The sequence below is a fragment of the Anolis sagrei genome, chromosome 1, assembly GCF_037176765.1.
Source record: "Anolis sagrei isolate rAnoSag1 chromosome 1, rAnoSag1.mat, whole genome shotgun sequence".
NCBI classification, from domain to species: Eukaryota; Metazoa; Chordata; class Lepidosauria; order Squamata; family Dactyloidae; genus Anolis; species Anolis sagrei.
The window spans coordinates 111,744,577-112,321,292 of NC_090021.1; the positions used below are offsets into that span (position 1 = coordinate 111,744,577).

The window sequence follows — 576,716 nt, forward strand, 5'->3', positions numbered from 1 at the left end:
TGTGCGTTGAGAGCTTCTCCGACTATCCTCCTCTGGGTAAGTAGTTCTCTTGCTGAGATGGATTTCATGTACTATGTTTGAAAATTGAGATAGCCCAGATAGTTGTTAAAATGTGGCTTATACACATAGCCATCCTTATTTTGCTGCATTTCCCTGTTGGAGGTTAGGAGAAATTGTCCTGGCCGGGCATTTGTATAACAAGATTACTTACTGTCCTGTGATGTCTTTCCTCGGAAAGGGCTAGCAGAATTAATAAATGCAAAGATGTTCTTGGGAGGGCAGAGACTAGGAAAGGAGAGGCCTGGTCCATTTTATCTTATGATGCACAATGGAGGACCACCTTATAGCAACACCAGAGGCTCTCCGAAGTGGCCAGCTACTGGTCAAAGGACATTTAGTATAATGCCAGATTTTTAAACTTTGTGGTGTTAAATACATGACAATTGTACCCTTGGCACACTTTTTAAAAAAGGTTTGGGTAATGCTTTATTTTGAAATAATTCACACTCATGAGCATATTCAGGACTCTATTAATTACAGACCTACATCCAATATGACCCATGGTAACAGTTAAAAGACAGAAATAAACACATGTTCACTTTTCACTCAATAAATAAAATTGATGAATGGCACATATACTAAAATGGTTTACAATCCTAAATATTTAAATGTCTTCTATTGGTTGTTAGGGCTGTCCCTTTTGGCATCCAGTGTTGAAATAATCACATGTTCACTGACAAAGCTGGTTGGCCTCCCTTGTAAATGGCAGCACTAAATAGGAAGATTATCAAAGTTTGCTTGTACAGAAAGAGAAGAAATAGGGTGGCTTTTAAAATCTTTTGGAAGTACTCTTCACTGTTTTTGTTTACCTCCAGGTCGTTTTGCTGTACGTGATATGAGGCAAACCGTTGCTGTTGGTGTCATCAAGGCAGTTGACAAGAAAGCGGCTGGTGCTGGCAAGGTCACAAAATCTGCCCAGAAGGCGCAGAAGGCTAAATGAAACTTCTGTCCCGCTGCCACCTCCATCTTAATCAGTGGTGGAAATATGGTCTCAGAACTGTTTGTCTCAATTGGCCATTTAAGTTTAATAGTCAAGGACTGGTTAATGATAACAATGCATCGTAAAAGCTTCAGAAGGAAAGGAATGTTTGTGGACCATTTGTTTCGTGGCAGTTTAAGTTATTAGTTTTTAAAATCAGTAAACTTTTTTAAATGGAAACAACTTGACCAAAATCTGTCACAAATTTTGAGACCATTAAAACAAAAGTTTAATGCAAAGTCTGTGTGTTCTTTGGGCCAAATAGTTTGAGATTAATAAATTCTGTGTATGCAAAAGCTGTGGGGGAGATACATTATTCATGTTAGTGTGCTGATGTTTCCAAAGGTATTACAGCATAGAAGTTATTAATGACAAAAATCGAGCTGACGGAATTGTTCAGTGGTCAAGAAGACAGCTTGGTCTAATACAAAATAGCACATCATATGCTTAAACAGTGACTACTGAAATACAGATTTAAAGAAGAAAACCCTTTAGTTAACCACTTTTCAAGCTACTAGTTTATGTACTTTTGAAGGTTTTACTCTTTCACTAACGTATTGTTTTTAGTCTGGTTTATCACAATTTGCAGGTGTTTTGCTTTTCATAGGGTATGGCATAAAGTAGTAGTGCTTCACTTCTTTGGATTAACAATTAGGGGATCACACAGGTTTCCTGAATAATGTATTGCTGCTAATGGAGGTTATGGAAGTTGAGCTATTCTTGGGATTCAGTGTTTTATCTTCAGGCAGGCTTGTTAAAAATATAAAATAACTTCTCCAGAATAGATCATATGTGTACTAGCAGGAGAACAGCATGTTCCCCACCCTTCATAATCCCTTATATAAAAGTGCATTATATTGATAACATAACATGGGCAACACTGGCAACATTCAGACTGCCAAGTGCTGTGCCAAAAGATACTTCCCTAAGTGTCTTACAAGATAAATGGGATCACATTTCAGACCTTACTTAAAAGCAGGGATGCTGTAGGAGTAAGTTTAAATTGTGTTTACTGTGAGTTTGATGTAAATGAATGTCAATGTTAACAAGCACTGTGTGTATACTCACACATTTTACAATCATGATTTGAACCACAAAACATGCCATGGAAAGCTTCAGGTTTCAAACTTTGTATTAGGGTCTGTCTTGTTTTTGGCAGTTTGAGATACTATTTCTTCTCAAATGCTGAAACAAAATCAGTGTTATTGTCACTATTGAACACTTGGAAAAACAATTCAAGACAGGGAAGTTAAACATTCCTCACTAATGAAATAAGAGACTAAAAGGATCTGGGCTGTATTCTTAAAGGATGCATTTTTGGTGAAAAATTTGATTTAAAGGCTCAATACAAGAATAATTTTTAAATTTGAAGTTACTGAGAGTCAAAGATATGAATAATTTTGGGTAGTATAACAGGCTAGCTGGTAAAACTACACTTCCCTGGAGCTTTGGCCATTTCATTCTGCACCAGATACTTGAAAATAATTCCGAGATTATAATTGGAACAGATTGGTAGCATAACAGCAATACAATAGTTGTCTTTTCAAAGATTGCCACATTCATGTGCTTAGCAGCTAATGGGATTTTTCTTGTGTCTTGTTGACTTTCTTTTCACTCAACCTTTAATTGAGATGGTCCTCTTTCCTACTTGGATGAAGATTGTCGGAGAAATGGGAAACTAATATCCCTAAAGCCAAGCAGCTGCTATTATGTCCATATGTTTCAGAGCCCACTTCATGACTTGTGTAGACCATTTGTAGAAATTGGAAATACTATGGAACCAAAGGCTGCTTGAGCCTCAAAATTTTTGATCCCAAAGTGTTACAAACATGGCATGGAAGTTGGGGTAATAAAGAAATATAGTTGGCTTTTTTAAAGTGTTGCCTTTGAGAAGGTGGCTTGTAAGGGAGTGCCTGTTCTAAATACTGCCTTTATTAAACCCTAATCACATCACCATTTGGTAATTCAATTTATTAGGTTAGTTTTGCTTTCCAATGCATATGTGATAGCATAACTGTTGAGTTAATGGAAAAAATACTAAATTTTGTAAGCCGAAACACTTGGACTTTAGTTTATATTCAATAAATTCAGTCTAGAACTACTTGACCTCCGGCTTTTTTATTCTGTAGGTCGGATAGTGTGTAGAGCAGCATTATGAATTTCAAAATGTACCACATGGATTGTTATTTCAAATAGTTGGTGTGTAGTGACTTGTGAAAAGTTCAGACTATTAGTGGAGTCACAATTGGCAGTTTTGGTTTGCCCAGTTTGAAAGGAAATGTGACTATCACTGCTAAAGAGGTGTCATATACCAACATTCAAGTACTTACGGTTCTTTCAAAGATCTTTACATGCACTGGTGGTTTGTAATATATTTAATATTTTTTTTCCTTTTGAGGGAAAATGCTTCTAATACGATTTTGAGAAAATCCCTTTAAGGTTAAAACTGTAAGCATGCAAGTTGGCTTCCATAATTGGGTGGTGAGTCCACTCTTCAGATTCCCTGTACAACACTCAAAAACTGCTATACATTGGTTCTTCTGGAGCTACCTAGAAGAAATTCCTTCCATAAAGTACCAATTTCACATGATAGTTAACGGATATCAATCTCAAAGATAGACACAATTCTGAACCTAGACTCAGATGAGTACTTTGTCAGCAAAGGATTGTTTCTCATGAGTAATATAGATACCCCAAAGCTTTCAATCTGGCTGCCTGTAAACATGTTAAATTAGAATTTGTGAGGCTGTGCTGAATACTAATTGGCAGAAACTCTTGAATGGCTGTCTGCTCCATATACAGAGGATACAATAGGGCTGTTTGGACTTAGCTTGCAGAACTGACTATTCAGATTGCTCTTGAGTCAGTACAACTCTGGAATAATCTTGCCAGATTTCTCATCCTAAAAGTACAAAGTACATTAGATTATAATTATTTCCTAGAGCAGTGGTTCCCAACCTTTGGTCCTCCAGGTGTTTTGGACCTCAGCTTCCACGATTCCTAACGGTTGGAAATCAATGGCCTAGAGCAATGATGGTGAACCTATGACACGCGTGTCAGCACTGACACACATGGCTATTTTTGATGACATGCGGCGCCTACAGAGAAGTACACCTTATAAGAGCCAATCTAATTCCATCCTTAAATTTGTAAAAGGCTCTACAAATTTAACATCTGCACATTTGAGCATTGTTCACTCCGTAACTCAGCCTGGAATATACATTTTTCTTATTTAAACTATACATATTGCAAAATTATGATTTTTTCGCTCTCGAAGTTGACACCCCACCCAAGTTATGCTCTGGTTTTTGGCAAATTTTGACACGCCAAGCTCAAAAGGTTCCCATCACTGGCCTAGAGGAACTTCAACAGATATTTAAACACAATTGCACCATTGATTTGCAAGTTTACAATGTAGCTCTTAAAATAAATTCACATTACTTTATGCTTAAAACAAAACAAAAAAAAAACCCCCCGAAGGAAACAGGAAAAAAGGGGAAGTGAGTATGGAGTGTAAATTAAAGGGAAATGTTTGAGACAACATATACTGGATATCATCTGTGGTGGCTGTGCTTCTCTAAGTGGTAGTACCTGAACTAATGCTGTTCTCTTAAATATTGATGACCCCTGGCAAGTTTCCATAAGAGAAAAGCAAAGAGAGAGGGAGAGAACTTCCCAGTGAGCAGCACATGCCAGTCCTTGGTACACTGGATTCGGAAAGTACTGCACAAGAACTGAATTATAGCACCTACTGAAAGAGAGTAGCCAGGATTCAGCCATCCTTTAGCTGTGAGAATAGTCCTGCCCAACCCCTTGAAACCACATGCGTTTTTGCAGTGCCATCTTGTGGAGTATATTCAAAATGGGCCACATAATCAGCATTTACTGCATGTGTGAATCATGCTCAGTCTGGAAGAACTGACCAATAAATATGCTATCCTCACATGGAGCAAAGGTGGATCACTGCATAGGTGGAGACGAAGCAGCTAATAATAAGAATAATACTTTATTTATAGCCCACCCTATTTTCCCATCTCCCAATAAAAACAATGTATAATATTGAAAGAAAAAACTAAATAAAAAATTGACATTTAAACTTTAGAGTGATTTTTTAAAAAATTAGAAGTTTTTAATGCTTCTAAACTTAATGATCTGTTTTAATAAATTGTGTGGCTTAACATGTTTTCAGCTTATTTATGGTATCTTGCTATTTTAACCTGTTTTAATGCTATGCCACCCTGAGATCTCTTGATGTAGGGTGGGATATAAAGACTTTAATAATAAAAAACTAAATAATCTGGAACATGAGCAGAACAGGGCAAGTAAGATGATCAAAGGTCTGGAAACGAAGCCTTATGTGGAACACTTTAGGGAGATAACGTTTAGCTTGGAAAAAGGAACTCTTTAAGAGGTGATCTCCTTCACTATCTGAAGGACTGACATGTAATCAGCCTCAAAGGATTATACTCAATGTAGTATGTTAAAATAAGACACTTATAACAATACAGTAAATAAACATAAAACTGAGTATATACATCATTTTTCTTTATCACCCCTACAGTTTACCCTGATCAGCCCCACATATGAAGTTTTCAAATGTATTGTTTTACTTAAATACAGAGCTGTTTTATATATTATGTTTGGGTCTTGGCCAATCTCGGATACGAGATTCACAATACATTGTGCATTTGATATATGGATCAAGGTAGAAGTCTCTCACCTTCGGATACAATTTACAATCAAATAATCTGCAATATGCTCAATTTCAGGTGCTCCGCTGATACAAATCAGTTCATTATAAGGGATGCTGTTAAATGTTTAATAATAATAATAATGCTTTATTTGTGCCACGCCCCATCTCCTTCAGATACCAAGCCTGTGTCTGGGCCAAGATCTGTTTAGAAATTCGTCCTTTAGAAAGTGAGCACTGTCATGAAAAAGCATCTATAAAGCTATTCTCCTTGCTATGCTCTTTTCTATCCCACCCCACTCCCATTCTTAAGGATATAGAATGAAATTCTGCCATGCCTAAGATGTGGTCTGACATAGATTGGACACGCTTAACATCTTCATCCAATATTGGCCTATGAATGCTTATAATAGCAACAAACTCTGATAGATAAGGGACCACAAGACAGCATGAATGGCAATTAAATTATTTTACATCCAGTGTAGCCTGCAGTCAAGGGGGTTGCTACTGACTGGCTCACATTGAACTGATTGTTAAACAGTTTGTGAACACTTAGAAAAGAATGGTGTGATTATTTAAAGGCAGTATGGATGTTATGCAGAATAATCTAAACACATTCTCTCTCGGATTGTTATGAGCATGATAGACTAGGAGAAAACTGGATGTAGTATATATTATGATTTTAGTTTGGCTTTTGGTGAGATCTCACATGATATGATGCATGACTGCAATCCGGGAAACCATTTTGAAAGTATCTGGATAAGAATCAAGGGAACTGAGACTAAAAAGATCTCTTTGTGGGTATCTACTACAGTCCTCTGAGCCAGGATGACGAACTCGACAAAGCCTTCTGTCAACAGTTGACCAAACAGGCACAAAGAAGAGATATATAATAGTCACGAGCAATTTCAACTATCTCAATATTTACTGGAAAACAAACTCAGCCAAGAGTACAAAGTCCAACAAATTCCTTGCTTGCCTTGCAGACAATTTTATGGTCCAGAAGGTAGAAGAGGCAACAAGGGGATTGGCTACTCCCGATCTCATTCCAACAAATGCGGAGGACCTGATCAATGCAGTTGAAGTGGTCAGATCCTTAGGGGCAAGTGACCACGTGCTCCTGTAGTTTGCAATATTAAGGAAGGCCGAAACTAAGACAAGTCAAACCCACAAGGGAGTTAAGGATGAATGGGAGTTTTTCAAGAGTAATACTCAAGGTGAAATTGCAAATAGTGCCAACAAAGAGAAAAAAATAAGACAAGTGCAAAGAAGCCAGAACGGATGTCCAAAGAACTTCTAACTGGGTTAGACTAGAGACATGCACAAGAAGTGGAAAAGGGGAGAAATCACCAAAGAAGAATTCAAACGAATAACCAACTCCTGTAGAGAAAAGGTTCACAAGGCAAAAGCACAAAAATGAGCTCAGGCTTGCCAGGGACAATAAAAACAATGAAAAGGGCTTCTTTGCTTACGTCAAAAGCAAGAACAAGGAAAAGCAAGAACAAGGAGATGATAGGGCCTCTGCGAGGAGAAGCTGGGGTAATGCTGACGGGATAGGGAAAAGGCAGAACTACTTAATGCCTTCTTTACCTCAGTCTTCTCACACAAAAAAGCCATTCTCAACCTCAGCAACATGGAATGAACAAAGGATTAGGGGAAATCGAACCCAAAATAGGGAAACAAGTTTCTCAGGAATACCTGCCTGCTCCAAAAAAATGGCCCACGAGGTCTCTTCCAACTCTATGATTCTATATTGCACACAAATAGGTAAAATTAAGGCTATTGTTTGATGGATTTATAGTGTGCTGATGGGCCAAATATGAATTATGTTCACCAAGGAGAAGAACAAAGAAAAAAATGAATAGTGGGGTAACACAGAGTTGTTAATAAATGTTAATGAATGACTTAGCAAAAGGTTCAGAAGGCAAGCTCCAAATTCAGTTAACACCAAGAAATTCCCGCTTTGTAAATACTTGTCAAGAATCCTAGATTATCCTACTGCTTTTTCACGTAAAAGATTCATCAGTGTGACATAGGTAAAGGTAAAGACTTCTCCTGACATTAAGTCTAGTCGTGTCCGACGGGGTTGGTGCTCATCTCCATTTCTAAGCCAAAGAGCCAGTGTTGTCCATAGTCACCTCCAAGGTCATGTGGCCAGCATTACTGCATGGAGTGCTGTTACCTTCCCATAGAAGCAGTACCTATTGATCTACTCACATTTGCATGTTTTCAAAGTGCTAGGTTGGCAGAAGCTGGGACTGCCACACTTTGTGTGTCTGTGATTACACAAGATGCATCTTACTATGATATTTGTTTCTAGATTTATTAGATAGCAATTACACACATAAATACATATACTGTGTGGAAACCACAGGTTCCAAAAACACAAAAAAAATGTGTTAAATGGCTTTTTGTCAAAAAGCCCTGTTCCCATCAGCAGCCTGGAGCTTTCTTTGTCCCAGTGGCTGTGCATCTGAAAAAGGTCTGGCAGTTCTTTTGCAATTGGTTTTCACAAATCTTAGTAGGTTAAGCACAGCAGCTGGAGTGATTCCGGGGATGCGGCTCACAGCCCCAATCTAGGAAAAGTAAATATGAAGGTGAGAAATCAGTCTCATTTTCATGACTTTCACCACTCTCCTCAGACATGGAGTTAAGTACAAGTGATAAAGGTTTCCAGTCATTCTTGCATGAACAAAGATGGAGTATAGGTTAAAAGCTATAAACAAAGAATCACCATACCCCAGCAATCCTACCTGAAAGTTACATTAATCCTTGCATTTCCAAAAGAACCAAATATGGATGTGTTCATTTGGCTTCCAAACCACCATAAAAAGAAAAGGTCAAATGCACATGCCGACACCTTTAATACTATTGTCATCAGTAGTATTATTCCCCACATAACTTCTTTTTTCCCTTTTGGATCCCAACTGCCACCCTGTATTTAAATGGGAGCAGTAAATTATATTCAGGTGTGTCAGATCATGTTTGAACATGTTTAATACATGGTCCATTATTGCTGATCTCTCAGTATTTGTCTAGGTGCTCTATTCCTTCCTTCCTTACAAGGTCATGGAGTATGTCTGTCTCTATATTCCAGGTGGGGCTCAACAGAGAGTGGCTCGCTGAAAACTACTCAGCCAGTTCACAAGAATCAAGACTATCTTGAGTTGTGGCTCAGTTTCCTGGCCTTTCCACACAGCCATATAATCCAGAATATTAAGGTAGATAACCTACAATATCTGCTTTGAATTGGCATATATGGCAGTGTGAACTCAGATAACCCAGTTCTAAGCAGATATTGTGGGATGTGCCTTGATATTCTGAGTTATATGGCTGTGTGGAAGGGCCCTGAGGCTCTAACCACAAACTTCTCTTAACCAAGATAATTGCTTAAGTGAGCCTTTCTCAAGGTATTTTCTCTCAATCACAATCTCTTGTGGAACCCCTTGCAACAAGGTTGAGAAACCCGACGTTTCGCCCACATCTATGGCAAGCATCCTCAGAAGTTGAAAGATCAGTTGGAAACTAGGCAAACTCAGAGCAACCCAGAGAAGCAGTTGCCTCTCTCCTCTAAATATTACAATGTTTGTCAATTCCTACCCCAGTTTGTTTGGCAATTGCAAAATGCTCTTAGACCACACCAAAAAACACAAACACAGCCTCCATTAAGCATTCTGCTCTATTGAAAGTCAGTGCATTACCGTCTGTGGACGATGTGAATCCAATTTCTCTCGTACTTCCTGGGATAGCGATGCATTAATGGCAAAATAATCCAGATCCTCTGGCAGTTTGAGAGCTTCATCTCGTCGCACTTCTTCTATTTCTAACCTCTGATTGGAAACGTGCCATTCATACAGAGCTTGGAAACAGAAAAACAGCAAGATAAACCAGGAAAATAAGAAAAGAGAAAGATTTTAAGGGAAATCCCAAATATAAGGGAATTCCTGTTTTGAGTTATTTCTCAAATAAAAAAGACCCACGGCACGAATAGGGAACCTGAGGCTCTGGGTTTGTATCTGGCTATCTGGTTTTTTTCCCAGAGGGTCACACACCCTTTCCTGTAACAAAGGTGTGGCAGGCTGCTATTGTTGTTATTGTTTAGGGAATTTTTACCTTGTTCCACAAAGGCACTCAAGAGTGGTTTATAAAATGTTTATTTGCCCTCATGCTTACAATGTACATAAGGTAAGTATTAAACAAATTTTACATAAGACATGGGTCTTGCTGGCTGCCTCCCTTCCACTCCATGGCCAGTGAAGTAGCATCTGAATTATATGACGGCCCCTAAAGCCTCCTGAAGCTCAAAGCTCCTTTTATTAAAAAAAAGCTTTATTTTTGAAAAACAAAAGCTTTTTAATAATAAAGAAAGGAAAAAAAATGAAAAACTAGCCAAAAAACCCCTCCAGACTGTCCATGTATTAGCCTTCCAAATACTTGAAAATGAGACATAATGCCATCTGGATGTGAAGTGAAGTCACTTCCAGTGTGCTTCAATGGGACGGGAAATAAAATTAAAATAAATAAAAGAACACTATACACACTTCTATTCTAAAACAGTGAAATACTCCCCTAAGGTGTAGTTGCCAGCATTATGGGCTTATGCTCAAAGAGGCTGGTATTTTTGGTTCTGCCATTTTGTCTTTGGTTCTGCTTGCCACTAGAACATGGCCTCTTTTCTGAAACTGAATTTCTCCCTTCTCACTGCTGACATTTTTGTTGTTTATTTGTTCAGTCGCTTCCGACTCTTTGTGACCTCTTGGACCAGCCCACGCCAGAGCTCCCTGTCGGCCATCACCACCCCCAGCTCCTTCAGAGTCAAGCCAGTCACTTCAAGGATACCATCAATTCATTTTGCCCTTGGTCGACCCCTCTTCCTTTTTCCTTCCATTTTCCCCAGCATCATTATCTTCTCCAGGCCTTCTTGTCTTCTCATTTTGTGGCTAAAGTACTTCATCTTTGCCACTAATATCCTTCCTTCCAGTGAGCAGTCAGGCATTATTTTCTGGAATAAAGATTGGCTGGATCTTCTTGCGGTCATCTTGCACTCTTAGAATTTTCTTCCAACACCACAGTTCAAAAGTGTCTATTTTCCTTCACTCAGTCTTCCTTATGGTCTAGCTCTTGCACCCAAAGGTTACTATGGGGAATACCATTACTTTAACTATGTGGATCTTCATTTTGAGTGCAATGTTTCTACTCTTCTCTATTTTATCGAGACTGGTCATTATTCTCCTCCCAAGAAGAAGCTGCTGATTTTCTGGCTGCAGTCTGCATCTGCAGAAATGTTTGTGTCTAGAAATACAAGCCTGTCACTGCCTCCATGTTTTCTCCCTCTATTTGCCAGTCTGGTTGCTATAATCTTGGGGTTTATTTATGTTTAACTGCAATCAAGCTTTCGCACTTTCTTCTTTCACCTTTGTCATAAGTTTGCTGACCTACAAACTTCTTAAAATACACTGTTGAGAGTTTGCTAGTCATCCATACCTTCAATTTTCAGCCTATCTGCCAGTTGTCTCCATTCTGCAAACTTCTTAAAGGTGTCTGGGACAACTCTTGCCAAGACCTCCATGTTGACCCCTTGGTATTGAAGAAGGTCTAGAGCACTGAGCAACAAAAAGCAAGACATCCTGATTAGAATCTGTGTGCTGGTCACAGAAAGGTGGGATGAAAAGTGACACTAAATATAAGCGAGTTAATCCCCATTCCCACAGAATTTCTGGATCTCAGCCAAACTAAAGTCTTTGTACATGAATGGGTTCATGCTGTACATCTTATGCATCTTCATATTGCAAAACTATATGGCTGTCTTAGCTAAAGAAGTCAACAAAGGCAGAACTTTGAAGCTATTTCTTGAATGAGGCAACTACTATGAAAGAGTTATTATTATTATTATTATTATTATTATTATTATTATTATCTTTATTTGTACCCTGCTAACATCTCCTGAAGGACTCGGTGCGGCTTACAAAGGCCAAGGCCCTCAATAAAACAACAGCATAACAAATACAACAATAAAACTCATAAAGCAAACCAATAAACATTAAAGCAATAACAGTAAAACATCAAAACAATACATCATGACACATTTAAAACTAGGGCTGGGCCAAATGTAATGAATAAATTAAAAGTGCTGGACATGACAGGTGAAATGTAAGGATTTTAGGGTAGGTGCGATGTGCAGGCAATCTTAAATCTCTGGTAAAGTGCGTTTGGGACACGATGCTGGGAGTTTCCTATTCTGGAAAGGCACACTGGAACAGCCAGGTCTTCAAGCTCTTCCTAAAGACTGCCAATGTTGGGGCTTGTCTGATGTCCTTGGGGAGAGAGTTCCAGAGTCGGGGGGCTACCACAGAGAAGGCCCTGTCCCTCGTCCCCACCAAACGCGCTTGTGACGCAGGTGAGATCGTGAGCAGGGCCTCTCCAGATGAACGGAGGGATCGTGTGGGTTCATATACGGAGATGCGGTCACGTTGCAACAAATCTAAGAATATTCCAAAGGCTTCAATTTTGAATCTGAACTTGTTGGTTACATTGGGGGAAGAATCTGTAATGTTACAGATCGGCCCTCCTGCCTCCTAACATTTCAGAAAAAGGTAAACCTACATCTGCTCCAGAAAGAGAAGAGTCCTGGGGATAATGAATCATGACCTGTTAGGATCACATCCTAATCAGGGTAACAGAGGTTATTTGGTAACTAGCCGTCCCCTGCCACGCTGTGGCCCAGTCTGTGTATATGTGTTTTGTGTGTGTATATATTTGTGTATATGTGTATAAATGTGTGTTTGTGTGTATATATATGTGGATTTGCACATGCGTTGTAATATATTTTTTGTTTTTTGGCTTTTTAAGTCTTTTCTGCTGTGTTTTTCAGTGTTTTATTGAGTAATGGTCACTTGTTGGCCTGATAGGTGTATTGTGTCCAAATTTGGTGTCAATTCATCCAGTGGTTTTTGAGTTATGTTAATACCACAAACGAATATTACATTTTTATTTATATAGATTGATGATTGCTGGGCATGTAAATAAATTGTTTCTGTTTTATGCTTTCAGCAGACAATGATGCAAGCAGACTTCTTTTAAAGTTTACTGATAACTTCATTTATTTAAAGGTACAAGCACATTTCTTGTCAAGGGTTAAAACTTCATTAACGTTTCAGAGAATTTGTGTTTTGAGCTTATTGACTTTAGCAGTTTCTTCATAAACTGTGTTGCTTTATACAGCTCTCTTTAATAAGAGTTTACTTTCAAATAAAACCCAAGTCTCAATAGTTTCTAAACTTCCTAACATTAGCTTCTGTACTTTGACAGACTTCTATACCCAAGCTCATTCAAGGATCAACACATTCCTCTAACAGTCCTTACTCAACTGACATTCCTTAACTGTCATCCTGTTTAAACCTGAACATTCTAAACTGTCATTGAGTCAGTCATGTGACCTGCAGCTCCTCCCTCTGGTTTAGGTATATAGAGATAAGGAAACTGAAAACTGCAGACATATACTTCAGGTTATTAAACGACGCATTATAAAACAGACAAAAACCATATAGAGGAGGCTTGAGAAGGTTGCTTCCTCTAACAAAGAAGTATCTATACCTGCTCGGTGAACAACGCTGGGTACTTATGGCGGCCTCTGGAACAAGCTGAGTCCATTTTGTGCTGCTGAACTGAATCGATTTCAAGGCTTCAATTCCTTCTTCTATCATTGCTTTCATCTGAGCTGCTTGCTCATATCGGTGTTGGGACACACAGCCAGCTTCATTATAACCTGAAAAGAAACATGCACACAAAAAAAGAAGGAAGAGGAAAAGAAACGTGAAAAACTGCGGAGCAGCAATGTCATCTTGAACCGTACTCCCCAGAATTCCTCTCAACCCATGTAGAAACTGAAGCCTGAAAAACCAACAGTTCCAAGCTCTGAGAGGAGAAGGAAGGCAAGAGTTCTGTGAAGGCGAATGGTAGTTAGTACAACAGACTTGCCTCGGAATGTGAGCCTGCTGTCTGCATTATCTGGGCGCAGGGACATCCGGAACTCCACGCGGCTTGTGAACATCCGATATGGCTCATTGGTACCAAGTGTGGTGAGGTCGTCGATCAAAACTCCAATGTAACCCTCGGTACGGCTAACTACAAAGGGAGGCTTTCCTTTGACCCGTAGGCCAGCATTGATGCCAGCAATAATACCCTGCACCAGAGAGCAAAAAGTGACAGGAGGTACAAGGGAGTCAGCCTATGCATGCAAGCCCCGAGATCTTGACTTGTTCAAGTTATGCAGTAGCTCTGGGTCCATTAGTGTCAGGAAGGAAAGTAGCATGGAGTTTCAAAACACATAACATAATACAAGCAGCCCCCAAGTTACAAACATCCAATTTACATATGATCCTACTTACTTACAGGGATGCAACAACAGGAATGGAAAAATATCTACCCCTTGGAAGGATAATTCACTCCTGGAAGAGTTATCATGGAGAAAAGGTGTCTCACTGAAGCTTTATCACCAATCCTCTAAAACAAGCCATTTTTTCAAAATCCAATTATCACAGAGATCGAAAGTGAGGTGAAATTTTCTGAACACAGACAGCAAAACAAACACTACAGTGGTATTAACCCTTCCCTATGTTATCCAAAGCTCTCATATATATACACACACGCACGTGTGTGTGTGGCTGAATTTACACTTAACAAATGTTCCTATTCAAGCTTATATACAAATTCAGCTTAAGAATAAACTTACAGAACCTATTTTGTTTGTAACCTGGCACTATTAAATGCTGCTGTAAGGAAGCATCAACTCACACCATGCAAAACCATCCTAGCATGACATTCAAATTAATACCTTTTTAGAAAACTGCATGCAATCACCTTCCACTTTGTGCACCCAAAATATTTCATTAAAGTGCCATTTGAATTGTTTTTACTATAACTGATCTTGGAAATTAAGCAGGGTCAATCTAACTTAGTACTTGAATGAGAGATAGCCAATGAGTATTAGACATTATAAGCTATATTCCAGAGAAAGGAATAGGCAAAACCACCACTAAGCATTCCTTGCCTAACAAAATGCTATAAAATTCATAGGGTTGCCATAAATTGACAGACAATTTGAAGGCACATAACTGGTTGTGATCCCTTGAACTCAATGCTCATCTTCACCCTCTTTTTGTGCGACACTCCTTTTTCCATATTTTAATGCTTTTAACTGTTAATTAATTATGTGGTAAATGTTTGTGATGTAATACAATTTGTTTATATAAGTCATTAATTTTGATAATTTCATGTCCCTTTGGAATTAGCTATTATTTTTATATTGTGATTATTTAGGGGTTTGTTTTTTTTAGTTTATTTGTTGTTTGCACATTATTGGCATTGAATGTTTGCATCTTTTATTGGAAACCACCCTGAGCCCCCTATTATTTATTGTATTTCTATGGCGCTCTTCTCATCCCTGTGGGGACTCAGAGCGGTGTACAACATGGTAAAGTGGCAAAAATTCAATGCCGAACATACATATAAAAGCAATACATAACATAACTAAATCAATAACATATAAATATGAATTAAATCCATTAAAATTACACACAGACTCATCATAGCATCTCCTAGGGGAGATAGGGTGGGGTACAAATAAAGTATTATTATATTATTATTTCCTTGAAGATCTTGGCCAAGTTTCCTACTGTGGTCCTTTTCCTGAAACCTCTGCTTGCTTCCTTGAAGTGGCCTGTTCAGGATCGTCTTTATTGGACCTATTCTCAGAATAATATTGATTTGGAGGCCTGATGGCACTAAGACATCCTGAAAACTGGATCTGTGAAACTTTGCCATGGCTCCTGAACAGAAAATTTCAGATCTGCTGGGGATTCATACTGAAAAGCCTTGCTCTTTCTCTGATATGTTTAAAACAGATAAAAAATGAAGGACAGTTATAAAAACATGTATCTCATCTGCCATTCCTTTCACTTCTCTCTCTCTGTCCACCTTCTATTACTTCCTGATGTCTCCATCCCTGCTGGTTAGTGATTAAATTTTTGTAGCACCAAATTCTTTTAACAATTGTTATCCACTTTTTGCTATAAACATCCCCTTGTTTATTCACCTGAGCTGCAGCTTCTTCATAGCCAGTGGTGCCATTTATCTGCCCTGCAAAGAAGAGGCGTTGAATGAGACGGGACTCCAGGGAGGCACTCAGCTGACGCGGATCCAGGTAATCATACTGGACTCCATAGCCTAGACCAAGGAAAATTGATAAAATTGTCATTGAGGGAAAGCTTTGCTTGATAAATCAAAACACTCATATGTCTACAAAGTTACACACCCCAAAATATTCAGAAATGCGATTAGTTTTTATGAGGAGCCCCTGGTGTCACAGTGGGTTAAACCGCTGAGCTGCTGAACTTGCTGACTGAAAGCTCAGTGGTACGAATCTGGGGAGCGGGGTGAGCTCCCGCTGTTAGGCCCAGCTTCTGCCAACCTAGCAGTTCAAAAATATGCAAATGTTAGTAGATCAATAGGTACAGCGGGGAGGTAATGGCGCTCCATGCAGTCATGCCGACCACATGACCTTGGAGGCGTCTGCGAACAACACCAGCTCTTCAGCTTAGAAATGCAGATGAGCACTACCACTCAGAGTTTGACATGACTAGAGTTAAAGTCAAGGGGAAACCTTTACCTTTTATTAGTTATTACGGTATTTTTAAAATCAACAGTGCCGCCTCATTACCCCTAAGAGCAACATATTAAAGAGTAACACTGATACATCACATTATGTTCATTTACTGAGAACATTTGTGGAGTTTGTTTCAAAAAGATACAAAATAAAAAAAACTTATTAAATAATGAATTATAGGCAACAGCACATTGTTGAAATATTATGTACTGTTCAAAACTATCAAAGTGTATCAAATCACTTCAGTACAAGGCTTGGAAATTTGCATTTTATAGCTGAAGAATGTATATCATCAGCATGTTTTTTATATCTATACAATTTGTTCAGATGGATTTGGTACCATTTGGAAACAAGTCCCACATTTATATACCACCCTTCATCTAATTCAGATTGTATGTGTTGGGTGTAGAAGCATCTGTTCTTCAAGGCTTGCAAAGAATAAGTAATGCATTTAGAGCTAGTAAATAAAGATAATGTGATTATATGGCTCCATGACCAGATAATGTTCACTTTCTTCATGCCACTAACCTGGCTGTATGATTTTAGCATTTTCCAAGCCCTTAATGTGGGTGATGAGCTGCTCCTGGATCTCAGAGGGCAACGTCATGGACAATCCTTGAGGGTAGATGACATGGGAATCCAGACCTTCAGGCTCGAGCCAAACCTGATGAACACGATTTGGGAAACGCAAAACTTTGGACTCAAGTGAGGGACAGTACCTAGGCAAAGGAATAACTGGCCAAGTCAGGATGCTGAAAAGGTGAAAAGTCTAAAAGTAGTTTTATGATCTTCCAAAAAAATGGCAGAGACTGAATGCTGGCAGAGGCCTGGGGCTGAAAATGGAGCAGAGCCAAGACTTACTACTGCTCCCTGATACCAGCTCCTTAGCCATGGCAAAAGCTTTACAGAAGGTCTTCAGGAGTCAAGGGACATAACATCCAAAAGGAAACTTCTTAGCAGCAATGTGTCAGAAGTCCAATTCTACAGAACAACCAATACACATATCTTATTGAAAGATTGATTTCCTCTAGTAGCATGTAACTGTGTTTTCAGATGCTTTTTGGAATATACAGGGTAATTCAAAATGAAGGACACAATTTAAAAGTAGTATATTTCATGATGGCAAGATGTGCAATTGCACAAAAATGGGTTATCAAGTTTAACTAAACCATTTTGAGCCAGAAACAAATGTAAATGTTTCTCTGCAAATTGAGATTAACTCATTAGGCCTTTCTGGTGTGGGATCACCATCTTGCAAATGACTGAGGCCAGAGGCTGTTTGTGCTTGGGAGAGGCATCTAGTAGGAATCATTCGAAACTCTATGCCCTACCATTTCAAGTGGTAAGAGGTTCATTCATGAGTGGTTCATGGTTGCAGAGATATAGTGATTTCAAACTGGATGCATTGATTTGAAACACCCTGGAATTTGCCACAGTGGCATTTCTGCTATCTTTACATCCCCTTTCTTCCCTTATTGTATCAATATTTGTAAGCCTCTTGGAGCTCCAACTTATCTTTTTTAGGTTACTCTATTAAGAGTCACGTATTTTGCCAGCACTTCACATATGACAAATGTAAAAGAAGCTTACCGGGGTCCTTTTGTTGTCTCTCTGACATGGCTGTTCAGGTGAAGATTATCATGGATGATCTGATCCACTTTGGGGTTGGTGTAAGTCATATAACAAGACAGTTGATCTTCTGGCTGAAACAAAATAAGAACTATCTGGGTTTGGTGTATGAGCTTTTGTGCATAAAGTTCTTCTTAAGTTATCATTGAGGGTCACTTTTTGCCTAAGTCCTCGCTTAATCTGCATTCACATCCAGATTAAGCAGGTATGTTATAAATGCATATTTCACTCCCACAGCAAACTATAATATGGTAATTTCCAACAGTATTACTTATTATTGTATTACTTAATGAATAAGTAATACATTCGTCAATCAATTAATATCCCAATATGCAACCTGAAATAAGGTATTGTGTAGGTTAAAAAATACAAAGCTATAACAAGTATTGTTGGGGAACTTCATGTGGTTTCGGACTCATGGCAAGCCAAAGGTGAACATAGACTCACAGAGTTGGAAGAGACCTTGTTGGCCATCCAGTCCAACCCCCTGCCAAGAAGCAGAAAAATTGCATTCAAAGCACCCCCGACAGATGGCCATCCAGCCTCTGCTTAAAAGCCTCTAAAGAAGGAGTCTCCACCACACTCCGGGGCAGAGAGGTCAACTGCTGAATAGCTCTCACAGTCAGGAAGTTCTGGTGGAATCTCCTTTCCTGTAGTTTGAAGCCATTGTTCTGCATCCTAGTCTCCTGCGCAGCAGAAAACAAGCCTGCTCCCTCCTTCCTATGATCTCCCTCGCATATTTATACATGGCCATAATCATTTATAATCTCAGCCTTCTCTTCTACAGGCTAAACATGCAGCTCTTTAAGCCGCTCCTCATAGGACTTGTTCTCCAAACCCTTGACCATTTTAGTCTCCCTCCTCTGGACACATTCCAGCTTGTTGATGTCTCCCTTAGATTGCGGTGTCCAGAATTGGACACAGTATTCCAGGTGTGGTCTGACCAAGGCAGAATAGAGGTTGCATGACTTCCCTGGATCTAGACACCAGACACTTATTGATGCAGACCAAAATCCCATTGGTTTTTTTAGCTGCCGCATCACACTGTTGGTTCATATTTAACATGTTTTCCATATCACAGGATTTTCTTGTTCAGAGGGTGTTCCCTCTGAAGGTGGCTGAGTGTGACTAGCGCAAGGCCATTATATAATATACAAGTTAATTTATATGCCCAAGTGAGAATTCAAAGCCTGGTCCCTACAGTCATAGTCCAGAGTTCAAACCACTACACTCTGCTGGCTCCCATAACTAAAACAGTAGATAATATACAAGTTTATTATTACTGAACAAACAAACAATCCAATTAAAAATTCAACTCAAAGAGTCAGGAACATAGTCCAAATATAGCAAAAAAATGGCACACTTCATTTTTTATTTTTTTAGAAAAACTAACCAGTTAAAAGCTGAAGGGCTTGTTTAAATAAAAAAGGTCTTTGCTTGCCAGCTCTTCTAACCTAATACTCTCCAGATACAGATACTAAAATCTTTGCCACTTATGGTCAAAGGCTATGCTAGATGGGTTGGCTATCAGATTGATCAAGTGAACTGGGAGTGACAACAGTTGTTTCAAGGCGCCACAGGATTTGATACTATTATTTAAAGCCTGTGGGGCACAATTGGGCGAAAACAGTCAATATAGCTCTAGGAAGGTATTTCTAGACAGCTCTTATAATACTCAGCAACAAAGTGACAAAGTGATTCTCAACTGTGCACCCCCATCTTCCGCACAAGAGTACTTGGAAATTTTTGATTTGGAAACAGATCTCCTCTTAATATGCTGATGTAGTTTATGTGAGTGCCTTTTCATCTTTCTCTTTCCCACTGTGTCTCTGTGGATGTTAATTACATTATTCTAGAAGTTCAGCACATAAGGATAATGTTTTCAAATATGTTTCAATATGGAAAAATACTCTTGTGTGGAAGATGAAGATGTTAGAATGATGTAATTAACGTCCACAGAGATGCAGAGGAAAAGAGAGACATGAAAAAGCTGTCACATAACTCCATCAGCTGCATACATTCCTCAGTGCTTTATCCCACCTTAATCCAGACAGCTTCACTAAGGAAGCTGAAGGGCACAGGAGAGCTGTCGGCTGTTTGTTGCTCCAGGCCACTGAAATCAATGGACTCCTTCTCCAGTCGTGGTGGGGTCCCGGTCTTTAGCCTTCCAAGGGAAAAGCCAAGGCTCTCCAGAGTCTGAGCAAGGCCAATGGAGGGCTGGTCTCCCATCCGCCCAGCGGGATAGGTCTCGAGCCCAATTAGGATCATTCCTCTCAGAAATGTCCCTGTAGTCAGAACAACACTGCTGGCGTGCACTTTCCTTCCATCTTCTGAAGAGAAAACACCAAAGAAACAAGAGCTAAATCTAGCACATCTGCTGGTCCAATTACAGAGAAAGTGGCAACGTTCTGTTTTGTGTATTGTTGAAGGCTTTTCAAGCTTGGGTCATTTCTAATGATGGGGGCAAATTTGGACACTAATTCATTAAGGACAAATATCACAATTGTATTATTTGGAAGCAGTGATTAGGAGAGCCCCCAGGGTCCAACTGAATTGATTTAGAAATGAACTGAGTTACTTCCCGGAAATAATTCAGTATTCAGTATTCAAAATGTAAAATTCATGCAGTTTAGCACCATTTTAGCTGCCATTGCTCCATGCTGTGGAATACTGAGAATTGTAGTTTGTTGAATCATCAGCACTCTTTGGCGGTGAAAGCTAAAGACTTTGTAAAACCACAACTCCAATGAGTCTATAGCATTTAGATGTGGCAGTTATGGTGGTGTTAAACTGAACCAATCCTATAGTGTAGTTGTGCCCATAATCCCTCCCCCTACAAGTAGAGGGAGACTAGAGAGAGACTAGTGCTCCCAGAGGCAACCAAATCCCTGAGTACTGACCCAGAATGACTCCACTGACGCAACATTTCCCTGGGTGATCCAACTCTGGCTCTTTAAGCAGAAGATCTTCCACAGATGCCTCACAGACTGTCAGATGTGGGATTTGGAGAATTTCTTTCTACTAGGAAAATGAGAACTGTTAAAACGAATACAGACATACACACAGACAAGACCTTTTAAGAATGAGGAAACACAGAAGGAAAAAACAGACACTCAGAAACAACAACTCCTTCCAATCAGGGAAAGCTGATTTTGCACAAACCATGTGAAAGTGAAAATCCATTATCTGATTATTTTTTAAGATTATTCCTTACAATCAATTTCTATTTTTCAGAAATGTCAATTTCTATGTGCTATTAAGATTTAACATTTTTTCATTTATTTATGCCACTTATTAACATTAATAAATCCATTATTTATTTATTTATTGTTATTATTTAATCCATCTATTATTTTTATTTGTACCCAGCTTTCTTCTCCAGATTTACATTTTAGCATCAATACTAAAGTTAGATTTAGACTTTGGTTTGAAAGCCAATTAAGACTGCATAATTAATTAGGATCTAGAACTGTGAAGGCCTGGGTTCCAATTCTCACTTGACCCTGAAGCTAACTTGGTGATCTTGAGTCAGTTCGGAATCTTTGCAATTGGCTCAAAGATAAAAATGAGGAAGGGAAATGTTTCTGTAGGATGGTAAAAACAGTGAGAACCATTCATGCCAAATTCAACCTCAAATGAACTGTAATGGGAAGCCCTGCTTAGCTTCCAGATCTGCAGAGAGAAGAGGTCCTTCCATCAATTAGAAGCTTCTTATCCAATGTAGGGATTGCCTTTAGATTCTGCCTCCCCCTGCAATCTGTATGCTAGCCCAAAGCCATTTTGAGGATTAGGAAAAGGGAGTGAACTGATGTCAGGGCTGAAAATAAAAGGGCAATTGATATAAATTACATGTAATATTTTCAGTGGACAGGAATATTCTGAGCAGTGGCCTTTCATTTGGCACTATTGCTCCATTTCGACTTCTAAAGCTGCATCCCATGGAATGATGGGCCTGGTAGTCTGGGGAGGCACTAGAGGTCTCTTACTGTGAAATCTTCCCTCCAAATCCCAATATTCCATAGAACAGGTGGCAATTAAAATGGTATTACAGTGTTATAATGGTATAGTGTGACCAGTCCCCAAAACTCTGTTCAGGAAATGTTCTATCTGTGAAAAAGCTTTGATTTAGTCTGTGAATTAATCATCTAAGGGCAACTTTAATTTAATGCAGCTGTTTATATGTGTGTGTGTGTGATTATTTTATGTCCAACTTTTATATCTTAACTGAAACGTAAAGCAGCTCACGACACCAACAGAAACAAGGCAAGTTAAAATCCACAACATACAAATATTTAATAAAAATTATACGTACAAGCAATTAAATGCACTTAAAACACATAAAACTGTTAAAATATCATACAGCAACCCACAATTCACTCTTTAAAACTTTAAGGCCTTTCTATTCAGATAATGTATGTCTATTTCTCTGAGGAGTTTTATTCCCCTTCCTGTGTTTTTCTTAGCCATTGGCGTCTACATTGTTTTATATGAAACAATATGTACTGTTATTTTTATTGTGTATTTAGTTATTAGTATTATATTTGTTCCAAAGTGCTCGTATATGTGTGTGTGTGTGTGTGTGAGAGAGAGAGAGCTTACTGCTATTTACTGGATATGTTGTGATACATTTGGGGCATTATCCAATGCAGTGGTTCTCAACCTGTGGGTCCCCAGGTGTTTTGGCCTACAACTCCCAGAAATCCAAGCCAGTTTACCAGCTGTTAGGATTTCTGGGAGTTGAAAGCCAAAACATCTGAGATCCACAGGTTGAGAACCACTGCCCTATAGAAAAGTGATGGACAGATAAATGAAGACATATGAAGGGTCTGATTGTTTCTACCTGAAAATAAGTAGGATGTAGGTGATAACGGCTTTTGTTATGCACTTGTTTAAGCATTTCTTCTTTCTTTGTTTTTCCCACATGATGTTTATTGAATTTTGATAAAAATAAGAGATGCATTATTAAACAAAAACATAAATTAAGTAATAAACCTTTGAAAGACGAAATGCTATATACAATCCTCCATTGTTAATATAAGGACAGATGTTTGAACTGAGATGGATGCAGACTTCTTTCTCTTCACGAACATTTACAAAAAACAGAAACTACATATTTCCTTTTTTCAAAATTCTCTCATTAAAAATGCTGATTTGGTCAATAAGAAAACAGAAGAGTAGCTTGTTTGAATGGATGAGTCAGGCTTTTTTTCTTTTTAACTTTCTCAAACTGTTTTTCATAATGTATTTCTTGGAAGATGGAAAGTTTCTATACAGTAGGGCCAGCATTGGCTCAGGGTTCAACCCAGTACAGATTCAAAACAGAAGCAATGGCTAGCCCTGGACATTTTTTTGAGGAAATTATTATCTAATGGTGCACCAAAAGAAGCATTCCTTTTAGAAACCAAAATTGAGTGCTCCATTTTAATTCATCTGTTCAAACTGAGTCTAAACTGTGTGACACTCTTATCAAATAAGCCCTTACCTATTAAAAAGACACCTGCTGAACCTGGTTGAGAATGGTTGGCTGCTGGGCTGAGACTTAATTACTTTTAGTTTGGAAGTGATTTTATGATACTTTACCAAACTTCTTGTTATAAGGTAACATACAAAAATAAAAACAAGGTGACATCAGTGTTAGGACTGCCTCAAAATCAGGAAAAAAAAACCATGGGTGTTTTCAAAGCAGTTATTACTGTATTCTAAACGAAAAACTACTGATATTGCATTGCCCATACCTTTTTTGTGTGTATCAAAATGGTTCTTAAGATAAGTTAGCTATGATTTTATTGCTGTTGTCTACATCTCTTTTATAACAGTTTTGCTATTGCCAGAACAAATTGTTGCATTTGCTAAAATTAATACAAATTTCAAATATTCTTTAGCTAGGATTCTGTTCAGTTCATGTTATCTTCTCTCTTTTCTGCACAAAAATTCAGCGCTACCACCAAGCTAGACATGGCATTTTTCAATAAATATATGGCATAAACAAATGAAATCAGATCAGATTTGGTTCTGGCCTGGCCTATATTTAATCACATCATTTTCTGTAGCAATGAACCTGAAATCTTTTTCTCCATTACACTCTTCTCCTATAAAGTTCAGGCTTATTAAACATAGCAAGAAACATTTCATTTGTGAGAGTATGGTTCTGGGTGCAGCTACACCGTAGAATTAATGAAGTTTGACACCACTTGAACAGGTATAGCTAAATGCAATGATATCATGGAAATTGTAATTTTACAAGTTCTTCAAGAACCTGTTAAAACAAAGAAACACAGATGTCCCCCAAACATTAGTCACAAATCTTTGCCACTATATATTTTTTTAAAAAACCACTTTTGAAAAGGTCTTTCAGGATAACTGGTATAAAGAACAGGCCTGTGATATTTCACTGTCTGGGAATTAATATTGGATAACATTCCTCTTTTCTCACACATTTGCCTAACTGCCCTTCTCATCTGGCAAAGTCATCTGCCTCTCTATGTGCTTCTCTGTATTCTCACCTGCATCTTCTCTTTGTAGAGCTTCCGGTCAATCTGAGCCCGGAGACCCCAGACCGCTGGGCCCTTGCCCTTGTTTAGCACTTTGTAATGCACTCCAGACTGGTCACAGATCCTAGCACAAAGGCCATCCAAGGCATCCACTTCTCTCACCAGATGTCCTTTCCCAATTCCACCAAAGGAAGGGTTGCATGACATCTGTCCTGGACAGGATGAAAAGTAAAGGAAAACATGATAAACAAGCTATTGGAAGTGTCTCTGTACCCAGAAGCAAAATCATTTCAGTGGCAGTGGCCCAAAGGACCCTGTGGATCTTAGTACTGATGTAATCATTTTGCGGCTGGCTCCAGGAATATAGTCAGTTTCTCTCATCCTGCTTGTTCCCCTTGAAGCATTGAGTGGCTGGGTAGAGGCAATGAGGTAAATCCAGGAGAGGTTAAACCTGGCATAGTTCTAGAAGAGGAACTACTACACTTTGGTGAATCATACAGAACTGCAGCAAGCTATAAATTGGTAGCATTTATCAATATGCAAATTGCTTCAATTTAAAAAGATGTGATTAGTATTTAGTGGGGGCACCTGTTAACATATGAACATCCAGGAAGGATGAAAACGATTTCTTTGAAAACTGATTTTTGTTATACAAATACCTGCCTAAAAGTGTAACTATTAGGTCTTTTTGGTAGTCTCACCCATAGTACAAACACTGACCAACAGCATTACAGCCAAGAAGCTCTTTAATGCTGTTGATGTGGGGTCTAGTGACTTATATGGAGACTGAACAACAGCAGCCAGCAGAGCAAAAGCACAAGGGAACCCTTGCCAAACTCATGCACTGAAGAGAACCACTCCCATGTTATGGCAGCTACAATGGATCATCATGATCATCTTTATTTTTTAACCCACCCTCTCCCCCCAAAAGGACTCAGGGTGACTTCCAAAGGCGAAAAATAGCAAACATTCAATGCCACGTGCAATAACACAATAAAACAGACAGTTAAAAATAAACAAATTAAACACCTTGGCTAAAACATATATAAATCACAAGAATCATAAATAACACGTTGAACAGTTAAAATATCTATAAAAATGTGGCTTGTTTTTTTCCAGGCAAAATAAAGTGCTGGTTATTACCTTTAAAGCCCTAAATGGTTTGGGCCAGACTATTTGGCTGACCACATCTCTGTATACAAGCCTGCCCGGGCACTGTGTTCAGCAGATGAGGCCCTGCTCTCTGTCCCAACCCGATCTCAGGTACGGCTGATGGAAACGAGAGAAAGGGCCTTCTTCGCAGTCGCCCTCCACCTCTGGAACTCCCTCCCTAAGGAAATCAAAATGGCCCCCTCCTTGCTTGCTTCTTAAAAACAATTAAAACTTTATTAGGCTTGTAAGCATACAGAGAGGAGGAAGTATGAAATATTCAGCATAAACAAAATGGTTTGGAAGATAGAAATGGTTGCTATTCTGGTTTATATCCTTTAAATTTTCATGTTTTTAATTTTGTTATTAATCTAACAATTTTAAATCTGGTTGTATTAGTCTAGTTAAAATGTAATTTTAGTGTGGTGGGATGTAAACAAAGTTTTTAAAAATTATTCTTTTGCAAGTGGTAAACCTGAGAGTTACTATTTAAAATAGATCTAACTCATAATATACCATGAATTGATACTGAAATTCAGTAATTAAAATCAAATACAGATAAACTTAATGTAGCAATTTTACTGTATAATAAAAAGTGATTTTATTGTATTATAGACATTACTTTTTATTTAAAGTATTAGACAAAGGTAAAGGTTTTTCCTTGACATTAAGTCTAGTTGTGTCTGAGCCTGGGGGGTGGTGCTCATCTCCATTTCTAAGCCTCATCCGTAGACATTCAAGGTCATGTGGTCAGCATGATTACATAGTGCAAGGTTACCTTCCCACAGAAGCAGTACCTATTGATCTACTCACATCTGCATGTTTTCAAACTGCTAGGTTGGCAGAAGCTGGGGCTAACAGTGAGACCTCACCCCGCTCCCCGGATTCAAACTGCCAACCTTTGTCATCAAGTTCAGCAAATCTGCTATGCCACCAGTGAACTAGTGTGGTCCTCCAGATGCCAATGGACTGCAACCCACATCACTGGAAGTGCTAGTTAAAGCTGATGGAACCTGCAGTCCAACATCTGGCAGACAAAACTGTCTCCACTCCTGTTATATGCCAAGAAATATTATTTCAGTAGGCATACGATGGAGCAAAATCTCTGACTCAGGTAAAAGTTTTTCCCTGACATCAAGTAAAGTCATGCTCGACTCTGGGGGTTGGTGCTCATCTCCATTGATAAGCCAAAGAGCCGGCGTTGTCCATAGACACCTCCAAGGTCATGTAGCCAGCACGACTGAATGAAGTACTGTTACCTTACTGCTGAAGCAGTACCAATTCACAGTTGCATATTTTTGAACTGCTAGGCTGGCAGAAGCTGGGGCTAACAGAGGGAGCTCACCATACTCCCCGGATTCGAACCACCAACCTTTTGGTCAGCAAGTTCAGCAGCTCACTGCACCACTGGGATATCACTTCCAAGTTCAGCCCTATTTCTGTATCCCATGTTGGCCATAGAGTTGCACCCTATTGAGAACCCGAGTGCTGCATAAGCAAAGTAAATGCCTAATGCTATATACTACATGTGAATTAAAGGCATGAACATAAGCAATAGTCTTACACATTATAGCTGTGATGGGATTCAACCCCTTCCGTTTGGTACTGGGTTCAAGCTGCTGAGGGGTGATATTTCTATGATGTTTTTAAAAATTATATTACTTTTTTAATTTTTTGGCTGGTTGTTTGAGAGTTCTGGTTGCAGATAACTGGAAGGCTAGCGTATATAATTTTTTTAAAAGTTAATATAGCTTTTGTAAGGGCGCCCCATGCAGTCATGCCGGCCACATGTCCTTGGAGGTGCCTACGGACAACGCCGGCTCTTCGGCTAAGACATGGAGATGAGCACCAACCCCCAGAGTCGGACACGACTGGATTTAATGTCAGGGGAAAACCTTTACCTTTAACCTCTATCTTTTGTGACTATAGCTAGTCTGGAAGATGACAAAAGAGTCAAGGATTCCCTAAGGCTGCAGTAGGATGTATGATGGTGCCTGGAACCCACAGGTTTCATAGTATGAGGGACCCCTGGTGCATCCTTTACCGATGGCGCCCGCCTTGTGCGTCACCAGCAGGGTCCTGACTCCGCCCCTCGCGGCGGCCGCCGCCGCTTCCGCACCCGCGTGCCCGCCGCCGATGACGACCACGTCATACGTCACTCCGCTGACGTCACCCCGGGCCGAGGAGGATTCCTTCCTTGCGCCCTGGAACCAGGCTCTGGAGATCGGGGCCGCCGCTAAGCGGCCTCCCAACCTGCCGCTGCCCAGCGACAGCATCGGGCGGCCGGGCAGGCTCTGAAACGCGAGGGAAGGAAGCTGTCGCACTCTCTCTACCAATCGTGGAGTCTTGTGGGTGCCGCCATCTTGACTACTACGATTGGAAGGGGGGGGGGGGGGAAATGCTTACAAAGAGCGCATGCGCAGTAGCGAACGTGAAGGAAAGTAATGCCCACACGGAAAGCGGCGAGACTCCTTGCGCATGCGTACTAGCCATCGTTTTCCGACTCCCGAAGAAAGGAGAATTGCAGTCTATGTATTGTCGAAGGCTTTCATGGCTGGAATCACTAGGTTCTTGTGGGTTTTTTCGGGCTATAGAGCCATGTTCTAGAGGCATTTCTCCTGACGTTTCGCCTGCATCTATGGCAAGCATCCTCAGAGGTAGTGAGGTCTGTTGGAATTAGGACAATGGGTTTATATATCTGTGGAATGACTGGGGTGGGCAAGGAGCTCTTCCCTGCTGCAGTTAGGTGTGAATGTTTAGCTGATCACCTTCATTAGCATTTGAAGGCCTGCCTGAGCCTGGGAAAATCTCTTGCTGGGAGGTGTTAATCTGTGCCTGGTTGTTTCCTCTCTGTTGTTTTGCTGTTGTAATTTTAGAGTTTTAGATTAACACCTCCCAGCAAGAGAAGACTACACAGACAAGCCATTGAAATCCACAAGCATGTGGACAATTTCAACAGAAAGGAAGAGACCATGAAAATGAACAAAATCTGGCTACCAGTATTAAAAAACTCTAAAATTATAACAGCAAAACAGCAGAGAGGAAACAACCAGGCACATCTTAACACCTCTCAACAGAACATTTTCCCAGGCTCAGCCAAGCCTTCAAATGCTAATGAAGGTGGTCAGCTGAAACATTCACACCTAGCTTCAGCAGAGAGCTCTTTGCCCCACCCCAGCCATTGTCCTATTTCCAACAGACCTCACTACCTCTGAGGATGCTTGCCATAGATGCAGGCGAAACATCAGGAGAAATGCCTCTAGAACATGGCTCTATAGCCCGAAAAAACCCATAAGAACCTAATTGCAGTCTAACTTTTGCGCATGCGTAGTCGCCGAAGACAGGGTAATACTAATCCCTGCACAGAACGGACACTAGCAAAAGTGTACCTTTCCCCCCCAAAGACCAAGGAAAGGGTGTTTCTTGTTCTGAACGCGGTGTGAATTGTGTGCATGCGCCCAGTCGCAAGTGTCGTGTCTCCAAATTCAATAAAAGGGAAGGGCACAGATTCCAGGGCGAGGTAATTCTGCGCATGCTCGCGAAACACTTGCGGTTATTAAGAGAAGGGCAAGAAGATTACACTTCACATTCTGGAACTACATTAAGTGTTGCACCGTTTTTGTGTGTCTGTCTCTTGTGCATTAGTAGTGTGGCAGCATTCTGTGATAGCAGCCAATAGTGAAAGGACCAAGGCAGAGACATCTCCAGCTCATCCCCTGTTTGGGTATCAGCCAGCACGTCAACGACTTAAATCTAGACATAGTTTTCTAAGATCTACAGAGACACTCGCTGGAACACCTCAGCAAGCGAGAGTCCAAAAGTGGCAGGCTCAAACCCAGAACCTCAACCAATGGCTGATACCAAATGAGAGACTCCCCCTGGGCACACAGAAGACTGGGCGACTTGGAAGGCGCAGACAGGACTGTGCTCTGGCACCACGAGATGCAGAGCCAACCTTCAGAAATGGGGCTACAAAGTGGAATCCTCGTCATGCGAATGTGGAGAGGAGCAAACCACTGACTTATAACAGGAGGAATAAGAGTAATGAGGACTTTCTAGAAAAATGGAAGTTGGCCACGGCATATCTGAATAGAGAGTCAGTAATATAGAGGAGCTCCATTAGGAATTTAGGTTTACCATGAATAAGGATAGATAAATAGGCTTAAAGGCTTCATAGTGTTTCGGTGCGGGAAGTCATGGTGAAGGGTGCACGGGTGTGGGGATGAGGGTTTAGTTTGTTCAGGATAGGGGTTTTGGGTTGAGTGTAAGGGCTGGGGTATGTGTGTAAAATGCCATGTGCTGATTTCCTGAATGTTATGAAAAAAATTAATATTAAGCTCTGACTGAAAGCAGTGGAAAACAGCCAGAAATTGCAAGTCTATGTGTATTAAGATATGTAAATGATAATAATTTGTACATAACATCAAAATTAACTGATTGATTGAATAAGGTAGATAGGCATGTATACGTCAAAAATATTGGTACCTGATTATATTTGATTTGCCATGGTTTGCTTTTCTGTTATGTACCATAATCAAAATAAACAGTTTTAACAAAAAAAAACAACAAAAAAACCACTGACCACCTGCTGCAATGCAACCTGAGCCCTGCCACATGCACAATGGAGGACCTTCTTGCAGCAACACCAGAGGCACTCCAAGTGGCCAGATACTGGTCAAAGGACATTTAATCAACTACCAAACTCACAAATTTTGTATTTTGTCTGTTTGTTTGCTTTGTTCTGTTAGAAATGTAATATAATTTGACTGGTTGTCCTGACACAACAAATAAATAAATAAATAATGTGATAGGGAAAACAGAAATGAGACTGCAGGGCTGCAGGACTGTTCCCACAATTATGTGGATCTCTAACGACCCTTGCACACAGCCCTATAACCCAGAATATGAAGGCAGATCATCCACCATATCTGCTTTGAACTGGAATATCTGAGTCCACATTGCCATATAATCCAGTTCAGTGTGGAGTTTATACAGTTGTGTGGAAGGGGCCCAAGATGAGCCTTTACTCAGGTAACATTCATTCATATTTCTCAGGGTACATCAACACTACAGAATTAATGCAGTTTGACACTACTTTTACTGCTGTCAATCACTGTCATTGAATCCTGAGGAACCAGCATTCTTTGGCAGAGAAGGATAAAGACCTTGTAAAATTATATCTCCAATTATTCTCTAGAATTGAGCCACGGCAGTTAAAGTTGAGTCAAACTGCATTATTCATTTATTTTTAAATCCTTTATATTCCACCCTTCTCACCCCAAAGGGGACTCAAGGCGGAGCACAACATACAAACAGCAACATTCAATGCCGGGACATGAATGTTAATTAGATGAAGCCCATGTTACTCATGCATCAACAATGGATGGAGGTGTGTGTGTGGAAAATGTGAGCCTGAAGCTCTTTTCTATGTGTTGTTGTTGTTGTTGTTGTTATTATTATTATTATTATTGATTGTAAGGTAAAGATAAAGGTTTCCCCTTGACATTAAGTCTAGTTGTGTCTGACTCTGGGGGTTGGTGCTCATCTCCACTTCTAAGCTGAAGAGCTGGCATTGTCCGTAGACTGCATGGAGCGCCGTTACCTTCCTGCCAGAGTGGTACCTATTGATCTACTCATATTTGCATGTTTTCTAACTGCTAAGTTGGCAGAAGCTTGGGTTAACTGATGTATTTTGGGGTCGGCCTCTTGTAAGCCACACCAAGTCCTGCGGGGTATAAATAAAGGTTTATTATTATTAACAGTGGGAGTTCACCCCACTCCCCAGATTTGAATCACCAACCTTTTGGTCAGCAAGCTCAGCAGCTCAGTGCTTTAACAAAGGGGCTCAAAGTGCCATGACATAAAAGCATTAGCACAGAATTTAAAATATAGAAAATATACAAAACTTAAAACAGAATTAAACACAAACTGCACTAAAAAATCAGTGAAAATCTGTTTTTCCATTCACAGGAGTAGTGAGAAGAGGTTTAATGTGTATATCAAATAATTCAGCCCTTATTCTGAACTACTGAGTTAATATTTGGTTCTCCATGTTTCTTTCAGTTCAACAGCCATTCAGAGTAACTACACTGAAATGAATTATATAGCAGTGTAGCAGATACTGTAATCCAGTTTAAAGCAGTCAATCTGCATTCAGAAACTGGATTATATGGCAGTGTGGATCTATTCTATCCTAAGAAGCCCTGCTCTAGATTTCATCACCACAAAAGCTGGGCGGGATGTCAGCCATTGCTTACATAAGAAGTTTTGTTTCCTTGTCACACATTTAATCGCAGACATTTCCCCAACACTTCCTTCAGAAACATGTGGCTTGCTGACTAAAGTCACCTGTTTGTGGGTGAGATATTTTTGGATTTCTTTGCCAAAAGAGATCCAAAATTACTCATTGGGGCAGGCATGGGCAAACTTGGGCCCTCCAAGTGTTTTGGATTTCAACTCCCACAATTCCTAACAGCCCTCATCTGTTAAGGAAGGGGCCTGAGGCTTTCAGGAATGGTGGGAGTTGAAGTACAAAACACCTGGAGGGAGGGCCCAAGTTTGCCCCTGCCTGCATTAGGGTCATTTAGAAATGAAAAATAATAGGTTTGGTTTGCAAAGAAACCAAGAAAGTGGCGTGTTGGTCTTGTCCCCTTTGTGTATAGGGCTTAGATGGGAGGCAGGCGTGCTTCCCGAAACCATATGACAGGCTGAGACAAATCAGTCATACCAGTTTCATGCGATAGATACAATAGGAAAAAAAATGACTGGATAGAGTTTTATTTGTATTAGTCTTACAAATATTTTAAAGAGAAGAACTGTGAGAGAGTGATTACTGAGGCAACTGGGTTTTAAAACTTGTATATTTTCTCTTCCCCACTTCCCATCCAGGGGTCATATGTTGGGAAGCTGGAAAGTTTTGCCTACTATAATCACAGAGTTCAAGGAGACCTTGTGGGCCATCCAGTCTAACCCTCTGCTAAGAAGCAGGAAAATCGCATTCAAAGCACCCCCGACAGATGGCCATCCAGCCTCTGTTTAAAGCCTCCAAAGGAAGAGCCTCCACCACACTCCAGAGCAGAGAGTTCCACTGCTGAACAGCTCTCACAGTTAGGAAATGCTTCCTCATGTTCAGGTGGAATCTCCTTTCCTGTAGTTTGAAACCATTGCTCCGCATCCTAGTCTCCAGGGCAGCTGAAAACAAGCTTTCTCCCTCCTCCCTATGACTTCCTCTCACATATTTTTATATGACCCTCATCATGGTCATTCCTGGAAAGGAAAGTACAGGTATACCTTAAGGTGCAATTTATACTGTAGAATTCATGAAGTTTGACACCACTTTAACTGCCATGGCTCAATGCTATGGAATTGTGGATGTTGTTATGTTCCAAGGACTGTAGCTTTCTCTGCCAAAGAGTGCTGGTGCCTCACTAAACTACAGAATCCCATAATTACATAGCACTGTTACTGTACCTGAATGGTAATTGGGAGCAGCGCCCCAAATACTTTACCAAGCATGGAAGAACAGCAAAGCGGAGAAAAACGGAAATCATGTAAACCTCCTCTGTCAGCTCCAGCTCCTCATACGGGGAAATGAGAGAAGCCTCCCACAAGGATGGTAAAACATCAAAACATCCTGGTGTCACCTGAGCAACATCCTTGCAGATGGCCAATTCTCTAACACCAGAAGCGACTTGCAGTTTCTCAAATTGCTCCTGACACCGGGGGGGGGGGGGGGGCAAAATGGTAAACAAAGGCAGGTGTGGAAGATTTCGATAGTGATTTTTTTTTTACTTTTGCTTAATGAAAACCAGAGTTTATTCCCTGTGCTGTAAGCAGAAAAGGTGGCATGTCATTAGAGGTTGAGCGTCTCTTGTCCCAAATGGCGAAGATTGAAAATATGTCATAATCCACATTCATTCAAATAGGTGGCTGTAGCGATACTTTGGGTCCCTAATCATTCAGTGTGCCCAAACTTTATTTCATGACCAAAGTGATTTAAAACATTGTGTCTAAATCGACCTTCAGGCTGGATGTAGATTTGGGTCTCATCTTCAAGGCATGTCATTATTATACATATAGTCAAATATTGCTAATGCAAAATGTACAAAAAAAAAATCTGGTCCCAAACATTTTGGATAAAGGACTCTTCAGCTTGTACTAATGAGCCATCAAAATCCAAGATATCTCAGGAGTTGAGCAGGGAGTGCCTGTGAATGCTCAAAAACAGGGGAATTCCAGACAAGAATCTATCAGGGCCAGCTAACACCGCCCAAGAAAGGATTCCTCCAGGCAGCATCCAGCCAGACCTTGAAGCTGCAAGGCCATTAAATGCCTTGATTAAGGTGGCCAATTGCAACATTTATGCTTGCCTCAAGCAGACAAGAGTTCTTTCTCCCACCCTGGACATTCCCACTTGCCTAGTTTCCAACAGACCTCACAACCTCTGAAGATGCCTGCCATCGATATGGGCGAAACATCAGGAGAGAATGCTTCTGGAACATGACCAGACAGCCCGGAAAACTCACAGCAACCCAGTGATTCCGGCCATGAAAGCCTTCAACAATACATCTCGGGGGGAAAACTTATGGGCGGTTAGGAATGGTGAGAGTGGCAGTCCAAAAGACCGGGAGGGCCGAAGTTTGCCCCTGCTTGCCCTACCTTCCTCGAGGTTGGCAGGCGAAAGTGGGGAAGCTCAAAGCGGGGGCGTGTGTTGTATTGCTGGAGGGAATGCCCTCCCCAAAAGGAAAGCCGAGCTCCTCACTTACGGTTTCGTTTCTCGGGAGGCCAAACCCCAGCTAACCCGGATCCCGGCCCCTTCGGAGGCGTTCCGGTCTCGCTGGGCTCCGGCGTCGCGTCCCCGCGCTTTGATTTTCCTGGCGGGAAGCGAAGCCATGGAGCCAGGCGCCGCCGGGAGAAGGAGGAAGAGCGGGATGAAGGAGGAGGAGAAGGAGGAGGAGAAGGAGAGGAAAGCGGCCCCGACGGAGAGGGCAGCAGGGGCGCCGAAGGGTGCCACACAAGGGCCGAAGGGGAGGAAGCAAGGCGAGGGCCAGAAGGAGAAGAAGGGCGGCGGCAAGGAGAAGGGGATGGAGAAGAGCGGGAAGAAGGAGAAGGAGGAAGAAGCGGCCCCGATGGAGAGAGCGGCGAAGGGAGCCACCCAAGGGCCGAAGGGGAGGAAGGGAAGCGAGGGCCAGAAGAAGGGCAGCATTGGTGGCGGCGAGGAGAAGGGGATGGAGAAGAAGAAGAAGGAAGAAGCGGCCCCGACGGGGAGGACGGCGAAGGGAGCCCCAGAAGGGCTGAAGAGGAGGAAGGGAGGCGAGGAACAGAAGAAGGGGATGGAGAAGAGCGGGAAGAAGGAGGGAGAAGGGGCCCCGACAGAGAGGGCGGTGAAGGGAGCCCCAGAAGGGCCGAAGAGGGGCAAGGGAGGCGAGAGCCAGAAGGAGAAGGGCGGCGGCGAGGAGAAGGGGATGGAGAAGAGCGGGAAGGAGGAGGAGGAGGAGGAGGAGGAGGAGGAAGCGGCCCAGACGGGGAGGGCGGCGAAGGGAGCCACAGAAGGGCCGAAGGGGAGGAAGCGAGGCGAAGGCCAGGAGAAGAGCGGGATGGAGAAGAGCGGGAAGGAGAAGGGGGAAGAAGCGGCCCCGACGGAGAGGGCGGCGAAGGGAGCCACACAAGGGCCGAAGGGGAGGAAGGGAGGCGAGAGCCAGAAGGAGAAGAAGGGCGGTGTGGGCGGCATGGAGGAGAAAGGGATGGAGAAAGAGGAGGTGACCGCGGCCCCGACGGCGCGGGATGCAGAAGGGCCGAAGGGGAGGAAGGGAGGCGAGGGCTCGAAGGAGAAGGTGGGCGGCGGCGAGGAGGAGGAGAAGGCGCCCGAGAAGAAGCGCCCTTCCCGAGCCAAGGATGAAGGGGAGGCGGCGTCGAGGGCCGAGGCGCCTCCCGCTCCTCCTTGGGCTCTCCTTCCCGTCCTCCGCCGGGTGCTGGAGAGGCTCCGCCTGAGCAAGGAGGCGCGCAGCGAGGCTGCCGAGCAGGTCAACCGGCTCCGGGACCGGCTCCTGTCTGCCGTCAGGAAGGCGCCCTGCTTCAAGGCCGTCGAGTTCTTCAGCTCCGGCAGTTACTACGAGCGAGTCAAGGTACGGACCCATTCCCGCCACCCGCCTGCCCTGCCCGGCTTCATCGCACCCACGCTCTCCCACAGATTCCTAGGCTGTTAGGAATGGTGGGAGTCCAAGTCCAAGCTTGCCCCTGCCTGCTCGATTTTTAAATGAAACACTAGCTTGGGTAACTGATGTTGCCCAGGTTATTTGAAAAAAAAAATCATTTAAAGAAAACTGTACAAAATGCATAAGGTTGTGAGTGAACTATAAATCACACCACACCAGGTGAACCCTGAGAAACTCCCATCAATACTTAAAGTGTGTTGTGTTGGGTAAGTTTGCTCTGGATGCATCATCGGTGGGGTTCACTGTGCTTTCTGGCTGAAGGGTAAACTACAACTCCCACTAGAGTGAGTCAGTCCCCTCAAAACCCTCCAGTAGGTTGCATTTGTCATAGGGATTCTGTGTGCCAAGTTTGGTCCACATCCATCATCAGTGGAGGTCACCGTTTCTCTGATTGTGGGTGAACTACAACTCCCAGAAAGGAAGATTGGTCCCCCATCCCCCCAAACCCCTCCAGTAATCAGATTTTGGCATAGCAGGTGTGTGCCAAGTTTGCTCCAGATCCACAGTGCTCTCTAGATGTAGGTGAACTACAACTCCCCCAAATCAAGGTGAATTTCTCCTAAAATCTCCAGCATCTCTGTGCCAAGTTTGGTCCAATTCCCTTTTTGGTGGTGTTCAGAGTGCTCTTTGATTGCAGGTGAATTATACATCCTAGTAGGTTGTTGTAGGTTTTTTCGGGCTATATGGCCATGTTCTAGAGGCATTCTCTCCTGACATTTCGCCTGCATCTATGGCAAGCAACCTCTGAGGATGCTTGCCATAGATGCAGGCGAAACGTCAGGAGAGAATGCCTCTAGGGCATGGCCATATAGCCCAAAAAAACCTACAACAACCCAGTGATTCCAGCCATGAAAACCTTTGACAATACATATAAATCCCAGTACCTACCACTCCCTCCAAAACCCACCAGCATTCAAATTTGGGTATATCAGGTATGCATGCCAAGTGTGGTCCAGCTCCATCGTTGGGTTCAGAGTGCACTCTGTTCATAGCTCATGTAGGTGAACTACAACTCCTATAAATCCCTCAAAAGACCTCTAGTATTTTTGTTGGTCATGAGGGTTCTGCGTGCCAAGTTACTTCCCGATCCATCCTTGCTGGAGTGGAGAGTGCGCTTGGATTGCAGTACTTACAACTCCTATAAATCAAGGTGAATTCCTCCCAAAGCTCTCCAGTCTTTCTCACTGGTCATGGGAGTTCTCTGTGGCAAATGTGGTCCAGGCACATTATTGAAGGGGGTCACAGTGCTCTGCCTTGATGCAAGATGAACTACAACTTCCATCCTTTTGAGTCAGTCTCTTAAACCCTTGTTCAATTGCTGATCAATTCCTCAGTTTGCTGTGCGCCATTGATAATAATAGGAAAGGATTAAGGGAGAGGCAGTTGGCAGAGCCATGCAAATTCCAAACCAATGGAGAGAGAAAGGAAACCTGGGATGTGGTGCTCACTGTAACCTGCAGTGTCGCTGGAGGGAGGCCTATTGGTGTTTCCTCTGTAGTGGGAGTTATAGCTGTTTGTAGTGACTGGAGAATTTATAAGTGGACACCCCTAACACATACACATTTTAACTTTTATTATGTGTATAGATTTATCACAAAAGGAGGGGAGACAAGAGAAGGAAAAGGAAAAAAAATGGAGATAATAGATTAATTATTGGTAAATTGCATCTTGACAAATGTGTTATGTGGCCAGGAGAAAACAACATTTTCTGTTGGTCATGGGGGTTCTGTGTGATAAATTTGGCCCAGTTCTATCATTGGTGGGGTTCAAATTGCTCTATGATTGTAGGTGAACTATAAATCCCAGCAACTACAACTCCCAAATGTCAAGTCTATTTTCCCCAAACTCCATCACTGCTCACATTTGAGCATATTGAGTATTTGTGCCAAGTTTGGTCCATCAGTGTTTGAGTTCACAGTGCTCTCTGGATGTAGTTGAACTACAACTCCAAAACTCAAGGTCAATGCCCACCAGACCCTTCCAGTATTTTTCTGTTGGTCATGGGAGTTCTGTTGGTGGGGTTCAGAATCTATAAATCCCCGCAACCACAACTCCCAAATGACAAAATCAATCCCAACCTCACCAGTATTCACATTTGGGTGTACTGGATATTTGTGCCAAATTTTGTCAATTCATAACAGTAAGAAAATTACAGTTATGAAGTAGCAATGGAAATAATGTTATGGTTGGGGTTCACCACAACATGAGGAACTGTATTAAGGGGTCGTGGCATTAGGAAGGTTGAGAACTTATAGTACAAATGCATACAGTCCATTTTTAAGAACTTTCCCTAATAGCTCCTGAAGGCCAGATCTGTCAAACTTCTCTTTCTCAAGGTTTTGTTTCCACTAGCCCATGTAGTCTTGTTGTGTCCCATAACAACCCTCACTATTTACCCCTACATAAGTCCTTTTTAGTTAGAGGGATTGATATTTTATGTACAGTTTCTGGGGGATCAGTCTAGACAGCCTCTTTGCATTGGAAGCCTCCTTTGCTCTGCCCATTTAAGAATCTCCTCAGGGGCAGAGATTCACGCAAGGCACTTCTGGTTCTTGGAAGAGTCAGCCTTTTTGTGTCTGGAAGGTGAAGAGAGAGGAAGGCTGGAAGGTTGACAAAATAGTTTGTTCAGTCGGAGCTGTTTGAGCTGTATTCGTCCAGTCAGAGTTAAATATTGAGACCATCTTAGAGGCAACTGAACACTATACAAGAAAGAGACAAAAAGAATAAATAAATATTCAAGCGCATCTATTCAGCCAAAACTGTGTCTATCTCTCAAAGACTTTACTTCTCCTCATAAAGACTTTGTAGTGAGACTCAAAAGAAAAGTCTAAAATTCCTGTCAGTTAATATATTCATGTTTGATTCAACCATAAAGTCTCTGATCTCTTTCCTGCGCAGCCACTTCACCTTCCAAGTAGTTAAGATAGTGTGGGGGCAGAACAAGCCTTCAATTCTCCCGCTCTCTGCATATACATGCATAAACTCATTCATATGTATACCTGTATATGTACTTCTATAATTTCTATCTCATTATAGAAAGTTTGCAGACGACACCAAATTGGGAGGGATAGCCAATAGTCCAGAGGACAGGAGCAGGATTCAAAACGATCTTGACAGATTAGAGAGATGGGCCAAAGCTAACAAAATGAAGTTCAACAGTGACAAATGCAAGATACTCCACTTTGGCAGGAAAAACGAAACGCAAAGATACAGAATGGGGGACGCCTGGCTCGAGAGCAGTACGTGTGAAAAAGATCTTGGAGTCCTCGTGGACAACAAGTTAAACATGAGCCAACAATGTGATGTGGCGGCAAAAAAAGCCAATGGGATTTTGGCCTGCATCAATAGGAGCATAGTGTCTAGATCTAGGGAAGTCATGCTACCCCTCTATTCTGCTTTGGTTCGACCACACCTGGAATATTGTGTCCAATTCTGGGCACCACAATTCAAGAGAGATATTGACAAGCTGGAATGTGTCCAGAGGAGAGCGACTAAAATGATAAAGGGTCTGGAGAACAAGCCCTATGAGGAGCGGCTTAAGGAGCTGGGCATGTTTAGCCTGAAGAAGAGAAGGCTGAGAGGGGATATGATAGCCATGTATAAATATGTGAGAGGAAGCCACAGGGAGGAGGGAGCAAGCTTGTTTTCTGCTTCCCTGGAGACTAGGACGCGGAACAATGGCTTCAAACTACAAGAGAGGAGATTCCATCTGAACATGAGGAAGAACTTCCTGACTGTGAGAGCCGTTCAGCAGTGGAACTCTCTGCCCCGGAGTGTGGTGGAGGCTCCTTCTTTGGAAGCTTTTAAACAGAGGCTGGATGGCCATCTGTCAGGGGTGATTTGAATGCAATATTCCTGCTTCTTGGCAGGGGGTTGGACTGGATGGCCCATGAGGTCTCTTCCAACTCTTTGATTCTATGATTAATATTATGTGTTTTCTTCTATTATAGTTTCTTAACATCATCTGATTTGAACTGGATTATATGAGTCAGCACTGCCATATAATCCAATTCAAAGCAGATAATCTGGATTTTATATGGCAGTGTAGAAGGGGAAAATAGACTTGACATTTGGAAGTTGTAGTTGCTGGGATTTATAGTTCACCTACAATCATAGAAGAGGCTATAACTATCAACATATGTTAGTATAAATGTTGTGACAGGACTGTTACCACCTGAATGATCATACTTTTTATGGTGTGCCTTTTCTTTTACTGTCTTGGAGACGGGACACATAGTAACTCCACTTTTGTTTCCTTGACTTATAGATATGTAGCCCAGATGAGTTCGATATTATGTTTAAAATTCCTAAAGTAAGACTGGAACTGGAACCCTGTGAAGTTGTCACTTCTTCTGGTGCCTTTTATTATGTAAAGCTGAAACGAGATCCTGCCAATAAGGAACTCAATCAGTTTTGTGATGATAATGAACAACTTTCATCTTCACGTATGCTTTTGAAACTAAGGAACATTATTATAGATGAAGTAAAGAAAATGGCAGGTAAATACAAATTACCCTTTTATATTTCATAGGGGTTGTTTCCTGAAAAAGTTTATTACAACTTTTGATTGTAGACTGGGAGTCATACTTTGCACATTCTGGTCATTCGGTGTGACATATTTATTTTCAGGCTGCATGAAAGTTTACCAAACGCAGTGCTTTTGTCTACAGAAACTGGCTAATTTTGGGAGAGGGGGCACTGCAAGATTTTGCCGGTGGATTGTTTACTTATCATAATTTATTTTCATTTAGGCAGTACTGAGAAAAGCTTTTTGAATCTAACTCCCTTACCACTCAATGTGAGGCTTATTTCTGAGCAGACTCATATAAGATGGCAATTTTGGTTGTTTTTGTTTTTGTTTTAATAGTATTGACTGTACTAGTGGTAGGTAGCAAAGATTGCTTTGGCTGTTACCATTCTATCTCCTTGGGAGCTCTAGAATTGTGTTAGCCAATACTAACTGGAACAGGCATTTTCTTTGATTTAGTGCAGGAGAAAACTGAGCAGAAAAAGTCTTATATGCCATCAGTTACTGAATAGAGGGGAGGATGTCCCCAGTCTGCTGAGAGGGGGTGGTTATGTAGAAAGTAAGCCATTTGATCAGTGAGATGTGGCTCCAGCAACATCCGTTTAATAGTGCCTTCTAGAGAACCAAAATATATCCAGGTAAATTAAAACATGTTCTAAGGCAGAGCAAAAGCTATCCATTTTACTTCACACAGAATAAAATCCTATGTTAAAGTAATGGTATTCCCCATAGTAACCTATATATGAGAGCTGGACTAAAAGGAAGGCTGAGCAAAGGAAGATACACTTTTGAACTGTGGTGTTGGAGGAAAATTCTGAGAGTGCCTTGGACCACGAGAAGATCAAATCAGTCCATACATACTCCAGGAAACAAAGCCCGACTGCTCACTGGAAGGCTATTAGAGGCAAAAGTGAAGTCCTTTGGCCACATAATGAGAAGACAGGAAAGCTTGGAGAAGATAGTGATGCTGGGGAAAATGGAAGGAAAAAGGAAGAGGGGCCAACGAAGGGTATCCTTGAAGTGACTGGCTTGACCTTGAAGGAGCTGGAGGTGGCCACGGCCAACAGGGAGCTCTGGCATGGGCTGGTCCATGAGGTCCCAAAGAGTCGGAAGCGACTGAATGAATAAACAGCAACAAACATTCTGGAATAAAGGGCTCTGTGAAAGGGCCCCGAGTGGAAAAGTTTAAAATTGTTGTTTTCTCCCTTCCCTTCTTCTGCTTTTTTGCTATTAACAGATATGAACATTTCTGTAGAGAAAAAGAGGCCTGGATGCCCAGCAGTAACTGTTCTCATTGGAAGTCCTCCTTCTGTTATATCAGTAGACATCATTCTTAGTTTGGAATTTCATCATCCCAAGTGGTGTTCCAGTACAGAGAATGGCATGGGCATTGAAGAATGGATGGGAACAAAAGTAAAGAAGTCTTTGCGATCTGAACCACTCTACCTTGTGCCCAAAAACGTTAAAGATGGAAAGTGCTTTATAGGTATGAAAAAAAATCTCTTTCTCTTTGATGTTGTTTGGATTTTGTCATACACAATGACAAAGGGTTTCAGATTTAAATCACAACTGCCCCTCTCTGCAACCTAGTCAAGCATGCATTTTGCACAATAGGAAAAGGATGCTTATGCAGAGCCAGGGACAGGCCTGTAGCCAGGATTTTGTTTCGGGTGTGTGTGTGTGTGTGTGTGTGTGTGTGTGTGTGTGTGTGTGGCTGAGTCTGAGTGAAAGAGGGTCTACACTAACAAACCTTTTGTATCGCTACCCCAATACCCCCATGCATATGGGATATATTGAGCATGGTGATCAGATCATGATATGAATAAACATAACAGTTCAAATAATGTACCAGTAAGGCCTTCTTGCGGACCACCATGAGAAGGCTGAGCTACATGCCTGGCCAGGGAAAGGATGAAAGTAGAGAAGACTAGATACTGCCATATTTTTTCAACGGTTGTGTAATGTTAGAATGAGGTTACTGTATTAGATCATTCCTGCTACTAAGCACAACAGTTTAATAGAACTGTCTAGGGTTCCTTCTATTCCTAGGGTCTAGGGTTCCTTCTATTCCTTATTAAAGAAATGTATAAAATATTCTGGGGAGAAATGGCTCAATCATCACAATGGGACTGACCCTCACTGACATAAAACAGAACCTTTTATCAAATATTTTTAAAAAATACTTCTGATAAAGTCCAAAAACAATATTTCATTTTTTTAAAAACCTAGATAATACCTGGCGACTTTCTTTCTCAAACATTGAGAAGATGCTGCTTCAAAATCATGGTCAAACAAAGACGTGTTGTGAAATCAAGGGAGAGAAATGCTGCAGGTTAGTATCTAACCACCGTTACCCCCAGGGATGTATAACCACCACCTAAACCAGTGGCTCTCAACCTGTGGGTCCCCAGATGTTTTGCCCATCAACTCCCAGAAATCCCAACAGCTGGTAAACTGGCTGGGATTTCTGGGAGTTGTAAGCCAAAACACCTGGGGACCCACAGGTTGAGAACCATTGACCAAAACTATTCCGCCCTGATTTTTATCTCCACGCCAAAGAGCTAGACTTGATTAAGATGGAGAGAAATGCTCATGCCAGAGGTGCTTAGAAAGCAATATGCCAAGCCAAGACTGGAACTGGCGTTCAAAGCTTTAAAGGAGAATACAAACTGTGGCAAAGAAACTTGGATGCTAGCATAGGTACCCCGTGTTGCCTGGGTTATTTTGTAATGCTATTTATTAGAAATGGTTATTGTTTGGATTGTATTAATGGTCCCATTAAAAATTGCATAACCATATAATGGGACCACTTATAAAACCATACAGCTGATGGGGTGCAACTCCTTCCTGTCGAAGACCTTCTCAGGCTGTAACAATTGTTTTGTATGTTTAAATGTATTTTATAATTCTATTTAAATGTTTATTTTAACTGTACATTGTTTGAAGGCATTGAATAGTTGCCTAAGCGTAAGCTGCTTTGAGTCCTGTGAAGAAAGGCAGGGTAGAAATATTATAAATAAATAAATAATCATCAGATCCAGATCTGGCTGGCTGTAACTCCCATTACCCCGAGATCTGGCACGGTGAAATTTTCATCAGCCCTAGATCTGTCTGATGTTGCTCCTATTAGCTCTAGATCCATGTGAGTGAAAGCTGAGGGTATGCTCCTCAGATGGGAGTTTTTTTTTTTTTTGCTGAGCTGCAACTCCCATCATCCCCAGGCTGTGCAGTGAAGGGGTGAGCCATCTGATTAGTTAGAAGAGGGATCCCTTCAGTCGTGGGTGGGACAAACCAGAAACAAAACTTGATATGATCACCAAGTTGAGGATCGTGAGTTGTGTTTGCTGTGTAAGTCAGCAGTTAACCCCTATTTGTAATCTTTTGAGTCATGGCCTGTCTGTCAACAATAAACCCAGGAATCAGGGTTTTCACATGGTATGCCTTTCCACTTCTGGTTTACCTGTCTTGTATCGTGGAAGAGAATAAGCTGTCTGCTCATTAACAATAAACAAGAAGGCGGCGACAGTTCTCGCTTACTGTGTACAGGTGTAGCTATTTTTTTTCTAAAGAACTTCCTGTCTTACTCAGTGCTCAGGTGAAGGCAGAAGTTCAGTTAAACTCGCAATCAACTTTGAATTCAGTTGGCCCTCCATATCCACAGTGGTTTGGTCCTGGACTTGCCAGACACAAAAAATGCCCCATATGTATATTACTTGGCATGATTAAATGGTGGCGACTTGAGTGTGGATCCACTGCACTTTGGAATAGCCTATGTCCCTATCAAACCAGTTCCCAGCATGATGTGTTAGAAATTACTTATCTCACCATATTCTTTCATTATTTCCCAACAGGAAAGATTGTCTCAAGCTTCTGAAGTATTTATTGTGGCAGCTTAAAACAAAACATGAAAACAGAAATCAGTTTGAGAAATTCTGTTCTTATCATGTCAAAACTGCCTTTTTCCACGCATGTGTCAAATGGCCCAAAGACAGCAACTGGCTTCTTGCAAACCTTGATGAATGTTTCAACAGATTATTGAATTATTTTCTCGATTGCCTCAAAGAAGCTAAGCTACCACTCTTTTTTATACCTGAATTTAACTTTTTCTCTGAAGAGAGGATTGACAGGACAAAGCGTAATGCACTTGTAAAAACCATTGAAAAGGAAATAAACAATAGATTTCCTATGTTTAACTAATTCATAAAAAGTGTTAATGAAACTGTAAGTAAATCTTTTTAAGCTTGAAATCTAAACACAGAACACAGGAAGAGCTAATATTCACGTGCCTGTCTACAGCATGAGAAAAATACTTCATGTATGTAAAAGAATACAAACAATGTACATTTTATTAAAAATCATTTGCATGTACAACGTATTTTTATATGTCACTAGCATTATTTCAGCTGGTAAGTTCATTCTTAAACAGTTCAGATGGAGCTTTAATTTAGCATGGAGGTCATGCAGCAATTTTTATTCAGCAAATGAAAATGATTCCTTTATTCTTCCAATATTCAGTTTTATTGTAAGAGTTCAAAATAAACAAGTTAAAAATACTACTTTACAACTTTCTACACATTTTAATAGACCCATTTTTAATCTAAAGATGGGAATCATTAGCTTTGGGTATATCACTATATCACACATAACCAATAAAACAGGCTGTACACACTTAAAGATAGGTCTCATTTTAAATTAAAGTTGGGGAAGGGGTTGTTTATCAATTATTTCTCTTCAACTTTACCATAACGTTTGCCAACATTATTGTGTGAAATACAGGTATCCCATCTATCTGAACAGAATCATAACCTATGAAACAAGAATTAACATTTTGTACTATTAACAAAAATATCAAGTCTTCGCTCCCAACAAAAATGTATCAAAACCTGCAATATAACACAGTAAGCGTACTGCAATATACTATTTTGAAGCAAAAAAGAAATGTGAAAAAATTACAACTTAGCATCATTTTTATTATTTCTGAATGTACTAAGATGTTGGTATACAAATGGATACAAAACACATGACTTTACAGTTATTGTTTTCAGTGCAAGTTTTTATCCCTGAAAGTGAGAAGATGGAATTCATGGATGTCAGTTGGTGCCAAAATATATTGCACTATATCTTATTCTCAGATTATATTTACTACAGTGATACTTAAGGTAACACATACAAGATTCTCAGGTATTTCTCATCTAATCACAGGCAGTTCCCAACCCGGTAACTAGTTACAGTATGGTTACTTTATCAAGTACCCCATTAAAGTATCTTGTCTCCCCACATGTTATTGCTTCATGACTGATATTGTTGACTTAAATTATTACTAGCATTTTCACAGGAACTCACTGTATTCAAATAATCTCTTCAATGGATTAAAAACCTTTCCTTGATCTACCACGAGGCTTTACCAAATCCCTTTCCATTTCTTTTTTCAGTTGAAATTGCTTGTATCTTTCAGCCATGGAAATTAGTTCTTCTGGAACTATCTGATAAAATTACATAACCAAATCATTCAGCATGTTTCCATTCAATATTCACATATTTGACTTTATTTATTCAATTCTAAAATGTACTTTTTGTTAACTGTAGAATTTTAAATGCACAGGTGGCCCCCAAGTTACAAACAAGATAGGTTCTGTAGGTTTGTTCTTAAATTGGATTTGTTTGTAAGTCAGAACAGGTATATTTTAATATATCACCTTTGGATAACAAAGGGAAGGGTGAACACCCCTGTGTTTTATCTGCTGTCTATGGCTCTGTTCAGAAGATATCACCTCACTTTCTGTCCCTGTGAAAATCAGATTTTGAACATTTAGCTTCTTATGGAAGCAAGGATTGGTGATAAAGCTTCCGTGGAGACACCTTTCCCCCATTGTAACTCTTCCAGAAGTGAATTTCTTTTCCAAGACGTAGATTTCTCTCACTTCCTGTTGTCTCACTCACCCTGTTCTTAACAATGAGTCATCTGGAAGTCAGATGTTTGTAACTCGGGGGCTGCCTGTATTTTGCTTTTATCATGCCTACTATCTCACTGTTGCAGAAATAATCTATAGGCTTGTTGAAATTATGTTCATAAGGCCCCCATTTTAAGATTGTATTTAGTTATAAAAATATACAATTTCTTGTTGAACTATGCCAGCTACTATTATTAATACTATTTTGTGTGATTTTTGTTACATGTTCTCTATGAGCAGATGGAGAGAAACTCAGGGAACAGTAGCTTTGATGAGCTAGAACATGTGCAGTAGATAAAGGGGTTGGGATTCCCACCAAGCTCTCTGTGCAGAGGTGAAAACTGATTTGTATGAGGCACAGAGACCATTAAGAAATATTGAAAACTACGTTTCAATATTAAAGATTCTTTCATTATTTGTATGATGGCAAAAATGTGTAGGGAATGGCAATGGACACAAACACATACAGGTCTAGTACTAGCTCAGATATGACAATACCTGATTTCCTCTTTCTAGAATTTCAATCAATTCAGATGCAACCCGCCAATCATTCCTCGTCACAAGTGTAACAGCTTCTCCTGTGCGTCTATGAAAAAAAGGGAGGGGCTAAGAGACACTCTTTTCTGAAGATGACTGGAGAAAGCCTGGGATGCATTCTCCAGGCCTAACTCCTCCATTCCCAAGTTCCCCAATTTACTGGAGATCCTCAAAGGCCGCCCTGAGTCCCCCTTCAGGGGGAGACGGGCGGGGTAGAAATGCATGAAATGCAAAGGAGCAATGACCACACATTTGGATGGACATAATTACAGAGTTCCCTGTGACTAAAAAACTTGTTATGGTAGGCTTCTGATCACATGAGCTTTCTACAGCTGCATTCACTTGAGGTCATGAATGGTGCAGGTGGCACTGGGATGCATTTTTTTCTGGCTCTTTTTACTCATATTCAAAATAATGCTAATATTTTGGTTTTGTCTAAAAGAAGGTTATATTTGTCTTCATACAAAATTGGCATGTTGGAAATTTACTGTAAAGGTCCATTCTAGTTAAGGAGAAGAAGCCATCCAAGAAAAGGTTTATCCCAGGCAAGACAAGGGATTGATTGTTATTATTGTTTTAAAAAGTACTTCGTAGTGGATCTCTAGCACCTTCTCAATTCATTTCTAAACGGAGAAAAAAGAAAAAAGACAACAGGATCTCCAAAAAGGAAGCCTTGCTAACCATAGATGGCGTTGGAAGACTCCTTCTTCTTAGCTAGAATGGATGTTCATGATAAGTTCTCAATGTGCTATTCCCAGCCAACGAAGAAGTTGTTTAAGATATAAATTATCCCATTGGTGTAGATCTTGCGAGGAACAGTGAGAAGAAATTAAATAAATCTAAGATAACTTGCTGAAATGTTTGTCTGCCAAAGGAGGTCCTAGCAAAGGCAGATTTATCCAATCTGTAATATTTTGTAAAGGTGGAAGTTGCACCAAGTTGCAGTTCTGCAAATTTCTTCTAGAAATCACTGGCCAGATAGAATGAGCTGTCAGATTTTGTGGTTTAAAAAGGCCCAGAAGATACAAGTCACAAGCTAAGAAGATGCAAGCCTTAACCCGCCAAGTGTAGATAGGGAGACCTTGCCCAGAAAGGTGGACAAATCTCCATTCTCCTAAATAGCCTAGTATGCCATGGACAGATTTTAGAGCTCCATTTTATACAGTTCGTACCACTGTTTTTCTAGGAAGTAGACTGGGTGAGGACAAAAAGATGGTAAAACTGGGTTGGGTGTGATGAAATAGAGAATTTACTTTAAGTAAGAAACCTGGATCAAACCAGAGAGAGAGAGAGAGTTGAAAAGGTTTGTTGAAAGGGCTGCCAGTTTGGTGATGCTCCTGACATGGTGACTGCCACAAGGAAAAGCATTTTAATGAACAAGAAGCAGAACTAACTTCTAACACACTGTATCACTATTCAACTTACCCTGCTCGACCAGTACGACCAACTCTGTGAACGTACTCTTCAATATTGCGAGGGAAATCAAAATTAAAAACATGAGTGATATCTTGTACATCAAGCCCTCGGGAAGCTAGATCAGTTGCCACTAGGATACGAACTCTACCTAGAATAAGAGCAAGTAAATTGATAAACGTGCATACCTCTAAACTTAGCAAGAGTGTTGAACTTGGAAATGTACAACTTTCATATGGAACATAAACCTGTATGAATGGTAGACTAGAGAAATATTTTTGCTGTTAAAATAATATGAGTAAACATTGCTTGCTCTGTTAGTTAAGTGTAGTGATCAGAGTCTTATAATAACAACAGCTTAATCAATATGATAGGTGTATTTTCTACAAGACATTCAAAACCAACAGAAAAAGAGCAGATGCTAGATCATATTACACACGCTGCAACAAAACATCTGAATAGCAATTATTTCCTTGTCATACTTGTCAAAACGTCATACAATCTGATACATGATCATCTTTATTCATAGTTGAAAGATGCTATGATTAATTGTTAATAAGTTACAACTGATTTTGATCAATTCCAAATTTACCTTTCCTGAAGTCCTCTAAGGCCTGTTCACGATCACATTGTTCTCTATTGCTATGTAAGGACTGAACTGGAATTCCCTGAAGACTAAAATCACTTGACAGGTCATCAGCACTAATCGGAGAAGTAAAAAAAATATATGTTTTGCATATAGAAAATCCCAAGGTTGATCCATAGCTTCAACAGGAAAAAAGACATATATTGGTGCTAGAATAAGCAATGTGGAGGACAAAATGGCCAATGGCTTACTCATCATAAGTCAGGATTCACAGCTTCAAATCACATTTGTTACTAATGAGGCATATTTGTGTTACATATCTTCCACATAAGTAAGTTTGTGTTACATATCTTCTACATACGTAAGTTTCTTGCCCACAAAAATGATGACCTTGTCTTCAGACTTCATACTGTCAATGAAGAAACGTGTGAATGCTCTCTTTTCTTCCTCGGGAATAACTACCACTCTTTGCTCAACTGTATTTACAGCCTGAAAACAAATTTAACGAATAGATGTGAATGAAACTTAACATACTTTATTTTTAAACTGTGACAATATGATCTTAGATTTGTATGCAAGGACTGAAGAGTGCCTCAATTTAGTAAGTTGATCAAAACAGAGTAATAAATAATATGCATGTGTTGTGTTTTACTTTATTGTATTTTATATTGTGCCTCATTTTTATGTTTTTAATGTGTTGTTTTTAGGCACTGTGTGCCTTCTGTAAGCCACCCCGAGTCCCTTCAGGGAGATGGGATATAAGAATAAAATTAATTATTATTATTACAAGAAAGAAGGATGGGATGTGTGAAACACAGGTAAGAGCTCCTTTGATACTCCAGGATTGTGAGGGCATAGTGAAAAATCAACAATATGTATCTAAAATCAAATGTGCACAGTTGAAATTTGATCCTTCAACTCTAAGAACCAATCATTCAGTTTGGGTTGGCACACAATTTTAAGTATTCATGCCTTTGTGTTAATGCTGTGGCCTTACATAGGGGCCAAGACATTTCAGGGATAATGCAGGCTCATCTAGTGAACATAAGGTGGTCTATAGCTTTCTCATAATGTATCGGAAGCAAAATGGGTGAAATTTCTATCCTAGCTGGAGTACCATGGTAATTCTTTGTTGTATCCTATTATGACAACGTTTTGTTTCAAAATGATTACTCCGCAATTTGAAACTGAAAAGCATGAGGACCACCATTTCATGAGTACATGCAAACAAGCCACTTGACAGGTAGATTAAAAGTCAGCCCATAGTACTAGTAATTTATAATACAAGTTCCAAGACAATTACAAGGCAACTTCAAACATTTGTTCAAATAGCATTCTAAGAAAAACTGTGGAAGGTCTTCCTAGCTGTAGCATCTGTCCTTCCCTATCTGTAGGAGTTGAATGTAATTTCTGGCTGGCCTGGGGTTAATAAGACTGCTCAGCTCTATAAATTTCTGTCAATAGGCTGTGCATGAGCAGAATAACCCATACATAAAGGTTAGAGGAGATAAAGAAGTATTACTTAATTCAAGATGTCAATTTTAGCAGTCTTTCCAACCTGAGAATCTTGTTTTGTGCCATTACGTTGGTTTGACTTATGGCGAGTCAATACCTATAAGGCCTCCAAAGGCCCAAGTTATCTTTAGTTTTATTCAGGTCTCATTTACTCAGGGTCAAAGTTTTTTTTAAAAAATTGAATCAATCAATTGGAATGGAGTTTTACTTTTTCTTACTGCTTTCCAGTATGCCACACATCATTATTTTTTCCAATGGGTCAAACTATCTCTTGATATGTCCAAATATGACAGCCTTAGTTTATTTTGGAATTTAGTGATAATTCACTTGATTTGTCTTAGACACATTTGTCTTTTTGGCAGTCCATGGTATCTCTAGAATTCTCTTCCAGTAACACATTTCAAATGACTTGCTGTTCTTTTTGGCTTTCCTCACTGTCGTTCTTTTTACAACCATACAAAGAAATCAGAAATACTATGGCACAGATGACCCCCATTTGGGGATTCAATAACATGTTTTATATTTGAATATCTTGTCTAGATAACAGCTGTACTTGCAAGTCCTTCTCTGCTTTCTTAAATGTAGTCTCAATTTGAGTAACAACTGACTAGGTATAAATAACATCTGATGTTTTCTTTGTAAGAGCCACCACTTGCTCCTGCTTTCTACCACTTTTATGGATCCTGCCTGTCCTGACCCTCTCCTCCTTCCCTCTCCATTTTACTTCCTCCATCTGCCCCAGAGACCCGCACACTCCTCCTGCTTCTCCATCCTACCTCACATAACAAAACAAAACAGGATTAATTTAGTCCAAAACAACAAAAAGTAACTCACGGCTAAATCAAGAGTACCAACATATACAATCATAGGATCTTTCAAATATGATTTTGCAAGACGTCGCACGCCATCTGGCCATGTAGCACTGGTGGAAATGAACAAAGAAATTGTTCAAAAGCCAATTACAAATCAGATTTGCTACAAAGGGTTCAATAAGATACAAGCTGTTCAAAGTGTTAAAACCTTATTCTGCTGATTATCTATGCATGCCTTTACATCTCACTGATCAAATTGTTACATGAAAGCAATTATATTGTTTTACTCCCATTTCCTATCTTCCTCCTCGTGAGCTCAGGGCAGCATTATAGGATTCCCATTGCTTATCCCCAATTTATCTTTACAGTTTAATATTGACAGTTGCTTACCAATCCAAAGTCTCTTCAAGGTTTGGTGAAAAATTGAACATGTCTCTCTTCATGCTAATTCAGTCATCTCAGTGGTGCAACACATGGGTTTTTCTTGTGAAAATTGGGTCCTTTTATAAGATTGTGCTTGATTTTAAAATATTGTTTTAAAATATTTGTTTGTTGCCCTTCTAACCAAAGTAATGTGCACTATACTTCATTGTTATTAAAAGGATGCCTACCTGGTCATAACTGTTTGCCTGTCAGGACGTATGTCTAATAAAATCTTCATTATTTGTGGTTCAAATCCCATATCCAGCATTCTGTCAGCTTCATCTAACACCTGTGATAAAGAACAGTTAAGCACTGAGAATTCCAGGGCTATAAATGACTATTTTTCTGAAATTCAGCATCAAAATATTAAATGCCAAAAGTGTTGCTTAAAGAGTATATATACTTTTTATTTTATGTGCGTGCTCTCTTTAGGTTATTTTCAATAGTATCCATATTACCTATTCACTTCCGCAAGAAGTTTTAAGATGCACTGTAAATACTGCGAATCAGACACGTGAAGTTTAATGGACACGTCTCTGTTATTACTTAACTTGAACCTTATGTTCAAATATATTTTCCAATCAAAAGTCAGTTGAAGTGAAACACATTGTATTATTTGTTCATACCAAGTAACAAGGGAATATTTAAACCATTAAGCATCTTTTAAAAAAAATTAAGCTACTAACATCTTGTATTATATTGATAGTGCCGTGAAGTATGTATCTAACAACCACTCTTTCCTATGCTAATATCTCACTGAACCAGTTATGCGGTACTTACACACTAGAGTTGATAGAGTCATCGATAAATGTTAGCTTCTTCCTTGACCCAACAGTTGACAAAGATAAGACATTTTGTTGCCAGAGATGTTGGCTAAATCATGTTATTAATGTGTTGTTCTGTAGCACTCAACATACTTAGGTATAGTTAAGTACATACTTATTGTGCATGAGTGTGTTATACAAAATATGCTCCCACACACGGTCATATCCGGCAGACTTCACTACTCATTAACATGTGGGATAGCACTGTGCTTGGAGTTTACAGGCACCATACATTATTTTGAGGGGGGGATGACGACATAGGGAAAGACCCCCACCCCCCAAATCTGAATAGACTGTAGGCAAATAATAATGACCTGTGGTAGGGGAACAGTTTGGAAAGTTAATGGCAAGGAGCAAAAAGCATGAAACTTGTTGAAAGAAAGCATGATTGGTTATAGGTGAAACACCATGTTCTATAAACAGTTTAATATTTTTGCAGGCTTCACTTATACCAATAGTGATCTCAGTTCTTCGAGCATTGATCCTTATGCATCCTAACCAGGACCATCTTCACCCAAGGAATCAATATGCTTGAGAAAGTACAAAACCCCCTTTCATAACATTATTCCCAAAAGAGCTCTAAGACACATGCTCAATTGACAGGATGCTGACCAACCATAAAAGGAGTGGAATGGAAAAAACTATAATTTGGGAAAGAGAATGACAAAGCCTAGAAAAGGCCAAGGTTTCAGCTAACTTACCATAAACATGAACTTTTTACAATGTGGCTTTTTGCTACTAGTTCTATCTGCATATTACTGACTCCCATCATAATGTACTAATGTTGACTACTTGCCAAGTATGTAATGCTTCTCAGATTTATGAAGTTGTTCATTTGAAGGTCATTCAATCTACCAGGAGTAGCAATAACAATATCCACACCTTTGGAAACAAGATTGATCTGCCCTCTCCGATCTCCTCCACCATATATGCAAATACTAGAAAGAATGTGAAATATTTAGCCTCTGTAAATTAAAACTGTACCAGTATGCTGCACAATATTTTACAATAAACATTGCTTCACTAAAACGTTGCACACCTGTAACTGTAGATCTCCACACACATACTGTATGAACTCATATATTAAGTCAACCGTATATGTAAGTCAAGAACAGGTTTGGGGGCCAAAATTATGGATTTTGACATGACTCATAAAAAAGTTGAGAGTCATTCCTCAACTGATCCATGAGTTATCCCTGGAGAAGGAAAGCACCAACGCCACCTTAGGAGGCAAGGTGTCCCGGCTGCATCCAGTATTGTCTCTCTTGGGCATTCAAAAAGGCCATGGCAAAGGGAGTAGAAGAGATTGATGCTTCTTTTAGGTTATCCCAGAACAAATTTCTGCCACTTTACTCAGAGAAGGGAATGATTCCTCTTAATAGTTAAGGTCCAGTACACACAATGACCCATACATTAATCAAGCCAGGTTTTGGGGGGTTGATTTTTAATTAACATTTCTAGACTTATACATGGGTATAAAGGGTACATAGCACAGCTCACATTTTTCTCTTCAGTGCTGTACCTGTCATATGTGCACTATATAGACAAAATCACCTATACAGTGCTCCCTTGCTACTTCGTGGTTCGCTTATTGCGGACCGTTTCGTGGGGAGCAGCGAGGGAACACTGTATAGCTGCTCCCCGTTCCTTCCTCACCAGGTTGGGTGTCCAAGCGGCTTCCGAGGCAGGGAGCAGTGAAGGCGGCGAGGAGGAGGAGGCCATTGCCAAGTGGGCAGAGCATCCCTACCCCGCCTTAGAGGCCCCTTGGGTGCCCAGCCTGGCGAGGAAGGGGCCTCCAAGGCGGGGAGCAGAAGAGGCAGTGAGGAGGCTGCTGCCAAAGAGGGCATCGGCGGCAGCAGCATCCTCCTCGCCACTTCCGCTGGTCCCCGCTCCTTCCTTGCCAGGCTGGGTGCCAGACTTGGGTGCCCAGCCTGGCAAGGAAGGGGCCTCCGAGGTGGAGAGCAGCGGAGGTGGCGAGGAGGCAGCTGCAAAGTAGGGACACTTTGCCCATTTGAGTGGGCAGAACGTCCCTACTTCGTGGATTTTCACTTATCACAGGTGGTCCTGGAACGGAACACCTGTGATAAGTGAGGGATCACTATTTTTGTGAGTCATAAAGGTCAGGAAGGTAAGGCTATTTTTCCCTAAATAAGAGTAAAGGGAACAGAATTTGAACAACCATAATAACATCTTGCTGAAAAAAATGTTTTAAGTACTGCTAAGTTGTCAGTAATTAATGCTAAAAGGGTTATTAAAGAAGATTTAACTGGCTTGAGAAATGAATACAATTACAACACTATGGCTCCTATTACTTCTTTAATAGAAAATTTAATACGGGGGCAGAAATAACATGGTAAAAATAAGGATAGCTTCCTCCACAACAAAAGCTAAGAGTAATTTAATATGTTTCAGAATATATTTTATCCAAAACTAAAATTTATAGTACACGAAACAACTAGCCCATGTAAACTTTGCATATGTAAACAAAAACATTCTAAACTTCGTAGAGATCACTTAAAAGCTTTTCCCAAAGTCATCCAATTATGCTTTTTCTTTTACTAGCCTCCACTTTTTTCTGATTTCCATTTTGTTTTTTTATGCTTTTTCTTTTACTAGCCTCCACTTTTTTCTGTTCTCTATTTTAATAAAAAAAACATATTGGGGGCAACATGTAGGCAACACTATTGGCTTTCTCCCTTTTCTCTCTTGCTGTTCATCTATGCTCAGTATGTAATTTAGTAGTCAGTTGCCTTTTACCTTGCCTGCTATAGATACATATTATTTCATTGTTTACTACAAATATACTGCTGTAACGAGATGCTTAACGTCTCTTTTTCAGCCCTCCTTCACCATACTCCCAAGGCTGATGATGCTAAAACTGCTCCAGCCAGACAACAGGAAGAGAAAAAAAGGGGGGAGCACTGTCCAAGTATAAAAAGACTATAAAAAGGAGTTTCTAATAATATGTTTTATTAACTGAGGTACGCCTTTAATTTAAAACAGAAACAGAGTTTTAACACTGAAAACCAGAATGCAGTGAAGAACTCTAAACTCTCTAAATGCAGTAGTTTCTATTGTCTTCTGTAATCCATATAGTTACAACCATTGTATCATACATTTCTAGATGTTAAATAGTTGTCAACCAGTAAATGACTGTGCATTTGAAACAGAAAGATATAAATACTACCTTATAACATTCCTGCTATAAATAAAGGATATGGTAAATATTACCTTTTAATTCCTTTGTAGGAATATTTCAAGCACTCTGCTTCAACCTGAAGAGCCAATTCTCGAGTGGGAATAAGAACCAACATACCGGGTCCACCACGTTTTTCTCTAGGTCTGCAAAAAGTTCAGAATCCTTCAAATAACATTTATATAGGAAAGTAAAGTGCACAAATTCACCAAGGAAATAATCTTAAGGGCATTTGTAGTTATTCACAATCCACTATGGAGAGAACTCTAAAGGAAAAGAAGAAAACTGCAAACTGGGATCATTTAGGCCCCTTCTACACTGCCATATAATCCAGATCATCAAAGCAGATAATTCATATCTGCTTTGAACTAGATTATATGAGTCTACACTGCCTGACCTTGAAGGGGCTGGGGGTGGTGACGGCCGACAGGGAGCTCTGGCGTGGGCTGGTCCATGAGGTCACGAAGAGTCGGAGACGACTGAACGAATGAACAACAACACTGCCATATAGTCCAATTTAAAGCAGATAATCTGAATTTTATATGGAAGTGTAGAAGGAACCTCAGATTTGGCTAGAATTATATTAAAGCAGCGCAAGCCAAATAACCTAGATTAATGGTGATTCAGGATAGGTATGAAAAATGGATTTCTAAGTATTATTACAACAACTATCATTTTGGGACCAACACAGGAGAAAAAGTAGGTTGGGCGTGTTTTTAGTTTAAGAGGGGAATGGCAGCATTACATTATCTTGTGGGCAGGATACCACCAGTAGATATTTAAATAGGCACACTTAGAAAAATGTGCAAGTCCCATGAAAATGTTCTTCCATGTCTAAGCAAGATGGTAACAGCCATGGAAATATAACCAGAAACTCAAAGTTAGACAAGAGCAGGAGCAAGCAGCATGGGACCCTCAGGGCCCCATTTTGCCTCCAAATGTATTTTGGAAACATTTTACTTGATTTGGGGCCCTGGGCCATTTTAAAGCAAAGGAAGGTCTCATTTTAAAGCTGGAAGCAAACCAGCAATGGGTTTCAGTCATTTTCTATATTGAAAATGTCACTCTTGAGCCTAAAATACCCACATAGCCCATACTTTACTTAGGCGATCCCTCGTAGTCCGAGGATGATGCTCCTCCAAGGTCGGTGTTCTGGCGGTGGGTCTGTAGGTGACGGTGGCACTCAATTCTTGATCTGCATCTTCTCCCACAGTGAGGGCATTGGTTTCCAGGTGGAAGGCGGTCCCGGTCGGGGTTGGCTTGACGCGCCTTCCTCTTGGCAGATTTCTCTCTTTTGCCCTCTATTCGTGCCTCATCAAATTCTACAGCACTGCTGGTCACAGCTGACCTCCAGCTGGAGTGCTCAAGGGCCAGGGCTTCACAGTTCTCAGTGTCTATGCCAGAGTTCTTAAGGTTGGCTTTGAGCCCATCTTTAAATCTCTTTTCCTGTCCACCAACATTCCGTTTTCCATTTTTGAGTTTGGAGTAGAGCAACTGCTTTGGGAAACGGTGGCCGGGCATCCGGACAACATGGCCGGTCCAGCGGAGTTGATGGCGGAGGACCATCGCTTCAATGCTGGTGGTCTTTGCTTCTTTCAGCACGCTGACATTTGTCTGCTTGTCTTTCCAAGAGATTTGTAGGATTTTCCGGAGGCAGCGCTGATGGAATCGCTCCAGGAGTTGCATGTGACGTCTGTACACTGTCTATGTCTCGCAAGCGTATAGCAGGGTTGGGAGGACAATAGCTTTATAAACAAGCACCTTGGTATCCCTGCGAATGTCCCATAGAGTGTATGGGGGGAGGGACATTTTGGAGCAAACAGTTGGGAGGGGGTTGTGTTGGAAGGGGGTAATGGTGCCCCCTAGTTTCCAACAGCTGCCCTTGCTGGACTAGAAGATTGGAAAAGTTTTGTAAGCAAACCCACAAATTCTGCATTTGCAATTCTTCAGAGGCTTGAGTAATCGATATCACAATCAGAAGTCTAAGGAATGGGAGCGGATGAACTGAAGTCATAGAAGACTTTAAATAGTTTTTGTGATGATGGATACAATGATGGATGGTGACGTATCACTAGAGAGGAAGGTTTCATTGATTTCATGTGCTTTTTTGACTGATATTATGCATTATTCTTTGTTGCCTAAACCCACAGGCCAAGACAGATGGGAAATAATCAAAATTATTACCATCATCAATTGGTAAGGAACAGCAGGATAAAATGTAAAAAACAGATACAAATGTGAAATATGGAAGTCAATAGCAGCATTGGTCAGACATTGTTTTATCCTTTTGCAACGTCTCTTTTAAGAAACACTCAACAATATTTTAGATCTCTTACAGAGTTAATATAAACACTCCCTTCCCCTCACAAAAACATATTCTTCTAGTTCTTACATTGGTTGTAAATCCAAATGTATGAATCCAGGCATGAGATAAGCCAATGTCTTCCCAGTACCTGTCTGTGCTATTCCAATCAAATCATATCCTTGAAGTATGATCGGCCAAGCTTGTGCCTAAAACAGAAATGAAATGAATACTGAGGTGCTGAAAGTTAAACACTATAGTTTTTGAGTTACTACAAAAATAAAACTAAATAACACTAAGATACCTGAATTGGAGTAGGCTTCTGAAACCCATTTTTCCTTATATTTGCCATGATGTCAGAATAATGTTTAAAAGCATCTTCAAATTTACAGATGGGATTGGGGATGTGACGCTTTTCACCCTCTTTCAGGTCATCACAAGTGATATTATTGTTTTCTTTTCTTCAAAAGACATCAAGAAATGATATTATACCACTAATAGGGAAATATTATCTATCAATTCCTGGAAAATTACACACAAACTGGATTAGAAATGTCAGTATTTCTGAGGACTTTTTAATTACAGAATAAAGAAAAATCCTTCTGTTCTCTCTCTATACATTCTTTGCAACAATTTAAAAATAATACATCATGGTATAACCAAAACCAATGAAACCACTTACTCCCAGTGAGAACAGATATACACTGTTCAAAAATAACCGAAGAAGTTGTACATATATCTCCCACAATTCCATATGCTAGTATACCTACCCACCCTCAAGCCACTGTAATATCCAATACAGTACACAAGTTTCCAAATCATTTTTTTTTTTACCTCCAACTATCAGCCTCTTCTTTTGACATAGAAGCAATTTTTGGTGATTCTTTATAAAAACATTTTTCAAGTGGAGGAAGATCTAGTAAAATCAAATGAAAAATTACTGCTAAAATATTCAAAGAAAACACATTCCCATCTTATTAGCCAATAATCCTCGTATGCCTCCTGCCACATCAGCACTTTTAATCCTGTACCCACTACTCTGGCCCGGCCCAGTTTTTATTTTGTCTTGATATATTGTCTATTGCATGTCGTTAATATTGCTTTAATTGTTTTTAATTTGCTTTTGGTGTTATATTGTTTGTGTTGTGTTTCGTGGCCTTGGCCTTTGTAAGCCGCATCGAGTCCTTCGGGAGATGCTATCGGGGTACAAATAAAGTTAATAATAATAATAATAATAATAATAATGCTGATGGAGTTGAAAATCTTGCCGGCAATGTGACAATTCCTTGCATTGTGAAAATAGGAACACTCCATTCAGAAGATGAGAGGCTTACGCAAACAAAAAAACTCTGGATACTTGATTTAGATACTTTTCTATAATAGCCAAGAGGCAAAAATAAACTTTGTTCACATAGCAATTTTTAAGAATCTTGTTACCCTCCATGCAAACAGGCTATTTCGGGAAGGATGTAGTTCAAACAAGACCTGCAAGAATTGGTTATAAAGTATATATATGATATATAAACATACAACAAATACACCAAACATAAATGTATGGCTCTCCCAAAGAAATGAAATCAATAAGCCATGAATAGTTTTAAATGACGTAACATTTTAGTAACTGAAACTTCAAAACTTTGTATTTAAAAATGAAGAGAGATTCATTCACTAGATAAAAAATGCAATCGACTCGTCATAACTTTTGGGGATTGACTGCATGACCCTCTGCAGACACCAAAATCCACAGATGATCAATTAGAGAGACTGAAGGTCTGTGAAATAGTGGGAGCCATGGATTTGTGCTAAGCACTATTTTTGGATACCTGTCAATTAATAAATTTTCTGATAATCTCCAGCTTGGCTCCTCTTTCTAGTCCTACATCTTGTTCATTTGCTTCGTATGTTGTGAATTGTCTTGTTTATTTTGAATGTGTTGTTGGCACAATCCACTAGTCCAGAGCCCGTGGATATGGGAGGGCTGACTATGGAAAGAAAACTCTAAAATACAAATAAAACACCAGAGCTTGCTGAAATGTTGTCACATGAACCAAAAACTCTCTGGTGGCTATGATCGCTTGTGTCCCTATAAGCATCTGGGAAAACAATTTAGCATGTGGGTGCATGTTTGAGGTGAGGGTTGAGAACCTCATGAAGAGACAGAATGTGCGTTGAGGGGCTCACGTGATTCCTGGGCTAAATGTCTCCTAATGCTTTCCACTTTGTATTTTGTTTTCGGGTTTTGGTAGTCTCTGCAGTCCCCTGGAGAATTCTAGGATTAGAAAGTTGGCTCCTAGGCCACTGCAATTGGCCACATTGCTTTTACCAGTCACCAGAGACCACAGAGTTATAATAAATTAGGCACACTCAGTAAGCAGACACATGCTTTGTTCTTTTAGAAGGCAAATGACAAGCGGTAATAACGCATGAAATTCCTTAAAAATGTTACACTAACCAGCCCATTTCATAGCTTCATATTTAGCTTTATTTTCTCGAAGAGAGGCCCAGTTAATAGACTGTTTAAGATTAAAAGCTCCAGAACAGCTTTCATTATGGTAAGTTCTTCCATCTTGCTGATGTTTGAAAGAATCTGTTCAAACAAAAAACAGGTGCAGATATGATATAACATTTTTGTGTCAATTACTGTTCAGTTTAAATTACACAGTTGAGGTTGTTTTCAGATGAAAGGTTTAATCAGAACCATCAAAGACTATTTATTTATTTGTGGTATTTGTATACTGTCCTTCTCAACCCCAAAGGGGACTCAGGGCAGTTCACAGTGTTGGCAACAATTCAATGCCATCGATAAAAAACAGTATAAAACATCAAAATAATCATAACAAAAAGAATGTTTTATTTTTAGACACATCATGAAGAAAGTTCTACATTCTGGAAATCCTTTATCATCTCAAAACGGTTTCTGTATTAATAAAGACCTCAAGAACTGATTTACTGACTATTATTGAATTTTAAAGTGGCAGGATTAGGCAACAGAGGAGGTTCAAACACAAAATGCACCCCAAATTTAAGATTCTTACCTTTAACACACATTTCTCCTGCACTGCTTTGTTTAGATCTTTCAATAAGATCATCAATCAGCATTTTGGCTTTCCTTTTCTTATCATTACCTCCAAATACTTTTACTTCAGCTTCATAATCTCCCCGCACAATCTAAAAATTAGATTTCACTTTAGTATAAGGATCAAACATTAGAAGGAATACCGTAAGTTATCCCTAAATTCTTTATGCCCAACCCCTAGTGTTTCTTAAAACTCTACAGTGCTATGTCTATGGACATTACCACACAAGCTCCTTCCTTGGAAACGTTTAAACAGAGGCTGGATGGTCATCTGTCAGGGAAACTTCAATTGTGTTTTCCTGCATGGTGGGGGTTAGACTAGATGGCCCACATGATCTCTTCAAACTCTATTATTCTATGATTCTAAGCCTTCTAAAATGGGTTCCGCTGTCATAAACCTATCTTACTTGAAATGGGATAATGCCTTCTTATTACACCTAGGCTTTTCAAACATGCTTTGAGAAACCTCAAAGCAAATTTAGCTTACTACTGCAACTACGGGGACATAATCCTTCTCAAACCATACATTCCCCATCTTTAAACCTGCTTGCTATTTAATTAAGAACTGCGATGCCCTGAGAATTTAGAGGTTTGAACCTGCACTTCTGGACTTCCAGGTTTTCAGTCTTGAACCATTCATATGGACACTTAACAAATTCATTAAAAATGAGAACTTTGCAATGTCAAGACTTTTTCTACTGTGTTTATTTGGCAAGATTTAGTTTTAACAGTTTTTGTTAACAATGCAAAAAAAAACAACCCCTACATTAACAGGAAGTTCTAAAAATGTTATTGCTTTAGAAGAAAAGGAAATGTTCCATTAACATGAGACATAGATATTAGAGGTTTGGTGCAGCCACAAACCTTTGAAGTTCCTACATTTAATTTTTTAGGTTTTTTAAAGGAAATGATTGGGACAATAAAGAAGGAAGGGCTAACTTTTGCTTTGCAGCTGAGAAGGCCAGCTTACTACAAAATCACAATTATGTCACAGCTCCCAAAACCTATGGCTGAAGTGAATTCATGGTCACCACACAAAAGAACCCACTTTCTAAAATTCTTTAAATATGTGATTAGAAGCTGAAAGATGCCTTGAAGATTAGTTTGGGATGGGTTTAGAATGATGTTCTAAACCACTAGTCTCTGAGACAACAAAGAACAAGTCTGCACCCTCCTCTCTCTGACAGCTCTTGAGGGATTTAAAATGATACAAGCAGTTTAAATATTCCATTCATTGTTCTCCCAATACTTTTGAGTTCAGAACGGGCTTCTACAAGAGAGGCAGCAGCCTCTCTGACTAGTACTTAGCACCACCCCTCAAACAATGATGGATTTACAAATTCTGGACTCCACATGTAAACTCTCTTTCACTAGCCTGAGAGGGCAAATGATTGGCCTCACAAGCACCTATAACTTGTCTATGTACTTAGGCTGTAGCAACTGAAATGGTAGCCTCCAAAATCAAATGGACAATGCATTGATTATCTTACTTGAGTAAGTAAATCTGCACAACTCAGATTGTTTTTAGGGAGAAAAAAAGAATTCTTGCGGTGTGTGGTGCATCAATAATTTTCATTATAACTTTAGTATCACTAAACTGATGGATAACTATATAATAGAAGTTCTCTTCTGAAATTCCCTTTCAGGACAATTCTAAACATATCAAACTCAGAGGTCATTCAACAGTTCAAATTAAGCTTCATGGAGGGATAATTTGGTAACGATTCATGGACTAAATGGGGAGTTGTCCTTCCCTTGAAGCAGATCCTATTACTACTTTTATATTCTAATTAGCTTTCTGATTTATTCCTTTAAAGAAGGGCAAATTTATTTTCCTTTGGTATTAAAAAGGAATAATTCAATGCTAAATTATTTCCCACAACTTTTTTTTTGCAAAATCACAAAAGCAAAAAAAAAAAAAGAAAAGAAAAGAAAAAAATATTGCATTTTAAATATAAATACAAACCTCTCACCTTTATTTTACAACCTGATGAATCTTCAAGCTCTTTAATTGTAGATCCACCTCGACCTGTTATAAAAGTGAATTAACACATTTACAAAATCTGGCCACATCCCGATGGGAATAAATTAAATTGGGGGAGACAACAGTGCACACATCTGCTGATAAAGTGCAAACATTGTTAAATAAATAAAAGATGGAAATATCAAATTAAAATTTTTAGAAGTACTACTGAACGGTTCCTAGGGTTCCTAGGTGAACAGTTCCTAGTCAATATTTCACTGTACAATAAATGAAGCTATGACTCATGGTTTACAGAAACCACTTTGCTCACAGAGCCACAGTGAAGCAGTATTTGCATAACTATTGTACATGAGCATGAACAAGCTTTTCTTCACACATATTATCTCCATGTGGAAAGAAGAGCCAAGCTAAAACACCCAAGAGGATTTTAGGATCTTAGACTGGATCATAAATACACTGTAGTAGACTTGATCATAAATACACACTGTAGTTAGGAATGGTTTTCTTAAATCTGTCAACATTCTTGGTCTTTGAAGTAACTTGTTAACTGAACTGTACCACACTATGCAGTCCTGCTCTACTAACAGATCAACTCCCATCACTATGCAGCCTCCCAACTATTATTCCTCACCATGTTATGCTAGGGCATAAGTAATCTCGTCTGTCACATACACAAACACACATACAGTATATCTTAGTCCTATTTTTTATTACTGACTGCCAGGTTTTTTTTTTGGGGGGGGGGATACTTGTGCTGTATCAGGTTATTATGCACAGTAGTAAGAATGTTCTTTGAAATTTGTCACCCCTCCGTATCCAGATATGGCATTTACTCATTCCACAATCCACAGCTTGAAAATATTGTTCCCTTCTTGGTTTTGCCATTTTATATGCCCACTATATAATGGGACTTGAACATCCATTACCTATGGTACCAAACAACAGCAAGTACCAAGGGTGTTGTGTACAATTTATTAATTTACACAATGCTGCATGGGTTTGGTTGAGTTTGATTTCAAGGTTGCAGGGAAACAGTTATGGGACTCCTTTCAGTAGAGCTGAGCTACTATGCCTTTACACTTTCTTTCCTCTATCTCTCAATGGTTCTTGACCTAAGCTACCTATGGTGTAACCTTGTGAATGTTCATTTAGAAATAAATTCCCATTCTGTACAGAGGACCTTCATTCTTATCTAGTGTGTTCAGAACTAAAGTCTAAAAAGCTAATACCAAGGGCTCTTCCACACAGCACTATATCCCAAGATATCAAGGCAGAAAGTCCCACAATATCTGCTTTGAACTGGGGGCCCTTCCACACAGCCCTATAAACCCAGAATATCAAGGCAGAAAATCCCACAATATCTGCTTTGAGCTGGGTTTGAGTCCACACTCAGATGTGGGATTTTCGGCCTTAATATTCTGGGATATAGGGCTGTGTGGAAGGGTCCCAAGTAGAGCTCACTCACAACCAGAACTCAAGCAACTGGAACTCTCAAGCAACCAGAAAAAAATCAAAGACACAATGCTACATTCCTAAAGCTGTTTTTTATAATATACAAAATGTGTTACATTAAGTTGGTCTTTCTATGTTTTAATTAGCTTTCAATTACTATATCAATATTGAGTTCATGATATGGTATAATATGGTGTATAGTATTAGCTAGGTTTTTTTTTTTTAAAAAAATAGTAACTCTAAACCAGAAATTACATTCAACCAGAAATTGCAATCCACATGGATGCCAGTCAACTGAAAGTCTACTGTATAAGTATTCTGGTTGAGTTCAGTCCAAATAAGTTTGTTAGAAATTTCCATTTCACCACTTTGTGTAATCAGCATGAGTTTTCTTAAAACGTTTATTTATACCGGCCCATGGACCTAAGGTGCCTGAAACTTTGTGGCAATGGCCACTCGTAATCCCAAACTTTTAAAGGCTGCAGAATATCTGCTGTTGCTTTCAATGGGACTTAATTCTTTGTAACCCTGACTGCAGCTACACTGTAGTTTTACAAGGCCGTGGAATCTTGGGAGTTTTAGTTTTACAAAACCACAGAATATTGGGAGCTGTAGTTTTACAAAGCCAAAGAACCTTGGGATGTATAGTTTTACAAGACCACAGACTCTTGGGAGCTGGGGTTTTACAAGGCCAAAGAACCTTGGGAGGTATCGTTTTACAAGACCACAGACGCTTGGGAGCTGTAGTTTTACAAGGCCACAGAATCTTAGGAGCTGTAGTTTTACAAATCCAAAGAACCTTGGGATGTATAGTTATACAAGACCACAGACTCTTGGGAGCTGGGGTTTTACAAGGCCAAAGAACCTCGGGAGGTATAGTTTTACAAGGCCACAGACTCTTGGGAGCTGGTGTTTTACAAGGCCAAAGAACCTTGGAAGCTGTAGTTTTTACAAAACCACAGAATATTGGGAGGTATATTTTTTACAAGGCTGTGGAATCTTGGAAGCTGTAGTTTTACAAGTCCACACAATCTTGGGAGCTGCAGTTTTACAAGGCCACGGAATCTTGGGAGCTGCAGTTTGGCAAGGTCTTTCCCCTTCTCTGTGGAAGAGTGGTGGTTCTTCAGCAGAGTACAACTCCCAGGATTCCGTCGCATGGGGCCAGGGCAGTGAACTGAAGCAGTGACAAGAAGGCATATTCATTCTATAGGCCACCATGCAGGGTGGGCGCCCCTGGGGCATGGCTACCTATGAGGGCGCCGACCAGGGCGTTGTCCAGGAAGAAGCAGAGCGGCGCTCCCGCGGGGTCTCCTCCTCTCGACGACGGCCACGGGGCCCCTCTCCCGCCCCGGTGGCCGCCCCTGCTCCTTTCCCCGTGGTCCTCGCGAGGGGCCGTGGTGGCCTTGGGGCGCCACTCGGGCAAGGAGGGCGTCCCGCGGGGCTCGGCCTCGTCGCCCTCGTCCTCCCAGTCAGACATTGCTCCTCTCCGCCAAACGCCTCGCGTGCCGCTCTCAACCGCCAGGCGCCAGGAGACGCTGTGATTGGCCGGAACGCCCTTCCTTCTCGAGAGGTGATTGGCTGCGCTGCTGAAGGCACGCGAGGCCCTCATTTCAAAAAAGGAGCTGCCTCTGAGGGGAGGGGGAAAGGAGGGAATTTCTTCCTCTTCTTCTTCTTCTGCCACTTCTCCACACAATGGCTTCTCATAGGAATACAGTTTGACACCACTTTTCACTGCCATAGCTCAATGACCGTCGAAGTTTGTACTTTGGCATGCCTTCTCTTCCCAAGAGTGTTGGTGCCTCATAAAACTACAAGCCTCTGCATTGAGTCATGGCAGGGAAAAATGGTGCCAGGTTGTTTTGCCTCTACAGTGCTAGGGAACTCAGGGAGTTATAGTTTGACCAGGTACCAACACTCTGGTAGAGGCGGCTTAAGATCTTGGAAAACAACAACTCCCAAGATCCCATAGGAGTTAAGAGGGAGTCAGATTATGCTACAGTGTAGGTGTAGCCCAAGCCTGGGCAAATTTGGGCCCTCCAGGTGTTTTGGACTTCAACTCCCACCATTCCTAACAGCCTTCGGCCCTTTCCTTTCCCCCCCTCAGTCACTTAAGCTGAGGAAAGGAAAGGGCCTGGAGCTGTTAGGAATGGTGCAAGTTGAAGTCCAAAACACCTGGAGGGCCCAAATTGGCCCATGCCTGGTGTAGCCTATGGGCCCATCCAGATAGGCCCTATATCCCAGGATTTGATCTCAGGTTTTCTGCTTTGAACTGGATTATATGAGTCCACACTGTCTGGAGCTGTTAGGAATAGTGCGAGTTGAAGTCCAAAACACCTGGAGGGCCCAAATTGGCCCATGCCTGGTGTAGCCTATGGGCCCATCCAGATAGGCCCTATATCCCAGGATCTGATCCCAGGTTTTCTGCTTTGAACTGGATTATATGAGTCCACACTGTCTGGAGCTGTTAGGAATAGGGTGAGTTGAAGTCCAAAACACCTGGAGGACCCAAATTGGCCCATGCCTGGTGTAGCCTATGGGCTCTTCCAGATAGGCCCTATATCCCAGTATCTGATCCCAGGTTTTCTGCTTTGAACTGGATTATATGAATTCACACTGTCAGATAATCTGGGATAAACAGAAAACCTGGGATATAGGGCCAGTCTGGAAGGGCCCAATGTCTCCCAGTGGTTCCAAACTTTTGGTCCTCAAGATTTTTTGGGAACTTCAACTCCCAGAAGCCCCATCTAGCTTGGCTAATTGTTAGGAATTCTTGGGGCGGAGTAAAAACAAAAACACACTCCTAATTAGGAACTATTGAGCTCAGCTAGGAATGTGACACCAAACTTTCAAGTAAAAGTGGGAGTGAAGAGTATGGCGATCTACATGAAGCCGCTGAGTGAGATCATCCAGAGTTTTGGAGTTTTATGCCATCTGTACGCAGATGACGTCCAACTCTATCACTCATTTCCACCAGATGCTAAAGAGGCTGTCCAAATCCTGAACCGGTGCCTGGCCACTGTGATAGTCTGGATGAGGGCGAGCAAATTGAAGTTGAATCCAGATAAGACAGAGGTCCTCCTGCTCAGTCGCAAGGCCAAACAGGGTATAGGGTCACAACCTGTGCTGGATGGGGTTACACTCCCCTTGAAGGCACAGGTTCGCAGCTTGGGGGTCCTCCTGGACTCATAACTGAGCCTGGAATCCCAGGTGGCAACTGTGGCCAGGGGAGCGTTCACACAATTAAAACTTGTGCGTCAGCTGTGCCCGTACCTTGGGAAGTCAAACTTGGCCACAGTGGTCCATGCTCTTGTTACATCTAGGATAGACTATTGCAATGCACTCTATGTGGGGCTGCCTTTGAAGACTGCTCGGAAGCTTCAAATAGTCCAACGAGAGGCAGCCAGGTTAATAACTGGGGCAGCATCCAGGGAGCATACAACTCCCATGTTACGCCAGCTCCACTGAATGCCAGTTTGCTACCGGGCACAATTCAAAGTGCTGGCTTTGGCCTATAAAGCCCTAAACTCTGGCCCAAAATACCTGTCCGAATGTATCTCTCCCTATGAACCATTGCGGGGATTAAGATCCTCCGGGGAGGACCTGCTTTCCGTCCCGCCATTGTCACAGACACAATTGGTGGGGAAGACAGGCAGGGCCTTCTCGGTGATTGCTCCTCAGCTATGGAAATCCCTTCCTGGTGAGATCACGTTGGCCCTTTCTCTCCTGTCCTTTAGAAGGATGGTAAAAACTTGGCTGTGGGACCAAGCTTTCAGGACAGGGCAATAAAGCAGCAATAGATAAGATTACCAGGCCAATTAGATTTGACGTGGATGACTAGGACGGTTTTAAATGGTGTATTTTAATATTTTGATAAATGTTTTTTAATGTTTATGTATGTATATAAGAATTTGTGTCCTGGCATTGAATGTTTGCCATATATATGCTGTGCTCCTCCCCAAGTCCCCTTCAGGGTGAGAAGGGCGGAATATAAATGTTTTAAATAAATAAATAAATAAATAACAAAGTGTCAAACTCCATGCATTGTACAATATAGTTGCCACTTGGGAAAGTTAATTACTGGCACTTAACTTCTATTGTCTGCACATTTTTTAATGCACTGGATTCAATGGCATTTCCTCAAAAGTATAACTACATTGGATTCCAGCATACATTCCTTAAATCAGTTTAAGGATCACTCTCATTCCATTTTTTTGACTTGTAATTTTGATTCATGATCTTTTGTTCTTTAAAATTTTTTTAATCACCCAGCAACCATGATGAAAAATTTGTATTTTAGTTATTTTAAGAATTCTGCCAGATGGCTGCAAGATCCTCAGTGAAGATGCAGGAAGGCAACAGAAGCATTTGGCACCTCCTGGTTTGCAAGATCCCGTAATATAGTTTTGATGTCAGGACTGGAGAGATTATGAATCAGCAAGAATATAAAAGGATCCTAGGCAAGGTAATAGGAGATTCTTGAACACTCAAGCAGTAGCTAGCAGAGAAGGAAATTATATGTAACTTGTGTGCTGAATGAAGTCTTGTATTTAGGTCTGCTGCACGTTTAACCCAGAGTGTATCCACACTGTGGAATTGATGCAGTTTGACATCACTTCAACTGTGATGGCTCACCATTTAACAGAGATGGCTAACAACCTTGTAAAACTACAGCTTCCATGAATCCCTAACATTGTGCCCTGACAATTAAAGTGGAGTCGAATTGCATTAATTCTACAGTGTAAAAGCACCACAGGAGTGAACAAGTCAAATATAACATGAAATAATTTATCAGCATTTCTTCATGGTTAAAAGAACACAGATACCGTATTTTAAATGCATTTTATTAACAACAATATGGATTCAGTTTGTCATGAAATTGCAATTAACATTTTATTCTAATGTCATGGCCAATACCATTTGAGCATCAGTGGAAATATCCCTTATATGCTTCCATTACAGTCATATATCCTCTCAGCATTTCCCCCTGACATTGGTTAGTATCAAATAACACTCTTAATGGCCAAAGATGTATTGTTAGTGGAAGTATATATGTGTTTGAATGACTCAGACAGAGCTTTATAAAACCTGTTAAACAAATAAGTAGGTACAGCAAAAATTTGTAAATATATTGAGATAATTCTTGGTGAAGAGGGTACAATAAAGAAAAACAAGGCAACACCACTTGCCTTCCCTTAAAATCTGCCTTTTTATAGCCCCATCAAAGTAAGTGATATTTTCTTCCAACCAGAAGAAGAAATAGACCAGAAGGGCAAATTAAACTGCTCTATAGATTAATCCAGTAAAGTCAACAGAATCATGCAGGGATAAATGCTTGTCTCATATTCATTTATTAAGGACCAATCCTAAACATGTTTTTATGTGCTAATCCATTAGATGCTGAAATGTTTGCACATTTAGGACGGATTGAGGCTGCAGTACATTTAGGCTGAAATGAGACATTGCCTACAAATTAATTTAACACTGATTCAACCACCTTCCATCCCTGATTTTCCACTTGTTCATTCTACCCAAATATGATGACTCATATTAAAAACAAAAAACAAAAATCTATCCTTCTGTTTGTGGTAACCAAGAGCAGATCTACTGAGTTCAGTGGGGCAAAATTCAGAGAAAACAGGCCTCAGCTGTCTTTGTTCCTTTATATATGTGTGTGTATTTCACTAAAATCTATTTTGTTCTGTGCTTTTTCTTCACGTTATTCTTTTTATGTTAATAGTTTGTGCAATTTTTTAGAGTCAATGTGACATATGGATTAATTGGGATACGAGTTTATTTCCTCAGGAAATTTTAATTCATTAGGGACCAAAAGTCCCAAGTCAACAACAGTGCACTTTAAAAAGTGTTCAAGAATGACTTGCCTGGGTACAGAAGGGTTGAGATATCTGCTACCATATTTAATGACAACAGCCAATTTCAGTATGATTACCTCCCATACAGAATATGGGCCATATGAACAAAAGTGTGCAATATTTGCCACATTGAATTCTAGCTTCAAACACTCTATTCATATTTAAATAAAAATATAATAAGCAGAAGAAAATACATATTGGTAAAATATATGGTCATCAAAATTATTATTATTATTATTATTATTATTATTAGTATTATTATTATTCCTTTCTCCAACCAGGAACACTGACATGTGCATCAAAATACATTAATTCCCAGCTCTGTGTGTACATTTTACAGTTTTCATATATTCTAATGTACAATTGGATATAAAAGTCCCAATGCATAATCAAGGAAAATACTGGCTCTTCCACCGTACTGCACACTGTACATTCATTATGACATGTTCAGTAGTATTCAGCATGACAGTAAGCTACCCATGTGGATCTGATGTTGAGGATTCAGTAAGCAGGAAGGATATCTTTTCAAAAACTATTTTTCTTAATGATTTTAGTATGGTATAACATTATTCACATTCTCTGTTGTGCACATAAGATCTCCCAACAAAGGCATGAGGAATACTATCCTGTTCTTAAACATTCTGATGAAAAGCTTCAGCTATTAATGCCTCTAAAATCTCATCAACTTAACTAACAGTGGGGAGAAATTGCTTTGAAAAAGCATTAGTAAAAACCAGCAAAAGGAGTGGAGGAGAGGGAATGCAAATAGCTTGTTGCAATTTTGCAAGGGAATTACTAATTTGTTTGCATTTTTGAAAATAGCCACTCCCTCATACATTAATATGTGCATAATGAACACTATGAGAACTCAAGTATGCTGTGTATTTAAGGCAAAAAAAGTAGTTTCTAGTTGGTGAAGTAACTAAAGTTGCCTTGCAGCAGCAATCTGCTCTGCTTACACTGGAAATATGGGGATGCTGTTGTCTCTACAGACATATGGGAAGGTGATACCTCATGTTTCTAATTGCAAAAAGGGAAACAGATCTTGGAACAAATGTTGCTTGGCTTGTGCTTTTGCACTAGCTCCAATGTTATGCTTAAGGAGAGACTTAGGAGGCTTCGTGCAAAGCACAAAAGGCACTAGAGAACATTCAGTAAATAAGGAAAGGGAGTAGTGTATGTATTTTGAAATTTTTAAACACTGAATGCCTTGGCTGGTTGAACATACCCTAAATCCAAGAAATCCAAATTAAAAAACTTTTAAACCCAGAATCTTTAATCTGGGTTTAGGCAGTAGGCAATGCTGACCTGGGAGTCAAGCCACACCATCAAAGCACAGAGGCAGCTGATCAATACCTTCTTTTCTGTTTGGTTTGACAATTTTAGGAACAGACAGATGCTCTCAGAGGAAGGCAAACTTAGCCCAGAGCCCTCCAGTTATTATCTGTGATATAAGCACAAAGACACTACAGCCACCAACAAAATGGGATACAGCAACTTGTGAAGATAACGATGGAAAATAAAAGATAGCCCTTGTGCTTCAGGATGCCTTTTGTTGGAATTAGAACAGGGAAAGCTATAGGACATGATCATTTGAAGGTTATGTAAGACTGATACAGCATAAACACTCTCTGGTTTACCTGTATTTTCACATAATAAGATTATCCACAATAATTACAGCCAGAAAATCCTTCTGAACAACAGAGGCAGAAATTATAACCAATTCAGAGTAAATAGTTAAAATTGCTTGTAGCACTTAACCACCATTAAGACTCTTGAGATATTTTGTGTGCCTTCTTTCTTGGCTCGCAAACCATTACATTCTCAGCTAGTACTGGGACCAGACAATCTGTAGAATGCCTTGGAATCATTAGAGAAAATTGGACACAGCATATCTTGCTCGCGAGCATATACCCAAGGCATATATTTCTTGGGAGATACCATAACTATTAATATTAATAGTGGGGATTGGGACTGGAATGTGCTTTGGTTCTTAAAAGAGTTCAGTAACAAAGTTCAGGTATGAAACTGTAAATATTAATCAGTATTGTTGCTTCAGGTCCGTTCAACTAAAACTGAAGATTAAAGTAAAAGAAATTGGGACATGAAACTAGAGAACAAACGTAAGGGAGAAATTGACAAGCCATATCAGTTTGTTGAAAGGGATGTGGATAATGTTTAGGAGGGAGACAATTATGAAACATACATTCGAAAGAAGCATTAGTTAAAAAAACCCAACAGAACAGAACAGGAAAGGGCTGTATGGGCAGGAGATAAGCCTTCATCTCTTGCCAGTACACATGTTTGAAGAATCTGACAGATAGCCTTCAGAATTGTTAAGGTAACATTTTTATTTCAAAACTTTTTCCAGCTTCTTCCTTTCTTTTTCTATTCTTCCTATCTCTTACTTTATAGACCCATTAAAAAAATAAATGTATATTCTTAACTACTTTTTAAAAAAGTGTATACTTTCATTTAATCGTGATTCTTTCTTTCATTATTTGTCTTAATCTGGTGCTTTTCTTTTCTGCAGCCTCTGATTGTGCTATCGTTCAACCTCAGAAAACGGGACAATGGGCTAAAAGGATAAAATATGACATTTACAATCAAGTATCCGTTTTTCTCTTGCAGAGACTTCTGCCTAACTCCACAAGGAGGCCATCAGTGAGATTGGAAAATGAGAGAACATTTCACACTGAAAGTCCTCCCTGATGATCTGGAATTTAGAACATTTTATAGTAAAAATGTTCAGTCACAAAACAAATCTCTAAAAAAGTGCTGTGCAAAATATTTTGTCTGAATTCTATATCTTCAAAGAAATATAGAAATAAACACTCTTCTAAAATAGCCAATTCATCTTAGCTTGCAACTAGCAGCCATTTCTCATCTCATATTAACAGGTTTCCTTCAGTAGCAGCTGTTGATAAGTTTGTTGTTGTAAACTTAGCGTGGTCTGTTTCTGGTCATATGTAGTATTAAATTAAAGCAGAAACAAAGTGCTTTACATGTCATGTAAATTTTATGTACTATAGAAATACTGTACCATAGGTTCCAAATGTTCAGATCTCTTTGTTCTTTAATAAACCTGAAGCATGGGGATTCCTATTTATACCTACTGTACTAAACAAAAGCAATGGTGTACTGTAGGTATAAATTAGAATGTTATCAGTCACCTAAACATGCATTTTCATGCATCTGAAAGATATGGACTCATACAACTGCCTTTCTTCCCAATTAATTTAATTTAAAAAAACATTAAAAGGGTTTCAAAATAGTCCATGCTCTGCTATGTATGACTGAAAGGATTACTCAGCATCTGGAAAAAAATCCACAAAATGCTATTTAAGTTTGACATGAGGCAGGCTGAGAGTATCAGTACAGTCTGCTGGCTTGCAAATGCTTTGAGATGATCTTGACATTCCAGTCCTCAGAGAGTCTGTAGAGAGAGTGGTTTCCACCAATGGGTGGGAAATGGCCTCAAAAGTCTCACTTTCTCTCTCTGCTTCCAAGTCTTCATCAGTTATAAATAATTTTGATTCCCTCCATTTGCTGTATAATTCTTGACTGCCTCTCGCACTACTGGTTTCACTTCCAGAAATCTGTACATTCAGTTCTTCTGCTGTTGACTGTATAAGATTTTGAACCGACAGTGATTTCCCTATGTCCATTTGCGCGATTGGTTTCACTGAGATTAGGGGCTCTCCTTCTGTATCAAGGCTTTTCCTCCATGATTTGTCCTTTGTCACGCTGGACTTCGCATTTTGTCCATTATCTTTAGAAGCAACAAGGCAAGCGGTGACATCAGAAGTATTTTCCTGTGGGCTCACAGGAATAATATGTATAGGTTCCAGCCTGTTGATATGCTTTACTGATGAAAAAGGGGGTATTTGTAATGTTGTAGGCGTTGTTGGCTTCGATGCCTGATTTATTTGGTTTAGTGCATTGTTAGGTGATAGAACGACAGGTCCGTCATTTTGCACCTGTGTGGCTTGACTATGCATAGTTGGGCTAAAAGCATAGTAAGCTTGAGGGTTAAATTCATTTGGTGTCAGGATAAGTTGGAGGCCACACGGCATGTTGACACTGGCAGATCTGGATACACATTCACTAGTCTGGGCAGAATTAGACAACTCTTTGCTATCTACAGAACTTTGATAATCAGAGGTTTGATCACATTCAAAAGGTGGCATTTGAAATGAAGCCAAAGTTAGTGCAGACAGAGATCCTTTCTTCAACACCTGTTGATAGATATCGAGTAGCGAGTCTAATTTTGACTCTATAGATTGGACCTGGAATGGGAAGAAGAAAATAGTCTGTGAGTGTCATAGGGTGTATGCTATTTGGAAGGCAAGCAAATGTACACAGGATTACTGTTTAAATTTATTATTATTGTGCTTATTTATATACCTTTTCCTCTTCATACAGAGACGCAAAAAAGTTTATTTTATGTGAAAATTCAAGCAATGGATGTGAGCACCATTAGTGTGTTGGAGATCAATCTTGCTTCTCCCCTCCAAAATCTTCATCCAACCACCTTCATTTTTTAGTACAAGGAAATATTGTGGTTGGTTGCTGCAGTACCAGCTTATCATGTTCCTTCTCCTGTTGGTCATGAGAGGAAGAAGAAAGAAGGAGAACCAAGGTGGCTAGAGCAACAGTGGCACCTTTTGAATCCCCATGTCTCTGCAGAAAGAGGAGGATGGGATGTGGCAAATAATTCATGTAAGATTGCCTTGCATGTTCCCATGTATCCTGGGAGCAAAGTCATTTGGGAGATAACTAGAAAATCAGCTGTGCACAGGAACCTATGAATGACCATCTCCCCATAACTTCTCCTGACATCTGCTCCCAGAACTGGAAACAAGCAATGGATTTTTTTTAAAAAAGTTGCCAGTTACGCACCACAATCTTGTTCAACTATGAAGAAGGAATGGCAGGGCAGTTGTTGCCACCACAACCACTGTCTCCCTTGTCCTCCTCTTCTTTCTATAGCTGTTGGGAGAAAAGATTTCTCCACAAAAGCACACAGGCAGATAAGGAAAAGAAGACAAAGCAATGCAAAATGTGGCAGGAAAGAGCTCAATCTGTAAAGCTGTTAAGAGATCAAATTCCTCTGAGCATTGTGTTTTGAAACTGAAGAAGTTGGCAAACAAACTGCAATGGCCAAAAAAGCCAGCTACTGTTGGAACCTTTGGATAAGACTAATAGATACTGAGGGGGAAGGGGTGTGTGTGTCCAAATGAGGCTTAGTGGTCAGTTCAAACTGTTCAAAAAAGAATGTAATCAAAAGTTTGTCATCTAGTCAACAGGCCAGTCTGAGCAGCCTCAATGAAGTTTGACCAAAATCTCTGGAAATTATATTATGACTTGCAGTCTTGCAGACAAATGACGATTATACTAGTGCAGACTCAACTGACATCAATGAAATGTCAAGAGGTGAAATTGATTGACACAGTGGCCTCCAGCATGATCATTTCACATACAATTGCCTTGTGTGGAGACAGGAAAAAAAAAGATTTATCATTGCAAAGATCAAACATGTTTTAATTCTTTTAATGGTTGACGGATAAAATAAAACGGAACACTATTATTCAAAATATTGTTACCTGTTTTTCCACCTTGACAACACGCCCTAGCATGCTAAGGTCATCAGCCGTCTCATTCTCTGAAGCATTCTTCTCTCGACTTTTTTTATCCGGGGCAATTTGTCCTCTTCCAAGAATTTGGTCAACCCTGCAAGACAGTTAAACACACAAATATACATGCCCACTCCAATACGTAATATTTTTATTTTTGTCTTCAGGTGTCTTCAGTGATAGTCTGATTCTGTCAGAAAGACAGTTGGAGCTGCCTTACAACCAGCTTGCCAGCTGCCAAAGCTCAGTGACAACTGTTTGGTGTATGCATATTTATCTGTAGGTACTGAGGAATGAAAGTATAATGAGGAAGACGATAGCTTGCAATAGCAAAAAGAAAATCAATACCAAACAAGAATATTAAATGAGCAAAACAACTTGTAGCCACATTAAAGACTGAGGTAATTCATACAGGATTATTTTGTAGAAGGGGGTATTTTTTTTACCGTGACTGAAGACTTTTAATTCTGCACAGCATGTCCAGATGACCTGCAGAGTACTGTTCGATTACATCTTTCACATCATAGGGGCGCAAGGTTTCTTTAAACTTCCTTTTGGCAACATGAAATTTCATGATTCTATAAAAATAATATCTGTGTTACTTTACATGTCTTTATAGTAAAACAAATCCATGATGGGGAATTCAATAGGATTGCTATCAAAATATCATGAACAATCAAGAACCCTAAATTGTTGTAATGATTATTATTCTTTTTTTTATTCAGCTGCTGAGAATTCTGCTGGAAATTAGCTATATTAAAATGCTTTCTGCACAATCTCTTTGAAGAACATCAGTGCCTTTGATTGAGATGCCTTCCAATTGACCAGGAGTACCTCTGTCTTGTCTGGATTAAGGTTCAATTTGTTTGTCCTCATCCAGGCCATTATTGATGACAGGCACTGGTTTAGGGTCAGGATAGCTTCCTTGGCATTAGGTGGAATGGAGTAGTAGAGTTGGGTGTCATCTGCATATAGGTGGCACCGTACTCCAAATGGATGACATCTCCCAGCAGTTTCATGTATATGTTAAACATCATGGGGGACAAAATGGAACCCTGAGGAACTCCACTGGTCAGTGGCCAGGGGTTCAAACAGGAATCTCCTAACTTCTAGGTATAGCCCTCCAGGAAGGATTGGAGCCACTGTAAGACAGTGTCCCCCAGTCCCATCCTGGCAAGACGGCCCAGAAGAATGTCATGATCGATAGTATCGAAAGATGCTGAGAGACCCAAGAGAACCAACAGGGGCACAATCTCCCTGTCTAGCTCTCTGGGTAGATCATCCACCAAGGTAACCAAAGCTGTCTCTGTTCTGTTGCCAGGCCTGAAACCAGATTGAAATGGATCTAGATAATCTATATTGTCTACAGGTTGATTTTCAATTAGTTCAGCAACTGCACTTGCATGGGGTATAGTCAAGTATGGCCCATCTACATTGCCATATAATGTAGTTTGAAACTGCATTATATGGTCGGTGATTGAACTGCATTGTATTAATCTATACTGAATATGTAATGCAGTTTAAAACTACACTATATGTACTTTTAAACTCCATAAAATGTAAACTGCATTATATGGTCAGTGTAGACTCATATAATCCAATGTAATGCAGTTAAAATGCATTATATGAGTCTACGCTGACTATATAATTTAGTTTCAAGCTGCATTATATAGCTGTGTAGAGAGTCTGAGTCAAAAGACTGCAAGGAATATATTACAGTTAAAAGTAATCTGGGCCTCTTTACAATTTCTTATTCAATATATTAATGAGAAATTTTGGAGTATGTTAGGTACAGTTTTGTCATAATTACAGAAAGATTTGATAGCAGTAATTATAGTCTCAATTATAACTAGCCATTACAATTATATCTGGATTATAATTGCACAGTAGATAAACTATTTTTATATGCATGAAGACAGTTTCTTCAGAAATAAATACCTTTATGTATTCAAGTTACTGAGGTGACAGATGTAACAAAAATATTTTTTATCTGTGGCATATTATTCTGGATTCCAAGACAGTGCTACTGGGAATTTTGAAAATTACATTATTTTTCCTAACCTTTCCACAAGGGGGCAAAGTATGGTCATTTTTCATAAATCCTGTCATCTCCGTCCTCTACTTGCATATAACTCAGAACCTTGTATAAGAGGCAGTGTGTTTTAATAGATACAATTTCCTTTCAAATCAAAGAGGCAGTTGTTGCTGCCTTCTCTGACTAAAAAAAGTTTACTCTGAATTGATACGCTGCATGAGGAAAATTTACTATTTCAACGTATAATTCTATGCATTTCTAATCAGAAGTCTTGCTTAGCACCTTAATTTGGAAATAAATTCCATTGGATTTAGTGAATCTTGCTTTTGGAAGGTGAGCAGGGGATTCAACTGCAGATATCTCCTCTAGGAAAGAGGTAACTGGTAATAGTTTACAGGGAATTAGGGTTTTCTTTTTTGTTGTGGAATTAATAAAAAGATTAATCTGTGATGCCGAAAAGCAGAAGAGGAGCCAAGGTTGGCTCCCACAAGCTTTCATTGCAGGCGGGTTTTCGGAACGGGAGGGCCTTTCTCATTTCGTGCTCCTGAAGTACCAAAGATACCAAAGGAAACAGAGGAATTGGAAAAGAACTAATTCTGCACACAACTCTTGATGGGATAGAGGCATCTCAAGGCAGATGGGAATCCGGAAGCCTCTAAACGGAGTGAGACTTGGATGGTCTGTAATATTACAAGCATTTGTTTTGCTGCCTTTTAAAAACTGTTCTTGATTTAAGCTACAAAAAGATTGTAGTATTTCCTTGAGACCAGCTGGGCTCAAACCCAATCCAAGTAATACCCCCCATCAGTGTACAAGAGATTTATTAAAACGTTTTGAACTCACCTGATAGCCCGGATTACCGTTTTGAGTGGTGGAGTAAGATCTTCCACTGACACATCACACTGACACCCTCTCTCATCATATACATCCTCGGTACCAAGGCTAGCTTCAGCTGCAACAAAGAAATTCCATATAAATAATAACTATACAGTATCTATATAAAATGAAGGTGTCTATCATAAGATCAATAGCATTGAGTGATCAATACAATTAAACACAGATTAAAGGATACTTTTAACAAAAAAATAAATAACCCAGTTCAATACTTGGCTGTACCAAACATTGTCTTTCTGGATTTAGGGTAAGCATGGGCTAAATTTAGCCCTTCAGATGTTGCTGGACTGCAACTCAAGTTCTGATGTCCAAGAATGAAGCAAATGGCAAAGAATACAGGGACTATAATCTAGCATCATCTAAAAGACTAAGGAGCCATGGTACAATGGGTTAAACCCTTGTGCTGTCTGAACTGCTGACCTGAAAGTCAGCAGTTCGCACCTGTGAGATGAGGTGAGGTTCTGTCTGTCAGCTCCAGCTTCCCTTGTGGGGACATGAGAAAAGCCTCCCACAGGATGGTAAAACATCCGGGCATCTCCTGGGCAACATCCTTGCAGACGGCCAATCCTATCACACCAGAAGCAACCTACATTTTCTCAAGTTGCTTCTGGCACACAAAAAAACCTATAAAACTGCATTTTGTGCATTCCTGATCTTATCTAATACATTTGAGTAAGGAACAAGCTTCTTTTCTGTTTATACAAAGACTATGATATGAAGCAATGAATTCAAACTATAGGAAAAGAGATTCCACCTAAATGTTAGGAAAAACTCCACAGTAGCAAAAGCTGTTCTAAAGCACAATATGCTGCCTTAATATCCTTCTCTGGAGGTTTTTTATGGCTAGATGGCCCTCTGTCAAGAGGGCTTTGATTATGCATTCCTGCATGGCAGCACGGGATTGGAGTGGATGGCCCTTGTGTTCTCTTCCAGCTCTGTAATTCTATGAATCTACACAAATTATCTATTGCAGATTTGATGAAGTGTTGTTGCATTGGTAAATTGCATGAACTGATATTCTGCAGCATTTTACTTGCTGGCTTCGGAGAGAACAAAGCTACAAACACAGCTATTCTTTTTCTCTCTACACTTCTTTCAGAGTTAACAATAACTGAGGCATATCTATCTATTCAAAAGAACAGATACATTTTAATCATCCTATTTGATGTCTATTGAGAATTGCTAAATGCTGCTATTAAAGATGCATTGATCAAGGTCTAAAAATCTCACTAATATGACAGTTCCGCTGACATGCTGAAAGAGTGTCCAAAGTGAAGTCCAATCTCATCAATTTACATGAGAAAAGGTACATCATTGTGCCAAATGAGTACTTGGCAAGGTCTGTTTCCAAAAAAAGTTATTACTGTCAGACACATTCCCCATTGTCAGAGGTATATGTAACCCCTTTCAGCTTAAATCTATATCACTGGTAGTTGCTAAAGGCGTTGATATCAGTAGGCAGTAGGTCTGGTTTTAGTCTGAATTTTCAAGAAGCTATACAAAATCTTCAAAATTATTTTGGAGATAGGGTTCAGCACCTTGGATAGCTATCTTATTGGCATGGAAACTACCTGATGCATTGAGAGATTATGACATTGCCCTATCTTCCAGGTAATGCAATCAAAAACTTTGGATAGCTTTATCTAGTAACTTCACATGGATTTTAAAAATTGAATCCAAGGACACCCTGTAAATCAAAGGTCATACAATGAAACAGAATTGGTGCAGCTTCTGTGTTTGGCCATCCAGATAGTACTGAAACACGATTAACACTCCGATTTCTAACCCTACATTACACATGCAAGACAGAAGAATATTGTGATCCAAGCATGAACATAAGGATTACATTCCCACCCATTTAATCGAAATGAACCAAGTAAATGTAATTCCAAACCTTGTTTTGTTCTAAAATTTGTCTAGGATCCAGATTAAAATAGATACAGATAAACAGATTCTTGCAAGATTATCTGGAACTGACAAGTCACTCCCATCCCTGAAATATTTACCGTATTTAACAAGGGCTGTGGACTGGGCAATAAGTGCTCAAACCCATGAGCCCTATATTACTTCAGTAAATGCCACACATGTATCTTCTTGAGTACAAAAGTGACTTTGTCACCTCACAAAAGCAGATCTCCTATGTCTTGAGTTTACAGGTTTCAACACAAAATGATCAGAAGATGAACAGGTTACCTTTCTAAACAGTATTCAACACAAAATGATCAAATGGTGGAGAGCTACTTCTCACATTGATCTATGGTGACAGTGATGGAGACTATAAATGATTTCTCGTGGAGACTATAAATGATTTCTCTTGCAAAGTGCAATGCTTGTGAGGCAGATTTCTGGTATGTTGCATGCACACATTAATGATCTATTATTGTCATAGAGCACACTTCTAAACCGTGTTTGCATGTGCTAACTGAGGGTGTCTTTTCCTCTCTCTGTTTTGAGCCTTTCCTTTAATGATGAATTGGATTGAATCCAAGGAAAGAGTCCAAATAATTTCTCAAGGTATATGAAGGCATGCATCCTCTGTTGGAGGAAGCAACCTTCTCAAGGCTCCTCTATATTATGTCTGCCTGTTTTGTAATGTGTCATTTTATAACCTGAAGTATATGTCTTATCTAATTTGCAGTTTCCTTATCTCTATATATCTAATGCAGTGGGAGGGGCTGCAGGTCACGTGATTGATTTGGTGACAGTTTAGTGTTCAGATTTAAACAGGATGTCAGTTAAGGAATGTTTGTTAAGGAATTACTATTAGAGAGAAGTGTTGAATGAGCTTGAGTATAGAAGTCTGTCAGAGTGCAGAAACTCATGTTAGGAAGTTAGAAACAGTTGAGGCTTGTGTTTTATTTGAAAGTAAACTTTTATTAAAGAGAACTGTATAAAGCAACATAGTTTATGAAAAAACTGTTAAAGATTATAAGTTTAAAATACAAACTCACTTGTGAAAGCCTTTCTTTCTTTACCCTAGTTGTAAACCAGATGGCAACCATAACAAACGAGATATTGAATATTTTAAAAATCTTACTATCTGGCACTGGCTTGGGCTGTGAACTCTTCAAACGTAGAGACGGTCGGAAACGCGTTCGGTCATTGAAACTCCAGCTCTTTTGCACTTTTGTTGGGCTGCCCTCTGCAGTAATATCTGCACTTGGTGATCTCCTGTCGCAGGCAGAAGGCTGTCTGTTCTTGATACTCTGTCCTCTTGGGCTAGCCATCCGTACTCGTTCTTTAAAGCTCAGCTTCTGACTGTGAAAGTGGAAGATGGATTTTACTTCATGCTTCATTCATTCCAATACATCAATGCACCATACTTTTTGGATCAACCATCCCAACTGATAGAGAAGTATGTCCCCTCATTACAAGTGAGAAAGGGCTTACCTATCTGTTTTAAAGAAAGCTTCGTAGATCAACTCCTGCCATTGAAATGAACAGAGAAGCTATTCTGGGTAGGGAAATATGCCAATGTCAGAATCTCCAACTGGATTGCTGGTTCTTGGACTGGCATAATAAGACCAAATACAGAGAATGTGTGATGCTCCAGGCTATAGATCAGTGGTTCTCAACCTGTGGGTTCCCAGGTGTTTTGGCCTATAACTCCCAGAAATCTCATTCAGTTTACCAGTTGTTAGGATTTCTAGGAGTTGAAGGCCAAAACATCTGGGGACCCACAGGTTGAGAACCACTGCTATAGATGGTTCCCAGGGAATATGTGGCTTACCTTTCCTTTGCACTAAAGTCACCATTCTGCTGCACATGGGGGACAATGGGGCTGTGTACATTTCTAACTGATTTATGTTGTCTCTAGATGCCTTAGAGATAATATCCTTCATTTTCAGTGGTAAAGCGAGTCTATATTTATTTTGTTTAACCTACTGGGAAAAATCTGTTTATACCTTGTATTACAAATAGATTGAAAGAAAACTAAACAGCAAAACTAAGATTGAAAGAAAACTAAGCTCTTGGCAAAGATTCAGCTTTCAAATTCTAAATAAATATCACTCTTTTTTCAAATTACACAACATAAGCCAGTATACTTTTTAACAATATGTATTTGAATAATATTTTCCAAGTGCTTTTATTTTTGCATGCTGTTGGTTAGAGTCAAGCAGGCAAGATTAATAGTGTTATTCATGCATGTTGCCAACACATGACACTTTTCAACACTCCACAACCAGTATTAGCAAACATTACATTTCACATCCCTTGTGGCTTACAATACTTATTTAGATGACACACACACACAAATTTATGAACAAATTTTAAAATAATTAACAGTATGCATCATTACTGGGATAAGCAGTTCATGAGGATGTGACATTACATTGGCAATTTTCTTGCAACTGAGTAGCTGCACAACCCTATAATGGGCTGATATGGAAAAAAAAACCCACATTTTTTTTCTGCCTGGTATCACACAGATTGAGATTTCAGGTCTTAAAAAAGATGTAGGCCATGTGTTTGTAGATTAATGTTTCCTCTTGTTCACTTGTATTTAAAAGATAATTTAGCCTGGTAAACTATGCAAAGTGCTTAATATTTGTCCACATTTTCATATTTTCTAAAGTTAACACTTCATAAATAAACATTTATGCATTCCACACAATTGAACATAAATAATAGTAGCACATGGCACACGTAAACATATTTACTTAGAAGTACGTGCCTTTGCATTAAATGGTGTGTACTCTCTAGCAAATGTGTTTAAGGTCATAGCCACAGATGCTGTTCTATCTGTGGGACACAAAGGGAGATCCCTAACCATATAAGGGATTGTTTTGGCATTTGTAGGATAAATGCACCCATAGTACCAAGCCCCCGGTGGCGTAATGGGTTAAACCCTTGTGCCGGCAGGACTGAAGACTGACAGGTCATAGATTCGAATCCGGGGAGTGTGTGGATGAGCTCCCTCTGTCAGCTCCAGCTCCCCATGTGGGGATATGAGAGAAGCCTCCCACAAGGATGGTAAAACAGCAAAAAAAAAAAAAAACCCCACATCTGGGCGTCCCCTGGGCAACGTCCTTGCCAATTCTCTCACACCAGAAGAGACTTTCAGTTTCTCAAGTCGCTCCTGACATTGGGGGGGACGGGGACCCCATAGTACTGATAAAGGTTTTCTAAATGGGCAATCATGTAAAAAGGGGCTTAAGCAAAAAGGGGTTATTTGCACTTCAAGTAGAAAAACATCTAAAACATGGCCCTACTGATGTCCTTACAATGAGGACATAGAGTTCCTGTAGAAACAAATCCTTTGGGGACATTAAGGCACATGTGGCAAGGATTATCTGCCTGTTGCTATAGCTGCTAATCAAGTTGAGGTCTTGTCTGTTCTGCTTATGCCATGGTCCTTGTGTCTTAGACCAGCGTGACAATGAAATAGATCTTAAATGGAAATGTATTCTACAACTATTAACTTTAAAAACATGGTTCTCCTTCTTAGCTGAGTAATCAGCTGCAATCTAAAAAGGAAATGCTTATTGGCATGATTATACGAAAAGATGATATAACGAGACACTGTGATAATGGACTTTCTAAATCATGAAATAATTATGCATGCAACTTAGTTTATCTGATTCCATAGACAAGCATAGTTCAGGCAAGACACAGTGTACCAAGTAACAGCAAAACAAGCACATGCTGGACAGCTTCTAGGATCATGTTACAAACTGTAATAAAATAAACTATTGGAAGCATGGCACAAAGGTATCTTTTTATTGGACAGCCCAGAGTCCCCTTTTCAGAATAATATTAACATGTTTTTTGAAAGAAGCATGAAATAGGTCACAGAACTTTAATACCAGTATTTGCGACTTCTGAAGCACGTTTTTCAATATATCTCTTTTGCTTGCCTGTGTGTGTGTGTATACCCAACTCCAATTTCTGTTTTGCAAAAACTTTGATTGGTGAGACTGCGGTAAAGTAACATGCATTCCAACCCATTAAGTCAGTGGTTCCGAGCCTTTTTTTGACCAGGGACCACTTTGACCAGGGATCACTCTCCAACATTAGTACCAAAAGGGTTACAAATCAGTTTTTGGTCAACTTTAGATTCGGTTGGGTTATTTGGGGTGCTGATTCAGAAAATTGCATTGGATAGACCACATCAACTCTAGTTTCTGATACAGAACATATGCCATCCAGTAGTCGCCATCTGTTCACCCACAGAAAACCATATTTAATAAGCCTAGGCACTATAAGAGGGTTTTGCAAGACTAGTGTAGTAATGGTGAGGCTGCGGACCATATTTTAGTTCTTGCGGACCACTAATGGTCCACAGACTACAAGTTGAGAACCACTAATTAAGAAATGGGGTGAAATGAAACCAGTAATCCCTGCAATTGTTCAGTTACATATGTCTAAGCATTGTATTTAATTGCCCTCACCTGTTGTTTCAACACTATGCATTAAAATTGGGGATTCTACAAATCTTAGAAAGCATTATTAATCTGACTTATATCCTGCCTTTCTCTCCAAATGGTACTCAGAGCGGTTTAAAACACTACAATATGTACAGTATGCAAGCATGAAGGTTTTGCTGATAGGCTTACTAATTGGTTTGTATGTTTGCATGACAATATGGTCATGTTCATATTAAGGTTATTTGATTCAGAAACAAAAACAGCAAACTATTAATAAATATCAATATTTCTTTCCTAAATAAAATTCAAATGAAACCCGCGATTCTGGGACCATGTAAACAGTTGGACCGGTTCTGAGACAGAACTGGCTGTAACTGTTTACACTGCCACCCCATGTTTCCCAGAGTGGGGTGGCCCACAGACAAGGGATGATGCTTATAATCCCCTCTCATTCTCCATGTTGCAGCAGTCTCCGGATAGGACATGGATTCTGGTGGTTGTCCATCACCTGCAGTAACATTGGCCAGGGCATCTGAGTGATTGGAGAAGATGGGGGTGAAGAGAAGATGATTCCTTCTCTCCTCCTTGTTGACTTGTCCATCATCACTTCTGGGAACCCAGGGGTGGTGGAAACTGTGTAAACTGTGTCAGATTGCTCTGGGATAATAAGTTAGTGTAGATCCACCTTAAGCCTGACCTTGCTGTGACTTGACCAGACTCTCCTGTACCTTCAGTTATACTGCCTTGCTAGTCAATGCCACTGCTACAGGCTATAAGCAAAAAGCATGGTCAGAACATACCACATATACATAAATAAATAACCTTAAGGAAGGCCTTATCTGAAGTAAGCAAATGACTATCATAAAAGGAGTCTTTTGGTGATAGTGTTTCACGTGTGAAATGCTCATAAGGGATCTACCACTTAGTAGTAGGCATAATCCTCCAACTTTCACAAAGAATTTTATTCCCGGGTGTTGTAGAGATTTTTTTTCATGATTTCTGGCTTTTAGCTTCCTATTTGCATTTCAGTCACTGCATAAATGGGGACTGCTTCCAGGACTATAATTTAAAAGCAGAATAAAAGAAATTATAATCTATTCATATAAAAATGCTCTGTTCGTTTTGAGTGACATAACTCAAAATTAACTGGACAAATTGCTGCCAAATTTGGCCACAAGACACCTACTAACCAAAGGAGTGACCATTACTCAAAAAATTGATTTTGTCATTTGGGAGTTGTAATTGCTGGGATTTATAGTTCACTTACAATCAAAGAGCATTCTGAACACCACCAACGATGGAATGGAACCAAACTTGGCACACAAGATTCCCATGACCAACAGAAAACACTAGAAAGGGTTTGGTGGGCATTGACCTTGAGTTTGGGAGTTGTAGTTCACCTACATCCAGAGAGCACGATGAACTCAAACAATGAAGGATCTAGACCAAACTTGGCACAAATATACCATATGCTCAAATATGAACACAGATGGAGTTTGGGGGAACTAGACTTTGACATTTGGAAGCTGTAGTTACTGTGATTCATAGTTCACCTACAATCAAAGAGTATTCTGAACCCCACCAACGATAGAATTGGGCCAAACTTCCCACACAGAACCCCATTACCAACAGAAAATACGGGGTTTTCTGGTGGTCTTTAGCAACCCTTCTGATACCCTCTCATGACCCCCAGGTTGAGAAATGCTTCCTTAAGGCCATAGATTTGAAAGGGACCCCTAAAGAAGGACAATGATGTGTTGCATGTTCCAGAGTAGGTAAACCTGACAATCTCTATATCAACACTGACAAAGAAACATCAAGAAATACTGTTTATCCACAAGAATAAAGAAATTACATATATTAGTAAACAAAATTTTCTCATTACTTTATTTTCCAGATCACCTGGCTGGGCCACAGCAATGCGTGGCAGGGAAGGGCTAGTAAATAATTACAAAAATTTGGAAATGTGCAGAGAAGATAGACCTGATTTAGTAAAAAGGATAGATGTGGAATTAGTTGTCCAGCTAGATGAAGCAGTTGGAAATAGAAGTCAATAAAGGCAAGAGACCGTGTTCTTTAATTTGTGCAGTTTTATGGTTAAAATAGAGAGGCTCACATTCTAATCTCTCATTGCCGTGATGAGTGGCCTCAGTACAGATCACAGTCATTAAAGAAATGCTGTTAAAACAGCCAGAATTTAGCAATCTTGTGCCATCCTTAATGAACCCTAGCAGAACTATAACTGTGCTATTTCATGTGCTTCAAGCAGTTTGGATTAGCTAAGGTCAAGACTAGATTTCCATCAGAAAAGCTCACAGGGAGCCGATCCAGTAAATGAGAGGAATATAATATCCCATTTACTGCCCAGTAATGGCTACTGCTTCCACATCAATGGGGCAGGAAATCAATTCTGTGTTTTAGGATGAGATTCTAACGAACTATTCAATATGCTAGAGCTATTTCAGGAAGAAGGTACTGCATTTTGCATATCTTCTTTAAGATTAAAACCTGGAATTGATTCATTGCCTCAATAACAGAGATGCCACCAGCCACCAGTGGTTCTATCCAATCAGTTATACAAAATCTTCCAACAAACGATTCCCCCAGGCAGGAAACAGCCAGGCTTTGAAGCTGCAAAGCCATTCAATGCTAATCAAGGTGGCTAATTGCAACATTCACACCTTCCACAAGCAGATAAGAGTTCTTTCTCCCACCTTGGATATTCCACAGATATATAAACATCACTTGCCTAGTTTCCAACAGATCTCCAAACCTCTGAGGACACCGCCATAGATGTGGGCAAAACGTCAGAAGAGAATGCTTCTGGAAGTTGGCGATACAGCACGGAAAACTCACAGCAACACAGTTATTCGACAGTGTGCTTCTAACACAGCTTGTAGAAATGTGTGTGTGTGTGCTTTAAGGCACAAAACAAGCTTTTTCAACTTCTATCTGCTCAATGTCAGATTAATTATCCTTGATTGTTCAACATATTAACAAGGCTGTCTCCAAAGAGCAGTAGATGTTTATCCAAAATATTTCCCACTGCCACCTTTGCTCTCTTTTTCTAGCCTTAGTTTATATAATGAGACTATCGAGGAAAGGGTTAAATCCTTAACCCCGAGTAATGGTCTTTTGCCCTCGATACAGCCCATCTTAGATTTGTTTCCTGTTATAGTTTTTTTTTTATACCAGCATACTAGTGGAATTTTAATTCCATCTGAAAAAATTATTTCATCTGTGGGAATTCAGCTGATAAGTCTAAAAAGCAGCTGCGTGCAGAAGGAAATGCTGGAGTTTTGATACATATCCCTTGTGCAACTGTACATGATATAGGAGTATTAATCACAATGCCTTCCTCTATATAACAGAAGTAAAGATAAGAGAATGATGGTAGAATTTAATACCTGTGTAATTTCACCATCCTAAATAATTCCACAAAGCACAATAATTTAAAGGTAAAGGTAAAGGTTTCCCCTTGACATTTAGTCTAGTCGTGTCTGACTCTGGGGGGCTGGTGCTCATCTCCATTTCTAAGACGAAAGGCCAGTGTTCTCCGTAGATACCACCAAGGTCATGTACCTATTGACCTATTCACATTTGCATGCTTTTGAAGTGCTAGGTTGGCAGAAGCTGGGGCTAACAGTGGAAGCTCACCCCGCTTCCCATATTTGAACCACAGACCTTTAGGTCATCAAGTTCAGCAGCTCAGCGGTTTAACCCACTGCACCACCAGGGGCTCCACAATAATTTAGTATGGTTTAAATGTATTTTTTTATTAGTATTTTTGTGTAGTTTTTCATTTACAGTGAAAGAGGGGGAACAATCATTGTGATAGAAAGTTTAGACAGATTGTGAGGTATAGCATTAGAGGTGGATATGGGTGGGGAAGAGAGGGGGGGTTGGGAGAGATAGGGGGAGGGGTTATTGGGGGTGGGGGTAAACACACATACATATACAACTTCCGTTCAGTCCACAGAGGGTTGTTGTTTTTCTTCTTTATTCTTTTGCCTTTCTCTTGTAGTTCTTATTTCTTTTCCCCATAGAAATTTATATGTCCAGTTTGATTTTCTCTTTTAGATATTCTTTTAAGTATTTCCAATTTATTTGTTTATGCTTACTCTGCTCCTCTATTAGGCACGATAGGCTGTCGCAATTCCTGTAGTCTATTATCTTCTTTAGCCACTCTTCCCTGGAGGGAATCTCTTTACTTTTCCATTTTTGCGCTATTAATATTCTAGCAGCAGATGATAGATAGAAAAAGATTTTTTCTTCGTTTTTTCCCAGTCCAATCTCCATTATATTTAATAAATAGTATTCGGGTTTAAATGTATTTTTAAAACATTGAAATAGTACTTTGTTTTTTTCCCTGGGAAACTTTTTCAAAAATAAATATCTGGTTGCTCCTTTTGAAAAGTTCCTTAGGATTATTTTCTGAATGTAATCCAGTGTTAAAAATTGAGTATAATTACTGAAGAAATTAAAATTAAACATCCTCTACAAAACTAGGAGACTTTATATGTTGTTTAGATATCTGTCTCAATTTGTCTGGAAAACATTAGATTCACATGACCTCTCCTATTTGAGAAGGCGTTGTTTTTTTTCTTTTGATTTCTGTTACCGATATATACTTTAAACAGAACTTTCCACTGTGTGTTGTGACATGTTAGTGTGTCAGCTGTGATGTGTAACATGAAATGCTTGGAAAGCTCTGCTCTAAAGGCACCAGAGACTGCCAATGGCTACTGGTGCTGAAAGTTATATTTCAGAGAAAGGAACTGACAAATTCACCTTTGAGTATTTTTTACCAAAGGAAATCCTATAAAATTCATGGGGTTGCTGTAATGCAACAGGCAACTTGAAGGCGCATACACATACATATGAACTTTTTGTGATGTTTCCCTTTATCATTTGTATACGCTAGAGGTCACTGTGGTACCATTGCAGGACTATGAAGAAAAAAAATGGCCAGGATGCTATAAATTCTACTGAATCGAACTCAATCTTTGTAGGACAGGGTAACATAAGTAAACTCAGAAAAATCAATTATATGGAAGTTTCTCTGTTATTCCATTTACTTCTCACCTCAAGATCACAAGCCATAAAACTGTGATGAAAACCTTCTGTTCTACTTAGTCTGCTTCCAAACTTTGTTTTCAAGCATTTATTATGCAAATAGTACATAAGGAAATCAGACTTTAGGATGGAATCCATTAAGACCCATGCTTGAAGTGCATACACGGTAATGACCAAAATTTGTACTTATTTGTTTTCTTATGAATTTTTAAATGCTACAAATAAGCTGTCTCTGATAAAGATTGTAAACAAGTGAAACACCCAATGTTATTTTCCATTTCCCCATGATTCTTTGACTCAAGAGTCATTTTGATCTGAGATTAATGTCATACAAAAAAATAGATATAACTAGTTTTTTGGCAGAGATCAACTGATTTTCCCCAGGAGAACCACAATCTGGAATTACTATTTTGGGTAACTGACAAAGAAGTCAATAGATTCCAGCTGCAGAAAACATGCTGTGCTGTAAACTAACCCACCATATTCCCAACATATGAACAATTCTTTGCGAATTAACAGAATTCATATTATCCATATAGCTTCGCAGGTGATGGTTTGTGCTTATATACTCTTAACAGTACAGCCAAAGGACATGAAAACATAGTACAGGCAGTCCCCAAGTTACAAACAAAATAGGTTCTGTAGGTTTGTTCTTAAGCTGAATTTGTTTGTAAGTTGAAACAGGTGCTTTTTAAAGTGTGACTCCAGTCATATATATATGTTTTTAGCTTTGGGTAGCATAGGGAAGGGTTAACACCCCTGTGGTCTTTGTTTTGCTGTCTGTGTCCCCCTGTTCAGAAGATTTCGCCTCACTTTCTGTCCCTGTGATCATTGGATTTTGAAAAAAATGGCTTGATGCTGTAACAAGGATTGGGTTGTAGGTTTTTCGGGCTATATGGTCATGTTTTAGAAGCATTCTCTCCTGAAGTTTCACCAGTATCTATGACAGGCATCCATAGATGCAGACGAAATGTCAGGAGATAATTTTTCTAGAACATGACCATATAGTCCAAAAAACCTACAACAACCCAGTGATTCTGGCCATGAAAGTCTTTGACAATACATTGAAACAAAGATTGGTGAGAAAGTTTCAGTGGAGACACCTTTTCTGCATGATAACTCTTTCAAGAGTGAATTTCGCTTCCTAAGGGTAGATTTCTCTCATTTCCAGTTGTCTCACCTCCATTCGTAACTATGAGTCAGATGCTTGTAACTCAGGAACAACCTGTACAGTTCTACTGAGAGAGTCCTTTTGACTCAAGAAAATATATTTGCTTGACTTTTCCACAAGCTCAAGAATATCAGATCCTTTCTTAACTCAAGCACATCAGAAAGAAGCACAAATAATCTTAACCAAAGACATACCATAACTCTGCAGTTATCCCAATCCATGGGAGTTTAAGGCATTGTTACACAAAATCATAGCAGGATTAATGCTAATTAATTCATTGATTGATTGGTTGCTAATTTGCTATAAAATTGCAGGCAGCAAGCAACAAGGAAAAGTACAAGCAGTTGTGAAGAAAGGGGGAAGGGGGACCCAGCCCAAATCATGAAAGAACCCTTTGAGAAGTCAAAAACTGGAAAGCATTAAGAAAGGGAAATGAAACTCTTCATGCACCTGTTAGTTGGCATTCCCAGTTATCATGTGAACAAACAGGATGCTGGATACCTATGTTTCCGAGAGGTGTACATCCTGAAGAGCTTCTGTTTATTACTATATAGCTTACTAGGAGTGAGGGGAAATAGAGGATCATATTACTACGCATTCCATGTGAGGGAAGGGTTAGGTTTGTCCACATAAGCTGTCTCAGATCACTACCAATGCCCTTTTCTGTTAACAAGCAATGAAGAAACGAGCCACGTTTAATATGCCAAAGAGCAATCGGAATTTTGAAGATGGGAATCCTCATCTCAATGAGACATCACACTATCAGTCTACAGAATTGTACAACTATAACTTTGGAAATACATGCTTATGATCAGAATATACAGCATCCAGATTTGATGTTCACATATCACTTACCCACACTGCAAATAATACTTTATTTTTATCCCACCTTTCTCCCAATATAGGGACTCAAGGTGGCTAATAAAGTAAATAATGAAGAATATCTCCCTCCCTTGGAAGTGTGTGGGTTCTCTAGGCTGTTATTGCAATTCTAGGACACACTTCCACACTTCCAAGTATAATCAAAATATAGAGGTTACTATTTTCCATGGTTTCTGTTATGCATAGGGTATAGGTCTTAGAACATATTTTTATCATTTATTTATGATGTTTCTACCCTGCTTTTCACACCCTGGAGGGGACTCAAGGTGGCTTTACATGCAAGCAACGATTCGATGCCTTAAAAAACAATTTATACTTAATATTAAAATAGAATAAAAAAGTGCATTAAAAACGATTAAAACATTTACAGACAATACATTCAGAGTTAAACATGTAATCCATGAGCCTAATCCGGGCTGTTCCAATGGTAATTGTACCTCGTTCTAAGTCTATCTATTGCACAAGTTCGCTAATGGCTTGGTCACAAAGCCACATTTTCACTTTCTTGTGGAAGTTCAGGAGGGAGGGGGTTGATCTAATATCCCTGGGGAGGGAGTTCCACAGCCAAGGGGCCACCACTGAGAAGGCCTGTCTCTCATCTTTGCCATTCGCGCCTGTGAGAGAGGCAGGACAGAGAGCAGGGCCTCCCCAAATGATTTTAAACTCCACGGTGGTTCATAACGGGAGATACGTTCAGACAGATAAGCTGGGCCAGAACTATTTAAGGCTTTATAGGCTAGGGCCGGAAATTTGAATTGTGCTCTGTAGCAGATTGGCAGCCAGTGCAGCTGACATAACAGGGGGGTTGCATGCTCCCTGTACGCCACTCTGGTGAGCAATCTGGCTGCCGCCTGTTGGGTGGATATGGGAGTTGTGCTGTATTATTTCAATAGAACAAGATAGTATAAGCTTCCTTCCCTAACATAATAAAACAATGTATTTGGATAACTGTCTTTTAAGTTATTTATAAAGGTTTAGGTGGGATACAGGTTCTACTACACCCTAAACAATCTTGCAAAAATGAATTCTAAGTAAAATTTGTAGAAATTTTAATTGACTCATCATTTGCATGTGAGATATTTTATGCAATCTAAGACATGTGAAACCTCTGAATAACTTTTTGTGTGTTGTTTTTCCATAAAAAAGCATGAAACCTATCAATTTTAAATATTCAACTTCAAGTGAAATGGGGAAACAAAACCTATTATGAGAAAACCATGGCACATTTCAGAGCTGACTGTTAATATTAATTTCTTATTTGTTTGCAGAAAGACTTAAGATTACATAGGTGTTCCAAGGCACTGTTTGACTACTGGCATCTGCTACATACATGTGATTTACTGAATCATAAAACTTATTCCTAGAAAGCTATCACGAGAAATATTCACTCTTGGCCTTTCCTGAATATTCATGAAAGAAGCATATTAGATTTGCCAAAAAATTGGCCACAAAGCACATCAAAATGGAAGGCTTTGCATGAATCCTGAAAAGGTTGTAATATGTTGCAATCACATTGTGTGTTAAAGTGAAATAAATAAATAAATTTATATCCTGCTATAAGAGCTACTGTTAATTGTGTCCTACTCCGTCACCCCCTCTTCCCCAAGTTTTGCTCACTGGATCATTTGTTTGGGTTAGTCTTTAAGATTGCACCCCCACTTTCACTCACTTGGTGGCTTGGGAGAATCACTGTCTCCGAGCTGACGCCATAGTCTGTTGGGAATTAAATGAAAAAAAGAATTCTATATATTGTTGGACTTCAACCCACAGAAGTGCTAGCAGCTGGCATGACCAATGGTAGACACAGAGTGTGTGTGAGCGCATGTGTATGTGTTTTCCTATCTATCTCCTCCATAGCCATCAAAGCTATTTTAAACTTGGCATGGATACTATGAGGATATGGACTCTAAGGCTGTTGCTGCTGTTATTTTTAAAAGGATTGATGTGTTTCTAAAAAAGGGAAAGAACAAAAAGAAATACAAAGAATGGAGAAGAAACTGAGGCTGCTTCCACACAGCTGAATAAATGCCACATTATCTTCTTTGAACTGGGATATATAGCCGTGCGGACTTAGATAACACAGTTGAAAGCAGATAGTGTGGGATTTTCTGCCTTGATATCCTGGGTTATGTGGCTGTGTGGAAGGGCCTTGAGGGGTTTTCACGGAAAGTTCCTACTTTGCTAATACAAAACATAAATAATTTTAAGACAATACTAACAACTAAAAAGATTATTTATTTTAAAGGCTGAATATGAATTTAAAAATGAGAGTGTGGCTACATTGTACTGAAAGAATGGCTGATGAAGAAAACAGAATGCTTTTGCTGACTGTATATTATAATGAAAATGAATGAAAATCTGTATCATCTTAATCTTATTTACAGTATGAATATGAAGAAAATGCAGTTTTTACCAATGCCACCTTGAAGTGGTTGGAGTATACATGTCAAAAATGATGATGATGATAATGATTGATGATAACATAAATGTTAAACTTGACTCCATGGCTCCATCTACACTACCATATAATCCAGTTTCAGAATGCGGATTAACTGCACTAAACTGGATTATATGGCAATATACCCATATAATCCAGTTCAATGCAGCCCATTCTGCATTATATGAGTCTACACTGAGCATTATAATGCAGTTCAAACAGCATTATATGGTAGTGTAGATGGGGATGATGACAATTTGGGGGGCTTTTGTGAGTAAATACAAAAGGCAACATGGAAACATCATAAATTTCTATTCTAATTTTTATTGTTATGATAAAAGATGTATGGCATTGAAATAATAATAATAATAATAATAATAATAATAATCAACAGCCAGCAGAGTGTCTGCTGTGGACTCATCTTGTTGTGTTTCAAATAATAATAATAATAATAATAATAATAATAATAATAATAATAATAACATAGCTATATGTATCAATTTAATTCATTGATAGTGAATTCAATAAAGAATAGTTATTTTTTCTGTAGAACTAATGGAACTAATTATGAAAGATTTTAGGAGAAAGTGCATAGGATCCATGCTTGAAGTTCCTAACTGTTAGTGATGGAAAAACACACTCCCAAGTCCCACCTTCAATTAATGTGTTTTTACATCTTGAGCAAAGTATCGTATCCAACTTTTTTTATTACACTAAGAGAATATGATGACTAAATAATTTCAAAACATGGGTAGGGAATGACCACCCAACAAATAAAAATGGTCCAAAAATAATAGTAGAAGTAGTAGTAGTAATAATAATAATTTATATCATGTTTTCCACCAAAGGATAGAAAATCAAACCTGGCTGTTTTTAGGTTTGATATCTTAGAATCTAAACATGGTGAAGTTCACGTGAGGAGTGTCATTCACCTTGCTCATGTGTTTGTGATATTTACAGGTTTTTGGACCAGTGTGAAACTAAACCAGTGATGTAGATCCCCAGCTACTGCATGTATTTTGCCTTTGTTGCTTTTGTTAACAATTAGACTAATTTGTGAAAATTAAGTGTAACCTTGATTACATCAAATGTTAAAGGCAATATACTTCCTGATGCCACACTTACAATCTCCCACAAACACAAATCCAGGCAATTGCTGGAAATTGTATTATGTGGGCTAATATTGTCAGGTGCAAGGGCCCTTGCTAGATCAAAACACTGTTGTAGTAGAATTGTTTGGTGATGCCTTCTGTACTTCATATAATGGGATACTTCAAAGTTTCCTCATTGCTCAAAATCTGTTTATTGTTTTCCAGCCATGGAGCAGGAGAGCGGTGGCATGTGAAAATGGCTCCATTTTCTCCAAGGAGGCCAAATTGAGACGTTTGATTAGCAGGACAGGCAAAAGATGCCTGTCTCCCCGTTTTTAGCCAGTCACAAGAGCAAAGGTACAGAAGGGAGAAAAATAAAAGTCTCATAACTACCTAGCATGTATAAATATGTAAATCTTCCTTTCACGCATCAACTAACAAGTTATGACTCTCTTTCTATACACTGTTTTTTTTTCATTTTCTGTTACAGAAGATCTTTCAAGTTCTTATTTCTTTGGCTCTCAATATGGTCCTTTCTTGCATCTATCACATTGCATTATAGAGCAGTAGTCTGCTCCGAGCCTACTCTGTTACAGTAGAATCTAAATATTAAGTTTGGAAAAGTTGCTAAACATCTATTGGACAGTATTTGATCCCCTCTGAAACAATTATTTGGCTACAAAAATTAAAACTTCCTTATTTGTGTTTTTGTTCCTATAATTAGATACCATTACAGTTTTCATTCACATAGCATTGCGCCAGAATATTTTGAGCGCGCTCTCTCAAAGATGTGCACACTTTCTGAAATAATTTGTTAAGATTAATTTTAAAATGTATAGAAACACCACAAACCTGCCAGATGCTTCACCTTGTTCTTTCCTTCATGTTTCAGTGAAGGGAAGAGAGAATGTTTGAGGAAGAAAGAAATTTGTTATGCTGGTAGTAACCATCATGATATAGTTATAAATACTGTTACATAAAAACTGAATTACATGTGTTAATTATATTAATAGGTTTAATAACATTTTATAAAACAATCAACATCATTCATATAATGACAGTGGTACCAGAAAAATATTCCAAGAACATACCAATGCGTGCTCATGGGTTTCGTATGCACAGCCATGGGGTGAGTTGGCAAAGCGCATATTAGGCAAAATGCAGTGGTCATATCCAAAGAAGAGAAAATTGTAGGATACTTAAACTTAACAGCTGGAATAGAAATATGACATCAAAAGACTTATGCTGTTTATTCCAGGGCAATATTTCCCTTGGTCTAAACTGCATGTTAATATAGTTTAAACAGTCCTATCTGTTTAAAATTTATTAAATCCCCCCACTTAAATTCTTTCTGCTTCTGAAAATATGTTTGGGACAGCCAGGGGATGTAAGATGAGGTGTTAGGGACTAAAGGGGGAAAGAGTAATTGATAGAAATTGCTATCATGCACTTTTTTCTAAAGGGCTTCCTGATTTTTTTTCCAAATGCAGAAAAGGTCGTTCTGTTTACAGAAGAGCAATTCTGAGCCCAATCCAAGATCCTTCAGTATAATTAAGGATTAAAATTTCAATGAATTTTTCTGTTATCTGCATTTTTTTTCTAAAATCTATTTGAATTTTTAAATACCCATTTGAATGTTTGCTTCCAGCAATGGATTAATTGTGAGCTGTATTCATTGTAACTCTTTGAAATACACCAATCAGTTTTCTGAGCCCATTTATTTGCAAGAGAATGATAAGGATGGGTGGACAAACTTGACCAGTGGTTTTCAACCTGTGGATCCCCCAGGTTTGGCCTTCAACCCCCAGAAATCCTAACAGCTGGTTAACTGACTTTGATTTTTGGGAGTTGGTCAAAACACCTGGGGTTCCACAGGTTGAGAACCACTGAATTAGACAGATATGTAATCTCCACAACCCCATGTTTTGAAACAGTGTTTGGTCCCATGTTTGCTTGCATTAAGCCATAAATATAGCTTTGTGTCCTGTTATTCAAGAGGTTTAATATCCAAGAATGTCTTGGCTACACAGAAGAGATGTGTTTTCAGGGAAAAGGTGGAAACTCAGAGGTTATAGAAAGATAGTTTAGGTTTTGTTTCTAATTTCATTCATTCCTGTTCCTACAGCTACACATAGGAACATAAATCTTTGAAATATCCATATGGAAAAACAAGACGGCAGACTTACTAAACAGATATGAAATCCCACCACCCTCCAATTATGAGGCAACATTATACCATATGGAAGAATCTAAATTAGCTTAATCTCTGAGAACATTTCACTTCCAGAAAATACTCAGGCTCAGACTTTCTTGGGAAAAATCAAGGAAAAGGAATCGATACTTATCATAGAGATGTTGACTATACATCCCTTCCAAACCAATCTGTACTATAATTCTTAGAGGCATATTTAGTATCAGGTTTAATTTTCTGAAAAACAATAACAACTAGGGAGCCTTTGATTATAGTTTTAATGCACAATTTCTGCCAAAATGTGCAGACCATATTTTTGCTGACCGAATTCTGCCTTCAGCTAGAAGGGTGCTGTCTCTTTGACTACAGTTGTCTTGCCAAGGAGAGTAGCTGAAGAAATGCTGCTATTTTTATCAGTGTTTCCAAAAAAAGTATAATGTACAAAGCCACACACGTCTCTTTAGTTGCAGTTGGGCATTACCAAACACTCTTATCGATATCACACATTGAATAAGATCGGCGTGTGTGTGAGAGAGTGTTATTGCTAACACCCTCCTACATGTTTCTCACAGAAGAGGAAACATGTGGATCTGAACTGACAATAAGAATAACAAGGTGACATTTAAGCTTCTGTTTAATAAAAAGACACAGAGTACTCTGCAAATTGAATGTGGTAGCAAATTGTTTACTGTGCACAAACCAAAAGCTTGCATTTGTCATTTTTCTGATCTAAATGCCACGTGCCATGGCAGTACAAATTAGTGTTGCCCTTTGTCTACCGTGAGAGTACAGATTTAGACAGCTGAGAATTAATGCTGGAAAGTAAGGAAAACCTATTGTCTTTTCCATCTGTATACCCAGTAAATATGATAAAATACTATGTAGTGGAAGCCAGGAGATATAGGCTGCTATAAATCCTGAACAGGTAATGCCTCCCTAACTATATTAAATAAGATAAATTAGCACTAGCTGAGTTGAACACAGATAATTTGCCTAGGTCTGTTAAGAAATTAACTTTCAGTAGGGTTCCGAGGAACTGAAAGAAAAAACTCCTTGTGTTGCCATATTGTATGAATAGTTCAGAAGTAAAAGAAAATGGGAAGGAGAGGAGTCTTCTTATGTTTGCAGATTGTGTAATTGGCTCAGTTTGTTATCTCAGCTCTCCCTTACGGAATAAAAAGACAATGAAATGGGTTGGAGTGGGGAGAAAGAGAAAGAACATGGCAAACCCATACACGGATTTTTATGAGCTCAAACAGAGACAAAGTACAGCACCAGCTGCCATATTTTACCTACTTTGTAGGGCTGCAGGTATGCAAGGCCTTCAAATGAGGCTTCCAGGTAGCAATGGAAACTGATTTCTCATCAGCCGCATAACTACGCCATACACACTACGTGCAGAATAGGTGGTAAAGAAAGAAAAAGAGGCAAGAGGGAGCGGGGGATGAAACAAAAATGGAAAAGCGTATTAGTAAACCAATAAACGTCATGGGTTTTTCGTATCATTCATAGCACTGATACATGCCTGAAGGATGGAAGAATACTTTCATAATATCGCCAGGTGGCTGTCAGGTTTGTTCGTCTGGAATCAGTAGAATAAAACCGCCAAGTAGCCTGGTGTGAGGAAACAATAGAAAGCACAAAGGAGCCAACAATATATGAAACGAAGCACTGTTATTATTATGGAAAATCTGGATTTGGTTCAAGATGGAGGACCTGTTCCACTGATTTAAATAATTAGTTTAGTAGGCTTATACCCGCAAAGTGCAATGAACACTGGGTGACAATTATTTAACAGTAGAGGAAAACAATACATAGAAATGTCATTATTATCACATCTTTATGGAAGCTTTGAGCTGCACCACTTCAATTGTGACTGATTTTCATAGAACCCCTTCATGCTTGTGAGTGAACTGTGATGAAAAACGGTGTACCTGTGTATTTTGAAAGCATAACATACCAAGTGCTTCAGTTTTTTAAGAACGGTCTCAGGTACTGCAATATAATTTTGACCAATGCCTCCTAACAATATAAAGTAATCGAAGACCAGATCTTGGTCCTTGTAACACATCATACAAACTATTGTTACAGGCAGACTTAAACGTTACTGGATACAGTCTATTTTTTCTAAATACTTGCTTCACAATTAAAAATTAATTCTAGTTTTGAATTTGTAAAACAACTGTACATCAGTTTCAGAACTTTATTTTAAATTTCCAATATTCAGCATGATTACTAAGCCTGAAAAAGCAGTTTTCACAAGGCATATCCCTGTATACACTGATAAGCATGTTATAAATCCCATAATTATGATTTGATGGTATGAACATCCTGTCAACAATTTTGGAACAGTGATTCGTTTCCCAGTTTTTCAAAATTGTCCCTTTTACTTATCATTTTAGTTTAAAATGGTATTTATATCACATGAAAAATTGGCCAATTTAGATACTAAGCAAAGTACGCACCGACCAACACTATCTGTTCTCTAAAATGAAACAGTTAAAAGCCTTTGAGTATGTCTTCACTATTGCTTGAAGACTTGAAACCATAGAGAAGACTTTGCCGACTCTCATCAGCACTCAGCAATGTTACACAGGCTGAGTCTGATGGGAGCTCTAGTCCAAAATATCTGGCGTGACCCAGCTCTGAAATGTGGCTGTTGTGAAAAAGGAATGTTTTTATCAGTTTCCTCTTTGAGTTCATCCAACATGGATTCTTTAGGAAGATTTTGAATGTTGTGAAAGGGCACTAAATGGGTTATTCAGAGTGTTTTTACTGTATGTCTACTAGCAAACACTAGGAGCAATGCTTGTGGGATTTTCTGTTTCATGTACCAAAACAACTTGGACAGTGATGCACTGTCACTGAGACAGTGCTAAAAGGGGAATTCGCTGTTTCATTTCAGGAAACCTAACATCTTGTGCTCTCCTGCTTGGTCTATATTCACAGTAGTAGCAAACTCTGGGAATAAAGAGCTATAGGGGACTGTACTTGGTATTCTACCCTATCATGCCCATGGTTTGGGATGAATCAGTGCACAATCCTTATCCTTAGATGGTTAGCTGAACATAACCAGTCTATAGCTGCATTCTAGGTACACATTAGCAAAGGTAAAACATGAGTCATACCTTTCCCTTCTTGTATGCAAAAAACATATCCCTGGTCATTCATTGATATTTTAACAGAGCACTGATGAGGGGTGGTGAGCTCTCTCTCTCTCTTTCTCTGTCTCTCTGTCTGTTGTAGCCTGGTCAGATTCTGAGTGTTCAGGTGAGGAGGAAAAGGATGATGGGAGATATTCAGAGGGCCCAGAGAAGAATGAAAGTGGCCCAGGGACAGTTGTTTTGGAATCTCTTGTCAGTTCCCATGAGACTGGAGAAAGCGATAACCATTCCCATGGGAACCTGCCAGAGGTGCAAGCTGACAGAAATGTAGGAGATGAATGTTTGTCTAGGTCAGTGGTTCTCAGCCTGTGGGTCCCCAGGTGTTTTGGCCTACAATGCCCAGAAATCCTAGCCAGTTTACAAGCTGTTGGGATTCCTGGGAGTTGAAGGTCAAAACATCTGGAGACTCACAGGTTGAGAACCACTGGTCTAGGTCAAGGTGACTGGAGTTGTGAAAAAAGGGCTTGCAACAAAGACAGAGTCAATTTTCCCAGAGAGATAAGGAGAGGAAAATCAGGTGTATGACAAATGACGTTATGGGTGGGATTCAGGCTGTTTAAAGTGGTTTCTGCTGGTACAATCCTTGTGAGTGCAATGCTCCATTCAGGTGAAGAGCTCTTGTTTTTTGGGCCTGTGCTCTTGGAATTCATGTATTCAAATTTTAAGCTGTTTTTGCTTCCAATTCATGTGTGGCATAGTTTGCCTGTCTTGGATTCATGTTACCTTGTCTTTGGATATCTCTGTGGGTTGACTTTGTAGACTTTCTGTGAATGGATTTTTGAACTCCCGGCTTTCATGGAAACAACCTTTTTAACTTTGCTTCTCTCTTTTGAATTTGCTTGCTTTTTATATACTCTGCTTTTAATAAACATTACTTATTGGATTACCTGGACCTGTGGTGTGTAAAAAGAGGCTTCAGGGCCCTAGTGCAACACCATCTTTTTCTCATATGTCTCAAATAGAAAGGCGAGTATTTGTGTTGGCCAGGAGCTGCACTGAATCTGTGAACCTGGAACTTGTTTGGTAATTGTGTGATAATAGCAGTTCTGGCACGTTGCCTTCCCACCCAGTTATCATTTTTTTGTGACTGGGAATGCTCTGACTGCTCAGACATTACATCCTAGGCAAGAATAAATGATAAGCTGGGAAAAATGTCTGAATGATCCCCAAAGAGATGTTTGGCAGTTGTACTTCATGGGCATAACCCAGCATAATTTGAGGGTATGTTTGTCTGCCAAAACATTTCAGAGGAGACATTTTGTGGCTTTCTAAAGAACGATATTACACATAGAGCAAGGAAGAACAAGAACAACAAACACAGTGGGAATAGTTCTGAGCCCTTATACAATATATATTAGACAAGCAAGAACAAAAAAGCTCCATTCAGGCATCATAATAATTTTGAATAGAATGCCTCTTGATACAACTGGGTGTGAAAAAGCCAAGTTATTCAACATACATCACTGAGCTCATGACAACAAAGTGAAGTCTAGTGTTAAAAAAATAAATATAATTCAGTAAGGGAGCCATTCGCAACATCAAATATGGTAATAGATGTTATTTGTTAGCTTCAACACATCAGTACCATCACTTCTAATGTTATTTTAGGAAAAATCATTACGTTCAGTTATTCAGACTGCTGTTCTGAATTCTTTGGACAAATATCTTTTCATGCAAACCGAATGTATTACTTTCTGCCATACAGTCACAGTTAAACTATTAAGAATGAACAGAATATATGTTACTGTGAAGTATCCTCAATTAATGAAATATTATGTATCAGATTTTCAAGAAACCCATATTGTAAATTATGTAAATTCTTATTGTTATTTTAGAATGATTATTTGAGGAAATAAAACATATTAAAGGCAAACATAACAGAGCTCTGTGGATGTCAATTGGATTTGTTAAACTGATTTCAATGAAGGATTGAAACTACCAAATTTGCAAAATCTGTGTGTTTTTTTCTTTTTCTTTTTAATCTGTGTGTTTGTTTTGCTCTGTTAGAATTGCAATACAATGGTTGCTGATGACACGATAAATAAATGGAGGATTACACCCAAAGACTCCAGTTCAATAAAGCTAATATTGAATGATTATGTTTGCATGTACATATTACTTTTTGAAAGCCCAACTATGTTGTTGAGCAGGGGAGCCAAAGACATATGGGGCAAAATCCAGCCTCTACTCCTAAGCAGCTAATTTGTTGGATTTAAACAACTTTGAGGTATTTATCTAGGAGTCCCTGTAGAAACTTAGAACCATAAATAATAATAATAATAATAATAATAATAATAATAATAATAATAGAAATAATTTATTTATATTCTGCCCTTCTCACCCCAAAGGGGACTCAGTGCAATCACAGTACACATACAAAGCAGTACACATACACAGTTCTTGGCACAACTGGCATGAAGAAAACACCTGAACATGTTTCATCATGAGAAATTATTTACATAATTTTTACATTTAAAAAACACAGTGTAGTAACAATTGCAATAGCCATTAACCAGTACTTTTGAAGATCTGATTTCTACGCCACTTACCTGGATTAAGCTGGCAGCAGGATTTCTTCTTTTTTCAAAATGTTTCTGGCGGTGCTGTTCCTGTACTTTTAATGCAAATCCTGACCCAAGAATTCCCTGGTGTACAGAACAACAAATGTTATTTGTCAGGACACTCATTTTGACAAGCGACAAGAGCACAAAATATCTGCAATCATATATATATATATTATATACATATTCCTATCTTTTACTTCATCCATGCTTTTCTCCAGGCTTTATCACTTCAGTCTTGTTATCTCACAGCAATATGCAGTTTTTGCAAATGGAGGGCACTGCCGTAATTACATAATTGCAGGACTCTGGTGACCCTCCACACAGAAGTGCAAATGCACAATGATGGCAAAACAAAAGAAAACAAAAAAATTAAATCCCGTGGAACAGAGTAAAGTGGTGTGCCTTCAGTCTTCTTGAGACTAGGAAGAGCCATATCTAATCATAGTACAAGGCTGCTGGTTTATTGGAACTACAGTGGAATGAAACAATCACAACAGAAACAATAGTTGAATAACAGTGATATTGGAGTGACTGATGGTTTTTTTTTCCATAAATGAAAAGTTGTGATTTAATAGCAATAGAAATATAATACAACAATAGGTGAGTGACGATGTAATGTGATAAGGAAGGATCAAATATGGAATTAATTCAGTGCAATTGTGCAACAAAAGTATCATGTGATAAAGTCCTTCATGAATACTTGAAACCAACCAATATTTGGTATTTCAAGTAGATTTGGGGGTTCAAGCGTTTAAGTTCCACTTCAAGAAAGGTTTTAGGTCATGGGAGGGATAAGGGATGAACACATTTTCTTCTTTTTGCAGAGATTACCACTGAAATAAAAGACACTGATTTTCACAATTGTTTTGTCAATTCCTAGTGCCATCTCCCACACTTTACTGGAGGTCACACTATCCCACGAGGCACAAGTGAAAGAATCTTGTTGAATTGAGCTATATTATTTGGAAAATACACTTTATAAATATAGAAAAAGGCTATTTAATGGAATTTGTCATCAAATTTCATCTGTGGCACATTGATATCTACACAATTTATTTTGAATGCAGTGTATTTCAAAACTATTCAAGTAGGTGTTAATGTCTGTAGACCAGCAAGCCAGTGAGTTGTTTTATCTGGTAGGTATAAGTATTCATAAGAATTTTAAGAATTAATGATTAGTCAGTTTGTTTCAAGGTAATAGCAGCTGGTTCGGAAATCATCTGCTCTCTCGGGCAAATGTTTTATTTTAATAATTAATGTGAAATAACATTTTTGCAGGGCATGAGAAACAATGTAGGTAATTATTTCACAACTTCAACGTTTCAGGTTTGGTTGATAATATTTGTAATTGCATAAACCCCAAGAAGACAGCACAACCTGTTCTGTCACCTTCTCCAATATGAGTATTTTTTTCCATAGGTGCTTCTTTGTCAATGCCAAAATTGGGCATTATTTTTTGTAGCACCTTCTCCCCCATCCTCCGTGAATGGATCTGTATGAAAACCATTTCTTTCATGAGGAGCCCCCAGTGGCACAATGGGTTAAACCCTTGTGCTGGAAGGACTGAAGACCAACAGGTCGGAGGTTCAAATCCGGGAGAGCGTGGGTGAGCTCTCTCTGTCAGCTCCAGCTCCCCATGCAGGGATATGAGAGAAGCCTCCCTTGAGGATGGTAAAACATCAAAACATCTGGGTGTTCCCTGGGCAACTTCCTTGCAGACGGCCAATTCTCTCACACCAGAAGCGACTTGCAGTTTCTCAAGTCACTCCTGACATGAAAAAAAAAATCATTAAGTATAATCTCATGGAGGTTTACTACATGATGAAGTGCATTCTTGGATGAGACTGAGGATGCTTCTGTGCTGACAACATGAAGCAGGTCTTCCAGCCTACTGCTGCTGGAGAAAATGCTGCAATAGGTACAAACAAGGATGAGCTGAATCTGAATCCCCTGCCATTTAAGAACAGTGGGGACCAGAGTAATTATGCGTTGACTTAATCTAATATGCATCACACATAAGTTGTTTATTATTTAAGACTGTGACAATTTAAGGCACCAGATTATCAGATAAAACTTTTGGATATGTCGGATCAATGTGAGAATGTGTCATAGGACATGGCTTTTTAAAAACAAAAATTACTCAGTAATGATGAAATATAACAAAAGTTGAGGTCCTGGTTACAAACACATTGACCCAGGCTGTTAACACTTTGTCCTGCAGTGTCAGCAACCGTGAATAAAGTAGTTTAAGTTTAATATGTACTGTAGTTGCAAAGATACTCACAGCAGGCAGTGCAAAGAAAGAAATCCCAAGGAGTGCGAATCCTGCAGAAAGCAGTCTTCCTAGCCAAGTAAGGGGTGTTTTATCTCCATAGCCAATAGTTGTCAAAGTGATCTGAAAGGAAGCAAGTGTAAATTAATGTGGGCAAAAAGTGGAAAGAGCTAGTGTCAAGAATTCTAGGCTTAACTCGGCATTAGTCACAAAGACAAACTTTCCAGACCGATCAAGGCTTCTCCTGGACAGTAAGCATATTCTTCAATGGGCTGCTCTCACTAAAACAGTTCCATCTCTCCAGTTACATAAAATATTTGTTTTTTTTAAAGAGATATTTTTCTAAGCTACTTCCTAAATAATTTAAATCTGTAGTTGGGATAATATTAATGTATTCGTTTAATTTATATTCTGCCTTTCTCCTCGCAAGGGACTCAAATTAGATTTTTTAAAAATCCACCTAATTAAGAAAGATATTTAATTGAACACCTTTAATAACTTTAATATGCCAACTGGGAATACCAGGCAAGATTTTGATTTCTCCAGAAGTCTTTATCAAGCAAGATGGTAAAAATAAGAACACACAAATGTGGAGGTGGGAAAGGGACAAATGGCTAAATATTGCCATGAGATGGAAGATTACACTATATCCAAATTAAGCAAATCAACCAATAATTGAAATATTACAGACATTTTATATTCATATTAGAGCTAGCAGAAAGTAGACATTGAGGAGGAGGAGGAGGAGGATTGAATACATCTCCCCATTTCTGAAAATAAGTCTTTTTCTCAGAACTATCTTCATCATTAGACAAAATGCACCTGCTTCTCATAGTTCAAGAAAATAATTTTATCCTTTTAGCAAAAGGAATTTGAAACCAGTGGGAATGTTAATATAGTATTCCTGCTTTTTAAATAACAGGATCAGATTTCTTTAAAGGAATTGAAATATGAACTTTGAGATAACTGTGACATTTGTGTGTGTGTATTGTGTGTCTTCAAGCCCTTTCCAACTTACAGTGACCCGAAGGAGAATCTATCATTAGGTTTTTTCAGAGAGGCTTTACTTTTGCCTTTGCTTCCCTCTGAAGCTGTGAGAATGTATCTTGCCCAAGATCACCCAGTGGGTTTCCATAGCTGACTGGTGACTTCAATCTTAGCCTTTGCTGCACTTTGCTGGCAGTGAAATGTAAGTTAGAATTAATCCAGAAGTCTACAAAATTCTATGAGCAATAATCAAAATACACTTTCATTTGCAGGAATAGAAATGAGGGATTGATGGAAAGTAAAGGTGGTCTGGAAAGACAAGACTTGAGGTTTCTGAGAGCACTTTAATATATCTATATAAGGTAAGTTAATGCAATTTAAGAAGACATTATATTTATTTTAGAATAATAATAATAATAATAATAATAATAATAATAATACACTTTATTTATATTCTGCTTTATCTCCCCGGAGGGACTCAGAGTGTATTACAGTTATATATATATAAAGCAAACATTCAATGTCTTTTTACACTGTGAACAATGACATACAATACACAGAGAGAGATAAAGGCCTTCCCCTTTTTATCTCCGGTGTCTGGAGGTGATGCTCAACTCTAGCCATGGGGAGGTGCTCTTGTTCCATTTTTCCATGCTGAGGAGCCTGTTGTCCATAGACAGCATAGTTGTCCATAGACAGCATAGTTACCAGCACATCCGCATGTCTGCATGGGGAGCCCTTTTACCTCCCTGCTGAGGTTGTACCTATTGATCTACTCATATTACATGCTTTCGAACTGCTAGGTAGACAGAAGTTAGGGCTGACAACTTGGAGCTCATATTGACTTGCGGCTTCAAACTGCTAACCATCCGGTCAGCAGATTTCCTGCAGCTAGCAGCTTAACCCGCTGTGTCACTTCGGCAATGTATACATGGCTTCTTTAGCATCATATATATTAATGGCAGGGCAAATTCACTAAGTCTCCTGTCTCCAATTGGCATGAGGCAGGAAATGGCAGGATGTTCCCTACTCTCTGTTTTTGATAGTGGTATAGTTTGCTTGGAGCTTTACAGATTCAAAGACCAACCAGGTTTTCTGCTGGACTAAACATGGATGGTAGTTTCCTTCTTTGGCCCGCCCATTAGGTATAAAAATAAGCTTGCCTATTAACCACTCCTTAGTGCCAAATGGATCTTGATTTGCTAAGTGTGATTTCCTCCCATACATAGTGCCCTTGTGAAGAGACTGGTTTATGAAAGTTAATTATATCATTATCATGGATACATCTTGTGCAGTGACTATGCTCTTACTAATGACAAGGCATTAAGAGTACTTCAACTCTGCCCTCCTTCCTGTCTGAGATAAAATTGGCTTGATTTCATTACATCTAGGCAATCATAGCATATGCATATTCATGGATTTGAGCAGAAAGGACAGTCATGCCAAAAGCACACATTGGATGTAAGCTTATGAGGGGCGTGGGGGAGATATAGTCTTCAAACGACTGTAGGGACAATTAAGACTTGAAATGTTAACAAGGGATGAACCGATATCTTTCCTTGATGGACTTGCCATTTCCCAAAGTCCTTCTCCCAACAAATCAACATCACCCTGTTTATCAGGAATGAGCCCAAATTATGAAGCCTTCATCCCAGCTGCTCTCATTGCCAGTGACTGGAGAATAGGGAGATGTTTCCCAGCTATATTTGATGAAAGGAGGAAGAGCTTACGGAAGAGACGGAGCCAGCTGCCTCTTCTCACTAATGGCACTGCAGGATCACAGCCTCCTCAGCAGGGAGGCATACTGAGGGTCCTTCAGATTTTTATGTAATTGAGAGAAATAAGAAATCGCAGCACATCTTTCTCCAGGGATGAAATCTACCTTATTCTTTCACACATCCAATAAGTGCCGAAGTCCTGACAAAAACATCACATCTGTCAGAGACTCCTTTGAGCCACTAAATTACAGAATGGCTCTTAAGCAATGGAAAGATGACATTTCTCTACAAGTCCACATTCCAATTGTTAAAAACAGAGCTATCTCTCAACAAAAGTGTTTAAGGAGATATTAAAAAAACCTGTTGACAAATTAATTTTTTTTTTAAAAAAGTGTTAAAATAATGAAATCACTGTACCCATCAGTTGTCGAGAGGGGGGAAAATATGTGAATTGATCCTAATGCCTTAGCTATAGGAGTCACTACATTTCCTAAACAAAAATACAAATATGCAGTGGTTAATTCGTTTTGGGAATTATGTATTTATAAAGGTCAATGAAATAGCACTGAGTGGTACATGACACAGCATCCTCATAGAATCATAGACTCCTAGAGTTGGAAGAGACCTCATGGGCCATCCCGTCCAACCCCTTGCCAAGAAGCAGGAAAATTGCATTCAAAGCACTCCCAACAGATGGCCATCCAGCCTCTGCTTAAAAGCCTCCAAAGAAGGAGTCTCCATCACACTCCAGGGCAGAGAGTTCCACTGCTGAACAGCTCTCACAGTCAGGAAGTTCTTCCTAATGTTCAGGTGGAATCTTCTTTCCTGTAGTTTGAAGCCATTGTTCCTCTGCCACCCTCTTCCCCCGCCTTGCCTCCCAAGCCATGTTCCTTAATCAAAGGCCAAAACCCGTGTAATAGCAACTTCTCATGCTTTGCATTCATGCGAGGAGGCCTAATTAAACCGTTCTCACAGGAAATCTCAGGAAAACAAAAAGTGATATAAAAGCAATTCTAGAGACCTATTATTATGTAGCCAGATAGAAGTGTTGTATTTTTTTCTTTGGAGGCAAGAGATATAGGAAGTGTCTATCCCAGTGCTGTTATCACTGACACAGGGACTTCCACATGATGTTACTGCCATAGGATCACAGTACTGAAGTATCCAAGCTTAAAGTTCTTCAGAACTTGATATATTCCTTGATTGTTATATATATTGCAAAGTACTGAATGTATATGTTTGGAGGAATGGCAAAAATGTAAAATCCTTCATTGGTAGAATCAAGAATATTTTTTTATATAGAAGGAGATCACAGTCACAGTTAGATGGTACCCAATACACTCTGTTCACAGAAAGCCTTCGGTTCTGGTCCTGAGCAGTCCAATTAATAGGAGTCCAGCAGGGACTCAGATGATGGGATAGGACTGAGGCCATGGAGAGACACTGCAACTAAGCTATATCTGTATATGGAAGGGTACAGAAAGAATTCATCCTAGCATGAGATAACTCCCTACATTCTTGCTCAAAAGAATTTAAAACTGCCCCTTTTGTTATAATTATCACTAATGGAACAAAATTAGATCAGTGCATCCAAATTAAGATAATATCAAAAGGCTGAATTCCCAAGATATATAATTTAACAAAGCAAAATTTATTGCAATGAATTACAATTAACTCTTAATTATGCAAACAGATTAAAATTAATCAAATGTTGTAAGTGATAATATTAGTACATCTTTTTAAAACTGGAAATAATTGCTCTGCTTATCAAAAATAATTGCTCCTGAAATCTAACTCTTAGCTAATCACACAAAGGGCCATTACTCTATCATGTGGGACCGCTGTGTTTCTAAATACCAGCACTCCATTCAGCTGCTGCCAATAAAGCATCACGCCTTCCCCTATCTACGATTATAGAAGATGTTTCAAAATTGGGTTTCCATTAAGGCACAGCTAGATCACCATTACATACGATACTGTGGAAGAATCATAAATGGAACTAGGATGTTTTGTCTGGTAAATACAATAGTCTGCCAATGCCAGCATGTTAGGATAAGTGAATGCTTTCTCACTTTGGGGTGCACATCCAAATATACATCTCACTGAGAGCAATGGAACCACATCACTCTCTGAATGCAGAAACCGTTCCTTGCTGCACTGTCTTATTTTCAACAGAATGGACTGAGATGTTAGAAAGTTGACAGTGTAGATAGAGTGCTTGTTCCACCCAACACCCTTGTGAAAAGGTTGTGATCCTTTGCTGAGAAAGCCCGAAAGTGCTGAAAACGAAGACTCATATTGCTCTCTTTTTGTCTCAGTGCCCACATGTTCTTTCTGAGCTGGTTAGGTAGTTCCCTGTAACAAACAGCAAGGGAGGAGGACGGCTGAATAGGAAGGAACACCTATGAGTCTACGTCTATGTCTAACACTTGCTTGTTTTAACACATGTGGAACTCTAGTGTGAAAACTCAAGCAACAATATAATAAGTTTCTAAATATATTTTGCACCTTCCATTTCTTGAGAAGTCCTCTCAAATCCCACTATTAGGATCAAATAAAGTTAGGTCCAAGGAGGCTACATTTATGTTTGCTCCGTTCACCAAATACAATTCAGTATATAAATACCAGTATAAAATATTGCATAGTGTCAATCATTCATTTATTTATTACTTTATTCATTGTTGTTCTGCTTATTTTGTACTTACTGTGCCCCACCACAGAGCATCCGCATATGTAGAAAACTGATCATTTTCATCTTTTTCAACCAGATAGACAAGGAAAGATGAAAAAATGAGTACCAAAAATCCTATGTACCAAGCTGTGATTAACTCCTGTAGGATAAGAAAAGATAGAATTAAAATGGAAGCACATATTTCGACAACTGTAACAAATCATCTGTTGGAAGACACATATTTTTGGTAAGTTCTATGAACACTTAGATCAGTACAAAATCATTGTGGTGTGTATTTTCCTCAAAACAAGGAGTAAACAATCATACTGCTTTAATGCATATGATTTCAAGGATGCCTAAAAGGTTGCATTCACCTAGAGGATTTATCAATTTCTCTTTGAACAGCAGAACCTTTCCACACTTGCAAGATAGGTGTGTCGTGTAGCCATGTTGTCCGAATGCCCAATCACCACTTCCCAAAACAGTTACTATATTTCCAACTCAAGAACTGGAAATGTAATATTGGTGGACAGGAAAAGAGATTTAAAGATGGGCTAAAAGCCAATCTTAAAAACTGTAGCATAGACACCGAGAATGGGAATCCCTGGCCCTTGAGCGCTCTAACTGGAGGTCAGTTGTGACCAGCAGTGCTGCAGAATTCAAAGAGGCACAAAGGAAGGGTGAAAGGGAGAAAATTGCTAAGAGGAAGGCGCATCAAGCCAACCCTGACTGGGACCACCTTCCACCTGGAAACCAATGTCCTCACTGCGGGAGAACATGCGGATCAAGAATAGGGCTCCACAGCCACCTATGGACTCACTACCAAGACATTACACTTGGAGGAGCATCATCCATACCATGAATCCTACTGTTCAAGAAAGAAAATGCCAAATTCTTTCTGACTATGTAAAATGAACTGGATAGCTATGGTTAAAAGAAATATGCTCCTTGCACCTCCCTCCCTCCCTTTGTTTGATATTCACATATGATTTACACAGATGAAAATCAGAGGAGTGCATTAATCCGTACCTTACTATGTGCATAAACCACTGAACCTAATAGTTTCCAGGTTCCTCCTCTTCGGTCCATGCGCACCATGCGAAGGATCTGCAGGAAACGAAGACTCCTGAGTGCTGATGTTGCAAAAATGTTACCCTGAGTTTTTGCAGAAACAACTGCTATTGAAGCGATGAGAACTATTATGTCTGAAAGAAATATATTACAAAATATATTAATGAATGTGCATTGACCAGTAATAATTACACAGCATATTATTGTAGATTGGGTGAATGGGGTGATTTTATGCATTGAGAACAGTGTTTGTGCCATTTCTGTGTTGAGTCCGATTGTGCAATCAGAACAATATTTCTGACAAAATATAGAGCTCAGTGTTCAAAAGGGACACAGAGGCAGCCCTGAAAGAAGGAATCAATTGCATATAATATCAGATTTTCCACTTCGCTTTTTAGAATAGGGTTATCTATAAGGAGAGGCAATAAGCACTAATGTTAGTTCTGTGTCAATGAAGATATTAAAATGCATGGGCAACATTTTCAACATCTAAAAGTTTGAAAAGTGAGTGAGCTGCAATAATTACAATGTCCCTATAAGTCTGAAAGTTTAACAAATAATATAAAATATTTCATTAAATTCAGTGCTCTAAAATACCACCTTAATGCAATTATTCTAGTAATTTTTCTACTTTCCCCAAACACTCTTCTTCAGCATATTTTTTGCATTTCAAGGCAGGTATGTTACAACACTCATTTAATCTGTGTGCCAGTTTCATGGGTTCCAATTGGAGGCCATTGCTTACAATAAAAGTGATGTCACCCAGAATTCTTTCTTATATACAGCCAATGCATCTCATGAATCCAATACAGGGTAGATTAAGAACATCTTCAAAAATGTAAATGAATGATGTATTTTATTGTTATGTGAAAGACAACACACACAAACAAATGTAATGAAATAGATGTCATATCTGCTAAACAGCTGGGTTATTAATGCTTTGTCATACTTATTATTTGCTCAAGAAAACAATCCTCCAGCATTCCATCCATTGTGTTGTTGAAGTAAAAGAAATCAAGTGTCTCTTGGTAAATTAAAAGGAATGAATATCAAACCTCTGTGAGGACGTTTATTTAATTCAGTTTTTGCTGCTTTCAATGTACAAACGAGTTTGTCAGACACTGCAAGTGCAGATATTCTGTCTAAGTAAAGATGCACATATAAACTGCAGGGTCATCTCCAATTGTAGTACAGATAATAAAATAACATGCCTTTCTTTTGAGGAAATGGGCAAGAACAATAGCACACTCTAGCTCTTCTATGTGGTCTCTGTGAAACATGAGCAAAAGTTGTTTACTTGAATGGGAAAGCTCAGTGCCAGCGACGGACAGTATTAAAAACATCTCCCCTCCCCGCATTTTATTTGCACAGGGATTAGAAAGGAGGGGTTTTACAATGGAGCCCTACAGCTTCCATTCCATGACGTAGAACTACTTATGGTGGGGCTCCATTCTGTGACAACACAGAAGGCATACCATGTTCAATGGCACTGAATGGCTGCCAAACTGTAAGCCACCTTGAGACACATTTGGGCTTGAGAAGGGCAGGATAAAAATATAGCAAATAAATAAATAAATGAATAATGGAGTCAATGGAGAGAAGCCACTTTCTCCCACGGGATGAGGTGGGGAGAAGCCGAGGGATGTGGGGTATGGGATGATGGGTTCCCCCCACCAGGCACCACTGGATTCGCCATGATGCGTGGTGATTCTGGTGGCCCATCTGGTGGGGTTGTTAATGTATAGGTTGTTAACTTTTCAGTAAATGAAAGCAAAATCAAGATTTAGGTGGCAGAGACAGAAAAGTGTGTTTTTATGGCAGTCAAAGAAAACTCATCCTCAGTTTTATGATATTTTGTTTTGATATGTGCATCTGAGGAGTTGAGGCTCCACATGCTTTTATTTATATATCATAATCATCGCTGAAGATAAAGGCAAATTTTGTCTATACAAATGATACTACACTAAGATGATGGATATGATTTTTTCCCCAAAGTGTTCCAGAGTTTCTTTGTAACTCTTCCTCATGACAGAAGATCTTCCAAATGCATTGTCACTATGTGAGCAGCTTGCAAGTGGGCAAACGATGGATGGAGCCAGATTTCCAGGGCCAACCCTGAACAAGTCATACTCAAAGAGCCCACTTACAAGCTGCTCATATGGCAGTATACATTGGCGACATCTTTGAAATCATGATTAGTGTGTGACAAAGAACCTGGGAGTGACTCAAGAATTATATCAACTCTCCCCATCTCTCCATTACATTTCCATGCCGTAGCACCACTAAAATGCACACATTCCTTTCCTGGGAGTTCTTGATATGAAGGAAAACAAGCTATCCGTATATGATAAAGAACCCAAACAAACTACCATGCTTTTGCTTACCCTAAAAAAAGCATTGATTCAGATCCCTATATTTTGACAAACATTTGCTTTATCTGCTTTGCAGGAGTAGTCTTTTCTCTTAAACGAAATGTGTTTGCTTCAAGCCAGACTGGTTATGATTGAGCATCACCTGTAAAGACTAATTGGCAGAATATGTTTAGGAAATTCTCTGAATAAATAGCACTGTCTGATTTTTGCAGATGTTGTTAGCTTAGCCAAAAATGTCTGCACTCTCAAGTAGATACATGACATTTTCTGTATGAGAATATTATTAATTATCAACATGGGAAATACAAATGTCACTTTCCCAGTTTTTGTAATTTTTGTTTCAAGATACAAAGTGACTTTTTCACTTTAAGACTTAAGAAACTGAAAAGGCTGAGATGTCACATAAATCTCGAATCATAATGTGGTCTGGGATGTGAAAATTAATTTCTGCTATTGCTCTGCACTAGAGTATCAAGGGCTAGCAGGAGGCATTCAGAAATGTGGGTGATATTTCTGAATTATATGAGCAATGGCAATTTGTGGGATGTGCCTCTTAGCACCTTTAACAATATGGAATACACACATTGTATGTTTTTAGCTTTTCCCAGATTAAGACTTTTTCAGTCCAAATTACAGGAAAAGAAAGTCCACCTGAACATTAGAAAGAACTTCATGACCGTGACAGTTGTTCAACCGTGGAACTCTCTGCCTCAGAGTCTGGTGGAAGCTCCTTCCTTGGAAGCTTGTAAACAGAGCCTGGATGGCCAACTATCAGGGATACTTGGATTGTGCTTTTCCTGCATGGCAGGGAGTTGGACTAGATGGTCCACTACTTGTATTTTACTGCTCATCTGCGTGGTATATTTTCTTTCTCTGGCAAGGGAGTGTGTGGGCTGATCAAATGTGAGCTATGTATAATTTTCACTTCGTCACACAACTCAATGGAAGAATTATCAAGGGGAAATTATCAAAAACAAGAGCTGTATGTAAGTCAATTTGAAATTAAGAAAGCATTAAATTTTATCTTCTTTGAATTGTACTTCATACATGGTACAACAAAAGGAAAGGTATGTATTTCCATTTGATTCGCATATGTGATTTTTTTGCTTCCTGAACAGCAAGAGGTGGAAGACCAGCAGTGACATCACAATAAAGCACAAGCAACATTCTTCACTAGAATACTATGATGCATTTCTTGTGCCTCCTTCATGTTCTTGACCTGCATTGATTTTCCTTTTGGTCTTCATTATGTGTTATTTAGACTTAAATAATGTCTACAAGACCACAATACAGTAGTTCCTGAAAAAGAGCTCGTTGTGGAAAAGAAGAAGATGAAAGATCAGGAAAGCTCTCACTGTTATTACCAGACCTGCAAACGTTTATTTTAGAGATGAGAGAAGGAAGATGCGTGCTAATATTCTACGACAGCTGGCTGCCCTGGCACGCTTCTACGCACCACTTTTTGGGGGCCGCAACCTTATCATTACCAATACGGTGAGCTGTGGTGTTTTACTGGGAACTGCAGATATAATTCAGCAATCTTTGGAGAGAAGGAGGAACCCTGCACTGAAGTGGGATGCTGACCGCATGTTACACATGTTCATTACAGGATGTACCATGGGACCACCCCTACATTACTGGTACGTCTTGGTAGACAAAATAACCCCAGGAAAAGGAATGCAACACATAAAAATTGTTCTCCTAAAGGTAGCAATTGATCAGGCCTTTGCTCCATTCTTTGGATGCTGGTATTTCACAACGATGGGATTGCTTCAAGGCCATAGTTTGGCAGACAGTTTGAAGGAATTTAAAGAGAAGTTCTGGGATTATTTCATTGCAGAACTCACTGTGTGGCCGGCTGCTCAACTGTTAAATTTTCTCTTTCTCCAACCAAAATACCGAGTGATATTTGTGAATATGGTGACTTTAGGATGGAATGTGTACCTTTCATATCTCAAACACAGAAGTTGAGGACTGCAAAAGAAACTGAGGACTGCAAAGCCTTGGAAGCAAAAACACAGAGCACAAAACTATTTCTTTGAGTTAGCTTTGCAGGCTACAAATATATGCGATTTTCATCTCTCATTGGATTTTTATTGATTCTGTTTACTTCACAGGGACATTTTAAACTAGAAAAATATGTTTTATGATCCCAGGCATTTTTTTTTAGCTTAACCATTTTCCTTTTTTCTTTTTTAAAAGAAAACTTGTAATGACACACATGGGAATATATTAACAATACAGTCCCAAGTAGAGAAACCAACTTTTTCGCATTTATGGTATTTATTTCAAACATTACTATACTATTTCCCTACATACAAGAGGTCTTAAAGAAATTCACAACAATTTTATATTTAAACATAAATACCATATTTACTTTGTCTGTAATGTTCGCCTTTTTTGGCTCAATTACATTGAGGTGCGCATTTGATTGACGGCTGCATTAGAATCACACACCTAAAGCTATCTGCACTGTTGGGCAAGAGATCGCAGCTGGAGACCAAGAAGGGAGAGGTAGCGGTGGCTGTGAAAAGGCTGGTGGGAAGCTGATGGTGGCCGTGAAAAGGTGGGTAGAAAGGCAAGATGGAGGGGTGAGGCTACCCACCAGGCTTTTTGCTGCCACCACTGTGGGTGGTTCCAGATAGCAGTTTGATCTGGGAACATTTGCATTTTAAAAACATGATTGTTCCTGGGTTCTAGTCCACACCCTCCCCCAAGAAAGCACATTTTTTCTGGGGGAGGTTTCTGGGGGAAAGTCCAGCAGGGCACCGGGACACAAAAGAAAACCCCTTTAAAAAGTCCTTAAAAGTGGAAAATAACTCACCTGGATGCCATTTTACTTTTTCCAGAGTTCTCCTGGTTCGTACCATGATGCACCAACAGAAGGGGGGGCAGAAGTGATTTTCCTCCCCCCTTCTCTTAGTTCGTTATTGATAAGACCCAGGAGAACTCCGGAGAAGGTAAAAGGGTGGCTGGGTGAGTTATTTAAAAGCTTTATTAAGGGGTTTAGGGAGGGGGTGGGGCTGTCCAAGAAACCCAAGACAGATATATAGATGGGCACCGGAGGTTTCACAGTGCAATCCTCAGTCCCATCTACACAGCCTCCACACCTGGAAAGACACGAGACTTCTGTAAGACCCAGGGCTTTCCAGCAGACAAATTACCACGACACAAAGCAGAGTTTTCCTGCTTTGTGCTGAAAGCATTAGTTTTCCCCTGAAGCATTACCTGGACACTCTAAGGGAAAATGCAGGAGGGCATGCACCATAGGTGTTATCTGGATATACAGAAGAAGCTTATAGTATAGTTTGCTGGTGAGCAACCAACTTCCATTACAGCAAACCACTATATAGGAAAAGAAAGAGGCCCAACACTCTCCCTGGTGGAATAGCAATGCTATATAATAATAATAATAATAATAATAATAATAATAATAATAATAATAATAATAATTTGTTGTTGTGGTTGTTGTTGTAGTTTTTGTTACCTGCCTCTCCTGATATCTCAAGGCAGGATTCAACATAGATCATAAAATACATATATTTGAAAAAGAGAGAACAAAGATTAAAACATCAGTACGAACAAAATATAAATTTACAATTATAGATTAAAATTGACTAGGTAGACCTGTTGAAATTGACAAGTTTTTAATTGTGTTTTAAATGTTGGCAGCTGGCTTAGCTGTTGAATCTTTTTTGGCAATTCCACAGCCTTGGGGCAATCAATGAAAAGGTCCCCTGAGTGATGGCTGCCCATTAGGTTTTGACTGGTTGGAGTAGCCACTAACCAGAGGACCTCAGTGACCCAGGCAGATTGTATGGGAAAGGCGAAGTAGGTAACTTGGACTCAAAACATTTAGGGTTTTAAAGGTAATAACCAGCACTTTGCCACTAAACGAACTGGCAACTAGTGGAGAGATTTTAGTATAGGTGTAATATATTCACTAATAGATGTAACCTAACCAAAATGTACAGTGGCTGTAAATAAACCCTGATGTCTTCATTCCATTAAAATCATAGCCAATGCTACAAAGCTGTCCTTTGTTCTACCCAAATTTCTTTTTTGGATTCATATTATCCTCTAATTTTCAGAAAGGTTCCTTCCTACATAATCTGGATGCAGGCTCCTATTTCTGCGTACTAAATAGCTAAAGAGTAGATAGAGCCACCCCATTTTTTAAAAAACCTTTTGGGTACAAGCCTTTGGTTCCACCAAATCACTGGAATAGAAGGCATAGCAGAAACAGTTTGCAACATCATGTACATTTAGACATTTATGATCAACCGGGGAGGGACTTCTCTCTGTTGAGCACATTTGGTGGGAACATGGGAGAGGTCCTTTTTTGGTGGCTGCTCCCAACTGTAGAACTCCTTCCCAAGAGAGATCAGGATGGCCCCATCCATGCTGGCCTTCCTCAGCCAGATCAAGACCTTCCTCTGCCAGCAGGCATTTGGAGAAGAATAAGGGGCATGCCTGTGATTCCTAACCTTTATTTCATCAGGGACCACTTTGACCAGAGACCACTTTCCCACATCAGTACCAAATAATAACAACAACAATAACTTCATTCTTACATCCCGCATCCATCTCACAAAGGAACTCAGGGCGGCTTACATGGAGACCAAGCCCAATATATACAGAGATTACAAATAACACAATTAAAAACATATAATAAAAGGGTTACGAATCAATTTTTGGTCAGTTTTAGAATTGGTTTGGTTATTTGGGGTGCTGATTCAGAAAAATGCACTGATAGGCCACATCAGCTCTAGTTTCTGACACAGAACACATGCCATCTGGTAGTCATCATCTGCTTGCCCCCAGAAAACCATATTTAATAAACCTTGGCACTATAAGAGCGTTTCGCAAGACCAGTCGCTCTTGTTACAACGGTGAGGTAATGGCGAGGCCGCAGACCATATTTTAATTCTTGTAAACCACTGGTGGTCCATGGACCACAGGTTGGGAACCACTGTTTTAACCTGTGACCAGATTGTAAGGTTGTTAGCTGCTTTGAGTCCACAAATAGATAAATCAATCAATCATGTAAATTTAGCACTGTATCTTGAACTATTGTTCTAATCATTTTGCATTTAATCACATAAGTGGCCAACTTTTGAAATTTATTTATTTATTTATTTATTTATTTGATGCATTTATTAACCGCCGCTCTCAGCCCTGGGGCGACTCGCGGCGGTGTACAACACATAAAAAACAGTTTACAATGAGTCAACATGACAGTAACCAACAAAGCCTTACTACACAAATATCTAATTACACTAAAAAGATCCGCTTCTTTTTATGTATGATGCCAAAAAAAATGGTCAGAAAGCACTGGGAAAATGTTTAGTGCAGGAAAGGAACATTAAAATATTCAACTGCTAATAAGGAGCATTTAAGGCCCCTTCCACACAGCTGAATAAAATCCCTCCTCTTCTGCTTTGGAATATATGGCAGTGTGGACTCAGATAACCCAGTTCAAAGCAGATATTGTGGATTATCTGCCTTGATATTCTGGGTTATATGGCTGTGTGGAAGGGCCCTAAGAGATGTTCAGTTTTACTATTAGTCTTACAAGTGTATAGACGCTGCTGTTTAGACTTATTAACTAACAGCATCTATGGCATTAAAAATAAACCTTTCTACATATGTAGAACATGTTACGGAATTTTCTAATTATGTATAGAAATTCTCTTAGCAGAGAGAAGGTTAACACTGTGCAACTATTTTAAAAAGGGAGAAATGATGCACTTTTTAAAAAGCAATAAAATCAACTTTCACAACTGTATGCAATATATATGAAACAAACATACAATTGTACAATCCTCTGGAGAGGAAGAATATATATGTGAAACTTCAAAATTATTTAAGAAAAAATGAGGAGAAATATGATACAGAATGCTTAAATATGTATAAGCATTCTGCTGTCATTCTGCATGTGCTTTCTCATTTTTATTGTTTTTGTATAACTTAGCCAAGAAGATGCTTATGTGTAATTCTATAGGATGTATAAGATGCTTCTCTTTCCATTGGTAGTTAGGCAAACCAATACAACCATCAACAGCACATCCAAATAGGTTTCAAATCAACATAACAGAAAACAGAAATTTAACAACTACAGTACGAAAACATACCTATAACACAGAATGGTTTCCTTGCAAATCGCAATCTTCCTTGCCATCCACGGTATCGACAACAGCAGCCAGCAGACCAGATGCGTATGATAAACTCCAAACCAAAGACAACGATCATGACAGACTCCTGAAAAGGAGCAAATGGGAAGCAGAGTTAGTGAATTCAGCAGTACAGAAAACAGAAGAAAATATTCCTCACTAATGTATGTCAAGCAACTGAAATAAAACTTCATTGCTTCATAAATAAATAAATACCATGTAGCATTTCGATATTCATTTTTTACATAATATAAAATGACAGTTAGAAGATTACAAAAGGAAGAATTGTTATGCAGAAAATAATTGCCCTTCAGGGAGAAGCAACTTCATCCTTATGGACTGTAGTCTTGTATAGGCAGATAATAAAGGTAAAGGTAAAGGTAGTCCCCAGTCATGTCTGACTCTGGGGTGTGGTGCTCATCTCCATTTCTAAGCCGAAGAGCCAGCATTGTCCGTAGACAAGGTCATGTGGCCGGCATGACTGCACAGAGCGCCGTTGCCTTCCCGTCGGAGCGGTACCTATTGATCTACTCACATTTGCATGTTTTCGAACTGCTAGGTTGGCAGAAGCTAGGGCTGACAGCGGAAGCTCACGCTGCTCCCCGGAATCGAACCTGCGACCTTTCGATCAACAAGCTCAGCAGCTCAGTGCTTTAACCCACTGCGCCACTGGGGGCTCCTCGCAGATAATTTTTTTTTTTAAGAATCAATACAACACAACACAGCGTAAATCCACACAAGCAGATAATACTTGTGTGGATTTACACTGTGTTGTATTGATTCTTAAAAAAAATAAACCTCCAAAGGTAATTAATTACAGTTGACAAGTGCAATTTAATAGAAGGCATTTGTGACGTGGTGCTGGAAAGGCTTAATAAGTAAAAACATAAAATTATAAAAGTTTAAAAGAAATTAAATCGTTAATATTGTTAAAACATTATCATTACAGTTAAATACATTGTAAATATAATTTTAAAAAATATAAAAATCGTATAAAGGATGGCAACATTAAAACAGAATGCACATATACACACACACCAGAATTCTATAATCTAAAATTACAATTCAAATGCCTTTGCAATAAAAATCTGTAGGTTGGTTAATATATTGTTAACCTGTCTTGGTTCTCAAAATAGGTTATGCTAGAAATTTGAAAAATAGCCAATACTAACAACAAGACAAAACTGTATATTAGAAACAGATACTATGTTAAAACTCTAACAAAAAATATTATCCAGGATATCATTGTTAGAGTTTAGTTGTCTGAAGGAATTAAGGCTTCATGAGCTAACTCCAGCCGACTGAAGTACTTGAAAAGGCTTATTAAGTAGTTTGCCAAAGAAGATAAGCTAAGATTTATATCCTTATTTGGCAGGTAAAACATCTCCATGTCCAAGATAAAGCTGTTCTGTGTCATCTGGTCATTAGTTATCCACACATGAGAACTAACATGATGTCAGATTAGAAAACAACTACGACAAAGACATCGAGGACAGGAACATCTGCAAAGAAAACAGGGGCCCAATTTTGATTTTCTCCCCCTTGTCATTTCACTTATGTTTTTGGTTAAAATTTTTTTTGACTAGTTCAAATTTTGCATGGCACATTCACTGCAATAATGTAATAATGGCCATATAATTTCTTAAAATTTATCTATTCTAAGTTGTGCCATCTTTGGAAAAAATAGACCCATTTATGATCCCACAACAACCTGGTTTCAGGAAAGGGAAAAGCTGCACATCACAAGTGCTGAACCTGACTCGGCGCATAGAAGATGGTTATGAAAGACAGCAGATTACAGGCACTGTCTTCATAGACCTGTCAGCAGCTTATGATACTATAAATCAGTGATTCCCAAAGTGGCATTACTGCCCCCTGGTGGGCGCTGCAGCGATCGGGGGGGGGGCGGTAATGGCCTCAGGTGCATTTGGGGATAATGAATAACTGTAAGGGGGCGGTGAAAGCATAAAAGAAAAAAGAGAGGATTTAGAAAAATTGATTTCCAGGGGTAGGCCAAATAAGTTTAGGAACCACTGCTATAAATCATTGCCTCCTCCTGAGAAAAAGGTATAATATCACAAAGGATTACCACCTCACCTGCTTCACAGAAAATCTGCTACAAAACAGGAGCTTTTTTGTTGCGTTCCAGGGCCAGAGAAGCAGATGGCGAAAACAGAGGAATGGCCTTGCCTCAGGGGAATGTGCTTGCTCCATCAATGATAAACATTTACACAAATGATCAGCCACTGCCAGAAGGGACAGAGAGTTTCATCTATGCTGATGATTGTGCCATCACCGCCCAAGCAAGGAACTTTGAAATAGTTCAACAGAAGCTCTCCGAAGCTTTAGGATGCTCTTACTGCCTATTACAGGGAAAACCAGCTGATCCTAATCCATTTAAAATGCAGACATGTGCTTTTCATCTTAAGAACAGACAAACATCTCGAGGTCTGAGGATTACCTGGGAAGGAATCCTACTAGGAATCACAACCAGACACAGTGAAGACATCTGCCCTTGCGCTTGAGTGAGTTACAAATGGGAGTGAAAGCTGGAGGAATTTCTCTCTCTATAAAATTCAATGGATCAGAAAAGCCACTGCATAATAAAAGAAAATCATCTGGGAACGCCCATTGTGTGCTATTGTTACCCTTTAGATCTTTGTTCTCACGACAGCCAATAAGACTACAATAAATAAATTCAGAATGATCAGGATTCTTTACCAACATTTCAAATACAATTTCTGTCTTGGTAGATGCATAGAATTGGGGCAAGAATTTTATATCACTTTGAATTAGGGCACACTGTGCATTACTGTGTGAAAGCAGGCTAATTGAAAGAAGAGACAAAATGGACCAAAGAATTTAAACCAGAAAAATCTTATTTTATTTTTTGGGAGGGGAAGGTATGATGAGCAAAATCAAAGGGAAGCAGAAATGCATTAAAAATTCAATAGAGCCCAGGAAGAGAGGGGCAAAGGATTGGGGACTGAGGAATTGGCAGAAAGAAGATACATGGGCAACTGGCTTGCAAAATCTATAGTAAGGTTTTATAGTTCCCCCCCCCCCCCTGCCATTGAAGCACTATGAATTATCTAATCATTAGGAGAGCAACAGAGCCATGCAACAGGGAGAGGAGGGTGTGTGTTTGCTGAGGGGGTCTGCAAGTTAGAAGTTCTTAATACACAACAGGACACTGAGGACTTTGATTATGTGCCTGAATATGCCTAAAGTGCTTGAGGGTAGAATTAAAAGAAAACCTCAGATATGAACGCCCTACATGCACAGGAGGCTTCTTAAATTTTAAATTTGATCACTTCCTTCCAAGTATTTAATTCATTGGGGCAACCTTGCTCACACAGAGCTGCATGTGTACTTGCAAGCTATGTACAACATTATTTTGGATATATATTCCTATGGTTTCAGCAAACATGCACCCAGAATGTAGTCACCAGAAGCAGGCATTATCTTTTGATCTGGTTGGCAAAATATGGCTGAACCTCCAGGTGCAGGCATGTAGCCGGGGGGGGGGGGGCTTGAGGGGCTTCAGCCCCCCCCCCGAAATACTCATGGTGGTTCGCGAAAAGGCCTTACTGGTGCATTATTTAAACTGTTATGTTTATTCATATCATGATCTGATCACCATACTCAATATATCCCATATGCATGGGGGTTTTGGGGTAATGATACAAAAGGTTTGCTAGGCTAGACCCTCTTTCACTCAGACTCAGCCCCCCCCCAAACTCAACCCCCCTCGAAATCCCCCCTGAAAATTTTTTACCCCCCCCCCCCCGAAATGAAATCCTGGCTACGGGCCTGTCCAGGTGGGCTGCATCCCAGTATCCTGCCTTGCTTTGACCCCTTTATTGACATGTATACTTGTTTTCCAAAATAAAACAAGTTTGGAAGCCACACAGGGTCCCCACTATGTCATCACAATGATACAAAGACACGTTTCTACAGTGTGCACATATTCCATATATTGGTTTATGCATGGCCATGCATGTGCACATTCACATGATCAAATAGTATTTCTCTGTTTTCCATTGTTCTGACATCCCACCCCTGCATTCCTCTTAGATTGGGTGTATGCCTGGGTGGTTTCCTCAACTCTCACAACTGCTGCTTTCGCCTCCTCTAATTTACTGCCTTGTTTTTTTAAATGTAATATCCAGGAAAGTGGGAGTAGGATTGATGGCATATGGTACAATCTTGCATGGATCAACTGAGGCATAAGTCCTACTAAATTCAGTGGTCCTACTCCCAGGAGAGTGTTTTATAGTGCTTGCCTCAGGAAACCCCACTACCTTGCTCAAAAGGACACCAAATGGCAAGCAAATATTCAAAGCTCAAAGATTAAAGGCTTCACATATGCACAGATTGCAAAGAAAAGAAGAAATTATACTTATTCTCTCTGCTCTTTGTAAAAGTGAGGAGGAGCCCAAGCGACACATCTCCAATGACTCCATGCTGCCTACCCACCAGCTGGTCACCATCTACCAACCTGGCTCTACTTTGCTCCCACCCTGAATTTAATCCCAATCCCAGTTTGAGGATCAAACCACACATTTAAAAAATCTTCCCCAAATTAATAGAATAAATTTGAAGGTTTTTAAAAATCACCTTAGTCCTGTAGATTAATTAAGTCTGAAAGTAGGACAAAGTCATCGTGTAAGTACAGCGCTCAGTTCAAATGAACTGTAGGACCATAGATGAGCATGTTATTTACTTATCTTGGCTGCATACAATAAGGCAGAGGCACTCTAAAACATCCACTGTTACATATTTAGAAGTTGTGTACAACAGTTTATCCTTGAGTGTAGAGCCACAGTGACAGTGGATGTTAATCACCAATTATACAAGAGCTTTAACTCCATGGAAAACTCAACTATAGGGAAAGGCAATAAGGAGAAAGGATAAGCATGTAAGTTCACTCAACACCAGTTCTTTTAAAAAAGTTAAGAATGAGGTCAATTTCTTAATTGTATCAATCAATTTATATACAAATACTAAAATAAGTAGACATATGTTAAAAAGTCAGAAGGTACATAGAGCAGTGGTGGCGGACCTATGGCACGCTTGCCAGAAGGGGCACGCAGTGCCCTCTCTCTTGTCATGCAAGCCCTCACCTGCCCGCTGTCCCGCCTGCCCACTTGCCTACCCCTTTGCTCACTCGCCTGCTTACTTGCTTGCCGCTCACCCCCCCCCCCCGCCCATTCACCCTCCTCACTCACCACCCCCTGCTCTTCCCCCTGAGTGCCCAGCCCTCCCCTGGTTTTGGCACTCCATCTCTAAAGGTTCACTATCTACTGTTTTAAGTCACATATTCCTATTAACCTACTTGGCACTCTCAGGGCCCTGCACTCAACATCCCATGTCCATACCTGTTAAGTCTCTGGCTTTCTTGTGTTCAGCAGAAAGGCCCGAAAAGGACTTCTCTGTTCATTGCTTGTACATAAGTAGATGCATCCTTACGACTTATTATGGATCTGTATGTAGAATGTTTTTCCTTAATGCTGGATCCTTTCTTTAAAAGCAGCACCAAGGCCACATCTTCACTGCCATATAATGTAGTTTGAAACTTCATTATATGGTCAGTGCAAACATATCTGCACTGAATTGCATTGTATGAGTCTACAGAGGCTTTTAAACAGAGGCTGGATGGCTACCGCTCAGGGTGCTTCGATTGAGCTTTTCCTGCAGGGCAGGGGGTTGAACTAGATGGTGCATTAGTCTCTTCCAACTCTATGATTCTATGATACACTAACTATATACTGAAGTGTGAAACTGCATTATATGGCAGTGTAGATGGGGTCCAAGTAAAGGATTGCTAACAGACTTCTCTCAGTCAGATGCCCTTCTGACCAGCTTTTGTATGTTCATCTGATAAGGATTCTCTGGACCATGAGGAGAGGTACTTTGGAAAATCCTGCCCCGAATCCTAGATACATTAACAAAAAACTCTGTGACCCTGAGAACATGATTAGCAACTTTGTAATCTTGACATCAGTCCTGAACGTGGGAAAATAATTTAACAAGAGATTCCCATTATCAGAACAAAGTGAAATGTCCCAATATAAAAATGGTTTATTTGGGATGAGGGGGCAAAAGTAAACAAAGAAATAAGAGCAAGAAAAAGAAAAACAATCACTGCAGAGAGAAACAAATACAATAATAGGTCAACAACAACAAAAAAACTTTTGGTGTCTTGGTTTTTAGGCTTGTTCCTGGGATTATTTGGTGTGCGGAGTCAGAAAATGTGGATATCTGCATCAGCTTTAGTTTCTTAGATATGGTTATCATGATTTTCTGTGGGTGAGCAGATGATGACTTGTACATGGCACGTGTTCTGTATCTCAAACACTAGAGCTACTGGGGGAAATGGGTACCATTTGTAGAATCAGCAGGTCAAATACACCCAGAAACAGGTCTAACATTTGAGACACCAAAATGTCTGTTGACCAGTGATAAATAAAAGCAATAGTTTTGTGTACAGGATGCCCACAATGTCCATAATTAGGGACCAAAATGATTATTCTAGCAAATCAGAAATTTGCCTAGTTGTTGCACTCAATTTCGTAATAACCAGACTAATCATTGCACAAAGGAGCTTAAGTCTTGAATGTCAAAACATAACAAAGAATAAAAAGAAGGCAAACCTAGTTATCTTTCCCAACATTGTGCTAATTTATCAGATGCACAGTAATGTTTTACTAATTTCTCTGATGTTTTTCTGCTTGGTGTGGAAGAATTGGGGCCTGAAAAGGCAGGACCAGAGCAGAAGGGAGATTGAACCAGGCTGCTGTTATTAAGTGTTGTCAAGCTGACTTCAATTTATTGTGACCCGATGATTGAGAGACCTCCAAATTACCTTATTTATGGATTCTATTGCACGATGCCACTAGTATGGGCCATTTGTGCGATCAGGAATAACTTCAACTTACCAGGATGGCTGCCACTGCTATCACACTTCTACATTTGTCATATAAATAATCTGTCATTTCAATATTGACATGCCAGGACAGAAATGAATCCTGGCAAACTGCTGGTCTCAAAACATGAGGGTAGATATGGTGTAGTAACCACATATATAACTATATCCAATTCGGGCTCAAAATCTAAGTAGAGATTTTGGGTGAAATGAAAGAGAATATCAATCCCAGATCGACATTTCTTTTTTTCTTCCATTGTATCAAACAAAGATTTTGGAGCCTGTTGGCAGTATACTGTGGACAAAGTAAATTATATTTAAGGGAAAACTGACAGGTCAGAAATGATCCCTTTGTTGTAATAAATTCACCAATTAGGAAACAAAGAAGACGAGGCTCACAATTCTGTGATTAATCAGACATTATCATGGGGCTAGACACATTTCTTTTGCCCGCTGTCCTGTCTGGTTAACTTGGTTTGAGGTTTTGAAGCATTTCAAAAATCTAAAAAAAGGAGTTGGGGCCAAAGGTATGTAGCAATCACACACATTTCTTTGCACTACCCTTCAGCCAAAAATATGTTCAACCACTTCTGACACCCAGCTGACTGCACACCATTGGCAAAAATGTTTTTTACCACACCACTCAATCATCTGTGCCCATTATAGGTAATGTACAAATTTGAGATTCTTCTAAGCAATAGGATATGTTTTATATGCATGTTCCACAATGAAGTATAAGGCTTGATGTTTTCATCCACCATGTTATTTCAATGACAAAATGAATATTCCAATTAATATTCCACAAAAAGCAACCCAGCCCAGATGGCAGCCAAAATGGGAATGGATCAAGACCTCTATAATAAGGTATCAGTGTGTGTATCTGTGCGTATCACAGTGCATATGCAATTTTGAATGAGCTTCTTAAAAACAGAACTTGATTATGAGACCAAACAGGGTTGCTTTATTCTAACCAAGCCCTGCTAATTAAAATAATAGGGGAATTGTAAATTTGCTATTAATCATAGTATTATAAGTGGAATTTAATAAACTATATGAAATTTGAGAGCATCCAATTATCAATAACATGGAACAAGTCTTTTTCTGTTTAAGCATATTCTCATTGTATCATCCTCATGCACTTTAGCAACAGCAGCAAGGTAATGCCACCACAGTGAGGGGTAAATGGTTACCTGAATGATTTATCTAAGGCCCCTTATACACCATCATATAATCCAGATTATCCAAGTAGATAATCCACATTATCTGATTTGAACTGCTTTATATGAGTCTACATTGCCATATAATCTCCGGTGGTGCAGTGGGTTAAAGCACTGTGCCGGCAGGACCGAAGACTGACAGGTCGTAGGTTCGAATCCGGGGAGAGGCGGATGAGCTCCCTCTATTAGCTCCAGCTCCTCATGCAGGGACATGAGAGAAGCCTCCCACAAGGATGATAAAACATCAAAAATCATCCAGGCGTCCCCTGGGCAACGTCCTTGCAGACGGCCAATTCTCTCACAACAGGAGCGGTTGCTCCTGACACGACAAAAAAAAAAAAATCCAGTTCAAAGCAGATAATCTGGATTTTATATGGCAGTGTAGAAGGGGCCTAACTAAAGCTTTATTTCTTCAATGGCTGACTACTTTGATCCATGTGGAAAAAAATTAACTGACACGAGGGATGTAAATATACTCAAGGACCATTGGGGCCATAAGTAACCACAACACCATGCAGGAAACTTTGCCAACTGTGTTGAAATAAGATTTAACCGCTGGTGCAATTAGGATCTGCATTTTGAAATGGTGGAAGGAGAAATAAATGCCTTCACCTTTCATCTCAAGCAGCAAAATACCTTGGACATATTTGGAGAAGTGTGCCTTGAGCTGCAGGCTAAGCATGAAATGAAGACTACTTTCCTATTAATTAAAGGAATCAACATTTTATTTCAGGGTTACAACATTCACTCATTTAATAAAGCATATTTAATCAGTTAAGAGTATGGCACTTACTAATTAAGTTACATTATTTCTCATTTTAAAAACCCGGCAGGGGTTATACTCCACCTGAGAAGAGGTATCACTCTTTTCCTCTTATACAAGATTATGTTTACTGTGAAAAAGAAATGCAACATAGAAAATGATGTTTTATTTCTTCAAAATTGTTTTTATTTATGTGTAAATTTATGCAGAATTAATCAAGTAATCTCTTTAAAACTCATACAATTAATTCATTTTCTTTAATTAGATGATAAATCCTAATATCCCTTTCACACACTTTTCTTCATAAGGAAGGATGAAAAAATTAGATAAGGATATACTATAAAAGAATACAGATAAGGATAAAATGTGAAGTAGGATATGAATAGTTAAAGACTTCCAGTTTTCCAAGAAGGTAAAATAATGGCTTCCTAACAATTTGATCTCACAAAAGAGAGTGTTTTTAGAAGGGCCGAACTCATCGGTTGGTTATATGTTCAAATGTTTCATCTTTCCCATATTTTATGTTTTTATTTGTCTAATAAACTCTTATAGATAATAAGTAAGGCTGTGCTAAAATACTCCATCTAAATTAAATACATTATCATCTTGATGATTCATCCCTTACTGTCAGGAGAATGGATATTGTGTATATATCATGTATGTGCGTATATGAAACAAGAGAGTGCATTTATGATGTCAAGCAGTGCCTCCAAGACCACAGAGGTCATCCCCTGCCTCTCTTGAGACATTGTACATGTGGGGAGAAAGGAAATTATGCTTGTTTAAGTCCCTGCTGTGTCTTAATACATTCTGGAAGAATTGATAGTCATAAATTGGTTGCCTCCCACACATCCCTGGGGAAAGGATTTTCCTGGGTGGGAGGCAGTAGATGTATCCAACTTCCTGGCATTTGCTGCAGCGATAGAGATAGATATTTTTCACTCCTTAGTTATGACCAATAGTTCACACAAATATATTTACTTCCAAATAATCATGCCAGACATATTGATATATTGTAATGTCAAACTAAGAACAGTCACCAATGGTGGAGGAGTGGGGACAGAGAAGGTGAAAGAGAGTGTATCAGGAACTTCATGAAAAGTCGCCATTTGAATCCTGGCATTACAAAGTCTGGAACAGAAACTTGTCATATTGACCGTATACGTGTTTACAACGCCATCTTATCTGGTGTTTAGATTGGGATTTGTTTTTCTGTCTAGAAGTTCTGCATAACTAAAGCCCATAATCAGCTTACATACATATGAAAGAACTGACAACTACTATTTTTTAAGGAAACAATCAGGATATTTCTGTAGGCTATATTTCAGAGGAAGGAACTGGCAAAACATTCTTGCTTAAGAAAGTCCTATGTTTCTGGGGTCGTTGTATGTCGATAGACAACTACTGGAGTCCTTTTTATATATGTACAAATCATAGCTGCTGTGCGAAAGAAACCTCAGGGGCTGCACAAAGGTAGACACAGGAAGATGGAGCAGTGTAGCCTGGCAAAATTGTGTTATTGGGAGCAATGCAATCACTGTAGAAAAAGCCGGTCCAAAATCCAGCAGGATTGATGCATTTTGCAATGTTCTTAATTCTGTCATTGAAATTAGATGAATTGAATGCTCCTTACTTGGGCTAGATTGTGTTCTCTATATGAAGTATTTCCTTTTTTCTTTCTTTCTTTTTTTGCATATTCCAGCTATTTAAATAAATTAAATTCCCTTGTTACTCTGTTGGTTGTAGCAATAATTGGTCCCCTTTAGCAGGACATGAAAAAAAACTGTTGTTACTGTAGTTTCCTCATTAATTAACACCACTAATCATTAAAATTCTAAATACCCTTTGGTTAATTTGCTGAGTACATGCTGTGATCATCAGAATCTCATGGCTTCAGCTTGTTGCTCTTGAGAATCAGAAGACATGTGGGAAAAGAAAATACATTAATTCAGGGTTATATTTTCCAATACCAAAGAAACATGGTCAATAGGGTATAAAAATGAAGCCTGCAATGGAATGCAATAAAAAGATTAAAGGTATCAATTTTCTGCTCTTCATCTTCACTGGTTGGTTCCAGATCAGCTCATGTATACCAGGTCCAGAAAAAAGCTGAATCCCTTTCCTCCTGGGAATTTATTACTTCTGTTTCCAGCCTGCTCCCAGGTTTGGGGGACTCAGCTAAATAATATGGGCGACCATGTAGGGGATTGAAGAAGAAAATCATTAGGGGTAAGCTCCACATGAAGGAGCCCCCAGTAGTGCAGTGGGTTAAACTGCTGAGCTTCTGAACGTGCTAGTTGGTGGTTCGAATCCATGGAGCGAGGTGAACTCCCGCTGTTAGCCCCAGCTTCTGCCAATTGCATGTCAAAAACATGCAAATGGTAGTAGATTAATAGGTACCACTCTGGCGGGAAGGTAACGGTACTCCATGAAGTCATGCCAGCCACATGACCTTGGAGGTGTCTACGGATAATGCGGGCTTTTTGGTTTAGAACTGGAGATGAGCACCAACCCCCAGAGTCAGACATGACTAGATTTAATGTCAGGGGAATTTTTTAAACCTCTCCTTACCACAAGAAGGTGGATATATTTCATTGCACCTTTACTTGTGGACCTTTGTGAATATAGGCTTGCAAAATAAATATTTAATAACATTAACTACTGAGATAAGAACAGCATGTGGCCCAAGGCAATCATTGAGTTTCAGAAGATGTATAGAGATTCTCACCCTCGGGCCCCTGGGCTGCAATTCTAAACACACTAAGGACCTCATCATATGAAAGCTTTCCTTTTCTACATATGGAGTAGGAGATATTTTTTGTTAATCCCTTTTTATTAGCTTTTCCAAAATACATTTAAAGGAGTGGGGACATATCATGTGCATAGGAAAGTAGGAAAATAGCGTAGTAGGAAGTGAGTAGGTCAGTAGAGGGGGTAGGGTCGTTTGGTAGGTATGGGTGGAGAATGGGTATGGGGAGGGTAACCAAAAAAAAAAAAGGGGGGGGATAAAATGTGGAATCAGGGATTTGAGTCTTCAGGTAGTAGGAGTTGAAAGAGGCTGATTTCATGGAAATAAGTGTTTTAAAAAGTGTGCTGGTATCCTTGAAATGGTTGAGCTGGAAACAGGAAGAGGTGATCCTGTGTGATGGCAGTGAATAAGTTCTCTATCTTCATTAAAGACGGAACGCCATGCAAAGAAGATGATTCCATTCACTTTCCCCCACCACCCTTGTGGGATGAGATCTTAAGATGTTGAGTAACTTTTGAAAGGGAAAGATAGCGAAATATAGTGAAAACAGCAAGCTTTTTTGTCTATTTTGCTCACTCCATCCTCTTAGAAACCTTGCAAAATCTGATACTGCAGTCTTGATGGCACTGCTGTAGGGGAGTCAACAGGGAGTATTTTTTCCCATCTGTACATTTTTATCATGCATCTTGGGAAATTCCTGAGTACAGGGGTTATTAGACTTCAGGGAAGATGTGTCATAGGGGTTTCTCTTTTCAGTAAAAAGTTTAAAATATCTTGTTGAGGTATTTCTTCTTTAAGAGTGAATAGTACTCTACAGCAATGTATTGTATGGATTGAATTTTGCATTTTTGTTAACCTTCATCAGCACCATTGATCCTTTTTTACTCAAAGGCAACACAGAAAACAATACAGCAAAAGGAATAGGTACATTGAGACGTAGATCTAAGTAAATGCATACAGGATTGCAATAAGCAATGTGATAGTCCAGGCAGTCTCCAGGAAGTGTGATTAGCAGCCAGGTACTGTGATGTATTCCCTGCTGGCAATTATTTTCAAACTGAAGCAAGCAATACGATCTTGTGCTAATCTGTAGGCCAGGATTTTTGTTTAAATGTTAAAAGAATTCCTAAAACCTCCCCCAGCTTCCTTGTATCCAGGCCTGTAGTGGGGGGGGGGGGGGGGTTTAGGGGTTCAACCCCCCCCCCCTCAAATGTTTCAGATTTTTTAAAAAACCTGGTTTACTCATGAATTTTAACTGGTTAACCAAATCCCCATGCTAAGTCAATGAGGTGCAAAAAATTAAGAGTCCCTCCAGAACTGCAAGCAATATCTCAGGCAAATATTGACAATTTATTCACACTGTCATTACTCGCAGCAATAGCCGATGTAGTGAAGCAACCAAGTTGGGGGTATATGTGTTGAATGTTCTCATTAAGGAGGCCAGACTTGGTGGAGGTGGTTGACAGGGGCGGAGCTGCAGGCTATGGAAGGCTGCTCTACCCTTTGCTGTGCTCTTTGCTTCAGCGTGACCCTAACCCCCCCCCTGAAATTTTCAAACCCCCCCCCCGAAATTTTCAACCCCCCCTGAAATTTTCACCCCCCCCGGAAATTTTCAACCCCCCCATGAAATTTTCACCCCGCCCCCAAATTTCAACCCCTCCCAAAAAATTTTTCTGGCTACGGCCCTGTTTGTATCTAATTTTAATGAGGCTGCATCTACACTGCCCTATACTTCAAGATCTGATCCCAGATTATCTGGCAGTGCAGACTCATAAAATTGAATTTAAAGCAGATAATCTGGGATCAGATCCTGGGATATAAGGTGTTATAGATCTAGCCTAAGAAGCAACACTCTTCCCAAACCCCATATAGTGTCTAATGTAATAATTTACTAACATATAAGAGAATATATTCTCATCAAGCAATGTACTAACTTAGTTTAATGATGATACATTGAACAAATTACTTTTATGAAGTAGCATTCCAAGCTCTGCCTTATCCCCTTGACAAATTAGCTGTGCCAATGGTATACAGTGAACCCTTGTTATCTACTGCACTTTATTTCCAGGACCCCCCATTGGAAAATCCATGGCTGATCAAATGCAATTATATATAATGGTGTCCCTTATATAAAATGGCAAATTTAAGGTTTGCTTTTGCTTATTTATTTTTTTAAATAATGCCACAGATCGGTGAATCTGCAGATACGGAATCCATGGATACAGAATCCATGGCTATGCTGGTGTAATTTTAGTTGTTAAATTTTCAAATACACACCCTTGTCTTGATCTGTATCAACACACCAATTCTTGTTGTACACAGCAATTGTAAAGTGAATGGGCCTTGATTTCCTACTGATGATCTAGGCTAGGTCTACACTGCCCTATATCCCAGGACCTGGTTCTAGATTATTTGCTATGAACTGGATTATATGAGTCTACACTGCAGTTAAACTGGGATAAGCAGATAATCTGGGATCAGACCCTGGGATATAGGGCAGTGTAGATCCAGCCCCAGTTGGTCCGAAATGAATTACAACAGAGAACTCACAACAGATTGTCAGTGGGGCCCCATCCACACAGCTGAATAAAATCCCACATTATGTGCTTTGAATTGGAATATATGGCAGTGTGGACTCAGATAATCCTGTTCAAAGCAGATATTGTGCGGTTTTCTGCCTTGATAATCTGCCTTGGGGGCCCCATCTACACTACCATATAAAATGTAGATCATCTGCTTTGAAGTGGATTATATGTCAGTGTAGACTCATATAATCTAACTCAAAGCAGATAATCTGGATTATCTGCTTTGATAATCTAGATTATATGTCAGTGTAGATTCAGCTTTTTCATGTGTCTGAACTCAGCGTACAGGCAGTCCCCGAGTTACAAACATCTGACTTACGAACAACTCACAATTAAGAACAGGGGTGAGATAACAGGAAAATGGGGAAAAGGTGTTTCCACTGAAGCTTTCTCACCAATCATTGTTTCCACAAAAATCCCAATTTTTCAAGTTCCAATTATTAATGGGACAGAAAGTGAGGCAAAATCTTCTGAACAGGGCACAAAAAAACCACAGAGATGTTGACCCTTCCCTATGCGATGCGATGCTATCTCTCTATCTATCTGGCTGGAGTTACACTTAAAAATGTGCCTATTCCGATTATAGTCTTAGATATTTCAAAGAAAGGAGAAGTTGTGAGAAAGTTCAGCATTTTCCTCTCAGGATCCCCTCACGTGTTTCTTCAAACTTGGGAAACATGTGAGGGGAAACCACTTGCTCCTCAGATGCTGTGTCCTTCAGATGCTGTGGTGCCTCCAAAATGAGGGATGTAACAAAATGTGCTACTAATAATATGTTTTTCCATTTGGATTTCTTCCAGTGAATATGGCCTGCTCACCTATTATGCAGCAGAAACTCATCGGCCAGATTCCTGCTGATACATATGGTCTGAAAAAAGGTTTTTTCCCCACTCCTGCCATCTTGGCTGTTGGCTCCTTTCTTGGAGATTAGTGGGATGATTCCCTTGCAATATTTTTCTGTCAGTTCCTTGGGGGTCTGCACAAAACTGTGAGTTTTTCTCTCTCTTTCCTCTCTGCTGTAACTTCAGAGCATACCCAATCTGTTGATACTTCTGTTCTGTGACTGATGCCATCTGCCGTGATCCCTAGCTGCTCTCTCTGCTGTTAGTTGAAGTTTTGAAACTCTGCAGAAAACATAATTCTCTGAAATCAATTGACGTGGTACTCTCCTGTGAAAATTATCTATATACAGGACCCTTTACTCATCCACAGTTCTCATGAGTCTGCAATTGCAATTTAGCTTGCTCAATTCATGGCCCTTTCGCACAGCCACATAACAGAGAATATCAAGGCAGATAGTCCACAATATCTGATTTGAATTGGATTATCTGAGTCCACACTGTCATATAATCCAGTTCAATGTGGATTTTATCGAGCTGTGTGAAAGGGGCTCAGACTTACTGTGCGCCTGTGTATATATTACATATTAGCTAACCTGTTGGTTGGTTGACTGATTGATTGGGATTGATTGATTGATTGTTGCATTTGCTCTCCAAAATTATTTACAAATTCCATTGAGCGGAATCAAGGTAAAATATGTGTTTAAAGGAATTCAAATTACATGCAGAGGTTTTAAAATTATAGTTTTCAATCTTGCTATTGATAATGCTTTTGTTTCTATTTCACTTGGAAGTAGTTTTGAGTCTTTTGCAGGGAGAAAGGTGAGGTATAAAATGAATTAATGAATTAATGAACAAATGAGTAAATAGTTGACCGGTAAAGGTACATGCCAAATATTTTTAGCTATCTGAGTTTGTCACAGGTTGATCCTACACACATGCACCCATGCAGATCCTTCTGCAATTCTACAAGGCTTTGGATTTTTAAATATTAAAATTTAAAAACATTTATTAAGGAACATTTCAAAAATATGGATAGTTTGAACTCCAAATTCAAACATACTTACAGACAATTCTAAACTGACAGCACTGGGTAACAAATAGAATCTACTAGTAACAAAGATTACTGTGATATTAGGAAAGAAAATGATTAATAATGCATTAACTCCCAAGGCCATTCAACATTAAAAAATACTGGAAATGAAAGATTTCAATTTCCTCCTCCACATAAACTTCAAATATCTCTCTGGCATTTGGGAGTCCAACTGAGGAATACAAGATCAGGAATGGAGGGTTACTGGGTAAGCGGAGAATTATGCAAATGTGTTAATGCAGAGTAAATGATTTTCTGTATTTGCTGTAAGAGTACACTCTCTGATAATAATAATAATAATAATAATAATAATAATAATAATAATAATAATACCATCTGTTAGCTGCAAAAGGCCGCCCTACTGGGATCAGCAAGCACTATTTGCCAATACATCACACAGTCCTAGACACTTGGGAAGTGTTTGACATGTGCTCCAATACAACAACCAGAAGAGTGATTTTGTTTGTTGTGGACTCATCTTTTTGTATTTCAAATACTACTACTACTACTACTACTACTACTACTAATAATAATAATAATAATAAACATCACACAGTCCTAAACACTTGGGAAGTGTTCGACGTGATTTTTTGATACAAAATCCAGCATATAGATCTCGTTTGCTGTGACATACTATGCTTTTGTGTTAGAATAATAATAATAATAATAATAATAATAATAATAATAATAATAATAATAATAATAATAATCTTTATTTATATTCCACCATATCTCCCCGGGGGACTCAGGGCAGATTCCAGCATACAAAAAGACCTCAATAAGATATTTTTTTTCATAATTTTCTCATTTGGTAGATGAAAGGAAATAAGCTGGAATATGATTTGGAAGTCATACATCTTGACTGGCAAGGCAAGGCATCCAAAGACACTATTTACTGAAGAATGATCACATCTCTACTTAGATGTTGCTATGGGCACATCAAGAGTGAAGAAATGGTGCAGTTCGACACCACTGAACTGCCATGGCTCAGTGCCATGAAACCACTGGAACTGTAGTTCGGTGAGGCACCAACACTCTTTGGCAGAGAACCCTGAAGATTGTGTAAAACTACAGCTTCCATGGTTCTATAGCACTGAGCCATGGCAGTTAAAGTGGTGTCAAACTGCATTAATTCTATAGTGTAGATGCACTCTGACTCTATTGGGAACCAATGAACAAGGCAACTGGGAATTCGAAGGTCCATCCTAACACACTTACTCTCAGGCACTAATTTAATGAGCTGTATATGACAGGACTGTACTATCATATATTGCATTATACTGAGTGTTTTTAGAAGAAGCCGAGGCCCCTTCTACACTGCCATATAAAATCCAGATTATCTGTTTTAATGGCACAGTGAGTTAAACCACTGAGTTGCTCATCTTGTTGACTGAAAGGTCAGTTCGAATCCGTGAAGTGGGGTGAGTTCCCGCTGTTAGCCTCAGCTTCTGCCAACCTAGCAGTTCGAAAACATGCAAATGTGAGTAGACCAATAGGAACTGCTTCGGCGGGAAGGTAACAGTGCTTCATGCAGTCATGCCGGCCATATGACCTCGGAGGTGTCTATGAACAATGCCATCTCTTCGGTTTAGAAATGGAGATGAGCACCAACCCCCAGAGTCAGACATGACTAGACTTAATGTCAGGAGAAACCTTTACCTTTTTAAAAAAACCAGTTCAAAGCAGATAATGTGGATTATCTGCTTTGATAATCTGGACTATGGCAATGTAGAAGGGGGCTGAGATATAAAATAAATGGATAAATGAATAAATAATTTTGTACTGTTCTGCCATGTGACAAGGATCAGCTGATGTTTACAGGGTGGTGGGGGGGAAAAAAACTCAACACTGATGTTCACACTGCTATGGCAACATCAGAGGTTGCTTTTAATAGAGGTTAGCACCCTAAAAACTAATGGACTAACAGAGTGTTGTATTTTTGTTCCCATAGTGCAATTTTGTCTACTAAAATAAGGGCCATTATTTTCAGAGGAGCTTATTCTTAGGTAAGTGAGCATAGGGCAGACGTCTGAAAGTGCTCACAGTCTGAATGGTGTATATTATACTCAGGAAACCTTGATGCTTTCAAAACTAATATATTAAATCCTGAAAGGTCTATTTAAAAACATGCTTTTTGGCACAAGTATATTTTCCCCCAAAAAACCTTTCTATATTTAATTCTTCACTGTTCCATTAAACTTTGTGCTCTTGTCAATCCCTTTCTGAATGTTTCCAGCCCCCTTCTTCCCTTCTGTAAATGTGACCCTTTATTCTCTGGTTTAGAGATAAATAAATGAAACATCATGACAATCATTTACATAACTCATCATTTACAAAGCTGAGTTTTATCAGTTGTTTTGCTCTGTGAAATATCCAAAAATTCAAACTGGGAAAGGACTGTAACTCACTTGAAACAAAACAGTAGCATTTTGTTGCTGGTGCTGTGATAGCTGGAGGCTTATAGTACACAGTGTGTCTGTGCATTTAAGGCTGGGGTGGATTTTATTATATCAGCATGAAGAACATTGTTCTACTATCTATGTGTACAGATTAAAGGCTAATGTAATGGTACAAGGAACATTCAGATGTTTTCCTTCTGTTTAAACTCATTGCTTTCAAATTACCTGAAGAAGGATAGTTTGACATATTTGAACATCTTTAAGTATGTACTTATTGTAATGCTCAGTTTTACTGCTATGAGATAATGTGAAAAGAGTGAGAAATAATATCAGCCCTTCTGAAACCGTTGGTGCAGAAAACAGAGCAGATTTTAGGGTTCTTGACACCATGTCTTAAAAGTGCGAAGTTGATATATTAATTAGCATAGAGAAATTGAAACATTGATGCCCTGATCTAGCAAGACAAATCCTTAAGCAAAGAGGGCAATGCTATTTGAATGTCCTTATTAGATGAGCAACCATCTGGCTACACTGTAAAGAACATCTGGGTCCAACTGCTCAATAGGCCTTGGATGCCGATGAGCATTATAATTAAGCTAAAAAGTCAGATATAAACATACATTCTCATCACTTTTTCTAGCCATATGGAATAGTTGTAAGTGACTGTTCCTATATAAGAGCCAAGACATGGGATTCCAATGAATAGAAGACATACCTGAGGATCTCCCTTCCTGAACAAGTCAGGCAAGTTTGGGAGCAGTACTGAAGTCTCACCAGCTTCTTGCTCAAGAACAATCTTGAGAGTGGTCCAAAATTTCATGTCAGCCATGGTAACCACAAATCCTCCCTCATGTTGGATGGAATAATTAGGGATGGGGGATTTTCTATATTCTGTTGTCATGGATAGATCACCACCAGGTACAGACATGGGCAAACTTCGGTCCTCCAGGTGTTTTGGACTTCAGCTCCCACAATTCCCAGCAGCCTACCTGTAGGGTCGAAGTTTGCCCATGCCTGATCTGGAGCCTCTGCAGGGGTTCAAGTACAATTAAGATGGCCCATCCCAGAACACCGGTGGATCCAGTTGATTTCCCGAGAGTGCTTGAGGATTTTGCTATCATATCAGCAGGCCATTCTATCAAAGACCTGATTGATTTGGGGAAGTGATATTGGAAACAAATGAGATTGTGGCAAGAGTGATATTTGTGGAAAGTCTGGAACAAATTTGGCCAAATTTTGGTTGAAGGTATTCTCCAGGGCAGCAAAAAAAAATCTTCCTTCTCCATCAGCACTGCATCTGTAAAGAATTCTCTAATGTGCTATTTCAAATTGTTAGGGGATTTTCATACCCTGGCTCACAAAAAGAACATTAACTTCACCCCACAGCCTGTAAACATTTTACCAATATTTTGCAAATTAAGTCATCACAATACATTTTTATTTGAATGCTATGGCTGATACAGACCCAGAGGATGTAATTTTGACCCTCTGGGTGTGTATCAGCAATATAACAATGGGCCTCAAGTTAAGGGCCCTGATCTAGGTCCATTAGTTCAATTTGGCTTTAGGCCTGGTTGCAGGATAGACATGGTTTTGGTTGCCTATATGGATGATCTTCAGTGGGAAAAATCCCAGGCGGTTAACTAGCTGTTAGGATTTCTGGGAGTTGAAGGCCAAAACATCTGGGGACCCACAGGTTGAGAACCACTGGTATAGGGTTTCAGTCTGTGCTAGATGTGGTTCCATTCTGATTAAAGACACAGGCTTGCCACTTGGGGTACTTGAGTCTGCAAGGTAAGTTTGTTATAGTGGCCAAGACTACATTTCACAGTTATTTTTTTTTAAAAAATCATTCATTCATTCATCCACTTTCTTTCTCTCTCCCCCCCCCCCCCCCACACTTTTCCCACACACATACATAGACATACACAATTATCAGAGAAGTTTTTGTATTCAATAAAATTCACTTACCAGAATGAAGAGGCAACTAGTGGCAAGCCATATATGGTCAGGGATAGTAGAAAATACTGACAAAATCAAGCAACCAAACACAAGGAGAAAACTGAAAAACAAAAAAGTACAAAAACCTGTGAGGACATTGGGGAAAAGTACATTTTGAAATATATGAAACTACAAGCAATATGCATTTATTTTCTTTCCAGTTAATTGTGTTTATAATGCTACAATAAGTATAGAATATTACTCATTCCAATATAATATAAAATAATATATTCGTAAATATAATTTTATAGAGGAACACAATGATGGTAGTAACATCTTGAAAAATCTGCAGAAGAGAGTCATATGAATACAAATCTATAAGATTCTTGTTGCTTCATAGAAAGTGAATAATAATTTTTTGGTTTCAACAGTAATTATAAAGTGGATGTGCATAGCTAGTGACATTTGATGCTCCTGTTTTCTTGTATTGTTGAGTAGCAAGAGCAGTTCAAACAACATATGGAAATAGGAACACAGTACATGATTCAGTACAATGTGCCTTTGAGAAAACAAAAAACAGAAACAAATTTAGAACACTATGCACTCAACTTATTATATTTGATAGACAGGCTAAAAAGGAAAAGAGGAAAAAACAAAGCATTATTCAAAATAATTTAATCCATTTCAAAGGATTAGAAAACAGGAGCTGTTAAAGAAGATTATGAAAAATTATTTTATCAGTCATGTTGGAATTCCACAACAGAAAATTCACACTTTTGTATGAAGAGTTTTGTGCTCTTCTGTTTTCACCAAGAAGTAGTTTGGCCAAGAAACTGGGTACAGAGCACAGGTCAATCGTAACCCCAAATGCCAAATTACACATTCCACACCAACAGAAAGATAGAAAGTGCAGCAAAATATCCATGTCACAGAAGGCGGTGATGTTCAGAAAAAGAAGACATACCACTCTAATACAAAACTCTGAGTGGAAAAGCAAGCCAAAAGTCAGTTAAAATATACACAGACTGCATTCAGACAGTATACACCTTGCAAGTGACACTATCCCATAATCTCTAACACACCTTTACCCCCAAGTATACCCTTTTCAAATTTTCATTTTCTGGTAAACTGGGCATGTTTCTAGGTGGGTTGTAGCTGCACACCTTTTAAAAACTTTCTACCCCTGGAAGTTGGCATTTCATTTGTCAACATGATAACCCATTGGGTACCTCTGGCTCAAAATAGTTTTGTCATTTTGGACATCACATTTTCATTGCCTCTGTCCCTCCTGTGAAGGTAATCAATACATAGCATTACCATGTTTCAATACATAGCATTACCATGTTTTCAGTCTAAGTCTGTGACATGCAGGTTGTACTCTGTTTAAGTAACTGGAAGTATTGACTTCATTTAAGGAAGCCATGTCGATCTCTGCAAAATTAAAGCATTGACTACATTCATAAATTACATGATGCTCATATTTCTGTCATTTTGAAATGCCTACACCCCAAAAGACAGCACTTTGTACAGTCTATATATGGCACCTTGTTCTGATAGAACTGATATATAAAAAGAAAAGGTTCCCAGCGCTCAAATAGTAAACATTTTTAATAATAAGGGATATCTGTCAATCCCATTAGATACAAGATTTCTGGCCCTCAAATAAGAAATATCCCTTATAAGAGTGGTTCCCAACCAGTGGTCCGTGGACCACCAGTGGTCCACAAGAACTAAAATATGGTCCATGGCCTCACCATTACTACACTGTTGTAACAGAGTGACTGATCTCATAAAATCCTCTAATAGTGCCGAGGCTTATTAAATATGGTTTTCTGCGGGTGAGCTGATGGCGACTACTGTTCTGTATCAGAAACTAGAGCTGATGTGGTCGATCCAATGCCGTTTTCTGAATCAGCACCCTAGATAACCAAACCAAATCTAAAGTTTATTTATTTATTTACTATGCTTCTATACTGCCATTCTCAGCCTGAGGGTGACTCATGGCAGTTTACAAAATGGCACAATTAGATGCCCACAACAGTATAAAAATAATTTAAACATTAAAAACATTTAACACAGGTAAAAATTCATTACAATTACAATTAACATCAGTAACACAATAAAAACCATAATTCCTCCACATTTCATTACCAGTCATTATCCAGTCAGGTTGTCCAACCGTTGACTAAAAACTGATTCATAACCCTTTTGGTACTAATGTTGGAGAGTGGTCTATGGTCAAAGTGGTCCCTGGTCAGGTTGTCCCTGGTCAAAAAAAGGTTGGGAACCACTGCCTTATAACACAAAAATGCAGCAAACCTAATGAAACATGAGAGTTTCAGTTATCTGAATATTAGTTTCAAATTTCAAAATGCCAGTTCAACTCTGTTTAAAGATGATGACATACAAGGGACTTCCAACAGGTTTCTCATCACCCAATTATTACCTGTAGGTTTTGCTTTTAATAAAGAGGTATACGTGTCAAAAGCAGATGCCTTCCCTGGGAGTAAGGTGACATACAAATGAAAGACTAATAACAATAATAATGATCACCGTGTGCTGGAAAACACATGTCTTGGAGTGAAATAGGTCAGATGTATAACTATATTTAGATATACATCTGTTGCAAAGTGGGGACATGCCTCAATTGCACTTCCAAATTCAGTTAAACCCATGCATCTAGAAATAGGATTGCACATATGTGAAGCATTGCCTGAGCTGCCATGATAACTACTTTGCCCCCCCCCCCCCGTACTTTAAAATATAAATTTGATAAAACCAAATCACATATAATTTAATTAAACTCCAATTGCCTGGAGAGAGCATGTCCCACATTTTTGCACCAGGGTTTAAAACAGCTATGAAATTGCTTGTAAACTGCAGTTTGTTCACGTTGCCATAGGTATATGGGTCAGCAAACCAATCAGTGCGACTAAAAAAAGCACACTGTACTATGATCTTGTACACATTTCCCACTTAGTACTGACATTATTTCTGCCTAAGACAATGTTGCGTATGAACAATTTCAAATTTAAATATAGAAAACAGGAAGATGCATTGGTAATGTCACATTCAGTGGTCTGGAGATAATGCACACCATTTTACTGTATGTCATTAAATAATATGTAAATCTTTTCCAGTGATATAGCAGACTACACAAATAGGCCAAGGGCCTACTGGGAAAGCGAGAAACCTAACAATACATTTGAGAATGGTTGTGTTAATGGATCATTACATTGTTTAGTGGAGCATTCATGAACTACAATGATCTACACAGGGTCATGCTTCCCTTCCCTCCTCCTTCTCCTTCTACAGCTAAAAGATTTTGGAAACATATCCTCCACTTTTGCTTCTTGTGAGTGCATCTACACTCTAGAATTAATACAGTTTGATGCCACTTTAACAGCCATGGCTGTTAATGCTATGGAATGCTGGAATCTCTAGTTTGGTGAGTTGGCTGCAATCTTTGGCTTTGTAAAATTCCAACTTTCTGGATTCCATAGCATTCAGTCATGGCAATTAAAGTGGTGTCAAACTGCAATCATTCCACAGCGTAGATGCACCCTATATAGCTTAATCAGGGAATAGTGGTCAGCACTAATAATGACAATTTCTAAGATGCTATTCTGAAGTTAGCTTTGGTTAATTTAAGTGGTGTGTGACATGCCAAAGCCAGCTTAATCAAAACTTTAAAAGCTTCCGACTTCCTCTCACATTTGCAGGGGGAGAAGGCAGGCTACAATTTTCCGTGACTTGCAAACAGTCAAAGTTGTTACATGAATCATGTGATTATTTTTTCAGTTCCTTCAACATTTTTGCCCTCTGCAACATTTTATCTCTGCAACTCATGAAGCAGGGACTGTGAGCACAAACCAGCAAATGTATTTTTTAAATGTCCCACTGATGTCAAAGAGATGATTTCCGCATGTGCTTAACTTTACTAGTACTAGCTAAGTTTTGCAAGGAATGAATCCTCTTGAGATTGCCTGTTTTCTCTGTAGGATTTCATCAAAGCGAAAATTAAAAACAACAACTCAGAAGCAAATAAACATACTAAAGGTTATTACATTCACAGCTGGTTTGGGACATTTTTAAAAGCCTTAAGTGGAAAGTCATAATTTAAGTTACCGGTTTAAGTTAAACAGGAAATAAAGGAAAATTGTTTTGAGTAACAACACCATGTAGCAGAAAATGCTGGTGTCTATCTAAGAACTCACAGTACCTATCCAAGAATTTACTGTATATACCCATGTATAAGTTAGGTTTATGTGTAAATTGAGAGCAGGTTTTGGGGCCAACCTTATAGACTTTGATGAGACCTAAGGATAAGTTGAGGGTTATTCTGCAGAGGGGGAAAGCACCATGACCATCTCAGGGAGCCACCACTATTTCCCTGCCTAGGCATTCAAATAGGCCAGACGTGATGCTGTCGCAGAGACAGTAGAGGGGGTTGGTGCTTCTTTTAGGTTCTCTTGGGACAGACTACGCTCTTTTCTTTCTCTACTCCACTCACTCAAAGAGATGGCTCCTTTTTTGATATACAATAAGGCACAGTATTTACATTGACCCAGAGATAAGAAGACCCAGGGCAGGCATGTAGCCGGGGGGGGGGGGGGGGGCTCGGGGGGCTTCAGCCCCCCCCCGAAATTTTCATGGTGGTTCGTGAAAAGGCCTTATTGGTGCATTATTTAAACTGTTATGTTTATTCATATCATGATCTGATCACCATACTCAATATATCCCATATGCATGGGGGTATTGGGGTAATGATACAAAAGGTTTGCTAGGCTAGACCCTCTTTCACTCAGACTCAGCCCCCCCCCGAAACTCAGCCCCCCCAAACCCCCCCCTGAAAAAAAATTCACCCCCCCCCCCCGAAATGAAATCCTGGCGACGGGCCTGACCCAGGGTTTTTGGATTTTTTTTTTATTCAAATTTCTAGACTTATGCATTTGGGGAGAATGCTGGTGAAGCCCAACTGAATCTCTGCTTGGACTGGGAATGTGATCTGCAACAGTCATCTGTCATTCCTACATATACATTTTCCAGAAGACATTTGTAGTCCTAATAACTGAGAAACAGCTGAGGTTTCCTTAAAGTTTCCAAACATATTATGTAACCCTGTGTACAAGTTGATTTTTTTGGTCAAAAATTGACTCTAAAAATCTGGGCAGTTGATCTGGGCATAGCCTCCCAATCCTCACACTTTCTGAGCTTCAGTATAGCTTTTTAAACTCATTAAATCTCCTGCCAAGGTGTGGAAAGAGCAAGGGCAGTGATGCTTCTGTTACAAAGGGAGAGGCTCAGATGGAGTAACCAATCCTTTTTTCGCTTAGCCTCCTGTCAAAGAAGTGCCAATCCTTCTCTTTTATCTGTGTCCCAGAAGGGAATATTCAAGAGCCCTACCACAACATGCCTCTAAGTCAGTGGTTCTCAACCTGGAGTCCCCAGATGTTTATGGCCTACAACTCCCAGAAATCCTAGCCAGTTTACCAGCTGTTAGGAGTTCTGGGAGTTGAAGGCCAAAACATCTGGGGACCCACCGGTTGAGAACCACTGTTCAGGTCAATGATCATGGATGATGAAAGTTCCAATATCTGGAGGATCACATATTTCACATCTGGACCCCAGGTTGAGAACCACTGCTCTAAGTTGTACCCACGGGTCACAGGAAAATCCCTAATTCTTGTCCACAGACCTGTACTCGACTTATACATGAGGTCAACTTATATACAAGTATAGAAAACAATATGGAAACCAGTGATTGAGCCCTTTGATAAAGGCACATATGGGGAAGGCATGGCTCTTTTAAAGTTCTTGGACTCTTACTCTGACATTCCAGGCTAGGATTGATGGGAACCGTAGTCCAATAACTTGTGGAAGGTTGCACATTATTCACCTATGGATTAATGGAAACAAATGCCTCTGTGCCAATCATTAACATGACTACTTGACAATCACCAAAATAACTAAAATGTTAAAATATAAACTAGTTGCAATTTAGGAGCCCACTATGCCATCTTATTTTCTTTTAAAGATAATGTTCTGGTGACATTGTGGAAAAAATAGTTTTGATAATGCAAGCCATGTGGATTAAATTTTCCATCATTTATAGTTTCAGGGTGACTTGTTTATGCAAGTAAAATGAGATACGACAAAGGCTATTATAATTTGTTTTAAATGTTTTGACAAAACCTTATAGAGCAAAAGCGTGCCTCCATAGAAGGCGGCTTGTAAATTTATACTGTAAACATTAATACGAAATGACTGACTATTTAGCCTTTCCCATGGATAAAACAGCACGATCTTAGGGGCTGAGACCTCATGAACACACAAAGTGGCCACATGCAGTAGGTTTAATATGAAAGCTTTCTTTAAACATTGGCAAAACCTATTTTCCCCCCTAGTCTGAAAATAACACTGTGATAATTCTTTCTTCTTATTAATAAAATTGTATGGGTGGTTCGATAGAGGCTGAGGGGATGAACACTAAGCTGTTCTGTTAAAAATGCTTAAATCATTTTCATTTAACAGTCCTTTTGCATAAAATTGTTTCAATTTTGCTTGTCTGGTAAATGAACTTATATACATGCCATGATGCTACATTATGGATCAGCACCATAGCTGTCAATTGAAAGGCTACCTCCTTCAATGGGTTTCCTATTCTTGCAAATGTGCTACACGTAGGGCTGGTAAAAGTTTTTTTTCTGTGTGTCAGGAGTGACTTGAGAAACTGCAAGTCGCTTCTGGTGGGAGAGAATTGGCTATCTGCAAGGACGTTGTCCAGGGGACACCAGGATGTTTTGCCATCCTTGTGGGAGGCTTCTCTCATGTCCCTACATGAGGAGCTGGAGCTGACAGAGGGAGCTCATCTGCGCTCTCCCCAGATTTGAATCTGTGATCTGTCGGGTTTAACCCACTGCGCCACCAGGGGCTCCTAGGCCTAAGTTAACACTACTAAAGAGATGCTAGGCAATATGAGATTTTCTCATCAGACAACTTCAAGCAATAGTCAAAGACCAGCCCCATTTTGGCTATCTCCTCCACAATATTCTAGTTGCAATATCTAAAAAGTGTTTGGTCTTACATTATAGGATGTTACTGTTTAATGATTACAGTATAAAACACCACTGGTTACAATCTGAAATCCAGTGATTGAGCTCTTTCTTTGGATTCCTGTCAAAAAAGGGCATGAAGCATAAAAAAGGAAAAATTTCCATGAAAGGAACAGGAATTTTAATTAGTTTTCATCCCAAAGGAGGAGTTGTGTCAGCCTATTGTAGCAAAACTAAACAAATAAACAAACAAAAATAGTCTAGTAACCATTCCGGAGCACCAAACAACCATCACCACTAGCACACTTCCACAAAAATAGGTACAGGAGCAATGCCTGCAAAGAACATGTAATATATCTCCCTATTTACTCAGGCAACCATGTTACAAAATAAAACATCAGCAGCCCATATAGAGTTCATTTGCTTGCTTGTCATCAGTCTGATAGTCTTTTGCTACTATATGTTTCTATATTTTCATGGAATCATGGAGGTTGCCTCATCACACTAGAGAAAAAATCCACTTAAAACCTGGTTCCTTATTATTTATTTATTTATTACTGCGCTTATATACCGCAATTCTCAGCCCTTCAGGGCGACTCATTGCGGTGTACAACATGAAGAAAACAAGTGCAAGGAAACAAGACATAGTGCAAAACAGTGTACAATTCATCCTAATCATAAAAACATCTTATCAAACAACAACATCACTACAAAATCACTACTACATTCCGAGTCATCTCATCGTCAAGCCACAATCCGATCTCCTTTCCAGTGTTCCATTCCTATGGTCAATTGCCAGTCATTGTACTTATTGGTCAAATGCCTTCTTAAATAGCCAGGTCTAACTTCCTGCGGAATATTAGCAGGGAGGGGGCTAGCCTGATGTCCACGGGAAGGGTGTTCCACAGCTGAGGAGCCACCACCGAGAAGGCCCTATCTCTCGTCCCCACCAGCCGTGCCTGTGAGGCAGGCGGGATTGAAAGCAGGGCCTCCCCGGAAGATCTCAAAGTCCTCATGGGCTCATAGGCCGAGAGGCGGTCAGTAAGGTATTTTGGGCCGGAACCGTTTAGGGCTTTATAGGCCAGTGCCAGCACCTTGAATTGAGCCCGGTAGCAGATCGGCAGCCAGTGGAGCTGGTACAGTAGGGGGGTTGTATGCTCCCTACGTCCCGCTCCTGTTAGCATCATGGCTGCCGCACGTTGGACTAGTTGGAGCTTCCGGGCCGTCTTCAAAGGCAACCCCACGTAGAGAGCATTGCAGTAGTCTAAGTGGGATGTAACCAGAGCGTGGACTACCGTGGCCAAGTCAGACTTCCCAAGATATGGGCGCAGCTGGCGCACGAGCCTAAGCTGTGCAAATGCTCCCCTGGTCACCACCGAGACCTGGGGCTCCAGGCTCAGCGATGAATCCAGGATCACACCCAAGCTGCGAACCTGCGCCTTCAGGGGGAGTGCGACCCCATCCAGCACAGGCTGTAACCCTATACCCTGTTCGGCCTTGCGACTGACCAGGAGTACCTCTGTCTTGTCTGGATTCCATTTCAATTTGTTCGCCCTCATCCAGACCGTTACAGCGGCCAGGCACCGGTTCAGGACCTCGACAGCCTCCTTAGTAGCAGGTGGAAAGGAGTGACAGAGTTGGACATCATCTGCGTACAGATGACACCGTACCCCGAAACTCCGGATGATCTCACCCAGCGGCTTCATGTAGATATTAAACAGCATGGGGGACAGTATTGAGCCCTGAGGAACCCCATATGACAAGGGTTGTGGGGTTGAACAGGTGTCCCCCAATAACACCTTCTGGGAGCGACCCTCCAGGAATGACCGGAGCCACTGTAAAACAGTGCCCCCAAGACCCATCCCTGCAAGGCGCTCCAGAAGGATACCGTGGTCGACGGTATCGAAGGCCGCTGAGAGGTCCAGCAGCACCAACAGGGACACACTCCCCCTGTCGAGCTCCCGGCGCAGATCATCCACTAAGGCGACCAAGACTGTCTCAGTACCATGCCCCGGTCTGAAACCAGACTGTGCCGGATCCAGATAATCCGTGTTTCTCAAGAATACCTGGAGTTGTGAGGCCACCACGCTTTCCAGGACTTTGCCCAAAAAGGGGAGTTATGCTCAGGTTTTTGGCATGACCCGGTCTGAATCCATCAAAATAGGACAAGCAGGTGCTCGTGTTACATCCTCAGAGACTGCCCTTAATATGGTGTCCAGACCAGAACGGATCAAAGCGACTTTGTCTGCAAAGAACCGAGCAAAAGCTTCACAGCGAGCTGCCGAGTTGTCAGGGACCCCGCCTAGGGTGGCGGGGTTTAAAAGACCTCTGACAATCCGGAACAACTCAGCCGGACGGTTCTTTGCAGACGCAATAGTGGCCGCAAAGAAGGTTTTCTTTGCGGCTTTTATTGCCGCAGCATATGCCCTTAAAAAGGACACAAACCGTGTTCGATTTGGCTCGCTCGGATCCGATCGCCACACACTCTCTAGTTCCCTCTTCCTTCGCTTCATCACTGCCAGCTCCTCAGAGAACCAAGGAGCTGGTTTAGCTCGGCTACTTGAGAGGGGACGTTCCGGAGCGATTGTGTTAATTGCTCTAGTCATCTCCCCATTCCAGAGAGCCACCAGGGCATCAACAGGATCACCTACCGATGTGGCGTCCCCAAGAGCCGTCAGGAATCCATCCGGATCCATAAGCCTCCTGGGGCGGACCAACTTAATGGGTCCTCCACCTCTGCAGAGGTTAGGGGGCGCAGTGAGCCTAAATCTGACCAGGAAGTGGTCGGTCTATGGCAACGGAGAGATCGTCAACTCCTCCACACCGCCACCTTCTTCCCATCCCTGACAGAAAACTAAGTCCAATGTATGTTCAGCACAGTGGGTGGGGCCAGATACTTGTTGGGACAGCCCCATGGTTGCCATGGCAGACATGAAGTCCTGAGCCGCTCCTGAGAGGGTTGCCTCTGCATGGACATTGAAGTCTCCCAGCACGAGGAGCCGTTGAGACTCCAATGCCAGGCTCGAGACGACCCCCGCTAGCTCAGGTAGGGAGACTGTAGTGCAGCGAGGTGGACGGTACACTAGCAGAATCCCTATTCTGTCCCGGTCACCCACCCTCAGGTGGACACATTCAAAATTTGTTGACTGCGGGATGGGGCCCCTGGTCAGAGGGATGGAATCTCTATAGACCACTGCGACGACGCCTCCCTGCCCTCCAGATCTCGGCTGATGCTGCACGGAGAAACCTGGTGGGCAAAGCTGGGTCAAATTCACGCCTCCAGCTTCGTCCAACCAGGTCTCCGTGATGCACGCCAGATCTGCCCGCTCGTCCAGGATTAGATCCTGGATGGCAGTGGTTTTCCCGTTAACAGATCTGGCGTTCAACAGCACCACCCTCAATCCGGAGGGACCGCCACTCCGGTTACACCAATTTACCATATTAGGAGACCTGTTTGGAATTGCTAGTGTAGTTTTACGATCCCTAGGCCAAATTAATGGTTTCCTTTTTCCACCTCTCCTCTCCCCACCACGACTTCTATGGGGGATGAAGTTGATCTTAAAGTGCAAGTTCTTAAGTGCAAGGAGAACAATCTAGCGCTAGGCAATATTAAAGTGCGATCTTAAAGTGCAGATCTTAAAGTGCAAGAGAAACCAAGTCTAGCGCTAGCGCTACCTAAAGTGCGGCATGGAGGGAACGGAATAGTTAAAGTGCTAAGTTGGAAGTAGCAGCGAGTAAAATTAGAGCAATAAAGTGCTATGCTAGATTGTTCGTAAATAATTCCACAAGAATATTAATGACCAGGAATCACTGGTGAAATTATCGTGGGTCAAGGTATAGCCGATGGACGGTAGGTGAATCAATGAATGGATCTTAGGTCTTCTGCAGAATTCTGGGGTTTGTAGTTTAGGGAGGAGCCTTTAACAACCTCACTAAATTACAAACCCCAGAATTCTGTAGGAGGCAGGAAGCAGGTTTTAAGTGGATTTTTTCTCTAGTGTGATGAGGCAACCTCCATGATTCCATGGATTTTTTCTCTAGTGTGAACGAAGAACTTAAAAGAGACCATAAGGGCCATCCAGGCCATGCAGTAAAACACAATCAAAACACTCTCACCAGACAGCCATCCAGAGAGGGAGATTCCACCACACTCCTAGGCATCAGCGTATGCCACTGCTGAATAGCTCTTCCCATCAGGAAGTTCATGTAGCATATGTTTAGGAAGCATATTTTTCTTATAATTTGAGTTCATTGCTCCGTGTTCGAGTTCCTTTCCACACAGCTGCATAAAATCCACATTGAACTAGATTATATGGCAGTGTGGACTCAGATAATCCAGTTCAAAGCAGATATTGTGGATCATCTGCCTTGAAATTCTGGGTTATATGGCTGTATGGAAGGGCTCCTAGTCTCCAGAACAGCAGAAAACAAGTCTACCCCTCCTCCATGTTACATCCTTTCAAATATGTAAACATGGTTGTCTTGTCTCTTCTTTCCTCTGCTCCTCATAAGGCTTGGCTTCTAGACTTTTTACCATTTGGGTGTCTTGGTCTAGATATATTCCAGCTTGTCAAATATCTTCTTGAACTGTGCCACCCAGAACTGGACACAGTATTCTAGGTGAGATGTGACCAAAGCAGAATAGAGTGGGACTATTATTTCCTTCAACCTAGACACTTAGGCCCCTTCCATACAGCTGTATAATTATCTGCTTTGAACTGTAATATATGGCAGTGTGGATTCAGATAACTCAGTTCAAAGCAGATACTGGGTGATTTTATGCCTTGATATTCTGGGTTATATGGCTGTGTGGGAGGACCATAATTTCCTATCGATACAGCCTAGAATCTCATTGGCTTTTTAAACTGCTTCATCACACTGATGTTCAGCTTGTGGTCTACTTTAGGCTCCTTCCACACAGCTGTATAAAATCCACATTGAACTGGACTATATGGCACTGTGGACTCAGATAACCCAGTTCAAAGCAGATGTTGCAGATTAGTGTGGAAGGGTCTTAGGGCCCTTCCACACAGCCACATAACCCAAATTCTGGGTTATATGGCTGTATGGGAGGACCCTAAGACTCCCAAATCTCTTTCACATTTTGAATAAACCAGTAAGCTTCAGCATTAAGCTAGAAAGAACACATGAAAAAAATCCCCTCACCTCAAGCCAGAAACAGAAGACACCCTGCCCTTGAGGTGGTTTCAAACTGCTTTATACTGTCTGTGTAGAACTGCCCATCACCTTTATAAGGAAAACATACAAACTGCAGTGAAGAATAAACAGATATGGTGGGGAGGGATAGACTGGATATTGCTGAATGTAGGGGCAGACTTCGCGTATGTTTTGCTGTCTATCATCTATAACAGTGCTTGGTCAGATTGTTTTTTAAGGTTTCTCTCTTAAAAGTGTCCAGCCAACATGATGGCTGATAGATTTGTGGGAAATGCAGTATAATCCCCTGAGCTGCTAGACTGGTGCTTGCAGTTTCATTTATGTGCATTCAACAAAATATACTATCTAGGAATTTTCTTAGTAACTTCTGGCAGAAGTCATTCACTTCATTATAGTTCAGTATAATCCATGGTTTCCTGTTCCATGATACATTCAGAAATGTGTTTTCCTTGAACATGGGGTTGGTACTATACACAGAAAAGATACTTGTCCAACTTTTGAGGTAGCTACCAAGTCTGGAATATTTCACTTCCGGTAATCCTGATTAAATGCCATACAGAGCCAACTATATTGGCTCACTGCTTTCTACATATGGGCTCAGCCCAGGGCTTTTGTGACTGTGGTACTGTTGTACTTAGAGAGCCATTTCAGGGGGGAAATACTCAAAGTTTGTGGGCCCTTGCAAATACATGTGCCGATGGAGGTGAAAGGCCTTTAGAAGAAATTAAACAAGGAAGAAAACCTGAGATAGGACACAGTAACTGGATTGTCAGCCTTACTTTCTGAACAAGCTTGAAATTACCAAAAGCCCTGAACCAGGAAAAGTTTTGATTTTTTTTAAAAAAACTGGAGCTAACCATACTTTTGAACACCTAGACATATTTGGTAAAGCATAGAAATATTGAAAGAACAAAAGATCAGAAGAAAATAGCATATTAAGGCAGCTTAAATGGTGAAGTGTGCGAATTTCCTTTTCCTTACCAAATAGCTTTCTCTAGGCTCAAATCTTGGCTATATTTTCATGATGCCATGGACTTAACTGTCTCTGAAGACGTGAGCCAAGTATCTTTTCATATTGGAATATTCAAAACATATCCAGTTTCTTCCCCATAGATTGAATACAAATAGTAATTTAACACGATTCAGATAGGAAAAAAGCCACCACAACTCAGATTCATAGACACAGTAGGAGCCCACACTGTACTCACTGAGGACTTCAATCATTTTTTAATTTGCAGGTACCACATACTGTTATATTAACAAAGTCAGAAACAATTTAAATTTAACAGTGGAGTAGCCATGAAAAATCTCCAGTTCAGATATTGCCCTTTAGTGTGTGAGGAGACTAACACATTTTGAAGTTCACAGAAAGATGTAATTTCAGACTTGAACCACCAAAAATGCTCACAATGCCATAACAGACTCTTGCAATCAATATAATGGCTGCTTAAAATCCATTGTAATTTTAAAATAATTGGCTGAATGTGGAGGAAAAAACACGAGCAAGGGTAATTCACAATTCTCTTGTTCCACTGACAGGCTAGGATGACATCCCATGCACTATAGTGCTAACAATAATAGGAATTCTTCTTTCATTGAACTCATTATTGTAAGGTTTGGCTGCTCTTTCTTATTCAGCACAACTTTGTTAAGAACATGTCCTGTGGAACTGAATAAGTGGGGAAGACACACACAACTGGAGGAAACAGTCTTTTTCATTTTGTAAAGAGCTGTTAATAAAATTGTATTCTTGGAAGTTAATAGCTATTTTTACCCATGCCTAAAATTCCCCACCCAGTCAATCCTTGTCATAGAAAAATCTGAAGGAGTTCTGTATTGCATTTTCAATATGTGTTTTTTTAAACCCTAGGTAGATCAGAAAGAAATACATTTCTTATAGGCTGGACTTACACTACCAAATAATGTGATTTGAATTGCATTAAATGGTCAGTGTAGACACATATAATGCAGTTCAGTGCAATCCAAACTGCATTATATGAGTCTACGCCAGACATGGGCAAACTTTGGCCCTACAGGTGATTTGGAGTCCATGCCTGGTCTACACTGACCATATAATGCAGTTCAAATTGCATTATTTAGCAGTGCACATCCAGCCCTGGGGGTGCGTCTACACTGCCAAACAATGCAGTCCAGAGTCGCATTAGCCTTCATGCATCCATGCAACGCACACAGGCTAATTTGACTTAACCAGTGGTAAGCAGCTTAATGCAGCTGCACTCCTGCTCCAGGATTTGAACCTTCCCCTGTGCTAGTGCAGTGGTGACAGCCATCCCAGATCCCGATGCAGGATCCTGGTACACTGTCTCCACAGCCATCCTGTGCTCCTTAGACTCAAGTAGTCCAGGGAGGTGGGATGACAGTCCCTTCCTGCCCACTGCACTCCTGATTTTCCCATTGAGGAGAACGAAAAAGCCCCCTTTTCATGGTTCTGAGCTATGCGACTGGCAAAAAATATGGGAGGAGTGAGCCCCTCTTCTGCTTGTCCAGGATTCCTTTGCCAATCACTTGGCTCAGAACCAGGAGGAGGAGGATGCTACCATGTGCTAGGAGCTTTTTCTTTCTTCTCCAGGGAAAGTCAGGGGTGCTGAACTGACAGCAGACAGCTGGGTTATCAGGACAGTGTCCCACCACTGAGATGGCTCAGGACATCCTTGTGTCACCTCAATTCTGCCCAGTATCGGTATTTTCCCATGCCAGTTTTGAGTCAGTTTTGGGTCCCCAGGTGTTTGGCCTAAAACTCCCTGAAATCCCAGCCAGTTTACCAGCTGTTAGGATTTCTGGAAGTTAAAGGCCAAAACATCTGGAGACCCCCACGTTGAGAACCACTGGGCTAGAAGGACCCAAAGTCTATCAAGGATGGGTCTTGCAGGGTAACTTCAGCCAAGTCTTTTTCAGCTTTCATTTACAAAATAGTTTAACACACAAATTTAGTTTCAGTTAGGTCATGCAATTCACTTGAACAACGATAACATAGAACTGATATTCAGGGTTTATTTTTGGCATTATTATCCCAACTCTATAATCAAAGGATTAAAAAACGGGGAGGGGGCTTTCAGTCAAATATATATATTCCTTGGCATATATCTACAGACAGGTTTAATACTTGTCTCATAATTTGTCATTATAGAAATGAGTCTAACTGAGCTTCAGGTTTGTACTCATACCATTCCATGTGCATATGGATGAAATCAAATACCATTCCATGTGCATATGGATGAAATCTGAATTAAGATGTTGACAGGATGGCCCTCATGGTATCTTTCACCTCTATGATTTTATGATAACCACAGTTGTAAGTTATTTCTAATATGGGGCAATGTTAGGTTGCTTTAAATGTGCTCTGTTATTAAACAGGGAAATCAAAATATAGTTGGATCCTGATTTGTTTTAACTCACCAATGTGCAGCTCAGACGTAACGTGAAATTAGAGTTAATTCAAAAGTATTTTCAGTCTTCTTATGTATACATAAGCGAAGGGAGACTTAGGATCTTCAGCTGCTATAAAACATGCTTTGTTAGATATAATTTATAATAGCTCCCGGTGGCGCAGTGGGTTAAAGTGCTGAGCTGCTGAACTTCTTGATCAAATGGTTGGCGGTTCAAATCCAGGGAGATGGGTGAGCTCCCGCTTTGTTAGATATAATTTATAATGGTTTGCTTAATTTTTGTGTCCATTTTTGTGTCCATATTTCTTGTTGGCATCCTTCTTGTTATATCTGAACCAGATCGTTCATTTTGTTCTGAGGCACTTAACTGAATGATTAATATATTTATTAAAATGGACACTAGACTGAATATTTTCTCAACTTTGGTTCAATGTGAGCTCCCGGTGGCGCAGCGGGTTAAAGTGCTGAGCTGCTGAACTTGTTGACCGAATGGTTGGCAGTTCAAATCCAGGGAGCTGGGTGAGCTCCTGTTGCTAGCCCCAGCTTCTTCTGACCTACCACTTCAAAAACATGTAAATGTGACTAGATCAATAGGTACTGCTCCAGCTCAATAGGTATCGGAGCTCCATGCAGTCATGCTGGCCACATGACCTTGGAGGCGTCTACGTACAATACTCGCTCTTTGGCTTAGAAATGGAGATGAGCACACACCCTGCCTCCCAGTCAAGACTTAATGTCAAGGGAAAACCTTTACTCTTACTTTACCTTGGTTCAATGAGATATGTGAGGTGTGTTTTCTATATTAAATTGAAGTACTTGATTACATTGTGATCTTTGCTTCTTAAGGAATTACCAAACAGCTTAGATGTTTTAATTCTTTAATTCTTTAACTCTGTTTCCTTCTTATTTTGACATTTTATTGTTAAATTATATATCACAGTGATTATGATAATATGTGGCTATTTTGTCTTATTTCCTATTTCTTAGATGCTTAGGAAGAGAAACTCATACATGGTAACAAAGAATAATCCTGAAAAGCCAATGTTTTGTAAAGATACACTTTTGAGAATGAATACTGGAAAATGACTACATTTCAAGCTGAAGCATTAATATTCATGTTTTGACACTATGTTTGACAACAACAGTGGAGATTAATGTAAGGGTTTAGAACCAGGATGGGGATGTTTGCCCATGTCCTATTCTTCTCCTTTTTAAAGTTCTAGGAAAACAATAGATAAGTAGGCTTAAACTCTATAAAAGGAAAGAAATGTAACTCCTAAAGCAAGCTGCACAAGTTGCAGTGATGAAGGACTTTGGAAAATCACTCAGACCACCAAAAATCCAAGCATAAAACACTGGGTGAATAAACTGAGTGTGTGACATTGACGTTGGAGCACTGAACCAAAACTGTGCATGCTTTGAGACTTACTTCTTAGGCCCCTTCTACACTGCCATATAATCCAGATTAGTGAAACAGATAATCCAGATTATCTGATTTGAACTGGATTATATGAGTCTACACTGCTATATAATCCAGTTCAAATAAGATAATCTGGATTTTATATAGCAGTGTAGAAGGGGCCTTAGCTTTCTCCAGTTGTATGCATTATAAACTATGTTCCTTTATTTCAGCCATATTGTTTCTGATGTTGATGATTATGTTTGCGTAATATTTTATTGATGATTTTATGAAAATAAAATAAGTAAGAACATGCTACTTTAAAGTCCTGGAAGGAGGGTGTGAATTGAGGAGCTCACTACAGTGAATCCAGATGGCCATAGAGCCATATAGGTATTATCTCATGGCACAAGGACTTGCTCCAGGGTCAGATCTTGAAGGGGGGGGGGGGGGAGAGGGAAGGCAAAGTGAGAGAGAGGAGCCGAGGCGGTGGAGGCTGTTGCTGGTGGTGGCGGTGTCGGCCCCGGCGGTGGCTTTCCGAGCGGGACTTTTTGGAAGTGTGGGTTCAGTCTAAAGAGGGGGTCCACTGTAGAAGGAAAGACACAAATAGAGTAAGCACCTCACCTTAACTAAAAGCTTAAATGCCTGGTCTCTTCCAACTCTATGATTCTATGTTTTAAACGAAGGTAACAACGCAACATTTTGCTAATGCTGCATAGACAAATTGTAGCACTAAGATCAGTGTAGATGGCAGGTCAATCGATTCGTACTAGTCTGTTGTCTACATGAGCCTCTGCCATCCCCTTTCCCAGCCCCCTCCTTCTCCATGGTCATGTGAGTATCTCTCCTGATATCAACACAGGGTGCCGACAAAGGCCAAGAGGTCTCATGGCACTTTGTAGCCACCTGGCAGTGCTGCCAGTGACATGTATGGTGTGGTGATGGTCCAGCCTAGCAGATGTGGTCTTGACCTGAGAGGACCAGCTGGAATTTGCCTCACCACCACTGTGGGTTAGGGACATAGTATGTGGTTGTTTCTGGGGCTAGTAATACTCCAGACTGTCTCTGGGTTGAGCAGCAAGCCTAGATGGGCCTGTAGTTTGTTTGTTCAAACTGAAGAGTTTATAGTTATTCCTTTCTATGCCACAGGTAAGTTTTCTGTTCCTTTCAATTTGCTTCTGAACACTAACATCTTTCTTACAGAGATTTCCCCAAAGTGATTTCTAAATCGGTTAATCTGTCCCTTAAGAAATATAAATCTCTGTTAAAAATTCAATCAATAGAACTTAACAGTTTGGTGATATCATCTTTATTATGGTGAAGAAGAATCTTTTAAAAAGGAGGTTTCTTAAATTGTTTTTGCCTTAGGTTTGGTTTGTACTTGGGGCTGTTTGACAGCTTCCAGTGAAAATTATATTATTGTTATTGTTATTGTTATTATTATTATTATTATTATTATTATTATTATTATATTAGTGAAAACAGAGGCATGCAAAGCTAATACTTCCCTTTCACTAGCCTTGAATATTTCACAACCATGATTCCAAAAAATATTGCCAAATCCAACTGAAAAACAAAAACAAAGCACATAATACTGAGGTACTAAACCCAAATATCAGGTTGTCAGGTGCATGGCTGTTATGTACCATGTTGGCCAATTGTGAACCTTATGAACACAACAATTTTAAAGGTCTGTTTTTTATTGTAAACATTTCAGGTTGCTCCTTGATGTAAATGACAAATGATCAATTTGTAGGAAACTCCTGCTGTCATCCTAGGGCATGGTGTTTTGTGAAAGTATTTGTATAAACGATGCAAGGCAAATAACTGAAGTTCACTATGATGGGAAGGCTTCCTGTTTTCACAATGCACAGTTACTTCAGAATACACAGCTACTTCTGGTGAGTATCCTGGGCTTTTATCTTTAAACCATATTTTCCCCACTTCAGGCAAAGTCAGGATAAATTCTTGCTCAAAACTCTGGAATATCTCTCAGCTTCATGCCACTCTGGACTAGATATGATTCAGCCCATTCTGTTATCCAATCAGGATACCCATGCCATCACCTTTCCCTCATCCACACAGGGATAGGAGATGCATCATGGATATGTACCACCGCCACTGCTCCTAGCTGGACACAGAACCCTGTAAGAGCTCCTGGCCATTGTAAATGCCTCTTCTGACATCAGAAGGGGGTTATCCCTTTCCTTCCTGATTGTGAAGACACCCTTTCCGATGTTGGCAGAGATGTGAACAACAAGCCAACACCCCTCCTTCTTCCTCTGCTGATGTCTGAAAGGGATACCTGTATGATAAGGAAGAAGATGGGCACACATGATGACCAGGAGTTCTCAATGAGCAGTGGCAGCAATATGGAGGAGGCAGAATATGTACCGCTCCAGAGGATGAACTCTACTCCCTGAGCATTTACATGCTCAGGTTCAGTATGAACGTGCCAGATCCAGGACTGTTTGGAACATATTTGCACCATGCTAAACCGCTTGGTGTAGATGAGCCCTATATAAAACATTTTGCCTTTGTTGAGGCTATTTGCCTTTGATGAAGCATTGTTATTTCACTGATTTAGAATTCATCTGTCTCTCCACCCTTTCTTACAAAATGTCAAGGTGTTTCATAAGAATACAATGAAACATAAACATACAACAAATCCCCAAAGGCAGCAGTACTGTACCCACCAACTTAGGAGTAAATACTAGTAAATGCAGCAAGACTTGCTTTTTAGTAAACACGAATATGTCTGTATTCTAAACATATCTATCACCAGATTTTAAATCTTGTAATAGAGCTGCAAACTGCTTGTTACTTAATTAACCGTGGTCATCACTTTTTGGTCTGAAATGTAAAAAAATGCTGATGAGGTTCTCTGCTTCATGTGCCAACAAAGTTTTCCTGGCTTTAATTCTCCAAGCACTTTGATTTAGGAGATGCAGATTGTTCTGCCCAGGTAGCAAAGTGTCATGATCTTGATGTCTGACCTGTATTTCTGGACTGCTTCAATGAACAGGCTTCTGAGTATATTGGAAGTTTATCTCATTTTGTTGAATTATGCTAGATCAGTGGTTCTCAACCTGTGAGCCCCCAGAAATTTTTGGCCTTCAACTCCCAGAAATCCTAACCGCTGGTAAACTGGCTGGGATTTCTGGGAGTTGTAGGCCAAAACACCTGGCCTACAACAGTGAGAACCACTGTGCTAGATCCATAGTAGGATTAGGGGAAAATGAGAAGGGTGCTATCCAAAATGGGGAGATCTTTTATGTTCAGATTCAAACACCTATCATATTGCCTCTAGAATAGGAGCAAAGCTTTCCAACATTGCACCGCAGTCAGCTACTGAATATCTGAGAAACATTTGGATAAAGCAGTACGATCCACTGACTCAATAGGATGGATTATATTACATTATTGTGATGAAATAACAGAGGCAGTTTTATATGTTTATTTAATCCTGCATGTAATTCATCTTCCTACAATAAAAAAAGAGAAAATAAGAGGTTATCTTGGCTAATGTCTCTCTAGAGATAAGCAATTCTTGTTTTAATCTTTCTTGAATGTGCTCTGGCTGTCCACTATGCAAACATAAGAATTGTAGATAAATGGATAGCTGTAAATGTATGTGATAAACCAAAATAAATGCTCTCCTCCATGGTTTAAAAGAATTTATCAAGAGAAAAACTATTGTGTCACTTTGGGAACTGCACAGCCATATAACCTCATTCATTTTAAGAATGCCTTTAAAGAAAGGGAAAACAACAAATAGAACCAGAATTGTAAAAGCTCTTTAAGAAACGTTGAACACATGGATGAAAGGCAAGAGGCATGCCTTGCTGATCCTTCGGGAGAGCATGAAAGATGGTGCATATCTCTTACGAGTATTAACACCGAGACCCTTATTCAAACCTGCCTGTAGAAAGGCCAAAAGTGACCATATTGAAGTCACTGGGGGACAGGCACCTTTACATTAATGCCATCTACAAAATGCCCTCCCAGTCAATTCATATAGGCATTTAGTAAAAGCTCTTCTATCTGCCATCATCCACATATCCTTCAGCTACTAACCTTTCTCTTAAACTTCAGGCATGTAGTTATAACCAGCCTGAATCATGATACAGCAGACCTCTTCAATGAAAAAATCCAGCCAGGATGGTAGAGGTGAACTCTTCTGAATGTGCATGCTGAACACTTGAAAAACCAAGGCCAATGATGCCACCTGAATGCTAACCTTGTCTTGATCTTTCTTAGTACTTTGGAGAACATCCCTACCAGAGGAAATGTGTAGCACAACTAGTGCCTCCTCTACCCAAACTGAAGCAATTTGTGACTGTCAAAAGATACACCCAAAGACTAACATAATTTTGTACTACCTTTTGAAACAGTAGGGAATTCAGAACTCTGTTCTCTGATCCACGCTCTGTCTGGTTACCCAATCAAACTGACAATTCAGCTGGTCCTTTAAGTACTCCCCCAATAGATTGGAGATGAGGTGTCAGTTGTGCTAATGGTCCTTGTTGAATCTCAAATCTAACAAGAGGCTCTTCCACACAGTCATATAATCCAGAATATCAAGGCAGAAAATCCCACAATATCTGCTTTGAACTGGGTTATCTGACTCCACGCTGTTAATTAACCTAGTTCAAAGCAGATAATGTGGGATTTTATACAGATGTGTGGAAGGGGCCATAGATTGTTAATACACCTGATACCTCACCTCTAATCTGTTGGGGGAGTACGTAAAGAACCATCTGAATTATAAGGCTGATTGGGTAAGCAGACAGTGTGGATCAGAGAATTGGACTCTGAATTCCCTAGTATTGGATCAAGAGCCACCAGTGTAGAGAAAAACCTCACTGATATTGACACTTCTGAGGATCCTTCCAGAGAGGCCCCAAACCCATGATTGCTTCCAGTTTAACCCACAGTAATCCTGGATTTCCAGGTTTGCTCCTGGTTAAAAAAAATGCCTTCAAAGATCTGGATCTTTCAATAATGTCCAGATCTCTCTGCAAGTGTGAGGAGTGCAGAGACTGAAGTTCCCTCAAATGGAATCTGTCCCATTAGCTGCAGTGCAGTCTGTTTCAACATGCTCCCGAGCAGAGACTGGAGTTAAGCAAACCTGAGGTTCTTGCTACATGTTCTTGAAGGTCAAAAGATGCCAAGAAACCCCCCTCTTGTACACCTTCCAGAATCAATCAGAAGGTTTCCATGGGAATTTCCAATTGGCCACAAAGTGATTGACCCTGTGAAGGTTCAGAATGGCCCTCCAGTCATTGTTTGGGACCAAGAAGAGGGAGAACAGGTTGTCTGGTTCTTATCTGAAGCAGGTGTCTTATTGCTTGAAAGTATCAGAGCATGCTTCTCTCCTTGCTTACAGGATGAGAGGGACTACTGTTACTGAATCCTGCAGTTGACTGAAGGGGTTGGGGTCTGGTTGAACTTCAATTGGAATTTAAAGACATCAAATTATGTTTCTGGAATCTGGACTCATTGTCATGAAAGGAATGAGCTATTGGACAAAAGGACTTATTTTTCCTTGAACAAAGAAGGTAACACTTGCTTTTAGTCTCATCCAAGTTCTGACTAAAGAATTTTGGAACCCATAATTTGCAGGAGGCCAAACTACCATTGAATTTATTGTCTGCATTCCACTTTTCAACCAAAATTGCTGCATAGTAGCAACATCTACCAGCATGACTTAAGAGACAAATGGTAAAGAGTTCAAATTTGCATTTGACATAAAGCTGGCACTTTTATTATCTAGTTAATCCTTTGAAAGAAAGGAAAGCATGTCCTGCAACCAACAAAAAGCCACAGAAGCAGCTTGAATGGCTAGAACAGATGCCTCATGAGAACTGCATAAAAAGAATCCAGTTGTTTATCCTTTGGATTTTTGAGCTTTAGGAAAAAAATAATCTTATACTAAACCAGCCACAGGGGCATCAATCCCCGTGGCAATGTTAATTTCTCAGTCACCTCAGGTTGTGAAGAAAACAAGTACTTCACAAATGATGGTGTTGCCTATGCCAACCCGGGATGGGACCTCTGTGCTTCCATAAATTCAGAAAAAAATCCTCAAGGGTAAGGCACCACAGACAAATCCTGTTTAGCTTTAGCCTTGATTTCTGGTGGTTCTTTCACAGAAGCAGCAGCATTCAAGCCTAAAGGTTTATCTGCTTTCCACAGAAGGATAAGAAATTTGTCAACTTTAAATAATCTGAAAGATATGTATTCAGGAAAATCCTCCTCCTCCTCCTCCTCCTCCTCCTCCATAAATTGCTTGCCTTCCTCTTTAGCAGATGTTTCTAAGAGTCCATATCCACAAGTGCAGTCACAGAGGCAGATCCAGACAGCAGTAAAGTCTGCTCCAACCCAGGTTTAAAAAACCTGGGTTGAGGCAGACTATAGTCCACACACCATACTGGAAAACACACGCTTTTGGGGCTCGGTGTGCAGATGCCCTCCCATAACCTTTTGAGATGACAGCTAGACACTCAGACCTCTTCCCCAACTGCCCCCCCCACCCAAACCCTTTAAAAATAAAAGAACTTACCCAGCCACCATTAGTGTGGTGCCTGAGCTCTCCTGGTGCTTAAGAATTGCAGGAGAAGGGGGGTTAGGACCGATTTTCCTCCTCCCCCCTTCTTCTGGTGCATCATTCTAAAGTGCCAGGAGAACTCAGATGCCACACTAATGGCGCCTGGGTAAGTTATTTTATTTTTAAAGGGTTTTTTTGGGGGTGGGGAGGGTGTTAGAGTCCTCTGGGTTATTATGGCCTCATAGAGGCCGGAAAACCTGAGAGGGCTGTGCAGATGGTCCGCTCAGAAGTCGCAGGACTTCTGAGGGGGCAGTCCAGACTCCACCCACAGTGGGAAATATGCGGGTCTTTCAAGAAGACGTACTTCTTTCCTTCTGTGCGGCGTCATCTGGATGTCCCACTTGAAGAAGTGGGAGGGTCTGTCTGTCTGGGCCCTCAGATTTCCTCACCAATTTTATGAAGAGGAGAAGCTACCAAAAAAACCCCACTTAATCATTTCTCCTTCCTCTTCTTAGAGATAGAGGACTTCAGAAGATTTTTTAAGGATGCTAAATTCCCTTCTGACCACTAGAATGCCCTTGAGAGTCAACTGATTGTTGATGGCTTTTCACACCTTTTTCATTGGAGCTCATTTTGTTTGCAATTTGGTGAGGGTAACTGCCGTCACCGGCTTGAGTGGTTAAGAGGGCAATCCACACACATAACTCTGGAGGGAGTTCCTGACCATTAATAAGAAGTTCCAGAAAGAAAATAGGAGAATCAGCAGTACCCTGCTGTGTGGTCTCTGCTATGCCCATCAACACTCTCCCGCTGCCCATGCTTCCACAGAGAGTCATGCCATGTTCTTCAATCAGCTTTTCCACACTACCATAACCTGCTTCAGTACCTTCAGAAAGAACCAGATGATCTAATCTGCCTGTGCACTCAACTGAAAAGATCTGAACAATTGTTGTGTGCACAATTGTTGAGGAGGGATCAGAGCTATGACACTAAGGCCCCTTCTACACTACCATATAATCCAGATTATTAAAGCAGAAAATTCACATTATCTGCTTTGAACTGGATTATATGACTCTACACTGCCATATACTCCAGTTCAAAACAGTTAATTTGGATTTTATAGGACAGTGTAGAAGGGGGCTGACTCTCCTCGTCCAAGTAGGAAGACTCAGGCCCCTTCTACGTTACCATATAAAATCCAGATTATCTGCTTCAAACTGGATGATATGGCAGTGTAGACATATAATCCTGTTCAGATCAGATAATGTAGATTATCTGCATTGATAATCTGGATCATAAGTAGTGTAGAAAGAGCACCAGACAACAAGAAAGAACTCCAAACTGAGATTGATTGTCCCCATTAGGATATATTGCTCTTTAGGTCCTCTTTCCAAATTCCAAAACCGAGACTGGCGGTCACCATTAGAGTCGTTCTGCTCAGTAATTCCACAAAAATGTCAATCAAAGGCCTAGCATGAAGGATTATTTTCCCATAGTGCAGAGAAAATATTTAAATACCACCTTTCTCCTTCTAATATACAAGGTACAAATATGAAAGATATTGCAAATCCAATTAAAACAATATCAGACAGTAATTAAATTAATAAGAACTGTAGAACAAAGGCAATGGTAAAAGTTGACCCACATACTTTCCAAATGTCTGGTGGAATGTATCTTGTTTTCAAATCAGAGCCAGGAAAAAGACAAATGAGACTCCAAAGTGTCTGACACTGATATATGATAATCTGATCTCACTGGAGGATAGATCTCTGAGGAAAGCTACAAAAGCGAAACTTTAAATCCCTTGTAGAAGATAAAGGGCATTCCTTGAGGATGCAGAACTGAGAGAAATTTTTTCCTCCCAGTTCTCTACACTATTTGTAAATAGAAAGTGGGAGATTGCAGTGAATGTTCACTAGATCAAGGTAGAACTCTCTAATAGTTGGACTAGGAAAGAATACTTGCTTCTAAGGCCCATTACACATTGAACTGGATTACATGGCAGTGTGGACTCAGAAAACCGACATTTGAAGATGTGGATTTTCGGCTTGGTACCTGAAAATCTCACATATTTTGCTGTTTGTAGCTATTGCTTCCACATATACAGGGAACGGCATCTGGCCACCCTCCTGTTTGCTGTGGAAGCTCCTGGGATAAAGGTCTGGATGGGCCCTGAGTCAACACTGCCATATAATCCAGGTCAATGTGGATTTTATACAGCTGTGTGGAAGGAGCCCTAGATGTCATTACTAGAGCAAGGTGATAGTAACCAGAGTCCTACTTGCTGACTACATCATGACATATCCATCCACAAATGTTTTCAAATGTGACATAATGGGCAAATTAACATCAAACAGCTTAGTGCTGAATCAGGAAGGATTTATGTCTTGTTTTGCCCCGGAAACAGCCTTACAAGGGTTAAAGCAACTAAAAAAGCCTTACTTCAGTAAAATGATAATACTCTAACAAACAGCAGCAAAGGAACAGAAGGAAAATTCCAAAAGTAACGCAAAAGTATTACATCAAACATGAAAGAGTCTTATGGCAAAAAGTCTTTGCAAGGCACTTGCTGGAGCTGCAAGCAAGGAAACTGAAACACAGAAGCACTAAGTAGTACGATTGCTGCTAGCATTGACCACTTGCTTTCCTGCTGATTTATAGCCCTCAGCTCCCAGCACAGGTGTCCCTAGGGTAAGGTCTGATTGCTCAGCATCCTTGCAGCAAGTCTAGCTGACTTTCTCCTTTTTTCTTTCAACCTTCGGCGTTCCTGAAATGTAGGAACCGGCAGTATTCTTTCCTCCTCCTCCTCCTCCTCCTCAATACTTGGCCCCAAACACCCAACTCCTACATCTTCAGCCTCTTGTTCAACCTCCTCCTCCTCAGAAGAGGAGTACACAAAAAATTAGGGGTCCTTCTACACAGGGCAGAAACCTGCAGGTTTAAACAACCCACTTCTTCCCAGGTTTCTGTTCCCACTTCCTCCCACAATCCTGGACTTTTCCCCAAAGGAAGTCATCCAGCTACCTCCCAGCCCCCCATTCGCCCCCCCCCCCAACTTACCCAAGTGGCCTGCCGACAGCGCAGGCCCCTCTGTAGAGTACTCCTGATGCTTGAAAATGATATGTCAAGAAGTGGGGGGGGGGGCAATCCCTCCTCCCTCCACCAAGCATCAGGACTACTCTACAGAGGGGCATGTGCTGCTGGCAGGCCCCTCCAATAAGATTTTTTTGGAGGGGGCACCTTCCTATGCCTTCAGGCTCCAGGAGCCCAAAAAATTGGGATGGCTGTGAAGATTGACTCCCGAGACTGCAGAAGCAGTCTTGAGAGTCAATCCTCACAGGTCCAGCATCTGGAAAGATCTGAACCTTAGCTTAAGGTCTGGTTCTTTCCAGATGTTTAATGCAAAACAAACTGGAAAAACCCAGTTTTGTCTGCATTAATTCGTTTTTGCCTGAGGTGCAGTTTGGATACCACAGGTAAAAGTGAAAGAGGTCCCATATTTTGGGCCTGTCTGGAAAGGCCCTAAAACAAATCAATGGGAAAGGCAGAAGAACTATGAATATCAACTGTGAATTGTGAGTATTCAATTGGAGTTCAGTTATGACCAGAATTATTTTGCGAGCAAAACATTTGCTACAAACTTTCATAAACTCATTCATCAAAGCAGAAATGCATGAGAGTCTCTGCAGGATTCTTTACAAAGGTCTTTGAAGCATTACAGCAGCAACTAATCTTTATTTCAAAGTTGCTGAGCATTTTCCAAACATAGTGACAAGAAACTCAGCAATTCTTGAGAAGCCATAAAATTTTCTCCCACAAGGCCAGAGTACAACAGTTTCTACAGTTTTCAGTTCCTCTTCCAGGGATTTTTTTCCTTTGAAATAAAAGATGGAAGGGGATGGGATGCAAGTAAAATGTATATCCCTGCTGCAAGGTGATAAATCAGTACAGCAGATATGAACCAGAAGAGGTATTAACTTGAAGAAAGAGAGATATCCACTCTGTGTATATGACTCCCACATACTTTCTCTACAGTATCTTTAAAAAAATTCCCAGGATGTAAATGCCTTCCAATCTCATAATTTACACTTACTTTCAGAATCTGAGCCATCAAGTCCCTGTTGTGTTTGGATTTAGTAAGATGAATTAAAGACCATTAAGGAAAAAACAGAGAACAGATATTAACCTAGTGCTTACACAGTGTGGGACTAATGCTGCTTGTTGCGATTCAGATCACTGATAATGTCATTGTAATAAAATCAGTTAGACTGATCAAGTTAGATTTATGATCTAAAATAGTTGAATTATGTACTAAAATGAAGATGGGATCTTATCAACTCTTAAGAATAGTATAATGTAATTTTAGGGTCATAAAACTGTATAAATTGGCTGCTGATTTCTATAAATTAAAGTTAAAAAGCTGATTGGTAACTATGATAGATTTATGTTACAATATTAAAAAATATACTTGTCACTCCCAAAAATGTTCGGTGATAAGAAGAATCTATGGTTATTTGACCATTTTCTTTGCACTAAAGACCTATCCCCTACTCGAACCTTTCATGCATGACATTATGGACATCACCTATCTTTTTCAAGGAAGTCCATTGTTGTCCCCAAATGTCCTCTTGGCAATATTTTTGGGGTTCCTGTGCCATTTTAGGCTCAGACAGGCCTATTTAAAAACATAAAGTGAGAAGAAGTCACTTCCTAATCATTTTTCAAAATGTGGTGGAAACTTGCCAATGCTCTTAGAGACATTTCGGAGCAAATATTTTTGAAAGAAAATGCAAAAAATGTTTTGAATTTGGGAACTGGGAGGGGGGCATTTCCACTGTAGAATTAATGCAATTTGTCATCACTTTAACTGCCATGGCTCAATGCTATGCAACTGTGGGAGTTATTGTTTTACATGTCTTTAGACTTCTGTGCCAAGAGCACTGGTGCCTCAGAAAAACGACAACTCCCAGGATTCCATAGCAGTGAACCATGGCCATTCAAGTGGTGTCAAACTGCATTATTTTGACACCACTTGAATGGAGGTGGTTCATATTGTAGATGCATCCAATGCTTAAAAAAAGAAGAAATAGACAGGGCATGGAATAGATGTCCCAGAACATCTCACCCAGCATGGCCACTGGGCACATTTGCTAGGAGACTCTAGGCCAGCATTTCTCAACCTGGCGGTCAGGACCCCTGGGAGGGATGTCAGAGGGGTCACCAAAGACCACCAAAAAACACATAATAATAATATTAGAATAACTTTATTCTTGGACCCCGCATCCATCTCCCTGAAGCGACTTGGGCGGTTTACATATGGCACAAAGTGCATAAGACAAAGCATAAAATAAGTGCTCTCCAGAGGTAGGTGAACTACATCTCCCTTAAATCACTGTCAGTTCCTCCCAAATTCCTCCAGTATTTACTGTTGGTTGTAGGAGTTCTGTGTGGGAAGTTTGTCCCAATTCTATCATTGGTGGGATTCAAGGGGCTCTTTGATTGTAGGTAAACTATAAATCCCAGCAACTACAACTCCCAAATGTCAAGGTCTATTTTCTCCAAACTTCTCCAGTGTTCATATTTGGGCATACTAAGTATTCATGCCAAGTTTGGCCCAGATCCATCATTGTTTGAATCCACTGTGCTCTCTGGATGTAAGTGAACTACAACTCCAAAACTCAAGGTCAGTGCCCACCAAAACCTTCCTGTATTTTCTGTTGGTCATGGGAGTTCTGTGTGCCAAATTTGGTTCCATTCCATTGTTGTTGGAGTTCAGATTGCTCTTTGACTGTAGGTGAACTATAAATCCCAACAACTACAACTCCCAAATGACAAAATCAATCCTCCCCCCGCCCCAACCCCACCAGTATTCAAATATGGGTGTATCGGGTATTTGTGTCAAATTCGGTCAAGTGAATGAAAATATATCCTGCATATCAGAAATTTACATTACAATTCACAACAGTTGCTAAATTACAGTTATGAAATAGCAACGAAAATAATGTTATTGTTGGGGGTCACCACAACCTGAGGAACTGTTTTAAGGGGTTGCAGCATTAGGAAGGTTGAGAAACACTGTTCTAGGTGTTTTCTCAAAAAAAAAAAGGTTATCTTTTCCCATGTTCAAAGCTATGTATAGCTTTTATTTCCATTGGCAAACTGATGCTATATGCACTACAAGTTTACACTTTGGAACTATTGCATTTTTCTGTTTTAGAATTTAATTTGTTTTGCTCCAGTTCAGACAATAATCTACTTAAAATGTTGGGCAAGATACCCATTTTCTAATAATAAAAACTATCAGGGCCAATTTAAATGCTTCTATATAAATGCTAATACTGATATTTTATTTATTTGATATAACTTATTACCCCTCCGCCCAATTTAGGTAATTAGAGTGCTTACATATTTTGTTTGCTGCAGTGAAGAATGGCATCAAAACTGACCAGCTATAGCCAAAAACCAGGATGAAAAAATTGCTTGAGTGATACTTTAAAACTCAGAAGCCAGCAGTAAACTTGCCAAAGAAGTACTATTTTCTTAATGCCGCAAGTGTGCATTAAACAAAGTTTGGAAATTAGCAATACCGGTAGTTCTAAGAATGAAATCTGCAGCTAATCTCCTTTGGCTTATTCAGAAAGCAAAAGAGTTTCTGGAAGACATTCCCATTTATTTTGTTTTTATTTTAATTGTATATTTCCCAGTTTGTATCCAAACTCTGTCATGAAAGTTTCCAGGTTTCTTTCCCTTTCTCCTTTATATTCCTCTTTTTTTCCTCCTCATATTCATCGCATGTCACACCTAGATTCAGGCAATGTTTTAGAAATTAATTTTCTGCAATTTCCACACAATCCTTTTATCATTATTCAGGAGTTATCAAAGTCCTAAAGCACCTCATCAATATTGAAATGATTAATTATCTTGTTTTAGTGATGAACTCCTCTCTCCTTTGCTTGATCTCCACTAATTCTGGCTTGTTGATTGTCTTGTTTTGACTTTAAACAATAGCTATGTTTTACTAGCAGTGGACTTTGTGGCTAGTCCTGGAATAATAGGTAAAGGTAAAAGTTTTTCCCTGATATTAAGTTCAGTCATGTCTGACTCTGGGGGTTGGTGCTCATCTCCATTTCTAAGCTGAAGAGCCGGCGTTGTCCATAGACATCTCCAAGGTCATGTGGCTAGCATGACTGAATGGAGTGCCGTTACCTTCCCGCCGGAGCGGTACCTATTGATCTACTCACATTTACATGTTTTTGAGCTGCTAGGTTGGCAGAAGCTGGGGCTAACAGCAGGAGATCACCCTGCTCCCCGGATATGAACTGGCAACCTTTCCGTCAGAAAGGTCCGCAGCTCAGTGGTTTAACACACTGCACCACCGTGGACTTCTATGGAATAACATAGTCTATCAAAATAAAATACATTTCATTAAAAAATAACTGACCTGGAAAGTAGGAATGAAAAGCCTTTGATGGTGGCAGATAACACTTTGGGATTAAGAAAATGTAATGTGGATATCCAATATTAAATTGGTTTCTTCAGTAGAAAAATTTGGAATATTTAGATTTTTTCCTGTTGTTGTTGTTGGGTCTACAGAATACTGAAATAGAAACTTAGTATTCGACTGAAATAGAAATTCAGTATTCTACTGAAGTAGAACTTCAGAAATTCAAAGCAGAATGCTTCCATGTTCCATAGGGATGATTAAGAATAGTTAGCATTCAATGTGTGCTTGACATACATTTCACACACAGCAAATGCAGCAGCCATTACCTCTTAACTATATCAGATAATAGCAAAGGTAGGTTATGATGTAGCATCCCGTCACTGGAAAATAAAAACTTTACCAGATGTGTATGTATATGGGGGGGGGATTCACCCCACTAAATCTGTGAAAATCCCATAGGTGTACATCACCACCAACAATGTCTTCATCCATTGGTGATGAGTCCTTGCAATGTATTGTCCAAGCACAAGAGAGGGCCTGGGATGAGGAAGATTAGATCCACTGGATCATTTGATTTAATTAAAAGAGACCACCAGGTGGAAAAAAAGAATGGAAATGACACAAAAGATTCAGGAAAAAAAAGTGATAGACCACTTGGTGTTAAAAACAGTTTTTTAAAAATGGATTACACTTGCTTTGAAGTAGAATTAAGTAGATAATTTGGTATGTTTGTAAAACACGGATCCTTTCAAAAGATCTCTCCCCATTTACTGTTGAAACCATGTCTAATTCAAATAGATAAGTAAGGACAGGATTAAATAAACACATTCTACCAGTAAAAATAAATAAATAAGAGAGACCACCTTTGTTCCTTCCTATACATCAACCTGGAGCGGATTTACTGTGTGTGTGTGTGTGTGGGGGGGGGGGGGGGTTACAGCTCTTCCAAAAAGCCTGACCATGCTGCCTCCATGTTTTATGACTTTACAATAGTGAGTTGTATTCACTTCACTCTATTCCACTTAGGAAACCTTTTCTCAGGGACGCAAAACAATCTTGTATCACCACGGAGACTGAGAGAAAGAAGATTAGCTTTTGGAAATGTAAGCATTAGCTTTTGGAAATGTAAGTCTACTTCATCAGATGCAGGGAGTCTGAGTTCAAGAGACGAGCACACTTTTCTTTACATTTAAAGCCACAAGTATGTGCCAGGCCAAGTAATGGAAAACATGTTTAGAAAAAACCAAGATAGACCACTTGTGATGCAAAAAAAAAAAAAAAGGAGTTCTAGGCTTCTTGTAGTAGAAAAGCATGACAGGATGTTCACCATAGATGGACTGAGATGGATCCAGCAATAAATTGATAATTTGCCACATGCTGTTCTGGCCATTTGCTTCCTGTTGGAGATTAAGATAACTCAGCACGGTGGCATGTCAAAAAAAAAAAAAAAAGCAGGTGAACTTTCCAGTCTGTGTCTAGCAAGAGTGTATGCCGAGATCAGCAAAAGACAGGTTGGAGAAAAAACAGCTAGAACCTCTTGGTTCACAATATGTTTCGGTTCCAGATTAGTTCAGCATGACATCTTGTATCAGAGGCAGGCCTGTAGCAAGGGGGTGGTTTTAGGGGTTCAACCCCCCCCCGAAATGTTTCAGATTTTTTTAAAAAAAACTGGTTTACTCATGAATTTTAACTGGTTAACCAAATCCCCATGCTAAGTCTATGAGATGCAAAAAATTAAGAGTCCCTCCAGAACTACAAGCACTATCTCAAGCAAATATTGACAATTTATTCACACTGTCATTACTTGCAGCAATAGCCGATGTTCTGTCGCCACTGGGTCCGAACAAAATGTCTTTATTCTATAGAACGCACACTTTAAACCCAGTGGGAAGCCGGGGTGCCTGAAGAGAGATTGTTAGAGACTTCCAAAAGTAATGGGCTTGAGAGTCTTTAAAAGTACAACAAAGTCTTTATTAAGGAACAAATCTTCAAACAAAACTTTACGGCTTTACTATTCAAGTCTTTAAGAGACTGGCACTAACTTGGTTTGACTGTACTATCTCATAAGGAAGAACTCTTTATAATCCCTCCCAAGCCGTCCATCACCTAGGCCTCACTGGTCTGGGTAAAACTGCCGATCCCCAAATGCGTCTGGAAACCGAGTAACCTACCAGACGAAGCTAGAAGATGTTTAGCTGGAATTCTGTGGTTCTGCAGTGATGTCCTGTGGAAACTTCAGGGCTGTTTTCCCCTCTGGTGCTGTGAGGCTGAGAGGCTGTGAGCTCTTAGTCAGAGCCTTTGGGACCTTTTCCTTCTGTTTCCCTGGAACTGGATGGTCACTGGATGACCCCTGGATGGTCGCTGGATGGACCCCGGATCACCTCTGGATGATCCCCGGATGGCTATTTCTATTTCCCCGGAAGGTTTTGAGGAATGAAGCCTTTCCTACGGGACTAGCTGATCTGCGTCCTATAGACTGGCTTCCTTGTGTGACTGAAAATAGGCCCCTTCCCTCCAAAAGGCAAAAAGGGGGCGGGACCAGATATCCTAACTATAACTGGCAGGTGGCTTACCCTATAAATGCAAATTATAACAGGAAACCCCCTGCTGCAAAATCCCAAGCATGGGTTTGCACACAAACATATAAACACAGCAAATAAATCTGGAGCTCCTGGAACAGCTGTTCCAAAACAGCCGATGTAGTGAAACAACCAAGTTGGGTGGGGGAGGGGTGTTGAATGCTCTCATTAAGGAGGCCAGACTTGGTGGAGGTGGTTGACAGGGGTGGAGCTGCAGCAGGCCCGTAGCCAGGATTCCGTTTCGGGGGGGGGGGGGCTAAAAAATTTTCAGGGGGGTTTTTGGGGGGGGCTGAGTTTCGGGGGGGGGCTGAGTCTGAGTGAAAGAGGGTCTAGCCTAGCAAACCTTTAGTATCATTACCCCAATACCCCCATACATATGGGATATATTGAGAATGGTGATCAAATCATGATATTAATAAACATAACAGTTTAAATAATGCACCAGTAAGGCCTTTTCGCGAACCACCATGAGAATTTCGGGGGGGGGCTGAAGCCCCCCGAGCCCCCCCCTGGCTACATGCCTGAGCTGCAGGCTATTGCAGGTTGCTCTGCCCCCTGCTGTGCTCTTGGCTTCAGCATGAGCTAGGAGGCAGGTTTAACCCCCCCCAAAAGATTTCAACCCTCCCCGAAATTTTCAACCCCCCCCCCTGAAATTTTCAACCCCCCTCCCCCCGCCGAAATTGTCAACCCTCCCCGAATTTTTTTTCTGGCTACGGCCCTGATCAGAGGTGTATTTATTTTAGTCCGGGAGATGAAAATCAGTATTCTAAGATAACAGTTGCTTAAGCTAAACCTTTAGACAATAACAGACAAACCAAAAGTATGTTTTGGTGCTCTGAATCCTCAAATATATTGATTCTTCACCTTTTTCAGGGAGGGGACACACACATAATTTTAGAGCACAATTAAAAGGAAAATGAGGTGATGTTTAGTTCTACATTAAAAACCTGGGTCAAAGAGTAACATGCCTCCAAATCTGTACATAACAAAGGAACGTTGGCTGATAAAAGGAGATAAGTGATCAAAGGAATAGCTTGACAATAGAACAAAACACCACAAATTGAGACTTTTCTTTTGGGATCACTTGACTGCAGTTTATCTGAGATAATTATTCATGCTGCTTAAGATGAAGAGCTAGCCTTAGCCACTTCAAATGGAGATTATATAACCAGGAACGATATATCACTCAGATCTGCCGGAGCTTTGTGGCTGGGCATACATGAGACAGGATTCTTACATTCCATTCATTTGAATGGATGTTCTGCATTAATGCTGGGAAGCCAGACATTGTCCCCCTCCCTCTGCCAGTGCCCAATCCACAAACCTTTCTTCACTAAGCCTGTGATTTTATTCCTCTTTGGAAACTCACCCCACTTTGCTCTTTTCTTTGTGTTTAGCAAGGACTAAACTAGACAGTACAGATGAATGGATTTAGCAGACTTATAGGAGGCTATGTGGAGATCATGAATTCAGGCTGCAGGTTCATTTCTTGGACTCTCCAGTTAAAAGGTTTGGTGAAAGACCAAGAGTAGATAGCTCCTTACTGCCAGTTAGAATCTGCAAAAATGAATCCCATGGTCAAACAGTATTGCTTGGATAAGTCACAGAGTACTAGAATCATAGAGTTGGAAGGGACCTCATGGGTCAACTCCCCATTCAATACAGAATCTCCAACTAAAGCATCCTCAGCAGGTAGTTGCCCAGCCTTTAGGCAACTGGTTCCATTACTAATTTACCCTGACTGTCGAGATGTTACTTCTAATGTTCAAAGAAGATCAACTTTCCAGTAAATTCAAACCATTAGACCTGGTCTTATCCTCTAGAGCAGCAGAGAACAAGGCTCTCCTCTTCTCTTTGTAGTATCCTCTCCTCTTGAAGTGTTTTGAGTGCAATCATGTGATCCCTGAGCCCGCTCTTCACTAAACTGAACATGCCCGGCTCCTTCAACCTTTCCGCATATGTTTTGTCCTACCTCTTATCAACCTCATTGTCTTTCTCTGAAACTACTCCAACATGACTATATACTACTTAAAATGAAGTGCCTAGAACTTAACACAGTACTCCAAATGAACCTGACTAGTGGAGAATAAAATGGGCTATTACTTCCCTTCACAGGGAAACTATGCTTCTTTTAATGCAAGCTAAAACAACATTTGCTTCCCATCCCTGCAGTATTGCACTGCAAGCCGATGTCCAATGAAGGATCAACCATAGTTCAAACATCCCTTTCATGTGTAATACTATTGAGACATGTACTACTCACTCTATACCTCTGCATTTGGTTTTTGTGGCCTAAATGTAGAATTTTGCATTTGTCTCTAGAATTATATTGGTTTTTTAAGCTCCTGCATCACATTGGTAACTCATGCTCATTTACTAAGACTGATTCCTTTCACATGTACTGTTGTCAAGCCAGATGTCACCCATTCTTTCTCTGCATATTCTTTCTCTCTAAGTGCAGTACCGTACATTTCTCCCTGTTGATATTAATTTTGTTAGTTTTTGCCCAGCTCTTTAATTTGTTAAGGTCCTTATAGATTCTGATCCTATCTTTTGGAGTATTAGCTATCCCTCCTAAATTGGTATCACCTGCAAATTTGATAAGCATGCCCTCTAAATCATCATCCAATCATCATCATCCATTAAGAAAGATGTTGAACAGAACTGGGTCCAGGACCAAACTCTGCGACCTTCCACTAGTCACTTCTTTCCACGATGACGAGGAACCAGTGGTGAACCACTGGCTTGGGTCTGGTTACTGAACCGATTACAAATCCATCTAACAATAGAATAGTCTAGCCTGCATTTTATTAGGGTTTTTTTGTCAGAAGATCATGGGTTACCTTGTCAAATACCATACTGAAATCAAGATGTGCTATACCCACAGCATTTCCTTCACCCACCAAACTTGAAACTATAAAAAAGAGATAAATTTAGTCCGAAATGATTTGTATTTGAAAAACCCATGCTGACTTTTCGTGAGTATGGCATTCCTTTCTAAGTGCTTACAGATTACTGCTTTAATGATGAGCTCCAGAATTTTTCTTGGTATTGATGTCAGACTGACTGGGTAGTAATTGTTTGGGTCCTTTTCCTCCCCTTTTTGAAGATGTGGTCAACATTTGCCCTCCTCCAGTCTGGTGAAATGTCTCTGTTCTCTTTTTAAGTTGTACTTAACTGTCCTTCATATTTTGGGGAAAAGTAATTCAACCCTCCACAGAACTGGTGGAGAAAAGATGTGATTGTGTAGCAGCTCATTACTAATGGTCCAACCACCTAAAATAGAAATCAAATAAAGGCACTAACTGGAAAGAGGATATTCTAATTAAAAGCTCAATAGTATTCTATACTGGCTAGACTCTCTCTCTCTCTCTGTGTGTGTCTGTGTGTGTGTGTGTGCATAAAATAAAAAATGATTTCAATCAATGAAAAAATGATGGGAGAGAATATATATATATATCTCAAAAATAAATATATTTTATATTTATTTATAAAAATATATTTTTAAATAAAAATAATTTCAATCAATGAAAAAATGATGGGTGAATAAAAATAAAATGGGATTCAAATGGTCCACAACAATATTATTAGGCTTTTTTGTGAAAAGTGAGTGAAAAATGGTTTGTTGCTGGAGTATCTTCGGAATATAATTTTAGGGGTTATTTTCCAGCTGTGCATTTAAGTATAAAGACAACTGAGAGAATACTACTACTACTACTACTACTACTACTACTAATAATAATAATAATAATAATAATAATAATAATACTGTATTTCTAAAATTAAAGTCTAAAATTATATGAGGTGGATAAAGTCTAAAATTTATCCATCCCATATAAATATCTCTTAAAATAGGGTGCATTGTTGAATAGCAGATGCTTGTGTGTGTGTGTGTATTTGGGGTATGGAAATTAATGTGTGTCTTACGATTATGTATTATGGTTAAAGAAATACAGATAATAATAATAATAATAATAATAATAATAATAATACTGTAGTACATCAGACTTTGGCATTCCACACTCTATGGATTTCTGTGATGCCAAATCCTGGACTGATGCCATGTTGCAGTTTGAAAAATGTGCCACTTGGTATATCTCTACACGTAACAGCAACAGACTCTATCCCTGAGAGTGAACCAAAGTTGGCAGAAGATTATGTACTGCACTTAAGCATAATATATTCTTTATTATCCATTTTCCATAGCTCCAGCCAAGAATGTTGGGAAGCCCTCTTTTTTCCTCCAGTTCCCCTCCCCCGTGGTTCTTACATACCATTACTTTAATTCTTTCCTTCCTCTCTCTATTTCACTCTAAAAGATCTTATCTCATTTGACTTCTGTGATGACTGCTCCCCAAATTCTGTTTTCCCATATCCCTCTATCAATTTTCTTCCAATAGTTACTCTTAAGGCCCATAATCTTTTAATTTATCTCGTCTTTGCTGGTTAAGCTTACAGTTAAATGTTTTTAGAAATCCTTTACTGTTTTTACATTGTGCAGTTACTGCAGCCTTTGAGTTTCATAGTCAACTTATCTTAGTTCCAATTTTCATCAACAATTACAATAAAAGACATATTTTGCTTCCTTGTATCCAAGTCTGTCTTTCTCCATTTTCATCTCCAACGCCATAGCATCAATTTCACATGAAGGGTACATGCAATTAGAATTCCTTGGTGTAGTTTATTCAAACCTTTTTCCATTGGGCTTCAAGACATATGGCTCAAATGAACATCAGCAGATTTAATTTATGGCAGATAACTTTTGTGACCTTGAAGGAGCTGGGGGTGGTGACAGCCAACAGGGAGCTCAGGCGTGGGCTGGTCCATGAGGTCATGACGAGTTGGAAATGACTGAACGAATGAACAACAAACTTTTGTGAAATGTAAGTTATCAATAGATATATGGAAACATGGACTGTTACTCATAGCTGCATAGTTCAGTCACAGGTATAATCACGTGGTTAAAATAATTTTGTATCAGTCTAATATACTTTCCAGTGTTTCACAGATAAAATCCAGGACTCGTGTAACCAAACAATATTGGAATGTGGTCAATATGGCAAAAATAATGAATGAATAACACCCAACTTATGAGAGGCTGCAGTGGTTTGTTTTTGCAAGAACACACTAGGAATGACAAGACCATATTCTCTCTCGTCTCCTCAGCCACTGGGATGAGTGAACTCAGATTGTCACAACTGTAGTGGAAGACAAAGTGAGAACATGGGAGGAGGAGAGAGAAATAGGACCATTTTAAAAGCAGCTGAAATGCTAGGATGACAGAAGATTGACTGGGGCTGTCCCTGTGAAATCAAGGCAGTTGCAGAGTACCAGGATATACTTCACTGTAAAAATTGGCGTAAGTTAAATCAATCAAATTGATTATGTTTTCCTTTTCTACAATGGATTAAATTCCCAGCAGACCATATTAAAAAAGTAGTGGGCAACTTCGTTCAGTGCAAATATCAGTTTTCAACCATTGTTTGGAGGACTAAACAGAGCACCAACCAAAGTTCCAAATGGGGAGCAAGTCAAGAAAGTGTCTAAAAGTTAAGGTCCGGATATAATGGGGTATCAGGAAGGCACAGATCTATTGGGATATCAAATGAATTCAGGACAAAGCAGGATTTACCTGCTATCTCCCAAATTTGCTTTTACCAGAGGCATCGTTTGGACATTTTGAGGCCTGTCTGAAAGGGCCTTCTACCAGTGCTCCTTTTTGTGTGCTGCCCTCCCCACTTCCAATATCACTTGCTGCCTACTCTTTTTTAGTCAAAAGAGCAACCAAAAAAACCAGAATTGACTTATCCATGGGTCAATGCAAATTCTGTACTTTAACTCTTATAAAAAAGAACCACCCCCTTTTTTGAGTAGAGTGGCAAAATGTAAGAGCTTAGACCAGTGATTTGCAACCTGAGGGTCCCCAATTGTTTTGGCCTTCAACTCCCAGAAATCCTAATAGCTGGGTTTTCTGGGAGTTGTAGGACAAAACACCCAGGGAACCACTGGCTTACACTATCCTAGGAGAAACTAAAAAGAAGTACTAACTTTCTCTCCTTTCTCTACCATGACTTTTGGCTTATTTAAATGTCTGGATAGGGAAACAATGCTAGGTGGATGGTCCCCAGAGGTGGCATTGGTGCTTTTGACTTCTACATGAGTATATACTGTAAGTAAATAAATCTGTTACTTGGTTACACAAAATAAGATGTCACTCCAGACACATCTTTTAGGGACCATGGAACCCATAATAATGGATGTTGATGTTGGGTCTACTCCCAACATGGTAGAAAGCTGGGAAGCTGTTGGGAGATGGGACAACTTTCTAGATCTACGGAAGTCAGGCATCACCCCTTATGTATCATCCCACATTAATTACATGGCGTCTTCTCTTCCAAATAGCATGAGGTTGAGTGCAGGTGGCTGCAAAGGAGGAGAAGGTGGATGGGACAAAAATACTTTTCTTCCGTGAACTTATTACATTACAATTATTTTAGGATTCAAGCTGTTATGTTTTATGTCTCAATATATAAATAACTTTAATAATAATTAAGATTATTTTAAATGATTGAAGTTAATCTGGCTGTGAAAGCAGTTAGATCATGTTTTGGGAGTGCTTTGATTGCATGTTTCTGCATGGATTGTGGTCTCTTCCAGTTCTATGATTTTATGAAAAACATGGGCTACAGTCCATGTATTCTCATTATCATCGAAGAAAAAAAATCTTTTGTTTTTAGTGACTATACAATCCTATGTACTTCTCTTGAAGAGGTGAGATTTATTATAGTTTATCAAGAAGTTGGCTGTGTGTTCCTGCCTCGCTAGCTTTATTTTCTAATATAGAAAAAGGCTCATTTCAGTGTCTAAAATGATGACATTCTGAAAATGCTAAGGCAGTGTTACAAGTAGAATCAGTGCCAGCATTCCATCAGCTTCAGAATTGCCTTAAAAATGAAATTCTTAAGGCCAAGAACTGTCAGGATGCCTTGCTTTAAATAGCTCAGAATGAAAAATATTAAGGATGCCAATCCAAAAATATTACAGTCGGCATCATTGAGACCCTAATGCTGATGGCCACTACAGAAAAACACGCTTTAGATTACATGAACTACTTACCCTGCCTGCCCATGCCACTCTCTTCCGACTATACTTTTCATGGTGAACTGCTTCCGAGAGAAATCAATAATGCATAATTTTACATGCATGGAAGTCTGAGGTATTGTTTTAGACATGCATGGGTGGGGGGTGGGATTAGCTTTAGAAACAAAAAGAACAATGGATTTTCAAGCTCGTTTTCTGACTCTGCTACCATTTCCATCCAACTCCTGCCTCTCAAATCAAATCATTTATTTCAGTCATAGACCAACACAGGTCTATGACTGAAAGATGCCTCTCAAAGCTATGTATATGCACAGTAGTCATTTTACTATATTTGGAGATTAGGTATTGTGTGTCTGTTGCTGGCTGAGGGCAAATGAATGGTTAAAAATAAAGTCAGAAATGTCCAAGGTTAATCTATGACGAACAGTGGTAACACATTGTATCACTTTGGGTCTAACAAACATGCAGCTGTGAAAAAACAATGATGAAAAGACAAGTGTAACAGCACATCCAGAATTATTGAGAGTCTCATGCTTCCTGCCTTATAAAGCATTAAAATTGATTTTTAATATAAAAGAGTACATTTGAGAAAGAGGATTAGATTCAAACTTGAATAATTTGCTCAAATTATGGTTATTAGCAAAACGCACCGAACATAAAAAGAAGTATATGACATGTATAATTGCCATCCTGATTGTAACCAAATGCTTCTTACAATTACCTAGGCAATAACTTGCTCTTGTATTTTTGTCACTTATAGGGTTAGCAGTGACAGGTGTTAGATTCAAATCAGGGGAATGGCTAAATAATCTCTTGCCCCATACCAGGACTTTGGTCAAATTTGTAGGTATTCATTTGTGTCATTTTAAATGTAAAAGAAAAAAGAAAATGCAATTTCAGCATCACATCTTGTTACTTCATCACAATAGAGAATGAATCCACTTTAAATCTGGTTTCTGCCTCCTGCAGAATTCTGGGGTTTGTAGTTTTGTGAGGCTGTTAAAGACTCCTCCCTAAACTACAAACCCCACAATTCTGCAGGAGAGAGCAACCGGATTTAAAGTGGATTCATTCTCTAGTGCAACGTTTCTCAACCTAGGGGTTGGGACCCCTGGGGGTGTCACGAGGGGTGTGTCACTGCAGTCTCCAAAGACCATCAGAAAACACAATATTTTCTGTTGGTCATGGGGGTTCTGTGTGGGAGGTTTAGCCCAATTCTTTTGTTAGTGGGGTTCAGAATGCTTTTTGATTATAGGTGAACTATAAATCCGAGCAACTACAACACCCAAATGTCAAAGTCTATTTCCCCAAACTCCACCAGTATTCACATTTGGGCATATTGAGTATTTGTGCCAAGTTTGGTCCAGATCCATCTTTGTTGGAGTCCACAGTGTTCTCTAGATGTAAGTGAACTACAACTCCAAAACTCAAGGTCAATGCCCACCAAACCTTTCCAGTATTTTCTGTTGGTTGTGGGAGTTCTGCGTGCCAAGTTTAGTTCAATTCCATTGTTGGTGGAATTCAGAACGCTCTTTGATTGTAGGTTAACTGTAAATCACAGCAACTACAAACTCACAAATGACAAATGATTCTTAACAGTAGCAAAATGACAGTTATGAAGTAACAACAAAAATAATTTTATGGTTGGGGGTCACCACAATATGAGGAACTGTATTAAGGGGTCACGGCATTAGGAAGGTTGAGAACCACTGTTCTAGTGTGATGAGGTCATTGTTGTTTGGGTTCTCAGAACAAGGAGAAATCACTACTCTAGTCTTTGAGTCCCAGAGTATAAATTGATGAGATTCTTAATATACATGTTTATGGCTATAGAAAAAAGCTTTAATTTGGAGAGACGTAATTGTTCCCTCCAATGGCTTACATTGAAATAGCGAAGTCCTATTTATACTGCATAAAGAGAAGATTGACCTGGATTTTTCAGGTTCATTTAAAATGTAATAAGCTACGAGTGGTATTCCCATTAAGATCATTGGAAATGTAATTAAACACTAAAATGGCTACTAACATGATTAAGCTGAAAATGCAGTTAGGCTTTTATAAAGCCTATTAAAGCTACTGCACACACAGTCATGTACAGTAATAAATTACACTGGATTTCTGCGTATAGAAATACAAAGCAAGCAGTTTGCAGCTCAAATGGGAAAAAAAGTCGGGAGCATATTTTATATAGACATAAAAATCATCTCAGTAATGACTACTGCAAAGGCCCAAGTGGATGAATGAAAATTCCAGCCCACTAAAAATGGGAAACCAGGATATACTACATTATAAAATTTGGCATAAGTTAAATCAATCAAATTGATTATGTTTTCCTTTTCTACAATGGAGACAATTCCCAGCAGACCATATCTAAAAAGGAGTGGGCAACTTTGTCCAGGGCAGATACCAGTTATCAGCCATTGTTTGGAAGACTGAACAGAGCGCCAAGACCAGTTCCAAATGGGGAGCAAGTCAAGGAAGTGTCTGAAAGTTAATTATGGTTTTGAAAAATCAGTACTTTTTAAAAAGTTAAACAGTGCTTGAGTTGGCTCAACCTATTTAAAAGATAAGTTACCTCCCGCAGGCTTCTAGGAGAGTCAAACGCTACTTTTTGCCAGCAAGAAATGTGAACTGAAAAACAGCCTTTGGCTTGCATTTTGCACATTCCAGCATTAAAAAACCATGGAAATAATGAAGTACAAAATTGCATAAATAAAAATCAATCTGTTTAATGCAATAGCTAATTAGAATAGAAACACAAAGGGCCCTATCACATTGACTGAATCAAGCGTCCTCTGATGCTTCCAGACTGCTTTGAAGATGAAGCCCCACACCTGCCATCACTTGACATCATGTGATTTCTAGCATAGGCCCCACCTCTAACCATGGTGGATGCATCCTTAGATACTTCCCTCCACACATGGGAGCTTTCTGCCCGATTTGGGTGACACTTCCCCCATAAGATGGGGGAAGCCTCATCCTGCCAGAGTGGGGCAAGGGGTGAAAGAGTAACCCCCCATGTCTGCTATTTCACCATGCTTGCTGGCAAAACGGCATGGAGGGTAAGGGGTGGGTGGGCTCCCCTGTGTGATAAGGTCATAAATCAACTGCTAAAATAGCATTTATGTAAATCATGATTCCGTAGGTCAGCTCTAACCACTCGATTGACACAGCGAATAGGAATCATGGCACTCCAGATGGTGATGGACTCCAACTCCCAGGACTATTCATGGTTTTACAGGCTGTTAGGGCTGTAATTCATGCAACACATTCTGGAGTGACATACAAGTCATACAATCATACAATCATAGAGTTGGAAGAGACCTCATGAGCCATCCAGTCCAACCCCCTGTGAAGAAGAAAATCGCATTCAAAGCACCCCCGACAGATGGTCATCCAGCTTCTGTTTAAAAGCCTCCAAAGAAGGAGCTTCCACCACACTCCAGGGCAGAGAGTTCCACTGCTGAACAGCTCTCACAGTCTTAACTTTAGATCACGCTATCATTACAGATGTGTAGGTTTTAAGGAGTAAAGTAATTTTTACTGGCCACCCCGAAGGGAAATCATACAGTAAGCATGCTTTCCTTTTGTTTTGGGTGCAAAACAGAGCACAGAAAGGAGAGGCTGGCACTGCTATCCTACTGCCACCCCACCTCCCCAGGTTGCTTTAGCCTGGGGAGGTGGGATAGCTTTGGGAACTCCCTCTTGGGATCGAATGCAATCCCAGAAGGCAGTCCCAACAGCCTCCATACCTGCAAAGATCCCAATATTCAAGGAAGGTCACAATGTTTTCAGATTTTTTAAAAATACAGGACAGGTCAGGCATGTAGCCAGGGGGGGGGGGGGCTTGAGGGGCTTCAGCCCCCCCCCCCCCGAAAGTCTCATGGTGGTTCGCGAAAAGGCCTTACTGGTGCATTATTTAAACTGTTATGTTTATTCATATCATGATCTGATCGCCATACTCAATATATCCCATATGCATGGGGGTATTGGGGTAATGATACAAAAGGTTTGCTAGGCTAGACCCTCTTTCACTCAGACTCAGCCCCCCTGAAACTCAGCCCCCCCGAAACCCCCCTGAAAAAATTCAGCCCCCTCCCCCAAACGAAATCCTGGCTACGGGCCTGGGACAGGTTTAAAGTAGATTAACCTCAGATTATCCCAAAGTAGCCTGAGGCCTCATTTAGGTGGTCCAGGTTAATATGGATATTGTCACTGTGACACTCTAGGTGCACCCTTTGGGTTGGAAAAGGTACAAGGACCTTCTAGTCCAACGTCCTTCTGTACAGGAAGGCACAACTACAGCACGCTTGAAAGATACCCATTCAAGCTCTGCTTTGAGACTTGTCCTTGCAGCTACCTACTTATTGAATTGTTCTTACAGTAAAGATGTTCTACTTAATTCCTCTCAAAGGCAACTTCTGCTATAAATCATAATTTCTTGGAGCTAGCCTTGGGAGGAGAGCAATGTCCAATCTCGATAAAATAGTAAAGAGTAGAGACATCAGACTGGCAACAAAGATCCGCCTAGTCAAAGCCATGGTATTCCCTGTAGTCACCTACGTAGTCACCTACGGATGTCACCTACGGATGTGAGAGCTGGACCTTAGGGAAGGCTGAGCGAAGGAAGATAGATGCTTTTGAGCTCTGGTGTTGGAGGAAAGTTCTGAGAGTGCCTTGGACTGCGAGAAGATCCAACCAGTCCATCCTCCAGGAAATAAAGCCCGACTGCTCACTGGAGGGAAAGATACTAGAGACAAAGTTGAAGTACTTTGGCCACATCATGAGGAGACAGAAAAGCCTAGAGAAGACAATTATGCTGGGGAAAGTGGAAGGCAAAAGGAAGAGGGGCCGACCAAGGGCAAGATGGATGGATGGCATCCTTGAAGTGACTGGACTGACCTTGAGGGAGCTGGGGGTGGTAACGGCCGACAGGGAGCTCTGGCGTGGGCTGGTCCATGAGGTCACGAAGAGTCGGAGACGACTGAACGAATGAACAACAAAGCCTTAAAAACAGTATTTCTATAACTCAAATTATTTTCTCATTACAGTTCTCCACCTAAGACTGCACTCTACATTCCTTCTATCATTCTTGCAAGAATATCCCAGGCAAAACTAAATCCACAATCAACCTATAGTTTAAGCATGATGTCCTAAATTAAACTTTGCAAAGCACACATTCTCAAAAGTAGTCCTTACTGCCTCTGTGAAATCACTCATGCAAATGTTTGAAACACTGTTGCCAAAAACAAGAGAAGTGTGCCCTTTGCCCACTGAAGATAATAAGCAATATTTGTTAATGTGGGCAGTAAATATGCAAGTTTTTCATGGACTCTTAATCATTTTAAGCACATAGAAGTACAAACAGGGCATCTTTCCAAGATTCCCATATGCTATCCATTCTGGGAATTCCTTCCAACTTATCTCCTTCAAACTCTCTTCTAATTTCTCTCTTTGAAAAATATGTGTAACTAGGTCTGATTCATATGCGGAATAGCTACCATCAAATAAAAACCATGCACATCTTTTGCTTGTCCTTGTCCCCATGGATGGTGCTGATTACCAGAAAAAAAGAATAATATTTAGCAATTCAATTAAAAGCTTGAAAAATTATCTGTAAAACAACATTTTATTTAACTATTACCATACACTTCTAGTAACTCTTAACTGTTGATAGTAGAAGGGGAAAGATGGAATAATATTGCGGGATATAAATAAAGATTTATTGTTGTTGTTATTGTTGTTATTTGGTACACCACAAGATTAGTACACAGCAAACAAGATCACTATGCAGGCTTTTGTATGCGATCACACATCAGACACTTCCCAAGCGTCTAGGACAGTGATTCTCAACCTGTGAGTCCCCAGGTGTATTGGTCTACAACTCCCAGAAATCCCAGCCAGTTTACCAGCTGTTAGAATTTCTGGGAGTTGAAGGAAAAAACATCTGGGGATCCACAGGTTGAGAACCACTGGTCTAGGACCATGTGATGTATCAGTGAATAATGCATGTAGATCCGAGAAGCTGATAGATGGTAATTTTGCCAGCACCAATTGTTTTTAAGTGCTGGCCAAGGTCTTTAAGCATTGCATCCAGTGTGCCGATCATCACTGGGACCACCTTGACTGGCTTGTGCCAGAGTCTTTGCAGTTCAATCTTTAAATCCTCATATTGTGTCAGCTTTTTCAGTTGCTTCTCATCAATTCTGCTGTCACCTGGGATTGCAACATTGACAATTCATACTTTGTTGTTACTTGTATTAATTCTTTTTTAAAAAATACACAAACGAAAAAGAAAAAAATGTCCTAAAATATTTTCAAAAGATTCTAGAAGGAAAATCCAAAGTACATAAACTAAATTCAAACAGAAACTATGTGATGTTTCCAGGCACTGCATTATTTGCCCCTTTTATGCTCAGTAGTATTGTGGGAAAGGTAATGCTATAATTTTCCAAGTGTTAACTTTCAAGCTGATGTTCCAGTGTCCTGAAATAACTGTCCCCCTACCACAGAATCTGCTCCAGGTTTTGGGGGGCCCTTCAGAGAAGAGTTGGGTTAGGGCTACAGTGAAGAAGGGATGCTGATAGTTTTAAAAACCTAGTTTCACAATTAGAAGCATACAAAGATCTCAAGTAACGTGCAAAAACTATGTAAAATCCCTCATTCCAGAACAAAAATATGATTACAAAATTGGGCTAATCAACTCTCCTTGAAAATAATTAATCGGGCAAAACACACTCAGTGCCACTTTTAATGAACTCCCGATCTTTCTAAAATAGCTAACTCTTGGCCTCTGTAGTGTGCAATCTAATTTCACTGCTGGCAACGGCAATTATTACATGCTGTTAGTATGAGCACAGGAACATTAAATGTCTTTTGCTTCAGTTATTCATAAATCTAAGGTGCTTATTTTCCCCGAGATGAGAATGTCTTTATCATGACTCCTGTTTCTGGGCTCTACGAGTCAAACTACATATTATGCCAAAATACATAGCGGGCAGCTCTCCCTCTGGGTTTTAGCCTTTAATCCAATGCAAGTGTGAACCTCTTGATCTGCAGGTGAAGAGTAGGGGATTGTTTTTCCCCTTCATATTTGTGTTCTCATCCAGAAGACCTGTAACAGTTGCAAATGGCAAAGATAATTAACATGGAACCATAGCAATGTATTTGTGTAGTATGAATGGACCCACTGTTGTCCTGATCGACGTCATCACTCGTGTTTACTTCCATATAATTTTTTTGGAGGAGGGGGGAAATAACAATAGAACTGCATCCTAGATTTTTCATATATGATGGAGTTAACCTTAAAATGTCTATTGCTGAAGCATTGAAAATATTTATTTAAAGCTAGAAGCAGACCCACAAAAAAAAAGGAAAAACTTTGCAGAACAGTAGATAAAAGAGGGGTAAATATATTGATAACAACTGGTGTTAAACATTTGGGGGTGTCCATTGGATTCACATTTTCTACAGCAGTGGTTCCCAACCTTTTTTTGACCAGGGACCACTTTGACCAGGGAGCACTCACCAACATTAGTACCAAAGCGGTTACAAATCAGTTTTTGGTCAACTTTAGATTTAGCTTGGTTATTTGGGGTGCCGATTCAGAAAATTACATTAGCTAGACCACATCAGCTCTAGTTTCTGATACAGAACATATGCCCTCCAGTAGTCGCCATCTGCTTGCCCACAGAAAACTATATTTAATAAGCCTGGGCACTATAAGAAGGTTGTTGCGACAGTGTAGTAATGGTGAGGCCACGGGCCATATTTTAGTTCTCGCAGAGCACTGGTGGTCCATAGACCACAGGTTGGGAACCACTATTCCAGAGTAATACGTAGATCAGATGTGATCTGCTTAGTTGATATCTAGGTTATCACCAAAATTCATAATGACATGGTCTGAGGACTCTTTTCTACCAGAAACTAGATATAAGAAGCAGTTAGAAAATAAGTCCCCTGCAATTGGGTTGCAACGAAGACTACAGTTTCTATTGAAAGAGACAACATATGAGGGTCTTCCCACTCACACTATATGGAGATGAAGTAGGTTGGATATTACCACTCTCCCAAATAAACTGATAGCAATTTTCCCCCCTGACAAAATTCACAAAGGAGTGAGATGGGCTGAACATACTAATGAATACTACAAAAAGTATGCCAACCAGATTGGAACTGCTCTACATTTTCTGATGCTCCCATAAATTCCTCCTGCCTGTTTTCCCCCCTCTGTCCTCAAAGCCCACAAGAAAAGATTATCAGTGAAATTCTGAGTGTTAGCCAACCATAACTTGTGTATTTTGAAATGACCATACCGTGTAATCCTGTCAGCTATATCCCACACTTAAAATGCTAGTACAGTACAGAATATGCAATACACTTCAGATGCAGATTTGTGGAAACTTTGCTACTGTCTAAAAATGCTTGCATATGCTAAGTAATAGCATAATATACAGTTTATTTAATACACATTGCTTTGTTTAACTTCATCTATGGTTTTGTTGGTTGCCTTATTATGAATACAATTTTTAATTAAAAGAAAATGAGCATTGTGAATTCCACCCAAAGATTTCAGTCTGTTTGACAACTTAGAATAAATTTTAACACTGACTCTGATAATAGATTTTTTTTAATAAAAAAAATCTCCTCTAAAAATGCTGTCACTGGCCTCAGCTAAGCTACATGGAAAGGCAGAGTGCAAAATGATCCAGGATTTTCCTGTAGAGAATCACAAAACTAACAAACTCTTCATGCTTGAATGACAGACTACTATCTTGATACCATATTATTTTCATACACATAAATACATGCTTAAATTAAAATTAGTGAGTGGCTATGGCTACTCTGTCATTACATGATAGATAACTATCAATCATCCTCTCATTTGCAGGGAAATAAAAATACAAGCAACCAATAAAGCACAAGGAACTGCATGCTGCGCTTAACACTGTTGGAGATTTCAAGGAGGGAATTTAACAAGACAATGTTGGATTGTCTCTGCTAAAGTAAAAGCAAAGGAGAGTGAAATGAAATTATGTGCTCTTCCTAGTGAAGCCTTATGGCCATAGGCTCTGCTAATTTATTCAAAGGAAGTAGTTCGTATATAACACCAAATTTGTACTGGGGATATTATTCAAAAGATTATTGTGTCTTTCTGAACTAACACTGGCAAAAACAGGTCGCCAAAATGAACTGCTATTAACACCACATCCAAAGTAAATAATGAACACAACAATTTTGCTGTTTATTGCCAGAAAAACTAAAAATTGACTCCAGCTGAAACATGTTTCCATCGTGTTGCAGTTCTCTTGTTTTAATTCTGAAAATATTTTTATCTAAAAGTATCATTTCTATTATTGTAATGCATATTATAAGATGCCCTAACTTTGAATCATAGAATCATAGAGTTGGAAGAGACCTCATGGGCCATCTAGTCCAACTCCCTGTCAAGAAGCAGGAACATTGTATTCAAAGCGCCCCCCAACAGATGGCCATCCAGCCTCTGTTTAAAAGCTTCCAAAGAAGGAGCCTCCACCACGCTCCAGGGCAGAGATTTCCACTGCTGAACAGCTCTCACAATCAGGAAATTCTTCCTAATGTTCAGATGGAACCTCCTTTCTTGTAGTTTGAAGCCATTGTTCCACGTCCTAGTCTCCAGGACAGCAGAAAACAAGTTCACTCCCTCCTATGACTTCCTCTCATGTATTTATACATGGCTATCATGTCTCTTTGAGCCCACTTCTAAGCAAAATGAGGTGAAGGTGCTCATCCTTTAAGCTCTATACTCTATACTTGCTCCCTTGCCATTTGTGATTCACCTTCTCCACTATATAGGTGAGGTGGGTGGCAAATGGATTTCTCTGTTGGGTCATCCTATATCGGGGTCCCCAAACTAAGGCCTGAGGGCTGGATACGGCCCTCCAAGGTTACTTACCTGGCCCTCACTCAGGCTCAACAACCTAAGTCTGAAATGACTTGAAAGCACACAACAATAACAATCCTATCCCCTCAGCCAAAAGCAGACCCACACTTCCCACTGAATTATTAATAAGTTTATATTTGTTAAAATTCTTCTTCATTTTAATTACTGTATTGTTTTAAAGTGTTTTTTGCACTACAAATAAAATATGTGCAGTGTGCATAGGACTTCATTCATTTTTTTTCAAATTATAATCCGGCCCTCCAACAGTTTGAGGGACAGGAACCTGGCCCTCTGTTTAAAAAGTTTGAGGACCTCTGCCCTATATTCCCATCTGATGCCAAGGAGCCCCCTGTGGCTCAATGGAATAACATTTACTATTTTGTTACTGAAGATACTTTAAAACAGATGAGCAACCATGGAATAATAAGACAAGACACAGAAAGTTGGGACAAACAACGACCATTTTATTTGACATATAACCCATTTAAGTTGCATTGAACATGGAAAGGAGCAAGATTGGGGAACAACTTTGTGCAGGATCAGCTGGAGCCGGGTGTCACCCCTTGACTATTGCCTCAGCTTTCTCCTGGATGAGCCACCTGAGTCCCAAGGGCAATGCTATAATTGGGTTGCTCCCCAGCTTACTAGAAGGTAAAATGACTTAAAGGTTTGTGGGGCAACACCAAACCCAGAGCACCATTCTTTATAAATGAAAGCAAACCCCAAGGTCCACTCAAGGGTAGATTTCTTCCTCACCTCTGGACCTATAGACACCATTCCAGAGTTCTACTCTTAACTCAAAGGGTACCAAAGTATATGAAAAACTCTTAAATTCTTACTCTTCTACCCATGGAGATCATTAAATTCATAACCTCCTCCACAGCAGCATTTGCCATGTTCGTCCAGGTAGATAGTGATTTTTTTTGGCCCTAATGTAAGTGTAATCTTTGACGTTTTATGATTCTGTTGTGGGCTGTGAAAATGGTTTCATTAATTGCTCTGAAAATACTTATGTTGAAAGGAGGTGGATAATTTAATTCAATAGTATATTTAAAATAAAATTAAAAATCCCTTTCCTGAAAGAATACCATCTGCTTTCTTGTTGAGTATTTTATTTATATCCTGCCCCTCTCCCACCATAGGGGATTGAGGTTGTAGGCCTGGTATAAATGCTAGCTCTGCTTTCATAGTTAATATTCATATGATCAACATAACTCCAGGACCTTTGGAATTTGTTACTTACATAGGTCAGCTAATCATATCCATGCTGTAAATCTATGAGTACTTATGTGAGTCAGCTAACCTTGTGGCAAACTGCTTGCAGTCACATTACTTCAGATGTATTAGAGATTCCACTAGAGAGAACTACTATCTAGTTGCAGCCATGTCTCAGCAGAAATGCCTGCATTTGCCCTAGCGGAACACATTCCAATCCAACTACAGCTACAATTAAGCTAAAGCCTGTGACTTACAGAATAACTCTATTTAATTCAGTGTAAGCCACATTGATTGGAGCTCAACACAATTCCAAGGAAATTAGTTTATCATCAGGGTAAAGATTGGCTTAATGAAAGGACTTCTGTTAAGTGAGTTGTGAAGTGTGAAATGCCCATTTTGCAGAGTCAGACTTCAGTGGAAGAGTGGCAGATTAATATTTGACTCTTACACACATTTGCCAAGAATTCATCACATCTTATTAAAGTCCCTATACATATAATTGTAAACTATAAAAATCATGGCCAACAAATGGAATTAAGCCATGGTAGTCAAAGTAGTGCCAATGTTCATTAATTCTGTAGCTGAGGATGTAGATGCACCTTTAGTTATTTCTTTTCCTTACTAATCTGTGATTGGGAGGTGGTGATGGTTCAGCTTTTGCTTTGTCAACTGGATTACTCTGTTTGAGAGATCCAATCCTATACCTCTCATTTTCCAGCATTCTTTTTTCAGTTTTGGCTCAAACAATTTTTACTTTTTTCCCATCCACATTGGGAAGTATTTATGGTCTACATCAGGTATGGGCAAACTTTGGCCCTCCAGGTGTTTTGGAATTCAACTCCACAATTCCAATAGGCTGTTAGGAATTGTGGAAGTTGAAATCCAAAACACCTGGAGGGCCAAAGTTTGTCCATGCCTGGTCTACATCTAAATAGTCAACATATCCATTTGGGTAGGTCCAGGATAAATTGTCCACTTCAAGTATACAGTCTCTGAAATGTAGGATTCTTATTAGATTAAACAAGGCTTTCATTACTTAATTTGAGCATCATCCTGAAAATCCATTATTCTATATTTGCTAATTTTATGTATGAAATATTCCATACTTGTTTTGATTTTTTCATTATTCATTTGTTTATTTCTTTAGAAGATTCATACCCCATCCATTCTTGACTTCTAAGGAGAGACTCAGGACGGCTACCAACAGGCAAAAATTTGATACCGGCACAATATACCTAAAGAGCAGAATATTTAATACCCATAAAAATCCTGCCTCATGTGTGCATAAAATGACAACTTTACATACCAACATTTGGTATGTAAAGTGTTGGTAGCTTGGTTCTACAAGACAGAGATGTGATATTCTAAAGTGTATGCTCTTCTTTCATTTATGTTTGTTTGCCAAAGAGGGAAAAAAATCCTCTACCATTTCAGTGCTGTGTTTTGTTTCAAAAACAGTGCACGGGTAGTTATACAAACCAGCTTTGTTCATTGGAATTAATTAATCATCAGATAATGGAGTTTTGACAAACAGTAAACACTATCCACACGAAAGATATCTGGCAAGTCATATACTCTAGGCACTCTACATTATTCCATCTCCCTTATTTAAGAACTAGTGAGAAGCATCCAATTTTGCATAGTTGGAATAGTTCTTAATTTGATATAAACATGCAGTTTTGTGTTGGCTGCAGTGTGTAGGCGTGTTGCACAAACGTAATGAGAAGTGACAAACATCTTGGAAATGTATGCTACTATCTTACAAACTATATATATATATATGGTTTTATGATATATGTCGTGTCCTCTTATATGTCATAATTACTGTGTGTGTGTGTGTGTATTTGTATCTCTTATAATGGGTAGGTTTAATCTCTGCTTTCTAGTAAAACTGAATCACTGTGTCATGAAATGATGCATGTCTATAAAGCGTGTCACCAATATGAAAGGTTTTGGAAAGGTCTGTTATAGCATTTTCAATGCATGCTCACTGTTATGGTGAAAAACAGCAACTCCCATTGAGAGAGAGGTTTGTTCATTCCATGTTGACTGCCCTATACTTGGAGTTGGGGAGAGCCAGACCCCTTCCATACAGCTGAATAAAATCCCACATTTTTTTTGTTTTTAAATGGAATATATGGCAGTGTGGACTCAGATAACCCAGTTCAAAGCAAATATTGTGGGATTTCCTGCCTTGATATTCTGGGTTTTATGGCTGTCCAGAAGGGTTCCCATACAGCCCTATCAAACAGATTACTCCTTCCATCTTCATCCTGCTTAGAATCAGATTATCTTTGTATTGGAAGAGACCACAAGGCTACATTAAACATCAATTTAATGCCCTCAAGCAAACCAAAAGGAAGCATACTAATTAAGGTTGGATAGGTTCATTCGGAAAAGCCTGAAAGTTGGAAGAAAATATATGAATTTGGACTTCTGATGCAGTTTTGAACCATGCAGGAAAGGTGGTGGTGGTGGGGGGGGGATCCGAATTTGAACCACAAGGCCCATCGAATTCAACCCCCTGCCATGCAGCAACACAGAATCAAAGCACCCCTATAGGCTGGTGAAGAGATAACTATTATCTGGCACATTATCTGGTTCTAGAAGATTTAGCCCTATGGGCTGTTATGTTGTGGTTTTGCCAAATAGGCAGGCATCCTTTTTATAGTAGATGGATTCAATAATATTCCTTGACAGAAGCATTTGAAAGAACCTATGTGAAAAATACATGGTGACTTTCTTGTCCCCTTGCATTTCCAAAGTGATTGTTGAGTATTCTCCTATTCTCAAGGATGTGTTGGTTTAGGAAGATAATGGGACAATCTCTACTATACTGCAGTAGATCTTGTAGTAGATATTGCAGAGGATGTATGAGCTATAAATTCAAATCTTTGTATAAACTGTGGCGAGATTATTATATCAAAGCCTAAGGACGATGAGGGGCCAGCACTCTGAAATAAGTTTTAAAAAGCACCCCCAAAAGGGGCAAAGTATCAAACTTATACCCACAAATGAAAATTTATGTTGGTTCATATGCATAGTACACACTGACATTTCTTAGGTGGGAGGAAAACATCTTATTCCAGCAACTGCAGTTTATGTAGAGCAATGGTTCCCAACCTGTGGATCCCCAGGTGTTTTGGCCTACAACTCCCAGAAATCCCACCAATTTACCAGCTGTTAGGATTTCTGGGAGTTGAAGGCCAAAACATCTAGGGACCCGCAGGCTGATAACCACTGATGTAGAGCATGGGCTGCGGTAGCACAGCAGGTTAAACAGCTAGTTGCCAATCTTCCAAACTGCTAACCAGAAGACAGCTACAAGTCAGGGTGAGCTCCTGACTGTCACCCCTAGCTTCTGCCAACCTAGCAGTTCGAAAGCATGCAATGCAAGTAGATCAATAGGTACCACCTTGGTAGGAAGGTAAAAGGGTGCCCCATGCAGATATACAGACATGCCAGCAACACAATCAGAGATGTCTATGGACAACAAGCTCCTCAGCATGGAAAATGGAACAAGAGCGCCTCCCCATGGCCAAAGTTGAGCATCACCTTCAGATATCAGAGGTGATGCATGTCATTGTTCACTGTGTGTAAAAGGCGTTGAATATAACTGTTTTTATTTGCTATTTTTATTGTAATTATCGGGAGCAGCTCAGGACTTCATGTCTGCCATGGCAACCATGGGGCTGTCCCAACAGGTATCTGGCCTCACCCACAGTGCTGGACACACATTGGACTTGGTTTTCTGCCAGGGATGGGAGGAAGGTGGCGGTGTTGAGGAGTTATCCATCTCTCCGTTGCCATGGACCGACCACCACCTGGTCAGCTTTAGACTCACTGCACCCCCTAACCTCCGCAGAGGTGGAGGACCCATTAAGTTGGTCCGCCCCAGGAGGCTTATGGATCCGGATGGATTCCTGACGGCTCTTGGGGAATTTCCTGCCACCTCGGTTGGTGATCCTGTTGATGCCCTGGTCGCTCTCTGGAATGGGGAGATGGCTAGGGCAATAGACACGATCGCTCAGAACGTCCCCTCTCAAGTAGCCGAGCTAAACCAGCTCCTTGGTTTACTGAGGAGCTGGCAGTGTTGAAGCGAACGAAGAGGGAACTAGAGAGCGTGTGGCGTTCAGATCCAAGCGAGCCAAATCGAACACGGTTTGTGTCCTTTTTAAGGGCATATGCCGCAGCAATAAAAGCCGCAAAGAAGACTTTCTTTGCGGCCACTATTGCATCTGCAAAGAACCGTCCGGCCGAACTGTTCCGAGTTGTCAGAGGCCTGTTAAAACCCACCATGCAGGATGGGTGCCCTGATGACTCGGCAGCTCGCTGTGAAGCTTTTGCTCAGTTCTTTGCAGACAAAGTTGCTTTGATCCGCTCTGGTCTGGATACCATATTAACGGCAGTCTCTGAGGATGTAACACGAGCATCTGCTTGTCCGGTTTTGATGGATTCATTTCAATTGGTGCAACCCGAGGATGTGGACAAGATGCTTGGAGGAATGAGAGCTACCACATGCATCCTAGACCCCTGCCCATCCTGGCTTCTGAAGGAGGCCAGAGGGGGATTGGCCGAGTGGGTGAAGGTGGTGGTTAATGCCTCCCTTCGGGAAGGCAAAATTCCAGCCAGCTTAAAGCAAGCTGTAATAAAACCGCTGTTGAAAAAACCATCACTGGACCCCACTCAATTCGTCAACTATCGGCCTGTTTCCAATCTCCCCTTTTTGGGCAAAGTCCTGGAACGTGTGGTGGCCTCACAACTCCAGGCATTCTTGATAGACACGGATTATCTGGATCCGGCGCAATTTGGCTTTAGGCCGGGGCATGGTACCGAGACAGCCTTGGTCGCCTTAGTGGATGATCTGCACCGGGAGCTCGACAGGGGGAGTGTGTCCCTGTTGGTGCTGCTGGACCTCTCAGCGGCCTTCGATACCGTCGACCACGGTATCCTTCTGGGTTGCCTCGCGGGAATGGGTCTTGGAGGGACTGTTTTACAGTGGCTCCGCTCATTCCTTGAGGGTCGGTCTCAGAAGGTGTTACTGGGAGACTCCTGTTCAACCCCACAACCTTTGTCTTGTGGGGTTCCTCAGGGTTCAATATTGTCTCCCATGTTGTTTAACATCTACATGAAGCCGCTGGGTGAGATCATCCGGAGTTTCAGAGTGCGATGTTATCTGTACGCGGATGATGTCCAACTCTGTCACTCCTTTCCACCTGCTACTAAGGAGGCTGTCGAGGTCCTGAACCGGTGCTTGGCCGCTGTGACGGTCTGGATGAGGGCGAACAAATTGAAATTGAATCCAGACAAGACAGAGGGACTCCTGGTCAGTCGTAAGGCCGAACAGGGTATAGGGTTACAGCCTGTGTTGGATGGGGTCGCACTCCCCCTGAAAACGCAGGTTCGCAGTTTGGGTGTGATCCTGGACTCATCGCTGAGCCTGGAACCCCAGGTTTCGGCGGTGACCAGGGGAGCATTCGCACAGTTAAAACTCGTGCGCCAACTGCGCCCGTACCTTGGGAAGTCTGACTTGGCCACGGTAGTCCACGCTCTGGTTACATCCTGTTTAGACTACTGCAACGCGCTCTACGTGGGGTTGCCTTTGAAGACGGCCCGGAAGCTCCAATTAGTCCAACGTTCGGCGGCCATGATACTAACAGGAGCGGAGCGCAGGGAGCATACAACTCCTCTGCTGCACCAGCTCCACTGGCTGCCGATTTGTTACCGGGCTCAATTCAAAGTGCTGGCGTTGGCCTTTAAAGCCCTAAATGGTTCTGGCCCACTCTACCTATCCGAACGTATCTCGGCCTATCAGCCCACCAGGACCCTAAGTTCTTCTGGGGAGGCCCTGCTCTCTATCCCGCCTGCTTCACAGGTGCGGCTGGCGGGGACGAGAGACAGGGCCTTTTCTGTGGTGGTCCCTCGGCTATGGAACACCCTTCCCATGGAGGTAAGATCAGCCCCCTCGCTGATGGTGTTCCGTAGAAGATTAAAAACCTGGATGTTCGAACAGGCATTTGGTTAATTCGGTGCAATGAATGTAATGATTAAAGGATTGGTAATATGGACGACGAAACTGGATCACGATTTTAGTCAGGAGATGCATTGGATTGTTATTGATGTGCGAATATTGTGTATCATGCTTTTATGGTTTTAAATTGTATACTGTTGATTGTTGTATTTTGTTGTAAAACGCGTTGAGTCGCCGGCTAGGCTGAGAAACAGCGGTATACAAGTATAGCAAATAAATAAATAAATAAATAAATAAATAAATAAATAAATAATTGTCTATTTTAATGTATTTGTTTGGCATCTAGTGGTTGCCTGTTGTGAAGCTGTCCTGAGTCCCTCTCCGGAGTTGAGAAGGATGGGGTCTAAATGCAATAAATAAATAAATAAATAAAATATTTGTCTTATATGTGTATATTGTAATCTGCTCTGACTCCCTCCAGGAAGATAAAGTGGAATATAATTAAAGTGTATTATTATTATTATTATTATTATTATTATTATTATTTCTAATCAGGGCAACATTATTCACAATGTATTTAATCTTAAACTTATTCCAACGAGTCAGGGCCTATCATGTTAAATATGATACAGTTACAAGCATCAAGGCAAAGTATGAATGATGTTGTAAGGCTTATCATCTATTTTCTTGTGGTCATTAATGGGAAACACTTTCTTATCCATGGGAGAAAAACAACAGCAGCAAAAACACACACAAGGGAGTTTTCTCCTCTGACTGTGCTACTGCAATCAAGCTTGTACTTTCCCTGAACTTGTACTTAACTTTAAAAAAAACCCCACAACATTGGAAGATATATCACAGATTTTCCAATGGCAAATGTGTCTCAGTTGTTTTGTTTTGCTTTTTTAAAAAATTTGGACACAAGACAGAAACCTAGTATGGGGGAGCCAGTGGCCAAATACATATCTGGAGTAAGCTCTTTCCCAAGAGCATGAATTTTAAATAAACACACATTAGAAAAGACAAGTAGTGGATATTTACTAGTAACATGTCCTTGTTAAAATGAGTAATGTGCAAAATAGGCCAGAATCCCATTGAAATCAAATATTTCAACTTTAAGCACAGTGTTCCATGTTGCCAGCCGAGGTCAGTGGCCATTACAGCATTGCAAAATGGAAGAAAAAGGTTCAAAGTACTCAGTACAATTTAGCAACAATTCTAACATACAGTAAATAATATATGCAGGTTCCTAAATGGAGGCATGGACCTAGATTGATCTTCCAAGAAGTGTCAGCTACAACTGTGGGGGAAATGTCATTGTGTTTGATATGATGATCAGAACACCCTTAGCAAGCAACAGTTCATTAGGAGAGAAACTTGCAGGCGCTCTCTCCCACAGAGCAAAATGACGGCTGCACAAAGACTGTAATTGCCGGAGTGAAGTTTCTGAAGGTATAGTACTATAGATGTTTGTAGCAGAATTACTGGCAAAGCAATCGGTCAGGGCAATATGTTGTCAATTCCTGCCTCATTAACTTCCAATTTGCTGCAACAATCATAATGCTTCTGGAAATATCTCTTTTCCCTTGCTTCAAGTGTCTGCTTCACATCTCACACCTGGACAGATGGTGTGCAGACAGAATAAAACTATTTTGCCATACAAATTTAATGCCTTTTGGTTATTAAAAAGAGGGCAAACAACACAATTTCAGGCACGTCTCTACCTAGTTCTTTCTTTGTAAGATTCTCTTGATGAGCTTTCAGTTGCCAGCAGCTGTCTTAACTTGGGAAAGCCCCTTCTGTGGAATAAATGCATCACATCAGGGTTTTATATTGAAGTGCTGCTATTGAAGCAGCATGGAGGCTGACATGTTTATTGATTGATTTATCCATGATTTATTTAATTTATACCCTGCTTTTCTCCCTTATGGGAACCAAAGTGGCTTTCGTCAAACATCAAAACAGTATACCTAAAGCAGTACATGATATAAACATTAGAAAAACATTAAATACAACTGACTTAAAGGTGTTAGTTTAGCACAGTTCAAAGCAAACATGCATTCCGCCATATGCACGGATTCTGCATCCATGGTTTAAACACTTTAAAAAAAAGTACCAAAAACAAACCTTTGCTGTTTTGTTTTATATAAGGGACACCATTTTACTATGTTACTGTATGTAATGACATGTGAACATCCATGGATTTAGGTATCTGTGTAGGGTTTTAAGAACAAAACCTAATAACCTATGGTGGCAACTGCCATAACCATGGCCAAATTATAAACAAGACAAGGGAATGGGATAGTGCAAATTGTAGGTAAGGAACAAGGACATGGGATGAAAGTGCAGTGCCATGTCATTAACTGCAGACTATTGGGGCTAGGTAGGCAAAGATTTTCCTCTGACATTAAGTCCAGTCGTGTCTGACTCTGGGAGTTGGTGCTCATCTTCATTTCCAAGCCAAAGAGCCGGTGTTCGTAGACACCTCCAAGATCATGTGGCCAACATGACAGCATGGAGCACCATTACCATCCCATTGGAGAGGTACCTATTGATCTACTCACATTTGCATGTTTCCGAACTGCTAGGTTGGCAGAAGCTGGGGCTAAGAGCGGGAGCTCTCACTGCTCCCCGGATTCAAACCTGCAACCTTTCGATCAGCAAGTTCAGTAGGTCAGTGGTTTAACCCACTGTGCACCACGTGCTACTGGTGCTAGACATTCTCAAAAGCTTGTTTAAACATCCAAGTCTTCAAATCCCTACGGAAGGAGGGCAGTGTGGGGGTCTGCCCAATCTCCCAGGGAAGGGTGTTCTTACTGTCCAAAGTCACCTTTACCTCATCAGCTGCACCCGGCTGCATTTCCAGAAGTGTATATAGCATATAAACCAGGGGTCCTCAAACTTTTTAAAAAGAGGGCCAGGCCATAGTCCCTCAAACTGTTGGAGGGTTGGATTATAATTTGAAAAAAATATGAATTAATTCCTATGCACACTGCACATATCTTATTTGTAGTGCAAAAAACACTTTAAAACAATACAATAATTAAAATGAATAACAATTTTAACAAATATAAACGTATTAGTATTTCAATGGGAAGTGTGGGCCTGCTTTTGGTTGATGAAACAGGGTTGTTGTTGTTTTTGTTGTGTGCTTTTAAGTAATTTCAGACTTAGATTGACCCTGAAGCGAGGGCCAGGTAAATGACTTTGGAAGGCCGTATCCGGCCCCCGGGCCTTAGTTTGAAGACCTCTGATATAAACCATACATCATACAGCCTATAGCTTCACAGTTGGGTATACATTTGAGCTAGGGGAAAATTTACCCTCTCTCCTCCCAATCTCCCAAAGTCTAGCTTCTTCCACATGTTTTCCTGCCATTTCCTTCCACCTTCATGCCACCGTTTCTTCTCTGTTCACTGGCGGCTGGTCTCCATGTCAGTGGGGTAATGAGTGTGATCCATGCTTCACTTTAAAGGAACTATCCAAAGTTCTGAATCCTATCTCAAAAATAGGTCCAGCCTTTTAGAGAGCATTTTTAAAATTTGAATAGAAACACAGAGTCCAGTTTATTGTCGAAGGCTTTCATGGCTGGAATCACTAGGCTCTTGTAGGTTTTTTCGGGCTATAGGGCCATGTTCTAGACAGAGTCCAGTTACTGTTTTACTGACATGGAAGTTACCATGAACCCTAACAGCTACCAAGAGAGACATAGATCCAGAGAACCATGTGAGAATTGTTGATTATTCCTATTCAATATATGCACAAATTATAGTTGGGAAATTTTAACTTACAATTGAACAGGCTTTTATTGGCAATAGATTACAACATGGATGGATATCCCTAACTTTATTGCAGGTTGAACACTAGGCAGTCCTCAAGTTACAAACATCTAACTTATTTATGACTCCTAGTTATAAAGAAAGGTGAGACAACAGGAAGTGAGAGGAAATCTACTCCAGGAAGGGAAATTCACTCCTGGAAAAGCTATCATGGGAAAAAAGTGTCTCCACTGAAACTTTATCACTATTTCTTGTTTCCACAACAACCCAACATTTTCAAGATCTGGTTGTTACGGGGACAGAAGGTGAGCTGAAAGCTTCTGAACAGGGGCACAGACAGCACATGTTACGGGTGTTGTTAATCCTTCCTTAAAGGTAAAGGTTTCCTCTTGACATTAAGTCTACTCATGTCCAACTCTGGGGGTGGTGGTGGTGGTGCTCATCTCCATTTCTAAGCCAAAGAGCCAGCGTTGTCCGTAGATACCTCCAAGGTTATGTGGCCTGCATTACCTTCCCACAGAAGTGGTACCTAATGATCTACTCACAGTTGCATGTTTTTCAAGTGCTAGGTTGGCAGAAGCTGTCCCTAACAGCAGAAGCTCACCCTACTTCCCAGACTCAAACTGCTGACCTTTTGGTCAGCACGTTCAGCTGCTCAGTTTAACCTGCTGCACCACCGGGGGCTCCTTATGCTATCTAAAACACACACACACACACATATATCTTGCTGGAGTTATACTTAAAAAATATCTGTTCCAACTTATGTACAAATGCAACTTAAGAAATTTACAGAACCCATCTTTTTCGTAAACTGAGGACTACCTGTATTTTATATCTGGAATTTGAAAATTCAAACCTCCAAAATCCAAAATATTTATTTATTTATTTCAAAATTTTAACCTTCTCAACACCCGGGGGGGGGGGGAGTGGGGGGGGGGGACTCAGGGTAACTTCCAGCCAGCAACAATTCAATGCCTCCAGGTGTACATAATAACATACATAATAAAACCAATAATTGCATACAATTAAAAACATTAAATTAATTTGATGAAAATATGCTTAAATATAACAGCCTTATGGCAATAGTCCCATGGACAGTTGAGATAGTGACATCTTTGCTTTCTGGTAGTTTGGTCTATGCAAATTTTGTTTCATTCACAACATTATTAAACATATTGTATTAAATAACCTTCAGGCTGTGTGTATAATGTGTATAGGAGACACATTATACCCAACTCCAAAACATCTCATTAGGTATGTAAATACAATTACAGATATTTCAATTTTTTTTAAAAAATACCCAAATATTTCTGGTCTCATGCATTTTAGAAAAGGAATATTAAACCTATACTTTAATTTATGTGATGCCACTGTTATATTAGCTGTGTGGGCCAAATCACCTCTGCCTTCCAGCCACCAAGAGTTTCTACTGCTCTGTGGCAAAACTGTAGCAATACCCTATAGTCTCACATTATAATCTGAATATGTAATGTATTCATTATTGTTTGTGCATAATGTCCTTCCCAATAAATATCCTTCCCAAGCATCATGGAGTCAGTTAATTGTATTTTTCCCCTTGCTCTCTCATTTGCTGCTCCCGTTAAGTGAGAATTTCAGGATCTGACATGCCATCTATTTTGTCTTTTATTATGGGGAATTTAAATATATTTGCCAAGATATGCCCGTTGGTTGTATGTCATAAAAACAGCCATTCTCAACACAATATGAATTTATTATGCACACCGATTTGCATGATTGTAATATAGTTCAAGCTAAGACCATCACTCAAATATATAGGAAGTCAATTTTCTGACAACACAGTAAGGATGCAAACTTTGCTGGATGAAAGTTGCGTCATTCTTCAACTACAGCTTCAATTTTAAATCAAAATGGTCCTTCCTACAATCAGGTTACAATTCTCTTTCTTGTGCAGTAAATCTAATGAAAAAAGAAGATGGATTTCCCCCCCACCAGTTTTATCTGTATAAGCACTGTGCCTTACAGGGTGAAACTAACAATGGCCCAACAAATGAGCAAGAAGCAGTTAAAATCATTTGTAAAAGTAAAACACAATTACCTGGAGTATTTTTAGACTGCAACCCCGTACAAATGTAAGTTGGGTCGAAGTCTCAAAGAATTCTGTAAGATTTACTACTGAATAGGGCATGCATAGGATTGCTCTGCTGGTCACCAAAGGGATTCAACCCTTGTGCCGGCAGGACTGCTGACTGAAAGGTTGGTGGTTCGAATATCAGGATAGAATGCTTCTAGAACATTGCCATATAGCCCGAAAAACCTACAACAACCCAGTGATTCCGGCCATGAAAACTTTCAACAATTCCTTGCAGATGGTCAATTCTCTCACACCAGAAGCGACTTGCAGATTTTCAAGTTGCTCCTGACACACACACACAAATCTAATTCACACATGCATGCAGTTCTTAGAAATGAAAGCCTAGGTGAATCCATTTAGTAAGGATTCTTAATTCAGTGATTCATGCAAACTAATGCAATTTCAGTTTAGAAAGGCACTTTCTTTCTTTGGTTCATAGGAAAGGAAAGATTGAGAAAAGATGACTGAAAACATTCCATTTGCAGCCAGCATAAAAAGGGCCTCTTGAGTCAATATTAATCTTGTCTGTAAAGACACCTCCCTAAAGTGTGATTTTTAAATAATATCAACAAGAAACATCTTGTCTAGCACCACTTGAATTTATTAGAGGCAGAAATATATATTGAAGATAGAAAAAAAATCTCGCACAAATTCTTTTTTTTTTTGGGTCGATGCTCAGTTGCCATGACAATAATCACATGAAAGTGGGTGGGATTCAGTGTTTATGTTCCATTGTAACTAACCTTTTATCAGAGTATCAGTGGTACTTAGATAATTCACAGTAAGAAAGTTTGCCTTTTACTTTCCAGAATGTACTTGTTTCTTATATTTTTATATTTTTCCTTGCGCTTTGCTATTCTGCTCCCAGGTACACATACTCAGTGTGGAACACATCTCACCACGCTAAAACAGTGGATGTGGCTCTTAATGAGACATGCCGCATTATGACAGGATGTCTAAGTTGAACACCACAGTTTAGCTGATATTGCACCACCTGACATCCGCCGGGAAGTAGCAGCCAATAATGAAAGGACCAAGGTAGTGACATCTCCAGCCCATCCTCTGTTCGGATATCAGCCAGCACACCAATGCCTTAATTCAAGAAATAGTTTTCTAAGATCTACAGAGATACTTGCAGGAACACTTCAGCAAGCAAGAGTCCAAAAGTGGCAGGCAAAACCACGGAACCTCAAGCCATGGCTGATATCGAATGAGAGACTCTCTCCTGGGCACACAGAAGACTGAGCAACCTGGAAGGCACTGAACAGACTGCATCCTGGCACCATGAGATGCAGAGCCAACGTTAAGAAATGGGGCCACAAAGTGGAGTCCACAACTTGGGAGTGAGGAGAAGAGCAAACCACAGACCACCTACTACAATGCTGTCTGAGCCCTGCCACATGCAAAATGAAAGACCTTCTTATAGCAACACCAGAGGCACTCCAAGAGCCCACTACTGGTCAAAGGATATTTACTAGAATACCAAGTTTTTTAAACTTTGTGTTTTTTAAATACATTACAACTTTACCCTTGGTTTGCTTCTGATACGATAAATAAATGTTTTTCCTGCTTGCAGTGTAAATAAATCCCATGTCTAGTATCTAAGAATGTGTTCTTGCAGAACTTTTCTAAATTCTTCTTTGTTATTGCACAACTGAATTTCAGAATTACATAAAGATATATGTATGCCTTGATTTTGGAATTGATTTTTCCACATCTTATAGAATCAAGTTTGTTTCTAAAAAGAACTATTATGAATCCCCATTTTGGCAATCTCAGAGTTTCATGATTAGTGTGTTACCAAAAGCAATCACACGGTTGCTAGGGCAAACGGATAATTGATTGCGTGATTTACAGAGAAACAGGCAATGGAGTGGTAGATTGCAAAGGAGAAAAACAAAAGTGCCTCTTCCTGTAGACCTAGCAGAAATAATCTGATTCTTGGGCTCTGCAATAATATCCCAAATGACTGTCATGTATTATTCACACACTTCCTTTCTGGTTGCCTTTCTTTAACTATTAAAAAAAGGAAACCAATTTCCTAGTGTTCCAACTGAATCTATTCTGGGCACCACCAGAAAAAGAAATAATTAAAAAACCAACCCTGCACCAACAGACTAAAAAACCCATAACATCAATTTTATTTCATATCAAATAAATAATTGCTGATTTGGCAACCTGCTTAATGTTCAATTCAAAACAATGTATTACACAGAAATATTCTCCTGATATACCCTAAGAAGTACAGCATTTCATACTTTCTAATAGTCCTAATTTGACAGCGATCGTCCCAATGAATCCTGTTACCCCATTTCTCAGCTGTTTTTAAGATTTCTCTCTCCTCTTCCCACCATCCATCTCCTCAGATGACTTTGATTGTTGAAAACAGAATTCAATGAGCAAAAATAGTTTGCACATCATTAATTCAACAGCAGGGAGAAAAGAGGAGTAAATCATGCTTTTCCAAGTAGAGGTACTGTCTTGCTTATCCAACCTCCACTCATCCAACATTCTGTATTATTCAATGCAGTCTGCCTCCCACCCGGATCCACAGTTGTTTCACTATATTGCAATGTTTTGGTGCTAAATTCATAAATACAGTAATTACTACATAATGTTACTGTGTATTGAACTGCTTTTTCTGTCAATTTGTTGTAAAACATGATGTTTTGGTGCTTAATTTGTAAAATCGTAATGTAATTTGAAGTTTAATAGGCTTTTCCTTAATCCCTCCTTATTATCCAACGTTTTTGCTTATCAAGCAATCTGCCGGCCCGTTCATGTTGGATAAGCGAAACTCTACTGTAGGTTCAGGCAAAGCAAGCTCTCCTAGCTGGTATATTCTTTACTTTTAATAACTTTTGCCAACTCAACTACACTCTGATATTGCTTGGTCATAGATGTCCTGGTTCTCATCTGGGAATGTTGGAAGGTATGATGTTTTAATTAAATTGAATTGTTAATGGATCATTATGCTGACTAGGCAGGAAAAGCTCTGGCACTTTGGGTCAGGAAAAATGCAAACTGCATGTTATTTTACAGGATGAATCAAGACTCCAAAAGAAGTTGTTGAGCATGTATAGGGGAGTTGTGGAACTGAGGAAATATATCTCTGAAAACAGACACAGCAACTGAGACTGGATTCCTGCGCATCATTTTGTATGATGCTGGAACCACCAAAGATTAGACCAGGGGTCCACAAACTTTTTAAACAGAGGGCCAGGTCAAAGTTCCTCAAACTGTTGGAGGGCCGGATTATAATTTGAAAAAAACATGAATGCATTCCTATGCATACCACATATCTTATTTGTAGTGCAAAAATCACTTAAAAACAATACAATAATTAAAATGAAGAACAATTTAACAAATATAAACTTATTAGTATCTCAATGGGAAGTGTGGGCCTGCTCAGGGGCGGCTCGTCCATTACGCGAAGTAAGCGGTCGCAGAACACTTTTTTTGCCAGGGGCGCAGAGGCGCCTCTGTAAATGCCCCTCGACCACCACTTGAAGAGCGCCCCCTCAGCTCACAACAGCCCTAGCAGTCCGGGGGGAGCCACGGCATTCTTGCCTCACTGCCGGGCGATCCTCTTCCCAAAGGGGCTGGGCCCTTGAGCCTCACCTAGCCCCTCTCATTCCTGCTACACCCGGCCACCGGGTGCGCGAGCAGAGCTGGCGCTCAATCGTTCTCCGCGTTAGATCCCTTCCCGATGACTGGCTCCCTTTCCCGATCCCCGGCACTCCACCCACCTCCTCTCCTCTCCCCAATCCACGGGTGGGCCAAGAGGCGGAGCCGCCACGCCTGGCCCATTCGGGTCCAGAGCCGTGTCTGAAGACCCCAGCGTGCGCACCAAAAGTCGCCTCTTCTCCTGACTTTCTCTTCAGCCATTGGGACCAAGAGAGAGAGAGAGAGAGAGAGAGCCCCTCCGGCTGGAGGTATCTCCCACTTCCGCTCCCTCCTTTGTTTTTGTGCCTACCTTCAGGAAAGGTGGGCATCTCCACCTCTGTCTCTCTCTCTCTCTCTCTCTCTTGGTCCCAATGGCTGAGGAGAAAGTCAGGAGAAGAGGTGACTTTTGGTGCACACGTCGGGGTCTTCAGGCACGCCTCCGGACCCAAAGCGGGCCAGGCAAGGGAACAAGTGCAGCAAGTGTAGTTACTGGGATGTATAGTTCACCTGCAATCAAAGAGCATTCTGAACTCCACCAATGATGGAATTGAAACAAATATGGCACATAGAACTCCCACGACAAACTCAGACTTAGGTTGACCCTGAGCGAGGGCCAGGTAAATGACCTTGGAGGGCCACATCTGGCCCCCGGGCCTTAGTTTGAGGACCCCTGGATTAGACTCTTATACTGACGATTGTTCAGAAAAGTAGTGCTAGTGGGACAGGTAAAAAGTACACTAAAACATAACCTAGAGCATACAGCAACTCAGAACCCTTCTATACTGCCCTATATCCCAGGATCTGGTCCCACATTATCTGCTTATCCTTTATTATCTGGCAGAGGAGACTTTTATAATCTAGTTTAAAGCAGATAATCTGGAATCAGATCCTGGGATATAGGGCAGTATAGAAGGGGGCTCAGTTGTTGCTCTCATCAACTGGTTACTCTTAGGATGTATTCCAACTGTAGAATGCCTGTAGTTTGATACCATTTTAATTGCCATGATTCAATTACATATAATCATGGGTTTTTTAAAAATTTATAATGTCTCCAGCATTCTCTGTCAAAGAGTGCTGGTGTATCACAAAACTACAACCTCCAGGATTCCAGAACATCAAGTTATTGATTTGTTTACATACTGAATGTTTGCCATTGTGTATTTTGGCATTGAATGTTTGCCATTGTGTATTTTGTTGTAAGCTGCCCTGAGTCCCTTTGGGGAGATAGGGCAGGCTATAAATAAAGTTTCATTCATTCATTCATGGTAGTTAATGTAGCATCAAACTGCATTAATTCTACAGTGTGGAATGATACACTTCAAGTATGCAGCTAGTTTGACATAACTGAAGGTTCTCACTTGGGAGAAGTGATTGAAGGTGGATGGGAAAAAGAAAAAAGTGACATAAGCAGATATAGGACAACACAAAAGGGTAGAGAAAAGTAAAGGAGACTTCTGTATAGTGGTTGTTTCATAATCACACTGAAAAGGACAAATATATTTCAAAGTGAACAGGGTATAGCAGATAGAACAGGTATAGGCAAACCCAGGTCCATAGGCTGGATGCCTCTCCTTGGGCTCTTTCCTCCATCCCTGATTCCTGGAGCCAGCTGCATGTCACACCTTCCTTTTGACAGGAGGATGTGGTGAGTCGCTGAATCCTCCTGTTGAGAGGAGGGCCCTGCAGGCACACATGGTTGTGTGTGAAACCTTCCCACCTCCCTCTGTGCCATCTGCCCTTGGCCTCCCCGCCTGCCCGCCCGCCCGCCCCCAGCCCAGCCCAGCCCAGCCCAGCCCAGCCCAGCCCAGCCCAGCCCAGCCCAGCCCAGATAGTATTAAATTATTACAACCTAGTGATTTGAGATGGAAAAACTTTCAGGGGCCACATTAGGCCTGCAGATGTTATGCCACTGCACTAGGTGAGTTGGCCCTCTGTATCCATGGATTCAACTTTCCATGGCTTAAAAATCCAAAACCTATTTTAATATGGGACAGGAGCATCCACAGATTTTGGTGTTCACAGAGGGATGGTGGTCCTGGATCCAAACCCCAGTGCATACAAATGGTCCACTGTATCTTGCATATTAAAATGTAACCTATCCTGACCACCATATCTTTCTTGAAATGCCTTTTTACCAACCTGTTTAAATTAGCTTTTTGAGAATGTGAATAAAGATATGCTGTACACTGATAGGGACATTCTCCTCAATATGTTTGGATTAGCACTTTTTGGAGGCATGGTTGTATTCCCTACTGAGCCACGGAAGCCTATTGGATGACTTTGGGTAAGTCATGCTCTTTCAGCATTAGAGAACGCAAATTTCCTCTGAATCAATCTTGCCAAGAAAAGCAAATGACCGGGTAAGAATAATTCAAAGTCAGCTTGAAGGTACACAGCAACATATGGCTTTACCCACTCTACCCACTCAAGTCAATGGGATCTTCTCGTCACATGGCAAGAATGCCCATTGCCGTTCTCTTGTCAGTGGAGGAAGGGCAGCAGGACTCTTGCAATGGAGACAAGAATAAAATAGTTTTCAGGGCTGAGGAAGTCACTTTATCTGGCAGAGAGATCTGCAATGAAAAGAGGATCAGGAAGGAAATGAAAAAAAGTATCCTGTGTAATAAGCCAAGTGACATATCAATTCATTTGCACTCACTTGCCCAGTTGATGATCTATTTGTGTTTTGTGTTTGTTTCTTTTCCAGAACAATCCCATTAGTTGGATATATTGCATGGCAACTGTATAACTAGTGCTAATATTTGTACCAAGATTGATATTTGCAAAGATCCTGAGCATCATGGGAGATAATGAACATGGAATGGAGATCCTTTTTATATGTAGTGTATATATAGTTTGGCTTGGCTCCAATTTTCCCTTAGTAATGCTTCATAGAAAAATAATACAACCACAGAGGTTCTCCTTAATAATGCTTTGGAACATGCCACCTAACTTTGTGCAAAAAAACCCAACAACTTCTGTTACACCGCCTTAACAAAAAACTTCATTGTATGAAAGAAAATCAGTGTGTTTCACACTGTGAGAAGTGATGTCCTGGAACCAAACCCCAGCAGATAACAAGAGTTTCCTGCATAATCTAACCAATAAGAAATACACTGAAGATTAGTGAAGGTACACACTAAAGCAGGCCCGTAGCCAGGATTTTGTTTCGGGGGGGGGGGGGCTAATTTTTTTTCAGGGGGGGTTTCGGGGGGGGGGGCTGAGTTTCGGGGGGGGGCTGAGTCTGAGTGAAAGAGGGTCTAGCCTAGCAAACCTTTTGTATCATTACCCCAATACCTCCATGCATATGGGATATATTGAGTATGGTGATCAGATCATGATATGAATAAACGTAACAGTTTAAATAATGCACCAATAAGGCCTTTTCGCGAAAACCATGAAAATTTCGGGGGGGGGGGCTGAAGCCCCCCGAGGCCCCCCCCCGGCTACATGCCTGCACTAAAGGTATATAGGCTATAGTTACATATAGACTCATCACTTTATACTTCAGCATTGTCAAATATAGAACACTAATGGACAAACCAACCTGGGGATCACAACCAGATACAGTGAAGACATCTGCCCTTCTGCTTTGCTACTCTGCTGCAGAATATATATGCCCAGTGTGGAATATATCCCATCACGTTAAAACAGTGGATGTGGCTCTTCATGAGACATGCCACATTATCACAGGATGTCTATGCCCAACACTGCTGGAGAAATTATACTGTTTAGCCGTATTGCACCATCTGACATCTGTTGAGAAGTAGTAGCCTGTAATGAAAGGACCAACGCATCGACATTTCCGGCCCATCTTCTGTTCAGATAACAGCCAGTACGCCAATGCCTTAAATCAAGAAACAACTTCCTAAGATTTACAGAGATACTCACAGAAATACCTGAGGCAAGCAAGAGTCCAAAAGTGGCAGGTTAAAACTTGGAACCTCAATCAGTGGCTGATACCAAATGAGAAACTCCCCCCTGGGCACACAGAAGACTGAATGACCTGGAAGGCACTGAACAGACTCTGTTCTGGCACCATGAGAGGCAGAGCTAGCCTTAAGAGATATGGCTACAATCAAGAAATCAATAAACAGCTTCCTAAGATTTACAGTGATACTCACAGACAAGCAAGAGACAAGCAAGAGTCCAAAAGTGGCAGGTTAAAACTTGGAACCTCAATCAATGAAATGATTGTTTCCCTATCCAATGGTGTGGTGTTTAAAGTCAGAGGGTTTTTCCTGTCCTGGACTGCAACATAGTTATTAAAACCCGACTCAACACATCATCCGAAGGAAGACTAGAGGGAGGTAGTGGGGATTTTAATAACTACTTGTATGTGGTTTTTAGCCTCGATTTTAAAATTTGTTGAAGTTTGAAGCATATAACCCCTTGGGTTTGACATGGATGTGTGGCACTGGGTCCCCCTATTATGATCTGGTCATCGACCGTTATAAAGTTTACTTACTTCTCTCAGCAACACCAGAGGCACTCCAAGTGGCCAGCTTCTGGTCAAAGGAAATTTATTATAATGCCAAGTTTTTAACTTTGTGTGTTTTTTAAATACATTATAACCATATCTTCAATTTGCTTCTGTCACGACAAATAAATAACCTTGGGCAAGCAAACCACTCTCTGCCTGAGAGGAAGGCAATGGCAAACCCCCCAATAAATTTTGCTGTGATATGTTCGTATCAAGATTGCTATCAATCAGAGTGGCTTGAAGGCACGCAACAATAATGTTATTGTCCTCAAAAACGGGTTCTGTAGGACATTCTGTCTCCATCACCAGTTTTTGTTTTCTGGACAATAAATTGCAGTATTTGCAATTCTATATCTGGTAACTGAAGCAATACCCTTATTCACTTCATTTCACTTACTGATCATGATGGGTATGGAATACAAGTTTCACATCCAAATTGTGAATGAATGATTTTGGCTGTTTTTGGTCTATACCATTTAAAAATGTGTTTACTCATAATTCCACCCCATTCTCTTTCCACATCAATTTGCAATGGGGAAAAAGATGAATACATGCCATGCTTAAAATTGCCTTTGTATCTTTCCTCAGAGAAAACGTATTGTTCAAATGCTACGGAATCCTTATATATTTTTCTCTCAATTTCAAATTATTTGTATGAGAGTGCCGGCATTGTTAATAGTTCTCTAATGAGACAGGAGCCAATTTATTAAATACCAAAGGGCAACATTTCAATGTCCAAAAGAACATCTAAACTAATTATCATTCTCAAATAATTTCCAATGTTTTCAAGATGTGTATTTTACACTCACTCTGGAAATTCCCATCAGAGGTGAGAACACCAGGAGATGTGGCAGATTGCAGTGTACACAGATCATTAAGAGAGAAGCTAATGAGCTGTTGCTTCCTGCAATTGGATAATTCATGCAACAGTTTTGAGAATGGTGAAAATTAACTGCTGTGTTCTGCTTTAAGTTGCTAATTGGTGAAATACATTAGAGTCAAAGGGCTGGTTTGGAGGCAATGCTAAGCCACAGCATGGCATTCCACCAGGCTTATCTGGTCTCCATTGTTTCTGCAATCCAGCCATAAAGCAGATTTCACTTCCATTTTTATCAACTACAGTTTGCCATCTCATCTGAACTCACAAAAAGTGGGTAAATGCTAAGTATAGTTAGAAGTTGAAATCCAATTGTTAGTCTTAACTAGAGAACAGTGATGAAAGGAAACATGGTAAGCCAACATTTATGTAACATTGATTCAATGGGTTTCCTCTAGGAAGACTAACTGTTGGATTTAAAATAGAGGCAGAGAGAAAAAGGTGTAAGGATGGGAGGAAACCAAGTTCATTACGGAAATAGCACTAATTCAAGGTTTTCCATTATATTCATGTCTTGATATTAGACACAAATGAGAACATGGAAAGTTTTAAGAAGGAATTATGGGACTCTTCAAAATTATGCAATATTGGTTCCATGGTTTTTGATAACCTCCAGTTTTGTTAAAATCCCCCCATCTTAACCAACAACATTGTATAATTAAAATTGGGGCGGGGGCGGGGAATGAAGGAGCAGGAAATAAAAAGCTATAAATATTAATTATTAAATAATATTTATTGGTGACATAGGAGACTGATTTACATTTCAGACTCAAGCATATTTAATATGGATAAAAATTTCAGTGTTTGCAATAGAATGTATTTTGAAGCGAATATGCACAGTAGGGCTATGCAATCCTGTATCTGTATGCAGCTTTAGTGTGTGGTAGTGTATAATTTGGATTGGGATTCTGGTATAAAAGTGGTGAAGGTGGTGGGCAATGCCTCCTTGGAATAAGGCAACGTTCCAACTTGCCTAAAAGAGGCAGTTGTGAAACCTATACTTAAAAAGCAATCCTTGAACCCTATCAGCCAGTGTTCAAACCTCCATTTTTGAGTAAGGTCTTGCAGTGTGTGGTGGCCTCCCAACTCCAGGGATTTCTGGATGAAATGGATTATCTAGATCCATTTCAATCTGGTTTCAGGCATGGTTATGGAACAGAGACAGCTTTGGTCACCTTGGTGCATGCCCTACAAAAAAAAGAGCTAGATAGGGGACGTGTGCCCCTGTTGGTTCTTCAGGATCTCTCAGTGACTTTCAATACCATTGACCATGGTATCCTTCTGGATTGTTTCACTGGGTTGGGAATAGGAGGCACTCTCTTACAGTGGCTCCAGTCTTTCCTGGAGGGCTGTATCCAGAAGGTGGTGCTGGGAGAATCCTGTTTGAACCCTTGACTGTTGATTTGTAGGCTTCCCCAGGGTTCCATTTTGTCCTCTGTACTGTTTACATGAAACTGCTGGGAGAGGTCATCCAGAGTTTTGGAGTACAGTGCCACCTATATGTGGATGACATCCAGCTCTACTACTCCTTTCCACCTAATGCCAAGGAAGCTATCCTCACCCTAAACCAGTACCTGTTATCAGTAATGGACTGGATGAGGGCAAACAAATTGAAACTTAATCCTGACAAGACAGAGGTACTCCTGGTCAGTCAGAAGGCAGACCAGGGAATAGGGATTCAGCCTGTGCTGGATGGTGTCACACTCCTTCTGAAAACACAGGTTTGGTGTTTGGGGGTCCTCCTGAACTCAGCATTGAACCTGGAGGCCCAGGTATCTGGAGTGGCCTTTGCACAATTAAAATTTGTGTGCCAATTGTGCCTGTTCCTTGAGAAGCCAGATCTGGCCACAATGGTACGTGCCTTAGTTACATCCTGTCTGGAATACTGTAACAAGTTCTACATGGGGCTGCCTCTGAAGAGTGCTCAGAAACTTCATTTGGTCCAAAGAGTTGCAGCCAGGTTGCTCACTGGGGCTGGCTACAGGGAGCGGACAACCTCCCTGTTGCAGCAACTCCACTGGCTGCCAGTCTGTTTCTGGGCACAATTGAAAGTGCTGGTTATGACCTTTAAAGACCTAGATGATTCAGGTCCAGGCTATTTGGCTGACTGCATCCCCTTATACGAACTTGACCAGGCCCTGAGATCTTCAGGAGATACTATTTTCTTGGTCCCACCTCCATCTCAAGCTCGGTTGGTGGGAAAAGGAGAGTGGGCTTTCTTTCTGAGTGGCTGCTCCATGACTCTAGAAATCACTTCTTTCTAGGTAAGCCAGACTAGGTAAGATAGACTTCCTAGGTAAGCCCTTCAGATGGCAGGCTAAAACCTTTTTATTCAAGCAGGCTTTTAAAGATTAAGGTATTTAAGATCAGTTCAGGGGGTGCTGTGGTTTTTAACTTTGAATTTGTTTTAATATTTCTAACTGGGAATTTTAAAACAATGTTTATATTTAATCCTGTTTTAATGTTCATATATTTGTATATTTTAAATTGTTATGCTGATGCTTTTGTGTTAAGCTGCTTTGAGTCTCCTTTGGGGGAGATCAAATAGGGTAACAACAACAACAACAACAACAACAACAACAACAACGGCACTGTATCTCCAATGACAATTTCTCTCACATTGTCTTTTAATAAAAGCAAGAGAGCAGTGAGTGAATTTTTCCTAGCACGACTAGTTGGCATTAGGACTTATGGCACAGAAGGTCCTAGGGAAAGGATGCACTTCGAAGTTGCTGCAACTAACACCTCGAATAAATACTCACATTTTAAATCTTCCAGCAATGATGTAAATGTATTCAATATTAACTTCATCAGTGGTTGAAGACAAACAGAAGAATTTTGACAGAGAGATGATGGGTGTTGTGCCTACCTCCTCACCATTTTCTGTTCAATTATAAAGAAGGTGCATGCATGTGTCCCTTCAAGTTGCTTGTCAACTTATTCAATCCTCATGTATTTCATAGATTTTTCTTAGGCAAGTAATACTCTGTGGTGGTTTTGCTAGTTCCTATAGCCTACAGCACAATGTCATAGTAGCTACAAAAATTTATTAAATCTATACATAAATGTTTAGTTTCTATTTGGAGTGCGAGCTCACATGTTATTTTAATGGCACCGTCTAGAAACGCAAGGGTCTCATGCTTCTCATCCCCACTATTCAAGTACACTTAGAAGAGGAGCTTATGGTTCTCACCATTCAGGAGGTCACCTGGAGTCCCTCTTCAAACCATGCTTTAATTGCAAGCATTTAAACTGTGAGGTGCTCAAACAGAAATGGGAGCCACTCAAAGCCTATGAATGTTATGTTGTTAAAAGCTTCCCAGGTTTTCTCATGCTGCTATTTGAGCCTCTGTGTCTAGTTTTCTTTTTGGTCAATTGATGACACCTGAGTTACTGATCAAGTGTTACATTGTGCCAATGATGGCTTTGGGCAATTAAGGGAAATTCCCAGACTAGCTGCAACTAATTTCCAGACTAGTCCAACCAACACCATTCTTGGATCAAGTCTTGCCCTCTCCATACTTTACCATACCACTGCAGGTATGGTTCTACTGTACTTAAAACATCCCTTCTCATGAGGAATATTCTACATTAAATGTTAACTTCTGACAATACTTTTTATGATCTCCATACTTGCCTTTGAATGCCATAAAATGAATAGACTACAGCCCAAGAAACAAAAAAAGTGGCAGGCAAATCCACCATTGGAAAGATGCTATTATTATTTTAAAATAATTTGTATTAAACATTTACTAGGTGAGTGGGGTGTGGTGGGACAAGGGAAGGAAAAAATTGGTTAGTTCCATCTTTATGAAATGTTATTTAACTGATTTATTCTTGGTGCATTTTGTTGATTTCCTCCATCACTTACATAACTCTCTGAAGTGTGAATGGTAATGAGTCTAAAATGGGAAATCTCCACTATCTGAATTGTGGAGGCTCTCCCAAGGAAAAGAAGAAAATAGAATATTATGGATGGTGGGTGGGGCTGGCAAGTTCTCCCTTAGAGTACACAGAACAGTGGTTCTTAACCTGTGGGCCGTGGCCCAGCAGTGGGCTGCGAGAACATGAATCCGGTCTGCAAATCACCTTCCTCTTTATTATTTTATTTATTTTTCCCACTCTTTTCCACAGAGCTAACCAGCCTTGCCTCTTTTGGTACTAATGTTGGAGAGTAGTCCCTGGATAAGTGGTTCCTGGTCAAAAAAAGGTTGGGAATATGTGTAGAGTACACACATATAACACACAGGGGTGCAGAGTTTAAGAGCTGTCAAGATCTTACTTGAAAACAACTGATCTAAAATAATGTATATTTCAATTTGGGGGTTGCTATGGATCTTTTTGTTCCTGACCATGCAGATAGCCTTGAAATCTGTATAGACAGCCTTTATGTAGAGGCTACTACAATGGTTGAGTTTACTGCAGAAGAAACACTTCTATTTTGCTTCCCACCAGCTGCTACAGTTTTTCAAACACTTTATTTTAACAGAGCCTTTCAGCAGTTTTCGGTACTAAAATTCAGATCATTAAGCAAGAATGTTGATGTTAAATTCACAAGAGTTTCCCTGCAAAAATGGGGCAAATTTAAAATGTAAACACATTAAACTCACTATCTTATGATCTACTGCAAATTTGGGATATGTTTAGGGAACTGGAGTTTAAATGTCCTATGGCAGATAATAATTTTCAACATTCTTTCTTCTCTATTATTGTCCTCAAGGGAATTTTTACATTCCTCACTGGTTTGCTCTTTTTTTGCAGCCTTTAAATATACACGGCGATAATATTAACGTTGGTCACAAAAGCTCTAAAGAGAAGGAGCTAGTTAGTTCTAATTGTGAATGCATATCTTTCAAAATTGATTTTGTTAACTATAAGCTTTGTGATATAAAACTTTCTCATTTTTTTAAAGGAGAATATTTTTTGTTCTATTATAATTTTTACCCACTGGCTTATTATTATTATTTTTTTTAGCACTAAGAACCTCAAAACTGATGGATAATTTGTTTTTCCATGAATTTGTATTTGTCTTCTCTTCCTGTCATTGAATTACCCATATATATGGCTGGTAATTTCCTTATATGTGTGTAGCTTTCTTTGGTATATAATTTACTAAGAAATCTACACCAGATATTAAATGCAAGTAGCTTGATGTGAGCAGTAAATCATTTAATTTCATAGTAGTCAGAATTGTATATTTCCATGTTACTGGATGACAAGAAAATAAATAGAAGTACTATACTTTTGTAACTGAATTTGGACAACACTGTGGAATGAGCCTCCCTATCTAATAAATACTAAATCTCACATTTAGTACTGACAGTACACGGTTGTCATTCAATTTTGCTTCTCTTTCGCAACAAATTGTATGGAAGAAGTTAATTCTGAAAGCACACCTCTGATTAGTAAATACTGATGGATACCATCATGAAAGCTGCACTGTGGGTGGTTCACCTGGCCAGGAAAATGGCATTTCACTTGTCTGCAATGGTATAGGATTACCTTTAAATTCTGCAGTTTGGGGGTGTCCCTGAATCCAGTCCTTCCGCTGGCTCTGTTTCCAACTGCCCTTTGGCAGCTCAACAATTGTAATCTTGCCACAATTACCCTTATCCTACAGCAGTGGTTCTCAAGCTGTGGGTCACTAGATGTTTTGGCCTTCAACTCCCTGAAATCCTAACAGCTGGTAAACTGGCTGGGATTTCTGGGAGTTGTAGGCCAAAACACCTGGAAACCCACAGGTTGAGAACCACTGTCCTACAGCATACACAGACTGCCTAAAAAGAGCAGCTCAGTTACCTTGCCTGATTATGTTCTGTATATAATTGTATCTATATTATATTTGATAATGTATTTATGTCACTAAATTTAAATTATTTCTCATGAGCCTTGTAGTCTTTTAAAATAAAATTTAAAGTGGGATGAATTGCCAAGTTTAATCTGATGCCATATTCTATAATGTGACATGTTAGATTAAAACTATTAATTTTAAAACGTTAATGTATTTGCCTTTAATTGAGATATGCTTCCATAAAGCATTCTGTCTCATGGCACTGTGGTGCATAAATTCTGGATCCGGAGGCAAAAGCCATTTGGTGTGGTTTCTGAGAACCTGAGAATTCCCCTCTCTTTTTTTTTTTACTCTACTTTCAGTTTTAAACAAATCATAATTATTTTTGACATCTTAATTGAGTAAGCTGTGATTTGTTAAAGCTACAGTGTGAAAGCAACCTTGGGTATGAGTGAGAGTCCAAAAGTGGCAAGCTAAAACCTGGAACCCCAAGCCATGGCTGATACCAAATGAGAGACTCCCCCCTGGGAACACAGAAGACTGGGCGACTTGGAAGGCTCTGAACAGACTGTGCTCTGGCACCACGAGATGCAGAGCCAATTTTCAGAAATGGGGCCACAAAGTGGAGTCCACAACATGCGAGTTTGGAGAAGTGCAAACCACAGACCACCTATTACAATGCAACCTGAATCCTGCCACATGTACAAAGGAGGACCTTCTTATAGCAATACCAGAGACACTTCAAGTGGTCAGCTACTGGTCAAAGGACATTTAATAGAATGCCAAGTTTTTTAACTTTGATTGTATTTTTAAATACATTACAACTGTATCCTCAATTCGCTTCTGACACAATAAATAAATAAATAAATAGTTGAACCACTAACTAAAACTACGTCCACACTATACAGATGTAGCAGTTTGATAATATTTCAGATGTTATGACTGTATTCTATGGACTCCTGGAATTGGTATTTGGTGATGTACTATAAATAAATTGCGAGAATACTATGAAAACACTATTCTTAACCACACTACTTCTGAAATCATGACTTCCCTTAGTTCAGTGCTGGGTTCACAAAAACTTTGGCAAAAGTAAAAAGTTGCCAATTGTCACCTAAGGGCTGTTTTGAACATTTACACAGACTCTGCTTTACTACATAAAAAGGTAAATCAGCCTGTTTAGCAAGTCTTGCAAATACTGATTTGTAGTCAGTAAATATTGGATTTTTGCACACCTATAAAAAAACTTGAGTTTGTGTATAAATATCTCTGATGGAAAGGTATCACGAGTAAAAAAAAGGTTAAAGAAACCCTGTTCTATCACCGAGATCTAATGCTGTAGCTCAGAGGAGTGAACTAAAGAAGTCTAAACAGTCACCAAGAAGCAAAATTTAGGACTCCATAATTTAGGGCCATGGCAGTTGAAGCGGTATCAAACTGCTACAGTTGTGCAGTCTTTGGTTGAGACATTAGAGAAGAACCAGGAAAATGAAATGTTAACATCTGTCCTTGCTACACAGGCAGAGTCCTAATACAAACTCGGGGTATTCAGAGAAAGACTATTAAAAACAAACAAAAACAAGCAGCTGAGAGTCGCATCCTTAACATGCAATGCAGCTTGAGTTTCATCTGTAATGCTGCAAAACAAGAAAAAACTGCAGTGTAGTTCTCATGGTATTAGCCTAAATACCCTAAAAGCACTGGATCTCTTTTGATCTTGAAAGCTAAGCAGGAACAGCTCTGAATAGTACTTGGATAGGAGACTAATGAATGCCAAGTGTTATAGGCTGTATTTTAGATAAAGGACCTGGCAAAATAAACTCGGGGTAGTCATTGCTCAAAATCCTTCCAGTGATTACATATGATCCTGGTGGTGTAGGAGCCCCCGGTGGTGTAGTGGGTTAAAGCACTGAGCTGCTGAGCTTGTTGATCGAAAGGTCGCAGGTTCGATTCCGGGGAGCGGCGTGAGCTTCCGCTGTCAGCCCTAGCTTCTGCCAACCTAGCAGTTTGAAAACATGCAAATGTGAGTAGATCAATAGGTACCGCTCCGGTGGGAAGGTAACGGCGCTCCATGCAGTCATGCCGGCCACATGACCTTGGAGGTGTCTACAGACAACGCTGGCTCTTCGGCTTAGAAATGGAGATGAGCACCACACCCCAGAGTCAGACATGACTGGACTTAATGTCAGGGGACTACCTTTACCTTTAAGGGCACATATACACACAGGTGTCACGGTAGTATTTTCTTTTGCAGGGGATTTTTTCCTTTTCTGTTGAAAGGAAAGGGTATGTTTGTTTTTGTTCTTCTTTTCAAAACTTATTTGTAAGCATGAATTTTATGTGTTATAAGGAAATAATTGTGCTGATTGTCAAAATTTGTAGTATGTTGCAAAAACAATGAAGGAACATACACTGCTTAATTAAATTATTATAGTACACAGCTGTTAGATTGCGATTGATAGATGCATAGAATGATAGATATAATGCTATAAACTTTAGTTTAATATGTGAATGAGCCTTAACCTCATTCACTCCTCCTTCCCTGGCAGCCACTCAGAGACTGGAAAAATCTGCTTACACTTTCAGTTAATGATCGATTGTCAATTTTAAAGATGGTTTGCCTATGCAAATCAACTTTAAAGTTGGGCATGTGGATTTGGCTAGTTCAAATGGACAGCAGTTTAAAACTAATAGTGATTCTTTGTCTGACCATCATGTAAAGTCAAATGACTGAAAATATTTTCTCATGCTTTCCTCTTTGTGGCCATTTTACAGGAAAAGAAGGAAGAAAGGGACCAAGGTTAGTATAGTAGTACAGTACATCAGAAGAGACACAACTCCATCATATGAGTCTTTGGCCATTTATAGTTATAGACAGAATTCTAAGCTTCTTCAATTAACATTTGTGAATGAAGTTCACAAGCAGGTCTGTTGCAAAAGAGTACCTTTCTAGAGTTCAAATACAGGGGTATAATTTTTAAAGGAAAATTTAAGAAATATCCCTACTGAAGATTATCTTTGCTTCTACACAGCCATGTAATCTAAGTCAGAACATAGATTTAAGAGATCCAGTTTGCTGAGGAGTGCCTATGCAGGCACACTGGGAACCAGTTTCAAGCTGGAATGCAGTCCACTGCAGATCCACTCAATCCAAGTAATATCCTTGGGCAAAATGTGCTGGTAAGAACCAGCCTAGCTGATAAGAATAACACATTAGAGAAGCCTCTCACAAGGATGGTAAAACATCAAACATCCGAGCATCCCCTGGGAAACGTCCTTGCAGATGGCCAATTCTCTCACACCAGAAGCAACTTGCAGTTTTTCAAGTTGCTCCGGACATGAAAAAAAATGGATAAGAATCAGCAAGTCATAGAAGTGGAAAAAGGGGAAAGTCAACATTCCAATGGGAACACTGTGGTTTCCTCTCTAAGGGGAGGTATTTGTTTACCTTCTAGCTGAACTATGTTTTTTATTTCTTCCCCTGAATGCTTCAGTGCTAGCCCTGTCATCACAAGTACTCCACATGTTGCTTCTGGAATCTTTCTCTGTATTGTTCACACACTAATAGGCTTCAGAGGATTTTATGTAGGGTACCGACTTCAGAAAAGCTATAAAAGTTGGCCTGTTCATGCTCTTCTAGAAATAAATGCAAAAACTGGTTCAGTTCCCAAGGAATATAAGGAACCCTAATGGCTCTGCATGGGTGTGTGAAGAATAACCTTCAAAATTATGGTGCAGCATCTTCCTTCTTTTGAGTTGAACCTCTCTATTAAGAACGGTAAGATAGGACTTATATACTTCACAGGTCAATGGAAAGTGAATAGATGAAAAATATTAAAAATACCTGAGGTCTGTTTATTTGTTTAATTTTCATTAAAGTGAGATTAAGCTGCAAATGGTTGTAGAACCCTGCAAGATAATGTCAAACCCATTTTCTGTATACAAAGCCTGAACTTTCACACAAGAGCTTCATAGACGTCAGACTTGCAGCAGTCTGAACTAAAGTAATATCTCTCCAATATTATTGAATTAGAGAGCTCCAATGACATACAACTATTTATTTTGAAAAAGAATGATGAATCAAAATCTCTTGATGTTTTGAGATGGTTTACATATCGGTGACTCAAGATATGAAAGCACGTGTGGGTTATGCTGACGGTGAGAAATCTCCAATTCCTAGAATCCTTTGATTGAATTCCACTGCAGAGAAAATCTAGAAATGCAACAGTAGCTGACACAAATGTGTGTGTGCGTGCACGCACACACGTACAGAGCAAGAATAAGAGAGAGATGAAATGGCACTGCACACAGATGTGTTAAACTAACATTTATTTTATTTTAATTGGATCAGAAAGCAATAGTTGATTTAAAAAAAAACAGTCAGTTTTGGATGCCTTCGGATTACTAATCCTGCCATAATGGGCCCAGTAAAGTTTTGGCTTCTCAGGAGATTAATGCAAAAGCCAACTGCTCCTGTTTAGCTTCCGCATCAAACAGAAATTATTATCTACACTAGTATGGTTTCATCTACACTGTAAAATTAATGCAGTTTGACACCACTTTAACTACCAGGGTTCAATGCTATGGAAGCTTAGGATTTATAGTTTGGTGAGGCACCATGTCTCTTCATCAGAGCTTTGTAGAACTACAACTCCTATGATTCAACAGCATTGAGCCATTGCCGTTAAACGTGTCAAACTGCATTGATTTTACAGTGTAGATGCACCCTAAATGGCAGTCTGGCTAACTAAGCTTGCCTATTAAAAAGCTGAAATATCAAATATCAAATAAATAGGTCAAAAACTGGCTCTTTATACCTTACTTTGTTTGTCTGGTCTCTTTGTTTCATGACAAACAACACACACTCTGACATGAGCGATAAACTGTAGCTATTTAATGTATTTTGTCTTCTGGGACTCGTATTTCTCTCGAGTTTGTTCATTTTGTCTATGAGTTATAATCGCTTCATCATTTCTGTCATTTTTCTCCTGCTGGAGATACCACGTCACTAGTATGAGTCATTCCCCTGGGTGTTTTGTGGTGGGTGGCTGTAAAACCAGTTGTAACTGCAACAACAGATCTTTGGACCACACTGGAGCATGCATGGTAACTGAATGGAGGCATCCCGTTTAGGAAAAAATCCCCCTCTCCTTCCCCGGAAAACTCAACTGGTACATCACAATAAGTTAAGAACTGCTAACTTTCCCAGGCTTTCAGGTTTTTCTATATTTTTACAGGGTTTAAGACGTAGTGAAATAATTTACTCTGACCAATTCTGAACACCAAAAAAGATCACTCAGATTTTTGTATACTCTCCTGGCCACATTTTCACTTTGACGAGTAAGCTATCCATCTAGTATATCATTTTAATATGTATTTGTTTAATGTATACCCTGTCCTTCTGCCAGAAAAGACAATCAAGACAGCTCACTAAAATAATGTTAAGATAAAAGCAAATACAATGAAAACATGGAGAGATTAAAAACACAATTGTTAATAATAACAACAACAGCAGAAATAGTACAGGTACCACCCAAAGAGGTGGCAGCTAGTCATTTACTGAAACTTGACCTAAATACAAAGGGTTTGGCCTACCCTTGAAAGTAGAGCAGAAAAGGTGGCATTTTGTCGAGCACCTTTCAATATGGCTTCATGTGAAATATCATGCAAAGACAATGAATGTTCCAGGGGACTTTTAAACACAAGTGGTTTTTTTGTATCCCAGGATTCTGCCTTCACAGATACAAATACCCACAGCTTGAAAACATCCCCTCCATTAAATATAATGACACTTGAGAATGCACAGATTTTGGTATCCTTGTCTGGGTCCTGGAAGCAAACCCCAGCAGATATCAAAGGCCCGGTTTTACAGCCACCCATCAGCTTCATAGAATCACAGAATTATAAATTTGGAAGAGACTGCACTGACCATTCAGACAGACCCCTTTATGAAACAGGAAAAGTACAATCAAAGCACCCTGACAGAGGGCCATCAAGCCCTCTGTCTCCAAGGAAAGGTCTCCAAGGAAGACATCACAATCTGAGGCATAGAGTTCCACAGTTGAACAGCTTTTGCTCTCAGGAAGTTCTTCCTAATATTCAAGTAGAATCCCTTGTCTTGTAATTTGAACCCATTATGCAGAGTCCTATGACTTCTTCACATGGCCTTTTCAGGCTGTGCCATTTTGCTGGCAGTCACTGGCAAAAAGGAAGGTATGTGGGGTGGCTCATGGCACCCTGCAACTATTTCTCCTTACCCCATTACATGGTGGGGATGGGACAGGCAGCCTGTCCCCATCAGATGGGAGAAAGGACAGCAATGTGTGACATGTCTTGCCTTGCTGCCATTTCCCCACTGTAACGGGGAAAGAGGAGGAAAGTGTGGGTAGCTCAGTTGGAGCTACCCAAAATACACTTTCCTCCCTGTATTGTTGGAGGAAGCATGTTTCAGCACTTCTCCTCCACTTTGGGAAGAATGTGGGCGAGGCCTGCGATGCGTCATATGATGGTGCATGGCAGGTCCCATCCTTGCAGCGAATAAAAGTGGCAAAACAGCAAAAATGTCCTGGGTGAATAAGTCCCTAGATTAAGAAAACAAGCCTGCTCCCTCTTTTTTATGACACCCTTTCAAGTATTTAAACATGTCTATCACGTCTCCTCTCTATCTTCTACACACCCAGTTTTTTACGACGCTCCTCATAGGGCATAGTTTCCAGACCATTGATAATTTTAGTTGCCCTCCTTCAAACACCTTCCAGCTTGTCAATATCACTTTTAAATTGTCGTGCCCAGAATTGGACACAGTATTGCAGGTGAGGTCTAACCAAAGCAGAATAGACAGGCACCACAGCTTTCCCTCGATCTAAACACAGTATTCCTTTTGATGCAGCCCAAAATCTCATTGGCTTTTTTAGCTGCTGCCATCACATTGTTGGCTCATGTTCAACTTGTTGTTGAGCCAGGTGTCACCCATCCTGGATCTGTGCATTTCATTTTCTTTGCCTAAGTGAAGTATCCTCAATTTCTCCTAGCTGAAATTCATTTTGTGAGTTTTGGCCGAGTTCTCTAATTTGTTAAGTGGTTTTGAATTGTGATCCTGTCTTTTGGAGTATTAGTTATCCCTCCCAATTAACATCATTGACAAACTTGATAAGGCAATGGCATCTGTATGAAGTTACATCTATATGAATTAATGCTGTAAAAGAGAGGTGAGTAAGCAATATGCATTGATGACTCAATAGAGGTAATCAAACAAACAAAAAGAACCAGAATGATCCAGTGGTTTGATTCCTGAGAGTTTGAGACCCCTTCTACACTGCCATATAAAGCAGTTCTAAACTGTATTATGAAATTGCATCATATGGTAGTGTAGATGGGGCAACTGTTGAAGCTGCCTAGGTGACTTTGGGCAAATCACATTTACTCAACCTCAGAGAAAGGCAAAACAAAATGCAACCCCCTCTGCACAATTCTTGGCCATGATACCTTAGCTAGAAATGACCTGAAGGTGCACAAAAGCGACTAGCAAACAAACACTGCTCTCTTTTATTAGCTCTAAATGCAAAATAATTTAAAGAAAAGGTAACTGCTGGAAATAAGAGCTTATAATGAGGGTCTCTTTTGTCAATGAAGGCTGTGGATTTTTTAAAAACACATTGTCTCTGGATGTCTTTTCCTCTGCACACTAGGAAATACTTATGCTCCCCCTTGGCTCCAATACCTCCAGTGAGAGCGAAGAGCAAACTGCCAGATAATTTGCCCCATTAGCTTGCAACCTATGAGGAGAAAGCACTGAAACAGATGTAATCATGCCAGTCCTTTTTAATTTAGTAAAAGGGCTGGTGCTAATTTTAGAATCCTTTAATTACAAGTCCCCCACATGGCATTCTAACATGCTAGTAATCCAAGAAGCCTAATACCTTTGCTTTTAGCCATAAGCAGTATGCAGCAAAATGGGAAAAAGCTAAATCTAGGTTTAGAGGTTGGGTACCTTGGGTTCACTTCTCAATGCTTTGATTTAGTTAAAGTATAAACATGCTTTCAAACTGGTCCAGAAGATTTCTTTTTTTAAAAAATGACGCACTTTATTTTTTAAAAAATCCTCTTGTTCCACACTCCTATAAACTTTTTGTACCAGTGAGAAAGCTCGTTTGTAAATGACCACAACTTTCATTCTTTCACATTCCAGCCTTTGCAGCCAGAAAGCCTGCAATGAAATATGTATATCCCACTTTAGAATCTCATGATTCATAGGGTGCTTCCAGACATGTTTTAAACATGTAACTAAGTGGATTTAAAAATCCGCTTTGGCTTGGGTTTAAGTCCCCACAAGTGCCCCCAAAATCGGGGTGTATGTGTTTACATGCCATCCCAACAGCAATCAGGATGGCATATAGCCACCCCAGAGCCCCCCAAAATAACCTCCAAAAGTGAAATAAAACTTACTGGGCTGTCATTACATCCCTCCTTGCAGTCTCCTGGCATGAGGAAATAATGTGCCAGGAAGGGGGGGGGGGAGGAGGAAAATCCCTCCTTGCCTCCTACCATCTCCTTGCATATCATTTTCTCACACCTGGAGAGCATGAGGAGGGATACAATGGCAGCCTAGTAAGTTTTATTTTATTTCTAGGGGTTATTTTGGGGCTTGAGGGTGGATTTCATCACACACCTTTGGGCTCCAGGAGCCCAAAAGGCGTAAGATGGGAATGGAGACTTGCCCCAGGACGACCAGGTAGTGAGTTCCCACTGGCCCAATACCCCATTAGACCCAGGCCTTTCAGGAAGGCCTGGATCTAATGGGGTATCTAATTAATTCAGATCAAACCAGGGAAACCCTGGTCTGATCTGAATTAATTCAGTTTTATCGGATGCCTCTGGTAAAACCAAGACAGGTTCCAGTTTTTGGATCTATCTCGATGGGCCCATAGCCTGCTCCCTGATATAACGGAAATGAATCAGTGGAAGGTCAGAATTGGGAATTGTGGAATTGCCATAACACTTCTGACTTCTATGGGAGCATCTACGCTTAAAAATGAATGCAGTTTAATACCATTTTAACTGCCATGACTCAATGGTATGGAATCATGGGATATGTAGTTTTGCAAGGTCTTTAGCCTTCTGCTGGTACCTCCTTGAACTATACATCCCAGGATTCCATAGAGTTTATCAATAGGGCTTAAAATGATGTCAAATTGCTTTTGTTCTACAATGTGGATGCACTCTATGTTATGGGCAGTGTTGAAAGACAGAGGACATCCCAGACTACAAGGAGGAGCATATGCCATCTCCTCTTTCTGGGACATCAGCTAAACATAGATATCCCCAAAACTCAATAGATTCCTACACCATTGACACAATCTCCAATAGTGGGTAATATGAAGTGTGAATGCTTTATCACAATGTATGAAATAAATGTCCACAGTATTTTTGTTGTTGTACACCAAACTGCCTGCTGAATCCATTCACCCTTTGAATATTTACTTAACAGACCAGAAGAATGTCTACAATGTGTAATTGATGAAAATGATGCCTTTACAAAGGCTAACCAATATTTCTCTGCATGTCCTACATCTGCCTCTGGTATTTTTTCTCTAGAAGCTCCATCTTCTAAGAATTTACACCTTGTCAAGCCCATCTTATTTTAGGAAAGAAGTATGTGAGCATTTGAATGGATTACAAATTTTCATCACTCTCTGAAATATCACCACGGACAATTTTGAAAGACAGAAGAGACACAGTAGCCATTAAAAATCCCACCATGCTTGTGTGATAAGATATTGGTGCATCCCCTCTCCATGAGTACATTTAAATGGCCAATGCATGCTTCGAATTTTCAGAACCCATCCAGATATTGCCGGTGTAATGGGAATGTGATTCATTTTAGTTCTACGGGAACAGTGAGAAAAAGGTAGCCTGCTGTTTATCTCTTGAATCCTGCTGTTTTGCAATTTTTACTGTCTCCAAGACACCCCTCTTCTTTTTTGTAAAATATGGAGCATTTTTGCCCCCTTCAAATGCAAGCAAGGTGTAAAAATAACACATAATATGAAATGAGTTTTTAAAAAGTTATTTCAACTCTTCTTTTTGACCTCAGGAGAAAGAAAAAAACAAAGGTATCACTATCTCAGCCATCTATATGAACAATTTAAGATTTTGAAGCATTTGGGAATTCCAGATAAAGGAGGCTCAATCAGTAACTTCCTTAGATTTGAGTGCTGTACATACGCCCTGCCCACCCCTGGAAAGTTTGCACTCATACTCTACCATAACAGTCTATAAAGTCACATGTTACAAAGACACAGGAAATAAAAGGGAAACACCTAGGGTCCTTTCACACAGCCATATAACCTAGAATATCAAGACAGAAAATACCACAATATCTAGTTTGAAGTGGATTATCTGAGTCTATACTGCCATATAGTCCAGTTTAAAGCAGATAATGTGGAATTTTATATAATGTGGAAGGGGCCTCTGGATAAATGAACATGTTTTGCATCACGTATTGCCCATACATCTTTTATTAGTTCTTACCAGATGATCATCAACTTAATGTCATTGTCTCCTAATGTCTCTGCATTGGCTCTCAACTTCAAAACTAGATCCTATTCTGTTGATACTGCTACTTCTTAATAGTAGGATGTTCTGGAACTTTCTTTGAAACCATTAGTATAGACTACCTCAGAAAAACTTAAGCCAGAACTTTTCAAGTCCATATGAGATGAGATTGCATCGTATGTTTGGATCAAATCTTCATTTTCTTTTATTTCTAGGGCTTCCTATTTGTTTTTGCAAATTGGCACAAAGCCTCTCTGTGTATAGCTATGAGTTCTTTTTACTAACACCTCATTCATATCTCTGCAACCATGGTGAATTCATTACAAATAATGAAAGTCATAAAACACACTATAAAATATAATCTCTGTATAAACATTCAACTGAAAAGATTAAAGGAATGAGTAAAGCAATGTCATGGGTAGGAAATAACAGTCAATCTAGTTTATTTTAATTAACTAATTGATTAATAAACTAAAAAATTAGCAGTATTAGCAAAGTAACATTATTACAGAAAAAAAAAAGATTTGAGGAGGCTGAACATACCACCTCAATGATCAAGAAAAGGGTGTGAGGATGCCAAAGAGGAAAATTTAATGCAGCTATTGACCCCACATTAACCTTCAACAAAATATTGTATCTTAAAAAAAAAAACCTTCTGAAGCTCCTCTCTTTATCTTGAGGTAGTTGCTCTACTTCCCGTGTGTGGAGGGAAATCCCAGCTGTGTTAGAGCCACCGCCAGGAACAAATAGAAAACCCATTGGCTTTCACAGTGGAGGGATAGATAAAACAGCCTGAACTTTCTGAATCCTTATCAGTTGCTTCCTGAACATCTCTGTAGCAAAAGTCTAGACCAGGCCTGCCCAACATGCAGCCCATGGGCTGCATGCAGCCTGCACAAGCCATTGGTGTGCCAGCCCCTGCTGCAGATTGCACTTGCTTCCCACCACTGACTGTCTACCAGGAAGGAAAGGGAGAAAGAAAGAGAGGCAGGAAAAAGAGAGGGAGGGAAGGAGGAAGGGAGAAAGGTAGTAAAAAGAGAAGGAAGGAGGAAGAAAGGGAAGAAAGAAAGGTAGGCAAGAAACAGGGAGAGAAGGAAGAAAAGGAAGAAAGAGAGTAAGAAAGGTAGGTAGGAAAAAGGAGATGGAAGGAATTCAGAAAGTACGGTGTAGTGGTCTAAACCTCAGTCTATGGCAGGGGTCCTCAAACTTTTTAGACAGAGGGCCAGGTCACATTCCCTCAAATTGTTGGAGGGCCGGATTATAATTTGAAAAAAAAAACATGAATAAATTCCTATGCACACTATCTTATCTGTAGTGCAAAAACACTTAAAAAGAATACAACAATTAAAATGAAGAACACTTTTAACAAAAATAAACTTATTAGTATTTCAATGGGAAGTGTGGGCTGATGAGTGTGGGCCAATGAGATAGGATCGTTGTTGTTGTTGTGTGCTTTCAAGTCATTTCAGACTTAGGTTGACCCTGAGCAAGGGCCGGGTAAATGACCTTGGAGGGCCGTATCCGGCCCCCGGGCCTTAGTTTGAGGACCCCTGGTCTATGGCTCTGAACTCACCGGGTGACTTCAGGCAAGTCACACCCGCTCAGCCTGAGAGGAAAAAAAAAGGAAACCCCCTTTGAATAAATCTTACCAGGAAAATGCTGTGATATATTCATCTTAGGGTCGCCCTAAGTCTGATTTGAAGGCCAACAACAACAACTGTAATCCTAATTATCCACTAATTACACCTTAGAAAATGAGGCACTAAAAACCTATTTGTGGCCTCAAGAGGTTTAACCTTACAACTAACAGGTCATGCAGGCCTAGTTTAGACAAATTTACTTTTATAGAAAAGTTTTATATCCCCTTTACTGTGTGTTGCAGTGTGCACTGGTGGCGTGTGTTTTGTGGCCACTATTCTTTCATGTTTTCCTGAAGTGTCAGTTATCATTATAGTGTCAGTGTAGATGGGACCTGTCATTGATATCCATATAATATCTAATTTCAGTTACTAGTTGCAGCAAAACTGTGCATGTTGAATCCATTGCTGAATGGTAAGTCAAATCTCTACATTTCTACACTGGCCAAAATGCAAGATTTGAGCATTTGGAGGCCAGATAGAGGGCTGAAACCCTGCCTTTTTGGCTGGGGCTGACCAGATACCCACCTGTGTCAATATGCAATCGGAATGGAGATAATTCTCCTCCCCTCATTGTCCTCTCTTTAGCCATTAAAGACAGAAAAAAATTCCCCCTTCTCCTTTCCAAAGTGCTTTAGTTTCATTTTCAATCCCCAGGAAGGTAAGGCAAGCCTCCTGCCTCCACATGGATGGTTTGTCTTCATTTTTAAGGACTAAATAAGGAGCAGGGAGGGGAGGCTGGCACTGCCGTCCAGCCTTCTTTGGCTGCCAGAGCTTGGGGAGGATCCCTATGGGGACAGTCCTCAGGGACTGTGGATGGCAATCCTAGAAAACAGTCTACACTGCTTCCATATCTTCTAGTAATATCCAAAAAACTTGCAAGTATTTTTTTTATAATCAGGTTTATTCCAGGTTGAAATGGATGAGCCTGGAGCATAATCTGTATGCCCCAGGCTAATCCATTTCCTATGTGGCTTTGTAGATGAGCAGTAACTGAGTTAATGGGTCAACTCTAGTTTTGGCTAATCTTTTTTTTTTCAGTCACAGGTGAGCAGACAACAGCCCTTCAGATCTTGTTCAATTGCAGTTGATATTGCTATTGCTAACAACCCTACCCAGCATAGCCAATGATGAGGAGCTATACTCCAACACCACTTTGCTTACTTTTATTTAGGCCAAGTAGTCATCACACTTGGTTTGAAAAGTATTGCATTGAGAAGTGGAGACAGAAGAGTGCCAGCTATTCAGATTTCAGATTGGCCATTGCTTTTAAACATCTCGTTTGAACTGCATTTGATTCATAATAATTCCTAATATTAAAACATCTTAGTAGTAAAGACAGAAGCAATAAATAAGTAAATATGCAATCCTTCCTTTTCATGTGAAGGCAGCAATCATGATCAAACGACTTCAAAGTAGGACATGTTTTTTGTCACCTGAAATTCTGCTTACTGTTGTTAGCAATTAGGTTTCAGTTCCTTCCAACAGTCGCAGTGCTTGCAATCCCTAGACATGCAAATAAATGGTGATTGTCTCTTAGCTAAGAAGCAAGATAATTATATGACTCGACCTTGAGGTCGATAGCTCACTGCAAGTTTGCTAAATTATGCTTGGCAACACAGGATATCATTGAGCAAGCCATGAATTGTCTCTGCCAAACATTAGACAACTTAAAAAAGACACTTTCATTGGAGGCCTTTAGACCGAGTTTAAATAGTTACCTCTTAGGGGAGATTTAGCTGTGGATTTCTGCACTGGTAGCAGGTGGGACTAGAGTTGGGCTACCTATGAAAAATCATTTTAATTAAACTGTTGTTCTGGGTCTATGAAGCACTAGGGGGAAATTGTAGTTCATTAACAATAAAGGTTGGCATCTAATAGGGCATGTACACACCTGTGCTGTTTTTCCTCTAGAGTTACCTTTGTAGTACTTATCTCTCACACACAGAGTTGAAAAAGCAGCCTGGTGATTAGGAAGAAGAGCTTTTCAAAGGGAAACATTGCCAAGTGCAGAAATCCTATTTCCTTTCCTCCATTTTCCTTTGAAAAGCTCTCAGTTCCTAACTGGCATAATTCAAAGAGCAGCTTTGTTATTTGGGGAGGACATCTTCTACAGAGATAGCTCCCTCCAAAAAATAAGTGTAGGTACTGATCCTCATCTGACTCTTTGTGACTGAACCCCAAAGTCTGCACGTTGTTCAGTTAGGACATTTTGGTAAAAACCAGAATACAAATACAAAGGCATGTACACACACACATGCAAAGCAGAAGTGATGAAAAAACCCAAATGATCCTGTATATTAGTTTATTATATATAAGAATCATCAATATTAACACATTGGAGCAGATTTACATAGGCAAAATGTCCCCAAAATGTGTACACCTTTTAACAGCTAATAGTAACTATGATGATTATTTGAAAGATAAGGAAATACCATTGTGTTTTTTGTTGTTGAATGCCTTCAAGTGGTTTCCAACCTATGAAGACCCTAAGGCTTTACTGGTTTTTGTGTGTGTGCAAGGTTTGTTCAGAAGAGATTTGCCATTGCCTTCCTCTGAGGTTTGTGATTTACCTGAAGTCACTCAATGGGTTTCATAGCTGAGTGGGAATCTAAATATTATTGTAATAATTTAATCATCTGCCATTTTCATCTTACATTGGTTTTATCAAAGATGCTCAAACTGTTGTCTCTGTGCAGAATAATCAAAACATAGAGTTTCAAACCTCACTTAAAGCTTCTCATGTAATTTCAGCACTTTTTTATTATTGGAATCTTTCTTTTAAGGGTGCATGCATTTTTGGAACACCTTATAGATACAAAACTCTACCATTTGTAATTAAGAATGCATAAAATGTGTATAAAAACATAACTGAGCACTAAAAATAATCAAATATGACAGAAACATTTTCTTGACTGTGATGTTAAAGCCCGTCTTCCTCAAGAATTGAAATGAGATAACTTTCTGCCAGTGCAAAAAAGATTGTGCCATAATAAAAATTGTTACTCTTTAAGGAAGAGCTTTCCAAACACTTCATGTTGGTGACACATTTTTTAGAGCTGAATCATTTTGTGACACTGTAATTCAGTTTCCCTTGCAAACCAGGGGTAAAACCAACCCCTTACAGAAGATAGCAACACATACATAAATTGTAATAACGAAATGTATGGGGACACAACACATCTCATGAGAGCCTTTCATTTATATATTTTTTAAATAAATGATTTCTTTCTTAGCTCACATAGGACTCAGGGGTTTCTTGTTACATTTGTGCAACACATGTACACACTTCAGCCAACACACTACTGTGTATCTACATGTTAAACATTACTTTGGACAAGTCTTACTGATGAGCAAGGCAACCAACTCAAACTTGGTAAAAATGGTGCAGTTTGTGCAATAATTCTATGCAGTTGCTATAAAAGGGATTTTATTTCAGAAGTGCCCCTTGATTTCTTTATTGTTTTTGTCAATGAAAGGCAAAACAGATTTTCTTTTTTTCTCCTTGATAAATTACATAAAGATAACTGCAACTGATATAAACACATACACACACATGGTTTACATTTACTACAATGAACACTCAGCACTTCATCATATTTATTGTTGGATCTGTGGGGCAACAGGGCAATCCCGTCGCCCTGCATTGCCCACAGTGATGTTTTTTTTATCATATATGGAGAAGCATCGCCATGTGGTTTCTCACCAAACTGGCCCTGTTGCTAGGAGGCCTCTTGTGTTCTGGATGAAGCATCCTAGAACACTTGCGGCATAGTTCATCTACAGAGCCTCACCAGAAGTGAGTGTGCATCATGCGATGGGTGGCATGGGGTGCCATATATGAAGTGTGCTGCAAGTATCCTAGGACACTTGCGAAGACCCATGTGATAAAGTCATTAATACAATTAGCCATCTCAGCAAAGATAACCGACAGATAACTAAACAAAAATAACACCCAAATCTTTTGTTCTCTTTTAGGTATACCCAGACACAAACACACAGGCACTTCTCTTACATATTTTACAAGTGGCTAATGATAAGGAGCAGTTCTTAATTCTTACTGAATATGTATGTAATGCAACTAGAGAGCGAAATCAGTTGGGCTTCCTTCAGATTTCAGCATACTTGCCCTCTCTTGCCCTGCTGCTCTCTGTGGCATCTGCTGTTCCACTCAAAAGTGAGTAGCAAAGTAATTTTTAAAAATCTAACTCTCTTTCCCACTCTTTTCCTTCCCTACGTGAAGCAAATGCTTCTCAGTTCATGCACAAAGGCTGGGCTCACACAGGTCCAATTACAATGTAAGATTTATACATTCTCCTCTTGAACATACCATACACATGGTGTAAAATTAGGGAGGCATTTCACAGAATCAGTGGGATATTTTGAAGCCTTGGCCTGAAATGCCATAAAAGAAATATGTGTGTGGCATACGATGCACACAAAATATATTGCCCAGAAATCTGTTTGCTACTTTTCTGGGAAGAGTGTTCTATTTGTTTCAAGAGGAATGACGGGTCTCACTGCTGTGACCTTCACCACAGCATGAAAGTAGTTAACACATTTTGAAGTACTTTCACACCAGGCAGGCTGTTTCTTTTACTGCACTTCACAAAACGTCTTAAAGGTCCTTCCACCTTGCATTCTTGCATGCCATGACAAAGAGTTTCCATATGCACTGCTATCCTCTGTATCCCAAAATCTGCTGCACTTCGCAGGTGAAAACTAGAAAAAATATGGCTAAACAACATCAGAGCAAAGCCAAGAAGGTAAAAGTTATTAATGAGGGGCACACACAAGATAAGATGGGTACACAGTTTGCTTTTGTCTGAGCCTAATGAGAAGAGGCACCTTTGTTTTGGTTTTTGCAGAAAATACACCAGAAATCATTATTGGTTCAAGAAAATGCTTTCTGTCAAAAGCAAAGCAAAGCAAAGCAAAGCAAAACAAAACAAAAACATCCATGGGCTTTGCAAAGAAAAAAACACACATTTATATTTTTCACAAAATAATTCCCTGAAAGACTTCATAAACTATGAAGAATCGTGACTACCATAATATTTTTCTCACAGGGCTTTTTCAGTTGTTGAGAAACCCATTACTTTACTATGTTGTGAACAAATAAAGTACAATATAAAATTTTGATAAATCTCACACTATAAAAACTAATTATTAATATTAATGTGTACAACATGTTTTATCAAAGTTTGCAACATTGAGTTGAAACAGACCATTAAATTAGCACATTAATACGATAGTACAAACATTCTGTCTTATCTATTATTAAATAATGCACCTGTTCCAGCAGTTCTTCCCATATTTGCAGATTGCACCTATCCCATGTATAGCTGCCATGGTTTTTTCATCACTTCGTAATCATCCTTCTGGTGATGAATTTCATCAAATTTCATTGAGCTCACCCCTCAGTGACATATCTGCCTCCAGAGACACACGTAATAGCCAGTGATGGGCAATTGTGGATATAGCTGGAACCAAATCATTCTGTTATGGTGCACTAGATGTGATATCTTGTAACTTCTGAGTTGTATTTTTGGACAATTCCAACCTGTTTTGTTTCTTAGGGAGGATGAAGGAACATTTCTGTCTCATTTGGGGCAGATCTGCTTCACTCAAAACTGGTAATTTTTATTAAAATGGAGTTCAGAGACTTTAGGGGTCATATGATGGAATCCCACTTTCCCAACTCCCTCTCAAAGCCCTACAAGCATAATCAAATCTGTCACAGTTTTGACTATAATGACATGATCTTCAAGAATCCTGGGTCACTTCAATGTCACAACAAAACAGGGGTCAGACTTTGTGAGGCTACTAGTTGTATACTCTGCAAAAATATTTAGACATCTAAATGACTAGACCAAGGGGACACAATGGTCCTTTCTCCACAACCATAACTTTGATTATATACAACAGTGATACAATCTCCCACCACACTGAAGGCACGGTTAAGTCCCCCTTGGTCACAATGGTATCAGAATTTCAACTAGCATATATGCCTCTGGGAGCTATTAGATCATACTGCTACTTTGTTTTTATTTGATGGTGATGGTGATAATCATGGTGGCGATGATTGTAATGCAGAAGATATTCATAACTATGTGATTAGAAGCAGTCAGGGCTGTACATCCTGTCACAGAAGGGATTTTGCAACAGAAATCCCTGTGAGATACTGAACTTCCTCCCTTGGCTGAAAAGAAACACCAGAAGGATTTAACATGTGCTTGGTCTTAGCTCTGCAAATATCTCACAGTCAGAGCACCCTCCAAATTCCAATGGCACATATTCAATTTTGTTCTGATTTCTTTCCAAGACTCCATTAGAAATCATCATGCAGAGAAAGGGTTTTCGTATACTGGTATGCACATTTCTACATATACACAAACAGTTCTATATGTCTTCTATGTCTGCAGTTTTTCCTCTAGAATATGAACTACTGCAAAGTAAGCTGCCCATAGCTTGATAATCATGGTCTCAGACTGGAAAGTGACATGACACATACATCTCATTGGATGTAGATGGGAAGGATATTCAGTCTCCCTATATATCTTATGCTTGTTTTCCTGAAGCGTTTCCCACTATTCTTTCATATACTTTGCTCATAAGGGTCACACTCAGTGTCTGGGGAGGGAACAGGAGACTGGAGCATTAATGTAAGTGTCAGCACCCTCATCCATTTAACCACTAGGCTTTAAAAACTGACCCTCTACTTTCAGCTCTTATTCTGGGACAGGCCTGGATGCAGGGACTGACCAAATTATCACTAGACTACTACAGTAGTTACTTAAAACTAGTCTGCTAGCTCTAAAATGCCCAGATTAAAGTGCTATAGGATAGATACCCTAAAAGCACCAGTTCCTGTCTGATCTTGAAGGCTAAGCAGGGTCGATTTTTGAAAGTACTAGGGCAGGAGACTTCCAATGAATGCCAGCTGCTGTAGGCTATTTTTCAGGAGAAGGAACTGGTAAAACCATCACTGAGTATTCCATACCTAAGAAAGCTCTATGAGATTCATGGGGTTGCCATAGGTTGATCAATGAATTGGAGACACATGCTCATGCTACTGCTGTGCCTAGTTTGGTGCTTTTATGTTTCTTATGTGGTAGATAACACACTTCATTACTGTACTGAAGGCAAGTCACCTTTAAGTAGAAATGTGAAATATGTGATCCTCCAGATATTGGAACTTTTATCATCTATGATCATTGACCTGAACAGTGGTTCTCAACCGGTGGGTGCCCAGATGTTTTGGCCTTCAACTCCCAGAAATCCTAACAGCTGGTAAACTGGCTAGGATTTCTGGGAGTTGCAGTCGAAGAGCATTTACAGGACTGCATGAGTTTAAAGATCTTGTTTAAGTTGACAGTCCCATTACTGTTAAGTTTACTCCTACATTTGCCTTAATTTTAGGATGGTAAACACAAGATAGTTCAAAGTACATCCTTAAACAAAAAGCAACACAAGTGTTTGAATTCTTCATTTCTCTTGTTACTATTTTTCCTACCAAGGGAAAGAGACAAATACATTGTTTTATTGTTATACATTTTAAATTTAATAATTTCAAGATGTAAAAAAATACATATTTTTTTCATGCAATCTCTGACCTTTGCGGTATTTCCCCCTTATATGGCGCCACATGCAGTCTAAGCCATAATGTGTTTGAGATAATTTCTTACATTTGTGCAAGTAGTGCCAATAAAATGAGAGTGGTTAATAATAATTATACACCATCTGTCAATTTCATTTTACAAAAGTAATTCTTGTAGTGTCCAATATTAATGAAGTAACAACAGTTGTTAACTTTGCGGTTTAGTTGTGGGATATAATTCTAAATATAGTTCTAATCAACATTAATAGACTTGAGTACATAATAAAATTGTGCTCGAAGGCTTGCATTATCGTTTCTCCAGCCATTCGGGTTCTGTTAATAGTAACAGTTGAGGCATTTGTCGCATATTTCTCTATAAATTGCTTGTTAAGTGAAGTTGCATTTTTAACTGAAGCAATTACTGTGTGGAATTCTTCAGCTGACAAATTTGGGAAGGTATTTGTTTCCAGGATAAATATGGAGGTATAAATAAATCCCTGTCATTATTTACTTTCTCACAAGTTCATTTTTGAGGCCAGAGAACTTCAAAATAGAACTATTATTTCGGAATTATTCCTTTAATGGTGGATTAAAAATACATTATTTCTATATACTGAAATAATCCTGTAGCACAGTGTTTCTCAAACTGTGCTCCTCCAGGTGTTTTGGATTTCAGCTCCCACCATTCCTAATAGCTGGTAAGCTGGCTGGGATTTCTGGGAGCTGAAGTCCAAAACACCCGGAGGAGCATAGTATATTAGTTTTTATGGTGCCACAATAATGTGCCATCTTTTTTTTTACTACAAATGCAGTAAATACACCTCTGGATATTATTATAATTATAGATTCATTTGTATGTAACAATACAGGACATATACATATTAGGTCCAAGTGTCTGGAATTTGTTTAAATATCGGGCTCTTCCTAAGGGCCTAGGAAATTAGAGGTATTTTCACAGAATGTGTGCAGTTCCGAGAAGTGCTGCTTTCTGCAGCATGTGGATTGATGTTCTGTCCAAATTAAGACTCTTTCGGCGCTTTTTGAGGTTTCTTGGAATGCCTCCAAGATCACCATTGGTACCATTGTTGTTCTCTTTTGCCATAGTTGTCCAATTTAAATTTCTAAGTTCTTGTACTTTGTGATCTTTTCCAGCTCTTTGTCCTCTACTCTACAGTCTCCTGGTACTACAATGTCCATAATAAAACATGTTTCTTTTCTACAATCATTATATCTGGTGTGTTATGTGGCAGGTTGTTGTTATTGTTGTTGTTGTTGTTGTTACTGCATATACTTAACTGCCTTAAACCAGACCACTGATAAATAAACAAACTTACATTGAGAATATATATAAGAAAGCCACATTTTAAAGATAGTTTCCCAGTAACTACCACAGTAAATGCTGAAGACTAGATAGAATTTATAAATAAGTTATCAAAGTATTGAAAGTGGGGACATCATTATGACATAGTAGACCATTCCAAGGAAGAAAGCAATTGGGCTACAATGCAAGAATTTTAGGGTTCCAGTTGTTTGGGTTTACCATTTTGGACATTTTGACTGAGGCTTCTGAGAGTTGAAATCCAACATTTCTGGAGGTCTGAAAGTATTCTACATCTGCTGTAGAGGATTCTATGACAAATGTATCTTATTTGATTCAATACAGTGGAGACTCTGCATACCAAGATATTTTCTTGCACAAACCTCTTTCAGTAAAACGATTTTCACAGAAAAGATTTCTAGTGGGCTGCATTCATCTTGGCTTCAGAGGGCTGTGTCCAAAAGAAATAGGAACACAGTATGCATACTGTTGTTTCAGTTATATTGGTAATCATTACACCTCTCTAGAAATAAATTGTCTGTTTCAGCTAAATGTTGGTGAGTTTCTGTATTGCATGATGTTGGATGTGTTTTTTTATTTGATGTATTAAAACACATCAGTGCTGCTTTGAAGAATTATTTGGCACCTGTTGGTATATGTTTCCTTACATTATAACACTGTGATATGGAATATAATTAATGGTCAAAATAGTTGACTCTTGTGTGCTCTTACTGTTGCTATAAGGTGTATGTTCTAAGGCTGGAAAGAAAATATAGTCACCTTTAATCAGATGATCTCGCTGCTTTAGGTCCCCATAAATGTGTATTTTATAGCGGTCAACTGAAAGAAGATGTATTTTGGAAACATGGGGGGCAACATTAATGTATATGTGTACCCAACATTCATATTCTATGTACCTCTCCCTTCCTCCCCTACTTACCCCTCCCTTTCTATGTAATGGCACTTTAACAAATGATATTATTTTATTTTCAAAAGACAACATAGTCAACAATCTAACCAGATGAATAGGTGCAAAAATTTCCTGAATAACTGCATATTCTGCCTTCCTTAGAATCAATCAGAGCTTGTGTAGTTACTCTGAAAAGTAATTCATCATCACTGTTCCCCACAACATCTAAAAATAACTTGTGCCTATTACGCATCACACTTTTAGAAAAGTAACTAGTGTTATTTATTGATTTTTGCCACCTTGAAAAGACACCACACACTTGGAGCATAATTATAGATTGTCATGAAATTTCATGTCGAAATGCCACAAGAGTTCAATTAAAAGTACATTTGAAAAGAGACTAGGAAATGTTACTTATTATAACACTATATGTATTTTTATTGCCACAAACAAGAACGTTTCGTTTCCCATGAATCAACACTTATCTTTGTAATGAAATCCCTTGGTAGATACTGGATAACATGCAGTCACAATCTAGCCTCTCCCATGGTAGAATTAGTGCAGTTTGATGCTACTTTAACTTCTAGGGCTCAATGGAATCCTAAGATTTGTATTTTGATGATGCACCAACAACACCCACAATTCCATAACATTAAGCCATGTCAGTTAAAGTAGTGTCAAACTTCGTTAATTCTAAAGTACAGATGCACCCAGATAAATCCCAGTAACTGGAGAGCAAAAGGACTGTATACTCATGTATAAGACTTGAAATTTTAGTTAAACATAATGGAAAACCAATGTACTATATTATATGTAAGACTAGGAAAAAATTAACCAAAAAAAAAAAAAACACAAATAAACCCGGGGTTGCTCTATCCACAAGTCAATGTACTGTACTTTAACTATTATCATCAAAAGAATCATTCCCTATTTTGAGTAGAGTGATGAAAGGCAAGAAGCACTGCCCTTTTTACTCTCTCTGTTGTGGCACTGCTTCTGGCCTTTTTGAATGCCTGGGCAGGGAAACTGTGGTGGCAACCAGGGACAACTGGCCCCCTGCGGTGGTGCTGTTATCTTCTCTCTGCAGAGTGACCCTCAAGTTATCTGAGTCATATCAAAATCTGTAATTTTGGTCCCAGAACTCATCCTTGACTTATACATGAGGTCGATTAATATATGCAGTTGCTGATATTCGTCCCTGAAGGGGAACATTTGGCTAGAATGTCAAATCTGTGTTTCCTGGTTACCTAGTTAATGTGTTCCTGTTATTTTGGTCCACTAGTTATACCAATCTGGAGCTAGTGTTGTTAATTCCAGCTTCCACCAATAGGATGGAATAGGAGGAGAAGTTAAAAAACAAAAACATCTGTTGGACTGAGAGGTCCATAATATACTACTCATACCTACTATCCAGTACAGCCAATATGAAGCAGCTGGTTGTAGAGAGTGGTGGCTTCAGTCAGGCAGTAAATCCTTTCCAGATATTAGGTTTAGAATCTTAAATAATTCCTTTGAAGTTGGACTAAAACCTGGAGTGGATTCTCCATTCTATTAACATCAGAGCCGTAAGCCACTATAGTAGGCACTCTGTTCCTCTCTGGCCCTATTTCGGATTTGCCCACTGAACACAAGCATATTATATAGGCTTGTGCTACAAACGGAGTATTTAATATAACTAAGAGAAAAATATTCATGTTTAAAAGTAATTGAACAGACTATGGCTGCTACTCAGAACTGAAGTCCTTCAGCAGCAGGAGATACAAGAGCATTAATCAGACCATTTTCTCGAAAAACCACAGGGTTATGGAATTGAATGTTTCGTTTTATTACTGGAGCAGGCTAAGAATGATTTCCTCCAGCTGGGGAATCAAAGAACTGCACTCAGAGGACAGGAGTTCATAAGAATAGCATGTTCATTCATCATTACTCTGACCTTAGGGCACTTAGCATATGTGTGACTAATGACTAATTCATAATTACTGTGGTTAGAGGCTAACAATGATCAGAAAGCTGCAGCTGAGAAAAGGGTGGTATGAGGTTAGATGTTTATATCATTTGCTACTGCCTCATTTCAGTTCTCCTGCATTGCTACTTGTAGTTAAGAAAAGGGAAATAATACCTTCGTTATCTAGTAGTTTTCAAAAGAGAAACAGCACTTTATTTGGGATGCAGGCCCATGCATGTTCACTCAGAAGCAGGCCCGTAGCCAGGATTTTGATTTGGAAGGGGCTGAGTTTGATGGGGGGGGGGGCTGAATCTGAGTGAAAGAGGGTCTACCCTAGCAAACCTTTTGTATCGTTACTCCAATACCCCCATGCATATTGGATATATTGAGCATGATGATCAGATCATGATATGAATAAACACAACAGTTTAAATAATGTACCAGTAAGGCCTTCTCACGGACCACCATGAGAATTTTGGGGGCGGGGGGGGGGGGTGAAGTCTGTACTAAGAACTGATAAATCAAAGAACAGCCATTTGAGATGGGTCATTATTCTCATTTTTATACAGTGAATAGCTGTGGTATGACTATTGACAAGAAAGATATCCAATTAAGTCCGCTGCAAGCAGAACAATCCAAAGTTGTAGTTTCATTAGCTGAAGAGGAATGGGTGAAATGGAGGAGATCATTCCCTAGTAGAGAGGATCTTTGTTGTTTGGGAAACAGGGCAACTATGGAGCCTCCCTGGGTCAAGGAAAACTACTCTGAATTATAGCAGAGCATCCAAAAACAAACAGGACAATTAAAGCTGAGAATCAGCTCACCAGCAAGCAGGGTGATGTGACTGTAAAGAATTCAGAGCTTAGGAGGCAAACATGCAGAGTCCAATCTTAAAAAATCACAAAAGGTCTATTCACAATAATAAAGAACTAACTACATTTCTTCATGGCAAATAACTGGGTCTGAGCTACTCTAACACCCATCTCTTCTAAGGTTTCAAGAGAGGGAAAAAACACCAATCACTACATCTCTCCTGACACACAAGCAGAGAGAGGTCTCAAAGCACACAGCACATACTCTCTATGCTAAAATGTAAAAAGGCAGATTCAAAAAGCTTGTAGTAGAAAAGTATCCATTTTAAACAACCAATCAGAATGAGAGTAGAAAGAGAAAAGAGAAGAAAAAGATACATTCCCAACTGTCATTCAGAAGACATGGAGGAAGGGAACCCTTAGCCTATACTGAGACTTGGGCAATGTGTGGTTGAATCCCAACACCCTGGACAGCTGCAGGAAGTTCTGCAGGTAGATCAACCAGTGATGGTTCTGTCTGCGATGTAATCGAAATGGGCACCCCAAGGTTAGGAGGGAACTGGTTTTACATCCAAAGTCTTTTCATTCTCTGCAAGCAATAGCACAGCTTTGGAACTGGTGATCTGTCCACCACTTTATAATTGTTATAGGCTTCACCAAACACCATACTCATGTTCTCTATCTTGGCTTCCCAATGGCACCTCTGACTGACCTCTCTGCGGACAAAATGCCAGGGCCTTTCAAATTACATACTTATAGCACTATGATTCTAATTCAGCTGCCACTTAATACATTAAATTCAACCTCTCTTCCAGGACTGTGGTATATTTATTTATATATTTAGAGTACCCTGCTCTTCAGCTACAGAGGCTCTCAGAGTGTCTTACAAACTGTTAATTTGCTCCCAGACTTATAATTGAAGTAAGATGCTACAGAAAAGCAAAAGGTAATGGAAGTAAGGAAAAGTATTAAGTCCCATTGACACTGCTGCTTTGATTCTCCTGCCAAGGCCTGAGCACTGGGAGTTGGGATGAAGAAAAGGTATTTCATCAGCTTTTTAAAGAATTCTTGAGATCCTCTCCCTTCCAGTCTTTCCACCATTTCTCCATGAGTTCTGCTTTAGTCAACTACTCAATCCAAAGTAGTTCTTTCATTTTTGTCTCCTTATGATGGCAACAAATGAAATGATTCATATACTTTTTTATTCAGTGCTGGATTTAGGTCAAATAAGGCCCTGTGCTAGTTCAGTTATGAGGCCCCTTGTTTACTTGAGTTCTGAAGGAGGTTGCCCTGTAGGCCTACATTTCCTGCTTTATGGCACACTTCCATAGACTGTCAACTCTATCATTATGTCTGGAATCATTTCAGATTTGGAATTGCAACTCACAAGCACAAGACACTGTAAAGAAATTGGCTGGAATATGGGCCCTCCTGGCCAACGTGGCCCCGTGCTTAAGCACACCAAAGCACAATGGTAATGCCCACACTGATTTTATCTACAGTCTTGTGGACCATGACTTTGGTAAATATTAACTTCCTAACCCATGCCATCTTCCATCATTCATGAGGTTTCAGAAAAATTGTGAAAATAAACCTTTTTAATATTAAAGTATTTTATTGTTGCTTTAAAAAATATCCTGTGTTTCTCCATTGGGCAAAAGAACAGGTTCTTGCAGTTGAAGACAGTGTGTGTGTGTGTGCACGTATGCACACTCCCACCATGATGTGTGTGTGTGTGTGTGTGTATAGCTTGATTCCAAAAGGTAGTAAATCTATCTGAACAAATTTTACAAGAATAAAAAAAATGTTCTCAAGATAAGCATTCTTTTTCTATAAAATGCAATTTTCCAAGCCCTGAACCAAAGTGATTTTGATACACTGTGATCGTTTTGATCCACACGGGACTCTCCACACCAACGCAGTTGGTGGGGAGAGCGATTTGCCCCACCCCCTGAAGGGAGAGAATGGGAGGTTCCTGTTAGAACCTCCTGGAAGGGGGCGGGGGCTGGCTGGTCATGTGAGCCAGCCCCTTACCTCAGTCTTGTCTGACTTTCCGAAGGGACAGGACGCTTTATTTGATTGCTCCAGGTCGGTGCCGAGCTCTCGGGGGAGGAGGGCGACGCTGCTCCTTTCCCTTCGGCCCGGAGGTCTTGGAGATCGTCGGGAGTTTGAAGGAGCGGCGGTCGCCGTTACTCGGGACGGCTCCCATCCCCCTTTTGCTTTGGCCGCAGGCCGGGAGGTGTGCTGCGCACGCAGGCCTCCCGCTAAGGCGGCCGAGGGGTTTTTTCTGGCTGCCAGGGCGAAGCGGTAACAAGCCGCTAGCTTTCGGCGGCCTTGGAGACGGGCCGCGGATTGTGCGCTGCTTTGGGCGCTCGGAGCGCATGGGGCAGGCGGCGTGGCGCGTTTGCGCGCAGCTGCGTTGCGCTTTTGTAATCCATGGGCGCGCGTTGGCGCGTTGCCGCGTGGCTGCCCTAATAATAATTTAATTATTTTATTGAGCGGCTGGGAGCGCGCTCGCAGGGGTAGCGGCGTACAGTTCTACGGCGCCGGATCAGGGCGGGCGCCATTTTGTTCGGGTTTTGGCGCGAACGGCCGCCATTTTGTTTTTCCGTTAGGGGTATCGGCCGCCACTTTGGGTTTATTTTCGGCCTTCGTCGGTGGCTGCCATTCAAAAACGGACTGGCCCCCTAGTTTAATAGAGGTTATTTTGGGGCTAATGGTGGCATAGGCCCGCAGCTGACAATGGGGCCTGGTTATTGGGTGGATTTTTGAGTCCCCTGGGGGGTCTGGGTTGTTCATGTGCATTACACAAGCATTTACATACATGCATACTAGACATTTATGTCACGCACATTGTTATAGCCGATGAGTTATTTAAATAAAGCCATTTATACAGGAGAATTAAAATAAGAGGTTAGGTCACGCACATTGTGCCGTTGTTTGGTAGTCTTTGTTAAGTAACCTTGCATCTGTGCAGGGTGTATTGGAAATACATGTTGTAAATGTCATACTCCCCCCCCCTCCCCGTCCTGATTTGTCACTGTATAGGTGAAACAGGGGCTCCCAATGGGCATAGCGGTTGGGGCAGTGTCTTTCTGAGTTGGGGCTGCTATTGCGTGGAGGCAAGATACAGAAATGTGTCTTTCAACTCTTTGATTCTATCAGGGGGCAAGGGTTACCCCCCTTCTGCTGCAGATGTTGGTGTCTTTTTCAGCTCTTTGATTCTATGGGGCTAAAGCAGCAGTATAAGGATATTAACAGTGTATGGGGGGTCTTTCAACTCTTTGATTCTATGATGTTGAAGCAGCAGTTCAAGGATGTTAACAGTTCATGGGGGGGTCTTTCAACTCTTTGATTCTATGTTTATATGGTGGTGGGCTTTCATAATCAGATTTAGGGGGTTTGGAGGGCTGCCACCTAGCCAATAGAGTTGCGGTGCTGGTGCTTATTGCAGTTTTTTCTACTCCTTTATTCTTTAGAATGCCTTCAAAGAAGAATCGAGGGGGCCCTAAGGGGAAGGGTCCTGCGGAGAAGTCGGGGCACAAGCGGCCCTTGCGTCAGGATGGGTCATCGTCGGACGAGGATGGCGTTTCTTTGGAAGATTTAGAGGCTCTATTGCAGCGCGTTAATCAAGTGGAAAGGAATAGGGGGGTTGGCTCGGTTGGGGCTAGTTCGGCAGGTCGCCGGGCAAGCAAAAAACAACTATTTAAGTCCTTGTTGTCCCGTGTTTCCATTTTAGAGTCGGCTTCGACCGTAGGGACAGACAGGGCAATCCGGCTTCCTGATCAATTGGCTGCTCCGGAGGCTGCTGGGAGTTCTTCTCTGGTGTCTTCAGCTGTGCAGACCGTTACCGGCTCCGAGGCGTGTCCAGTTGTGCAGGCTGCGTCTGAGGCTTCAGCGGCTGCTGTGGCCGGACCTAGTCAGCCCGTGGCATGGGCCTCCGGGTCTAGTGCTGCGGCCGGGTCCACTCAGTCAGTCGGGTCGATGGCTGCTTCCTCTAGTGTCGGTGGGAGCGAGCAATTGGTGTCAACTGTCCCGGCAGGTAATTGCACCACACTAACATCCACATCTCCTGCACTTACATCAGTTAATACGGCGGCTTCAATTGCATGGCCGTGGGGCCAGGGACGGGCTCAGTCGGTAGTTGGGATGCAATCGCAGGGGATGGTTGGGAACCAGTCAGTGAGTGGTGTGGATCCTAAGTCAGGTGAAAAGTCGGAGGATGCCACCTCTCAAGCGATCAAGCCAGCTGCTGTTACTTTGGAGTCGGCCCGAACGGGGGAAGCTAGTAAATTCTGGGGAACGGCCAAATGGCCTCCGCAAGCAACCCCTACTGTTAGCCTTTCTGGCTTGGGCTCCCATTTGGCTTCAAAAACAATGGAAAAGATTTTAAGGAACGAGTATGTGGATATCTTTTCCCTGTATTTTAGGGACATTGATAAGAAAGAGAAGGAGGAGCTAGATGAGGACAGTAAGGACAAGATCAAAAAGCGCAAGGTGGAGCAGAATTGGGAGAATTGGCTCCCTTGCTTTACAATGTATGCGAACCTGCTTTCTGATGCTGCCCCTGAAAGGGCTACAGCTTTGTGGCAGTATCAGAACATCATTAATAAAGCCTATGTTAGCGGCCCTCCTAATGCTTGGCTGGAGTATGATAGGCGGTTTAGGACCGAGGCGGCTTCCCATCCGGATAAACGTTGGGATTTGATCGATGATCAAATTTGGATTGAGGTGATGAACCCCTCTAGGGCTTCCTCTGCTTTAAAAGCGGATAGTGGGCATACCATTCAGAATAAGGCAGGGCAGCCCTTTCGGCAGGGGGCTCCCCAGCAACAGTCTCAGCGACAAAAGCCCCTATGTTGGGAATTTGTTGCTCAGGGAGCCTGTTCACGTAAGGGATGTCGTTATTCCCACTCGTGTGCAATTTGTTATGGCACACACCCATCCAGAAATTGCCCCAAAGGGAGAGGGGCGAGAGGGAATCCCAGGGACACTCAATTCGTTAAGAAGCCCTCAGGACAGGCCCCAGTTCCAAAAGGGCCCCAGCCCAATTAAGTTGGAGCAGTTGCAGGTCTGGTTAGATAGGTATCCAAATAAGGGGTCTGCTAAGTACCTTTGGGAAGGTTTCTCGGAGGGTTTCCGTATTCCGGCGTTGGGTCCGAGGTTCCATACTCTATCCCCAAATTTAAAATCTGTTATTGGTATGGAAGAGTTAGTGCAGCATAAAATAGATAAAGAAGTTCGGGAGGGAAGAGTGTTGGGCCCATTTGCTGAGCTACCAACGCCAATGTTGAGGGTATCACCTTTGGGGATAGTACCAAAGAAGACCCAGGGGGAATATCGCCTCATTCATCACTTGTCCTATCCTAAGGGCAAGTCGGTGAATGATGCGATTCCAGATGAGCAATGCTCTGTCCATTATGCATCGTTTGATTCGGCCGTGCAGCTGGTTCGGCGGTTTGGGCTGGGGGCAGAGCTGGCTAAATGCGACATTAAGTCCGCATTTCGTTTGCTTCCCGTTCATCCGGCGGATTTTGAGCTGCTGGGGTTTCAATTTGGGGGTTTTTTCTATATCGACAGGGCACTTCCCATGGGGTGCTCCATTTCCTGTGCGGCCTTTGAGCAGTTTAGCACCTTTTTGGATTGGGCTCTGAGGTCCAAATCCGGAATGTCCGGAGTCACCCATTATTTGGATGATTTCCTTTTTGTGGGACGCTCCGGATCAGGCAATTGCAAGGGTTTACTGGAGTCATTTCAGGAGCTGGCACAGGAGTTAGGAGTGCCTTTGGCGGAGGAAAAGACAGAGGGCCCAGCAAAGGTTTTGACCTTTTTAGGTATTGAGTTGGATACGGTTCAGCAGTATTCCAGGTTGCCCCCTAATAAAGTGGCAGACTTGACAGACAGGGTTCAACAGTTTTTGGGACGCAGGAAGGCCACTTTAAAAGAATTTCAGGAGTTAATTGGCCATTTAAATTTTGCTTGTAGGGTTGTTGCCCCAGGGAGAGCTTTTTTGCGTAGGCTTTGTAACGCCATTTCAGGAGTTAAAATGCCCCATCACAGGATTAGGGTGACCCGTTCAGTTAGAGAAGACTTGTCCATTTGGATGGAATTTTTGGAGGGTTTCAATGGGGTTTCCTTTTGGAGACAGGAATTGAGGCTTCAGGATGCACTTAAGGTGGCATCTGATGCTTCAGGGGCAGTTGGTTTTGGGGTGTTTTTTCAGGGACACTGGTGTGCCGAAGTCTGGCCGGACAGTTGGCACACGCAGGGGATTACCGCAGATTTAACGTTTTTGGAATTTTTTCCCATACTTGTTGCTGTTACGGTATGGGTGGAGGCCTTTGCTAATTCGACTGTTCATTTTTGGTGCGATAACCTTGCCACCGTTCAGGTTATCAACACCTTGACTTCCAAATCCAATAGGGTGATGGGGGCGCTCAGGCAATTTACGTTACACTGCTTGAGGCATAATATCTTGTTCAAAGCCTTTCACATAGCGGGAATTGACAATTCTTTGGCTGACGCCCTATCTCGTAAACAGATGGAGCGCTTCAGACAACTCGCGCCCAACGCCGACGTTCATCCACAGCGTATGCCAGGCCATCTTTGGCAGGTTGGCGGGACGAGGCGGTAATGGGTATGGCTTTGGCTTTAGCCCCGAGTTCACGGAAGTCTTATATGAGGGTGGTGGAGGAGTTTCATGACTTTAGACAGTTTTATCAGTTACCATTTACAGTACCGATTCCTTACGAACATTTGGCGCAATTCTGTGTGTACTCACGCAGAAGGGGCCTAGCGCCGCACACTATTAAGTCCCAGTTGTCGGCGTTGGCCTACTGGTCAAAGGCACAGGGTTTTTCTGATCCCACAAACGATTTCCGCCTCCATAAAATCATTGCGGGTTGGGCACGCCAACGGGGTCCTTCGCACGATAAAAGGGAACCTTTGTCTCCCACAATTTTGAAGGGATTGAAGGGAACATGGCCCAGGGTGTGTCAGTCCGAGTATGAGCAGCGGTTATTCCATGCGGCGGCCTTGACGGCCTTTTTCGCTGCTCTTAGGATAAGTGAGTTGCTTGCCATGTCTAAGAGGGATGTCTCTCAGCGGGCATTGGTGTTATCGGATATAAAACTTACACACGACACCCTCCAAATTCTAGTACGTTCGTCCAAGACGGACCAGCAAGCCAGGGGCGCTATAGTTACATTGGACAGATGCAGCGACCCTGAGCTTTGCCCTGTTTCGGCTATGGCACAGTTCTTTCAAGTCAGGACTCAGGCGGGAGGATACTTGTTTTGTCATCAGGATTCCACCCCCCTTACAAAATACCAGTTTTGGGTCATCACTGACAGGGCGCTGAAGATGCTGGGGTTGGGTGCTCATAAATTTGGAACTCACTCCTTTCGGATTGGAGCAGCATCTTCGGCAGCGCACTTGGGTTTCAATGAGGAGGCCATTAAATCAATAGGCAGGTGGAAATCGGACGCCTATAGGCGTTATGTTCGCTCGGTACTTGTGTGAGTTTGTTGTTTCTCTTTCAGAGTTTGCCAGGCTGGCGCATAGATGGAGAATCCTTGTTTGTGGGCATAGCTATGTCCACTGGGCGGAGAGATACGCCAGGAACTCGTCCTTTGGCCAGCATCTGGGTTGCGCTTCCACTGCATTGGTCGAGTGGAAGGGTGTTCGGGGCCTTCGTTGGGACGGTTTGGTTCCCTTGTTGTTCCAGGACAGGAGCAGGCCCACTCCTGATGTTTTGGTGCTCCATATTGGAGGTAATGATCTTGGACTGCTTAACGGCAGGGCCTTGTATCTGCAAGCACGTGCTGACATTTTGAAAATCTGGCAGGCATGGCCCAGGGTTCACATCGCTTGGTCGGCCATTATTCCACGCCTTCGGTGGCCAGGAGGTGGTGATGTCAGGAAGCTCGAGAAGGCCAGGAAGCGTGTGAACCGGGCCATGCGCACGGCTTTAGCACGGGGCAGGGGGTCTTACATCCCACATAAGGACATCACACATGACAAAACACAGTTTTACCGTTCTGACGGGGTTCATTTAACTGATTTGGGCAATGCACATTTTTTGGCTGATTTGCAGTTGGGCATTCAGGAAGTTTTAAGGGGCTTGGTGGGGGATGGGGGCGAAATAGACATTTGCCCCCAATCTGTGGCGTAAATAGTTCAGGAAAACACTGACATGGAGGTATACACATGGCACCCATTAAGGGTGGGGGGCACTCTACAACAAACACTCACCTTCAAGTCAACAAAGGGGTGAGGGGACATCCATTGGCCCAGTAAAGAGAGAAGCTGATATCAATAAGCGGACACAGGCTTCTCCAGACTTTTACCTTCAGGTTGCCTGGTTGGGGATCCAGGGCACACTGACATCACCCACGCAGTAGCTGGGGACGCTGACTTAGCTTGCCACCAAGTTCCTTGACACTTAGTTTAGTTCAGGTAAAGTTAAATAGGTAACATTCAATAAAAGTTGCCCAATTTGAATCCATACTTTGTTGTCTGTCTCGTTATTTCAGGGGTTAAGGGGCAAGGGACTCTCCACACCAACGCAGTTGGTGGGGAGAGCGATTTGCCCCACCCCCTGAAGGGAGAGAATGGGAGGTTCCTGTTAGAACCTCCTGGAAGGGGGCGGGGGCTGGCTGGTCATGTGAGCCAGCCCCTTACCTCAGTCTTGTCTGACTTTCCTCCCGCCACTCCCGCCCATTGACAGTATATGTTGGTTGCCCGTTTGGAGCCGGGTAGGAATTTTTTGCCTCTCATGTTCTGGGGGGTTTTTTCGCCTACCCTATACTGTTATTAGGGGCTAGATGGAGTGGTTTTGGATTAAATAGGCCAGCGTAAATAGTTCAGGAAAACACTGACATGGAGGTATACACATGGCACCCATTAAGGGTGGGGGGCACTCTACAACAAACACTCACCTTCAAGTCAACAAAGGGGTGAGGGGACATCCATTGGCCCAGTAAAGAGAGAAGCTGATATCAATAAGCGGACACAGGCTTCTCCAGACTTTTACCTTCAGGTTGCCTGGTTGGGGATCCAGGGCACACTGACATCACCCACGCAGTAGCTGGGGACGCTGACTTAGCTTGCCACCAAGTTCCTTGACACTTAGTTTAGTTCAGGTAAAGTTAAATAGGTAACATTCAATAAAAGTTGCCCAATTTGAATCCATACTTTGTTGTCTGTCTCGTTATTTCAGGGGTTAAGGGGCAAATAGTATTCTACTCCTAGCCAACAATGTGCTGCCTGTATTTTCCCAAACCCAATCTAACCCTATTGGGTCTGGGAATATTCACTAGAATATGGGCATATTCACTAGAATATGCCCATTGTCTTGTATAGTTTTATATTTTTACAACTCCTTCCCTCTGTGTGTATGTGTATAGACACATATATTTTATATTGTATGGTTTTTGCGGGATCCACTGTTTTGGTGGTTTTACTTGTAAATCACCAAGTACAGAGATGGCATTATATAAATAAATGACAAAAATAAGACACTTTGAGAAATAAATTACCTGCATTGCCACACATCTACACAAATGGAGATTATGCCTTCGTCTTATGCCATGGAATTTCAGCAGCATGATGGTAGCAAAACAAAGCAACGAAACTTAAAAGCAGCATTTCTGCTTTAAAATGTGGTGCATGGGGAACATTTGCCTTCATCTGAAGTTCATTCAAGAGGCATGCAGAAGTGAGATTCAGCTCTGAATAAGATACACTTTTCCTCCCTGACATTTTTTTTAGTCTTGCTGCAGCACCATCAAAGTTGGATGGCATTATGGCACAAGGAAAGTTTACAATTTGTTTGGATTGGATTTCACTGACGACACCATCCAAATGGAAAATCCAGCAGCAGCAGCAACCATGATGACACTTGGTGGCCTGAAAAAAAGTCCCAGATGCTGTCCAGCTTTGCTATAATGTAACATTTCTATCAAGTTGTATCCATTTGCAACACACAATGACCTCCTTTCAGTGTCCAAATTCATAAGCTAAGAGTCAACAAACACTGAAGGGCATGGGTCAAATGGCTCCGGTTGAGTCTTAAATGTTAAAGAAATGGGAGTTCACTCGAGCAGCTCTATCTTGCTCCTTCTTGGGTGGCCTGTCTTTTCAACACCTAATACTTCATATTTTTAAAGCACAATGTAATGTATTCTTATCACGTAGGGGCTACAAACCATCAGGCATTTTATTTTCTCAGAAAATATTTTGAATACTTTTCAGTGAAGACAAATAACTTGTGATCGGTCCCACCATTGCTGGATTGAAGCAGAACACCCATTTGAAAATACTGAATCTATTAATTGCCAGAAATATGTAGTTTCTCTGCATATTAAAAATACAGTAATTATGAACTCGCTGACCAGTGAGCTTGAATAGAGCCCAGTCAGTCAAATGTGTGCATGTTTTGCCAGGAAAAGTATGTTTTGACTGTGGGATACAGCTAAAACAAGTAGCCCAGTGTCATTGCAGTAACCTTTAACTCACTTGGGCCCATGTGAATTATGTCTTTATGCCAGACTTTCACAGTCAATATTCTAAAGAGACCTCTGTGCTAGGTGTAATCAAGGCATATTCATCTGTTTACTCTGTTTCTTGCCTCCCTTCCCCCCAAAGTAAGTTGCCAAAAAGCAAATATTACATTCAAATAAATCTCAAATCCAGGCCATTCCTCAAATATAGCACATTTTGAGTTAAGCTTGAAATTTTACAAGAATTTAAGAGAAAGAACCTTACATTCTTAAATTAAAATCAAACCCAGGAACTACTTAAAAGGGAAAACTAAAGAGGTGCAAATTGTGCAGCCTTTCAGATCTTGTTGGACTATACAAGTTAACATCTTTGGCAATAATTATATACCCCCAAGGAATTCTCTGGGAAATTGATGCTTCTGTTTGATGCTTTGTTCTGTGTTGATATAATTTATTTGATTGGTTATGTTTTATCTTAATTTCTAGATGTTAAGTTATAATTTATTTGTATACGTTAGGTTATCATTTTTTGTTATTATATGTGTATTGGTTGTTGTACTCAGGCATTTAATGTTTGTCTTTCTGTGATTGGAATCTGTCCTGAGTCCCTTTGGGGAAATAGAGTGGAATATAAATAAAGTATTACTACTACTACTACTACTACTACTACTACTTCCCAATAGTCGTAGTCAGCATAGAAAATGGCGAGAAACACTGGAGACAACTCTCCAAAAGTATCCGAAGTGTCACATGATTCTCATCCCTGTTTTAGTCTGTTTTCACTGGGAATAAGATAAAATGAGCTGTCTTTTCTTTATAAACTGCTCTGTGATTACCTGCAGTCCACATTCTTACAACAGGAATATATTTATTCTTAAATTGATTGCTTTTGAGCATTAGTGCTTTTCTTAGAAACTCTAAAGTGACAAGAGATTCAAATGCAACCCAAATACGTTGATTTGTTTTTTCATTTCCTTCCTATATTACATAGTCCTCTATTTTTTTCTGGCTGAGCATCTGCCAACACTTTATTCCTCCTAATACATTTGTAGAGAAATGACGACTTCTGAGGCTTGTGGCCATTTCACACATTTCTACCTTCTGCGGTATTGATATTTAGTATCCTCAAAAGTTATATTAATTTACGACATTGAGATCATAGTCTGTAGTATGAAGAGCAAGTGCTAAAACTCCAACATAAACAAAGATATTACAGTGGTATCTTTGGTATCCTCTTGGGTTTAGTTCACATATATTCTGGGGATACTAAAATCCATTGACATGCAAATCCCATTATATAAAATGGTTTAGTAAAATGATATCTGTTATATAAAAATACAAAATTAAGGTTTGTTTTTTTGGAAGGGGGGGGGGGTATTTTCAAGCCATGAATGGTTGAATCCATGGATACAGAATCTGTGGATATGGGGGGCCACTTCTATTGTAAACTAAAAGAGACCATTTTCCTTCTCTAGAAGATTAATTTGTGCCTCTCTCTTAAAGTTTCTTATGATGACTGAAGTATGAGATATTATCTCTTGTCCATTAACACAGCATTTGCATGATTACTCTTTGCATAACCAATCTAAATGAATGGCTGATGAACATCAGTGCTATTAAACAGATTACATGTCTATGATTAGAATCAGAGCACCACAGATTTGTAGCAATTTGGCTAATCTGGAAACTTGGTGGCAAAAGAATATTATTAATATTATTTGATTTTTGTATGACAGCTAGAGAATGTCCTTTTATAATACAATTAGTCTTCTCTATTCACATAAATTCACTGATGAAAACCAGTGAACAATCAAGGGTAAGCAAGAATTGGAAAGGTAACTTCTAAAAAAGTATCTGAATATAACATGCTATTAAAACATAAAAGTAATTTGTTGCCATTAGCACTATCAATTTTCTTTAGAATTGCAATGTGTTTTCCATATTGCATTATTTTTATATTTTAACTTTTCCTTTTTAAAAAGGTTAGGGTTGACAGGAAAATGGCATACACTCTGAAAAATGCTTCTAAAATGCTTTACGATAATTAAATATGCAGCTTGAAAACAATATACAGATTTTCACACTGCATCCATTTACCATGTTTAACCCATTCAGATTGTTCAGGTGTTATTTTTTGTAGACTTCACTGAGAGCAAACCACTTACAACAGAATTTGCCTTTCTAAGCAACATGTATCCAATTTTAATGTAAGAATTTAGATCCTCTCAAAACAAAGACTGATGATGCATCTACACTATATGAATGCAGCTTGACACCACTTTCACTGCCACAACTCAATGCTATGGAGTACTGGTATTTGTATGTTATGGTGAGGCACCAATACTCTTTGGAAGAGAAGGGTAAAGACTGGGTAAAACCACAACTCCCAGGATTCCATAGCATTGCACCATGGCAGTTAAAGTTGTGTCAAACCGAATTAATCCTACAGTGTAGACGCACTCTGAGATACTTTTAATAAAGTTTGCAAAACAACAGGGAGAAATATATTCTACCCTACCAATTTATTAAACACAGTTAAATGAATATCTGCTGGCAAACTCAGAAAATTAAATGGTCACAATAATACCAAAATTATCCTCATACAGGCCTGAATGAAAAATATTTCCCAGTGATTTTCAGACACAATGACAGGTTGTCTGTAGCCCTGGATGCACTTGGGTACATTGTGGATAAAACAAAACCAACTTTAAATTTACAGGTTTTTAAAGAGTTCCCTAGTTTATTGTTATGGAAAGAGCATTTTGTAAACATAGACATGCCCTCCCTATAGATACTTACTGAACAGTCTTCAACTTCAGGAATTCTGTATACAGTTCTGTATGTTCGTTCTTAAGTTGAATTTTTATGTAAGTCAGAACAGGAATATTTTAAAATTGTAACCCAGTCGGTACTGTTTCATTATCCAGACAGACGCCAAAAGAGGGCAATAGATAAATTTTATTTTGGGGGGGGGGGGTTGAAGGAGTAAAATCATTTCCCCCTGTTTTCCTGTTATCCCCTCCCCCCATGTTGTTGTCGTGGAAACAACTTTCGTTTAGGAAAGGAGAAGTGAGGAGGGGGAATAACCAGCGAAAATGAAGGAAAATGGTTTTCCCCCTTCAACTCCCAGATATTTCAAAATAACTATAGAATTCCTCAAACAATTCTCTAAAGTCCATTTATGAAGATGTATCCCCTTAAAGAAAATTATTACCTTTGTATAAGAGGCTCTAAATGAAGATGCAGAAGAATGAATCGATTACCTTATTTTGGGACCTCTTCACACGGCCGCTGTGTCGGCAATCACCGGCAAAAGGGAAGCTGCACAGGGCGGCTTGTGGCACCTTGTGTGTCCTCCCTCCTTCCCTCATTACATGGAGGGTATAGGAGAGTGTGCTTTGGCACCCTATCCCTCCCCCATCAGATGGCAGAAAAGGTGGTAACGCATGTTGCCCTGCCCCCTTTTTGCATCACATGGCAAAAAGGGGAGGGAAGTGTGGGTAGCTCCACTGAAGCTACCCAAACTACACTTTCCTCCTGTAGTGGAGGAGAAAGCATCTTTTGTTATTTTTCCACTTTGGGAGGAATGTGGATGGGGCCAGCCATGTGTCATGTGATGGCACATGACAGACCCCATCCATGCTGCACATAAAAATGGCAAAATGGGGCAAAAATACCCCATGTGGTCTCTAGTCTGGTAATGCATCATGTTTGATTCCTGGTATAATCTGAAATGCAAGGTCTAGTCTCCCATTCACTCCAAATAAAATAATAATAAAAAACTTTATCTGTATCCTGCCCCATCTCCCCAGAGGGACTCAGGGTAGTTTACAAGGCAGCAACAGTGCAAACAAAAACAACATAAAATATACAGCAAAAACCTGAATCAATAAAAGTAATAAACACTATGTTTAATAATAAACACTATGTTTGTCACTGACTGCTACTGAAGATCCCACAATATCTTATTATGCTCATGGGCAACCAGTTCTCCTTTGACAAATTGCCTTGGCCTGATTCTGGTGATTTATGTAATCTCTCAGGCTGGATCTACACTGTTCTATATCCAGGGATCTGATTCCAGATTACCCAAATTTTCCCAGATTTTCTAGCAGTGTAGACTCAGATAATCCAGTGCAAAAGGCAGTGTAGATCCAGTCTCACTGGAGCTCTGTGTGACACAGATATACACAGACATATTGAAGAGAGACCCCACTATTTCACAGGTGTTTTTTTTTGGTAAGGGTTAGGAATGTGGAGTTATTTTGAACCTACATGAGAATAAAAAATTGCAAAAGCTTTCCCTCCAGTTGAAAAGATTACTAGAGTTTCTGCACAGAAGGAAGCATGTTGGGACTTTTCTGTTGAAGCTTTTCCTCACAAAATGGTCTGATGATAACAAGTAAAGACCATTTCTCTCCAGCAGAGGTGAAAATTCACACAGCAATTAAGAGCAATTGAAGTTTTTTTTAAAAAATGGGACTAAACATTATTTTTCATTGCAAATGACAAAACTTGCAAAGGGTTTTTTAATGCAGTAGAGACTAAGAACAGTACAGCCCTGCTACGTGTCCAGCCTTTGGCTCACACAATTTGGGATCTAAATGCTTTATCACTTAAGGTCAACTTCTTTTATAAAACGAGAATGAGTGTGAGACAGAGTACTGAAGAGAGAGATTTATCTAGATTGAGAGTACATTTTCTTACAGGGTACAAGTGGCACACGTTTTATATGAACAAAAAAGACAATATTCAGGAAAAAGTCTGCATTGTAGCTATGGTGCTCAATAACCACTCTTTCAAAGACACTAATTCAATAGAAACACTTAGGGACTTGAATAATTTCAAGCCATTAAGTGAATAAATTAGGGCCAAGCTCACGTTTAGCTTTTCATTGGGCCTTCTATAAGGAATGGAACAGGGTAACTTTATTATTTTCAGTTATGGGATAATGTGTTAAACAGGATAGTTCCTACTTCTAGTAATGAAAGAGAGATTATTTTCATGGGACTTTGGTAGCAGCCTATAAGCAGATGACTTTCAAGGATTCTTCCAGGACAAACTCAAGCTATCACAGGTACAAACCAAAGACACTACCAGTATTTCAGATTTGTATACATCTTCAGGTGGCTCCCTGGTGGCGCAGTGGGTTAAACCACTGATCTGCTGAACTTGCTGACCAAAAAGGTTGGCTGTTTGAATCCGGGGAGTGGGGTGAACTCCCACTGCTAGGCCCAGCTTCTGCCAACCTAGCAGTTCAAAAACATGCAAATGTGAGTAGATCAATAGGGACCACTTCTGCAGAAAAGTAACAGTGCTCCATGCACTCATCCCGGCCACATGACCTAGGAGGCATCTACAGACAACACCAGCTCTTCAGCTTAGAAATGGAGATGAGCACCACTCCCCAGAGTTGGACACAACTAGACTTAATGCCAAGGGGAAACCTTTACCTTTACCTTAGACATCTTCAGAACGAATATCAACTGGAATAATAGATTTTTATGAAATTCAAAAAATATTTGAATTTTATAGTAAACCAGGAAAGCTTCAGTTGAAAGAGATGGGACATTAGCAGTGACCTGCTTCAAAATCCAGAATAATTCATTTAGATTAAGCCATTCTTTTAAAAGCAAAACAAAAACCTTAAATGTAATAGGTACATATTTCAATTAAAGACTATTTTTAATAATCCATGGCTTTATTATGCTCAACAAAGGCTGATATTTGGCCTACAAAAGAAAAATGGTCAATCATTTCACTGCATAGTGATCATGTAGTAGGTAAGTACTGAAAACCTGAATCAATTACAACCAAACCAAACTAAAAATGGAAACAAAGAGAATCATAATAATGCTGGGAAATGCAATATATGCAAAGGGTCCCGATTTTAGATTCATAGAAGCTTTATTAAATGTGTGTGCTAGTATTCATAGAAGAAAATGGTCACATTGCCTGTCTGCATTATCATTGCAAACACTTGTCTTTTATAAAATGCTGGACAGCTGGTGACTCTTGACATATGCTTGTGTGAGAAATCTGTATTTCTTTCAGACATTTCTCTCAATTCTTTGTTACTGCCTTGAAATGCCAAACAAGAAGAAAAATCCATGTAGCCGAAGCTTAAAAAACTAAATGGAAAGGGTACATATTCTCATGAGAAGTCTCTTTCTCTGTGTTATTTCTACCTGCAGGGCAGGGAGCAAGTGCATTTTTCTTTTTTGGTACTGCCATCAGCATCATGGGAGTATGACTCCAAGAAAACTAAAAGTGGGCCACCACTTACACAAAATAATTTTTGATATGACATATTTTACAATATTTGATTACAAGTTATATATGGCTAAACTGGTTAGTTTCAAACTTCAGTTTTAGTACTAGTATGTTATCTTCTTTGGCTGGGGTTGGAGGAGGTTTGGGATTATATGTGTAGACCAGTACTCTGTCATAATTAAACTTGCGATAATGTTTACTGCATTTGGGAGTTAGGACAGCAAAATTAAAGGAAATACAGAGCTCTTAAATTGCAGGAATTTTGAAATTTGCTTAGCTTACAAAAGGAGGGGTTGGACTACTCCAATGGTAGCCAGCATAGCAAATAGTCAAATCAGTAGGTGTGCAGGAGAGTGTTGGTAGGAACAAAGGAGTTGGACTGGATGGCTTTTGGGCAGGGTAAGATTCAACTCTTCGGCTAATCCTGAGGCAGTAGACATGGAGCTACCACCATAGTCAGATGACTCAGATCTGAATCATCTATCTGAGAAGAAACCTGTTCCAACAGATTGTTTGATGTGATTAATACATGGCCGAATTTTAAAGCTTTAACCACCATTGACACATAAAATGTGTTGCTGCTATTTTGCAGTAGTGATTTACTATATGCATCATGGCTATATCTTGCAAGTTGTTGCTGGGTTTGTAAACATACCGTACTTCATTTTGATGTGCTGCAATTTTTCCACATTTCTAGAAGATGAAAAAAATCCTCAAACTACTAAAAGTGTAGCAGTATTTGAATGTCTGTAACAGATCAAGAATATCCTAAAAGTGCTGAGAAGTTAAGTGAGAAATATATGCTTTGGTTGTTTTGAATAATTTTGACTGTATATAATTTTTAATTCTTTAGAATATTATTGCCAGTGATATTTTGCAAAGGATATATAAAACAATATTCTCCTAATTGTTTTTTACATTTACATTTTCTGTTTAGATCACTGCCTCTTAATCTTTTTTGAGTCATGGACCCCTTTGAGAATCTGATGGAAGACCTGCCCCCACAGCTACTCTTCAGATAAACAATTGCTTAACTCTAATCCATGCTCACTAAATGCGTTTTCTAGTTTTATTCAACTTATGCTTAAATTAATTGTTGTTTTAAATTAACAGATCAAATTTGAGCTGAGGACATGGTTATCAGATTTAAAACTGAAATATGCAAATACTATCTGCACATATTTGCATCACATCAACATAATGTAGGGCTCGTAATGCTTACTTTCTAGTCCTTCCACTTTTTCAAAGCAGCTAACACTCCTAAATCTCAATTCAATTCTCATAAAAGTGGCCAAAAGGAACAGAGCATTTCTCCATTCTTTGTTCACATCAGCTGCTCCCTTTCCTGTAATGAAACCAAGAAAGGGAGCAACTGAGGTTTTGTTTATTGTTCACAATTGGTTTCATTTATTGTTCACAAATGGGGAAGAACTACAGAGTAGCTCAACTATGCTTTAGCTCTGCTTACTTCTCATCCCGAGGAAGTCTTCAGACTATAACTCAGTTTTGGCAGGCCAAGGCAAAGCACCAGGACTAGCAATTTCTTCTTAATAAACAGTATGTCCAGAATGGAGCATAAGTCATTTAACAGGGCTGTCCACAGAAACACCACGACTTCTATGGAGAATGAACACGTACAAAGCAAGAAACAGTTCCTGTCATGGTTGAACAAAAGTAGAAATGTCAACAGTTCTGTTGCAGGTCTGAGAAAATAATCTGCTTCTCTTGTGACCCTTCAGGAGATCCAATTACCTTTGAAATAGGATAGTCACTGAAAATATGTTTTTTTTAAACCAGACATAAGACTTCTGGTCACTTGTATACTCTCTTCCATTAGGGGGCATTTCTAGCAGCCCAACACCCCAAGAGGGGCCCAGGCCCTGAAAGTAATCCCTGGATCCACTGAAGTTACTCCTTCATGATTTGAATGAACAGAGATTATCTGCATTGATATAATCTCCTCAAAATCACAGGAAGAGGATCCATCCGTACTTCAAATGTGCATTAAAGCAATAGCCTATCCTGCTCTGATCTCTGCATGGTTCTAGTAGTGATTGCACTAGCTCAATATAAACCATTCAGAAGGTGCACAAATAGACAAGAGAGCTTTTCAGACATCTGGTACATCCCGAATAATCTCAGCTCCCTCAGTCTATAAAGAAGATGTGGGCAGCTGACATTAAAAATACGTTGTTGTTGCTGTTCATACACAGTCAGAGTCAATACACATAAGAGGGCACAATAAAGAAACACTGGAAATTTGCAAACTATCAGGAGAGAATATGACAGGAGATGAGTGTGCGGGGGAGAAAGAAGAAAATAGGTTCTTGAACCTGTAATTGTGACTCCCACACTGTTTCTTTCAACTGTCTAACAACAACAGTGTTTACCTCATTCTATTGAGAACACCACATATTTGCAGTATTCAGCAAATACTACAAAAAAGGAGAAAACAAAAAAAATGAAAGTTTGTTTAAAAATGCGTATATGGATGGAAATATGAAAAACTTCAAAAACCATGAACAACAGAGGTGTTTTCTGAATACAAAGCCCAATGCCTCTTTTGGCTAAAGAAAAATCAACTCTAGCTAGAAAATAACATATATATGCACAACAGAATTATGTTCCAAACCAGCTAAGGTAGACTTGATCATTGCAGTTCTCACATATTTGCAACCTATGCTGATTTTTTATTTTTCCATTTCAAACACAATCTAGAATTACTAAGGTTAATTTGGGACAAAGGATCAGAATTACAATAAATAAACAAAACCCACACATGTCATTGAGTGACTATGATATCAGCAACTATAGTAGAGATGTTCAAAAATATTCATGTTGCAAGGGAAGTAGAAATTGAACTATTTTGCCTCCCTTCCTTACATTGTAGAAGCCTGCAATATACAATTAAGTTGGGCAGGGAAGATTGTTCATATCAGCACACACAATGGGAAATAATGATTTGCACATCATCATTGTATATGATCAAATTAATTACTTTGAGTTATAACGATTCTGAGGGACAGTTCTGTAAGCTAATACTTTACCTTCAAGTGTCAGAGTATGTTTCTGAGCAAGTTACTGTATGTATAAAGAGTGGGGTGAGTGATGTTACACTCATGCCCTGCTCACGGGTCTTCCACAAACTTCTGTTTACCTTCTGTAGGAAACATATGCCATCCTAGACAGGCCTTTGGTCTGATTCAGCAAACTTCTCTGTATGCTTTAACAACTCTAATCCCCAAAGCTTATGCTGCAATAAATGTATTGCTTTTTAAGATGTCACCATGCTACATGTTTCACAGTGACAGCTGTCCTTTAGGGAATTATATAACATGAACAAAAATTGAGCAATTTCACTCAATTTCTGTATCTCTCTTCTCAATGTCTCTCTCTGAATGACCACTTTACTGTCAACTAGATGATCCAGATAAATTGATTCAATAAAACTTCCAAAAACTTCTTTCACAGTTGGTTAGATAATTTCTGTGATATACTTCCTATTACAAAGGTTTTATCTCTACAAATGTGGTTTATTTAAGAAAGGTCACTTCTATGACCTTATAAAATTAAGCTGGGAAAAGTAGAATGTCAAGGAAGAGGTGAGGATAATTGATTCAATTTGTTATGTGGTATTTTTTCTTCATTTCTTAAATTTTATCCCTAGCCCACAGCTTTGCAGAATCCCCAAATATTTGCTCCTTGTCCTTCATTTATCAGTTGAAAGCACATAACATTTTATATCTCTAAGGGCCCATTCAAACAGGCCCAAAATGTGGGACCTGTCAAAAAGATGCCTCCAGTAAAAACCTCCCATGTCTCCTGGCACACCATTTCCTCATGCCAGGAGGGTGGCTGAGTAAGTTATTTACTTTTTAAGGGTTTTTTTTGGTGGTGGTGGTGGTGGTCGGGGGGGGGGGGCTTTGGGATGGTTGCAAAGCCTAGGTTGTGGGGACTTCAGCACAGGTTTAACTCCTGTCTGGAAGTGCCCTAAGGCACCAGTGGCCAACCTGAAATCCTGCAGATGTTGTTAAGCTATAATTTCCAGTACTCCTCACCATTAACTATGCTAAGGCTGCTCTAGATACATGTGATTTGGAATAATGAGTATACTAATAATTCAGATGTAGATTGCTTGTACATACTATAGTAGACATTAAGAATTTGTAATTCAACACCTTAAAAGATGTAAGAATTCCTCTTGGGTTTTCCACTTTTTATAGGAATCTGAATAGTATTGCTGTGACCAGATGTGTTTAAAAGATGCAGCCCATTTTTCAATGTAACAAACATTTTTCAATCTAACAATAGTGGATGCTTTACAGTCCTTGAAAAGATAATAAGATTTCATATAATCAGTACATAATGCACTAATAATAATAATAATAATAATAATAATAATAGAGAATGAACACCTCAAGCTACTCTGGAACTTCCAAATTCAGACATACAGAGTTTTGGAGTACAATACTCCTGAACATACAATCATGTTAAAAAACAAAGTATGGATTGTCAATGTTGCAATCTCAGGTGACAGTAGGATTGAAGAAAAACAACTGGAAAAGCTGACACAATATGAGAATTTAAAAATCGAATTGCAAAGACTCTGGCACAAGCCAGTCAAGGTGGTCCCAGTGGTGATCGGCACACTGGGTGCAGTGCCTAAAGACCTTGGCCTGCACTTAAACACAATCGGCACTGACAAAATTACCATCTGCCAGCTGCAAAAGGCCACCTTAATGGTATCTGCACACATTATTCGCCAATACATCACACAGTCCTAGACACTTGGGAAGTGTCCGACGTGTGATTCAATACAATAACCAGCAGAGTGATCTTGTTTGCTGTGGACTCATCTTGTTGTGTTTCAAATAATAGTAATAACAACTTTATTTTGTATCCAGCCACCAACGCCCTGAAGGGACTTGGGAGTGGCTTACAAATGGAACCAAATGCCAAAAACAGAACATAAAATAAAACACATAGGATCATAGAATTGGAAGAGACTTCATGGGCCATCTAGTCCAACCTCCTGTCAAGAAGCTGGAAATTGCATTCCAAGTACCCCTGACAAACAATTTAAAAATACAGTTCAAAAACCATATAGACATATTAAATGATCTTAAAAACTCAATTAAACAGTTCTCATCAACAGGTGGTGGTAAACTACTGTAAACATGACTAGGCTGTAAACGATTGGACAGGGAATGGGATATGTGCATAGCTGTAACTATGGGACTAGGACATGGGATAAAGTGCAATGGCAAAGATCAGATAAGGACTAGGCATTCTCAAAGGCTTGTCTGAACAGCCAGGTCTTCAGGTCTGTATCAGATACCCAATATTCTTGCTCTACTTTTCATTCCCAGGACAAAAATCAATATATGGAGGAAACACAATCTACTTTCTGCCAACTGAAACTAAAGTCTTACGGACACATCAGTTGCATTTACTTATGAGGAAACACGTATTGCATTGTAAACCTGATATATATATAATATGTGCAATAACAATCTTATTCCTTGCAAACATTCAGTAAGAAGGCACTAAAAATAAACCAGAGGTGATGATGGGAGGAACCCAGATGGTATTTTGTTCCTACGTAATTGCAAAGCATTTATTTTTTGAAAATGTTATTAAGACTTAATCAATCTGCTATAGAAACTAATTACCATACCATTCACGAATTTGTTATGTCAATTAAAACATATGCAACCCCCCTTTTCTTTTCATAAAAAAGGAAATAAATGATTGCTGTCCTTGAAACTGCACGAAAGATGAACCAACAGTTTCAAAATCATTGGCAGGCAGAACAGACTTCACCCAACACATTACCTACCATCACTTTATATACTAAATCAGAAAATGTCTTTAGAATTCTACTCTAGAAACAAAACAGAAACATAGAAAAAAGGTTCTGATGACTGGCATTTAGCCATTAATGCAATTACACTGTCATATGGAGTTTCCTTTAGAAGAAAAACAATTTAATGTAAAATATTGTGATAAAGTAGGATTAAGGAAAATGCAAGATTATTATATTTATGCCTAACTGCTTCCACAGGATCTGTAGAAGAACTAAAATATAAGCTGGCTTAAATGGTATCAATTTGGTAATTTTTAACAGGCAACCACTTTAAGGTTTCATGGGAGCTTATCCCATCTGGAATTGTGTTGTATATGATGGATGAGTGTATTAAGGAATTTGTCTTCTATATCTTCTATATGTGTATGAGTCTGATTTTGATATGGGTCTTAACTAATGTGGCAGATCCCTTCTCCAGGCTGCCCCCCCCCCCCCCCAGGTCAAAACCTTCACTTGGTCCCCTCATTCCTCAAGATCTCTTCCTGGATACGACACTTGATTCTCAAGGTGATCCCTATGTGGACCAGAGGATATATTCTTCTGGTAGTGGGTCATATGACCAGACTCTCTATTAAATATAATAGCAACAGCAAGAAGTAGTCACAAAAAAGAATAAGCAAGTGCATTAACACAGTTGGATTGTATGGCAATCCCTGAACTGTGTAATCATTCACAGTTCCCCAAACACTACTCATTCTTCCCCTTAACTGATTGTCCTAACTCTCACCATGTCTATTCAGTTTCACTGTTCAACCACTCAAAACAATCAACTCAACATATAACTGGTTAATCTACCACATGGGGAACCTCAGAAAGTTCTGGATTGAGTCCAGTATTTTTGAGGTGTGGACAGCTGAATTGGGCTAGACTTGTTCCAATCCAGTGGCTATACAACAGGCAGACCCACGCCTGTACCACTGGCTAGAAGTAGCTCCCCAGCAGAGCCTTGCTGGTGATGTCATTTTTGCTGATTACATAAAGCCTTGTTGTGACTTCACTAGATGCAACTTTACCAGCAAGACTCTGCTGGCCAGTGAACAAGGGGCAGCACCCCCAATGCATGGTTAGCATGGTCAGCTGTCTGGACTCACAAAGTACTGGAATACAGTAGTCTGGATTATTTTAGCAGTTCTCCTGTATACCATCTTTTTTGTATCTCTCTGCAATATTTCCCGTTTACCTTTTGTTGGAGACAAGCCTCAGTTCTTTCCTCCTTTCTCACTTCGTTGGCTGTAAATGACTGACTCCAATCAAGGTTGACCAGTTCTTCGCTTTAAAACTAATCTTGTAATGGTAAGTGACTGGAATATATATCTAGATAAGGAAACATTGGATAATATGTGAGGTAGGTTTCCCTTTATGAGCGTCATTGCTTCAAAGGACGGTATATAAATACAGTAAATAAATAAATGGCATTTGATTCCAGTGTAACTGTCATCTATCGATCGAACACGTACCCTCCTTCCTCCTTACTAATAAGGTTGAGCAATTAAAGGTTCCTTTTAACATTTATGGTGGTTGTGTTGCAAATTATATAACCTATTGCCTGCAGTTTTCTCTAAAATAAATAATATTACTGACCAGCACAAAGATTCAAGATTTGAATCTTCTAGATTTTTTTTCAGAAAGAATAAATAAATAGATAGATTTCATAAACTCTCAAGAATTTACAAATTAGTAGTTGCCACGTTGATAATTACATTTGTGGATTTAATTAGTAATTGATTAGATTAATATGGACTCTTTAGGAATCTTAGGTCCTCCAATATGGTTGTAATAAAACTGAACCTGTTGCTTAAGTAAAAGATCTACTTTTGACTCAATAGTCTTTATACTGTATGAGACATTTATCTTCTAAAATTTTCTAATTATTATTGTAATTATATTAAAATATTGTATTATTAGAAAATTTAAATGATCTAAATCAAAGTATGGGTGACAAGCATATCCACATCCAGGTAAGTTTTAGTCAGCTTCTGTTTCTCCTCTTCCAAAGCATTAAAAGCCAAAGTTTCTTGGATGGAACAATTACTATTCTAATCCAGCTCTTCTGCAGATGTCTCCATCTAATTGATAGAGGAAATTCATAGCTCTCATCCACTTGGCTGGAATACAGCAACACATCTGTTTAATAGACTGATATGTCTGATATAAAGTCAACAGAAATACTCTTTTCAGAATGATACTTTAAAACCAGGCTCCTGTCAAGACTTCAATCCTGGCAGAAAGAGACATTTTCTTAAATCTAAAATCCTTTAAAAACACGTTACGAACCAGCTTCCACTCCAGAAACTCTTTGAGGTGTCAGATGTGCGATATTCATCCTACTTGGTACTTCCTTTTCATTTCCCAAGAATGTGTTTTTATGCAGCCCTTTTGCCTGGCTGATCGTGACTCACATCTTCTCCCTTATGGCGTTTTGCTGTGATTAAGGCTGACTCAGTCGCACTCTCTGAAGGGCCTGCACTACAGGGAGCCAGCCCTTTTGCTATTACTATGCTATTAAATACCCAACGTGTTTCTATTTTTATATCACATAAGTATGCTCAACAACATTTGAGATCGTCATCGGGGGGGGAAAGTGTTAAACTTGGAATTGGTGGCTCGCAATCTAGTTAGGGCGCTTCAGGGTTTATCTACATTGTAGAGTTAATGCATTTTGACACCAGTTTGACTGCCATAGCTATGGAATCCTGAGAACTGTAATTTGGTTTTTTTAAAAATGTATCGTGTCAGAAGCAAATTGAGAAACTACAAATCACTTCTGGTGTGAGAGAATTGGCTGTTTGCAGAGACGTTGCCCAGGGAATGCCTGGATGTGTTTCCATCCAATGGGAGGCTTCTCTCATGTCCCCACATGGGAAGATGGAGGTGATAGACAGGAGCTCACCCCATGTTGCAGATTCGAACTGCCAACCCTCAGGTCAGGAGTTCAGCTGGCACAAGGGTTTAACCCCTTGTGCCATCATGGTGTTTGGTAATTCAACAGCACTCTTTGGCAGAGAAGGCTTAAACACCTTGAAAAACTGTAACTCCCATGATTTCATAGCACATAGCATGTTGTTTTTTTAAAAAAAGAAACAGATCTTTCAATAAAATGAAAATCATAAGAAACTGGAAGTTGATGGGGAAAAAAGAATGGGTTAAACAAATGTATAATGAGCAAAGCACTCGAACTTTGGTCATTGGGGAACTGACTAAATCTTGTAAAATACAAAAAGAGACCAGACAAGGCTGTCTCCTTTCTCTACTATTGCTTTTGTTGGTTTTATTGGTTTGAACAATATCCTAAGAAAAGCAGAATACATTAAAAATTAAGGATAAAAGGACAAAGTTGTAAGTTGTAAGTTCCTGCAGATGACTTAGTGATTTTTCAGAGGGCCCTTTGAATACAGGTCTGAACTCTATCCAGAAAGAATATGGAAGAGTATCAGGATTTAAAATTAATAAGGAGAAAACAGCAATGTTGAACAATAACAAGGCAAAAATGGAACTCAAAACCTTATCTGAGAAATTGGGTTTTCAAACTGTACAAAAAGATAAATATCTGGGAATTAACATATATACTAAAAATTCAGTGTTGTTTAAGGATAATTATGATTTAAAGTGGAAAGAAGTTTAAAAAGATTTGTATAGGTGGAAAGGTTTACAGCTATAAAGAGGAATGTACTACCAAAGACAGTTTTTGTTTCAAACCTTGATACTTAAATGGAACCCCATTTAAATGATAACAAAAAAGAGCTATCAACATTTATTTGACAAGGAAAAAGATCAAGGGTCAGATCCAAAATCTTGCAAGACGGTAATAAAAGAGGAGGACTAGGTCTTCCTAGTCTCAAACTCTACTACCATGCATGCTGGTTGACTTGGGACCTCATCACACTAGAGGATGAATCCACTTTAAATCCGGTCACTGCCTCTTGAAGAATTCTGGGATTTATAGTTTAGGGAGGAGCCTTTACCAGCCTCACTAAACTACAAACTCCAGAATTCTGCAGGAGGCAGAAACCAGATTTAAAGTGGATTCATTCTCTAGTGTGATTTAGTAGTTGGTTGAAGAACTGGTTCTTCCAGAGAAATGAAAGTTTACTACAACTAGAAGAAGAAAGTTTAAAATTTGGGATTAAAGCGAAATTGTTGTTAATATTTGAAATGGAAGAGGAATGGGTGAAATAATGAATGATTAAGTGGGCACAAAAAATTGGTAAGCAAATACAAATGGAACAATGGGAAAGAGTCTAGACAAAGAGTTTGAAATGTAGATTAAGTGACTTGAAAGAAAGGTTTTATAAGATGATGTACAGATAGTATCTGGCACTGGAAAAGATTGCTAAGATGTATGAAATAATTCTAGTGATTGCTGGGAATGTGGAGAAAAGGAGGGCACCTTTTATCATATGTGATGATTGTGTAAATGGGCCCAGAATACTGGGCACAAATACATATGATTTTAGAAGAAATTGCTAAAGTAAAATTTGAAATGAAACCAGAACTCTATCTTCTTGGCATATTAGATGATCAACTCGATAGAAAATGTGGAAGATTACTGTTATACAACAGCAGCAAGAATTATCTAGGCTCAAAGGTGGAAACACTCAATAATTCCAGCACAAGGTGATTTGCTTATGAAAATAAGTAAACTTGCAGAAATTGATAAACTTACTACATTGATTAAGGAGAGATCTCTAATTACCTTTAAGAAATACTGGGGCTCATTTATTGTGTTCCTCTCTCAAAGTTGGGGTCAAACCTCTATCACTAGTTTTTGGAGTATTTTTATGTGGGGAAAGGATATATCAATTGTTCATTTTCATTTAATAGGTGTAGAAAACTGAAAGGATACAAACCCTTAGATAATGTAGGCTGCATTTAATTATTTTTTATGTTTAGAATGTAGTTGTAATACTATGTTTTATTCTAGAAAAGTATTTTATTTTGTTTTTGTTTGTATTATTATTATATTATTATAACTTTATTTGTACCCCGCTAGCATCTCCTGAAGGACTCGATGCGGCTTACACAGGCCAAGGCCTCAAAACACAATACAACAATACAATACCTAAAGCAAATTAAAAGCAGTTAAGCAGAATAAACAACAAACAGTAAACAATACATCAAGACACTATAAAACTGGGCCGGGCCAGAGTAATGGGTACAAGATTAAAAGTGCTGATGTGGCAGGAGGTATGTAGGATTATAAGTAAGTGCAGTGTGCGGTGTGCAGTAATCTTAGTTCTACTAAAGTGCTTCTAGGACTTGGTATTGGAGGTTCCTAATCTGAGAAGGCACATCGGAACAGCCAGGTCTTCAAGTTCTTTCTGAAGACTGCCAGTGTAGGGGCCTGTCTAAGATCTCTTGGGAGGGCATTCCAGAGTTGGGGGCCACCACAGAAAAGGCCCTGTCTCGAGTCCCCATCAAGCACGCTTGCGACGCAGGCGGGATCACGAGCAGGGACTCTCCAGATGACCGAAGTGAACACGTGGGTTCGTAGACAGAGATGCGGTCACGCAGGTAGGGTGGTCCCAAACCGTTCAGGGCTTTGTAGGTAAGCACCTGCACCTTAAAATGGGCTCGGAAAATAAACGGCAGCCAGTGGAGCTCCTTGAACAGGAGGGTTGAACTCTCTCTGTAATGAGCCCCGGTTAACATCCTGGCTGCTGCCCGTTGGACCAGTTGGAACTTCCGAGCCGTTTTCAAGGGCAGCCCTACATAGAGCGCATTGCAGTAATCCAATCTAGAGGTGACCAAGGCATGGACCACCCCGGCCAGATCAGCCTTCGCGAGGTACGGTCGCAGCTGGCGCACAAGTCTGTATGTAGGTTTTTGTATTAATTTGTCAAACTAAAATTTTTTTTTTAAAAAAAGAGGAAAAGAATAATCTCGAGACACATTTAAAAATATTTTTATGAGTTTTTATTTTGCAAAATTACATTAAAAACATGGGATAAATACAATGGGGTGTTGTGGGGGGGAAGGTAAGCACAGAGAGGAATGGGGGAGGGATAATGGGGGAGGGATAGGGAAGGGAAGCGGGAGGGTGGGGAGAAAGTGCAGGGATTGGGGTAAGTCAGGTACTTCCAGGTTCGCCCAGGGACGCACATGCAATTGGTGTTTATGTACATCTACAGGTATGTATACCAGGTGTACGCTTCTATTTGTTTTCCCTTGTACGTATATTTATTTTTAACATTTTTTAAATCTCCTTGCTTGGTTTGTTTTACCAGTTTTCTCATTTGTTTAGTCCTTGGATTTCCTCTATAGGTCCATTATATACATCTCTTTGTTTTCGTCCTTTATGAATTCTAATACTACTTTCCAGTCGGTTCTTTGGGGTTTTGTGTAAATAGTTTGCAAAATGTTTTTATTTATGCAAGGCACCCCTGCTTTTGTTGTTTTAATTCATATGTGAATTTTGTTAGTTTTGGAGATTTTTTTCACTGAAACTTGATGAAGTGCTCTGTGTGTGTGTGTGTGTGTGTGTGATTGTAAGAACTCACTCTATTATTTCCATGTCATTTACGACTGGTACCAACTTTTCTACAAAAGACATCACATCCAAGAACTTACCTCCATTATTAACCTGTAATTTTTATCATTTGGTTAGCCAGAAATCATAATATTTGACCATTTATGATGTCAAATATTAAGATATTTGACAATTTAAGATGTCAAATATTAAGATTCCAGCAACTCAATTATGTATGATCATATGAAGGAGGTTCTTTCCTGGGCATAATGTCTTTAGAAGAAAAGTTGGTACCAATAGCAATGTCATTTAAGATGATTATATAATGCTGATATGTTCCATGCCACCGAAGTTTAATATTGATGAGTGATTTCAGTTCCCAGACTTCATTTTATATAAATATTACCTGTGTTATTCTACAGCTATATGAATGGCTGCACTTAAAAGGATTCTTCCTTCATTCAGTACAGAAGCACCTGACCATAAACATATAGGTATATCTGTGTATAAAAATGCATGTGACATTTCTTTTGTCATCCCTTTGAGAGGCCACTTTTTTGTGTGAGCACAGTCAGGGAACGTCAAAGTCTGGACTCACATAGAGTATGATAAGATGTTTGTGGAAACGATTCTACTGGTCTCTCTGTAATTGGTTTCTGCTTCTTTGAAAATCATTGTATTAAGTCCAGTCAGGTTCCTTTATACAAGGGGATCATACTGTGAACTGTAAGATGTGAAATCTGAAGTAAAAGACCAGGATAAATAATGCAATTTATACATGACTTTAGAACTACTGCACGAAGATCCACAGAAATCACTTCAGAAAACTGAGTTACTATAATTTAATTTTGCTTAATAAAATGTAAAATGGAATTGTTCCTTCATACAAATGTGTGTATGTGCCTTCAAGTTGCCTCTCAATTTAAAGCAACCTCAAGAATTTTACAGGTTTTTCTTAAGGCAAGGGATACTTAGGGGTTATTTTGCCAGTTCCACACATGGGAGAAAACATATGGAGCTCTGAAAAGAACAAGACAAGCTAATGATAAATTACTGGGATTACCAAAATATTTTGATATAGCATAGAAGCTTTTCAAACTCATATTGTTGTTTAAAATAAACAGATGTCTTCATTGTAGGAATCATTGCAGATGGCTTTTTAAATTAATTTGCTTCTGTCTTTGCAGTTTCCTTATGTAATGCAAACCACGGATAATCAAAGAAGTCTCTGCGAGGCTGGAGAAACGGAAAAAAGTATCCAAACTTAACTGGAATTCTACAACAGTTAGAGAATTTGAAAATGAACTTATTTGCTTCTTATTCTGCATTTGGTCTCCCCCCCCCCCCCCATTATTTGTACACAGCCTTAGGAGGAGCCAAGCCGATCACACCGAGATATCCAGTTTCCCCTAATATCCCGTCACAATTCTAATACTTGTTTATTATTTTGCACAACATGCTTCAATTACTCTATTATTCTCTAGTCAATAAGAAACCATTATATTACGTCTCCAAAGACCCTTAAAAACATGGCAGAATTGCACCATTGGCTGTACTCTGATTTCTTTAGTCTGATATTTGGGCACAGACATTTTGGTATTGAGTATTTGTAACAGAAGACAAGATGTGCATCATGTTCTATGTACATAACTTCGACTCATGCTTAAATCTTAATTCATAACTTTGAGTTTTGACAGAAAACAACATGAATAAAAATGGATGAGGATAAGCTCCCCTGGTTCAATGTCTATATTAATGTGCGAGCGTTGGGGGAAAAATGCAATACTGGGCTGGCAATATGAGCCATTGTTCTTTTCAGTGAATGTACTTCTATCACGAGTCCACATGAATAACATTGGGCTGTTCTCAGGGCAATATCTAAAGACAATAGATTTAGTCCAGATTAAACCCTGGACTATCATTTCATTTTTTGGGTATTCTATGTGGATAATTTGTATGGTTTTATATTCTATTTTCCCTTCCTTTTCTCTCTATGTGCATGTGTCTACTCATATATTTTCAATTGTACACCTTTAACAAGATGCACTGTTTTGGTTGATGTTCTGGCAACCACAAAATGGATCCCCTCTTTTCAGGAGTAATAATAGAGGCTACAAAAATCCACAAAATGTTATGTTCATTATAAATTCTAGAAGCAGTCATACATTCTGGTCATGACAGAAAAAGTTATATAAGGAAAGTTAATCTCCCTCTCTGCCGTCTATAAATCTATAATGCAGAAGGATTGCAAATACTGCATAACTTCCAAGCATTATTTTCAATCATAAGCATTAGATCATCATAGTTTAAACATTCCAAAGAAAGCATTTAAAAGCACTTATTTATTTCCTGTGTTTCTTTCATGCGATAGATAAAATTCCCTTGCTATGTACCATCTATCTCTTCTAGGTTATTTACACAGGCCATATCTCTGTGGGTTAAACTAATGAACATTTTCACATAATATAAGTAGGAGGCAAGGGGATCGTTGGATTATTGATCTGAAATTTTCAGCCCACAGTTTATTTTGATCAGCCTGTTTTGTAAAATCACATGCACTGAATCATCCTTTCTAATTAGCTCTGCACGGTTACTCAAGCAAAAGGCTTCCATCCCAGGACTTCTGGGGAGGATGGCTTAGAACAACTTTGCTTTCAAAGCATATTTTAAAAAAATGGGTTTCAAACTATTTTTCAGATTGTTTCAGAGTAGTTCTCTGGTTCAGTTCTTGTGGGTTTTTTCGGGCTATATGGCCATGTTCTAGAGGCATTTCTCCTGACATTTCGCCTGCATCTATGGCAAGCATCCTCAGAGGTGAGGACCTCACCTCTGAGGATGCTTGCCATAGATGCAGGCGAAACGTCAGGAGAAATGCCTCTAGAACATGGCCATATAGCCCGAAAAAACCCACAAGAACTGAGTGATTCCAGCCATGAAAGCCTTCGACAGTTCTCTGGTTATTTGAATAAAAACAGTTTTTCTAAATAATAATAAAAACTGAAGTTTATGCCTTAAAACTCACACGTCAACAGATTGTAGAACAGATATAAAAGAGGATATCAGAAATTCAGCTTTATTACTTTGTTCATTCACTTAACTTGTGAGTATCCCTCAAACCCAATGTCCTCTGGACAAAAGGCATATAGACAACAAAATCTACTAAAACAGGAGTGGTCAAAGTTTAGGACACTGAAGACAGCTCTAGGGGCCTCATCATAAAGACCAGGCAAATTGTTTCACTTCACCAGGCATCTGGGAGAAAAGAGAGGGGCTGTGGGGTGAATCTGTCATCCCAAGCACAGATCTCTCTTGGTGATGCTTTCCCCATCACATGGGGAAAGTGTCACCCTTCTGGTGAGACTTTGTGTTGGCTCCATTGGAGCCAGCACAACACAGGAAGCCTCCCAAGTTGGGAGGAAAGTGTCCACTGATGCTTTCACCCTGTTTGGGGATGGGGCCTCTGCTGGAACTTACACAATGTAATGTGATGTCTGGTGTGGGGCTCCATCCATTAGATGGGGTGAAAGCATCCCAGAACACTAAATTCACCCCATCTGAAGCACACTTCCAACAACACATCCCTGCTCTAAATAAACAGCTATGTTTTCACATGAGTGACTTTATATGTGAGGAAAATGACAAGATATGGGGCAGCCCTCAACGTAATGCTTTGCAATCATCTGGGTGGGAGGCAACCAGAGGAATAAATCATTAATGAGGGCATATTTGAGACACCAACCTAAGGTGGTAAATAGTTATCTTACTCCCTTAGAGGACACTTGTGCCTCTAGTCGCATAGGGAGATTTCCAATCCCAAACCATAAATTTTATTACTTTTCCTTGAGCAAGCACCCCTCCAGGAAAAGTAGAATGCCCACAAGATGCCCAAATAAAAGTAAAACACCCATTGCCAAGTACCTGTTTTATTTTAATTATCTTCTTTTTTTGGCCTTCTTCCAGTCTTTACTGTGGCCAGGCACGCGCGCGCGCACACACACACACATTTGTATATTATATGTAAATACAAAAAAAATACTAAAATCTAGAAAACAAGCATCACTACTTGAGCTGTTCAGCACAAGAATGGATTAAATAACTATAAAGGGTACAGAAAGGGAACCCACTTGGGATGATCAGCATGGCTGTATGCAATTTAACTCTCAAATATTGTACTCTTGTCTTTTAAAATGACAGTGGCAAGAAGATCTGACACAGAACTAGATTAAATATGCTATCTCCAGAGAGCAACACCTGTGCCCTCTTTCATACGCACATTTTTCTGGCTGGCGCTGCCTCTCCATCACTTCACACTGAGCAAACATGTCAACAAGAATGACTTAATTTGGACATATACTTGATTGGAAGAGAGAAACAGAAGCAAAGCTTCCTTGATATGGGAGGTTGACTGAAAAAGAGAGCAATCAGGATAAACAGACAGTTCAATCATGAAAATGTAAGAAGAGCCATTCTGGAACAGACCAAAGGTCTATCTAATCCAGTATTTATTCATGCAGTAGCTGTCATGAATAGAAGTCATTTAAAATATACAGAAATTTTCTCCATGCATTTCTTGAATCCCTTTTCAAAGCTATCCAAGTGAGTGGCCATTGGTATATCTTGTGGCTATGAATTCCATGGGTGTACTATATGAAAATGTATTTCATCTTATCTATCCTGAATCTTCAACAATTCAGTTTCAGGAAGTATCCCCAAACTCTAATATAAGTGAGAGGGAGAAGTAGCTTCACACTTCATATAATCTTGTATATCTTTTTCCTTACTTTTCTTCCCCCCCCCCCCCCAGCCACCAGCACTATAATGGAAAGGGAAATGCTCTAACTTTTTATGATTTTGATTGCTTTTTGCCTTTCCCAGTTTATTTACATATGTTCAGTCAGTTGCATGTTGCATCAACTTGTTTTCCAGTAAACACGCTTATAATAGCCTTGTTGTTATTGCGATGTGACTTCAAGTCATTTCTGACTTATGATAACCCTAAGGTGAATATATCACAGTATTTTCTTGGCAAGATTGGTTTGGGGGCGGGGAGGTTCCCTTGACTTCGTCTGAAGGTGAGAATGCCCAAATAACCAGTTGGGGTTTCCATGGGCTGAGCGGATATTTTAACCTTGATCTTCCAGTGTCTAAGGCCAACACTCAAACTGCTATACCATGCTAGCTCTCTTATAGTGACCTACCTTTAAAATATATATAATAATTATTATTTTTAAAATTTACTAATCTGGAAGCAATGATATGCTAAAAATTAAACATGCTTTTTAGGCAAATGAAGTTTGGGATGGAGGAAAAGTGGAAAACAACCTTGGAAACAAGTTATTAAAGAATGCTTGCAAAATTCAATAAGCATTGACTAATCAGAGAAGAGAACACTGTTATATCTATTTTTCTCTCTTCAGCCCTCTTTCCAACACATTAGGTTTTTCCTAGTTCCTGCTTTCAATTTCTTATTATGTTTTTTTTTAAATGACCCCAAGTATTACCAAATAGGAATCCCTCTCATTTTGACAGTGATTTAGAGAAAATCCATGAAGGAATATGTGAAGTGGTGGGAGTTGGCCACTGATTATATACTTCTTCATTTTAAAGTCAGACTCCTTCATTTCAGAAATTAATTTTCTTTTTTCATGTAGAACTCTAGTGATTCCCATGTGAGTAGATTGATGGATTTATCCCACACTGTAAACTTTAAAGGAGCTGTCCAAAGTTCTGAACACAAACTCCCAAAATATGTTAAGTACCGGCCTGCACAACTTGTCAGTAGTAAGGGGCCAAAATTAGATAGGCTAAGCATCTTAGGGCAACTCTATCAGAATTTTCTTGTCATGATTTATTCAAAAGGGTCTCTGCCTTCCTCTGAGGCTGGGAGAGTATGATTTACCTAAAGTCACCCAGTGGGTGCAGAGCTGTGGCCCAAGCTTCAAGCAACGACACCTCGCTCTCTGAACTGTGAATTCCTTCTCTGTTTCCTACCTTCCTTCCTTCCTTCCTTCCTTCCTTTTCTCACACTCTCCTTCTTTCACTCTCCTTTTCTTTCCCTTTTTCTTCCTTTTCTCCCCCCCCCCTCCTTCCCTCTCTCCCCCCTCCCTTTACACAAACTAGAGAAGTCCAAGGCAGATGAGTCCTGGTGTGTGGAAGTGGGCGACAAGTAGGTGTGAGGCAGATGTGCTCTGTGAGCCACACCAATGGCTTCTATAGCTCGCATGTGGCCCAGGGACCACATGTTATACAGACCTGGTTTAGTACTTTAGACAAATCCTTTAACTTCATGCAGTAAATATTCAGTTGACATGGAAGACCATGCAGAACAACTCCTGGTACAAATAAATAACATCCAGGAACATTGCCCAGTAATTACTTTTTTCCCAGTATGAGCTAGTAATTCTGCATTCTGGTTTGAGGAGTAGATATACTCCTCCATTGAAAAATATCTGAATTATGTGAGTAGTAAATTCTTGAATTCTCCAACTGAATGGGAAGAAATAGAACTTGCACTGTTATATTTAAGTCAATGAAGTACAAGATCTATAATCTATAGTGCAATACTATACAAGCTTACTTCAAAATGTCCTACTGTCCTTAATGGAGCTTGTTTTCAGGTAAGTATACACATGTATTATAATAGGAACAGAATGTTATACTCTGAAATTCTGACATTTTTTCAATAAAAATTCCAATAAATTATAAATTTTATAATCAGAGCAGATCAAAGCCAATAAAATATTTTTTTAGTAATCATGGTAAAATCTTTGCTCCATATGTTTAAGAATCCCTCACTATTTGAAAATTATTTTGATTCCTTGAAACATTACTAGAAACAGTTCTCAAAACACTCATGAACAACACAAGGCACAATCCATCTGAGTTCAAGAGTACTAGTGGCCTCAACAGAATGCTTCTCAAATGAAATTTTCATCACTTTCCACATTTCCAACATTGGAGCAACTTAAAAATCTCAGTTGATCATTTAGAAATACAGTTTAGGCAGCCAAAGAAAAGGCAACAAGCGATTACCATGGGGATGCAGATACAGTAAAAATAAGCATTCTTAGAGTGAACAATTTTCAGTGTCTCGTTCTAAATGCTAGAAATATGGACAATGAAGCAAAATTTCATTTTGGTGGCAAGATTCTTTGGGGAGCAAAGCATTCATTTTGCCTCCTTCCTCCTAGCTACAGCTTTGGCTGGAAGACATATGTTATCTTTATAGGACTTTCCTTTTCTGTCCCTTTTCCCTTGGAGCACCTTCATGCTTGAAACAATAATTTGGAGCAGGTTTTAAAGGCCTACAGGATGCTAGTGATTTTGAGCATATCTTCAAGTCACATGTTGACTTATGGTGACCTTGCTCCTGATTCCACAGGCAACACCTAACTAGCAGAATGATCATACCTGATTTCACCTTTTTTTGGCAACACTAACTTAAAATACCCAGCATCTACAAAGCATAAATTAATGAACAAATGGATGAATAATTGTATATTTACTCTGGAAGCCAGACAATGACCTTGCACAACTGGGCCCCGACATGTACAAGGTATCCTAAGCTGTCTTCAGAAACAAAATGTTCTGCAAGCCTTTTGATAATTCACATGATGTTCTTCCCTGCACTCAGACCCCCCACTTTTCACTCTTCCCAATCAGTTAATTACTTGTTTTTCTCACATGCATACAGATTGGATTCTCGAATTTAGAATCCATTTTCCATCCCTGCCTATGTGGCACTAGCAATAAAGCACAATAGATGTTTGCCATGGTTCCACTCCAGCCTGCCAGATCCTGCCAAAGGAAGTAGTGTAATGATACTGGCAGATGCAATGTTTGTGCCAGACCCTGTTCTTTGGTTCAGGCCAGGCTTGTTAGCATGTCCTAGACACCACAATCAACAAACTTAAGCCAAGCTCCTCATCTGATCCCAACATGCTTCTACATCTCCTGTTTGTTAAATAATTCTTGGTTATTTCACTTTGTTTCTTGTTCTATTCTACATCCAACTAATTGTAACTTTAAACTGTAATGCGGACCTTGTATCTAAAGACTTCCCCAATAAAGATACAGAAATATATATATTAAAAATAAAATAAAAATAGCCCACTCCAGATTTTTTAGTAAGCCTGTTAAAGAAAAGTACTCTTGCTTGAGGCCTTAACTAGGGAAGGTGCTATAAGCTAACTGAGCCTTATGTGAAAATGAATTCTTCCTGCCAGGAGTCCTAAACACAACAGTTGAATGTCATCTGCTTATTTCCCTACTTGAATCCTGGTTTTTGTTTCTAATGCATGCGTCTTTCTCTGTCTTCCCTAAGATTCTTCTGTGCATTTTCTCCAGTTGCTTAGAATTCTCCATTCTCCTTCTTGCTAGTTCACCTTACTGCTTCTCACTACAGCTTTGGATCTGATTCTACATTTCTGTATCACAGACCAGTTTCAGTTGAGGAGAGAGCTCAATAGAAAAGCAGATACATTGCATTCAAAGGGTTCAAGTTCAGTCTTTGCCATTGGCAATTAATGGGACCCAATAGCAAAGTTGAGGAAGAGCTTAGCTTGAGACCTTGGAGAATTGTTGCCAAAGGATGAATGTTCTTGAACACACTGTTGCTTGATCAGCACACAACTTCCCACAGAGCTTCAAAGAGTGCTTCTTCTCACATCTTACTAATTATTCAGTATGCTATCTTTCATTTTACTGGGAATGTTTCCCCCCTTTTTTCCTCTTCTGTGTCCTTCGTAAGATAGTAAGAGGTCTTCATCTTCAGTAATACAATGTAAACACCCTTTGTTTTGTACAGAGTTTAAATAATAATAATAATAATAATAATAGACAAAATTGAAGGAAAAGTTGACAAGGAGAAGACCTGGTTATGGCTCACGAATGGAACCCTGAAGAAGGAGACAGAAGGCCTGATTCTTGCAGCCCAGGAGCAAGCCATCAGAACCAATGCCATTAAGGCCAGGATTGAAAAATCAGCTAATGACCAAAAATGCAACTTTCAGATCCAGACAGACAAAGTTTTGGAACACAATACACCAGACATCATGATTGTGGAAAAGAAAAAAGTCTGGTTTATTGATGTCACCATACCAGGTGACAGTCGCATTGAGTAAAAACAACAGGAAAAACTCAGCTGCTATCAAGACCTCAAAATCGAACTGGAAAGGCTCTGTCATAAACCAGTACAGGTGGTCCCAGTGGTCATCGGCACACTGGGTGTCATGCCAAAAGATCTCAGCCGGCATTTGGAAACAATAAACATCGACAAAATCATGATCTGTCAACTGCAAAAGGCCACCTTACTTGGATCTGCGTGCATCATTCAAAGATACATCACACATTCCTAGACGCTTGGGAAGTGTTCAACTTGTGATTTTGTGATATGAAATCCAGCATATAGATCTTGTTTGCTGTGACATACTGTGCTTTTGTGTCAATAATTATTTTATTTTATTTTTGTACCCTGCCTCCATTTCCCTGAAGGAACTCAGGGCAGCTTAAATGGGGCCAAGCCCAAAAAACACAGTTAAAATATAACTATTCTTTCAGCTCTATAATTCCTTTCCTTCTTTAATACCTGGCAAGCATTTGTTCATCTGCCTATGAAGAAGTCTTTGAGAATAGATGTAACACATTAATTCTGCTGTTTAAACATGCTACAATATAGTTTTAAACATTTTTAAATGCAAAGGACAATATGATATAGAAAAATAATGTAATTTGTTTTCATTTCAGCTTTACTATGCAATGCATGTTTTGACAGTTTATACATAGAAACATTTAAAGAAAAAAACCCTACCTTTCTATGGATCTATTTTTACTGTGCCCTTTAAAAACTTTCATTGATTTATTAAATTAAACGTATAATATATAACTTTATAAAAACACAGTTAATATTGTCTAGGGAAGAAAGGTTTATATTGTTTTCCGTAGACAAATAATCGTTGTGCATATTTGATTGAGGAACAATTCTGATTACATTAAGAACTAGGAAAATACAGTTCAAAAAGTGAACTCAGGAAATTTCCAGAGATTACTGAGTGATCCTGATAAGTGAGGATAGGTTGCTTGTTTAGTGGCTTTCACTACACTCCTAAATCCTTGGAGATTTATTGTTCTGGGTCTTGATGCCCTTTGTCCTTGACTACATTTTCACCACCAATTGATTTGAACAGTGTCCCATGGGACATGATTCGTGGATGTTGCTCAATCTATGAGCAGTTATCAGAGTTTATGAACAGATTTATATGCATTTCAAGGATCTTGGCTGACCTTTTTCCATTAAAAGTCTGTGTCATAGTGTCTTAGTACCTAGACATTTAAATCACTTTCCTTGACTCTATGGTATTAGGTTACTCAGCAGGCTGGAGTGATCTGTGTTTTTCCATTTCCAAAGAATTTATCCTCACTGAATACTGCAAGATGATTGGACAAATGAAGTGCTAGTCTACCAATTGTATTTACTTTGAAGATGCATGTTTACACTGTCTTACATATACAACTTTTCTTTCAAAATATTTTCTTCAGAAATTATTTTTTTTATCATGCCTCCAAAGACAGTCACTATGGTAGACATTTTTTTAAAAGATGGGTCTTTTAAACTACAAATGAAACATTTGCCTTTCGATTATTTGTATTCTCTTACTGTTTGAATATAATGGAGGAATCAAATAACAAAATGCCAATCAGTGTCTTAGAGCTGTTGTGGGAGCGTGACATACAGTTGCTCTGTCTCACTTTTTCCCATCTGGTGGCCTCTAGAAATGCTGGACAATGCCTCTTTCTCTGTAGTCAGTAGGAACCTTAGTCTGACACACTGATGACCTCATCATATGGAGTAATTTGCCTCTGGTATGCCAGTTCCTCTGCCCTTTTGCCATAGAGCCCATCCCATAGCGTACACCTACTTTCAGTGGGGCTCTGTGGCAAAAAGGGAGAGGAAGCACTGTACCTGGGAGGCTTCCCAGGTTGCATTTGCAACAATGGGGGGAAGCCAGGTGGTGGATGCTTCCCCCATAAGATGGGGCCAAGGGTAAATCAAGTGATGTGGGGCATGTGGCAATGGGTTCCCTGCACACCCTACTGGGCCCCTACATATTCAGCATGATGCGTGGCAGAACATGCACCTGGGACAACACTGGGCTGGGTAAAACAGACTGCTTTGTGTCAACCTGTTGAGTTATCACATGGAACTTACTCTGCAAGGACCTGTTTGTGAGTCCCATCTGTGACAAATGTGGTCTAAGGAAGAGGATTTGGTTGAAACACTGTTAGCTTCACAAAATGAACTTATTGTATGTGAGGAGGATTAGGATATTTTAACCCATTTGATGCACTGGCTAACCCACTTGTATTTTGTGGCTGCTATAATTTATTTATTTATTTATTTATTATTTGCACTTGTTAACCGCCACTCTCAGCCCTTGTGGGCGACTCGTGGCGGTGTACAAAACATAGAACATAGAAAGACAACAGTTTACAATAGATCAAGACCATAACACAACATCTTACGAGTACACAACTAATTAAACTAAAAATCCGCTTCGTCTTGTTTGGGGTCATAATCAATCTCATAGTCATAGTCCATTCCGGTGGTCATTCCAAAAACATAGCACTTAACTGAAGGCCTTTTCGAAGAGCCAGGTTTTCAGGCCCTTGCGGAAGGCCATGAGGGAAGGCGCCTGTCTGATTTCAGCAGGGAGGGAATTCCATAGCCGGGGGGCCACCACCGAGAAGGCCCGCTCTCTCGTCCCCGCCAGGCGTGCCTGTGAGGCAGGCAGGACCGAGAGAAGGGCCTCCCCAGATGATCTCAAGGTCCTCGTGGGCTCGTAGGCCGAGACGCGGTTCTCAAGGTATTTTGGGCCGGAACCGTTTAGGGCTTTGTAGGATAACACCAGCACCTTAAATTGGGCCCGGTAGCAAATCGGCAGCCAGTGGAGCTGGGACAGCAAGGGCGTTGTGTGCTCCCTGCATCCCGCTCCGGTTAACAACATGGCTGCCGCGCGTTGAACTAGCTGGAGCTTCCGGGCCGTCTTCAAGGGCAGCCCCACGTAGAGAGCGTTGCAGTAGTCAAGGCGGGATGTGACCAAAGCGTGTACCACCGTGGCCAAGTCAGACTTCCCAAGATACGGGCGCAGCTGGCACACGAGCCGAAGCTGTGCAAATGCTCCCCTGGTCACCGCTGAAACCTGGGGATCCAGGCTCAGCGATGAGTCCAGGGTCACACCCAAGCTGCGAACCTGCGCCTTCAAGGGGAGTGCGACCCCGTCCAGCACAGGCTGTAACCCTATACCCTGCTCGGCCTTGCGACTGACCAGGAGTACCTCTGTCTTGTCTGGATTTAATTTCAGTTTATTCGCCCTCATCCAGACCGTTACAGCGGCCAGGCACCGGTTCAGGACTTCGACAGACTCCTTAGTAGCAGGTGGAAAGGAGTGACAGAGTTGGACGTCATCTGCGTACAGGTGACACCGCACCCCGAAACTCCGGATGATCTCACCCAGCGGCTTCATGTAGATGTTAAACAGCATGGGGGACAGTATGGAGCCCTGAGGAACACCACAGGTCAAAGGCTGTGGTGTTGAACAGGAGTCCCCCAACAACACCTTCTGGGTCCGACCCTCCAGAAATGACTGGAGCCATCGCAAAGCGGTGCCCCCAAGACCCATCTCTGCAAGGCGTCCCAGAAGAATACCGTGGTCGACGGTATCGAAGGCCGCTGAGAGGTCCAGGAGCACCAACAGTGACACACTCCCCCTGTCTAGCTCCCGGCGGAGATCATCCACTAAGGCGACCAAGACCGTCTCGGTACCATGTCCCGGTCTGAAGCCAGACTGTGCCGGATCCAGATAATCCGTGTCTCTCAAGAATACCTGGAGTTGTGAGGCCACCACGCTTTCCATGACTTTGCCCAAGAAGGGAAGATTGGAAACAGGCCGAAAGTTGTCAAATTTAGTGGGGTCCAGTGATGGTTTCTTCAACAGCGGCTTTATAATAGCCTGTTTTAGGCTCGCTGGAATCGTGCCTTCCCGAAGGGAGGCATTAACCACCACCGTTACCCACTCGGCCAATCCGCCTCTGGCCTCTTTCAGAAGCCAGGATGGGCAGGGGTCTAGGATGGACGTGGTAGGCCTCATTCCTCCAAGTATCTTGTCCACATCCTCGGGTTTCACAAACTGAAAAGAATCCATCAAAATAGGACAAGCAGGTGCTTGTGTCACATCCACAGAGACTGCATTTAATGTGGCGTCCAGCCCAGAACGGATCAAAGCGACTTTGTCTGCAAAGAACCGAGCAAATGCTTCACAGCGCGTGGCCGAGTTGTCAGGGCTCCCACCTGAAGTAGGGGGAGTTAAAAGACCTCTGACAATCCGAAACAACTCCGCCGGACGGTTTTTTGCAGACGCAATAGTGGCCGCAAAGAAAGTTTTCTTTGCGGCTTTTATTGCCGCGGCATATGCCCTTAGAAAGGACACAAACCGTGCTCGGTTTGGCTCGCTTGGGTCCGAGCGCCACACGCTCTCTAGTACCCTCTTCCTTCGCTTCATCGCTGCCAGCTCCTCAGTGAACCAAGGAGCTGGTTTAGCTCGGTTACTTGAGAGGGGACGTTCCGGAGCGATCCTGTCAATTGCCCTGGTCATCTCCCCATTCCAGAGAGCGACCAAGGCCTCGACATGGTCACCTACCGAGGTAGCGGGGAAATCCCCAAGAGCCGTCAGGAATCCATTCGGATCCATAAGCCTCCTGGGGCGGACCATCTTAATGGGTCCTCCACCTTTGCGGAGGTTAGGGGGCGCAGTGAGCCTAAATCTGATCAGGAAGTGGTCGGTCCATGGCAACGGAGAGATAGACAACTCCTCCACACCGCCACCCTGCTCCCATCCCTGGCAGAAAACCAAGTCCAATGTGTGTCCAGCACAGTGGGTGGGGCCAGTTATTTGTTGGGACAGCCCCATGGTTGCCATGGCAGACATGAAGTCCTGAGCCGCTCCTGTGAGGGTCGCCTCGGCATGGATGTTGAAGTCCCCCAGCACAAGAAGCCGTTGGGACTCCACCACCAGGCTCGAGACCACCCCCGCTAGCTCAGGCAGGGAGACTGTAGTGCAGCGAGGTGGACGGTACACTACAAGAATCCCTATTCTGTCCCGGTCACCCACCCTCAGGTGGACACATTCGAAATTTGTGGTCTGCGGGATGGGACTCCTGGTCAGATGGATGGAATCTCTATAGACCACTGCGACCCCGCCTCCCCGTCCTCCGGTTCTTGGTTGGTGTTGCACGGAGAAGCCCGGAGGACAAAGCTGGGAGAGGTTTACGCCCCCCGCTTCATCCAGCCAGGTCTCCGTGATGCACGCCAGATCTGCCCGCTCCTCCAGGATTAAATCCTGGATCCAGGTCGTTTTTCCGTTGACAGATCTGGCGTTCAACAACACCACCTTCAAACCAGAGGGCCCGCTCACCTGGTTACACCAATTTACCTTAGGAGACCGGTTGGGGATTGCTAATATGGATAAGCGGTCCGAATTAGGCCGAATTCGAGGTCTCCTTTTTCCGCATCTCCTCCTTCCCACCACGACCTCTATGGGGGCCCCTCGGCTAATGGAACACCTCCCCCCCTCCATGCCGCAGTCTAAAGACAAGGTCTTACTTTCTGCTTTGTTCGTTGTTTGATTTTTCAGTCCTTGCCAAAATCCTTTCTTCCCCTCTACCCCCCTCCCCACCTCATTTTTATTTACAGGGTCCAGCCCACCTCCTCCCCTGTCCCTTACACTATACAATAGTAACAAGGATAGTACACAAAGGGGGATGGGGGACCACATGGATAACAGCAATACAAGGTGGTGTTAGATGTTCCGGCCACACCAATAGAATAGTTCGTAGAGTGCACAAGTCTTAGGTGCAACACCGTCAGTAATAATAATTCAGTCAGCAACTACGTGCCGTTGGGCGCATTTGTAAAGTGCTAGGTCTAAAGTGCAAAGAGTGCCCTACATTGATTGGACGGTAGCTAAAGTGCGACACAGAGGGACAGGAAGGGGGCGAAAGTGCTAGTGCAGTTGGCGGCAGAGGCAGGCGCCTTAAGGTGCTCTCTTACATAAAGTGCTATATTTCGTACTTATCACATTATCAACCGATAAAGCCCAGGAATGTGCAAGCTGATGGTATATAATCACCCTCCTATGGGGCTGAGATGATGGCAAGTTAGCTCAATGCTGTTATGACCCAGATGGGATCACTAGACGGTTGTAATGAAGCGGATGGGGCTTCCGGAGATGGCAACTCGGCAATGGGACAGCACGGTTGGTCGGTTACAGTATTACACACTCTGTACTAACGCAGAGAGGGCCGGCACAAAGATCTACACAACGGTCTACACAACGGTCTATACAAAGGCCAGCACAAAGGTCTACACAGAGGTCTACACAAAAAGGTCTGCACAGAGGTCTACACAGAGAAGGCCAACACAATATAAGGTCTACACAATATAAGGTCTACATAAGAAGGCCAGCACAAAATGTCTACCCAGGGGACTGCACAAAGTCAGTCTCGTCGCTCCGTCCAGATGGAAGGGTGGGACGGCCGTTCAGATGGTCCGGCGGTGGTGCGGCCTATACGGCTCTCAGCGATGGCGGCGTCCCCCGGCCCGGCCCCTGTGGTGGTTTTGGCTGGGCGATGGCGGCCGCAACCCAGCAGCAAGCTGGTGGTGATAGCGGCCGCGGCAGCCGCGGCGGCGGCGATGGTCTGGCCTGGCGGCGATGGTCTGGCCTTGCTGGTGGGGGCTGCAGCCTAGTGGGGGCGATGGCGGTGGCCCCCCAGCGACGGCAGCAGTGGCGGCCCGGTGGTAGCTTGGCCCCTGCGGTGAGGCAGCGCTGGTCAAATCCCGGGCAGCAATGACTCAGCAGCAAAAAGAGGCCGCAACTCCACAGCGGCCTAGCGGGAATAGCGGCCGCGGCCTGTTGAAAATGGCAGCGGCAGTCCCGGCGGGGGGCGGCCTGGCAGTAGCCCAGCCCCTGCAGTGGGGCGGCAACGGGCCTGTCCAGGCGGCGCGGCCCAGCCGCGGCCTGATGGTGGTGGCGGCCGCAGCGGTGGCGGCCTGGCAGAACGGCGGTTGCGGCGGCAGCAGCCCGGCAATGGACCCGCTCCTGTAGCGGGCGGCCGAGGTCTCGTCCGGCCGCGGCGCAACTCAGCGACGGCCTGGTGTTGCCGGCCCAATGGCGGCCACGGCCTGATAGCAGCAGCCCAGCGGCGGCAGCGGCCCGGCGGCAGTCCGGCCCCCGCAGCGGGGCGACGACGGTCCCGTCCGGCGATGGCAAAGGCGGCCGCGACGGAGGCCCCAGCGGCCTGGCGGTGGTCCGAGAGCGACAGCGTCCCAGCAGAGGCAGGAGTCCGGCGCCCAACGGCAGCAAGGCTGCGGCTCAAGTGGCGGCCCAGCCGAGAGACTGCGATAACACATCTTAAATGAATATTTATTTATTTATTTATTTACTACGCTTATATACCGCAATTCTCAGCCTACTGGCGACTCATTGCGGTGTACAACATAGAAAAACAGGTGCAAGGTACAACATCAAATAAAATAATCCACAATACATAATTATCAAAACATCTCATCAAAACATCAACCTTATTACAATACCATTCCGAGTCGTCTCAGCGTCAAATTCACAATCCGATACCATTCCGTTATTCCATTCCTATGGTCAGGTTACCAGTCATTGCACTTCTATTCAAAAGCCTTCTTAAACAACCAGGTCTTCAGCTTCCTACGGAAAATCAACAGGGAGGGGGCTAGCCAGAATACTGGTAAATGCTTTTAGGGTATATGTTGTAACATTTTATTCATATTTTAGTTACTATATCTTATTGGATTTTTTTGTATTATTTTCATCTCAATGCTTAATTCTTTGTTGTAAGTTTACTGTTGTTTCTGTGCATAATCTTGTATTATCTTGATGTGTTTGTATTCATTTGAGGTACTGAATGTTTGCCTTTTGTTTTGTATTTGTAAACCTCTCTGAGTCCCTTTATGGAGACTCATCACAGAGTTTTCTTGGCAGGTTTTATTCTGAGGGTTGCCTTTGCCTTCCTCTGAAGCTCAGGGAGTGAGACTTACTTAAAGGTCATCCAGCAGGTTTCCAACCCAGTCCCTCAAAATATAACACCATGATGTATGAAATGTGCAGGGATTAGTAATTAGGGAGTGTACACAGGTATTTTGCTTGGGCATTTAATAGAGGAGTTCGAGGGGGAGATCCTTTCCTGCTTAAGTAATTTTAGGGGGGAAATGTGGATAGTGAAGAAGCCACTGTGTCATATTTGTTTTTCTGCATGAGGATGTAGAAGAATAGAACTGCAGCAAGTGCAGGTGGTAACTTCATTGAAAGATATGATTAAAGAGCTTGAAGCTGGCCCAGCTATACTGCAGCTCAGCAGGAAATCTGAAGAATTTTTGGACAGAGCAAAGTAAATTGACCTGGAGGGGTGACAGACATGAGATGCCGCTGAAAATCAGAAGGACTAATGAACACAGGAGGCCAATTCTTCCAAGACTATGGAACAGAAAGAGGAAAACTGTGAAACCAAATTTAAAAAGAAGAAACATTTGGTTGGATGAGAATTGGAATACAGAGCAGAAAGGTCCTGAACAGAGCAGCAAAGAGAAACAAGGGCTGTAAGATATGGAGAAGCTAAATGAAGGGCTTTAAAATGTAAAGTAATAAGCTTCTATTGGACAACCAATGAAGGGATATTCTACTTTCAGTGCTCCTTCATCGGTTGCCTATTCCTTTGTCAAAGGATGTAACTTGATTAAAATGATGGGCCAAAGAGACAGCCTTAGCAGCATAGTGTTAAACTGAAACCAATGTGTTAAGCTGAATTAATGGAATACCAGTCTAAAGAGGCTTATAATAATGAAGACAGGAAATGACCAAGGCAGGAATGAAAGTCTTTGCAGGCGAAAAAGAGAAAAGGTCTTATTTTGACAATATCATAAAGAAAAAGTGTATTGACTTAGTTACATCACCCATATGAGGAATAAAAGATCAAGAGGAAAATAAAATTAAGGCTCTGTGCTTCCTCCATATGATGGAGGGACGTTTTATTAACAGTTATAGAGAATTTACCTTGGAAAGAAAAGGACAGAGAAAAAAAACCAATTCCATCTTTTCCATATTAAATTTTAGGCAACAATGAAGCATTTGTGCCAAAATAGCTGAAAGACATGCTGTATTAGGATGCTGAACATCAGAAGAAAATTCTGGAGTGGAAAGATACAGCTGAGTGTCATTACGAAAGATGCTACAAAAGTCAATAAGGATACATAAAATCACCGAAGGACAGAGTATATAAAGAGAAAACCAGAAGGATCCAAGGACAGAGCTCTGTGAAACCCTGACTGATAGGGGAAAAGAAAATCCAGCACCACATTAAATGACTCGCCTGAGTGGTAAGACACAAATGAGCTGAGGTCAGAATCAGTATCCTAGGTCCTGGATGAATACAAAAGAAGAACATGAGCAACTGTTTCAAAATCTGTAGAAATGTCAAAAAGAATAAGAACTGAATTCAGGCTTTTCGTCTTGGCAAGCACGTTTTCTGTAAGAATATACTTGCTAGGAGTCTTGCAAACTTGATCAAGAGGGCTTTAACCTGAATTCCACAGGCATTGGAGGAGCTCAGGCCAGGCAAAGAGGCTTCAAGGAAACAGCCATCTCAACTACAACAGGGCTCCTCCTACCCTCTGGACCATTTCCCTTCCTGTAATGTTTCTGGAGTCTTTCACTGCTGAGGTGTATCCGGCCCAGACAAGGCGAGGCGCGATAGAGTTTTTGTTCTATTTCATCCAATAGGAAAATTCCCAGGAAATTTCTGATCCTTTACTGCTTCTTCTGGACTTTTGTTGCTTTTGATTTGGCTATGAGGACCCCCTTCCATGAATTGTTCTTGGAATTACCGTACTTTCTGGTGCATAAGACGGAGGTATAAGGCGATCCCCAAGTTTTCCAGTTAAAATATAGAGTTTGGGATATACTCGCTGTATAAGACTAACCCTCTTCAAACGCATACCAAATACAAGTAAAAAAAAATCAGATTTTATTTCAATATGGTAATTTTCCTATTACCGTATCTCCTTCTCTGCCTCCCAGATCTTGTACATGCGTGCAAGATCTGCAGTCCTCAAGAGTAAGATCTGAGAGGCAAAGAAGGAGGTACAGTAATAGGATACAAGGGTGGGCCAGACGGGTGAAGGAGGTGTGTTTTTCTGGGCACAGCACCGCTCTATCTCTTTTTTCCATACCAGGGTGTCCCGGATGCCTGCAGCTTGCTCCGCCCTTCACTTGCACCTTCCTGGTGAGGCAGCCCCTCACCCCGTCATTGGGACTACATTAACTCACTTCTTTCCACAAATCCTGGTGAGTGGATTTTCTTCTACCATATTTATACAGTGCTGCCCCTGCTGCTTTCATATGGTTACCGCATACGATGGGGATGCAGCCATGGCCATTTTTTAGCTTCCCCCACCTTATGTGGCAACTGCAGATTCTCAAGTCCGGCTCGGAAGTTTCAGCACCCGTCCTATAAAACGACCCCTGACTTTTGATAAAATTTTCTTGGGTTAAAAAGTAGTCTTATACTCCAGAAAATACAGTATTTTATAAAGGGATTGAGCCCTTAATAAGAAAGTGAAACATCATGCAATGTGTTTACAGAAGCCATGCCAAGCAGAGTGAGTGAGAGAGAAAGAGAGAGAGAGAAGAAGAAAGGAAGAAGGGCCGGGGGAGAGAACAGCATCCCCTCCTAGTCAGGAAGATTCCCTTTTTCAAACTACAGAAATGTAGCACTGTGATTTCACATTAGTTAATATGACAACATACTGTTGCCGATGCACTACAGTCCTCTGGAAGAGAGGTCTAAGTACATCTCTATAAACTACAACTCCCAGGATTCATTGGATGGAATGTGCTGTTATTATGATATATTCATGTAGTTCAAAAGGGCCCTAAGCTCAATGTTAATTTCTCTTTAGCAATGATGCATACAATTGTTACTTTGTTCTTTATATGTGAATGGAAACTAAATGGTACACATACAAAGACAGAGTTAAGATTCCAAATCATCCATCCTAATTTTTAATATAGCAGTGGCTTTATATTTTCAGGGATATTTTAATTTTCCTTCCTTGATGGCCTGATGAGGCTAAATTTCAAGGCACTGCAATGAACAAAAACAGCCATACTTGAGAATACACAACACCCCATGTCTCAGATTCTTCTGTAACTGGCTTCTTTTCTGGTCACCCACATGAAGTTTGGGTATGTAGGGAATAGCTAATATATCACTTTGTGTTGTGCTTCTGTACAGTGTGAAAAAGAAGAGGAGGAGGAGGAGGAGGGAAACAAAATAACAAAACAAAATAACAAAGCACTGAAGCATCACCTTTAGTGATAATCCTTAAAGTCCAGGCATGGACAAATGTTGGCCCTCCAGGTGTTTTGGACTTCAGCTCTCACAATTTCAAAACACCCGGAGGGCTAAAGTTTGCCTATACCTGCTATAGCCCAATGGCGTGTGTGATCCATTGCAAGTCTGCCACCTCTCCATAATAAATCTCCCTCTGGTTTTGTGAGGAACATCCATCAACAGCCCCAGACTGTACATCAGCCCCTACATTTACTTTGTGTGATGAGCCTGATTTGGTTCAGCACCAGCCTGCAGTCACCAAAATGATGCCATGGGACAGGATTTTCATCCTCTCCCACTTTGGTTAAAAATTACTTAACCTTGTTCAGCAATCAAATAAAGCAAGAACATGAGGGAATACTGAAGTACATGTTAACAGCAGCAAGAATCCTATATGCTCAGAAGTGGGGGGGGGGGGGGGGGATAGAGATGCCAACTATGAAGATGTGAAGATGTGAGAATTAATAGAAATGGACAAGTTAACCATTTTGTTGAGGGATACATCACTGCATACATTCTTAAAAGAATAGAAATCATTTTATGAATATATATCTGAGGGAGAGAAAAAAGACTTTATGTACAAGTTTGGAGACATAAACTGTCAATGTAAAAACAAGCAGAAGTATTTTGCTGGACATAAGAAAGAAGAAGAAAAACCATTCCATTCTTAAGAAACCAGGAAATCCTCTTTTAAAACTGAATCATGTGGGTAGGTTTCTCTTTTAAAATTATATGTAATTGGAGTATGTTTGCAGGAGAAATTGTGTAGTAAGGTAGTTGTCGTTTAAGTATATTTATGGATGTGAATATATGTAGAAATATTTTCCTTATTTGTATTTTTATATTATTATTGTGTTATAATAAAAATATAAAAAATACTTAACCTTCTAGTTGCTTTAATTTTTAAAATATCATTATGGAGAAGGAGAAATGCAGGAGGAGAATGTTATTATCCTAACTGGACTGTAAATCACCTTCGGGCTGAGAAAGGCAGTATACAAATATGGTAAATAAATAAATAAGTATAGTCATGGGACCATGGACTGGTCAATTGTCACAAACTCTAGAAATATACAACAGCAAGGGTGATCAGTATATTGCCATTACCTGGAATCACACAAATGCATTGGGGTATCACGTTTGTGTGATAAAAATCCCAAGTGGACCAACCAGCTAATCAGAAAATTATTTAGAGGTTGTATCCACCTCCTTAAAGACTCTGAACATGCACCGTAAAAAAGCAACCAGTTTAAATGCAGATGGCTATTACAGAAATTGAAATTAACTAGAATATATACACACAAAATGTAGACTTTTAGAAAAATGGTCTGCTCACAACCTAGTTGACTTGGTTGGCTTGTTGAGAAGACAGTGTTTGTTATATCAGCTATTCCCATTTTTCTACTTAAGTGTGGTATGGTTTGAAAGCTATTGTTTTAATGAGCTAGAATGTCCTGTGAAGAAATTACTCAGTATAGTAATTAGTACTCAGTTCTTAATTAAGTTTCAGTTAAGTCTAAAGAGTAAGTGGAGCGAATGAAGAGAAGCCCACCATGACGTAGTAAGTAGGGAAGAGGGATCCAGCTAGAGGAGGTTTCAAGTGACCTAGGCAGTCCATATTCTGCAAATGTTTCAAAATAAAAAATGAAGAGAAACAACCTGATTAATGCTTCATTCATGTGACAGTCTGGCATTTAAAATGCATCTCTACTGCACATCCTCATCCATTCCCAGTATGCATAATTACACTCCTACAAAAGATATGTCATCTGTTTGTCGCCACCACTTTTTGGTTGGATTTTGTTGCCACCACATGATCAGGAAATGTTGAATGAAAATGCTGATTAGCTAAAAGACAGATTAACCAGGTCCCAGTGACCACTAGTTGCTAAGAAACAACAGAGAACCCAACCCACAGAGCACAAAAATCCTGTTTGGTGTGAATTTAAAGAAAAAGAAAAGAAAAAGCTTTAAACTGTATGGGTAAAATTAAACTGTTACATGAATTGAAAGTTTTATTTGTACTACACACATCCGTTAGATACTAGCTTCTGCATCTATCTGTCTACATGAGCAGAATATGAAACAAATGGTTCTATTTCAGTCTCAGGCAAAACAAGAAAACAAAATGTACTGAATCACAGAAATAATATTTTTCTTACTTTTGCAGACTTTTGGAAGAAACTCAATCACTCAGAAGAGCAGAAACCAAAAAGTGTCCTTTAGGTCAAAATCATTATGAAATTAATATACAAGATGTTGGTTTGTGCATGTATGAAATCATGCAACTCCTTCAGAATGAACTTCAATATATTAAACATCTGTTTCAATATCTGACAGTACTTCTCCATAATTAAGATTTCATTGAATGTCTGAAGCATTGGTACTAAAGCACTTTGAAATTAATATGTACAAGTATTTATATTCAGTGGTTTCTGCTGGTTCCATGTCTGTAGGTGGTGAATATGCTTCAGGCATTAGAGTACATCTACAGTCATAAAATGAATGCAGTTTGATACCACTTGATCTGTCATGGCTCACCGATATGGAATCCTGGGACTTGTAGTTTGGTGAGGCACCAGCATTCTTCATATAGACATTGAATGTTTGCCTGTTTTGTTGGGAATCACCCTGAGTCCCCATGGGAAGATAGCATGGGATTTAAATAAAGTATTATTATTATTACTATTCAGCAGAGAATGCTAAATACTTTGTAAAATGACAGTTCCCGTTATGCCATACTATATTTAGCCATGGTTGTTACAGTGGTGTTGAAAAGAATTAACTCTGCAATATAGATCCACCTTTAGCTTGAATTGAGCTGTCCAAAGTACTGAGGATTCAGCCTCTTGGACAGATTGTTTAAGGTTCAGAATGGAATTCACCATAGGTTCATTGTCTCATTGACATAGAGCCATCAGCTTTATTTATTTATTTTATCGTCCCAATTATTCAGCTATCAAAGCAATCACAAGAAATCCACAAATTACCAAAATCTGTGAAATAGAAAGAACTGCAATGGTGTCTTAATTTTAGCCATCAAGAGTCCCTGTAATTTTGCTTTCTAGAAACACATGTCATAAAGGAGTCAGAGAAGACAGAAGAAAAGTCTGTACATTCTTTCTAATTTGTCCTATGCTGCTAACAACTACTACTACTACTGCAGAACATTATTTTTATTACAGCAGCCAGTATTTCTATCAAGATTTGCAATAAATTGCTCCATGAAGAGACACTGTTATAGTAAATGCATAATACCACTAGGCTCTTTAAAATAAGAAAGTACTGTAGCATATGGGTGGGGGAATAATAAAACCATGTAATAACTATAATGTGGACAAGTATTGAAAGCTAAAGAGAAAAAGAAAACTTGTTCCTTCCACATTATGGTCTTCATTTGTGCACCATTTCTGAATGTTCTGATTATTTTTACACAGGGCACACACTTTGATGTGTGAATTAGAGAGATCAAGATGTATTTTTAAATAAGTCAGCACAGACTGATAATAGTAATTCATGTTATATCATGACGTTAAAGAAGAAAATATTTTAAATAGTAGACTGTATAATTCAGAAATTGCAGAAAAAATTGTTTGTGATAGCATTCATTCTAGCTTTCTTTGGTGAAAGTACAACATTAATTTGTTTTCTTATGCCCCTTCCCTGTAATACAGTGGTTTTCAACCTGTTGGTTCCCAGGTGTTTCCGCTTACAATTCCCAGAAATCCCAGCCAGTTTACCAGCTGTTAGGATTTTTGGGAGTTGAAGACCAAAATATCTGGGGACCCATAGGTTGAGAACCACTGCTGTAATATTATATATAAAAAAATCTTCTCTACGGGGTATACAAACCAATTACCACTGAAAAGTTGGAAGAATGGGATAATATAACTGGATGGAAGGAAAAGTGAAATATTTCACACACACATTTCTCTTTTAGAAATGTTATCTGGTTTTGGAGTCCTCCTGAAGAAGTGGCAGAAGACAGCAAGGGGGAAAACAAGGCTTCCTCAACCTGCCATTAGAAAAGGAACAGGTTGCAACAATATTGAAAATATGAGGGATACTAACCCAAGCATCATAAACACACACAAACACACACATTTATTACCTGATAACCCTAAACACTATCTGAAGAGATCAATTTTGTTTTAAAAAAACACACAACCTCAAACTTCAATGGAGTTTGTTCTCAACTTTGCCTGAAGATTACTGCATAACCAAGCAAAAATCATGGCCCTAATCTCTGTAAAAGTTGGGGGATATATCATAAAGAAGAGAAGCATTGATGTAGAAATGTTATGTCACTTTTATTTTCTTAAAAAATCATGGCTATTTTAAAGTATATGGAGACTGTTAATTTCAGTTGAAGGGGAAATCTTTCTCACTGGTGGCAGAGGCTTGCAAAATGCTGTCAATCAAACCGAGAAACAGTTTGACTGCTACTGATCCTTCTCTTCCCTTTCTTTTCCATTTCAGCCTCCCACTTACTCTGTATTCTCAGAAAAGTCTCCCTCAAATATCAGCTGGTACAAAATTCTTCCTCAGAATATCTTCCCAGTGCAGATCTTTGTGGCATACTTTGCGGCAAGCAATTCAGGAGGGTAATCTGTCTGGATGGGGTTCTAGATGGGACTCTTTTGTAGTTTAGGGGGTCTGTAGGGTAGAAACAGGAAAAGAAAAAGCTGGGTAGTGCAGACAACTTCTTGCTAGCAAAGCCATTGGATATAATTCTAAATCTTCTGGTTTCATCTTTGAAGTGGCATATCAGATATGTATCGCTGAAATGCTTTCTGCCTGCGCAACCAATGGACACAATCCAGTAAGATTTATTTCCTAGAAAATAACCAGTTAAAGCCTGATAGAAAATTAAATCTGTGGGTATGTAACAAGATTAGTAGATTACTTTCATTCTTTCATTAGCTATTTTCTCAAGAGCAGCTATTTTGTCAATTAGTTTACTAGGGTGACTGGAGAAGACAAATACCACATGCCATTCTTTGGTTTCCCTTGTCTACAATCATTTATAATACAAACCAAGAAAAAACATTACAACTATGTTTTTATAGGATAGCTAATTAATAATACTCTGAATGTATCTTAATATAGATACTAGTCATATTTTAAAAAATATGACTGATCTTGTTCTGCATCATTCTTCTCACAGAGTCCAAGGAAGTATCTCCAAGAAGCCAGACAGCAATACATGAAAACCACATGCATCTCCTCACAACCATTGGTCACAAGCAACTGGTATTCAGTGTTGCAGAACACTTTGCATTGACATGGAGAGCAAAGAGCCTAATTGACTTAGAATTCATTCATGCTGATATAGATGTCACAAACTTCAGCAGCCACTGAAGATTTTCTCCTCTTGGAGCAACACCTATTACTTACGTTGCAAGTGTGTCCTACAGCACAACCAAGGCATGTCTTGGTGGATTAATTTTATGTGTAGTGGTGCATGTAGCTTTTATATCTACCTGTAAGATGTGGGACTGGAGTTTGGCAAGGGATGTACACTATGGCTCACAGAACAGCAGCTATAGGTAAATGTCCATAATTAGGCACAATGAGGCAGCCACCTTGGATAGTGGATTTGGGATGGGACATGGCAGGGCAGCATCATATTGCTGTTGTGTGTGTGTGTGTGTGTGTGTGTTCTGAAATGTTTTGCTCCAAGGACCAAAATAACTTGCTGGCCCAGGATGCAATGGTTCTTTTTCCTCTTGCAATTTTGATTCTGAGTGGGCTTTTTTTGTTGCTCTGCCTTAAGCAGTCAACCTCTTGGGTTGCTTGCAGAGTGAAAAGGTGTAAAACTCAGCTCTGCCCTTCTGTCCTTCTCTTTGGATATTGCCTGGTTTCAGAAGAAGACATCAAGGTGAAAGAGCTCTCTAGGTTTATATTTGAAGTTTGGCATTTGGAATTCTGTCTTATGAGTGAGCAGCAATGACAATGTTTCTTTGAAGGCTATAGTATTTTTCTTGTGAGGTGGCATGACACCTGCCCTCTGCTCATTAGAAGCTGCCTGCTGGGTCTGCACATGACAGGCTGCAGACTTCCTTTTGGTACCTTTATCAGTGCTGTTTGCTCCTGGCTTTCTTCTTTAAAGCTTGGAGCTTGAGGGGGAGATGCTGCAGCACACACACACACACACACAGAGTACACCTGTTTCAGCATATATACATACACTATGCAGCCCTAATGTAGACCAGGTTTCAATAGGCAAAAAAGTACCTGTTAGTTTATCCATACATTTTTGTGCCTGTGTCTTTCTTCCAATTGGGGGTGGGGGTAAATATGTAGTTTTCAAAATCTGGAAATCTTCCATAGCTCCTGATGAAGGAGAATGGATTGAAAAAATGTTTAGAAGCAGCCATTTCATAAAAAGGCACTCTTAGAAAATATAAAAGCATTTGAATTGGTGATTAGCTAATTGTACCATATTGTCCTACAGTTTTATGAATAGCTCCATCCCACATGTTTTACTTTTCTATCATTTCTGTTTGCTTGTTGGATATGTTTTGATTGTTTTTGTTTGTGTGCACATATGCCTGACATCTAAAAGTGTAAAATTCAGATTGTTTATTTAGGATTTGTATTACTTAACGACAATATCTGATGGACCCCAATTCCCTCCCTTCAGACTCTCTTCCTTTTAATTCCATAAATTGTGTTGGGTTTTGATATAATCCTGTATATGGCTTTTGGCTTAAGATCCTTGGGTTAAATGTCTTGATGTCCTGGCAATGATGTACTTATTTTAAAGTTTTAAATCTCTTGATCCTTAGATCGGATGTGTTTGTGTCCCTCTTCTCTCGAGCTAGTCATTGACCGTAATAAAGTGAACTTGAATATAAAATGGAGGAAGAGTGGAAATTTTGATTGGATGATGTGACACTTTTGTATGCTTCATTTAAAATTCATTTAGTATCATGTAGGTTTTCTTTGGAAATAAAATCATTCAGATCCATTACAATGTGGACGCCATAGCTGATGCAGACTTAGTCCCTGCTTGTCTAATAATAATGGAAACTTTTCAATTAATGCAGTCAGAGAATGTGGATAAGACTCTTGGAGAAGTGAGGAACAAATCATTGTCAAATGGTAGAGGATTTTTTTTAAAAAAAATGTAGAGGCTTTTATGGAAAGAGTTGAAATGACTGCTATATTACTTTAAACTGTAATGCTTTCATGTTTTAAAAAATCTTAAGTCCTATTTTGACTTTTCATACATTTTAAGGTAGGCCATGAGTAAAGATAATGATGATGGCAACAACCAAAACAATATCTTAATAATCATTTTTAGTAAATAAACTAATTTAAAAACTTTCTTTTCTAAACAGTAAGACAAAGAAAAGCCTCTGTTATTGCTGGGATTTTTTTTTCTTAGAAAAGACTTTCTCTAAATATAATGAATTATATATAAGGTAGGATCATGTTTGCAGGACCAATATCCAGAAAAGGAAGCCGAGCACTCAACTGTTTTCTTCAGTGTGAGATTTCCACTTAATGCAGCAGCAATTCTGTTTTATGAATAATTTCTAACCGATGACTACTATGTTTAAATTATAAATCTGCTCCTAAATGGCTTGCATATGAGGTTGCATTTTTAAATATGATTAATTTTAATACTAATTTCAGAACTGAAATTAAAATTGTTCATGTACCTTTGGTACCTCTGTAATTCCAGCTGATATTCACCAAACTATTCAAGAGACGGATGTTGGCTTTGATGGAGTAAAAGGATGCCTCACATATGACCTCAAAGACACACATGGCTAAAATGATATACAGCTTGTAGCAGGCTGACACTGGATCTTGGCTATTTTATAATGATCTTCTTTAACATTTTCAAGATTTGTGGCAGTTTTCACAATAGTAACACTTTTTTCCCGTTAACATGATCTAAGAACGTTTCTTTTAATCAGGTATAATAAAAAACATAACTGATCCTATTTTAAAATCCTGATTTTTATTGGACTTAAAAGGGAAAATATGGCTTTCTGCACCCTAAATCCCAGAACACTGAAAAGAACTGTGTTTTTTAAAAGAGGCACACCAGAGGATATATGGCATTTTATTGATATTCTTTACACCTGAATACAAAGTGAGCATAAATGGAAGCTCACAGTATTAACGCCACCAGGTGTTTCTTCCCCATTAGATTATTCTGGGGTATATAACAAAAGCAGAGAGTTATCATAGAAAGCAACTCAGCTCTTTCTCTTTTCCTGTCTCCCTCACAGTCTTTCACACAAACCGACTCACCTATTCCCTTTGTCAAGTGGGAAAATAAGAACAAGTGCATCCATTGATTACTTGAACTCAATAAGCATCTGTTGAGACCTATAGAATATTACAGGCTATAATTAAAATGTTGGCAGATGTTGTTTCTGGGTGACTCACAGTGATATCACGACCCACGGAAATTTGAAGGCAGAATAAGCAGCATATAGCCGTCCAGATGTTCTTGAGATATGCCTACCATCATCAGCCTTAGGCAGCATAATGAGTGATGAAAGGTAATAGATGTTCAATTTCAGTAAGGCACGAAGGACCAAGAGTTGCACAATCCTGTCTTACAAGCCATGAAGTGGGAAACATCTTGAAGAATCTTCTCCCACAAATCTCATTATAACACATATGGCCTTTGACACTTCTCTGGGCCATAATGTATTCCCTTCTCATCTAGAAGGACCTAATGTCATAAGGCAGAAGATTTGAAATATATTGTTTCAGAAACCAGAATATAATTTATTTACTTCCTTGCTTTAGACTGATTTTAACAACTGATTTTGACAAAAGCTCAACATGCAGAACTTTATGGTGATCCATATGCACATAATTTCTAAAGACAGGTTGTGCTTTCAATTGTCAATGCTAGAAGCCATAGATAGGCCAGTCTCTGCATTTTAATTTGACCTTCCATTCTAATACGAATATTTGAGGAATGAATTATTTTATGTAGGCCAGTGGTTCTCAACCTGTGGGTCCCCAGATGTTTTGGCCTTCAACTCCCAGAAACCCCAACAGCTGGTAAACTAGCTGGGATTTCTGGGAGTTGTAAGCCAAAACATCTGGGGACCCACAGGTTGAGAACCACTGATGTAGGCAAATATGTTTATAGCTATATGCAGTCTTCAGCCTTAATTTTCAACTTTTCATCATTTTATTTCATTTGATGAAACATGTTTAAAAGAATCAGTGTGGTGGAAAGTCGAGTTATAAGAACTGCACTCAAGAAAACTTCTCCAGGAATCAGTGCTTCCCAATGGAATCAACCTGTCCCAGCATTCAAACCGTTAAAGAAAATCTCCTACTGATAACAGTGGAAGATCTTCACATATATCTTATCTTGGAGCCATCGTCTTATAAGTGATCATCTCACTTACTTACTCTTTTCATTTTTCAATGTAGTAAATCAATCTTACAGCTATATTTTGTCAAAAATCCTTGAATAATAGAACTTAAATTAGTGCTGTAGTACTAATTGAATAATTGGATTTAAAAAAATCTACATAATGTAAACTTTAAAAAAAAAATCCCAGTTGACACTTGCAATATAAAATAAGTATTTGAAGAACAAAAATTATGCTGCTATTAGGCTCTTATTTAATAATTTATTGATATTTTTGTCAAAAACATCCACCACATGAAATGGACCTCTACTATCTCCATATAAACTGATGAAGCCACCTGCATTAATGTGACAGAGTTTAGCCAATTGTACATATCAAGATATTCTCAATGTTGAATGTTAATTAATTCCATATGTAGAAGACAATGGAAAAGTAATTAAGGGCCCATCTACACTGCCATTCAATGTAGTTTCAGAATGCAGTTGCTGTGTTGAACTAGATTACATGGCAATGTAGACTTATATAATCTGGTTGAGTCAACTGTGACCATTATAATGCAGTTAAAACTGCATTATATGGCAGTGTAGATGTGGCCTAAGTAATACAAGAAGCTGCTTGTCTGGAAGTTTGTTTCCAAATCCCGGGGATATTTCCTAGTGGACTCTGGCTAAAACCTTGTCATAGCCTCTCTGTTCTTGGATATTTCATCTCAGGGAGAATGTCTGCATTCAGTTCAAGATGGCTGGAGCTTATTTGCACACGTGATACAATTTCTGCTCATACATGCTGTGAATACAGATTGACATGTATTTGTAAATGTGGTTGAATGTTTGGACATGGATTTAGTTGTGGAGCTTTGTAATCCAAGACTAAGTGGCATAAATAGTAATACTATTGGTTTTACATGTTCTGTTTAGCCACATACTACTTGTTGCGTTCAAGCAGGTTTCAGTCAGGTCCAGTGCAGAAGACACAATAACACTGCACACAGGCAAGAGGAAAATGAACAGAATTTTTTTTACTGTTATCAGTAGAGTTAAAACATAAACTTGCAGTGTTGTAAACAAAACAAACAGTGCAACAAACTTACATAGTCTTTGTAAGCAATACAGAATAAGGCTTCTTCAACTTCCTCCAAATAAGAGAGCAGCACAAATGGTTGAGCAAAATGCCTGAGCAAAGGCTCCTCAGAGCAAAAGCTGAACTGTATTCTAAAATCCATATAGTTATACCTCACCGGGTGTGGTCCAGACATACTAGTTGACCTACATTAGCAGCTGCACATAATAACCAACAGTATATGGTTTTCTTTAACACACACACACACACACACACACACACACTTGATCCTGTTATTGTAACACTACTTACATGAACCTATCCAGGAACTCAAAGTTCTGGCATCAGACTTACAGAAGTAGCTAAATAGGTATCTGAACTCTGAATGAATCTTTTAAAAAAAATCCAAGTAAAATAAAATAACGAAATGAACTATATACCATGTCCTTTGTATCCATGGGTTAGGTATCCATGGGTTCAACCATTCATGGCTTCATGAATTAACCACAACACTGATGTGTTCGCATACCTGCTTTAGCCTTCCACCATTTCAGAGATCCTCAGGCTCTCTTTGGTACTGGAGTTGTTCACAATTTTATATAAGGCATACCTATTTGACTACACCATTGTATGAAAATTGGAGTTGAGCTTCCATGAATTTTGTTATTCGCTGAGGTCCTGGAACCAAACCCCAGCTGAAAGCAATGGCCAACTGTACTGAAGTGCAATGTTCAAGAGCCCATTAGGGGTTTGAAACAAATTAGGACTTCATTCCATGAGGTGCCAAGAGGTTTGAAACAAATTAGGACTTCATTCCATGAGGTGCGGACAGCACACACGAGGGGGTCATCTTCTTACCATAGCATATCCCGTTGCACTTGAAATAAAATTAGATATTTCCAACCCTGTCACATGTACTTTCTTTTGACTATTTCTACCAAAATAACCTGCATTCTGAGCTTTTACACAAGCAAGTGTAATCCCCAACCATTCTTCTTTTCCTTTTTCTTTTTAAAGGGGAAACTCCAAAATTGTGGTAGTCCGAAACCTCGCAGTACTGGGAAGACAAGAGTTTAGTTGAAATTTATTATGAAATAAAAGGAATTACATTATTAATCTTAAAATTATAACTTTTGTCACCAATGTGATATAAGCACTTATAATAGTATGCTAAAATTTAAAGCAGAATTAAGTAAAAACTGTTTCAGGGCTTCCTAGAAGACCAGTACTAGTACTTTCTATAATTTGTAATTTTAAAAGTGGGGGAGGGGGGAGGGGGGAGGAGAGTTTCAACAATCTAGATTTGGAGCAATTTGGAAAGCCAAATTTAAGGAAGGAGAAAATACAGCAACAGCTAAGTGTGATATCTCAAAATCATACAATTCCTAACAAATAAAATAAATTACCGTAAAAGGATCATGCAACAGGATTTTGGGCAAGAAATTGAGCATCAGTGCTCATCTTGAAACTGTCTATTATTCAATGTCATTAAAATGATGTAACATGAATGAATATGACAGTTCCTATCACACGTGTAAGTGCATCCTGCCATTTCTGCATGAATCAGGAACTCAGATTGATGAATTTTCCTCAGTGGAAGTTCCCCTAATTTCTAAACAGTTTTAAAACAGTTTACAGACCAAGAACTATGGGTGACAGGCGGAAGTCGTTTTGCATCATATGATGGGCTCCACAGGACTCCTTTTGTAAACTGTTTTAAAAGTGTATAGAAATGGGGGGGGGGGGGAGGTGGTCCCATTGTGCAGGGGCCCTGGGTCCAGAGACGAGAGGGTCTGCCTGTCTTCTTTCCGCCTTGCCCTCCAGGGAGACCGTGGTTGGCAGCTGAGCCTGCTGATGGCCTCCAGGACCCTGGAGTGATGTCCTCCTCATGCTGTCCACCATTGCTAGGCAATGGTGGGATAGACTTAACCAGTAAATGAAGCCAGCAGGCCTCTCCTCCTCCAGGGAGTGCTGCCTGAAGTGAAGGAAGAGTGGCTTGGCCAATATGATGCTCTGGGAAAGTAGGAGACACAGGAAGGTCAGTGCTATGGAAGGAAGGAAGGCAGGCGCCTCACTCTGTATGGTGGTGGGGCCTCTCTCACCGGGGGTGAGGGGCTGCTGTCTAAAGAGGGCTCCAGAGCCAAGGTATAGCAAGACACTTTCCTGGCTCTTCTTCCTTCCCCATGTGATGAGGGGAAGCCAGGATGGAGTGGGGCATGGGGCAACAGGTCCCCAAGCCCCCTTGGGTGGCTGCCGCCGAAACACGATGAGACTGGCTGATTCTGGCGGCATGTGTGACAAGGTCCTGTATCTAACATGATTACAAATAATGGTGACAATCCTAAAGGCAGTTTTTTCCAAACTTCTCGGTTTTGTTCTTAACATTCATAACAGCAATTTTCTTGAAGTATCTTTTAAAGATGGCAAAAAATCAAACCAAATCAAAACCAACAGAAAACAAATACACACACTGAGAACATCTCTTAGCACATGGAGAAAAAAGACAGAGCAGGTTTTTCTTTGGCACTTTGTGGACATAATAAGAACAATGGCATCAGGTTTCCTCAATCTATTTGTTATTACTCATTCAATCAATTTCCACCCACTTTACCACCCCCTCAAATGGAGTCACTCAGTGGGGTGGGGGTGGGGGGGGGGAAGTCCATCAAAAAATTCTTCTCAGACTAGTTAAAATATAAACAGTTAAAGGATTACACAGTTATCACACAGAGAATAGAAATGCCACAGTATTTAAAACGATTCAGCTACATTATTTGATAGTGCTATTAAGCTGAGCCAAAGTTATTTAGAACACTAGTCTTAGAAGTAAGCACACGATAATTGTATAACTGATTCCAGCGCATCCTGTTTTATTTAGCAAATGTATCCTGGAGTAAGCATATTTAGAATATAATTTAATTTTAAAATACTCAAGAACACTGTACTCTCAGACTATTTTATCTTAATCCTAAATTATTTTGAAAGCCATTTTGGTTTTCACAATGTTTATTCATTCTCACGGTCTTTCAGAGTCTACTCTTTTCTCAGACTTTTATGATGATGATGATAATAACTGTGGGGTACATATAATTACTGGTAGTACATAAAATATAATAGCTTTTTTCTTTCTAGAAAAGGGACAATTGTTTTCTTTTCTTTTTTTAAAGCAATGTTCATTGAGCTAAATGGGTCTTATTTTTGAATAAACAGGTTCAAGTCTGATTTGAAATCAGAGAAAGACAAAAGGAAACACTGAGAAAGAAACCATAATGAAGGCCAAAGAGCAAGGGTAACAACGATGAACTATACAACTAACAATGAACTTCCCTTGGATGTCACACTCAACCAGGGATGGGAAACATGGAACCTTCTAAAATGTGATTACACTGCAACACCTACCATTGGCCATGTTAGTTAAGGCTTCTGGGAACACCAGTTTTGTGACATCTGGTGACATTTCCAACTCTGTGCTACTGTTATTTGTTTTCCATTCAGTGTGAATTTTGTGAACTTTCGCTTCCATTTCAGATTAACTCCAGTTTAATGCTATGCCCAAACATAGACTGTGCTTAATTTCAAAAATATTTTCACAAAACCAGGTAACTTTAAACCATAGGCTAAATTGAGGTTAAGCTAAATTGTAAGTTATGATCTCCTGAGATGTTCAAGAAAGCATGTGAGCCCAAGGTTAATCGTTATGATGGTAAACAAAAAAGAAGTATCCTACAATCTTCCAGTCCACATATCTAGAATTTGCTTGGCCAGAATTAGCAACTGATTAGAGAAAGAGATAGGTCAGTGAGGGGCAACAATATGGAAAGAATCTAGACATCTGGATTGTGAAGCTTGAAAGTTCACATTTATTCTACATGCCAGGCAGGGGTGGATGACTTTGGGGGGCTGTATATGTTATGTGTCTTCAAGTCATTCTGACTTATGGCCACTCTAAGATGAACACAACACAATGTTTTCTTGGCAAGTTTCCTACAGAAGAGTGGTTGCCATAGCTTTCTCAGAGGATCAGAGAATGTGACATGCCCGAGGCCACCCAGTGAGTTTCCATGGCTCACCAGGCATTTGAACATTGGTCTCCCGATTTGTAATGAAACAATCAAACCACTATATCATGCTAGGAAGCTAGTATTATCCTTGTAGGATACCTTAGGGGACATATTACCAACCACATGTTCCCTCCCCAAATGGCCTCTAGGAGATGCAAGTGACAGTCTCACCATGTTTAAGGCCCAGGAGAGACCTTTTTCAAATCAGAAATAATCTTCCAGATTATTGGTATAGTTTATTTCATCATGCTGTATTTCATCATATGAAGTTGAGAGAGAGAATGGAATGACAGAATACAGATATCTCTCGCCTTCTTATATTCTGGTCAAAGGAGTCATATTTATATTTCCACTCACTCTTGGTTCATGCCTCACCCGATGTTGCCCTCTGTTTTTAACCATTGTAATGTGGCATCAGAAAAAAAAATACAACCATTCCTGTGTTGAGCTATCTAGCTTTGTTTGTACATGGCATTAATATTATAATTCAATAGGCCATGTTTGCAGCTGCTTACTTTATCAGAAAGCCTCTTCTTTCTTTCAAACCATTTAAACTTATACGGTAATCCAGGCTGCCGGTTTATCACATTGGAGTCTTTATATATATAAGCTTTTGTATAGTAAGTCAAAGTAATCTCTTTTAGTTCAATTAGCAAGAGATTTGATTATGTGTAGAAGACACAAATCCAATAGTGAGTGACTGATACAGTATTTAGTCAGGCCTCAAAAGTAAATACTGATTTGATTTTTCTTGTCTTGTGGGGAAAAATTATTTTTAAAAATACACAGCCACTCTTTTCATATGAGAACAGGACCTGGAAAGCAAAAGAGTGAGGGTGCTTTGGGTTGCCATATTTAGCAGACATGTTGCCTATCCTTGCTTTAAAGGGGCTCCAGTGGTATTGATAGAGTGATGCATCTTTTATCTACCAAGACTGATATACCAACCGCAATCTTGTATGTACAGAGACAGACTAGTTACAATTATCTGGATTACTGAAATTTATAAGATGTAGGCAGCTGCATCAGAAAGTATTGAGACTACAATGAGGGATATGTTTACATGAAATTTTAAATTAGATATATTTTACATTATTTCTATCCTGCTCCACATCTGAGAATCTCAGGGTGGCATGCAATAAGATCAATTTTCACAGTTGTTGTTGTGTGCCTTCAAGTCATTTATGACCCATGGTGACCCTAAGGTGAACTTATGATGGCATCTTCTTGGTCTGATTTGTTCAGAAGGGGGTTGTCATTGCCTTTCTCGAAGGCTGAAAGAGTGTGTCTTGCCCAAGGTCATCCAGTAGGTGTGGGAATTGCTTGTGTGGGAATTTGAATCCTAGTCTCCAGAGGCATAGTCCAATGCTCAAACCATGACACCATGCTGCCTCTCACAATTGCAAAATGTAAAATAGTAAAAAAATAATTTAAATTGGCCAAAGGCATGTTAAACAATCTTACAAATTAAATTATAACAGTTTAAAACAAATATAATTTTTTTAAACAAGACAAGTTTTGCAAACAAAATAATTGTTTAATTGTTCCTTCTAACATCATACAATTATGACTTATTGTGCTCCAGATATTGCTAGATTCAAGAAGACTTTACAAACAATGGGTATAATTATGGAGACATGATAGCCATGCATAAATATGTGAGTGGAAGTCATGGGGAGGAGGGAGCAAGCTTGTTTTCTGACTGTGAGAGCTGTTCAGCAATGGAACTCTCTGCCCTGGAGTGTGGTGGAGGCTCCTTCTTTGGAGTCTTTTAAACAGAGGCTGGATGGCCGTCAATTAGGGGTGCTTTGGATGCGATTTTCCTGCTTCTTAGCAGGGGGTTGGACTGGATGGCCCACGAGGTCTCTTCCAACTTTATGATTCTATGATTCTAATTATGAAAATCCATACAATGTAGAAAGAACAACAGATTTCCAAGCTATATCTATTTAAAATTACACAGTCAATTTGATTGACATTTGTCAACATTTCAACCTGAAAAAATTCACCCCAATCCTTCTTGAGTAGAGGGTGGCTATTTTTGATGATCTTTGTTTCTAACACCGTCAATAAATAAGACATCAAACAGTGCTAAATGAGCCGGTCTCCATCTGTCCACTCACAGTTGTTGAATTAGCTTTACAAAATATGCAATGGTCAACACCTATCTGTATATGTGATTACCCTCTTCCATATTTTGGGCATTTCTAACTTCACAGCTAGTATATAAAAGATAATTAACATCTTATGTAGTAGGTTTGAATTTGGGTGTGTAAAATGACCCAATTGAGCTATTTTCAGAGACACAACAACTGGCTGTTTAGTAATGTCCATTATTTCTGCCTGAACAGACTTGTAATAATGGCTCACCAAGGAGCTGTCTGCCATACATGAAAGTATGTCCCAATTTTCCCACATCCTTTTTCACAGGCAGCTGAACACATTAGAATACTTTGACTTTCATCAATTGAACAAAAGTTAAACACAACAATAAATGATTAAAGTCACTTTTTATGATATTTTTAAAGGTTCAATGGATGTTACAGCATTTTCATCTAGGATCAGACCAATGCGATGGTTCAATGTACACCAACTTTGTTTCATTACAAAAGTATATAAATATTGCTTAATGATATAAGATGTATATGAAATGTACATGAATTTTGTACTTAGAGTTGTGTCCCACCCCAAGATACCTAATATATAAATTTATGAAATAATAATAATAATTATAATTATTATTATTATTAAAAACCTTATATTTATCCTGCCATATCTCCCCAAAGGGACTCAGGGTTGTTGAAAAAACAAGTATGCCAAAATCTGAAAAACAAATCCAAAACATTTCTGGTTCTAAACATTTCAGGTAAGAGATTCTCATCCTGTAGAAGACAAAAAGATCTTATTCTGATGAGTTTTTTGTCCTCAGTTTTAAAAGTCTTTGGTCTTTGGATCTGCTGGATTTTGTATCTATTAGCTTAGTATTGTCATTATGCAATGCTTGTATGTTATGATTTTGCCTCTGTTTTTAAAATAGAAGTTCAGCCCTGAGAAGTTCAGCAACTTGGCAGGGAAAAATGTAATAAATAACTGCAGATGCTCCTCTGCAGTCAGTAAGGAAAAAGACAAGTGACAACTTTGACACTCTCCTCTGGAAAACAAAAAACAGGTACATATCAAGATGATGTTCTTTTTGTGTGCTGTCAAGTTAGCTTTGACCTACAGTGACTTTATGGATGAGAGACATCAAGAATTCCTATTCCTATCTTGCAAGCTCAGGCCTGTGGCTCCTTTGATTGAGTCTATCTACTTGTAATGTGTTCTTCTTTTTCTACTGCCCTCTCCTAACTATTAGCCTCCTTTCCAATAAGTCATGTCAACTCACAATACTTGTATATCTAAAGTACAATCGTCTCAGCTTAGTCATTGTGGCTCTGGGTGAGAATTGCCACACTACATTGCACACTTTTATACCTGAAAATGGTTTTTAGTGAGGTTTATCTTCATCTGTGGAGCAGTTTTGACCTTACACAACATAGCTGTTGCTTAATTTCTCATCAGAGTAGCAAAATGCCAATTGATAATAGGAAATACATTGTGCCTGGATTTAACCTCTGAGAGAATTTTCTGTGTGTCAGTCTCCTCACAATGCACAAACTGTCAGTGCACTTTAGGATGAAGAATGCTTCATCTGTTCCCCTGCTTGCAATCAGATATTGTACAAAAGGTTAAATATGACTCATGACAATAATTCTACTAGAACGCCTGAAGCACAACATTAAAAAGTAATGTGATGCTGAGGGTTGTAAAGACTTGCTGGGAAATAGGATGGCTGCTGAAAATCGCGGTGTGTCTTTCTGTCTTTTAAATATCAAAGCAACTTACCTTATAATCAGGAAAAATAGGGGAGAAAATATTGCAAAAAGAAAACTTGTCTTCATTTTTAATGTAAAATTGCAATGTCTTAACCTGGACTGTTAGAAGGGGAGATCAACATTTGGACAATGATCTGGACAGCATCTTGTACTCACAGAATATTGTTTTTCACGCATTATTTGCTCTTCTTTGATTACAGCATTAGGGATCTGTTGGGGTTTGGTTCCAGGACCCCCTATGGAAACCAATATTTATGGATGCTCAATTCCATTCTATACAATGGCATAGTAAAATGGTGTCATTTATACAAAATGTCAAAATCAAGATTTGATTTTTGGGAATTAAAAAAATATTTTCAAACATTGGATGGTATAGACACCATGGATACAGAACAGAAGGACATGGATGGCCAACAATAAAGTCATTTATAAATAAATACTGAAGCTCATTATTTCAGTATATCAGATTGATGGGGATTGATTACATACAGCCAGGGAAGGACCTTTTAATTATCTGTGATTTTCTCACCAGGAATTAATGCAGTAAACAACCTTACTGATGTAATGGAAGAGCTTGATATAGAGATTGATTAGTTGCAGTCAGAAAAAAAACACACACAATCTAGTGACAATAATATATGTTTACATATGCAGCAATGCTTCTGTTTTTCTCAATCCAATCACACTGATTCAATGTTATGATGCATATAGCAGTTTTTACATGAAAAGTTCCCCCTTGGCCTACACCACCATAAACTTAGTGGATAAAAGTCTTTGGTATGAATGCAAATGCATGCAAAGGGTTTTTCAGCTATAAGGTATAAATACAAGAGATTCACAGGAAATAACCACTATAGATACGGACTGATAAAAAAGCTTTAAGAGACTTGGTACAGAAACCTATACAATGGACATACATGTTTAGTTCAGCCATTGCACTGAGCAATCTATGATTTATTATTTCAACTGAATGCATAGATATGATATACCTTAAGCATGTTGTACAAACTAGTGCAAATCACCGACATTCACAGGCATCTCTATAAATGTAGGCATTTTCAATCAATGTCAATTCCAGTTTTATGTTCTAAAAAGAAATGACTTAGCTAAAAATAGAAGGAAGAGAAACTGTAAGAGGACAGAAGGTCCTTTGCATTTTTAGACTCATGAAGATAGAAAAAGCTGCAATCAGGTGGCAAAGGCTTCCTTTCGTTTTAATTAGTTTAATCTGAATTGCTAAAACAATTGACTGAACTATCCAAGGCCTGAGGATTTCTTAATCATGACAATTCAATGGATGACTACTCGTCTCTTTAACATCTGAGCATAATTTTTATTTGAATCTAATTGGAGGAAATGGGAGCAGTAAGCATATTTCCCAATAAACCCAGAGGAACATTACTAGGATTCAGTAGTTAATACACTTCTGTATATTAAACGTTTAGCTTAGGCTCAATCTGGTCCACAGTTCCAAATGGATTCAACGGAGAGATGACTTTTTAAAAAGATATCATGCAACTGGGAATTTTTGTCATTTCAGTAGCTCTTTCTAACCTGATTTATAACAACAAAATAGAACTGTTTCATTATTTAATTTGAGAATATTTATTTATTTACAGTATTTATACCCCACCCTTCTCACCCTGAAGGGGACTCAAAGCGGCTTACAGAAAACACATACAGCAAACATTCAATACTGATTATACAAATAACAAGGGCAGACAACACAAACAGAGGTGAAGGCAGTGTTCCCCATCCTATTTCCGGCATCTTGGAGACTGTGCTTGATTCCAGCCATGGAGCAGGATGGGGTGCTATTCCTCCATCTTCTATGCCAAGGAGCTTTCCTCCAATCAATGTCCTTTTAGGGGAACCTTTTATTACCTCTTCACTAAAAGCGGTACCTATTTTATCTACTCACATTTCCGCTTTCAACCTGCTAGCTGAACAAGAGAGCTGGGGCTAACGGTGGGTGAGACTTCAGTGTCAATTTCATGTTATTGTGATTTATATCTTCATACATAAGTAGTTTACCATAAGTGATTATAAAGTGATACATATATTTTCTACATACATGATATTAAAATTTGTAATTGCTGGTGGTCGATGTGTTCTAAAATCTAGATCCATTTGTTTCATTTATCCATATAAATTTCTACAATATAACAGGAACCCTTCCTTATGTAAAAATCAAGAAAGCTGAGCATCCTCAGAGAGTACTCCAGTTCCATTAAATTACCTGACAAACTGTAATTTGCCTGTCACTATTATACATGGTCTGTCAGCACCATAATTCAAGAAATATTTTAGCAAATGGAATAAAGTCAATTTAACTTTTCTTTGGACAAGTGTATGCTACCATTTTCTTAACACATAGTGTGTTTCCTCTGCCTTACTACCACACCTTCCAAACTCAGCAGATCTACATTGTGCCATCTACATTATATGAATCTACACTAACCATATAATGCAGTTTCAAACTGCATTATATGGCAGTGTAGATGGAGACTGTGAGACAGTCTTCCCTCCACTGAGAAATGTTGGAGTGACCATGATGAAATTCTTTTTTGTGTATGTGTGTCAGCTCATGTAACCTTTAAATATGAAATATGTTTCGGTTTGCATCTTGTTTTATTTGAACATATAGGATATGCCATACAAGTAGTGCTGGAAGTTTTTCATCCTTGCAAACCAGCCTCCACTCTGGATTTCATTGAAACTTGATTTATGAAGTAACCATGTGCAGAATATGAGCACACATAAGGCAGACTGCTTTTTGGGTCCTATAGTTGAACATACATTTTGTGGGTATATAAGAAAAGGAATCCTTCTGCATGAACAAATGCTAATGTATATATGCTGCTATTAGGGATGGGCAACTTGGAAGGCTTGGGAGTCGCATTATCACTCCAGAAGATGATACTCCTGCACTCCGCCAAAAAAAAAAATGAACCTTTATGCTCCTAAATGCCCTCTAGCAGGTGTGGAGGACATTTTTAAATACATTTGCAGGGTCCACTGGCTATTGTGGGCCAAGGATAGGCCTTTTAAACATAGGAAGTAGTAGTAATTCCCAGTTCACATCCTGTTTCAAAATGTTTTGGCTTGAGGAAGGGAAACCATGCAACAAAAATGCTCCCATTATCATAGAGGGCATTTTGGGGAAGAAAAACTGATTCCAAACAAGTAATACTTTGCCCCTTATTATGCTTTACATGTTGATTTTATGAAATAGGACCTAACTTGCCATGTAACACCAGGTTGACACCCTGCTTCTTGGTCAAGGGACTGGAAACCTTTTAAAATATGCAATGGGATTCAGAATTTCAAGCATTCTTTGATTTTATCACATTGCATTGGGGATAATATATTACATTTTAAAAACAATGGCAGTTATGCTTGCCCATGAGGATTAAAAAAACCAAAAGCTGTAATGAGAAGTAATATGTTATTTGGGGCCAATTAAAAAGCCACAAACATGTACACTTTTCATTTCATCAGAACTTTTCTTCAAGCCTTTTGAACCACACAGCTTAATAAAGAGTCCTTGAGAGCTTGAAAGCTTGCACATGGTTGTGACATTTTGGCTGGATACAATTAAGATAGTGAGAGAGTGTTTGAGTACTGAATTAGGACACTGTGAGATAAGGTTATGAATCCCTGCTTGGCCATGGAAACCCATTGGGTGACCTTGGCCAAATCTCACTCTCTTAGTCTCAGAGGAAGGCAAAGGGAAACCCCCTGTGAACAATTTCTGCCAAGAATCACCTGTGATAGGTACGTCTTATAGTAACCATAAATTAGAAATGAGTTGAAAGCACAACACAGCAATTAAGATAATCTCCAACTAGTTACAAGAACATGCAAAATTTACTTGATGAACTGACAGAAAATTTAACAGCAGCTTGCTCTCACCCTTCACTACACCAAGTCTCAGAATATTTAAAGAATGAAATTCCAATCTAACTCCTAAATATAAGAAATCATCTTTAAGGCTTTAAACTAAATTTAGTGACTGAATAGAAAACGTGTTTATGTAGCCCTTCTTGGACAGGAAAGTGACAAAAGGCTCAATTCCACACTTAAACTGTGTGCCTTACTCCTGCACTCATTCCACAAAAGATTATGATTGGCATTCATAGTTCTACCTCCTCATTTTATCAGCATTCATCAGCAGTAACAACTGACAACAGAAATGTGGTGTTATATTTTCTGAAATTATGCATACCTGGTTTTTGGATGAAAAATAACTGAAGATTAATTAGTCTTGTCCAATAGTTTTCCTGGTTATCAAGTATGCCAGGATGGTTTGCTAGGCTATTTCCAGATGTATAGTAAATTATAAGGTTTCTCTTTTTGCCTTAGTATCAATGAACATTTGGGGAAAATGTATTTTAATATTGCAGTTGATTGCTCTGGGGATAATCTTATCTAATCTAGTTTTATTTAACCTATATTTTAGTACTGTTGTTTACATTTAATGTGTTGTGTTGCAATTTAATTGCATTGAATTTCAATACGCTAAATCGATATGAAAATTACTTTATGTAGTACTTTAATACTGTTTATTACTGTATTCATTTATTTCACATGCAAATGGCCTATCATATAAGCATTAACAAACTATGTGAGCAGCGTTTATCCAAAATGCTTGGAACCAGACAGATTGTGGAATAGGATAAACCATGGAAATAAAAAGGCAAATTCTTCATTTTACTGTATTGTGTGGTAACAGAAACCACTCCCTGCGGAAGAGATCAGTGTGGCTTCTTTAATAAATCTCATGTACTTAACTTAATCCATGTGAATTATCTTTTTGCTGATATCAAAAACTAAGCTCTAATAACAGCACGGCTTGAATTGACATAGGTAAAGGTAAAGGTTTCCCCTTGACATTAAGTCTAGTTGAGTCCAACTATGGGAGGTGGTGCTAATCATTTCTAAGCTGAAGACCCGGCATTATCTATAGACGCCTCCTAGGTCATGTGACCAGCATGACTGAATGGAGCACTGTTACCTTCCTGCTGAAACGGTACCTATTGATCTACTCACATTTGCATGTTTTCAAACTGCTAGGTTGGCAGAAGCTGGGGCTAACAATGGGAGATCATCCCAACTTGCAGATTCGAACCACCGCCTTTCGGTCAGCAAGTGCTGCAGCTTAGCTGTTTAACCCGCTGTGCCACTGTAGCCTCTTTTTGGATTGACATAGGCACTGCTTAATCCAAGGTCAGCCCAGAGCATTATGGATTGATAAAGATGGGGACTGGTCAAGAGCTCCCTGTGACTTCTTGACCATTACACTATGGTCATAATGGGGCAGCTATGCAATCAGCAAATAATGGGTAAAGCAACCCATTCTGACCTCAGCAATTGTGATGGCTAGGTGCTCAGAGGAAGCTCTGTGGCTGGCAAGGAACAATGGCAGCAACTCACCTCCTTCCCTGCACTGACCATCTCAAAGTGCTTGCATTTCTTAGCAAAATTCATGAAGGACGCAGTACTTTTAGCCAAGAAAACAGGTATTTAAATGACTGTGCACTGTCTACAATGTCAATTTATTTCAAAAGTAAAACAAAACATGCAACCATATAATGCATATTTAATTGTTTAGCTTGTATGTAGAAACTATGAAAAGAGATTAGGCTTGCTCTTTAAGAACACGATGAATATATTTTCTTCTGAAGAGATCACAGTACTGATGATAAAAAAACATTTTTGAAAAACATTGCTATATAATATAGTGATCATGCTTAAATGGAAGAGTTCTGCTTGCCTGACACTCCATCAGCTTTTTCCTCCTGCTCTACAATTAGCTTGAGGTAAAGAATTGGTTGAAGAAAATTTGAGAAGAGTAAGGAGCTGGGTCATCTTGCCCTCCTAATAAAGAAGCAGTTGTGGATAGCTAGCTTGTTGAAACGTCTCCTGCTTCATAACTTGCATTCACTCTGCTTTTAGCTTCTTTTTAATGCTAAACATGGGGAAATTATTTATTTTACCGAAAAAAAATCCTCGATGTGTCTTTAGAATTAATGCAATTTTGCACCACTTTTAACTTCAATAGTTGAGGAACTGTGGTTTTACAGTTTTCATGGGAACTGTGGTTTTACAAAGTTTTCAGCCTTTTTGGCCAGAGCAATATTGCCTTGCAAGTCACAACTCCCATGATTCCCTAGCATTGAGTCATGGCAGTTAGAGTGCTGTCAAACTGCAATAATTCTATAGTGTACTTATGCCATTGTATTTATACTCATGTGTTGTTATCATGCCATCAGCTCCACTGGACCAGCCATGTTGTCCGGATGCCTGACCACTGTCTCTCAAAGCAGTTGCTCTACTCTGAACTCAAGAACGGAAAACAGAATGTTGGTGGACAGGAAAAGAGATTTAAAGATGGGCTCAAAGCCAACCTTAAAAACTCTGGCATAGACACTGAGAACTGGGAGGCCCTGGCCCTTGAGTGCTCCAGCTGGAGGTCAGCTGTGACCAGCAGTGCTGTAGAATTTGAAGAGACACAAATGGAAGGTGAAAGAGAGAAACGTGCCAAGAGGAAGGCGCATCAAGCCAACCCTGACTGAGACCGCCTTCCACCTGGAAACCAATGCCCTCACTGCGGGAGAAGATGCAGATCAAGAATAGGGCTCCACAGTCATCTATGGACCCACCAGAACACTGATCCTGGAAAACTATCCTACTCGGCCAACAAGGGATCGCCTAAGTAAGTAAGCAAGCAAGTAAGTAAGTACTGTTATCTGCATGTGGAACTTGGAATGCTTCTGTGAGCCGCCCCGAGTCCCTTTGAGGAGATGATGGCGGGGTACAAATAAAGATTATATTTAGATGCACCCCAGGCTTCAGCAACATAACATCATTCCTTCCCAGGTGTTTTAGAGAAGGATGCATTTAAAGCATGTCACTAGAAACTTCTGCTAACCACATGGGAAATATCACACATAGCAAGCATATACACATCACATGATAGGAATTATTTTATGCAGAGCTGTAATAATTTGTCCCATAGGTTTTAATGGGAGTTTAAATGCATCTAATGTTAAATGGACTGGAGCCAATGTCCTGATAAAGAATAATGAAGGGTAGATTTAGTGCTTGTTCAGTGGCCTCTATTTTTTCACAGTCAGATTTGTATGCACAGTGTTATCTCACCAGAGTACTTATTACAAATGACACAATTAAGATTTTCCTGAAGGTTCTTTCCTAAAATACCTGGAAGGAAGAAACAGCATCAGTTCAATGTTTAGTTGATACTCACTTCCTAGACTCTAGCATATTAAAAAGACTATATACTAGTATTCTTAGTATATATTTCTCGGGCTTTAATCCACAAACTCTGAAATGTAATGCAACTGTTCCTGATTGCTCTAAAGTCAAAGAAAAGTCAATCTTCCTAAAGAAATAAATTTTCACTTGAATAGCACTTACTGCATTGATCAAAGTAGAATAATGCCAATAATGTAAACCATTCAATATAGATTAAAATACGCAGGAAAGAAAGCAGGAAAGAAAGAACCAAATAACTTGTTCTAATGGTGGTTGACTCACTGCGGAGGGAAAGGCTTTTAACAGATTCATGCTGTGCTTTGCAAAATAAATGCATTTTAAACTGTGCTTAATTCAATAGCTATTCAATATTATAGTTTAATTGTATTTTAATGTTACAACATTTTGTATATTTTAAACCGCACTTGTTTTTATTTATTTCAACTGGTACTTGGTTAAATTCAGTTGTGACTGAATTTACATTTTGCTTTTCTCCCATATGGGACCCAAAGTGCCTAGCGGTGTACTAAGTCAAGAATTATGCAGCCCCCAGTGATTCAATGTCTCTCTGGTTGTAATGATTCTAGCTGTAACAATTAGTTCTAGACATGTGTGTATGCAACATTAAATCTCAGTGATAGATTCATTTCCCCCCTTTAGTCACATGCGAAAGATTTGTTTGCTGCTATTATTATTTCTTGTGTGTGTCAGAAGCGACTTGAGAATCTGCAAGTCACTTCTGGTGTGAGAGAATTGGCTGTCTACAAGGAAGTTGCCCAGGTGAAGCCCGGCTGTTTTACCATCCTATGGGAAGCTTCTCTCATGTCCCTGCATAGGGAGCTGGAGCTGACAGAAGGAGCTCATCCGCACTCTCCCCGTATTTGAACTTATGACCTGTCAGTTCTAGTCCTGCTGGCACAAAGGTTTCATCCATTGTGCCACTGGGGGGCGCTAATGAAACAAACAGATACACATCTATACAGTGCTCAGGACTCACCTTTGATCCATACACCCTAATTCTAAATTCACGTTGTGCTGACTGAAATATGGCAACAAATCAGACTTCTTCAGAAAAGTTCAGAAAACCTCTAATAAAAGAAATGTTTTTAGATAGGAAATTTATTCTACAGTTGCATCATGCCTCATTCAGAGAATTGGACAGGGAAGGAGATGCTCTTGTTTTCAATTTGTAACAGTCAAGCTAATTCTTCTGTCTTTTTTCTTATCTCAAAAAAATCCATTAAGAAGGGAAAACTAGACTAGTTGCAAAATGCCGTTTGATTGGTGATAGATACTAGGAGCCATCTGTCTGGATGTGCCTGAAGATTTAGAAAGTGAAATCTTGAAATTCAGTGATAAGGACAGTGACCATGAACCAGAAGGCATATCTGATGTGGCTGCACAAAGAGGCAGTGACTAATCTGATATGGAGACCAGCTCCAGTTACAAAGATGAAGAATTTATTCATGCGAGGACCCTCAAGGGAGGTGATTGTTCCTGTCTCTGATACTGAGCTGGACTCAAAGAAAGGGGAAATATGTCATATCTGTCCTAGAAAAGAGGACTTTTTAAAAAACCATGGCACAGGGGCCATAATTACAAGCTTTTTCATTACTAAAAGCATGCAATACCCATTTATAGTCTGTACCAGACACCAGAAAATTTACTTTTCAGACTACAGCTGCCAGCATTCACCAGCCAGCATGGCCATTGCATTTCTGGGGATAACTAGGAAAGTGCTAATAAAAGGGTGAAAAATACAAAGGTGTAGCTGTTTAATAGTTCAAATGTTGTCATTTGAAAATATTTGATAGGTTGATAATGAATATGTTGTATAGTAATTTGCAGTATTTAAACATGAAAACCAGTGAGCCCCAAATCAAAGTTAAACCAATAATTTTGGGTTCCAATGTACCCCAGTTCTTGTGTTAGACTGATGTTTACCATACCAATAAAACCTGTTGTTGTTGTTTTTGAACTGAACATGAGGAAGAACTTCCTGATTGTGAGAACCATTCAGCAGTGGAACTCTCTGCCCCGGAGTGTGGTGGAGGCGCCTTCTTTGGAAGCTTTTAAACAGAGGCTGGGTGGCCATCTGTCAAGGGTGATTTGAATGCAATATTCCTGCTTCTTGGCAGGGGGGTGGACTGGATGGCCCATGAGGTCTCTTCCAATTCTTTGATTCTATTATTCTATGAACTTGGTTATATCTCTTTTAGCTAGTACTGTAAAGGGGGCCCTGAGCTCCCAAGAGCATACTGAGGAGGGTTATGATGTGAAGGTACACACTCAGGCTCTTTTCAAAGAAGGACTGACATTAACATCAGCATTAGCATTGCTCCTTTGTTGTGAACTCATTTCTTTCAGAATCCCATTATCATAAGCTACATAAACATAAATGGAGAGGAGGTATAACAGAACAAAATTTACTTATGGCAATGCCCTTTTGTCATGACAGGACAAGCAAGATGGTTCAGGTATGGATATTAAAAGCAGGAATAACCTAGCTTGCCCGTAATCAATTTTTTTTATTGTATTTGTATACTTTCTTTTCCCCTCCACCAAGGAATCTATGATGCATCTTCTCTTCTCAAATTTACACCGACAACAATTTTGTGATGAAAGTTATAGGTGAGAGTCAGTGACCAGCCCAGTTTAATGGTTAAGTAAGGATTAGAAACTGGACTTTCTGAATGTCAGTCCAATTCTCCAATGACCACACTCCTAATGTTCTACTTTAGGAAACTCGGCATTTTAAGAACACCTGGTGAGAACTGTTTAACTTATTGGAATGATTATTAGAAACACAGAATTCCAAACTCCCTCATGTGTTTATAGGATTACGAGTATAAATACTGTTTTTCCTTTCCTACAAAAGTTCTTTTTTTCAAAACTGGTCAATCAGACTGTCTGATTTTTAAAACTTACAGTAATGTGCCATTATCATATTAAATTAGCTGAAATGTTAGAACTAGCTGTTTGATCAAGATTTTAATTGCTAGAGTAAATACAGAATGTGTTAAGGAACGGAAGTACAGTATGGGGCCATCCAGATAGGGCCCAAAACGCGTGAGCTCTCGCGCTTTTACCGGAGGCATCCAAATGATGCCTCCAGTAAAAGAGGAATAATTTGTGACAAAGTAGGAAAAGTTTTCTTTGTCATGAAATTTTTAGATACTCCACCAGACCCAGGCCTTCCTGAAAGGCCCAGGTCTAATGGAGTATGGGCTTTGTCGGGACAGACTACTGGGTAGGTTTGGATACCCAGAAGTCTGTCCCCACAGCTCAATTTGCTTTTTCGGCCCTCATGGGCCAAGCAAAGTGAATACTCTCCTAAAAGCTTTAAAATAAAACAAAAGCTTACCAGACTGCAATTAGCCTTCTCCGGAGGCTTCCTGGCACATAGCAATGTTGCTCTAGGAGGTGCAAGTGGGGGGCTGGTGGTGATGTATGAATCATTCCTGCCCCCACCCCACTTCCTGGTGTAACATTGGTATATGCCAGAAACCCTCCAGAGAGGCCAAGTGATGGCCTGGTAAGTTTTTATTTTATTTTAAAGCTTTTGGGGGGACTTTGTTTTCCCAGGGTGTGGGGACTTAAGCCCGCTTTAGAGTGGGTTTAAGATACTCTGAAGTGGGTTTACTATATGCCTAGAAGCACCCTCTGTAAGCTTGCGAACTTAACAAAAATCTACCAGTTTGATAATGACTGTAGAAGTTTGTGATGTCTTTTTTACCCTGTAGGCAGATGGATAGAAAGGAAAACCTCCAGACAGACAGATAGATAGATAGATAGATAGATAGATAGATAGATAGATAGATAGATAGATAGATAGAGGGTTTATTTCCATTATAGATAGATAGATAGATAGATAGATAGATAGATAGATAGAGAAGCACCAAAGCTACCTTGTCATAGTTTAAATGTTATACAAAGACTAATCTTTTGTTGAGCTTTGAGATGTAATAGCATTTATAATGTTGTTACAATCTTATGCTGGTTATTGTTTTAATCTGCTTCTGTAAACCGCTCCGAGCCAAATTGGGAGTAGCAGTATACAAGTTAAATAAATAAATCAATAAAAATAAAATAATTCTAAGAAAACTATACTAAGGAACTCATCATGTTTAAGTTTTTCTCCATTTCTACCAGATTTTTCCACACTTCAAAAACAGATTCCCATGGATCCCATCAAATGATGCAAAACTGCTTCTGGTAATTGCTTGTGGTACTCTGTCTCCACAGCGCATAGAAAAGAGAAGCTTGCAAAGACGGGCAGAAATCAACTCCATTCCTCTCCCTGTGCATAGAAACACTGAAAAATGGGTATTTTCCCTTAGAATGGCAAGTGGTGGATTTGTCCAATTACTTTGTGAAGTATCAGTGTAGGCAGTTTGCTAATGCTCCTTCTGTTTCAGTTTAAAGCTGGTGTGGGCCCCATTGAAAGAAGTGTAGAGGTTTAAGGGGAATTACCCCATGGGAACTTTAAACTTGTCTATTGCATCCCATGGAAAGCAATGGCTTAAAACAGCATCCCTGTCTCAAGGGTTCAATAGGCTTAGATGCAGAACTATTGCATCCCATGGAAAGTGACTCTGACAGATTTGCATGAAGGAAAAAAGGTAGGGGCAAAGATTTATTGCCTAATGATGAGAAAGATAGTGAATACCTATGGAGAAGCACTAGAAGTCTGATGAGAAGAGAACAAATGAAAATGAGCGAGGGAGGACTGAAAGGTACGATCAGCTCCCAATTCCTCTCTTTACTTAACAATGCCTCTCAATACTGCTGTCTGATAAAGTTCAGAGCCTGTCACTGGAAGGCCAACAAGGAGATCCAGAATCGAGGGGCATCTACTGAGAAGGTTCTCTTTCAAATCAACATCAACCAGGATTGCAATGTTGGGGGGACTGAGAGAAGAGCCTCTCAAAGCCCAAGCAAGTTTGTACATGGAAGATATGAACTGCTAAATAGCCTGGACATAAGCCATATAGGGCTTTATAGGTCATGACCAGCACAATTCAAACTGGGGGCCAGTAGCTGTTGCAGGGAACTGTTGCAACTGGGGAGTTGTGTGATTTCTTTAGCCAGCCCCAGTTAGCAATCTGGCCCCAGCTCTTTGGACCAGCCAAAGTTTCTGAACCCTCTTCAAAGGCAGCCCCAAGTAGTGCATGCAATCCAAATATCCATATCCATATCTCCCCATAAAATGATTCCACATACTGTCTGGACTTGTTTTATACATCCAAATAATTTCCCACCCACCCCTGCATTTTACATACAGCTCTGAAGTGCAAAATAATAATAATAATAATAATAATAATAATAATAATAATATCCCAAAGCCAATTAGAAGTGTCAGTGAGAATAACTTCCAGGCACTCTTGGCTCTCTTCTTGGCTGATTTTCATTTCTGGCTAATTTTGGTTACAGGAGAAAAAGTGGCTCCCATCCTGACCACAACTGTCCACCTCTGGATGTGATGTTTTTGATGAGGGCATGCACCATATTAATTGTATCTGAGAAGTGTTACTTACGCCATACTGGTGATTTCACAACAACTACGGAAGTCCACTGGAGCATGCAGTCAGTCTATGCTGAGTTGGGACAGTTCAAGAAATGTGGGGTTGGGAGAAGGGGAAGGGTTGCTACTTTTTTTAAAGATTTTTTTTTAGTATATTGTGTCATTTTGCAAAGTCTTATTTCTCTTAGGTTCAAAGTCAGGTGAACACTTTGTGAAATACCACAATATACTAAAAAGAGTACTCACCTGGACCTTTGTCCTCGGGCTCCAGGTTTCAGTGGATTTCCAGAGTTGATGTGATATTACCAACACTGACCATGATGCTTAGGCCATTTACTTCAGATCATATAAGTAGATGTTCAAAGTAGAAATGAAGAAGACTGGACCTATGAAGAAAATTAAAAAGGTACATTTCAAACCACTATTAACTGATTCCCACTCACCTTCTTGGACAGACCTTTGATGTGTGCTCTAGCTTATAAATAGTATTTGCTAGCATTTACAAGCGGCTCAGGTCCAGGCTATCTGAAATATCTTACTATAAGAGATCCTTGGGGAAGAGCTTTCTTTTGGTCTTGGCTGGTAAGGAGACAGGAGAAAGCTTTCCCCATGGCTGCTCCCAAGCTGCAGAACTCCCTTCCATAGGTAAGGATGGTCCCATCTTACGACCGAATCAGACACAGAGGGAGAGCATCTTCTCCCTGCTTCTCTCCATAGCCAGAACAGCGCTCCATGAAGCCCATCATATGATGCAGGGCAACTTCCGGCAGGACTCCGTTTCAGTAGCGGAGAGAAAATGGAGCCCAGAATGCCCCTGGAGGAAGATGGATTTGAAGAGGAAAACAACGTGGGAAGACACAGATACATGGACCCCAATGGGAAGGAACAGAGCCTGGCGGTTCCCTCTGTCCCACACTTTCCCACATTTGTTTTGTTTTCCTTTCACTGCTAGTAAATACTTTTTTATTATTTAAAGAGATGTTTAATTATTACATAGCTTTGGGGAATTATTATTATGATGTGAATGAGTGTGCTGTGTGTGCTGTCATGTTCTAAAAGATTTTACACTTTTAAAAATTAATGGAGTTTTCACATGATACCTTGTTTAATTGTATCATTTAACTTTTTATTACCAGATCATTAGTTTTAGCTCTAGTGTTATTGGAAAAACCCTTGAAAGATTGATAGCAGGCAAGTAGAAACCATGGAAATGAACACAATCTGGTCACCAGTATTATAAAAAACCTCTAAAATCAGGACAGTAAATAAAGAACAACACCCAGAAAATAGGAGAATTCCAGACAGAAAACAATCAGGGCCAGCTAACACCTCCTAACAAAGGATTTCCCCAGGCAGTAAACAGCCAGTCCTTGAATCTGCAAGGCCATTCAATGCTAATCGAAGTGCCCAATTGCTATGTTAACACTTGCCTCAAACAGACAAGAATTCTTATATATCTGTGGACTTTCCACAGGTATATACACCCCTCTTACCTAGTTTCCAAAAACCCTCACAACCTCTGAGGATGCCTGCCATAGATGCAGGAGAAATGTCAGGAGAAAATGCTTCTGGAACATAGTCATACAGCCCAAAAAACTCATAGCAACTCAATTATCAGGAGCCCCTTCTACCCATACCAATCAGCACTGGATCTGTGCTTTTTTAAAGAATAGTGATTTTTCTTTTTATAATGCAGTTCCATATTAGTTAATAAATGAGAACCTGAAGTGGCACAAATTCCAGCTCCTTTATTATCACCTTGCTGTCACATTTTATATCATGCACATATTGGCAGGTAGCAGCAGTTGGCTCCCTCCTAATGTTGCTACCTTGTAAATGGTGAAGAGTTGTATTTTGTGATATTTATGTTAGTATTTATCACTATGCCTTTAATTTCATCCCTTCTCTTCCTTTATTACATAGTAGGAATAAGCAATCTGTAATGAAGCAATGCTGCTTCACTTGTGTGTTATTTTACACAACAGCAAAATACCTAAAACAGACATGATGGAAAAAATGTGTATGAAACATCCCACATATTTGGTTACAAAGACTAAGCTGTATTTATAAAATATAGTTCTTCATGCTAGAGTTCAATGAACATGATGAGGTACACTTCTAGAAAATAACTTCACCCACCATTGCTGACGTACTGCAAATGACAATCTCATAGATGGTTGGTGCTTATGTTAGGCTGTCCTGGGACAGACTAAGGCCCCTTCCACACTGCCCCGATATCACAGGATCTGATCCCAGATAGAAGTCCTGAACAGACTCAGAAGTGGAGTGGCCAGATCAAAAGACAACCTGGCTAAATGGAAGAATCCTGCAGCTTGTGCGACTGTGGAGCAGAACATACAACTCCACATCTGTATGCTTGTCTGCAACGTCCTGCCTCATGTACAGAGGAAGAATTGTTTGAGGCTACAGGCAATGTGGTCACTGTTGCCTGTTTTTGGTCAAAAGATAGTTTGCTGCTCCAATTTTTACCAGTTTTATTAGATTATCTTATTATCTGGCAGTTATAATCCAGTTTAAAACAGATAATCTGGGTTCAGATCTTGGTGTATAGGGAAGGTAGAATTTATTTATTTATTTATTTGGGGTTCCTTTACCCCGCCCTTCTCACCCCGAAGGGGACTCAGGGCGGCTTACAAAAGCAAAGGCACAATTTGATGCCTGCATCATAAAACAATCATACACAAAATTACATCAATTCACAGTTAACAACAATTCATGCATTATAACCATAAAATCAATAAAATCAATAAAAACCAAATACAAACCCAATTTCTCCTCTTACATGGTCAGCGTTCGTTAACACATAGATCTAGTTTTACGTTCTGCTTCATCAATCCTGCTGGTCTTACTCGCCTGATTGTCTGATTTAATTGCCAGAGTGCCCAAAGGCCTGGTCCCATAACCAAGTCTTCACCCTCCTCCTGAAGGCGAGGAGGGATGATGATGCCCTGATTTCCCCCGAGAGTGAGTTCCACAGGTGGGGGGCTACCACTGAGAAAGCCCTGCTCCTCGTCCCCACCAGCCTCACTTGTGACAGTGGTGGGGTCGAGAGCATGGCCTCCCCGGATGATCTCAGACTCCGGGGCGGGACGTAGAGGGAGATACGTTCAGACAGATACACTGGACCGGAACCGTATAGGGTTTTGTAGGTCAAAACCAGCACCTTGAATTGTGCTCGGAACTGAATCGGCAGCCAGTGGAGCTGGCACAGCAGGGGGTGGTATGCTCCCTGTATGTCGCTCCGGTGAACAATCTGGCTGCCGTTCGCTGGACTAGTTGAAGTTTCCGAACAGTCTTCAAGGGCAACCCCACGTAGAGAGCGTTGCAGTAGTCTATTTGAGATGTAACAAGAGCGTGGACCACCGTGGCCAGATCAGACTTCCCGAGGTACGGGTGCAACTGGTGCACAAGTTTTAATTGCGCAAAAGCTCTCCCAGCCACCGCTGAGACCTGGGGCTCCAGGCTCAGCGATGAGTCCAGGATCACTCCCAAGCTGCGAACCTGCGTCTTCAGGGAGAGTGTAACACCATCCAGCACAGGCTGTAACCCTATACCCTGTTCGGCCTTACGACTGACCAGTAGGACCTCTGTATTGTCTGGATTCAATTTCAATTTGTTAGCTCTCATCCAGTCCGACACAGCAGATAGACACCGATTCAAGGTCTGGACAGCCTCCTTGGTGACAGGTGAGAAGGAGTGACAGATCTGGACATCATCTGCGTAGAGATAACATCTCAGTCCGAAACTCCGAATGATCTCCCCCAGCGGCTTCATGTAGATGTTAAATAACATTGGGGACAGAATCGAACCCTGTGGGACTCCACATGACAACAGTTGTGGGGCCGAACAGGTGTCACCCAATAACACCTTCTGGGACCGTCCCTCAAGAAATGACTGGAGCCACTTCAAAGCAGTACCCCCGAGACCCATGTCTATGAGGCGTCCCAGAAGGATACCGTGATCGACGGTATCGAAGGCCGCTGAGAGGTCCAGCAGAACTAACAGGGACACACTCCCCCTGTCCAGTTCCCTGTGAAGATCATCTACCAAGGCGACCAAGGCTGTTTCCGTTCCATGTCCCGGTCTAAAGCCAGACTGTGCCGGATCAAGATAATCAGTGTCTACCAGAAATCCCTGGAGTTGTGCTGCCACCACACGTTCCAGGACTTTGCCCAAATAGGGGAGATTGGAAACTGGCCGATAATTGTCTAATTGAGTGGGGTCCAGTGATGGTTTTTTCAACAGCGGTTTGATAATAGCTTGTTTTAAGCTCGCTGGAATCTTGCCCTCCTGTAAGGAGGCATTAACTACCACCATCACCCACTCTGCCAAACCCCCTCTGGCTTCTTTTATCAGCCAGGATGGGCAGGGGTCTAGGATGCATGTGGTGGGTCGCACCTCCCCAAGGATCCTGTCCACATCCTCAGGCTGAACCAATTGAAATGAATCCAATAAAACCTGACAAGCAGATGCTCTCGTTACATTCTCAGAGACTGCAGGTAAAGTGGTGTCAAAAACCGACCGAATCCGCACAATTTTATCTGCGAAGAATCGAGCAAACGCTTCACAGCGAGCTCCAGAGCTGTCAGGGATCTCGCTTTTCGGCGGGTTTAACAGACCCCTGACAACTCAGAAGAGCTCAGCTGGACGATTCTTCGCAGATGCAATATTGGCAGCAAAAGATGTTTTTTGTGCTGCCGCTATTGCCACATCGTAGGACCTTAGAAAGGCATTCAGATGTGTTTGGGCTGATTTAGTCGGACTCCTGCGCCACACGTGCTCTAGCCACTTCTTCTTTCGCTTCATTGCTGCCAGCTCCTCAGTAAGCCAAGAGGCCGGGTTAGCTCGGTTACTCGAGAGGGGGCGTTCCGGAGCGATTGTGTCGATTGCCCTAGTCATCTCGGTGTTCCAATGAGAGACCAAGGCATCGACAGGGTCACCAGTCAAGGAGGTGGGAAACTCCCCAAGAGCTGTCAGGAAACCATTTGGATCCATAAGCCTCCTGGGGCGGACCATTCTAATGGGTCCACCACCCCTGCGGAGGTTAGGAGGTACAGTAAGTCTAAACCTAATCAGATAGCGATCGGACCATGACAATGGAGCGATGGTCAGCTGCTCCGCCCCGACACTGTCACCCCATCCCTGAGTGAAGACCAAATCCAGTGTGTGTCCAGCAGTATGGGTGGGACCAGATACTAATTGGGACAGGCCCATGGTTGTCATGGTGGCCATAAAGTCCTGAGCCGCTCCTGAAAGAGAGGTCTCGGCATGAACATTGAAATCTCCCAGGACCAAAAGCCGCTTGGAGCTCAACGCCATGTCCGAGACCACTCCTGCTAGCTCAGGTAGGGAGACTGTCGTGCAGCGGGGTGGTCGGTACGCTAACAGAATCTCTATCCTGTCCCGGTCACCTAACCTGAAGCCGGCACACTCAAATGATGATGATTGTGGGATGGGGCACCTGATCAGGGGAATACAAACCTTATAGACCACTGCCACTCCTCCTCCCTGCCCTCCAGGTCTTGGCTGGTGCTGCACAGAATAACCTGGTGGGCACAGTTGGGAGAGATTCACCCCTCCCCCCTCGTCCAACCAGGTCTCTGTTATACATACCAGGTCGGCTCGCTCCTCCTGAGTTAGATCTCGAATGATGGAGGTTTTTCCATTTACCGACCTGGCATTAAACAGCACCACCCTTAGCCCAGAGGGACCACCATCCTGACATCTCAGCTGTATCTTGTCGGGAGGATTTTTTGAAGTTGCCAATACATTCCTATTATTTTCAGGCCGAATCGTTTGTATGGTTGTAGAATGAGTAATCTTTGGGATTGCCAATGTTCTATTGTAAAATTTGGGCCGAATTTGTTTTTGTCTCGAGTCTTTAATACGTTTTGAGTTTGCCAGATCATTGTTATAAATTTTGGGTCGAATTGGGTAATTCGTTCTCCCTTTCCCGTATCTCCCCTTACCTGTCACCACCCCTATAGCAGCCCCTCCACCGGTAGAACCACCCGCCCCGGGGGGAATTCCTCCATACTCCTCACTTGCAGAATCAGTTGTTGATGCATAATAACAGACATTGTTGCAATTGTATATCTCTTGACCCTGCAAGTCATTCCCCTCACTACTTTCTACTCCTTCCAGTTTGTTGGAAATCGTAAAGTGCATTTGAGCGTCACTGGCAAGGATGGATATTAGCAATAACAAAAGTGACAAAAATGATGACATCTATAGATTACTGGAAGTACACAGTGTAAATCATGGGTTAACCAGAGACTCAGTCTGTCTAAAGTGCTATAGTGCCAACACCTCAGCAGCAAACTTAGTGGTTTGGGACCAGTTAATGACTTCTGACAAAACCAGTGCAGGATTAAAGTGCTAAATGGTTTCTATACATCTAGAATGAAAGTGCTTAGTTTAAAGTGGTTTAGTGCTATGATAGATCTAAAGTGCAAAATTAGTGTCTTCTGGACTAAGTCCAATATTAACATTCAATCAGGACAGTAAGTTCAAACCAAGGGGCCCAGCTCCCTGGACCCGTGAAAAACAAGCCGGCGTCCGTTGGCCGAGTCCCTGGTTCTTCCTGACCATCCTCTGAAGAAGATGACCCAGTTCACGGGAAGATGGCAGCCCGGCTGGTGAAGACAATAATTGTTTAACACTAATTACTAGCACAGATTCTAGGCTGCGTTGAATGATGTTGCCTTGCTCAGCTTGGCTTGACCATAGAAGGGGCCTAACCTGTCAAAGAAGGGGATGATTCCTTGACTGATAAAAGTTAACTATACCTTAATGTTTATTTAAAGAGAAGCAATCTCTTGCTCTGAGTAGAATGGAAAAAGGTATTTCTGAATGACTGAGCAGGGAAAGATCCGTGGCAGCCAGGGACAGCTGGCCCCCATACAGCACCACGCTTTCACCTTTCCATAGAATGATCCTCAACTTATCCACAAGTCATGTCAAAGTCCATATTTTGCCCACAAAACTTGCCCTTAACTTATACATGAGACTGACTTATACACAAATGATTCTCCAAAATGAAGAGGAAAAATAACCTCTGTAATTTTATTCCCCCCACTCCCAGTTGTCCTTGTTTCATGTGGAGGTATTTTTGATTGTGTAATGCAACCCTTGGGTTGAGTGGAAATTTTGCATGACTGATCTGATCTACGTAACTGGATATACAAATACACATGTACATCCAGGCACACTTGCACTAGTAGACATCGACTTGTGCAATGGTATCAGTCATAACTTTGCTTTCACGATTTTGAATTAAATGCTTCACATGTGGCAAAAATGTCCAACCACCACTTATGCCTGTTTAAGATTTCAATTGCCTTTATCTTTACTAAATCTGGAGACTTCAAATAACATAAAATGCAAAATATCCGTCTCTGAATGAACTGATCATTATTGTATGACCAGTAATTTTATTCTGTATTCAGATGGTGGAACAATTAAAGGTAGCAACCGGCCTTTAATCATTTCGTAACCCTTTAAAACAATTTTAGGAGTCATTAGAAATAAGCATTCTTTTATCCAAAGAGAATGTGCTGTAATGTGTAGCACTGATCAATTTAGCATCAAAGGAGGTCCCATGGGTCACCTAATCCATCCAACTGTAATGGAGGAGGGGCCCTGAATATGGCCAAAGCAATAATCCACCAACTGTAATCACTGCACTTGAAAGCCATTTCTAAATGCGGTGATGTTAATAATTTTAGGTTTTGCTGCCTTGATATTTCACATTTAAGCAACTTCCTTCTCTATAATTTAGTTCTTTATTTAACTCACAAAGTCAGTGCTAAATTCTAAGTAGGTAGAGTATTTATCTTCTGGAATCAGTTCCAGTTGCTCTTAGCAACTAAAGCTTGAAGGAAAGTCTTGCTTTCATCTTGCATTTCTGAATAGGCCCAATGGGTCAATATCATGGCCATTCTAGGAGGCGGCTCTTCCGCTTAAGAATAGTCAAGAGAGCCCCTGCATTTCATTCAAATTGCAAATCAGTAGGGTTCAAACTACTTCAGTCTTGTTAGTACTAGCCTTAGTAATGTCAAACTAATTCTTCATAATTTTCAGTAGTGATTATTCCATTTATTGTAATTAAGAACAACATCAGCAATAATTATAGCAAAATTAGTACAATCTATGAGACAGAGTGGCAAGTTAGTCACATTTTCACTCACAGATGTAGAGAATACCTTGGACATTATGTTTGAAAGCCATTTAAGATGGGACTATTGGCTCATTTGATTTTACTAGGAGCATAAATACAGCTCACTTAACATTCTCTAAAGTATATGCACTCTCTTCATTATTACTAATTATAAATATTCCAAAGAGTTATACACAATGTAGGGTATATCCCTGAACTGTACATGTATACATTGCCCATTAGACTGATCGACTGTGTAGTTTAGAAAATAGCATAATAATAATAATAATAATAATAATAATAATAATTACATCAAACAGTCCTAGACGCTTGGGAAGTGTTCGACTTGTGATTTTGTGATACGAAATCCAGCATATGTATCTCATTTGTTGTGACATACTGTGTTTTGTGTCAGTAAAATAACAACAACAACAATAACAACAACTTTATTTTTGTACCCCGCTTCCAGGGGTACAGGACAGCTTACATGGGGACAAGTCCGATCAACATGGTTAAAATATGAAACATTAAAATTCATAAAACAACAACATAAACAAATTAACAGCATAACACAATTTTAAACAATCACCAAGCAACAACCAGTAACCTGAAATAGAGAAACAATTCTGAGCTCGGGTGGGCGGGCCAATACACTCAGTTGAGAGGACAGATAGGGCTGATAGATAAAGTGCAAGTACCAGATGACAAAAGTTGGGGATAAAGGCAATATGAAATGGAGCACTAACTATATCTCTGGTCAGGGGACAGTAGTAAAGTGTCGGAGCTGGGTTTTGGGTCAAAACCTGGGAGCCAAAATTTTCTGTGGAACTGTCTAGTCAAAAGCACAGTGGAACATCCACATTTTTACCAAATTATTTTTCTAGGAATTCATTTCAAGGCATATAACACTTTGATCTGTGAAACCAACTCCAAATGAAATAGCCCTTTTCCTGTCCCAAATGACCATTAAAAGAGCATCCAAAGTACTGACAGATTTATATGTAACCTGTAAGAAGTAATGATTTTAACCTGTTAAGAGCTAGGGATATTGAGGGGAGGGTTAATGAGGTCCTAATGACTTGCACTTTGTAAAACTGTGCAATAATTGAGAAATATGCCACTTTTCATGTAATAAACATCATTTATCTGTTACTATTTCCGCTCTCCCCAAGAATAACATTATGAGTAGCTTGATGGTACTCTTCCCTCTTCCATTTGTACATTCTCCAATGAGCTAACTCAACTCAAGGCGTAAGAAAGGTATGAAATTTATGAGCCTATTTATCCCAGTTTTGGCTCTGACAAATGCTGTACAGAAAATGTTGCTTCTATTCTAAATCCAAGTGCCGGTCCATAGGATAATGGCCAAGAAGTTTTTGAAAAAAAGAATGCATTACACCCAATTTTAATGGATAGTTGCGTATCACAGCAGGAGAAATCAGATGCCTTAACCCACGGAAACAATCTTGTTAGACATGAAGCAATAAGCTATGAACTGTGCATGTGCAGATCAGAAAACACCAACTGAATCATGAAGTAGCTATTTCGTAAAGGTAATTGAACACCCAGGGCATGTACTGATTCATTCCATGCAGGCAAAGGAATTGCAGCCTTGACCTCTGCAACTTCGAAGCTTGTAAAAGTATATGGCCAAGAGCTGAAAAATGAGCAAACTTTGGACATTTTGAAGCTGCAGGGAGTAAAAGGCTGTTTGTTTTTGTGGTTGCAAGACTATGATGGATATTTCAGGGTAAACTTACAAAAGGCGCTTGCACAATGCTGTACGGACCTGTGCTAGTGGGGATTTGTACTCAGTTATAAGGAATTTAGGTCTTTAAAACCTATGCCCTTTTAATACAGATTCTATACCATTTCAGACATAATAGCAAACTATGGCTTGTTTTTATAGTGGGGTCCTGGCATCCACTGAGGGATGATTCTAGGACAGTCCACCCCCAGCTCTCATGGATAGCAAAATTCCTGGATGCTGAAGTCACATCATATACAATGCTGGAATAAAAGGGTGTTTTCAGTTAAATCAACACCCTTTGATGGAAAACAACTCAAAGTGGCAGAAAGAGCCAGATGATCTGTGATGTACTCAACAAGCTTATCTGAATTAAACCAGTGTTTTTTGTTAATCAGGTTTTTTTTTGGGCTGGGACTGAAGGCTATGTTTTTATTGATTTTTTTTGTTTGGGTTCATATGCACCACAACTAGTTAACTTTTCTTTAAAAGGACACTGCAGATTGTTCAGATACTGTAGTGAACTAAAAAGCAGACATAAGATAGCTATTGTGGCAAGTGCTTGGTGAAATCACTGGATGATGGATTGTAATAAAAATAGCCATGCCAATTTGGACACAATGGCTCCTTTCAATGGCTTTATGACCCATGAAATACTCCAGTAAGTCCCTAAAATCACACTTTCCCCCTAAATAAAGGAATATTGCTCTCTTTTTTTGGCATGAACTTCCATCTTTATTAATGTAGTTTGTGTCTTCAGGATCTTTTGGAACAGATGGCTGTAAAACTTTGCTGAATGGTTACTCCAAATTCTAGGTTACTGGGAACATAGGGCGCATCCAGTTAGCCCTTTAACCCAGGAACATTCACATTTCAAAAACATGAATGTTTCTGGATCCTAATCCACACCACCCCAGAAAGCACTTGCTTTCTGGAGCAGGTGTCCAGGTGCACTCCCTGAACTTTCCAGGAGAACACTTGAACAGTCTACCCCCTTCCCCAACCCCCCCCCCCATTTTTAAAAAAGAGAACTTACCCAGTCTCTATTAGCATGGTGCTGGAGCTCTCCTGGCACATAGGAATGATGTACTAGGAGGGGGGGGGGCAAGGAGCAATTTTCTTCCAGCACCACGCTAATGGAGTTTGTGTAAGTTCTTTTATTTTTGAAAGGGGGTTGGGGGATTTTTGGGGAGGGGGGGGTTGGTGTCCTTGCCATTTCCCAGGCTAATTTAGCCTGGAGGAATGAGGGGGTCTACTGTCTGAACTGCCCCCTCAAAAGTTCAGAATGGATTTTTCCTTCTATTTTCATGTATACTCTCCTTTATTTCAGTAATTTGATTCCTAGTATGTCTGCTGCTATTTAAATAACTCTTTACATTCACTGCCCACAAGTATAGCCTTGGATTATCTTCAATTACACCACTTTCCTCCCACTTATTTATTATTATTTATTTATTACTGTGCTTATATACCGCCGTTTCTCAGCCTAAATCGGCGACTCAACGCGGTTTACAACACAATGACAAGCAGCAATATTCCATTAAAAACCATAAAAACACATACACAATACACAATATTATTGGGCCACCAATAATAATCCAATGCATCTCTTAATTGTAGTCGCAATCCAATTTCGTCGTCTGTGATTAACCAATCCTTGTTCATCAGTTTCGTTGCACCAGATTAATCGAATGCTTGTTTAAACATCCATGTCTTCAACCTTTTTCGAAATACCATCAGCGAAGGGGCTGATCTCACCTCTATGGGGAGGGCATTCCAAAGCCGAGGGGCCACCACAGAAAAGGCCCTGTCTCTCGTTCCCGCCAGCCGCACCTGTGAAGCAGGCGGGATAGAGAGCAGGGCCTCCCCAGAAGATCTTAGAGTCCTGGTGGGCTGATAGGCCGAGATACGTTCGGATAGATAAGTTGGGCCAGAACCGTTTAGGGCTTTAAAGGCCAACACCAGCACTTTGAATTGGGCCCGGTAGCAAATCGGCAGCCAGTGGAGCTGGTACAGCAGAGGAGTTGTATGCTCCCTGCGCCCCGCTCCGGTTAGTATCATGGCTGCCGCCCATTGGACTAATTGGAGCTTCCGAGCCGTCTTCAAAGGCAACCCCACGTAGAGAGCGTTGCAGTAGTCAAGACGGGATGTAACCAGAGCGTGGACTACCGTGGCCAAGTCAGACTTCCCAAGGTACGGTTGCAGTTGGCGCACAAGTTTTAACTGTGCGAATGCTCCCCTGGTCACCGCCGAAACCTGGGGTTCCAGACTCAGCGATGAGTCCAGGATCACACCCAAACTGCGAACCTGCGTCTTCAGGGGGAGTGCGACCCCGTCTAACACAGGCTGTAACCCTATACCCTGTTCGGCCTTGCGACTAACCAGGAGTACCTCTGTCTTGTCTGGATTCAATTTCAATTTGTTCGCCCCCATCCAGACCGTCACAGCAGCCAAGCACCGGTTCAGGACCTCAACAGCCTCCTTAGTAGCAGGTGGAAAGGAGTGACAGAGTTGGACATCATCTGCGTACAGATGACATCGCATTCCGAAACTCCGGATGATCTCGCCCAGCGGCTTCATGTAGATGTTAAACAACATGGGAGACAGTATTGAACCCTGAGGAACCCCACAAGACAAAGGTTGTGGGGTTGAACAGGAGTCTCCCAGTAACACCTTCTGAGACCGACCCTCGAGGAATGAGCGGAGCCACTGCAGAACAGTACCTCCAAGACCCATCCCCGCGAGGCGTCCCAGAAGGATACCGTGGTTGACGGTATCGAAGGCCGCTGAGAGGTCAAGCAGCACCAACAGGGACACACTCCCTCTGTCGAGCTCCCGACGCAGATCATCCACTAAGGCGACCAAGGCTGTCTCGGTACCATGCCCCGGTCTAAAGCCAGACTGTGTCGGGTCCAGATAATCCATGTCTACCAAGAATGCCTGGAGTCGTGAGGCCACCACACGTTTCATGACTTTGCCCAAAAAGGGGAGATTGGAATCAGGCCGATAGTTGACGAATTGAGTGGGGTCCAGTGATGGTTTTTTCAACAGCGGTTTTATCACAGCTTGCTTTAAGCTGGCTGGAATTTTGCCTTCCCGAAGGGAGGCATTAACCACCACCTTCAACCACTCGGCCAATCCCCCTCTGGCCTCCTTCAGAAGCCAGGATGGGCAGGGGTCTAGGATGCATGTGGTAGCTCTCATTCCTCCAAGCACCTTGTCCACATCCTCGGATTGAACCAATTGAAATGAATCCATCAAAACTGGACAAGCAGATGCTCGTGTTAGATCCTCAGAGACTGCCATTAATATGGTATCCAGTCCAGAGCGGATCAAAGCGACTTTGTCTGCAAAGAACTGAGCAAAAGCTTCACAGCGAGCTGCCGAGTCATCAGGGCACCCATCCTGAGTGGTGGGTTTTAACAGGCCTCTGACAACTCGGAACAGTTCAGCCGGACGGTTCTTTGCAGACGCAATAGTGGCCGCAAAGAAAGTCTTCTTAGCGGCTTTTATTGCCGCGGCATATGCCCTTAAAAAGGACACAAACTGTGTTCGATTTGGCTCGCTCGGATCCAACGCCACACGCTCTCTAGTTCCCTCTTCTTTCGCTTCAACGCTGCCAGCTCCTCGGTGAACCAAGGAGCTGGTTTAGCTCGGCTACTTGAGAGGGGACGTTCTGGAGCGATCATGTCTATTGCCCTAGTCATCTCCCCATTCCAGAGAGCGACCAGGGCATCAACAGGATCACCTACCGAGGTGGCGGGAAATTCCCCAAGAGCCGTCAGGAATCCATCCGGATCCATAAGCCTCCTGGGGCGGACCAGCTTAATGGGTCCTCCACCTCTGCGGAGGTTAGGGGATGCAGTGAATCTAAAGCTGACCAGGTGGTGGTCGGTCCATGGCAACGGAGAGATGGATAACTCCTCAACACCGCCACCTTCCTCCCATCCCTGATAAAAAACTAAGTCCAATGTATGTCCAGCACTGTGGGTGGGGCCAGATACCCGCTGGGACAGCCCCATGGTCGCCATGGTAGACATGAAGTCCTGAGCCGCTCCCGTTAGGGCAGCCTCGGCATGGACATTGAAGTCCCCCAGCACAAGCAGCCGTTGGGACTCCAATGCCAGGTCCGAGACCACCCCCGCTAGCTCAGGCAGGGAGACTGTAGTGCAGCGAGGTGGGCGGTACACTAACAGAATCCCTAATCTGTCCCGGTCACCCACCCTCAGGTGGACGCACTCAAAATTTGTTGACTGCGGGATGGGGGCCCTGGTCAGAAGAATGGAATCTCTGTAGACCACTGCAACCCCGCCTCCCCGCCCTCCGGATCTCGGTTGGTGCTGCACAGAGAAACCTGGTGGGCAAAGCTGGGTCAAGTTTACACCTCCCGCTTCGTCCAACCAGGTCTCTGTGATGCACGCCAGATCTGCCCGTTCATCCAGGATTAAATCCTGGATGAAAGTTGTTTTACCATTGACTTGCAGATATAGAGAACCTTGTTTTCTAATTCAACAATATGTTATGTGCTAAGTTTTAGGGGGAAATACACCAGTGTAAACTTGAATTATGAAATCATTCAAAATCATCAATGAACTGAACCACTGAGTTTGAGCATGCTATCCTATATTTCATAAAATATTCTAGGTATGAGCATCAGGATACCATGTAAAAAGTGGCTAACATGTACAATATTCTTATGTTAGATAGATGGGTAGTAGACAAAAGACAGATATAACAAGTTGAGTACTGTATTTGCGGCTTCATAAATTATGAATATTTAAACACTTAATGAGTATAGACATTTCCTCTTATGGAGAAACAATATTTTGCCCAGTTATTAACCGGCATTAGATGTTTCCAGACTTTTCAAAACTACACAATAGATTAGTGTGGGAGTTGTAACCTACGCAGATTTCTGCCCAACTCACTGCAGAAATGCATACATAATATTTTCATTCCATGCATTTTAGATCCAGGAAGGGTTTTAGATTTCAAATAAATAATTAAGTTTAAATCTTAGACCATCATAAACAGATATGAATTCTATATCGAAAAAGGTAACTGAATATATGTTATAGATTAGACTTGTTAGTATAATGGTTTCACTTAATCTCAAAGATATATATATATATTATATTATTACTTATAGAAACCAGTTAGAAGGAATAACTTAGGTAATGCATGAATTAGGAAGTTGGAAATGGGAGTGAAACAAATAATTCAAATCAACCTTTTTTTCTTGGCTATTTAAGTCAATTGCTTTAATTGCCCTGATCTAAATGAAACTCTCTTGGCAATACTTTGAAGAACTTTTCCCACATTAAGACCTAATACTGCTTATTAATCAAATCAAATGCAGCACCAATACCATCACCTCGAACATTACAAGAAATGCCTCTGGGAATTACATGCCAAGATAAGCAACAGCATCTGGACACAACCAGAACTGCCAATCAGCAAAGGCACTCCATAACCTTCCACAGGTATTAGCTCTGATTTTTACTACTTAACGAAATAACTAGACAAACCTTTAAAGTCTCCAAAACAAAAATGGAATACCATGGTTCAGCAGTAAAGAATAAAAGATTATCTTATAAAAATAATTTTCAAATCTAAAAAAATCATGCACAAAGTCATTAATATTACTGTTTTTTCCAAAGGCACAGGCCAAAGTTTCCAAATATAATTCAAATATAGGAAGAGGAAAAGGTTGATCCTGTTTACATATACCTTTTACTTGGGGAAATGACTCAGAAAAATTAAACAGTCCTCGGGATCATGGAAGTAAATAAATAATATTAAAATTGTTCAAAAATTCTTAAGCTAAACCAGACTCAATCACTGTAGCAAAGATGAATTTCATTCATTCACACACACACACACACACTTCTAATGAAAGGATAGGCAGCCTTATTAGATATTACATTTCCCTTGGATTTCTCTTAAGGAGATACACTTCCTATTTAATAAAATGGATTTAACTTTTCTGATCTTATACATCATTAGGGCTATTTGTTGACTTGCTCTGATTGCTAGGATTTCTAGTCTAGGGGCCCATCCAGACCGGGTCCAAAATGCATGAACTCTCGCGCTTTTAATGGAGTCATCCAAATGCTGCCTCCAGTAAAAGCAAATTAATTTGTGGAAAACCCTGCTTTGTCCTGAATTCATTAGATAGCCCATCAGATCTGGGGCTTTCTGAAAGACCCTAATCTAATGGGCTATGCTAGAAAATCTGGGATAACAGATAATCAGGAATCATATCCTGGGATGTAGGGCAGGGTAGATCCAGCCTAAGTAGATTGCATTGGGTTCTACAAGTGTCAGAACAGGCTTTAGTCCCCACCCCTTATTGCACATTTTCTTGCATTTAGAGGACTTTGGAGCATGATATCATGTGGTCCATTTTTAACATGCCAAATTACCAGTAATCCTAAGAGATCTGGAACATTGGAAACATATTTCTCATAGAACATATGACTAGAGCAATTTTCCACATTGAATCAATTGATTGGTCTTTATAACAATTGGTCAATTTTTTAAAATTGTGAGCTATCGAAGATTTTACAGCTTTGATGTATTCTTCATTCTTGGAAATGCTTACTGAATCTACACATAAAAAGGTCATATTTGTTATTATTTCTTTTTGTTAATAAATATCATTCTGGCATAAATGAAATAAGGAATTCTGCTGTCCTTTTCTGTCCTAATCAATGAACTGTAGGTTTGGCTTCCATATTAGCTCCATGTATGGCTCTTAAGCTGTGATATAATTACATAGTGCAATAAAAAATTACTTGTGTCTTCGTTTTTCTTGGTGTCTTAAGTCTGATCTGGGATTATTTGGGGCCCTGATTCAGAAAATTGCATAGGATAGACAGAATCACCTGTAGTTTTTTAGATATGGCTCTATATGGGTGAATAGATGATGACTAATAGATGGAATATGTTCTATATCTCAAAAACTAGAGCTGATAGGGGAAAACCGGTGCAATTTTTGGAATCAGTGGGTCAATATACTCAAAAACAGGACAAAAAAAATAAGACACCAAAATGTGTCTTGGCCAGTGTTATGTTTGAAATATATCAGATGTTACAGTGTCTCTTCAATAAGTCTGTTGATCACTACAACTGTGACCCACTTCACACATCTTTTTAAGCATATGATCTGGCTACTTGTAAAAATGTTTTCCTGGAACAATCTTTGAATTTTGCTCGTGGGCTTTAAAACTAGTTGCTAGTTTCTTGGAAGTTAAGTGGTAGTTAATGGAAATGGATTCTCCACGGCCTTTTCTGTTGCTGAAAGTCTTACACTGCAACACTGGAAAAATCAATGTCCCACTTTTATAGATCAGTGGATGAGAACCTAATAATCCTTTCCATGGTTTGGTCTTTTGTGGGAGTTGGATGCTTTTCATCAAAAGTTAATGTTATCAAGTCTTTTCTCTGCTATTGTATTTGTACCCTTATTGTTCTGTGTTTTTCTTTCTTTTTCTTTATAGGATTTTTGCATAATAAAAGATAACATTACTATTTTTGGATACTAAAAATGTGCAGCTGCAGAAACTGGCTCTAAGTATTATTTTTAAATACTGCTTTATGAGTTTCACTCATCCATCAGAAAGATAAAACATTTCATAAGAGGTTCTCTCTTCCCCCTTCCCCAGAAAGTATTTCAACATTTCAATTTTTTTTTCTATTTCAGGCCTTGGAAAAACACTAGCAACCTGCTGCCTCTTTACCGGTGTTTTACCCACGTCTACAGATCTCTACTGAGAGATTAAGTTTATTCTCTTTAATATCAATAGTTTTTTTTCTCTTGGGTTAAAACCAGAATGTGTTTGAATACAGGTTGTTTACATCAAGATGCAACCAAGTGCCCATTAAGTTTTATTTCAGTGCCTGTATCTCCCTCCACCCCATCCCTTTAAGAAACCAATTAGCAAGCTGTATGTCTAGCAGATTGTGATTTGCTATAAGTAATTGTGGTCTAAAAGTATTCTTTCTCTTGTTATTGCTGAACACCCACTTTAAAAAGACAGCCTATGAATTCAACACATGAAAAGGCCTGAAGTATACAAAGCAAGGAAGAAACCAAGCCAAACTATCCATAGCTATTCTTCCCAGCTCCCTTCCGTTGGTGGTTTTACTCCACCTATCTGATTGTTGCTTTAATATTGCAATCTATTCAGTTGTATTTTAATATTGTAATTTGTTGCCCAGAATTTTTGTGGCTACTCCAAATAGAATAGATACATTGCATCCATTGTTAATTGGTCCTAAGTCTGCTAAACCTGAGCAGGGCTGTTGATGATAAAATAACATGGAGGTCTCTTGTTCACAATGGTAACCACGAATTGGAGTCAACCTTTCATCTCCAAAATACAGGAGAATAATCTTTCTTCAATCAGTCTACAAAGGAATATCTTTCCCTACTGGTAAAAGGAAAACAGGGTGGGGACCAGTGATGAAAGGGAATTACTTCGGGGGGGGGGGGGTGTGTTACCGCTGAGTAGACTCTCATGTCCTTTCCAAGCGAGTCTGTGATGGTAGCAGGTCTGCGAAAAAGCCTTCCCATGATGAACTGACCAGGACCACATCACATTAGCGTTATAAACAAGGTACTCCCATTTCCCTATTGTGTGGCTGCCTCCTGCAGAATTCTGAGAAATGTAGTTTAGGGAAACCAAGGACCTCTCTGGCTGAGAATTCTAAAAGCCCTGCCCTAAACTACATTTCCCAGGATTCTTCAGGGGGCAGCCACAACAGAGGGAAATGGGAGCACCTACTTTATAATGCTAATGTGATATTGTCCTAATATTAATAGTAATTATTAACCACTATGTCCTCTCTAAGCAGTAGCAGAATCTTCCACATAGGCCACACACATGTAATTCCATCATATGTAAATACAAATTAATTTATAGAAAAACTGCTTGGCCTTTGGAATTATTAATTTCTTCTGCAAACCTAAGCCACAGATATAACCTAAAAATAATATTTCTATAAAATTAGCATGAATAACTTATTTTTTCTGTTTCACTTTTACTGTGCTTTATCTTCTCATAACCCCAACAAATGTTTGAAATTCTTCTGATTTTAAAAATCAAGCATGCAGTTTTGCCAGAAAGTGTGCTTATAGGAAGAACAGTGAATGTGCCAGCTGGTATCAGACTCTTGTCAGCCGCAAAACTCAAATAAAAAGATGGTCTAAAATGAAATATTTCTTGATTAAGATCCTTACGATGACAAAATGTATAAGGGGTGCTAGTACACAATATCCACTGTACTAACTTTGTCCTGAGATAACTGACACCTATGACAGGAGAAAGGCAGGATAAAGTAGAATAATACAATACAATACAATAAAATAAAAGTGTTTCAATCCTTATGTTTTGACTATGTGCTGGTCGGCAACAGTTCATAGAATCATAGAATCATAGAATCAAAGAGTTGGAAGAGACCTCCTGGGCCATCCAGTCCAACCCCCTGCCAAAAAGCAGGAACATTGCATTCAAATCACCCCTGACAAATGGCCATCCAGCCTCTGCTTAAAAGCTTCCAAAGAAGGAGCCTCCACCACACTCCGGGGCAGAGAGTTCCACTGCTGAACGGCTCTCACAGTCAGGAAGTTCTTCCTAATGTTCAGATGGAATCTCCTCTCTTGTAGTTTGAAGCCATTGTTCCGCATCCTAGTCTCCAAGGAAGCAGAAAACAAGCTTGCTCCCTCCTCCCTGTGGCTTCCTCTCACATATTTATACATGACTATCATATTTCCTCTCAGCCTTCTCTTCTTCAGGCTAAACATGCCCAGTTCCCTAAGCCGCTCCTCATAGGGCTTGTTCTCCAGACCCTTGATCATTTTAGTCGCCCTCCTCTGGACACATTCCAGCTTGTCAATATCTCTCTTGAATTGTGGTGCCCAGAATTGGACACAATATTCCAGATGTGGTCTAACCAAAGCAGAATAGAGGGGTAGCATGACTTCCTTAGATCTAGACACTATGCACCTATTGATGCAGGCCAAAATCCCATTGGCTTTTTTTGCCGCCACATCACATTGTTGGCTCATGTTTAACTTGTTGTCCACGAGGACTCCAAGATCTTTTTCACACGTACTGCTCTCGAGCCAGGCGTCACCCATTCTGTATCTTTGCATTTCATTTTTTCTGCCAAAGTGGAGTATCTTGCATTTGTCACTGTTGAACTTCATTTTTTTAGTTTTGGCCCATCTCTCTAATCTGTCAAGATCGTTTTGAATTCTGCTCCTGTCCTCTGGAGTATTGGCTATCCCTCCCAATTTGGTGTCGTCTGCAAACTTGATGATCATGCCTTCTAGCCCTTCATCTAAGTCATTAATAAAGATGTTGAACAGGACCGGGCCCAGGACAGAACCCTGAGGCACTCCACTTGTCACTTCTTTCCAAGATGAAGAGGAAGCATTAGTGAGCACTCTCTGTGTTCGTCCACTTAACCAATTACAGATCCACCTCACCGTAGTTTTGCCTAGCCCACATTGGACTAGTTTCCTTGCCAGAAGGTCATGGGGGACCTTGTCGAAGGCCTTACTGAAATCCAGGTACGCTACATCCACGGCATTCCCCGCATCTACCCAGCTTGTAGCTCTATCTAGTTATTAGTTTCTATCTTTACATGCTGATAAGCTAGTTTCATCTCAGTTTTTAATAATTATACTAAGTTATAATTCTGCTCAAAACAGTTATGGAATCACTTCATTGGCTTGGTTGTCTACTGTTTATGTTGATGGCAGAACTGTTATCCAACTAAACATTTTTGTGTGGATTAAGAGAATGAATCTTTAGTTGATTAGCTGATTAGTATCTTGAATTCTAACTGGAGGCAAACTAATCATTGGTAATGCAGATAAGGAATAAATGCAATGTGATCTTCATGGCCAACTGTTGCCATTCAGAACCTTTAGAAGTCACTTTCCCAATTATGAGATTTCTCTGGTACTGCTTCTTCACATTACTGAATTATTCACTCTCTCTGCAATTTTCTAGGATCTAAATTACAATTCTAAGATAGAGCTCAATTTCTTTGTTCAGTTCATTATAAATTGTCTTCTTCTCATGTACAAAGCTAAAAATAATATATTAGTTATTAATGGTTGCTAGAAGAATATTCTTTATCAATATGTCTCTGACAAGAATGGTTGTAATTATCGCAGTCAACTAAAATGTAACACAAGACAGGTATGAAAGTATACAGAAAGTATGGTTTAGAGCTATCAATCAATCCAACAAAATAAAGAGGGCGATGCGTCTTTTATAGCTCATCTGAATTTATCAAAACTGACAGACCTTTAATTAATTTGGTTGTATCCCTTTTCTATCCTACAATGGTTCACAATAGCATTATGAGATAAAAGAGATAGAATATCTTTGTTTTAAACGTTTCTACTTTCCTGCTACTGATATTGCCATCTCCCCCAGCTAGGCTTATGCTCCTTTTTAATATTACTGGTTCTGCAAAAGCTTCCCTATTATTATCCACCTCTTTCAAAAATGCAAAGCTATACCTTTTGCCACACTGCTTGTTTGGACAGAAGGTGTTCATTTTATCTTTGGAAGACTTCTGATCCAGTGAAGCATGGTTTCTAGCACAAAAATGGGCCCCTTTTCATTGCTTATACTTTCAGCACTCTATGCTATCTGTTTTGGAAGACTGGGGAAGCCTTTCCATTCACCCAACAAAGGAGTTCTGATTTCCATCAGCCCACTCCATTAATATGTACTTCCAGAACCTTATGCATGTATGCTTTGGATAGCATAGGGAAGGGTTAACATCACTGTGGTATTTGTTTTTCGGCCTGTGCCGCTGTTCAGAAGATTTTACTTCACTTCCCGTCCCTGTGATCATTGGATTTTGAAAAATGTGACTTGTTGTGGAAACAAGGATTGGTGATAAGTTTCAGTGGAGACAGACACCTTTAGCCCATGATAACTTTTTCAGGAGTGAATTTCCCTTCTGAGGGGTAGATTTCTCCCACTTCCTGTTGTCTCTGCCCCTTTCTTAACTATTAGTCATTTGTAACAGGCAGATGTTTGTAACTTGGAGACTGCCTGTAGTCCAAAATTATCCACATAGTGATGCCTTTGCTTTCTGATGGTTCGGCACAAACTGTTTCATGCACAAAATTGCGAACAATGTTGCATAAAATTACAAGCAATCTAAGTTTGTTTCATTCGTTCAGTCATTTCTGACTCTTCGTGACTTCATGGACCAGCCCACACCAGCTCTTTCAAGGTTAATTCACTTCAAGGATGCCATGCATCCATCTTGCCCTTGGTCGGCCCCTCTTCCTTTTTCCTTCCACTTTCCCCAACATCATTGTCTTCTCTAAGCTTTCCTTTCTTCTCATGATGTGGCCACAGTACTTCATCTTTGCCTCTAATCTCATTCCCTCCAGCAGTCGGGCTTTATTTCCTGAAGTATGGACTGGTTGGATCTTCTGGCGGTCCAAGGCAGTCTCAGAACTTTCCTCCAACACCACAGTTCAAAAGCATCTATCTTCCTTCGCTCAGCCTTCCCTATGGTTCAGCTTTCACGTCTGTAGGTGACTATGGGGAATACCATTGCTTTAACTATGCGGATCTTCATTGCCAGTGTGATGTCTCTACTCTTCACTATTTTATCGAGATTGGACATTGCTCTCCTCCCAAGAAGTAAGCGTCTCCTGATTTCCTGGCTGCAGTCTGTGTCTGCAGTAATCTTTGCACCTAGAAATACAAAATCTGTCACTGCCTTCACCCTCTCCCTCTATTTCCCTCTATTTCCCAGTTGTCAATCTTTCTTGTTCCCATATTGGATTAAATTACAATATATCTATCTATCTATCTCTGTCTATCTATCTATCTATCTATCTATCTATCTATCTATCTATCTATCTATCATCTATCTATCTATAATATACCCAAGATACACACACACACACACATAATACACATAGACTGATGAAAATGTGATGCAATATAGTTCATAATTTTGTGCATGAAACAGAGTGTTGAACCATCAGAAAACAAAGGCATCACTATGTCATCCATGTGGACAATTTTGGACTATTTTTAAATTTCTGAAAATTTCAATCTATAATGTCTATGTAGTAATAAATCATTATTAATTATGAAACTCATTCAAACATTACAGTCTAGACCAGTGGTTCTCAACCTGTGGGTCCACAGGTGTATTGACCTATAGCTCCTAGAAATCCCAGCCAGTTCACCAGCTGCTAGGACTTCTGGGAGTTAAAATCCAAAATATCTGGGGACCCACAGGCTGAGAACTACTGGTCTAGATATTCTCCAGAGAAAGTTAATGCATTATTCATGAAACAAATTTTAAAGCATTAAGAAGTCTGGTTATCTACTCTCCAGTCATTTATTTGACATGAGAAGAAAGATGTGACATGAGAGTCTTTTAGTTATAAATTAGGAACTGTTTGTCTTGGGTGCTTATCAGTGTATCACTCGTGGTGATTTGATTTTAATATGTAATTAGCAGGCAACAGAAAGGCTTCATATCATAGTATAGGACAACTTTTTCTTACTGCAATATTTCTGATAACCTGCCAGTCAGCACTGAAATTTCATCATTTTTGAAAACCTGCCAGTTAACATTCACATGGATTGTGTAAAGCCATTCCAGTAAACTTTAAAATACTCCAGCACTGAATGACTGTTAAATAATCTCTCTCTTTTTTTAAAAAAAATATGCTTGCTCCTGTGGTTGTTTTCTGTGATTGCTATAATGACAGCTTTCTGACATATATCTCCTACTATTCCAACATATTGTTGTTGGCACTTATATATAGCTTACAATGTCCTTGACAGAATCTCACAACTTGCGGCTTCTGTATAGATAAACAAACAAACAAATCATTGCTCATTAATGAGTTTAGAGATAGGCTGCATTTTGACACAAGTAGACAAGTAGGCAGCAGTGGTCCATGATCTAAGGAGGAAATAAAGGATCACTTATTAACCACATCTTTTCTATTCAGGTTTTTTCAGTGTTTAGGGTTTTTTTTATTGGAAAATGATTTAAGGGTTTTCAAAATTAACTTAATTCCTGATTTGTTTTAAAAGTTCAACATGTTCACCTGGCCATATTCAAGCAACTTCTACCTAGATGTACCCATATAAATTCATATGAGCAGTTAATGTTGCTGATAGCATCCCTGAAATCAACAAGTGGCCTGTCACTGCTTTAGCATTTAATTAAATGCCTGAAGGCAAATCTAAACTTCTCAAGAAAACCCTATGTCAGGGTCACCATAAGGAAAAAAAGGACTGAAAGGCACACAATAGCAACAACAGGAACTTTTAAAAAGGCTGCACGAATCTTGCAACCGGGAGGGCATTACTAGAATCATAGGACATTGCAGATTTTTTTTCTTTCCTATGACGGAGACCAAAAGCAGAAACATTTGTGCAAGGGTGTTATCTTGCAAGGAACCATTTGCTGTAATGCTTTTGGGTGGACAATTGCAGATGATCAGCAGTCTTTCCTCTCCAGCAAGACTTGTAATTTGTCCATGCCTCCAATGTAGAGCTGCCACCTCTCAGCCTCTTTGGACTTCTCTGTTAATGAGGTTCTAATTTGTTTTTATCAGCAACATGTATTGGAAACAGCTATGGGGAGGGTGAGTGGGAGAGCTGTACTAACAAAATTTAATACCTCAAGTACTTACTGAAATAGTGTTTTGCAATGATAAATCAAAAAATCAGAATCCAAATATACCGAACATGCTATACATTTTATTCAAACTAAAATGTAGTTTGAATACATTGGATACATTTTATTCAAACTAAAACCGGTGCTACTTGACATTCATTTGTCACCATAACTAAACATGCAAGGGTTTTTTTTTAAATGTTTAAAACCTTTCTAAAGTGTTTGTTGCCTTACCTTTAAAGTTCTCATTCTCTCTTTGTATTACTTTAAAATGAGCTTTTAAAAAAACCAAATTAGTCAATGCAACTAAACAATGCTATATCTCAAAATATGGTATCAGATAGCTGAAATATTCTGGAGATATTTAATGATTATTATAGTGATAGGGTACTGAGTCCGGCTAATCACCTTGCTAAAGATAACATCTCTAAACATACTCACTAGGGAATAAAGTCCATGATATAAGAAGCAGTGAAATAACTAGGAGAGGTGCAAGGGGTTTGCACACCAGAAAGTGGAAGTAACACCCAATGATTGTATTTCAACAAACATTTCTTTAAAAAAAAAACTTTAGTTGGATACAACCACAAAATATATGATAGATATAATCATAAAACATTTTTGAAAGTCAATCCTATGTACTGTATTTATAGATCTACAAGGTGAAATTCAGTGCTTATGTGATTTTTGAACCTTCTGATGTGCACACACTCCAGGCAGAGTTGTCATTATGACCCAATTACTATGATGCACCAAATCATATGGTGCCATCTACACACGCTGTAAACACAGTTATTTTTCTGGTTGCTGGATTTTTATAGTTGCTGGTTTTGTCCAATTCTGTTATTTTAGTTACAATATTCTGGTCAGGTAGGGGAGGAGGTCCATGGGGGTGAGGCCATGAGTTACCACAATGCATGACACCAAATCCAGTAATGCCACTGGCAATAAGGGTTCTGAATAAATATGCCATGTTTCTCATTCTGTGAAAATGTGAAGCTATAAAAGCATTACTTCTTCTTACTGAAGGAGAGTCTTCAGTATGATCATCTAACAATTCCTTGCAGTGTTTTATCTTTTTACTCTCATTAGTTGATCAATTCCAACAGGAAAAAGGAAGATGTATATATATTGCTTCAATATTGCTCTGCTAATCTTTCCAGTGAAGAAAATTGACCTTTCCTATCTTTTCTTCTCGTCCAAGCAATACACTCCAAATACACTCTGAAAAATCTACCAATATATCAGAGTAGATTCCTTGGCTGAACAATATATCAAATCTTCATTCAACCATGGGAACACAACAGGTGATCTTGGGCAAGTCACATTTTCTCAGCCTCTGATGAAAGCAAATAATCCTCTCTGCACAAATCTTGCCAAACAAATCTTATAATTGTTCACCTTAGGGACTTGGGTGAACACAAATAACCATAGTACAAATGACTATACTAGGGATCTTTTGTGACAATCATTTTTCACCATCATTTGAGATATGGACAAGTCACATATTCTCAGGCTCAGAGGAAGACAATGGCAAACCTTCTCTGAAGAGAAATAGGATCATCTACCCATATCCAGGTTAACCTATGGTACATTTCCCCTAGAGTTTACCATAGACTCATGCTGAAAGAACTACGTGTACTGTAGTGTAACTCAATAGTAACTTGCAGCAGAAGTTGTTCATTTCAGTAGGATCTACTATCATCTATGGTTTCTGTTTCCATCATAAGTTCAAAAATGACCCCCCCCCCCCGCATGGATATAGTGGTTGTAGTATATAACATGCTTTAATTTCACACTTTTTGGCAGTTTATAACATGTTTATTTAAATATAACCCTTTATCCAATATGTTCTAATGCCTAGCAATGCCAACAATGACCATAGTGGATATGGCCTTGTCAGAATTCAGACACCTTTAAAGAGCTAGACACAGAGATAAAGTCCAAACAAAGTTTATAAGGCAACAAAAAGGACTCAGGGACACTTACTTCAGTGTCCCTGGACAAAACAAAAGGTTTTAAGCAGTTTGTAAGGCAAAAACTTAACTTGGCAAATAATCCAGATTAAACTGGCATATAATCTGGGATAAACAAAAAGTTGAGCAAAACGCTCCAAAGTCACAGAGTTCAAGGTATGCAAGTAAACAAGGTGGAAGAACACAAAGCCGTAGTCCAAAAACAGTCCGAAGTCAAAGACATTAGAGTCCAAAAAGCAGTGTCATTGTCCAGGCAGTCCAAGGTCAAGAAGCGCGGAAGACAGCACTTACAGGAATCCAAAGCCAGTCAATACACGGAGAAAGCAGCACCCTGTAGTTCCAGGAACCCAATAAGAGAAACAGCAGCAACAAAGACCCAGGCACGAATCCAACACTTTACCTCCTGCAAAGTCCCATTACTCCAGTGCCTACATTTATCTTACAACTCATTATCTGTTGATGAGCTGTCCTCCACCCTCTCCTCATAGCTATCAGCTGCTCTAGCCTACACAGCTGATCGCCAATGCCCCTCTCTCCAGCTGTTCCATCTCTTATCAAGACTTAGGTCTCCCCATGTATCACCAGATTGCCGGTCCCCAGAAAACCCTTCAAAAGTATCTCTGGACGTAGGTTGTGTACACACATCTTTAACTTCTTTCACACGAGTCCAATCCAACCCATCCTCCTCCTCGTCACTACTCCCAGACCCATCACTCCCAGTGAAACCCATAAAATCTTCTTCTTCAGTTGGAGCAGTAAGTATATTACGGATCAGTTTCCTCTGATGCTCTTCATCAGACACCTGCTCTCGAGTAATCCGTTTTACACCCCTGCTTTAATCTCCTTCCTCCTCCATTTCTCCTTCTGAGAAACCCTCAACCGAGTCATTGTCTGTAGGAGACATTAATATCTCCCTTACTCTCTTTCTTTGTTGCTCCTCATCCAAACTTTGAGCACCTCTCTTCCCTCCTCTACTACTCCTATCATCAGTGGTAACGTTACCAGGAGACTCAACTACAACAGGTCTTGCCAGGTGGTCTCCCACTGTGGCACTGACCAAGGCAAATTTGTTAAACTTTAGCAATGTGGGTGCATCATGTGCCTCCAGAATATGCCACCAACATTATATTGTGGGGGCTGAAGAAGGGAGCCCCTTATGCACAATTCTAATTTATGAAACTTTCTGCAATGGTATCTGAAATAGGAATATATTTTAAAGCCACCTTAGTTAAAAATATACAAATTCATTGCCAGCCTTCAAAAGGTTAAAGGGGGCTACATTCTTTTAAAGATATATTTAATTCAAAACTAAATTTTATTCCAAAGTCTTATGACATCTTTCATGTCTGTGCTAAAATGTCCCTGCCAAGGGACAAAGTCCCCAAAATAGATATTTTAAAATAAAACTGCTGACAAGTCTATAAGGGTGAAATAAAGTACCTCTAGGAATGAAATAAATGACAAGAAACTGGCTTCATCACTGCAGGGAAATGAAATGTGCTGAGAAGCTACCAATCTGGGATCCAACATGCCACAACATATCAGACTGCATCTTTATTTTTTACTTGTGGATATGCATTTCAAATAGGGCAATAACTGGCCTACATTGATGAACTGCTGAAGAAATCGTCAGAATATACTCAGAATTTTGCCGTAGTTCATGTAGATTACACTTGTGTTCATAAAGCACAGTTCTGATTTAATATGAGAGAGTAACATAGGAGCTCTCAAAGGAATTTTTAGTGTCTTTGCTAAATTCCATCTTACTGGAGCACAAATTGTTGCACTATTTTTCTGACTGAAAAACAAAAAAAAAAATTTCTTTAATGCCTAGATTGTCAATGGTAGTCAAACAGTGAATGACCAATATATTCTGCCAAAAAATCCTCCAACAATGGAGTGACAGACAAAGATACCTGGGTATGTTCATGTGAGATTATATTTTTTCTACCAGACAGCTTTAGTTGTGTGGGTAGCTTTACTAGTCAGCATAATAATTAAAAAGTACTCTGTAACATGTGTGAAACAGAGTGGAGTGCAGACTGACATCCACACACTAGTATGCACATTATGCCCTTAGCTTCTGTTTTTCCTATTTCCTTCACTCTTACATAAGAGTCTGTACATCCAGCTGGTTATTTTCAATTATATCAAAAGCAACTTTGATATAATTGAAAGGATTACTTCCACCTTTGTGTAATCTCACCCTCAGAAATGTAATACAGAATATTGAAAGTATGCCTCTGTGTATTATGTAGAAAGTATGCCTCTGTGTATTATGAGTAGCAGAATATAGGGAAAATCTGAGTTACAGGGCCCTTCCAGATAAATCTAAATTCCAGGAGGAACTGGGATAGTAAATCACCAACCCAACCACCAGGCTTTCCCTCAGGGGATGGCTAGATGCCTTCCCAGGTCAGCCAGAGGATCCCCCCCCCCTCCATTTTGGCCCATCAGGAAAGTTCTCCGGAGGGGGTTGCACTGCCTACAGGTCGCTCAGGTACGTTTTGGGGAGGAAATGGGGGCTGGGAGGGGAGGGGATGAGTGCCATCCAACTCCTTCAGGCTGCTTCAGCAGAAGCAGTCCTGGGGTCAATCCCCACAGGGCTGTCACCTAGAAAAATCCAGACCTTATCTTAAGGTCTAGTTATTTCCAGGTGTTAATTAATCCAGAGCAAACTGGAATATATCTGGATTAAAACCGAGACAGATCCCACATTTTGGGCCTGTCAAACATCCAACTTACAACAGAAAGTGAGAGAAATCTACCCTTTGAATGAGAATTCATTCCTGAAAGAGTTATCATGGGGAAAAGAGTCTCGGCTGAAGCTTTTTCATCAACTGTTTCCACATCAAGACAATTTTTTTCAAAATCCAATTATCACAGGAACAGAAATTGATTTGAAATCATCCAAATAGGGGCACAGACAGCAAAACAAACACCACAGGAGTCCTAACCTTTCATGATGCTATCCAAAGATATATGCTTTGAATACCATATATATATGGCTGGAGTTACACTTAAAATGTACCTGTTCTGACTTACAAACAAATTCAACTTAAGAATAAATCTGCAGAACCTATCTTATTCATAACTTGGGGACTGCCTGTACTGGACAAAATGGATGCTGGTTTTATCCAGCAAGGCCTCCATTCATATCTTTCAAATTTGGATTTGCAAACAAAACAAATAAATTCTTGCATTTTATTTACAGGTAATACAGATCAAGCTAACAACAGAGAGACTTATTCAAATTCTAATCCTCATTGTTCTAGGAATGATCTAAAAGCCCAGTGCTCTGACAAGCATTCATTTAAGTAAAATATTTACACATCCTATACTCAATGATATCAGAGTTTATTGCAATTAAATCAGTTTTAACAGTTTGGACAGAGGGCAAAGAAAGTGGGCAAAGACATAGTAAAGAATTTTGAATATGACAAGGCAAAAAAAATACCGAGCCAAGATAAGAAGCAATGTCCACTCATTCTGCATGTTGTGAGTTGACTCATTAGAGCTAGGAAAGATCAATGACCACCCACAATGCCATCTGTAGCCCAAATATAATCAGCAAATGCAAAACAGTATAAATGAATGCAAACAGCAATATGTATGGATCCTAGCAGCTTTGTTTCATAAACAAGTATACAATGAAAAGTTACTGCTTAGACAATGGATCCCAAGCAATCTGAAGGAGTCATGCACAATATTGTTGGTTGCAAGTTGGTAACTGTTGTCATTGGGAAGCATCGGTGTTCAAAACCTGAAATTGTCTTGGGTAACCTCTCTACTGTCTGTAGAGTTTAATTAGTTTCCTGACTGAGCTCTTAACTCAAAATGCTCTTATCTCAAAGTGACGGTTCCCACTGAAATGCTGTTCATCCATTCTGCCTACTGCCCCTCATTTTTGTTACGTTTTTAAAAATAAGAACATGTACTTTATAAATAAAAATAGTATATAAATGCACATTCACATGGAATAATAAAAAAGGAGGATCAGCCTTAAACTTTTACTAGCACAAAGTTGTGGCGAGGAAGCACACTTGAGGCAACAAAATGTGTGTTGGCCAGTGAAACATCAATGCAAAACCTGCACATTCGCAACCCCCCCCCCCCCAGAAATACCACCTTTTAAATAGTAGAAGCACACAATTATGGAACAATGGTAGAAGCACAAAGTTGTGGCAAGGAAGCTCCCTCCATCACTAGCACTTAACTCAAAATGCTGCTCTTATGTCAAGGTGAAACGGGTTGAGAAATAGCTCTAGACTCAAAAAGCTCTTAAGATGGGATGCTCTTAAGCCGAAGTTCTATTGTACTCCCAAACTCTTTTTAAAATGCCATGAGAGTAATGGCTTGAGGAAGATAGAATGCTGTCTGGTGGAATTTGATCAAACTGAGCAAAGATTAATATACGTGATTGGTCTCTAGGCATTAACCAGGCAGTGGAATAGCTAAGGCTGACCATAAGGAAGAAGGTCCAGGGTATGCAGTATAAACTAATAGCAAAGTATCACCTGTCCCAATATAGACAAACACTGGCTTGCTAAGCTCACATAAGTCTGGCATTACTTGCTGCACATGTGATTGGAGAATTGGAGCAAATAAAAAAACAATTAATCGCCCCTAAATGCACTGTGCTACTATTTTTACCTAACCTGTTCACCGATGCTCATTGGCCCATTGGTATTTCCACATACAGTAGAGTCTCGCTTATCCAACCTTCACTTATCCAACATTCTGTATTATCCAACACATTCCAGAGTGGGAGAAAGAAAGAATCCTTATCTGTTTTGCTGCTAAAGTCGTAAATACAATAATCACTACATAACGTTACCGTGTACTGAACTGCTTTCTTATGTCAATTTGTTGTAAAACATGATGTTTTGGTGCTTAATTTGTAAAATCATAATGTAGTCGTAACATAATTTGACGTTTAATAGGCCTTTCCTTAATCCCTGCTTATTATCCAACATTTTTGCTTATCCAACATTCTGCCGGCCCATTTATGTTGGATAAATGAGACACTACTGTAGTTGTCTAAGGGTGGAAAACTGCTGCTTTCTTTTCATGGAGTAGTGAAAACTTTCCACTCTGAAACATCATAGCAGTCTTTTCAAACTGACATTTTTCAAGGATATTGGGCATCTCCCATTACCTCCACTGCTATGTTCAATGGCTTTCATTAACAAAAAAAAATGAGCTGGGGATGATAGCTGTTGTAGTTTAATATATTTGCATGACTTAGGGAAGGATGCTCTACACACACTCAATGTATTGGATAGCACAGATGCCACAGTACAGAAATATTGTATCTTCCCTCCCACATTTAGAAAGAAAAGGTACTTTAAAAGATTTCGCCATCTGTTGCTAAATCAATTGGATTTGCATACAGTTTAAGAAGGCAGTTATGAAAATATTATTTTAAAAATGAACGACATTTTATGGTCAACTACAAAAAATGAATATAATATAGCTATAAATAAATACCATGAATCTCCATTCATCATTTCTATATATAATTTTTGAAAAATAGTAGCATGCCTGCCATAGAAAAGTAAGAATTTTGTATCTAAGAAATAGAATTGCCATAATAATTACTTGCCAACCCCTTCCATGCATCAGTACTAAGGGCCCTTCTACACTTCCCTAAAACTTGGGAGGAAGCAGGTTAAAACAAGCCACTTCCCTCTGTCCTCATCCCCACTAAACTATGGGTTTTCCCTTGAGAGGTGGCTAGATTCCCAATTCAAGGTGCAGGTTCTCACCTACAAATTCCTAAACAGTTCGGGTCCAGACTATCTTCGCAATCGCATTATTATTATTATTATTATTATTATTATTATTATTATTATCTTTATTTGTACCCCGCTAGCATCTCCCGAAGGACTCGATGTGGCTTACACAGGCCGAAGCCTCAAAACACAATACAATAGAGACATAACACAATAATAAACAAAGCAAATCAAACAATTAAGCAAAATAACGACAATGACAATACATCAAGACACTATTAAAAAACTGGTTCGGCCGGCGCGATGGGGTACAGGGTTAAAAGTGCTGAAATGGTAGGAGGAACGTAGGATTAAAAGTGCGGTGTGCAGTAACATTGGTTGTGCTAAAGTACTTCTAGGACTTGGGATGGGGGATTCCTAATCTGAGAAGGCACATCGGAACAGCCAAGTTTTTAGGTTCCTTCTGAAAACTGCTAAAGTAGGGGCCTGTCGAAGATCTTTTGGGAGGGCATTCCAAAGTCAGGGGGCCGCCACAGAGAAGGCCCTGTCCCGTGTCCCCACCAAGCGCGCTTGCGACGTGGGTGGGATCACGAGCAGGGCCTCCCCAGATGACCGGAGCGAGCGTGTGGGTTCGTAGATGGAGATGCGGTCACGCAGGTAGGGTGGTCCCAAACCATTCAGGGCTTTGTAGGTGAGCACCTGCACCTTGAATTGGGCTTGGAAAATAAATGGCAGCCAGTGGAGCTCCTTAAACAGAGGGGTAGACCTCTCTTGATAATGAGCCCCGGTTAGCATCCTGGCTGCTGCCCGCTGGACCAATTGAAGTTTCCGAGCCGTCTTCAAGGGCAGCCCCACATAGAGCGCATTGCAGTAATCCATTCTAGAGGTGACCAAGGCGTGGACCACCCCGGCCAGATCTGCCTTCACAAGGTACGGTCGCAGCTGGCGCACAAGTCTCAATTGTGCAAAGGCCCTCCCGGATACCGCCGACACCTGAGCCTCAAGTGTGAGCGAAGAATCCAAGAGGACACCCAAACTGCGGACCTGTGGCTTCAGGGGGAGTGTAACCCCATCCAACACAGGTAGCCACCCTATACCCCGATCCGGTTTACGATCGACCAGGAGGACCTCTGTCTTGTTGGGATTGATCTTCAGCTTGTTCTTCCTCATCCAGTTCGACACAGCAGCCAGGCACTCGTCCAGCACCCGAGAAGCCTCCTTGGAATTAGGTGGAAAGGAGTAGTAGAGTTGTGTGTCATCCGCATAAAGATGGCACCCAACTCCAAAACTCCGGATGACGTCTCCCACCGGTTTCATGTAGATGTTGAAAAGCATGGGCGACAAGATCGCATCTTCCCCTATGAATCTGAATTAGCTCTAAGATCTTCTGGGGGGGGGCTCCTCTCGCTCCCACCTCCATCACAAGCATGGCTGGTAGGGACAAGGGAGGGGGCCTTGTCCCCAGTGGTGGCCCCCGGGCTCTGGAACTCTCTCCCCAGGGAGATGAGATTAGCACCCACCCTGTCCACTTTCCGCAAAGAGCTAAAAACTTAGATGTTACAATGTGCTTTTGATTAATCAGTTCACTAGATAATTTTGGCCCCTCCAGCCATAATTTAATATCTGGCTCTAGCACTTTACCAATGTCCCTGCCATTTAGTTGTACTGCACAAATTGACTTAGCCCATTTAGCCTATACTTATCATCTGGCTCCTGCACTTTTCTATCAGCCATGTCCTTACAACTGTTTTGCCCAAGACCCTGCCTCACCCCTCAGCTCAGTATATGGCCTCTAGGTTAGGCTATTGGTTGTTTTTGATGGTTTGATTGTTAATGGTTATGTTTTTATGATGTTTTGTATTTGAATTTTACTGTGTTATCTTTTAATTTCTGCATGACTGGGCCTGGTCCCCATGTATGTTGCCCCAAGTCTCTTTGGGGAGATGGTGGCGGGGTATAAAAATAAAGTTATTATATTATTATAGATACCACCCTGAGTCAACTAAAGGTTGATTTGGGATAGTATCCAGCTTACTCCCCCACCCCCCCCCCCCAATCCCCACAGGCCCAGCACCTGGAAAGATCTGGACCTTAGCTTTCGAGGTATCTAATTAATGTGGAGCAAATGGGAAAACCCAGTTTTCTCCACATTAATTTGCTTTTACCTGAGGCGTTGTTTGGGTGCCTCAGGTAAAAGCGAGTCAAGTTCCACATTTTGGACCTGTCTGAAAGGGCCCTATGGTACTTGTGAAATTTTTAAATAAGACATCACCTCATGTAAAATAATGTCTTCCAATGATAGTGCAAGATATTTCTCAGAGACTCAAATAAGAATTATATTGAACTATAGCAACAAGATGAGAAAATGTGCTGTGACACATCAAGAAAATACACAGCATGAGTTCTTAAGAATTGGTGGAAAGAGAAATTGGGGAGGGGGAATGATTTCGTGCTCCGATTTTGATTTACCAATCAGTGCACCTATTCAATATACCTCATGGTTTGAGGTAAAGCCTTAAGTTATTACTGACAGGCATGAAATAGTGTGAAACCTCAACATGATGTTTTAGCATTAGACACAGTGATGAGCTGCATCAGGCTAGAAATCTGGAGTGTTATGAAAGTGAAGAAGTTCACTACTTAATTAGTGGTGGTTGTATTTTATGCTTTGAGGGGGAAAGTAAGGTGATTCTGAGATTCCTCTGCCTCATAGGCTAAAATAATTCCCCTTGCCTTGGATACTAGAGGCTTTTCGCTTCTCAGATATCAACATGTTTTGTTCCGCCTCTGAATTATGTTACAGAACAAACAAGTTGTTTTTTGAGGAGTCACTTGTGGAAGGCGCATAAAATATTTAATTTGGTCAGCAGTGGATGATAACTGAGGTTTCCATCAACCACGTTTATTATTGTAGTAGATGAAATTATTATATGGAAAACACAGCTGTGTGAATCTTCCATTAGAAGGAATCTTAGAAATGCCATCCTTTTGAAGGTGGGCATTCACTTTTGCCAGGGATAGGCCTCACCTGGCTTTTCTGGCCTAATTCAGCAGGCCAGCTATCTGCTGGTTGCCAAGGTAACCTACCTGATCCCCAGGTGTCCTCATTCAGCGTCTCCTCAGGAAAGCTACCTGTCATAACAATATTTATTTTGTTTATATCTGGAAGTAATTACTCATTAGATCAATGTTTGCCCTTTATCCAGTTCTGTACAGAACAAGAGGAACTTTTCGTAACACCAACTGTGTGTTACTGTACAAGGAGCAAATTACTGAATGATGAGTGCACTCCATAAAGTTTCATGCATGCATAACTAAAACCTAAGTATCTGATATGTACCAGAAAATAAAGTGCAGCAGAGTTTGTAACAGGCTGGTAGTTCAAAAGAAATATCCATTTTTGGGTCATGATCATTCACACTCAGACAGAACATGGGTTGTCAATGTTACCGATTTTCATTGCTGAGAAATTGCCAAGCTATCCATGGTGCTAACAGTACATAATTTTGATATAAAATGATGAGGGTGGAAGGAAATGGAAAGAACTTTGCAGAAAAGGAAGGCTTAAAATAAACATTAAGTCAAGTAGAAATGGAAAATTGGGAGAAAAATACAGGTTTGTGCACGCAAAGTCTCTTACCATCTCAAAACACTCTGCAGGACTGAGAGTGCACGTACACCAGGCATGGGCCAACTTCAGCCCTCCAGGTGTTTTGGACTTCAACCCCCACAATTCCTACCGGGAATTGTGGGAGTTGAAGTCTAAAACACCCGGAGGGCCAAAGTTTGCCCACGCCTGACCTACACCATAGTATTAACCCAGTTTTCCTGCCATGGCTCAATGCTATAGGATCCTGGGATCTGTAGTTTGATGAGACACCAGGACTTTTTGAGGGAATGAAGGACAAACAGCAGTGGCACAGTCACCAATGGAAAGCTCTACCAAAGTTGAAGGCACACAGTTAGTAAACCAAAGCACATTTATTTGAATTTGACTCTGCAGAAAACATATTTTTATTTGAAAGTTTATTGTAGTTTTCTTTGTCTATGTTGTTTGTTTGACACAGAAAGTTTATTGCTTGAAATCATTTTTAGAGAAAATTCTCCTTAGCTTTTACTAGTGACTTAAATATGAATATAGACTAGCTTTCAATAATACCCTAAGGGAGAACCAGTCCTCATAGCTCAGAAACAAATATTACTTTAAATTATATGATTATATTTAATACCCTTCGTGTAAAAGATATGCCTTCTTTATCATTTGCTTTCTCGGTTGCAAAGCAGTCATGTCAAAATGAAAATAATCCCCAATAGTCACAGTAAAATTTATTTTTTCATTCATTAGGTCTTTAATGCACACATTCCATTTATTCTGCTATATTTAAATGTAGGATAGAATCAACAAGATTTTTCACTAACAAAATAGCATGGTGTCAACTCTGGGAGCCTTATTTTCTCAGGCTTTCTTATGATTCTACTAAACACCCTAACTTACACCATTTTTAATGAAGAGTTCTTGCTCATAATAATACCAGTTTGAAGAACTATATTCCATTTATTTACTTTGTAATCACCAGGATTTTTCTTTAAATTCTATGTTTTTACAAACTCAAGGGGATACATTGCCAGATTGTTTGTGTCTATCTTTTGCATAAACATATAATTTAGCACATTCTGAGCTAAAATGTATCTGAGAATCTGTTCATTGTTGTTTCCTTGTGTTTACAGAACTTTTTAAACATACACAGAAACATGCCATACAGTCTGACATACACAGCTCCCAAAAAGCTGACAGGGTTCACAGAAACAATTGGAAGTATGAGAATATCCCTGGCATGCTTTTTCTTGGTTCATCTCCATGTTCAGTTTAGACTGATAGGTATCTGAGTATTAAAAGGCCCCTATAGTTTCATGCCACCCACTGAATTGGATGTACTCCAAATATTTTTACTATGCAAAATTAATTATGAATCTTAGATACAAATGCAGGCTTGGAGCCATTGCCAGAAATGAAGGCAATCAATCAAACAACTTAATGAGAACTCATGGAAAATGCATGCCAACGATTTTTGATATACATAGTTTTAAAGCAAGAATGTCAGAACATCAAGATTAACTCAATTTATGTTGATGTGCAGACTGCAGTGTGAACTTATGTGCCCACTGTTTCACCACATTAACAGTAATACATATATCTGCACATCAATTTATGCAGGCAGCCCAATTGACTGAAAACTAAATCATTGTGTAAGCCCAAGTCCTGGTTTACATTCATATCCTTCTCTTCCTTTGTACATAAAAGGAGGAGGGAAAACACTATCTCCTTTTGTCAATTCAAGATGCTGCTGTCTATTTATACTCAGGATATGGTAACAAAAAATGTGAAATTGATCCTAGTTTGTATGAACTAAACAAGTTTTTGAACTAATCTGTGACACTGGTAGCTCTGGCCTGTTAGCACTTTTTGCTTTAATGACATTATTGTGTGGAGTGTATGTATAAAAACATCAACAAAGCTGACTAAATCAATCTTTTTCTTTTGCATCAGTGTACTGTTTTGTGAACATTGACTTAAATCATATAGTATCAAGCAAACTCGACCAACTGACTCAACAAAACATAGAAATGTTGAGTTGCCATTTCTCCACTGGCGCAATGTATTTACTTCAGCTAACACTAACTAATGGATTTAGATCTTTTTTTAATTTTCTGTAGACCTCAGTGTGAAAGTGAACCCTTCTTCATAATGCTTGTCTGTTTAGTTAATATAATACCTCACCTTTCTCCAGGCAAGGGATTTAAAGGGACATTTAATAAGTTAAAATTAAAATGCAGTCAAGATCTTATTTTACAAAAGACAAAAAGAATGTAAACAAGTCTATGGATATCCACATTAAAAGATAGAAGAAGGAAAAACAAGAAAAAAGCACAGCATGTTTATTTATCCTCTTGCTGCCTAAATACAAAAAGTATTTTCTTGCTAGTGGAAGGATGGGGTCAGGAGCCCCTTCCACACAGCTGAATAAAATCCTACATTATCTGCATTGAATTAGAATATATGGCAGTGCAGACTCAGATAACCCACTTCAAAGCAGATATTGTGGGATTTTCTGCCTTGATATTCCAGGTTATATGACTGTGTGGAAGTGCCCTGGGCTAAGAAATAGGCATAGATAGGGACTACTGCATAATAAAGATAATGACACCCGAGAGAAATTTTCATTAGACAAGACTTTGGCAGACTCAATGTAATCTGTCATCTATAATCTATACACAAGACATACCGTCTACAACAGTGGTTCTCAACCTGAGGTCCCCAGATGTTTTTGGCCTTCAACTCCCAGAAATCCTAACAGCTGGTAAACTGGCTGGGATTTCTGGGAGTTGTAGGCCAAAAACATCTGGGGACCCCAGGTTGAGAACCACTGGTCTACAAGGAGAGAAAAGAAACATACACTGAAAAATGGTACTAGTATATAAACTGTGAAACTCAGGATGGCCCCTTCACTTGCAAATGGAGCCCTCAATATTTTTTCAAACTCTGATATATGGCAAGCTACTATTCCAAAGGCTTTTGCTGTTCCTCCCATTTCCTTACTTCAAAAGGCATTCCCTCCCATCCTCAGATAACTCATCTCAAGTGGTTAGTGATTGGTGGGCGGCCAGCTCTAAGTGCAGATAAGGGTTGTATTGTGCCTAACTCTAGCTATAACAACTGCTCAAGAGAAAAGCTGCATTAAATATTACACCATGTACCCACTCATATTTATTTAGAAATACACCTCATATCATCTCCATATTAAGGAAGAATAGACTAAGGAAAATACACTTGCTGTTTTGGAAATATGAAGTTTATTGCAGTTTCAAATACAAATACTAAAGAGCCTGCGATGGCTCATTCTGTTTCTTCACCAGTCCTATTCCATAAGGCCTTCAAGAAATGCCTATGATGGCGTTTTAATTGTATGTTATTTTGCATAATTATAAAAACAATAATGATATCGATATTTTAGGGCACTAATGCACACATGCCCTCCAACCTAAATGCATTAATGTTGCATATTCTGTCTCATACTTTCTTCCACAGCCTGTGGAAGGACCAAAATCTGAAAGAATACTAAATACTTTGCATATGTTGTTGTAGGAAATTGCATAGTTAATGTCCTATGTGAAGAAATACTTTCTTTTGTGCTGTGTGCATTTTCCACTATTCAGCTGCACTAGATGATCACAGGTTCTACTGTTATGGAAAGTAGAACAATCAGCATAGAGTTAACAAAGCCTCAGAAAAAAGAAGCTTCTTTTTACAAAGTCTTTTTACACCACTTTTTCTCATCAGCATAGTTAAAGTGGGTGGATCATGGCTGTGTTACTGCTGCTACTGCTCCTTGCTGGCCACAGAGCTCCATATAAGCTCCTGGCCATTGCAGGCTCCTCTGCTGCCATCAAAGCCCCCCCCCCCCACACACACACACAAACACACTCTTCCTGAGCACACAAGGACCCTGTTCTGACAGAGGCATTTCTCAGAACAGAACGAATGAGAATCTCTCCTTTCTTTATGCTGGTCATTTGGGCACCCTATTATAATGTCAACAGAGACACCCGCAATAGCCAGGAGTTCAAACGGAGCTCTGTAGTCAGTTAGGAGTGGCAGTGGTTACATTGAGGAAGTAAGACATGAACCATCCCAGAGAAGCATCTATCCTTCCCAGGCCATTTCACTGTCTGTTCCTCCAGCTCGAGGGAAATATTTGAATCTCTATGTTAACATTTTGTTTTAGTCTAAATATACTAAATTTGTTGCCATTTACAAATTTGGCTATACAAGGTGTCTATAAAGACTTTAAATAGTAAAGAGACTTTATGGACACCCTGTGTAACTGCACATGCCTACTCCAGATAATTTCTGAATTAGTAAAAAAACAAAAACCTCACAATTCATATCCCAAGGATAAAAATTGACAGGATATTTTTGTTTTCTGTTTTCTTTTCTAATATTTAGTTGGACTTCTTCACTTTTCCCATTATTGTTACATGTGCTCAGAAGATTTTGGTGATAGACAAAAAGCTAGCTGAAGATCCAAGTAAACAATTCATGTCACATTACTCACAGTCTGCTTGGTAAATTCACAAACAACTCTAAATGTTTAGGTGAGGTAGAACTTACCTCTGTAGAAGCTTATGCTAACTCTCCTTCAGGAAGACTTGCACTTTCCTTTTGTACTCCTTTTCAAACAGTAAGCCCACAAGAGTTGTTCAACTAGTCTGCATTACTGTTTCCCAGATTAATTATAAATGGATTGCAACATAAATTTCAAATGCAAAAATGATTTAGTAAAACCCAATCAGATATTTTTTATTCATGACACATAACTGCTAAAATATGATAATTTAGTCTAAATGGATTTTAGTATTTTTACTTTTTTAGCTAATAAAGATCAGATTAGCATGCAATTTACATAATAGAAGCTGAATATGAAACTGTCCTAACTATTAAGCTATTTCTCAGAGGTCCCACTTGAGATCCTAATGGTTGCTGAGCTAAGGCATAGGATATTTCCAATGAAGCTCCAGAACATGTAGGAGAAATGTCAATTGTGGTTCCTTCCTGTTCTAGAAACAATGCCTCTGATTATTGGGTTAACACAGCCTAGGCGCCACTTGAGTGGTCAAAGGCTTTTCTTTTTAAAAAAATAATTTTATTGCATTTCTATTCATTTAATTAAAAAAACATATGTACAATTAATATAATTACTTCTTCTCCTTTTCCCGGTTGTGCTACCCATTGTGCTCCCCATCGTATAGGTAGGAAATGAAATCATGTCGCTCATGTGGTAGCAATCATGCAACTCCTAGATTACCCTAATGTCCTGCATCGAATACTTTTTTGAATGTGAGAAACAATATTCTTGGTGAGAAACAATTTTCCTGGTGAGAAACAATATTCCATCCAACAATATTTATTTCCCAGTCATCAAAAGACACCAAGTCTATTAATGGCCCAGTCTATTGATGACTGTTCTTTCACTGAAAGATGAAAGTGCCAAAAACGTCATTTCTGATTGCTGCTGTGAAAGTCAGGAGATGCTGAAAATGCCCCTCCCCCCCCCGTCATCTGCATGTGATCACCGCTGACCTAGAGGGCAATAAATGGTGGTGATAATAGAGGTGTTATAAAAAATCCCAGTGGTAAAAAGCCCATATGGTTCGAAAAGTATGACTTTTGATAGAGGTGATGGCAGTGATGTGTCAGCATGGTGTAGTGATTGGCTGCTGGACTTCAGAACATAATCTAAATTTCTGTTCAGCTATGGAAACTAATAAGGTCATCTTGAATGAATCACACTTTCTCAGTGTCAAAGTAAGGCAAAGGAAACACCCCTTTGAACAAATCTGAACAAGAAAACCTCATGATTGTTTTGTCTTAGGATCTCCATAAATTGGAAATGACTTACAAGCATATAACAGTAACAACAAGGGCAACAAGTTGGTAGTAGTATTAATGGTTGCTGAGGTTTTACAAAATGACAAATGTGAATAAATTCATTTAATGTGAAGAAGGTGAAATTTATCATTCCAAGCACTGGGTTAACTGAAATCAGCAGCAGAGCCAACTTTTGAAAGAGGAAAGAAGTGGATGTGCGCAAAGAATGTAACAATGTAGTGTAGTAAAGTAAGGAGATTTGTCTTTAAGGAGATATGCATAAGATTGCACCATTAGCCAGATATTCCATACTGGATTTTGGAAGAAATTAGGGCAAAACGTTTAGTTATCTGCAGTATTCCCTCTCTTAGGACCTCTTCACATGTGCTGCCAGAATTACCAAGTATCACCAGCGATTGTAGAGAACTTGGAGGCGCTCACCGAGGTGGCGCGGGGACCTGGTGCCCCACACCATCCAGACTTCCCCCCTATCTCAACACATGGGGGAGGGGGAGCCTGAGGAAGCCGGCTCAACCCATCTTTTCCTACAGAAAGATGAGAAGTTTCCTGTTGTATGCTGCCAGCTGTTTTTGGCAGCAACAGGGTTTTTTGGTACTTTTGCCACAGAACCAGCCCGGAAGTATTTTTCTGGTGTGTGATGGGAGCTGGTGGGTTCCATGGCAAAACTGAATAAAACTCACCACTGCCATTGATCTTTGGTCCATGTGAAGAGGTCCTTATTAGTTCACTTGTAGTGTCTGGTTAGTGAAATGCAAATATGATACTGATAACCATATACCTTTCGTGACCAATCAAAACCACTCACAGTAGATAAATACAATAGCATTGGTACAATTGGCCTTCCATACCCACACATTCTGCATCCATGGTTTGAAAATACTCCTCGCACCAATAATTCCAAAAGCAAACCTTGATTTTGTCATTTTACGTAAAAGAGACTATTTTACTACACTATTGTACATAATGAATTAAGCATCCATGGATTTTTGTATCCACCATGTTCTGGAATCAAACCATTGTACACATCAAGGGCCAATTTCATACAGTATATTTCTTGGCTGATTTGATCCTTTAAAGTAACAGGATGAAATTACTTTGGAAGCATCCATGGCATCTGTAATTCTGAAATGAATTTAAAATCTTGAGTCAACAATATACACTGTGATTTTAACTTAAGACCACAAACATGGCTATAAGCAAGTTACATGTGTACCAAATGAGGGTAACACCAATGTAAACAGAGAGAAAACCTTTATTCGTACATGTTTTGTGCACTAATTATTGCACAGAATAGTTGCCCAGTGATAGAAGTTGATACCTGGGCAGATTGGAAATATATACCCTTTCAGAATTCATTTCCTGGTGTTTCAAAAAAATGAGAAATTTTCTCTCATTAATTTCAGTAAGTGAAAAGTGATGGAAATCATTCAGCTGTTCAATGCTGTACCTTTGACTCTTTTAGTCTCATGGGCCTCTTCCTGAAACATCAACCAAATATGCATATTTCATGATAAAATTTATTTCTTCATAGCAATAAAGTCCATTCCTCCTGCTGAGCTAATAGCAAAAGAGAAAACTTGAGAAGTTTTCTTTTTAAAACAGAATCTTGTGAAATAGGTAAAGATTCCAGAAATTAATGGAATTTAATAGCACATAAGTAAAGACTTCATCCCACTGAACATGTCAAATATTCAGTGGATTACTATACAGGCATACTACTTTTTTGAAATTAAGTGGATGATTTTCCTACCTCCATCACACACTAACAAACTACCAGTTTAATTCAGGAGTTCTCAGTTGATTTGCCATCAACTAATTTTAAAGTGGATATAAGTGATTAATGTTTGTATATATGTATGGTTTTATGTCCTTGCATTGAATGTTTGCCGTATATATGTTATGCTCCACCCTGTGTCACCTGGAGGGTGAGAAGGGCAGAATATAAATGTTTTACATAAATAAATAAATAAATAAATAAATAAATAAACAAACAAACAAACATTGTAGAGAGTTGTCCCCGCTCACTGTCCCTCCCCTATTTTCTTTTCTTTCTTTTTTGTGTGAAAAGAAACACCTCCTCTCCTGACCTATGATTTTTTTTTCTTGGGTTATAAATATAATTTCCTAATTGTTTCTATCATAAGCAAATGGGAAACATTTATTAAAATGCAAAAACTGTCTTTGCAGGACAGACATCATGCTATAGTAAATTTTGCTCTAGTTTCTCAATGATTGAATATCTTGTAGAGTCTCCACCAATTTAACATAGTTTGTGGGCACAAAAACAAAGTTTCTGGAGCACAACAACAAGTAAGGGCTACACAATTAAACAGGAAATAATACTTGCAAATTAGGAACATGTTTTCTTTAATATTATTATTTTTCAGAGGCAGGATGGCCATCTGTCAGGGGTGCTTTGATTGTGCTTTTGCTACATGGCAGAAAGAAGGGGCTTGTACTAGATGACCCTTGGGGTCAACTAGAGGAGGAGGAGGGAAAGACCCGTCTGGGGGCTCTCCTTTGGCCGTCATTCCAGCAATCCTCCTTTCTCTCCCCCCCCCTTCCCCATGTTGGAAGAAGGAAGAAAGCAGAGAAAGAAGAAGAGGAGGAGGGAAGGAGGCATCTGTGGGCTCCCCCTTTGTTCCCTGTGTTGGAAGAGGGAAAGGAGGAGAAGGAAGGAAGGCTCCCAGAAAGTATGAGACAGAAAGGAACACAACATTCTGCTGATTTTTCCTCCTCTGTGAGCAAAAGGGAATGGTGGAGCTTTTTTTTCAAAGGGGCACTTTGGCGCCTCTCACAAGTTGCCTAACCGTATCGTTTTAAATCTGAGAATAACAAATATTACATGACAGAATTGACTATTTTGCCCATCTCTATCCAGATAATTTGCAAAAAAGTCACATGCTAACCAGCTTAGATACCGTCTGAAAAAATAACCTTTGCAATGCTTTTTTAACCCCAAGATATCACTACCCCACACTTGAAGCTTACACCATGTAATGAATTCCTATGTTTAATGGAATCGTCCCTCAAAGAAAGTAGTGGAGGAAGCAGTGACACTCATAGGCAGAGGTGGTTGTTGGTTCCAATAGTAAAAGAGAACAATTGAGAAGTTTTCTTTTTAACTTTTTAACTTTTTAACCCAACAACAACAACAACCATCTTATTTATACCCCACTACCATCTCCTCGAAGGAACTCGGAGCAGCTCACAAACACACTTTGAAATGTCCCATATAAAGCAGACAATGCATAGCATATAATACAGCAACAAAAGTCTAAAAACAACTACACACATAAACTCCATATAATAAAATTGTAAAATTCCTAAATCACAGTAGAACCTGCAAATAAGGCTGGCTATCTACAATTAACAAATCGAAGTGCCGGAGTAAGCAGTTGCTGAATCCTCAATCTGACCATAGATTACACAAAGTCAAAGGTCTCTCCGAAGAGTCATGTTTTTAAACTAGTCCCAAAGGCTTAGATATCCTCCACCAAGAAGGCCCTCTCTGTCATCCCCACCAACCGTGCTTGAGATGGTGGTGGGACTGAAAGAAGAGCCTACCCGGCAGATCTCAAAGCCTGTTCCAGTTCAAAGATTGGTTGGACCCTAAACGTATAGGGCTTTATAGGTGATCCTGCACTCAGAATTGGGTCCAGAAGCTTATCAGAAGCCAGGAAGTAAGACAGGTTGGACCCTAAACATATAGGGCTTTATAGGTGATCCTGCACTTAGAACTGGGTCCAGAAGCTTATCAGAAGCCAGGAAGTAAGGTGATAAGTAAGGTGATGATTGCAATTGGTGTTAACCATTATCAAGTTGACTTTGTCATATGACAACTCCTGGACCAAGAGCCCTACAAGGCCCTACAAGGCATTTTATCATCAACTGCTCTGCTGAGTTCTTGAAGACTCAAGACAGCCATGGCTTCCTTGACTTAGTCTATGGAATGGGGCCTTCCTCTTTCCCTTCTGCCTTCTACCTGTCAGGGCTCTGTGAGAAAAAACACACCAGACCCTCCCTCCTTTCCTCGTGTACATGCAAATACAGGTTACTCCAAAATCTGGGAAAATATATCTGAAAAAGTGTGATCCCAAGATTCAACCTGTACACACATTTTCATTAAACATTCTGGATGTTACAACCAGTGAGGAATGGCTAACATTACATTTTAGAACAGAATGAAAAATGTTTTGATGAAAACTGATCTATGTTCTCAAATAATTCCTCTAGTATTATATGATTTAATTTGTGATTACAAGAGTGGCTTAACAAATCCTATGAAATTTCCTGTCGGGAGAGCACTGTCCTCTGTAGTTCTAACAGATGCTCTCTGAATTTTAAAATTATTATTACAGAGAAATTGTATGAAGAAGTGCATGCCGCCTCAAGGCCATGTTATTTGCTCCCAAGGGTCCTCTGCCCTCTGTTGCATTTTTAAAAAACAAAACTAAAATTGCCCACCATGCCCCTATATTTATATCATGTTTTTGTCACCCCTGGGTCTTTAAGTCCTAAGAGAGGTCTTTTTTAAAATCAGAAAGTAAACAGGGTGAAGATGTAGTGTACTTTCCTTATTATTTTCTGAGGTTGTGTATGTTGTTGAAGAAAACCAGGACACATGTGACTAAAAGTGTGGTCACCTTTCGACCACAGGAGACTCTGGTCAAAATGGTAACTGTTATTAATGAGGAAGAAGGTTCAAGCTAGGAGATGCTCCATCCATTTCCTTTTACCTGGGTCTAATCAGTTTCTTTTTATTCGGGTCTGCAAGAATGAGCAAGACTCAGCCTGCTCCTCTCCACAACTGGCAGTGGCAGGATGTTAGGGATATAAGATTGCATAAAAACCAGAGACTGTTTGAAATAACAATGCTATGAAAATAAGATTTGGTGATTGTATAGCATATGGAATAAAGGCAACAGGAGAAGAAATACAGATGATGGGATAGGAATGCCAAACTCTCTGTTGAAAATAATGTACCAATCTGATGCTTGGGTGGATAAGGGACTGCACCTGAAAGCTCTTCACAATATGAGGGCCCTTCCAGACAGACCCAAAATGCAGTATCTGTCACACTTTTACAGAGGCATCCAAACAACACATCAGGTAAAAGAGAATTCGAAACTAAGCAGGTCACATAATCCCTGAGCCCAATCCACACAGCCATCCCCCAACCCCCCCTCCCATCTCCTCAAGTGCCATTTTGGCATGCCAGGAAAACTTTGCAAGCAGGCCCCATGCCTGGCAGCCACTTTCAGGTAAGTTTTAGTACTAAAATTTTGGGTTTGGAAGGGGTGTTTGTTGCAATCGGGATAGCATCTAGCCATCTGGGAGGGAAAATCCAGGTTTTGGTGTGGAGGGTGGGGACTCCAATGAGGGAGAAAATTGGTTATTTTAACCCATTTTGCCCGCATTTAACTGCTGTCTAGAAGCACCCTGAGACTTCTCAGAATTAAGGTATGCAGAGAGAACAAAAAGCCTATTAGTTATGCCTACCTTTATGAAAATTTCACTTTCAGAAGCCAAGAGAAATGGGTTACTTAGCCTTGAGGCAGATGTCATTTCTTTAGCTTTTACATTATTCTATTTCTGTGCTGTCAAGAACATGATTTCAACCAGATGCAAAGTAGCAGCAGCTTTGACTAACATTAGAAAAGAAATACACTAGCAAAATAATCATGCCTTCCAGGTATTATTATGCATTCTCACACACTTCAATGCCAGTTACACTTAGAAATATGTATAAATACTTGAGCAGTTCTCATTGGCATGCACACTGTGCATGACCCATGAGATGGCATGATATTTAAGGGGGACCTTTTGCACTATATAATTGCAATACTGTGATTCTGACTACCATGGCTATATCCTGTGGGATTATGAGAATTGTAGTTTGGTGAGGCTTTAGAACTCTCTGGATGAGAGTTTTAAAGACCTCTCCTTTGTCTGCAGATCCCAGGATTCAACAGGATACTGCAGGAAGAACAGTCAAAGCACCCGTGGATGACCATCTAGCCTCCATTAAAATGGACAAGTTTCCAATTTATAAAAGAAAATATGTTAACAATTATGTTTGTGATGAACCACATGAAGTGGTTAAAGAAGAAACTACACAAGAATGAACTGTAGTACATAGAAGTGTGAAGAAAAAAAATCCAAACCTCGTTTATACAGGAAAGATCATATGAAACTTATATATATTATTGTAAAAATCATATGAAACACATATACTGATTGTATGAAAATCTTATAAGGGCTAAATTTAATCCCTGGTTTGGTTTGCTAGTAAAACTGAATTACCATGTCATGAAAAGACACATTTCTAAAAATGTGTAATCAATATGAAAAGTTTGGAAAGCTCTGCCTTAATGTGTTACCTTTACTAGCTGCTACATGATGCTATTGCTCATATAAGCTTTGAGAATAAACTAAATCTTTCTACCTTCAATAAAAAAATCCTATGTAAATATAGTATGGTAATCCTATATTCTATTTAATATAGAAATCTCAGTAGCTCATTGAGAGTGTAGTTATCTTGTGCTTGTTATTTTACAACTTTATGTAGGTAACAAAAACAGGACAATAAAGGCAGAACATTTAATATCAGGCTAGCATGTTTAAATACTCACTATAATATGGGAAATAATATAAGCACAGCTTTATCAAAGTATTGTAATAATATTTACGAAGGTACAAAGATTAACTGGGCTTTAACACACTTTGGAAAAGTATACAGTGGAATCTCAATGTAAGAGCATCCCAACTTAAGAATGTTTTGAGTTAGTTGAGTTTTAAACTTCCTTCTATGTCTAACTTTTGTTTTGTGTATCTTAATGTTCTTTAAATGAAAATATGTTTTAATATATGTCTTCTACGGAGTGCTTTTAAATGATTATGTGTTTTGATTATGTATTTTAGCTGTGTTGTAACCCGCCTTGAGCCGTGAGTAGAGGCAGCTAAGAAAAAAAATTATGATTTTGATGATGATTAAGAGTCGTTGCTCGGCTAGGGTGTTGATTTGACATATGAGTAGTATTTTGAGTTAAAAGCTAGCATCAGAGGGAGCACTAGCACCTTGTGAAACTTTGGGTTAGTTGATTTTGTGTGTTTTATATTCCATGTATGTTTGTCTTCATGAAAAGGGAGAGAGCAAAAGAGAAAACGATGCTTTTGCCTCTTCACTTCTACCATTTAAAAGTTTATCTTTTTTATTATCCCATTTCAGTGGGAACATTTGCTTTGAGATAAGAGCAATTTGAGTTAAGAGCTCAGTCATGGAACAAATTAAACTCAATTCAAAGTATCACTGTGTCTCCTATTACTTGGAAAATTAGGTGACAGATTCATAAACACAATATATTCTGTTTATGATTCATAAACACAATTTAGCAGTATAAATATCAAATAAAGACTTCTGTACATGGGGAAAGTTAAGCAAATCATGGAAATCTATGTTTATTTGAGACTTCATTTTACAACTTAGGCCTTTTTCATTGTGATTTCTTGAACAAATGGAAAAATTATGTGTGAATTGATATGGAATTGATATGTCAGTGAGAGAAGTAGCCTTCTGTGTATGAACAGTTTACTGGAATCTCAGAACAGATGCTATCTACAGTTTGAGTATCTTTTATCTGAAATGCTTTGGATAAGAAGTCTTGAATTTGATAGACTTTTTTCAATTTTAGAATATTTGCATATACATAATGAGATATCTTGGGGATGGGATCCAAGTCTAAACACAAAATTAATTTATGTTTTATACACATAACCTGGGGGTAATTTTATCCTCCATATTTTAATAATTTTGTGCATGAAATTTGCATGCATCGAGTCATAAGAGAACAAAGGTGTCATCTACCCGTGTAGATAATCTGGGATTTTGGAGCATTTCGTATTTCTAGATAAGGGATACTAAACCTGTATTTTCAAAACCCAGTAGGAAAATAATCAAGCTTACTTCCATGGTTATATGCTACTAGTCATTTTAAAACAAAGCCAATGTGAAGAGAAGAAGAAGAAGAACTTTATTTTTCTACCCCGCCTCCATCTCCCCGAAGGGACTCAGGGTGGCTTACATGGGGCCAAGCCCAAGGTGAAGTACAATTAAAAGCAAAGCAATGACAATTAAAAAACAGCGTAAGACAACATAAAACAGTGTAACAATAATAACAAGCATCGAAAGTACAGCAGACCAATTCTGGGGGGAGGGGGGAGAGGACCACTATGCGAGCTGGTTCAATGATAAGGTGGTTCAATAAGGTGGATAGAAACGTATAATAGCATAGGAAATATCATGAAAACAGAGCAATATAACAGGATCAGAATCAATTCAGTTAATGTAATATAGGAATTCAGATTAAATGATTCAGGTCATGATACAGGTCAGTGTCATAGGAGTCATCAATCGAATGCACGATGAAACATCCATGTCTTTAATTCCTTGTGGAATGTGCCAGCCTAATCTCCCTAGGGAGGGAGTTCCAGAGACGGGGGGCCACCACTGAGAATGCCCTTTCCCTCAACCCCACTAACCTCGCCTGAGACGGTGGTGGAAGTAAGAGAAGAGCATCCCCAAGAAGATCTTAAGGACCATGTGGGTTCATAAGGGAGGAGGCGGTCATGCAGATAAGCAGGTCCTGAACTGTTTAGAGCTTTATAGGTAATAACCTGCACCTTGAATTGGGACCGGAAACTTATCAGCAGCCAGTGGAGCTGTTTAAACAGGAGGGTTGACCACTCCCTGTAACATACTCCAGTTAACAATCTGGCCACCGACCTTTGCACCAGCTGTAGGGCAGCCCTATGTAGATTGCATTACAGTAGTCTAATCTTTAGGCAACTAAGGTGTGGACCACCATGGTCAAGTCAGACTTCTCAAGGTATGGTTGCAGCTGGCGCACAAGTTTTAACTGTGCAAAGGCCCTCCCGGCCAACGCCGACACCTGAGCATCAAACATCAGCTCTGAGTCCAGGAGGACCCCCAAACTGCAGACCTGTGTCTTCAGGGGGAGTGTAACCTTGCCAAACACAGGTTGCCACCCTATACCTCATTTGGCCGAGCGACTGACCTGGAGGACCTCTGTCTTGTCAGGATTCAATTTCAACCTGTTGGCCCTTATCTTGAAGTCTTGGCACTGCCTTTTCCTTTCCTCTGCTTCACTTATCCCTGTTTATAGGTTTTTCCAATAGCGTAGATATCTTCCTTTGTATTAGTTTTTAGGGTGGAGCATAAACCCCCCCTAGAGGCCAGCTTTAGTTGGTCTATTCCATTTGCCTGTATAGAGCTCTTTTGCTGGACACCTCTTTTTTTCTGCAGCAGAGCTACAGTGAACAGAGGCTTGGGCATTGTCTGGTAATTCTAGGCCCAAGCAATCCAAAACAGGCATCCTTGACACCTGCATTCAGCCAGTATTCTTACACACCAGTCCCAGAGACTACAGAAACTTTTGACCAGCTTAAGCTTCACAAGATAGAAGATTGAGACAGTTTATAAGTAACAGCTTGTAAACCATTGTTTTGTACCAGAGGCAGAAGACTCCAGAGAGATGACTGCAGCCAGGAAAATCTCTTTTTGTAATGTATTGCTCTAAGTTACCTTGTAATAGTCCTGAGTGGAGTTAACCCTTTATTCGTCTTATTTTCAGTAAGCTCATTTGGTTATCTTTTCACCTTGCCTAAAGTGCCTCTCTTAACAGAAGTATACAGATAGCCCCCAAGTAAAGCCAGACAATATAGTTTTTCCCAAAGGCTCAGGAATACCATCACAGCCAAGGTTTTCACATTGAGTATATTGTATGCTATAAATCATATCTTATCATTTTTGTTCACATGTGTGTGTTTTTTTCTATAATATTTTGACTATAAAATTGGTTTGCATACACAATGAATACTCCAGTATTCTCTGAACAATTAGAACACAATTAATATCTATTTAAGATAGTGGGCTACTTGCTTTTCTAAGAATGCAGAAATGGAAATTTCTCACAAATGTAAAAAAAGGTGATATTTATAAAAAAAAACTTGTTTCAGCCCTGACATGTGATTTGATTTTTGTACCTTTGAAATCTGGACAAAAAGAGGCAGTATAGTGTAGTGGTGGTTTGAATGCTGGACTTAAACTGTTGAAACTAGGGTCAAATTCCTGCTTGGCCACTGGGTGACCTTTGCTAAGTCACACTTTTTTAGCTTCCCCCAACAAACCTTGCCAAGCAAACTCTGTGACATGTTCACCTTCGAGTCACCATAAATTGGAAATGAATTGAAGGCACTCAACAACAATCCTGGCAATTTGGAATAAAGCTATTACATCATCCATATTTTTCTATCTATAACTATACATATCTATGTCTAATTTAAAAAATAATAACATTCAACCTATTCCATAGCATGTAGAGAATGAGTTTCACTCCCACTTTTAATTTCTAGTGAAATCAACAAGCTATTGAAGCCTGTGAAACAAAAACAAGAAATAATGGGATTGTTTTAGACAAAAGAATGAGATTGCAGTATCTTTAATATTATTTATGCTTGCATGCTGTGGAAAGACTGTAACTTTCAAGTCATTTTAGAAATGAAAATGCTGCAGATGTTAACTGCTTTCTCCAATTACCGTTGGTACAAATTATATATTTGTTTTAGGTTTTCAGACTTGCGTCCATCCTTCAAGCAGCCATCAATATTTAATTCACCTTCTCTTAATTAAAAATGGATGTTTTCTCCACTATTTTCACATTTTTAGTAACTGGAAAGCAACTATTTAAAAGCTTTCTCACTCTGAAATATACAGACTCTAAATCATATGTCAGAAGTCTAGATAATGCATATATTTTTCTGGTTTACTCAATCATCAAATTCTTGTTACATTAAGATTTGTGCTTACATTGTAAAAAGCATGTCTAGAAGCCCTCTCACTCCAATACATTTACCTGTGAAGGCCTTCCCTGCAGCCTACGGGCTGGGCTAGGCTGGGCTTCCCCTTTGCCAGGAGGTCCTTTGTAGGCAAGTGAAGGATTGCCTGGCAAAGGAAAAGCCAAGGCTCTTCATCACTCTTGTGCTGGGGACAGTGTGAACATGGGGAAGGTGTGGGGCCTCCCCTTCACCCACCCACCTGCCTGCCATGAAAGGCCCTCTAGCTCTCACTGACAAGTGTGCGAGCAGGTGAAAGCTTACAAGGCAAATCTTGGTAGCTCAGAGAGTACAGACAGACAGGCGCGAGTTCACTTGCCTTCCTGTTCCTTACCTCTATAGCTGCAGAGACCACAAGTGAGCAGGAGAAAACACAAGAATGAGTCCAGGTGTTTTTGATGTGTGGATTGGTGAATCAGGGTGGATCTGGAGCAATGTAGTTGTCCAGATATCAATAAGACCACCACTGTTTTGCTGTTCAGAAGCAGTTGCCCAGCAGAGTTCTGCTGCTAATATCACTTCTAGTGATCATATGGCTGGGTGACTTGTTTTGACCTCACCAAAAGCAATGTTGCCTGCAAGGCTTTGTTGGGGAGCTGCTTCTGGCAAAACATTGACAACAGCACCCAGAAGGAAAGGGCACCCATTCCAATGCACTCACTGCCTAGTCAACTGTTGACCTGCATTGCAAAGCAAGATTTGGGGCACCCTTGTAATTTCTTCAAGGCAGCTCCAGAGCAGGGTATTCTGGATTATATCACCTGGTGTGGACACAGCCCAAGATGCTTATTACATAATGTTATACACCATTACAGGCAGGTTAATCCTGCTTTCATCTCAGCTTTATCACACAGCACCTTGTCCCTGTTGTGCAATACAGTCTTTAGGAATATAGTTTTTTGTGTTAGAAATAATGCACTGGTGATCCCATTTTCTACTTTGGTTTAGTAACCTATCTGAATGGAAATATCTCATTCCACTTCAACGTGAGAAGAACTAAACAATAGGCACAGTGTAGGTGTGATCTGGTTTCTCCTCTCTTGGGGATTCCAAAGTAAATCTCCACCAAAGAAGGCCCAGATTACTTCCAGTGCTTAAGTGGAGAGGTCAAAACTTTCCAAAGGAAAGCTTCTTCATGTGTTTTCTATATTTTTTGCTCTTCAAACTTTTAAAAAGCATTTTTTGGATAATTTTTAAAATAAAAATGTTTTGCTGATATTGTGTAACAATGATGTGATCATGACTTGTTAAACTTTGGAAGTCACTGTTCAGATGCTTTCAGATGTTTTCCAATAATATATCCACTGCTTTCTCGTGGTATGCACCACAGTCTAGCCCCCCCCCCCCCGGCTACATGCCTGCAACAATGAATACCATATCCTGTAGGCTATATTCCAGAGGAAGGAAATGACAAAACTGCCAACAGAGTATTACTTGCCTAAGAAAAACCTATGAGATTCATGAGGTCGTATTGACAGGTCGCTTCTGACACAATAAAAATAAATCTTGACAAGTGACTTGAAAGCACATATCTACAGTGTAATAGTGATATGACATCACAGCACAATTGCTTTATTTTGGCTTAATTGTTAAAAAAAACCTAAAGGGAAACCAATAGTGGTGTAAGAGGCAAGGCAAAGACGGTGGTATGAATAGCTTCTGCTAAAATTAAGGAACTTATATTGTGGAAAAAAAGTACAAGTTATGTTAGTAAAGCACAAATTGATGGGTATGCAATTATAGTGTTAGCATTCAGCTATCTTCATAAGTACAAGGAGTGCAGTTTTTGAATGGGTCAAATCCAAACAAATAAGAACAGCTACATTTGGGAAGAACCATCTTCAAAACCCATCTGGACCTTGTCATTTTCTCTTTGCTCATATATATCTTGTGCATTTCTCATTTTACAATTTCCCCATCCTATTTTTGTCCATCTAATCTCCTGTTGCCTGAAAAATCTACGACATACTATTCTCACTGTTGCTTTCCTAGAAAAATGGATGTTCACATCTTGGAATTTTTTCATTTACTAAAAAGAGCACATTAGTCTAAATAAGTCTAAATAAGATATCATGTTAGACACCCACCCACAAACGTTTCTGTCTATTTGTTTGGTTTGGAAAAAATGGAAAGAAAAGTGTAATACAAATAAATCATACAACTAGGATGTATCCCTGAGAATAAAATCATTTGTACTCTGCTCATGAAGACAGAATAATTTTCAGGAATGCAGTGTCACAGAGCTTGGAATATTGCCACAAACATTCGTCACCATATCGGTAACATGACTGTGAAAGATGCAACCTTGTTTTTTTTTTTAAATGCAGGTGAGATAGTGACGTATCTGCGCTATCTTACTATTCTTAATAGTTACATAGATGTCGGCGATGGCATCACCAGGACCGTTACATAATTAATTTTCCTGCCCCTCATCCATCTAGTGAATAAAGATAGAATAGCATGATTGAAAAACACTGTATGAACTCAGAATTCAGCAGGTTTTCAAAATGCTAAATACTTAAGTCACAGTGATTCACTATCTGAATGTACACAGAAGAATTCTTTAAAAACAGATGACACATCTAGGCTCATAGTAAAATAGTTATGTTAATCCATCCTAACATTCTAGATTCAAAGTCAGGCTTATGGTCATGGCCTAAAATTTCAACTAATAATAATAGATGCATAAAATTTACACTGCAAAAATGCAGACCTTGGAAAGGCTGTCTTTCGGACTACTCCAAGAATCTTCCATTAGCATGGTCTATACCCATACTATCTGGGGGATTATGAGAGATCACTGTCACAATAGTAACTTTCGCAAGCAGTATGAAAATGAACCAGGCATGTGTTCCAGAAGCAAAATGGGATATATAAAGTTATGAAAAACATAGTCTGTGTATTGACATCAACTGGTTTGATAGCACTGCATGCTCAAACTTCTCTTACCAAAGAGGAATTGAAAAAGAGACAGAAGATTCCAGATCAAAGTTGGCTAGCAGCTTAAATAACAATGTACTCGAAAACTTCTGTTGCTTGCTGTGATGTTTTCATTTAAAGGTCAGTAAAAAGTTTATCATCAAAGATGGATTGTCAATCTTTAAGTGGAGATTCTCAATTTATATCCAAACTCCACATCTGTGGAGTTTGTATGTTAAAATATTCAATCCCCACTGCTCCCTTATCACTATGTGGTTTTCTTTGATTATTTCTTTGAGATTGCACACCCACCCTTGCTGATGACACAGGCATCCTGTTCTGACATCAGCAGATGTGCCTGTGATGTCCAGAAGCTCAAGCACAACTCCATGCTTAGCTAGGAGCAGTGGTGTTGGCTACAGCAACATAGAGGAGGTGATAGTACTATGGGACAGATGCTCTCTCATAGTGTCTAGACAACAGCCCTAGATTTGACATGAATGCACTGAATCTGGGGCTGCTCCAGGGCACAGTTACACCAGGCTAAACTGCATCCCAAGATAATAAATTACAAACATCTTTGAAGTTACAATAAAAGCAATATGACTAAGCAGCAGTAAAAGAGAGGTCAAGCATTTGCTTGCTCCACGAAAGCTTATACAAACAGATATGTTTTTCTTTGGCGCTTGAAAGACAAAGAATATGGAGGAAAACTGTGTCTCTGATGAAAAAGAGCCCCAAAACTGGAATGCTATCACTAAGCTCTATGTCCCATGTTAAACAGAAGCTGCAAAAGTTGAGCATTCCTGCTCAGCTAGTGAGTGGTTGTTGTTAACTGCCATCAAGACAACTTTGACTTATGGAAACACATGAATTAGAGACCTATAGATTACACTAGAGCAGGGGTCCTCAAACTTTTTAAACAGAGGGCCAGATCACAGTCCATCAAACTGTTGGAGGGCCGGATTATAGTTTGAAAAAAGCATGAATGAATTCCTGTGCACACTGCACATATCTTATTTGTAGTGCAGAAAACACTTAAAAACAATACAATAATTAAAATGAAGAACAATTTTAACAAATATAAACTTATTAGTATTTTGATGGGAAGTATGGACCTGATTTTGGCTGATGAGATAGGATTGTTCTTGCTGTGTGCTTTCAAGTCGTTTCAGACTTAGGTTGACCCTGAGTGAGGGCCAGGTAAATGATATTGGAGGGCCGTATCCGGCCCCCGGGCCTTAATTTGAGGACCCCTGCTCTAGAGTCTAACCTCACAGCTCTGGTGGATTCATAAACATGTCTTGCTTGATTGAGTCTATGCCTCTGCAATATGGCCTTCCTCTTTTCCTATTGAATTTTAACTTACCCAGCCTTACTGTCTTTCTTAGGTAATCAAGACTTCCCATGATATGGACAAAGTACATCAGTTTCAGTTTAGTCATTTTGGCTTCTAGATACAGTTCAGGCTTTATTTGCTCTAGGAATCATTAGTCTTTTTAGCAGTCCAAGATATCCACAGAAGTCTTCGCCAGCCCCACATTTTAATTTTTTTTCCCTTTTTCATCCTATTGGATTTCTTCACTGTCTAGCTTTCACAACCATTCATAGAAATGGGGACTATGATGGCATGGACCAGGGGTTCTCAAACATTTTCACCCACAGAGCATTTCTTGAAGCAAAGGTTTCTCATGGAGCCCCAATAAATGTTTATATATTATACAATATATTATATTTTAGTGGAAGACCCCAGGGGCCATCAAGTCCAACCCCCTTCTACCATGCAGAAAAAGCACAATCAAAGTATCATACCCTGAGTGGTGAGGGAGGTGAGGAAAAAGGCTTTTGGGGGTGAGGGAAGTAATGAAAAGGGGCTTTTGGGGGCAAGGGAGGTGGCAAGGGGCCAAGGGAAAAGGACTTTTTTTGCAGTGAGGGAAGCGGAAGGAGCAGTAAGAGCAAGAAAGTGAAGGGCAAGTTGGTGGGGGGGGGGGAGGAAGTCATTTCCTCTTTTAAATTCAGTTTAAACTGACTTGTGAAACCATATACATCTACATAGTTATAAATGTTTTGAGAAAGAATATGCTAATCCATATGGAATAAGCAATAGTAGAGGTGGAAGACAGATGGACCAACAGAATCTTAAGAAGACCAAATTATATATTTTTTAAAAATGAGGGCACTCTTTTGCCACTCATTCATGGGACTTTCTCCCAGTACTCATTTCTCTGCAGTTACCATATTTAAACATCTCCTTGAAATAAGTAGCCATTTAAAAACAAGTTTCTAAATGCACATTTATTACTTTATGCTTGGAAACTACAAATTACATTATATACAGGCAGTCCTCAAGTTATGAACAAGATAGGTTCTCTAGGTTTGTTCTTAAGTTGAATTTTTATATAAATCAGAACAGGTAATTTTTTAAAGTGTAACTCCAGTCAAATAAGCTTTGGATAGCATAGGGAAGCATTAACACTCATGTGGTGTTTGTTTTCCTGCCCGTGCCCCTGTTCAGATGGTTTCAACTCACTTTCTGTTCCTGTGACAATTGGATTTTGAACATTTTGGCTTACTGTGGAAACAAGGATTGGTGAAAAAGCTTCAGTGGCGACACCTTTTCCCCATGATAATTCTTTCAGTGAATTTTCCTTCTGAGGGGTAGATTTCTCTCACTACCTGTTGTCTCACCTCTGTTCTTAACTATGAATGATTTGTAAGTCAGTTGTTTGTAACTTGAGGAGTGCCTCTGTGTGTGTGTGTGTGTGTGTGTGTGTGTGATGTCATGTCATACACACACACACACCTTACATTTAAGAATTTGTCTAGCTATAAAGAGTACATACAGTTATGTACACAGTCACAGAGTCTTAGGATGTTAACAGATGCAATCTTTTCTATGCCTTCTTACCATTTCTCCATGCTGCTTATACATAGTCCCACTGAGCCTATCACATGACACAGGGCAACTTCTGACAGGACTCCATGGAACTTCGTTTTGACAGTATGGAGGAATGGACCCTAGCGTGCCTTTGAAGGAGTTGGGTGTTATCCAACTCCTAATGACACAAAGCAGAGAAATGCAATGGACCTGATGAGGGAAAGGATATGGGATGGCCATAGATAGACCTGGATAAGAGGGAATAGAGTAAGACGGTTCTCTCCACTGTCCTATACTGTCCCCTGCTTTTCCCCTGCCCATCTGATGAAGCCCTTAGTAATGTCTACCATTGTCCTCTCAATCTAACAAAGGTAATAAATTGTGGTTCTTTTTCTGGTTTGTTTTCTTTGTATGCAATCATAAAGTTAAAATAAAATAACACCCAAGTCAGGGTTATCCCATTTTTATTTCTTTTGGCATATTTCCATACTTTTTTGGGGGTGGGTGGGTGGGTTAGTATTTTACAGTATTTTACAATGTCAAACTATCTGACTTTCTTGCAGAAAAAAATATTGTTACTCTAATAAATACTATACAATAACCAGTGTCTGTTATACTAATATTCTACTTTGTTTAAAGTCTTACAATGGTTACTATGGCTCTTGTTTATACAATCCTCTGGTAATGCTAGAAATAGATGAGGAGTTATGGGGAAGAACTACTATAAAGTGGGGGCAGGGGGTGGGGATTGCTGGAGAAAAGTGAACATCTTAAAAGGAAACACAAACAGATTTGCTTGCAAGCATTAATTTACATAACATTTTAACATCTATATTACATTTAAAAACTACTGTGCAACCACTTAGTGATGTTACTGAATATGGAAGGACAAGAAAATATTATCTTAAAGTATGATCAACTTTCACTAAAATCACATTATATAAAACCATGAAGGTTAAATTACTTTTGTAAGTTATAAATAGACAACAGAAAAACTCCCAGAGACCGTGAAACACAGTCAGTTGGTCATGTAAGCATTAACAAATTCAAACATTTACGTCATTAAAGTGTTATTGTTGGGACTGTGGACACCTCCCAGGCACTTCCAAAACAATTATTCTGATCTCTTAGAATGCTAGTCAAAAGCTGAAAGCCTCAATGGCTTTTTGGGCTGTTCAATGTTAAAAAACCAAACAACTTTTTACCACAATTCTGCCCTTTTCTGCTAATTCCTGACCACATTCCACAATCTCATGTTTGAGATGGGAAGAAGTGGTGAACAGGTGACTGAGGGACCATTTCCAGACAGGTGATGCCCTACAGACTTTTAACCACAAGCTCTTTAGGCTCACCCTATTCTATTTTTGTAAATTTGTGCTTCTAATTTGAATGTTACACAAATTATTCATTTAATTTGCAATCGAATCAAACAAATTGTCACATTTTTAATTTCACCCTGTTTCAAACTTCATATCATTTTCTGTCAGTTACAAATATTTTGAGAGATCTTTACTTGGTCACGGTATTTACCATGTGGCTTTGGGCCACCACCATCTCTCAGCAAACAAATCACTTACGGCCTCTTTTGTCCTGCAATCTGCTGTTTGCACCACTCACTCTTCCTACCCTTCCACTCACAATGCAGACTTCCCTTGCTTTCTGCATGTCACCATTCATGCCACTCATTTACCCTGCCTTTCTACTACCTCCCTTTGCTTCACCTTATGCCCTTGCAATACATCTCTTCCTTGCTCTTGGACTCTTCCACTCTCCTTTGCCTTCCCCTGATCCCTTGCACTACTCCTCTCTTGCACTCCATGCTTGCATTGCTAAGTCTCCCTTGCCTCCTGCTCCCTCCCTTACATCACCTAGTGCTTCACAATGCATTCCTTCCTGGCTTCTTGTGCTCCGCTGCTCATATTATTCATTCATTCTTCCTGACTACTCCCTCCTTTATCACATCCTCAAAATGTGCCCTTCTCTTGCACTCCACCACTTCAATCACTCACTTTCCTTATCCTTTTACTCGACTCATTCCCTTGCCTCACTTTGTACCCTCAAAATGCACCTTTCCCTTGCTTTTTGCACTCCACCATTCACTCCCTTCTCTCCTATCTCTCCCTCACTGTGTATCTTTGATGTGCAGCTCTTCCTTTATTCTCAGAGTCAACCATCTGCACCATTTGGTCTCACTTCCCTCCTACTCCTTTCTTTGGCTCACTTTGCAAACACACAATATACATACATGTAGTGCGAATCTCATTCAAGCATCTTGTTCATAAGGCTGGAAGAACTGAAATGCAACCTAGAATATCTGACTGGGTGATGTTTTGGACCCCTCCCAAGGTACTGCCATAACAGGAACATAAAGCAGAGTTCTTCTCCAACGAGTTATAAACGAGGCTGCATTTAAGGACCTCTCAGAAACTATTGTTGTCTCAAAATGCTCAAGTAAAGGCAGAGGTTATGTGAAATATGTCTCAGCAGGTTCCTCAGCATTTTCAGGGCAGCTACAAAGTGCAATTATTGACCTATACAGTCCTATGCAAAATCCATCCCGTCCTGTCCTACTTCATGGAAACACACTCTTGCTAACTGAGATGAAGTGGGTAGAGATCAGAGATCACTGATCACTTGTTACACTTCTTTCATGAATGGCACCCTGTCTTTGAAATGCATGACAGGTATGACTCGAACATGCCAGATAAAAATTGTTTCATTTTGTCCTGGTCTTTTAACTAATTCTGTTAATTTTTTTCTTGATGTTTTATTAAGTTTTGCTCAATAATTTTTATAGGCAGGATTTGATTTTAATATTTTGTTGCTTTTTATATATTATACTCTTATTGTATTGACATTTTAAAGTTTTGTTTAATAATAATAATAATAATAATAACAACAATAATTATTATTTAATACCCACCTCTCCCTGATGGTCAGCTACCTCATAAAAGAGGTAGAAGGCAAATAAATAAATAAATCTGTTGTCTGAAGCAGAAAGGATATTATGTCTTTTATACATTAAAAATGAGTAAGGATGATAAGGGAGGGGGAATGGTCGTACGGCGGAAAGCCGTCTTCATACTTTGATTAATTATTATTTTAAATTTTTATTTATAAACTGAACCCTACCTGTACTAATTGTATTTTAATTCACATGGTAAGTACTGTGTCATTGCATAAGGGCCTAAACACCCTAAGTGGAGCACTTAGGGCTCTGCAAGGCACAATCAAGAGCTCCGTGGGGGTCCTTCACCACCCTGGTCCCCATTGCCTAGGAAACATGCAACCTGTGAAGCCCCACTGCTGCCAGCACAGTCCATGGGACCTACTTGCCACCACCATTGTCTACAAGTCCTCCCCGGAGCTGCTGTGATTTTGCTTTTCCTGCATGGCAGAAACTGTTTGGACTAGGTACCACCTGCAGTTGCTCCTATTATTATTATTATTATTATTATTATTATTATTATTATTATTATTTCAAATCTAGATGGTCATTTGTTAGGGGTGTTTTGATTTGTGCTTTTACAGCATGGCAGAAACAGGTTGGACGGAGTGGGTTCTGGGATTGCTTCTACTGCTGCTGCTGCTACTATTACAAAGGATGACCCCTGGAGTCTTCCACTGAAATACTATTAAGTTTATATTGGTTAAAATTGTTCTTCATTTTAAATATGGTTTTCTTTCCTTCCTTCCTTCCTTCTTTGAGCACTACAAACGAGATATGTGCAGTATGCATAGGAATTTCTTCATGTTTTTTTAAAATTAGATCACACAAACATTTTCCATCCGCCACTGGCCTAGTCCATCTGTCAATTTTTAAAACACAATGCGGCCCCTGTGTCCAAAAGTGTCTTGGGGTTCCATGAGAATTTTTTCCTTCAAAAAGACCTCTGTGGCTTTAAAAGTTTGAGAACCCCTGCCTTAAAGGACCTGTCTGATCTTGGAAACTGAGCAGGGTCTGTTCTTATTAGTACTGGATGGGAGTCTGCCAACAAATACCAAATGTTGTAGGCTAGATTTCAAAAGAAAGAACTGGCAAAACCACCTCTGAGTAATCCTCGACAAAGATGATCCTATGATATTCACGGGGTCACCTTAAGTAGACATATAACTTGAAAGAACACATGCACACACATTAAGACACTATATGACAATTCACACTGGCTCAGTATAGTGTATTGTCCCTGCCCCTGTCCCTAGCTAGATGCTTTAAACTGGTTTGTTGTTGTTCCAAAATGATCATGGCCTTAAAGTAAGTATATCCCAGACTTCTCTTGGCAAGAGGCATTTAGATGAGATTTGCTCTCCTCTAAGGCTGAGATAATGTGAATTTCCCAAGGTCACCTGTGGGTTTCTACAGCTGAGTGGTCCTGTTTCTTTAAAAGCATCCCTGCTTGCATATCTTTCATTATAAGCTAGTTCATTGCTAAGTTCACTCTTTTTGCTTCTTTGTATAGAAAAAAGAGTGGCTTTCTAATCTAATACATTTTAAGCCCCCATTTCACTGCCAACTTTGGCTAGATGCTACAATTTCTCTGCCAACTACAGCTAGATGCCATTACTCTCATTGCATTAGAAATCTGACCAGCACAATTCAATGCCTGTTTACTCTGAGGTATGTCACACTGCATTCAATGATGCTTGTTGCCTAATAGGGTATTTTTAGGATTGCAGCCAGCTAGCATACACCTGCTAAAGTATCAGGCAGAGGAGAGGGTTTTTTTAAGGATGAAATGGCCCTTACCAGTTAATACTGTCCAGAATGGATGTGAATGAGTAGGGATATTTCATATCTCTTTATGTCTTTTCTCCTCTCTCCCCTGCATCCTCTTTATGGAGAAGATAACTCTCTTCACAAAGCCCAACATACTTATCTCTCATCTCCACAATTGGCAGGTGACTGAAGGTAGAAGAGAGAATGTGGAGATGTCCACTGGCTAGCAACTTAGGATATTCTGGTGTCCAGGGTTGAAGACAAGACCATATCCCTCCTCAGTAAACACACTCTGACAACATGACAGTGGGCTGACAGAATCCATCACACATCAACCTAAATCGGAAAGTAAGGACCCTTCCACATAGCCATTCAACCCAGAATATCAAGGTAGATAATCCACAATATATGCTTTGAACTGGGTTATCTGAGTCCACACTGCCATATAATCCAGTTCAATGTTGATTTTATACAGCCATGTGGAAGATGCCTTAGGAAACTCTTGTAGCTGACAAAGATGAAGAAGTGTTCACATGGAACAATTGGCTAGGAATTTATCACTACTGCCATCCAATATCCACTGCCTGAGGCAATTGCCTCACTCATACCTCATCATAATCACAATCCTATTCACTGCCACTATAAAGAGTCTCCGGTGAGAATTTCCACCATTCATAAATAATTAGACATTATTCATGCCAACTGGCCTGAGGTTCATATCACATAGTTTGCCATTCTTCTCCATCAGAAAGGGGGCAGAGTGAAATTCTAGGGTGTTTTGATCTGAGGCAGGTGTTCCTTGGAAATTTACAACTGGGGTAATGGCTCTTTGGACCTGATTTGTCAGAGATCAGGGCCAGAGAGACATTTATCCTTTATCCACAGAAATTGGTGGGGAAATAAAATGGAATTCGGAAAACACCTATGTCACACTTTTGGTGAGGGGGAGGACTCTGGAAGTGCCTCTTCAAGTCATGTGACATATTGATGGGAAAAGGGACTCCCCTTGGGGCTGGCCTGAGACCAGGGGCTGCTCAACCATTACGCAAAGTAAGCATTCACAGTATAGTTGATTTTGCCCAGGGGCACTCTTGAGGCGCTCTTGGGGGGGAAATAGACCTTGACATATTCAAGTTGTAGTTACTGGGATGTATAGTTCACCTACAATCAAAGAGCATTCTGAACTCCACCAATGATGGAATTGAACCAAATATGGCCCACAGAACTCCCACGATGAACAGAAAATATATATCAGTGATTGATTGGGGGGGGGGGGGGGCGCCAAAATACTGTTTGCTTACCGTTGAAAATTACCTAGGGCTGCCTCTTCCCGAGACTGTCAACTCACTAAATCATGTTACTTAGGCTATAGCTACATTGCCATATAACCCAGTATCTGATTTGATCTGAACTGGATTAGAAAAGTCTACATTGCAACATAATACAGTTCAAAGCAGATAAATCTGGGATGCAGACTGGATTACATGGCAGTGTAGATCCAGCCCTAGGAGAGGGAGCCTCAGGTTTACTTTTCAGCTGCAAACTGGCAATAGCACAACCCAGGTTTTAGGTTTTCCTATGGGTTTGGATGTTTTGTTGAGGATAAGATCTGGCCTTCAGCTGCTCCAGAACTAGGTTGCTCCTCCTTATTGGATCTCCCTGGAGTTAAATGTTAAATATGTTGTTAAAATAAAGTTGCTGTTTCAACCCAAATGCTGTTGCATGGACACATAATTCCCATGGCTGGGCATGCAAATGGACATTTATTTTTATTTGTATAAAAGCCCTTCCACACAGGCCTAAATCCTGGGAGAAACTAGGATTTTAGATCCCACACCAGTCCCAAATCCTGGGATTTTGCTGGGGGGGGGGGGGAGGTTCCCATTTCCTATGTCTAAAGATCCTGACATGTCTTCTGGTTTTCACAATTAACTGCATCTTCAGGCCCCTCATTTTGATGTGTCAGAAGCTTTGGAGAGGGGAGGGGGGATTTCCCATTTCCTATGTCTAAAGATCCTGACATGTCTTTTTGAAGTGTTAGAAGCTTTCTCTGAAGGGCCTGAAGATGCAGCCAGGGCCTTCCAGTAAGTTTAGAGGGAAAACAGGTGTCTGAGAAGGGAGGGTGGGGGGGGGTGCTACCCCACTCTTTTGGGGTCTTAAGTGTCTGAAGAACTGGGATGGCAATGAGGATTGACCCCAAAGATTGCTGAAGGTGGTCCCAAGAGTCAATCCACACAGGCCCAACGCCTGGAAAGATCCAGACCATGCAGTAAAGTTCGAATCTTTCCGGGTGTTGATTAATCTGGAATAAACTGGGAAATCCCAGTTTACTTCAGATTGATCTGGATTAACCTGAGGTATTGTTTGGACACCTCAGGTTAATGTGCAACCCATCACTGGTTTTAGACATGTGTAGAAGGGTTCAAGAGAGCTTTATAAATCCCACATGGTAAGAAGTACAGAAGAACTGACTTTCTAGTTTTAAATAATAATCTTTTATTCTTTAGGATTGTAATTTGATGCACATTTATCTGAAAGAAATTTCCACTCAATACAAGAGTGCTTATTTTTGAGCAGACATGCATATGCCTGTACTTTAAGAATGTAGAATCTATAATGTATAATGAAAGAATTTACTATCTCACATACTTACAAAATGTAAAAATATAAACTCTTAGTTTTATTCAAATAATTATTACACATTTACCCAGCACTGGAGACAGCATTTCAAACTTATCCAGCCTAAGTATTTAAATATATATTTGCTTTTGCCATTTGAAAAAAATAGGGCCAAATACATAAATATTTAATTTAAAAATAGGAAGGAAACCTCTAGAAGGGAATCATTTTTTCTCAGATTTTTTCCCTTATTATTCCTTGGCCTTCATTTCTTCAGAGTACAACTCTGACATTCTCATATCCTTATTGATCTGAACCTCTCGGAATGTGTGTGTTCTGCAGTGTGCCTTGCAATAATCAGTGAGTCATTCCATCAAATTTTAATTTCAGCCTCTTCTTCCCAAACACCTTCAGTCATGTTGTGAAATGCCCTTCTCTTACGTGAATAAAAAGCAACTTGACAACAATAAATTCAGATTATTCAACATGTAAATGATAATTTCAGGATGCGTTTTTCATTCATATTGATGAAAAGACAACTAAAAACTCATTTATTCTAACTGAACATCTCTAATGCAAGGGATAAACTGTGGGATAAACGTCCAAGAAGGTAGCTATGTTTGTTCTTGTTGCTTCTGCAACAGACTAAAAATCTCATGGCACCCTAAAGGTTAACAATTTTTTTTATCTGACATACATTATTGTGGACTGCAGTCCGTGAAATCTTATGCCAAATAATACTTTTGGTCTTCAAAGTGCCAGTAGACTGTTTGTTGCTGTCTCTATAGCATACATCTAGTGCTAGATCTGGGTATAGTTTTGGCCCCTCCAAAGCTTCTTTTGGTGCCAAAAACTGTTATTGCCAGAGTATCGGTTTTATAGACGATGAATGATGCAGTAGATGGCAAACTACTGCATTACAGGCCTTTCACTAATAGGGTCCAACATCCCCTCACAACAAGTGGTAGAACTGCCCCCTAAACAGATTTTAGCATAAATTATTATTATTATTATTATTATTATTATTATTATTATTATTATTATTTATCCCGCCTTTCTTCCCATGGGGACTCAAGGCGGCTAGTACTCCACACCAGACAAAAGGTGCAATACAAAAGTTAAAAAACAATTAAATAGTGTTCTAAAAACAGAATTAAAATACAATAAATACACTAAATTTGCCTTTAAAATTAATATTCCCCCCAATCCCACCCAGCAGACTCCGAGGCAGTGAGCTTCCGCCAGACTCCAAGGCAGTTAATTCCACTGCTGAACGGCTCTTATGGTCAGGAAATTCTTAGAATCATAGAATCAAAGAGTTGGAAGAGACCTCATGGGCCATCCAGTCCAACCCCCTGCCAAGAAGCAGGAACATTGCATTCAAATCACCCCTGACAGATGGCCATCCAGCCTCTGTTTAAAAGCTTCCAAAGAAGGAGCCTCCACCACACTCCGGGGCAGAGAGTTCCACTGCTGAACGGTTCTCACAGTCAGGAAGTTCTTCCTCATGTTCAGATGGAATCTCCTCTCTTGTAGTTTGAAGCCATTGTTCCGCGTCCTAGTCTCCAGGGAAGCAGAAAACAAGCTTGCTCCCTCCTCCCTGTGGCTTCCTCTCACATATTTATACATGGCTATCATATCCCCTCTCTGCCTTCTCTTCTTCAGGCTAAACATGTCCAGCTCCTTAAGCCGCTCCTCATAGGGCTTGTTCTCCAGACCTTTTATCATTTTAGTCGCTCTCCTCTGGACACATTCCAGCTTGTCAATATCTCTCTTGAATTGTAGTGCCCAGAACTGGACACAATATTCCAGATGTGGTCTAACCAAAACAGAATAGAGGGGTAGCATTACTTCCCTAGATCTAGACACTATGCTCCTATTGATGCAGGCCAAAATCCCATTGGCCTTTTTTGCCGCCACATCACATTGTTGGCTCATGTTTAACTTGTTGTCCACGAGGACTCCAAGATCTTTTTCACACGTACTGCTCTCGAGCCAGGCATCCCCCATTCTGTATCTTTGCATTTCATTTTTCCTGCCAAAGTGGAGTATCTTGCATTTGTCACTGTTGAACTTCATTTTGTTAGTTTTGGCCCATCTCTCTAATCTGTCAAGATCGTTTTGAATTCTGCTCCTGTGCTCTGGACTATTGGCTATCCCTCCCAATTTGGTGTCGTCTGCAAACTTGATGATCCTGCCTTCTAACCCTTCATCTAAGTCATTAATAAAGATGTTGAACAGGACCGGGCCCAGGACGGAACCCTGCGGCACTCCGCTCGTCACTTCTTTCCAAGATGAAGAGGAAGCATTGGTGAGCACCCTCTGGGTTCGTCCATTTAACCAATTAGAGATCCACCTCACTGTAGTTTTGCCTAGCCCACATTGGACTAGTTTCCTTGCCAGAAGGTCATGAGGGACCTTGTTGAAGGCCTTACTGAAATCCAGGTACTCTACATCCACGGCATTTCCTGCATCTACCCAGCTTGTAACTCTATCGAAAAAAGAGATCAGATTAGTCTGCCATGACTTGTTTTTGATGAATCCATGTTGACTATTAGCAATGACTGCATTTGTTTCTAAGTGTTTGCAGACCACTTCCTTAACAATCTTTTCCAGAATCTTGCCTGGTATTGACGTGAGGCTGACCGGACGGTAGTTGTTTGGGTCATCCTTTTTTCCCTTCTTGAAGATTGGGACCACATTGGCCCTCCTCCAATCTGCTGGAACTTCTCCTGTTCTCCAAGAACTCTCAAAGATGGTTGCCAATGGTTCCGAAATGACTTCCGCTAGTTCCTTCAATACTCTTGGGTGTAGTTGATCTGGCCCTGTAGTTGATCTTCCTAATGTTCAGGTAGAACCTCCTTTCCTGTAATTTGAACCTATTGCTCCAAGTCCTTGGGCCCTTCTACACTGTCATATAATCAAGAATATCAAGGCAGGTAATCCTCATTATCTGCTCTGAACTGGATTATCTGAGTCTATACTGCCAGTTCAAAGTAGATAATCTGGATTTTATACAGCTGTGTAAAAGGGGCCTTCATCTCTAGGACAGCAGAAAAAAGCCTGCTCCCTCTTCCTTATGACAACCTTTCCGATATTTAAACATTGCTATCATGTCTCTTTGGCAGGCTAAACATCAAACAAATAATGTACACAAGTATGTTCCCTTAAAAGCTAGGAGAAATGTATAATTGGGTTAGCAAGAGATCAAAGTTTACTTCCCCAATTGATTCTCAGCCTTCCCAGCCTGGAACTGCACCAAAAAGAGAGAAAAATATTCAACAAAATAATAGAGGCTGGATCTACACTGCCCTATATCCCAGGATCTGATCCCAGATTAGGTAAAGGTGAAGGTTTTCCCTGACATTAAGTCTAGTCGTGTCCGACTCAGGGGAGTGGTACTCATCTCCATTTCTAAGCGTTGTCCTACAAGATCATGAGGTCAGCATGACTGAATGGAGGGCCCTTACCTTCCCACCAAGGGGGTACATATTGATCTACAGACATCTGTATGTTTTCAAACTGCTAGGTTGGCAGAAGCTGGGCCTAACAGCTGGAACTCACCCTGTTCCCCAGATTCAAATCGCCAAGATCCCAGATTATCTGCTTTCAACTAGATTATATGAATTTACACTGCCAGATAATCTGGGATAAGAAGATAATCTGGGATCAGATCCTAGTATATAGGGCAGTGTGAAAGGGGCCAGAGTTAACACTTTCATGACACTGGACAGGTATTAATGTTTGACCATGATGCTAACAAGGACTTTAAAACTGTAGTGAGGTACAACTCACTTCAATAGTTTCTGCTAAGTTTCCAATGTATTGAGGGAGAGCTCCTTGCAGCATTGACTCTACACATCTCAAGATAGAAATGGATACATGCGCTAATCTAAAGGAATTATAGTTTTCTATATGGAGCACATTTGAAAATGTCAAAATATTGCTGATCAGCTGTTTGTGCACACAGGTGAGTGAGAACAGCAATAGGGGGACAGAACACAATCCTCTCACTCCCTTTCATAAATTGCTAGTGCTTGTAGCCCTCCTTCCCCAGCCATTTTAAATATTTATTTATGTTAATATTTTTACATATATACATTTTAGTATTACAATGAATTATATACCAGCTTCCTTAATTTTTGACATGTAGCAAATCAAATACACTATTAAAAGTATGACAGGAAGATAATTTTGCTTTATGCACATACATAAAAACTTGTAAATTATCATGCATCTTTATCTTGTAGAATTTAACAGCAGACTTATTCAAAATGATTTGTCCACAGTCTACTATGAGGTTGCTTCCATGCATCACCGCATTCATTAATACATGCAATAAAATGCTGAAATACTGAAAATGCCCATTTTCATCTGTTCCATAGCTTGTCTCATTTGCTGCAATCATTTCTCGATAGTGATACATCCCACACTCACCCATAACAATTTCCCCTTGAAAACATGGCTGTGTCTCTCCCTTGTTCAAACAATTCTAGCCAAGCAACCAGCAGTAAGAAGTTAGTTGCATCCTTATAATTTAAATTAGGATCCATGCAATTGCAAAAAGTACTACATCTAGGTTCAAAACAACAGGTTTGTTGGTAATTTGTGGTTGGAATATTTTTGCAAAAACATTCTGTGGATATGACTTCAGTTGCTAGATGTGAAAATTACTTGTTCACACTGTATGACATCCACCTGTGCTTTGCACAGATAAACCTACTTCCCTATGATTGTCGCCCCTTCCACCCAGCAGTATTAAAACCATGTTGAACTGGATTATATGGCAGTGTGGACTCAGACAACCTAGTTCAAAGCAAATATTGTGGATTACCTACCTTGATACTCTGGGTTATATGGCTTTGTGGAAGGGCCCTGTATTACACCTTTGGCTTGCATCCATTTCTCTTGTAATATACAAAGAGACTGCATTATGAAAAACCTACAACGACCCAGATTGCAGAACCTTATAACTAGTAGGGCTTTTAGGAGAAGCTTCCTCTTTCCCATTAGTATTTTTGAGACAAGTGAAGGTAAAACCTTGTGTAAATTTCTGTCAAATATGTGAGAACACTTACACAGAATCAAAAAGTTTCATTGGATTACTATTTAAAAAAAGAGAGGAAAATCTAATTTTCATATCTGAATATTTTGCTTTTTATTTAAATGTCCTGGGATAGTTATGTAAACAGGAATGCAAGTTTAATTATAATTTTATTTTAATTACATTTATCATATTTGAACAAAGAGGATCTTTGTTTTGCTGGGATGTGTGATAGGTAAACAAAACTACACAGAGTACATTTGCATCCACATTTTATTGAGTGCATCATATATCCATCCCCCAAGTGTACATTTTGAATAGAGATCATTATTTCTACAGCTGTAGATTTTATGAAGAAAATAATTTTAATATATTAATAAGCAAAAAATGCTCAGTGTCTGATACATTTCAGGTAAGGGTATAAAGGTAATTATTCAAAGAAAAATAAAAACCTTATATTTAATATTGCCACACTTTCCTCTAGGACCTGTTCTAAAAATAACTTCAGTACAATGGGAATCATATGTCAATTTCTCCAAGTTTATTAGGTTTGGAAACTACATGCTGTTCCACTTCTTGATTTCATATTTTCCGTAATGTGATACAGAAAAGAAGCTAAGGCAAAATTGCCTTTAGTAACATCAATAAGTATTTTCTGTTTGATATCAGTAAAAAAAAAAAAGTCAGGTTCAAAGCACGGTTGAGTGCGCCACTGAAACTATACTGAAAGACGATGCATAACCATACTGCCCACAATCTAGAGAATTTATGGCCCTTTCACACAGCTGAATAAAATCCCACATTAACTGCTTTAAACTGGAATATATGGCAGTGTGGACTCAGATAATTCAATTCAAAGCACATATTGTGGGAGTATCTGCCTTGATATTCTGGGTTATATGGCTGTGTCGAAGGGCCCTCTATTTTTTACATGCAACTGGTCTGTGGATATTTTCTTAGGGCCCTTCCACACAGCCCTATATCCCAGAATATTAAGGCAGAAAATCCCACATTATCTGAGTGTGGACTCAGATAACTTAGGGCCTTTCCACATAGCCCTATATCCCAGAATATCAAGGATTTTCTGTCTTGATATTCTGGGTTATATGGCTGTGTGGAAGGACCCTGAGTCCACACTGCCATATATTCCAGTTCAAAACAGAAAATGTGGGATTTTATTCAGCTGTGTGGAAGGAGCCTTAGACATCAACCTATCCTGCAACATGCTAACTACTCTGCTTTGAAAACTGGTAAGAGTTTAAAAATCACTTTAGGATATGTTGGGATGAAGGCAACAAGATCTACTGCTCCAATGAAAAAGTCAAAGTTCCTCACTCATAATTCAGAAATTTTTGGACACATATAAAGAGTCTCAAAGAACAAAATCCCCAATTTTATTATGCAAATTATCTGTGATAATGATTATTCAAAAATTCCAGTGCAAAAAGCAAGATAATGCCATCAGTTCTAGAGACATTATTTATATGTCTACCACTGTGCATTGTCAACCTTTGTCAGAGTTTATGTGTAGCTGTTATGCTAGCTATGCTTATTATACTAACTTTGAGAAGTCATTTTTCAATAGTTAGATGATATTTGTAATGCACATGGGCCAAAATCCAAAGAACTTTATACCCAGCTATGAAATCACTCGTTCTTGCTTGTTTTTGTATACAGAACCCATTAAACTCAAAGACGGGGCACTTTTGGGCAGAAAGACGCGACATATTTTTCCTCTTCAAAAAGAAAATAGACAAAAACCCTGCTCTATATATGACTAGCTGTGCCCTGCCACGCGTTGCTGTGGCCTATAGTAAAACTTTTCAAAGTAGAGGTAGGTATCTGGAGTGTTATGAAAGAGAGGTACCTACCTATTCCTTCCCCCTTTTTCTCCCCCTTTCTCTCCTTTCTTCCTTCTCTACCTCTTTCTTTCTTTCTTTCCTTCTTTCGCTCCTTGGTTTCATCCTTCTCTCTTTCCTTCATTCCCTCCCCCTTTCTTCCTTTGCCTCCTTTCTTCACTCCCTGTTTCCTTCCTTCTTTCACTTTTTATTTTCTTTTCTCCTTCCTTCTTTACCTCTTTCCTGCCTTTCCTTCCTTTTATTTTTCTTTCCTTTCTACTTTCTCTTTTTCCTTCCTTAGGTACCTCTTTCTTTCCTGCCTTCCCTCCTTCCTTTCTTCCTTCCCAATGCTTACCCAACCCTTCTCGTGCTTTCTGTTGGGTCATGGGAGTCCTGTGTGCCACGTTTGGTTTATTTCCGTCGTTGCTGGAATTCAGAATGCTTTGATTACAGGTAAACTATAAATCCCAGCAGCTACAACGGAGGGGGGTGGGTGGAGGAGGAGTGCAGGGGCGGGGCGTCGGTGGGTGTGGGCGGGGCTTGGGCGGAGGGGGTGGGAGGAGGAGTGCAGGGGCGGGGCGTTGGTGGGTGTGGGCGGGGCTTGGGCGGAGGGGGTGGGAGGAGGAGGAGTGCAGGGGCGGGGCGTCGGTGGGTGTGGGTGGGGCTTGGGTGGAGGGGGGTGGGAGGAGGAGGAGTGCAGGGGCGGGGCGTCGGTGGGTGTGGGCGGGGCTTGGGTGGAGGGGGGTGGGAGGAGGAGGAGTGCAGGGGCGGGGCGTCGGTGGGTGTGGGCGGGGCTTGGGCGGAGGGGGGTGGGAGGAGGAGGAGTGCAGGGGCGGGGCGTCGGTGGGTGTGGGCGGGGCTTGGGCGGAGGGGGGTGAGAGGAGGAGGAGTGCAGGGGCGGGGCGTCGGTGGGTGTGGGCGGGGCTTGGGTGGAGGGGGGTGGGAGGAGGAGGAGTGCAGGGGCGGGGCGTCGGTGGGTGTGGGCGGGGCTTGGGTGGAGGGGGGTGGGAGGAGGAGGAGTGCAGGGGCGGGGCGTCGGTGGGTGTGGGCGGGGCTTGGGTGGAGGGGGGTGGGAGGAGGAGGAGTGCAGGGGCGGGGCGTCGGTGGGTGTGGGCGGGGCTTGGGCGGAGGGGGGTGGGAGGAGGAGGAGTGCAGGGGCGGGGCGTCGGTGGGTGTGGGCGGGGCTTGGGTGGAGGGGGGTGGGAGGAGGAGGAGTGCAGGGGCGGGGCGTCGGTGGGTGTGGGCGGGGCTTGGGTGGAGGGGGGTGGGAGGAGGAGGAGTGCAGGGGCGGGGCGTCGGTGGGTGTGGGCAGGGCTTGGGCGGAGGGGGGGTGGGAGGAGGAGGAGTGCAGGGGCAGGGCATCGGTGGGTGTGGGCGGGGCTTCGGCGGAGGGCGGTGGGAGGAGGAGGAGTGCAGGGGCGGGGCGTCGGTGGGTGTGGGTGGGGCTTCGGCAGAGTGGGGTGGGAGGAGGAGGAGTGCAGGGGCGGGGCGTCGGTGGGTGTGGGCGGGGCTTGGGTGGAGGGGGGTGGGAGGAGGAGGAGTGCAGGGGCGGGGCGTCGGTGGGTGTGGGCAGGGCTTGGGCGGAGGGGGGGTGGGAGGAGGAGGAGTGCAGGGGCGGGGCATCGGTGGGTGTGGGCGGGGCTTCGGCGGAGGGCGGTGGGAGGAGGAGGAGTGCAGGGGCGGGGCGTCGGTGGGTGTGGGTGGGGCTTCGGCAGAGTGGGGTGGGAGGAGGAGGAGTGCAGGCAGCATGGGCAGGGTAAGATGAAGGAGGGGGCGGAGAGATGGTTTCGACAGGGCAGGAAGCGGCGTGGCGGGGCTTGGACTGGGGGAAGAGGGTGGCAGGGTTAGAAAGGGGCGAGGCTTGGCAGCGGCGTGGGTGGGCTTAGCAGGGGGAGGGGGGAAGTTGCGTGGTGCATGTGTGGGCGAGAAGGGGGCGGGGCGAAGTTGGATGTCGGTGAACTACAACTCCCATACTCAAGGTCACGGAGGGAAGGGGTGGGGCGAAGGGAGGGGGCGGGTCTTTCCGGAGGGGGTGGAAGGAGGAAGGAGTGAGTCAGGGAGGGAAGGGGTGGGGCGAACGGAGGGGAGTGTCTTCAAAGTCTCCCCCTCCCTTCACCCCACCCCTTCCCTCTGTGACTCATTCCTTCCCTCCTCCCTCCCTCTCTGGTTACACGCCCCCTCCCTTCGCTCCACCCCCTCCTTCATCTTACCCCTCCCACGCTGCCTCCAAGCGCCGCTGCCTCGCCGCGCCGCATCCCCACCGGCGTGTCTTTCCGGAGGGGGAGGGAGGGAGGAGGGAAGGAGTGAGTCAGGGAGGGAAGGGGTGGGGCGAAGGGAGGAGGCGTGTCTTTCCGGTGGGGATGCGGCGCGGCGAGGCTTGGAGGCAGCGTGGGAGGGGTAAGATGGAGGGGGTGGAGGGAAGGGGGCGGGGGGAAGTTGCGTTGTTTGTGTGTGTGTGGGCGGCGACATGTTCGTGCTGGGCGGGGCGAGGGAAGTGCGAGGGTGCGTTGGCCGTTCGGCCATGTGTGCGCGCGAGCTGGAGACTTTGCTCCAGTGCGCATGCTCAGTTGTTTTGCCATTTTGTGAGTGTGTTGTTGTGTTGTTTGTAATTGTGAGTGGATTAGTTTGTACCGAGTGGGTTGTCCTAGGGCCATGGCAATTTTGGTGCAGTTTCGTTGGGGGGGTTTAGAGTTTACCTGTCCGGTATAACCAACCTAACAGATTTATATATATAGATGGTTTCTAAGTATGCCTAAATGAGCTTTGGCTAAGTGCTCAAATCATTACTAAGTGGGAGTGACTGTTAGTATTTGGCAGCAAGAGAACTGCATCGTAAACATTCATTAAATATCAATGAACATCATTCTACAATATTCAAAAGAATTGAGAAGGACCTGTTTAAATATTTCAAGTACTATCTAGTCATTATGGACAAAATCTAAAGGACACACAGTTTATATACATCACACATATATGTATTATTTTTTCTTTTATTTCCTTCATTAGTATCTCATCTTTTTCACATTTTTGGGACTCAAGTGATTTAAAAACTATAACATATTTTAAAAATTCAGTGATATGTATATTGTATATATAATTATTTTAAAAAGCAATTGATTACCTGCATAATATTTATCATCTTGGAAACTACTTACGACTTCATCAGATACACTCTTCTCTGCACCTTTTCTCCCTTTCTCTACTCTGCTGAAATGAAGTCTCACAGAGTCCGTCACATGATGCAAGCCAACTTCTAGCAGGACTCCGTGGGGCTCCGTTTCAGCAGCATTGAGAAATGGATCTCAGAGTGCCTTTTCAGTAGTCAGGTATTACTTGTCTCCTAATTGGAGAACACTAAGAGGAAGCGGAGAAAAGATGGGAAGGACAGAAAATGAGGTGGGATGGGAAGCCAACCCAGAAGACAGGAAACGAAGGAGGACAGTTCCCTTCGCTTTCTCCCTCTTTCCCCTGCCCATCTGATGAGGTCCTTAGTAAACTAAAACCACTTTCTAATGCATAATGGTGGCATTATTACCTTTGTGACATTATAAATTACTACATCCATCATTGCATTCATCTCACATCTATTTGCACACCTAGCTATAAATACCTCATTAAGTAAAGGGGAAATATGGTTATGCTTAATATAGGTCGGGCAGCAAAGTTTCAGTCATGAAATAAGGGATATAAAGGTGAACAACAAGAAACAGTTATTTTTTGGATGTACGATTTGGTCATAAGTAAAATAAACAAGCATGTATTATTAAAACTTGTAAGGATATAAAATTTAATTTCACAATATGCAAAATGTTTCCCTTTTAAAGCCTGTGTTTCAAAATACATTATCAGCACCTCACTGTCATGGGAACAGAAATGTATTCTTAGTACAAAAGGAGAAAGGATATTTTTTAAAGTAGAAATTAAATATACATGAGATTTTTTTTAAAGTAAGAGTACCATATGGAAAATGAAGGAAATGGATCATGGACTGAATGATAGGAGCAATTGAAAATATGAACTGGGATAGATTGGGGTGATAAATTTCATGGATCCACCCTAAACCCACTTTGGATCAAATTGAGTTATATCTGGAATCCAGGGACACTGGAAAAAGAAATATTTCCATGTTTAAGTACACTGTGCTCTCCACTTAACAATATGATGCCAGGAAAAAAGGAAGCTCTAAGTACGTAGCTTCCATGCTCATCACATCCATGGGTGCTGTCTTGAGGCTATCTGGGGCCTATGCCTAATAGCCAATAAGCTGGGTGGGATTTCTGGGAGTTGAAGTCCAAAACACCCGGAGGGCCGAAGTTTGCCCATGCCTATGTTATACTTTCTGGGGCACTAAAAGATTGGTTGTGCATGAAGGTGTCATAATGAGCAACTAATCATTGCTGAAAAGCTTCTTCCTCCTCATTTTTGAAAGGCTAGTGAAAAGCAGACTGGCAGTAAGATTTCCCATCCTGCATGATGTGCTTTCTTATACTTTACAGTGATGCCAATGAAAATGGAATCAGGATTTTATTGATAATGTTCCCATATAGATGGATTCATTTCAAGTGTTCAGGAGATGCTTCCAAATTAATACATTTAAACCAGGCTCATTCCAAAGCAAACAGGGCTGCCCATCATCAAAGGACAGCAAAGCCAGCTGGGAGAGAAGGATGGGATTGGCATTACTCCACCCACTTAACACCAGATAATTTTATGCCTTTATTTCCACTGCTTAATTGGCATCTAGATAGCAGTTCTGGAAGCAAAATATAAATATAATCCATTTTTGAAGCAAAATGACTTGCACTTTTAGCTGTTATTTGAGGATTTACTTCTCAAACAAAACTCCTTACCTGGACTTTAACCTTTATACTTTGCAAATAGGTTTGAATGAAATATGAAGAACGAATACAAGATGAAGAGCCAGCGTCATGTGCCTCTTGAACTTCAGGAAAATGTACAGAGCATTTGGAAACACAAAATTAAATCATCTGAGCTGAAGACAACAAAAAGAAGGCCTCAATGATTTATCAAATATCTTCGGTTTTCTTTGATAAAATGGTAGTATGAATGCTCCTTTTTGCTGACAGTTTCAGGAGACCTCATTACATCAATTAAAATATGCTCTGAACTGAATAATTCAGAAGATTGCTTTGGATAATTTCCTAATACTAAAAGAAATTTGAGATCATATACATTCTTCCGAGGAAGGATCCAAATGAAACTTATTTCTGACCCTACTGTAAAACACATTACTTTTGTCCTTTCTCCGACAACTAACACATCTCTTCAGTGCTGAAATACTTTAGTTATAATACTACAAGGCTGTGCCTAATTACACTGTGTCCAGAAATAGGTATACATGACTCATAATTTCTGTGTACTCCGCCAGCCTATCAAGCCACAAGAAATATACCAGCTACAGTTAAGTTAAGCAATAAGATCTAACAGGCTGCAGCATACCTCGGAGTATAGGAAAACCATGGGGGGGGGGAGGTATATTTACAAAAGCAGTTAAGCATTTTGCCTGATCTCAATGATTATCAATAGAAATATGACTATTGATCAAAATATTTATTTTTGATTTTAGTTTTGTTTGAACTAAAATCAAAGATAAACATTTTGGCCATTGTCTTAGATTATTAACACAATAACCTTGGGGCATAACACTTGTCATTTATATGTTTGATTATGATGCATAGCTCAGAAGACCATTTCACATTGCTGTTCATTTTAATTCCCTACAGACTTACTTCACCGAGGCTTATAAACTATATAAATAAAACACTCTTTTTAAAATCTGTGCCATACACTTCTTTTTGTTTATTAAATATGTTACTGTGCTGCCTTCTCTTCATACAATGAACTGAATACTTTCTCAAGCTTCAAAGTCTGAAAATGGATCTGAGAGGGGGAAATGGTTTGGTAATCGGAACATAAGAAGGTTTCCACTCCATAGAGAGAACAATTGGTTCCATTTATGGATAAAAAATCTGTATTGCAATGGACTAAGAAGGATTCTTGTGCCACATTTAGAAACTCTTCACAGTACTTTTGTTGCTCTACGAGTTGCATTTAGAATAATTTTGTCCTAAGGACTGTTATATTGATTAATTTCAGAGATTTGTAAAAAAAAAAAAAAGGTTAAGGGGGGAGGGAATGAAAATGTGGTTGTTGAGTGTAAAATAAGCAGAAACTTCATTTCAAACATTACTGTGTGTGAATAGCCATTTATATGTGTACACACACAGCTTTGAACATTACTGATTTATGTTTGAAATCTGCATCTATCCTTCCCTGAAAGGAATGTTACATTGAGAAATAGTTACAAGCCCAATCGCAGAGTGAGCTCTATGACAGAGGTTGGATCTATACTGCTAAATAATGTAGTTTGAACTGCATTATATGGTCTGTATAGACCCATATATTTTCAGTTTGAACTGCACTGAATTTGGCAGTGTAGATCCAATCAGAGTAAGGATTTGAGTATGGATTTCCCTACCTCTAACTCAAACTATTAGTCCACAACAAAATATCACTCTAGCCTAGAACCATACGTAAAATATTTCAACATGCCAACAGTTCCGATACAAACATGCAAGCATACTTCACATTAGTAGAATTCTGCTCCTGCAACAGGATTTTCCTCATATCTTTCTCCTACAGCAACATCCTGTGTGTCCCAAAATTTGCTTCAAAACACCTCCTAATGGTTCATAACAGTTTTTGAAGACCCACAAGGGTAGGGAGAAGGGGATTACTCTCTCCCCCATTAGAGGTTACTTAAATGCCACCCACAATATTTATTAAAGAGCCATGCTTAGTAGAACTCATTTAACATTTAAAAAAACCCTTTTAAGTCTTACTATTATACATTATCTACAAAATTATTTTATAATCACATTTGCTGTAATTGGGCTCCCAACACAGAAGTAACAAAATGCAAGGCAAGTCATAAGGGTTGCCAACATTAATACCTTCTGGTTGCTCTAATTATAACTTTTATTATAGTAACCCCCAATGTAAATTCTGTTTTCTTTTTTCAGATAATAGTTTCAAATAAGATTCAGAATCTAATAATTATTTCTGTAATATATCCCCTATTTCTTATACCAGAAAATGTAGTGTTGATTATTAGGAGAGAATCCATTCCAGGCTAAACCAAAGATTAATTAATAATCTACAGGCAACTATACAACAGAGATCTTAAATATGAATATATACAGAGTATTCAAGAAATTAATTCACTATATACATTTGGATGCTAAACAAATATTAGCAATCAGGTTTATCCCTCCTCATACTTGGTCTCCATCTTTCATTTCTAGGTTTTGCGAATCAACAATCTATGGCTTATTCATTGTTTACAAATCTGTAACACATATGCACACAGCAAACCATTATTAGAAACAGTAAAATTTGCACATTGAGGATTTAAAGAAATGAGGTAAGAGGAAGAGAGTAAGAGCAAGGGGTGAAAACATATAACACCAGGGGTGTGCGTCACTCCTAAACTTTGAACCCAAGGGCGGATAGTATCAACAGCCTATACTGGGCACAGCCAGCCACTTCACAACTACTTACATTGAAAAGTGTATCTACACTATAGAATTAGTGCAGTTTGATACCACTTTCAATTGCCATCACTCAGTGCTATGGAAGCATAGATTTGCAAGGTCTTCCATCTTTCTTTCTTTTTTTTGCAAAGGATGCTGAATTACAACTCCCAGGATTCAACAGCATTGAGCCATGACAGTTAAAGTGGTGTCAAACTGCATTCATTCTACAGTGTAGATGCATCTCACTGCAACCTCCGTGCTGTTCTTCTGCTTCAGAATAAATTTCTGGTAGCATACAGTAAATAATTATACTGAGGAAGACCACTGATTCAGCCAAACAGCGCATGCTTTGCATAATGAAATAACCCCCAAGTTGATGCCCTGGCATCTCTAGGGCAGGGTCAAAAGCTCTGGTGACTAACTGCCAGCCTGTGTGGAGACACTACTAAACTAGGTGGATGACTTGGCATAAAGTGATTTCCTATGTTCTGCCCACACTTTGGCACCACTCTAGATCTCATGGACCAATAAAATATGAATACGAGTAGTCACACCTTTGCAGTCTTCTCATAATTTCAGTCTTACAGTAACAAAGATACTTAGATATTATTAACATAGTGTCTAGTTTCTTTCCTTTTAATTTCCAGGGATGTTTAAATAAAAAGAAGACAGTACTTCTTTGTCTCTAGCTTATTAGACATCTTGGACACTATTTGGGACAGGATGGGAATGTAATTAAATAAATCCTTAATTGAGCAAATTAGGGTTGGTGGCTTTAATCCCAGTGAACTGTTGCAGGATTGTTTTCGTTTGCTCTTGAGAAGAAAGACACAGAGCAATTGCTTCAAACTGCAGGAAAGGAGATTTCATGTGGATATTAGGAAAAACGTATTGATGGTAAGAGCTGTGTGGCAGTGGAATATGTTGCCCAGGAGTGTGATGGAGTCTCCTTTTTTTGAAGGTTTTTAACAGAGGCTGGAAGGCTTATTGTCAGGATTACTATGATTGTGTGTGTTTTCCATGGCAAGGGGTTGGGCCAGATTGGCCTTCCAGCTCTATGATTCTATGCCCCCATTCATATTTTTTCTATTGGGTCAGTATGCTACATTTCTCCCTGAGTGGGATCCAGGGTAACTTTCATTTTAAAAAATCACAATCAACATATAAAGCAAAGAAAACCACATAAAACAATATAAAAACCTTTAAAATACAACTTTTAAAAATACAATGTCCCCATAAGAAACATTCTTGATTACATGTTAAATCTGCTTGAACCGAAACAGAAATGGGCACTAGCTAAGGTGTTGAAACAATTTGAGTAGGGCTAGGATTTAGCACCTTGGACTGAAGTCTGGAATAACATCTGAAGTGAATTGATTTTCACAGTGACATAGAAACCAATAGCCTCCATTGCAACTGGGTGGTTACAGATCTCTATTACATCCTCCAACAAATTTCTGGCTATGAAAATCATATTAACAGAACGAGCTGGATGAATCCTGGCCAATTTCAGACATGCAAGCCTGGCTTAAATGTCATGTAGGCAAAGTAAACTTGCTTAACTATGCATTATTCAGCACCTTGGAGAGCCCCTTTACAGTTCAGTGCAAAACTGGGTGGGGAATTCCCTGGCCTATTCAGACAGGAGTTACCAGTTGTCACTGAGAAAACATGTAGTCCTGTCTGTCTCTCTAATTCAGAATATGGATCCAGCCATACGTTAATGAGCAGAACCTTTCTTTCTTCATAAACCTCTTAGCAAAAACACTTGCTATCTTAGCTAAAATCCTATACACTAAGGAAGCAAAGTGCAGCCCATGTACCATATATAGTGGAGACCCCAGTACTGGCAGGACAGCTGACTAAAAGGTTGGTGGTTTGAATCCAGGGAGTGGGGTGAGCTCAAGTCTGTCAGCTCCAGCTTCTCATGTGGGGACATGAGAGACACCTCCCACAGGATAGTAAAACATCCGGGTGTTGCCTGGGCAACATTCTTGCAGATGACCAATTCTCTCGCACCAGAAGTGACTCAAAGTTTCTCAAGTCACTCCTGACATGAAAAAACCCATATGGAGCTCTTGAGACCCCTGAAAGCAGCCCATGAGAATCCCAGAAGCCCTCAAAGATTCTCCCCACAATTTTTAAAAACATTTTCTAGGCTGATTTACCTTCACAGCAAAGTTATTTTAAAATATATGGTGTAGTCAAAGGACTTTGCTCCTCAATAACCAAGGCAGGAGGGGGTGTGTGTGTGCGAGGAGTACTGGTAACACCCAATAGAACAACAACAACAACAACAACAACAACAACAGAAGGAAGCTAGAGCAGAATCAAAGTCTCAGGGTGTTGAAAAAGATTGTTTTACTCTAGCAGCCCAGCATATTTTGGTTTTGTGACCTTTAATTACCTTCTTTGGGGATTATTAAATGATAAAACTAAAATATACATAAGACATTTGAAACAAAAAAAAAAGGTTAGAGGAAACAAGTTACAATTTACAGTATCAATTTTGTCTACATATATCTTGTATAAACATGCATGCAAAATGCCTCAGTTTTAAAAATGCCTATTTACCCAAATAAACTTATATAAAACTACAAAATATTACAGTGCAACTCTAAAATTGCCTGCATGGATTCAAAAAAGAGTGTCCCCAAGGCTTATGCCTGGCAACTGATAGTTTGAGAAGTAGGAGGCAGAGCATTATATTGATCCCCTTTTCCTGCCTAATGTGTACCAAGGACATGCTTATCATAGCAACTCCATAACAGAGTAGAAAGTTAGGGTATATGTCAAAATTCAAGTTTTAAAGTAGATATATAATAATTCCACATTTAGACTGCAGAGAGCTAATGCGTCAAGTCTCAATATGCAACCCCCCCCCCCTTTCTTTCTTTCAAGCAGGGTCCTCTCATTCTGGGAAAAAGGCTTCTTTGCTATTGTAATTTTGGTTGTTTCTGCAGTTTCTTTTCTTTCTTGTATCTTTTAAAAGCCCCTGAAGAAGACTATTAAATATTACATTGGGCTAATTGCGAGAATAAAATAATCTTTTTCAGCAGGCTGAAACTTTGTATATTTTTTACATTCTAACATAGTGAATTGGTCAGAACCACTTTGACAATTAGTGCTAAGTGCTATGGATCATGGGGAATCTTCCACCTTCCTGTTCTGTTCCTGTGGTCACTTGTTAATCACGGATGGTAGTATGGTGATAATTCAACAAGGTCTTTCATATAGACTTATTTTCTTACCATGAAGGAACTGCAATTGATACATGTGTTTTAGAGCAAGAAATTGTGGAATAATATTACTTTATGCTGACTTCTCTCACCTAGATCTAATCTATATCCAATCCTGATGTCCACAGAAGGATGCAAGATAGTTATGATTTGTTATCTGAATAGTGGAGCCCCCAGTGATGCAATGGGTTAAACCCTTGTGCTGGCAGGGTGGCTGACTAAAGGTTGCCAGTTTGAATCCAGGGAGCAGGATGAGCTCCTGTCTGTCAGCTCCAGCTTCTCATGTGTGGACATGAGAGAAGCTTCCCACAGGATGGTAAAACTTCCAGGTGACCCATGGGCAACATCCTTGCAGACAGCCATTCTCTCACACCACAAGTGACTTGAAGTTTCTCAAGTCGCTCCTGACATGAAAAAAAATTCTGAAAAGTGACAGTCACTGATGCTGGTCTCCATAAAATCACTCCCCATCTTAGGTCCCATTATATAAGTGCAGAAACTGCATTATGAAACTGCATTCTATGGCAATGTAGATGTGGCTTTATTCAGCCTGCTGCATGGAGTGAAGCAAATGAACAGAATTTCTATAACAAAAGCCTCCCTAGCACCAACACAAGAATTGAAAGTTGGTACAGTTTATTTAATTCAGTGGTCGATTGGTTTACTACTTTAAGGTATAAAAAAGAGGAAGGAAAGTGAGGGGAAAGCGTAAGAAATGTGGCAGGACATTGAAGACTAAGACTCCATTTACACTGCCATAAAATGCAGTTTGAAACTGCATATACTGAGTGTAGACTCAGTTCAATGTAGTTTAAAGTCTTCACTGACACGAAAGATATGAGTCTTAATTTGTGGGTATAATTCTATTTATTCATTTCTCTTTCTAATGTTCTTTTGTTATTTCCTTGTTCAAGGACTGCAGCCTGTAAATCCCTTAATTTAAATTACTAAGTTTTTCATCTGGTCTGACTCTTCAAAATGAACGAAGAACAATTTTTTTGGAAAACAATATTGTGGCAATTTTGAAGATGTCCCCTAGCTGTTGTGACAGGACAAGTAAATAACAGCAAAATTATAGCTCATACAATTCGAAGGAAGAAACTGTTTCCTTGGCATTTATCATTAAAGTCTCCATGGACCATGTGTGTCCCACAAATCTGACAGTGAACTCAAACAATGAAGTTCATAACACAATGAGACCACAATCAGAGCACATTTATGAAAGAGTCATTTTTCCCAAACATTAAAAGTTTGGGTTTTATATCACCTGGCTTCAGCCATAGTATTGCTCAGTGGAGTCTATTATATAGAGACTCAGTTACAAAGTTTTATTGACAGGATATTAAGGGGCATAGATGAAGATATAAATCAATTCTAATTGACTGTGCAATAGACCAGCCTTCCTAAAAAATGATACCTCCCAGTTATATTAGATGACAATCCCAATCAACTCCCATTGGCCATGTTGGCTAAGGCATGATTTGAAGTGGCCGATTTGATAGCACTGTCTAAACAATATTGTGGGAGGAAAATAACAACAGCTGAATATAGCCATTCCCATTCCACATCATAACAGAGTTTTCTGATATATCTATACATAAAATGGCCATGTGTAACCATTTTACCCTGGTTCGTTACAACAGAAGAGCCTTTGCACAGTCATAGTGTGTACAGCACAGATGTCTTCTGAGACACCTCTTCTAAACTCTTTCCTTTTACAATTCTTTCTTTTAAAAATGTTCTGGAAAATTTACAACAGGCCTAATGGCTCACAAAATTTCCTTGCGGTCAGTCTGAAAACCATTCACTTCCAACTTCTTTTCTCCCTTTTGCTGTCAACAATCTACTGTGCAATCAATATCATTTCCATCTCACAAAGAAAATACGGCTTTGGGTGATAGATGAGGCCACGGGATTATGTTTCAACTTTGAACAGAAGATCTTTGCAGGGTTTTTTTTGTTGTTGCTGTGCTTTTAGTTGTAAACACTTATCCTGAGATACACACACACACACACACACACACAATTAACCATTATTTTCCATAATAGATTTCTTCCAAATCCACTTATATTTGTGACTACACTGAATCTGTAGTGCAAAGGCTATCATCTCTTTTTTGACCTTAATTTGAACTTTTTTTCAGAAATACCTAGATCTATAATTTCCATAAAGCTGTCTATTCACGTTGAGACTTGTGGTCTTCCTTTCATGGGGTAATCTCATGCTGATAGTGACTGATAGTGACTTCAGAAGATTCAGGAAGACCAATAACAAAAAATATAGCTATATATTGCATTGCCTGCAAGTTTGTTTTCAGGACTAACTCTAAGTACTCAATTTAACCTTTGGAGCGCTAAACAACTTGATTCTGGAAGAATATATGGCAATCAAGCCTTCAGAAGCCCACACCAAATCCATCAAGAGATCTCTGGAACATTGTGTATTAGAGCCTTCCCTGGATCTTACCCTATGATCTTTTCTGAGTCAGGTGATGTTTTCTCACTTGTAGTATTTTAATAACAACTAGATTGCATTTAGACACAATTCTGGCTGATTATGTTATTTATTATGCGTTGCACTGTTTCCTAAACCCTTGTTGCTAGTTTTATTTTTAATTATTGTAGCTTTATGGTTTTGCATTGTTTTCTATTTTTAATTGGCCTGTGCAATATCCAGATCATTTCAGTGATTCAGTCATGAAAATGAGTTACAAAAAGAACTTCATTCCCCACTCTCCAAAAACCGTTTCATGTTGTAACATAGCAATCTTGTTTAGGTCCTGTGTTCATTTTCAGTTTTATGGATAACCCTGGCAAGCGCTGCCAATCTAAGAAGAAAATGCATTCAATTTTGCAGGCTGCCTAGGAAATGATCCCTTTGCAATGCTGTCAAATGCATTCTAACCTTTGCTAAAGACACTGTTTTGGTAGCATATTATTGTGTGGGAGGCACTGTTGGTATCTTTGAAATTATATTTCCCTGAATAAATGTTTCTTTGTTGAATAATTCTCTACTTGTGTCTACATTATTTAAATTCTTACCTCCTCTTCTTGCCCTGCCCTGAAATTCCACTTTTAGCTTTAGGAGGGAAAGACATTTTTTGATATTAAACAATAAAGAGGGGTCCTTGCAAGCTATTTACAAAATGCTGCTTGATCCTTGAAGGCTTCAGGGATAGGAAATTCAGCTTTTCTTGGGATGGTGTAAAATAAAGCAATCTGAAGAGTATAGAGAGGTCAAGGGTTCCGCTACTCATCTCTTGGACCATACCTTGCATACTCCTCTTTTCTGCTAATTCTGATGAGCTAGATCACATTTGGGAAAGAGACCTGCTTGGCCAAACCACTTGAATAAGTATTTGCAAAATGGCTCCATTCCAGCCCATCTCAGCCCAAATAGCCAGAAACATATTCCCTTACTGTATTAGCAATTTACAAATTGGAAACGAGTCCTTACATTCTAAGGGTCTCCTCACATTTTTCTGTCTGGAAGTTTACTTATAAATTGAACATTAACATTAATGGAGACTCAGCTTATCTATACAAGAATGAGCATAAATTATCTTTGAAATAATTATCGTTATCATAATCTTTTGCTTGCTTGTTTGCATGCTGCAAGTTGCTTCCGGTTGTTTCTGGAGTGAGAGAATCAGCCGTCTACGAAGACGTTGCCCACGGGACGCCCGGATGTCTTGCAATCCTGCGAGGAGGCTTCTCTCATGTACTGGTCAAAGGACATTTAATCAACTACCAAGCTTGCAAACTCTGTTTTGTTTGTGTGTTAAAATTTGTTAAAAATGTAATACAATTGTCTGGTTGATACTGACACGATAAATAAAATAAATAAATCAAAATCTTTGTAAATTATAATGGAATTTATGGGGTAAAGTGGGACAGAAATAAAAACAACTACAATGACAAATTGTACTATCCTTTGTTTTCCTTCATTAAGCATGTGAGCCTTAACACCACAACAGCTATACTCCACTTATTTCTCACTAAAATGTATGGAAAGACATCTTAGGCTGATCCAATAAACTGCAAGGAATAACCTTTTAAAAATAATCCTAGTGTTGCTGCCAAAAGCTTTTAAAATTTACTATCTTACAATTTAATAAAAATATATAGCCACTCGCAAAATCCTAAGCACTCACATACCTCAGTCCTGGCAAATCATATAAAATCCAAAATAAGGCTATTTTAAAGAGTATGGATGATTTTAGCTGCAAACAGCAACTTAGTTTCCACAAATTCCTAATTCTGTATTTCCAGCACTGAGCTGCTAAGGTTAAAAAGTCACCTATAAAAGCCTCTGGGTCTAGAACAATGCCTGGTTACAATCTGAAGACTGTATTATTTTAGCTGCATCTCTTCTCATTGGTAAAGAAAAGTGCTATTTTTGTATAACCATTTTAAAAAAAGAATTTAAAACAATTATAGGAAAATAACTGAAATAAATGTTGTTGTTAAATGGCAGTGCCCCCCCCCCCCCAGAAAAATATCAATTATCATGGGACACCAAAAACCAAATCTAGGTATGTTTAATTTTACTTAACATTTGGAGTATTCATACTCTGTTCACAATTGAAACTTAGGTATATTTTATGTTATGTTTGCTGAAAAGAGATAAACAATCTGAGACAAAGATCAGTAGCAATACTATAACAGCTGTTTTATTTCACTGGGTGTTTTATTTGGATGTATGTTACTTCCAAGAATGAAAATGGTACTCTTAGAGATCATCTACACTGGCAGCACCCACGGATTTTAAAACCCCATTTATGAAGGAATTCATGGGCCACAAACAGTGCTGCTGATCTGGAGTGGGGTACTCCAGAATAGTAGTAGTAGTAGTAGTAGTAGTAGTAGTAGTAGAAGTAATAGTAGTAATAACTTTATTTCTATACCACCCTCTCTCCCTGTTGTTTCTTTTTCCCTGCAAATTGAACCCACAAATGTGGGTTCAATTTGGAAAACTGTAACATGGATACCAGTAATTTTCTTTCCAGATTCAAAAAGAAAAGAAAAGAAAAGAAAAGAAAAGAAAAGAAAAGAAAAGAAAAGAAAAGTTTCCCAGCACTCAAAATATTGGTTGGGAAAAATAATAGAAAAGTGAAAATTCTGTTCCATTTACACCCAGTGTTCACATATCCCAAAGTTTTAAAAGGCAAATTATTCTGCTGAGAAATACTCAGGGTGTTTGCAAAAATTATATGTTTTATGAAAAAGCATACTTTCTTCACAGTCCTCCCCTCTTTTCAGAAACTCATACGACCTTTTAATGCAAAATTGCTGTTTTGAGAGGTAAAACCCATCAATCTACAAAATTAACACTTTTGCACAAAAATGGATGTTTTTGAGATCAAGATTTTTTTTTTGCATAGAAAGCATTTTTGCATAAACTCCAGCAATTTTCACACAAAAAAATCCATTTGTATTTCTGTGCACTTTTATGTTATTTCACTTTTCTCAAAAGAGCAATGATACGCAAAAGTTTGCATAGTTAAACTCTTTTTTTTTTTTGCCACAGAGTGCTTTCTCAATGTGAGTTACTGATTTGCTGTTTTGATTTAGCAGCAAATAATACATGGAGAATGTCATATATAAAACAAACACTCTACCATTTCTAAATTTATTTAAAGCAGACACTAACAGTTTCTACAAACTATGCAACACATACAGACAGTTTAAACACTTCTTAATACTTGGGGCATTTTTCATGGGTACTGCTAAGGACATATGAATCAAAGCTGTATAGTTAATAGCTTGCTTTAATTCAAGATGAAAAGTTAATCTAGATAAATTGAAAGTTGAGCCAGTTAATGCGAAATTTAGGTTTGATCTAATTTCACAGAGAAATCTCAAAGAATCCATGATCAAAGATTGCAAAAGAAAAAAGGCCATTTATGTACCATTTACAGAAAACACATGACCTCCATCAAGCTCTATCTTTTAGTGTCAGGGGATGCATCTATATTGCAAAATGAATGCAGTTTGATGCTAATTAAACTGACATGGCTCAATGCTATGGTTCATGGGAGTTGTTTGGTGAGGCACCAGCTCCCTCTAATAGAGAAGGCTAAAGATCTTGTAGAGATAAGACTGCCATGTTTCCATAGCATTGAGACATGGCAATAAAAGTGGTATCAAACTGCATTCATTCTACAGTGTATGCAGCTACAACTGGGAAGTTTTTGAAAGCAAGGTGGCATATCTCATCACTACTTTTTGGTATGTATTCTTGCATATACTGTATTCCTGAGAGGCACACATACTACCTAGGTAACACAGCTATCACTGGTCAGGTAGTATCTCCAAAATGCAGAATTTTACTGTACTGTAAGTGCCATGGTATCTTTCCCATTTACTCTATCCACCACAAGCTCATCATGCCTGATGTTTGGATTGTAATGAATACGCATTAATATTTGCCTTGGCTATGCACCAAATTCAATTCCCCTGCTGTTTACGGGTATGCCTATTTAATGACCCCTGCCTCTCAATTTTCCCTGCTGCAACAGTATAGGGCAGGCAAAAATACCACCCCATATTAGAGGGGGTGTGTGAATTCCTACCTGGCCCCCTAATGGGAGACCACTTCAGTTACACTATTAATGGGCAGAAAGGTCAGGATTCACTGTCCTTCATGGAACTAAGGAGGGCAGTAAGCTTGCCATGACTCTGCCCCCTCTTAAAGAAGTCCCTTTTGGGTGGAGGAGGTGGCAAAAACCTCCCTCACCCCGGCTTTGTGGGGCGAGAAATGCCCTTTTCATATGACATCGATTTTAGGCAGTTTATGCAACTTAATATGATTTATGGAAATGCAGATCTTTATGCACTGAAAAACCATGAATATCTGTCCCACTTGTGTTTTTTTCTGTGAAAAATAAAGACAATTATGTGCAAAATGCACGTTTTCTGCACCAAACCAAGATTCTTGCTCAAAAATGTTTTCCTGCAGAAAGTCCTGAAGTAAAAGTGTGCTCAAAATTGCGCATAAAACATCATTTTCTCATAAAACTGGATGAAAATTGCAAAAAGTAATAAAAGCAATGGAGATGAAGTAAGTTAAGATTTCCATTTTTTCCCTGTGCTTCCTCAATTCAATTGATAGAAGCCTCTTTTGCCAATTGTAGACACAAGGCAAAGGATGGGAGAACAACAATACTCTCTCTCTCTCTCTCTCTCTCTCTCTCTCTCTTAGTGCTACCCCCAATATTGAGTAAATCACTCTTTGTTGTTCTCTTTTCCAAATAAACTAAACATAACTGTACTTACTTTTAAAAAATACCTGTTAGAAACTACTAGCCAGTAGTACTAAACATACTCTCTTCACATCTACCTTATTAGTTCAATAGTTTTTTTCCCTAATTGTGCCAGTAATATTCATTCTGTATCCATTTCTAATGACAGTTCAGCCCTTCTCAAAATTGGCATATTTTGTCTACTATATGCACTAAGTTAAAATTTGTGATTGCATGTGAATCAAACTGGTATTTGACTCAAGGGATTTCTTTGGCCATTTCCCACAATTAATATAAATGATATTAGCTCAAGACTGGAGACCAGAACTGTAGAGACTTAGAAGAATTAGAACTACATATATCTGGAGTCTACTGAAAAGACCTTCAGGTCAAGCATCTATGTTGCACATTTCCTAAGGTATTTTCCAACGAGGATACAATCAGCTCATTCTGTATTCCTGAGTTCATACGGTTATTTATATTTTATACAACTCAGAGCTGAAAGGCATCCTTTATCAAGGGAAGGATGGAAGCCAAGGCCAAAAGAAATGCCCTGCATGAATGAAAAAAGACAAACTGGTCTCTTTATTCCTAATGAGACGAATGCATGAATCATGAAAACTGGGAATGAGAACCACTTCGTTGTGAACTGTGCTTCTCAAAGCCCTAGCTTTTTGTTTTCTTATTTAGTAATGACAAAATAACGGGGGAAAGGGTTTTCACTTCTTGACCTTCTTCTTCAGCTCTCCGTATCCACTGGAAATTTATGGAAGCACTTAGGCTTCAGCTGGGCATTTTACAGACTGCAGCAGCTTTATCTAAAATGGTTTCCATATTGATTGAAAGCAATGAAAGGAGTTCTGAGGAAAGGTAGAAAGAGGGGGAATCTCTTCTCTATGGGATTCTTAAAAAAGTTTCACATCTCCATGTATTTAAAATGCATTACATTCTAACACATTTTCCCTTCATTCAACCATTTCCTTTATAATTCAGCTCTTTGAAACAGAACAAGTAGGAGTTTGTACCTATTAAACAAAATGGGTAAGGGGAAAATCCCATTAAATAATATGAAAAAGGGAATATCAGCTGAAAGAGATGTATGGGGGGGGGGGGGGAGGATAACAAAGAAGCACGGAAAGATATTTAAAATTAAGTGTGACCAGTTCATATCTGTTCTTACATTACCAGTATATCATAAAAATATGAAAGCAATTTTGTACTTCATCTTACATCTTACAATACAAAAACATGTCTCTTGCCTTTTTATGCACTAATGTTTATTAATAAGAATTTGGAATTTGGGAGTCTTTGTTTCAACTCATCATGATATTTCCTGCTTCAAAAAAAGAGCAAAGAAGTACTGAAATAATTACATTAGGGAGAAAAAGATTGACTGCGATGATGTTAAACTTTAATTCTTTGTTACGCTTTTATTAGCTGTTGCTCCCAGAGTTTCCTTATAACAAGAAAATAAAAGGACAAAGTGAACAATAACTGCTGAATAAAACATTTAAAGTCTTTTTGGACTATGGTACTTTCATTTTTCATGTTAAATATTAATTTCCCCATAAATGAGACAACCACCAACAAAACACTTGGGCATACAAAACATTATGTGATTTCCTTATTGTGATACTTTTTGTAACCAAGGGCAGGAAAATTATTTCTTTCCTAAAACCATGGAATGCTTTTAATAATCAATCAAACAAACAAACAAACAAACAAGAAATAATGTCCTTGTATTGTCGAAGGCTTTCATGGCTGGAATCACTAGGTTCTTGTGGGTTTTTTTCGGGCTATAGGGCCATGTTCTAGAGGCATTTCTCCTGACGTTTCGCCTGCATCTATGGCAAGCATCCTCAGAGGTAGTGAGGTCTGTTGGAAGTAGGAAAATGGGTTTATATATCTGTGGAATGGCTGGGATGGGGCAAAGAGCTCTTCTCTGCTGGAGCTAGGTGTGAATGTTTCAACTGACCACTTTCATTAGCATTTGAAGGTCTGGCTGAGCCTGGGAAAATCTTTTGTTGAGAGGTGTTAAGATGTGCCTGGTTGTTTCCTCTCTGCTGTTTTGCTTTTGTAATTTTAGAGTTTTTTAATACTGGTAGCCAGATTTTGTTCATTTTCATGGTCTCTTCCTTTCTGTTGAAATTGTCCACATGCTTGTGGATTTCAATGGCTTCTCTGTGTAGTCTGGCATGGTGGTTGTTGGTGTGGTCCAGCATTTCTGTGTTCTCAAATAATATGCTGTGTCCAGGCTGGTTCATCAGGTGCTCTGCTATGGCTGACTTCTATGGTTGAAGTAGTCTGCAGTGCCTTTCATGTTCCTTGAGTTTGGGTGCTGCGTTTGGTGGTCCCTATGTAGACTTATCCACAGCTGCATGGTATACGGTAGACTCCTGCAGAGGTGAGAGGATCCCTCTTGTCCTTTGCTGAACGTAGCATTTGTTGGATTTTCTTGGTGGGTTTGTAGATTGTTTGTATGTTATGTTTTCTCATCAGCTTCCCTATGTGGTCAGTGGTTCCCTTGATGTATGGCAGGAACACTTTTCCTCTGGGTGGATCTTCATCTTTACTCTTGTGGCTTGTTCTTGGTCTTGCAGCTCTTCTGATGTCTGATAATAATGTCCTTGTTCCTTAGCTACAATTTGCACTATTCCATTCCGTTGTCTTGTTTACAGTCTGGCCATGTCATATGGTAGTTGTCACCATAGGTTATTGGGTGTTGTCCTGAGTTTTAAATTATTACTTTTATATGCTATATGTTTTACTTTTATTGTATGGTATTGCATGTTTATTTTATGCTCTGTTTTAGACACTTTGTACCACATATAAGCTGTACTGAGTCCCTTCGGAGAGATGGAGGCGGGTACAAGAATAAAGTATCATTATTATTATTACTACTCATTATTATAAACCTCAGTATATCAGATTTGCTTATGGAACAACTAGAGTAAAACAGCCTATCTAATGAAAGACTATACATATGGATACTACACAGGTTGAATATCACTTATCCAAAAGCATGGGACCAGAAATAAATTTTTGGATTTTAGAATTCCAGACAAAGGACGATCAACCTGTTTAGCATAATATGTAGGAAAATTTCAAAGGCATATATATTTTCCCATTCTCACTCAAAACATTTCAAAGTTTACTTTATATCTGCCTTTTAAAAAAAATCAACACTGTCTTATCTGTCTGCACTGAAACATGAAATGTTTAAAAAAGTGCACAGCATTCTAACGGCCCTTCCAGTCATGCCTGTAATTTGAGACCTGTCTTGCTCTTACCAGAGGCATCCAAATGATGCCCTCTGTAAAAGTGAATTAATGCTGATTAAATCTGGTTTCTCTGGTTTACTCAGCATTAATTAAATTACCTCATTAGATCCAGTTCTTAATTAAAGATCCGGGTCTAATAAAGTATTGGGCCTGTGTGGACTGACTCTCGGGACGCATCACACATTTTCCTGAGGTCAATCCACACAGAAATCTCGCACATATGGGTTCTTAGAGCCCAGAGGTGTGAGAGGACACCAACCCTCCCACGAAGTCCCAAATGTTCTCCCTAAAACTTACTGAAAATGGTCCCTGCAACTATGGAGCCTCTCTTTGCATACTGATGGAGGAAATGACATGTGAGGAGACCGGGGAGAGAGGGTGCAGAAGGCTTTTCCTCCTTACTCCTCAATCTTCTCAGGTGTCATTTCCTTCATCAGGAGGACATGAGAAGAGGCTCACATGGAACAAACTAGGAAGAATACAGACTGCAGATCAAGGTAAGTGCTGTTTTTCTGTCTTTAGGCAGGGGGATATTGGGCTTCGGGGAGTGGGGAATCCTGCCCCATTCCCAGCTGTACTGAAACCGGTTTCTGCACAGTTGAACTGTGGGACTGATGTCCCACTTCCAAGGTGCTTCATATCACCTCCTGTGTAGCCGTAATGCACCTCCAAACTTGTATTGTTCGTACTGGTTGGATCTACATTACGTGCCCATGCAGAATCACCCTTAAAGGAGACTCTTTGACAAAAATACAGTTTTTAAGTCAAAACCAGCTTCAAATTCCACTGATCCTAACTGGTCTGTTCAAGATAGGATTTAGGTCTCAATGTCTGTCCTGTGTAAGGCTGATGAAATACAAAATATGCAGTCAATATAGAATGAAGTGAATATTGAGTTTTTATTTCTCTATGTGCAAATGAATTTTTTTAATTTAATTAAAGAATGTACACAGCTGTGTGTACTCAATAATTAAAAACAATTATGTTTCTATCCATATAAAGTTTTTAGTAGGAACAGTTGGGTTATCATGTAGTTCATGCAAGACCTCTTGAGCTATTTTTCATTCTATTATCAGTTAACTGAGAATTATAATATTAGAATGATAGGTTGTTACAAATTCTATTTACACTTTTTTTAAACCAGGATATGTTCTCTGTTTATCGTGAGAGCTTGTAAGAAGCTTTTGGGCACATGAAGGAAAAACTAGTGTCCCTATGCTGTAGTCTATTTTTAAACACAATGTCATCTATTTTCACATCTTTCCTTCATGCAAATGCTTAACATATGGTGAGGGGAGCAGGATTGTTGTCATGGGTCAAGTTTTCTGACCTTGGCGATTTCTAGGGAATTCATAAAAATGGCCATGAGGGTATAGTTATATGCTTGATCCGGAAGGCTAAATGGCTGAGGCTTCCAGAAGCACAGAAGATCTGTGAACACACTTTTTTTAAAAAAATGTACAAAATTTAGAGCAATGGTGCCATCAGGCCTCCTCCTCTCCTTGCCTGCAAGCTATCTATCATCTATCTATCTATCTATCTATCTATCTATCTATCTATCTATCTATCTATCGCTACAAAAGTGTGAAATACAGGGTTAGTCAAAATGCATAGGCCAATAAGCCATTCAATTGAATGGCTTATTGGCCTATGTATTTTGACTAACCCTGTACATTATTACAATCAATTAAATGTAAGTTTTATATTTCCATTCTAGGGGGACTTCAGATTCACATTTCAAAAAGTATTAATAATGTTTCCATAGTGCAGTAACCTAGTAAACCCCCCTGAATAGATTTGTTGATTCTGTGACATTACAGTTAGACTTATCTGATTCACCTTGGTTTAGTGTCCCTCAGTTCAGTTTCCATTTTATCTTCCAAATTTAAAATGAAAAAACAAAACAAACAAACACCACATTGGAATCACATGTAAAAGATCATTCATGTCATGTATTTAATATGGTGAAGTCAAATGGCTTCAAGATTAAAGCTAGACATACAGGTAACAAGTGGTACCATCTAACAATTGTGATTTGCTGGCTGAAGAGCTGTATCTGGAGGGGAGACAACACACTCTTTTCCACTGTAGCCCTATGTGTATCGCAAAATACAGATTTGGAAAAGGGCTGGGAAACACTCTGAAGGCTGTTTTGGGAAGTTCCATTCTGATCACTAGAGGAATGCTGGCTGTAAAAACATTTGCTTTTACTCAAAGTGTAAAGTGGCTATGCAGTCATCCAATGTTTAGTTCTAGCAATCTGCACATTTTCATATTCTTTCAAAAACATATAGGAACCCTGTGTATGTGTTGCATGCTTTTTCCAAGCCATATTCAGAACTTGTAAAAACGAATGGGGAGATGTACCAAATTTAAGTCCTAGCCAATTTATGAAGCCACTTCATTCTTTTAATGCGACAGTAAAGCAATCAAGGTTATACATCAAAGAAACAATGCTGAATGTTTTAAATCATAATCATCATACTCTATTCCACTAAAATGCAAGATCCCCCACATCCTACATAAAATAAGAAGAATACAGAGAAATTGAATGGTTCCCTATTGGCAAAGAGGTCAGGCAAGGATGCATTTTATCATCTTGTCTCTTTAACCTGTTTTTGATTAATATATCACACACAAAACAGGTTTTAACTTTATTGAGTAGATGTGCAAATAATGATGAAAACATTAAAAACACAATTTCCATATCTTGGCTCAGTAATTAAGCAGAATAGAGACTGCAGTAAAAAAACTCAGAAGAACACTAGAAGGGGAGCTATCAAGGAACTAAAGATCCTAAAGGCTGAAGATACTAAATCGGAAGACTAAAGTAGGATTATCCATGCCATTGTATTTCCAATTTCTATGGATGCTTATGAAAGGTAGATAATGAAAAAATGAGGTGGGGGGGGGGGGATAACTCAATTGAAACATTGTACTGGAGAAAGTTATATGGATATCATGGACTGCTAAAAAGACAAAACATGGTTGCTTTAGCAAATCAAGCCTGAATACACTGAGACTGTGATACTTTGACTATATCATGAAAAGGCATGGATCATTAGAAAATATAATAATGCTTAATAAAATAGATGGCAGTAGGAAAAGAGGAAGGCTGCATTCCAAATGGATATACTTATTCAAGGAAGCCATGGACCCGAACCTGCAAGAGTGACTTGGAAGTCTGTTATTTATAGGTTTACCATAAATCTAAGTAAACTTGATGGCAGTTAACAAGAGCAAAAATTATTTCTCAGAGAGCCAGCACAGTGTAGTGGTTGGAATGTGACTATGGGAGACCAAGCTTCAAACCCACTCAGCAATTGAAACCTATTTGGTGATCATAGGCAAGTCAAGCTCTCTCAGCCTCAAAAGAACCCCCCCCCCCAAAAAAAAATCCAGCCCAGAAAATCCATGATAGTTTGACATACGGTTAACATAACTCAGAAATTACTTGATGGCACACAACAAACTATTTCTCGAAGAACTGGATCTACACAATGGCCCACAAAGCATCTGCTTCACTGCTTGATTTTAAACAAGGATGTTTGATAATCCCCACGGCACTACATATGGTGGGAGACAATTCTGCAAATGTAGGCCATGCCTGAACAGTTTTATGCACTAAGAAATGGACATCATGATCACAACTTGTAATTGAAGGAATTTCATATAAGAGGGTACATATTTCATTGCCCGAGGAACACGTGTGCCCTCTCAACATCTAGATGGCTCTCATGCAAACTTTCTCTCCCCTGTTTTGAAGAACTTTGCTAACCCAGCACTCATCCTGTTGAGCAGGATCTCTCAAACATTTGGAAAGTAGATAGCTGTTGTTCTTGGAATTTCCTTATGTTTAATGGTTTAAGTGCATTTGTAATATTTTAATTTAATCAAATTATCTAAGCTTATCTTAGTGCCTGCATTCAGGAAGATGAAGCTGGCCCAATTTTTGCAATGAAGCCTAACATTACTGAAAAGTTAACAATAGAGGATGACAACTATGGTCAAAGACTGACAGAAGCTGATATATGAAAAAGTAGATACATCTGTACTACAACATTATTTGAAGACTTTTCATAAAGGTTTGCTCAGGGAAAAAATACATAGTATAGTAATATTTCCATCGTTGCCAAAATTGCCATTTGTGATTAAAATGTAAAGTTGGCAGTTTTTATATGTGAGCAATTATCTAAAGGTTGTTGGCAGCCTTCATTGTTTACAGTGCTGTTGCTGCTGTGTCATGAATTCAGTCAATTTGGAAATTTACATTTTGATGGATTTAACATTGTCAAATTTATTTTCAGTATGGATCATACTTGAATCACAGACAAACAGCAGAAATCCTATTTAATTGGCATCTCTACACTGACAACATAGCAAAATAAAAAAAAGAAATAGTATTTGAGATCAGAGCTTGAGCAATGCCCACAGAACAAAATTTATTAATGTGAGATATACTGCAAAAGAAAAGACAGTGCAGATATAACGCCAGAAGAAGGAGCAAAAGAAAAAGAAGGCGAAGAAGAAAAGAAAATAGAGTTTTTTTTAGCATTCTGAAACTGACATTTTACATGAGCTACATATATCGGAACCATTACTACATCAATACTCACTGAAAGGTATAATTCAGACCACGGCATACCGATCCAAATTATCATTCATCTCTCTTTCATTTCTGATCCTTTTCTTCCCTTTTCCTTCCTAACTAACCTTCACTTTCTATCCGTGAAATACTGAGCCCTGCTTCATTTTAGGAGAATGTGATAGTTAAATGAAATTGCAGGAGTGAAATCACAGGTAATACAAAGCAGCTCCAAAGGGGGCTCCTCTACTTTACAAACACCTGTATCACTTGTATATTTATCACTGCATCTAGGCTCATCTGTCCCAGGAAACATTATTTTTATTAAACAATTTAATTTGCAATATACCCATTAACCATAATAAAATAGGGATTTGGGGGCGGGTGGGTATAAACCAGTGAGGAATTTGTGGAATCACTTTGGTTTGTGAAAGACCAGACAAAATGGGAATGATCTGGACAAAGTTTAATACACTGTTTATCTTTTACATCATTATTTCTTAGTATAATTATTAACATTTCAACATTAACATTAAGATAGTGTCTTATTGTAACAAAAAACAAGGAAAAAAAGAATAAAAGGATTAGCTCCACTGATATGTGTTTTTTTCCATGGGACTGAAGTATCAAAATGGTTTAAAGTAAATAGGACAAACAGTTAAACTTGCAGTCCTGTGTGTAATCTCAGGAATCAACAGGAAGAATTTTTCTCCAAGAATCTGTAAATAAGGTCTGGCTACAAATGCACTTAGTTTTCTCTCTTGACAGTTTTAACTCTAGCATACACTTGGGCCTTTCATTCATAAATTCATCTGATTTCAAAGGGATATATTGTATGTGTATGTGAAAAATAATTTACAATATAGTTGGGTCACATAACAAAACTAACTGGTTTCACTCACAGAATGGCTTCTGTCAGTGAAATTTGGCACTGCATATTCCCCCTTCCATCTGTAACCTCTGTCCACTTCCCAACCTAATTTAAGATAGCCAGAAAACCCCAGGAGACTGTTTTGTGATAGTACAAAAGGCTGAGGGAGAAAAGGAAGAACATTTCATTGCACCATGGACATCTTGTCAGCGTAACATTGGATATTGAACTTAAAGGATATGTTAAACAAATGGTTTTCAATCTGTATTTTTTCATGATCATATTTAAACTGAGAATGACCAAATAAATTAAACTTTTATTTTGAAAACAAACAGCCAACATAATAGGAATAGTCATAACTAACAGCATAATAGTGCAATGGTTAGGCCCACGTCATATCACAAATTCTCAGGGTAGCATGCAAATAAAACCAGCTTCCCATATATGTGTGTGTGTGTGTATAAACCATGAACAACAAAATGAGCTAAAGAGGAGTCTCCAAAGCCATTCTTGGAACCAGGTCTGTATAAAGACACAGAACAACCTTAACTCAGTGCCACCTACTCACATCTCACTTTGCTGGTAAGAAGAGCGATACAGCAGCAATCCCCCATCTTTCATCTTAATGATGGAATCATTTGTCAAGACAATTTAAACTGAACCCTAACCCTAAATCAGACTAAAATGGGCCCAGAATTTGTTTCTTCCAGTAATGTTTGAAGATGCCCAATAGCCACATGTTGAAGAACCTTGCCCATAAAGGAAATTTTGGAGATATAGTGGTAGTTCTTGCATTCCTTAAATCCAGCAAGGGGGTGTAGTATTTTCTCTTACACAGGAACCACTTTCTGACATGAGATACCATTCATTCATTCATTCATTCATTCATTCATTCATTCTTTCAGCCAAGATGAGCCAGATTCTTCTTATGGCTCTTCACACATGCACTAAAACCCAGAAGAAACCAGGATAAACGGGGTGAGCTGTATAGCTTAATGATGTTTTGGGAAAGTGTAGGTTGAATCGGATTAATAGCTGAAAAGCGCATGTTTAAAAGGTATACTTAAAACCCAATTCCGGCCAAAAAAAATGTACACATTTGTATGACTGTATATCCCTGCAGCCATGAAAACATGTGACTTCCTTCCTATCGCCTGGTGTGGGCTGCTCCAGGGCATGTGCGTGTTTTAAAACAGCTGATCAGGGATGTCTAAAGATGGAGCCACGGAGATGCAGGTGGCTAAACAGAAGCACAGTTGGAAAACAGTTACAATTGGAACTCTCTGCAACATTTTTTGTTCTGAACTTTATATTAGACAGAGCTTGAATTTATTATTGGGTGAGGAGAGAGAATAAGAAATCTGATCGTCTGTACATTGAGAAATCCGTATGAATGCATATACAATCCAGCATATCTTGGAGTGATTTTTTTAAAAAAAACCAAACTTCTGCCAGATTGTAAAATCCACCACAAAGAAAGGTGTCAGGATTGCAGGGACTATTTCTCTGGACTTGGTGTCACATCCCACAATTTTTAAACCCACTTATTTAATCTGAATTTTGACACTGATTGGAAGCACCCTTACAAATCAGTGGGATTCAAGTAATCCTTTCCCCATCATCTGGAACACCGTAAATGAAACTTATCCCAAGAAACATGTATGTGTAGAAAACCAGAAACTTCTCCAGAAGCTACAATAAATGTTGCATCATATTCTGAACAATGATGAGTGCTTTTCTCCTTGAACTGCCTATTACTTATAACAACTAGCTGTTCCACTGCTATACTTTCAGAACTCCTTCTAAACAGATTCCTCGCCATTTGGAATAACTCTTCTGGGTGGCAAACTAAGGATGAGACAGTAGAGGCAAAATATTTTTTTTCCTTTGCCAACTTCATGGACACATGATAGATACAATGAAGAGTTGTTAGTAATCATCAAATTTAGTCCATAGGTTCTCTGGTTGTTCTTCAAACTGTTTAATTGAATGTAGAATTTTTATATCTATAATTATATATGTAATTTAAGATATATATACAGCCCTTATAAGGATGAACTATTAATACCACATTTTACAACGTTATCAATTGCTTCAAAAAATGATTAACAAGATTATTTCAAAATAAGATCTATATACATTCATGTGTGACTAAAGACAAGCTGATATAGTAATTGTGATAAACACTGTTCGTAGATTAAGATCTTCTGGGGAGATTATGTTTTCGGCCCCACCAGCCTCACGGGTGCGGTTGGTAGGAATGAGGGACAAGACCTTCTCAGTGGTGACCCCACGGCTGTGGAAATGCCTTCTGAGTGAAATCTCCCTCCTGACTTTTAGGAGACAGCTAAAGACCTGTGTGTGGAACCAAGTGTTCAGCCCATCATAAGAATACTGAAAGTTACAGTGAAAGTTGAAAGTGCAATGACCCAGGTCTGTTTACGGACAACAACTATATCTTTATGTGATATGTGATGTTAGTTTTATGTGACGTGTTTAATAATGTTTAATGTTTTATCAGGGGAGGGTCAATTTTGATGCTTTGTACAGTTTTTTTTATCGATGACATTGATTTGTTGCCTACACAATGAACCACTCTAAGTCCTCTTCGAGGTTGGGAAGGGTGGTATATAAATACCGCAAATAAATAAATAAAACACTGTAATAACAAATTCTAAAGGTGAAATCCCATATGTTCTATCACTACCATGTCTTTCCAGCAAGACTAAACTGGACTGATTTCAATGTGCATTCATTGAGGAACCAGGAATAAAATACCTCGAAATAACCAAGCAGGAAAAAAAACCTATAGGAAACTGTGTGAGCAAACATGTGAAAGGATGTCATAAAGAAACACTAATAATCAGAAAACATTCAGAGATATTTAAACATTTTATTGTCTTAATAGATCTCTTCTGCTTTTCCTACCTTAATTATTTTGCCCTACAAATAATACCACTGCAGAACATACAAAATCAATCTCTCACTGAATCAGTAAAAAAATAGAATTCACAGTATCCTGTAACACAGATTTTTTGCATATTCTTGAGGTTCTTCCTCATGGGCTAACAGCTTTATTGATGTCTTAAACACAATGAGGCTTCTGACTGAAAGCTTAAAATAGACTCTTCTCTGCTACTTGAGATGTAGACAGATGGGATACAGTATTTCAAGTCCACATTAAGGCATAAAGAGTAGCACTTTCTGATTATTAATTTCCAGTCACTAGCACAGATTACCCGTTCTTGAGTCTATGCAGCTGATGTTACGCATCTTCAAGTTGACTCTAACTTATGGCTACACAATTACAGAGTTTAAACTATATTTATTTAGAGGAGACTGGTCAGTATGTTACTCTTTGAGCAGAGAGGTCAACCAGTATTTTTCTATGGATAAGCAGGGATTTGAGCCACACTTCCCTAGAGTCCCAGCTTAACACGCAAACCATTACACCGTAACGACTCCTACTACACTACACTTCAGTCAAGCTCTAAATAAGGTCAGTTAGGAACCCAGCGTTTCCATCTAAGCACCAAAATTTCATGTGTGGCATTACAGTTTTTGGCAGCTGTAACACAAATCCTTACTCTATCACTTTATCATTACTTTTGACAGGATTTAAATATAATATTTTATCATATTTGTAAAAGGCCAATAAGAAGATTGAGTAAAAATGGGCAAATAGTAAACTGGGAGGAAATGGAGTAACAAACTGATATGTTTTTTTCATTAGCAGTTCCTTCAGTTAGCTCTTGTTATATTGTCTTACTCTATAGCTTCCTTACGCTGTCTTAAGTTTCTTTTAATAGAACACATATACAAGTTCACAAATGATGATAACCTAATAGCAAACCCTACTATGGTCTTTGTCTGAGAGTCAGTATGATGTAGCATTGGACTACAAATTATTGGACTATTACTCTGGAGACCAAATTCGTGGAAACCCACTGGGATGCCTTGGGCAAGTCACAATCTCTCAGCTTCAGAGGAAGGCAAAAGCAACCCCTCTTTGAATAAATTGAGTCAAGAAATCTTTCCGACATGTTCACTTTAGGGTCGCCATAAGTGAGAAATGACTTGAAAGTACACAACAACAACAATACTCTTCAGAAAAACATTAGAGGGAAACTAGATATTCAAAGGCTTAGAACATCACCATATTTAGAACTGCTGCTCTGGGACCAGAGTGAAGAGAGGGCCAGGAAGAAGCTCCATCTTGTTTCCTGTGTCATCAGTTGGGAGCCCCTCTCCGCAGCACCAACTGCTGCTCTGGGACCAGAGTGAAGAGAGGGGCCAGGAAGATAGTTCCACCTTGTCTCCTGCACTGTGCTAATAATATAACATAATATAATATATTGTATATACATATAATATTAATAATATTATAATGCAATACAATATAACACTAATAATAATAATATGATATTATAATTATATATTTCATATTACATGTAATATTATTAATAATATCACAATATAATGGTATAGCACAATATAGTAATATATAATACTAATATTGTGCTATGACTATAATATAATATATTGTATGTACATATTACTTGTACGCCACTCTAACTCCCCTTTGAGGTGAGAAGGGCAGCATATAAATGTCGTAAATACATACATACATACTCTTAAATATTCCAGACCAGCTTTGGCTATTTGTGAGGTTAGAAATGGAAAATTTCTGAGCTGAAAGAATTGATCAAAAATGTTCTGGATTTTAAGAATAAAACTGAACTTTTTTAAACATCACTTGTGCATATTTTCCACTTGTTTCTCTTTCTTTTGCTTCTTTGTTGTTCTATCAAGGCATTGAATTTAATCATCTTTCTCTTTATATGTGACACAGAAGCAACCAGGCCAAACACACTTCAAAACAGAAGAGCAGCCCAGGGGGACTCCTTGAGATTTTGCATGATTATTTATGGAATCATTTTCTGAAGCAATTGTAGAACACATTTACACAGGCACAGGGCCCCACATATAATTTGTGACCCTGAAGAAAGGTTGGACTAGTCATGGAAGAAACTGTGCTGCTTGTAACTGCCACACTGCATACTTTATTAATTAATCATACCGGGAATGTGGAAGCAACTATGAATTACTTTTCAGTATGCTGTTTAGTGTCAGGCATCAGGTGTTATGATTTAATGAAATTAACATATTAAGGGGAGATAGCAATATTTTGCACTACAAGCATCTTATGAGTAATTGTTCTCATGCAATGTGCATATCTGAGCCACTTTTAACCCTTCTTAACCCTTTTGCCATCAAAATTAATGGGAGCTGGAAGCACTTGTTTGGTTCAATTATATCCATTGGACAGCTGAAATATGTTTAGCCACCATCTGCATTGTAATTAAGTACATGTGCCTAATTATCTTTCCTGCAGAAATCAATGGGACTCAAGTGTGCTTTGAGTGGTGCCCTTTACAGGGATGGCAGAGAACTGGAATGTAACTGTGCTAAAATGTCAGTCTTCAATGGGATTGGGTAGACAGATGTTTGATCCAAAGGCTCACTTTAAATCCCCCCTTTAATATATGTTCACTGGGTCTGCTTCAGGTGAACCAATTGATCCCTAGTAAACAGGAGTCAATCTATTGTATTGAGAAATGTAGAACTGAATGGAGACAGGGAGCTTATGTACCATACGATCCAAACATTTAAACTCCAATGAGATGGCAAGCCCTTACTTCAAACCACAGCCTAGTCTGCCAAAGGACTAGTCACTAAGCTGAGAATTGGTACAGCACAACAACAGAGGTCCCTTCCACACAGCTGAATAAAATCCCACAGGTTTTGAACTGGAATATATGGCAGTGTAGGTTCAGATAACCCAGTTCAAAGCAGATTTTGTGGGATTTTCTCCCTTTGTAGTCTGGGTTATATGGCTGTGTGGAAGGACCCTGAGCTGTAAACAAGGATTTCACTATTTTGAATCTTATTTTGAATCAATAGAGCATTGATTATGTGAAATTAGGGCAATAATACTCAATGTATAGGGTGGCTATAAGGATTATGGAAATGTGTTGACAACATTTGCTTTCAAGTAAGTCTAGCAATAGTCATATTGCCTTCGTATGCAAAGTGATGATAGTCCTATGGCCTAGTTCACAGGGCTGTGAAACCTTGTAAGGCTGTTGAACCCCTAACATAGGTATTGAACAACCAGGATCCCCCACCTATTGGCTATTTATAACTATTGTGAAAAAAGAAATATTGTGTTGTCGAAGGCTTTCATGGACGGAATCCCTGGGTTGCTGTGAGTTTTCCGGGATGTATGGCCATGTTCCAGAAGCAAGGCCATTCAATGCTAATCAAGCTGGCCAATTGCAACATTCACACTCAGGGGCGGCTCAACCCATTATGCAAAGTAAGCATTTGCAATATAGTTGATTTTGCCCAGAGACGCTCTTGGGGGAAAATAGACCTTGACATATGTGAGTTGTAGTTACTGGGATGTATAGTTCACCTACAATGAAAGAGCATTCTGAACTCCACCAATGATGGAATTGAACCAAATATGGCACACAGAACTCCCACGACGAACAGAAAATATATATCAGTGATTGGTTGGGGGGGGGGGGGGGGACCAAAATACTGTTTGCTTACTGTTGAAAATTACCTAGGGCTGCCTCTGTTCACACTTGCCTCCAACAGACAAGAGTTCTTTCTCCCACCATGGATATATAAACCCCACTTGCCTAGTTTCCAACAGACATCACAACCTCCGAGGATGCCTGTCATTGAAGTGGGCAAAACATCAGGAGAGAATGCTTCTGGAACATGATCATACAACTCTGAAAACTCACAGCAACCCAAAATAAATATTGTGTGCATTAGAAGCAATAATGTAAGACTTGTATGAACATTAAGATTGCTATATAGGCAATGAATAACAACATGAGCATAAAAGGCTTAAATACTCAATCACATTTTCCTCCCCTTCCAATTTCCATAGATACAAATAAAATTTGCTATCACTACTCACATGATAGTTTTGGATTCTACAACAATTTTACATCTCTGCAATTTTCCTCCAACAATATGCTACCCTGGAGCCAACTCATTAAATAATTTGAGATCCAAGTGCGGCAACCACTCTTAGCCAATGCATCCTTGAGATTGCCAATACATCTAATAGATAGCAAATATGTTCCCTCTCTCTACTTTTGGAATGATGTAACACAAACATCCTGCTTGTTCAACTCTCGGGAAAGCTTAAGGGATGTCCTGCCACAGCCACCTTTATTATCAACTCATTTACTACCAATTTTCAACACCTGGCCATGAGGATTTTCAAATAGGAAAAGACTTTCACACTCCACAGATTTCTGACCATTCAAATCCAGCCTGACACACTTCTCAGTGGAAGTTAATATGACTCCATGTTCCATATTTTCACCTGCATAACAGTGTACCCACAAAACACCTGTAATTAAACTAAACCAAAAACAAAACCTCCCCTTAACCTCTACTCTTTCCACATTTAAATGTCTTTTCTTTCATTGTGATAAGAAATGATGACTAAAGAAGGGTGCTTTCACACATAACACAAGCGGTGTACTTTTAAACTTGGAGATAATCTGTTCTGTATTCAAACAAGCTTCTTCTTTCCAGATGCTGCAGGGAAACTTCTGAGGGGAAAAAATCCACTAAGTACAATGGATCTTAAACAGGCACTGAATGCCTTGGTTGAGAAATTATTCTGTACTTTGGATGAAACATCAGCACAGATTTGGGTTTTCATGGCACTCTTCCCTTTGCTGCCATGCACGGCGGGGGGGGGGGGGGGGGATGGGTTCAAAGGTCCCTCCAGTGCAGTGGTTACCAACCTTTTCTTTGACCAGGGACCACTCTCCTTAGTACCAAAAAGGTTACAAATCAGTTTTTGGTCAACTTTAGATTTGGTTTGGTGGTTTGGGGTGCTGATTCAGAAAATAGCATTGGATGGACCACATCAGCTCTAGTTTCTGACACAGAACATACGCCATCCAGTAGTTGCCATGTGCTCACCCATAGAAAACCATATTTATAATCTAGAGCTGATGCGGTAGAAGTAATCTTTCATGGGTAGTCAGCCTCTCCCCTCCTGAAGGTTTCATGAGACCAGTCACTCTCGCCACGTGGTTTTGAGGCAACGATGCAGAAATAGTGAGGCTGCAGACCATGTTTTCATTCTTGCAGACCATTGGTGGTCCACAGACCACAGATTGAGAACCACTGCTCCAGTGCCTTGATGATGAGTGAAAGCACCATTCAGGATAGGCATCCTGTGGAGAAGATGTCTTGAACTGATATGGCTGAATGCTGTGGAATCAGTGGAGTTGTAATTTAGGACTTTGAGACAGAAGAGGTGAATACCTTGTCAAACAGAAACTCTGATGACTCCATATCACTGAGCCATAGCAGTGAGAGCAGGCATGGACAAACTTTGGCACAATTGGGAAAGGAAGGGGCATGAGGCTGTTAGGAATGGTGGGTGTTGAAGTCCAGAACACCTGGAGGGCCAAAGGAAGGGGCCTGAAGTCAAAAGATGGGGTCTGAGGCTGTTAGGAATGGTGGGAGCTGAAATCCAGAACACCTGGAGGGCCCAAGTTTGCCCAGACCTAAGTTAGAGTCAATGTCACACTGCATTCATTTCAGAGAGGCACCTTCCGACGTTCCCAGAGCCCAGAGCAGCTCCAAACTCGCGGCCAGACCACAAACTCTCACGAAAGCTCTAGAACAGTGGTTCTCAACCTGTGGGTCCCCGGGTGTTTTGGCCTGCAACTCCCAGAAATCCCAGCCAGTTTACCAGCTGTTAGGATTTCTGGGAGCTGAAGGCCAAAACATCTGGGGACCCAGAGGTTGAGAAGCACTGCTCTAGAAGGTCTTATGTCACACACCTCCGCACCGCGAAAATACCGGTTCGAAACCGCAACAACCGCCCAGGCTGGACAAAGCGCAAGGGAGAAGGCTCCTTTCAAAGCAGCGCCCGACGCGCGCGCATCCCATCCCATCTCAAGGCATTCCCGGGGGTGCCGTGTCCAGTCCACCTGTTGTCAAGCAAGCCCCCCCCCCCTCCCAGGCCCTCCCGGCCCCAAAGCGCCCCTCCACTCACACGAAGGCGTGGTAGATGAACGCCCATCCGCGGGGCCTCTCCAGCACGTTGTAGAGATAGTTTTGCAGCTTCCGGTACTTGGCGTTGCGCCGGTAGATGGGGTGTCCGCCCCTGCCGCCCCTGTTGCCGCCGCTGTAGGAGAGCGGCTTCCCCAGGAGGCTCATGCGGGCGCTGCCGGGCTTGTCTCTCCGACCCTCCCGCAGCCCGGCGCTGCCGCCGCCGCCGCCACTGGGGCCCCCCAGGAGGAGCAGGCCGTCCCCGCGGGAAGGCGCCGCCGTGAGCAGCACCCTGCCCCGCCCGGACTCCACATCCTTCATGCCGCCGCTGCCGCTGCTGTGGCTCCGGCTGCCGCTCTTCAGCCAGAGCCCCGCGGAGAGCGAGCCCGAGCCTGAGCCGCCGCCCGGCTCCTGGTGGTTGTGGCTGCGGGGCATGGCATCCCGGCGGCGGAGGCACCGGGGGGAGGCGCGGCGCCCCTTGCGATGCAGGCGGAGAACGGGGAAGGAGGGAAGGAAGGAAGAAAGGAGGGAAGGAAGCAGCCTCCTCCTCCTCCGCCTCCTCCTCCTCCTCTTCTTCTAGGTGCTGAGGCGAAGGAGAAGCAAGAGGAGGGAGGAAAGAGAGCGGGGCAGGAAGAGGGCGGCTGCGGGGGCCACCTTGCGAAAGGAGGGAGGGAGGGAGGGAGGGAGTGTGGGATTGAAGGAAAGAAGGAAGGGAAGAGAAAGCCCCCCCCCCCACAAGGGAGAGAAAGCACCCCCCACCCACTCCTGCACGGAGAGCGACTTCCCCACGCGCCTCTTTCCCACAGAGGCGGCCAATCCGCCTCTCCGCTTCAGAGACCCGTTTCTTCCTCAGGGGCAAGCCAAACTTTGGAGCCACGAATGACTAGGAGACAAAGCTCCGAGCAAATACAACTCGGGAGGAAGGAAGGGGAGAGAAACGGGGTCCCTTCCTCCATTGAGAGAGGCTTCCCCGCGTGTCTCTTTCCCCTCCAAGGCAACCAAACCTCCTCGCTGGTCAGAGACCCTTTCCTTCCTCAGGCTGAATCAAAACCAAGCCAAACTTTGGAGAGATAGAGGGAAGAGGAGAGAAAGCCCTCCTCCCTTCACTGAGAGAGGCTTCCCCGCGCGTCTTTCCCTCTCAGAGGCAGCCAAAGTGCCTCACCGCTTCATAGACCCTTTCTCCCTCAGGAGTTAAGCCAAACTTTGGACAGAGACAGAGCAATACACGCCCCGGAGCTGTTGCTCTCTTTCGCCTCCGAGTGGGACACAGGGACCTCCACAAAGGACAAGGAAAGCTGCTTGAAGGAGGGAGAAGGGGGAGGGAGGGAAGGAAGGAAGGGAGTAGAAAGGAAAGGCAGAGAAATGGACCCCCCCCTTCCCTCACTGTGAGTGATTTCTCCGCGCGCCCCTTGCCCTCAGAGGCAGCCAAGCGGCCTTCCTGCTTCGGAGACCCTTTCCATCCTCGGGGTCAAGCCAAACTTTGGACCTCTGACTCGGAGAGAAAGCTCCAAGCTGTTGCTCTCTTTCCCCTCCGAATGCGACACACGGACCTCCACAAATGGCAAGCAAAGCTGCTTGAAGGAGAGAGAAGGGGAAGGGAGAGAAGGAAGGAAGGGAGTGTAGGAAGGATGGGGAGATAAAACCTCCCCCCCCCCCTCTTTCTGAGAGAGGCTTTCCCGCGCGTCCCTTTCCCCTCAGAGCCACCCGAATCGCCCCACTGTTCCAGAGACCCTTCCCATCCTCAGAGTCAAGCCAAACTTTGGAGAGAGACTGGAGAAAGGCTGAGCAATACACGCCACGGAGCCGTTGCTCTCCTTTGCCTCCGAGTGGGACCCCGTGACTTCCAGAAATGACAAGGACCTCACAACCTCTGAGGATGCTTCCCACAGATGCAGGCGAAACGTCAGGAGAGAATGCTTCTAGAACATGGCCATATAGGCCGAAAAATCGAAGAGAAGGAAAACTGCTTGAAGGAGAGCGAGAGAGAGGAGGAAGAGAAGGGGAAATAGCAGAGAAAGCGACAAGCCGGCTGTCTTGATTTATAGAAAGGAGGAGTAGAAAGGGAAGAAGGAGGACAAGGCGCTCCTGCTGTGCGAGGAGGGAAGGAGGGAGGCCAGCTGTTGCGTCAAAAGGACTCCCCCCCCCCCCCCCCGTCCACAAATGAAGGGCCCGAGAGAAGGGAAAGCCAGCCAGGCAAGAGGAGGGTGCTCCCGCCGCGCCTCCGCTCCCGGAAGGAAGAGCAGCTGACAGGAGGGCGCGAATACTAGTGGGGAGAAGGCGCCACGCGCGGCCGTGGCAAAGCAGCCAGCCTCCTTCGCAAAGTCCTCAAACGGGCTCAAGTTCAGCAACAGCTCCTGTTCCGAGCCAGGATGCGGGCGGAAGGCTGCTCTCCTCCAAGAGCCTCGCAAACACGTCTCTCTCCAGCTCTCTTTCAACCTCTTTTCCCTCCCTCCATCTCTCCCTCTCCCTCTAGCTTTCTGCCGCCTCTCCCTCCCTCTTCTCTCGCCATCTCTCTTCCTGTTGCAGAGCCCGTCTCCTGCTCTCCCTGGTTCACCGGGACGCCGCCGTCACTCAGGCCCCTGTCACACAGCTGAATCAAATCCCATATTCTCTGCTTTGAACTGGAATATATGGCAGGGTGGACTCAGATAGCCCTGTTCAAAGCAGATATGGTGGGGTTTTCTGCCTTGATATTCTGGGATAGAGGGCTGAAATCCCACATTTTCTGCTTTGAATTGGAATATATGGCAGTGTGGACTTAGATAACCCAATTCAAAGCAGATATGGTGGCGTTTTCTGTTTTGATATTCCAGCATATAGGGCTAAAATCCCACATTTTCTGCTTTGAACCGGAATATATAGCAGTGTGGACTCAGATAACCCAGTACAAAGCAGATATGGTGGGGCTTTCTACCTTGATATTCTGGGATATAGGGCTGCGTGGAAGGACCCCCAAGAAACACCTCATTTTCTAACTTGTCTCCTAAAGGGGCGCATGTACATCACAGAATTCAAGTAGCACCCCTTCAATAGCCATGGCTCAATGCTATGGAATTCTAGGATTTGTTGTCGAAGGCTTTCATGGCCGGAATCATTGGGTTGCTGTGAATATTTCGGGCTAGATGGCCATGTCCCAGTAGCATTCTTTCCTGACGTTTCGCCTGCATCTGTGGCTGGCATCTTCAGAGAAATATGTTGGAAACAGCTTTGTGTGCCCCAGGCCCGTAGCCAGGATTTCGTTTCGGGGGGGGGGGGGTGGTGAATTTTTTTCAGGGGGGGTTTCGGGGGGGGGGCTGAGTCTGAGTGAAAGAGGGTCTAGCCTAGCAAACCTTTTGTATCATTACCCCAATACCCCCATGCATATGGGATATATTGAGTATGGTGATCAGATCATGATATGAATAAACATAACAGTTTAAATAATGCACCAATAAGGCCTTTTCACGAACCACCATGAGAATTTCGGGGGGGGGGCTGAAGCCCCCCGAGCCCCCCCCCCCCCGCTACATGCCTGGTGTGCCCTGGGGGAGAAAAGCGGTACATAAATGAAGTAAACAAACAAACAAACAAAATTATGTACCAAAATACATTAATTCTACAGTATCAGTGGTTCCCAAAAGTTGCCCCCCTCCCCAGATATTTTAGACTCCAGCTCCCAGAATTCCTGAGCGTTGGCCAAGCCACCCAGGGCTTCTACGATTTGAGGTCTAGAGTTTGGGAATCGATGTAAAGACGCCTAAAGTCGCTTGAGCGTCTCTTTCCCGTGGAAACGATTAATACTGATGGACACAGAAGGAATACAGCCATGGCGAGGCGGAGAGTGGGAGAGAAGGGGAAGGCGCCCCCCTTTGGGGCTTCTGGAACGTTCCCGCCAAAATTTCAAAGAGTTTCTCGGAAGCTCAGAGCAAAAAGATGGGATGGACCGTGGGAAGTGACGCAGACTCTCGCCCAGGGTGGAAGGGAAAGGGAGAGAATAGGGGGCATCTAGACCAGGAATGGGCCAACTTGGGCCCTCCAGGTGGTTTGGACTTCAACTCCCACCATTCCTCATAGTTTCAGACCCCCTCCTTCCCCCCTCAGCCGCTTATGGGCCAATTTGGGCCCTCCAGGTGGTTTGGACTTCATCTCCCACCTTTCCTCATAGCCTCAGACCCTTTCCTTCCCCTCCTCAGCCGCCTATGGGCCAATTTGGGCCCTTCAGGTGGTTTGGACTTCAACTCCCACCATTCATCACAGCCAGACACTTATGGGCCAATTTAGGCCCTCCAGGTGGTTTGGACTTCATCTTCCCACCATTCCTCATAGCCTCAGACCCTTTCCTTCCCCTCCTCAGCTGCTTATGGGCCAGTTTGGGCGCTTCAGGTGGTTTGGACTTCAGCTCCCACTATTCCTCATAGCCTCAGACCCTTTCCTCCCCCCCCCCCCCAGCTGCTTATGGGCCAATTTGTACCCTCCAGGTGGTCTGAACTTCAACTCCCACTATTTCTTACAGCCTCAGGCCCCTTCCTTTTCCTTTCCTTAAGTGGCTGAGGGGGGAAAGGAAGGGGCCTGAGGCTGTGAGGAATGGTGAGAGTTGAAGTTCAGACCACCTGGAGCGCCCAAACTGGCCCATAAGCAGCTGAGGAGGGGAAGGAAAGGGTCTGAGGCTATGAGGAATGGTGGGAAGGCCCCTTCCTTTTCCCCCTCAGCCACTTAAGGAAAGGAAAAGGAAGGGGCCTGAAGCTGTAAGAAATAGTGGGAGTTGAAGTCCAAGCCACCTGGAGGGCACAAGTTGGCCCATGCCTGGTCTGGATGCATACTTGGAAGATCTATAGTTCGGTTTGGGCTTCTTTTTTAACTACAGCACCTGTATTTCTTTCTCTAGCCAAAGCAAACGCTATCACTTCTTGCTCCTCTTTTGCCGGCTCTTCTTTGAAATGTTCCTTTTCTAAGCGACTCAGCGTGACACTCCTTTCCTCACGTCGACCGCACACGCGTGCGATTTCCTTTGAGAAGGAAGAAACAGGTCAGGAAATGATGCTGTGACCAAACAAACAGATGCTCCTTGAGAAGAAGAGGAGGTGGAGGAATGAATGAATGAATGAATGAATGACCGACCAGCCTCTTCAAGGCATCTCCCCCTTGAGGGGCCGAAGAGCAAGAGGCAGGCGCTGGACTCTCTTTAGGATTCATCCTTCGCCTGCTTGTCACCCTCCAGACAGAAGGGACGAGATGGAGTGCAACGATAAGGCATGTGTCTCCATGGCAAGAGGCAGCACGAAGCCACATTCACCCCTCAGCACTGCGTTGGCACTTCTCCTCTGGCAGGAAAAGCTGCTGTCTCTTAAATCTAGCAGAAGTGGACCCTTTTGGACATTTAGAACATTGTTTTCCCCATCTGCTTCCCGCCCCATGATGCAGCTATTGCCATCAATGCTGTTAGTAAATGTTTTACAAGAAGCCCTTGTTTTCCATTGGGTTTTGGTTCAAGGATCCCCATGGATACCAAAATCCCTGGATGCTCAAGCCCAATAATATAGTAAATCCACACACACACACCCTTTATCGTATGCAGTGGCAAAATAAATCCCTTTTATACACATTTAAGTCTTTTTTAATGGCAAGGACATGACTGAGCATTATCAGACACCTTTTTCTATGATGCAACTAGTGCTACTATCAATACTGTTAATAATCCCCTTGGTATCCACTGGGGTTGATTCCCTATGGATATCAATATCAAAATCCCTGGAGGCTCAAGTCATACCATATACAAGTAGTAAATCCCCTATAAATACACATTTAGGGGTCTTTTAAATGACAAGAACATGGCATTGCTTCATTGGATGCTTTTTTTTCTATGATCAAATATTGCTGCTTATTAATGTCCAATAGTATCCATTGGGATTTGGTTCCAGACCATCATAGATATTGGGGAAACCAGGAATCTCCACAGGCTTTTGGAAGTGTGACCCTTTTGGAGATTAATTGGCATTCACACTATTTGGAATAATCATAACTTTTTGGAAAGGCATGACCTTGTTAGAGATCATAACCTTTTGAAAAGTATGATCTTCCTCGTTTTAGTCAATCCCCTCCTTGGTGGTAAGGTAAAGGTAAAGCTTTCCCCTGACATTAAGTCTAGTCGAGTCAGACTCTGGGGCGTGGTGCTCATCTCCATTTCTAAGCCGAAGAGCTGGTGTTGTCCATGGACACCTCCTAGGTCATGTGGCCAGCAAATGGCTACTCCTCCCTAAGATAGACTCAGTTGCCCCCCTCTTTTTACTCACCAGCAAAAATCTTATTTAAACAGGACTTCAGCTTTGAACTGGTCAAGGTGAAAGAATCTTCTGATGGAGTGTGCTATATTTCTTTACTATTTTCGTTTTTATTTAATGTGTTTTAACCATGTTACTTTTTAATTAGACTGACCATTTCATGGTTTCTCAACTTTTGTAAGTAGGTTGCACCTACACTGTAGAATTGATGCAGTTTGACACCACTTTAGCTGACATGGGAACTGTATTTCTGCAAGGCCTTTCACCTTCTCTGCCTCACCAAACTGCACATCTCATGATTCCAAAGCATGGAGCCATGACAATTAAAGTGGCATCAAACTGCATTAATTCTACAGTGTAGATGCACCCTAAGCTGTCATTTATTTCAGTTATTTAGCAAGCTCCCTTTTGTTCCATAGTGGCAAAAGAATGGTGTATTAATCAAGTAACTAATTAATATCTCAACTAATTTACCAATTAATCAATTTATTACTTAGAGTCTAGGGCAGTGGTTCCCAAACTTTTTTTGACCAGGGACCACTTTAACCAGAGACCACTTGGCCAGGGACCACTCTCCAACATTAGTACCAAAAGGATTATGAAGCAGTTTTTGGTCAATTTTAGATTTGGCTTGGTTATTTGGGGTGCTGATTCAGAAAACTGCATTGGATAGACCACATCAGCTCTAGATTCCAATAGAGAACATATGCCATCCAGTAGTCGTCATCTGCTCGTCCACAGCCTCAGCACTATAAGAGAGTTTTGTGAGACCAGTTAGCCTCGTTGCAATGGTGTATAACCGTTGAGGGCCGTGGACCATATTTTAGTTTTTGCGGACCACTGGTGTTCCACAGACCACAGGTTGGGAACCACTGGTTTAGGGCCATTTTTAAGTTTTAATAAAGCAGTTCCCAATTGTCACAAAAATTCTCCCTATTATCACAAGATGTCTTTTTGTGCGGTAATAGTGATTTTGCTACTTGAAGTGAAGGACAAAATGGCACTTTCAATCTCTCTTCACTCCGTGTATAGAAGCTGGCCATAGTGGCCAATGGATACTACAATTAAGTACAATGTACTAGAAGGCTGGTATTTAGCTTAGGGGATGCAGAGAGAGTCATGTCCTGTTACTGGCACCTTGTTGCCATTGTATAGCTAGGGGCCAATGCAGATTATCTCTTCTCTGCTACTACCCTTGTACCTCCATCTTCTCTGCTAAGCTATCTCACCAGCAGCACTTTGGTGTTGAAGCCTATTGTTACTAAATCACAGTTACTGGCACTTATTTTCAGGAGAAGCAGCCCTTTTCTCCTCCTTTCTCTGTCTTGAAACAATATCTGATGAAGCCACTAGAATATTCTTTGAATCTTAGCCAGGATCCAGTGAAAAGGAAAGCCTGAAAGATCCTGGCAGAGACCCCTTAAACTAACGCAATGATCAGAAGGAAAAACATTTGGCATGGTCCGTTTCCAGGAATGATTTAAAGAACAAGAGGCATGAATGCAGGCAAGGCAGAAATCTAGTTGATAGGCAGGAGCAAGAAACAATTGCGGTCAGATCTGGCTCTAGCTTTAATAAATCAGGAAACTGTCCCAAGAAAGTGATTTGGGTTGTTGTGAAAGGGAGGCAACCTTTTGGCTTTTTCCACCTCTATTCATCCTTATTTTACTTTATTTTCATTGGACTGCAGGAATAGTTTTTAAGGTTTTCTCCTTCAAGTAAAAAATTAGCAAGGAGGACTACTATGCCTTTTGATGGGAAGGGTAAATCTCCCCTTCCATCAAAAGGCATAGTCACCCTTTTCCTTCTGATCATCTTTAACCAGACATGGTGGCAGTCAAATCAAGTGCCAGCCTTTCAAACAGGAAAATCATCCATGCCCACAACTGAAGTGGCTATAAAATAGATATATATATATCTTGCCCAACAGTTGAACCTAAGACTCAACAGACATTTTCTAATGACCTCAAACCTGCCAAGAAAGGGCTACAAAGAGGAAAATGAGAGAGGGAAATCTGTTATCAACCAGTGATCTAGAAGTATTCTTTGCCTAAGAAAACCCTATGAGATTCATGAGGTTGCCATAAGTCAACCATGTAACTTGAAAACATACATAGACACATATTATGGAAACCTGTCTCTCTGAATGTTACCAAAATACCTGGGAGTTATTCTGGCCTGTGCTCCAGTTTATAAGAAGCACTGCTCAAATATCAAGAAAAGTTGATGCTGGAAATAATATCATACAAAAGCTGACTGGCACAAGCTGGGGATCACAACCAGAGATAGTGAAGACATCTGCCCTTCGCTTTGCTACTCTGCTGCTGAATACACATGCCCAGTGTGGAATACACCTCACCATGTTAAAACAGTGGATATGGCTATTAATGAGATATGCCGCATTATCACAGGATGTCTACGTCCTACACCACTGGAGAAATTATACTGTTTAGTACTGTTCCACCTGACATCTGCTGGGAAGTAGCAGCATGTAATGAAAGGACCAATGCAGTGACATCTCCGGCCCATCCTCTGTTTGGATATCAGCCAGCAAGTTAGTGCCTTAAATCAACAAATAGCTTCCTAAGATGTACAGAGATACTTGCATGAACACCTCAGAGTCCAAAAGTGGCAGGCGAAAACCTGGAATCTCAATCAGTGACTGATACCAGATGAGAGACTTCCACCTGGGTACACAGAAGACTGGGCAACCTGGAAGGCACTGAACAGGCTGTGCTCTGGCACCACAAGATGCAGAGTTAACCGTAAGAAATAGGTCTACAAAGTGTAGTCCACAATGTGCAAGTGTGGAGAAGAGCAAACCATAGACAACTTACTACAATGCAGCCTGAGCCCTGCCACATGCACAATGGAGGACCTTCTCACAGCGACACCAGAGGTTCTCTAAGTGGCCAGCTTTTGCTCAAAGGACTTTTAGCATAATGCCAAGTTTTAACTTTGTGTTTAAATACATTATAATTGTATCATCAATTTGCTTCTGACATGATAAATAAAACCTGAATGTTATTCAGGATATAGAAATTACTGCAGTGTCTTTTCCACACACATCTTTCCTAGTGGTGTTTCCCTTTCACCAGTTTCTCAGAGTACTTGTTTAAAGATTTTGCATGTTGTATAATATGTATAATTTCCACAAGGTTTATCCAAGCTTGATCTCCTTAAAAGTGAAGTCATTGGTTGTTTTGCAACATTTACACTTGGGATGTTATGCAAAGTCTGTGTTTATTTGCACAAGTAATAGCTGAGGAAAGCTGGAGGTACAACCTTAAGAATCCTAACAGAAAGCCACTTTTTTCTATCTCAGATCTCTAGGGATGGCTTTCCTAGTGAGAAAGATTGCATTCCCAATGTGCTTTTATAAAGTTTCCCTACCTCAAACGATCTGTTTTCAATGGCTTATCCTAACTCAAAACTACCAGATTTTCCACAAAAATCTGGCTTATCAAATAACTTGGCTGAAAAGATGGCAGGAACTGACATGCTGAACTGTTTCATAAGATTTGGGTTTTTAAAAAATCACATCCATACAAAGCGTTATTGGCATATTTACAACTTAAATCTATATATGATAACTTTGCCAGTGATTGCAGTCTATAGTATATCTAAACAATTGCCAAATCAAAACTAATATATATATATATATATATATATATATATATATATATATATAGAAAACAGAAGTTTGGGACAGAGATATCCATTTAGAATTCTTGTCAGCAACATGAGATAAACATGTTCCAAACTGCACTAAATGTATTTGTCTCAGTGGGTTATTTTCCCATTACAGACTGGGTTTCTCTGTCAGTGCTGGGAACACCACCTTTACCATCCAGCTCTCCGCTAAAAGCCTTTTCAATAATTTCCTGTGTTGCAAATCCTTGAAGGATACAGAGAACTGACCACTGAGAGCTTTGAGGCTATAATTTCATTAAAAACAAAGAGATGTCAGAGAAAATACAATTGACAAGGGTATTAAGTTGATCTCCAGAAATCCTACTGGTAACAATCACAAATTCACAGGGTTGTAAAGGGATCCTTGGAGGTCATCCAGGCCAACTCCCCAATGCCATAACAATATTGATGCTCAGCACAGAAGTCTTGCCAGAAAAAACTAAAATTACTAGCTCAGGGGAAAAATAAACATGTGTGTTTTCTGAAACATGTGGGATGAAAACACAAATTCTAATTCATGATTTATTTGTGCCGTGAGGCTTTATTTCCTCAACTCACTCCTCTGTATATTTATTTAAAAGTATACAGTATCCCAATTTAAATAGTGAAATTTGTCCATTCCCCAGCAGTCTATTCAGCAAACCCATCCCTCTGTGCCATTAAATTAGTAAAAGATTAAAGGATGCACTCTCTTATAAGCTTTCAGGCTGCCAAGCATGGGAAAATAGGCCACTCAAACTTTATTTTGGCAGCACTGACTCTTACTGCATTGTGCATTTTACATATATCTTAACACTTCTCAATCTGCTATGGTCTGTTCATGCTGAGTTGAGGGAGTTGTTTAGGGAACTGGGTATATTTAACTTGGAGAAGACAAGGCTGATAGGAGGCATGATAAGTAAAGGTAAAGGTTTCCCCTTGACATTAAGTCTAGTGGTGTCCGACTCTGGGGGTTGATGCTCATCTCAATTTCTATGCCAAAGAGCTGGTGTTGTCCATAAACACCTCCAAGGTCACAAGGCTGGCATGACTGCATGGGGCGCCGTTAACTTCCAGCTGAAGTGGTACCTATTGATGTACTCACATTTGCATGTTTTCGAACTGCTAGGTTGGTGAAAGTTGGAGCTAACAGCGGGAGCTCACCCAGCCTCCCGAATTTGAACCATCAACTTTTTAGTCAGCAGGTTCTGCAGCTTAGCAGTTTAACCTACTGCACCACTGCGGACTTGGGGACATGATAGCCATGTTTAAATATTTTATAGGCTGTCACATTGAGGAGGGGGCAAGCTTGTTTTCTGCTGTGCTGGAGACCAAGACACAGAGCAATGGATTCAAATTACAGAAAAAGAGCCCTCACCTAAACATTACAAAGAACATCATGATGGTAGGAACCATAAAATATGCTGCTTTAAAACATGGAGAAGTTTCCTCTGGAGATTTTTAAGCAGAAGCTGTATATGTTGGGAGTGCCTTGATGGTGTATTCCTTCCTGCATGGCAGGGAGTTGGACTGGGTGGCCCCTGTGGTCTCTTCCCAACCTATGATTCTGTTAAGTCCTGCTGCTAGCACTTAATCAGATCAAAAAGCATCTTAGAAATATCTTCAACTTACTATAAGAACATGATGAGATATATAGTGCTTGGGAAGTTGTAATTTGAAAGGAGTATCACTTCTCCTATTCATGTCTCAATCTATTTTGACCTTTCTTTGTCCATCCCATTATTTTCTCCCTAGTCCTGCCTTTGAAATCGTGGAATGAATCATTTTGCTCACATATTTGAAAGAGATGGCTTTTTAATATCATCTTTGGAAAGGCGGAAAACAACCCATTTCAGACCATTACTCAATGATGGCTGAAGTGGGCTCAAAATGTCCATCTATGTGTAATATCCTTTGCCCTTTCTATGAACTTCTATTTGTCTGCAGTGACATCTGCATCTGATCGTATGTGAATGACTACCTTGCATTATTGTCCTGCTCACTACATTGTGGCATCTCGACAATTAAGCATTTCTATGGCATGAGCTTTCATGAACGTGGGCTCTCTTCCATTAAAAGTAAGGTTATAGCTAGGTTCTTGTGGTTTTTTTCGGGCTATAGAGCCATGTTCTAGAGGCATTTCTCCTGACGTTTCGCCTGCATCTATGGCAAGCATCCTCAGAGGTAGTGAGGTCTGTTGGAATTAGGACAATGGGTTTATTTATTTATTTATTTATTTACTTTGCTTATATACCGCTGTATCTCAAGCCCGAAGGCGACTCACGGCGGTTCACAAACAGTAAAAACAGTAGAAACAGCAGTGGTTCCATACAACATATAACAATTGACTTAACACATTATCCATAAATTACCAATAAGCAATTACAATGCACAATTATTACAAAAAACAACCGTACCCAATCTTCTCATCATCCAAGTGTAGTCCAGGTGTTCCATTCCTATGTTCCATTACCAGATTGCACTAAATTACTCAAACGCCTGCACAAACATCCAGGTCTTCACCTTTTTGCGGAATACCATTAGAGATGGTGCTAGTCTAATGTCCGTAGGAAGGGCGTTCCACAGCCGAGGAGCCACCACCGAGAAGGCCCTATCTCTCGTCCCCGCCAGCCGAGCTTGAGAAGCAGGCGGGATCGAGAGCAGGGTCTCCCCGGAAGATCTCAAACTCCTCGTGGGTTCATAGGCAGAGATGCGGTCAGATAGGTAGCTAGGGCCGGAACCGTTTGGGGCTTTAAAGGCCAACGCCAGCACTTTGAATTCAGCCCAGTAGCAGATCGGTAGCCAGTGGAGTTGGCGCAACAGGGGGGTTGTATGCTCCCTGCGCTCCGCTCCTGTTAAAATCATGGCTGCCGAGCGTTGGACTAGTTGGAGCTTCCGAGCTGTCTTCAAAGGCAACCCCACGTAGAGAGCATTGCAGTAGTCTAAACGGGATGTAACCAGAGCGTGGACTACCATGGCCAAGTCAGACTTCCCAAGGTATGGGCGCAGCTGGCGCACAAGCTTTAGCTGTGCAAATGCTCCCCTGGTCACCGCTGAAACCTGGGGTTCCAGGCTCAGCGATGAGTCCAGGGTCACACCCAAGCTGCGAACCTGCATCTTCAGGGGGAGTGCGGCCCCATCCAACAAAGGCTGTAACCCTATGCCCTGTTCGGCCTTGCGACTGACCAGGAGTACCTCTGTCTTGTCTGGATTCAATTTCAATTTGTTCGCCCTCATCCAGACCGTCACAGCGGCCAGGCACCGGTTCAGGACCTGGACAGCCTCCTTAGTAGCAGGTGGAAAGGAGTGACAGAGTTGGACATCATCCGCGTACAGATGACACCGTACCCCGAAACTCTGGATGATCTCCCCCAGCGGCTTCATGTAGATGTTAAACAACATGGGAGACAATATTGAGCCCTGAGGAACCCCACAAGACAATGGTTGTGGGGTTGAACAGGTGTCCCCCAACAACACCTTCTGAGATCGACCCTCCAGGAATGACCGGAGCCACTGCAAAACAGTACCTCCAAGACCCATCCCTGCGAGGCGTCCCAGAAGGATACCGTGGTCGACGGTATCGAAGGCCGCTGAGAGGTCAAGCAGCACCAACAGGGACACACTCCCCCTGTCGAGCTCCCGGCGCAGATCATCCACTAAGGCGACCAAGGCTGTCTCGGTACCATGTCCCGGCCTAAAGCCAGACTGTGCCGGGTCTAGATAATCCGTGTCTACCAAGAATACCTGGAGTTGTGAGGCCACCACACGTTCCAAGACTTTGCCCAAGAAGGGGAGATTGGAAACTGGCCGATAGTTGTCGAATTTAGTGGGGTCCAGTGATGGTTTCTTCAACAGCGGTTTTATTATAGCTTGTTTTAAGCTCGCTGGAATCTTGCCTTCCCGAAGGGAAGCATTAACCACCATCTTAACCCACTCAGCCAATCCCCATATATCTGTGGAATGGCTGGGGTGGGGCAAGGAGCTCTTCCCTGCTGCAGCTAGGTGTCAATGTTTCAACTGATCACCTTCATTAGCATTTGAAGGCCTGCCTGAGCCTGGGAAAATCTCTTGCTCGGAGGTGTTAATCTGTGCCTGGTTGTTTCCTCTCTGTTGTTTTGCTGTTATAATTTTAGAGTTTTTTTAATACTGGTAGCCAGATTTTGTTCATTTTGTTCAGATTTTGTTCAGCCATTCCACAGATATATAAACCCATTGTCCTAATTCCAACAGACCTCTGAGGATGCTTGCCATAGATGCAGGCGAAATGTCAGGAGAAATGCCTCTAGAACATGGCTCTATAGCCCGAAAAAAACCCACAAGAACCTAGTGATTCCAGCCATGAAAGCCTTCGACAATACATTAAGGTTATAGCCTTTAATAATAATTATTATTAATAATAATAATACTTTATTTGTACCCTGCTACCATGTCCCCAAGGGAGTCAGTGCGGCTTACATGAGGCCAAGCCCGCAGTACATCAATAAAACAAAGGCAGTAACAATACAAAACAGTAAAATAAATCTCAAAATAAATCTCAAATAAACAATAAATAATAACAATGAACAATAACACACAAGCATTTAAAAACCTATGGCCGGGCCAAATGTAATAATTTTAAATTTTAAAAATAATGCTGGGCATGAACAAGATAGCCTTTGAGGGCTTTCATTGTTTTCACTACAAAACAGCCAAGGTTTTTTAAAAATACAATATTCAGATAAAATAATATTTTCCTCTGATTAATTACAATCATGGAATACTGCAACAAACTAGATCCCATCTGATGCTGGAAGCTAATCAGGATCAGCTCTGATTAATACATGGAGAAGGGGCTGCCAACATAGAACCAAGTGCTATAGCAGTGATTCCCAACCTTTGTTTTTTTTGACCAGGGACCACTCTCCAACATTAGTACCAAAAGGGTTATGAATCAATTTTTGGTCAACTTCAGATTCAACTTGGTTATTTGGGGTACTGATTCAGAAAATTTAATTGGATAGACCACATCAGCTCTAGTTTCTGATACAGAACATATGCCACTCAGTAGACGCCATCTGCTCACTCGCAGAAAACCATATTTAATAAGCCTCAGCATTATAAGAAGGTTTCCCAAGACCAGTTACTCTCTTTGCAACTGTGTAGTAATGGTGAGGCCACAGACCAGTTTTGTTCTTGCAGACTACTGGTGGTCCACTAACCACAGGTTGGGAACCACTGTTCTCTAGGCTATGTTTCAGAGAAGAGAACTGGTAAAGCCATCTCAAAATATTCCTTGCCTTTAAAAAATCTTATGAGATTCATGGGTCACCATAAGTTGACAAATAACTTGAATAAATGTGTGTGCATGCACATGCACACACAACACACACAGAAGGAGGATAATTTTACCTGAAACATAAATGGAATGATGAGAGTTGTCTTCTCCACACTGAACAACTGTAGCACTTTGATAGCACTTTATCTGCCATGGCTTCATGCAATAGTATCCTGGGATTTATGGTCAATCTACTTCAGGTGGTAAGAACTGAGGCACACATTTATCTAGGACACAGTTCAGCCAGACACAGTGCAAATGTATCCAAGGAAGTTAAGTCGAACAAGTCAACAAGCACTACAAACTTCTGATTTGGATTGAGTTATATGGCTCAAGCAGGCAAGTGAAAATTGCATCATAGCATATAGATGAATTGGTTGCAAAAGTTCCAACAAGTGTATGTTGTTACTTGGTTAGTATTAATGAAATATGCGTTTGATATATTTTAAATAAGAAAAAAACATGTTTTATCATACTTAATGACATAATCATATGTATCTGTGATTCTATTAAGCAGAGGCTGGATGGCCATCTGTCAGGCCATTTGAATGTGATTTTCTTGCTTCTTGGCAGGAGGTTGGACTGGATGGCCGATGAGGTCTCTTCCAACTCTAGGATTCTATGATTCAGATTTGCCTGGAAACCAGTCCTCATTTATTCAGTGGGATTTCATACCTAATTCAATGTTCATGAGAGAACAGTCTTATTCTGGGTCTGTTTTAGTGTTTCTGTTCACTTTTTTAGGACATCCTTCAGTAGACCATGTGAACGTGACTTTGTTGCCTCTCAAGAACGTTCTGGACATCAGCATTCCTTCTGTTTGTGACTTTTTAGATTAAATATAGCAGTATCTTCAGTAGGGAAGTGCAACCTTGAAGAAAGTTTTGTGGACATACACAACAAAATGGGTCACACTGATTTCCCAGAAACAAATCCAGGCAGAAATGCCCCAATCACCAAGATCCTACCAGATCTTTAAGAGTAATTTTACACCTGCTAATCCTTTTGTAGTACTAAATCTACAGATCTGGGTGGTTGCTAAAAATAGGGCTATTTTGAAATAACTGGGAGAAGACCATAAAAATAAAAACATAAAACTATTTGCATTTAGCAAACAGGTTGTGCAAGTCCTGAGCCCAATTTTTGGGATGCAGATGGAGAAACTGTAAGAATTCTGTGCCCTCTAGTGGTGTTGAATGTAACAGATAATAGCACAGAAGGAGTCATGGGGACATGTATGTACAGCAGGCTTACAGTACCAAATATTTAGGTGCTAGGAGACTGAACCACTTTTATTCAGATGCAAAAGAAAAGTAGGTATGCTAGATCACAGGTAAAAGCAAAATTCCTCTGTCAGTTGATACATTTATTAGAAACACCCAAAATATCCTCAGTTTTTTTAGTATCATGTAGCACATTCATGGCATATTGGACAGTACACGGGACATTCAAATGTCTCTGAGCATGAAGAAGTTAACAGAAAGTCAGTGCTCTTTAGGCGGCAGTATTGCCCCACAGTCAGTAATACAACTGCAGTGTCGTGCCAATACATTTTGATGAGGAGGTGATTGTATTAGCCATGCCAAAAATGTAGATCCAAAAAAAGTGGGCACTTGCAGTTTTCAAATGCACAGTGAACAGGTCCTTTGTAAAACTGCATGTAACTGAACATCTCAAAATAGTTTGAATGAGAACAGGGATAGCTCATGATACTATCTTTTTACTGGGAAAACCATCAGTTCTCCCTAACTTGCAAATACGGAAGTTGCATCCTATTCAGAGTTTTGAGTTTGTTCTCATAGCCACACACTGTAGTGTGAAATGAACATAATGTCTGGAATATACCTTCAGATCCTGGTCAGCATTTATAAAATCTGCAACAAAAACCCATCATCTAAATATTAATTGCCATTGGGTGTGTGGACATGAGCCTGAAAAATCAAATGGTTCTAAAAGGGAATCATAGCTCTTCATCTCACCCCCTCAAATGAACACCCTAACTTCCTTCTTCTTGCTCCAAATGCAGACAAAATGCACTCTGCCTTACATCCAAGGAAGAGGAGACAGAATGCAGCCTTTATTACCTGCTGCTTCTGGAGACTAGGATTCAAATTGAAGGAAAAAAGATTCCACCTGAACATTAGGATGGTAAGAGCTGTCCGTCAGTGGAATATGCTGCTTCCTGATGGTAAGAGCTGTCCAGCAGTGGAATATGCTACTTCTGCTTAAATGCCTTCTCTGGATGTTTTAAAGCAAAAGTGTGGCCATCTGTCAGGGGTGCTTTGAGTCTGTGTTCCTGCATGCTAGGGAGTTGGACTGGATGGCCCTTATGGTCTCTTCCAATTGGGCCCTTCCACATAGCCCTATATCCCAGGCAGAAAATCCCACATTATCTGAGTCTGGACTCAGATAACCCAGTTCAAAGCAGATATTGCAGGATTTCCTGCCTTGATATTCTGGGATATAGGGCTGTGTGGAAGGGTCCTATGTGATTCTGTCTTCCTGCATTGTAGTAGCAATTATTTGAGAAATGCCACTTTAATTCCTTAAGTCAAAGTCACTTACCATGTATACACTGTACAGCTTAAATAGAAAGTAGAATCACTGGTTGGAATGGATGCTAGGAATCCAGGGGCCCTTCCACACAGCCATATAACCCAGGATATCAAGCCAGAATAACCCACAATATCTGCTTTGAACTGGGTTATCTGAGTCCACGCTGACATATATCCCAGTTCAAAGCAGATCATGACAGATGTTAGTCATCTGCATGGAAAGGGCCTAGGCAAAGCTAATGGTATAAATGGTTATCAGATGGCATGGCTAAAATTCTGACAATACTGGCCAACAGAGCAAATGCATAGCCACATTCACTCCTTTCTTTCTCCTTGATTTTTGTTCATGTCTACAGTCTCTTTCCTTCATGTATTGCTCAGCTGAAATTATATCCCCCTTCTTTTCAAATTGGTATATAGATACCAAGTATGCACATAGATAAAGACTTGGAAACTGTAGTAGCCAATAGTCTTCAGACAGATGGGTTACACAGAGATAAAACTTGTACTGTTCCAGCAGCAGAAAGGCCAGAAATGAAAATTGAGTACATTAATCCTCCAGATATTTCAGCTACTGAAAGAATGCATTACAACTATAGATAACTATTTTGGCAGAAAACCTCAAGCTCTTCAAACTGCCAGCAGAAGTATGTACTGCATCACATCCAACCACACATGAACGAGCAGGATATGACACAAATACAACTCTCTAGTCACCTGAAGGAAATGACATTGCAGAGAAAAAGATCACAAAACTAAAAGAAATGTTGAGATGCATTTTGTTGGAGTCTAACCTATGTAGCCAATACTGAGCAGAGGCAGCGATAAAAGACATGAGCAGAACAGGCTGTCAACGAAAGCAACAGAAGCAGATGGTGCTCCAAAACCAGAACTGAGATGCTCATCTTGACCAGAGAAAGGCATATCACCCCAACACCTATCATATCTTTTTTTGGAGGTTTTTTTTTAAACTGAGGCTGAATCGGAGTGCTTTGATTGTGCATTCCTGCATTACAGAATGGACTGGAATCCAAGGGCTGCAATCTTGCAATCTCTTCCAACTCAATGTTGCTTTGACTCCACAGCATTGGCACCTTGCCAATCTTCAACATGGGAAGGAATTGAAACCTTAAGAATCCTAACAGAAAGCCACTTTTTCCTATCTCAGATCTCTAGGGATGGCTTTCCTAGTGAGAAAGATTGCATTCCCAATGTGCTTTTATAAAGTTTCCCTACCTCAAACTATCTGTTTTCAATGGCTTATCCTAACTCAAAACTACCAGATTTTCCACAAAAATCTGGCTTATCAAATAACTTGGCTGAAACGATGGCAGGAACTGACATGCTGAGCTGTTTCATAAGATTTGGGTTTTTTAAAAAATCACACCCATACAAAGCATTATTGGCATATTTACAACTTAAATCTATATATGATAACTTTGCCAGTGATTGCAGTCTGTAGTATATCTAAACAATTGCCAAATCAAAACTTATATATATATATATTTCCAGAAAACAGAAGTTTGGGACAGAAGCTTGCCTACAGAAGAAGCAAATAAGTGGAGGAAAAACTACACAAGATGAAATAGGGACTCTTCACAAAATTAAAACTTGAAGACTCACAGAGCTACCAATTGCCTGTAGGATGCAAATGGGTCTTCAAAGTCAAACAAGATGCCAAAAGGGAGATCTAGTGATAACAATACCAAAGTAGCAGTCAAGGGTAATTCATAGAAATATGGCAAGGACTATGAAGAGAATGTTTCACCTATCATGGAGGAGGCCACAATAAAGTCAATTTTAAGTGTGACAGTATCCTGAGAAATACAAATTGAACATTTAAATATCAAAATAATTTATTTACATGAACTAACTGCCTGGATTTGAGAAGTCAGGAAACAAACCTAAGCATTTCTATCAAAATGTGGTTTTCTGCTTCCAGAGATAACCAAATGCTTGATTAGCCCTTGTTCAACTGATTGGCATGATGCATGCCATCAAATAAATATCTTTGTAGGGTACAGACAGATTCCAGTTGATTACAATCAATTAATCTGTTTTTAAAATCAAATGTGCATTTTAAAAATCAGCCTCCTCGCAATATGCACATCTCTAGGATCTCCTTAGAATGCGTGTGTCTAGCTTCACAGCTGGCTTCACATCGTTTGGCTGTTCAAGTGTGGCCTGTCAGGCTCAGGTCTAGATGTTCTGAATCTAGTCCTACCGCTGAGTGCAATGGAATTCACAATGCTGTGCTGAAAATATGAGAAACTGGGGCTATGGTGGCGCAATGGGTTAAATCGCTGAGCTGCTGAACTTGTTGACTGGAACTTGCTGGCGGTTTGAATCTGCAGGATGAGGTGAGCTCCCACTGTTAGCCCCAGCTTCTGCCAACCTAACATTATGAAAACATGCAAATGTGAGTAGATCAAAAGATGCCGCCTCAGTGGGAAGATAAACTGCACTCCATGCAGTCATGCTGGACAACACAGGTTCTTCGACTTAGAAATGGAGATAAGTATGATGCCCAGAGTCAATAAATACCACCCCCCCCCTGAGCTGGAGATGAGCACCACCCCTCAGAGCCAGAAGGAGAAGCCTTTATCTTTATCTGTGTTTCATTGTTTCCAGGCATTGAATGTTTTCCTTTGTGTGTATGCTGGAATCTGCTCTTGAGGAGATAGGGCGGAATACAAACAAATTATTATTATTATTATTATTATTATTATTATTATTATTACTATTATTATTCCCTTAGTGCTTCTAATAATAAATTATTATTAATATTACTATTATTATTCCCTTAGTGCTTCTTGACAGAAAAAACAACAACAGGAAACCATTTTGCCCCTTTCCTGGGATCAACTGGATCTCCTTTACTCCACCATGCCTATTCACTGCCACTCCCTGGCCATTCTCCCTTCTAGTCTATGTTTATACTAGTTTATTCACAATTTTTGAATACAGAACTGATTTCACATCTATGTACTCATGGAAGTAAGAAGAAGAGTAAGATCATCCTACTTTGGTGTCCATCTAGCACACTTGGCATTAATGAAGTAAGATTAGAATATCATATTTCATATTCTGAAAGAACTTGGTAGCCAGTTGTTTGGTTTTCTTTTAAAAAATTCAACAAGTTTTCAAGTATATGGTAGCATTTTATATATGCCTGTGCCCTCTCTCTGCTCCATCTTATTTTTTCCATAAAATATCCAGTGAATGTCCTTTTGTGAATCTAACATAAAAGGGGTTAGCATCTTGATTAAAAGCTTTTTCCTCTTTATCATGACTGCTAAATGCTCTGCACAGCCTAGTAACCTTCTTCTATAAGCATTAACTCTTTTAAAGTAAGTGAAAGTGTGCAGATGATTTGTGCCACAGCTGTTTGACTGCAATAAGGGGCACACTTTGAAGAAACCTTAATAGAATTTCTGAATGGTTTCATCATAACATTTAGAAATGGAGTGACAAACACATGGACAGAAGAGGACTACTGACAGACTTTTTAAAATGAGGAAATACACAATCTTTCTTCACATTTCCTTTTGTGTCTCTGGATTTCAAGGAGACAGGTTTGTTAGTCTATTTCAGCATTGAAAGTAATGGAAGTTAATATTACGATGGAGTTAACATTAAAGAATCAGGAACACAGCAGTTACATGGATGTGAGGGTGATAAAAAGGTAAAGGTTTCCTCTTAACATTAAGTCTAGTCGAGTCTGACTTTGGGGGTGGTGACATCTCTATTGCTAAGCCGAAGAGCTGGTGTTGTCTGTAGACACCTGGAAGGTCATGTGGTCAGCATACCTGCATGGAGCACCATTACTTTCCTGCCAAAGAGGTACCTATTGATCTACTCACATTTGCATGTTTTCAAACTGCTAGGTAGAAGCTGGGGCTAATGTTGAAAGTGCACCCGTCCCGTGGAGTCGAACCACTGACTTTCCGGTCAGCAAGTTCTGCAGCTTAGCCATTTAACCCACTGCTCCCCTATGTAGGTGGTATCACAGTATAATAGGACCAGTGAAGAAATCCCTTTGAAGAAGCTACGAAGTTATGGTTGAGGATCCATTTTCCAGGATTCCAATATCTAGAATACTCCTAAATCTGAAAATGTCCAAAAAGGTGGCTGAGATAGTGACACCTTTGCTTTCAGATAGTTCAATGTACACAAACTGGGTTCCATCCACAAAATTATTAATTATTGTATGTAGAAAATTACCTTCAGGCTATGTGTATAAAGTGTGTATGAAACAGAAATGAATATTGAGTTTAGACTTAGATGCCATCTCCAAGATATCTCATTATGTATGTACATGCAAATACATGATTCCATAATCCAAAACATTTCTGGTCCCAAGCATTTTTAATAAGGAATGCTCAGGAATGTATTTATTCATTATTCGGAAAAATATTTTTGTCCTTTTGCATATCTTGAGATCTCAGGATTGCATCCCTGAAAAAATGCAATTTCAAGCGATTAAGAATGATTTAAAATAGACCAGAATGAATTAAACATTTTAAAAGCAGTCTAAAGCATGCTTAGAAATTCAAAATATTGAAAAGTGAGATTACACATGTAACACGGTTTTTGTTCCTGGTTATAAATGTCATTTCCTAATTGGTTATATCATAAAAACATGGAAAGAGTTTATTAAACTGCAAAAAACCCCCGTTGGTTTTGCAAGACATCCTGCAGTACATTTTGCTATAGTTTCTCAATGAATATCTCATTGAGTCTAACATAGTTTGTGGCAACCACAAAAACAAAGTTTCTGGAGTATAACAACTACTTTCAAAGTAAGTACCGCACAATTAAACAGGAAACAACACTTTGAAACCAGGAAAAGACAATTTTTCAGATTTTATTACATAGTGCTGTTAGCCTTTTAGCCTTAGGATTTGATAATGAGCCAGTTTTTAATCTTGGTACAGCTATAAAGTAAAGACCTATGTTAATCAGGTCCCCATGGAGTTGGTTTTCCTCAATTGGAAATATCATTTCTTATGTTTCCATGTAGTGTAATGCCAGTGGACCCAGTGGATAGTCTCTTGGATAGACTTCAGTGCTCATATATTTGTAAGTAAAGGAGGGGTAATAAGTTGAAATAAACTTGAATAATTGGGTTTTAATTTTCAGGGATGTATGTGCTTTTTTCAAAAACTATTTTAAAGCTCCAGATATTACAGCTAAGGAGACAAATATAAAATCATGTATAAAAGGAAACATAAATAAATGAAGAAATATCATATATGGACTCTGTGTTCAACATTAACATTAACAGACCCCAAAATGGCCCACCTTTGTTTTCTTATTTTCCTTTTGGGATGGGCTCTTAATGCTATCTTTGCTGTTTTTCAGACTTTTAATTAATTTTAATGTTTCTTTATGTTTATAACTTCAACCATTGTGTAACTGTGTAATTAATTTTATATTTATATTGGGACCTACATATAGTTTTAATTGTATTGTTTTTAAATATGTGGTTATTGAAGGAGAATTGGGATACTGTAAGAACAACAACAACAACTACAATTTGTATTCAACTATCCATGGCTTGAAAACATGCATTAAATAAATCCAAAAAGCAAACCTTGTTTTTGCTATTTTATATACAGGATACTGTTGCACTCCAGCACTGGAACATCTTTTCATCCAGCACCACACCAGAGTCCAGTAACACTACCTATGAATGTTTATTAAATAAAGCAGATATAAAAGGAAAAAAAGGCATTTTGAAAAGGTTCAGTAGAATGCAAAATACAAAATAGAAGTAATCCAAAAATAGATAATACATATTAGCAGTAATTCAAAAATGGCCAAGAACATAAAGTCAAGATAACCAATATCCACAGCAGTTAGTCCAACATGAATCATAAGTCAGAAAACTTGAGCTTTTCCAGGACAAACCCTTACAGGAACAAAGACATTAACAGATGAGGAAACTTGAATCATGAACTTGAGAGCAAAAACAAGAATATCATATTTTACCAATGTTGTTTCCTCTGAAAGGCACAGAGTCAACATCACTTAATTTAAGCCTGACCAAGTAGCCATGACTTCTCATGGATTCACTCAGAACATCTAATTTGCCTATTTTTCACTCTCAAGACTAATTTGGCCTTTTATGAAAGCTCCCAATTTTTCCCAAGAGAAATTGACTTTTCACCTGTTTCACTTTCCCCTGTTACCAAGGAATGACCATCAGAATGCAAAATATCCTCTGCCTCATCTCCATCTGCCTGCAATTCCTTCAATTCCCTCCGATCACACATAGATTTCTCATTTTGAAACCCATCATCACCCTCATCCTCTGACAAATCCTCAGATGCTTGCTGTTTTATAACAGATACAATTTTTAGAATAGATTAGCTTTATTGTCATTGTACTATTGCACAACAAATGCTTTCCCCACAAAACAACACACCCATCTTGCTCATCAATGGACTTTTGTATCTACAGGAGGTCCTGGATCCAAACCTCAGTGGATGCCAAAGACTCACTGCAAAATTCATGAATTCTGAGAAGCAGAAAAAAGTTCCCTTATTCAGAGTTCATGGACACCTAGATGGACATGCAAAACATGCAAACACTGACTATGAGGAAATGTTCCAATATGTTAATCTAAAAGCAAACTCTGACAGTGTTAAACTCTAAAATATCACTTTGAGCCCACTTAAAAAAAACAGCATCACTGAAATGTACTGGCATTTTTATTTTTGTGTATAATTTACATAATGTTGAAAACCTAGAAAGGAAAGAGGTTTGAATGCTTCAGTGGCTTGCATTTAACTTTCCATTATGCCGAGATTTCAAATCAGGCCAACCTTTTCAAACCTGACTAGTGAATGCAAATGCCTTTTTGAGTGCAAAATGTGAAATATGGGGGGGGGGGGGGGAAGGATTTTCTGTATCAGCATTCAACATTTTTTATAAAAAATATATAGAGCTTTTACAAATTAACTCTTGATTGAACAGCTGTCCAATATAGGACAAAAAACACAAAAGATGATAGAAATTTCAATGCAAAACCTGAACATTGAAAAGGAAGGTTAAAAGGAAGGGAGAAGACGAGTGAAGCAAATGGAGACAAAGGAGTGGTAGATTGGAAGAGGAAAGGAAACCTCGGTAAAGAAAAAATCATTTACTGGGTTTCTGTGAGTTTTCCGGGCTGTATGGCCATGTCCCAGAAGCATTCTCTTCTGACATTTTGCCCACATTTATGGCAGACATCATCAGAGGTCGTGAAGTCTGCCATAGATGTGGGCGAAACATCAGGAAAGAATGCTTCTGGAACATGGCCATACAGCCCGGAAAACTCACAGCAACCCAGTGATTCCGGCCATGAAAGCCTTTGACAACACACAAAACATTTACTGTTTTGAATTTTGATTTTGGTATCATGATTTGCACTTTAGCTTGGCCCTCTTTCCTGTAATCCTGACACTTTAATGGCTAAGGGCATTACCCTCCCAACCCAGCCTTATTGAAATTGCACCTTCCCTTGGTTCTATTTAGGAACCACTGCACTTATTCTGAGCTCTCCGACTACATCATTTATTATTGTTCAGCCATTATATTGTTTTATGATGTTTCCTTTGTTTTTACCTGATGTGTTGTTGTTGTTGTTGTTGTTGTTGTTATTATTATGAAGGTCTTCTTTTAAATAGCCTCTTGTGTTACCACAGGCTTGTGAAGGTTGTGAAGTCTGCCATAGATGTGGGCAAAATGTCAGGAGAGAATGCTTCTGGAACATGGCCATACAATCCGGAAAACTGACAACAACCCAGAGATTCTGGCCATGAAAGCCTTTGACAACACGTAAAACATTTTCGATTTTGGTATCATGTTTTTGAAAGTCATCTTTTAAATGGCCTCTTGTGTTACCACAGGCTCCAGGAAGTATCCTCTTTCTGTTCAGTCGCAACACCTCTTTTAGCTCATATTTCCCATTTTGGTATTTGTAGTGGCAAAACTACAGCTTTCCAAAATGAAACAAGCTTCAGTTTCATGCATTGTGATTCCACTTTAACTGCCATGGCAACATCTTAGGGTTGAAGTTTATGAAAAGGCATTTAGAAGTCCAACCAAAGAATTTTAGTGCCTTTGACCAAACTACAACTCCTAGGATTTCATAGGAAATAGCCATGGCAGTTAAAGTGGAATCATAGAGCTGTAGTTGGGAAGTGTGGAAAGCCACTATGTCTGGAACAGAGATTTTTTTTTTTTACTTTTATAGCTAGTGTATATATAACCCCCCCCCCCCCGCAAATTCTGGTTGGTTGTTGATTAGCTTCCTGGTTCAATCTCATCAATCTGCGCATGGCACCATTTGGTCAGTTGTTGTTGTTTATTTATTCAGTCGCTTCCGACTCTTTGTGACCTCATGGACCAGCCTACGCCAGAGTTCCCTGTCGGCCGTCACCACTCCCAGCTCCTTCGGAGTCAAGCCAGTCACTTCAAGGATACCATCCATCTTGCCCTTGGTCGGCCCCTCTTCCTTTTTCCTTCCATTTTCCCCAGCATCATTGTCTTCTCTAAGCTTTCCTGTCTTCTCAAAGACAGGAAACCTTAGTCAGACGCTTATCAAAACAGTTCAGGAAAGCAAATCTCGATTACAATCATTCAATATATCAAATATCATTTGGGATTTTCTGGGACTGTGTGAGGTTTTCATTTGGTTCACTTTATCAAAACAAAAATACCCTTTCTGTTTTGAGCTTTCTTACATCTCAGACTTGCAGCCTGGGTGAGTTCTTTAGACTGACATTCCCAGACCTTCCATTTGTTTCCTTTTGCATCTCTAAAGAAGGCGATTGCCCTGTTTCCTTGCTTGTGTTTCATTGCCCTGTCAGCCTGTCTTTCTCATGGCAGATTCTAACACTAAAGACTAAGGCTATTTATTTGATCAAACTCACTCTTCTATTTAATTACCAAGTCAAATCAAATTAAATAGGTGCCTTTTGTCCCTTTCATCGTTCTGTTGTTTTTCTGTGTCAAATTATTTCAAATCTTTAAAACTTTGGTTACCGCTTTCTTTTATTTGTTTTATTAAAAATTACATCATTTCTCTAAGGTATTAAGGTAGCCTTTTAGTATGATTTCTTCCCTATACTTGTTTTATCCTCAAAACAACCTCAGATGGTAGACTATTTTCACCCAATTTTCTCTAGGTACAAGGGTGCATCTACATTGTAGAATTAATTCAGTTTAATACTATTTTAACACAATTTAACACTATGGAATCCTAGGATTTATCATTTGGTAAGGCACCAAACGACTCTTTGGCAGCGAAGGCTAAAGACTGTGTAAACCCTTAGATCAGTACACTAACCACTCCACTCCACAACCTGTTTTACTATAGATATTTCTCTACCTTGTACAACATCAGGATCTGGCTGCTTTCTAAAAACTAGTGTAGTGCTCTCTTTTTTGTTCTTTTCATGTCTTCTGAATATTTTCCATTGACTAGGGAATAAATCTAATTGTGAGTCCAACTAAAGTATACGAATTGAATGAACTGGATGTGTTGCGTCAACGTTTATGTAAGTTCCATGGATTCAATTTGTTTATTCTGATGGAGAGTAACTATTAAATTTAGCCCTAAATGTGTTAGATGGATATATAAATGAATGCTGAGGTTCTGGCTGCTTTTCTTTGACTTGTTTGCCATTCTGCAGGTATAACAGTCACTTCCACATCCATCTTTTTAAGAGACCTTTAGATCTGGTTCAATAAATCCTATTAACTGGCTGTGTGGACATATGTATTTATCTCCTCTAGATGCTGTAGTGTTTTAGAAATGTGGGCTTTGGGATTTACTCACTTGGATAAGCTGAAATGTTTATTATAGGAAAGTTCAAGTAAGTTAGATGGTAATTCCACCAGACCAATCAACAGGAATAGAGATACAATCTCTTGTTCTGCATCCTGCTTCTTTCTGTCGAGAAGTTGCATTGATGGTTCCCAAGTAAGTTGGAAAAGTCAGACATTCTTAGACATAACATTATATTCTGCTTTAGAATAATAGAGTTGGAAGAGACCACATGAACCATCTAGTCCAACCCCCTGCCATGCAGGAAAAGCACAATCAAAATATCCCTGACAGATGGCCATCCCTCCTCCCTTTACCAATCTCTTATGTACCAAGCTTAAAAAAAAATCTTGGTTAAAAATGTAAATAAACATTTCATGTTAAAAGTCTCAAGGGAAAATTAATAATTAACAGGGCAGAAGGTTATGTGTAGCAATAAGTACTATTAAGTGGCCTACATTTTCACTGTACATAAGCAAGAAATTAAGAGGCACTCGGGCATCTGTTAAATGTTGTGTAATGGTAGAATGTGTTTCATCTATTAATTAACTATCTCGTTTGTTGACAGGAGAATTCAGTCACTCCAATGCAGTGCATCAATTTGCTTCTCAGTATAGTAATCATACCATAAATTAACATACATCTTTATAATGTGTTAATCGGCACCGTGAATATTTGATAGCCATGATGTCAGGAATAACAAATTAGCCCTCACCACAGATTCATGACACAACATTAAAAAGATGAGACCTTGTATGACTTCATCAAGTAGTGCATAGTTTCTAACTAGACTGTCATCAGCAAGTTTCATCTTCTAGATTTGTTTCTTGTAAAGTTCACTTATTAGACATGCTTGTGATATAACTTAGGTATTTTAACTTTCTGGCACCCCCCCCCCCCCCCGCTCCAAACCCTGCAATACTTTTATTGGAAGACCTTTGCACATGACAGCTAGCTAAAATACATTTTAAATGCCATGGACAGATTTCTGCTATTTATTTTCCCCAAATATATTTGGGAAGGCAACTACTTATGGAATCTACAGTTTCTCAGTTCTCTTTTATAGACATGTGGAATTTGGTTTACAACCCAAGTTTTCAGCTGTGAAATTCACTATGTGTTTTGCATCTGTCATACAAACCATAAGGAGCCATGGTGGCACAATGGGTTAAACGAGGCATGCTCAAACTGCGGCCCTCCAGCTGTTTGGGCCTTCAACTCCCAGAATTCCTGACAATTGAAAAAGTTCATTAGGGCTTCTGGGAGTTGGAGGCGCAAACAGCTGGAGGGCCACTGTTTGGGGATGTCTGGGTTAAACCCTTGTGCCAGCTGAACTGCTGATCTGAAGGACAATGGTTCAAATCCACAAAATGGGAGAGCTCCCATCTATCAGCTCCAGCATCCCATGTGGGGACATGAGAGAAACCTCCCACAAGATGGTAGCACATCCAGCTGTCCCCTAGACAACATCCCTGCAGATAGCCAATTCTCTCACACCAGAAGCATCTTGCAATTTCTCAAGTCACTTCTAACATGATAAAAAAAATACAAACCATAGTCTAGTGTTCTGGTCTAAAAACAAGCAAATGTGCTCTTTAAATGCCAGGAGACAATAAGACTCTTGGTGTTAAATGAGGAACCAGAGCCAAGTTGACACAAATATCCGATAAAATTATGATTCATAATAGTAGCAAAATTACAGTGATGAAGTAACAACGAAAATAATTGGTGTCTTCTGTCGCAGTGATTTGGACCCAGGTTTTAATTTATACTGTACTTTAAAACTACAGTTCAAGATGGTAAACATAGATGGTTTCAGCACCTTGGATAGCTCCTATAACATTCCCAAAATTGGTTGATCACCCCAATGGCACGAGGGCTGCCATTTGCAATTCTACATTAGTAACTTAATTATCTGGAGAGGTGAATGTATGGAGTTCTATGAGATAAATTAAATACTTCCAAGAGTTCTATATAGGAACAGGCTGGAAATTTAATTGCATTCAGTGTTTTCTTCCTATGTCATTCTTGAGCTAGAGAAACTGTGGTCTTCCAGGTGATCTTGGATTATAGTTCCTAAAAGCGTTAGGAGAAAATACCATAGCTAGTATGAATTAGCTATGCTTCATGGTCAAAGACTATGGGTCCATAGTGTGGAAGCAATATCTTGAAGCACATAGATCTCCTATTCCGTACTTTGGACAGAGACACAATCCAGAGACACAAAAAAGAAAAGCACGAGAGGGAAGAAAGGAATCTTAGGAGTAACTGTGGAATTTTCCATATGGTGGAATGGAAAGAGGCTGTATGACAGTGTTATTTTAAAACACTGCTTAGAACACACATACTTTCTTTTTGTATGTTCAATGATGTATATTTTAATTTGGTTTAAATTTTTTGATTGTTTAATCTTGTTTTAACTGCATCTTGCAGATTATAACAATATCTTTTTGTTGTAAGACACTCTCAATCCCAATTTGCAGAAAAGGTGGGACAGAAATGATAATAATTTGTCCTTGTATTGCTGTGCATCATTCAATACCAAATTCAGTCTGTTAACAATAAGCAAAGAAGACCAATGATTAAAGGACTACATGGAAACTATTGTGTTTTTAAAAATGTATTTACATAGCTACTTGGGAATGAACAAAGACATAACTGTATAGCAATTTGTATCCATGAGATTACGTTGTGGAGTGTGGCTCACTGTTTGCTTTCAATGTATAAATTGACAAAATAAACACCTTAAAGTGTTAAACATATATGAATATTGAAGAGCTTTTAGTTTCTGCCTTGTTTACATTTTGACACAGGTTTCTACAGACAACTTATCTTTCCTGGCAGAGAAATGATGACCAATGTCCAAATCCAGAGGGTTGGACCTTGCCTGGCTAAACTGATCAGGCATTAGACCATCTCATACTGATGAGAGATCAGACCATCTCATGCTGTGATATTGCAAGCCTGAAAAATAGGAAAGCAATATAAGCTCAGCAATACCTCTGCAGTAAAATAAAACAATAGATGGAGGAAAACTGAAGATGTAGAGCTACTGTGGGATCATGGTTGGCCTAGAACTTTAGGAGATCATGATTCAAATCCTGGGTCATGGAAACTCACTAGCGCAGTGGTTCTCAGCCTTCCTAGTGCTTTGACCCCTTAATACAGTTCCTCATGTTGTGGTGACCCCCAATAATAAAATTATTTTCATTGCTACTTCATAACTGTAATTTTGCTACTATTATGAATTGTAATTTTGTCTGGGATTTGTGTCAAATTTGTTCTAGTGAATGAAAATACATCAGCATCTCAGACATTTACAAATGGCCCAGAACTCCCATGACCAACAGAAGGGTTGGTGGGCATTGACTTTGAGTTTTGGTGGGAGGATTTTCCGTCTGTTTCCAAAAAGGAAGAGAAGGACAGAGGAAGTCACAGGAAGGAGGGAGCAAGCTTGTTTTCTGCTTCCCTGGAGACTAGGACCCGGAACAATGGTTTCAAACTACAAGAAAGGGGTTTCCATCTGAACATGAGGAAGAACTTCCTGACTGTGAGAGCTGTTCAGCAGTGGAACTCTCTGCCCCGGAGTGTGGTGGATGCTCCTTTTTTGGAAGCTTTTAAACAGAGGCTGGATGGCCGTCTGTCAGGGGTGCTTTGAATGCAATATTCCTGCTTCTTGGCAGGGGGTTGGACTGGATGGCCCATGAGGTCTCTTCCAACTCTATGATTCTATGATTCTAGTGAAGAAAGCAGCTAAACCTTCACCAGTGATTTTAGTGTAAAGGATTTCAAACCAAGCCCCTTCAGATTTTGGGAAGGAGGAGCTTAATCAAATCATGTATCAGAAAGCTAATATGTAATGTTCGTTATGCAAATTAGATAATAAAACAACACTCTAGAAGCATCCTTAGCATAATGAATCATGCAGATTGTGTAGATTTGCAGGCAATTATTATTGAATAGAATACCTACTACTGAATATAACAGATTTGGGCAGAATCCAGGCTCTGTTATGCAGTAGTCAAGACACAAGAAAAGGTATTTGCATATATTTAATCTTTACTTGTGGCAGCAACTGGAAACTAAAGGGGAAGACAGTTATATGCACTCCTCAAAAGCAACATGACTACAGGTAACAGGTTGTAAAATCTACAGTATTGGACCCCCTAGGATGACATCTGAGTGGGGACCACATTTCTAATCTGTGGCATATTAGATTTTTTTAACAAAACAGTGGAAGAAAGTGTTGTGTTTTAAGAGAGTACTCATGTCAATAAGAAGTGTGTGCGTGGCTTTTCCTTGGTTTCATTCATTTTTTAATCTTGGCAGCAATTTTAAAGTGAAGCTTCCTGTGGCATACATCTGCATCAGTTTAACACAGTCTAAATCTATTGTACCATGCTCATTTTTAAAGTCTAAAAAAACCTACTTTCTAGGGATTACAATCTCCTAGCCAACACTGTCAGTGGCCATGCTGAGCAGCAGGATTCCTTCAATTGCTGTCCACGCAAAATCATTTTCCCAAAGTCTCCATATGGTACAGTTGATGTCTGTCACCAGACTGAGTTAATTACCTGTGCTATAATTTTGTTGAAAACCAGATGTCTTATCAAGAAAAAATTGGGATTATTATTCATTCCAAACATCTATATTTGGTAGCAGCTAATGAACAGTACGTGGAGCAGAATTCAAATATTAATGAAGCCTCATTGTTTGCTTCAACAAATACAAATGATTTTTCCGATACATCACTGACACCTCTTCTATCTTTCATTTCTTATTTCTGTCACATTCTGCATTGATACTGTTGGAAGGCGAGGCTACAAACCTCTGGAAGGGCACCCATATATACATGGTGTTTTGTGTGCTTGGGGATACCTTTTAGTAGGGTTTGAACTGGAAAGAGGTGATCCAAAAAGTTGAATCCTCTCCCTAAAATGATCTTAGCACCCTGGATAACTTTGATAAAATTCAGAGTAAAAACCAGCATAAATCCACTGATTCCCTGACATAATCTTCTTTTCCAGTGATCAGTGTACTTTGCAGCCCAACAAGCTATAAGCAACGTAGGTTGGCAAAAAATGACCTTTCACCAGAACTCCTTATGTAAACCTGCATTCAGACTGCAAAAGCACAAGTGGCTGGGGTGAAGTAGAGAAAGGATCGGCAAGCCTGAGTTTCTGGGAACAGCCCTTGAACATAATTGCCATTTCAATCTTTGCTTCATTAGCTGTAGATAGCTGTATGCCAGCTTCTTTCAGCCTCATAAGGTTGTGGTGAGAATGAAAACAGATGAACTGTGCTGGCTGTTGTTGAATTAACAACACTGCTTTCTGTGCCAATCATTTTAGGACATACATGATCTGTATCTACACTAAAAGTTTATAGAGGTTGGATACAATTTTAACCATCATAGCTCTGCCTTTTAGAGATGTGTTAGACCAAGACAAATGCAGAGAACAAAATAAACTTATCTACATGGCATTCACTGACCTTGCAAAAGCATTTGACGCAGTGAATCGCGATTCTCTCTAGACCATCTTCCTAAAAACTGGATGCCCTGATAAATTTATGAACTTCCTGTGGCTTCTCTATGATTACATTATGGCAATGGTCTTGGACAGCAATGGCTCCCAAAAAGACCCATTTAAGGTGGAATCAGGTGTCAAACAGGATGTGTTATTGCCCCAATCTTATCCATCTTCATCACTATGATACTGCACCTTGTTGATGGGAAGCTTCCTACTGGCATGGAAATCATCTGTTTGACAGATGGCAAGCTAGTTAATCTCAACAGACTGAAACCCAAAACCAAGGTCACAACAACATCTGTTATAGAACGCCAATATGCTGATGATAATGAATTCTGTGCTCATTCAGAAGAAGACGTACAAACCACTCTAAACGCCTTTGCAGAAGAATGCAAAAAATTTGGCCTTTCATTGAACACTGAGAAAACCAAAGTGCTTTATCAGCAGGCACCAACCAAACCCTCTGAAATGCCAGAAATACAGCGGAACGGTGTAATGTTAGAAAACATTGATGATTTCTGCTACCTTGGCAGCCACCTCACCACATCAACACTGAAAAACAACAACACCTGAGCTCTGCAAGTATAGCTTTTTTTTTCCAAATGATACAGTGTTTGAAGATTGAGACATTCATAGGGAGACCACAATGCTTGGTTATAAAGCTATAAAGTTCTCACAACTCTGATATATGCATGTGAAATGTGGACCTTTTACAAATGTCACTCTCAACTTCTGGAACGATTCCATCAGCATTGTCTCAGAAAAATTCTGTCTTTCCAAATCTGTTTGGGAATGCAGGCAGAAAAATGTCAGCATGCTGAAAGAAGCAAAGACCACTAGCATTGAAGTGATGATCCTCTGCCATTTATTTCGCAGGACTGGCTATGTTGTCTGAATGCCCAATCACCATCTCCTGAAGCAGTCACTCTGCACTCAACTCAAGAATGGAAAACAGAATGCTGGTGAACAGTAAAAAAAATTATAGATCGGCTCAAAGCTAACCTTAAAGAACTGGGAAGACTTGGCCCTTGAGTGTTCAAATAGTGCTGTAGAATTTGAAGAGGAATGAATGGAGGGTGAAAAGGAGAAATATGTCAAGAGGAAGGTGCATCAAGCCAACCCTTGTTGGGACTGGTTTCGATCTGAAAAACAATGTCTGTACTGCGAAAGAACATGGAGATCAAGAATAGGTCTCTACAGTCACCTACGGACCCAGCACCAAAATCCTACACTTGGAAAGCAATTATACTTGACCATGAGTGATAGCCTATGATGATGGACCCTAAAAAATAATTCTACTAAATTTCAGATATAGTAGTTCATAATGTTTTTGTGCTGATCATCTTTATAGTTTGCAAATGCATTACGCAAAAACAAAAAAGGTTTTGATATTTTTGTTGAGAGACAGAGAGAGAATATTTTAAAAGTTGCTGTTGACTGCTCAGTCCTTTCAATTCACTCCACGATGGACTTATTCCACCCCCCACCCCCCCGGAGGTTCATATAGCTATTAAAGATAACATATATGATGATAATGAAGACAGTACTCTTGAAAAGAGAGTTCTTTTTCTTTCTCGTTCAGACAATACTCTGGATCACCATCACTAGAGGCTATACTTTATGCCCCTGAACTGGACCAGGGACCAGGTGGAGGCTACATTCCATGCCTCTGAACCACCCCAGTAGCCGGACTGTGGCTGCACAGCTGAGTGGTGCCAACATTTGCTTGTGGCCCTCCATCTGCCATTTGCAGTACCCACCAAACATGGGAAATGGCACTAGATATCTACATAAAAACTCCAACCATCACCCAAGTCAAAAAAGAAGCACCATCAAAGCCTTGGCAGACCGTGCAAAAAGAATCTGCGAACCCCACCTCCTCCAAGATGAACTGAACCACCTCAACTGGGCTCTCCAGGCCAATGGATATTCCATCTCAGACATCAGAAGAGCTGCAAGACCAAGAACAAACCACGAGAGTAAAGATGATGATCCACCCAGAGGAAAAGTGTTCCTGCCATACATCAAGGGAACCACTGACCGCATAGGGAAGCTGATGAGGAAACACAACATACAAACTATCTACAAACCCACCAAGAAAATCCAACAAATGCTACGTTCAGCTAAGGACAAGAGGGATCCTCTCACCTCTGCAGGAGTCTACCGTATACCATGCAGCTGTGGACAAGTCTACATAGGGACCACCAAACGCAGCGCCCAGACACGCATCCAGGAACATGAAAGGCACTGCAGACTACTTCAACCAGAGAAGTCAGCCATAGCAGAGCACCTGATGAACCAGCCTGGACACAGCATATTATTTGAAAACACAGAAATGCTGGACCACACCAACAACCACCATGTCAGACTACACAGAGAAGCCATTGAAATCCACAAGCATGTGGACAATTTCAACAGAAAGGAAGAGACCATGAAAATGAACAAAATCTGGCTCCCAGTATTAAAAAACTCTAAAATTATAACAGCTAAACAACAGAGAGGAAGAAACCAGGCACAGATTAACACCTCCCAGCAACAGGCTTTCCCAGGTTCAAGCAGGCCTTCAAATGCTAATGAAGGTGATTAGCCAAACACTCACACCTAATTGCAGCAGGGAAGAGCTCCTTGCCCCACCCCAGCCATTCCACAGATATATAAACCCAGTTGTCCTAATTCCAACAGACCTCTGAGGATGCTTGCCATAGATGCAGGCGAAACGTCAGGAGAAATGCCTCTAGAACATGGCCATATAGCCCGAAAAAACCCACAAGAACTGGGCACTGGACTGCTTGATATCCAGAGTGACAATATCCAGGGTGCCTAGGAGAGGGGCAAGAGGAAGGAGGAATCACTCCCTCTTTTCCCTCTCCCTTCTTCAATTGCCTTGTTGCTCTGGACATTGATCATCACTCCAGGTGCCAAGCAGTGTGCATCAGAAATGACACAGCAAGACGGGCAACATAGGTGCCACCCCCAATCCCTGGACTACCCAAGCCCAGGATAATACGATGGTAATGTAAACCAACCATGGCTGATTCCTGAATAGGAAGTGGCACAGTTGATTACATTTGTCCAAAGTTGCTGGTTACTCCAGAGTTTGGGGAGAGCTCCGGAGTAGTCAGTGAGTTTTGTTAACACAGCTCTAGATTGCGTTATGCCAAATCAGTGCTTTGCATTGTATACCAACATATAGCTGATTCGGCTCCCTTTGGGATAAAGTGCAAGAGAGGGTGCACTTAATCTCATTTGATCACCCAATACATTAAGTCTAGAAGAACTGTGACCATGTTTAAATCCTACTGTAACAGACTTGAAGAAGTAGTCTGTCATTCTTTACTTGGGAATCATATATATTTATACACGAATTTACAATGTGGATTATACAAAATACTGTTATATCCTTTGAAAACCTATCTATCCACCAGTCAAAATTTAGCTTGCCTTTTGTGTACCTTTTTCACTTTCATGGCTATTTGGCAATGCTTACAAAGCATTTGCAGTAAATGCTTTCTGTTTCTGTCATTTTTAGAGGGCATCATTTTTTAAATTTATGATTTTAATATAAATTTGCACCCTGGAGGATTTATCAGTGAAAGTTTTGTTTGAACTATAACAAATCCAGTCCTTTTCTTGGGAGGAATTATTATGTACCATAATTTTGTCTCTTACATAATATATGAACATGCTAAACACACTAATTTTATCTATTACTGTTTATCTAATAATTTTCTACAAATGTAGGCTCCTTTTCAAGCACATGCCCTATATTACTTCACTATGTGCTCCACATTACACGATTCCTAGGAATGGAGAAAATTTGGCCCTGCAATTGTTGTTGAATAGGAGTTCCATCAGCCCTTCTCAGCCTACAGTAAAGAGTACTGAGGGCCCTTCCAGACAGGACTTAAGTCCCAGGATCTGATTCTAGGTTTTCTGTTTACCTCAGATTAGCTGGCAGTGTGAGCTCATATAATCCAGTTTAAAGCAGAAAACCGATCCTGGAATATAGGGCCTGTGTGGAAGGGCCCTGAGAAATGCAATCCAGCATCATTTGGAGGGCCATCTCTTTGTCCTGCTCTAATAAGTGGCCCATGGTATCATCATGATGAAATTTGTACAATTCCCCTCTTATATTTCCTTGTATTTTAAATTGAATTTCAATTTAGTTGTCTTTCTAAAGGTACTATCAGGTACCTTTAGAAAGACAGGATGAAAATTCAACAAATAAGTAAGTGTTCAGCAGGTATATGCTTAACCATATACCAACATGAAAACAAACAACTCTGAAACCTTTCATTGTGACATGTAAGATGGGGTATCTTCTGATCTCAGTGAGGATTACAGTATATTAAGATTCATGCACTTCATGAATCTTCTGGCTCCAGCAAGAACTCCAGTCCTCCCCATCCCACATGGGATAGACTTCAGTCTTCCTTGATTGGGCCAAACTACTAAAAAGCTGAACAAGTTATCATTTCCAGTGAGTCATATCATCCCATGACATGCAAAGTAAAGCATTATAGCCTCATTTACTCATCTTCACTTTTAGTGAGAGGTCAAGCTAGATTTGGTCTAAGGCCCATTTATTTATCTTTTAAAGCAAAGCATGGGCGTGCCTGCAGCAATGCATGAACTTTAATAATCCGTGGACTTGCTTCCAGCATCACATTCCAAATTAACTGCTTTTCTTCTTGTCAGCTTTTTTCACTATGCAGCTTTCACAACCAGAAATTTATAATCTGACTTTGAGATTTAATAATATGTCTGTATACTTGGAAATCGTATGTAATTCCTTCACATTCCTTTGACCACATTCTCCATTTTGGCTGATGACTGAGCCAAAATACAACATCTTTGTTATCCACTTTACATTTATGTAAAGCACCTGTGATCATTACTTTGTCTTCTTAATATTCACCTGTAACTTGGCCATCACACTTCCTTTCTCAGTAGCCATTCCAAGTCTTACTATTTTCTGTGAGTAATATAGTGTTGTCTTTATGTAAACTGTTTATGTTCCCTTCCCAAGATTTCATGCCTCTTTGCTCTGAGGCTAATTCTGTTCTCCGTATGATATATTGCTTAGATGCTTAGGCAATCTGTTCCTTAGCTTTCGTGTGGATCACAACATCTTCTCTAATTGCTTCCATTCGTATCTATGTTGAGCATGAGTTGACCAGTGTACCATTGTATGACCATCTTCATCTCTCACATTATATGCCATATAGAATGAATCAGACCATCGGGTGAGGGGACTACCAAGAGGTCTTGACCATCCTCGCAGGTATCATGTTGCCATGACATTGCTCCAGTGCCCATCTGTTCTGTGCATCACGTGGCCTGCAAAGCAGTGTTTGATTTGGGCAACATGGCATAGAGGATCTTTCACTTTTGATATTTTTCAAACATCCTTGTTGTGCAGTATGATATATTCTGCATATAAATTAAAGAGAGAGGGAACTAAAACCCACCCTTTTCTGACTCCCTGGCCAATGGGAAACCATTCTGTTTTTGTGTATTGTATCCCAACAATTAACTCTTTCCAGAGTATATCTTACACATCAAAAGAATTGAATGTGGAGGTACTTCTATTTCTTTTAGAGCAATAATAATTTCTCATGATTTACACAATCAAAGCCCCTATTTTAATTTCTATAAATGCAGGTTTATTTTTTTCCTGACATTCTTTGGTATTAATGTATGCTTGTGATATGATCCCCCATGCCTGTCTGAACCAGGAATTCAGAACCACTATCTTTCTAAAGACAATGGAGCTCACATTTCTTCATCTTGCTCCAAAGCAACCAAACCTGGAAGTCACTGTGTTTTTTCTTTCAATTGCATGTGCCTTTCATTTACTAAAGTGATGTACTCAGCAAGCCTTGCTTCGAGGGGATGGAAATGTGGACTGCTTTAAGATGCCCAGTAGCTGGCATAATTGACCTCTACTTAGTCTTTTCAACAGGCATTGCTGAGACCTCCAGAGCTCACTGTGATGTCCATGAAAATAACATCCTTGCTGCATGTTCAGGTATAGAAAAATGGATCTCCATTGCTCCCACAGTCCCCAGTATCATGTGCTGGGTAGGAGGTTGTACAGGAGATTGGTTACTAGCCATCCCCTGCCACGCATTGTTGTGGCCCAGTCTGTGTATATGTGTTTTTTGTGTGTATATATGTGTATATGTGTGTGTATATATTTGTGTATATGTGTATATATTTGTGTTTGTGTATATATGTGGTTTTGTGCATGCATTGTAATTTTTATTATTTTTTGGCTTTTAAGTCTCTTCTATGGTGTTTTTCAGTGTTTTTATGAGTGATGGTCACTCCTTGGCCTGATAGGTGTATTGTGTCCAAATTTGGTGTCAATTCGCCCAGTGGTTTTCGAGTTATGTTAATTCCACAAACAAATATTACATTTTTATTTATATAGATGAAGTTGGTGAAGAGTTCCAACCTTTGCAATGACTGAAAATGTGGGTTATGGTAGTATACATTTCGCATACACTATCACGTAAAGGTTCGCAGCCAGCTATCTTTGTTTATATTAATAAATTATTACTGACATCAACATAATAGCAAACTCATTTCTCATAAGTTGGAATTCTTGTACACTCCAAATGGGGTCATCAGTGTAGGTGACTGGGGAGAAGACTTAAGAAAACAGACTTAAGAAAACATTTGCACAAAATATATGGTTTGAGCAAAATGTATGAAAGAAGGGATGGAAGGCAGCAGCAGCATGAAGACTGGCATGAGTGAAATACTGAAAAGAAGTATTCCATGCTGCAACCTTTTGTTGCAGATTAATTTTGTCTATCTTAATCTTTTCTCAGGGCATAATTAATGCCAGTTTTGCTGGAGTTTACCAAGGGCCAAGCATGTTGGTGTGCTGCAGCATATAATAGCTGGGGATTTCATCCCACTATATTTGATGGATTAATAACTGTGTGGGAGTGGAATTATAATCAATGGGGTCAGAGGGAACTGAAATGTAGACAAGTATAAGCAGCAGTAATTACCTTGATAGTCCTACCATGTGCTAATGACCACAGTTGTAATTATCACTGTTTGTACTTCAGTTGCCTTTGATTACAGTCCCCAATCAACTCACCCACATACCTATCACAAAACTTGCATAATGTTCTGTCAGTGATAATATTCTCTTTCTGGGTTGGAATATTGATGTTTAATGGAGCAATCATACATGGTTCCTAATCTCTAACCCATTAAATCTTTGGTGCCTAGTTTTAAAAATATCAGCACTTTTGAAATATTTTTGGGGGGAGGTTACACAAGCCATAAGAAGAATGCTAGTTTCTGAAGTTTACACGGAAGGATCCTCCTCCTATTGCTTCTTACTGACCTGAGTTGACTGTCTTGCATAGACAAACCAGTTCATACTCCATGAAATAAATCCCAACTGCTCACTGGAGGAAAGGATATTAGAGGCAAATATGAAGTACTTTGGCCACATCATGAGAAGACAGGAAAGCTTGGAGAAGATAATGATGCTGGGGAAAATGGAAGGAAAAAGGAAGAGAGACCGACCAAGGGCAAGATGGATGGACGATATCCTTGAACAGACTGGTTTGACTTAGGAGCTGGGGGTGGCCACAGCTGACAGGGAGCTCTGGCGTGGGCTTGTCCATGAGGTCACAAAGAGCTGGAAATGACTGAATGAATAAACAACAACAATTCCTTATGAAGACTCCCATAGCAGAACTGTTACTCCTCCCATGTATATCCTTTGCAGCTTGCTTCGAACGATACATATTGTACCTTGAGCACCGCCAGTAAATATTCCAGATCTTTGTCATCTGTTCATTCTTTTCACTCCTTAGTGAGCAAGACATCCTTACATTGCCATGGGGACATCTGTTCTGTCAAAACTATCTGCTTGTTTAATTTCAAGCACTTATGTAGCTATCGAAGGCTGAGAATTGTTCTGACATTGGCTCCTGGGGAGAGTGAAAACTAATTTCTCATTTTAAAAAAGGAAGCACAAACACACATACATTAATTTCTGCGTGATGCTCCCAAGTGACATTACTTGTCTCTCTATGGCTGGTGAATAGGAAACAGACGCCATCTGGAGGACACTTTTAAAGGATGCCCAAGGCAACTCAACTTACATGCAAGCTATTTTCAACACGGGCATTCCACAGAGATTGGACTCTTCTTCTTACTATTGGCAGCGTCCTTTACACTTTCCTTTGCATGTAGGTAAAATGTTCTTATCTGTGCAGCAATGAATTGCACTCAAGCAAACAGAAGGAATGACCAGGGCAACAATGTAGAGCCGTCTCTGCCTGGGGGTGGCTTTGTTATTCCGAAAAACCTGGGAAGAGTTTCTTTCCCACCATGTTTCCTTGCTTTCGAAATAACACTTGCCTGAAACACAATCTTTTTTGTGTCTCCATTTCTATCAAATCTGATCTGTGGCCAGGCTCATCCAGACTCGCTGTGAAATAGCATTTCCCGTCACATTAAGGATCAACTGTCATCTTTTCTTAACCCTCTCTGCTGTAAACAAGCACTCGCTGGCAGAGGATCATAAACAGAGCTATAATCTGTGTGCCTCAATTTTCCAGATGTCTCGCCAAGAAAGGTATCTCTCCATGACATCATCCCATTTCATCTATTTCCCTGTCTCCTTGTTCCTACAGAGCTTTTATCCTCTTTAAAACATTTCTTCTACGTCTATTTTCCTTGCATCCTTTCAAAACCATTTCTCTGTGCTGCTTTAGCGACTGTTAGCCTGGCAGCAGTGAGTCATGGAAACTCCTTAAGACTAGTCGCTTTCTATTTATTTCACCAGCCATATCCTGTTATTTGTCTGCTTCTCAACTCTTCTTGTAACTGGACACTTTTTCCTTGCCTTTACAATATTGCTTTGCTTGCCTGATGTTTCTTTTTTAAGGCTTGCTTCTCTTCACACTCATAGAGTTTCCTCTTAATTATCTGGCCAACTGACAGAAAGAGAAAACTTCATCATTAACAGACTGGCTGAAAAGCACTATGCATACACTATTGTAAAAGTTTCCAAAGACAAAGTCCGCTGTAGTAAAAAGCAACTAAGATGGTTGTGGTATCCTGAAGGTGAGCACATTTAGTATGGCATAGGCTTTCATTATTATTGTAACAGGGTAACTGACAGAAAACCCACTACTATTTCTGGCTTTACATATTAATTCTTCACTTACCTGCTCCTTTTAGTATAAATAATACTGAAACATGATTAGGCAAGGAATAATAACAACAACAACAACAAATTTAAACCACAATGAAGTCACAGTTATGATTTTTGGGAGAAGAACATATGTGGGATAGGCAGTATAGTATAGTGATTTGAGTATTGGACAGTGATTCCCTACCTTTTTTTGACCAGGACCACTTGAACAAAGACCACTTTGACTAGAGACCACTCTCCAACATTAGTATCGAAACAGTTATGAATTGGTTTTTGATCAACTTTAGATTTGGTTTGGTTATTTGGGATGCTGATTCAGAAAATTGCATTGGATAGAATATATCAGCTCTATTTTCTGGTACAGAACATATGCCATCCAGTAGTTGCCATCTGCTCACCCATAGAAAACCATATTTAATAATCTAGAGCTGATGTGGTAGTAGTAATCTTTTGTGGATAGCCAGCCTCTCCCCTCCCGACTTTCCCATTGCCTCGGCACTATAAGAGGGTTTCATGAGACCTATCACTCTTGTTGCTGCGTGCTTTTGAGGCATGGTGTAGTAATGGTGAGGCCGCAGACCATATCTTCATTCTTGCGGACCACTTGTGGCCCATGGACCACAGGTTGGGAATCAATAGACTAGAGACTTGTCTACATGAAGAAACCAATCTGAACTCTTTCTAAGTCCAGTAATAAGTGCCTGCATGGCGCATTGGAACTTCCACTGAGAGTTCTCTCTTTCACCTGACTTTGTCCCACTTTAGATGAAGTCAGGAGATGTTTTGAAGTTTGCAGAAAACTATACATTATCCAGTGGCTGGATGGACACTGCCAAGACCGCACTTTACTAGTGCTAAACAGCACATAGGAAGGGGATGGCTTACCTTTTTGTTGGCACTACCACTCCCCACCGGCCACAGATCTTCTTGTCCATTTGGATCTGCTAGTGTCCAAATGGGGTGCCTGCATGACCAGTCAGAAGGAAAGAGTCCCATAATGTCTCAATACAAGACAAAGCAAAAGATGATTAATGTCTTTTGAGCGTCTACGAGTGGATATGTTCATCCCAGAGGAGAAGACTGAGATGCAGCCTGATTTCACTCTTCAAGGGCTGTCACAGAGAGGATGCAATATTGTACTCTTTTGACCCACAGGATAAAATCAGGTCTAAAGACTTGAAGTTACAGGAGAATAGATTTTGATTGAACATTAGAAGTCATCTTGTGATGTCAACAGTGGTCCAGAATGGGTGGAGTCTCCATCTCTGGATGTCTTCAAAAAGACACTGGACAGTGTTCTACTGACTGTGGATACTCTAGCTGGAGATCCTACAAGGATCGTTCCAACTCTATGATTCAAGCGCCATACATAATTACAGTTATGGTCTTTTAATAATCGCCTTGAGTCTTCTTCAGAGTACAGAAGGGCAGGATCTAAACAGAGTAAATAAATAAATTAACAATCAACTTGCCTTTTTAAAAGGAGGGAGCATTAGCTTGTCCTTAGCAAACACTGACAAGTCATTTTTGTCCATTAATTAACTTTTGTTCAAACCACAGACTAGAGTAATGAGAAAGCAAGCTCCTGAGAATATGCATTCTTTGGACACTAGTGGGTATTACTATCCAACTGATCATAGATTTTAAGTCTCCCAGATCCTTGTTTCCTCCCACATCTGGAGGAAAACTTCATAATACATGGAAATTTATGTGACAAAACTCTGAGAAAATGTCCTTAATGCAAAAAACAGCTCTGGAAGCGACAGTTTTGAGTGATGGAGTGCCAGGGAAGGATATGCTTAACACTTTGTTCAGAAACCACTTTTTAAATAGTACCCTTTTCCACTCTTTTGGTGTATATCATAATACAGGGTTGAGCTCCCTATGTCTCTCCAGATGTTCTTGGGTTGCACGTTTTAGCATAGCTAAAACGTAAAGATTATTAGAAGCTACCCCCAGTGGCACAGTGGGTTAAAGCACTGAGCTGCTGAACTTGTTGATTGAAAGGTCGCAGGTTCAAATACAGGGAGTGGCGTGAGCTCCCACTGTCAATCCCAGCTTCTGCCAACCTAGCAGTTTGAAAACATGCAAATGTGAGTAGATCAATAGGTACCACTCCGGTGGGAAGGTAACGGCACTCCATGTAGTCATGCTGGCCACATGACCTTGGTGGTGTCTATGCCAGCTCTTTGGCTTAGAAATGAAGATGAGCACCACTCGCCAGAGTTTGACATGACAGGACTTAATGTCAGGGGAAAACCTTTACCTTTATCTACAGTCCAACAACCTCTGGACACAGGGATGCCATTCTTGTTTCAAAAGGTATTCACCACTCAGAATTGCAGTCCCCTGGAGCCGTTTTACTTTATAGAAACATGCCAGAACTTTGCAATTACACATATTTCCATATCATCTCTAGCTTACAGGGAGCCTGTAGGAAGAATGGATTGGCTCCTATCCACCAGAGGCTTCACTGTCCTAAACTGACCTCGGGACTCATTGTTATGCTGTGATCATGTGGTGTGTATAAATCATGATATGTTATGATGAATATATGACCCCAAGAATCCTAGTTTTCATTGGCTTTCTTTCGAACACAGCAAGTTTCTAGCTGTATAGCTGGAAAGACTTGTTTGAAAATGTGTGTAATACCCACTGAAAGCCAGAAAGCTGAGAGATGACTGGAACAGATTCTTAATTATTCTATTCTGAATAAAGCTTCAGTATATAGTTTACTACCCCTTCTTGAGTTGAGCAAAGTGAACATAAATTGTGCATATATTTAGAAAATCAAGAAAATTGAACAGAGCAGCTAAATGTAGAGGTTGCACCAGCAAGAAAAGAGAGATCATTTTGTTATTTTTCATATTTATTAATCATTATTAATTTAAAATATCTTTATTTCAGAAAATGGCATTCATAACCTTTTGGGAAAACTAGGAATATTTTGGAAAAGCATGACCTTGTTGGAGATCATAACCTTTTGTAAAGTATGATCTTCCTGAGAAGAGTTAAAAACTTGCTTGAGTCAATCTTCTCCTTAGTGGTAAATATCAACTAGTATCCATACAAGGCAATTAGGTTTCTTAGCTGTTAGACTGATATACTTAGATATCTCTTTGAACTCTTAGGAACCAAGATATGCCAATGTGTGCGTGTGCACACACACAAACAAAACAGCAGAGTTTCAGAAGTGTTATTTCAGTTGCCCCCAAAACATCTATTTTCCCTTAAAACATCTTGGTTTAAATCATGCTCTCAAGAGACAAAAAATAAGTGGTCTTCTGGTTTACTCACAAACTTAATGTATTCAGCATACAGGTATATTTCTTATCCATCAGCAGTTACAGATAGGATTTGAAGTAGTTTCTCTGTGCAGATAACACAGGACATCTTTCTTAGAATCTTAACAGTCCAAAGTCTAAAGTATCTCTCTGGTCTGAGAGACTAATAGAGTCTGTAAAGCATTCTGTTTCTACTGACTTCTAAAATGGAGTCTGAAATCTGAACAAGCCCAGATATGATCATGTGGTCTGCAGTCATCCCACCCCACCCCGCCACAACATAGAGTTAAGGAAAACTGCATACCAACACACACACACACACAATATAGTAAGCAATCTGAATTATATACAAACAAATTACTAGTAGAGGCTTGAAGAAACTCGCTATTTCCAACACTCTGTATCACCTCCCAGTCCACAATGGCTCCCAAGAGGATGAACAAATGAAAACCAATTTTAAAACAGCACAAAGATCATTTTAATTTAAAAAAATTAAAAACACATTAAACAAACGCTAAGAATTCCAAAAAGCAGTTTTAAAACAGTTAAAATCAGTTTATGCTACTGAATGCAGCATAGGGCCAGCCTAACTTCAACGAGTAGGGAGATACTCAGGCCCCATCTACATTGCCATAAAAATCCAGATTATTGCTTTAACTCAGATTATATGGTTGTGTAGACTCATATAATCCAATTCCAAGCAGATAATCTTGATTATTTGGTAGTGTAGAAGGGGCCTGTGAAAGTCAGGCTTTGGTGGTACTTTACCCTTCTGTGCTTTTATGAGACCATGGTGTACATACACATCACAATGTTGTGTTTGGTAAACTATTGTCTCCTAGATGAACGTGCTTCTTCTTTAGGGTCAACCATTATGATCCCTTGCCTCCAGAAATTAGATTTGTGCCAACTGTGGATGGGACAAGACTGCTCTAGTACAACTCCAATGGAATACTCATGTGCACATTGTTTGTGTTCAAGCATGCAATATGCAAACATAATGCAAAACCTGACAATTTGGACGAAAATTAATAATAAAAAACAAAATTAAAACTATAAATTGCATGTAAAGACAGAAAGGGGAATAGAATAGGTCTTTTGTCCTTTTTAATGTCCTGCTCAGGTAAAAACTTTAAGCTATAACTCCAATGAACTAGTAAAGTTTTATAGATCCATGCATATATTTTAAATACTTCTCATCAAAAGCTTTCATTTTGATGAGCTCAGTGATCAGGCTCCAGTCACTTCTGCAATGTCTTTGGATAAAGCCTTTAAAACTAATATGCTGAATCTGTTTAGTCCGGAGCATTTTCTTTTGTATTTTTTGATTGCAATTCATTTCCGTATGAGCAATTTTATTGTAATTGTCCAACTTGCATTATGTTGGATATCAATTGTTCATACAAATAAATAATTAAAATAACACTATATTGGATTATAACTGTAACAATTTTGTGTTCCAAGCACTTGTGTTTTTTTTAATTTCATTTGTTTATTAGGGCTGGGCGGTTTCGTTTTGTTAATTCGTAATTCGTTAATAATTCGTTAATTTTCTTGATTACGAAGCGATAACAAACCATTCTGGAGCATTTTTTTAAAAAAAACGAATTTTTAAATACATTTTGTAAATGCTTCGTAATTCGTTATGTATTCGTTTCGTTATCGTTTTGAGGTCGTTTCGTTATTATTTCCGCATGTCTGGGGCAAGTTTTATAGTTGTTTTTTGTTTAATTAGTGAAAAATTTTATAATATCACACCAACAGTCAACAACAGAGGGAGAGGGAAGCTTCAGAAGTTCCCCCTCTCCCATTTGGAGGTTTTTTAGCGTATTTCGCAGTCGCGTCCGCCATTAACGAATCGATTCGTTATTGTTTCGGAAATCGTTTCGTTAATGTTTTGTAATTTTTTCACATTTACGAAATTTCGTAAATATCGAACTTTTTAAAAGGAAAATTTTGTAATTATTTGAAATAACGAAACGCAAAACCCCCCAAAAAATGAATTGATTTTAGAAACAAATTTTTCCGTTGTTACCCAGGCCTATTGTTTATGTGATGAGGGTAGGAACCTTTTCTGTCTTAGGGCCCTTCTACATCGCCATATAATCCAAAATATCAAGGTAGATAACCCACATTATTTGTTTTGAACTCAATTATCTGAGTCTACACTGCCAGATAATCCGGTTCAAAGCAGAGAATCTGGATTTTATACAGCTGTGTAGAAGGGGCCTTAGTAATGCTAGCTGTAAAACATTGTCTACACATTCTCTTGGTAACTTTGCCCCTGCCCTGTTCCTTAGATTTTGGTATTTGCTGAAAAGTTGGTTTCGATTTAGGACAACCCTATAAATGAGAGACCTCCTGCTATTAACCCTTTGGCTAAGATCTTGCAGATTCAGGGCCATGTCCTCATTGATTAAGTTTTGCAGTCCCTTTTGATGGAGGTTGTAGATGTAAATGAATAGGTCCAGTTTCTGAACCAAAATATATCCTGTAGTATAATAAAATGTCACTCGAGCTTGTGTAACAAGTACCAGTATCTTTACTTTCGTTCAAAAGATCAAACAGGGCAACAATATATAATATCAGTTTCTCTTCACACAGAGAACAGAGAGAATAAACAGTTCTTTTAAACAGTTTTAAAAATATGCTTCATGCCTTAGAAATTAGCAGGCTTCACTGAGTTGGCAGCCATTTTGTCCCTGGCTTTTTCCAGTCAGCACTCTCTTCACTCTCCGAGGTGAAAGTGATATTAAAACCGTTTGTCTCAGCTGCAAATCAGAGGCAGTAACCAATCAGAATTCTGGTTCTTGGTATGTTCAGCCAATCAGCTGCCATCACATGCCTTTCCAGTCAACCCATTTTATCATGGTGCCTTTTTACAAATCTCCACACCTTTGTGCCGGTTATGGACTGTAAGAAAGTGTTTGTTGTTGTTGTTGTTGCTGTTGTTGCTGTTGTTGTTGTATTGTGGTCTTAGCAAGTATTATTGTCTTTTCTAGTGGGTCATGTTGTCTCTTGATATAGCCAAAGTATGATAACCTCAGTTTTAGCCATTTTGATTTATGATGAAAGTTCAGGCTTGATTTGCTCATGGACCAATTTATTTGTCTTTTTGGTAATCTATGGGATCTACAGAACTATCCTCTGGCATCATATTTCAAATGAGATTGTGTTCTTCTTTTCAGCTTTATTCACTCTCCAATCATGCATCAAATTGCTATGCCCTGAATGATTCTGACTTTAGTATTCTAAAGGCTCTGATTTCTTAACTATAGTCTCCACATTGATTTGTGATTGAGACAGGATGCCTAACCTTTATTTCTAAGTGTTCAGGTGAGATTTTATGTTACTGCAATGCTAGAAACTGGGAGACAGGAAAATTTCATTGGGGGACAAAAACATTATTTTCAGGCAATACACCCATTCCTTTTTTTTTTCATAGCGGAGTATTGTCATTTATTGGGGAACATGGACCTTCCAAGGAGGAAAGGTGCTTCTACACTGTAGAATTAGAACAGTTTGACACTATTTTAACTGCCATGGCTCAAAGCAACTTCCATATAGCATTGAATATGGCAGTTAAAATGGTGTCTTTCCCCTGTTTTTGCTCCATCCTGTTTTTATGTGAGAATGGTGGATTCTACCATTTCTTATTAATGAGACTGAGAAATATTTTGTTTATATATCACAATGTATGCATTGGTAAAAATTAAACGCCAACCCACTATTAAATCAGAGAACAATAAGATTACTCCTTCTTTAGAGGCTGGATGGCCATCTGTCAGGGGTGCTTTGAATGCGATTTTCCTGCTTCTTGGAAGGAGGTTGAGCTGGATGGCTCACAGGGTCTCTTCCAACTCTATGATTCTATGATTACAATTGCTGTGTTGGAGTCTGATAGTGTAATTCTCCAGAGGTAGAAGTGAAGTTCAGGATAACTTTACTGAAACTTCTACCATATTCACCAGTCACTGACATCCAGGTTTTTCATCCCGGTGTTATTCACATTATAATTCAATCATGGCAAATCTTTAAACTGCCTGTGCACCTCTTCTAACAATGTCCTCTGGATGCCTTGAGAATTAGTGCTGTTTTTGACTAGCACAGCCCTTTCTGTCTCTTTCCAAGGCTATGAAGGAAATCATTTTTAGTGCTAGATGTAGGCGGTACACAGTGGAGTCTCATGTTTGATTTGGCTCCAAGAAGAGGACAGGAAATAGAAGATGTGGATAGAAAAGCTTATTGGAAAAAAGAAAGAAAGAAAATGAGCTATTAGGGAAATTGGCACTTAATAGCGCCTCTTCTTAGATCCAGAAATATAAGAAGTGTGAAGAACTTAATTGTATTATTGAAATAGCTTCATTGGGCACTGCTGCCAGATATCCACAAGGAGCCAGGACATTAAATGGAAAACTTTGGGCTTGTTCATGTTTTCTCCCACAGGGGAGAATGTAATGTTTAACATCCATCAGATCTGGAGTACTGAGTGCTCTGAATGCACTTAGAGGGTGACACCTTGATGGCAGACTCCTTCCTCATCTATATAAAGGTAAAGATTTCCCCTTGACATTAAATCTAGTTGTGTCCGACTCTAGAGGGTGGTGCCCATTTCCATTTCTAAGCTGAAGAGCCAGCGTTGTTGTCCATAGACACCTCCTAGGTCATGTGGTTGGCATGACTGCATGGAGCACTGTTCCCTTCCCACTGGAGTGGTACCTATTGATCTACTCACATTTGCATGTTTTCAAACTGCTAGGTTGGCACAACCTGGGGCTAACAGTGGGAGCTCACTCTACTCCCCGGATTCGAAATGCCAACCTCCTGGATAGCAAGTTCAGCAGCTCAGCGGTTTAACCTGTTGCATTACCGGGGGCTCCCCTGATCTACACACACACACACACACACACACACACACACACTATTTAATCCATTTAATCAAACTATTTGTATCTCAGTTTCTCAGTGCAACTTCCAAGTAAAATCCATTAAAATCATTTAAAGCAATGCTTAATTTAAAACCAAGAACAAAAATTAAGTAGACTGAGACTTCTTCAACAATTTTAAACAGAGGCTGGATGGCCATCTGTCAGGGTGGTTTGAATGCAATATTCCTGCTTCTTGGCAGGGGGTTGGACTGGATGGCCCATGAGGTCTCTTCCAACTCTTTGATTCTATGATTCTAATTTAACAGGTTTAAACAAGTTTAAAATGTTGAAAATAATTTCAAAGCATTTGCACTTTAAATAAACCAGTTAGATGCTAAGGGCTTTAGTAAAAAGCCACCTTTTTGCTTAGTGCTGGAATTTGTATTCGGAGCCTACAGTTTAAGATGCAGTGTATTGGGACATTTGTTGAGAGTCCCTATGCACAGCACTGTGATTGGGAATCCAGGACAAACTGATAGGCTTCTTGTTCTGCTACTTCACTACTGTATCCTCCAACTGTCCTGATTTGGCAGACACAGTCCCAATTAATCCTTTGTCATGCCTTTTCCTCCCCAGCTGCTTTTAAAATGACCCAGTTTCTCTATCCTGCCTCCATTTCCCTCCATTTTCCACATCTTACTTTTATCGCTGCAAACTTAGTTCAAATGAAAAAGTAGTGTACGCGGAGATATAAGAAGACTGGTTGGAGACTTGCCTTTCTCAGTAGATTCAGATGAAAGGAAATCGTTGTAGCCTCCCACAGTTTGGGTATTTACCCAATAATAATTTTGCCTTCTTGGCCACACTGTGATATTGCTTGGATACATGTGCTCCATTTTTAATCCGTGATATATTGGAGAATAAGCTCTAGCTTCCTCTTCACATATCAACCTGGAAAAGAAAAGGGAACAGGTAAATTTTGGGGCTCACTGGTGACATACCTTAGTTGGCATGAAGAAGGTCTGTAAAATGAATGCACCATCTCAAGTCTGTAAACTTTGTCATCCAGCACTTGGATTTCTGGGAATGGAGATGGAAGAATGACATCTTTTTCACTGGGTTCCATTAAAGAGTGGCAGCAATGTAATGACTAGTTTGGAGGCAAGTTCCAGCTGGTGATTTATCTCCCTGGACAAAGGGATATTGAGGAGATAGCCCACAATCATAGAACCATATAATAAGGTCTGAAGAGACCACATGGGCCATCTAGTCTAACCCCCTGTCATGCAGGAAAAGTACAATCAAATATCCCTGATGTCTGAGATCTTCACCAAGATCGGGAGAGTGGCAATAATCACCCAGTAGTTGTGGGGAATTAGAGTGGTTTTCTTTTTGAATGTGTCCCACATCTCCTTCGTGGAGCCCTTGGTGGTGCAGTGGGTTAAACCCTTGTGCCAGCAGGACTGAAGACCAACAGGTTGGAGGTTTGAATCCAGGGAGAGCAGGGATGAGCTCCCTCTGTCATCTCCAGCTCCGCATGCAGGGACATAAGAGAAGCCTCCCACAAAGATGGTAAAACATTAGTACATCCAGGTGTCCCCTGGGCAACATGCTTGCATATGGCCAATTCTCTCATACCAGAAGCAACTTACAGTTTCTCAAGTCACTCCTGGCATGAAGAAAAAAAACAACTCTTTTGTGGCAGTGGAGAAGGGACATCATGGGGCAAACTATATCAGCTCACCCTAGTGAACACAAGCTTTCAATTAATGCTAAACTAGCAAATTGTACTCTCTTTTCTCAACTATCTTTGCAATAACAGCCAGACTTATTAGATAAAAAGAAATCTTCAAATCAGGGTTTCATCAAAGCCTGGTGAATTTCCTGCATTTTGTATTAATGTGAGAGATCTATCTTCAAAACTTTTGAGGACTATCTTCAAAAACTTTTAAGATCATAGACTGAAATTAGAAAGTCTAATATACTATGTGAAAAAAGAACATTATTTTTTTTAAGTGGATGCAGGACATAGTAATATGAAAGGATGAAAAACATGTAAGTTGGAAGACTGGGTGTTTGTGTAGAACCTTGCAAGTAAAACAGTGTAAAGAAAGAGACTAAAAGTGGATTTGTTTTGGCTGGCTGTGATGGCACACTGAAATGAATTGGAATAATAAAAGAGGCCAAGTGCTGTGTTATATCTACATGGCTTTGGAGGAGGCATTGAAGAGACAGATGTGTTAACTCTTTCTGTGCCAAGATATGAATAGAAGAACTGATTTTACTAAGGAGAGGAACATTGGGAGATACTGCTGATGTTTGACTTTAAATGGGAAAGTGGGAGGAGTTATTTTGCATTAAACTTAAGAGGCAAAGTGTAATTGTTGTTGTTCAATTTTATATATTTGAATTCGTAAACAAAAACTTTAAAAACCCTAGCACCCAATGAGAAGCACAAGAAATGTTCTTGGAAATTTTAGGTATTTTTATCTGCCAGGAGACATCTGCACACTCAAAATGGGAATACAATCCCAAAGCAAACTTGAAGAATCCAAACTTGAAGAGCCCTGTCTTCTGTATCAAAATGTGTACAATTGAGCCTTTTTGTTTCAGTGAGCGTATATAGTCCTCTTTTTATCTCTGGACTAGAGAACATTTTGTGTTTACAAATCAAGTTCAGTCAAATGCAATGTGTAGTTGTTTCTTGTATTGCTATGCCCTTAAATAAAAGAAGATCCCCAAATGTTGGGCTGCATGACAGAGCAGAAAAATTAAAAAATAGAAAGTGCTGCAAAACCAACATATCCACATCTACACAACAACAGATTGAGTAAGAAATGCTGTTGTGGACATGAAGTAAGATGTATCCATAGCAATATCCATAGAATACTGAGCAATTCTTGTGTGTTTGTCCTTTAATATATCTTGGACTTCAATTTTCATAAGTTCCTGCCAACAGAGGTAGTTGCTGGACTTTCTGGTAGTATATCTATACTACAGACAGAGTAATTTGATTCAACTTTAGCTGCCATGGTTACATCCTACAGACTCCGGGAACTCTAGTTTGGTGTAATTCAGGGGAAGTGGACTGGATGGAGCGATAATGTAATCATCATGAAATCAACGATGCATCAAATAAAATCAAAATGTTGTACCTTTGTATAAAAGGTAAAGGTAAAGTTGTCCCCTGACATTAAGTTTAGTTGTGTCTGACTCTGGGGGGTGATGCTCATCTCCATTTCTAAGCTGAAGAGCCAGCATTATCCGTAGACACCTTCAAGGTCATGTGGCTTTGCTGTTACCTTCCCACAGAAGCAGTACCTATTGATCTACTCAAATTTGAATGTTTTTGAACTGCAAGGTTGGCAGAAGCTGGGTCTAACAGCGGGAACTCACTCCACTCCCTGAATTCAAACTGCCAACCTTTCAGTCAGCAAGTTCAGCAGCTCAGTGACTTCACCTGCTGCACCACCAGGGAGCCTTTAACTGTATATATGTACAGATCCAAAACATCTGAAGGACCAAAGATTGATAACTACTCATCTAAACTTCTAGGAAAAAATGTTTAATTGTATTCTCATTCATTACTATTGAACTACCTACATTATTTCTCCCTGGAATATATAATTTTTCTTCCAATTGTAGGAGATCCTCCAGGGCAGGTTTTGCAGGAGAGAAGGAGAAGATAAAAGTCCCAGTGTGAAAGTAATTGGATTTTGTCCATGAAAGATGAGCAAGTCAGCAAGAAGGTTAGCTAGAATTATTATTCCCAACAACTTGCTTATTATATCTTGCTTCAAAAAATGTTCAAGGATGTGAGCCCCCACTGAAATCTGAAGCATCACAGTCCAGACACATGTTTATCTCCTTACTGAGATAAACTAGATCTTTTTATGGAATCATAAAGTTGAACCCGGGTCATCTCCAAGGGCAGCTATTCAAGGAGTCCAAATCAGCTTCATAAAAGTAAGAAATACCCTGAAATGTAATACCAAAGAGCCAAGAGAGATATATTCAGCTAGTTGGGTAGTGTAAATTGATCATGCACTACTGACATAAATCCATTTAAACTGTAGAACTATTATTTAAGCGGATAAAGAGGGGGAAAGTAGAAGTTTCATAGTCAGCCAATCAACTTCAGTAGTAAAACTAGAGATGAGCCTAGCTCTGTATTTTCACATTACTCATCAGTATCACATATCGCATCCTGTATTTTTCATCTTGCTTCATTGCTTGTGTGATAAAGTGCTTTCTGGAATTCATCAAGTTGTTGTGCTTAGCTGTAGGAAAAGTGATGCAAAAGAGTGTGAAGGAGAAAGTTAGTGAGTTGGAAAGATTGTTTTTCCTATAGCTTTTCCCTCTGACGTCAAGGTGCTAATGTAGTTATAGTGGCATGCTATAGTTTTGGTCCGATGCATGCCAAAACCAACATGGGCTTTCTCTGATCAAGGCAAAGGTAAATGGGGAGTCATTTTCACAGGTAAAGTTACTTGGCTGTTTACTTAAGAATGCAATATTACAGTTGTGTCAGACTATTTTTCTTGCAAATGGTCTCATTTCAGGTTAAATTAGGCACTGAAATAGCCACTTACGATAGAGCTGAATTGCTCTTTTATGAAATGCACAAGGAGAAAAGTAGCAAAATGGATTTTTGTAATAGGATTCATCAGTGTCTTGTATTTTGTTTCTCATATTTTGTTGTCCTCAAGCTTACTTGCAAACTTTGCTCCTCTTTACCCAGATTAAGGAGTTTTCTTTTAATGTAGCGGTCCTCAAACTTTTTTAACAGGGGGCCAGTTCACTGTCCCTCAGACCATTGGAGGGCCAAACTATAGTGTTTTTAAAAAACTATGATCAAACTCCTATACACACTGCACATATCTTATTTTGCTACTGTTATGAATCGTAATGTAAATATCTGACATGCAGGATGTATTTTCATTGTTACATACTGTACATAATGCATAGTCATTAATCACAAAAACAATATGTAATTATATATTGTGAAATATTTATTTCTAATTAAAAATAAATGAAATTTGACTTCATGCATGCCATAGCATGGGTAACAGTCTTAATATAATAACAGGGAACTCATGAATATGTTTACTGATCAGCCTATCGGCCAAACTCCCATGACCAACATAAAATACTGGAGAGGTTTGGCTAAAATACACTCAGACATGTGGGAGTTGCAGTAGCTTCTGCAAACAAAGAGCATTCTGAATTCCCCAACAATGGCATTCAACCAAACTTGGCATACAGAACTCCCATGACCAAGAGATTCATCATAGTTTGTGGCAGCCACACAAACAAAGTTTCTGGAGGAGAACAACTACTTTCAAAGTAAGGGCAACACAATTAAACAAGAAACAACACTTTCAAGCCAGGAACAGAGTGTAATTTGGTTACAGAGTGTAATTCCAGGTGGGAAGGTCTAACCAAAGCAGGATATCAGAAAAGGAGGATTTTATTATTATTATGTTTATTTATACACTGCTTTTTGTCTCCACAAGGAGACTGTGGGCCCTTCCAGACAGGCCCTATATTTCAGGATCTGATCCCAGGTTTTCTTCTATAAACTGGATTATATGCGTCTGCACTGCCAGATAACCTGGGATAAACAGAAAACCTAGGATCAGATCCTGAGAGAAGAGGGCCATTTCCTCCTCCCCCCCCCCCCCCCGACTTGTTGCCAGACAATGTCACTGAAAGTGATGGCAGACCAGCAGACTCAGGATTCACCTGGAAACAGCCATGACACAGAAAATGGGAAGGGATGGTAACCAGTACTAAAATGGGTTCAGAGACACTGGGCACTTGTGACCCCTCCCACCTCCACAGCATCCGGGTATTTGTGTGTGACTGGGAAAAGCATCTCAGGACTGATCTGGTGTATGGTATGCTGGATCAGACCCAAATTAACTGGTCTATGTAAATCTACCCAGGATGTTGAGGAAAAAAACCTAATGACAAATAGTCATAAAATACCTTTTAGGTATTTTGAGTCCCAAGTATTATAATATTCTTGAAGCACTAGAGTGGAGTCCCCGGTGGTGCAATGGGTTAAACCCTTGTGCTGGCAGGAATGAAGACTGACAGGTTGCAGGTTCAAATCCGGGGAGAGTGTGGATGAGCTCCCTCTGTCAGTTCCGGCTCCCCATGCTAGGACATGAGAGGATCCTCCCACAAGGATGGTAAAACATCAAAACATCTGGGCATCCCCTGGGCAACGTCCTTGCAGACGGCCAATTCTCTCACACCAGAAGCGACTTGCAGTTTCTCAAGTCACTCCTGACATGAAAAAAGTAGCACTAGAGTAATGATTTCACATTTCAACAAACTGCAGAGTCTTTGATGCAGAGTCTTTGCTGTTTCAGGACTTGGGGATTTCTTAAAACATGTGCTCTTGTGTTGCATCTCTTTTGCTTCAATATGAATAAGGTAAAAGCTAGCATATACAGAGGTGGACTCTCAGGTAGAACAATCAATGACAGAAACAAAATGTGATTGATTTGTATTTGATATGTTATTGGCCCTCCTTTTAATTTAAGTCATCTACCAAGTAAAATACATTTGAAATTGCAAGTTGGAAATACCTTTTATTGTGTTGCAAGTGAAAGACAATGGAGTGGAAATTGATTGTATATTTGTTTTTGTTTTTAAGGAAGAAGAAAAGAAACAATTATTAGAGAGGAGTGGGTATAATTTTCTGAAAACGATCTAAGTTGTTTTTGGATTATTTCAGGTCATTTCTGACCTATGGCTGCTCTAAGGTGAAGCAATCATGGACTTCTTTTCTTGCAAGATTTGTTCTGAGGGGCCTTGCTTTTGCCTTCCTCTGAGGCTGAATGTAATTTGCCCAAGGTTACCTAGTAGGTTTTTTTTGGATGAAAAGAAACAAGATATTTCATACCTTGGCTGAGTCATTAATCAGAATAGAGAGTGCCATCAAGAAATCAGAAGAGGTCTAAAACTTGGACAGGCATCTTTGAAGGAACTAAATAAAATCTTGAAGAGAAATAATATATAATTGAATACTAAAGTCAGGATCATCCATGCCACCATATTTCCCATGTCTATATATGGTTGTAAAAGTTGAACAACAAAGAAATGTGCTATGGGAAAATAAACTCATTTGAAAAGTGGTGCTGGAGAAAATTTGCAAAGATACCGCAAAGTGCGGAAAATACAAACAAATAATCCTAGTGCAAATCAAGTCTGAAGTCTTCCTTGATGCTAAGATGACTAAACAGAGGTTATCATACGTTGGTCATATCATGAGAGGACGTGAATTACCCAAAAAAGACAATATTGCTTGGTAAGACAGAAGGAAAAGACGACAATGTGGATAGTTTCAACTAAGAAAGCCAAGGCTCTGAATCTGCAAGATCTGGGTAGCACTGTTGATGATAGGGTGACTTGGAGGCCTCTCATTCATTTGATCACCAGAAATAAAAATCAGTGCAAGTATTCAAGAGAAATCCTGTACTCTTAAATCCAGCTGCAAGTCCTTGATTAATTTGTCATTCAACAAGACATTTTGAAAGCCCGAGTCTTAATTTTCTGACTGTCCTAATAAATATACCTCACCCTTAATATCTGCATGTACGTAATTCATGAGGTGTTAAATTACAATGCATTCTGGTGCCCTTACAAATATGAGCGGCTTGTATATAGAATAATTGTTTGGTAGTCTGGATCTTTTTGTTGCTTGGTAACTGTCAAATGTTTTTTTTTTCCTCAGGCAAGAAAAGGTTGACCATAAGACAGAAGCCTCCATAATGAGGATTGTGCTAATTTACAGATTAATGACAATTTCAAATAATGTAGCATTCTGTACAATGTGTAAACATGTCCTATTAAAACAGCATGAGATGCTTTTGTATGAGAAATGCAAATGATGCCTACCAAAGGATAGCTCTAGAAGCATTATGTTTTTAGGATTATGCATACTGTGAACGCTTTTCCGGATCTGATGAAGAAATTACCTAGCAACCCTGGAGTAGATTTTGTCCTAAATGATACAATTTAATGTGAATTCTAAATGAGATTTTAAAGCTGCAGTCTTGACGCAAACTCTGACTTGGATTAAGACATGCCATGGCCTTGAATTATGTTGCTTAACATGTCCCAAAATACAGCCAGCCCTCCACATTCACTGGAGTTAGAGGCACAGGAAACCTTGTGAATGTGAAAAATTACAAATAAAAAAACACTATTGGCTTATGTCAACTTAAGGGAACATCACTCTAGGAATCTCTAGATCCTCCAGTGTGACTTTATCATAAAGTTCTGCTTGGAAGTGTCCTCTCTAAATTTCTAGGTCCTCCAATGTGGTGAAAGTTTACCATGGAGTCACATCGGATGATCTAGAGTAGGGGTCCTCAAACTAAGGCCCGGAGGGCCTGAATACGGCCCTCCAAGGTCATTTACCGGGCCCTCACTCAGGGGTCAACCTAAGCCAGAAATGACTTGAAAGCACACAACAACAACAACAACAACAACAACAATCCTATCTCATTAGCCAAAAGCAGGCCCACTGATATTGAAATATTAATAAGTTTATATTTGTTAAAATTGTTCTTCATTTTAATTATTGTATTGTTTTTAAGTGTTTTTGCACAACAAATAAGATATGTTCAGTGTGCTTAGGAATTCATTCATTTTTTTCCAAATTGTAATCCAGCCCTCCAACAGTTTGAGGGACTATGACCTGGCCCTCTGTTTAAAAAGTTTGAGGACCCCTGATCTAGAGCAGTGGTTCCCAGACTTTTTTTTTGACTAGGGACCACTTGAACAGGGACCACACTCCAACATTAGTACAAAAAGGGTTATAAATCAGTTTTGGTCAACTTTAGATTCGGATTGGTTATTTGGGGGTGCTGATTCAGAAATCTATATTTGCATAGACCACATCAGCTCTAGTTTCTCATACAGAACATATGACATCCAGTAGTTACCATCTGCTTGCCCACAGAAAACTATATTTAATAATCTACAGCTGATGTGGAAGCAGTAATCTTTCATGGGCTGTCAGCCTCTCCCCTCCTTACATCCCCATTGCCTCAGCACTATAGGAGGGTTTTGCAAGACCAATCGCTCTTATTGCCACATGGTTTTGAGGCAATGGTGTAATAATGGTGAGGTCACCATTACTTTATTATTTTCATTCTTGGGGACCACTGGTAGTCCACAGACCATAGGTTGAGTAATCAAGTTCAGAAAAGTCAAACCCGCAAACTTGGAGGGATGACTGCATTACCAAAATATGTATTATTGTACATAGAGCCCGTCACTCTCCATGGGGCGCTGGGAGGATTGCCGGGGTGGGCTTCTGTGCTCGCCGGCTGATCCCTTCTCCTGGCTACCATGGCGCCTCCAAAAGAAAATGTCAGTTTGCTTTTTAAGTTGTACTGCCTCACAGTGATGACCTTGGTGGTGGCAACATACACAGTGGCTTTGAGGTACACAAGAACAACAGAGACAGTGTTGTACTTTTCAATGACAGCTGTGTGTATAGCAGAAGTTATCAAGCTATTCCTAAGCCTGGGCATTTTAGCAAAAGAGACTGGAATTGCAGGAAGATTGTTGACATCACTGAAAGACAATGTCTTGGGAAGCCCCAAAGAACTACTTAAACTAAGTGTCCCCTCTGTGGTGTATGCCATTCAGAACAACATGGCCTTCTTGGCTCTTAGCAATTTGGATGCAGCCATTTACCAGGTCACGTATCAATTGAAGATCCCATGCACAGCCTTATGTACAGTCTTAATGCTGAACCACGCTCTCAGTAAACTGCAGTGGTTCTCAGTCTTCATGGTCTGTGGTGGAGTCACACTCATTCAGTGGAAGCCAGCTCAGGCTACAAAAGTTCAGATGGAACAAAATCCTCTGATAGGCTTTGGTGCAATTGCTGTTGCTGTTTTATGTTCAGGATTTGCAGAGGTGTATTTTGAGAAGGTGCTCAAGAGTTCAGACACATCTTTATGGGTCAGGAACATTCAGATTATTGTACCATGTGTTTTGTTTTTGGTTTTTAACTTTTTAAGTTTTGGAACTTTTCACAGTCCAACGTGTAAAGGGACATACATTTATTTAGCTCATACCTATAAAACATAATTTTGAGGGGAGATCAACTGCAATGAGACGACTGTTGAGTAGAAATGCAAAAGGCAGCCAGCATAGATATAGTGGTTTAGATGTTGGACTAGGATTCTGGAGACTAGAATTCAAATCTTCTTTCAGTCTCAGAGGAAGCAATGGCAACTGTCCCCCTGAATAAATCTTGTCAGAAAAATCTACTAATAGGTCTTCCCTAGGGTCACCATAAGTGTAAAATTGCAAATAACAAAGAGATGCAGACGAGTCTGTTGTATAGCTGACGCAATTTCAGATTGGTCCCTATTTACTTTATCACACTACATTGTAACAGTTGCAAGAATTTTCTCATTTTGCTTTACTTGGTCACACATGGGTTTTTTTGATTGGGAGGGGGTATTGGACCTGTATGATACAAAAGAACGAATCACGTTGATCTTTATGCAATTCCTCTCAAATTTAATGTGTTTTCCTCAAAAACTTATTTTGAATAGCTTTCATAAGTTTAGATGAACAATTTTGGAAAACATATTGTCCCCCTGAGTACCTGGTTTGCTTGGCTGTGAAGATTAACATAGTTATTGCGCTTGAGATCAATTTCTTTTTTCATTGCTTCCCAGTGGTTGTCTTTACAGTTTGGAGTTAAATCAAATTTCAAGGCTCCATTTCAGGCAAGTTCTAGTACAGTGCTTGGCAATATTGAATTTATTTAGGTAATTTGAGCTTGTTATCCTACTCTGTTCTGAAAGATCAAAACAAGTTATGACAAGAGAAAAGCACAAAAATAGCCCAAACACATAATAATAAACACTAAAAATAGCTGCTCCGATGTAACAAGAACAATCTGCATTTGAATGGCATTGCCTTACAAGCTGTGATCCACATCATTGTGGTATTTCTGTACCTCAAAACTGCAACCCCTTTTCTTGTTGTGTGCCTTCTGGGTGTTTCTGGCCCGTGACTGCTCTAAGATGAATCTATCATGGAACTTTCTTCACAATATTTGTTCAGAAAGGTTTTGTCTTTGGTTTCCTCTGAGGCTAAGAGAGTGCTACTTGCCTGATGTAATCCAATGGGGTCCTATGATTCAGCTCCCATATAAACTGCCATGTAATCCAGTTTGGAATCTAGATTATCTGCTTTGTACTGGATTATATGGCAGTGTAGATCAGCGTTTCTCAACCTGGAGGTCGGGACCCCTGGGAGGGGGTGGGTCATGAGAAAGTTTCAAAGGGGTTGCCAAAGACCGTCAGAAAGCACATATTTCTGATGGTGTTAGGAACTTCTTTGGCAGAGAAGGCTGAAGATCTCTCCGCCTGTCCTTCTCTTCCTTTTTGGAAAAAGATGGCAAATCCTCCCACCAAAAACCCTCCTCCTGCTGTGATTGGTCGGCCTCTCAACTGGCTTCTAGCCAAGGGCAGGACTGTTTCTGAGACTCCAAGTGGGGAGGGAAGAGCAGGCGTGCTCAGCTCATGGTAGCATGGTGCACATGTGCGGGACAGTGTGTGAGGTTGGACGGAGGATTGCACCCACAAGTCCCTTCAAGGGAGGGGGAAAGTGCAGCATCAGAAGGAGGAGGAGGAGCAGAAGCAGCTTAGGTAACTTGTAATGCCATTTATTAGGAAAAAGTCAGTCTTTCCTTTTGTTTTTAATGCTCCCATTATAAAATGCAGAAAAAAATGTAGAATTACAACTCCCAATATCATGGGTCAATTCTCTCCAAATCCCACCAGTATTCACAGTTGGCCATGTTTAGTCTGTGTGCCAAGTTTGGCCCAGTTCCGTTGTTAGCTGGGTTCAATGCTATTTGTATGCGGGTGAACTACAACTTTCATATGCCAAAATCAATCACCCTCAAACCCCGCCCGCATTCACAGTTGGCCACGTTGGGTCTGTGTGCCAAGTTTGGGTCAGATCTATCAATGGTGAGGGTCACATGGGTTCTCTGGATGCAGAGAGAACTACAATCACTATCATGTTGGGTCAGTTATGTTCCCCTCCTGCCAAACCCCACCAATATTCAAAGTTGGTCATGTTTGGTATTTATGCTAAGTTTGGCCCAGATCCATCAGTTGGGTGGACATTACTCTGTTGATGTGGGTGAACCATAACTCTCAACCTCTGAGGTCAGTCCCCTCAAAACCCCACCAGTATTCAAAGTTTGGCATATTGGGTATGTGTGACAAGTTTACTAGTTCCATCACCAGTTTGGTACAGAGTGCTCTCTGAGTCTTGGTGAACTACAATTCCCAGAATTAAAAAAACAGCCCGCCCCCCTCAACTCCATGAGTATTCAATGTTGGTCATGTAGGTAGTGTGGCAAGTTTGGTGCAGATCCATTGTGGGCTGAGTTCAGAGTGCTCTTTGATTGTAGGTTAACTATAAATCCCAGCAACTACGACTCCCAAATGACCCAATCAATCTCAACCCCACCAGTATTCACATTTCAGTGTATCAGGTATTTGTGCCAAATTTGGTCCACATCAGTCGTTATTGAGCTCACGGTGCTCTATGGATGTAGGTGAACTACATCTCCCCTAAATCATTGCCAATTCCTCCCAAATCCCTCCAGTATTTTCTGTTGGTCATGGGGTTCTGTGTGGGATGTTTAGCCCAATTCTATTGTTGTTGGGGTTAAGGGGCTCTTTGATTGTAAGTTAACTATAAAACCCAGCAACTACAGCTCCCAAATGACAAAATCACACCCCCCCCCCCCCAAACCTACAAGTATTCAAATGTGGGTATATTGGGTATTTGTGCCAAGTTTGGTCCACTGAATGAAAATACATCCTGTCTATCAGATATTTACATTATGAATCATAACAGTAGCAAGGTTACAATTATGAAGTAGCAATGAAAATATTGTTATACATGAGGAACTGTATTAAGGGGTTGCAGCATCTGGAAAGCTGAGAACCACTGGTGTAGACTCATATAATCCAGTGCAAAGCAGATAATCTGGATTCAGAAAATGGATTATATGGCAGTGTAGATCCAGCCTTAGAGGGGATTAAAACCTTGGTCTTCAGTCATAATCCAATGCTCTAACCACTACACTGTATTTGCTCTCCCCAGCATGCTTTGCCTCAGCCTAACTTGACCTTGAAGTCCACTGACATCTGAAGAGCCACATGATGCTATAGGTGTGGTTCCCAGCCTTTGGTTCTCCAGTTGTTTTGGACTTCAACTCCCAGAAATCTCAACCACCTTACCAGGTATTAGGAATTGTGGGAGTTGAAGTCCAAAACTACTGAAGTACCAAAGGTTGGGAACCACTGCTGTACTTGAATGAGCTTCAACATGTGTCATGATTTCATTGTTTTAATTAATGGTTTGTTTGTTTTTTTTAAAAAAAACAGTTATATTTACTTTTAGCTAAAGTTTTTTTACTGGAATGTATGGGCTTGGTAAAGTATCTATTGCAGATTCAGATGAGCTACATGTGAGGAGTATATTCTCTAGACCAGTGGTTCTCAACCTGTGGGTCCCCAGATGTTTTGGCCTTCAACTCCCAGAAATCCTAACAGATGATAAACTGGCTGGGATTTCTGGAAGTTGTAGGCCAAAACACCTGGGGACTCACAGGTTGAGAACCACTGCTCTAGACACAACAGGGTGGATGAAAAACAATCTTAAACACTAGCTGAATTTGTTCGTCTCATCATTAGCATAAGAAAGAGAAAGACCGTGTTTCTGTTTCTTCATCCATGGTAATCCCATCTCACTCCCCCCAAATTCTATTCACCTACATAAAGTCATTGTTGGATTTACTTCTAGAACATTTTAGAAGAAGACCAATCCTCCTCCTTCCCTTGAACAAAAAACTGTCAAAAGGAGCAAATAAAAAAAGCAGACATCTCAAACTGTGCATGCACATGTTACTTCAAGTTGCCTGTAGACTTACGGTGACCCCATGAATTTCCAGAGTTTTCTTAGGCACGGAATATGCAAAGATTGTTTTGCCAGATCCTTCCTCTGAAATATAGCCTATTTCAGAGGAATATTTGTTAGTGGTTGTTAGTGGTCTCCAATCCAAGTACTGACCAGGGCTGACCCTGCTTAGTTTTCAAATGTGATCTGATGTTTTAAACTTTTTTAGGCCAAGAAAAAACAAGTGCATTTATTAAAAATCACCAGGGCATATTGAACATAGGAATATACCCACTGAGAGAGCTTAATGAGGGAGTCTAAGGGGTTTTAAAAAGTTTTTTTTTCAAAGCATAGGAGTAATTTTTATAAACATCTCATAAGGCAACTAGCCAGTGTCTGAATTACTTCGGAGACACACTGTTGTAGCTCAGAACAAAATAAGTGCTTGGGGTTGCTTCCTAAACTTAGCAACAGATGTTCTTGCCACTCTCTGGTCTGCAAAGTGTATTCTGCACTATATTGTATTCTTTATTTTTTCACTGCCCATACAATTCCTCAATTCCACACACTAAATATTTAATTTGTTTTCACTGTTTATATTTCTGTTGCACCCTTCCTCCAATCTGTTTAATGTAGCTTTCTTCACCTCGCTTTGTTTTCTCAACATTTCTGTGGTTCAGGCTAAGAGGAAGAGTGATTGGCTTAAGGTCAACCGGTGAGTTTATTGGGTCAATAGGGATGACAACTTGGGTCTTGCAAGTTCAAAACTACCACCACTACTGCACAATCGCTATAAAGCTCCTCTGTTTGACTTCTATGTAGTGCCCCTGATGTCTTATTGCTTTGAGGAACCATGGGAATCTAGGATCCCCATGGTTCCAGCCATGTCTACCTTCTCAGTCCTCATGAGAGTACCACAGAAAGTCTAATAGAGGTCCAGGATAGGCATTAGTGGTTTATTCTGCCACAAGCTGGATTCTCAAAAGTGTTTCACTCCAGAGCAAGATCCACTCTGACTTTAAACACCATACAGTTTAGTTAAAATAGCAAGCAGTTTATTAAAGGTAATAAAAGCCAAAGCATTAAAAAGTAATCCACAGTAAAAATGGATTAGGATTAGGAAGAACAAGGAGCAATTAGTCCAAAGGGAAATAGTCCAAATAAGTCTATGAAACTAAAGGCTTGATTTCAAAAGCAAAATAACAGGAATCAAACAAAGACAAAGGTCTAGGCACTTGGCATGAAGAACTTATTGTGAATCCAGTGTTGCTTCGTCTGAAGCTAAATTCAGTACTTGGCACTTATCTCTCTACTTTGTCAGCTAAGAATGGATTTTTGCTTAACTTTGATTTCACTTCTAGCTTCTGCTCTAATCTGACTGAGCACCTTAATTTCTGATTTTTTTTGTCTTTGCTAGCTAAAAGCACTTCTTCTGATCAAGGCTTCATTAAAATTGGCACCTGGAGATAACTGACCAGGGGATTGCGGAGCAGAGCCTTTCTTGGGTTCAAGACCTTGAGAATCCCTTTGTAAATCTTTTGCATATTTTTTCTTTGTTCATTTTTTCCTTTTGTTCATTTGTTTTGTTTTCTACATACACTATGAAACAATAAAAATAATTAAAAAGAGAATTCTTTTGCAGCAATACAGGCCTCTCTAACCCATCAACGGAACTCCATTCAGGCTCCACATCTCTAAAACCAGGCCCAACAACAACAACAAAACTTTATTTATATACCGATCTATCTCTCCAAGGGGACTCAGAGCAGTTTCCAAGTGACATAATCAATGCATACAAAGAGAACAGCATGAACATAAAATTAACAAGACAAAATAACCATTAAAAACCACAATAGCACATATATTTAAAATAATCCTGCCTGTTCAAGGGAGTTTAAAAGGCTGGGCTAGTGCGATTTTAGAGGGCCCAGGAAATTAGGTAGAGTCTATGGCTGTACATTTCCAGGGCCTAATAGAAGAAAGTGACCTGAGTAACTGGTAGAAAAAGATATGGTCAATTTCTACAGTATCTGAGGCAGAGCTAGAACTAGTCGTTCTCAAAGATTTGTTTAAACCACCAGGTCTTCAGGCTCTTACAAAAGGAGGGGAGGGATGGGGCCTGTCTTATTTCTCCAGGAAGGGCATTCCAGAGGTGGGGGGCCACCACCGAGAAGACCCTCTCTCTCGTCCCCACCAACCATGCTTGTGGCAGTGGTGGGAGCGAAAGAAGGACTTCCCCAGAAGATCTTAAAGTTTGCACCGGTTCATAGAGGGAGATGCGATTGCGAAGATAGGTGGGGCCCGAACCATTTAGGGTTCAGGAAACAGACCATCACCCCCATTCCCTTCAGGAACAACTTCATGGACAGCATCCCCATTTCCATCAGAGGAATCAATTTGAACATGAACAATATTGTCATTCCCATCATCCAAAGCAACCTGACCATTAGACACAATCAGAGGCTGAACAGGCTGACATACAACAAAAGTTGCTAAAAGATGCCAGGTGCAAGCTGTTGATATCCTTGCCATTTATGACCTTATTTTTTCTGAAAGCTACTAGATATGGACTATTATTTATTTATTTACTTTATTTTTATACTGTTTTTATCCTGATATAGGGACTGAAGATGGCTATACACAGAGGGCTTTTGGACTAGTATTCTCAAAAGTAAGCAAGTAACTTTTAAAATTTCTCCCTATGTGCATAGCTCTGGTTGACCTATATGAGATCCTTTAGATTGGGGATAATTACTGTGGAGCAATTTTGTCTTGAATACATCAAGCCATGAACTTTGCTGTGAATTTTGGCATGGAAATTCCTTTTGCTGCCCTATGCTGAACCCTGAAATGTCACCTTTGCTAGATGCATCAGCCTTGTGACCTTTCTCAGCTTCCATTTCTTCTCACAGATTGTTTGAATTAATTGTTTCTTGCCCACTGTCAGGAAGGCAGCACTTCACAGTAATCTCTTATGCCTCTGAAGGAGCCTGTGGAGCTGCTCCTGCAGCATCACTATCCATTTTCTATCCACTCACTAAAGTAGGCCACGCCGTGGATGCTTCCAAGTGGGATATGTGACACTATGGACTGACTGTCTGACCGGGTTACTTTAAGAAAAAGTGTTTCCATAGCAACACTGACAGATAAGCATCCATTATTTCCATCGTGTCCATTTTAAGATTAGACTAAGGTTGCCATAACAGCAAATGCAGCATAAACATTGTTTATTGATGCTCAGAACAGATATTCTAAATACAAAACCCTACAACATTCCCATCACATGCAGTTATCAGGGCTAATACGGCAAGTGATAACAACCTGCCAAAATGTAATCTGAAAAAGGCTAAAATAGGCTACAGTTTACAGACCTTGGTCTATTTGTCTTCATTCAAGATGGTAACATGCCCAAATTAGCAAATGTTCCACTGTTGACTTGAGATGAGAAGATACTTTCAATTAAAACGTGGTCAGGGCTGAAGGATATAGAACAAAAAAAGCATGCACAGATGTCCTACCAATTAAAGGGACACGGACCAGTCAGATTAATTTGGTACCTGGCAGATGCAGATTGGAGATGGTTTGGTGTTCTAGGCGGAGAGGCATGCCCGTGGAAGTCACTTTGGGACTTAGTTGGGTTTGGGTGACCAGGGTATCATTGAATTGTGGGGTAAAAGGAGGCCCTGATGGAGAGAGGGAGGGAGGGTGCTGCTACCACTGAGGAGAGGTGGAGGCCTCCTCCAGATACCTTGATTGTTCGTTTGGAAGGCAATGTCCTGTTAAAAGGGAAGTCACTGATCTTGCCAGTCCTGAGAGATTTAAGTTACATTAGGTGTTGGTGCAGAATTAAGATTTTCTGGCCAGCACTGTTGCCACACCTGAGGTGGCTGGGGGCTTGTAATCCCCAAAAGTTCAATTTGGCCTGAAGGTAGTCAATCGGGAGCTGAGAATTGCCATGGGACTAACTGGGGTCTGGGTGATCCCCAATATGGAGAATGTGCTCAAATGGCCAGAGTTGTATAGAACTGATGGAATACACCACTTGAAGGAGGGGAATGTCCTGTTTGTGAATGAGATAAAGTGCATGTTAGCCAACCTAGTGGGAAGAAGGAACTAGGCGAATGCCTGTCCCTTTTGGTGGCATTGTAAAGGTGAAACAGTCCAGGTAGGCACTATGGCACCCCTTTTAGGGGGCAAAGGGTTGACCTCCATAACAGCTTCTATATGTTTTCCTGAAAAGGGGGCTAAACTTGGAGTTTTTTTTCTTGGAGCTGAAATGAGGATTCTCACTCTTTAAAGAAATTGGGATTTGGGAGGGAGCACCTTCAGGATGGCCTTCCAATTATGATCAGCTGCAAGCTGCAGCCAAAGAATTTGGCTTTCAGGGTCTTTATTGCCCATTTGGAGGTGGTCAGAGGGAGTAACACCTGGCCCAGTGACAGTTCTCACTAGGTGACTTATAAACCAAGAGTTAAGTCTTAGAGATTAAATCCCTTAACTGTGTTTTTGTTCACAGGTTATTCCAGAAGTTTTTATAAATACATTGGTCAGGAAATGGCTCTTGAGATCTATCTTCCTGTGTCTGTCTCATTTCATAGTGGGAATTCAAAAACAACTAATAGCAAGCTGGTTAAATAACAGTTTGACAGTAAGCTAAATAGCTATCTAACAGTGTGTTGACCCTTAATGACAAACAAAATCGATAGCATAAAAATGTTATCCCTCAGTTAAACTGAACTGAAAGGACAGCTCTGTATGGGCCTGGGTTTTGGTGACTTTAATAACTATGTGAGAGAGGAGCCTATATTCCATGAATAAGCTTAGTTTTAAAGCTGACTTATTATAATAATGCCTCTGAGATTGAACAATGAGCAACTACATCTCTATTGCAAATTATGCTTTAGAGTGAATTCATTATACAGATTAAGTATCCCTTATTTGGAACTCCAAATTTTTGAATGCTAGCAAATATAAAATTATTCATATGGGTAGTTGAGATAGTGATGCCTTAGCTCTCTGGTGGTTCAGTGTATACAAATGTTGTTTCAGTCACAAAATAACTCAATCTATTGTATATATAATATTATCTTTAAACTGTTTGTATATAGTGTATATGAAACAAATGAATTTCATATTTAAATTCATGTGCCATCTCCAAGATATCTCATTATGTACAGTGAGTCCTTGGTATTTGCTGGGATTTGAGAACCCCTCATCCCACCCCACTCCACATTACTCCATGGATACCAAAATCCATGCATACTCAAATCTCATTCAATGTCAAAAACAAGCTTTGTTTTTAAAATATTTTCAAGCTATGGATTGTTGAATATGTGGCTCCAGAAATCATGGATACAGAGAGGTGACTTTTTTACACAAATATTTCAAATTCTGAAAAGAAATCCAAAACACTTCTGGTCCTGGCCATTTTGGATTAGAGATACTCAACCTGTATCGTATTAAACTTGGAAGAGTTATACTTCCAAGTTTAATACTATACAGGTATTGGTCCACTTTATCAAGCTGCTGATCAGATTATAAAGAGAATATGTTGTTTGAAAATTGGGATTAATAATGTTGATTCTATGATTCTATGTTATAAATGAAAATGGATGTGTAGAAAAGAATATTTTAGCTGATGAAATTTTCTGGATTGATTTCCACAACAAAGGGAGAAACTCTACAACAGTGGTCCCCAACCTTTTTTTTGACCAGGGACCACTTTGACTAGAGACCACTCTCAAACATTAGTACCAAAGGGATTACAAATCAGTTTTTAGTCAACTTTCAATTAGGTTTGGTTATTTGGGGTGCTTATTCAGAATATCACAATGAATAGACCACATCAGCTCTAGTTTCTGATACAGAACATATGCCATCCAGTTGCCACCATCTGTTCGCCAACAGAAAACCATATTTAATAAGCCCCGGCACTATAAGAGGGTTTTGTGAGACCAGTTGCTCTCATTGCAATGGTGTAGTAATGGTGAGGCCGCAGACTATATTTTAGTTCTTGCGGACCACTGGTGGTCCATGGATCACAGGCTGGGAACTACTGATCTACAAACTTACCTCTGGTGAGTGTAAAGAAAGGGGGATGGCACCACTGTCCTGTCTGGCCAGTGGATTAGGCAATGCAGAGCAAAGTTGGTTTAAAACAAAATTCTCACAAATATCAGTAGCAATTGTTGTGTCTCGTGGGGACTGTGAACCATCCATTCGAGGTGAGCCCTACTTCAACTATTTACACAATAATAGTCTTGTCCCCTACTTAATTAAGAAATTCTGAATTTGGAAGGATGAGAAGACATGGAAGCTGTCCAACATAACTTTAGTATTAAAGCAAGCATTTACAACCCTAAAATGTTACCAAATACATAGTGTCTTCTTACTGACTCTTTAAAACTAGGCACTAATTCTTGGATAATGTTGGTCACATAGCTACTCCCCATCCTTCTAAACAGGAGGTCTAGAAGTTTGCATGGCTATAACCATAATGCAAAATGGGGGAAGTGGCCTTGACACAGAAGCTGGAAACTAGAAAAAGTTAAGCAGGTATAAATCCTACTGAAATCAGCAGAGCTTAAGCACATAAGCACATGAAACTCATTATGTGTCAACAAGGGAGGAAGCATTTGTTGTTATGGCTCCCTGTGTTGTTTCAAAGTCAATGTTCTCTGAATGAACTATCACAGCAAGAGGAACAAAATCATTTTGCCTCTGAAGAAGATGATGCAAAGAAATGTATCAAGCATGCCTTTTCACAGCAAGTATCTCCACAGCATGGCATATTTTGAGGCTTTCTTTCCCCTTGCCCCCACCTTTAGATAAGACTGAGAGAGAGAGCAAGTTTGAAGACTACTTGGTATTATTTTCATTAGCGCAAAAAGATAGGAATTGGGGAAAGGAGGAAGTTATTTGCAAGTTATTGTTTCCTCTCTTCTTCCTAAGCACAGATGCAAAGCTTTAAAAACAGGGACTGAAGCCAATTATGTTGGCAAACCAGACAGAAAGGATTAAAGGTTTATGTATTTTTAATAGTTTCATGGACGGAGAGAGATTAAGGAACCCGGTACTCCTTTGTATCTCGTCACTCAAGTCAGTTTGCCCAATCTGCTGACCCATTTGGGACTGTTAGATTTAGAAGTACTTGGATTTCTGCAGCTGCCCACACTTTCTTCAGAAATCCTGCAGCAGTTGCCAAATGCTCACAAAATCTTTGTCTCAGCAAAATCTGCTTGGCCCTATATATCAGAACTGTAAGTCTCAAAAAAGCAGACAAACCTTGTCAGCAGCAAGGAAAATGAAACACCAATTAAAGCTAGAACATATCAAGGTTTAATAAAGTTTTAATGTGCTGCATGCTAATGGCTAAAGGACAAAATAATAAATAAGAGTAAATCATGAAAGGAAAGGTGGGATTTTTACTGGTAGCCATTTTATGTAAGTTTTGGGGGTAATTGGAGGGCTGGAGGGGAGGAGAGAGGTGGGCCAAGAGCCCAAAAGGTGTGGAATGGCTGTGGAGACTCATCCCTGGATAGTCCCGGGAATAAGTCCCCATGGGTCCAGTGCCCAATTAGACCTCAACCTCAAGAAGGCCTGGATCTAATGGGGTATCTAATTAATTTGGGACAAACCAAGAAAACCTTGGTTTGTTCTGAATTAATTCATTTTTACTAGAAGCATTGTTTGGATGTCTCTGGTAAAAACTGAGAAAGGTACCCTTTTTTGGGCCCATTTGTATGGGCCCTTAATTTCAAAAGCTTTTCTGCCTCACATTATTACAGAGCCTAGTTATTCCCATTTCCACCTTCCTCAAAGATTCACCTCCCTGTAGATGTGCAATTACAGTTATTACTAGAATGCTATAATGGAAGGGGACTTATTTGGCAATAAATCCCACTTGCTGTACATCAAATGTAAAAGGTAGGGGACTATTTAAGTGTAAATCCCACCAGCTGTAGGCCAATTAGAATAAAATGTGGCTTCTTTAATTAAAATAAAAAAACTCAATAAGCTGGAACTATCTTCTGGCTGAAAACCCTTTCAAAATAACACTGGCTACCACCACAAATTAAAAGTAATGTTAAGCCCTTGGCTTACTTGAAGTATCTTTAGGCTAGAATGTGTTGGTTTTGCACTTAAACTTTGTACTCTGAGGTAAAAATGAAGAGATTACTATTTAAAATATACGCTGCCACCATTTAACCTTTGATTTCTTTAGTAAATTGCTTTAAAACTTCTCACACAGAAGTACACATGAGGCAGATGTTGTGAACAAATAAAAAAACTGTTTATTTGAGAGAACTTGAACAATACAGGCATTAATCTTAGCTGTTTTGAAATATTGACATAAAAGCGTATGGTTTCTTTAAGCAGTTCAAAACTTAGTTGCATATAACACTCCTCTCTCCCTCCAGAAATTACTGACAGGACTCCTCTCTGCCCAGCAATCCCTAAACTCCTCACAGACAGTCCTTTTCTCCCTGGATCTGTCACTTCACTCCCCCAACTATCCTTCCCAATAGCTGTAAATCTTCTCACTAACTACCTCTACTGGCTAACTGACCAACTTCAGGCTCCTCTAACTCTTCTCTTCTTCACTCCAAACTCTAACTCTTTTCTTCTTGACACCCAGACTCAAACTGACCTTCTTCTCTGTCACCCAGACCCAATCTGAGCTGTCAGATTTTAGATCGGCCCCTTAAAGTCATTTTTTCTTTTCTCTAGTTAAGCTCCGCCCACTCTCTCCCAGCCAATCACAGACTCCCCTCATTTTCCTCCAAGCTGCTTCTAAAACGCCCCTTTCAGGAAATGAGAATCTAAGATGGATTCCCCCAGGCACCCTTCTAAAATGACTGTTGGACTTCCTGGGCCTACTTTTCTGAGCCTTTCCTAGCCTAACAGGTAGGGAATTCATCACAAATGCCTCCATACTATGGAAAGCCTATGATTTGTAGTTTGATGGGAAACTTTAAATTATCTGATAGGGCACTCTTTTGACATAGTTCAGGGGACTGGAAATCAAATAACTAATCCTAGGATGTAAATTAGACAGATAAAATGATATTAAATTATTAATACAGCGTTGAACAGGAGCACTCATTGTTTTTAAAGGAGGTATTTTTTTCTTTTACTTACTTGAACATTCATAATAAAAGGTATCAAAACTACAGACATATTTAGGCATTCCCTTCAATGTGCTCAGCTATATTTACTGCAATCTTTGGGGGAGGGGGAGCAGAAAGTAGGTTCTGATCAGTGCTTTGAAAATTTTGTATATGCATTTGTGAAAGCTACATCTCCCAGCATCACCATTGGGAGATTCCGAAAGTTGTTGTCCAAAAAGTAGCACTTGCAAACTGTTTTTTAAAAATATGTCAAAAAAACCCCCAAAACAGCTAGCCAGGATCCCTTCTCATAGATTTGTCACCCTCCCACCAGGGATGAACAGCTTCAGAAACTTCAAGAATAGGCACATTTTTTTTCCGATCAGGAGTAGGGTTTATTCAGGCTTACTGTTCTGCCCCCCACACTATCTTTACTACTTGGAAGGTGAACTAGCTGCGCAGGAAACAGATCCAAGACTATATAGTTAAATCAAAACAAGTATTTATTAACTGACAAGAATTTTAGACTTTTTATCCTCCTGAGTCTGACTACAAAGTCTTTATGAGGAGAAGCAATGTCTTTGAGAGACAGAGAGGCTCATGAATCTTTATTTCTTCTTATTGTCTCTTTTTTGTATGGTGTTCAACTGTCTCTAAGATGGTCTCAATATTTAATTCTGACTGGACTTGAATACAGCTCATGCAGCTCTGACTGGATGTGCTATTTTGTCCACCTTCCGGCCTTCCTCTCTCTTCACCTTCCACTCACAAAAAGTCTGACTTTTCCAAGAACCAGAGGTGCCTTGCCAGAGGCTCTGCCTCTGAGGGGATTCTTATAAGGGCAGGGCAATGGAGACTTCAAATGCAAAGGGGGTGTCTAAACCGACCAGACTTTCTTTTATTTTATTCTCATTCCTCATGCATCTGGAACACTTTAGATGCTGATCAGTTTATTTATATTTGTAATTTCCCTCCACTTTTACATTAGAAAAACCATGGTGAGACAGAAGGCTGCATATCAACTATTACGCACACAGAAATAACAGCAGCTGACATTTCACACCATTATAAAAATATTCTGATGAATCGCGCAACTTAATGACCAAAGAAGGCACTTTTATTAGCTGGGCTAACGGCACAAAGCTTGTTTTAATGAGATCTCTGAAGATTTGATCTCTAGTGAGAAGGCCTATTACTAGGTTTAAATCCCATCTTATCTGCAATTAGCCTTCAACTTGTCTCAACAATACTCTGAAGACTTACTAGCTTCCTATGTTGTTAGCATTTTCTGAATACAGGGAAAAAACACCACCAAGCACTCTCTGTCCCAGAATTGTTAGAGGCTCTAGTCTGTTTCATAAAGGAAACTGTCCACACAAGATGAAAATAGAGAAGCACACTATTGGTACATCTCAATGTGGACTGTTACTACATTTCATTAAAAAAATTGATTCCATGATGCAATGAACGTCTAGAGCTCGTGTTCAAGAAATTCCTGAAATTTACTTTATTGTGGGCCTGCTCGCTCTTAAGAAAAGGGAACCATCCTGTTCTCTGAGTAGACTGGCAAAAACAAGAGCTTACTCTGTCTTGGGAGAATCTAAAAGGAAGTACTGACTCCCTTTACTCTCTCCATCGTAGGGCTGCTTCTTGACTTTGGGAATTGCCTGGGTGGGGAAATTGTGGCGATGCTTGCCAGGGGCAGCTGTCTCTCTGAGGTGGAGATCATGCTTTCTTCTCTCTGCAAAATGATCTATCTGTGGGTCATATCAAAATCCACAATTTTGTCCCCCAAATCAGCTCTCGACTTATGTATGGCTTTGACTTATACATAAGTATATACTAGTACTTAGTGTATACTAAATACTTAAGCTCGAGAGCAGGTCTTGGAGTCCTTGTGGACAACAAGTTAAACATGAGCCAACAATGTGATGCAGTGGCAAAAAAGGCCAACGGCCTGCATCAATACTATAGGGTCTAGATCCAGGGAAGTCATGCTACCCCTCTATTCTGCCTTGGTTAGACTGCACTTGGAATACCGTGTCCAATTCTAGGCACCACAATTGAAGGAAGATGTTGACAAACTGGAATGGGTCCAGAGAAGGGCAACTAAAATGATTAAGGGTATGGAGAACAGGCCTTATGAGGAGCGGTTTAAAGAGCTGGGCATGATTAGCCTGAAAAAGAGAAGGCTGAGAGGAGACATGATAGCCATGTATAAATATGTGAGATGAAGTCATAGGGAAGATGGAGCAAGCTTCTTTTCTGCTGCCCTGGAGACTAGGATGTGGAACAATGGCTTCAAACTACAAGAAAGGAGATTCCATCTGAACATGAGGAAGAACTTCCTGACTGTGAAAGCTGTTCAGCAGTGGAACTCTCTGCCCTGGAGTGTGGTGGAGGCTCCTTCTTTGGAAGCTTTTAAACAGAGGCTGGATGGCCATCTGTCGGGGGTGCTTTGAATGTGATTTTCCTGTTTCTTAGCAGGGGGATGGACTGGATGGCCCACAAGGTCTCTTCCAACTCTATGATTCTAGTATATATATGGTAGCATGCAGTGTGTAGCTATAATTTAAAATTACCATATAATACATTTTAGGTATGCAGCTGTGATCCTTGCTGCTTGATTGTAGGAATTCTGACACCTTTTAGGCCTCTCGCAAGACTTCTTGTTTTTGCTGACCTCAAAACAGCCATACTTAAATAAAGGGATTTCAAAGGGAGATTGAAATGAGAAATGACTGAATCAGAAACATCAGAAATTCAACAAACTTAAACAGGGAAATATGGAGAATGTTTAGGAATTTATTTATGAAAGGACAGAAGACAATGAATGGATTAGTAGAAGATTAGTAGAAGAATTATATAAAGTAATAATAAAAGACGAATATGTAGTAAGAACATTACAAAATAAATGGCATAAGAAAGGACCACTCTCAAAACAAACTATAGAGGAAATAAAGAAGGGGTGAAGAAAATTAAAATGGAAAAATATAAAGATATAGAGAGAAAAGTGGTGGGAGGGGTAAGGAAGGGTGGTGGGAAGGGGTGGGAGAAAAAAAATAAAAAAATGTAATATGAACAAATCAGTAAAGAATATGAATAGATGCTATAGAAATATTTTATCATAATGTAAGCCTACAATAGACATTTATTATCTGTTCAAATATGATGTTATTTTGTTTTCAATTAAATCTTTTTTAAAAGAAACATCAGAAATTCTGGCTTATAATATCTGGCATGAATCAAGATAATGGGCTTTTTAAAGAAATCTACTAGAAGTGTTAACTAGCTTACCCTTATTTGGATATTTGTATGTATCGTACATGTTGATTTGTTGTGTAATGTTTTTTGCAAATTTATGGCTTAATAAACTTGTCAAAGACCAAGGTTTTCATTGAGCAGCCTAAATATCCAAAAGGCACCCTCTGATTCCAGAAGCTAAGCAAACTCAGCCCTGGTTAGTACTTGTATGGGAGACTGCAATGAATCACAGGTATTATAGGCTGTATTTCAGAAGACAGAACTGGCAAAGCTTCCTCTGAGAATTCCTTGCCTATAGGATTAATGGGGTCACTATAAGTTAACAGGCATCTTGAAGGCATGGAAAGAGAGCAGAAGAGTTTTCATTGCATTCCTCTGTTACTCATTACTTAGAATTCCCTTCCCATCTGTCCCTCCACACACTTACCAACTGACGATAAGACTCCGTAGGTCTTATGTGAACTCTAGTAAACCTGTTAGTCTGTGTTGTTTTAACTACCACAATGATCCTTTTGGATTTTAGTGTACTTTTGATCTTATATGGTATTTGATGTTATGTGATGTGAGTGATGTTTAGCAGAATACGAGGTTACACACAAATATTAAGGCAGGACGTGATTTGGGATTGTGAAGGCAGATATAGCTTGCCCATGCCCCCTTGACACAACATTCTCCTTCTTTGGAATGGATTTTGAAGCACCTGATAGGTATAACCTCTGCTTCTTCTCTAAAGTTACAATCCTACACGAAAAAAACAAGCACTCCATAGTGATTCAGGGCTGCTTCACCTGGCAGATTCCCCTTTGCCCTTAACACTGGAAATTATGTGTTTACCACCAATTTTACCCAGATTAGACCAGAGCAATTCATTGAAATGTATGCTCTCAAGTTCAAAGCAATTCGGAAAAATAATCTGCAATTGCAGCTCACTGACAAGGAAGATTTGCTAAAGGGAAAAAGGAAGAAAAATAAAACCTCGAACATGGTTTATTTGTTTGTTCATGGAATCTAACAAGCAGGAAAAGAAGGGTGATGATTTGGCTCACTGTTGTTGTTTTACAAATGGAAGAACTCTGTCCAGGAGCAGGAGGCAGCTGTGACAGGTGCATCTAATTAATGAAGTTTGACACCATTTTAACTGCCATGTTTCAGTGCTATGAAATCATTAGAGTTGAAGTTTTATATAATTTTTAGATTTCTTTGCCAAAAGGACTGGTGCCTCACCAAGTTACAAATGCCATGATTTCATCATATTGAGCCATGGCAGTTAATGTGGCATCTAATTGCATTAATTCTACAGTGTTAGGTGCACCCTTTGTCAATAAGGCAAAACATACACTCCAGATTTTAATGCAGACTTTAAATATTCAGCATCCTAAATGACTCTTTCACAGATCATGTTAAAACACAGAGTGAATTTATCTATCGCAATAAAGAAGGGTCTGTCCAGAGATCATTCTGGAAAACCCTGGTTTGTAGCAAATGAATTCGATAATAGGTTTATTCCATGCCTTCTTGGAAACTCACTATTTCCAGGTCTGGACTGCAGAATACTGCGGTTCAGACAGTATTCCCACAGTTTACCAGGCTAAATAAGCCTAGTAAACTGTGGGAATACCCACCCCCAAGCCTCCAGACCGCTTAGAAAAGTAATGAAAACTTACCCACAGAAATGACATGCCAAGAGAGCTGGCTGAAGCCTGTAATGGAGGCCTGGTAAGTTTTCATTACTTTTCTAAGGGGTCTAGGAACTTGGAGGGAGGGAGTAGGGCCTCCAGATGTTCTCTTGGGCTAGTCCAGAGAGAATGTCTAGACACCCAACCCAGAAAGTATGCATTTTCTGGGGTGGGTGTGGACAGCCCCCCGGGAAAATCCATGTTTTTAAAACACGGATTCTCCTGGGATAAAGGCCTGTTTGGATCTGACCATGGAAGCCATTATCCACCTCTGGAAGAAAGGAGGCAATGCAACTCCCTCACTCTTCTGCAGGGTCTTCCGATGTCTAATCTGCTCCAGAATTTAAGAGATTAGAGTATTGTTGCTGTGGCTGTTGTGTAATATAAAGCCATTTTCTTTACTTATACTGGCTTGGCAATATGATAGATCATAGAGTGGTGCAATTTTATCAAAGCTAACTTATGTTAGATGATCATCTGATGATGATACATAAAACCATTCATTAAAAGGGGCTTTTATTTAGTGTTCTGTGACATCACAAATCAGAACAATATCTGAGGATGATTTATGAACGCCCCTTCTTCTTCTTCCCAGTTCAAGACTCAACTTAAAAGATTTTTAAAAAGAGTTATATTGACCAATGGAGAAGTTCACCCAGGTTTTTTGGGGTCAATTTCTACACATATACATGAGTGCATATATAGTAAATAGAAAGATAAAAAGGAATGTTCCCTGCAGCTTGAATTTATGTAGATAATGTACACTGAGAACTTTAGTTGTACACTGAAAAATATCATGCCCTAGATCTAAATAATATGCTATTTGATTCACATGTATTCTTGTATCATTAAGAGTTTTGACGGCTGTAAGTTTTTCCAGTGCAGCATTACAATGGTGGGGAAAGATGCAATGATACTAATTCTGTGAATGATAATAACAATAACAATAATAGAAATTCAAAAGCAATGATTTGCCATCTCACATCCTATATTACAATTTTAAGAGTTAAAAGTGTTTAAAGTTGCAAGACAAAAAGTGCTACAATATAGAAATATTAAAAGTTAAATATGTAGGCTTGAAATCTTTTCCTGGGTATTCAGCAAGCTAAACTCAAAATCAAAGACATCAAAGAACTATATTATACTGGGAACTATATTAAACAGGAACTTGGTTATGTGATGCCACCCTAGTGACTCACTTTTTGAAATAAAAATAAATGGGAATACCACCTTTAAAAAATGGAAATGTGGTCATCCCAGCCAGGCCAAATTTCCCCCAACAGAGAGCCAAATCAAGAATTTTAACTCTGTAACTGAATTAAAATGAGACCTAGTGAACTTATCCTGTGATTTTCTGATGAGCAAACAAACAAATCCAATAAAGGCAGAAATAAGACAGCAGATCAGATTTGGTCTGCCTAGAAACTGAGTTGCTGTTTGCTTTAACCCAGTATGGGGGAGACTTTATTCTATGTAACAATGGGTGTACTGAATGAAAACAAATCTGTGTAAATGGCCTGCAGTTTTGAATTGAGAAGGATCAAAACTGTATTATGGAAGAGGAGGAGGAGGAGAGGAGGAAGAGGAAGAGGAAGAAGAACGTGGCGGCAAAAGAAGGCTGTCCATGGACAGTTCCTGGGAAAAATAGAGTGCAAAATTGACAAGCAAAAAACATGGATGTGGCTCACAAACGGAACTTTGAAAAAGGAGACGGAGGGCCTGATTCTGGCAGCCCAAGAACAAGCAATTAGAACAAATGTCATCAAACCCAGAATTGAAAAGTCGACTAGTTTCCAAGTGTAGACTCTGCAAGGATGCAGATGAAACGATGGATCACATATTCAGCTGTTGCAAGAAGATCCATGCAGATGGACTACAAGCAGAGGCAAAATACTGTTGCTCAGAGAATCCACTGGAACTTTTGCCACAAATACCATCTGCCTGTGACAAAGAACTGGTGGGATCACAAGCCTGAAAAGGTTACAGAAAATGAACACGTAATACTACTTTGGGACTTCCGAATTCAGACTGACAGAGTATTGGAGCACAATACTCCTGACCTCATTATTTTGGAAAAGAACAAAGTATGGATCATCGATGTTGCAATCGCAGGTGACAACAGAATTGACGAGAAGTAACTGGAAAAGCTTACACAATACAAGGATTTAAAGATCGAACTGCAAAGACTCTGGCACAAGCCAGTAAAGGGGGTCCCAATGATGATTGGCACACTGGGTGCAGTGACTAAAGACCTTGGAGCATGATGGAATCCTGATCTTTGGAGGTTTTTATTAAAGTCTGGATGGTCCTCTGTCAGGAATGCTTCGATTATGTATTTCTGCATAGCTACAGGTTTGACTGGATGACTCTTGTGGTGTTTTCCAACTCTATACTTTAATGATTCTATGAAATAGAACATAGAAATACAGTTAGAGGGCGATAAACACCCTCTATCAATATATTTGATTGATTTACAAGGCTTCCTTGTCTCTCAGGAGACTTAATCCTCTATTTCATATAATGTCTATCATTTGGTCCAAATATGTTACATTTTTTAAAACAACAAAAATGACTGGTCATTTTCAAGTCAATGTTCATTTGCAAATCTCCTGGCACATTTCCTGATTAAATTGTTGGTAGTGTATGAAGTTGCTCTTTAAAAATGCAAAGCAGTCCAATAGCTGCATCCATCATCTCTCCCTGACATATCTGTGCCTTATACTCCGAGTAACATTTTTCAGTCTGTCTGGGTAACCCTTCAAAGTCTTCATATGCAGCAAAACCTGAAATTGCATTTCTGGGATTTCCAATTAGGAAAATCTACAACTTTTAAAACAAGCAGGTTATTTCCCTATGTTTATTATAATCTTTAAAAGATGAACTTGTTGCTGTCTTCCATCTGGTGAACATGAAAAGTGATGACTGTAATACTTGTTTTTACATGCAGTGCAAGAGTTGGCTTCTGCATTTACATAATGTGACTTTGACTGACTCTTGTTTCTGTCTTGTTTCCTCCAGCCCATAATAAATATTAATATCCTAGACTCTAGTTATAGGGGACCCATTTTTATCTCTAAAACAGCGGACCACAACCTGAAACATGAGGAATGAAAGAGAATCCTTATGAATAAAAATTAAGTGAAGAAAATGGAATCGTACCTGGATCAATCTGATCTGCTGTAAAACAATAAATATAAAGCAACATTTTAACCTGTAGCATAGCTGGTTAATTGCCAGCAGCAATAGATCGCTGCCAACCAGAAGGTGACAAGTTCAAAGCCCAAATCGGATTGAGCAACCAACTGTTAAGGCTAGCTTACTATCCACCTAAGCCGTTCAAAAACAGATTGCCAAGACAGTATATTTTTCTGCTTCCGAGCTGCTCAAAGAAGATCCTTCACATGGATACCCAAGGAACATTTGAATCTCTCTCAAAGGACATTGCAACTGTACATATGTTGCTCTGCATAACAAAGAGTAAACACCTTATTCTTTACTGATCATCTCCGTGGCATATCTTTTTACTAGCAAGACAGTGTGTGGATTGGTAAAGATGTGAACTACGTGTGATTTTCATTCTGCTACGCATGATTTTCATTCTGCCTTTATCTGAGCCTACTGAGAAGTCCTGGGAAATACCTCTTCCTCTGTCCTCCTCATCCTCCCTGAATTAATTGTATGGAAACTATTTTTGCATTTTTGCTATTGAAGTAACCCAAAGATGAAGGGAAAAAATTAAAAAGAGAGGTGTGAGGTAAAGGAAAAAATTGGGCTTTTTTCAAAATAGCTGAGGAAATAGGACAGTGAGGATCAACCTAGATTGTCCCAGTTAAACTGGGACAGTTAGAAGGTACAGGAAAAGTACTGAATTTCTTCCTGCAAAAGAAGGCACTGGAAAAGATTCAGAATACAAAAAAAAAAAAAAAAAAAAAAAAAAAAGGACAGTGAGAGTGTGAAGCCCCCGGAGCAGACTTCTTGCTCTTCCTATTTTCCCAATTATCTGTTTTCTGAACCATCCACAGTTCAATGATCCTGAAAAATATGAACAGTGTAAGACCTAACCACAGAATATATAGAATCAGATATATCCTGGAGGGAGAAAAATCAATAACAGAGTGAAAAGACATAACAAGGGGGAATGATCTTAAAAGTAGGTTGAGTTAAAAGACTTCAATCATAAGGCTTGGCTTTGCTATTTATATAACGCAAGGAGGCAATTTGATCACTAACATCACAATCCATATCTATTCTGAAGAGAGACCTATTGAGTTCAATGGAGCTTACTCCCTGGTAATTCTGTGATTGGACTGAAAGTGAGTCACAAGACAGGCCAAAAAACAGCTATAGCTGTCTGAAAAATAGATCAGTGCGGCACCAGGAAATTTCAAGACAGCTTAGGAAATGGATTTTGGGGGAGTGATCACACTGATAAACAGTGGAAGGCAATCTGGCCAAAGAAGCTGCCTCCGTTTGTATAAACTGCAATGAGAAAATGCATTTAGAACTAATACACATTTGGCATCAAATGCTGGTACAATTAAATTATACCTCAACAAACCTCTTCCAAACTGCTGGTCAGGCTTCAGATTGGAAGTGCTTCACTTGGCTTGTGGTTGTATGAGTATGTATAGGAATTGCGAAATGACATTTTCTCCTGGGTATCACAAACCACACCAGATAATACACATCACTAAGCTAGATAGAAAGAAGAGTGCCTTTGATGCCCCCATCAGTTAACTTACAGGTTTCTTTTTTATTATAATGTATAGTGCTTACAGTTTTTGTAGACTTTGTTTGTGCTTGCACAGCTTCTTATGTTCCCTGAAATTATAGTCATATTCTGTACATTTTTGTCAAGATGAAATTATATTGAACTAATAATTGAAAAGCAGTCATACTTTACAGCTAATTGGTGGATGCTCATTTTTTGCTCTCGGTACAAAAAAAAAGTTGTTTTAAAGAACTTTAAAGATACCTACCTTTTTTTTCTTTTTCTTTCTTTCTTTTTTTTTTTTTTTTTGCTGAAGGGTGAGTAATAATTCAGTGCAGATTCAGTAAACAAAAAAGGCACTTTCAAATTACACAATCACAATTTTCAGTCTATTTTAGCTGCCATGTCAGCATCCTTTGGAAACTTGGCGGGTTTAGTACAAAGCTCTCTAGCTGAGAGGTCTAAAGTGCCAATCCAGGAACCCAGTGCTATAATTCTGTTATGTGGATGATCCCACTGTAACTAAGCTAGTAGGCACAACACTCTTTCAGTTTCCCTGCCCTTGAACCAATGCCATAGCATTTCAATGCTCTACCCTTGAATAGGGGCCGTGGCACCTTAACACTTATCCTTCTTGTTGTAATTCAACCAATGTTTGTACCTAATGCCAATGAGGAAGTGGAAGTAGATGATGGGATTTCTGGGCCTGCTGAGCCTGAGAGCCAGCAAGAGGTTTTAAAGCAAGAGATTTTAAGTCCTGAAATTGAGCATTCTGTGTCTCCTGTAGTTAGTGAAGGCCACATTCCAGAAAGGGGCCCAGCTTTCTCTCGGGAAGCAAGTTCAGAAGATGAATTTCCAGGTGAGGAGACTAATGAGCCAAATGATAGGAGGCACAGCTTTCGTGACCTCCGAGCTGATTCTCAGACTTGTTGAAGGTTAATGCATTTTTTAGAGAAAAGGTTTGCAAGGGTAAATGGAATGGTTTCATGGTTTTATTAGAGAGGCAAAAAGGATTTCGCCCCAGTCTGGTCAATGTTGGATTTTAAGCAACACCTTGGGTTGAGCTCTAGCCAAGCTTTTCAAGGGGCTTTTTATGTTTCATGTCCAGGGGCGGCTCGTCCATTACGCGAAGTAAGCGGTCGCAGAACACTTTTTTTGCCAGGGGCGCAGAGGCACCTCTGTAAATGCCCCTCAATTGCCACTTGAGGAGCGCCCCCTCAACTCACAACAGCCCTAGCAGTCCGGGGGGAGCCTCAGCTTTCTTGCCTCCTCTTCCCAAAGGGGCCGGGCCCTTGAGCCTCACCTCACCCCTCTCGTTCCTGCTCCACCCCGCCACCGGGTGCGTGAGCAGAGCCGGCGCTCAATCTTTCTCCGCGTTCGATCCCTTCACAATGACCGGCTCCCTTTCCCAATCCACGGCGCTCCACCCGCCTCCTTTCCTCTCCCAAATCCGCGGGTGGGCCAAGGGGTGGAGCCGCCACGCCTGGCCCGCTTCGAGTCCGGAGGTGTGTCTGAAGACCCCAGCGTGCGCACCAAAAATCGCCTCTTCTCCTGACTTTCTCTTCAGCCATTGGGACCGAGAGATAGATAGATAGATAGATAGAGAGAGAGAGAGAGAGCCCCTCCGGTTGGAGGTATCTCCCACCTCCGCTCCCTCCTTTGTTTTTGGGCCTACCTTCAGGAAAGGTGGGCATGCCCACCTCTCTCTCTCTCTCTTGGTCCCAATTGCTGAGGAGAAAGTCAGGAGAAGAGGTGACTTTTGGTGCACACGCCGGGGTCTTCAGGCATGCCTCCGGACCCAAAGCGGGCCAGGCAAGGGAGCAAGTGCAGCAAGTGTAGTTACTGGGATGTATAGTTCACCTACAATCAAAGAGCATTCTGCACCCCACCAATGATGGAATTGAACCAAATATGGCACACAGAACTCCCACGACAAACTGAAAATATATATCAATGATTGGTTGGGGGGGGGGGGCGCCAAAATACTGTTTGCTTACCGTTGAAAATTACCTAGGGCCGTCTCTGTTCATGTCTTCCAGTAGTTCAAGCTTAAAGGGTTATTCTTGAGTTCTGTGTTCTTCATTTTATGCTGCCTTGTTGTATCCCGATTCTTTTGCATTCCTGGTTTTTGATTCAACTCTTGTACCTTAGATTTTATGGACTACTGAATATTTTTGGATTTAGATGTTTCTTACTATTTTGAAGAATATATAATTTTTATATATTCTTCAACAAACTACTTTTCTGATTTATACCGACTGGAGCATGGAGGTTAAGTATAGAGGTGCTCTTGCCTTGGAGCATAACACTCCTCTTCATTTCTGTTCACATAGAAAAGCATCTCGTATGTAAAGGGTTTGATACAATTTTGTTACAATATTCAGAAGTCAGAGTGGCGATTGCACAATAGAGGGAAGGAAAAAACGAACAAACAACCAGTATATGTAAATGAATAATTTTCAGAAAATTTTAGAAAGTCCCCAGGGTGAAGAAATAATATAGCATAATATATATAACAAAAAGACACTTAAATATACAACACTTTTAATTCAGGATCTCCACAGCTGTATCCAATGACTCCCCATTCCTATTTTTGGAAGGTTATAACAACTAGGAAAAGCTACAATTGAATTCTGACCATTTTGTGGCCGTAATTCAGGTTGGATCTACACTGCCATATAACGCAGTTTCAGAATACAGATTATTGAACTGGATTATATGAGCCTTTCCGCTATCAAATACCTAACAAAGGTATCACAACACTATGGATTAAGATTTAATTTATGGTCAAAATGACTGCCAATATATGTATAACAGAGAGGCAAGTCATGATTTTTTGCCTGGTTTGAATGAAATATTTAAAGGTAAATTTCTGAATTACAGTTCTTTCCCCGCTTGAATTTTCAATACAATCATGTATCTTATATATACCTCATTCACAGCGAGAAAAAAATAGCTGTTTCATAAGAACGCTATTATGTTAAAACACAAAAGGAAAACTGGGTGCCTCTTCAAATGCTGTATTCTCTTTTGCTTTTTTAGAAAAATCAAAGTGTATGAAGATGTCACGCCTCAAACAGACTCTACTAACTTTTATTAGTAAGTGATTGCCTCAAAGTGAGAAATGCAAAGTGAGAAACACAGTTACATGGTTTTCTGTAGCAGAGCTGAGAATGGTTGATACCTCTTAGAAGATGGGAAAGGGTCCAGCTGCTGAGACAGCACACCATCGCTGCAAACCATTGGAAAGGCATTTAGTATTAACTCCAAAGGCAGTTTTAAGCCTCCTCACTTGCCAGAAGGAGTTTGCCAGGAGAAAGATATATTTTAAGATCTTGATACTGAATTTTTCATGATCTGCCACTTGCGGTTGATCTTCACTTTAGTCTATCATTCATCTGTTCCATAAAAAAACCAGATGTTAGGTCTGCTTATTTTGATTCATTTTTCTTCTTCTTTTGTATTGTGGCAGAACTCTAAATAGTGCCAGAAATCTAATCTCAACTGTAGTAGCATACCATCTCAACTACTCCATAGCCTATGAATCTAGGATTTAGCTCATTTTCACTTTTTTGCCACCCATCAGGTGTTTCTCTTTCTATGGAGTAGAAAGACAATATCCCAATTGATATTTCGATATGGAGATTGGAGAATTCTCCAACCAGCATAGACACTGAGCAAACTGGCAAGGAGGATTTTGGTGGCTATAGTCCAAGATCATAGAATCATAGAATCAAAGAGTTGGAAGAGACCTCATGGGCCATCCAGTCCAACCCCCTGCCAAGAAGCAGGAATATTGCATTCAAATCACCCCTGACAGATGGCCATCCAGCCTCTGCTTAAAAGCTTCCAAAGAAGGAGCCTCCACCACACTCCGGGGCAGAGAGTTCCACTGCTGAACGGCGCTCACAGTCAGGAAGTTCTTCCTCATGTTCAGATGGAATCTCCTTTCTTGTAGTTTGAAGCCATTGTTCCGCGTCCTAGTCTCCAGGGAAACAGAAAACAACCCTGTGGCTTCCTCTCACATATTTATACATGGCTATCATATCTCCTCTCTGCCTTCTTTTCTTCAGGCTAAACATGCCCAGCTCCTTAAGTTTCTCCTCATAGGGCTTGTTCTCCAGACCCTTGATCATTTTAGTCGCCCTCCTCTGGACACATTTCACCTTGTCAATATCTCTCTTGAATTGTGGTGCCCAGAATTGGACATAACTTCCCTAGATCTAGACACTATGCTCTTATTGATGCAGGCCAAAATCCTATTGGCTTTTTTGCCGCCACATCACATTGTTGGCTCATGTTTAGCTTGCTGTCCATGAGGACTCCCAAGATCTTTTTCACACATACTGCTCTCGAGCCAGGCATTGTCCCCCATTCTGTATCTTTGCATTTCATTTTTTCTGCCTAAGTGGAGTATCTTGCATTTGTCACTGTTTAACTTCATTTTGTTAGTTCTTCTGCGTGGTACTGTGAAATCCACACCTGTGGTATTTCCCTGCGTCCACGCAGCTGACTCGGATCTTTCTTGAAAGCTTTTCCTAATTAGGGACTCCAGCCCCGCCCATCTACTCCTAATAAAGCCAGGCAGCGGGGCTTGGAGCCTTAGTTCCTTTTCTCCGTGAAAGCAGCAACAACTTGGTGTTCTCTCCTAAAACAACTATTGGTTTGACTCAAGGACTCCAGTTTGACTACTTTTGTCTCCCATTATAAATTGGATTTAGCTGCCAAGAAGGAGACAGGTTTTGGGAGAGCAGTACTTTTTTCTGCACCAGCATGACACCCATCATCTGTGGGACTGCTCGCTAGTCTACCACAGGTGTGGATTTCACAGTACCACGCAGAAGAAAGTAAGGTTGCTTACCTGTAACCATGTTTCTTCTAGTGGTAACTGTGAAATTCACACAACCCGCCCATCCTCCCCACATTCTGTCATGCCTTTTATCTCCGACTGTCTTTCACGGTACGGAACTAAGGCTCCAAGCCCCGCTGCCTGGCTTTATTAGGAGTAGATGGGCGGGGCTGGAGTCCCTAATTAGGAAAAGCTTTCAAGAAAGATCCGAGTCAGCTGCGTGGACGCAGGGAAATACCACAGGTGTGAATTTCACAGTTAACCACTAGAAGAAACATGGTTACAGGTAAGCAACCTTACTTTTTAGCCTATCTCTCTAATCTGTCAAGATCGTTTGAATCCTGCTCCTGTCCTCTGGACTATTGGCTATCCCTCCCAATTTGGTGTCGTCTGCAAACTTGATGATCATACCTTCTAGCCCTTCATCTAAGTCATTAATAAAGATGTTGACCAGGACCGGGCCCAGGACAGAACCCTGCGGCACTCCGCTCGTCACTTCTTTCCAAGATGAAGAGGAAGCATTGGTGAGCACCCTCTGGGTTTGTCCATTTAACCAGTTACAGATCCAGGTAACAGCCTCTCTGAACTCCAAGAGGGCCTTAAATACCCCAGGGCCTGACCCAGATGAAAACTGAAGTCTTCACTCAGGTAATTCCCATCAGCCAATCAAACTAAACCATGCAGATTAACCCTAATTGGCTATCATATTTACACATCCTGACCAGGTAAGCAACAGGGGAAAAGCTGGCTCCTGTCATATGGCAGACCCCTTTATCTTCCACTTCACAATCTCATATTGACACTTGCACACCTAATCCATTTAGAAAGTGGAATTGCTGAGCACTGAGCCTAAGATGTTCTGCGTGCAAAGTATGTGTTATAGTACAATTGAACTAAAGTTCCTATTGTGAGGTAGGACATAGGAGGTGCGCCAGATTTGAATCTCACCTCTTCTGACGACCTCCTCCTCCTCTACTTGAAAAAGACTGCAATGTTTCTGTGTAAACATGATTCTGAAGCTTAAATTTGTACTCCAAGCAGCACTGAAAAAGCTCAGGACATTCTATTTACATGGGTAGGACGTATATCATAAGAGTCCAACTAGATGATGCATTTAAGACCTCATCAGAAAGCCCAGGTGAAGTGTTATGCTTTGCCAGTCTTCCAAGAGGAAAAAGTGTCGCTCCATGCACAGATCCTTCTTTGCAATGCTTTCCCCATCACATGGGGAAAGTGTCGCCTTTGCAGGGAACTTCCCTTGTTGGGGTGGAAGCATTCAGTAACATCTATGCTGGATATCACACAACATCATGTGATGGCGGGCATCAGTCCTGATCCCCCAGATTGGGGCAGGAACTAAAATCACCTTTTCTAATGTGATAGTTAGTTCATAGTTGGCAGCTAGGCTGCCTTCAAAAGTGAAAATTTTCTATTCATGCTAACAGGCACTTTCTCTTATCTCAGTATCTTGCAATCCAAGAAGCTTTTGCTATTTTTGTCCCATGCAAGCTTTTCTAACCATGAAAAGATAATACTCCACCAACTGGTGAAAAAAATGAAAAATTCCAACAATCTACTTTTTGTTACACACAGAGTGAGAGTTATGCCATTTCACTTGGTAATCATTTTTTGTCAGATCCCATCCATAAAATTACAGCATGCTGCTCATTGTGCATTCACTCAAAATGGCACTAGGAGAAAAAGGGCAGGAAGAAACAGAGAGATCAATGTGGTGATAATACCAATAATTGGTCTTCCTCTGCCTGCAAATCTAGCCAAAGAGGAGAAAGAACAAAGAGAAGAGATTGGAAATGCCTTCTCTTATGGGAAGATTAAAGTGTTAAACCATTTTAGTACTATTAGAGATTTTCTGGCTATAGCATTCCTATCTTGAGTCACTGCTGGTTGAAATCTCTAATAGCAGAGCCTGCCCTTCTAGACTGAAATCTCTATTAGGATGCCATTCCTCTCTGGAATAACTTTGATTAAGGGCAAGGGACAAAGATGTTCAAAGCACCTATTAACACAGACTAAACCAGGCCACAATTGTGAATGGTGGGAGAAATTAACTTCACAGATACCTTTTGCAGTTTTCCTCTGTTTCTTATCTTTTGTTGCTTGTAAACTTGGAAAAAATATGTATTACTGTGTATACTCAAGTATAAGCCTAGTTTTTCAGCCTTTTTTTTAGGCTGAAAAAGTCCCCCTCGGCTTATACTCAAATCAAGGTTATTTATTATTTTACTCTGTTATTATTATTTTATTACATTTATTATTATTATTATTATTATTATTATTAGATTTGTTATTTTACTCTCTTTATTATTTATTATTATTGAAAGAATGCATAAGCACATTTACACTGAAGAAGGTTAGAATAGCGGTTCAATCAGAGATGGGCAGTGTTATCTTAAAATACAGTTTTATGTAAATATTCAAAAACATTTAACCTACTAATGGCTCAATTAATGTAATTGTATTGGTATCTATTTTTATTTTGAAATTTACTAGTAGTGGCTGCATTTTCCACCCCCGGCTTATACTCAAATCAATCTGTTTTCCCAGGGTTTTTTTGTGATAAAATTAGGTGCCTTGGCTTATATTTGGGTTGGCTTATACTCAAGTATATATGGTATTTACTGTATTTATATCCCACCCTTCTCACCCCAAAGGGGACTCAGAGCAGTCTTACAATGGCAGTAAAAAAATACTGCCATTCAGAGGGTCCTGTCTTTCTCAGTGGGTCTCAGACTGAAACCTGGTTGTAACTCAAGGGTTGCACTTTGTTTTATGATTCATCAGTGAAAGATAAATATAGGCTTGACTTGCAAGTCTCATTTTTGAGGCATGCATCTCAAAGTCTTGCTGTTGAATGGAAAATGTCCTCAACTGGGAATATAGAACCCCTTTAATATGGGTCTCATGCTTGAATAAGGGCAGGACGGATAGTTTATTAATCATTTGTAGGACAGATTGTTTATTAATTAATGGTTTAGTTAGACTATTCATTAATTATCCAGTTAGATCCCTAGCTGTGCCCTTGGCATTAGACAGCATTCCAGCCCCTTCCCTTAATGGTTGGGCATATCCTATAAATGTCTGCAGAAAGTTAGGAAGTAATTTTTAAAGATGTCATGATGAAGCTGTTTAAAACAGAGCACTGACAGATCAATCTTTGGGAACTGAGAGAATCATCTGACCACTGCTCAATTATAGATGATCTCAGCATGTCATTGTCTCCATTTTACATAACATGCTGTTATAGCTTTTGAATGCAAATGTTTCATTACGAAGTATCTTTGTTTATCCTAAGTTAATCTAAGTCAATAAAATACCTGGTGGGAAATGCCTCAAGTGCATTGTGTCTTAAGCCATTTGGACAGCATTTGAAGCCTTTTCTCTTCTTCTCTAAAAGCCATTTTTTCTCTCTCCCCCCCCCCCCCCATCCCTTCTGTACGATTAAATTGATAACTCTGTGGCAAAGCAACTTACTAAAACCAACAACAATTGTCTTTAACTCACCTGGCTTTTGTAACTAGTGTAACATGAAGCTGCAAGATGTAGAAATCGATCTATCCTCCTATTCCCCTCACAAAGATTTAATCTTTAAAAAAGTTTCAAAGAGTGCATTACACATAGACTAACCCTGAAGCATGGCTGATCCCATTATCTCCTAGTTCTCCATTATTGTCCTTACCAAGGCAATAGTTTCACAAAACTGTCTAGAATAGGGAACCCACCATCATTTATACTGCAGGATAGTTAAGCCCAGTGCAGTGGCAGTAACTCTAAAATTAGGACAGTAAATAAAGAGCAACACTAAAAAAAAACAGGGGAATTCGAGACAAGAATCAATCAGGGCCAGCTAACACTTCCCAACAAAGGCTCCCCAGGCAGCAACCAGTCATTCTTTGAAGCTGTGAGGCCATTAGATGCTAATCAAGGTGGCCAATTGCAACATTCACACTTGCCTCCAACAGACAAGAGTTCTTTCTCCAGCCAAGACATTCCACAGATATATAATCCTGACTTGCCTAGTTTCCAACAGACCTCTCAATCTCTGAGGATGGCTGCCATAGATGTGGGTGAAACATCGGGAGCGAATGCTTCTGGAATATGGCCATACAGCCCAGAAAACTCACAGCAACCCAGTGCAGTTTGCTCCCTTTTCACACCTCCATAGTGACACCATTGCTGTCACAATTCTCCAAGGCTCTTCAAATTAAGTTCTAATTCCAAATAATGAAAGCAAGAATGGATACTGAATAACAACAAAAAGCAATGTGAGAATAGACAACTTCATCACTTGGTGAGTGAATGACTTCTAATAGCTACAGTTTTTCCCTATAACTAGCCAAGTACATCACATGAGTGTTTCTGGATAGAAAGACAGCTATCATAGGTGTTCCAGTGTTAGGTCAATTACTGTGATTTTAAAGCACAGATTAACATAAACGATATTTCAAGATATTTGCAACAATTCCAATAAGATATGAAAATGTCTGTGAATCCATTGTTTTTGCTAAAATGCTGTTTTCAGAACAGATTTTTTTTTTTTGCAGAGAATAAGTCTTGAACTGCAAATAGTTTCCCAAAACTGGTCAGATTGTGAGGATTTTCTTGCTAAAGGAAGAAAATTGTAAAACTCACTTATGCTTTCTCCAAGAATGAAATTACCAAAGAATTACATCCCAAGGGGGCTACATTTACATCCTTAAGAAAATAGTCATGAAAAGGTTCCAGGTATTGGAGAAATGCCGTAAAAGGGGGGGGGGGGAGGTAGAAACTGAAAGTCAGAAAGAACTCTGTTTGGAATTGGAAAAGTAGGGTGAGATAATTTATTTTGCCTGTAACTTTGGCCCCATCTACACTGCCAGATAATACAGCAAACTGCATTATACGGTTAATATCGACTCATATAATGCAGTCAAAGGGGTCTTTAGCACATTCTTAAACTTTTATTCTTTGCCCCAAACTCTTATCTTTCCTATAAACCTGATTTATAATGAAGACTTTGGCTTTCTACACATAATAAGCTGTGAAATCAATTTTAAAACACCCCTATGAACATTTCCTGTGAAAATTACTACAACAACTTGCCTTTGCAAAGCCAGTCTTTTGCTCCCTTTATTTAAATCTTTTTATTAACTGCATTAATTATGTTGTAAGGTGCTTCCTTAACTACCACCAATGAATCCATTGCCACTGCACTATAAATAGTTCAATTTCATTAAGAAGAGCTAAGAGGAATTGAGTTTTGTTCTCACACGCAGATGGCCCCACAACCCAACTGACTGCAGAGCCTTCCACCTACACTTAGTTTTTTTCCTTGCCTTTTAAAATGCTTACACTGAAAATTTCTGCTCATATCATTAAACTGCTTGTTGCGGCTTTTCCAGCCAACATGCGCTCATGAAGCCCAGTAGATAGTTGGCTGTTAGCTACCTTTTAACTAAAATAGGTCTCTTCATTCCCTCCCAACCCTTTTAAAAGAAAGGACATTGTCCAAGTGAGAGTGAAGATGATTTAGCCATAAACCTTGAGTTTGTTGCTCTTCCCTTATTCATTGTATCTTTGGTGAAAGTGATAAAACACAACAAGGGCAACTCTAGACTATGTTTCAACTTACAATGCTTGCAAGATCACTTATGAACAGCATTATGTACTCAGGTATTTATGAATACACACATGCATGGTCCTTGTCTTCTTTGGGAGAGTCATGATAAGCTCCATGATAACCTCCAAAATAAATTTATCATGTATTATGGTTAAACTGTTCAATTGATATGATTTGATCAGACAAGGCATAATATCTCTTCATTGTTTTGTCACATCTTGTTGTTGTTTATTTGTTCAGTCACTTCCAACTCTTCGTGACGTCATGGACCAGCCCATCCCAGAGCTCCCTGTCGGTTGTCACATCTTACTTCACTATTAATGCCATCTCATTTCTCTTAAGACTTTTATTACCTGAGTAAAGCACTGTGTCCCATTCCTATCCACTTTAGCTCACTTACCCTGAATATACTGAATATGCATGCCCAGTGTGGAATGCATCTCACCACATTAAAACAGTGGATGTGGCTTTTAATGAGGCATGCCGCATTATCATAGGATGTCTATGCCCTACAACACTAGAGAAATTATACTGTTTAGCCGGTTTTGCACCACCTGACATCTGTTGAAAAGTAGCAGCCTATAATGAAAGGACCAAGACATTGACATTTCCCGTCCATCCTCTGTTCGGATATCATCCAGCAAGACAAAGCCTTGTCAAGATCTAAGATCCTAAGATTTACAGAAATACTCGCAGGAACACCTCAGTGAGTGAGAGTCTAAAAGAGGTAGGCTAAAACCCAGAACCTCAATCAGTGGCTGATACCAAATGAGAAACCCCCTCCTGGGTACACAGAAGCTGGGGTGACTTGGAAGGCGCTGAACAGACTGCGCTCTGGCACCACGAGATGCAGAGCTAACCTTAAGAAATGGGGCTACAAAGTGGAATCCATGACATGCGAGTGTGGGGAAGAGCAAACCACAGACCATTTACTACAATGCAGCCTAAGCCCTGCCACATGCCCTGCCTAAGCCCTGCCACCTTCGTACAGCCACACCAGAGGTACGCCAAGTGGCCAAAGGAAATTTAGTATAATGCCAAGTTTTTAACTTTGTAGTTTCTGTGTGCATTATAACTGTATTCTCAATTTGCTTCTGACATGATAAATAAATATTCATTCCAGTTTCCCAGAAAAAAAAACCCCAAGACATACGAGAATGGGGATCTGATGACCAGAAGCTGTAAAATGGCTTGAGGAGGGTTGCATGCTGCCTCCAGGCTAAACTTTGTCCAATCTTGTTATTTAAATTAGTCACACTTAGCTGAACAGAAAACAAAACAACAGTACAAGCATTATACCAATACTAAATTTTCCAAACAGCAGTTTAGATAATAGATGGCCCATTTCTTTCTGCCTTTTTCCAACTGGAATTTAATGCTCCATGGGAATAGTTTAACTGAACATTCAACTAAACTTTGCTGAGCATCTGATTTCTGGTGATATATTTCTAATCTAGCACTCCTTGCCAAATGCCCTTTAGTGGAACTGAATGAGCTTTCTCTAGCTGACAACTCTCTTTATTGTTATCATCATCACAGTAGGCCAAATTTTCATTTTAGTCAATTTTTATATAGACAGTTGAAATGAATTGCCAAACATTTGAGAGTATAGGCCAGATTCTGCAGCTCAATACATTACACTAAGACTGACTTATTACTCTAGTCTTACCAATGAGTCCAGAAAAGCATCACTAGCATATACGGGAGGGGAATATTGCCAACACAGCCTGCTTACCATGTATATTGAATAAAGATAAAGCCTGAGCTTTTTTCTCTTATGAAGACTTATTGAAATTTTAATGAACTTGGCTTTGAAAGAAGAGAACTCCATACTAGATCAAGTTCATCTGTTGGGTAGGTTTCTCTGCCCTTTTCCCTGTTCTGTTTGTTTTTTGAAGTGCTGTTATTTCAACAAACCAACCACCTCATCACATTGAGAGGGGAAAGCATGGGTGACCATCCCTTTAAGAGTAGAAAATCACCCCTCTTATATTGTCAGCAGTCCCGTTTTGCATTCTGCCTCCCCATCACACTCACACTTACACGTGGAAGCTTAAGAGCTAGCAATACATTCATCTTACATTCATCACAAGGGCAGTATTACTTTTTTTGTTTTTAAACAGGAGAAACAACAATATCCAAAAACCAAGAGATCCCTTGCCCTTCCCAAAGGCCCTTACATGCAAGGAGACTGACACCATTTTAAAACCACTGCTTTCCATTGCATCCTAGGTTCTGCATCAAAGCTCATAAGAAACTAGAGACAGTGATCCAGGTTAAAACCATTGCTGACAGTTGGGCAATGAAACAGGATGTGAAATTGTGATGGTTCCCATCACACCTGTTTTTCAGTTGTAAAAATGGGAGTAAAGTGTGATAAGAGGTGGAAGCTTGGAACATAATTGCTGGCCTGTGTTCAGAGTTCCCTCCTTTCAGGACATTTCTGCCTCTCTTCAACCCTGGAACACATGATGAGCTTCCTGCTTCTCCATGCTTGATGAGCTTCCTGCTTCTCCATGCTTGAAAAGGATTCAAATGTCCTTTTGGGGTAAATTTCTCAATGTGATGAGGTAAATTGCCAGAGTTCCCTCCTTTCTGGACACTTCTGCCTCTTTTCAACCATGGAGGGCTATGCATGATAGCCAGAAGTAGTTTAAATCATGTGATGAGCTCAGTACTTCTCCATGTTTGAAAAGAGGCTGAAGTGTCCTATGACTGGAGATTTTTCAATACTATAAGGTGGCAAAACTCTGTCATTATGGCTGGGACTGTTCTCTTTTCTGGCCTTTCCATTCTGTGTTTCCCCTGAAGTTTGTCACCGACCAGCCTCTGTCTTAATTGTGTTGGAGATGTAGGGTATGTAACCATCAGATTACAGTCTTCTGTTCTTCTATTTCTACTGGAATTGTTCAGGGGTACTCTTTCCTATCTGCTTATCTTTGATTTTTTGATAACTCTTTTTCTTCCAGCTGTGGCTTCTCTTCACCCTCTAATGCCCCTCCTCTCTACTTTTCTTTCTGTTTTCTTTACTCTTTCTTCTGCGGCCAAGGGAGAACTAAGCCATGTCCTGAGAGAAGCGCAGAGAATATGCTTTTCGACCTCAGTGTGATGAGGTTGTAGGTGACTTCCTGCTATGTTACAAGGATGTTGCTACAAGTGGCAGCCCCTTGCAATGCCATTCAATGTGATGCACTAAGCATCAACCACAGCTGCACATTTATATAAGAAACAAATGAGGCATAACTAATGAGGAATAAGCACACACCTTTCCAAGCTGCACTCTTGCTGTAAGATTTCTCCCCTTCACCCTGGAGATTGGAGAACAGGGGTCAGGCCCTGGGTTCTGGTGAGCCCCGTTGCTATTAAATTGGTTCCCTCTCTGCCCAGTCCCAGGCTATGCTCCCTATGATTGTTCTATACTCACAAAACAATGAACAAATTGTTGTTGGACTACAGTTCTCAAAATCATCCTTTCAGTATGGCTATGCTAAATGGGGGATTCAGTGCATTGTAGACTAAAAGAGTAACTTTGCTATGATCGTGTTCTGTCCTCTACAGCCTTGATTTCCATTTTATCTTAAGGAGAGTACTGATATTTGCTCACAGATGAAAATGTGATGTGGCAGCTAGAAAAGCCAATGGAATTCTAGGCTGCATCAATAGCAGGATAGTGTCTAAGGTAAAGGTAAAGGTAGTCCCCTGACATTAAGTCCAGTCATGTCTGACTCTGGGCGCAGTGGGTTAAAGCACTGAGCTGCTGAGCTTGTTGATCGAAAGGTCGCAGGTTCGATTCCGGGGAGCGGCGTGAGCTTCCGCTGTCAGCCCTAGCTTCTGCCAACCTAACAGTTTGAAAACATGCAAATGTGAGTAGATCAATAGGTACCGCATCACAATTCAAAAAGGATATTGGCAAGTTGGAACACGTCCAGAGAGGGGCGACCAAAATGACAAAAGGTCTGGAAGCCAACACCAATGAGGAAGGGTTGAGGGAGCTAGGTATGTTTAGCTTGGAGAAAGGAAGTATGAGAGGGGACATGATAGCCACATCAAGATATTTGAAAGATGTCACATTGAGGGGGCAAGCTTATTTTCTATTGTTCTGAAGACTAGGACATGGTGCATTGGATTCAAATGGCAGGAAAAGAGATTTCCCATAAACATTAGGAAAAACTTCCTGCGTTTATGATTCTATGATGCTTTGAAAAGTCAAAGCAAATCAGGGGACAAAACTCTGCTACTAGATACAGCAGCAGACCATCTGTTAGCATGAGGAGCCTGGTCTCCTGATTTACTTTGTTCATTTTGTCTTGCCAGCTCAGTTTGTACCTCAGCTTCCATCCCAACAAGGAGCACTCCAGGGTGTCTTCTTTCTTTAGCAGTACAACACATCTCTATCCCAGCAGTTTCTCAGTCAACACCATCTGGAACTTCATTAAGCTGAAGAAACCCCCCAAATTGTTTAGAACATATAACTAGAAAAAGAAACTTATTTCATAGTAATGTTAATGTGACTTTCCAGTGGGGTTTTTTTTTTTCGTGTCAGGAGCGACTTGAGGAACTGCCAGTCTCTTCTGGTGTGAGAGAATTGGCTGTCTGCAAAGATGCTGCCCAGGGGATGCCAGGATGTTTTGATGTTTTACCATCCTTGTGGGAGGCTTCTCTCATGTCCCCACATGGGGAGCCGGAGCTGACAGAGGAGCTGATCTTCCCGGATTCAAACCTCTGACCTATCGGTCTTTGGTCCTGCTGGCACAAGAGTTTATCCCTTTGCACCACCAGGGGCTACTCCAGTATGATGAAGAGTCTAAAATAAAAGGTCCCCCCCCCCCCCCAAGAGACAATAAAATATCTTGTACTGTAGACTTGCCTAGTTTGATTCCGCCTCTGGTTACCTGACTTTGATGCACCAACTCTTCTGAAAAATCAATACTCAATTGCAACCTGAACTAAGATAACTGGATTGTAGTGTCACTGTTTGATGTTGGCATGATGCTTCTTAGAGTAGCAAACCTTAACAACAGTGACCAAGGAGCAAGACACATTTATCTTAGGCTGGATCTATAGTGCCCTATATCTCAGAATCTGATCCCAGATTATCTGCTTTTCACAGATTTTCTGGGAGTGTAGATTCATAAAATCCAGTTTAAAGCAGATAATCTGGGATAGAGGGCAGTGTAGATCCCCAGCAGTAGGAGGACTTAATTCTGGGTTGAAATGAGTTTGCTGTAAATCACTTGAAGCTTGTGTCCCTGGTTTAAAGTAAGTGATCATAAAGACAGTAGACGTACAAGTATAAAATAGAAAGTGTTTTCGTCTTCCTTCTTCTTGCTCCCCAAATCAAAGGAAAGCTGGACACGTAGTTCTGGCTTTGTCACTGCTACAGGCTTATTTGCAGTTACCAGTGTACTGAGGCCCTTAAACAACCCCTCGCAATACTTGCTCAATTAATTAGGAAGAGAGGTTGCTCTTGGCACACAAATCCAGGATCTTCAGTTATAAAAGTAAGAGCTGTGTCATTGATCTGCAGGGAGTTCTCTATTAACTTTGGCCAGCAGGCTCTCTATTATCCGCTAACCCAGATTTTGTAAAATCCATTTCCTTTTGCACTCTTCAGAGAAAGTACTCAGTACTGAAAAGAGAGCCAGACATGTGTTTTAGGGACAGAAAGCCATTAGAAGTACTCAGCTAGAGAGGGTATCAAAGCCTGTAGTACATATTATCTCTTATTTAGTGCAAGACTGAAAATAGAGATGCTTAAAAAAATCTCCATGGTATCATTGCATAGAACTAATATAACTTGGCAAGAAAACCAAGTAACTGCGTAGTTCTACAAGAGTGATCCATAGATCAGTTGAAAGCCACAGGGTAATCATGGCCGATCCTAGGAGACTCAGTAAGCCATATGGCTTTTCAGGTTGTCTTCTTTCCTTTCATTCATCCACAAAATTTTCATTATCAGAAGCTCCATGTATATCAACCACCTTATCACAGTTTTCTCAAAGGAACGATTATGGGTAGCTGCCAGTAGGCAGCAAATGAGAAAGGCTTGAGGGAAGAGGAATCTGAAAAACATATAATGCGGATCATAATGCAAACAGACTCATAACGGGAAAGCTTTCTCTCTGGTGGGAAAAAGTTCAAGAGCCCTGCAGTAACCAGCTTGAGAGCCTTTGAAAATTTGTTACTTATTGTCAGGGATAATTGGTAGTTGTGCATTTTAGAGTGTATGAATTAATAAACAAAGGCAATATGATAAAGTAAGATTCTCATAACATCAATAAGAATGTATTGCCAGCATATGCAAAGAAGGAAAGATTACAGCTGCTATTTCAGTTATTCATTATGCTTTGACTAATTGAAATAAGGTCTCTAGAGGATCCTTTTCTAGGTACCACATCCCATCTTACCATATAAACCAGCATTTTAAATAGAGAAGATGATATGTGTTTTACAGTAATATTCAATTTTGTCAAAAAAAATACACTCTCTGTTGTAGCTAAATAAAACAATGATATTTCCCATGTTTAGTGAGACTTAAGTTTCATAACACTGTAGAATGAATACAGTTTGGCGTTACTTTAACTCTCATGGCTCAGTGATATGGATTCATGAAAGTTGTAGTTTGGTGATGTCATGAATACTTTTTAAATCTTAAAAATGTTCTTTTATTCCCTTTTCAGTGAGAGAGTATATTAGGCACTTTAAAAAGAAATATGGTAGACACACAGACTATATAGCTGCATTGGTTACACAAACAAAGCGGATATTACATTTTAATTAGCATTCACATGCATTCATGCATATATTACCATTGGGTTGTTGTAGGTTTTTCGGGCTATATGGCCAAGTTCTAGAAGCATTCTCTCCTGACATTTCACCTGCATCTATGGCAAGCATCCTCAGAGGTTGTGTGGTTTGTTGGGAAAAAACTCCAACCATCACCAAAGTCAAAAAAGAAGCACCATTAAAACCCTGACAGACCATGCAAAAAGAATAATGACCTTTTGGTCAGTGGTGATTTAATCCAGCTGACTCCTAGTCAACTGTGCCACAGCAGAAATGAGAATATTGTCTACTAGGAAGGTTCAGGAGAGATATTTATCAAAAACTCTTATTTACTTTTTGCAAATAAGAAGAAAAAGAAAGAAAGAACTTCTGGGTTTGATTATTAGAAATAATAGGATTTTCCCCTTTCTTACTCTCTTTTTTCTTGAAATATTAATTTATGATAGTTTAGTTTCCCATCTATTCTTTTTAATCTTTCTGAAATTTACTGTAGCTTAAAATTCTTAACAAAAATATTATTTAAAAACGAAGTAATAATATTCTTACTGCTCCAAGTTATCCAAAATTACAATACAGCCTGATTCATCACACTAATAAACAAAACCTGGTTTTAAGCCATTATTCTTTTTTTACAAGTTTTTCAACTTTTCAGCGTGATATCTCCATTACTCTTTTGAAGTGCTTAATTCTAGTGACAAAACAAAAACAAACTGTAAATCACGGGAAAAGGTAATTAGATTATTTTGAATAATCTATGCAGCTAAAGATTTTGAGATAAATGAAGTTTAGGATATGCATTTAGAGATTTATGCCGCAACCCTTCTCCTAGAAACAAACACATCTGTTATAAAAGCCTATACAACTAGCATTGAAGAATCACAGTGAGATTGTGTCAATGCAGAAAAGAAACCTTTTGGAGCATCAACAAGTAGTTCATCTAGTTGACCACATTTTTAGCCTGGAGAACTGACATGATAACAGATTTTACCATAGCTACAATGGAATGAATGGCAGTGGAACAATGCGGATCAGATTAGATTGCACTATCTCAGGGATTCTGAAAACCCTTCCAGACAGGCCCTTTATCCTAGGATTCGATTACAGGTTTTCTGCTTTAAAGTGGATTATATAAGTCCACACTGCGAGATAATCTGAGATAAACAGAAAACCTGGGATATAGGGACTGTCTGGAAGGGCCCTCAGAGAATATTAAAGAGAAGAACAGAAATGTTAACTCAGTCATGGAAACAAAAATCAAGGCTATAAAAAGTGTTCACACACACACAACACAAAATCATCTTGAGAAAATTACCAATTCCATACAGTAGTTGTAATGTGTTAACTAACTTAGTTCATTACAATATCTTGGATCACCAGATACTCCCCGTTTTTCAATCTGAATAATAATTGTACCTATCAGAGAACATTGACAAAGTTATCATTACTGATTCTTCCCTTCTGCACATGCTGCCTGCATTTTCGGAGGGAGGGGCTTTGAGAATTGTCAACCAATAAGTATTGTGGATGTCAACACTATACAGTAAAAAAACAGAATATGTAGTCTTTCCAGATACAGCCAGAGTGAATTTTGCTCCAGCTATAACTTGTATGGTCAATGCAGAGGATGATGAGAGCTGCAGTACAATATGAGGGGCATATGTTTTTCATCTGTGCTATACAGCAATGTTTGAACTCTACATATCAACAAATCACTTGCACTAAGATTTATATATCTGTCTTTGTATAGCTAGTGGAATGGAGTGTTTTCGATGTTGGACTACCATTCAGGAGACCAAAGTTCAAATTCCCAGTCAACCATGGAAACCCATTGGGAAGTCCAACTCTTTCAGTCTCAGCAAACCCACTCTGCATAAATCTTGCCAAGAAAACCCTGTAATAGGGTTTCCTATAGTTGCCATAAGTTGGAAACAACTTGAATGCATGGGACTATAGTAGCATAGTACTGTATGCATCTGTTTAGCTTGCCTGGTACTTCAAGTTAGCAATTAATTCTTGCTGCCAATTTTATCAGCAAGCAAATCTGTAAAAATACACTAACTCCTTTATTCTGTCATTTTGGGACTGCTTTTCCCAATGAAACTTTAAGCAAATGTTTAGGAAGCTTGCTGTATTTCAGTGATTCCAATGGCTTCAGTCCAAGAGATAGCTGGGCATATTTATTCACGCTCCAATGAGTTCAATGGGATTAAAGTACACATCACTGCACAAAACTGTGGAAAACATTCTTGTTACTCTTATATCCCTAAAGCTAACCACAATAGTCAAACTTAATACTTTATTTCATGATTGCATTTGCATTGTTTGTTACTCATATAATAACCTTTTCATTTATAAATGATAGATTTTTTGTCTTTCAATTAAAAGCAAACTGTATTTCCTAGAGATTTGCAGATGCTTCCAATTCTCATTTATAACAAGGAAACATGGTTTATCCGATCTTCCACTTTGGAATATCAGTGCTGTATAATCAAATTTGCCAATATATATATATTTTTTTTGGGGGGGGGGGAGCATTGGTTGCTGATCATGTGTTGCACACACCACAGGTATAGAATATATTATCTACTCCTCTCTGCTATCTTGCTTCCTGCTCCATTTTTCTAATTTAATCTTCATAAAGAACAACACAAAATATTTGGGAGAGATTTATGTTGGGAGTCCAGTTCAGTTGTTAGTGAACAACAATTTGGAAAGAAGAGACAGCAGGTAAAGAGTGCAATTTAATCTCATTTTAAAGGTCTGTGTTCCCTTTGATTTCTTTACAAAACAGCATTTCACCCAGAAGTTACACCAGAAGATACATGTGGATCTATAGGAAAGAGGGAGGAAAGGGCTGCTGAAAGAGTGCTATTATACTCACTTTCCATAGAAGACAGACAGATTTCATGTAATCTAGGGCAGTGGTACTCAACCTTTGGGCTGAGGCCCAGCAGTGAACTGCAAGAACAAGATTCAAGTTTGCGAACCTCCTTCCTCTTTATTTTATTTTATTTACACTTCTTTCTGCAGACCTGACCAGCACTGCCCCCTTTAGTACTAATGTTGGAGAGATGTTCCCGGTCAAAGTGGTCCCTGTTCAAGTGGTCCCTAGTCAAAATGGGCCCTGGTCAAAGTGAGACCTGGTCAAGTGGGCCCTGGCCAAAGTGGGCCCTAGTCAAATGGGCCCTGGTCAAAGTGGGCCCTGGTCAAAGTGGGCCCTGGTCAAAAAAAGGTTGGGAACCATTGATCTAGAGCAAGACAGAATATTCTACCTGATGGCTCTTGAAGAAGGCCTTCAAGAAAATATGGCAAATGGATCATGAAGAGCCAGGAGGGATCAAAATCATGGTGGACAGCTACAGATGGTCTGTGTGCAACAATCCCATTTTCAATCCCTTACAAAAGCCCATAGACTACACCTGGTCATTTCCCCAAATCAAATAGAATCAAAGAGTTGGAAGAGACCTCATGGGCCATCCAGTCCAACCCCCTGCCAAGAAGCAGGAATATTGCATTCAAATCACCCCTGACAAATGGCCATCCAGCCTCTGCTTAAAAGCTTCCAAAGAAGGAGCCTCCACCACACTCTGGGGCAGAGAGTTCCACTGCTGAACGGCTCTCACAGTCAGGAAGTTCTTCCTAATGTTCAGATGGAATCTCCTCTCTTGTAGTTTGAAGCCATTGTTCCGCGTCCTAGTCTCCAAGGAAGCAGAAAACAAGCTTGCTCCCTCCTCCCTGTGGCTTCCTCTCACATATTTATACATGGCTATCATATCTCCTCTCAGCCTTCTCTTCTTCAGGCTAAACATGCCCAGTTCCCTAAGCCGCTCCTCATAGGGCTTGTTCTCCAGACCCTTGATCATTTTAGTTGCCCTCCTCTGGACACATTCCAGCTTGTCAATATCTCTCTTGAATTGTGGTGCCCAGAATTGGACACAATATTCCAGATGTGGTCTAACCAAAGCAGAATAGAGGGGTAGCATTACTTCCTTAGATCTAGACACTATGCTCCTATTGATGCAGGCCAAAATCCCATTGGCTTTTTTTGCCGCCACATCACATTGTTGGCTCATGTTTAACTTGTTGTCCACGAGGACTCCAAGATCTTTTTCCCACGTACTGCTCTCGAGCCAGGCATCCCCCATTCTGTATCTTTGCATTTCATTTTTTTCTGCCAAAGTGGAGTATCTTGCATTTGTCACTGTTGAACTTCATTTTGTTAGTTTTGGCCCATCTCTCTAATCTGTCAAGATCGTTTTGAATTCTGCTCCTGTCCTCTGGAGTATTGGCTATCCCTCCCAATTTGGTGTCGTCTGCAAACTTGATGATCATGCCTTCTAGCCCTTCATCTAAGTCATTAATAAAGATGTTGAACAGGACCGGGCCCAGGACGGAACCCTGCGGCACTCCGCTCGTCACTTCTTTCCAAGATGAAGAGGAAGCATTAGTGAGCACTCTCTGTGTTCGTCCACTTAACCAATTACAGATCCACCTCACCGTAGTTTTGCCTAGCCCACATTGGACTAGTTTCCTTGCCAGAAGGTCATGGGGGACCTTGTTGAAGGCCTTACTGAAATCCAGGTACGCTACATCCACGGCATTCCCCGCATCTACCCAGCTTTTAGCTCTATCGAAGAAAGAGATCAGATTAGTCTGGCATGACTTGTTTTTGATAAATCCATGTTGACTATTAGCGATGACTGCATTTGTTTCTAAGTGTTTGCAGACCGCTTCCTTAACAATCTTTTCCAGAATCTTGCCCGGTATGGACGTGAGGCTGACCGGACGGTAGTTGTTTGGGTCATCCTTTTTTCCCTTCTTGAAGATTGGGACCACATTGGCCCTCCTCCAATCTGCTGGAACTTCTCCCGTTCTCCAAGAACTCTCAAAGATGGTTGCCAATGGTTCCGAAATGACTTCCGCTAGTTCCTTCAATACTCTGGGGTGTAGTTGATCTGGCCCTGGGGACTTGAACTCATTAAGAGCGGCCAGGTATTCCTGGATGACTTCTTTCCCAATTTGGGGTTGGATGTCCTCCAATCCCTCATCCACTCCATCTTGCTGAGGTTGAAGACTCTCTTTTTGTGAGAAGACCGAGGCAAAGAAGGCATTAAGTAGTTCTGCCTTTTCCCTATCCCCTGTCAGCATTGCCCCATCTTCTCCTCGAAGAGGTCCTATCGCCTCCTTGTTTTTCCTTTTTCTACTGACATAAGAATAGAAGCCCTTTTTATTGTTTTTAATGTCCCTGGCAAGTCTGAGCTCGTTTTTTGCTTTAGCTTTGCGGACCTTTTCCCTACAGGTGTTGGCTATTTGTTTGAATTCTTCTTTGGTGATTTCTCCCTTTTTCCACTTCTTGTGCATGTCTCTTTTGTGTCTTAGCACAGTTAGAAGTTCTTTGGACATCCATTCTGGCTTCTTTGCACTTGTCCTATTTTTTCTCTTTGTTGGCACGGTTTGCAATTGCGCTTTGAGTATTTCACTCTTGAGAAATTCCCATCCATCCATAGCAAATGCCTCATTTCTATTTCTTATGTTGGACAATTTGGAGTTGCAACATTTCTTTGTCCCCTCCCCAAATAACAAATACATGGCAAACTGTGATTCATGGAGATCTCTGAAAGTGAGGTTTTCTATTTTTAAACCAAATTTCTTTGACAGCAAGATTTAAACAGTTTGGGGGACTTGCCAAGGGGGAGGGGCACAAAAGTTGTTACAAATTGTGAATGAGTCATGGCTCACACAATTCCCAGCCCTACTGTAAATAAACAATATCCTGTTTGAGGGAATGAAGAAGACTCAATGACTTCTTCCAACAGTTTTCACATGAAACATGTTCAATGACATCATAGACGTAAAGGGTGAAAGATTTATACAATTGGAGGAGAAACCAGTCTTGCAATCTGGGCAGCAAGGTCAGGTCTGATTCTGATCAAACCATTGGGTTCACCAGGGTCAATGTGGTCTCAATTCAGATGAATTATTTGGATGCTGCAGTAGGTTTGGCCAATGTAGACATGCCCTTAGAGGCCCATTCCACTTTCATTCCACTTTCACTCTTTCAAGGAGGGTCTTCATGTCCTTTGGTAGTCCAAGCCTCTCACTCAGCGTAAAGTTTTATCGTCTGTATTCACAGTATCCACCATTTATTATATTAAATCTAGAAAGTGAAAGTGTTTTATTAATGGCAATCATTCTCAAGGCTTCCCATGGCTATAACTGGACAGTACAAACATGTATCCATGGGACTGGTATCTAGTTTAGCCTATTAAATATGCCCCTTTTAGGAATGTTCGACATATGCTTACACAGAGTTACCATAAAATCACCCTAGGATAAATCTCCATGAATTTTCTAGTAATTCAAGGCATATCTATGACACCTTTCTTTGGAAGTTGTTCAATTAAATAAGATTTACTTTTACCCATAGTTTTATGTTAGGCCTCAGATGTGCCCAAAAGGTGTCCAAATACTCTCGTGTTCCCAGAGGACATTTAGGGTCACATTTTTAAAAGTTGGGGGTCTATGGTCCTCGAAATAGGGGGTAATATAGCCCCTAACATCCTAGAACATCAAAGTAGAATAAGTAAATGCTTTTAGTTAGACGGCGAGCAAAGGAAACTCCTTTATCTTTAAATATAAATGCTGATATTCTCATGTATTTCTCACACTACATAAACTGTCATCTCATGACAAGCCTGTTTGTCCAAGACATGATTTATAGGCTTATATTGCATTTGTAATGAAGTTAAAGCAGGCTTCCATCATGTACCACTGAAATAAGAGAAAATGCACCATTTGTTGGTATTTTTCATATTTCCCCCCTTTGCGTCAGATACTTTATACTGCCTCCATTTCCTGAGTGAGTTATTGCTTGCATTAATCTTTCCAACAAGCCTGAACACACAATCTCACTACAGTTCCTGACAAAGCAGATATTCCCAGAAAAGGTGTAGGTTAAAAACCTTTTTGCCTGTTTTGGTTCAAGTCAATGGAAGGTGATTGGAAGTGTTCACACACAGATTGCACTGGTCTTCACAAATAACTTTGACATTATAACTATTACACCATAGCAACTCAGCTTATGTCATTTGTCCTTTTAATTAGAGATGCTAGGCACTGTATAGAAAACATGATTTTCATTGGGAGAGATCATCCATAAGCATGGGCCAGGTTGTTAACAGTATGCTGATGACACCCAAAATAATTCCCCATCCCTTCGAAAACAGCTTCAGCTAAGGATAGTGTGTCTCCTCTGAATGAATGCTTAGAGCAGGTAATAGGCTGGATGAGGAAAAACAAATTGAAACTGAATCCAGACAAAACAGAAGTGCTTGCCATCAAGGGTCATCATCTGGGGACAGAGATGTGTTAGCCAGTTTACACTTCCCCTGAAAGACTGTACTCACAGCTTGGGAGTACTCCTGGATCTGACTCTCCAAATGTCAGCCCAGATAGATACAACAGTCAGGAGAGCTTACTATCAGCCTCAGCTGATATGCCAGCTGTGCCCTTTCCTAGACTTGGAGGACCTGAAGATGGTAGTGCACACACTGGTAACCTCAAGGTTCCACTTCTGAAATGTGCTTTACATTGTACTGAGTTCGGAAATACAGCAGCCAGATTGGTTACAGGAACATCTAGGAGTCAGCAAACCACACATATCCTAACGTCACTCCATTGGCTGCCAATTAGTTACTGGGCAAAGTATAAGGTATTGGTTTTGACCTTTAAAGCCCTACATGGTTTGGGTCCAGGTTACCTAAAGGATCATCTTCTCTCATACAATCTGCCCCACACACTTCGGTTTTCTGGGGGGTGTCTGCTCCAACCAGCCAGAATCTGACTGGCAACTACCAACCAGAGGACCTTTTCAGCTGCCCCACGACCGTGGAACAACCTGCTGGAAGAACTCTGATAGCTAAATGTGCTGCCAGAATTTAAAAACAATGTAAAGACCTATTTATTCTAGCAGGCCTACCCAAACAATATTTAAACATGAATTTTAAGTGTCCTTTGTTTGATCTCCATTTGTGTGAAGAGGGGAAAGTATCAGCATGATTTTAAAGGGTCAGCTGTCCCTGGCTACCACCATTTCCTCTTCCAGGCATTCAAAAGTCCTTTCAGCACTTTATCCAGAAATTATGGCATAGTATTAATACGAGTGACTGATGATGAAATTGGAGTCCACCCTAAGAGAATCCAAAGGAAGCACCAACCCACTCTATTCTCTTAGCTCTTCTTTGAGAGGAAGTGCCAAAGAGCCACTGTTACTACCATTTTTCCTGTCCAGAAATTCAAAAATGTTAGAAGCAGAACAATGAAAGAAGGGCTAGGTCAATGTTTCTTTTAGTTTCTCCCAGAATGGCCTAAGGCAAGGTGCTCATCTTTCACCACTCTACTCACAGGAGGGCATGATTCCTTTTTGATATGTACATTGACCCATGTGTAAATAAACCCAAGTTTTCAGGGTCATTATTTTAACTCAAATTTATGAACTCATGTACTGTATATACAATAAATAGAAATGTAATTTCTGATTCTGTTGTTTCTAGTTGTGTTATTACTAATGATATCAGAGAGGAATTAAAGTATCCCTGTCTTCAAAGCAGATCACATGTTGCATTTTATTACAGGAACTCATGCCAAAGACCACAATAAATAATGGAATAACCTTAAGCAAATCCCATAAATGATATATATTACAAAGAACAAAATACGTATATGTTAACAGCTCATGCAGATAAAGGGAACAAGAATAAATAATCATAGAAATGCCAGCTTGAATTAAATAGCAACAATTCATAATATAGATTATAAACAACTTCATCCAACCATAGCACGATGAAAAGAAACACAAAATAAAGTCAACTTGATAGCAAATAACAAACACTGTGTGTATATATTTGCAATGATTCCCTTGTTCCCTGAAGTGGTCATGATATGCAGTCTCTCTCTCCCTCTCTCTCTCTCTCTACACACACATACACACATAGAGAAGTTAGAGAATTTTAGAGTTTGATTATCGTGACTACTCTTACGAACTTGAGAATCATTGCTCAGGACTTCTTCACCAAAATAATATTCAGGATTTGAGGTTTCCAATGGCTAAAAATATAAACACACATTTAATGCAAACAGTACCGGCAATAATAAGAATACTGCAAATCTAATATAAAGTGTACCTATTATTTAACATACTGCATAATTGGCCCCTCCTCTTTCCTATCCTTTCCCTGATTGCCCCATCGTTCTAGTTGATGTCACTGCAGGTGGCAGCTGACTTGCAGGAGACTATTGTAACATGGAGAATGAGAGGGGATTGAAAGTGCCATCTTATATCCCAAGTCCACCTAAGTCTAGCAAACATAGGATGACAAATAGCTGTGGCCGGTTTTGTCTCAGAACTGGACAAACAGTTTCCGTGTATCCAGAGTTGGAATATCCCATGACTGGTTAATGTGGGTCGAGGTTGATACCAGATCAACTTCATGTGGCATTTGATCATAATGGAGGTGACCCAGAGTCCCTTCACAGTAGTGTAGATGTGCCCATGGGTCCAAAGGATATAATGAATTCTGATTGGGGCATAGGCAGAGGGTGTTTCCAACACTCTCCTACTCGCTAGGACAGTGGTTCTCACCCTGGGGTCCCCAAATGTTTTTGGCCTACAACTCCCAGAAATCCCAGCCAGTTTACCAGCTGTTAGGATTTCTGGGAGTTGAAGGCCAAAAATATCTGGGGACCCCAGGTTGAGAACCACTGCGCTAGGAAGACTGTGACTTTCAGGAGCAGGACCTTTGTCACATTTCCTTGTTGCAACTTATGGCATTCTGTTCTCTGACTGCCAGGAGAATGGACCCCCTTCTTTCTGTCCAAATAGAGATGCTGCTTATCTATGCATAACTAGGTGGGAACATATGGAATCCCAGCAATTGTTTTCTTTTGTACAAAGTAATTATTTTTGCAAATTTCTTCTCAAGGAAAATAGTTGAAAATAACAAAACTTTCACAGCTCCACTCAGCAGGCAGAAAACCTTTGAAATTCTTGGTTCTTACATCTGAGAATGATGTATATGAAGATTTACATCTTGCTTTGCTAAATGGTGCAGCAAAGATTAGCTGTACTGGAATGCCTACCTTGGTACGATTTAGCACATTCCCATTGCATAAGATAAAATGTATCCTCGAAAACTCTTTACAAGTTTACAAACATTTACAAGTTTCCTATTAGCAAATGTGTCTACTAACTGATTGCTCCCAGTCTTATCTTTTACATTATTCCAACTCTGGTTTCTCCCAAATGGACAAAACTATGCAATTGATCTTACAACCCTTTGTGATTATTTAGATATAATTTGGTGACACTTACCAACATTTTCTACAACAACAACAAAAACTGAACCTGGCTTCAATGCAAGATAACGTTTTGCTTAGCTAGTTTCTGGGTAGAACTTTATTATGAACATAATACAAAAGCTTCGGATACTTTAAGAAATCAGAACATCTCCCTGCTGCCAACTCTTCAAGAAAGACATACAATGCAGAATGAACACAATGCAGAATGAAACCTGATCAGATTTAGGCTCACTGCGCCCCCTAACCTCCGCAAAGGTGGAGGACCCATTAAGATGGTCCGCCCCAGGAGGCTTATGGATCCGAACGGATTCCTGACGGCTCTTGGGGAGTTTCCCGCCACCTCGGTAGGTGACCATGTCGAGGCCTTGGTCGCTCTCTGGAATGGGGAGATGACCAGGGCAATTGACAGGATCGCTCCGGAACGTCCCCTCTCAAGTAACCGAGCTAAACCAGCTCCTTGGTTCACTGAGGAGCTGGCAGCGATGAAGCGAAGGAAGAGGGAACTAGAGAGCGTGTGGCGCTCGGACCCAAGCGAGCCAAATCGAGCACGGTTTGTGTCCTTTTTAAGGGCATATGCCGCGGCAATAAAAGCCGCAAAGAAGACTTTCTTTGCGGCTACTATTGCGTCTGCAAAAAACCGTCCGGCGGAGTTGTTTCGGATTGTCAGAGGTCTTTTAACTCCCCCTACCTTAGGTGGGAGCCCTGACAACTCGGACACGCGCTGCGAAGCATTTGCTCGGTTCTTTGCAGACAAAGTCGCTTTGATCCGTTCTGGGCTGGATGCCACATTAAATGCAGTCTCTGTGGATGTGACACAAGCACCTGTTTGTCCTATTTTGTTGGATTCTTTTCAGTTTGTGAAACCCGAGGATGTGGACAAGATACTTGGAGGAATGAGGCCCACCACGTCCATCCTAGACCCCTGCCCATCCTGGCTTCTGAAAGAGGCCAGAGGGGGATTGGCTGAGTGGGTAACGGTGGTGGTTAATGCCTCCCTTCGGGAAGGCACGATTCCAGCGAGCCTAAAACAGGCTATTATAAAGCCGCTGTTGAAGAAACCATCACTGGACCCCACTAAATTTGACAACTTTCGGCCTGTTTCCAATCTTCCCTTCTTGGGCAAAGTCATGGAAAGCGTGGTGGCCTCACAACTCCAGGTATTCTTGAGAGACACGGATTATCTGGATCCGGCACAGTCTGGTTTCAGACCGGGACATGGTACCGAGACGGTCTTGGTCGCCTTAGTGGATGATCTCCGCCGGGAGCTAGACAGGGGGAGTGTGTCCCTGTTGGTGCTTCTGGACCTCTCAGCGGCCTTCGATACCGTCGACCACGGTATTCTTCTGGGACGCCTTGCAGAGATGGGCCTTGGGGGCACCGCTTTGCAGTGGCTCCAGTCATTTCTGGAGGGTCGTACCCAGAAGGTGTTATTGGGGGACTCCTGTTCAGCACCACAGCCTTTGACCTGTGGTGTTCCTCAGGGCTCCATACTGTCCCCCATGCTGTTTAACATCTACATGAAGCCGCTGGGTGAGATCATCCGGAGTTTCGGGGTGCGGTGTCACCTGTACGCAGATGACGTCCAACTCTGTCACTCCTTCCCACCTGCTACTAAGGAGGCTGTCGAAGTCCTGAACCGGTGCCTGGCCGCTGTAATGGTCTGGATGAGGGCGAACAAACTGAAATTAAATCCAGACAAGACAGAGGTACTCCTGGTCAGTCGCAAGGCCGAACAGGGTATAGGGTTACAGCCTGTGCTGGACGGGGTCGCACTCCCCTTGAAGGCGCAGGTTCGCAGCTTGGGTGTGACCCTGGATTCATCGCTGAGCCTGGATCCCCAGGTTTCAGCGGTGACCAGGGGAGCATTTGCACAGCTTCGGCTCGTGCGCCAGCTGCGCCCGTATCTTGGGAAGTCTGACTTGGCCACGGTGGTACACGCTTTGGTCACATCCCGCCTTGACTACTGCAACGCTCTCTACGTGGGGCTGCCCTTGAAGACGGCCCGGAAGCTCCAGCTAGTCCAGCGCGCGGCAGCCATGTTGTTAACCGGAGCGGGACGCAGGGAGCCCTTGCTGTCCCAGCTCCACTGGCTGCCGATCAGCTACCGGGCCCAATTCAAGGTGCTGGTGCTAACCTACAAAGCCCTAAACGGTTCCGGCCCAAAATATCTTGAGTACCGCATCTCGGCCTACCAGCCCACGAGGACCTTGAGATCATCCGGGGAGGCCCTTCTCTCGGTCCCGCCTGCCTCACAGGCACGCTTGGCGGGGACTAGAGAGCGGGCCTTCTCGGTGGTGGCCCCCCGGCTCTGGAACTCCCTCCCTGTTGAAATTAGACAGGCGCCCTCCCTCATGGCCTTCCGTAAGGGCCTGAAAACCTGGCTCTTCGAAAAGGCCTTCAATTAGGTGCTATGTTTGGAATGACCACCGGAATGGACTATGACGATGAGACTGATTATGACCCAAACAAGACGAAGCGGATTTTTAGTTTAATGGCTGTGTTGTTAGCAAGATGTGTGTTATGATCCCGATTTATTGTAATTGTTGTCTTCATGTTCTATGTTCTGTACACCGCCACGAGTCGCCTCCGGGCTGAGAGTGGCGGTTAACAAGTGCAAATAATAAATAATAAATAATAATAAATAAACACAAGCAAAAACTGTCTTCCAAACCCAATTTATCACTTAAAATTGTGTGATCTCCCTGCTCCTGTTTATAAAAATGAGCAACTTAATGCATGCATTATGTCACTTGAGCCCGTTGTTGCAAGGAGCTCTGTTCTGTCTGAAACCTTTTTCCAGCAGCAAAACAAGCTACATATCTTTGATGATAGGCTGTGTAATGTTTACTGTTCACCTAGGAGACTGAAGGAAGCTGTGTGACATCTCTCAGATTCCTCAGCCTTCATAAAATAAATTGTAAACAGCGAGAAGCACTGGCTCTAGAATGTATTTTTCAACACGGAAAGAGGGTGATTTGGAAATTACTCACCGAGGGCCATTAGCATTAAGCAAAGTTGCAAATGATGTGCAGTTGGAGGAAAGGAGGTGAGATTCAAAGAAACTTTGGAGAAGCTGCCTATCAGGTGCATGCATTAGTATTTCAGCTGTACTGGGGATAGGTTTTATTTTACACACAGCTGTTAAAAAGTGCCTCCATCCAAAGTAGCCTTCAGCAGATTTTGAATATCATTTCTATCTGACAAAAGAGGTTGCTGTCCTGAATTAGAAGAAAGAGAAAGAAGATGCCAAAACTTCACTTCCTCTGAAGACAGGGCTTTAATGTTTGTGGGTAGATGATGATGCATACGAATATCCATTATTAATGCCTTTCCCTTCGAATACAGAGCAAGAAGAGTTTATAAAAGTTACTGGAACAAGAACATCTCAACTGAAAACTCAAGAAAGCCACCAAAATATGAAATTCACACAATGGTTGTTGTGGACAAGAGACAACACAAATACACTTGGATACTAGAATGTGGTTCAGTCTCATAGCAATATCTTTTCATACCTCATTTTAATTGCAGGGGATCAGCTTTTAAAATAATTTAAAGATGAAACCCAGAATTTAATCACTTCAAATCCATCTCAATTGCATACATTTACCAGATTCAGATTGGGGCCACAAATGTTTACTTTAGAGTAAAAGAACAGAAAGTTCTTAAACTACATCCCACATATTTACAACTGTGTAGTTGAACCTTTTGATCTTTATAAGAAGAAACAAAAATAAGTAATTCACTTGTCCTTCTTGCAAGGACTCCATTTGAATTAAAAAAGGGTTGCAAGGCATTTCCATTTCCTAAGGCAATGTTTCTCAACCTTCCTAATGCTGTGACCCCTTAATACAGTTCCCCATGTTGTGGTGACCCCCAGCCATAAAATTATTTTCGTTGCTACTTCATAACTGTAATTTTGCTACTGTTATGAATCGTAATGTAAATATCTGATATGCAGGATGTATTTTCATTCACTGGACCAAATTTGGCACAAATACCCAATACGCCCAAATTTGAATACTGGTGGGCTTAGAGTGGCATTGATTTTATGATTTGGGAGTTGTAGTTGCTAGGATTTATACTTCACCTACAATCAAAGAGCATTCCGAACTCCACCAACCATGGAATTGAACTTATCTTGGCATGCAGAAATCTTGTGACTAACAGAAAATACTGAAATTGTTTGATGGGCATTGACTTTGAGTTGTAGTTCACCTACATCCAGAGAGCACTGTGGACTCAAACAATGATGGATCTGGACCAAACTTAGCACGAATAGTCAATATGCTGAAATGTGAACACTGGTGGAGTTTGGGGAGAATAGACTTGACATTTGGGACTTGTAATTGCTGGGATTTATAGTTCACTTACAATCAAAGAGCATTATGAACCCCACCAACAATAGAATTGGGCCAAACTTCCCACACAGAACTCCGCAATCCCTCTGACACCCCCTCATGACCCCCCTGGGGTACCAACCCCCAGGTTGAGAAACGCTGTTGAGAAACGCATTTTTTTTTCAAATTGACGTGTTCCTGTTTTCTGATCCTCGGGTTTGAAGCACAGCTGAAATAGAACGCTTGAATTGATAATATTGTATTTCTCATTTTAAAGCAGAGTAGTGTGAGCGACTTGCAGTTCATTTAGTTCATTTGAAGGCCATTCTCTACTTTGCGAGCATAATATCTTTGCTCTGAGAAAATAGTGGAAAAAGTTTTTACTGATGAAACTTACCATATGGATTCACCAAGATTTTATTTGCCAGACTTGTAAAACAAATGCACAACAGAAAAACACAGACCAAAAGACATCTTGGTGTAATCCCAGAACTACAATAAGATGGGTTTCTTTGAAGTGTTTCATCAAGTTTAACAGATGCAAGTAATGCAAATAGCCTCTGACATTTCACTGATATTTTCCAACTCCTAGCATCTGTTCCCTGGATTCACCATCGTACTTTAAAGTTGCTCTTTCAATACCCTCTTTCAATTCTTGGTCCCACTGTATGTATGTGAATGTGCTTGTGTTTCAGAAATAATGACCCAGAGAGAAAATTTAAAAAAAAAATTTTTTTAAACCGTTCATTTAACAAACCTAGTGGAAGGTCTTGCTCAAGCACATGATTCTGAAAGGGAATGAAAATTTTCTAATAATTCAAAACAAATTTTGATGCAAATAACTTGAAAGTGAAATGTTTCCATAGAAATTCCCCTATCCCACTTTTGTGAGCATATAGACAACAGATCCTGTCTGATCCCAGAAGTTAAGCAGGTTCAGCCCTGGTTAATACTTAGATGGGACACCACCAGAAAAATTCAGGTGCTTCATTCCAATGAAGGAACTGACAAATCTACCCTTGAGTATTCCTTTTTTAAGAAAGCCCAAAGAAATTCATGAGATCACCACAAGTCAACAGGGACCCTGAAGACACAAACGCACACACTGTAAGAATACATCTTTTTTTTTAAAAAAAAGGAAATTATTGAATTATTATAGATTACAGCGAAAGTGGGGGAATAATTTCAAGAGAATAGGAAAGTAGGAAAATTATGAAAGAAAAAAAAACACCCATCACAAAAAGAAAAAGTGATTGTGAAAAAGGGAAAAAAGGGAAAAAAGGGAAAAAAATAAAAATAGGAATTGGACTTCCTTCCAATTCTGCCTGTATAGTCTCTTTTTGTCTATGCATTTTGTATATTCCATTTTATACAATTGTTATAGTCACGGTCCCCCTCGATGGACTGTCACCTTGTCGTGGTGAGGGGGCTTGCGCGTTCCGATGAACCTGTAGGCACAACAACTGGAGTCGTGCACTCCCAGGAGTGGCTGCGGGGGAGGTTCCAGACCAAGCACAGTCCGAAGACCCAAAGACCTCAACGGCGGAGCAGGCGGAGGATAACATGGCACATGTTACAACGGCTGCGAAGGCGGAAGAAGGCTGCAACAGACTGAGAAGCCACGGTCATTGTGTTAAACTACATCACCAGTGGAACCTCACTCTGTGAAGTCTGTGTGTTGATCAGTTGTGCACTGACCTCCACACATTAAAAAAACCCACGCACAGGCGTCTTCCAAAGAAAATAAAAACAAACCAACCAAAGTCCCATGGCGATCAGCGAGTGGCGACGGGGGCAGGACTGTGAAATCTGGAAGCCCCTAGTCACAGACTGGCACATGGGCGGTGGGTACGGACTCAGTCGTTCTACCTCAAGGTCCGAGGCAGTTGAGTAGTTCGGCAGCTGTATCCGCGACTGAGCAGCCCTTTTTAGGACCCACTCTGCTCACCCCACATGGGGAGGGGGCTAGAAAAGGTGCCCTAAACATAGTCTGCCTCACTTATCCCTGACTGGACTGCCGCGTCCAGTGGGGTCACCACCCTGCGGCCAAAAAAGAAAAATGAACTTCGGTACGTGGAATGTACGGACTCTGATGGACAACAGTGTCAGTGAACGCCCCGAACGCAGAACTGCCATCATTGCAAGGGAGCTGGGACGCTTCAACATCGACATAGCAGCCCTTCAGGAGACCCGGAGAGCAGGAGAGGGACAGCTGAAGGAAGAAAAAGGAGGCTACACCTTTTTCTGGAAGGGACTGCCCGAAAAAGACCAAAGAATGCACGGAGTTGGCTTCGCCATCAGAAATGATCTGATGAAACATCTGCCCGAAGCACCCACTGGCATCAACGAACGACTCTCAACCCTCCGAATCGATCTTGCCAAAAACCAACGGGCAACCATCATAAGTGCCTATGCACCAACACTAGATGCTGACGAAGACATCAAGGAGAAATTCTACTGTCAGCTGGACACCGTCCTATCGGGGATACCTAAGGAGGACAAAATCATCCTCCTGGGGGACTTCAATGCAAGAGTCGGGCGAGACTTCGACCTGTGGCCAGGGACCATCGGAAAAGACGGGGTTGGAAACAGCAACTCAAATGGCATCCTGCTTCTCACCAAATGTGCGGAGCACAACCTTGTCATTACCAACACGCTCTTCCGCCAGAAAAACAAGTTCAAGACATCATGGAAGCACCCCCGGTCAAAGCATTGGCACCTCTTAGACTATGTAATCACACGCGCTAGAGACCGCCGTGACGTGCTCCTCACAAGAGCCATGACAGGTGCTGACGACTGCTGGACTGACCACAGGCTAATTCGATCCTCGATGGCTATCAAGATCGCTCCCAAGCGCAGACTCCAAGGAAGGAAGACAAGGCGCAAAATGAACACCCAAGCCCTTCAGGAGCCCTCCAGACGAGCCCATCTCCAAACAGCACTCAAGAACCATCTACCCACAGTACACCCCGAAAATGTTGAGGAACATTGGAACAAACTGAAGACCTCCATCATCCAAGCCTGCGAAGAAACTATTGGATACCAAGCCAAGAAACATCAAGACTGGTTTGATGAAAATGACATCGAGATCCAACAGCTAATTGACAAGAAAAGGAAAGCCTTCCAAGCATGGCAGAGAGACATCAACTGTGCTGCTAAGAAAAAGATCTATGCCAGTGCAAAAGCTGAGGTCCAAAGAAGGACAAGAGAGCTCAAGAACATCTGGTGGACAAAGAAGGCCGAAGAAATCCAACACCTGGCAGATACTCATAATGCTCAGGGATTTTTCAAAGCCACAAAGGTCATCTACGGACCAAGAAACCATGGCATACAGCCTCTACGCTCATCAGATGGAACCAAACTCCTGAAGGACCAAAACTCAATTGCACTACGTTGGAAAGAACACTACCAAAGCCTCCTGAACCGCAGCTCCAATGTGGCCGAAGAGGTCCTCTCACAAATCCCACAACAACAAACCAGGGATGAGCTTGCAGCACTGCCCAGTTTGGAAGAAGTCAGCAATGCCATCAGCCAACAGAAGAATAACAAAGCCAGTGGACCAGATGGGATCCCTGCTGAAATCTTTAAAGAGGGAGGACCTGAGCTGACACACCAACTCCACCAGCTCATAGAAAAAGTGTGGGTGACCGAGAAAATCCCAGCAGACTTCAAGGATGCCACCATCGTCACCCTCTTCAAAAAAGGGGAAAGAACAGACTGCGGAAACTATCGAGGTATCTCCCTTTTAACCTCCGCTGGGAAAATCCTCGCAAGAATCCTTGCAAACCGCCTTCTGCCCCTCTCAGAAGACACCCTCCCAGAATCCCAGAACGGCTTCCGCCCCTCCAGAGGAACCGTGGACATGATCTTCACTGCACGACAGCTCCAAGAAAAATGCAGAGAACAAAACCAACCTCTGTACATGGCATTCATCGACCTTGCAAAGGCATTCGACACAGTGAATCGCAGCACTCTCTGGACCATCCTCCACAAAATCGGGTGCCCAAGCAAATTTGTGAACATCCTGCGGCTCCTCCATGATGACATGATGGCAACAGTCTTAGACAGCAGTGGCTCCCAAAGTGACCCATTTAAAGTGGAATCCGGTGTCAAACAGGGATGTGTTATTGCCCCAACTCTATTCTCCATCTTCATCGCTATGATACTTCACCTTGTTGATGGGAAGCTTCCCACCGGAGTGGAAATCATCTATCGGACAGATGGCAAGCTATTCAACCTCAGCAGACTGAAAGCCAAAACCAAGGTTACAACAACATCTGTTATAGAACTCCAGTATGCTGATGACAATGTCGTCTGTGCGCATTCAGAAGAAGATCTACAAGCCACTCTAAACACCTTTGCAGAAGCATACGAGAAGCTCGGCCTGTCATTGAACATTTAGAAAACCAAGGTGCTGTTCCAGCAGTCACCAGCCAATCCCTCTCCAATGCCAGTGATACAGCTTAATGGTGTAACATTAGAAAATGTTGATCATTTCCGCTACCTTGGCAGCCACCTCTCCACCAAAGTCAACATCGACGCCGAAATACAACACCGCCTGAGCTCTGCAAGTGCAGCATTTTCCAGAATGAAGCAGAGAGTGTTTGAGGACCGGGACATCCGTAGGGATACTAAGGTGCTTGTCTATAAAGCTATTGTCCTCCCAACCCTGCTCTATGCCTGTGAGACGTGGACTGTCTACAGACGTCACATGCAGCTCCTGGAACGTTTCCATCAGCGCTGCCTCCGGAAAATCCTGCAAATCTCCTGGGAAGACAAGCGGACAAACGTCAGTGTGCTGGAAGAAGCAAAGACCACCAGCATTGAAGCGATGGTCCTCCAACATCAACTCCGCTGGGCCGGCCATGTTGTCCGGATGCCTGACCACCGTCTCCCAAAGCAGCTGCTGTACTCCGAACTTAAGAACGGAAAACGGAACGTTGGTGGACAGGAAAAGAGATTTAAAGATGGGCTCAAAGCCAACCTTAAAAACTCTGGCATAGACACTGAGAACTGGGAAGCCCTGGCCCTTGAGCGCTCCAGCTGGAGGTCAGCTGTGACCAGCAGTGCTGCAGAATTTGAGGAGGCACGAGTGGAGGGTGAAAGAGTGAAACGTGCCAGGAGGAAGGCGCGTCAAGCCAACCCCGACCGGGACCACCTTCCACCTGGAAACCAATGCCCTCACTGTGGAAGAAGATGCAGAGCAAGAATAGGGCTCCACAGCCACATACGGACCCACAGGGAAATCCATAATGGAAGACCATCTTACTCGTCCAACGAGGGATCGCCTAAGTAAGTAAGTAAGTATAGATATATTTTCAATAGATACAAGGATCTATAAGAATACATCTTTAAGTTTTGAATACATCTTTAAGTTTTGAAGTTTTGATTTCAAACTGTAGTTAATTATGGTTAGTGCCACTTCAAATATAACAGAAGGAAAATACAACAAAATTATGTTGGCCTAAATGTGGCAAAACAGGAACCTTTATGCATATGTGGTGGGAATATGACAAGCTACAAACCATATTTATAGGAAAATAAAGGGTGAAATTGAAAAAAGATCTGGGCTAAAAACAGAGCTGAATAAAAACATTTTTTACCATGAAAATGGGAGGGAAAAGTTGTAATATATATTAGGCAAATATTATAAAATATATGATAGAAATGGTACAAGCAACAGTTGCACTGGAATGGAAATAATACAAAAATGAGAAATAAAAATGGTACAAATATATATCTGACAATATGCTCCAAGATTATATAACTGAAAGGAAAAATAAGTATATAAATGGATATTGTAAGGGGAAGTGGGTCTCAAATTGGAAAGAACTGATAGACAAAGTGAAGGGAAAAAGAAAATAGAAGGAACTAAATCAGACTATCACAATGATCCAGCAAGTAGATTAAAAGCCAAAATTGAATCACGTAACCAGAAAAAAAATTCGGGAGGGGTTGAAATTTTTGCAGGCGGGGGGGTTGAAACCGGGATTGTGGGCAGCTGGCTGAGTGTCAGCTGCATTAAGATCACTCTGACCAAAAGGTCATAAGTTCGAAGCCAGCCTGGGTTGGAGTGGGTTTCCACCAATTGTTTGTAGCCTGTTGTCGACCTTTGCAACCCGAAAAACAGTTGCATCTGTCAAATAGGAAAATTAGGTACCACCATAAAAAAAGTGTGGGGAGGCTAAATTAATTAATTTATGAGGCCATAAAGAAGACTCCAGCAAAGTATTCCAGCAGGGAAGCATGTGGGGAATGCGGAAGTGCTTCATCAGCACCGCAGATGGACGATGAAAGCGACAGCTCCCCTGGCGGCCAGAAAAAAAGTTAAATAGCCTCTGTGCATGTCTGTATATGTTTGTATGTCAAAAATTGGCATTGAATGTTTGCCATATATGTGTACACTGTAATCCACCCTGAGTCCCCTGAGAAGGGCGGAATATAAAAGCTGTAAATAAATAATAAATAAATAAACCTGCCTCCTAGCTCACGCTGAAGCAAAGAGCACAGCAGAGGGCATTCCAGCCTTCAATAGCCTGCATCCTCTGTCAACCATCTCCACCAAGTCTGGCCTCCTTAATGAGAGCACTCAACACACACACACACAACTTGGTTGCTTCGCTACATCGGCTATTGCTGCAAGTAATGACAGTGTGAATAAACTGTCAATATTTGCTTGAGATAGTGCTTGCAGTTCTGGAGGGACTCTTAAGTTTTTGCATCTCATAGACAGCATGGGGATTTGGTTAACCAGTTAAAATTCATGAGTAAACCAGGTTTTTTTTAAAAAATCTGAAACATTTCGGGGGGGGGGGGGTTGAACCCCTAATCCCCCCCCCCTCGCTACATGCCTGCACGTATGTTCCGGGAAGGTGGTGGGAGAGAGGGAGGGGGCAGGAAATAAGGAGAAAGGTATAAGTAGGAGATTAAGGACCTCATCACATTAGGAAATACTCTGTTTCTGAGACTGTTTGAGAATGATTTCCAATAGGTCCCATCACATGACGTCTGCCCCATCCCATCAGTATTCTCTTGGAATCTGTCTACAAAGTCTTGCAAAACTGATTATTTGCAGATAGAATTCTAATCGTGTTTTTTGAAATGCTATAGATTCTTCTGTCGCCGAAGCACTGTTTTTGTGTGCAATAGGGAAATCTGTATGCATCCCATTAGCAATGATTCTCTGTAAAAGGTGATAGAGTGATGTAGGGGTGTTATGAATGGATTGTGAGAAGCCAGCCTTCTGTGGTGTGATGAGTCAAAGCACAGTATTTCAAATAATAAGAATTTGGACACATTCCACCTCAATACAGTATGCATCCAGTCCTAAAGAAAATATATGATACATACTGATATATATGGATTATATCCCAATGTGATAAGGTCCTAGTATGAAATTAGAAAGGAGTCAAAACTGAGCTATACTAGAGTAGTATGTAATCTCCTTTATATGTATATATCAATTTTGTTTCTTTAATACTGCTATAATATAGTGGAGACAGTTATACTCTACTCATACAACCATTTTAATAATAATAATAATAATAATAATAATAATAATAATAATAATAATAATAAATTGTCATAATTGGAAAAGTAATGGTTTCAACATGACTAGGAATGGGGCAGGATGCCAGTACCCCACAAAGATAGACAGTGGCATTTACCTTTATCTGATGGCTCTCTGCTTCCTGGTTTGCACCATGTGACTGTGCTAACGAGGAGCAAAACCCCTCCTCTGAAGCTGCCATGAAAAGAAACCAAGTAAAGCAGCCTGGATCTCAAGGAAAGTGCAGTTTTCTGTATTTGGGGGCCTAATTTAGGGTGCTGGGGGGCAAGGGGACAGCCATTCTGCTTGCCCAGCTGCTTGAGTGTGTGATGGCTGTGGGGACATTACCCTGTATCCCACATAAGGATCTGGGATGGCTGTCCCCACTCCTCCAACACAGGGGAAATTCCAAATCCTGGAGCAGGTTCTGGATTTCCCCCTATGTTTTTAAACCTGGGGTGCAGCTGCATTAAGAGGCTTAGCTTTAGTTAACTCACATATGTTGTATGGATGTCCACAGGCTGATGTTAATCTATACTGGACTATATGGCAGTGTAGAACGGCCCCTACACAGACACTATAATCCAGTTTGGAAGTGGATTAAAACAAACCAGCTTTGCTGTGCAGCACTTACACAGACACCTCAGGAACCAGTCTGAGACTGGAACAGTGTCCACAAAATCCGCTGATTGTAAATATAAATCGAAATCAGGAATCACAGTAGACAGCTGTTAGAAAATGCAGGGGTTTTTTTTCTGAACCAGTTTGCTGAGATGCATATTTGTGTCAGTTCAGGATCACTCTGGTTTCAAGCTCAGTATGGGATATACTATTGTCAGCTGCAGTGCATTATCTGGCTTATTCTGGACTTTCGAGATTTTTAACACACTGTGACTGTTTAGCACGCATTGAAGGTGTATGTTTTATGGGCATCTCGCCCTTGAGCTGGTTTCAAACTGCTTATAGTGCCTGTGCAGAACTGCCCCATGATCCCATGTACACTGACCATTTAATATACTTTCAAACCAGTATTGAAGAAAATGGTTTTGCTGTGCAGAAGATGAAATAAATAATAGAATCATAGAGTTGGAAGAGACCTCATAAGCCATTTAGTCCAACCCCCTGCCAAGAAGCAGGAACATTGCATTCAAAGCACCCCCGACAGATGGCCATCCAGCCTCTGTTTAAAAGCCTCCAAAAAAGGAGCCTCCACCACACTTCAGGGCAGAGAGTTCCACTGCAGAACAGCTCTTACAGTCAGGAAGTTCTTCCCAATGTTCAGATGGAATCTCCTTTCTTGTAGTTTGAAGCTATTGCTAATCCTGGAATTAGTTTGAGGTCTGGATGGTGATGACACAATCCATACAGCACTAATGCACATTACGGACTTTTTTTCAAGCTCTTTGTGAGAGTTTGTTTTCTGTTCCCTGCAGTTTGAAGCTAGCTTTGAATTGCATTAAATGGTCAGTGTATGCCATTTAGTTTCTTAAACACTAACATTTCATAATGCAGGAATATTTGATATCTATAGTAGAGTGCAGTGTAGCCAGTGCTATATATGAGCTTGTGGAAATACAGAAGATGCTCTGGTAAAGTTAAACATGGACACAAATTTTTATTGTTGCAGGTAACACTTCATAGATGAAAGAGTAGATAAACAAAATAAAGTTATCTAACTTTGGTAGAAAAGTCCCTAATGCTGGCTCTCATGCCTGTGTGTAGAGCATCTTGAGGCTTCCTTCTCAAATAAAAGATAATAAAACACTAAAGACTTCAGGGAAGAAGTGGGAAGTGACCTTTAAAAGCAGGCAGAAAGCAAAATACCCTGAACTACATTGATCTAAGAAACAGAGCTGAAACTAAGGCAGCAAGCAACCCCACAACGTTACCTCTATCCCTAATTTTCCTATATGCAAGTGATGCTTCTTCATTCCTAACACATCTGAACTAGAGTCTAATATCAACTATGTTGTCAGATTAGTAATACACATAGACAACACCATGCTACGCATACCATATATTCATGCATAACCATACAAAAGTGTGATCAAGTGTTGAACAGCATGTATTTGATGGGGCTGGAATTACTTTCATTAATAAGGAATACAGTGTGGGTTACTGTGAAATTGTAACTCATTGTTTGTGTAGATTGATCCATCAGAAGCAGCAAGGTATCATTTTCTCAGCCACCTAAATGGGCAATTTTGTATTTTGGAGTATTTGGATTTCAGAATTCTGGATAAGGGATGCCTAATGTGGAATATCAAACTTCCCCTAAGTTACAGTGAATTAGCTATGAGTTATTGGGCTCAGATCTAGCACCTAAGATTTTGGGGAACCCCATTCCCTCACATTCCTCACCAGTTTCCCCTTGGGCCATGCTAATTGAAGAACTAGGGAAGCTGTAATTGAAAAAGTAACTTCTTCACCTTCTGTTGCTGAATAAACATGTTGTTGTTGTTGTTGTTGTTTTGCCTTCAGGTTGTTTCTGGCAAACTTAAGGTGTCTTCATGGCCAGTTTTGTTTAGAGACCTTTACTTTCCTCTGAAGCTGAGAAGCCGTGACTTGTCTAAGGTCATCCAGTTAGTTCCCATGACCAAGTGGAGATTGAAGCCCAGATCTCCAGAGTTGTAGTCCAATGCTCAGGTAACTGGCTCTCCAAGTAAACATGAGTTGAGTATGAAATCCTCCACAGAAGTAAAACAAAGAGGTAATATTTAGTTATTGGGAACAGCTTGTACGCACATTTTATTGTGTTTGTAGGTGCAACCTATGGGATTTTCACGTTTATGTTATCAGGCACCTTATCTCTAAAACCCACAGTAATCTTAGGTAATGCGCACACAAACACAGCAGGCTTTCTGGATTGAACTATTGTAAAATCTAGGTAGAAAAAACACCAGTATTTCTTGGAAATCCATTAACAATATGCTACATGGAAAAAAGAAGTGAAAAAGGAGGAGACTTAGCTGCACTTAAAACCCAGAGGAATAAGAACATACTGATTTCAAATTGTACGAACGGCTATACTCAGATGACGTCCTATGGATTCTGGATGTACATAAAGGAAACATTTGTATGAAATGTAACAATAACAATCTTAAGCCAATTCTACTTGATTATCTTATTGTTTATTCACATAGACATATGTAATTTTCTTCAATCTGAACCCCTGGAGCTTCTGTATTTGACATTAAGGGAGAAAATGTTTCCCCTAAGCATTACATTTTCAGTTACATAACATTCAGCCTTGATCACTGGTGTCTGAAAAAGTGTTCTCTTTCTGAGAACTCAGAGATACTTATTTCAACTCTTTTTTGTGAGCAGAAGGCCTTTACCAAGACCCCTAAACCCAGGAAAGTAGCTTTGTTCTGTGGGATAGTTTGCTGGAAAAACAAGATCAGGTGAGTGTATCTTTTGAAAATCTCTATTTTTTTCCAGTGGTTTTAGACAATTTGGACTGGTGAAAGAAACCTCTTCTGGTCTTCTTTTCATTCTCCTTGATACCAATGACCTCATCAGATGGGCTGATTTGCTCGTCATATGCCGCTTGCTCTCTACATTGACATGGAGCCGGACTCCGTGCCTAAAGAGGAAAGCAAGCAGTGCATGCTGCTGCGGCAGCAAAATGGGAAGCTTCCTGCGTTGTCTTCCCAGCAATGGGGGGAATACGGGCAGCAACATTTCCCCTGTGGGATGAGAGTCAAGGTAAGGCGGGTGATGTGGGGCCTGGAGCAAGGGGTTCTCCATGCTGCCTACTGGGATACCATGGATTCACCACAATGCATGGTGAATCCATGGGCCTTTGTGATTAGGTCTGTAGTGCCGTTTCTTGAAATAATTTCCATAATGGCTTTGACTTCTTTTGTCTCTAAAAGATTTAAGGTCTCTCCAAAATCCCCTTTTAGGATAACCCTGTAGTTTCTGTAACTAAATATTATAAGGAGTAGGCTTTATTATTGCTGCTCTTATACACGGTGCCAGTTCATAACTGTGCTATTCATCAGCAAGAGTGAGCAGGTTTAAGTGGTGACCTGAAGTGGCTTAACATAACAAAATAAACAAAATAACCACATAAAATAACCACAATAATATACTATCAAAAGTTTTTATTAATGAAACAATAAAATTACAATATTAATTGTAAACTCATTCATAGCATAATAAAAATACAATCCATGCCATTACAAAAACCCTTCTGTCCTAACAAGTTAAAAATCCTGATTATACAGAAAGGTTTTTGTCTTGAAGTGCAAAAACAGGAGAGGAGATTCCATCTCCAAAGCAGCCATAGGGTCTCATCACATTTCCTTTATTACTCTGTTTGAAACCCACTCCAGCCAGTCTCCTGATGGTAACTGATTGCTGATGCTCTCTGTCACATCCTTGCTATATTTGCACTTTAAAATGATCATTTACATGCCTTTTTTGTCCACATTAATGGCATCTCTCCTTACTCTTGTACCTCATTCCTTGCTTTATGACTGGTTCATCTAATTAAAAAAATTGTAGCCATAATAGTGCTATGACAGAACAACACTACTGTGGTTTCCATATTATACTGTTATGTTTTTTTTTTGTCGTGTCAGGAGCGACCTGAGAAACTGCAAGTCGCTTCGGGTGTCAGAGAATTGGCTGTCTGCAAGGACGTTGCCCAGGGGACGCCCAGATGATTTGATGTTTTATCATCCTTGTGGGAGGTTTCTCTCATGTCCCCACATGAGGAGCTGGAGCTGATAGAGGGAGCTCATCCACCTCTCCCCGGATTCGAACCTGCTACCTATTAGTCTTCAGTCCTGCCGGCACAGGGGTTTGACCCACTGCGCCACCGGAGGCTCCACTGTTATGATGATATAATGGCAAACCAAAAAATTAAGATAGAAGCAAAAGATTAAGAAATCAGAAGAAATCAGAAGAAAAAAACAACCAGAAAGAAACCAGAACCTAGAAAATCAATTTTCCCTACCAGAAATATCCTGAGGAATACCTGAGGGAGGAATAACCGGGTCACATTCATAGCCAGCCCACAATAGATCATTCATGGAAGAAATCGCTATGAGATACCGGTACCTCAGCTGGCTTGTGAATTCTTGCAGAGAAAAGAGATAATTAATAGAATGCTTCCAGTTGGGAATAGCAACACATTTTTCAATTACCATGCAACACAACAATGCCTAGAGAGCAATGACATACTATAAGGCTGGGGCAAAACCAGGATTTATGTATTGCTGTGATAGTATAATAGTATGATGTGATGATACTCATGGAGAAGGCTCCCAGATGTGGTGTTTAAGTGATGGAAATAAGAAAAAAAACTCCAAGGTTGGGCATGTTGGAGTTTTACAAGCCTCTTATACTAGTTATTTGTTATTATATTGTGATTGGTTACTATATTGTATGTATATGATTTAGAATGCAGTTTTTCCTTAACTCTTTTTTGTTTGAGGTTGTGGGGGAGAAGGGGGGCTGCAGACCATGTGACCCGATCTGGGACTATTCAGACTGAGACTCCATTTTAGATGTCAGTACACTAAGGAGAAGATTCACTCAAATGAGTATTTAAGTCTTCTTAGGAAGATCATACATTAACAAAGGTTATTATTATTCCAAATAGTGTGAATGCCAATTAATCTCCAAAAGGGTCACACTTCCAAAATGCTATGGAGATTCTAGGTTTTCTAAAAGGTTATGATCTCTAAAATGCAACATCATGCCTTCCCAAAAGAACAGACTCATAACACAAAGGATCCAGATATTCCTCAACATTACTTTTGTGCTTCTTTGATTTGCAAGCACACACAGAAACACACTCATTCTTTCATTGTAACAAATACTTTAATGGAATAGATCTTGTGAGAAAAATTCACATAAAAATATATTGGGATTTTAATAGTTTTGTTCTTCAGGCATAAATCTTCTCATGTAGCAGCAGCTACTACGTTTTTAAATGGTTCTGCTCTGTTGTAGTTTTGCCAGTACACTTGCTATACAAAAAAGGACGAAAGTTGTAACATAGACAAGGCATTCACAACCATAATGACGTGCGAGGCCCATTTTGTCTTCTGCACAAAAGAGAGCGTGGTGTCCTTTGGACCCGGGAGTGCGTGGTTTCACTATGGAGAGAGTAATAATGCAGGCAGAACATTACAGCCTGTTCTGAATGAAGAACCAAATATGGAATACAAACAATTGTTTCATGAATGCTAAATTGAGAGCTTTTATAAATTTGCTGCGATTACCAGGCAAGATTGTACCTTGACATGTGGTTAGATTCAGCTCTAGATGTTGCATTCAAATTTAGCCTAGTATCACATTTACAAGCAGTGGAGTTCATCTGCTTATAACTTGATTTCAATAGGGCAGTGGTTCTCAACCTTCCTAATGCTGCGACCCCTTAATACAGTTCCTCATAATGTGTTGGCCACCAACCATAACATTATTTTCATTGCTACTTCATAAATGCAGTTATGCTACTGTTATGGATTGTAATGTAAATATCTGATATGCATTATGTATTTTCATTCACAGGACCAAATTTGGCACAAATACCCGATACGCCCAACTTTGAATACTAGTGGGGCTGGGGGAGGGGGTTGTTATTGATTTTGTCATTTGGGGGCTGCTGGGATTTATAGTTAACATACAATCAAAGAGCATTCTGAACTCCTCCAACTATGGAATTGAACCAAACTTGGCACACAGAACTTCCATGACCAACAGAAAATACTGGAAGAGTTTGGTGGGTTTTGTAGTTGTAGTTCACATACATCCAGAGACCACTGTGGACTCAAACAATTATGGATCTGCACCAAACCTGGCACAAATACTCAATATGTCAAATGTGAATACTGGTGAAGTTTGGGGAAAATAGACATTGACATTTGGGAGTTGTAGTTGCTGGGATTTATAGTTCACCTACAATCAAAGAGCCCCTTGAACCTCACCAATGATAGAATTGGGCCAAAATTCCCACATAGAAATGCCATAACCAACAGAAAATACTAAAGGGATTTGGGAGGAATTGACAGTGATTTGGGGGAGCTGTAGTTCACATAGCTCCGGAGAGTACTGTGAACCCAAACGACTATAGATCTGGCCAAATTTGGCACCATGCTGCTATGCATAGTTCATGCCTGCTCTCCTTTCCCCACTTGGAGTCTCAGAAATAGCCCTCCCCTTGGCTGAACGGCTGAAAGCCTCCAAAAGTTGGGCTTTCAAGGGAGCTCCATCAGGCATGATCCGTTGCAGGCGAGGTGAGTGGGGAGGGTAATGGAGGCCTCCAGAGCCTGACAAAGAAACCCTTCACAAAAAAACCCTCCACAAGACATTGTCCGCCTGGGGCTCTAGAGGGTCTGTTTGAAACTCTAATGTTTGAGTCCCACCATCTTGAGATCCCTGCCTAAGAGAAGCTCTGTGGTGGTTTTCCTTTGAAAAGCTTCCATTTCTCCCTAGGATTCCAGGGCCTGGGGTGTTTACATGGTCACCAGGGAGACATGGCAGTTCCTTTCAGGCCTTAAGCTTCTGTGGCTGTTGGTGCTGGCCATTGCTTTCTGGACTCAGGCATGAGCAGAGGTGCTTTGGACAGATTCAGTGGTTCCCATTGCTCCTCTCACCTGGCATCCCCATCAAGATGTTCCTGGTACACACCTCAAGGTTGGGATTCCCCCCCCCTTTCCTGCCCCTTTGGGGCAACCCACTGGGCAATCCTTCTCTGACTGAGATGTCTCACCCCTTTTCTCTCTCTTACAGTAGGCCAGGAGGAGGAGTCCACTTTTCTGTAGTGTGGACACTGATCAAGGGGAGATTTCCATGACACTTCCAAGATGAGCCCCCAGCCCCTATTTCCTTTGACCCCCCCCCTCCACTGTTATTTCTACACAAGGACCAAGGGTCCCCCTACTCAAGAGAAGCCCCTCCCCAACAGAGATGGCAGGGATCCCAAGTGATTATAGAGGGGGTCCACTTTTGGCCCCCACACCAGCTCTCAGAGAGTATTTAAGTAGTTGAAATTTCAAATCCCAAGGTGAGAGTATACTTACAGATTGAGTGGCAGGAGAGGATTGTGAAAGGCAATTTGTATGTGGATGGTGATTGGTTGATGGAGGGAAAGGAGGGAGAGAGTGCACATGCAGCTTGAATGGCAGGAGAGGATTGTGAGAGGGAATTTGCATGTGGGTGGTGATTGGCTGGTGGAGGAAAAGGAGGAGGGGCCATTGTGAGGGAGGGGTGTATATGCAGAATGAAAGTGGACAGTAAGTCCTACCCCATGTCCCCAGATCGACTGAAACCGGACACATGGGATGGCAGTGAAAACTATTGCAGTTAGTTTGGTTCATATATGTCAAGGCTCTGTTAAGCTGGTTTTCCTCATTATGCCAGTTCAACTGAGTGTGCCCTTTGATTGCCATGGAGCTGATCCATGGCCTTTCTCATTGAGTGCTCAGTTTAGATCTGCCCAAGAACTCCCGGGCTGACTTCATCTTCTGTGCCTTGTTGCCTGTTTCTCCTCAAAAGTCCAGCAGCCTCCAAAGTACCCCATGTACCGTAAGAAACCATCAAGTGGGTGAGTAAGAAAATGAGGGCTTAAAATGGGAAAGGGAAAGGAAATCATGTCTCTCCTCTTTATGAGGGGGATAGATTTTGACTCATAGCCATGCCAAAACCTCTTGAGTTTCCATGTGTGCCTTGGCTGGAAAGGCCTCATGGGTTTCAAGAAGGGATGAGAATTCTGAATACCTCAGATGTTGTTGAACTGCGAGTCCCAGCATCCCCAGGCAGCATAGGCAAGGGGAAGAACCTTGGAGGTTGCAATCCAACCATACTTGAGGATTCCCAACCCTGGTTTCTAATGTGAATTCATTTGCTAATGAAAAAGCAGAAAATAAAGCATTGTGTTCCCTCTTCTTTTCCCTCAGCAGGGCTCTGGAGAAGTCATGGGAAAATACCTTGTAAACCGCATCTCGGCCTACGAGCCCACGAGGACCTTGAGATCATCTGGGGAGGCCCTTCTCTCGGTCCCGCCTGCTTCACAGGCACGCCTGGCGGGGACGAGAGAGCGGGCCTTCTCGGTGGTGGCCCCCCGGCTATGGAACTCCCTCCCTGTTGAAATCAGACAGGCGCCTTCCCTCATGGCCTTCCGCAAGGGCCTGAAAACCTGTCTCTTCGAAAAGGCCTTCAGCTAGTGCTATGTTTTTTGGAATGACCACCGGAATGGCTATGACTATGAATTTGACTATGACCCCAAACTAGACGAAGCGGATTTTTATATGTTGTGTTATGGTCTTGTTCTACTGTAAATTGTTGTCTTTTCTATGTTTTGTACACCGCCACGAGTCGCCTTCGGGCTGAGAGTGGCGGTTAACAAGTGCAAATAATAAATAAATAAATAAATAAATAAATAAATAAATAAATAAATAAATAATATCTTTGGGAATCTACAAGCTGAGTCAGGGCACAGTCCAAACCTTCAATTAAGAGAGGTACCTTCTTCCCAGCTTCAGGGGTATGTGGGCACGCTTGTGCATGTACCCAGAATAACCAACTTCCTCCAAAATTGGGCAGTTGCCTTGAGGCAGTGGGGATCTCAGTGAGTTGTCTTATTCCAGGGGTTTTTGCAAACTTCCTAGTGGGGTTGACCTGGCCTTAAGGGGCTTGACTGGAGAGGAAGAAAATGTGAGGTCTCTTGGAGTGAGTTCTTATTCTGACCTTGGGCTTGTTGGTTGCTTCTCCTCTCAGTTTCCAGAAACTGTCCAGAAGAAAGTTTATGTCACAGGATTCAGCAAGCATTCAAGTAAAGAAGGGAAAGGGGCTATAAAAAGAGAAAATATTTCCTCTGTCTTTACTTAGGTCGATTGAGTTACTCAGGGCCACTCCAAGGCCTTCTGCTGTCCGAGCCAAATTGTCAAGGTCAAGGTTGTCTTGCACCATGTTATCCTGGATCAGGTCTTTGTGGCTGACTGCCATGGGGTTGATCCAGGACCCTTTCTCATTGAGTGCTCAGTTTAGATGTACCCAAGGACTCCCTGGCTGTGAGTAATTGCCTGTTTCTCCTCCAAATTCCAGAAGGCTTTAAAGTATCCCAGGTACTACAAGGAATTGACAAGTGTGTGGGTGAGTAAAGAAATGGGGGCTGGAAATAGGGAAATCTTGCCTCTCTCTCTAGGAAGATGGATTTTGACTTGGGGCCACTCAAAGATCTGCTGGGTTGCCATGTGTCCCATGGCTGAAGAGAACTCACTTAATATCAAGCAGGGATGGCAATACTGCTGGAATGGTTGCCGAACTGCAAGTCCCAGCAGCCCCAGGCAGCATGTACAATGAGGAGGAATGCTGGGGGTCTCAGTCCAACCATATCAAATGCAAATTAACATCAAATGACAAAGAAATATCACATCACAGGGGAAATCATTGAGCCCCCCCCCTTGTTTTCCTCAGCGAGACTCCGGACATCCCGTTTGCCAAATTTGGGCAGTTGCCTTGAGGCAGTGGGAGGTCTTCGCACATTATTAAAATCCAGAGATGCTTGCAAACATCTTGGCAGTATTGGCACAGTCCAGCTCCTCAATTCAGAGGTACCTTTCAGGTTCAGAGACTCATGGTAGCTTAGTCCTGAGGATGAGGCTAAAGAATATTCTTGGGTGAAAGACAAGATGTTGCCTTTTTCCACTGGCTTGAGGGTAACCTCCCTCCTCCTCCCTGCAATGCATGCAAACAGAGAGGTTTTTATGGAAGACCAGTATTGCAAGTCTGCCCTCTACACTGTATTCCAGAGTGGATTGTGAGGTGGAGAAGGGATTTGCATGTGGGCGGTGATTGACTCGCTCATTCCACCCTCATTCTTACTTCAGCCCCTCCCTCCTCTTCCACCCATGGCAATTGCCACCCACATGGAACTACTTGTCATATATAGTATAAAATTATGCTTTTGGTTTAATTGTTGCTTTTTTACTATGATATTTTGTGAATATGATTTTTTTAAGTATTGGGTGGGAACGATTTCGGGGAGAGGGGAGGAAGCAACTTTAGGATGTAGAAAGAAGGCCTGAGAACCAATTTAGAGAAGTACCTTTTTTGCAAGCTGTATGGCAGGGGTGTCAAACTCATTTTTGCCAAGGGCCACATCAATCTTATGTTTGCCTTCAAAGAGCTGTCTCACAATTACAAAGTATGTAAATGTTGCCCTGGCATTGAAAACCTAATACATGGTGTTTAGTAGTAGTAGTGGTTGTGGTGGTGGTTGTACTAGTAGAATAATAATAATAATAATAATAATAATAATAGAAAGATGAACATATGTTACCTTGGCATTGAAAGTCTAATACATGGCATTATATAAATAAATGAATAGCAGCAGCAGCAGCAGCAGCAACAGGGGATGAAACCGTGCCCTTTGTTATTAATTGTAAAGATTTCCTTAAATTTATTAGTGTTTATTTTAATTGTGGAAACAAGAAAAAAGGATCCCATATACACAGGGACCAAAAGTCTACATGGGTCTTCAAGAGACAGGAATAATTGGATGAAGAATATATTTATAACTAAGGTCAAGAAGCCCATAGAAATGTGACCTCCTTGTGACTGTTGCCTGTCAGAGGTGCCAATGTGAAAGAGTCTTTGGAAAATTCCCCCCAAAGAATTGGACTCCCTGGGATGAACAAGAACCTTTTTGGGAGCCTCATCACTCATATCTCCTGGCTTGTGAAGGAACTATTGAGGCCTCCAAAGCCTGAGGAAAAAACCCTTCACTTCAAGATAATACAATAATATGTCTGACTGGGAGCTCCAGACTGTCTGTTTGATCCTGTGAGGTTCATCCCTACCATCTTGGGACCATCAAGACAAAGGAGCAGGGTCGGGAAAGCAGGTGGCAACCCTGATTTCTGGGCTTCATCACCCATATCCCCTGGCTTGTGAGGGAACCATTGAGGAGGGAACCCTTCACTTTAAGAGGCTACAATAATATGTCCACCTGGGGGGCTCCAGACTGTTTGATCCTGTGAGGTTCACCCCTAGCATCTTGGGACCTCTGTCTGCCTGTCAAGGCAGAGGAGCAGGGCCAGGAAAGCAGGTGGCAACCCTTACTTCTGGTTCCATTCTCTAGACAGGTTCTAGGGCAGTTTTCCTTTGAAAACCTTCCATTTCTGCTTAGGATTCCAGGACCTGTTTGTTTACATGGTCACCGTGGAGACCAGGCAGTTCCAAGCACACCTGAAGCTTCTGTGCCCGTTGGTGCTGTCATTGCCTTTCTGGAGGCAGCCATGGCAAGTAAGGAAGGGAATGTGGCTGTAAAAGTGGGAAATCTTTCCCCTGTCCTTACTTAGAGTAATGGAGTTAGACTCAGGGCCACTCCAAGATCTTCTGCTGCCTCAGTCAAATGGCAAGAACGTGATCCTGATGAGGCTAAGGAAAACCTTTGGATAAAAGGCAAGACTGAGAAGTTATTTTCCTCTGCTGGCCTGAGGGCCCCCTCTACAGTCCAGGCAACCAGAGAGGGATTTATGGCAGGCCAGGTATTGCAGGGTCTGCCCCTTACATTATGTGGCGATTGAGTGTTTGGTGGAAGAAAAGGTGGAGGGCCCTTGGGAGGGAGGCGTGGCAAAATATAGTTAAAACACTTCAGAAAATGTCATGTAAAATACTTACATTAAAACATATTTGTTTGAGGCATTTTGCTGAGGGTTCCCATTGCTCTTCTTGCCTAGTCTCCTCAATTCATCACCATCAGGATGGCTTTGATAAGGCACTTCAGGGTTTTGACCTCTTCCTTCTTTCTGGTCCCTTTGGGGCAACCCAGTGGCCAGCTCTTCTCTGGCACTGAGATAGCGCCTCCTTTTTGTCTCTATTGTAGAAGCGAAGAGGTGGAAACTATTGTTTTGCTGTGTGGACACCAATGGAATGGAATTTCGTGTGGGTTTTTAAAGTCAGCCCCACAATCCCACATTACCTTCTGGGACCTAACCTCCATCTCGACACAAGGGCCATGGATTTTCCATGGAAACTCCCTGCCACATTAGAGATGACTGGGATCCTAACTGATTAGAGGAAGGGTTTGCTTTTGGTCCCCAAGTCAACTTTCAGGGAGTTCTTACACTGCTTGAAAGTGCTTATCCCAAAGGATATACATGCAATTATGCAGATTAAGTGGCAGAAGTAGATTGTGAGGTGCAGAGAGAATTTGCATGTGAATGATGATTGGCTAGTGGGTGGAGAGTAAGAGGGGCTCTTGGAAGCAAAGCATTTGTATACCAATTGCGTGGGTGGGGATGCTGGGGGTTGCAGGGGGGTTGTTGGAGGTTGCAGGCCAACCATATCCAGGGATTCCCAAACCTGGTTTCAAGTACCAATTCATTTGCTAATGAGAAAGAGTAATTGTAACAGGGGGCAAAACTATGAGGTTCATCTTCTCTTTCCTCAACAGGACTCTAGGGAAGATTTTGGGAACACTTCTGGAGTATGGGTGCATGGGCACACTTGTGGCCTTGTAAGTTTGGGGCACAGAACAACTAACCAGCCACAATAGAGACTTCCTTTTCCAAAATTGGGTTTCTGTCTTGAGGCTGTGGGGGTCTTATTCCAGGGATGCTTGAAAATTTCCTGGTGGGATTGGGCTTATTTGGGGAGGGGAGGTTGACTGGAGGTCTCCCAGGGTGAGTTTCCTGTTCTGAGCTTTGGTTTGTTGGCTTTTTCCTCCTTCCAGTGTCCAGAAATCACCCTCAGAAGATTTTTTTATATATCACAGAATTCTTCAAGCACACAAGTAAGGAAAAGAAGGGGGCTGTAAAAGGGAAAAATCTATCTTAGGACAATATGTTTAGACTCAGGGCCACCCGGAAACTCCTGTCTGAACTGAATGGCAAGATTGCATTCCTGATGAGGCTAGGGAAAACTCCTGGAACAAAGACAAGACTGATATGCTGTCTTTCTCTGCTGGCTTGATGTCCTTTCATAGTCCAGGCAACCAAAGAGGGTTTTATGGTGGACCAGGCATTACAACAACAACAACAACAACAACAAAACTTTATTTATATACCGCTCTATCTCCCCGAGGGGTCTCAGAGCAGTTTCCAAGTAACATTGCAGGCTGTGCCCCTTACCTTATATGCAGGTTGAGTGGCAGGAGTGGATTGTGAGGTGGGGAGGGAATTTGCATGTGGGTGATGATTGATTGGCTCATTCCATCCGCATTTTCATTTCATCCCCTCCAAATTCTGTATCCACAGAGTCTGCATCTTTTCAATGTAGTTTTTTGTTTGCTTCAGAAAGCTTTGGAAAATGGATGGATATTCATGAAGAATCCAGTTTATTCTTAGGAAATGTATAAGAGTGCATATACTGTATTTCAGAAATTTGGTCGTCACTTTTCAGTGCACTCCCATGAGGATTTGATCAATAAGCAGTGCAATGAAACTGACACAATACTCGGATAATAAACCATTCCCTGAAATTGTTTCCTCATTTTTTGCTTTGCTTTTCTGAGTCACTTGGTTCTCCAGGGTAAGTTCAGTTGAACTCAGAGAGACGTATTTGTGATCAGATTGCTTACAAATCTATGGAATTTGTAAGCAGACTATTGGGTCTGCTTTCAAAGAAACATTCTTCACATTATTGGAAAACATTTTGTTGATGCCCCCATTTGGTATAAACAAGCAAATGGAAACATCTGAGCTGAAATTCCCTTGGAGAATTAAGAAGGCTTAACCACCATTGTTACACAGCTATAGAGTAACTCCTGGCCCAACCTCCCTCAATTCCAGCACACTAAGAAGCCCATTGGAATTTGTTCTCCTATCTATTGGAAAAAGCTATTTTATAGTCTCACCCCATCCCATGAGCAATTCTTAATGTAATAGGCAAGAAGCAGAGTCCCTGTTGCAATTCCCTATTGCATCAGCAATTGGGAACATCAATCAGCTGCTTCCTGATTGATGGAGAAACAGACTCCCACTGATTGCAGTGGCTGATGTCCAGTAAGCTGGCATTGGGAGACTTTCATGGTACCTGTGTAGTTTACACATTCATGACTAACAGTATATTCTCATTCTCATTTCCAAGATGAGTGGACTGTCTTCCACGCATCAGTGGCCTAAGCTAATAGTTAAAAGGTGCTTGTAAGCCTTTTTCTGAACAAACCCCAGCAGTCACAGGGAGACGCTAGTTCATGCCAAAGGTATTGCCATGTAATTGCTCTCCGGCTACAAACTCAGTGGTGGTGACACGCACTCCCAAGGCGCTCATATATGTGTTTCTGCTTATTGTTCGGTGGTTCTTAGCAACCTTAATGATGCCTTTGCAATTCTTGTCAGCAGTCCAACAGTGTATCTACCAAAGAACCAATCTGTGTTTCCTTACACGTAAAACAGCACAGAGAAATAGCAGCAATAATTAACTCCTCTTTACCACTTTGCAGTAATAAGTAGCTTTTGCTGCCATAACACGGATACATCCTTCACAATTTCATCGATGAGATATATATAATATGAGCAAGGAATGTCTTTTTCTCTTCCTCTCCATCCCCCGCTCACTGTGTGTTAGGGATGTCACTATTTATGAATACAGTATACACATTTATTCAGGACAAGTAACGTGTATGGAGCCATACAGAGTCCATCAGGACAGGTCACTGCCCTTACAGAAATCTAAACTTCAAAACAACAGAAATCAAGAAGGCATGGCAGGTGAGTGATATCAGATGTAAATAAGAGGGAAAATCCGGTTGTTTCAGTTATATGTATGTACATACGTTTGAAACATAGGCTAGATCCGTACCACGGAATTATAATGCCACCCCATTAACTCAGTGCCATTAACTCAGTGCCATGGCTCAATGCTATGGAGTTCTGGAATGTGTAGTTTTGTGAAATATTTACCCTTCTACTTACCCACGTATACATATGTGAAAGGATGCCATAAGGAAGAGGGAGTAGACTTGTTTTCTGCTAACCTGAAAAATAAGGACCTCTTCAAATGTCCACCGGTGATGGTGCTCCTCTTTGCTGCAGGGCGTGGGGATTCAGGTGACCCATGGTTGGCTCACCTTGCCTCACATTGCCCACCAGGAGGATGATCACATGGATGGATGCATAGAGCTCACATGGTGCATATGGCTTCCCCCATAGATTGGGCAACATGGGAAGCCTCCTGTGTGGCCTTGGCGATGGTGGCATGCCAGTTCCACCCCTCTGCATCTGATGAGGTCATAGGACTCAGAGCAGTGGCTTCAAATTATAGGAAAGGAGATTCCACCTGAATATTAGGAAGAACTTCCTGACTGTAAAAGCTGTTCAACAGTGGAACTCTCTACCTCAGAGTATGATGGAAGCTTCTTCCTTGGAAGCTTTTAAACAGAGGCTGGATGGCCATCTATCAGGGGTACTTTGTGCTTTTCCTGCATGGTAGGGGGTTAGACTGGATGGCCCATGTGGTCTCTTTCAGCTATGATTCTATGTCAGAGAGAATTATTTGCCCTTCTCTCTCTGGTAGCTGTGATAAACAATGAAACCAAGGATTCTATAGGATGGGCCCATAATAGATAAAGTAGTATTAAACTGCTATCATTCTGCAATGTTGGTGGGCTTAAAGGATGCACCTACATTATTGAATTATTTCAGTATAAATGCTGTGGCTCAAATGATATGAAATCATGGGATCTGTATTCTGGTAAGGTACCAGCACTCTTTGAAAGAGAAGGCTCGATATCTTGCAAAACTACAAATTCCAGGATTCCAAAGCACTGAGCCAGGGCAGTTGTAAAACTGCATTATTTCTACACTGTAGATGTACCCTGGCAAACCATTCAAAGTCTGTAGCTGAGCATTCTGCTGATTAATGCTTTAATGGCAGAGTGGTTCATCTTACTCAAGTAAAGCCCAACCACACTCTGTTCCCCTCTTATAATTAAAGCTTATGTCTAAACTAGATTAATGATTGGGTGGGTTGGAAATAGGGTGAGTGAAACCATTGACTGTAAAAGATGTGGTCCAAGCCTCAAAACGTGAAGAAAACTGAAACAAATTTAACTTAAAATTAGAGGACTTCCCCATTATTATTATTATAATTTTCCAAAAACCTGACCACAGAAACCATTTTCAAAATATACTATTCCACATTCTTTTGCGCTTCACATTTTAGTTGCTAAAAGCCATGTTAAATTGTCTCCCCCAGCCCTGGCAGAAGCACTTGCTGTATTCCATGGGGCACATCTGAAGGCAGAAGAGGGACTTCTCTGGTGGAAAAAAATTAAAACATTGGGACCTTTTCTTTACTCCTCTCAACCAAAGCCTCCCCTCAGTGTGCTATAAAGTGATAATGGACTTATTTCAAAATGACTATTAGGTCATTTGGGGAAATATGTAGTGCAAGCAAGCAAACACTGTCATCTTTTTTTTAAAAAACACTCATCTTTTTTTGTGTGTGAGAGCTGTTCAGCAGTGGAACTCTCTGCCTTGGAGTGTGGTGGAGGCTTCTTCTTTGGAGGCTTTTAAGCAGAGGCTGGGTGGCCATCTGTCGGGGATGCTTTGAATGCAATTTTCCTGCATCTTGGCAGGGGGTTGGACTGGATGGCCCACAAGGTCTCTTCTAACTCTATGATCCTATGATCCAGGGACTTGCAGTTCAATCATATGTCCTGTGGGACCTTGGAATTTGCTGGGGTTTGGTTCCAGGACTTTCCTGTGAATAACAAAAAACATGGATGCTCAAATCTTATTATACACAGTAGTCCCTAAATGGCAAAAATCAAGGCTTGCTTTATAGATTTTTTTTTTCAAGCTGTAAATATTTGAATCCTCTGATACAGAATCCTTGGCTATGGATGACCGTGTGTGTTCATTCAGACGTACTTCAACTAAGCTCAATAGCTCTTATTGTTGGGAATCTTTCTATTTGGTTCTAGACTAAAATCACACCCATAATTATGTTTTTTTCCATGACAGGAGCGACTTGAGAAACTGTATGGCCACTTCTGTTGTGAAAGAATTGGCCATCTGCAAGAATGTTTCCCAGGGGATGCCCAGATGTTTTACCATCCTTGTGGAAGGCTTCTCTCATGTCCCGACATGAGGAGCTGAAGCTGAGAGAGAGAGCTCAGCTGTTCTCTCCTTGGATTCGAACCTCTGACCTGCCGGTCTTTAGTCCTGCTAGCACAAGGGTTTAACCCATTGCGTGACCAGGGGCTCCGACTCCCATAATGTAAAATGCATAAATGTTCTAAGACATTCCTGAGAATTGCAAGGTACTACAACCTGACAGGTTATTTTGCATACTAATGGGCAAGATGTTAGGATTTGAAAAAGAACACTGTAGCGAAATTGCCACTCTATGTTAAATTTGTAGTGTATAGCTCTATGTTTATATATGGCAGATAGGGAAGAACAGGCACAGACAGGGTAGCAACAGCAGAGATAGGATTCATTTGCATATGGAAGCCGATTGGTTATATGCAGATTAGCGTAGGCCCAGGATTTGAAAAGGTTGCTATGCCAAAATGACAGTTGGGAAGAGAGAAGAGCTAAACATTCCAAAGGGGCGGAGTTCAAAAATTGGCTGTCAGAGAGTCAAAAAAGAGTTAGTTAGGAATTGCTGTTTGTGAAGAGAGTTAGGAAATTCTGTGAGAGAAAAGAGTTAGGAACTCCTGTTAGAAATAAGCAGTTATGAAGATGTGTTAAAGACTACTGATATAAGGAAACAGTTAGTTAATTAGAACTTAAGTTTTAGGAACATAAAGAAAGCCAGTGGTGCTTTAGTCAGAATATAATTTCAGTCAAGAGTGTGTAAAGCAAGTAACATGTTTGTGAATGTGAAACATTGAAAGTCTATTTCAGAAAAGTAAACCAAGTATATTATACTGACTGTTAGCCTCAAGATTGCAACAAAACACAAATGTAACCACAAGCGTTGGATCGAGAAGTTATAAATAAACTGTGTTACTTTGTTATACAGAAGTGTGTCTTAGCGCCTGTACAAAGGTTAAACAGAACACAGAAAGTCCCAGCTAATATAAAAGAAGAAACTGAATCAGTATAAGAGCAAAGAGGTTTTTCTTAAATAAAGAAATAGTCTCTCTCCCTCGCTACAAACACCATGATATGGTGGGTTAACTGGAGAGAGATGTGTCAGGAGCTGATTGGCTGAGTGTGCCAGGGGCCAGGGTTCTGACTGGCTGCTACCTCTGGCTGGCTGCTGAGACCAACGGTTCTAACTGTCATTCTGCTATTTGTTCTCAGTTTGGACAGTGAATAGATATTGCTGGTTGCCAACTATCTTAAAAAGTGAGCATTTTAAGGCAGGAGGCTTATTTCAAAAACTATTTAAAAAGGCTATTTTATTCCTCTGATTCCTGCCTGTATTCAAAGAGACCGACGTGTATATTGTTACCTTGTTGGAACTTTTGAATCAAAGTAAAAATACTGTTATTTGTTTCACAAGCCTGAGTGACATTTTATTATACAGCAGGATATACCTTGGTTTAAATACTGTGATAAAGCTTCTACTTATTCTGCTTATTCACATTTACCAACCCTCACAGGTTATGGCCCAGTATTACCACCAGTATAAACCAGTATAAACCATTTAAACACCTGCTTGTGCTAAGTGTCATTGTAAAAACACAGTAACAGTAATTTGGCGGAGTTGTGCATTAGCAAGGAGACAAACCTCAAATATGGAGGCAAATCTTGCGGCATTTCCCATGGCCAGACTTGGGGCAAGTAACTACTCCACATGGAGAATC

General features: G+C 40.2%; 6 protein-coding genes and 2 pseudogenes across 11 annotated transcripts in view; 5 read left to right on the forward strand and 3 right to left on the reverse strand.

Annotated features, from left to right (window-relative positions):
• EEF1A1 (eukaryotic translation elongation factor 1 alpha 1) overlaps positions 1–1,278 on the forward strand; it is a 5,746-nt gene extending 4,468 nt beyond the window's left edge. The window contains exons 7-8 of the mRNA XM_060752914.2: positions 1–36; positions 876–1,278. The exon at positions 1–36 is cut by the window's left edge and continues 199 nt beyond it. Of these exons, the coding sequence (XP_060608897.1) occupies positions 1–36; positions 876–1,000 (161 nt within the window). The 3' untranslated portion in view covers positions 1,001–1,278. The remainder of the gene's footprint in view (positions 37–875) is intronic.
• A 6,760-nt stretch (positions 1,279–8,038) lies between these two features.
• On the reverse strand, positions 8,039–34,655 carry MTO1 (mitochondrial tRNA translation optimization 1). 3 transcript variants are annotated; one of them, XM_060752911.2, is made up of 12 exons: positions 34,427–34,655; positions 24,525–24,724; positions 20,922–21,039; positions 20,062–20,351; positions 17,983–18,095; positions 16,921–17,111; positions 15,823–15,953; positions 13,707–13,911; positions 13,323–13,494; positions 11,214–11,332; positions 9,431–9,588; positions 8,039–8,305 (listed from the first exon to the last, which is right to left on the reverse strand). In XM_060752911.2, exons 2-12 carry the CDS (start codon positions 24,717–24,719, stop codon positions 8,144–8,146), a joined length of 1,854 nt encoding a protein of 617 aa, XP_060608894.2. In that variant the 5' UTR covers positions 24,720–24,724; positions 34,427–34,655; the 3' UTR covers positions 8,039–8,143. The 3 variants fall into 3 exon arrangements, with proteins under 3 accessions (XP_060608894.2, XP_060608892.2, XP_060608893.2); XM_060752909.2 differs by lacking the exon at positions 34,427–34,655 and adding an exon at positions 27,706–28,041; XM_060752910.2 differs by lacking the exon at positions 34,427–34,655 and adding an exon at positions 25,656–27,485.
• On the forward strand, positions 34,208–44,663 carry CGAS (cyclic GMP-AMP synthase). The gene is made up of 5 exons (XM_060752908.2): positions 34,208–35,785; positions 40,143–40,374; positions 41,641–41,889; positions 42,633–42,735; positions 44,255–44,663. Exons 1-5 carry the CDS (start codon positions 34,208–34,210, stop codon positions 44,598–44,600), a joined length of 2,508 nt encoding a protein of 835 aa, XP_060608891.2. The 3' UTR covers positions 44,601–44,663.
• Positions 44,664–44,870: 207 nt separating this feature from the next.
• Positions 44,871–66,212, reverse strand: DDX43 (DEAD-box helicase 43). Its single transcript, XM_060772893.2, has 16 exons — positions 65,723–66,212; positions 63,012–63,067; positions 60,998–61,130; positions 60,415–60,549; positions 58,797–58,878; positions 58,267–58,423; positions 58,053–58,171; positions 55,696–55,806; positions 53,261–53,402; positions 51,829–51,929; positions 51,240–51,327; positions 49,252–49,379; positions 48,897–49,006; positions 48,317–48,455; positions 46,853–46,940; positions 44,871–45,886 (listed from the first exon to the last, which is right to left on the reverse strand). Exons 1-16 carry the CDS (start codon positions 66,210–66,212, stop codon positions 45,773–45,775), a joined length of 2,193 nt encoding a protein of 730 aa, XP_060628876.2. The 3' UTR covers positions 44,871–45,772.
• Positions 66,213–69,307: 3,095 nt separating this feature from the next.
• Positions 69,308–436,375, reverse strand: KCNQ5 (potassium voltage-gated channel subfamily Q member 5). Of its 4 annotated transcripts, none has more exons than XM_060752905.2 (14): positions 434,275–436,375; positions 141,662–141,752; positions 121,079–121,205; positions 112,531–112,706; positions 111,536–111,661; positions 106,138–106,248; positions 103,839–103,934; positions 99,422–99,516; positions 96,787–96,813; positions 81,947–82,167; positions 78,859–78,967; positions 76,427–76,558; positions 75,951–76,077; positions 69,308–74,633 (listed from the first exon to the last, which is right to left on the reverse strand). In XM_060752905.2, exons 1-14 carry the CDS (start codon positions 434,703–434,705, stop codon positions 73,683–73,685), a joined length of 2,820 nt encoding a protein of 939 aa, XP_060608888.2. In that variant the 5' UTR covers positions 434,706–436,375; the 3' UTR covers positions 69,308–73,682. The 4 variants fall into 4 exon arrangements, with proteins under 4 accessions (XP_060608888.2, XP_060608890.2, XP_060608889.2 ...); XM_060752907.2 differs by lacking the exon at positions 434,275–436,375 and adding an exon at positions 325,925–326,023; XM_060752906.2 differs by lacking the exon at positions 96,787–96,813.
• On the forward strand, positions 116,349–116,915 carry LOC132761778 (mpv17-like protein 2 pseudogene; annotated as a pseudogene).
• LOC137096970 (uncharacterized) lies at positions 248,399–254,134 on the forward strand. The gene is made up of 2 exons (XM_067467810.1): positions 248,399–248,982; positions 252,482–254,134. The coding sequence occupies exons 1-2, from the start codon at positions 248,421–248,423 to the stop codon at positions 253,111–253,113; spliced, it is 1,194 nt and encodes a 397-aa protein (XP_067323911.1). The 5' UTR covers positions 248,399–248,420; the 3' UTR covers positions 253,114–254,134.
• Positions 436,376–494,124: 57,749 nt separating the features above from the next.
• Positions 494,125–518,429, forward strand: LOC132773502 (CMP-sialic acid transporter pseudogene; annotated as a pseudogene).
• The last annotated feature ends 58,287 nt before the right edge of the window (positions 518,430–576,716 follow it).

What these genes read in the sequence shown, in the direction of transcription:
- MTO1 (XM_060752909.2), bottom strand. Translation starts at nt 27,937, where the DNA reads ATGCTGTCGCTGGGCAGCGGCAGGTTGGGAGGCCGCTTAGCGGCGGCC. An exon ending in CGTCAGTGGAGTCATTCTGG is followed by an intron (nt 20,352 to 20,921) that starts GTCAGTACTCAG and finishes TTTTCTCTTCAG; the next exon opens with AAGATGGAAGGAAAGTGCAC. An exon ending in TGCTAAAATCATACAGCCAG is followed by an intron (nt 15,954 to 16,920) that starts GTTAGTGGCATG and finishes TCCTTGGTCTAG; the next exon opens with GCTATGGAGTCCAGTATGAT.
- CGAS (XM_060752908.2), top strand. Translation starts at nt 34,208, where the DNA reads ATGAAAGCCTTCAACAATACATCTCGGGGGGAAAACTTATGGGCGGTT. An exon ending in GTTACTACGAGCGAGTCAAG is followed by an intron (nt 35,786 to 40,142) that starts GTACGGACCCAT and finishes CTTGACTTATAG; the next exon opens with ATATGTAGCCCAGATGAGTT. An exon ending in TGAAGTAAAGAAAATGGCAG is followed by an intron (nt 40,375 to 41,640) that starts GTAAATACAAAT and finishes TGCTATTAACAG; the next exon opens with ATATGAACATTTCTGTAGAG.
- DDX43 (XM_060772893.2), bottom strand. Translation starts at nt 66,212, where the DNA reads ATGGCAGTGAAAAGTGGTGTCAAACTGTATTCCTATGAGAAGCCATTG. An exon ending in CCTGGTCGGCGCCCTCATAG is followed by an intron (nt 63,068 to 65,722) that starts GTAGCCATGCCC and finishes CTTTTATAACAG; the next exon opens with GTCGAGGTGGATCTACAATT. An exon ending in AGGCAAACAGTTATGACCAG is followed by an intron (nt 51,328 to 51,828) that starts GTAGGCATCCTT and finishes CATTTCCACCAG; the next exon opens with TGCTACATGGCCAGATGGCG.
- LOC137096970 (XM_067467810.1), top strand. Translation starts at nt 248,421, where the DNA reads ATGCCTTCAAAGAAGAATCGAGGGGGCCCTAAGGGGAAGGGTCCTGCG. An exon ending in GGTGTCAACTGTCCCGGCAG is followed by an intron (nt 248,983 to 252,481) that starts GTAATTGCACCA and finishes TTTCTCTTTCAG; the next exon opens with AGTTTGCCAGGCTGGCGCAT.
- KCNQ5 (XM_060752905.2), bottom strand. Translation starts at nt 434,705, where the DNA reads ATGCCCCGCAGCCACAACCACCAGGAGCCGGGCGGCGGCTCAGGCTCG. An exon ending in TTCATCTACCACGCCTTCGT is followed by an intron (nt 141,753 to 434,274) that starts GTGAGTGGAGGG and finishes TTTGTTTTTCAG; the next exon opens with TTTTCTCCTTGTGTTTGGTT. An exon ending in CTTTCTTTGCACTGCCTGCT is followed by an intron (nt 103,935 to 106,137) that starts GTGAGTATCTTT and finishes TCTGTACACCAG; the next exon opens with GGAATTCTTGGGTCAGGATT.